This window comes from Pezoporus flaviventris, unplaced genomic scaffold (assembly GCF_033815535.1).
Source record: "Pezoporus flaviventris isolate CSIRO_AGI_PZ_B2104156 unplaced genomic scaffold, CSIRO_AGI_Pfla_v1 ptg000047l, whole genome shotgun sequence".
Taxonomy (NCBI): Eukaryota; Metazoa; Chordata; class Aves; order Psittaciformes; family Psittacidae; genus Pezoporus; species Pezoporus flaviventris.
This window is the reverse complement of record NW_026892595.1, coordinates 5,715,105-6,291,820: the sequence shown is the minus strand read 5'-3', so window position 1 is coordinate 6,291,820 and position 576,716 is coordinate 5,715,105. Positions and strand designations below refer to the sequence as shown.

Genomic DNA, 576,716 nt, shown 5'->3' with positions numbered 1-576,716 from the left:
TTTGAGATATGGGATGAAGATGAGGAGTTTGCAGCTTCTCCCCCATTATAGGATCAGAAATACTGCACTAATCAATGCTGATAAGGAAGGTATGGTGTCTTTTGCCCATGCCTGACGAATTCACTCCTGGTTGTACTTGTTGAAATTTTGATTTGAAGAAGAGACACAGAACCCAGGATTCTCAGCACTGAGCATTTTCAGGTGTCCTCTGAAGAAGTCACAATTTTACCTCAGTTTAGCCAGCCTATCTGCAAAATAGACATAATAATGTTACACATTGCTAGGAAAGGGATCTAATTTTTGTATGTTTTGTTTTGGCTTTTCAGTAAGGAGGTGAAGACGGGGTGTCCTGCCAGAGGAATGTCAGCTGTAGGGTGAGTGGATGAGTGAATACGATAAAGTGGCAGGCGCCAGGTTTTGTTGGGGTTTTTTAACCCTTTTCTTATTCTACAGCCAGAACCTTTTTGTTACCACAGCACTGTGTGTATTGTGCAGCTTTTTGAATACCAGCCAGGGAGGTATTGTAGGTCCTCAGCTTGAAAGGGAAAGGCCCTTGCTTCAGAGGCTAGGAGGGAGTGGGAGCCAGTGCCAGGGGATGTGGGAATCACACCCTGATAGAATGTGGTGCCTGCCAGCAGCCCCCTGCTCAATCCATACGCTGCGGCCACAGGTACATCTCTGCAGAGGTGCCTGTGGTTACAATGGAGCTACAGCAGTGCATGTTACTCAGCTAGCTCTGTCTAAAAAAGCTGGGCCTACTGTTGAAGCCAATCTGCTGATGTGAACTTGGGCCTGGTGCCTCAGAAGTATTTGTTTAGATGTCTAATTCCTGCTGTAGTTAGATGCCCACCACCTTTGAGGAGTTACATCTTCAGCCAAGGTCATTCAATAGAGAAACACCATATCGTCATGAAAATAATTTGTTATGATTTTCATGAATCTCAGTGCCTCACGCTTTTCTGCTGGGATACCTGAATGGTAGGGAATTATTGTCTCTGATCAGAAACTTGGTGCTAGGACATATAGTAGGTCAGGTTCATTACCTAAATTCACACAGGGTATCTGCATCTGAGCTAGGGTTTAGAGCCAGGTCTCTCAAGTTCCATTCCAGTGCACTAGACAGGTTTTCTCCTCTGGAAAGGTGACTGGAAAGCCTCTGAACCTAGAGACCTGCATTGCTTGTCTAACTGCAGCAGTAGGAAAAAAAATAAATACTCATCAAGATCAGAGTTTGGGAAATTATAATTTAATTATGGAAAGCCAGCATGAATTCAAAAAAGCAAGCTTGTGCTTCACAATCCACTGGCGGGATTTTTTTCAATGTGAGGAATAAAAACATCTGATAACAGGAATCCATATATTCAGTTTAACTAGATTCTTACGTAGAAAAGTCAGGTTCTTTGTGTTATGTGTCTGACTTCAGGGAGTGAAGGGATGCAAAAGAAATCCCTTTTTAACACCTGCCTGTGACAGCTTTCTTTTAGAAAATACAAAGAATTCTTTCTCACATCATGGAGACAAGGATGAGAAGACAGCTTTAAACCTCCTGGAGCTTCAAAACACGATCAAGAACATTTGAAAGATGGAATTGCTCATGGGGCCATTCACGTTGTAACTTACCAGGGAGATGCAAGCCTGTCAGTGGCTGCTGGTAGCTCCAGAACACATCCTACTTCATCTCCTCTGCCCTATGGGAAGTTTGCCTTTGGCTGGGGAGGTGCCTGCAGCCGCAGGAGGGCCAGAGAGCGCCATTCAACTCCTGCCTCATGGGGAAAAAACAATGACTTCCAGGTACACCCCCTTTTTCCTAATTCTGTTTCTCCACCTTGTGGTTTAAACCCAGTCAGCCACAGTTTCAACTCCCCCACTTCAGCACCCCCCCCCCCCCCCCTCCGGCTCCCAGAGGGATGGGGAGGAGAATCGAAAGAATGTAACTCCCACGGGTTGAGATAAGAGCAGTCCAGTAACTAAGGTATAACACAAACCACTGCTGCTACCACCAATGATAATAATGATAAGGGAAATAACAAGGGAAGAGAATGCGATACCACCCGCCGAAACAAGCCTGACCGAGAAGAGAGTGCCCTTCTGGGTAACTCCCAGTAGCCTCCCGGGCAAGACATGATGTGGTATGGAATACCTCTTTGGCTAGTTTGGGTCAGGTGTCCTGTCTCTCCCTCCTCCTGGCTTCTCTTCCTCCGTGGCAGAGCATGAGACTCGCAAAGGCCTATGGCCAGTCTAAACATTTGAGCAGCAACTAAAAACGTCAGCGTTATCAGCTCTGTTCCCAGGTTGAAAGTCAAAAACACAGTGCTGCACCAGCTACTCAGAAGGAGAAAAAAAGTGACTGCTACTGCTAAACCCAGGACACTCCATATTTGCAGTCTTAGCCTTCTCAAGATGTCGAGTTTCAATAAGCTATGAAGTAGCTCAAATGCGTTTTTTTTTAAAGTGGTGACTATGTATGCTAACAGTTTAACATGTAAGGATGTGACTAAAAGAGAGTCACAAGGATTAGTGTAAGGATCAATTTTCTTCACTTTATATACCAATGACCTGGAAGAAAGAAGATGCAGTAACTGGATTACATTTGTCGATGATATAAAGTGAAGGGACACTGAAAACAAAGGAGGGCAATAGAATTCTAGGAGATGGAGACAGATAAGTAGCTTATAAGTTTCAAAATATGCAAGGTAATGAGTTTGGTAAAAAAAAAAACAACAAAACAACAAACAACAAAAAACAAGAAGAGAGAATATCCACTCAATAGCCACACCTTACAAGACATTACAGAAGTGCAGTATATGTGGTTAGTGGCAGAGAAAGCTCTAACATCGTAAGCAAAAGTGCTGAATAGTAGCAAGAAACTAGGAAAAAAATCTCAAAAATGTAAGACAGAGAATGATAACTGTAAAGCAGGAAAAGAAATTATTCAAATCCTGCAAATGAGGTTGGTTTTATGACAAAATATTGCATATTTCTAACCAGCTATGAAAAATATGTTGTTGAAAAAAAATGGTAGAATAGGTCTCTGCCAGAAACTGACAGCTGTTGAAATATCTTGATTATCCAGGGACTGGAGATGAAATCCAGGTTTGTATGGCTGAGGATAGAAGATTAAAAGGAGGCCCTGCTGTGGTACACACAATCCTAAGGGGAAAAGAGAGGGAAAATGGTATGAGGCTGTTGCAGCTGGTGATACTGCAAGGGCAGGGAGGCACGGATGTGGGCAGAGGGTAGGCACCAGCGGGGCAGGCAGGACTGCTCTTCATAGGGAATGAATCACCTAACAGGCCAAGGGCAATGTCAGGGACGAGAAGCACAATTTAAAAAAGCTGATTGCCATGTATTCATAGGGCAGGGCCAGTTATGGAGAACACCTCAGTCACACTCGTGTGGTTCCTCTCCCCCATGGTTGTCCTTACACCCTTCAAGCCTTACCAGGAGCCCACAGAGATGAACAGAAATCTTTGTGCCTACTGCAGTGAGGGTTGGATCAGATCCCACGTGGAGAGTGGCCTTTCTGTCGCTCTGCTTTTCAATTCCAGCAGTCACTAATTATCTCGCTCCCCTGTGCCCCTTTGCTAGCTGCTCTGCAGGGCTGGGGCTGGGGCGGGTGCACATAGCTGCTTCAAAAGCTCACTGCCCCAGCTGCCCCCAGCACTCCTCTTCATTTACTTCTCTGTGTGATCTGCACTTGCTGCTTATTTGTCACAGCTATTAAGTTGTCTCGCTCCTTCCTCACTCTGCTGCTGACAGTGTTGCCCTCCCCAGGTCTGCCTCTGCAGTGAGAGCAGCAATGTCCCTGCATCCCCTCTTTTGCAGGTGCCTGAGCACGGCCCAGACCAAACCTGCCACTTTTTGCTCCACTACCCTTCTGCTGGTATTTCTCTGGTCTCACAGTCTCCTCTGGGTAATTGCTCTCTCTGAACAGGACCTTCCAGGCCACCTCTGACACACACTGCACTCGGGCAACTCTTGGAAGTCTGTTGCCAACTGCCTTAAAAGCTTCTGTTAATGCCGTGTCATTTGGTTTGAGGGCCCAGGGTAAGGCAGGCTAGAAGGGTAAATGCATGCACACTCCCTCACTCACTGTGTCTAAAGAGAAAGACCCTGCTACACATATTTCATGATTTTTTGGTCCTAGCAGAATTTCTTGAGCCACAGTGTCTGAGTAGGTTGGAAATTACCATAGTGTTTTCCTCTCAGCCTTGAAATAAATGTTAACTGAACTGTGAAAAGCAAACCATTGACCACATTTGTCAGAACAGATTCATACTAACAATATTGAACCTCCCACAATCACCCTGCATTACTTCTTTGCATCAAAACTTTTTGGATTCAAATCCTTTAGCTGATTCTATGATACTCCATGATCAGTTTTGTTTTCCCAAGCCTTGATAATAATTTCAAGACAACAGATGTGTCCCGCAGCATGAACACCCATCCACACTTCTTACCACAACCAGATCTTGAAAACCTGAATCAGCCTGGATACATCACAAACCGTGGAGTCACAAACTGCATTTAGTTAGTTACAATACTAAAATAAATGGAATAATTTGGGTTGTGTGGCTTTCCCTCTGACAGACAAAGCCAGAAACAGCAAAGTCCCTAGTGGGTATGTATGATTAATATATGATGAATTTATAATATTTGATTTGACAGATATTTGGAAGAAGTTGGGATCTTGTCTACTACCGCTCTTTCCAAATAAAATTCCTCTTTTATCTTTTTTTTTTGTCAGCAAACTTGCTGATATGCCAGAAAAGGTCAGAGAAAAAGATACATTTGGGAGAAGATTTTACATTATTATTGGGTCTTTGTTTCAAGCAATTTCTGCATCTTAGGGATCAAGGTAAGCCTTCCATAATGCACCTGCCAGTAAGCAGGTATTAAAAGGAAGTCTTTCAGGCATTTATCTTTGAAACATCAGACTGTAAGATGAAAATATGACCCAGGGATTTTCTGACCATCACAGACAATGGCTTGCTATGATTAAAGCTGTGTGTGTTACCTGGACAAGACTACATCAAAGTGCTAATTAGGGAACATGTACTCCTGACTGGTTGCCTCTGAGGCTAATATGCTTTCATTTGTGTTAAAACCCCGAGCAGATGCAGAGAATCAGTGTGAGCTAGAAAGATATATCTATATAATGGACAGTATTACTGCATTCTACCATCTTTTCTGTGCTATATTCTCTTTATGCAGAGAAACAAAATTTGTGTTTATCTCACAGGCTGAGATACTCAATTAAAGAGCCTTGTCCTAGAAAATCATCTGCCTGAAAGTAAAAATGAAAGAAAAGTGGTCTGATGAATTTATTCCTGATGGTAAGTACTTAACTATCAGTTTTTAGGAGCTTCTAATCCTATAATGTTCCCAAAAGCCTGGCTGTAAACAGGATAGACCGTACTTATACAAAGAATGAAAAATATCACCCAGATGCTTTTTAAAAAGTCATCTAATTTACCAAGGCAATCAATTGATAGGTAACAGAGCAAGCAGTACATAGAACAAATACACATTTATTGGTAATAAAGCAGCCAAGATGCAGAACATGCTGTAGGTTAGATGTGCTGCCTGGTTTGCAGAGCCACATGCTCCGAATGCCCCTCTGGTTGTGGAGGGTCTGTCAGGAATAGAGCAGTGCCTTTTCCTGGGAGAATATTGTCTTCCTCTCCAAACCTGACAGATAACAGGCAGTGGTACAACAAATCAAGTCATACTGAAATAGGAGGGACATTATTCACTCTCAGGAAAAAAGCATCCAGCTATTCTCCTACTGAGCCAAAAAAAAAAATGCATACACTTGCATGTAAAAGAAACCAGACCTATCTCTATGAGTCAGACTGGTTTTGATATACTTTTATCTAAGAAACAACAGAACCCCATTGTTTATTGAGCATGAACCATTTGGAGGCCATATGGATATCCAGGTTTTATTGCACATGCAAAAGATATTTTACAGTAACAAGTCTATACTCTCAATGCTTCTTCATAGGGTCAGGATGAGGCTGCAGGGGGATCAAATAAGTTTTTCTTTAAAGAAGAAAACCAAACAGTAGGACTAATGCTGCTAAGTGTATTACATTTAGTGTTCCATTTCATCTGGTATAAAAGTAGGCAAGCATAGCAAAGGTCTATGGAAAATGACTGCAAAGGTGCCGACCCTCCAGAAACTGAGCCTTTTTCAATTATTGCTTACTTGAAGAAGTAATTAGGGTTCTCACTTTTTGGTTAATGCCTCCTAATGGTCACTTTATTCTTGAAAATTGTATAGTACTGTAATAGTAGGAAGACAAAGTAATTGTGTAAAAATGTTTATCAGGAATGGCACAGTAAAAATCTAAGGGGGAAATATATTTTCTCTGGACTGTAAGGACTTATGCCTTTTTTTTTTTTCTGGAGAGAGGTAGAATAGAATAATTTGTTTCATAGTGTCCAGACAATACAGGCAATAGGAATACATAATTCAGCCCAAGCACTGTGAATACAAAAGGCCAATCTTCTGGCCAAACAATGCTTTGCTGATACGAGCACCTGGTTTTCCTTTGAATGTTTCTGTTGGAGATCAGAGTTTCTTTCATCTTTTACACAAAGTAGTTTCAGTCTGTATTTCAGAAAACTAGAGGCAGCACTCTCTGCTACTTGATTACTTTATTCTACTTACCCACCTACTGCTTCCAGTGCAGAGGTGTCAGTTAAAGACATGGGTGAGTGAACAGCTCTGGAATGCCCAGCCCTGAGGGATGCACACAGATCTCCCAGAGGTACCAGGACCAGGGGGAATGTGAGCCAGACAACAGTTCTTCTTTTGTCAGTAAAAGTTCACTTGACTGATTGAAACAATAGTGGCCTGGCTAAGCAAAAAATTATGGCTGAGGAAGGGTTTCAGTTCTTGGTCCATCAACTGTCTAACAGAAATCTCATTGTAATCAGAAATGCATCATTTCCAGTGCAGGTTTATCAGAAATCTTTGGTCTGTCTATTGTGGCTGATTCCCTACTTTCAGTGACAAAGCAAATGGAGACTTTAAATCCACAGACTCCTGACTCAGCATCATCAATAGCTGAGCTGTTAAATCAGTGTCTTCTTTCTGAGTGGCACTTAGTTCACAACTACAGCCTGTTGCATGAAGATCATTTTGCTTTTAAAAACTAGGCTGTTCTGTACTAAAATTATCCTAATATAAATACATTTTTCAAACTGCTTATTGGCTTTAAAAATGTGTAAAATACCATTTTCCCCACATATTCACAATAAATCAAACTTAGATGTCAAACACTTCTTCATTCCCAGGAAACAATATTGTACTGTGGAATACATTCCATTCCTACCATGGCATAAAGTGAACTATTAGAAAAAAATAAATAACACTTACAAAAATATATTTTGTCCTGCTTCTGCGTTCCTGCTTTTAAAATTCTATTTCCTACAATCTGGCTTTGTGATGTTGCTGTTTGCATGCAAAAGCTATTTAAGTGGAACATTGCACCTGACTTGTTCAGAGCTTATAATGAAGAAAAATGTGCAAAAGCATTATTTTGCAAAAATAGATAAGTAAGCATACTGCCTGTCAAATGATGTCACCCATGCTTGACAGACAAAAAAAATAAATGACTGCACAAGCCTGGTACAAGAATCTGCAATCCACAGGGCATGAAATGTCTTGGCGAATGAGAGTCTGCATTTCTTCATACATCTTACTAATTTTCTGTTTCTTTTACTAGGCTGCAGAATCTGCAGTGTATTGCAAAACACTAGCTGCAAGCTCCCTTAAATGTATCTGGGATCAATCCCTTATGAGATACTGTCTCATTAAGATTGGCCAAAACCCCAGCCCTCTCAGTGATATTTAGATTACTATTTTAAGTTGAGAGAATGCGAAGAATCATTACACTATGGTATTCAGCACAGAGTATACATCACTCTGTAAAGAAAGGAGAGGGGGAAAGCTTTTTTAGCTTAACTGCTCCCATAAATAGCTGGAGGTAAGAAAACCTCTATTAAAACTATTAAGCTACCCTTACCCTGTATCTCTCTGATGCTAGTTCTCTGTGTTACAGCATCTGGCAGTGTTTTCACTTAAAACAGGGTTGCTGTTTGTTTTTCTTGCCAGCTCTGCAATCCATACCTGCTTTTGTTTGGGGAAAGTGAGACTATTTGATGATGCTTCTGACAGAAAGACAACAAGCAGTTTGTATGCATCCCATGTTCATGGGCTCGCTTCTCTGCTGTGTTGGGTAATGGCACTGTGCTGCAGAGGGGAAAAGCAGCTCAGTGTGTGTGCTTCTCAGTCACTCCTGAAATACTGAAGCCAGGGTACAATCCGCCCTGTGCTCTAGGCTGAACCTCCAAAATGGCTGCACAGTTACATTTTCTACCAGCCAAAAGCCACTGAGGATACTGCCTCCTTGGCTTTGCCCTCTCCTTATCTGACATGTCCCCTGTATCCAGAAATGGAGGAGCCTTTAAGCACAAAAGGGGAAATCTCACCTTAAAATCCTATTTAAAGGAAAAGGTAACTTGCAGTGTCATAGGAAACTGCAACAATATCCTCCTTTGGAGGGGTCAGATTGGGGGCAGGGACGTATGTGAGCTATTTCACTTTCAAAAAGCAGCAATTTGAGCTCCCAATTACTCAGGGCAAAACATAGCTACAGCTCTAGAGCTGCCTCCCTACCTGATCATGGAGAAGCAGCAATGAGAAGATCATGAATCATGAAGATAGGTATGCTGCAGAGCAATAGATTTGACCAAATACTTCTCAAATAACTTCTAAATGCAATAGTAAGTTCTCCCTTTCCATGCCTGTCTGAAAAAACAATGTGACAGCCCCAGAGAAGAGATAACAGAAAGTATAGAAAATAAATTAATCCAGCTCTAACCATATGAAAGTACACAAAGCACAGAGAAGAGCTTGAAGAGAAGAATATTTTGCTTTGTAAATTCAAATCAGAGGAGTAGTTTTTTTCTGCTTTCAAGAACACTGCAACACCACTCATCTCTCACAGCAGGCTGAAAATCAGCATGAGGAGAGGAAGTGAGGACCAAAACTAAACCAAAACCTTCTAGCATCCAGGTGCTCAGAAGAGAGAAATTTGCCTTTTGTTATGAAGTTGGTAGTGTAACTTCTGTAATAAAAGTGTTGTTTAGTTAAAAAATGGGTAGTTTTCCATGCCATTATTTCCCAGATTTGTCCTACCAATATTAACTACATACCCTGATAAAAATCCAGGCTTTTTTTGGACTATTTCTGAAATAGGATGTTCAATATCATAATTTAGACTAGATAATAGTTGTCTGCTTTAAAGAATGCCTCTACTTATAGCAGCTTTCCATGACTGTAGTTAACAAACAAAAAAATTACATAAATAGGTGAAAATGGGAGTGTTTTCTTCTTCTGCTATTCAAATTTTAGTTAACTATTCTCAGGAAAAAAAATAGTTGAGTGTAGTATCATATTAGCAGGTGCTCCTTTCCTCATGATCTTCAGAGAGGTTATTTGCAGGTGCAGAATGGAGATTACACCCTAATACTCTCGTGTGGTATAGCATGCTGTAGCATGCATCCCTGAACTGCTTGTGTGAATATCAAATATTGTAAGGAAAAAGAGAGCAGAGTTCCACCATTATGATTTTCTATGATGTGCCTATCGGAGAGACTGGGGAATATTAACTATATTGAGTGGAACAATTCAGTTAATCACCAATTTTCTGAAACAATATCATCTTTCTCCAATCATATGACATTCTTGAAAGATTTTCTTTATGGGCCGACATTACTCACTGCATGGTTTATGCCAGGATTCCTTTGCTGCTTATTTATGAGCAGAATGTTGCTAATATTCAATCATCAACTTTTTTTTTTTTCCCCCTAGAAATATTATGTGCTATTTGGTTAAAAGCAAAATTTAAGGGCTTGTTTTGATTCTGATGAAATTGCCTTCTAGGAAACTCATTTGTACACATCTTCTGAAAAATTAGTAACATGCTCTAACAGAGATAATGTTTAATGCACTTATAAAGGCGGATACAAATGTGAATACCTGAACACATAATTAATACTAAAATATAAGAAACTCAATCTGTCCCCCAACTACTGAATGCCTATATTTTTGCCTGCATAACCAAGCAGGATGTCTTTCTGGATGTAAGCCTGTTTTTCACCAATTGAAGGGCTTTACAAAGCAACAGGCAGAGTCATGAGGAAATTTCCCTTCATTTTATCCAATCCTCCCCTCAAGTGTATGAGTGAGATACCTTGACTTAATGATGTCATTTCAGTGCCAGCCTCTTCAGCAGCAATTACTGAAGTGAAGAAAAAAATAAGAGAATGAATTCCCTGGGTGCTTTTGTTAGTTCTTCGTTATTTTCTCTTTGAAAATTATTCTTCCATACTTCGTCTTAAGCTGCTTTTTTTCAAGCTGAATACCCCTATTTCTTCTGCTGAATACACAGACATGACCACCCACACTTAGAAAAACCTTACCTCTTGCTGAGTTTCTCTGAAATGGTAGGCAGCAGGGCTCATGCAGCAATAAAACTTCATGATCATAGGGGAAGGAAATAGTGCAAGGCTAAGAATCCTCCTGCTGTTTTCATGTGATTTCCTAATTTCAAAATTGGCTGAGAAATAATAGGGGGGAACTATATTGTGAGAGTTTCCTCTGTGCTCTTCTGTGATTTCCCACCTAGCCTGTTGTTTGTGTGAGGAACTCTATTAAACAGCTACCCCAAAACCAGGCAGTCAGTCTAACAAGCAGGGAAACTTTATTCCGCAATATTTCAAAAGGATGATCCAAGGAAGTATAATCATAGTGGGTTACTCTCTGGCTTTTGTTTGTTTTGTTTTTCCCCTGCCCCACAACAGGAATGAGAACTTGATTTGGAGCATGTGAAAGGTTACAGTTGTTTACACTCAACACTCAGTTTGGTCCAACATTTAAGGTAAGATCCAGCTGTGATGATTTGGAAATGTGTCCACACAGATGGTCTGAACAACCAGGGCAGTTTGGGAATTGGGATACAGACACTTAGTGCTGGTTTGTTACAACAATGTCTACCAGGTACCACCTTTCACAGCTGGAATAAGATATTCTGGGACTTCCACAGTTCATTCTACTCGTATGCTTCTTTCTTTTCCCATAAGCTTTCTTCTAAGAAGGGTCAACCTCCATTGATAATCAGCCTAAAAGACAGTATTTTCAATCAGAGTTTCATAGAACAATAATTTCAGGGATCAATATGAAAGCTAGGCAGAATTTGTTTCATACTACAAATACCATATTGCTGGCAGTTACCTAGAAAAATAATGATCTTGCATGTAATTTTTTTAAAAAACTATCTCAAATGTTATAAATTCTATTGATTATGAAAATGAGGGCAAGCACAGATTTACTTTTTCACCCAGAGGACTGCCAGCTTTACTGCAGTATGAACAACCACAGCAAATTGAACCAAGTCCTAAATTAACAGGTCTGTCATACACACATTTGAAATGTCTCTATTCCAATGTACCATTTTCCACACCTTGGTATAGTGAGCTCTCTCAAGTCATGCCATCAGCCACAAATCACTTTTTTTTTTTTTTTTTTAATTTCAAACAGTACATTAGCATTATTTGAACATGCATTTTTTGTGGTTTCCTTTTCTGCATCTCTAAATTGTTTAAAGTATGTCACTGAAGGAAGTGAATGAAAACTGACATCATACTGTGTCAGCTGATTAAGCTTCCAGAATTTTTATTTCAAAATATAGTGGATTATTGTCCCTTTAGACAGGGGATTTTTACTGTGCTACCACCTAATGAAAGCACATGTGGTCTTCAGAGCTGAAGTCACAGAGGGGCACTGCTTTTAAATCCCAGGAATTGTATGGTAGAATTGTTATTTGCTTTTCCCTCTCCCTCCCATGAGTTTCATAGCCTTTGAACACCTCAGAAGAAGTGCTAATGCTTTACTTCACAGAAAGTGTCCTGGATACAGACTGGCCTGCTACAACAACAGCCAGAGTCCCATTGCTCTCTAGTACCGGTCCTCCTTCGCTATTTATTTTAAGCCTGTTATGAGAGTGGGTTGGAAGCGAAAGGTCAGAAGAATGGTGAAAATATGTACTTAGGGGGGGTCACAACTGCTGGGAAGTGGAGCTCAGCTATGCCAGGCCCTTCTGCTGCCTCTCCTGGTACTCCAGATTTTTCACTCTCTGGGTAGGTTGGACTCTCCCACTGTACATTTGCACAGGCTGAATTCCATCGTGGGACCGTTGCTCAGCAACAGCAGTGAGAACAATTTGGTTTTGGACCATTTGGAAGATGATTACATTTGCTGCATGTTCCCCCCCCCCCCACACCTATTTCTGGATATCGTACATATTCATCTGAGTTTTGCATATACAGTAGTTTCTCCTCTAGGTAAAAAACATACCATCCAAATGAGCTTTTAAGAGTACTTTACCCTGATACATGCCTACATTTCCTCTCATTCAGTAGATATAATGTTGCATATGAAATGGCATTGTTGGGCTTCTGGGGGTTTTGTTTTGTTTTGTCTATGTCAGACGAATTTCAGCTGGAGCAGGGCCGGGCTTTTTATGACAGTGCTGCTTCATTGCTTTGTTTCAGGCACATAAAGCAAGTGAAGGATTTAAATAGTTGCGAACACCTGAATGACTTAAAAGCATTCGAGTAAAAGATAGGTTCAGTTCTCCAGATTTCCAATTTCCTTCCTAATTGTTTCTTTATCTACACATCTTTCAGCATCCCATTAGGAAACCATTCCCATGCTCTCAACTTTGAAAAATTTGTCTAAGGACTATGATGCAATATTTAAATCTCTGCCATACATTTCCTTGTGCTTTCACTCGCAGTAGTAATTTTTCCATTTTTCTTCCCACTAACACATACAAAACACAGCTGCAAGGGTAAATTTCCAGTTCTGCCATCCAGATCTGCCACCCTTTTTTGCAGGGCCTTCCTCCGCTGCAAGAGAGTAGATAAAACACTCTTGGCCCTTTTATCTTTAAGTGCCTCCTTCATGCCCTGCAGACGAAAGTGCGGGCATCCACCCATCCGTGCCATGCTCAGTGAAGCTAACTTGGATATCGTATTTACAGACACCACGTGCAACACTCCCTTTATTACTTTCCCCCAGACATGGTGGAATGCAAGAACAGAGGGAGAGAAAAGGGAGACAGAAAGAAGAGAATTCAGAAATCAAGTTTTACCTGCTAAAAACAGCTATGGATGTGTGTGTGCTTGTGTTCAGTGACACTGGGTCCCAGATCTCTGAGGCAAATCAACATGTTACTAATTTTAACATATAAAATAAGATCTGTAACTCTATTTCTGTGCTTTTAGAGAGCAATGAGCTTGTGTACCTTAGCAACTCAGTCAAGCATAGTTTGTTCTCTGCTGCTGTAGATATATGACAGGAATCAGGCCAGCACAACCCTTACCATACCTTTCCTCTCTTTTGGCCTTGACATCCCTCCACAGCAGTGAAGTGACCCAGCTTTCAGGGAGGGGAAGAGGGAAGAAGGTGGCATTTCTCTCAGCTTTTCAAGGACACTTTGTTCTGCCTTAGAGGTATCCTCACTCTCCAGGCTCCCTGTAGAGCAGCAGATCCTGTGGTCCTCCAGCACAGGGGCTGGCAGACACACTGACATGCACCCGCCAGCCAGCAGCCCCCGGCCATGCGCCGCATTGAAAACTCAAGCTAATCCCTCTCCAGAGCACAGCATGACTCCTTGCTCATGCAGTCTTGCCCTGAAACCTCTGACAGGGACCTGCACTGCACAGAAGAAACCTTTTATACATTGCAGCCTGCAAGACATGTCTATACAATGAGGGAAGGAGGCAGGTAGATACAACACACAAAGTCAAACAGCACTAGGTTAAGCAATGCTGCAGACTCCCCTCTATGCATGCCCAATAACAAAAGCATTTTTTCCTTCCTAATTAGCTGTTATAGAGCAAACACTAATACAAGGTTGACCTAAATACAAAATCATACTTTTTTCTCCTCACTTTCCTCAGTGCAAGCTATATTTAGCCTCTAAGTGTACATTTTTTGTTTCTTAAACATTTTTCTTTTTAAAATGCAGGTTAAATGTTAATCAATGAGGTAATCTTCATCAAAATTACTAGATATCGATGTTTGGTTCCAGCCACATATTTCCTCATTATTTTGAAGGAACAAATTACCAACTCCTGCTGCAGTGAACTCCTTGATACAACATGCGTTTATCCAGGCCCCATGGGGGTCATTACAACAAGATTCAACTCTGTGTGTGTGCATGTATATGTTTAAAAGTAACCCCCTTCACTCTCTCCTTTGGTCTTTCAGCAGGGAACATATCAAACAGCAACAGCAAATCTCATACACACATCAATATCATGCTAACACAGTTGAGTTTCACTGAACCCAATGTCAAATTAACTTTTACAGGGCAATTACAAAATCTTATAATCATGCAAATTAGTAGTAAGCAGCTTACATCTTCCAATTAAATTGCCACCTGCTATTCCAAGATCCAAGTTAGCCATGGTAAACTTTTCCTTTTTCATTTTTAAAGAGACACTTCATGTGGAAAGTCATTGAAGTATGGATTAGCCTTCCCAGGGAGAGGGGGTCCAAAACAGAAGCAAGCACAGGCAGGTTATTTCAGCAATAGAAAAAACAGCATAATGTGAAAAGGGCGTAGTAACACACAGGAGTTACTATCAAATTTGAGTGTTCAGGTGCACTCCTGAGATCAGGGTCACATCCTTGTTACAGCATAAGCCCCTATCCAGGCAAGATCCAGACACAATCTACTCCCACCCCACTATTCCCTTCCCCTCCCTCTCTGGATGAAGCAACAAAGTTGATGCTATCTGGGCCAGGGTTATCCTCTGACTCCTGGAGATCAGCACAGCATTCCCCAGCACAGTGACCCTCTCTTCAGTTAGTCTGTAAACACTCAGATGTACTGTACAGACTTCTTGGAAGACTGAAAGCATGACACATTTCAAAGCTTTCTACCAGCTCCCTGTTAGGTAGGCAGCAGGATGAAGTGACCAGTAGAGGCAATTTACTTTAAGTTGAGGCATTTAATGGATTTACAGAAAAAAAATAGGGTTTCAAGAGTCAAACTCCTCAGTTTAGCACAGCAAAAATGTCATTTTTTTTATTATTTATGAAGTACAGGTTTTGTAGAAAAGGAGAGATCTTTCTTGCTGAAAGCAGACAGTAGAAGAATGTGCTGCTTGGGCTCCTAAACCGCAAAGATGCCAAAGCATACTGTGGCCTACAGAATTAACTATGATGATGCAAATCAAACCTCTCAGAAGAAAAGTCAGGCATGAAGCACAGCAGATAATGAGAACCAGTGTCACCTCTGGAAAGTGTTACAGAATTAAATTCTTTTTTGATTACTGTTTCCTTTTCTTCTCCTTACCTCTCTGCCCTCGGAGGGCACCCACAAAGTTTGTCTTGCACAAATGGGACAAGATCTGTGCAGGTGTAAGGTTTTGCTTTCAGTTTCCAAGAGATCAGTTATCAACAGTTTGTAGCCAACAACACTGTTCTTCGGAATTGGTTTAGCTGGCATTCATCCTGATGAGATTCATAAACTATTTGACAGAAAGAGGACTGCAGCTTCTTAAATTTGTGAAGAGGCATTAGTAATTTGTAGTTAGCAGCCCACGTTCTTCTGATGGGCAGCTTTTCAGGACAACCTGATGGATTTCTCCAGGTACTGAGCACTCCCTGGGCCAGACTCCAATCTTGGGTGTTTTGCCCTCATGGCAGTATGAGTTTGTTGGCTTTTCTGGAGTGACTTACTTATTCAGCCCAGTATAACCGTTCTTTCCTGATATGCAGCTCATAAAGTTGCTTGTAACTAAAAGTAATTGGGGTTTACTTTTGTCATTTTAAGTGAAAACTAAACTTCTGAAGGGAAAAAATAAACAGCTACTGAGCTGTAAAAATGAACTCATTGCTTCCGCCACCAGCTTCACTGCAGCTGTTCATAACCACAGCCTTACAGAGTAAGTCCAGCACAAAAAACAAGTACATACCTGCAAAAGATAACAACATCCCTAGATGTCTTCATTCAGAGTAAGAACTCCACTGTCTTCTCTCTTCTGAGACATGACAAATGCGGCAACATCAGCAGATATGTGGATTAGATTTTTTGACTTTGGATGCATCAATGTTTGAAAACTCTGAATATTTTAAAGCATCTCATTCTCCAGGAGCTGCCAATGGAATTCCAGCATGACAGAGATTTTGATTCATGGCTGAAAACAGGGTGTTTGTTTTTTTTTTTGTTCTACAGCCAGTTTTGATTGAAGATCAGAATACCAAATGACTATAGAAATTCCTATCTTACCTTACAGCCCAGCATTTCTATGGATAAGCCAACATATTTGCAATCAGTAGCAGTTGTAGTGTGTTTACAAGCAGTGTATCAAAGCGCCTCTTCCATACATAGAAACAGGGAAAGAAAAAAAAACATGGCTCTTGTGCCAGATAGATGTGAAAGATTACACAGCTGCACTGTCTTGAGGTTACGAAACTGCTAGTTTAACAAGCAAGATAAGCAGCAACGCTGATACATTTATAGGAGTTTAGACATTTATATTGCTTTTCAAAAGAAATGTAACAAAACAATCCATAAATAGTATGTGGATCATAGGTTTATTGCTGCCTTTAAGGGAAGCTTACAATATAAAAATATGCCAATAAGAAGCTACTCTGATATTGCCATTGGCAATAATTTCAGGCAAGGACTGCCTTTTTGGGGTGTACATGTGGGCAGAGGCTAGGACAAGGCAACAGTCATCTGGCTGCGACCCTCAGCTGCCATTGTAATGTAAATATTAGAAAATAACAAGAGATCTGAAAGGTACAACACCCTATGACAGGAAACAAATCATTATCATGAACAGCAAAAAATACCCGCAATTAATATTTGCTTAACAGTTGGAGCCTAATCTGCAGATCTTGTATGCATTTCAACAGATTTTGGAGCAGGTCCTTGGACATGCAGATGGCACATGCGCTGAATGAAACAGGTCAAGTCTATAAGCTGCTCCCCAGGAAAGCACAAGGATCTTCTGGCTCAACAGACTTTAAGGTAGTGAGATATTTTCTGATTTGATTTAATTTAAAGAAAGGTATGTCAAGCAATTAATTAAATTCTTGCTTCTCAGTATGTACATCCCCAAAACAATTTGCTCTGTCTGCTTCACCATTGACTAGCAAAACAAAAACGATACAAAATTTACTACCAAAAAATACTTTTACTCTCCCCAGTCCTATGTAAATTGCAAACATTTTCATTTTGTAGTGATGTCATAGGATACCAAATGGGGCAATTTTGTCTTTTCCTACAGGCTAAAATGGCTTTGCACCATTAGTGCGATAAGGAGTCCTGAGATAACTCTGAGCTGTCATCACTGAATTCTCACCACTCTCCATGTCACGCAGCACTGTTCAAGGATAAAGCTGATGACTTTCCCCCTCGACCAGCCTGGGCCTTTACAGCATAAGTGAACAACATATTAGGGGTTAAAAGTAATTTTCCTGCCAAGAATACTTTTCTGACTGGAGACTTCCTTTTGGAAATCCTGGCTCCAAGAGGAAAGAGGGTATGCTAAGTACTTTAGTACCTAATTTTGAAAATATCAGGGTGATGTTCTCCAAAATAAATACTGGAGAAGTCCTTAAGCAATATACGCATTGGACTGTAGCTGTAGGCTGGCACTCAGCCATGATTAGGTGGTGTTTGGTTCAGGTTTCCCAGCCAACCTCTCATGAGTAAGTGTTAAAATGTGGGGTGAAAGTGATGAGGGAGAAGTGATGAGGGAGAAGCTGAGATTACCTCTCTGACACAAATTGCCCTGCTAAGGTCAAGGCAAATATTATTAGAAGGGAAAGTTGATCAGCATTCAGTGCTAAATGTAACCCCATGACATGCAGTTTCCTCTTTCAAACTTTCAAGCCTGCAGTGAGATGAGTGACATCCCTCCTAAAATGCTTTTGCTCACACTCTTTGTCTAAACCCACTGCTCCTCAGACATCACCTCCTTGTGATGGAAGTTCCTATTTTTCACTTTAGAGTCCTTTGAATTCCTATGAAAGCCATTTTCCTCTCAGTTTCTGCCTGGTACAACTTAACTTACCCAAGTGTGTGAGGTTTTCACTCAGCCTCTCTGTCACTTCCATCTCTGAAGACAAGAATCCCTGAGATGCCACTGTTCTTACATCTGCATGGGGCTTTCAGATTGCTGTACATCAGTGCACATGTGTTTGTTTTCAAAGTCAACAACAAATGTAACATTAAACACCCTTGACTGCATCACTGAACAGCCTTGTCTGCTTCATGTTGCAAAACAGACCTAATTCTTATTGTAGCTGGTTTGTGATTGAACTAATGGTGCATGCAGAATCATAATTCAGCAAAGTGAATTAAATTATCAGAAAGTCTTTCACACTCAACACTTATCACTGCCTATACAAAAGAAACAACAGTGCATTTGTGGGAGGGCAATTTTTTTCACGCAGCTTAGAGGGAGGTAGATGGCCAACTGTGAGCAAAGGGAAGGTAGAGACAGCAATTCACAGAAGAGCTGAGAGGCTAGAAATATGCAAATGACAAATCTAAACAAATCTGCAACCCTCTAAAGGAGAAGCATCAGTGGATTGTAGGAATAATTTCCTCTTGCAGATCCCATTTGTAAAACACTGTCATTCATTACTCCTAATTTAATAATGGACATTCATTATTTGTTTGGGATTATTTTCTTCTTTTGGGAGGACGGCTTTCAAGTAGTTTCTGGCTGTTTCAGCCAATGCTAAAATGTATCTTAGAATCATAGAATCATAGAATCATAGCATAGTTAGGGTTGGAAAGGACCTTAAGATCATAAAGTTCCATCCCCATCATTTAATTCTTTTCACAATAAGAACTTGACTAAGGATCTCTGCATGGCAATAGAATTTTTTCTTTCAACTCTGAAGGAGACAGATCTACTGTCTAGTTTTATAAATCCTTTTCTTTCATCCTGAGGAAGCGATTTGCAGATTGCTGTGAAGTTTTTGTTTGTTTGACTGGATTATTTGTTGCATTTGGTAGGGAAGTTATTTTTCTTACAGGATACACTTTGACTAATTTTTAGGGCCAGAACACATCCCAGAAGATGCAGAGCTGATACATCCCAAATAAGACAAACACTAATCTACTATGGGCTTTGTGCAGCAAAGGAGAGTTTTGGCTTAGCAGACATCTCTTAGAGAAAGTCAGCTCCTGGAAAGTATCTGGCCAATCCCTCTATTTTTGTAGGCTCAAAAAGTCATCGGATTATCTCAGACAAAGAGGTAGATCTGGATCTTCATTAAGTAGGGGAACATTAAGTGTACGAATGGAAGATGCTACTCTTGCCTTCTACCTCTGCAGTGCCAGAGACGATCTCATCATTCTTAAATAAATAACAACCACAGGTCCTACTGATTACAGTTTCTTTGTTTTTGGAAGACCATCCTCGTTGTGAAATCTTAATTCACTTCAGATATTCTTTGTTTCTTTTCAACAGGTTTCAGACAAACTGAAGTGCACCAATTGGGTGCAGTTTCACTTCAGGAAAGCTGCTATTAAGGAATGTTGCTGAGACCATGGCCAGGTTACTCCAACTTGGAAGAATCAGAAAGTTGGAGACTCCCAAAGCAAGTTCAGTTCTAACTGTGTCCAATCTGAAAGCTGTTTGTCACCTTTGTTCTTAAAGATTTGTACAGCTGAACATTTCACTGCCTCAGCAGACTACCCATTTATTTTCTGTGCAATTTGAGAGTTTTTCCAAATGCCTAGTCCTTGCAGTAATTCAACCTATTGCTTCATGTCTGAAGCACAAGTCTATATTAACTTCCACCTGCTCTGGCATTTTGGATGCCTAGGTGACTGTTACTGTGTTTTTCCTTCCACTGTCTCTTATTCACAGTAGGTAATACCTCTTCCTAAGTTAACTCAACAAGCTGGATTTTCTATATCTCTGATCATGCTTGGTTCTTCTCCTCTGGACTCTCCCCCTTTGCTTACCATCCTTCTCAAAGTGCCCCAGATTAGCAAATCTGCAGCTGAGTCCAAACAGGGAGCAGAAAGATGGCTTCACCTGTCTTTCCAGCTATGCTTGCTTGTATATCCCTGCAAAGAAGGTAGGACAACAGATTGAAATGACTGACTTATGTTCACATGCTGATCCATGTAATCTCCTGCTCTACCAAACTGCCTTGTCAATGTTATGTATTTGTGCCTATGATCAGCTCTGCTTAGGTGTGCTACTGAGTACTTCCACCAGACACATAACACAATGGCCTCCAGCTTGTCAATACTGTTACGCATTCAAGGGCTGCCCTGCAGTAAATATTCTTGCAGTCCCTTCTGGGTTCCTATCATCTGTATAATCTCTATTTCATCATCTGTTAATAAAAAAAACCAAGCCAAGAAGAGGCCCTGTGGAGCCACATTTGATGCATCCTTCTATTTTCAGCTTGCCTGTGGGATTCAGATCTGATCAGTATTTTGTTGACCCAGCACTGGTGCCTGGGCAGAAGAAAACAATTTTACATAAAGTTCTGACACAAGCCCTATTCTTTTCTGCTTCTATTGTGTCCTATAATACAACTAATAATAAGGCAATGAAATCATTGCCTCCAGCTGTTTCCCAACAGAATTTACCAAAAGGGTAGTGAAATGATCTCATTTAAATCTCTTTCCACACAAAGCATTGAACCATGCCAGCCAACACCAACACTGGTTCCAGCATGGTCAGAGTGCAATTTCCTTGACAGTCCTGGACAGTTTCAGGGAGATTACAGATGGATGGGGAACATTTGGTTCCAGCAGGACTGAAGTGCAGATGGATCCCAAATGTCAGAAAATGGATCCTCACAGTTGAAATACTTGTGGATACTCAAATTCCCCTTGAAAGTGACAGTTCTGGAAATAACATTTTCAGTACCAGTAAATTAGTCCCAGAATGGCATTTCCTGGCATGTCCACAGTCTGGATGTGTTTAGCTTGAAAGAGATGCAGAAAAAATATTGAAATGAAGATACTATTGTATGCCCATGTGCCCCATGGGAAAATATCTACGCTTGTGCTCTCACATTTTAAAGCTCTTCCTTTTCATTTAAATAGTGTTAAGACTGATACAGGTAATGAAACTCAGGGAAGCTGCTGGCTTGTAAGAAAAATAGGACAGTTATTTGGATGTGTTAAAGCAACTCAGGCAGACAGCTAACATAATCTACTGTGAATATTTTATTTCCTCACTGTGGAAAGATAAGTCTATCTGGACAAAGCTGTTCTGCCTCCAACTCCAGTGGTGGCACACGGCAGGAGCTCTGCAAAGACTTAATTGTCCAGCTAAAGCCCTGTGACAGCTGACAGTGCTCAGCACTTCTCAGGATCGGACAACAGCTGGTAGGAAAAATATTTGCAAGTGAAGTGTTAAGGTCTTAAGAAGATAATAAAGTATGCTTCCTTAAAAAAGCAAACAGAGCTCAAATGCTCTGAAGGACCTGAAGCTGGTGCTACTGCCAGGACAGCCAACAACAGCAGACTGAGAAACCTGGTTTCCCTGGGATGTTCCTGAGTGCCTACAAAACGACTGGCAGATTCCAGCACTGACGAAAGCAGCAACAAGCACAGCAGGTTCAAGTATGCCAGGGCTTTCTCTATACAGGAAGAGAAGAAAGAAAACTCCTCTAAAATTCCTGCTGATTTCAAAGGAAGTTCCTCAGAGATTCCTGCCAGTTAGCTCATTCTGTACTGTCCTTTTCTATAATGGAGCCAGGAACAGAGATATGAATCAAATATAGACCAGCTGCTCAGAAATACATGCAGGTACCAACACTTTAACCACTTTTATATTGCTTTAGGTCAGTTCCCAATAGGGGCTGTAGCCTTGGATATAATTTTGAATGAAAGACCTCAAAATCAAGATTAGTTTTGAATGTATGTGGGAGAGAAAACAAGAGAAATCTCCTTTATGTGCTGTCGAAATTGTTTATATTTGGACTGAGTGATCTGCAGAGCAGATGGCTAAATAACTTCCAAGCTTCTCATTGGAGCCTGAATCCTCTGCATTTGCAGGTATGCACATATAGATACAGTATATCTCTGTTTACCCTTGTACTTTGAGATTCTTCAGGGGGCCTATGGAGTGAACATAGGGCATCTTTGTGTCCTAGTGACCTGGCTACAGGAGTCTTCCCCAGGTCTTCTGTGTAATAAACAGACCAGTGAAATTGTTTATCACTCAGAAAATAAAAATATTTCAGCCTAGAAATCGATGTTACCTGATATATGAACTGTGGTAATCCAAGTTGTGGTGCATGCTTTGCTTTAAGTTCATACAAATGTCAGTGGAGATTTAACAGATTTAACTTGGTTTTTTTTTTTCTTTAAACTGCATGAAGGGAAGGATTTTCTTCCATCTCATTTTAAACACGAGCACTGAGTGACATTTCCTCTAATTTGGAAATAAAATATGGCAGTACCATTACTCAATCTGTGCATGACAAAATGGATCCCTTGCTCCTGTTACAGAGGTAAAGCATGGCTGTTGGACCATCCCAGTAATAAAGAGAATACAGCCCTATCAAAGTAATTTGCTTATATCTTGCTGTTTTATTGGGCTTTGGTTTTGTTTCCTCCTCCCACCCCCTTCCATGACTACTGCTACAACACTGAAAAGGAATGAAAGTGGTAAAAAACTGTTTTCGGAACTCATTTCTCATTTTGTGATTAGACTGAGCAAAACCTGGATTTTTTATGGTAGCAGAAACATCTTGTTTCTAAACGGGACCTATCACATCTGAGATAATTGTGCTCTTTGATTCCAGAATTTGAGAAATCCAGCACTGGATTCTGCAGTCTTTTTGCAGCAGCAGTTTGCCAACCAGTACCCATTGCAGTACTCACCAAAGGCTAGACCTGTTTTACAAGAGTCATTTTCATATTTCACATTCAAACTGCCTCACTGAGAATGCATGTTGACTCATAATTTTTTATTATTAATCTATGTATTTTTCTTGCTGCTAGAAGGAATTATTTGCAGATGTAACATATTTATTTTTACTGAAACATTTGAAGAGCTGGCTCTTGGTTTAGCACTTTTTTTTTTTTAAACCTGAAGTTCCATGGCTAATTCCATGAACATTATTGCTATAACGTGTTCTTCAGTTTTAGCTGCTTGTTTTCTTTCAACATTGTCATTAATAGAGCATCTCCATCTTATAGAAGGGTCCTCCTTATACCTTTCTTAATCTGAACTGTATCTCATCAGAGAGCCCTTCTCCACCCTTTTATGCCTCCAGAAACATGCCATCCATGTTCTAAATATCAATAGATCTGGAAGGAAGCAACATCAAAATCTCCAAGATAACACAAAAAGATCCAACAAATCAAAGGCAAAACAGTGATGGTTCAATTAGACTTTTAAATAGGATATTAAAATGAGGTTTGTAGTTAAATACAATTGTCTCTCTGAATTTGGCAGGGAAATCATTAACCAAATGATGTTAAATTTGCACAGATTGTTGAATAAATGAGTAAGACTTGCTTTACATGGCAGCAAACCAGCCAAGAAACATACACACAAAGCAGTCCACATGAACAAATGACTTACACAGGGATAAGAGTATTTTTTAAAGATCAGTAACTGAATAGTTACTATTATCATTAGCTAGTCCTCCACATGGAGTATCCCTCTTATAGTCTGTACAAGTGAGGGAGTAAGGGGGGGTATGGTCACATGTTCCTGTGTAATAATCTAGGGTTTCTTTCTTGTTTAAGTAATGAGTGCTCTGGTTGTGTTGGTACTAATCCGAGTTTATAGCTTTATGTCCAAGACATGTAAATGCCATGTAATTTTAAATACTAATTTATATTGTTATTTTGCTATACATGCTTTCTCTGCCTGATTCCTAAGGTATAGCCAGAGAAATTCAGGAACCTGTATGCACATATACAAACAATATAGAGATTTTTCTGAAAAACTGAACCATCCAAACAGAACTTTAACATCTCAATTTATGATTTGGCTTTAGCTACTGCAAGCAATAAATATTCAGAATATTTTTTATAAACTGAGGTGTGATATCATTCTCTTAATGAAAATCTTATTTTCTAAAATCCATCAACTTCTGGATATTCATCATAATCATAATTCATCATAAGTTATAGCTTAATACACAGTTAGGTGTGTGTAAGAAAGCCAGAATAAACATCTTCTGAAGGTGAAATGTAATTTTAATTAAGCCTTAAAAGTAGGATTATTTGTTAGCATGTATTATATCAGTACTCATTTGATTAACATTGCACTAAAAGGAGGGGAAAAGCCAGTCCTTTATCACAGCATGTGGAGCCTACAACTGAAAGGAGATCCCAGTTCTCATCTAAAACTATCCAGTGGTTACTTACGGGGTAGTCACAGTCTGGGTCATCATTTCTCAGATCAGGAAAATTGTAATCAGATCCTCTGGAGTTTACAAATCAGCTACATGATATTCAACATGTCAGGAGAGGAAGGGGCACATGACAGCTTGTGTGGGCATAGCAGAACTCCATCCTCCTTGAAACAGTTATTTGACCCTTGCTGCCCCCTGTGAACCATCTCTGTCCCATGCTGTTCCCTAATCCTCACCTGCAAGAGTGGAGGCTGGCATGACAGAAGCAGCCTAGCACTTAAACAGTATCAAAAGCTATGGATGAACACTTGAGCCTTATTTGCTGGTACAGACATAGCTAAAGTAGGCAGAAGTGGGGTATGACATATAAGCACTAATTTGAGACTGGAAATGAGAGAACTTTGTGGTAGGCTGGTGAACACACATGTATACAGTGGTCCATGAGGAAACAGCTTTCTTTTGAGAACTGGAAATTCTAACAGAAGTGTGAGCTAAAGCCAGCACTGGCTGAATAGAGGGGAAAGAGGAGAATCCAAGTAGCTGAAGGTCAGTCTGGAACTTGGAGGTGGGTGGGATATGCAGCACAGAAACACATTTAAAATAACAAAGTAATTCTCCAAAGCGATTTCTCCCACGTATTTTGAGCAATGAAATAACCACACTGGTCAATGCCTACAATGTGATCTCATTCCCAGAAGTATAGCTGCAGTTTCAAATACCTTGTAAAAGTGGTTATGTCATAGAGATGCTTCCAATTTTTCAGTTGAAATAGACTCACAGAACAGCTTTTCTCTCAGTATAGGCTAACAAAGCATATTGGAGAAAAGACACTCCCCACTTATTAATAAAACTAACATAATGTCCCTAGCGGAATTAAAAAAGCTTGGGATTATATTTAAAATTGCACCATACTGAAATGCATTGATATTTCCACTCCCAGGACTACAAGCACATCCGCGTGCGATATCTATATTCACAAGGCAACTCAATAAAGCAGTTCGACTCCAGTGAGTTCAGTGGAGTTGTGCCAACCATGGATTTGGCCTCCTGATTGTAAAATACAGGCTGTTATAGTGTGAATGGTATAAGTTTTAGATCCAAGTAAATATCAGACATCAGCAACTATATTCCACTTATTTCAGAGTTCACCTGGGGACTTAGCAAGTAAAGAAATCCTGTTTCCATCTGAACAATACCCAGATGATTGCAATATCTTAAAATTAAAAAGAAAAAAAAAGAAAAAAAAGAGACAAATAAAAAGCTAAATGGCAAAAGAGAGAAAAGACAAACCATGCTAGGGAAATGGCACACAATGGCCCAAATTTATTGAACAATGCACAATAGTATGAGAATCTGATATTTATTTTCAGTGTTGAATATGCAGGATACATTTAATGTGCTCAAGATGCATTATTCAATCTGCAGCAGCTGTCTTTGCACAGAGCTCTGCAGAAGAATCAAAAGGAGCAACATACAATAAGACAACCACACTAGGCACCTTGCTATGTCCCCTGCTGTCACAACACTCCTTCCTTCAATTCAAAAGCAGCACATAGCTGAGATTTTTCCAAATAACAGTGTTAAGTGTTTCACAGGAAAGGAAAGATAAGCAAAGGAGAGTAACCCCTTTGTGTGAAATGATCTGTACCCACCAACATTTCCACAAGAAGAAATAACTATTTGTTGTTAAACTATCAACTCAAAAGAATGAAACATCAAGGATTCAAACCTAAGTGAATTGTTATGTATTTTCCCCAAGAAGCCGGATCCATTTCAGAACTAGATCTGCACTGACACCCTGCTTCTGGAAAGCATCATTATTCATTTATATTTTGCCTTCCTAGAACAGGAAGCGTGAGTTTCTGTGACTTAGAAGAACAAACTGTTGTCACACAGAACATAAAATGTAGAAGAAAGGGAAAAGATGCTGTTGCTTCTGGGCATTTAGTCACTAAATCTGCTCTTGGTTGTGACTACTTTGCATCTGAGGAGGAACAGCATTCTTTACAGTCCCTTATTTCTCTTAGGGCCCTCACACTGCCTATCCATATGACATCTTTGCCATTTGTTCTATTTCTGTCCTTATCTTATTAGTTTGACTCTGCCTCCTCTGGTCCCATTAGACATATATACTCCTGCCTATCCCATTTTGAAGTCAGAAGATACGAACCAGTGGTCAGAGCATGTGTCAGATTTTCCAGGTGACTTAGTTCTGCTCCTATCACCATGTTGTGCCTTCCTCTGGAATATTTTATGCTATGCTCATCACTGCTAAGAATGTTGTTAAAATGAAACACAATGCTTGTTCACAGGGAGAATACAAGAAAATTAGATACATATTGGCCACAGCCACAGAGATCCACTTCTGGAAGCAGCAGTGCAGATGCTGCAACTCCCAGCTGACGGGCAGAAATAACCATCCTGCCCAGGGAGCATAGGGTGTGAACACTGTTTAACCCATCTGAATGCTGATCAGACGGGTTATCTCACCTTCAGAAAATGCCATCCTTCCCACACCCCCTGATTCAAGGAGCATAAAACCACGAGTTTCCAAGCCTGACCCTAAAGTGGAGGGTGAAGGTGAACCCCAGGCTAAGGACACACATGCAGAGAAGAACAGGAGCCTCCCCAAAGACCTGAGTATACAGATAGGAGTTGGACTTCTGAAAGGCAACAGGTAGTAATAATGGGTTGTAACTGGGACTTACAGCTGAACCAGGCTACCATTGGATACAGTTCGTGGGACAATCTTATTACCTTCTCCCTCAGTGACATGAGTTTACTTACTGTGAGGACTTCTATTGTTCTTCATGGGAACCATGTGTTAATGTATGCCAGGTTTTTCTCAGACGGGAGTACAATAGAAGCCTTTTTGCTTCTTTTGCTCTGAGTCAGAAGGAATCCTGAAGAAAAGACAGGCCCTTCTCTCTGAGAAAACAACAGAGCATGATGGGGTGCAGGAAAAAGGACATTTCTGGAGCACAGGATGAGCTTGAGGGACCCAGCAAGAGAGAGCAGAGCCTGGAGTACCATTGAGAAGTGTGGGGAGCACAGGTTCAACAGAGATTACAGAAAGATTTTTGGTGTCACAACAAAAATGGACTGTAAATTTTCTCACTACCCAAAACATCGCTGAGCTGATGACGTCCAGTACAGCCCTGACAGAATGCCCCTGTCTTGCCATGACACACTGGAGGAGGAAGTTCATTTACAAGCTTTCAAGTTACTACATTTCATTCTAGACTTCCTCCATGGTAAGTTTGTTCCTTCAGCTTTTACTCAAACAAAACCTGCAATGCCTTCACCCCTCAGTGACTTTAGACTGAATTTAGAAGTGCACTCAGACCTGTTATCTGGCTGATGAGGAGGAGCAAAGATCTGAGGGAGTGTTCATCTTTAGTTGTCAGGGCTGCCTGTGATGTCTCTGTGACATAAATTGCTTTCAAGTCCTGAGTTGACTTTCTCATTCAAAGATAAAGTCTGAAAGACCAGAGTACCACCTGGGCACCAGTGACATGGTAAGGTAACACAATTAGATCTTGCTAGCTTCTGGGTGTGCTGTAACAAGCACCACATCTGCTCCAGTTGGAGTTAGTGAGCAGATACACGCATGTGGCCAAGAGAGACCCAAAGCAAGGCACTGCTCAAACTGCTGGCTTGCCACTGATCATCAAGCACCATATTCAAGATCCACATGGGCCAAGTAAATTAGGATGAATAATGTCACATCTGTTCTAATGTTGAATTAGTGTATCCATGTAGTAATTAGTAATTTAGTGTTTCAAGTGTTATCTAATGCTCTGGGTTTTTTGTTTTTTGTGGTATTCTTTGGGTTTGGTTAGTTTTGATTAATTGCTTTGTACTTTTGTTATTGTAGGCAAAAGCAAAACAAGTGGAAGTTTGAATTGGTTTTGTGTATCTACATACATATTTTAAAAAAGGCAATTTTGTTTTCAGCTCTTTCAGAACCAACATGGATAAAATCACGTTTCTGCCACATTTTCACTTATTTCTAATGAGTTTCATCTGGTACATTTTTATACAGCAAAACAGAGCCACAGAAAATGCAACATTTCATCCTTCTGCAAATTGGGAGGAAAAAATTACCAGGCTAACTTAGCTTTTCTGAAGCTCTAGGTTCTATAACAGATAAATGACTGACACAGAAAAGAGAGACTGCACAAAGTTTCACTGAGTTTCAACAGAAAGACAGATTTATCCCCAGCATAACTCAAGCAAAATTAAGGGAAGAGTCTGGCTTGGAGACTCAGTGGATTTCTACAATTTATGGTTTACAAATCCACCTTAATCCTTGTCCTTCCTATCTGTTATGGGCTACTCACAGGCAATAAGTATCTGTCACATTGCCAAAGAGCAGTTGTTTATCTAGTTTTAAGTGAGTTTGGGAGTCGATTTGTTTGTTTTTACAGGAGGTATGATGGATGCAATTACAGGGGCAATAATATGCATGGTTACAGCATAACTGCTCTGTGGATCAGGAAGAAGCAGAACCATCCATCTTCCATGTGTGCAATGACCACAGCTCTTACCTTGAAGTGAATGAGATCTCTGAGAAACTCTGCAGAAACTTATATTCACAAAAGTTTGGGGTCAAATCAGATTGAATCATACCTCAGAATGCCTGTCATATTAGTGTGGCAGGAAGGGAGATTCAATTCCTGCTTCAGTATGGGATGATTTATATCTGGGAACTCCCTCAACTCCCCCTTCTCAGTTTGGGCATGAACACTTGGTATTGGGTCTCTGTCTGGACAGAGGATGCTGCTTTTCTCCATCACAAGGAGACTCAATATTTAAGCAGTCAGAGCTGGTCTTTCTGCATCAGGCAACAAACTGATTTTGAACTTATTTCCATGTACACACAGAAGATTAATTCCCTCCCTGCCTCTCCCTTTCCCTATAAGATGGCTCTGTTGGAGACTCTTTCAGTAGAGTGCGCAAATCCTGATATGTCTTGTCTTCACTGATATATTCTCTCTCCCAGCACTTTTAGGGCCTGCAACCTTTTCTTATGTCTAGACTCTATCATTTGATTTATTCCCCCATTTGATTTCATCTCTTATTTAATAGCTCTTTCACTTGCACCTGCCCTTTTATTTTGTTATTTTTTTCTCACCTCTTTACTATTTGACCTTTCCTAGACTTTATTTAAAAAACGTATATTGCCCTTTCTATTGCTATGTTGCTCTTTCTGGCTTTTTCCAGCAGCCCCTCTTTGACCTCATAGTTCACTCAAAGAAGGAGGGGTAAGGAAAGTGAAGGCAAGAAAGTCAAAGCTAGCACTGATTTCCATGAGACTTGATTCTGGCCCACCACAGTCTTGAAAAATATCTGAAAGTTGTTTCAGCATCAGTCCTGCAACATCTGTGAAACTCTAAGAGGCCACCAAGTCCTCGGATCACACCCCAAGAATATTGAAGTATTGAGTATTTACAATCCCCTTTGCAGTCTTTTAATATTATCTGACCAACTTTTAAAGTTCTTCTGAGTTACATTCAGATACAATCAAATACCACGTATTTGAGTGAAGACTGAAAACATAAGACTTAATGTAGAAATTAAGGATAGATATCAGGATTTGACCCACTGTTGCAAAGGAGGGGATTTTTACAATGAAAAAAAATAACCATCACCCTGAAGAAGTTCCACCACATTTAGGAAATCCCTGTTCTCAGTGTTACCTCCCTGACATAGCACAGCAGCATGGATGGAGCATAGACAAGAACAGCATTGTGTACAGACAGAACTGGAAAAAAGTCTGTTACCATGATAGATTTGTGTAGTAACAGCCAAGGATGATAAATTTCACAAGTTGGTCAGGGTTAAATTGGTAAATCATGCAATCAGTTATGGGTTAAATATTAACAGAAGATACCCTCCAACAAAAAAAGGACAAAGTTGATTACATTCTTTCAAATGATTCCCAGATGTTAAAATGTGCTTTCCAATGAAAATAATTATATAATCTAAAAACCTGGACACCATGTTAAAGGAATAGTAGTGAAAATTACTGCGTTAACAATCTAGGCCTTTGGCCATTTTTCTCTCAAAAGACAAACGAGAAAACTTCACATGTCCTGAGAGCTGTTGAAGTGAAAAATTCTGTATTTAACAGATTTCAAACTTAATGCATTAACTGTTCTCTTTTCCCTGTAGCTTAAAATGCAGTCATTTTTGCACTTTTTGTGAGACTGATTTATCAGAACTGTTTCCTTTTTCTATGGTTTGCAGTGTACGCCTTCGAAATAAAGAGCAGGTTTTCAAAGACATTTAACTCTGTAGCTGCAAATGTCAGTGACAATAAGGCATGTTTACTACATACACCTTACCTGCATTCTTCTGCACAGCAGCCTTTTCCTTTCTCATTCATTACTTTTTATTTTTCTTTAAAGGATTGACAGCTCCAAGTGCCTCAAATCATTCATATTCTAGCTACTGCTTTTAAGCTATTAGGCTAAACTCAACATTTGTACTCTTCTTATTCAACTTCCATAATCTGGAATTCTTAGGATGCTACTCCTGGTTTAAGCACTTGCTTCTTTGTCTTCCCCTTGTTTTCCAAATTAGAGATGAAATTCTCATCCAATACCATAGTAAGATTTTCAGAAAAATATCAAATGAATGGAGCTTCTGGGAACTGGTAACATCATAACGCCTTCAAAATGGAATTAAAATAGACACATTGCCATTCAAGACCTTCCATATTAAAGCTTTGAGAATTACTTTTGAACTGCTGGCTAACTAATTAATAGACTCATAGGTAAATGTTTGTCCAACAGTTAATTCCTTGCTTCTCCTTTTTTGCTTGTAACAGTTACATGAATCTCTAAGTGACTTCTTAATAATGAAATTTGCTGGCAAATATACTTCTAAATTAGATATGATAGACATCTAAATTAGATGAGATAGACATACTGAACAGATCTCAGATAGGACCTCACCTGTTATGGTAAGAATGAGTGAGTTAAACTTCCGAAAACATTTACTAATCTTTTGTAGTAATTAATGTCCTTATCAATAGTGCAGACCAGATTTCAACCACAAGACAACTATAAGGCAAAGAACACCATACATTAATTTTCATCTCTAAAAAAATTTTCTCCTATTTTTTGTATTTGTAGGTCATCGTTGATGACATTGTTGTGACAGTTTTTAATGCCAAGAATATGTCAAGAGAAGATGGAGAAGTATAAACTGTGTTCTAAGAGATAAGGTTGCTCATTTCAGAAATGTGGTTTGCTAAGGAAGCATGTATCTTTCAAATGCTTCATACTGACCACAGGCTAGGTCATCTAACTTCAAATATCGAAAAGTTAATTGTTCAGCTCAGTGCTGGTGACCTTGTGCCACCTTTATAGGAACTGGAGAAAAATAGATACCATCAGACAGTGGACTTGGCCTTGGTGCCTAGGATGCCCCAGATATTGGGAATCCAGGATCTCCCTGAATGAGTCTTCTTCTTGAGGTGGCACTTCTTCCCCTTACCTATGAAAGGCACGTAAAGCGACTAGACCATGTAATGTCTTTTATACCTACATTAGGGAAAATGACCCAAGATCGCTGGTGGAGCTCCAGAGAAGAGCTCCATGCCTGCCTAGAGCTTTGGAGGCCACAGGGATACCCCAAGTCCAGGGGTCTCTGGTTACTGGAGAACTGGTGTTCAAGCTGGACCCAAGAGCCCTGTGGAGAAATTTCTGCTAGCTAAAAATCCCACCAGCTTCACCTTGCAGTGAGGAATTCATTGTGTTCAAGCTGATGCATTTAAATGAACACATAAATTAGTGGCAGGGCTTTTGAAGTGGTATCATCTTCACCAATCTTAAAAATCCTGTTAGTTACCTGACAGAACAGCATATATTTTTCTTTAAGTGCTGACAAATATATTTTCTAACTGAGATCAAAATGATATTATTTTCCCTTGAGTGCCCTAATGTTTTATTTATATATATTTTTTTTAAATCTCTATTTTTTTAAAAATCTCTCTGATATTTAAGCAGTTTATGAGTTTTGCATTGGATTTATTTTTTTCTTAGTAAAGGTTTCTAGTAATCAAATGTGAGTATTAACTATATATTAGCTATGGTCAAAAATAAACTTTCAGATCTGGAGGGCAAACACATTGTGAAGCTCTCACAGTTTAATCCTGGATTATGCAAACACTTGAATACAGGGAAGCTCATTTAAGTGAGAGGAGCAGCAGGTCTGTGAGAGCTTGGGGCAGCGCTCCCTCTGCTCTATTCCCAGGCACCTGCAAATCTGTATCTGTGCTTAGGCAATGGTTACCCAACCTTTTGCAGACCAAAAGCCAAGAAATAAAACATACAAAGAGCCCCTGTCAGCAACACTGGTAGCATCACTGGCAGAATTGCTGGGGGTTTGTGCCAGAATGAGAGAGCTCTGCCCCAAGTATTTCCAATGTTGCTCATCTTTGTTTTCCATCGGATACGTTCACTTCCCCAGTTTAAACGCCTCCTCTCATTCCCCCTTACCCCACTGCCTCCTGCCTTCCCTCCATGGAAAAACCATGCTGTGGTTTTTCCAGCCAGAATGCCAGGTTTTCACATTTTGTTCTTACCATGTAGCCACAAAGCTGCCTGAGGACCCAAATTACTGCACTTCCAGAAATCAGTGCTAAATGTCTGTGCTGAAAAACATTCTGTGATTCAGAAGGCAGCTTCATTAACCAGTAATGAACAGTGTGGAACATCAGGGCAGCACTCATGCAAGAGCTGCAGCAGCTGGAGGGTTGCACAGCGGTGCCCCAGGTCATGTCTGCTTTTATTGCCTCCGTTTTTGCAGGTCCATCACTTGGCTGCTGCAAATTCAAACACTAAGACACATTATAGCAGGACTCACACTCACCAATTTAAATACAAGAAAGAAACTTGTGGGTTCAGCTTCTGTTATTTTGGGTGCAGCTTGAGGTACCTCAAAGAGACCTGATTTTCAGAAGATGCTAACAACATGTTTACTGGGTGTCTCAACCGTAGCATTCAAATGCAGCATTCAAATGCAAGAACAAAATACATCTTTTGGTTCTGAAAATTTTGGCTTAAGTGTTTGAGGCTGGATGTTCTCAGTTTTTGCATCCATGAAAACAACTTGAAAAGGTATGACTCATCATGGCTCCAGGGGTCTTCTGTGGACTCAGATTCCCCAACTTACTTTGCATACCGTTCAGCCTAGAGAAGAGAAGGCTGCGTGGAGACCTCATAGCAGCCTTCCAGTGTCTGAAGGGGGCCTATAGGGATGCTGGAGAGGGACTCTTCATTAGGGACTGTAGTGATAGGACAAGGGGTAACGGGTTAAAACTTAAGCAGGGGAAGTTTAGATTGGATATAAGGAGGAAGTTCTTTCCTGTTAGGGTGGTGAGGCACTGGAATGGGTTGCCCAGGGAAGTTGTGAATGCTCCATCCCTGGCAGTGTTCAAGACCAGGTTGGACAAGGCCTTGGGTGATATGATTTAGCATGAGGTGTCCCTGCCCATGGCAGGGGGGTTGGAACTAGATGATCTTAAGGTCCTTTCCAACCCTAACAATTCTATGATTCTATGATTCTATGATTCGACTTTTCCTTGCTGCAATTTTTAAAGCTTAGAGCACCTGGTGATAAAATCTTCAAATTTTGTTTACTTTTAAATGGATGTAACTATTGAAGTGTATCTTGTTCATAGTTGCTGACAGCAACGCAGGAAAGGGAAGCAGAGTGCCTTTCTCCATAGATGTGAGATGAAGTGAAAAATAAATTTTAAGTGATCCAGACCATAAAAATGCAAGACAAGAGACTGCCATTGAAAAAAAGTGGTCTATTAAATTAAGATGCTACTAGGTGTCATTGTGACTCTGTGGGTAGCATGTCTGTCTCAGAGCCAAATACTTGTGGGTTCAAGTCCCATATTGGGACTTTGGCTCCCATCCAGTGTACTGCAGTAATAAGCAGCATGTGGCACTTTTGGAGGTGTTATCCTTCAGAGGAAATGTTAAACCTACTGTCTTCCTGCCAGCTCTCCAGTTGGAAATTAAAGATCCCCCAAGTATCCTTTGAATACAGTGAGTAATAACCTTGGGGGCCAGGCCAAGATTCCCTCTCTCAATAAAGTAACTTGTAATGGACAAGGCATATTTCACAAAATAGCAGAAGTCATACAAACCAATGGAAAAACCTCATTAAAAATGTCATAGTTCCTTTATGTATTTTTAACATAGCAAGTCACCTATTTGATTATGTTTCAACACCATCTTTAAGCAGCTGCCATGAATTGCCCATACAGGCACATTCAAAAGTACAAAGAAAACAATTTCTGCTACACCTCTTTGGGAAACCGTTAACTCCCATAGACACCTTTGAAAAACTCAGCCGAGGTTCAGGACAGGTCCATGAAAAATGTTTAACAAGACCATATTTCAGAACAAACCTTCAGTGCAGAGCACTACAGCAACATTCATGGCCTGTTAAGTGTGAAAAGACTGAGAGATCTGTCAGGACTTTCATGTGCTGCTCCACTCTCTTAAGTACCAAGAGCTGATACACTCATGTTTCTAAATGTATTCTTGCACTGGAGACTGTTAACCTGGCCAGCTGGTATTTGCATGCCGTTAAATCTACTTTTGAGACATTTTCCACATAGAAGGAATCATAGCAAAGTTATTTAACGGCAGTGGGTAAACATCCCGCCAGTGGCATATGTATATAACTGCAGAAGAGATTTTTAGCATCATTCATGTGGGTCAAGTGAAGCAGAACGCAGCGTGCTCTGAGCTAAATCCTCTATCCCCCACTGTCCCTGGAAAGGTATCCTGAAATACTGTAGTTTACTGTGCCAGGAAACTGTTAACTCTATGGGAAGAGCTGGAATAACATCTCATGACCTGCCCACCTCTCCTGTCTCCCAGATGATTGTCTCTTCAAAGCTCCACTGTGAGTAGGGACTTATGTCTTTATGATGTGCCACCCGGCTGACACCCAGGCAGGCAGAGCAGCAAAGACATGTAGAACCCCAGTGGCAACGGGTCATAATTGTCACAAATCCTTAGGTTTCCCTGAAAACATTAAAGGATAAGAGCTTTCACTTGCTTCTCTCTCTCCTGTTTTATAATTGTAATAGGCTCCTGGCTCTGAATAACAGCTTGGTGATGCCACTTCTTGTAAGTCACATGCCCCCACCTGGGAAACTAAACATTAGCAGCCTTCTTTTTCAGCCGCCATAAACTCACAATGAACAGCGAGAAAGTACCTCAATGTACACGTAAAAGAGGTCAGAGGAATTCGTTCTCTTGGCAGCTAAGGAAATAGGAGTGCCTTTTGCAAACCTGGACCTCAGACGAAGGAATCCAACCCTTGCATACCTAAATCCTCCCTGTATCAGGTGAGGAGATACTGCCTGTGCAGCAGGAGGAAAGGTGAGGCTCCACGGTGCAACAGCCTTCAAAGCTGCACTGGAATCTCCTCTGTGAACTTAACCATTAATGTTTTTTTACCTTTTTTTTTTTTTTAATAAACACAAAATGTACCTGAGGCCCTGAAAGCCTGTGTATGTTATAGAGAAACTGATGTTTGCCCATTGTGTCAGAATCCTCTTATTTTGTTTTAGATTTTGTGGCGTGTGTCCTTCAAGCAGACAACAAAATGAGCTCCCCTGATGGTGTCAGGGTTAGTTAGACCTGTGTTAGTACAGTTAGACCTGTGCCAAAGATTTCCCATTACTGCCCACTCACTCTTGCAACTATATTTTTAATGCAGTATTATAGGATGGGTTGTTGTGGTTTCTTTCTCCTGAATAAGTTTCCCCTCTCTGCTCACTAGCCTCTGAAGATAATTAATGGTAGGAACAGAAAATGGCTTCTGTCTGCTTTATACCTTTCTCATTTCAGATCTGCTGTTCATTTCTCATACATCCAGTCTCAAGTGCTCTTCTGGACTCCTCACTTCAGTGACCTCCTTTCTTAATTTAATCTGGACAAAGCACTGAGTTCATTTCAAGTCATAAAGCTTGATTTGCTGTGTGCTCTTGGCAAATGTGAATAAGCTCCCTGGCTCCTTTTAATCAGCTATCATAATAATTTTATTTTTTTTTTAAACCTGCAGCAATTAGGTCACCAAAGCAAGCAGTCTCTCGTGTTCTGTTGAGAACAAATCTGTCCTTCTCTGACTTACTGCATAATTTAGTTTTTAATGCTTGATATAATTTTAGTTTCCATGTAAGGCAACCCCATAGGAGCAATTATATCCTTTCAAATGCAAGGTTACTACTGCTAGAACCAGTACTCACAGAGCCTGGTTCTGCACTGTATATGGTAATACTACTGCTTCCTACCACTTGCATTGCAACATTTGTCTACCTACCCAGCCAACAACAGCATTCTACTGGCATACTCCCCAAGACTCTGCATTGAGCTAGTATGTGGTGGATCTGGTATCAATTAGTTCATAATTTAGCAATGGTTTGGAGATGTAAAGCAGCTGCTAAAAGCTAAGCCTTATTATTATTTTAACTACTTTTTTTTTTTACCTTTTATTATTTTCCTTCAGAAACCGTTATTGTATTATTAACTGCATTTATCACCTCCTAGTCCTGACATTTAAATGTCTGAAATGTCTTTGCGTAATTACACAGTTTGGTATCACAACACCTAAGACACCTCCCCCTTCATGAAAATTTGCATACCTAAATTTTGTTGTAAGAACCCAAACAGTTTCTATTAACTGCTTTCAGAAAGACAAGAAAATGGTGTGTTGTAACATCTGGCTGGAGCAACTTTCCAGATTAAATTATTTAAGAAGTTTGGAAAAGCTTTTGGCCATTAGGTTGATTTTCATTTCCAAACTCTGCTTTTCCTGATTCCCTCTTAGTTCCCCTACCACTCCAGGGATATCTGATACCTCTGGTGCACTGGGAAAAATCTCTCCTGAGTCACATATTTTGAGGATCTGATTGGCACTCAAATTGGGCTGCTAGGCACAATTAGAAATCCCGTATTTCAAGAAAGACTTGCAGTAAACACATGTAGCTGGAAATCTAAGAGGCACAAGAGCAGAATTCAGTAAGATGGTTCCAAATATTGTTGGTCAGAAGAATGATGTATCTTCACGTTCACCTTTACACACTTTATAAACTGCTCAAATGCAAACAAATTTTGTCTGACACATGCGGATGGAGCAAGATCTATTTGTAGCATGTATAAATTGTAGCATGTTGAGAATAATGGGGCCCTGCTCACCGAGTAAGCTTCTGTTGGTGTTGCACTCTGCATAGATAATAAACTGCAATTATACTAAAACATGAATTAGAGCAACTGTACCGTTGCATTTAAGATGTTGATTTCCATGTTAATGCACGACTGAAAGATGCAACTGAAACAATTTGAACGTGGAGGTATTGTCTGATTCTAGCAATAGGAGCTTGTTCAAAGGCTAAGATGGCCTGTAACATGATCTTCTCTTAAATTTAATTTTAATTCCAATAAGCCTCACTGAAGAAACTTTAAATGATCTGTCTCATAAACTTCACAGCCTTTTGAGACTGAATACATCAAAATTCTTCTAGTGCTATAAGTCATTACATACCTTCAAGCCTGTCAGAAACACACCATTTATGTAACAACACTTCAGCTCCTTCTGGAACAACTAATTAAATGTCCCTTTTACATACTTGCCTTGTCCTTCCTGTAGCTATTAGGACACATCATGCGTTTTCAGTCAGTGTGAGGGCACTGGAGTTAGCTTCCTGGAATTCCATCAGGATAAAAATAAAGTTCTTAATATGTGACACATCATTCAGTATGGTTTGCTCCAGACACTCTGGGAGAGGAAAATAATGCATGTTTTGTCACTTGGGGCTATGTTGTGCCATGTGGAACTATTTTAGAGCTCAGCGCTTTTGATGGGGACTGCAGCTAATCCCATTCTCAGGTACCAGTACTGAAAGAGCATTACTGATGTGCATACCATGCACATAACCTGTGAGCTGGCTTGTGCAGAAAATGAGGAGCTTTGCAAATCCCCTGCCACAAACAGAGGAAGCGGTTCTACTCTGTTTTATCTGGGGGCAGCTGAGCAGACAGTGCAAAGTGGTGCTCTCTGCCTTTGTGCACAGCCCAGGAGATTCAGACAGTGCCATTGGGAAGTACACATTCAGCTCTTAGCACAAATCCTGGCAAAGGCAGAACTTTCTGCTCTGCCCAACAGCGTGGCAGAGCTGAACATGCTCTCCAGGAACATTAGGGGAACTTGTGGGGAGTAGAGCTTCTCCTGAGCAATCAGGCGGCAATGCTTGGTGATGTGGTCTAGCTGGTGCCTAGTAAGTAGCCAGTAATGGAGCTTATGTCTGAAATGGATCTTCAGCACAACAAACAGGAAGATAGCATGGGCCAGCAATGTGTCCTTGTGACAAAGAACACTAATGGTATGCAGGGCTGCATTAGACAAAGTATTGCCAGCAGGTTGAGGAAAGTGATCCTTCACCTATATTCAATACTGGTGAGCTGGCGTATTGTGTCTGGTTCTGGGCTCCCCGGTACAAGAGAGACATCGACATATGGGAGACAAAAAAGAGCCACTAAGATAATTAAGGGATTGGAACTTCTCTCCTATGAGAGAAAGTCTTATGTGGCTGGGACTGTTCAGTCTGGAGAAGACAAGGTGCAGGGGGGATCTTATTAGTGTATATAAATACCTGAAAGGAAGGTGAAAAGAGGATGAAGCCGAGCTCTTTTCAGTGGTACCAGGACAAGAGGGAATAGGCACAAACTGAAACATGGGAGGTTCTCTCTGAGTATCAGGAAACTTTTCTGCACTGTGAGGGTGACTGAGGACTGGCACAGGTTTCTCAGAGAGATCGTGGAGTCTCCATCCTTGGAGACATTCAAAAGTTATCTAGACATGGTGGAGGGCAACTGTCTCTAGGTGGCTCTGTTTGAGCAGGGGTGGTGGTCTAGATGACTTCCAGAGGCCTCTTCCAACCTCAACCCTTTTTGATACCAACCATGAAAGTATAGTGCTAATGAAGGAAAAAGAGGCATAGCTGCCTAAGTTCCTTACATTGCCAATATGAAAACAAGTAAAAGCAGCTGCTAAGTTTGCACATGCCAGGGATGTTAATTAACAGACTGATAAAGCCAGAATTACAGTGAGATTTATCTAGTAGTATACAGTATCCTGCATCCTTTATTATCTTGATAGTGCCTCTATTCCCTTTAGGACATCTTCCTCTTACCTGGGCTCCTTCCAGCTGCTAATGGCTCTGCACAACCTCCACAGGTCCTTTCCAGTCAGTGCCACCACATCTTGCCATGAACCTGCCACTCCTTCAGTGTCAGCAGCAAGAGCTGCAGCCAGCAGGATTCATGATGTTTGAACTCTCAGACAGCCTGTGTGTCAATTCTGCTTCAAGCTCATTCTCGAGCCTGTGCATGGACTTCAAAGCCACAGTCTGATGCACTGCATTGATTTTGCCTCCAGAGACAATGAGAATATTTGTTTTCTCTGGGAATACTTTTTTTACTGTGGCAGAAAATCAGACATGGGCATATGTAAACAAAGGGCTCTGGAAGAGCATCTGGGACAGCAGACTGCCCAACAGAGAGATACCATGGCCTATTTCCACTCTTTTGCCTCTTGAAACTCATCCCTAGAGCCATAAACAACATAAAGAACAAGAACATCAACATCTTTCAAGGAACTCTCATCCTGCATCTCATAGTAATTGCTATGTGCCTTTGCCTGCAACCTTATTTTGTGCAGAACCTTCATTTGCCCTTAGACATCAAACGCACCCAAACTTTGAAGAAGTTTGAATACTGATCTGGTCTTTGCAGCTGAAGTACACCTCTGGCATAATGATGAAAAAAGAAGGAATGTATTGAAGCAGAACAGAGACATACTTCTTCCAGAAATCACTCTAATCAAGCAGCTGCTTCTAGCATGAGGTCATGTCAAAATGTTCCCCAACATGGTGAATATAGTTCTGATGTAAGTAAGTTTATAAAAATACTAACTCTATTAAGCTCATAACATTACTAGATCCCTCCACTGGCCTCTTAATGCAAGTATGAGCGTGTTAAGACACAGGTTTGTTCCACAGACACTGTTAGAGGGTAATAATCTATTTCTGCTTCATCAGATCCTAAATGGGGAAGTAAATTTAAATGAGTTATACCTAGAAGAGGCATATCTGCAGCGCAATTTTTTTTTCCCCAGCACAATCAGCTATACACTTGGCACTCCAGCAATTGCCCAAAAAAATTTTAATATACTCTTTGTTAGCTTTAAAAGGAATATGTCTTCCATTTGACAGATCAAAGATGGCATAAGAATGCTATTGTGGTGTTGTCATCCAGCCATTTTACCATAGATTAGAAATACACTGGTTTAGGCAATGCACAAATATATAACAAGGAAGATAGCATGACATAATCGTCAATAGTATTTTAGTTGAAGATACAGGGTACAGAGATGCATGATATACCAATATTCTTTTCCAGTGTAATCTATCAGTTTTAAATTTAGTTGCTAAGGCTGTGACATTTGGCTGTAAAAGGTCAGTGGTGTCTTTGAGGTATGGATTTGAAATATATAGGAGTAAAAGCCCAGCAAAAGAAGAAAGGGGACCCTTCTGAGCGTGAATTGCAAAAAGTGTTATTTTTAAACAGGAATTATTAAAGTCTATATGATTTTTATCATGACTGTGGCACAATAGCAGAAGCAATGGGACTAATTATAATGGTATAATAACCATGATAACAATATCATGAGAACAATGAAGAAAAAGATAAAGGATCATTTTTTGTTCAGCAAATGAGTTCACTTTAATAGAAGCTTGTTTAAACTCTTGGGCACGGAGTGAAGGTGATTACTAGTGTAATTCAAATGTTTCCTGTTGTAATATTTGTTCAACAATGTAAAGTTCTAGCATTATAAGTGAAGAATTATTTTGTGGGAAAAAAAAAAATTCTAAGCTTATCCATGCGTTTACATTTGCCAAGTGTTCTCACCAGTTCTTGTCCTCCCCCAGCTGGAGAACTAAAAAATATGGGTACACATCAAAGTTCAAAGTATTGTCCTTCATGTGCCAGGTGTTTGGCCCATCCTTACTGGTAACAGCAGTCTTTGGAAAGTGGCTCAAATAATGAGAAAGAACAATGATTCAGTATGAGTTTTTTATTAGTGTTATCTTCACTGACATAAGAAATGCCAGATTGTACTCTCTAGCAGAAACAGAGCAGAAAATTAGACAATAAACATCACATCAACTTCAAGGAAATTAAAATATGATCATTACCAATGGATTATGAAATTATTATTTGATTTTATTTATGGTCAAGTGATGCTTTTTTGTAAAAAGCAGAGAGAATATAAAGTAAGTAAGATACAACTACAGTTGTAGCAGGGGAATTTCAGGGTACAGATGCTGCACTACTTTTGCTAGCTCATCACATCAGCAGAGTGTATGTCAGCATGTCACCACCTTTGGTGGTGTTAAGTAGACTGGGGGGTGAAATATATATTCATTTTTTCTTCCTGCCATTGTTTCATATTCAAAGTAAAATCTACATCAAGATTTGCGACCTTTGGTCATGGCTATAGTGCTTTTATCTTTATAAAATTCCAGGGGATATTTTTGTATCTATCAGACATAATTTAATTAATGATCACTCAGAATATATCATGTATCTGCCTGAATAGAGTATACAGTTTTCTCATTCTAACACTCCCAGAAATATCTTTGTCTATAGCCAGGTGAGGAAGGTAGGTGCTGTTATTATGCATGCAGAAGACCACACTACCATACTTACTCTCATCTTTTACTTATTCTTTGATAGCTTTTTATGTTTGCTTTCTAACTTCTGGCCTGCAGGCATTTCCCATCCTAAAGGGAGTGACAATCAGAGATAGGAAGAAAGAAGAAAAGATGACAGGAAGAAAACCACCAAGTAAAACAGGAAGAAATTCCAGAAAGGAATAGTTAAGGTTTAAAAGTAAAGTTTAAAATATAGCCAAGCAAAATAAAATGCATCAGCCCATTGGTTTGAAAGTAAATACAAAACCTTTGCTTTAAAGACATTTAAGTACAGTAAGACAGTGGCAGAGAAAGAAGAAAGGGAAAGGACAGCAATGGAGAAATTGTGTTACATTGTAACAGACTTTTCTCACAGCACATTTTGAATCACATTCTAAAGGTGGCTGGTTGCAATTCACAAAATAAATACCAAAACCTGTGCCCATTTCTGAGTGGAGGCAGCAAGAAAATATCTCAACCTGAAGTCTCTGAGGAGATGTATTGCAGCCTCAGTATGTTCGTTGAAAATATAAAAGGGTATTTAACAGAAATTTTCAAAACTGTTCTTTTAATTAAGGAAAACAAATTAATTGAAAACATTTGTTTAGGTTTGGTTTTTGTTTTTTTCTTAAAATGTTTACACCAATTATGAAGTACGGTGAAAATCAGAAAGTACCACCAGAAAGCCAAGCGTCCCATATCCTGAAGAAGTACCTGGCCTTTTGCTTGTTCCACGCTAGGATGGGTGAGGAGCTTCTCTTGCACTACATTTTCAGTAGCCTCTTGGTTCATCTAATTTTGAACAGGAACAGTTTTGAAATCATGAAAGCTTTTACAAGACATGAAAAATGTTTCCTGTCCAGCTCTAACATGAAGACTCATATCATAAAATAAAATGATCTATAATAGCTAAAATAGCTTCATTAGTTAGGTTTATTATTGTGTAAATTACAGAAAAGGCATGAGACTCAAATATGCAAAGGTGGCAATTCCATTACCTACTTTCCAGCACAACATATGTTTTAAATTTAAGCAAATTTCCCAACTGCAAATTGGATGACATACAACAAATACTGTGTTTTAACAGCTTTAGCATTTTATAGACATTACAGCCATGCAGCAATCCTTTACCTCAGGAAAAAGTAAGAATTACAAAGAGTTCGCTATAAAAACACCTAATCACCAGAACCCAGCTGGAAGTTGTATAGCCTACTGCACAGCAGACTAGATTAAGACACAAAATACATGAACTCTTGTCCTTGAAGAAAGATATTTTGCCCCTTTTGTTTCCAGGTCTGTAAAATAGCGTAATGATACTTATCTGCTGCGTAACTGAGTGCTTTGGAAATAAGAGCTCAGCTTTTTCTGCAAAGTGGAGATCACTTGGTATTGCTAACAGCATGAGTAAAAATAATGGAACTTAACAAATGGAGTACAAAAAATATTTAAGCAAGCGTCAGTGAATTGATTCAAAATACCAAGACTGTACAATGCAACCACATAACTGCAGTGACAACTTCTAATTTTGTGGTCCTATTTCCGTTAGACATTTAGTTCCAATAAAGCACAAAGATAGGCTTTTTCATAGTAAAAATGTTCCAGTATGTTGAGACTTTAGTTACAAAAAACAGCGACATCTTCCTTATCCAGAGAATGTTTTGCAGGCTCCATTAATATTAGACCTGACATTTTGATGTACTTTTGTGGTTTATCTCTAGTCAACTGGCAGACTACAAAGTATACTGGCAAAATGCTACCAATAAGAGAATGCCAAGACCTCTATTTCTTTTTTTTAAGTTCATAAATAAGCTGCAGATTAAAATATTTATCATGAAAACCTGAAAAAATCACTCCTTTATTCCAGATCATCGATAAAATCTTGGCTTCACATGAGTCTGTTGGAGTTCTGCCACTGATTTGGTAGGGTACAAATTTCAGAATGGACTTTGAAACAATTGGATTAGAAACAGCTACTTTTCTGGTTTCCCATATTTTCACAGTGGAAGCTGAGAAAGGACATTTTGTGAACCTGTTACTTTACTAAAAAATTGACTGTCTGGAAAACGCTACAGAGCTGAACACTTATTATTTTTGCATTAGTTCTCAGAGATCCGAGGCACAATCAGTGATGTTAATCAAAGGCGTGCATGTGCACACTGTACACAGTGTTGTATCAGTTCTTGGGTACACATGCACATGAGCTATTACACCCATATGCAGCTCCATTGATAGTGCAGAGTTTCATACAGCTTAAATTAATTGTAAGCTGAAAATTGCACAGAAAAGATAAAGGAAATGCACAAAATATATGGGAATGGTTTCTCTAATAAGATTCTTTAGTATTTTCATTCATGCATCTATCATATATTTTTCTTAGTACTTTACACCTCAGTAATACTCCTGTTGTGACACCACTGATGAAAGAATCAACTTTTTTCATTTTCGTACATTCTTTTTCCTATTTTCATTTTTCGTAAGGCCAATAGATGTCCTCTTCGCCAGAAGTTTGAACCTAGGTACTGCCAGTTTATGTGCCCAAAGGACCTTATTTCTCTCCATGCTTTCTCCCAAGACCGCACAGTCAGTGATCTTGTTTTCTCTAAGCAAGTTCATCTTCTCCTTCCGTACTCACATAATCAAAGCAATCTTTATTTCTCATTCAGAAAATCTACCCTTCTTCTCCTTTAGTCAAGGCCTGCCCCAAGGACACTGATTTGGACAGTAGCATCTATTGTTTCAGCTGTCTTCTTCCAGGGAGGAGCTTAATTGCTTCTCCCACCTGATGACAGAGAGTTTGCATACTCATCACTGTGGCCCATGACTGTCCAGGGATCAAAAGCACTTCTGCTACACTTAATCCTATTATGCTGCCCTCTACCATAACACTATTTAACCCCACGGGTTAAAGTCAGCCTCTATGCATACATTCTTATTCTGAAAATAATTAGGAGCTATACGATCCTACCAAGAGATTTACTTTTTGAGCAGCCAGCAACAGCTATATAGAATTACTACTACTTGGATAAGGTCTATCCAGTAAATTGAAAAGACCTCAAAAGATCTGTGAAATCTTATTTCACACACAGGCGCATGTGTACAAACGTATTTAGGAAAACTAATCATGGAAAATATTGTAATCATCTTTGCAGTCATATACCCTTACACAAATCATTTTTTCTACAGATGCAGCCACTGTTGCATAAGTACCCTCTTGTACTGAACTTTTTTTCTAAGTGCCCAAAACTATTTAGAATAATGGTCCACCTGTTTGACCGGTTTTCTTCTTCAGAAGGGTTGATTTGGATAATTGATTGTGGGGGCTGATGGAGAGGGCGGGAAGATGAGGTCAGTTAATTGCTGCCTGGGGAGGAGGATGTAGGAGGTCTCTTTTGTTCCAGGCTGAGGGCCCACTTGTAATAAATGACATACAACAGAGATGCTCAGAAGACACTCTTTTAAGACCCTTCCCACAAGGGAATAACAGATGTTCCTTGTGATTTATGGGTCTGGGTTTTGGGGTCTAATACTGTGAAATGTCTGTGCAATCTGGGCTAGGCATCACAAACAAGTGCAAATAAATATATCATGACTGAACATATTATAGCTCACTGTGTATTAACATAAAATAGCAAGCACCCGAACTGGGTAAAACACCTTTCAGTTTTCCTTTTGCATAACAGAAATGTGTGCAGACCTCACACACTTTGTGAATTTCCACAGCCAATACTTCCTGGATGAAAACAGCCCTCATCCTGAACACTGATGTCCCATGGGTTCCATGCCTTTAGATTATGGGAGATCTCACATCTGTTCTCAGACTTGCCAACTCTAATAAAATGTATTTATTTCAAGCTTCACTGATGACTAAAGAAAAAACCCTAATAACTATTGAAATGGAAATCAACAACTGTTCCAGGCCACAGTAAATGGATTTGAGGACTTAGTAACCTGGCACCCCTGAAAATGTCTCCTACATAATGCCAGACAAAATAAGCGTATTTGGGAGCATTTCGTCAGCTCTCATGGATGCGTACTTGATTACTGAACAAACACAAAGCTTCTTTCTCATTTCTTCCTATTTCTTATCCTCTCTAGAGGAGCAATAATGCTTCTTATTTTTTTCAAATCTCCCCTATATCTCTCCCTCTAGTAAGTGTCTCTCATGCAGCTCTGACTTAGAGTGATCGGGACAGCAAATGATCTGTACTCCACACGCTGTTGTTTTGAGTGACAAGGAGTTTTAGAGCAGCACAGCCATACAGAAAACAGTCCTGCTTGACAAAAGCATGAACAAAATAACCTGCTATACCTTTGGTATTGAAACATGTATGTGTTTTCTTTTCCAGCCTTTAATGAGCATTTGAAGAAAAGAAAAAAAAAAAAAAAAGATTAATTGGCTTTGAAATTTGGCTGGGAGAGCATTTAACATGTTTCCACTTATGTTCAGATGCATGGCTAGAAAATGGTAGTTGTAATAGAATTCACATGCCATACCTCTCACTTTCCTGCCAAAAAATCTCTTATTGTAAAGGTTTTTATAATGGGAAATACTTCAGTTTATCTAAAACACCAAGAAAAAAAAATATTTTTAGCTCTATTTTCACCCCTCCCCCATCTCCATTCTCACATGCATAATTAGCCAGCAATCAGGTATAATAGCTACACATGTAAATGTCTTTAGTTTCATGCAGGTGCAAAACGCCAAGGTTACACACAAAATCAAGCCCTAAGGATTAAGGCTTTCAATACAGGACACAAAAGCTGCCTTCCCCCACTCTTCTGCACTGATTCCTCAAATATAGGTCCTTCTTTCACAGACAAAATCTAATCATGTGGTCATATCCTGACCCCTATGCTGTAAAATGCAAAAACCAATGTTGTGTGGGCATCTATTATGAGTCAGTTGTGGCATCGGTTTTGGTAATCTGGAGATAGCAATACAGTGAAGAGAAAATTAACTCTAGAAGATGAAGCTATGATCAGGAGAGCAGCAGAAAAATGGAGATTTACTTTGCAAAAAATTTGGGAAACATATTCTTTTCTGACTTACAGGCAATAAAATATTTTTTCAGTTGGAACTAAAGAAACAAATATGGCTTTGGAAGTAACCTCTGCGTATAAGAGAGCATAGATGAGGAAAGGGGAACAATCTACAAGGATTTCTCATTTCCCCACAATTAGTGTACAGGTTACTTACCTTTGCCTTCCACTAAAGCTGAATCAGCATTTTGAACTTACAAGTAGGAGATAGACATCATCTTCTCTTGGGCGTATCCTGTTATCTAAAGGTGATGAATAATAATTCAGAGACACCTTCCCTCAAGATCATTATTGATATTCAAAACTAAAACCTTGCACGTAACAAATGATTCAAAGTACAGAGACAGACATTCCCCAGGGGAAGGAGCTCTGAGGACTGACGTAGTAATGTGGCATTTGTGAAAACCAACCTAACCCTGCACCTGAGAGTGTGCAGGATTGCTGGTTTATAAGGAATAATAGTAAAGAAAAGAGATTATTGAACGGCTGAATAGCTGGGTTAAAAGGTTTGCCAGCACGAATAAGAAACAAACCACCCCACCCAAAATCATCCTTATTGTGGCCATGAAATAAATACAAAATACAGGCACTGTGGGTAGAATTGGGTTTATGGTCAGAAAGGACACTTTGTTCTTCTTCGTGGTGACAAATCATTAGAGTAACTTTTCTGAGGGCCTGTGAAGGGTCCTCACAATCAAGGTAATTCAGTTTTACAGAAACAAAACCTAAATTAGTATCACATAAAGAGTTATTTTCTCTACTGGTTTTCAGGCTTAAGCAGCTGAAATTCCCACCTCTGTGCAGATGCGTTTGTGTGGAGTGAAAGCAAGCTCTGACTCGCCCAGTGCTAAGTTAAACAAGTGCAGGAAGGCCAGATCTCTGTAAGAACTGGCATGCCCATATTTAATAACGTGTTTAGATAGCAGCGATCGCAGCCCATCCTCTGTTATGTTCCACTCCAGTCGCAGAGCCAGAGCAGTTCCAGAAGCAAAAGGGAGTGCTGACTACTCGACAAGAAAGTAAACACTGAAAACATGCCTTTGCCTGCAGAATAATCTAACCCGGCTGCTATTGAGACAGATGAAGAGGGTTTACACAGTGCGTTCCTCTGGCTCTGTTGGGCTCCCTGGCAGGAGGACTACAATGCACAGCAGCACAGCAGCGCTGGCGGTGAGCGCCTGTGCAGAGCCCCGCTCCCAGCCCAGGGGGGGCTGATGGAGGGGTAGAAAGGGGCCCTGAGCTTTCTGGGCATTGGAGAGTTTGCATTATGATCTTTAAGCTCTTAGGCTGTCTCTTGTTTGTCTGAGAGAAAAGTCAAACTGTCTCAACATACGAGAATTTAACACAGCATTAAGCTGCAAATCCTAAGCCTGGAAGGGCTCTTCCGTGGCAACCTGAAGCTCCTGCCACCCCATATAATGTCAGCTTTTCATATTGCAGCCTTTTCCTTAATGTCCTTCTAACTTAATTTTCACGCTGCCTTTGGAGCAAAGTGTCCGATGTCATGTGCCAGGGGCTACACCCCTCACACAGAGATTCAGGCACCGCCTGCAAGAGCTTCTGAACTGAAAACCTGTGCAAGTAGCCCAAGAAACTGCACCCTTGAAATAACAACAGACGCTGTCACAGGTGTTTGGTGCCTCTCAGACTCTATTGTCTGCACAAAATCGAAATACGGTGTCTGTCCTCCCGAGACCGGCAGCTTGGAGGCACTGCCAGGAAGAGCACTCTGCAAACACCCCTGTTAAGTTCCCTCTGCTTCCCCTGTGCTCCGTGCCCAGCCTTGTGCACATGATCTATAGTTTCTTCCCTCTGCCACTGATGAGGGTCTCACTCTTTGAGAGCCAAAAAGCCACCTACTGTGCTATTCTCCATTAGGCCATAAATGCTCTTGAGATGCTGGAATCTGTTTTGTAAATAGGCAATTAAAATGAAGGGAAAAAAAATCTCTGCTCAGCTTTGCATAGTCAGAGCCCACAGACAGCTGTCTAGAGGGGCTCAATCCTGCACATCATGAGAAGCTTCTGAAAAGTGCTGAGTTCCTTCATCTGTGAAGAGCTTAATTGCAGTTAAAGGTAGCAAAGCACCTTCAGCACCCCACTGGATGAAGCCACATGTTATTGGGACTCCCACTGATTTCTGTCATCAGAGCAATTGGTTTTGAGAATAAGTAAGGAAAAAAATCTCCCACTGACACCAGTGGGAATCCTTGGCACGCACAGGGAACAAAACATTATGGTTGAGATCTTTTCTGGATATGGGAACAGTCTTTTATTCTGCTTATGCAAATTATATATACAAATTATGCAAATAATTACCAAGTCATTCTGGTAGACTGTATAATAATAACAATAATAATTATTATTGTCATTACTAATGTTGATGTTGTTTGTCACTATTGTTGTTATTCACATTTATTCTGATTGTGCCTTCAGGCTGGCCAAGAACAGTGTCCATTAGTGCCATATGCAGAGGAGCAGTTGCTGCTTCAAAGTGTTTACAAACCCAAGGAACATCATGGATGCAGAATAGGAGGGAGGGACAGTGGGAGGGTGCTCTCAGGAAGAGCCAACAGATGGGAATGCCATTTGTCCCGCAACTGTTTGCTTCTTGGTCAGCAGATTTAGGATAGGGAGATGGGGAAGGAGCAGAGCAAAGAGCCATGGTAGGACTGGTATGGGCAGACCACGAGGAAGGGAGTCAAGGCCATCATTTCCAGCATTTCTGGATTTCCCTTGCATGTTTCTCCTAGGGCCATGAAGGTGTTAGCAGCATCCCAGTGTGTGTGTAAGAGATACGTCCACCCCTTGGGTCTGGGTTTGTAAGAGGTCTGTGGGAAGTGTCTGCCCCATAAACCTGCACTTCACAAACTCTTGGATCAGTGCAGAAAACCCTCAATGGCCACATCATCCTCCTTGTATAGACTGCGATTTTGGGCTGGTGCTTCTCTGCCACTTGGTACAAAATGTCTGTTTTAGCCTTCAAACCTATCCCCAAGGAAACTGCAGTGAAAGCAGGGTTGTAGCCTGGTGTGTTGTGGATTCACTTTATTTCCCTTCCATGACCCTCCAGTACGTTCACACACCGCTTCTACAATAGTGAATAACACAAGCAGTGACCAATTCTCCAAGCTTTGCAACAGGTAGCACAACCCAGCTAAACCCACACAGCTAAACTCTCTTACCCTGCAAAGCAGGTTGGCTTTGACCTGCTTCGTGTCAGGATTGGGCTGTGGCCCATGCCATGCCTGGCAGAGCGAGCTAACATAAGAAGGGGCTGTGCTCTCAGTCCAGTTCCTGTACTAATGCTTTGGCCTTGATTCGTTTATTAATAGAGCCACTAAATGTGTTGCCCTTGCCAAAGCCCTGCTGTTGTTTCTCCTTCCTGCCATTTTCAGAGTGTTTGTTCATTGTTACTTGAAATAAACCAAAGAAAAACTCATACAAATTGTTTGCTCCCTTAAAAATGCAAGAAATAGTCTCATTTTTCAGGCTGGGGAGATAACTGATCAGCCCTCTTGCAGTTTTGTAACAAGCATATGTAACATCTAATGGCTTTTCAACACATAACTTTCAATTACAAGTATGTGAATCCAGACAAACTCCGCTGAATTCAAGTCTTTTATTCTTGATGTACTCCCTTATAATTTAAAGCACTGTAGCTGTATTGTGCTGGAACTTTTCAAATCTCAGAAGTCTGAATTTCTCAAAATGACATATGTGGCGATGGTTTCCTGTGTGAAGTACAAATTATCAGGAATGTTTCTGCAGAGCTGAGAGATGCCAGTAACAATTTTTTTGGTCTATATTTCAACTGTTATTCATATCCAGTTTTAACTTTTGTGTAAGTAATAATGATGGATGAACCCGCTTCCTTTCATTTTTTAGTCTTTCTGTTTTCAGTCTTCATTAGCTTGTTTTCTCTGTTTTCTCCCCCTTTCCCACAATCTCTTATTAGTGGAATATGAAGTCATCTATTATCAGCCTGAATTAAACTTTCAAAACTACAGTGTTCAAGTGGGTCTTATATTAGGCATGAAATAGCCTATTCAAAATGTGCAACACATCATCATTTTGGTGTCTAAGTGTATCTAGCAAGAGAGAAATGTGTAGCAGCAGTTTTCTGACAAGATTTCTTATAATCAGAGAACATCTTTTCTCTTGATATCGGGTATGATGTGGGAAGTTCACATTTGCATATAGTAACCTGTCATTCACGAAAGTGGCAGATTTGTTTTGGAGTACTCTGTGTCTGTTGTGGGAGGGATAAGACAGATGAAAGTGAGGAAATAGTTGAAAGGTTCAGCTTCCACTAGAATAAATCTGAATAGCCTTGAGCTGACAGATGTAAAAGGACAATTGTTTAACAACTTCCTTTCTATCAAGAGACAATATTCCAAGCCCCTGTGAAATACAATACACCATACAGTACAAACACAATGCGAGTAGGCTTAGAAAATTAAATAGCTGGGATAATAATATTTGGATAGCTGGCCTTATTTTCTTGATTTCTAATTTTCCAGAAATGTTGGCTAGATCTCGGCTTACAAGCGTCTTTATTAATTTTAATCTCCATTTCTATTATCCCTTACCGAGCTTCCTGGTAAGCTGAGGAGGTTTCATAGTTCCACAGAATAGTTTTGCTTAATAGAACAGTATTTCTGTTGGCCACTGAAATGTTCTCTGTGTCAAACAGAACTTCTCAGATTAAAAATTTAAAATGTGAAGGAAAGACTGTGGAAAAACACTCTCCTGAACAAAATGAGCAGAGGCACTTCCATGTTGTCAGATCCCCACAAAATAGGGAAATGCCCACATTCTGTAGAAGGCACCTTCTACCCATTACATCAGGTTTCTTCAATAACTGTTGGTACTCGGTGATGAGGGGATGAGGCAGAGAAGGACAAGGGTATACTGTAAATGGATGATTGAGCTGATCCCATCTCCAGCTCTCATGATGCTTAGGCAGCGTCTTGGTTGCATGGCTTGGTGTCATTTTCAACCCTTCTACTACTCCCATTAGCACTGTTCGGTTGAAATGAAAGTATTTAGGGATGGGATAGGAAGGAGCATCAAAGCAGGATATCCATCACAGTGTTTCTTCTACTCCAGTCTTGCATACAGAAGATGAGAGGTGAAGAGGTGTAGCTCTTCCATTTAGCACCAATCCACATAGCCTGTGCTTCTGCAGAGGATCATAGTATGGCCATGCACCTGAACAACTTCCCTGGTCAAATTAGGGCAATCAGTCCACTATCACTCCCCTGAAGCACCTACATCCAGTGTCGACTGTTTCAGGCACTAACTATTGTCACCCCATGGCAGCCTATGGCAACAAGTTTCTCGATCTTTGTCCCTTTCTGGATCTCATCAGAACCTAAAGAGACAGTAAAACAGAGTTCTACTTTATTCTACCCCACTATGACCAAATATTACGTACAGCAGATGCACATCACACGAATCTCATTGGCCCACTCTAATGGCTCTATTTCTATAAAATTTCTATAATTTCTATAAAATTTCATTAAAAAAGAATTATTTCTATTTATTAAATCATTCATATATCTTGAGCTGAGGAATGTCACAAGCCCCATGTAATTATTAGCCTGAAACAGGGCTAATTCTGAAATAGCAAGTTAAAAAAAATCTCAAGATACTGCTGACTGAATTCTGCATTTCAGAAACTTTTGCCATGAGTTGCTTTATTGTCAAACTGGCAGGAAAACAGAACAGCACTCACCATACGGGAATTGTGGCATGTAGATGGTAAGTAAGTTTTAAGGTCAATTACAAATCACAGTGAATACATTTGCATATTGTATAGTGTCTGAAAATGAATGTGGTATTGTGAGCATCTATTCAAGATCCCCACACTCCAATTGGCTCTGCCTGCTCCATTTCAGTATAGTATCTGATAATAGAATTATACTGTGAACAAGATGCATTCTGAAGAATAATAGGTTGAAATTAATTCCTCCAGTGGTGTTTCCATGCACCTTCACCTTCCTGGCAACAGTGAATATCTGTAGCTTATCTTAGACACTACACTAGGAATAGACATTTAAATTTATTTTAAACAGCTTGACTTACAAAAATGTCCTCTGTTCTTTTTAGTTGCCTCTTTTCTACTACTTTCAGCTCCTCTACTTTTTTTCAAAAGAGCTCACATATATTTGAAACAATAATTCTTTTCCCTAAAGCATTTTCTCAAGATTAATAACATAAGCAAACATCCTACCATTTTTCTTGGCAACAATCAGGAGCTCATTTCATCCCTGAAGTTTATCAGTTCAGTTCAATTCAACAGGACTTTATTTTTGACATAAAGAGCCATACAAAGATTCTCCAACTATAAAAAGGACAGACACCCTCAGGTACCTGTCATAGGTAATCAGAAATCACGCTCAGAATGTGTAGCTTTGCCTTGTATGTCCATTTGTCAGGAAAGTCCAGTCTTGGACACAAATCACTGCTTTGTAAATGGATCATCTGTTGTCTAAAATACTGAAGTGGAAATAAATCTTATATCCTGAACCTTTCTTCTGTTGATTTTTTTTTTTCTAAACTGGAATAAATTGAGGGATTATATCTTGTATTTCATAGCTAGAGAACTTAAAGAAAAGACTTAGAGATCTGATGAATATAGATGTCTCCTGGGAAAGAAACAAAGAAAAGAAAGTATAAATGAATAAAATAATTGCATAGATAAACAGAAAGCTCTGACTGATCCTATGAAGGGATGACAAAGAAATGAAATGAGACTTACCAATGGAAATAGTATAAAAAATTTACCAGACTTTGCTAGATCACTGATCATAGCAGAGGTAAGCCTCAGTAGCCTCTCTTACTATCTTCATGGGTCTTCCATAGTGGATACACTTGAAACACTCATTTTAGTTCAGGTTATATGTACTGGCTTTAACAACACTGCCAGATTTAGGTGTCCTGTACTCTTGATTTTTGTAAAGGACAAGAAATATTTTGCATGGACCCACTATGCACAAAAAAAGTAAAATGTGGCATCAACAAGGAATGCTAGAAAAGCCTGAATTTTAAGCATAAGGTAAACATTAGCCCAGTTCTTATCTTTCAGGACAAAGAGCATCTTTCTAGACAGGTGCATTTGACAGTTCTTGGTCACTAGTCCTCCCATCCTCACTACAAGGATGTTCAGTTAATGGTCCTGATAACTGCATGGGTGCAATGCCAGCAGCTTTATCAACATGTGAGTGTCCGTGATGAGGATACAGCTGACCTTAAATCCACTTTGAGACTCTTTCAGTGACATGCTGTATGACCTTCAGCAAGAAACTTCTCTGCACACTGTTATTCCCAATGGGATAAAGAATTAATGATGTCTACCCACCTGGTAATGAGATTTGAGGGCTGCTGATAAAGCGCAGGACAAATTCTTGGTATTATCAGCACTCATGTGACTTCAGCAGTGTTGGCCCGTTAGCCTTTGCAGGGAGCAGGAGCTGGGTTGGGAAGCAGTAATTGGAAGTAAAAGCAGTTGACAGGGAGGTCTGTTTAATGCAGTAATCTGTCACTGAACGGGATCACAGAGGGTTTTATTTGCACCTCATGTGCCTCATTGTTTCAGATAAACAGAAGGAAAACAACTTGCTGTAGAAAAATGTTGTATTTTCAAATTTTTGCTTTGCAAGTGAATGTCAGTCTGCTTAATATATGGCTGGGTGCTACCTGCTATCTGCTGTGAGTGGGAAGGTGGGCCAGATGATCTCCAACTCAAATTCTTCTGTGATCCTAATTCAGTGCTGCTGCCTTCATTTCCTCCACCCCTTTATTGCTGCTCCTCCTACAATACATTATTTTTCTTTGAAGTCAATAGTTCTGATATGCTTCCATGATATTTTTAGGTGGGCCAGCTAGTGGTCAAGAGAAAGTTATGAATGTAGTACTTTTAGTACAAAGTCATTCTTGTTAACAAAATATACACCAGACACAGACCTAGGCAAAGATGCTGGATGTACCAGCTGAGGCTCTGAACAGTTTTGGCAATGCAAATGCCAATGAAAATGCTCTTTCAAGTTTCATTTTCTAATAATCTACTGCATGTTTTCAGTGGAAACTCAAGAGCATGCCACCACCTTTGGCATTATTGTTCATAATCACCTCAACTGTTTTCTCTTCAAGCACAGATTCCTATCCAAGTTCATAAATTACTTTTTATAAGCTTTGGCTTTTTCAGTATAAAAATACAGAAACTTGCTCATGCCTGAAAGTGGAAAGATCTGCCCCACTGTACCTGACCCCAGTACTCAGCTGTCTTTGCAAAGATTTTGAATGCTGGAAGTAGATCTGAGAGAAAAGTTGCTGTGTTATTTAAAAAGCATGTACACTTGTGATTATAACAGGTGTAATCTTTACTTTTACATAAATATTGTGGCCATTGCAGCAGGAGAGGCCTTTCTCTGGAAGTCAGCCATTTGCTTTTTTATTACAAAAGTGTGTTGAACTGGTGCATTTCTTTTAAAACAAAATATCAAGGAGTGTTTATTTACATGGAAAATAATTCTAAGGAAACTGAATAGGATGTTACTCCAATAGTCCACAAGGCAGGACTTGTACAGTTCCCAATTATTTACAGAAGTCTCTGAAATTTTTCATTTATTCATTTTTTGCCGTTTGCAGCATTCTCATGTACACAGATATTCTCCTTTTGGATAAGCAACTGCATGTGTTGACAAGAATAAAAAAATCAAAGTTTTCTGATATGCTTCTATCTTTTATTTTTATTGCATGTAGTAGAAATATTGAAACCCCAAACACAAGTAAAAAGGAAAATGTTTTACATGAAAGAAATTAGCCATGCACTTGGGGAACAGACTGAGCTGCTTTTTTGTTGTTGTTGTTGTTGTTTTTAACACACTTTTAATCTCTTCCTAGCCAGAGAGAATGAGAAGAGAAAAATGGTGACACAAACTTACGCAAAGAGCAGTTTGCCTAGCAATATCACTTGTGTCCATGGGAGTGTGAAGGACGTGGCACACTGGTTTCCAATTGTCACCGTGACAGCACCATGAGGCTGCAGTTCATCATTACGCAGGCAGAGCAGCTTCAACCATATCCACTCCTCAACAGGGATTCCATAAATGCAACTGGCATTTAAAAAACAAATACATCAAAGAATTGGAAGAGACATTTGTCATCTATCTAGAAGTTTAATTAGACACAAGTCAAATAAAGTCACTATCCATCTAGAGATTTGGAAGCACAGCCAACCATACATCTTGTAACTGTTTTAATGACTCAAAACCTTTAAAAAAGAACAGTGGCCCATAAAACAGTGGGAAGCATAAACATTTTAGTAAATGTAACTGGTAGCAATGTGCTCATTCCCAGGTTATTTTGATACAAAAAATAATTTTGATACAAAAAATTAATGGCTTCACACTCTGTTTCAGTTCTAGTATTAAGACATAACTTGTTAGGCTTTTATTAAATGTTGTCCACGTCAAACGCTAACAAGGGAAAGCACCAATGTGAAGTGTTAAGCACATCCTTCCCGTCAGAATCAATGACAGCTTTGTATGCATTTTATCTGAAGAAGGACTTAGCCAAGCTGGGAAGGAAAAGGGCCTAACACATACAGCAAGTTTTCTTTCCTGCAAACCAGTCTGAATGCAGGAGGCCCCATTGAAGACCTGAAGGGGAAAACCATGAAACATAAAGGTGATCAATGTCAGAGTGGTGATGAGGGAAGCATTAGGGGCTAGTTATGTAGTACAGAGTGCCATGATACATAAGGAAGAGAGACAGACTACTGAAAATAAGCTAGTGTTCTCATCTGTGCATTACTTTAGATGTATTGACAGAAGCAGACATGATTTATCTGGTAGAAAATAGCCAGGTAGTAGATGCAGAACTCATCCTCATTAAGAAAGAGAGGCATACGATAACCTTGATGCAGGCAATGCAGAACGTAAAATGTATCTATCTGGAAGAAGTACTGCAAAATCATGTTTAAAGGGAGTAGAAAAAGATACAATAGAAATACTTTGATAGAATGGCAATTTGGTAATGTGAAACTTCAAGCTTAAGGTTATTAAAACCTGGAAGATGTATTAGTTCATTGTGTTAGCAAAACCAAAAGACTTACACCTATTCATTAGATATTTCAGCTGATGTAGTGAATGCAAACTTTCTGGGTCCTTTAAAAAAGTGTCTGACATAGTGGGTTTTCTTGCTTCTCAGGAAAATCACTTACATACAGAAAAATCAACACTGATGTCTTATCACCCATTGCATAACAGTGTCATTGAACCCTAAGTGACATGGCAAAGGCAAGGGTAGGTAAAGAAGGAGGGAAGAGGTATGCAGTAAGAAAAATATTAACCTGTTCTAGAATGCCATAATGGTGAGAGTCACAAGCCTTTTTAGACCATGAGCTATGCACACCAAGGGTTAACTTCCTTATGCAGCTACTGGTTGAAATGAAGAAAATAAAGTTGCTTCCAAAAAGACTGTGACTGATGAGCATTGACCTTTGATGTTTGAATGATTTGATATTGTTTGCTGATATTTATTATTTAGCATTTATTGACCAGAAGGGAAAAGAAAAAAATGCCTGGTTGTTATCTCGAATTAGTGAACACTGTGGACTTCAGAAGATATGAAATTCTGTGGAAACCAATCAGGCATTAGGCAATATTAGCAGATTTTCATGTCAACCTTTTTTTTTTTTCTTTTTTTTTTTTTTGAAAAGAAACAGATTAATATGAAGCAGGCATTATGCAGTTTAAAAATAAATTTCCTGTTATTAGAGTAGGTCACTATTACAGGATGTTTGCTATGTAGAATAAACCTTTGGGGATAGCAATCATATTGGACAGAGAGCAGATTGTGACAGCAATAATAAAGTACACACCACAACAGTGTGGGAAAGGCAGTAGAAAAAAAAAAACTACAGCACTGTATATTCTTAATAGAGATTCACATTGAGATATAACCTTAAATAAGTACATGAGCTAAAAGTGTTCTCTCTTCCTTATTTTTCCCTTGTTTGCTAGAATGAAAAAGAAAACACATTTTTATGGATTCATTTCAATGTACTTTATCTTATTTCCTGATCCATACAAGACTCAGGATCCATGTGCAGTAGTAACATGCATGTCGTGCCATTGATCAGTGCTAACACATAAACCCACCAAGACAACAAACCAAATGCCAAGTTCCTTCTGACAAAGCCTGAGAGGAAAGCTGAATTGGAAGCCAGACCCTGAAAACATCTTGTTTGCTCTTGTTGAACACAGAAGACAAGACGATGACAGCTCCACCCTGGCTGCCCGCAGCAACAAAATATGAGCATAGGTATCTCAGCTGGCTTTTAATATCACAGCAAAATTGTTACCACGAGGCTGAAGCAGACACAGCAGAGCAGGACTGCAGCCATGCAGGACTTGAGAGAGCTATCTCAGCAGCTTGACTTGAAGCCAGATGCAAACAGGAAACCGGTACATCTGTTTATGTCTGCTGGTGTACTTATTTTCTTTATCTGGGGCTTTATTCTACATTCGTCACACAGGTATCAGGGCACTTCTACTCACAGCATCTAAAACAGTCATTTGCACCAACTCAAGTTTCCAAAGGGCTCTCAGAGGTGTCTTAGGGAAAGCACTATGCAGTAATCAGATCTGGGATCTTGCAAAATCAAGGCAAATATTGCCTAGTGTCACAATTTTTATGTGACAGTTGTAAATGAAAAGAAGCCAGCTGCAGTGTCAAAGCCATCTTCAGCACCTGACCTTTTGGACCTTATGTGGAACATCCAACACTTTTCTGTCATTCAGTGACACACTCAGGAAGTTTAATCACCTACCACCTGCTGGTATGGCATTGATGACATAAACACTTTGTGGCAGTGATTTCATGTGGCCTTTTTTCATGAACATGAAGGGTTTGTGCAGTGCAGGATAATACATCTGAATTATTTTGGGGTTCAGTAGTAAAAATTAATCAGAAAGGACTGCATTTTTCTTCTTCTGCATGAGTTTCTGTCATCTCATGAAATGCGTTAAGCAAAAGGCAGGCATCGGTCATCGCATAGGTTCAATAAAAAAAAATGTGCAGCTTTCAACTTCCTCATTCATGGTAAGAAAACTTAATGGTTCTGTTATCTCCCCAGACATCATCATTTAAAACTAGCACTGTTTTAGCAGTTAGAACTCTATTTACATAAGACTGGATTGTGACAGGTGCTTAAAGTGAATGAAGATCCTTGGACAAAACCTCAGCTCCCTGGCTTTGGCCAGCTATACAGATGAATGGGCACAACTCAGTTCAAGGAAGAGATGGAGGAGCTCTGTTCTTCAGATGTTCCAGCACCATTATTTCAGAGACTCCAAGCTGAGCAAGACAGACCAAATGACATAGCCTGTCCAAGACATCTGTTCCAAACCAAGAAAGAACCTCTGCGCACACCATCATTCTTGGGGTGTCTTGTGTTATTGCAAAACACTTCACTGCTTTTTCTTGACACAAGGTTTAGCACTTGCACTAATGAAGCATAATCTCCACTTTTCCCATAAATGTTCCCATAGTAGCAGGGTGAAAACAGTGTCATTAATTTCATGCTAGGCTAGAAATCTATTTTTAAGAGACGAATGCTTTGCTGATGGTGGCACATCGAAGTGCTGGTGCAAGGACAGGAGTCAGGGGGTTGGATTCTCCAGTCTGCTCATAATACTCTGTGTTTTTCTGACACTGCATAAAAGCTTTAACTGGTTACTTGGCTTTAGTTCCCTTTTTTCCTCCAGCTGCTAAGGCCTTGGTGTTACCTGGGGCATTATCAGGAGAGGGAGGAGTTCCATGTTCACCTTCTTCCTAGTTGCCTAAGCCAGCTGTGCTATCTATTTCTCATCACTATAAAACAGCCTGAAGCCTGCTCTGCTTTATGCCAAGGACTGGCATAGGCAGTGCCCAGCACAGGCAGAAAAAAATGCTGACCTTTGCCATTCTGTTCTCATAACTTGCAAATGAGCGCAGCTTAGCTGGTCCAGGAGCCTGGCCAGCATGTGACAAAAGAGAATGAGGAGTTAAGTGTTCCCTTCCTCTCTCAGATATCTGAAATTCATTTGGCCACTCCATGGCTGAAAGCCACTGCACCTGTGAGTACATCCCAGGGGGTCACTGTGGCCTGTCTGCCTCAAAATGTCAAAAAAAACCTCAGCAGATTCTATGGTGGGAAAGTGAAGAATAACAGTCTGCACCACTGTATTTTCATTTTGGATAGTAAAACACTATTTATTTTCCTTTAATTATAGAGCAATCATGCTCACCTGAAACAGGGCTTGAAGATTTCACTATAACTTCTCTCTTAATTGGATGTTTGTGCAAGTAAAGGTTTCTACCATGACTTGAGGATTGAAACAAAAATACAATTTCTACATTAATTCAATTCTCCTATTTCTACCCATCCTCTCAAAATCAGGTTTCCTTGATATGCTTAATCTTTTGCAATGGTTTCCATAGCAACTCCTTTTCATTGTGGTGACACCAAGGACTCCCATAATCAGGAAGCCCAACTTCACCATGGTATCGTTTTTTGCCTTTCCCCCCTGCCCTGGCTTTGCCACTGCAAACCTTAGCAGCACCACTGCTTTCTCCTGCCTGTCCCATCTTTCCTACAGTCACACCCAAAGGCAAGGGGAGCAAGCACATGCTGAGACATTATTAAGGGTTTATTACTACTGCTACAGCCAAAGCACCCTTTTCTCACCCCATTATACATCACTGGCTACTGATGCATTCCTAAATCCCCTTCAGAAAGGTGAAGTACTCGTTGCTGTTCATCATCAGAAATTCAAAATGTTATCCTTGCTGTATTGTTCAAACTCACAGAACAGCTTGTCTACAAAGCACAGCATCATCTGTGTACTATACATTTACACGAAACAGCCTGTTCTGTACAGCACAATACCACAGCTGTAATGTACCATATGTGAATTATCCCATACTGTACTGAACATATCCATAGCAGTAATATGCAGATACATAAGTTACCTCCTCGTACAGCACAAAACCATAACCATGGTATACAGCTGTAAAAAAATCACTGTTGCCAGCCTCAGCTGGCTCCAGCAGTGTTTGGTTATACATTGCAAGAACTGTACTTTGTTGCTCTAATTTCCTTCCTACGATTTACTCCCCCTTCTCCAGACCAACCAGCTCTGAGCAATGGACTACGTGACTGGCAAATCAAACATTATTATTAATCACTGCAATTACTTTTCTTGGCCTAATTGCAGAGCCTGGGAAACTAACCACAGTCTCCAGAGTGCAACCTTAACTACAACATGTTTCTGAGCCACCATTACCTCATTGTTAGTCATGTTTAACCAGGAAGATTTTGAAACTTTTTTTTTTCTCTGAAAACTTTCAAACCACATACACTGCACAGATGAGCATAAGAATTTCTGCATATGTATCTCCAGTGTTTCCAGCTAGCCACTGACTTTGCCAAAACCTCAAGTGTTTAGTTTAGGCTGAGGAACAGTCAAGAATTTTTTTTCTAGTCTCAAGTAGTGTGAATGGCTTGGCTACAACATTTTCTACTGCAAAATAGATAATTCATACTTCTAAAAAAACCCCAGTATGACATCCAGCCAACTGCCTCTGTTCAAGTCAAATAAACAATTTGTTTGCTAATTACACCAGCTTTGAATACCCACATAAGGATAAATATCCTCTTCTGAGAAACACCTCTATTAAAATGTGTCAGCTACCTGATAATTAATTGAAAACCGCAAAATCACTGAATGCAGAAGGTGACATAAAAAATACCATGCCCCTCAGCAGAGTGTCTGCTTCTCACGTCTCATCACCAGCTTCTTATGTCCAGCGTGAGAGGCCAGGATATGGTCACAGCATTTGTCCCTTATCCCAGGTATTCTTGCCTTGTCCCATTTGCATGAGGATGTAACGATCCCCAAAAGCAAATTTTGTTTGCAGGGTTATCCATCTCTTGGCTCAGTGAATTGATCCAACTCACCTTGCCACCACACAAGTGCTACAGTCAACAAAAGGCAAGGAGCAAGAAGGAGTAAAGTGTTCAGGGAGGAGTGAGGTGGAGAAGATCTTTCCTTTCAAGTCTCATTTTATGCATTTTTTTTTTCTTTCTGTATATGCTATACTGTGTGCTACTTAAAAGTAAATATAAAGCAAAAAGGAAAAAAATTATGATGGCTCCTTCAACATCTAGAATATCAGAATCTTCTCTTAGATCAGTCTCATCTCTTTATACTGCTTCACAAGTATGAATACATCTGCATTTTTCTGTTTCACAGCGTGACCTGAGACAGAAGAAACGCTCAAACCTGCTTATGGCTTAAGCTAAATTTGTACCTGTGGTTTTTCACACTTTAACAGAAAAATTACAGATGTGTGGCAACATCACAGACCTTCACAGCTACCCAATGAATGTGGTTACCATACGGTTATGAAAGAGACAGGCATTTTTCAACCTCTGCTCTTCACCTAACTGCTATTTTACAGGCTGATTGTAAGGGACAATGATTATAGAGCCAGCTGGGTGAGGAAAAAGGAAGGAACAGCTCAAACACTTTCTAGCCAGCCTTTCTTAGCAATCACAATCAAGCAGAAGGAGTGTGAATTCTCATTGTCTTTGTACAGGCAGGGTTAGACAAGTTATTGCTAATTGCCAGGTACCTGTGAATACCTGAATTAAAAATCAGCAACCACTTTGGGTTTTTCCAGGGCTTGAGCAGTTGTTTGTGAATTCAAGAAGTGGAAGGTGAGTGCTGCAGAGGTGGAGAACTCAAGGGTAAAAGCAATTGACAGGATGGCAGAGAAAAGTCCTAGCCAAAGCAGCGAGGCAAGGAAGGAGAGCAAGTGCAGCTTAACCCTTCCTATGGCATAGCCTGTCCTGGAGAAGCGGCTTGGGACTTTGTAATCATTTGAATGACAGAACAGCTATCTCTTCAGCTTTAGGACACGATATGTTGGAGAAATGTAGCCCAAGTTACCAAAGAGTTACAAGGCGAGAAAAGGCTCATGGTTCTGCGCTCAATACAGTGAACTTATTCACACCACTTGCTGAAGGTACCAACCTTTGGCAGAGACTCTGAATTCAGGGCAAAAAGTTCTTACAGCATCCCCAGTTACAGAGAGCTTTACTGAACAATCAGCTATTCAAAACAACTGTTACTGCCATGCTTGTGTATTTGACTTCAGTATACATCTCATGGTGGCATGGGATGTATATAGAAGAAGTAGACAGTCATCCCTCAGTAAGAAAGATATTTATATGTAAGAGAGAGAGCAATAGTTGTTCCTGTGTGTATAAAGGACACTGAAAAATCTTGGAACAATCATTGTCAAAGAACAGGTGAGTCCCTGGAATAAGCATGAAAGGAAGAACACTGAAGTAAAGTTAGTATAAATATTTTGAGGCAGGACTGCCTCGAAAAGAATAACATATTTGGAAAAAAATCTCTTCATGGAAATGTTCTAATTTTTGTCCAACTTAGGGTCTTAGAGTCAAATAATTGCTAGTTTTAATTAGCAAATAATCTGACGGCTTTTCCCTGCTCTTCTTGCTGTGAAAATAGTAATAAGTTTTGTCACTTTTTAAATGGGACAAGCAAATCATAGAACCATAGACTGGTTTGGGTTGGAAAAGACCTTAAGGTCATCTAGTTCCAACCCTGTTGTCATGGGCAGGGACACCTCAAACTAGATCATATCCTAATGTTTGAATTTTTGCAGAAATTACGTAGACTGAAAGTCTAGTAAAGGTACTTCTAGATTTGACCTTTGATTAACAGTTGTAAATATTAGTGTTTCGCTTGACTGAAAAACACTATGTCTGCTTATATGAAAAATGTGTTTGCAATTATTTACAGGCATGACCTACGATCTCCAAGAAAAGAACTCATTGCTGAAAATCTGACCTCTAGAAAAACTAGTAATGTATGTTCCAGTTATATTTCCCAAACATTCCTCTGTTGTAGTGTTGGCCTAGCTTTTCTGTTTTAACACTTGCATTTTGGATGAGGCACCTGCAGAAGTACATTTTGCTCTAAAATGGAACTTTTGCTATAGCACAGCAGAAGAAATCTACTCAGACATTTTTATGATCCCCAAATGCAGACAGCTATTCAGACTACAGATACAGGAGTCAGCATTCATATAGTGCTAGCTGCTGTTTTGCTTGTTTTCTGCCTTGGCTGTAATAGGATCTTGCCTTTAGCCTCACCTCCCTCTCCGGCTTCCCCAGCTAGCAAGGTTCCCTGCCAAGACCTCGACCATGGCTGGGGAGCATTTTGTGTTCAGACCTCTCTGATTCAAATAACTTTGTCGTACACTCACAACACCCAGCTCTTGACATATTTTTTGCATTTCCCAAATCCTCTTCCAAAGACTGTCCCTTTTAATAACCCTCTGCAGGGAAGGAATCCAGCCCATTAACTAATTTATCAATATTTACATTACAATTAATAGCTAATTAAATAAAATATAACTTAAAAAAACAAACAAACTTTTACTACATATCTCTAACAAAACTTTGCTAGATAGATAAAATATCTCAAAGGACTAAAGATTTTAGCTTTACAGTCACTCATTCCATTTTGCATTATCTATGTTTATTTTTGTTTTTCCACCTACAGATATACAAAGCAATAAAAGCAAGCTGCAAATCTGCATGCTTTCCTTTGGAGTCTTTGATCCTTAAGACAAATGTGGAGTTATTAAAACAGTTATCAGACACTTACAATCTAAGTGTTGCTAATGGATTTTTTTTCTTCTTCTCCTTTCCCCTCTTCATACTTTATACGTTTGCTCACAGGAGTGCAGCTCTGGCTGATGCAGCAGTATAGAGTAACTAAATTACCTGAAGCAAAATAATAACAGATCTTTGGGGAGATCCTACCATGAAAGGAGCCAAGATTAAGGAAAGCAGAAGTTTAGAAATCTGGAACGAAATTAATCCAAGCAAAACATGCATACACCAGCTACTTCGTTCCAAAGGAGGCAGGTGGCAGGCAGGCTTACGTCCCCCTGTTCTTCAGCTACCCATTTCCTTTTGTGGTCATTTTTCATATGAGTTGCTTCCTTTTCTTGCAAGCCAAAATCTGAATATATTCTTTCTGTACTGTGCTTGCAGTTTCCAACTAAGCTTACACATAAAATAATTCAACCGCAGCTTCCTACATTCCAAGTTTATCTTGCTTCTGTAATCACTTTCCTCTCCTCTTTTTTGGATAGTTCAGCATCAGGAGGATGTGGGTAAATCAAAGGGAACTGAGAGAAAACAGGCTGAAAGAATTGAGAATCTGAATGAAGTCACATTCAAATCTGGGTAAAATATTACACAGGGGAATGTGATATTGTCCAATTTTCATTTATCTGACATGCAATAATAACTGAAAGATTCTATCCTGGATTCTCGGTGTCTTAGCACACTATTAGCAGTACAACTGAATCACAGATGTATTCAGACAGTTCAGGAGAGCTTAGTCAGTCAAGCCCATACAAAACCTTCCTTCTGCTTCTCCAGGGCCTAGGAAACACATGTTTATCTCTTTTTAAAAATCCTGCCAAACAGGTCTTCTTCAATGTGGCCAGAGTTGACCAAATTCAGTTGACCAGATTTAAATATATTTGAGACCATAGGAAGATGAAGTGTACTTACATTTAAATATCACAAGCATTCAGAAGGGAGAACAAATATTGAAATTAGTACATGAAGGTATAGCTGGGGCTAGACTAAACAAAACTAATATCTCATTAGAATATAATAAAAGAAGTTTTTATTCTTAATATCATTAAATTATTAAATTAATTATCATTAAAACAATTTTTTATACTCTTAATCTTCATAACAATATAATAATCAAGCACAGCTATAGCTTGTCATGAAAATATTTTAAACCAGAAAGTTTTAAACTAGAAAAACTGGCATTATAAATACAAGACAGGATTTGCTATTACTTTACAACTATTACTATTGTTCTTAACAGCAAAAGAGAGGGCAGGGTGGAAAAATACCACAGGTCAGAGTGATCATGCAAACTACTCCATATGAAAGACAGAATAAGGTCCATAATTCACCAAAGCACAAAGTCAGTGACTTAAAAGTTGATCTTAGATCTACTTCATTGATTTTATTATGAATGCATAATAGCTGGGGCAAAAATAGCTGAGACTTTTGTCTTCAGACAGAGCATATATTTTTTGATACATATATTTTCAGCTCCTAGGACAAGGAAGTCATGATGATATTGTAGTTATGGGTTGTGTGTATCTTGTTCAGCTGTATGATACACAATATACACTTATGTAGTTGGATGATAAAGTGATCCATGTTTCTGAACACCGCCTTTTACTTTAGCCTAGAGAAAGATTCACAAGACCGTACTTTCAGGTGTTCTTGAAAGTGCTCATGCTGCATCTGAGTGACAGCTCCTGCTGCCTGATATATGAAGGCAGTGTCATTTCAAAGATACATCAAGGAAGAAATGAGTCAGTTCTAAAACAAAAAAACCCAAACCAAACCCAACTGTTCCATGTGTCACATAGCTAGTGAAGTCTTGTGGCCTTTGGATTTGTATCCTGTGTTCTTCAGCACCACTAGTAACTCTGCATTTCTTCCTAATCTCCCAACGGTATTGTCCTAAATCTTCCCCACGCTTGTCAGCCCAAACCACCAGTGTGTGGTATTGCCCAATACTTCCACACCATGTTGCTGCATTAGCTGCAGCTACCTCCCATGTCCCCCCACCTGCCAATCTCCTTAGTGACTCCTGAAGCCCTCCTCATTTACTCTGCCCCCTTTGATGCTTCTGTGTCTCTCCATCCTGGCCCCACAAAATGCGGATTGCCTTTGTCACCCCCAGTACAACAGCCTAAGATGTTTTCTTTTATCACTAAGAGGCTTTTGCCAGACCTTGCAACAAGGCAGGGGATGAAGGGATTGATAGTGCAGGGCTTCATACTCATTCCCTGTCACCACCCCTGTGGCCAGGAGCCCAGACAGGCAGGTTGGCTTTCTCGCTGCCACTTCATAGCTGTGAGCAGGCTGACGGGGACAGCAGGGACTAAACTCTCTCTGCTGAATAGGATCTTTCTACATTGGTAAACATAACCTTTGTATGCACTTTATGTCTGTGAGACATTTAATCCTTCATCAAATTTGCTAAACTTTTGTCACAGTTTCTGATATTCCTGGGAGAAGACATGAGCAGACAGACAAGTGGACACAGATGAGTAGCACTGTTGTGTACATCTAATTTCTTTAGACAAGCATGGTAAGAAAGTCAGGACTAGAAACAGCAACACTGTCTCTACCTCACAAAAGCAGCTGAAATAATACAGGAGGTTGCTGCACAGATTTTTGGTTTCCTCATCCCTATTTTTCAGGAAAAAAACAGGGTATATTTTTATAATTAGTTCTGTGATTGATAGACTAAAGCATGAAATTATTGTTCTCTGATCTAACTTATCTGGACATCATTCTCTCCTGATTTTCTTTTTCTCCATACAGATACACACACATGTGAAAAATAACGATGCCCACCTGCTTGGTCAGTAATTTAGCATAATTATTTAAGACCTAATTCAAGATATTTTTTTTTTCCCCAGGAAAGCAAAACTATTTTCACCAGAAAAAAAAAATTAATCCAGGTTGGTAATTTAAAGTTATTACTGGATTCATTAGAGCTTCAATATCCTACCTACTGCTGAGCTGCTGACAGGACGAGATTTAGCTGAAATCAGTGGATCCAATTAGAGCCGGGGTCCGCACATTGAGTACTTCCAGAGTACAAATTATTGGTGACATTTCTAAACAGTGATTGACAGCTGAAGCTAGCACACGTTTCCTACACCACTTCAGAATGTCATTATGAGCAGGAGTGGACTCTGTAACCTTTCCATGGCACTAGTAAAAAAATCAACTTCCAGTTTTTTACTCTCCTTCATTTTTCAGCATAGACTTTTTTCCCCAGAACAATTGGACACTCTCAATGTAACCTGGGAATCTAATTTGTATGAAAATTACCAAGGTTACAGTTGCAAAGGGCCACCCTTAGACCTGGGGAGTGTTAGGTTTACCTTTATGCAGAAGAAACAGCCTACTACACAAATACTAATAGCTACTGAGTCTCCTCTATTATCAACCTAATATTATGAAAAAGAACAGTTGAGATAGTGTGCGTTTACTCATTTTCCTCTTATACAATGACTTCTCTGGAATGTTTTTCTAATCTAATTAAAATTCATTTTGGTATGTCATTTATTAGGTCAATTGATTCTCAGTTATATCTCCCTACAAACCTTGCCTCTGCTAGAACATTATAAACACATTCCAAATATAAACAATTAATAAGAGAAGCATGCCTTTCTTATCATAGGTTGTATGTTATCAACAGACTCACAGCTCACATTTGCTGCTGCAGTCACTTTGCTTCCAGCATCCACTCAAGTATCAGTCCTTCTTTTTGCTTTTGCAAGGGAAAAGATTTAACCATCTTGGATGTTGTACATGGTAAGATAAAGAGGTGGACATGTCTGAGAAGTCAAGGTCAATTATCTGTGTGTTTTTTATGTTATTGATATAACAATTTGTTAAAAATTTAGGGCCTAATCATGTAATTATGTTGTGTGCAAAAATCACATGGACATCAAAGTGAATTAGTTCAGCACAGAGAGAGACTGCAAGATCAGGCATCTAGCAAAATGTTTAATGTTTCAAGTATATAATTCTTCACAATGATGCATTGTCAAATTAAATGAAGCAGATTAATGTACATTGGAAAAACAAAACCCACAAAAAAATAACCAATTCCATTTCCATCTCCCCCATATATACGTATATGTACTGAAGATTCCATGACAGAATGCCCTGAGAAATAAAACCAGATTGGTAAGATTTTGCCTAGGGTGTTGTAATAGACACCTCGTAATACATGTTCAGAGGATAAGCTTCCATTACATTCTTCATTACATCTGCAACTATATCTGCAACTGTCTGAATTATCCCTTATAGGTAACAACCAATGAATTTATCATAATATTTTTTATATGGTAGGAATAATCACCTGAGGCTGATTACATTTGTTTATGTTCTCCACTATATGGCCAAAACTTTATGTAACAGAAACATATTTCTCATTTTCAAACTGGCTAATAATAACAGCATCATCATAGAATCATAGAATTATTGAGGTTGGAAAAGACCTTTAAGATCATTGAGTCCAACAATTAACCTAGCACTGCCAAGTCCACCCCTAATAATTTTGTCTAATTAATCTATTAATCACGGTTCCATGGGATAAAGCCCTAGAGGGCAGGGGGACCCAAGACTGTTGGTTGATATTCAAGGATCACCTGCTCCCAGATCAGGAGTGTTGTGTCCTGACAAGAAGCACATGAGCAAGAAGGCCAGGATGCCTCCATGGATGGATAAGTTGCTGCTGAGAAAACTCACACAGTTTGGACAGAGTCTTGGGCAACATGGTATAGTGTGAGGAGTGGCAGGGGGGGTGGAACTAGGTGATCTTGAGGTCCTTTCCAACCCAAGCCATTCTATGATTCTATCATTCTGTAAGAATATGGTAGAGATTTTCCAATTTACAGCTAAAATAGAGTATGAATAACTGTGTTTATTCTCACTGAGCTTTACAATACTTTCTGGTCAAATCTGCAAATAAAGTCTCATTCTGTCTGAGTCCATGAAAATATCATTCTTCATGAGTATAAGCAGAGTAAAAAGTGGTTCAAAGTCATATCAACTGCTATTATATTGTAATAAAAAATCACGGTAAGATGCCACTACCAAAGACATAATTGAAAACCATACAGAGGGGCTCAATAAAACTGAAAATGTAATTCTGCTGTCAACTGTTTGCCCCAAAGGAAGTTGAATCCTTCACCTACAGCAGAGCTGAGGAATCTCTGTCAGTCACACACAGGAATCCTGATTCTCTGTGTCACTCCTGTGATACTGGAAGAAATGGTTTTGGAAAACTGAGTTGGCTTACTCCTAAAACACACTGCCGTAATAATCCTAAAGTGTTCTCAGACCATCATAGTCTTTGACCAATGATCCTGTCAGTGGAACAGCAACACTTATCAGGGTTCTAAGATGAGGAAGGAATTCAGCTTCGTATTTAGCTAAAGCCTGGGTTTACCACCTTCTTTCCCAGTTTTGAAGATCAGTGGCTTGATTCCTCTCCCTTAGCAGATCTCACAAAATTGTGTGTTCTTCAATGCTGCCTTCATAATGCTTTCTATTATACACTTCCTCTAGAGCAGAAAAGAATGCCCTTATTTTTGTCTTCAAGCTTTTTGTAAATTTTCTGATTCCCAGTCTTCTCCAACATGGAATTATTTCCTTCCTTATTCCCTTAAAGACCTTCATGTGCAGGCATTCCTGGCTTAAAGATCCTGGATATGAAGATCACTCACATGATATTTGACTGTAATATTCTGCATACAAATACCCTGAGAGAGAACAGAGGGAGGACACCAAGATTCTGCTTTCCCAATATCCACCATTCCATCTGGGATGCATAAAATTCCTAAACCATATGTTTTGTTGCCTAAAGATGCTTTCAATCTTCCTAGCTGTAGCTGCACTACTGAATAAACAAGCACTTCACTGCCAAAAAATCTCAGCCAAAAGAAACTGTCCCATACAGTCTTGGTTGAGCCAAGAGTGGCCTGAGAACTATAATGCTGTATTCTATAACATATGACCATTTCTGCAGCTTTCAAAGGATACAATTATATTTTTCCCTTCTCAAATTATCTCAAACTAAGATGTGGATGCCTAAAACATATCTGTTGTCACAAACTCAGTACCCTTAGGTTAGGCTGTATTACTCTACCATTTATTACGGCTAAACAATTGCTAACCCCCAAAAGAAATACCTGCCAAGTTGTCCACAGGAAAAGAATACTTTTCTATAAACAGCTTTTTTTTTTTTTTTTTTTTTTTTTTCTCCTATTTTGTCACATTAGAGTGGCTTCACAGCACAATCTCACTGCAGAGCTGTGCTGGAGGCAGTTCTGTTCCTGAACTGACTGAAAATTGCCTCCAGCAAACTCTGGCAGCTCCTGCCTTTTCTTCTCACAGGAACCATCCATGTTCAGTTGGGCAGGACAGTGTTTTTTCTTGTTTGTCCAGGTTTGCACCCAGAAGACAATAATGAAAGGGAGAAAGTAACTTTTTCTGGCTCTCTTTCTGCCCCTAACCCATCCCAGACCCCACCACTTTTATTTTAACAGCACACCCCTGATTCTGATCTGGACAATGGAAATAGTTGCTAGACCCTTATTATTCCTCTGGAGACCTCTGCACCAAGACTGCATGTACAGAAAAATAATTCTACGCTATGATAGAAGTCAAGTCCAGAGGACCAAAAAGATGTTCACTTCTTCCAGCTTCTCTAAGTTCTCAAAATATGTGGCCAATCTTCACCTCCTACATCCTCTTTCTCCTTCCAACATGAGAGTTCATTTTTCCAGTACACATACAGGAAAGCACATTCAGGTCTGAGTCCTGCTTACACCAGAGACACAGTTACTGCTCACATGGTCCTGTTCTTTAGACTTTTGAGACAGATACGAACTCACGCTGTCTGGATTCCAAGACAGCTGCTGCTGCTACTGTCTTTTTTAATAGCAGAATGTATTTGCTTGGCTTCAGCTCTGGACTAGCCACATCCTCAAAGCTTACAGTCATGCTGGAGTAAAAGCAGAGCTTGTTCCCACAGACCTGCAAAAGTTATTTTGGAAATATCCTCCTGATCTACTCATTCTCCCATGCTCTATTTTTCTCAGTCTGTGTTTGCTTTTCTCTTGACAGTTTCATAACTCTTGAGTGGGAAACCTCCCAAGTCCTGAGACCCCGATTCCAGATCCAGAACGGGGGAAAGGGCAGGGAAATAGCATCTGCTTCTCACAGCAGCAGGAGGCAAGTAGGCCAGCATATTCGTTCCCTTCCCCTCGAGATGCAATTTCAGCCTGCTCACCACAAAGCCTCACCAGATGGAGGCAGTGGAATTTTGTATCTCAGGAAGCCTGCATTAGTCAACACAAAATAAGTGTCCTTATAACCTAGCCCCAACGCAATCGGTCAAATACCAAGCGAATACCACTTCAGATGTTTTCATGGTTGGCAATTTCACTGTTCATTAAAACGCTTAGAGGAAGGTCATATTGTGAAGTTGTGAGCGATGTTTCCATTTCTTGACAAGGAATCTGACTTCCCACAATTTAGACACATTGAGGTAGGTGGATTGGGAAGTGCACTTACACCTCTGTTCAGCAAGTTATAGTTAGGCAGCAATTATGCCATGCACTATGGAGGTGACTGGTCCTGTACCACAAACGGCTAGTAGACAGTTTGCAGAGCAAAGGATTTTATTTTATTGGAAAAGGCTTCTGAATAACAAATACACTCATGGAATCCAGAATCAGATCTTAACTTGCAAACAAGGCAAAAAAAGCTACATTTTCTGGGTAGTTTATTTTCAATAAATAATTCAACCTCTTCCAATAGAAAGTACAGCATTCTAAAACAGAGAACAGACTTTGCACAAATGATTACCGGTGAAGTATTTGTTCACTGGCAGAAGTCATCTCCACTGAATTCTGGAGGGTAGCATAAGTTTCAATAAAATAGTTTGTATTTCCTGCAAAATGTTAGCTGCAAAATCTCCCCTGTTCTTTGAGTGCAGGCTGGTACATAAAATAATGAGAGCTTCAAGCATTCCCTTCTCTCAAAGCTGTAATTTATGTCAATAGATAGGAGGGAATTAGTGCAAAGCATGAATTATCCTTTCACTACATTAATGCTTTCCAAAATGCATATTGCAAACATCCTAGTACAGACCTCAGCAATAGGAAGTCTTTAAAACTGTATTGATCAACAAGTGATAAAAGAATCCTGAAAACATAACAACATAAAAATGTTAAAAATATCAACAAGAGAGCACAAGATTTGTGCATACAGGCTTACTCTTTCCAACATCTGTTTTCCTTTGCCCTTAAAGAAATTCAAATTAATTATAAAAATGAGGACATTCCTAATAGGATTTTTACTGAAATGTTACAAGTTTTAATTTGTGCAAGAGTACTGACAAGTTTATTCATTTTGCAGGAGTGTGGAATTTGCCTCACGTAACACTCAGGACTTATCTACTGCTTTGATAGAAATGTTATTTAGTAATTATCTGCTCTTCCCTCAGGAACAAAGTAATTAATTCTGTTCTGCAGTTCACAGCATATTCTGTTTTTACACACATATGAAGGATGAATTTTGGAAGTTTACAATCGTTACTTTATTGACAACCAATAACTCATCATTCTGTCAGCTCTAGCATGACTTTTAAAGAAAACTCAGGAACACACAAGTCAAACTTCACTTCTTAACCTTTTGTTTGCATTTTGGAGGGGGAGAATAAATCTAAAGGAAAATAAAGACTTAAAATGAGCTTTCATCAAAGAATTAGATGACATTTGTACATAAGCAAAGAAAATAACATGCAAAAATTTATATTTTGATATAACTCACAACTAGAGTAAACCCCATGTTTTCCCTATTTTTTATTCCTTATTCATTTCCTTTAGAGTGGAGAATAATTTAAAGTTCACATTAAATACAAATTTGAGCAATAAATTTTAGGCACAGGTGAGGAGCTGAACCTCCCCCTAAGGCATAGTTTAAGATGTGACTTTTTTGCCCATTACACAGAAACACTGTATGTCTGGAGTTAAGATGTTCATCACAGCCTACTCTTGATCAGTGTGGTGTGTTTCCTGCTTTCAAAGAATATGTACAGAAAAAATGCCAGCTGGTAGAAACCTAAATACAGAGGTCCTGAAAATGCTGTCTTTGGGAAAAGAAGACAAAAATGTTCATTTCAGTATTTTGGACCCAAATATTACTCAGTAGAAGCCACTGTTTTCAAGAGGAATGGTTGTAGTAATTGTTATTACAGACGTTTTTTGTCCGCAAGAAAGGAAGTCCTAGTTATGGAGGGCTATGGGAGAAAGGACTCAACTCCAGGGATTCTCATATCAGATCTGCCTTGTTCTCCATCCCATGTACCATGGCCTGGAAAGATATTTTGGCTGAAGTGTGATTTCCTCTGAGGATTTGTTATGAAAAACAGTCTCCTGGTATAGATGCAAAAATACAGCATGGATTTACTTTTTTTTTCAGTCTAGCCTATCTCTTGGCAGGCCCAATAAGAAGTTCATTACTAAAAAGTGCTCCTGTATAACTTACTGTACCCTCTAGGGAAAGGTGACTCTTCTCCTGCATATGTACCTTCTAATACAGACATGCTGTATTTTCTTGGGATTGTAGTTTCCCACTTGAAAAATAATGATAATAACATTTCCTACCCAACAGGAAAGTTATGTCAATAAATGTATTAAAGATGTCAAAGGATGGAAACACAAGTACCAATACTGTAGGTATGGACTAAAAACTTCATGCTCTTGAATTTTCCCTGTCCAAAAACGCAGTCAGCTCTGAAACAGATGAAATTCTCATTTATTCCATTAGCAACTAAGGGACTTGGCACCAGCCACTTAATTGGTGCTGGCCTTAGGTTTAAAAAAGCTCTTGGATGTAATCTGCCAATAAGTCAACAATTAGACGCTTTACAGGAAACTATTCCATTGACAAAAATTAAGTTTAAGGAAGAAGGAGTTGGAGGACTGGAACTGGCTGCACTTCACAACAGTGCTGGTAATAAATCTTGACAATAAAAGGGAATGAAATACTTAAGCCAGAAAAGTGAAATCACTAAAAATAAAACTAGAGACAAATTACATTCATCTCCCAGATCTCATTCGAATATCTGACTGGAAATATTTCCTGCCGTTATAGCTGCAGCATCCCAAGAGACCCACATCTGCCTTCACCCATGCAACTCTGCCAATCAAGAAGACAAATAATGAGTGATGCTCCTTTCCTCGTTATATGTGCTTCAGTTTGTGGCCAAGATAAAACACTCAAAGTGGGTAGGAAAACAGTAGTTATGTCCAACAAAGATGCCCTTCTAGGATTCATTCCAGATTCAGAGCCACATTTGGCAAAAAACCCCAAACCTGCTGTCAAATGTATGAAAAACCCTTCCAAGCCCAGACCACAAAACGCCTCTGCTTTTAAGCACAAGGCATAACTTGGCTCTGGTAGTGCAAACACCCACTCTTGCCTCAGACAGCCAGGGAAGCAGGACATGAGTAGTCCTTGCAGTCATCACACAGTCAATAGCACTTTCTGACAAAACAATCCTGGTCCTTTCATCACAGCTGGGAAATCAACTTTGTGCTGATCAACAGGAAAAACAGTGGTGTACCCAGTAGCCTCTACACTTTGTTTCCTTTGTCTTCTGCATAAAATATCTCACCCAAGGCTGAAACGGGTAACTTGCAGAAAGACTGCAGCATGAAGTGTAGAGTGTTTCTCTTCCTCCTTTGTCCCTCTTTCTCCTGAATATGTGGAAACACCTCAAGCACAAGCTCTCCCGCAGCATCCTAGCACATGCATTGTCCAGGGTACACATGCACGAACCTTGCTGTGTGCTAGATCCCGCTATGCTGGAAACACCCCAGTTAACACAATGGGATCAGACCAGCACAAAGCAAGTGCCTTTGGTTCACAGAATTGGTTCCATGGGATTACTGCAACACTGGTCTCAGCCTCATTAACATGCTCTTCCTCACCTCCAAGAAGCAGGGCTAATTACTGTGGATGCAATACTGGCTGATAAAGTCATAGTGTCTTGCTGTTCTGGTGCTATTTTAGTTGATACCAGTCTGAGATTATCCACAGCACACTCTATTGGATACGATGAATAAAATGAGAAACAATGAGGTGAAAAAAACTCCCTTTGCCTTTTTTCACACTTCAGCAAAGGTTTGGGTCACACTTGGTTTCAATACAGGGTGAACGCGGGGGGTCAAGTTTCACTGAGAACAACTCAGCTTTTCCTATCCTAATTGCTGAAGCCATACTCTTCATGACTAATTCTCTCATCAGTGCTTCAAGGTCTTCAGGGATTTTGGCAAAGACGACTGTGTTATCAGTTGATCTAATGTGGCTTAGGTGCTCCCATTTATCATGACGCCCTTTCTCTCCCTATTCAAGGATTTTAACAACTTTTTGAAGCACAAGGCGAATTGTTCCAGTGTGACAGTATCTTCTTGCCTAGTTCTATTCTTCCACTTGATCTCTTCACTTTTCTTGTCAATGCTTAAATGTCACCGCAACACATTGTTCACATACTCTGGGATTCTAAGAAATCCTTCTTCTCCGGTGTTTCTCATGTTGACTATGTCCAGGTTTTTTTGTATATACACCATTTCCATGACACACCTCATTAGGGATGTGCACCTGCTCCTGTTGAAGCTAGTGGCAAAATTCCTACTTCAGTTAAAGCAGGTTTGGAACCAGCAGTATGCCAACTGATAAATTAACTTGCAGACAAAACCCAAAGAGGTAGGAAACCTTCCAGGAATCTGATTTGCCATTTCAACAAAGGAAGATTTTTCTAATTGAAGCTATTAGAAACCTTTCTGTAGGTAATCAATAGCTCCTTTGTTTATCCACTGCTGAAGACCTGAATGAAAACAGACTCCATAAAAATATTAATAAATAAAATAAATCACAGTCCAGTAGTTTTTTCATAAAGTGAACTTTACTAATGTAGACCCATTAACAGCGTTGACTACGACTGTTTATGACGTAAAGGGATGCCTGCTATTTGAGATGAATGAAAGCACACTCCTGAATGGCCAACACTGTATATTCTTTAAGTAATGTCTCTGCAGTAAATTGTATTTCATCAGTGTAGAAGCACTTTTTGAGTTAATCATCTGATGCAGGAGAAAACAGAAGAGCAAATTTGTAAAACAACATGAGGGAAAATAAAATATTATATTTTGGCCTCTGTGGCAATTATCAAAGAGAGCGTGTATTTTTTTCTTCTAATACTTTGCAGACACAGAATGAAAAATATGGGTTGATATATTTTTAGCATTGTTCTAACATGGCTATTATTTCAAAATTGTGAAGATGTTTCCTCTGTAAGAGTTAGAATGAGAACTTAGCATGCAGTGGTTGAAAACAGAAGATAAACTTCATCTTCCTTTACATCATCAGTGTCTCATTTCTGTAACAACAGGTGTCTTTCCCCAAGCATTCAAATGAATCAGGTCATATTTAAAGTTGGTTTATAAAATAAGACACCAGAAAATCCATCTTCTTTCCAAACTGGAGTTATTACTTTAAGTTGAAATCTTCAAGAAATCAACATCTGGTTAAAATTTTCTGAAAATTTAATATTTTTTGTACTAGTTCTTGCTTGACCCACGACTGGCTATATTGTCAGTTTCTAATTCCAAACACAAATTGCTACTTTCACTGACTGCAGAACTGTAATATAGATTAATGTCCACCTAGCTATAGCTTGAGACAAAATGAATCTCTCTCATGATGTAAACTGAATTTATGTCCTAGCATCTAGAAATTGTTCCATTAATGAATTTCTTCCCTATTCCTTCATCAGAAGTAACAAACCCAATACGACAATCTTTAATCAAATTCTCATGGAGCTCATTAAAGAAACCAAAGTTTCTTTGAGTGAGCTATAGGTTCTTTATATCACTGCTACTGTGATGAGTTTTACACACCAGCTTATAGCTCCTCTGTCTTGGTGATATGTGTGCGGCCATGTTGTTCAGAGCATACCATACACAGGCAACAGAGGTAAAAGAAAAAGAAACTCTGCCTGGTGTTCAGCAAATATCAGATAAGGTGGCATCATTTTACTCTTTGTCATTGTTGCACAACCCCCAGGTTTCCCTCCACCAAGGAACCTTTTTCTTCAGCCCTTTTGCGATGATAAGAGTCTACTGGGAGGTCAGTTGCCATGACTGCACGACACATCCCTTTCTATTTGGCATCACACTTCATAGTTTTTATTAGGGAGTGATTCAGATATCAATTTCACTCGGTAAGAAAGTCTGAATCTTAATCTTAGTGATTTTAAAGGTAATTGCCATGGAGAACATGACATCCTCTGCTAGTCATACCTTTCATTAATGAGAGCAGAATGCAAGTTTTCAGAAGACATCAGCTCATCTTCCTTATTTTGGTTTCCATAATAAATGTCACAGAATCATAGAATCGTGTCACTGAAGTCTCCTTCCCTTTACTAACAAATACCTGTGGGACATCAAAAGGGTAAACAGGAAAGTACCATGAATTGCCTCTATAATGCTCTTCACTATAAGATTACGTTCCACATGAGGTTATTGCACTTTGACTATCAGCTACACTGATCTTCCTAAGTAATGCAGTCAATTTTACTGTGCACTTCACACACAATACACTGATTCCTTGGCTCCTGAGGACAGACTAATTGAGAGGGTGTGCTGTATTACTGAACACGATTTGCCTAAAAAGATTACCATCTAGCTCATTAATTTTACATTACCATACTATGCTTCTATTGACGTTATCACAATGCTTTCTACAACTACTTACTGCGATCACAAAAATGCAGAAATCACATAGCCATTAAGGCGATGAAAAGATTTTTAGACATGTTATTATTTATTCATGTTATAGCACTGCCTCCTGGTCTTGGTCAATATTGGGACCCACTGTGATAACGAAGAAAATGTGCTCCCTTTCCTGAAAAAAATGGAGTCTGTTTACTCCTAGAAGCAACAACTATCATGACACAAAAATAGGAAGAAGGAAGAAGTGATAGTTATAACTTACATTCAAAAAAACCCCAAATAGTTACACAACTGGAGAACTTATGTGCATTTTATAAATGCACACTTTAGGACAATTACAAAAATTGATAAGCAATAGGAGTGAGCAACCACAGGGTGGAAGTGATTGACAAGGGGACAACTAAGAGAAGACTGGACTGGTGAAAGTTTTCATCCCAGAGGGACAGCCTGGATGGTATTTGAGGGAAAAGAATGAAAATGGAACACATAGAAGCTGATCTCCTCAGTGAAACCAGTGCTGCAGGGTTAGCATAATTAGATACAATATTTTTAACTGAAAATGGTAATAATACAAAAATTTGTGAAGTGTTTTAGACAGGAATTAGATTAACTGAGTATGAGACAGTGTGTAGGTGAACATCAGTATTCTGAGGGACACTCCGGGAGAAGCCAACAAGGAGATTCTATCAGCAAAGGTTTAAAGGAGTCAGAAAGTATCCAGGTCCCTTCTGTTCAAAACCCAATACTGTCCTCGTCTAAGGGAAGCATTTCAATTTTAGAGATATTTCTGAAATTCTGAGAAAAATGGCCTTTCATTTCAGAATTAAATGGTAAGTAGAAAGTAGAGATTTCACTTGAAAATTAATTACAGTAAGACTCTGCTTGAAAGAATCAAAGTATTTTGTTGTGAAAAGTTGGGATGAAATTCTGCAGCACAACCATATGTGCTCGGTACCATCCAGAACACCCATGACACTGCATGGAAAAAGTACAAGCTGCGAGATACCTGTATGGCTCCTTTGACTGCAGGAAGTCAGGAGGGCTGCAATTTACAGCTGAGTTCAGAAAATTGTTCCCTGCTCTCTCTCCCCCGGCAATAAGTCTAAGGCTGTGAGATTGCCAGCTGGGAAGAGGACATCCAAGGCTGCCAGACACAATGTTGCAGGGCCAGGAGCTGAACAACAGAGATGAAGTCCCCAGGGCTTTCAGGTTCCTTGCTGTAGAGGCACAAGACGAAAGCAGCAAGGTTTGCCTTTCCCCCACTCATCACAGTAATTCTGCAGAGTGTGCTAGAACCTGTTACCCCCAGTTTTGTCTTTTCTCTTTGGCTACATCAAAGGTCCAGTGGGTAGCATAATGGGTTTTCATTGTTGACTGTCAGCGTGGCATGGCAGAGCAAAACTGATGATGAGGTGGTGCTCCTGGGATCCCTGTTTCATGTTAGGAACCACTGCAGACTGAAAAATCTCATCTGAAAAGGAAGATGAGTCTAAAGACTTCAGATTCCACCTGTAAAAATGATCCGAGGCTCCTGTGGTTCATGCATGTATGGCAGGGAGTCTGCAGACTAGCAGGAAATCCAGCCCCAGGATACTAGTGTGACACAGTTTCTCAAAATGGCAGATTCTATATAACACAGTTGCTTTGAAGCTCCTAGCAGCCCATAAAATGAGCTGGCAAGAACTCAGGCATGTTGCTATCAGAAATCCACCTGTGTTTCTCTTGTAGTTCATCAAAAACAACGTATTTCCAGAAGACAATCTGGATTTCATAATAGAAATGCGGTTGGAAATACCCAATACACTCAAACAGGAAGGTCAATCAGTGAAGATAAGGAAAAATTAGACCCCTTAATCAACTTCCCCCTCTGGGTAGACATAAACAATAAAAATATAGTGAAATAACCTGTAAAGATCCAACAGCGAGGAAATACATATATTTAAAACTACTGTTCATCTTTACAGCTTTTTATACTTAGAAAAAACCCGACAGCTTTATAGTTCTACCATAAACTCTTCCTGCAGTACAATCTGGGGCATTACACAGCATTAGCTTACCCACAGTATCTGGTACTGGGTTTTATTTTCCCCTCTGTAGTGATGTCTTTACTCAGAAGAGATGCAGCTGTGGTGATGCTCCTGAGACATTTGTCCCTCTGTCTCACAGACATGGTTTCAATTAAGTTTAATTACAGCCCCTGTAGTTTCAGACCAAAGTCTGCTTCACACCATGTGCAGCTTCTATTGCAGGACAGCTCAAATCTGAAAGCTATGCAGCAAGAACAGACAAATTGGGGACAATCCATTAGTATTGTCTGCAGTGATGATAGGTCAGATTCAAAGTAATTTTTTTTATATTATTTGAGGCTTATTCAGGGTTCCACTGCTGCAACATGTAAGCAAGGAAAAAGACAAGAGTGCGTAAAAGATGAAAGCAGCTCTCCTGAGGCAGACTTTTACCTTGAATCTCAATGTCTCTGATGCTTTTTTGGAAACCTCAGTTCCTGCTGTCAGTTAATTATAAAGACAAGATTCTTTTTTTCTTAAAAAAAAAAAGAAAAAAAGAAAAAAAGAATTATCACTGACAATTACAGAGGAAAGTCATGAAAACATGACTGAAGTGTTCCTGCAGAGCTCCAAGGAGGCAAGGGAAAAGAGTCAAGCAGTTATTTCTCTGACAACCTTATTCTAAGCAAAACTCAAGGTTTTGGAAGGACTTTGGACTGTAAATGGGCACCTACAAGGAATGAAGCAGAGTATAAATCTCATGACTAAAAGTTTAAGAGTAGGGATAATCACTCCATAAGTGCTGAAAACAGAGGTTTTGCCACAGATGACGGTACAATCACGGCACATTCATGCACCTCTGCCTGCTCCAAGCTTAACTTTTGCACAGCAACCAGCTTGAGGCAGGGCTTGGTACCCTGGGCACTATGAGGTTTTAATCTCACCCTAGACCTTTGTTATTCAGAACCCAATATCTGCTGAGGTGGATTATGGGGATGTTGCACTCTAACTCTCCGCTCAAAATTAGAAAATAGCATGCAAAAATCTGTGAAGTAAATGCAAACGCACCTTCTGAATAGGCCAGACACATGGCATAGCATTAGGAGCTCTATTTCAAGTCATTTTCGAATTTGTTGACACCATGCACAAGATCCATATAGAGCCATCCTTAGAATCCAAGAACAAACTGAAAAAGAAAAACAAGCAGCATTTTCTCCCGGCAGTGATTGCAGCCACATGGCAATCTTAGCTGCCATGCAGAAAACATTCATTAGCCTATTTAACCAAAATTAACTATGAAAATGTACTCTGAGTTTTCTTCTCTCAAATTGATAAGGTGTCTTTTAATGTGTTTTCTAGCCAATTTAAAGCAATTTTTCCTGTAAATGGTACCATTATTACCATTATGCTGGGAAAGGTTAGGTCATGATTTCTGTCAGAGTTCTCAAAATCACATTTCACTTGCTAAAATATAGAAAAAAAAGGAAAAAAGCTCGTATGTTAGATTCACTAAGGTGCAGTAAATTAACATCAAGAAATAAAGCAAAGAGCATCCTATAGGGCAGAAGAAAAGCAGTAACCTGTAGTTACAGACACAAGCCCCCCCCCCCCCCCAGATGCCTTTCTTCTCAGACAAATGGAATCAATATCCCAGCTTCAATAGCAAATATTTCAAATGACCTGACCTGACTATGTCTCACGCCATGGTCCTGGCTCCAGCAAAATAAAAACAAAGCCGTAAATTGCAATCCTGAGTTTAAGCCACCAAATCAAAGTGCCTCTATGCCAGACTTTGCACATTTCCCCTCCATTTCTATAATGTGATGAATCAATTCAACTCTCTTTGAGAGCTGAAATCTATACTTAACTCTGTGTTTACCACTGTGTGTACATTTCATTTGCAAATATATATATATATATATATATATATATATTTGAACGAGGCCTTTGTTGGAAAAAAAAAAAAAAACTTTTGAAATTGTTTTACACCTCATCTGAAGACAGTGGATTTTTCTTGTATTGGTAGAATTAGGGTTTCATCCTTTCCTCTTTAGTAGCCCCTTATTTGTCATAAGAGAACATAAAATCACCTGTGCTGGACACGACCACTACTAGCTTGTAGTCTCCTAGTCTTTGTGCTGCTAGAGATCCATGTGCACCTTCTCTATGCCTTTCATGATTTTATACACATTGGTCACAGTCTATCGCAGGTGGCTTCACTCCACTTCAAAAAGTTATTTATATTGGGTACTTCGTGAAACCTTAAATGGGGCAGCTGAAATTGCCCATACTATTGAAGCTGCAGGTAAAAAATGAATTTATTCAGTAGTGGAATATTTTCCATTTTGCTTTCTATCATTTTCCTAGCATTTCTTAATACTTGATGTGTTTTTTGACTACTAATGAACACTGACCTGCTGTTTTCATGGAACTATTACAACCCCACAATTTCACCCCTAAATTCCTCATCAGCTCAGAGCGCATAATTTTATAGGTGAAGTTAAAATTTTTCTTGTGCACATCACTTTACATCAACTATATTGAATCCATGTGCCATTTTATTGTCAAATCATTCAGTTTCTTAAAGTCCTCCTACAATACTTTATCCATGTTGGCTGTCATTTCTACTACCCTGAATAACAGTCCCATTAGCAAGGTTTATCACCCCACTCTTCCTCAATAACTGCTTATTGTTTAATCTCTACTGCTTGCAGTTTCAAGTGTTAAGTGGCACGAGTTGTGTATGATTACAACACAGTACATTAGGAAGGAAAGATTTAGAATTATTGCACAATATTTCTATCCTTTTTATCACCTTTTCTTCTTCCCCATCTCTCTCAAGTTCTCCCTGTTTGCAATACACTGCAGAGAAAAATTATCTCATCCAAGGAAATTATACTGATAGCTGTTCTCTGAAAAGAACATTTGTGTAATTAAAAGGTGACTTCTCTTTGTTCTGGAGCCTATTCTAACTGAGCTAGAACTGGGGGGGGGGGGAGGAGAGCTCTGAAAAAATAAGTTTGCATGAACATGCAGGCAGAATCATCATTTTATTCATTTAGGGTGATGTTCTGACAGAATCAACTGCAGTTTTTTCTTACTGTCTGGTGGGCTGACAAGAAATCTCTCTACGGCCAGAACAAAAAATCCTCTAGAGATCTGGCAGTACACAGGATTTATGTAGTAGCAGACCATCATCCTATTCAGAAGCATTTAGCCAGAGTACTTTGCCTTGCCTCTACATCCAATTTCCATCAGTCAGAAATGTCAAGGGACCAGAAGGACTTAAGAGCAGAGAGCAAACTTTCATTTGGTGTAGGTTTATTCATTCGCAACACGCAGGAAGTATAAGTATGTATTTAAAAAGGCAGGAAAAAAATATAAAAAGTTGTTTTCAAATCTGACTAGCAGCACATTGTTGAAAAAAGTCTCTTAACAATCATAGGAAATACAATCTTCAGGACTCCCATTTTCCTAGGTCCAATAACAATAAAATGTTTATCTTATATTTTGACCCCCAAAGTCCTCTCTCTGAGTATTGGACTTTGAGTAAACTTTACCCAGACAGAAAACCTGTGAACCCCACAGCCCAGGCAGCTCATAACTTGGAAATCATTTTAGCATTTATTACAGTTTAAAGAAAGCTCTGTCTGTCCATATTTAACATGCAAAGATTTTTTTTTTAAGCAAAGTCTGTGTATTCATACGTATCTATGTACTCATATGTATCGAATGACTCCAAAGTTTTCTAAAAAAATAATATAGATAAAAATATATATATATTAAAAAGGCAGTTTATATCTTACTGTAGTTTATGAACAACTTATATCTTACTGTAGTTTATGAACAACTTACATCACTTACATTTTCTAAGAACAAGCACCTTCACACCTCATTAATGCTCACCAATTCACTTAAGTGGATGACAGTTGTTTATATTATCAAAATTGAGAGAACATCACAGGAATTTCAGTTGGTTGCGCAGGTTTGTCAGCACTTATTCACAGGTATTGTGAATCTTGCGCTTTCTATGAGGATCCTTATGAGCATATTACATATTTTCACTGGAAACAAAGGCTGTGAGTATCAGAGTTGAAAGCCTGAATTTTTTATTCATAAGAAGTTTTTGAAGTCAATGTTGAGCCTGAAAATGATGCTGAACTTGCCGTGAGAGTGGAAAATAGCAATTTAAGCAAAATCACCATCATGCACAAAAAAAAAAACAACAAAAAACCCCAAGTTAGAAATGTATTTGCATGAATATTCAATGAACTGAAATGAAAATTCCTTTTTTGATGTATTAGGCTTCTCAAAGATTATCTAATGAACATGATAGTGATTCCCTTTTCATATTATGAATACGTGTTCCAAAAAAACAGTAAAAAACAGTAGCTGTTCAGCAGCTACTTCTTTTAACATTTCAGCAAGCATCATGTTTCATTTTTGTTTTACTTTCAAAAATGGCTTTGTTGAAAATATTATTAAATGTACAAAAGATGTCTCAAAGCATACATATGGGTCCACATGGAATAAACCCTCAAACCTCCCTTTATAGAATCACTGAATCATAGAATACTTAGGGTTGGAAAGGGCCTTAAGATCACGTTACAAAAATTCATTGTTGCAGGTGGCCATATTAGAATTTTGTGTCTCTCCTCTGAGGACTAAAAAGAAAATAGCAGCTGTACCTAGCACAGGGCACTGCCATCTGTATGCATTAGAATAAGCCAATTTAATTCTTAGGATAATGGGACCTTCCAAGCTTCCAAAGCTACAGGCAAAAGGAATATATTCCAGTTTGTCTTCTCAGATCCTAAACCTGATTTTCCTTCCAAATGAAATGATTGCCTTAATGGTAAGTATCGGTATGTTTATTTTGTGATCACATGTTTTGAAATAAGATTTAAATAAAAAATTCTGTACAGGAAATACTGAAAGACAAGTAAGGTCATCTGTCATTTTTTGAGCCCTAGGAAAACATATCATTCTCGGAAAATCACTTTCTGTATAAAAGTGTGTATGAGAAAATGCATGACAATGGGGAGAGAGAGAAATCAGAAGAACTACTTTATGTTTCATTTTGATAGAAAAAAATTTGTATCAACCAAATGAGGATTTTGCTGCAACATAATTCAGATGAGTCATACTGTTGATTCTTACACCAAACACATCACAGTCTCTTCTCTGTGAGATAGCAAGTTCAGACCCATAGTTGAGAGAATTATTTATCAGTCTGAGTTGAATAAGACATCATTCATTTAACAGAAATTAGAAGTAGCTGCCTTGGCAGAGTTTGCCTGTGGAATTACAAGAGGATGGGCAAGAATTCTTATAAAGCTGAAGAACTCTGTTTACTGACTTGAGCAGACTTTGAAGGGAGTCTCTTTGCATTCTGCTTGCAGTGCTCTGTGCACAGAGTTATCCTTATCTTTAAATGAACAAATGCTGAAAATCTTCTACCCTACCAGTCTGTCTCAGCAGAGCAGGATAAACAGGCTCAGCCAAATGCACGAATCTCTTCACCAGGGCTTGGCATGTGGACCATTATTTTAATTTTCTTTTTTTATTTTTGACGATTTGTTTCAGTTTGAAATTCCACTGTTTTCTTCTTAGGGCAGTTAGGTTTTTTGCACTCTCACTCTGGCTTTTTTTTTTAATCCAATTGAAACAATGAATACTCCATAAAAAGCTAAACATACTTCAGTTTGCCAGGTGTAAAATCCCAATTTTAAATGGCTGTAATCATAACGCACTTTTTTAAAATGCAAGACTGAATTTGCATTGTGACTGTTCCTACTTTTATTCCCTAAGAAAACAAGATTTTAAAAAAATCTATATATTCTAGACAGGTAAGTGCATAGTTTCATTTTATAGTGTTCATGGCAGCAAATATTATAGTTAATGTTTCAGTCAGGCCTCTAATATAATTCATTGTTTTCCCTCATTTAGAATTATTTGGAAAAGACCCTGTGGACTTGATAATCTCAATGCTTCTGTTAAAACCTTTCCTAAGGAAACATCATTTCTTCCCTTTTACATCATACATTTTCAGTTTTAACATAGCTTAAGCTACTATTGGATAAACAATAAAACAGTAACAGCTGATCTAAACACTTCTAAACTTGACATATTGCCAATTTTGAGAAAAGCAAATCTTTATGTCAAAATTGCGAAAAATATCTGAAAGTAACATGATTAACTTAAAAAATCAGATCTTGTATGAACAATGCTAGATAAGGATCAGCATATCACTCTTATTCATAATATAATTTTTAGCACTTATAAGATATTATAACACTTCCTCACCTCAGTTCTACTGAGCTTTGAGCTCAGATCAGGAGCCTAGAAGAGACTTTCATGAGGATGCTTCACAACCATTAAGGATTGGAGCCCATCTGTTTTTGTTCTCATCGCTGTTTATCACTACCTTTATTGAAGTTTGCTGCATTTCAAGCCATTAACATGTAATAACTGCAAAAACAATCCTGTAGCTCATAGCTTTATCTTTAATATTTCTTTTCTTCCTCACTTGCCTTCTCTGATTGTGCAAGTTAAAGAGATGTAACTTACCTATAGAGAATCACAACTTCAGCTGCAGCTCCAGGTCCAGCATCCCTCCTCTCCCTCTGATCCCCCTTGGCCCTCAGCACAGCGGGCAGCAATGCCAGCGATGCACACAGCCATGGGACAGGGAGAGAACAATAGGGGCAGAAAATCACAAAGGAGGGAGTTGGCAAAGAAAGAAGTGACAAGAAGGAATAAAGAGAGGAGAAAAGTGGGAGAGTAAGAACAAAAAAGACTGTGGTAATTGCTCAGAACATAGAAACAGTTGTCCTTCTAAAACGGAAGGAGAAAATAAGAGATGCTTAGTTAACAGGTATAGATATGAGAATTTCATCCTAAAACATACCAAGAGTAGTAGCTTTGTCAAAAATATCTCCTTTCTTTAAGGGTGCTGTAACTCAAAGCTCTGATTTTGACTTTTAAAAAAATAATGTAATGGAGAGAGTAGTGTAAGAGGTCTAAGAGCAGAAGGAAATACTCTGTTGTGTCAATCCCAGACATGCTTCTTTAATATTCCACTATGCTCTTTTAACAGAGCCTGCAAAATGCTACCACTTATTCAAGTGAGGTAGCTATTTCATCAATGAAGTCAGTAAAGAAGCAAGCCAAACCCCAAAATGTCACACTAAAAATCCTGTTCTCAGTCATTCAGCATTCACTTCCCCAGTCCTGACAAAGTCATAATTTCCCTAAGGTAGCTCCTGGGCAGCCAAACCGACATAAAAATCAAATTTTAGGCATTAAACGTAACTGCAGGGAAAAAGACTTCAGTGAAGGCAGAACACAGTCCTTGGATTTATTTTAACATCAGACATCATTTCTTTGTATCTGCCAGCCACCTCTTTGCTTGTTAAAAAGATCTAATCTTAACATCTTATACCACGGTTATATCCTCCCTCTATAATTACAGTTCATTTATTTTGACCAAATTATGGCTAACTACATATGATGTTTTGTATGAAGTAACTTTCTCACCTGGCTAATTTTGGCTAGAACTATGGGAACTAATGGAACACATGATTCTGAAATAATAAAATTACTTTTATATCCTTAAGCCAATTGAATTCTTCCCTTCTGCAAGAGGTCATCATGTGTGATTCAACCTGAATGTGACATTTATTTTTCTATTTAATTTTGCTTTGTGCAGCACAAAAAAAAAATAAAAATCCTTACTTGGATCTAAGCATCTTTTAGAACAGCCTAAGAAGACAACTTAGGGTTTTTTTTCTCTCAAGGTTAAATTTTGGTGTAAAATTTCATGTATTACCAAAATTTTCTGATGACAAAATGTTGATATTCAGATTATCCAGGATAATATGCAAAGACTTTAAATACATGAATAAACTTTCCTATCAAAAGCAAGTTGATTTTTACAGGCTTTTCAAAGGGACACTGTCAAGGTTGTTAAGTATTAAAATTTCCATAAATTGGCAGTTGTTCCATTTGAAAGCACTTACCTTAAAGAGACACTGTCAACTTTAAAAAGTTGAATTTAAACTTGATCTGAATGCAGTGTGCTTTTAATTAGTGAGTTTAAAGAGCTTACGGATAATGCTTTGTTTTCCTTTAATTTTTGGGAGTAGCTGGGGAGCAATTGGAAGACTTGCTTTCCTGCTTTTGTGACTTATCATCCTGTAAAGTTTTCAAATACCTGACTGGCAAGAGTGTAATTCTTTCTAAAGCAACTTCAGTCATGCTTTCAAAAGTAATTCTTCACTTAAAGATGCAGATTTCAGTGGCAGTGGAATGGATGCTTCTTGAAATGGCAGGAAGTGTTTATCTAAATTTTAGATTTCTAAATACTTCTGCAAATTGGGTCATCAAGTGTTTACAAACCTATACCATTGACAGACTGCTGGAATTATATTCTTGAGTCCTTCTAGTGCTTTCAAAGTTTACTTCTGAAAAATTATTTTCTCCGCTCTGTTGCAGCAGTGACTTAGACTTGACTCCTGGAGCTGCTCCTCTGAGCAGTAAGATGCCTTCACATCCTGCATGAAATCAGCGAGTTAAAGCATCCCTCTAAACACTTCATCTACACTGAAATTAGCTATTCCATTTAACAAAGGACACACATGAGCAGCTGTTACAAACCAACACTATCATACATACACCAAAGTAAAATATTACTCATGTTTCCAGATCTGCTTTCCATTTAAAGTTTAGCAAATTGGACACAATTTTAAAGGTTATGCTACACTAGGAAAAACAGTCTCTTCAAATAATTACTTGTATTTCTGTTACACCCTGTTGTGTAGGTTCACAAAGAATAATTCTGGTCTATGTTGAAGCTATTTCAAAGGAAGCTGATGCACACAGGTAACTATTAATGCCAGGCATGTTTTATGTGGTCAACAACATTGCTTAATCTGTGAAAAATTTTGACATCTATTAAAAAGCATGAGATTCAAGTGGGTAATTCAGGAGCTGAATGAATCCTCCAGTTATTCTTTCCTGTTAAGAGTGCCTGACAGTTGCCTACACCTGCCCTTTACCAGTAGTTCTGGGACGCATTCTGAGAAAGCCTTAAATTACTCACATTCAGGAAAGAGGGAATTGCCACAGAAAAGATGAAATTTATACAATGTGAACTCTAGCTTTTGATGTCTTCTGTTCCTCCATGGAGCCTTGCTCTGTTTTCAGGCAATGTAATTCCACTGGATTTAGTGTGTGTGAATAGAGCACTGTCAGTCAGCAAAGTCACCAAGCTCATCCAGAGAAGGGTGCCATGCAGTTGTACCTTGCAATAAAACAAATCTCCTTTTTGACATAATACTAGACACAGACTGACTATGATCAATTTGCTTGAAATCTCCGTCTTACTTTGGAAAGGATCTGAGGTTTAAATGGCTACCAGAGCAGGATTTACCATGCTATTCCTAGTACTACTGCTGTATTTGAACAATACAGTTGTTTATTATCCCCAGACATGTCTTGCAAGGCTTAGCATGCCAACTACCAACTCCCAAGGGAAAGTAAATAATAACAAATTAAAAATCTCAGATTGCCACTTCTCACTCTGTAAGTTGCCTGGCTTTTGCTCATTGTGCCTCATGAAATTACTCCTGTTTCTGACATTGGTTTCAGTGTTCTACTGAGCAGAATCGCACACTTGGTGTTTTATCTACCCACTGGAGGAGAAATTTAGTCATATTGTAAGACTAACCCACTTTCAGGGCGAACCTTCTCAAAGGACTCAGTCCAGTGCCAATACATCAGGTTTGTAAGGTAGGCAATTACTCTGTCTCACACTCATACTTTAAAATATGTTTTTCACATCAGAAGCATTACCACTCTGCTCTTATTCCTGGTGACATATTACCTCCGCTTCTCTCAGACACAGCGGTCTTATAAATGTTCAGCATCATCTCGCATCTTCTAATAGTAATGTATATTTCATTTGCCACATTGAAACAGAATTACCTCAACCCACTTTATCAAATATCTTTGGAGAATCTGATTTTAACCTGACATGTTGGGTCCATTAGAGACTGTAATTATTTAGGGTTAATCGTATAGGTGTGGAAGTAGGAAGGATATGTTGAGTTGTGACAGATAGTATCAGAGTCAGACTTGAGGTTAAGAGAAGGAGGGTGTACAGCATCTCTTTTCCCCTTTAATAGAACAATTAACACTTCACTAAATCAATCTTGCATTTTTGAATGTCTTGCTGATAGGTCATGCACCATTACATCAGCATGTGAGAGACAGCCAATGCAAATAGGTCACTGGATGTCATCTCAGTGGCATCTTACTGTAAATCTAATATGGTTTAAATGTAACAGAAGCGCACCAAGTTGAACAATAGAGGAAGAATCACAGATTCAGAAAACTTTATTAACTAAAAAGAATGTGTTCTTAAGAAGGATAAGCAGCACAGCACTGACCCTACCACTGATGTTTGGGCACTGATACAGCTGTAAGTCTCTAAACCTAATAATAACTGTAGAAATATCTTTAAACACTAAATCTCATTTTGCAGTTCACTGTTCACAGGTTAACAGAGGGTTTTTTCCTCTTTATTAAAGAACAAAGAGGCAGCAAGCCCAGCTTTATTTGTTCAAATATTACTGGATGGTGAATTTAAATGACAGTCTTTTCACACAGACGCAGGCCCCTTGCTTCCCAGCTCTTCCTGATGGAACAGTATGAGAAAAGTTCATCCTAGTGGTTAAGACACAACTGCAAAGAAAACTGTCCCCATGCCATTGTGGGTCACCCATGGGCTGCTGTTAAACCCTAGCATTAGTGTTGAGCATCTGTCACCAAGTGGATTCCTCCACCTACCAGTAGCTGCTAGGTTTTTTATCCTATACCTTTGAACACGTTCACCATTTATTTCTTTGATGTTAAATGGTTGATTTATGCATGCAATGTTTAAATTTTGCTGGAAGTGGGGGTCCTCCACTATATCCCTCTGCCTCAGGGCCGACTCTCCCATGGTCATCCCTCCTGTCACCACAACGGCCACTGCTGCTTGGGTCTTAGCTTGTGTGCTCAAGCAATTTCAATGCTGTCAGTCAGTCAAAAGACAGCAAGATCACACCTTACCCAAATAACAGCAAAGTTGCTGTTATTTGTTTATGCGCACAGGTCCTCAAACTAATGCCAAGAAGTACACCCTTATAATGGGTGGGAAAAAACGAGATTTCCAATAACTGATAAGCAGCCTAACCGCCTGAATTTGAGGCGTATATTATTCACAACTCTAAAGTTCAGTTTCAGAAAGAGATCACGCAGAACTGCATCTTGCGTTGTAATTTTAGTTTCCTTCATTGCTTTCACATGGAGGAACACGTTTGTCAGCTGCACCATTTGCATGAGTATTGTGAAATCTTTTATAGCTGAAATGTTCGAAGCTTAAAAGTCCCATTTCATGCGATTTTAATTTTTTTTTTTTTACCAAAACCCCAACCCCTGCATTTCATCCAGAATGAAACAGCAATCTTTATAATTTTACAGAGAAATAAAAGCCTTGTCTTACTCTCATGAAACAGCTGCTGCTGAGTCATATGTCCCCTCAGCCCATTCCATAAATCGCACAGGAGCATCAAACACTCAAAACTGCTCAGCCCTGAGGTTTCTCAGAGACTTCCAGTTCAGACTGTCCAGACTGGTTTGTTACATCTTGAGACTTCCAGCCCTCTCCCCTGCTGCAGGAAAATGGAATCATAGAATATCAGGGTGTCTGACTCAGGGGCAGGCTGCAAGGTAGGACCCAGACCTCTGGATTGGACTTGGGATCTGACAGAGACCTCCATGTAATTTTGTAGTCAGAATGTTTTCACAAAACATTTTGGTGTTTTACATCATCTTTGCTCTTAAGAGTTGAGAAGTCATTAGGGAAATATATTTTTCCCATTCGCCTGTGGGAATTGTGTGTACATCTTTCCTTCCCTCAATGGGTCAATCTTGAACTCCACTCAGAGGTTGAATTGGCTCCTCTCTTTTCATTTATTATCGTCTTCTAAAGAACACTTTTAATAACAAAAGGCTATCTGCAGTCTGATTTAAGTAGCAACTATTGATTGACTAGTTAGAACTTCCGTGCTTTATGAATTGTTCTCTAGAGGTGACAAAATGGGGAAATCAATGCTTCAATTTGCTTTTATATCCCATCCCCTAGTGCAAGTTAAACTTTTTCTAAGCAAGCTTCAGAAGGTGAAGGAATGTTTTAAAGTGCCAGCAGATTTTGTGGGTACAGAAGAAACAAGCATATCATCACATGTTCAGTTTATCAACCATGGTAGTCATGACAAAAAAAAAAACAAAAAAAAACAACAACACAACAGAATCATAGAATAGTTAGGGCTGGAAAGGACCTTAAGATCATCTAGTTCCAACCCCTCTGCCATGGGCAGGGACACCTCCCACTAAACCATGTCACCCAAGACTCCGTTCTACCTGGCCTTGAACACTGCCAGGAAAGGAGCATTCACAACTTCCTTGGGCAACCTGTCCCAGTGCCTCATCACCCTCACAGTAAAGAGCTGCTTCCTTATATCTAACCTAAACTTCACCTGTTTTAAGTTTGAACCCATTACCCCTTGTCCTATCACTACAGTCCCTAATGAAGAGCCCTTCACCAGCACCCTTATAGGTCCCCTTCAGATACTGGAAGGCTGCTATGAGGTCTCTAAGCAGTCTTCTCTTTTCCAGGCTGAACAGACCCAACTTTCTCAGCCTGTCTTCATACGGGAGGTGATCCAGTCCCTTGATCATCCTCGTGGCCCTCCTCTTGACTTCTTTCAACAGCTCCATGTGATTTTTATGCTGAGGACACCACAACTGTACAGAATACTCTACGTGAGGTCTCACAGGAGCAGCATAGAGGGGCAGAATCACCTCCATCAACTTGCTGGTCACACTCCTTTTGATGCAGCCCAGGATACGGTTGGCTTTCTGGGCTGCAAGTGCACACTGAAGCCGGCTCATGTTCAGTTTCTCATCGACCAGCACCCCCAAGTCCTTCTCTGCAGGGCTGTTCTCTGCCCAACCTGTAGCTGTGCCTGGGATTGCTCCGACCCAGGTGTAGGACCTTGCACTTGGCATGGTTAAACTTCATGAGGTTGGTACTGGCCCACCTCTCGAGCATGTCAAGGTCCCTCTGGATGGCATTCCTTCCCTCCAACGTATCAACCAAACCACACAGTTTGGTGTCACCTGCAAACTTGCTGAGGGCGCACACAATCCCACTGTCCATGTCAGCGACAAAGATGTTGAACAAGATCGGTCCCAACACCAACCCCTGAGAGACACCAATCATTACTGGTCACTAACTACAAACTTAAGCCGTTGAACACAACTCTTTGCGTGAGGCCATCCAGCCAGTTCTTTTTATCCACTGAGTGGTCCATCTATCAAACTGATGTCTCTCCAATTTAGAAACAAGGATGTCATACAGGACAGTGTCTAATGCTTTGCACAAGTCCAGGCAGATGATATCAACTGTCCATCAGTTCTGCAGCCCCATCATAGAAGGCCCCCAGATTGGTCAGGCAGGATTTCTCCTTAGTGAAGCCATGTTTTGGCTGTCACCAAGCACTTTGCTGTTTTTCATGGGCCTTAGCATGCCTTCCAGGAGAGTCTGCTCCAAGATTTTGCCAGGCACAGAGGTGAGACTGACTGCTCTGTAGTTCCCTGGTCATCCCATTTCCCCTTCTTGAAAATGGGACTTACATTTCCCTTTTTCCAGTTGTTGGGAACTTCACCTGGCTACCGTGATTTTTCAAAATTATGGACAGTGGTTTAGGAGCTTCATTTGCCAGTTCCTTCAGGACCCACAGATGGATTTCATCAGGTCCCATGGACTTCTGCACGTTCAGGTTCTTAAGATGGTTTTAAACCTGATCCGCTCCTACAGCGGGCCCAAGATCTTCATTCTCATAGTTCTGCATCTGCTTTCCAGGAGTTGGGCAGTGTGGTCAGGGCATCTGCCAGTGAAGACTGAGGCAAAGAAGGCATTGAGAACTTCAGCCTCAGCTTTCTCAAATCCAGGGAGCTTCTCAGCAACATCCCTGATCCAAGCCCCTGGCAGGCAACACACCTCCCTCAAGGATGGGTCAGGCTGACAGATGAGTGCTTCTGTGCCCTTCAAAGTAAAGTCACCTACTACTATACTACGACCCACTACTTCTTCCTCGAGGCATCAGTCGTGATCCTCATTACTGGAGCATCAGCAGGTTGTTCATTTGGTGCAATAGGCATTTCCTTGTTAGCTCCTTGCAGAACTGTGAAGGAGTTTTGGGTGGGGACATGGGAATCTGGAGGAAGCCCCTTGCTTTTAGTTGTCCCTTTCCTCCTTTTTTTTGTTGGTTTTTATTGTTACTAGCTCCCAGCCTCCTGGATTACTGCCCTCTTTGGTGGACGCTCATGGCCCCTGCACAGTTTGGGCCTGGACCAAGTAGCCCAGGTCCCTCGCAGCTTCCCTGACACCTTTCAGCCTATTGACAGCGTCGCGCAGCTCAGCCCCTGCTGCAGCAGGACCTCTACCAGGGCGCACCGCGTGCAGCCCTGCCCGTTGGGCACCCTCGCCTCAAGAGACACGGGCACGCACTTCCTGCGCCCCGAGCTCCGCGCTGCAGCCTCCCATCTCACGGGCTCTGCCGGGTGCCGACGCTGCCGCCGCCGGGGCAGCCAGAGCAGAGCTCCCAGAGCGGGCCCCGGCCCTCACCCGATCTCCCCCCACCTCGCTCGCTCCCGCCGCCAACCTCCCCGCCACGCTCTGACTCCCGCGCCACGCGCCGTTCCCGCGCTGCCGGGGGCGGGTTTTCCCCGCTCGGGGCGGGGCCGTCCCTCCTGGCACCGCCCCCTGTGAGTCCCTGGGCGAGGCCTGGCGAGGGCTCGAGGCTCCCTGGGTCGCTCTCTCCGCTCAGCGCTGAGGCTGCGGGGCGCGGGGTTTGGCCTGGCTCCGGTGCTGAAGGCTCCTCTCTGGAGCTGCTCGGTGATAATAACTTACTCCAGCTGGAGATTTTACTGAACAAGGAGACTATTTTGTATCTCAGAGTATTCTAAACGCATTTTAGAAAGGCTTAAAACCAAATAGTTTGAATGAGTGGAGTAATGCTCATTATTATGTCTGGTGTAAAGTACCAAGGCACGACCTTCACTCCCTGATTGCTATTATTGCCATGGCAATAGTGGTTTACTCTCTCAGCCTAAATTCATGCAAGGGGAATAAAGTATAGATTTACACAGATTTGCAGTAAAGATACAGTGGAAAGTCATGATGTATAGGTATAGAAGCTGCGCTTATTTGAGTCACTATTACATTTTCTGGGATCCAGAGTAGTACCATATGATAATTCACCTAACTTACCACAGCAGAAAACCTCTTTACACCGAGAATGAGGAGCGATAGGTTAATCTTAATGGCTTATATTGATAAACTGCATATGTTTTGCACATGTATCAGTTCTGCATTCACATGAACAGCTATACGCAATTGTTTTTGCACATTTTCCAATAGGGTAAGTACTGCATATGTTCAATGCATTAAAAAAACATGTGTCATGCATAATTTTCTGTCAGAAATGAAAACAGTGCACTTTCAGCTTTCCACATACTGCCAAGTGTGTTTGGAATAAATGGACATTCAATTCTATGAAATATAGCTTCTGCTAAAATAAGAGGCATGCATGAATAATGGCTATACCAAGTAAAAGCTAATGATTATCCTGGTTTTAGAATAGCCATAAAGTAATGATAATTTCCTCATTTTTTAATAAAAAAAAAAATTGGGGAGAAGGGCAGTATGTACACAGGCATTATTTCAGCAGATGGGGCACATTATACTCTTGGGTGAGAACTTACACTAATGTAAAAACTGACTCCATCAGCTTTAAAGGTTTAGTTCAGCATTTTTTTTTTAAGGTAGTGTGTATCCTGAAAGATCAATAATTTAATCAACTGTTAATTATTGCGATGATTGCTATAAAAAAAAATACCAGGTCTTGCTGAAATGAACACACGTTTTATTTATATCTATGCTTATTATAAGGAGTGTAAATGTTGGATATTCTAATGAAACAGCAGGACTTGTAAATCTTTGCTATTAACCAAAAACATAGTAAGTTATCAAAACAAGGCTTAAAAATAAAATTTAAGCAGTACTAGCAAACCCAGAATTTTAAAAAGCAAAATGAAACAAATACCACAAATTACCTAAAAAGCAATCTAGGACAATATATATTGTGGGTAATAAAAGAAACAGCATTTCCTTCTCCCCTGCCCAATTTAGTTTAGAACTAATGATTACAATTACAGGTGCCATCACAAAAATGCATCATAGGTGAAAAAAAGGAATGTTGTATTCATAACCAAATTTAGATAGTAAGAAACTTGTTCACACTCACATGGCTGACTGAAATACTGGATTCTCATAGCATAAATTGACAACCCACGTAGGCTGGGCTAGCTGCCAACCTGTGTGCTGTGACACTGGTCAACATGATGGTGTGCAGAGTAAATGGATAAGAATATCTTGCACCAGCTCTTGGAGTTGTGAAAGTAGGAAAGTAAAAAGAAGACAAAACAAAAATGAGGGGGAAAAAAGTGCTTAGATTACAGAAACTTTTATGAGGCAGATACATGCTCTTTTCCCAGTGTGCTTACCACCTATGTTTTGATCCCAGTGCTATGTTATTACTGAGCCTGGGGAAAAAAGGGATGTGAAAGACTGCACTAAACTGTCTCCATTAGAGCTAAATGCGTTTTAGGGACCTTGTTTCTATTACAGAAACAGAAAAGAGGAATGTTTTGCCACACTGCAGGTACTGATAGGAAGGTCTGGTCAGACATGCCAACTTGTATTTACGCCTACAAGTGGCCTGATGCTCTGCAGAGGAAAGCACAAAGAGCTGCAGTGGAGGCAGTGGAGGTGAGCTGTCTGTACAGCCAAGAGAGGCTCCTGAGCATGTCTCCTGTATTGTTATGATTTGAGCACACAGTTAATTCTTTTAACCTCTCATAGAAGTGCCAGGTCAAGATCATGTGGCAATCAAAGGGCTGGTTGTTTCACTTCCGGTTCAGTGAGGCGCTTATTTCTGTTTTTTCACACTCAAAGAAAAATATTGATGGAACAAAAATAATTTCTAGGCTGAGGTGGTGCAGAGGAACAGGGGTGTAGAGGAACAGGAGCTCCAGAGAGCACAGCCAGGCACCCCGCATGCTTTGTGGGTCCCTTGGGGGATGCTTGGGCATACCTCTCTTAGGGCTGGGGGATCCACACATTATACTTCCTGAGGATTGCAGGTGAGAAATCCAGTGTCTCACAGAATAAAGTCAACTGCAGAAGGTTTTACAGCTCATTTTAGTGTTCCCTTCTTTTTCTATGACCATTACCATCAGTAGTTTAGTGGTTATGTTCAGTGCTGCTCTGTAACAGCAAGAGATTAATTGCCCACTCAGGGACCTGAACAAGAAGCCGCAGGCTTTGGTGCAAGAATAACACCAGCAGTGAAAAGCAGCTCCTCCCTGTCACCCTCCTTCCCACTCTCTTCCCTCCACCCACAGTAAGATTTCTAACTGCCAGGTAATCTGCACAACTACCACTGCTTTAAATTGCTGAGGGTGGTATAGCAGAAGGAGGGCATGCTATCTTTTAGCACATGGCTATGGGCCAGCAGTGATAATCATTTCAAACTACCTAGGAAAAATAAGCAATATAATAATGTTAGTCAGGTAGCTTTTTCTACCTTATCAACACCTGCAGACATAAAACTGCACTACAAATGCTACACTAGAGGGTAGAATAAGTGGAATTACAAAATATTACCTTCAGGAGCCATTGGACTCCCAAATGCGATATGCAACAGTAATGTAGATAGCATGGAAAAACAGACAATAAGTGCAGCTTTGAATTCAAACATGACCTTCAAAGAGCTTTTTCTTAGAAACACAGAGTAAAAGCCCTAAACCTGTGAAAGAGCATGACCAAATAAAAAGCCCCCAACTTCGTGTACACCTCTGAGAATTCATTCTCAATAATGGACTTTCAGAAGTCTTTTATCACAGTTTTAAAGACTTTATTTATCAAATTTGAAATATATCTTCTCTTTGCCCCATTTTTATCACAGACTCAAGTTATCAATATTCACTCAGCAAGCGCAAGCATATTTCTAACTGACAGTACAGAACAGTATGTGATAAACTGGAACATTTTTGCAGCTCAGACCAATGTGCAAGATAAAAGTATATAGGCTCCTGCAAAAGCAGCAGGGCTTTGGCTGAAATGTCAGAAGCAACCATTTTGTGGGGAGTGATTCATTAAGCTGACACTTCAAAAACGGGAGGAGCTGTTCCAGTGCTCCAAGCTAAGTTAGAAAAAACTAGACTCCCTTGAACTGTAGGTTCAAAACTGGCAGAGTCTAGTAACCCTACTCTTACTGTTCCAAATTGTGCTTTATGAAGTTTAGGACAAAGTATCTCATAGTCAGGATATTCTGTAAAGTCGAGTTGTGTGTGTGCAATTCACAGACTGTAGAGAGCCGTGACACTTTTTATTAGAGAAAGGGATGTTTCTAAACATTTTTGATTGAAGCCAAATAATTATTATTTTCTTCTAGCACTGAATTTCAAGAGTGGGTGGAGAAAATTCCTGTACGAATATGATTTGAGAAATGTATGAAATGTGCTTACAAGAAAAAGAGATAGTTGTGTTTGTTAAAGGCATCTTTTATGAAGCAGAAAATTCAAGTAACTATATGAAGCTTTTACAATGAAATAAACTGACAATAAGATTTTGCAACTGTAACTTCAACATAGAAATTGGATGGTTGATTCAGAAATTGTTAAATTTGAAGTGAATCTTCATTGCCATGGGCATATACTGTGTGAATGCATATAAAATATTTATAGCCTACATATGAAACAAATGAAAAAGCTTAGAACATGACCAAAAGAAAGAACCCGTGGATATGCAATCAAAAAATGATGTTGGCAGGATGAGTTAAGCCACGTAAGGCCTTGTTAGTGACCAAATCTTAAAGGCAACCCAATAATTAATCCTGCAGCCGGTAAGGAATAGAGGGATAATACTTTGCATCCTCTAACTTACTTAACAATAGTATTCTACAATGGCTAGAAGAGCAGCCAATGGAAGAAATATTAAATTCTGCAAAGTGGATATAGTTTTACCTTGTACTAAAGCAGCAGACAGTATTTTAAGCATTCCCTTTCTTCATCTGATAGCCAAGGCATGCTATTACAGAATGATTCAGTAAAAATATTATTTTAGGGGATATTTTCTGCTTATTTCTCTTGATAAATTACTATGTGCTATAAATGATAGAAAGCATATGTGTAAAGAAAAACAAAATAAACCCCAAGAAAACAAGTAAACAAAGACAAAACCACAAAAAACAAAAATTATACAAAAGCATATTACAGAACCAGACTTGACACTGAAATGCATGCAGTCTATAACAATCAGTTTTTAGACAAGTGTGTTTATGTCTTTTGTCAATTATTATTGTAGTGGAAACAGAAGTGGTGTAACTCCTCTTGCCCTCAGAAAAGTTAAGGACTTTTCCTGGACTAGTCCTAGATCCAATTACATAGTGCTAAACAGCTCAAAGTCTCCTGCTGAGATGATATACAACATTTTTCCCTGGTAGTGAATCTTTTCTGAAGATAACACAAGACATACCGTGTCAGTGGATTACAGAATTTGTGGGGCTTTCTTACTGTGAGCAAAAACTTCAGCAATTACCTATGAGCAGAAGAGCTCATTTACTGCAAGCCTGTTAAATGCAGGGGTTAAATCCTGTGCTTGGGAAAATTGGGGGTAGGGAGGAAGTGGCTTGCTGGCAGTGGCAGGGCTGACCAATCTCTGAAAAATCAGTTCGTGTCATCAGCTTTAGAAAGGTAATCAAGTGTTACATCTACATTCCCCTAACAAGTTCTAATCCACTGGAGGTTTAACTACAGTTGATTTAATGAGGCTACTCTGAGAACTGGAAAGAAGTTTGGGGATTTTACTTAAGAAACATTAGATGCAGGAGTAGATACTTGGGATTTGATAACTGAGAATGAGAAGCCCTTGTTAATCATGTCTTCCTAGAAGTCAATAATTAAAATCTCAATTTTTCCTAAAGGAATACTTCCTTCTCTGTACCTCCAAACGCAGTCCCTGGCAATTGTCAAATGACTTCCAGGTTAAGTGTTTTAGTCTTTAGGACAATAATTTAATCTGTCTTTTATTCTTCCAAAATCTACCAAATTATTTATTAGAGCTACATGAAAAGGGACATGTACTGCAGGATAAATCTGCTATAAACAGCTAGGACTTGTTACGTCTTTCAAAATAAATTTAACTCTCTCAGAGTGAAAAAGTGGTTCTGTTCTTATAAATCACCCTTTTAGAAAGGGGGAGGAGAGAGCATCAGCATAGTCTAGGGAATTTTAGTTTGGGGAATACATTGGCTCATGGGGTTTAGTGACTGTGTGTAAACTCTTCTTTCAAAATACTGCCTCTGTAAGTGAGCAAAATCCAAAACATGCAAGAAACAGTGGTATCATATATAACTCTAGTGAGAACAGAGCTGAACCACTCATAGTTCCTGTAGAAATGTTTCCTACATTAATTCCACCACTCTTAAATTGTTAATTACGTAACCAAATTTGGGTTGAGAAAAATGAATAAAACTGACTGAATCATCCAACCCCTGCACGTAGGCACATGTAACAATGCTTTACACTACTCACCAGGACTTAGCAAATAGTTTAAAGACTTTTTTTTTTTTTCTTCTTATCTTAAAATATGTCAGTCGCAGGAAGAAACAATAGGGATTATCAGTTTACCCAGCATTCTCTTAAAGCTATCCTGGGTTCTCACTTTAATATAGGAACCTACGGCTCACTCCTCTACTGATACCTAGGAACCAATATAATTACAACATGAAGAATAAAACAAAATAATAAAGCAAACAACAAATCAAGTTCCCCTTTGATAGCAATAAGCAAATGTCTTCTCACTGCAGTATTTCATAATATCAGTCCATGACATTCAAGGCTACTTTTAAAAAGCTGATGGTAATAAAGACAACTTCAAACCAAGTTCCTTTAGCCATAAAGTTTGCTCTAAGCTATATATAGCTTTCTTTTGATTATCTGAGCAGGAAATAAAAGTGTAATAAAAAAAAAAAAAGGAAGAACAGGAAAAGCAAATACACCCATTTTATTTTCCATTTCTCTTCTCATTTGTCATTTATTTTCCCTTATGGAGGCCACCAAGGTTTTTAATATGTTTGAATCTCATACTCACAGCCCTCCAAGGGCATTAACCACTGAGGATTCATCTACTTCTGTTCTCATATTGAATAAGGTAACGTACATGTAGATTTCTGGTGCTGTGAAATACATGTTCAATTTCAGCCAACTTTTCTTTCAGACATACTCCTGAAAACTGATTCAGAAATACCGATCACTTCCAATTAAAGCAAATATACTGATCCGACTAAGTGTATTTCCCACCTGGAGAAACTCTGGAAAATACTACATTAGATTCTTAGTACACCTTCCACTCTTTTCTCTTTTGTTTTGTGGTTTGGCTTTTTTTTTTTTTTTTTTTGTACCTCTGTTCTGGTTTCATCTGAGATAAAGTTAATTTTCTTCCTAGTAGCTGTTAAAGTGCTGTGGTTTTTAAATTTAGTAATAAAATAATATTGATAACACCAATATTTTAGTTGTTGCTAAGTAGAGCTTACTTCAAGACAAGGACTTTTCGTTCTCTCATGCTCTGCCAGTGACGGGGTGCACAAAAAGCTGGAAGGGAGCAAAGACAGGACACCTGACCTGAACTAGGCAAAGGGATATTCTATACCATAGAACATCATGCCCAATATATTAACTGGGGGAAGTGCTGGAAAAGGCTGATCACTGCTCAGGGACGAGCTGGCCAACAGTCGGTGAGTGCTGAGCAGCAGTATTGTGCACCGCTTGTCTTTCTTGGGATTTTTCCCTCTCTCTCTCTCTTTTTCTTATCTCAGTTTTCCTTACTGCTACTACTATTATTATTAATAATTATTATTATTGTTGTTGTTGTTATATTTTATTTCAGTTGTTAAACTGTTCTAATCTGAACCCAGGGGTTTTACCTTTTTTCCCCATCCCACCGGAGGGAGCAGTGTGTGTGTGAGCGAGCTGCTGCATGATACTTAGTTGCTGGCTGGGGTTAAACCACAACAACCTCCAACAGGGAAATTGCTTATATTGTAAGGATTAATGTCTCCCGATAATATGAATAGTTAATTTCCCAACAGGATATTTAATGTATACACATCAGCACATCATAGTGGGAAATGTATGGCCAATAACCACATGGGGTTAATACACACTAGCTTTGATGATCTCAAAGCCAGATATTCAGCTGTTGTTCATCAGAATGCATCGCCATTTCATTCTATGAAGCAATGCCAATCTGTACCAGTTGAGAATTTGGCCTTTCATCTTCTTTCTTTTACAAAGCTAGCAGAAATTGCTAGAACTGGTTCTTGGTAAACTTTTAATCTCAATGATATTAAATTTGGTCCCTTATAACCAGACCCTTCATGAATTCCAGACACTTTATCTTTGATAAATAGTTTTTCATGAGTAAATACTAATGACTTTGTAACACCAGAAAGGGAAATGAAAAAAATATGTTCTTGCAAGAAAAAAGATGTGTTAGAAACACCAAATAAATGAATTCAGGCTTTTACAAGATTCCTAACTTTTGAATTTTAACAATAGAGAAAGATGCATGCCTTCTGCCTTCTGCCTAGTCTAGAGGAGAGAATTACCCCTTACAATACCTAGGATTTGTTCAGAGTGATAGCCGGAAAAGTGTTTTTTAAATTAAAGGCACACTATGCAAAGAATAACTTTTTGGGCATTAAAGACACTCACAGCAGACCTCAGCTTACTTTCAAAAACTGAGATTTGGAATTTGATGCATTTTGATGGCCAGCAAGAAAGTGGGAAACCAAATAACTTTGCCAAAAAGCTCAGAATTAAATACTGAAAGTAACCTCTCAGGGCAGGATCTCAGGACACCTTGAAAGGTTGTTGAGAGAAAGGTGATTATGATCTTGGTCTGATTTTCCACAAGGAAAACTTGTTATCTCATCTATTCTGTCTTAACCTGGACTCAGGGTAACATCTTGAACTCATTCAAGCTACAAGTTAGTAACCATTAGTTTCCTATGGATTGTGAGCTTGAAAGTAAAATACTTGCTTTTAATGTGTTGCTGTTATAGGCAGGCTACAAACATAATGAGGAAAACTGAAAAGAGAAGATCAAAATTTACAAGAGAGATGCAGTTTACATTAAAGGGTTTTGGAAATACAAGGAGATGCTCCATGAATAGAAGTATGATATATGTAGCATTTGCAGCCACATTACAGAGCAACTGGGTAACATACACCAAATTGCAATCCTCAGTGCAGGAAATTTCTTCATATCTGAAGTGCTTGCTCTGACTGTTTACAACAACTCATGAACAAGAGTGTGTGATTTACTCCTGCTGATAAATTGACTCATCAGGTACAAAACTGCCCTTTGACTGTGTTTAGTCATTATTACTAAAGGTACAGAGATGGCAGGTGGCATGCATTTCAAGCAAGTACATTCAAGAAAGTGAGATAGTGTTGAATATTGCTACTTGCTTATGTTATAGAACAAAAAAGAAACCAAACCAGTCAAAGGATAAAATAGAGAAGACAGGTAGATGGGTGGATGTATATACTACACCAATAATCCCATCCTGCCAAAGTAGAATGGATGGAATCATCTAACCAAAGATGTAGATAAAAACTCAGTTTCATCTTGTAAAGGGTGGAGGCCTCAGAGACCTTACATATATCTCCATTGTAGTGTAAACATGTAAAGTATTTAGTTGTTAAAAAGATAATGCTTCTTCCCTGTTGCCAAAGTTTTAATTCTTGGGGTGAATGTTATTCCTCTTAATTCTTCCACTTGGAAAGAGAATCAAGGAATGAGGTACTAGATATTATCCTACTGAAGATAGACAGCTGAAAAGGTAGGGATATAAAACCAGAAAATATTTATGTGAGATCTGTTCCTTGAGTTTTCTTATTTTCTAATCAAAAAATAGCTTTTGATTATCTGTTTAATGTGTTAATGTATGCAGTTTTTCTGTTTATTTGCATGATTCCCTGTGCTAGCATGATAGTCTCAAACATCCCAATATGACAATATCCACATAGAGACCCTGTTTTGGGCTGGATTACTTTCCAAAATATTGTTCCATTGAAGAAAAATGTGTATTTCCTTTTATGAAGTGTTCAAATTACTGATGAAACTCATTTAAAATGAAGACTGTTACAAAGATACAGAAAAGTTGCAAGATTAAATGTGTCTTTTGTTAAGCTCTGAAAGCGGAGTAAAGCATATAAAGATGTGCAACACTCATCCAGATCAGCTGTAATGGATCTCAATAAAGCTTGGGCTGCTGTAAATGATTAAGTTAAAATCATGCCAACATACTAATGGTTCTGCATATTAGTGGTGTTAACTACTCATAAGATTGAGGAGGGATTATTACCTGACACTTTCATGTCCTTCCTGAACTCCAGAGTGTGACAGTTTGAATTAAAACAAAGTTATCTCTGTCAGGAGAGGATGAAATAGAAGCGACAAATACTTAATCAAGCCAGAACTTGGGATGCTGAATTGGGGCTGAAGGTGATTACAGTCAGTTGTGATGGAATGTTATCCACCTACGTGTTATATCGGTGAAAAATAATAAGTTACTAGTTTGAAATTTGTGAAGTGATTAATCTGGGAATCTTACATTATGATGACAGAAGAGAGACTAATGGTATTTGTGTTAGAAAAAGTCTGAGTATCTCTCCTTGGGCTCTGAAAAGCACCACAGCGAGAGATAAGAAGCTTAACTAATTCAGCATGGGTAGAGGAGACATTAAAAAGCAGACCCTGGAGTTTAGGTTAATGCTTAATCAGGACCAACACGCAGATTGCAAAATTTTTGAAAGCTCTTTCAAACTGCCTTGGCAAAATTTCCATCAGATGACTTGAATGTCGCAAGCTTTTTACACTGCTTAATTAGAAGCAATCACATGAAATCAAGGAGTTCTGTGGGGTTTCCCACATTTGATCAAAAAAATCTTGGGGGAATGGCTACTCTGTTACATCTGAGCTAAAAAGTAGATACCTCCTGTTTCTGGATCTAGCTCTGAACATGGACGAATTGTGTGATTTTTACTGATTGTGCTGGATATTTGAAACAAACGGATACCTGTGAGGATGTCTTCTTTTTCCCCTCTGTTAGTTATTTCCTATTAATCTGCAGTATACAAACTATCTGAGGCATCCTTCCATGATTAAAATTCTATATCTATATGGTTGGGTGATAAATATGTTCCTATGTCTCTGACTAGCTAATGGCCACTGAGACTGGCACAAACAGCATTTGTTTCATATTCCCCCCCCACCCAACCCCCAAATATGCCCATCAGGATTTTCTTGCCTTCTGATTTTTTTCTCTAATCCTGCCAAAAAAATGCAACTCCTGCAGCTCACAGGAAACCTTGAGTAGCATATTCTGTAACAAAACTTCAGTCTTTGGCCTAGAGCTGTAGGAAGTGGATGACCTCTTCTATGTAGCTGGGGTGCTGCTGACCAGATGACTCTCAGAGGAAACACAATGTTGACACAGACATACAATGCTGTTGAAAAGATTTTGTTTAGTAATTGTTTATTTACTCAGGATCTTGGTACCACATTAGCACTTTTGTTCTGACTTGGGATTCACTGATTATTTCCAGAAACCCTGACTGCTATCAAGAGTTACAGGATTAGAAACGCTTAAAACCACACAAGTATGCATTACAGAGTCCCATATAGAACTTGGCTGTCTGATGCGTAACTGCCATGTTGTGCATTTAAAAAGTAAATGAAGTTGGGAAAAGGTCCAGGAGTTCAAAACATTTGAGCCATTAGTTTTTATTGGCTTGTCTACCAGTAAACACCTTCATCTGAACTTATCTACTATGTCACTTTGTCGACTACAATTTGGCACAACAGTGTAGGTGCAATAAACTCTGTGTTCTCCAAGGGAAAATTTGTGAGTCAGTCATTGAAAGAATGTGTTTTAAACTATTCAGTTTGTATTTCTAGTGAGGTGTAGGTGTTCCTTGTGTTCTCACAGCATTTGGTAATAACCCATAAGACACAGATGAAAGTGAGCTAAAGTGGGAATCTAGTAGGATATTGTAAATAGTGTTCCTCCCACTTGAGAATGACTGTATGTGTCACTATGGGAAGAAATATTTCATCGGTATTCTACAGGCATTGCAGGAAAATGCTACTATTACAAAAGCCTGGATCATAAACACAAAGTGTGAAGGGGGAGAAAGTTTTAGTTCTCATCTCTAAGTGTAAAGGATACGTCAAAACAAAACTAGGAAATAAGGTAATATTGGTCCAATTAAAGCCTACCAAACAGAAAGTTTTTCATTTATGTTAAATGGTGTTGGCCCTGTTCTTCTGTGATTCTGTGCTGTTATTTGTGGGTTTTTTATAGAGTAAAGCACCACCACCGTCTTTGTAACTGAAAAGCATTAACTGAAAAGCGTTCCTCTCTATCATATTTTAGAGAATGGGGGTACTAGCCACAGGGACACAATATTTCACCTTGCCTAAAAGGTGCCCAAGGAAAAATGAAGGCAACATGGTCAAGACACACAGTAGTAGCTGGCTTTCATTGCATCTTGACTGTCTAGCAAAGCATGTAAACTCAATTTTATTTACGAATGTAAAGTTTTAGCAAGAAAAAAAAACCACAACAGACTGAGCTTCTCTCAGGGCTATGAAATTAACCAGTGGAACTATCACATGGCCATTTATGTGCTTGTAAAAGTAAAATTAATGTGGCAAAACACACCTTTTCTCCCTTCTGCTTGGCTGAACTGTATTTTTACAGCAAATAACAATTAAATAAGAAAAATCAAGCTAACATACTGCATCCAGCATACCCTGTGATTACCTGTAGAATTCAGTATTTTCCCTATAGCAGCCTGTTGCTTTTTGAAAGACACAGCAGAACTCAAGCTTACTCAAAATATGGAATTCCCACAGAAAAAAAAATTCTTTAATATTATTGCTTCTGTTTCTATGCCCCATCTATGTCCCATATCTTATCTAAGGGAAAGACCTTAAATTTCACATTATACAGACAAAACTCAAAGTATCAAAGCATCAAAGCTGTGGTACTTACATTTTGTCAGCAAGTTTTTCTCCAGGTAAAGGAGATAATACCCCTGTTTTTGTTTTCCTCCTTCAATTTTTTTTCAATCTTTACGTTCTCTTGAGGCTGGGAATACTGTTCTCCACTGGGTTGGGTTTTTTTTTTTTTTGTTTTTGCAAAACCTGCAAGTTAGAGCAAAAGTGTCCTGTGCCAGTGTCCTGGGTTCAGCAGTAGCAGTCCTTTTTCTCCTTCTTGGTAGCTGGTGCAGTGCTGTGTTTTTGACTTTTGGCCTGGGAACAGCGCTGATAACACCGATGGTTTTAGTTACTGCTCAGTAATGTTTACTCTGACCAAGGACTTTGTGAGTCTCATGCTCCGCCAGGGAGGAGGGGAAGCCGGGAGGAAGCAGAGACAGGACACCTGACCCAAACTAGCCAAAGAGGTATTCCGTACCACAGCACGTCATGTCCAGGATGTAATGGGGAGTTAGCCGGAAGGGCTAGTTCACTGCTCAGTTGGGCTCAGTCAGTAGGTGGTATCGCATTCTCTTCCCTTGTTATTTCCCTTATCATTATTATCATTGGTGGTAGCAGCAGTGATATGTGTTATACCTTAGTTACCGGACTGCTCTTATCTCAACCTGTGGGAGTTACATTCTTTCGATTCTCCTCCTCATCCCTCCGAGGGGGGGGGGGGTGAGGGTGGGGGGGGGGGTGAGTGACTGCGTGGCTGACCGGGTTTACACCATGACAGCCAGCTGCATACTCAAGGTAAATAAGTCAGAAGTGTTGAGTTGATAGCTTTTAAACATATTATGCTAATTATACTAGCAAAAAAGAAAAGCAGCAGGCAATGTTAAAGTAATTGTGTGCACTAATCTCTGACATCAACAAATGCATGAAAGTTTTTGAATAAGTCATCAATAAGTAGAATAGAATGAGGAGGCAACAGATAGGAAATGTCCACAGGTGATCATGTGGTTCCCTTGGACATTTCTGTTGAGATAAATACCAGTTCCCCAAACATCTCCTTCATGGCAAACCCTGTTCTACCTGTATACTGAAATCTGGAACTCCAGGTTAAATGACTATTAAGTATCATAAATGCCGCCTAAAATTTAAGAGATTATTACAAATATCTCCAAATGTGACTTTACACTGATGCGTTGAGGTGGATTTGGGTGTGCCAGAAGAAGCACAGCGTAGGCCTTCTTTTGGTACAAATCTACTTGTGTCAGTTTAAGATGTGCCTGGAAAGCCACAAGTTCATTCTAAATTGATTTGTTAAATATAAGCCCACTTACAAGCTAACCCCATCTAACTAAACTGAATTAAGACATATTATTCTGACTTGTCTCTAGTCACAGGCTCTGAGTACAAAGGTAACTGTGTATGTGATGGAGCAACAGCCACCCTTGCAGATTTCTTGCTCTGCTCCAAAGTGGCAGCCGTGCTGCTGATTACCTTAGATAGCCAGAGTCATTAGCAGGATCTGAGAGAAGTGTCTAATGATAATCGGTGTCTTGATCTGCAGTTATTTATTGGAGTTTTGGCTGGGCTATCCTTGTAATATTTTAATTGTTGACTGTCTCATGTGAAAAGTGGAAACATCTGCAGGACGTACTGGTTAGCTTCATTAATAGCTCGTTTAATCTTTTTTTTTTTCATGTTGCACTGCTAGAAGTATACAGACAGTAAAAAAGATGGCTGATTTTGGTTTACTTTTAAAGGCAAGAATAAACCTGTATAACGAAGAATAAAAATGTTTCTTTGTCTTCAGTGATTGCTGTGGTCCGATCTATAACTGCAAAGGCAATCAGTACCGGCTTCCTCAAGCAGTACTCTTGAAGGACGATATTCCTTGCCAAAGCATCTGGATCTAGTGTACAGCTTTAAAGAATTACACAACTTGCCAATAGAGATGAGATTTCTATTGGCATGCCATGTTTTATTAGATGCAAATAGGTTTTCCATCTATGGGGCACAATGGGATGAGTTAAGGAGAGATTTTTTGACACTAAGTTTTCTCTCTGCTGTGAGTTTAATGCAGCTGGTGGGCATGTTAATATAAGTTTTTGGAACGGAAGTCTTTATTTAACATTATTTTTTAAAAAAAGACAGCTCCCTGCTGGAATTGTGTAATTTCTATGATTGGAGCTGCACTGTTTATCAGGTTGGTGATTAGTTATGTTGGATTTCTTGTCTCCTCTGTAATACAGCAGTAGTGTCTAGGATTAGGACTAAGCATTCAGTGCGCACTTTTTAAAAGTTTGTTATTAATAAACAGAGAAGCTTTCATGTGTTCCACCTAGGAAGCATTTTACAAATATTAATTACATTTCCAAATAGTATTCAGGTAGACCTGGAGTTTCAGGGATTTTAGCATGCTTTCCTCTTAAAATATGAGAAAGAAACTCTCTCAGAGATGTAAAAGACACATCCTCATCCTACTGAAATACACAGGAATATTCTTTTAAATTTCAGTGGTACAAGATTTTGATGTTAAAAGGGCAGAATTCATCACACCCAACTTCAGTACTCTAAAAGAGCAGCCAAACACCTAGGCTTTCTTTAAGGCTGGTGCCAGGCTCAGCACCCACTTTTTGAACCCTTTTTTAGCATATTAAGGAGTTCTTTCTGTAGGTGGCTGAAGACGTTTATAGGAGTAACTTATCCTAGACACTTAACTCTTAGACAGGCAAAGGTAAATTATGGAAATCCCACCCTGAGTGGAGTGCATATGATAAAGACATACATCCTCTCAAGCGGCATGGCTGGGATAGGAATTTATGGGTTCCTGTTTCTCGGTCTTACATTCAGTATGTGTTACAAGTCACTAAACTCTTATTCTAAAGATGATGCAGAAACTATTGCTTTATTCCTTTTTATTCACAATGAAGAAGAAAACCCAACGTATTAAACCATCAAAAAGGTAAAAAGAAAAATCAGTGGAACAAAAAAAGTTGCAGTTTCTATGTTATTTCAGTTGATGGGGTGTTGGTAACATTCACAGCTTTGGAAGACCCTCTCCTACAACTTCTCCAGCCACTCCAGCCATCACTGACCCCCCTTTTTCTACCCCTTTTAAGTCCAGCTGTACTTACAGCAGATTTCTGTAAGCAGCCAGGGCTTAGGAACAGAAATCTGTGGGCTAGAGGCAGGAGGAAGCGCAGGGAAGAATGGACCCCTTCAGCTCCTTGCTGCCAAAGCTCCTGTGTCGTAAAGCTACATCCAAGTGCCGCTGGTATTTCCTCAGCCACCAGCTGCTTTTACCTCATAAAGGGGCTTGATTGCTTTGTTCATTGAGCCTGGCCGATTGCTTGGCACAACCATTATTTTTTAACAAGGATTGTTATTTTCTTTGGAGCCAGGACATCCCTGTTGGCAGCCGCTAACACCTTTCAGCCTAACTGTATCCTGCTAATGTGTAGCTTTAGTGTGGTCTGTGTATGTATAGCTGGGCACAGTCTCTTCCTCAAAGTGTGTGCAATCACATAATTAACAATATTAAAATCTGTGAGCTGCTCACACCCTAATTCATGACCGTGGTTATGAGTACAGGGCAGTGCAAGCATATTCATGGCTCCTTCAATCTCACGGGTGTTACACAAATGCTGAAGTTCCATGTATGCTCTGGTTTCTGGTATAATGCACATTCAGAAACACTGCAGAGGTCAAACTCCAGGGCAGGTGAGTTCACAAAGATCTCAGAACTAAGATGTGCATCATAAAAAAGTCTTCTTTAGCATTTCAAACCTTTCTCACTACTGTATCAGGGCCAAGTCAAAAATAGCCAGGGAGACGTAAGGACTGAATATACAGCCCAGTAGTTAGGGAATTTATTACAATACAATTTAAGTGAAGACAAGAACAGAGAGTGCTTGACTCTGTCTCAGCTAAGCAGCAGCCCAGTGGTTCAGGCAATTGCCCTGAGAGCAGGGATTTGCATCACCATGCTCTTGTGAGTGCTGGAGTTCCTGGGCTATTGATTATTCTGCAGACTTTGTCCTCACTATAAAGTTTTCCTTTTGACAGATTGGTTTTTGCTTTAAGATGAAAACCTCTCTCAAAAAATCCCAACCACCTTTTTCACTAAGACAATCAGCAACTCAAATCAAAAGAACTGCAATAACCCCAAACCTTAGGACTGAATTGCCTGAATTATACATTACACTTGATAGAGCAATCAGAATTGCTTTGATTTGTGTTATGAATAGATAAGATCGTGTGAAAGACTTTAAAAGTCAGTCTGTGCTTTTTTTTCTTTTTAATTGAAATTATCTTGACATGTTCATGTAAAGTATCATATTCTCTCCCTGGCATGACTGAACTCTATGCTGCTCACAGTTTTATCACTGCAATGACAAATATCCCTCTGTGTTTAGAGGAATAAAAGGAGAAAAAAATTATCAGAAAAGAAAAAAATGGATTTGGAGTACTGGCTTTGGTTTAGGCTTCCTCAACAGACTTTCATCTTCAAGCTGAAGATCCTGCTCTCAATACAAAAATATAAATCTATAAGAATACAAAATATTTATCTTGGCCTTTCAAATTAAATTGAAATTTTCAGTTATCAAATATATTGCTTTATTTAAAAACAGCTTCATGATTTGACTACAGAATAATATGAGAATGCCTCTGTTCAAGAGGGAGAATAAGATTAAAGCCCTTTAGGAGAGGATGGTACGTTCAAGGTGACAATGCATCATGACTTTATACCAAACAGAAGTAGCATTAAGAATTATCTCTAAGTCACAGTACTGGCTGATAGTCTGCAAACCATCTTTTTTAAGACAAACCTGATTTTTGTTACAGAAACATCAAAAAAAATTAAAAGGAGATATTGAAGCATCAAGAGAATGTTAACCCAACAACAGACACTATCTTGAAAATGTATTTCTGACTCTGAGTTGTGGTATTTACGGGGTAGGTCTTGAAAATTGGTCTTTATTGTTGACTGTGTCCTTTGCAGGTGGAAGGTCAACACATAACATTGCTATGGGCTTCACCCTCCCTTTTTCCTTCCCTCCTCTTGTATGATCTGGGTGCTCATGTTTTCCATTCTCAGAATTTCTGAGAGTCCAGACTGTTTTTCATTTGGAACGCAAGTCTTGTGAGGCACGGCGTGCTCAGTGTGTAAAATTACATCTACAAAATACTACTTTTAACTGGGCAAACAGAAAGGCACAGCATGATCATCAAAGATGATAAGAAGACTTCAGGGGAACGATAACATAAATTTTTATCAGTGGAAGCAATTAAAAGCTAAGGACATTGCCAAAGGATGTGGTGAATTCTCTATCCCTTATCATCTTAAATATACACTGGATGTCTGTCTGAAAGATTTTCTTGATTTCAGCCACAAGTTACTGGGTTTGATGTAGGAAGTATTGACCGAAATTCTACAGCTGGTGTTAAGGAGGAAGTTAGGTAATACACTAGATTATTATAGTGGTCTCTTCTGACCTCAGAATCTCTCCAGAATCTATCTATCTATACATTCAGAACTAATTTATTAAAAGCTTGTCTGGCTGTTGTGGGCAATGAGGTATTACAATACTTCAAGGGTTCTGTGAAAAAGGACTGTTGCCAACATTGCTGGCTGCAGTCAGCATTTTCTGAAGATCATAGGAAGTGAAAACACAAAATAAGCATCCTTCTGATTCATGTACCTTTCTCCCAAAATGCATGCTTCCAAGTATTTTTCATTATGCAGCAACTGCTCACCTTAAAATTTGAAATAAAATATTAAAAAATAATATCTTCCACTAGGTTATGATACTTCTTCTCTGTCACGAAAATAGATGTCTAGGAAATATTAATTCTACACACTAAGTAGAGATGAATCACTGGCTATGAAGATCTTCTCTATAAAAGTCTACTTGCCTATAAGCACAGCCTAATCTGATAATACTCAAAGAATCAGCCAATTAGAAAGCTATCAGTATTAAAAATTTAAATTTTCATTCAGTTCAAAGGTAAAAAAAAATGGTAACTATAGACTCCGGAGTCTGACGCCAAAACACAGTTTGTCAAGTGCTTTTAGACAGATCTAGGTCTAGTGTTAACACAATACAATCAGGCAGTCTGCTGCTTGCTGCAGAGTTTGGTACCACACTCACAGGCTGACTTCTGTAATTTTCATGTTTTGCTAATAAATGGGACAGATGGCATTTCTCACTTTCAAAGCCTCAGATTACGTGTTACAAAAGGAAAAACTTTTCATCCTCTTTAGGCAACATGGTTTGGTGGGGAACCAACTTTATGTCTTTGCAAAAGGAGAGAAAAGCAAAAAAAAACAAAACAGGAATCCCAGAAGTTTTTCGAGTTGCTCTCTCTAAAAGTGCAGAAGAGCTATTGTTAAAATAGGTCAGCACATTACTTACTACGTAGCCTAAAAAATGGAAATCTGGAATGACTATGGAGGGGTTTTATACTGCAACCCTCTGAGAGGATCTTGGGAGGACTCCTCATAGAAATTTGCCTACTTTGTAACCTCAGAGACAAAGAGACAATAGAAACATGTAAGGCTTACCAGGGCACCCACGCTGGGAACCCCTTTGGCATCACGGTTATGTTGGAGGTGTGAAACCAGCCCTTCTGTTTTCCCTCACCAATCCACAAAAAGGAGCATTATCGTTGCGTTGAGCTGTGCTGCTTTTTTGACTCAGTGAAGAGGGAGCATGGGAAACATACTGTATGAAAAAAAAAAACATTTAAAAATAAGCTCTCCCCATTCTCTACAAAATCTAGAGCTGTATCGGAGGGACAGAGTTTAGGTTTAGACTTTGCAACAGGAGAATATGCCCCTTTGGCACCTCATATAACCTTCTCTGAACTTTCGCTCAGCATTAATCAACTAAGTGCACTGTAAGGAATTAGTGGGAATAAAAAAGAAGAAGGGTTTGTTTTCGCTGGTGGCTATGTGAGACTGTATTTAAAGAAAAGTAAGTGGTTCTTTCCATATGTTGAATGGCATTCAAGATCCCAATGAACATTTGTTTTTACCTTAGACATTAATCAGGAATGTGCTGGCAAATATCACAGGCAGAAAAATTGCTGGAGAAACTGGGCAGGGATTTCTATTGTTCAATATGCTTTAACTGTTCTTTGCTGTAGCTCTTTTAATTAAAGGCTATTGTTTTGGCATTGGAGTGCTTCAATTTTACCAGAAATCGTGACACTAAATATGCCATTTATTACAAGGACACAATCTAAAGCATATTTGCTCAGCAGTTGCATCCTTAAATGCCTACAAGTTACAATATGTCAGAAAATGTGGGTTACAAGGGTTCCAGAACTGAAGCCTAGTCAAAGAGAAATAGCAAGAAAGTTTTATTTTACTGCCTGCTCTGACAGGTCACTGGATTTTGATTATGCAGTCAGGATACGGTATTCATCCCCTTGATAATGAAAGGTGGGTGGCTGGCTGGAAAGAAAAGACATGCAAGACAGCTTTTGGTCATTGTCTGTGCTATTTCTAGTAATCCTCCTTGCTGTCTAACTCGTGTTCAGGAAGGATTTGGGCCTGTGGGGTAAATGGAATTGAAATCTCTCAAGAGGAAAAAACGATAAGGAAACAATGTGTACTTGCCAGCATTTTTAGCAGAAGATGTTTAACAAAAGAAGGAGCCTGTATTCTGTATTAGATTACTGCATCACTGGCTGTATTGCTTTCACTGCTGTCTCACAACTCCAGCTCAAGACAATAGAAGGACTGTTGCTCCTTGCTGAAACTTTACCAGCTGGATCCAAATATCGCTGATCAAATGTCATAATAACACAGATCACTCACCATTTAATAAACATACATGGTATTTATAGGGAGATGAAGCCTTAACCACATTTCATTTATGGCCTAGTGTGGACTGGGAGAGCACACATAGTATAAGTAGGAAATAGATCAGCTGTTCAGCTGCCCTGTAACTTACCTTTCTTCTTTTTGTTTTTCTTAAGATCTGCAGTGCACCAAGTCAGATTTCCAGATGCTCCTTCCCGGTCTGAGTCCTGCATCTCAAACCTCCTGCGGCAGAGGACATTACTGTCAAATTCACAGCATGCCAGATAATTCAAGAGAAATGTAACAGTTAAATTGACATTATTGGAACAGCTTCTTCTGTGGTGATGGCAGCATACCCTACAGACAAGGAAAGGGAATTTCCTGCCCTGCTTTCCTTGTACCCTCTGTCTGTAGAAAAGATGTCTTGGCCTTTATGGACAGTGAGCTACCAGCTTTGAGTCAAAGCTGCTGAGGAGCAGCTCTGATGGTGCTGTCAGCACAGTGTGATGGGACAGAATTTTGTATCCACCCATGTGCAATTAAAAAACCCCACACTTCAGTTGTCCAACTATGGACAAACACAGCTAAGTTGTTTAAGTGTTCAAAAGCAGGAACAGTGTGGGCCAACTAATGTCCACATAGTTCCTGGGTACTCGGAAGGAGCAAATCTGTTTCAGGTTCATGCTCACCATGGTTCTATAGCTTCCACCTTCTCTCACCACCTTTCCAAAAGGGCTGCACTAGGTTCATGAGATTTTACTTATTCTGTGATATCAGAGACATAACATTGGGATGAGCTTCCACCATGGCAGCATGTGGAGCTCTGTTTGACGTTTGTATTTATCTGCCCATATCTTCTCAATCAATTTTACAGTTTTTTAGCTCCAATCACTGTAGACTGTGACATTTAATATCAAATACTCTTCCAAGATTCCCACATTAATAAACACAAACAGTGAATCCTCTTTCTGTTGTAATGGTGATTTCTGGCATAATTTAAAAGTGCATATTATTATGCCAGCATTAAAAATTGGTACAGCTTCATGCAATGCTGGAATATATATTCAAAAACTAATTTACTTGAGTTGTAATGTTAGGATTATCCTTCTGTCTTTCATGACTGATGCTTCATCTGGAGAATGCTTAATGTTTTCTTGTCAATGAGTGTTAACTCAAATGAATTATTCCAATCTGTTTACTTTGTCCCTTTCTAACAAATGCAAATTATAATTAAAAAGGAAAAAAAAAGAAAAAATAAAGAAGAAATGTGAACAGCATTGAAAATCTAGTATGACAACACTGTGGTGATTTTTCTACTCTTAAGTCCACATCAATAAGCAATTTAACAATAGGAGAACTCTCAATGGGAGACCAACAGATGAAATTATTGTATAGCAGATCCTTGGAAGAAATTTTTTCTTTGCCTATGTAATTGCATGCAGCCATCCTTGTGTGAAATCCCCCATCAGATTACAGGGTTGTTGTATGTAAATTGAAGACTAAATGCTTGGTAGCACCTTTCAGCTCTGCAATGCTGGAAATGAGTTTTTTAATAGGAAATTAGATTAGTAATATTTTAGTCAACAAAAATGCATAAAATTTCTGTGTAAAGATGAGAAAATTATTAATGCAAACGGACTTTAAAAACCAAGAATGAACAATTGTAAAATTCTTCATACTACTATTCATAAAAATTTCTGTACATTATTTTTTAAACAAAGAATGAGATATTCTAAGACAAATTATTTTTACTTTGCTGGGTGTAATATTAACTGAGCTTTCAGTCAGCAACAGGTTGCATAATTTAGTGGCTTCTATTTTTAATATGATTTTATATAGTTCTCAAAGTGAGAAATGTGAAAAATTACAATGAAACCAGTTAAGATTATAAAATAGACTTTTGCAAACCATGAACCAGGCACTAAAACAAGAAATAGGCGTTTTCAGTCCCTGTTATGTTGCAGTTTATTAGATTAACCTTCAGAGAATTTCAGAAGCTAATGTGAGAAAAGACTTCTTGGCCTTAAAATTCCTCGGCAAATGTGAAAGTAGTTCCTCCAGCATAAAATTGCCTTCCTTTGTAGCCAATGGTCAGAAAAAACCTGATCAGGTATTAATAAATTATTATTTCTAAACACTTATTTTTTAAATGGTTCTTGCAGTTTGGGCTGGGCCACAGCAGAGCTGAGAAAACTAAGGAAGACCTGTGTCATGGAGAACCAACAGATGGCTGGATGACTGAAACAAAATGTCCATCACCATTACTCATGCAGTTTTAGGCAAAGACATTCCTGTTCCTAAGAGCCTCCTGGCTTTTAATAGCCTAGCTTACAGTTGAAGTTATAACAAAGTTTTGCGTTTTCCCCTAAGAAAGATATAAAATGTGATGGGTACCCAGAAGGGGGTCTCAGACTTGAGCATGATCTAGTTGGGAATAAGAATTATAACAGTGGACAAGTGAATACTAATGTCTTGCCCGCTTGTTCAACACAAAGGTCATAACTGTTCTGGGCTCCTGGCAGAAGGCTGCAACTCCTCAAAATCTCTTAAAATTCCTGCAGATAGTTCTTCAGCTTCAAAGAGTGACCATGGGAATGAATTTCCTATTTCCATAAGGAAGAGATGTCTCTCTCCCTCCCTCTGTAAAAGCTTTAAAGAAGTATTTCCTTGATTAAATGAAGAGACCTAAGGAACTGATTTTAACTGCCTAATATAGCAAATCCCCAGCTATTACTGGTTCCAGGAATATGTTCTCTACTTATAAATGAGGATATTGCTACAAAAAGGAATACCTCTAAAATGGGACAGTCATGCACCTGTTCCAAAAAACCATATAAAACAACTTAAAAAAAAAATCCTTACACACTGAAAAAAACCCTCAAAATATTTACAAGCTCTTACTGCCAACAATAGTATTCTGTTCTATACAGGATAAAACCTAAACAAAGCCAGTAGTCTCCAAGGACTGACAATCTAAACACACCCCAGGGAAAGCCAGAGGAAATAACAGAGGAGCAGTGAAGTTGTTTTATTTGTTGCATTGTTAACATCTTAATTCATATCTTAGCAGCTACATTATAGACTGAATCTGTAGCAGGGCCATGAGTTTTGCACTGGGGTTACTACCAGCTAGTTTTTCCCTTTTTATGTCTTTGAGGCCTTTGAGGAATAAAAACCAGCTACTCACTGTGGCTATAATGGGGACAATAGTGGAAGGGAAGTGAAGGACTTTTTTCTCACTTTTTACTCCTCTCATCAGTCTTCATTTCTTTCCTTATTTTCCTAAGACAAAGATTACTTCAACAAACAAGCAGATTAAAATCGGATAACTGAAGCTGTTATCACCCACAGCTGTCATCCCTCCCTCTCTGACAGATGTCACTGCAGTTTTCAGCTCAATGTGCAAATGTAAGCCCATCCCAGACCTTGGTTGCTGTGAGATATGCAGCTGAAAACAGTATTTTGGGAGCCAATTTGCAAGGAAAGTGGGTCCTGGCATCCTTTGGAAGGGCACAAGCAGCTTCCTGTTCCATCCTGCTGTCTTTGAACCACAGTCACGTCTGTCTGAGCTCTGAAACCATCAGCCAGTCAGAGAGTGATACTTCTAAGGAGTTATTATTTTTTTTCCACAGTAGAGAGCATGCAGTGGGCATAAATATTTTCAAAACTTCCCTTAACTTTCTTCCTTCCTCCAAAGCTCCTGGGCTTGCTCTTCTTCATCTCATTCAGACAGTAGTCTGTACAATCCCTACAACTGCCTGCAAAGTGTGCGCTGCACACAGAATAGAAATCAAAGCCATACTCTGTAGTCTGCTTTTGTGTAATCCCAACTCAAGTTTCCAGTCTCAATTTTTAAAATGTGATTAAAGTGTAAATTACAAAAGATAACACTACTCCTAAGGACAGAAAAATACTAAAATAAGTTTGCAAAGCTAAGAGAGAAATATCAGTCACTGGCAAGAAGCAGCCTAGGATCCAAATAAATTGCATGCCATTTAGAGAAACAAACAAATGCAACAGAATTAATCAGCATACGTAAAAGAGAGTGTGATGCTGATACAAAATAGATGTAGGAGAGGGCATGAAACATTAACCGTGTGCTTCAAATCATCGTCTGGTTTCTTCACAGATGGAAAAAGCTCTGAAGAAATGCTACAAGATTTTTTGGAAGAGGGTTTCAAGCTGGACGTGAATTAAAGACAAATGAATCCAATCTGTGCCGCTTGCTTGTTCACTCATATGTACATGCGCACACAAAAATCCTACTTTCATGAAGTGGGTTCGCCATCCTGGATTTCTGACCCTTGCTCTTCCTTTGCCACATTAGGCATAAACTTTAAACTGAGCCTGGAAGGCCAGGGTGTGGTGCCACAACAGCAGCATAAAAAATAGATGTGTTTTTTTCTGCATCTGCATTCCTGACACATTCCTCACGACTCCTATGAACAAGTCTGAGGACTCGGGAGAGAAAGATGTAGAAACAGTCAGGCACAGCAAATAGAATTAGGAAATATTTTGAAAATAGACTTGCAAGCCAGGACACGCAATAGCAAAATTCACTTTAATTCTCAACAGCACAAGTTCAAAGGTTTGAATTATTCAAGAACATCCTGTGTTTAGCCAACACTGCTAATCTGGTGCATCTCTTCTTTGTCTGGCCAAGGTTCCTTCTCTTCCCTTCTCAACATACCCAGCAGAGATAAATGCAATATTACAGACACTCATAAGCAGGGAGAACGTGAGCAAAACATCAGCACAGCTATGAAAGGCAGGCCATATATCTACAGTCATGATGGGTTCAAATTTTGTTTTCTTGTTCTTCCTGCTGTTTGCCAGGGATTAATGGTAATTGTACTTTCCGACCATGTTCAGCTGGGCTCTACGCCATTTTTTGCTGTTTTTGATGGCAGAGTTCTCAAAGACATATTTTAAACTATCTGGCCCATGTAATAACTCACTGGGGCTACACTTTTGTTTCCAAGGAGGCCCTATAAGAAGAGGGGAAGTAGGTTTTTTTTAGGAAGGCAGCAGTCTTCTGCATTAGTAACATTAAACTTTCCCATGGAATTTCAATAGCATTAGCAAATTATTTTGCTAAGAACCCAGCAGGCTTTGCAGATGTTTTTTTTTTTTATTTCAACAGAGAAAAATATGCAAGCTTTACACCCACCCCTTGATTTTGTAAACTCCTTTACAGTCTGCCCTATGACCATTCCTAAATACACTAATGTTACAGAGTTAATCTCATTAATGGTAATGCATCCACAAACAAATTGCTGCAGTAGTGTAGTTACCTCAATTAACTTTTTAATCTATTCACTCTGCAGAACTAGAGGTCATTTTCTCTTAAAATATCTCCCTCCCACTTCCTTATCATCCTTTGCAACTTACGTGAGTTAATATTAGAAATCCTGTCCATGCTACGTCAGGAAGAAGACATGATGACAAAGCCAGAAAAAGACCTTATTCTTTACTAACATAACACAGACATGGCCCAAAGAGAACATCTGCCTTTTTTCATGAATACATCTAATTATGGCAAATTGTTAACACCTTGAAGAGAAGCTTCATAGAAGGGTAAACTTTAACATATGCCATCCTCACACGTAAAACATCCCATACTTCATACTTTTCCAAACATATGCACTTTTTCCTACAACAATTTATTAAAGACTTTATTCTGAAAAGGACTTCTACTTGCTTTACATTCCTGTGGATGCATTTTTTAGTGCTTGCAATTATTTGCCTGTCCAAACAATTCCATAGAAACATCAAACTATGTAATCTGGGAATGCAGTTAGGAGATGAGACATCAAGGCCTGCAAAACTGCAAATGTGATTATTTCTTCACTCACAACTTGAAGCCACCACAATTTAGGTCTCTTGCAAAACCGTGCCTTTAGGTTATTTGAGCACCAAAAGCTGCCTGTCCACCAAGCAGCTTCTGCTACTCTTCCCCTTGAGTCCCACACTAAAGTCACAGTGAATAATTTGACAATAATATTACCATGGCAACAGCCTAATGTCATGAATATACAGAATTACGATTGACATTCCTGCAGTATCCAACAAAAGGGGAAGAGGGAGAAAACCAGACACAGCTCCAGTACTAATGGGGGAACCAGTATCACTGGCACCGTAAATATTGCTTTATTCATAAATCTGCTTTCTCCTGCTTTTCACCATGTCTACATTCCTGTGAAGGCCTCCCATCAAAGCCCAAAACACATGCTCAGTGCAGAGGGGGCTTCTTCACAATGTGCCTAGAATTGGCCAGAGGACAGTGGGTGCCCTTCTGACAGTACTTTCCTCAGGGAGAGGAGTCCGCTACAGCATGAAAGATTTTTGCCACAGAGGTTAGTCTTAGGAATGTACCTTTTAAATGTCACAGGTATAGCCTAAAATAACAGAAGACATTAAACTGAGTGTTTTTTCCCCTTTGAGGATAGTCTTCAGGCTTTCAGCTGGGCTGTAAATCGTTTTCTTTTGCTGATGTTTATCAGCACATACAGAAAGACACACGCAAACCATTAGGAATAGGATAAAATAACATCTGTTAAATATTTTTAAACTCAATGTCTGCAGAGTTCTCATAAGGGTATACAAGCAACACCAAGACAAGAATGGAAACAGCCTTTTATTCTAAATTTCATATGTACAAGGAAAGCCGTTTTACACAGCTTTGTAAATTCTGCATAAAAGAGCTATTGTCATCCAATGTCACTGTGCTTATACTAATAACAACTTTTAAACATGGAGTACATTATTAACAACAAAAACCATTAACAAACAGGCATAAAAGACACAGATATGTGTGCTGATATTTCACATATATTCTAGAAACAAGTTGGCGCAAAAATAAAATGTGCCAGTAAAAAAAAAAAAAAAATAGGCATTTTTTAAAATCACACAATACATGATTTTCGTTCTTGCTTTCTTTCCTTTTTGTACATGATATGCTGAGATCCATTCTCAAGCCTTTTCACATAAGGATTTGCAGGCACTTCAGCAACCCAGCTATATTTTTTACAATACATGAACTTCAGACCAACAAACATAAAAAGCAGCTGCTGCAAAAGAAATTCTCATATCCCATATGCACATTCAAATGTTACTCACTCCTAGAGCAATCATTTTTGCTTTAGTAATTTTTGGATACTGACATGTTTTCAGGATGATGTGTAACAGTTTGTCTCCACTTCTCTCTCATTCATATACTTACAGGTTTATTTTTAATGTAGCATCATGATTCAACAATACAGTATATGGAAGCACAAGACAATTCTCCACAAAGTTTCACAAATTGTAGAAAGAAGGAATTGTTTTCTTTTCACTTGTTTGATCCAAAGAAAATGTTTGATTTCTTCTGCTCTTGCTTCAAGCTATCTCCAAAATTTGCCCAAAGACAACAGTGCATCAGATGACACCGGGACGATACCCTCCCTAGCTCTCTTCCTAGACACAAGTGTCATAAGACAAAATTAATTTAGAAGTAAAGCAAAACAGAACTCAGTTGTATGTTTGTTCATAATTTCCCATCTTCAATAAAATAGCAAAATATGCTTATCAAGGGCTTGGCTGTGATTGTATAAATGTCTCTCTCCAGTTATTTCATTTGTAACGGACTGTGTATTAAGATTATAAGGCAATTGTAACAGGGTTCTCAGGATAACGGAAAGCTTAATATTGTTTTCCTCATGAGTCAGGATAAAGGCTTTTTTAATAAGCTCAGAGTGGGAAGAGAGAGAAAAACAGTGCATATGTGCGTAATAGGAAAAAGATAGTTTTTCAGCATATAGACACTTAAATATTGATCAACAAAGGCTGGTAATGACTTCACCATAAAACATCTTAGAACTGCAACTGCAATCCAGAGTAGAGCTAAGCTTCCTCCACTCAAGAGTGATATGTAACCCTCCTCCTGACCCAAGAGAAATAAAAAAGAACATGTCAATGCTTCCTTCAACCTCAAATTCATTAATTTTATGCCACAAAGCTGCATGTTGGTGTAATAAGTCACCGCAAAATAAAACACATTACAACAAATCCTAGTAATAAGCCATTGACAACTACTGACTGGGCTATGGGACTCGGTACGCAGGGGCAGCATTGCTTACTTCCACTTTGATTGTCAAATGGTGGAACATCCTTCCATGAATTCAACACTTGAGCTAGAACGGCAAAGACATAAGGCCCACCAATGCTTTGCCTGAATTTTAAAGGCACTGAAACAGACAACAGATATATTCCTTAGTACCATCAGTTTAAAAAGTTTTCAAAATATAAGTCTTTGTATGAAAATGTTCCTTATTGCATGATAAGTTGATCTTCATTTTCTTCACCTCAAGAATAAAATGGTCTTCCCTTTTCTGGTGTTTGCAATCTGTTCAGCCTCGCTACCTGAGATGGTGAAGGCGGTACATCTTGCCTAAAAGGACCTTTAGGAGGGGTATAGTTAGGGTCCTGAATTTTCTTATAAGAGTCATAGTTGCTAGGCCCTTCAGAAGAAGTTTTTTTTTTCAGTTGTTGCTCTTTCCGCCTCTGCTCCTGACGAAGCAATTCTTGTGTTTCTAGCATTACCCTGGCATTGAAGCCATGTCCCCCCATATAGCCATTCCTTGATCCCTGGTAGCTGGAATATCTGGGATTTTCCTTTGCAGTCTGGAATCCTTCTCCAGGGGAATAGCTCTGCTCCCAGGAGTCTTGTGATACAGAACTGGCATTTTTTCTGCTTTGCCTGGAAAGAAAAATAGAAGATGTTTTTAAGACAAATGTTCCGGTTCCATTTGTACTGTTACTAAAAACAATTCCTGGAAAGAAGGGTGCTTCTGCAATGCCATCAGGTTTCCCCCAGCTATCGCGTTCTCCAGAAGTCACATTCTCTTCTGCTGCAAAGAGGCATCAAAGAGGCATCTTGCCTCTTTTGTTAGAAGAACATTTCCTATAGAGTTGAACTCTATTTCTGTGCCTCTTCAGGAGGAATATGTCATGAAAACCCATCCAGTGCTACAACCATGATCATGTTCTCAAGAAAAGTGCTACAGTTCAGTTGCAGACTAGGAAAGACCTAAGACATTGTGCTTCTTAAGAAACCAGATAACAGCCAGCACTTGTAAAGTCACTCATGAAAGATTTGAATCTGGACTCACACTTGATTAAAAATGCAACAGGCAGATCTTTAGAGCACTTGTTCTAACACTGCACAAGACAGAAGATAAAGCTCATTATTGATAGGTAGTTTACACAGATGAGAGTTTCTTCCTCCCATTTCCAGAACTAAAGAATTTTGTGCTATCAGGGCTGTTTCCCAGTTTACTATAGCTTTCATGAAAGAAAAGGCAGAGATAACCTTTTTTGCTCATTTTTTTTTTGGCTCCAGGAGGGTAGATAAATAAATCAAATATATATAGGAATTACAAATTCTTATCTCTTTTCACAATAAACCATCACATTATTTTAAAGACAGATTATGGTTTTGAAATAGCTTTAATTTACTATCAAGCTGCTAGATGCTTTTATGAATTTAAAATAGATTGGTGATGATAAAGCAAAACAATTTTGTGCAGCAGCAAAGGAGATAGTGTATGAGAATCAAGCAGTAAAACAGAATATATTGTGACGTTAATCAATAAGAAATTCATTTAGGTGTTTGTATGTGGCTTGGTTTCTCATGTCAACACACATGACTCAATGTGGCCTCATCCAATGCATATGAAATGAAGACATAGGAGACCCAGAGAATATTTCTACCATTAGTAAAACCAAGAAGTCACCTTATGTTTTTGCAATCTTCCTTCCACACATGTAATTTGAAAATGACCATATCCACCTTATTTCGTAATAGATTTTGAGACCTCTGGATGAAAATTGTTATTCAGGACAAATGTAAATTATTTCAGCATAAATTACAACATAATGTAAGTTCTTATGCAAATTTTTAAAGCTGGTCTTGATATTTGCATATCCAACTTCGCCAAAGAAAAGATGTTTCTGTGCCATGTTTTATCACTCCCTGGAACAAGAGCAAATTGAACGAACCTCTGTAGGCTACGAAACTGTCAGGTTTCTGATCTAGAGCAAGATAAATCTTAAGTGCTAGAAAATTAACTTGGAGTTAAACATTGCTTTTACAGTTTCACATGGGACAAGAGGATGACTAGCTGAACTGATTTAATTTTCTGTTTTCTGGTACTTGTTCAGAATTAGTTGGCCCACTTTCCCTGTCTTTCTGGGAAGATCCTTTAAAACTGACGCAAGAATTTATTTGCCTTCACTACTAACGATTTGAATTTACAAAGGGGAAAAAAGGAGGATCCTAGAGACTATACAAGATGAAAAGCAACAAAGCTCAAGAATGAATCCAGTGTAGAAACTTTAATCATTACAAAGCCACAGTTACAACATTAAGCTTGGGACCTAAGTTTCAGAGTAACAATAAGATTTTTTTTAAAGATCAGTCACAGAGTTGCAAACAGTTTGTAAAGCTAGATAATGGGTTGTCCCAGCTTGTTATAGGAGTATCATGGTATTTACAGCACTCAACTTTAGCCCAAGGTCCTGAAATTCATTCCTCTCTCAGCACAGCTCAAATACGCAGAGTGCTCAAAGTCATCAAATTATCATTAATTACTCAGTAACATGCAGTGCTAGCTTGCTATAATTTCTCATGTTGGAAACTGCACTGAAGGAAATTCTCAGTCTAAACAAGCATTTCTATGACCCAAAGCATTATTTTACAAATTTCTTGTAAATTAATTTTCTCGTTAGAATTATTAATTTCTGCCACTGGAACTGTATCCAACTATCTTCCAGCTTTTACATGCTACCAGTTATTGAGCAGAACAGGGTAACCGAGTTTTAAGAATCATAGTTTTAAAACTAAAAATACCCTCCCCAGCTTAAAAGAGACATTAGCATCTGTGCTTTTCCATCCAATATGTGCGTTGCTGGAACTAGCAAAACTGAAAGAGAATTTCTCCAGGAACACAACATGGCATTAATAGGTGTGGTCACTTCAGAAGGAAGGTAGAGATAAGAAGCAAAGGGAATATAAAAGATCTTCAGAATGACTAACAAACAATCTAAGAAAACACATTAACTTTACATTTTCCTTTCCCACCTTGCATATTTAACAGAAAGATTCTACACCGAAAGGTGCTATAGCATGTGAAAATCTGAGAGATCTCTTTTACTTTCAAAGATGTTGGTAGGATAAGAGTTCATGCTTAGAAAACTTTGATTATGAAGCTTCTGTTTGCTTCCCCAGAAAAAAAGGGAGTTATGGTATGCTTGTTAAAACACGTCATAAAAATTTTACATACCATTTCCACATGGGACACAAAATATAACAGGACCTTGTTGGAAAGGAATTTGACATTAACTTCTGGTGTTAAGGATTCTTCATTCAACCATTGCCACTGATATTTGAAAATAAAAACAGTATTTGCACAGTCCTTGACTATGATAATTAATGTACAATACTAGTTGAGCAAACTTTTAATAATTCTTAAAGCTAAATATCAAGTAAATACCAATTTTTCTCAAACAGCAAATCTAAGTTTTTTTAAAATACAAATTTGTTTAGATGAAAAGTATATTATTTTTCAGTATTCCTTTGCTAATGACTCAGTAATTTAGAAGAAATATATGTATATGGGAAACGTGAAGGTCTTTGATTTTTTGGAGTTTCTCAGTTCTGTATTCTTTTGTTTGAGGTCTTGAGATTTTTTTTTCCTTTTAATATTCGCTCTGTATTAGCATCACAAAGATAGAATTTCTATCCAGTAAAGAATTAGGCAGCAGAAAAAAAATATAGTCTGACATGTCAAAAGGGGACAACCCATGTCATGCTCAGGAGAGTTTTCTAATTGCAGAAATTTAAACTGGATGGTGTGTCACAAAGAATAGCTTTGTTTCAGTGTCTCAGTTCTGTTGGGTGCTCAATTCTGCTGGGTGCTGAAAAATCCCACTGAAATCAGCTCTGAAGTAATCCTCCTAAAGTAAACGGCTGCCACATGCTCTCACTTAAGAAATTTTATGCCTCTTCCACACCAAACACATTCCACCTTATAGCAATGCTAAACAAAAATGTCTGCACTAAGTACAACATTTTCCTTCCACAAATGAAATTAGCTCTAGGGTTATATACATTGAATAGATTCAGACAGTTACCATACCTGGGTAATGAGCTGTACTGCCGCTGAGCTTGCTGGAAACTCTCCCTTTCTTCTTGCCGCTGCCGCTGCATTTGAACCTCTACTGATACTGAGTGTCTGCCACTCTGTGAGTACGTCTTGGTGCTTGGCTACAAAATGAAAATGAAAATGTCTTCAACAAAGCAGAAAAATACCCACAAAAGAGCTACCATTTAAGTTGCTATTGTACACATATGGTTACATTTGTTTCAACATGTGGTTCAGGTAGCTTTTTCACACTAATTAGGTTAAATTCTGACCCATAACAGTGTCCTGTGCTGTTGTACCATTTCTGAGATATATCAAGAAAATATTGGTCCAGAATGGATTATGGATTATGGATTATGGTATAACACTGAAATTAAAACTAAGTTGGTGGAACAGATCTTCAGGCACTGTACGTTAGCCTAGCTATGGTAATACTAAGTTTTACCCCAATAAAGATCGGAGGGAGGATGGAGCACAGCAGCTCTTTCAAACCTCACCAATATGCTCAATTGATGCTCTTAGTGAAACCATCCCATTTTGCTGGTGGTCCAGACATGCACTGATTGCTTTTCTAAGAGATAAGGAAACGTTTTCTGGTTCAACATGATCGAGTAGATAGCTTTAGCAAGTCTCTTGTGGAGACAGGGGAATCCTGTATCTCTGAGAAGGATTTTAGATAACATTTTCATCAGATGACAATTCGAAAATTTGAGGCCAGTACTAAAAGCAAGTGAAAATGGATGGCCTTTCTGGGAATAGAGAGCATTACTTATCAAGATCTGAAAGAATGGCTTCATTCAAACTTTGGATTATGAAAAAGTTTACTTTTGTAGAGAGAGCACTTTTCATTTTACATTACTACTGTCTTCAGATTTTGTGATTTCAAATTGCAAATAAGGTGCTAAAAAAGTCATAGAATATTATGGGGTTTTCTTGTTTTAATAATCTGGTTTCACCTAACAAAGAAATAGAGCATTATTTTATCTATCTTCTTAAAATTGCCAGTTCTACTCAAAACGTGTAAGCCTAATCACTCAGAGGTTAGGGAGCATAACCACTTATCTGAGCCTGGAACTGAAACAGCTTGTCTCTGACTTGCTTTTTTTTAAAGCATTTTCGCCTTTTCATTTGTACCTTCCCTCTAAACAAACATCTCTTGTTTTAACCATTATAATTTCTGCAGCAGAAAGATGTCATAATGGCTCATAAATATCTGCAAGATAAAAGGCTTTGCAAAAGCTTCATAAAATGAAGTCAAGTTTTAGAAACTAGAAAGTTGCCATTTGTGACATAAACTTCTCCTTTGTCACACTATACAATAAATTGCCTGCAGGTAGCCAGAAACACAACAAATTTGAAACAGATGTACAACATTTAGAAAGTTCATTTTTGATAAAATAAACTTCTGACAGGGCATCAGTCTTGGCTCAGAATTTAACAGACACAGTTCGGTGACAACTGCCTTTCCTATTATGAAAAGATTATTGTGCAAAAGAATCAGAATGTGAAAGCATAAACTATGAGTAATGGAGAACTTATTGAAGAGAATCCTTAATACAACATTGATGTCTAGTTCAAAATAGACTTATTCTGTAAAAACCTCAGTAAAACAGTAGTTCTAATGAAAAATGCTTTAGGAATGGTGTGATGAAGCAACACGTTGAGAGCCTCGTGAGTGTGTCAGGCTCATGAGAAATTTTCTTCAAGATGAATAAGCTGTACATATGTATGTCCAAACCAACAACCCCCATGGAGATTTCCTACTATATTAAATGAGGGCAACACATACAGAGCAGGGTTTCAGTTATTGCATATGTCAACATTTCTAACTTTCTTGACTTTATTGAGAGTCATCTGACATTTGGTATTTTATTGAAGAGCTCAGCTTATGGAAGCAAGTGATTACCTAAAAATCACAAGATTTACTTGTGAATTCTCTCCAGTGTGGTTATAAGCAGTTTACAGAGAACCATAGGGAAACTCAGAAGTTCCCATCTCAACTTCTCCATAAGGAATGAAAATATTTAAACTAAGATTTTAGAGAAAATCTCCTCATTTCATGGGTTCTAATTTAACAATGGTGGAAAGCTTGCAGCTACATTGTGTCATATGTGAGACAGTAGTTTTCACATATAAGACATGAAATCAGAATTGCTTCTCTTTGAAAACACAGATTTGACTTTTCTTTTATTTCACTGTAAATATAACATATTAAAGAATTTTACAGTACAGGGAATGCTTAAATTACCAAACAGGTGGAGTGGAAATTGAGCTGCTACTCAATTTAGGTTTTTAGAAAACACTAAAGTACATCATCTAGAAAGCATGAATGCAAGTACATGAACACACATGTGCCCAGAGCTGAAGCTGCCACAAAAGCCTTTACTAAAGTGACAGAGCTTTGAAAGCCCTAATGGACTATGAATGGACTAAGATCAAAATGTAGCTTCAGAGATTTTTTTTTTTTTTTTTTTAATTCACAAAGGAACCAGTGGTTGAATAGAGGCAGGGGCTATCACGCCTGTGTGCCCATTGTAGGGCATGCCCAGAATAACTGGACCTCAGGAGTCAGGTCTGGATTCTCTGCAGGTCACAAAGAATTTAATCTAATGGACAGCATTTATAATTTGATGGGTCTAAAAGCAAATATCTAAAATCCATTATCTGATTTTCTGAAGGTATGAGTACCTGTACACCCTGTTAAACTAAATGGATTTGCAAGACTTAACTAATCTGAAAAGGATACTTATTTAGAGTCCTGTCTGCATGTTGTTCACATCTACAAGAAGTCGTCCCTATAATCAAATCTGCTATCTGATTTCAAGCATCCAAAAAATATATCAAGGAGACATAAACTCCGCCTGTTTGTAATCAAATATTCCATATCATAACACATAGGTATATTCAACCATCTTATTAATGAAAAGACCTTTCTTTCAAATCTTTGCATTAAAAACCTCAGTGATACCATAATGAGTTCCCTTGGTATATGGTTATGATTATACAAAGACTTAAAGTCTTAAATACTGCTTTTTGGATCCTTAACTTGTTCAGAAAAATAAAAATCACCATACAGTGATTTATCTTCTTAGTATGCTTTCAATTAAAGAATCTAAACCAAAAATATTTATATCATAAGAAACTTTAGTCTTCAAAAGCTAAATGGCTATTTTGTCTCAGTCCCCAAAGTATTCTATTATACATACATATTTATACAAAATATATACACAAACACACATCTATATAAAAGTATACCCTGTTTATGTCAGTACAAAATGGAGGTAATTAAAAAAAAAAGGGTGAATTATTTTCATATCTTTCAACAGCAACCAAGGAACATGTATAAGGAATACACATAACAGTAATTTTAACACTGATATCAACACAAGGCTAACTATAATTATAACAATCTGAAATCATCCAACAAACCTGGCAACAGCTCAGTCTTCACAGCACAGATTGATAAGAACTCTGGACTTGTTTGCAATGAGCTGTATGACAAGCACTGACCTTTTAAATCAGGATGCGGTCAAGGCCACAATAACAACCAAGGCTGCATTATACAAATAAATGTATGTTCATGTCTTCCACAGTACATTTAAGTGGCAATGATAGTTATTGTGTTCAGCATTGTTAAACAATACTCAATATGTAAAACTGTGCTTTAAGATACATGAAATTACACAGCTCTTTTCTCAAAGAGGCATTACTTTAAAAGCAGGACTGCAAAGTTAGAAGTTTCTACAGATTTCTCATTTTATGCAAATAACATTTTTTTCAATTCACAGAGAATGTATGCCCATGTCTCACATTGCACTCACCACTACCAGCAGTAAAGGGCAGCATATTTTACAGATTAAGGTACCTCCTCTCTTTCCTTGCTACACCAGTGGCTGCCCATGCCGTTTCTTTCCCTGCAGAATGGCATTTCTGCACATGGAGTGTAGCTCTGCATGGTGGCAGCAGGGATCCTCCAGGACTGGCACAGATCAAAGTTGCCACAGAGAATTGCAGAGGAGATCATGGGTGAGATCCAGGGCACTGGATTTTCAGGGAGATTCAACCACTTCAGGTGACAGGGATCCACCACTTGAGGTGACACACCTATCCAAAAGCCTACTCCCAAAGGGACAAACTGGGAGTAATGCTTACTCAGAATCACAGAACTCCTTTGTGTTGACAAAGAAGCAGTTAATAGGTAGATTAATAAAGGAACAAGTCCCTTAGTATTTTCCCTGTTATTAAAAAGACCATTATTTAATATAAAATAAATATGCTATTTTTTTCCAGATTAAGCTCTGTGTTTAACCAAGGAGTTTCAAGTTCACCTGGAAGTCAGTAGACACAAGGCCCCCAAAACATCCACGGTTCTTACAGTTCAGCACTGATTAGACATAGATGAGATTAAATGATCTTGCCTGCTTTATGTGTAAATGTACTTGGCACAGATGACAGACAATCCAGTAACTGTGTATATCAAAATTCAGAGTGATAAAAAACATACAGTGGTTCTGGGACATGTCCTTGAAACTATTTTTACTTCCATCTTTTTGTTTATGTTGCTATGGTGAACAGTACATGTAGCAATATTTCCTTTAAAAATTGTCAACAGGTATGTGTATTAATTCAAGCACCATGTAATAAGAAAAATCCCATCCCTTTGTGTATCTTTCTATGGTGCATATGTAGGAAGCTGAATGGTGTGGTATGGGATAAAGATTTCTGTGTATAGCAGCAACAAAAAGAAAATCTTCAGCATGGTAGAAACAAATCATTTAGCCCTGAAATTCTGCCTGAGGTATTTACATGCACTGCATGCCTGTGAGCTATAAATCGTTTGTTTACAAACTAAAATTGTTTCATTTTTTTTTAAAATCTTCTATCTTCATTTTCCATTTTGTAAAAAAGATTGAAACTAGTGGTGGAAAAAAGTTTTAAATATGAAATCTAGAGTCAGAGTTTAAATGTTGGCAAGAAATTGCTGGCATTTTATGAAATCCTTTGCAGGTTTGACACAGAATGGATAGTAACTACAGAGCTGAAGAGAAACTACCTGTGGAGAGGCTGCCCTTCTTAACTTTGGTTTCCCCTCTGAACCTACTGGGGTAGGAGAAACAGCAATTTGGGTCCTAAGGTATTCTTTGTCTACTGAAATACTCCATTAGGTATCACCTAATACCTTGAATAAAATATCCTGAAAGAGACTCTTAAAATGGATTCATAATAGAATGAATTAATATACTACTTTTCTTTCTTATTAATGGGTTGACTAATTTTACATAATTTACACCCTGATATAAAATTTAAAATGTTTGCTTTGAATATAGTCTGTTATTAATTTTCCAGGTAAAATTAATATGCTACAGTTGAAGGTACACAATAAAAAACATGTTTTTGTTTTTCTGAAAGAATCCATTATGGCTTTGAATAGGTCAAGGATGTGAATACAGAGATCATAGAATCGTAGAATAGTTAGGGTTGGAAAGGACCTTAAGATCATCAAGTTCCAACCCCCCCTGCCATGGGCAAGAACACCTCACACTAAACCATGTCACCAAAGTCTCTGTCTAACCTGGCCTTGAACACCTCCAGGGATGGAGCATTCATAACTTCCTTGGGCAACCCATTCCAGTGCCTCACCACCCTTACAGTAAAGAACTTCTTTATATCTAACCTGAACTTCCCCTGTTTAAGTTTTAACCCATTACCCCTTGTCCTATCACTACAGTCCCTAATGAAGAGTCCCTCCCCAGCATCGCTATAGCCCCCCTTCAGACACTGGAAGGCTGCTGTGAGGTCTCCACGCAGCCTTCTCTTCTCCAGGCTGAACAGCCCCAGCTGTTCATATATCTTCATATGGGAGGGGCTCCAGTCCCCTGATCATCCTCGTGGCCCTTCTCTGGACTTGTTCCAACAGTTCCATGTCCTTTTTATGTTGAGGACACCAGAACTGCACACAATACTCCAGGTGAGGTCTCACGAGAGCAGAGCAGAGGGGCAGGATCACCTCCTTTGACCTGCTGGTCACGCTCCTTTTGATGCAGCCCAGGATACAGTTGGCTTTCTGGGCTGTGAGCACACACTGAAGCTGGCTCATGCTCAGTTTCTCATTGACCAACAGCCCCAGGTCCTTCTGTGCAGGGCTGCTCTGAATCTCTTCTCTGCCCCACCTGTAGCTGTGCCTGGGATTGCTCCAACCCAGGTGTAGGACCCTGCACTTGTCATGGTTAAACTTCATAAGGTTGGCATCAGCCCACCTCACAAGTGTGTCGAGGTCCCTCTGGATGGCATTCCTTCCCTCCAGCACATAAACCGAACCACACAGCTTGGTGTCATCAGCAAACTTGCTGAGGGCACACTCAATCCCACTGTCCATGTCACTGGCAAAGATGTTGAACAAGATCGGTCCCAACACCGATCCCTGAGGAACACCACTCGTTACTGGTCTCCAACTAGAAACTTAGCCGTTGAACACAACTCTTTGCGTGCGGCCATCCAGCCAGTTCTTTATCCACTGAGTAGTCCATCTATCAAATTGATGTCTCTCCAATTTAGAGACAAGGATGTCATGAGGGATAAGAAACAAGTACTATAACCAGATTAAAAAAAAAGATTTTTTTTCTTTAAATCGGTCTTCGAGACAAGATCTGCACACCAACAGCCAACAGAAACCCACATAATCTCTATATTTTCTGAGCACTTACCTAGGAGGCCATGCCTAAATATGTTATTAGGACTTCTGGGTCTTTCCTCTATGAAAATTGTGCAATTGCTTATGTTTCACAAATTTTGTGCATATAAATAAAGCTATACTCAGACAAGTCAGGTAGCAGATTTATTTTGACCCAGTTAGCTTTTCTGTTTAGAAAAAATAAAATCTTTTTATTTGATTCCTAAATATTTAAAGTAGAGTTTGCTGGTCCCTCAATTCCTGTTTTCTCCCACCGTCCATATAAGTCCAGGGTGTATTTGTGAATTGAATTTGCTGCTTTCCATTTTTAGTGCTGATTATTTTATTAAAGGTGAAGAAATGAACCACCAACTTTTGTCCCCCAGCATCTTGATCGTTGGTGTGCTTCTACAAGCAGGACATGTAAGCAGTTGTAATGTTTTCAGTGGATTTAATATGCTCTGTTTTGAAACTGGATTGTTCACTCCCATGACATATAGGGCTATAATGCTGTGGTTTTGTTATTGAAGGGGGGGATCTGTTAATTAAGATGTGACTAGGCAAAAAAACAAGATAAGGAACAAAGTACAGTCAAAATCCTCCCAACCCCAGGACTGGTACAAGGAAGGCTAAACCTCAGCAGACCCAATACTACCCTCGAAAGAACAAAACCATAGTCTCCACTTTGGAACCAGAAGAATCAGCCACACAAGAACCCTTGCATTGGTATAAAATACCATAGCAACAGCAAGGGCCTTCAATATTAGCAGACATACTGTGATTCCATGCAATTCTGCATGCCCAGATACACCTTTCTGTGAACTCTGACTGGAATTAACACCAGCAGGATTAAAATGGATTAATAATATTTTATGCTATTTTTCTTTATTTATTTTTTTCTCCCATGTAACATCAGGCATATAGCATTGCCCTTGCAACCCTCTTGTACCTTTGTGTTTTTTGAAACACCAAACATAAAAAAGCAATGTAAGAGAAAAAAACATAAGCCTGAGAAAGTTATCTTAAAATAAACAAATGCAAAAGCACCTTCCATAAAGCTTTGACTCAGCTGCAGAACTAGTGGATTTTAGAGATGGCTCAATGTTGCAACAGTTAGTTATTAAACCTTAACAGTGTGTCATTCAAATGGCCTTGAGCAGAAATGTTACGCTACTTAATACGGTGTCATCTCATTCCATCACTATCACTTCTTGTGCCTGTTAAGCTGCCTGTGTCTGAACACTCATAGGCAGTCAAGTGGTTTGTTTACTGACAGGGCAAACACAGCCGGGCAAAGAAGTCCAGCGCTGTCACATTACTCATGTACAGAGAAAGAGCCTTCACCTGATGGGCACAGCTAGAAAGCGATGGGGTCAGGCAGTGGTCCCTCTGCCACGGGTATCACTCAGAGCAAGCATGATGTAGTGCTCCATGGCATGGAGATCTGTCTCTAACCCATGGAGGAGACTGGAGGCATTTGTCACAAGTATCTGGACTCCTGTGTCACAGGCCATTAATAGCCTGGGATGGATTGGAGTTGGTGATTTCACAGGATCATTTTGATAACATATTAGCAGGTTTCTGAGCTATTGAGCTCCTCTGAATATCCTCAGAGCTGCCAGATTTCCATCGGTGTCCATTACTTGTACTGCAAAGTTTGTGTTCATTTACACTTCTTTAAAGTAACCAATAGTCCCACATCACATCAGCACTTTGTTCCCTATCCTCTCATCAGCTTGTTAATGAGAAATGCAAAATACTTATCACCTCATAGCACACACTTCTCTGTGGATGGATTTTTCCTCTCTTTCTACCCAAACCAGGCCAGAGTTGGCTGCTGTCCTGCAGCTCAGATGCCTCTCTGGATATAAAGCCTTTTGTTTAAGTCGGCTGCGCAACCCATCTCCCTCAGGTGAAAACACACTTTTCAACAATATTCCACACACAGGTGCACTTTTCATTGCTGCGGTTTGTAACCAACAGCTTACAGATGGAGAAGACTGAAAAGACATTGATAAATGTATCTTAAGTATTTTCCTGCATACCTATTGTACACTATTTTTGCTTTTTTTGTGTGTCACTGGTATTTAATGATACATCTGGATCTGTTTTGAGAGGATATATTAACAAAGTCCATCATTTTAGACTAATAGGTTAAAGTAATACACACTCCTTAAGAAAGAGGGTTATGGCTCCTTAACACTGAAATGACTGTGAACTGCTGAAATGGATGAGATCATTGGTTTATCCTTTCCAAGCACTGTGATCTCGAAAGGCTGGAGTACATGATGGAAAAAAAAAAAGATTCAAAAATGCTCCAGGCCAATTTTTTTTTTTTTTAGGTACTTATCTGAAATAAAACATTTGGTCACCTGTGTATTTAACAACAGAGCAGCTTCTACAAAGCAACAATGAGCTTCAGAATTAATATTAATACATTAAGCTGAATTAATCACTTTGAGCTCATTTGCATGATCTGTAGAAGTGGGGTAAACAGAAAGATCCCATTTGTTTGAATAAGAGAAAAAGGAAAGGTCATTGTTCTGACCCACAGTTTAGGAAATTATTCCATTCCTAAGGTAATCAGCCTGTCATCCAAATAATTCCCTCCTCCCCCATTACAAGAAACTATAATAAAAGCCAAGTTGCCTGTCTAAAGTTGCTATGGCATTTAGATAGATATACAAAAATTCGGCCCATGACCTTCAGTAGTTAAGTTCCCAAGTCTTCAAGGGTGCAAGTTTTTCTCATGCATAGTTTTCCCAAGAATGCTGCTTAGATCTCTCAATTTGAAGAACTAAACAGCAGTTGATATGCCTAATGGAAAGTACCTCCTACACCCAGCCCTCTTTCACCTCCAAACTGCTACACTATAATTGTGATGAGCTATCACACTATCTTAACCACATCAAATCAGAGATATCTAATAATAAAAATATGTATGTTTGGGTTTTTGTGTTTTTTTTGTGTGCTTTTTTTTTTATTTTTTTAAATTCAATATCAGAGAAGGTTAGAGGTTTCCTAACGTGGGAAAATAGAAACCTATATCCTGATACACTATGTTAAACAGTGCTAGGTCATTTAGGGATACATTTACCTTTGTTCCTCTCCATGCTGCATGTCGAAAATACCACAGGTTCAAATTAGTGAGTTTAAAACTGACAAAGACACAAAGACCCAACACAAGTAAGAAAATCTATATCCACCACAATAGGCAAACAAGGATGACATATGTATTATGATGCATATGGTTGTTCTCAGTGACACACCGATGCAGATCTTCAGCTATTTCCACCTTGGTCTCATGTGCATCATAATGCTAAGTAACAATAACCCATCACCTACACCTGCTTCAGAGGAAGCTGTGAGAGATTCTATTGCTGTCATCATACAGCTCCCTCTGTTTTGGGAATGCAAGCCAATTGTTCACTGTCTTTATTGTGGAATTTTAACCAAGATACAATGAAATATTTGTCCCATATTTAAAGGATCCTAATTTAGGATATGTAATTGATTAAAAAGCAACATAGATTCATTCGATCGTGTTATACAAGGTAAGCACATGGATTTACATAATTGTATCACTTTGCTAAACCAGATTGAACTGGATTTAAATTATCAATTAGGATGTATGCCTTGAGACAGAACTGTCTTAGCTAATACAAGTGGCGAAGGGGTACTATTGTGAAGCATGTTATTATGCATATCTCTCCTTTTTTACTGTGAAAATACACAGCTCTTCCTCTCAAGAACTAATCGCAGCGATTTATCTTCAGAGGTAATATGATTTACAAAGTTACATGTTTCTGTAAATTTTTTATTGTTAGTATGTATTTTAGTCTGATTTTCCAAAAAAAAACCCAACAAAACAACAAACCCAGAATATCAGAATAATTAATACTGCCTTTCAGGCAAAAAAATCCAAGTAATGATTCACAGAATCAAGGGTCTAAACATGGAGGAAATAATGCTAGATGCACAGAGGACAGATGGCTGAAGAAGTTTAAAAATGAAAAAAAAACATCAAGGAACCAAAGATTAGGATAACAGAAAGGGCAAAAGGGTGTAAGGAGAGGACCTGTGATCCTATCAGTCTCCTTCCATCCAGCCTGGGAACAGCAGGAGTCAGCCAACCTTCCCAGATTTGAGAGGCTCTGTCCACTTACCCATGGTTGCTCAAAACTGTAAGTACGTCTCCTGTCTTCCACGTCCTCATCTTGCTTTGCTTGCTGAAACTCTTGTCTCAGGCGCTGTATCCGGTCATGATTGTTAGGGGTTGATCTGTTGCTAGAAGAGAGAGGATGGAAAAGATCAATATACTTGGGAGCTGCCGTCTATGACTGTAATTTCTTAGCACAGGACTGCTATTACAGTGCAGGACTACAGGTGCAAAAATAATTTCCAAGCATGTAGTACAAAGTTTTTTAAAGGTGATTAATGCTGTTTGACTTATAAAGAGACTCAGGTGGTATAAGGGTAAAATGAATGAGACAATTCCTAAAAATCATCAAATGCTGCTTGCCTCTTTTCAGTGAATGTTACTGCTAGAAATTAAGAGGAATGGATGTGCTAGTATCAGACTTAACATAAAGGCAAGTTAAAAGTCCTAATGCTCTCTGCTACTGAATAAACATGAAAGATACTTTTTCCCAGTCAATAAACTATGGCACTGTCAGAACTTTATTCATATGAAATTCATTACAAAGTCTGAAGGCTCTACCTATATAAAATTTTATTATTTTCCCCAATCAATAAAAGCCTATCATCCCTTAGTTCTGTTTTTAACAGGTCTTTTAATCTGATCAGTCTGAAAGCACTTAAAAGGCTTGGAGGCCAGTAAAACCAAATCCATTTGACAATGCCATAGGCAGGAACACATCCAGGCAGCAGATGGGCACTGGCTGGGCTGGAGAAGACTCAATCCTGGATGTACCGCTATGTACCAGCACAACCACAACCTTGAGTTCTTCAAAAACATCGTTTTTTCCATGATTCCTGTTGCAGGTCTCTATAGTACACATTTATATGGAACCATGATGAAATACACACAGGAATGACTTATTTCATAGGGTGGAGGAAAAAATGATATATATCAATATCATTGCAGTTTTCCCAGCTGTGCGGCTCCCACCTGAGCCCTACAACCCCCACCATATCTCATGCATGTTAATATGGGCATCGCAAGAAGCCTGACAAACAAATATGTTGTATCAAGGTCTAACTGGAGGCATTTTAATCTCCTATTATGGCCTTCTTAATCCCTAAACTTTATTGTTTATTTCCTAATGAGATATGGACAGCTATTACTTTGTTTCAAAGGAGAAATCTACAGGGAGACAATGTAAAGCAATTCCATAGATTCCTGTTCTTGGACATAGAGTACAATAAACCACAGTGAATTTATATCCCATATCTTCTCTCATAGGAAAAGAGATGATTCTGGAATCTAACTGTGACTGCTTTACATGTCTTTTGAAACTGGTAGGTGCAGTGGACTGGAGGAGGTAGATGCTTGAGACGTTACCTAGCACTCTTGTCAGTGCCATTAAATGGAGCTTATAATGCTTAGCCAAACAGAAAAATTAGCATGGTTCTATCAAAGGCTAATTTTTGAAGCGGTTTAGGGTTTGTTTTAGGTTGTTTTTGAGTTTTGGTGTTTTTCTTTTTTTCTCCTTGTCTTTGAAGATGAGAGCAGAGAAAAAGCATGAATCTGGGGAAGCCCTTCCTCCCTTCCTCTGTCCCTCCCTCCTTCTCTCTTTTCCTTCTTTCCTTCTTTCCTTCCTTGCCTGCCTGTCTTCCTGCCTCCCTTCCTCGGAAGCTTAAAGAAATATTTTATTTTTAATGGAAATGCAAATTTCCGTTTTGAAAAGTACAATTAAAGGAAAGATTTATTTAGAACAGGTGGAAATTAAACATTGTGGCTCTTCACAATTTCCATTCATTATAGGTGTATTGCTAATTCTACTTCCTTAATTCAACTTAATTTTGTGAAACAGCTTATGTTATTTAAATGTATTCCTTATTGTCAAATTCTGCACAGCTTTACTATACAGCCACTTGTTTTTCCCACGCGTTGCTGTACACTGCACATTTTATATGCAATCACCGCAATCCAGTACAAGACATAAAAAATACTTTTAAATGGTCTGCTGATTTTTAAAACTGGTGTTGTTAATCTAATAAACAAGTAGTCCAAGACTTTCTACACAGACAGTGTTTTCTGTATGTTGCTGTTAAATGTAGCAAAGTATTTTAAGTATTAGTATTTCAGGTATAAGAACACATTTGAAAGAGAAATGCCATTGAGCTTCACTGCAAAATTACTTGAAAAGCACTATATAGACACCTTGAGGTACTGAAGATGACTGGTAAATAATCAGCCTTCCTTAATCAAAGTTGTTTCAAACTCTAAGGGATGACAGTGCAGAAGTGACACTGGAGCAGGTATTCAATGGCAAAGAAAATCATTAGGTAAACCCACAAAGTACTGCACTAAAACCTATGCATTATAGGGAACAGAAACTACTAACCCCAAAATAGACTACTGGAAGGACTATTACAGATCTGAGAACTTCTGCACATTTTGGGATTGTTGTTCCTTAAAACTTACATCAGCAGAGGAATAGCAAATGCATAGTGTCCATGCCAGGAAGACAAAATTCATGTCTACTCCCAAACATCAAATTCATTAATTTGTCACCCTTACACTGGAGAGATGAACAGCATCCAGACCTATGAAGAACTTATACTAATGACAAAAAAAAAACACCAAAAAACAACAACAAAAACCAAACAAAAAAAAAAAAAACCAACAAAAAAAAACCAACCAAACAAAAAAAAACCAAAAAACCAAAAACCAAAAGGAAGACAGAAAATTAAAAGAAAAGAAAAAAAGAAGTCAGGCTAATTTAAGAAAAATTAGAAGGTTTTATAACGGCAGAGAAGATAAATCTTTTAACAATATTTCTATTTTATTTGAAAGGCAACAGAGATGACCCAAACTTAGAAATTTGCAAAAAGAACTGATATATATAAAAAAGGGCTATTTCACAGAAAATAAAGAGCTAAATTTAAAGAAAAATAGAACACTTCTGTATGTAGTCAGATTTCGTTGTGCTCAAAATGTTTGTGAGACACAGAAAGTGAAGTCAACTCAGCAGTTTTATCACTAAAAAAAAATTTAAATGTTTTTATTTAGAAGACAAAAAAAGGCAAACAGCTAAAGAATGTCTAAGATACTTTTAAGAAAAGATTATTTTGAGGGCTTAGAATATATCTCAGGTTGAATTCCTTTCATTTCCATTTTCCTCTCAACCTTGCTCTGATTCAAAGTTAATTATAGCTGCTCTAACCTTCCCACTAGTGAAGCCTTGCACATCTCCAGCCTGGCCCACCATGCTATCTCCTGTTTCTTTTCATGCCTCTCTTCATCCAGTTAATTTTACCATCGTGTTTTTTTGCAATGTTTTTTATGTCTCCAATGGCACTCCCAGTGCACTCGGTGAGCACTTGGTACACCTGCTTGATGTATCATTCAACTCCCTGATCACAATTACTGATTTCAGAAGAGCAAAATGCAAAAAGTAATAATCCTGATAAAAAACTGTCACAAATAAAATTTTGGAGTCAAAAGGACAAACCTAACTTTACTTCTTTTCATATCCAGAGATGTTGTTTTAGCTACAACTCTTTATGTAAGGCACATAATTATCGCTTGGGACAGATCTAAGCAAATTATATCCAGTGTGAAGAGCCCTTAGACAGTCTAAAGCAAAATGAATTTTGACTTACTGGATGAACTTATCCATGGCAAGTAGGGTCATATCAGCAGACTACTAGGATCAGGGCTGCAGGTATTCCAGCTGCTTAAACTCCCTTTTGACCTTGAGGTGCAAGTCCTCAAAAGTTTAATTAATTAGCCATGTTTTGTTTGAGATTTCATTCAAATGAACTGAAAATCTGAAGGTAAATTCACCTCTAAGAATACTAGCAGGAAGGAAGGAGTTAAACTTGAAATCTATCCAAAGTTTATCAAATATTTGACCTATGCTAGTTTTAAACTTTTTAGCAAAACTGGAATTTCAGCTCTGTACAGTAACCACAGCTTGTCCAGACAGCCTTTCACTATGCCTATTTAATAGCAGAATGGCTGTGAACTTACGGAAGACAATTAGCACCTCCTAGCACTGGATGCAAGTTATCTTTTTCTATCATTAAGTGTTCTTAAAAGAAATAAAAATCAAGAAAAGGTTTTTAGGGCCAAAGTTAACTTGGGTTGCAAAGCGGCTGGGCTTCCTCGTATCACATCTCTTCTTGGCACCCCATTGCCTTCCATCTGCAAATGACACATTTCACAATCAGCTATTTTGTGAGCGCTGCTTAAAAACACACAGTTGCCAGCATGGACTAAAAATGCAACTGTAAGCAAGGCTTAGATAGGCCAGAGCTGTCACATATTTCCAGAAACAGGCAGCCACAGCAATGGCCATCAGAGTCTCAGATCATTAAGCAATATCTCAGTGTGATGTCATGCACTGATGTACAGAGTTGTAATCCTTTCAAAACAGACGGATTTTCAGTGTGATAAAGTAGATACAAACATGCTACTGAACAGGGATGCCTAAAGCTTTGGGGGAAAAAAAAAGAAAAATTGGCCTGCAAAAGCATGGAGAATGGTCTTAATAACGTCACCAGGCGGTTGCAACATGACTAGAATAACCAAAAGGTTAGTAAACAAACAATGTTCTTTACACCTTCAAATCTTTTAACACAGATTTGAGCTTCCAGGGACTTGCTGGCCTTACTGGCTGCTTAGATCTCTGGATAGCAGTTATAAAACACAGATGGGCTCTTATTTACTTCATGCTGGCAAATAACTATCACCTGTTTGTACCAAATAAATTCCTTTCTGTTTAGAGAGATTACTCACTTCATATTAAAAATCAAGAGCTGAATTTGAGTCTACTTTTGCCTACAGGTACAAAAGAGCAGAAAAAGAGTTTATTTCTATCCCTCTGAGAATTATATCCTTTGGTGGCTGTGCCGTAGTTGGCAGCATGCATCTATGCCAAAGTTCAGGACTACCTGAGTGTCTACAAAATGGACCCCTTCCTTCTTAGCTTGAGCAGGATGAAAACAGCCAAACAGAAAGGAGAGTGATGATAATCGAATATAAAAATTTCTGCTACATTTACTGAAACTCGAGCACCCTCTTGCCACGGTGCTTAACTCCAAGCAGATGGATTTGTCTGTTTCAGATGGCCCTTGAGGGTGGATAAGCAAAAACTGTCAAGTTGCTACAAAAAAGTCATGGACACAAAATGAAATGAAAGCATGCCCTTTACCAGGTTTAAAGTTAGCACCATATTCCAATGCATGGGTTTCTGGTCTGTTCACTTTAAACAGATTTGTTAATTGTCAGTGACACAGGTAACTGTGCCCACACACCGTGGGGCTGATGGGGGCTGAGCAGGGACAGAGTCCGCACCATCTGTTACCTGCAACAGAGCAGGTTCATCTTTTCCTGTTACTTTGTTCTGTGGTTTATTTTTTGATACCTAAATATACGTCCTGAAGCTTAAATTAGTGTAACTGATTTGGCTGGTCCTCTCCTCCCGGTGTGCCCTACCTACGGTCCTTCTCTGAGACATCAGGGAATACAATTGTCACAAACACAGGGATAGTAACACATATAGGTATGGTACACAAAGAACAGCAACCACATAGGACATCATATAAAAGAGCTGTTATGTAATTACAGTCAGTCTGAGAAAAGAATCGGCAGAGGAAGAGATCAAATTAGTTAGACTACGAATGTAGCACAGTGCAGTTCTAACATGGAAGAAGGCATAGAAAAGTTTATCCAACACTAGTTTCATTTTTCTTAAGCGTCAAAGAATTTATTGTGAATAAGGCATTGAAAGGTGGGGAAACGGTATAAAAAACCCCCAAAAAGTATCAATTACAAAACTGCAAATAAAAATAGCTTCTCTGCACAAGCTTCATTAAGTTTTATCAGCTAGTATCTTGGGGTTTTACAATCAAACCACAGGTCATAAATTCACAGTAAATCCCCCATATGTTCACCAAACACCTGAATTCAATTTCTCTTCTAGTTGTAAGAAATGGAATGTGCTGCTCAAATTAATTATGCATGCAAAGTAAGTTTCTAACAAGGGCAGCTTCTTGCATGCTGAAGGGTATAGAGCCTATCTGAAATTTCGCCCCCCAGATCTCTTTCAATCTTGGCTCATTTCTACTGCTCACAGGGTTATAAAATTCCTTCCTCTTGCCATTTCATATTTGCTGAATGAACACAGAGCATTATATATCCTTTAAAGTCTGCAGGTTTTAAAGGCAGCTCAATTCAGGGATTGGCTTAATGTGACAGGCAAGATGTAACAGGTTACCTGTACACATACCTACACACTTCAGCATATTAAATCCATCAAAACAAGGATTTAAACCCTAGGATTTATGTCAATATGTATGCATGTGAAATCAGCTCATCCGGAAGTTTTATGTCATTCCCAGTTTACCTTCACAGGGATAATCACCAACCCCAATACACAAAGAAGTCCTGCAAGTCCACCAATTAATTTCCAAATTTTGACATTGTGATTTGTTGATCATTTCACACTGATTTCAAAAGAGTAATCATTAAGAATCAAAACCATCTCTATTCTCTGGGTTAAATAGGTAATCTCAAATGCTCTTAATTCTGCACTTGCTTCTGATGCAATGGCCATAAACAATGCGGAGAGCTGGAGCTGATAGGGAGGTCACTTAACCGCAACAGTCTCTTTAAACTCTCCAGACTAGATTTCACTTCAAGTCCCTCTGTGACCATTCTGTAGTAGGGCCATCATTTTACAACCAGTGAAATCTGAAGAATGTACCCAAGACCCTTTTTATTGCCACCATCACTCTTCCTTATTAGCCTGTCAGAGCCTACACACCGGAGACAGAAATCCAGTCTTACTTTTCAGGAGAATTCTCCTACTAAAAAGAAAAGCAGAGATTTTAGGAGCTTGCTATAAACATCTGAAAACAGATACTCAGCTACTGGGTTATCACACAGTCTAAGCCTTACTTTGGAGCTGTTAGATTTTGCAGATATAAGCCAAGCCAATTTTCAGCCACACTCAACTTGTTACAGCCATCGTAAAGAATAAAAGAAATTAAAAAGAGACCACCACATGTAACCTGAAAGAAAATACATGACACCTCACTGTGAATTTCTTGTGAAGGTGTATGGAAATGGCAGAAATGCAAATACAAAGATTTAATAAATCATGGGAAGAGAAAATAAACCAAAAATATTGGTGATCAAGCAAAGGAGAAATTTGCATTTTTTTATGGTAAATGAAATACAAAATTACTTTAAAGGCAGGCAGGGAGAAGCTGGCTCTGACCTTCTAAGTATCTTCCTATCCTAACTGGAACAGACAGACAATGATGACTCCAGTGCTGTTAGGTCTGATGAACATCCACAATTAGGCACCATGGGTTATTTTGTGTCAACATGAGGATTGCCTGGCACAGTAATACAAAGGCATTTAACAAAAACCACAGGGAAGCAATCCTCTCTTGGACCTAGCTGGTAATTCTGTGCCAGCAGAAGGGATCATCGGAGAGATCCCAAGTGGGCTTCAGGCCACGTCAGCCTTTGTTTCTGTTTAAGCTAATCCAGCTGCTTTGCTGGAAGCTATTGAGGGAAAGCTCCCTCTGATCTCGTCTCTGGATGAGAAGTGGGGGCAGAAATCTTCAGCAGAGGGGCTGCAACAAGCACCTAGGGAACAATCACTTCTTAAAGCACGGTGGCTATTTGCAAAAAGGAACATCTGTCCATAGCTAACACCACCTGTGTAGTGTGAATGTTGTTACGTATGTATAACCCAGCTCGCTCCAGCTCACCTTATACGACTCAGCTACGGCTGTGTGGTGACACTGTATTTTATAGTATAGAACCTCCTTCAGAGCCAAACTCTAGACAGCACTAGGGTGGAGAAAAAGACCGCCTCTTTTAATGGAAGGGGTTGAAAGACATAAAAAAAATGAGGGCAAAAAAAAACCCAACCCTGATTGTACCATTTGATTTGAAGGACTCATCAAAACTGAGTCATATTTTATTCAAATAATGCACCATTACACTGTGTAAATGGCAAAATTTATCTGTTTCAATGCAAAACTGCTCATCTTCTTTAAAAAGCATTTAGATCTTGCTTAATGCCTTGACATAACTTATATTGGAAACCCCCAAAATATTTTATGTTGCTTTGTTTCTCTTTAACCACAGAAAATGCTTAGGAAATAGGGAACAGGTAGCAGGGTGCTGCAACTAGCAAAACACGACAGAACTTTTTGACGCTTGTGAACACTTACCCTCTCTAGAAATGACATCTTATCTTAAAGTATAAATAAAACTACAGTGTTGAGCAGTACAAGGCTAGACAAACAGTGACGTATAGACAAAGTTGTCTCTTTAAAATGCCTGAACATTTAAAAAGATAATACATTAAGCAAAGTTCACATGGCTCCCACAGTCCTTACCAGCTGCTAATATAATTATAGTATAATTATTTCTGTCCTTTGGCAGTGGGGCTATTGCATTATAAATCTCTAAATAATATTTTGATTGATTTTGCATTTCATCTTATTCGACCTATAGGCTAATTTCCAACTGTAAAGTGACAAGTTGTCCATTAAAAACAAACAAAAATGTCTGGCCTAAGGAAAGCAAGGCTAGGTCAAAATCTCACGTTTTCTGAAGTCTGAAAATTAGGGAGACTCCCTCTGCTAGGAACATCAGTAGTAGATCAGAAATTCTATATAAAACACAGAGAGATGTGGAATCATTGTTCTATTTTTGGCAGTAAATAATCTGCAACCTCTAATAAAACTTTAAATCTGAGTTTACTGTTAAGTATTTCATCATTTAGTGCCTGTGCACACAGTTTCCTGTATGACTAAACCAAGAAAAAATGAAAACCAAAACTAAGACTGATTACTTGAATTGGTGCCTAAGTTCACATGGCTGTTGCCGCCTTATGAAGTTGGTCACTAAGATTTATACCGATTAGCACAAAATCAAATTAGGGTTTTTAATTATTTCCACGTGAAGCTTAAGAAAATTGTGATATGATATTTTGCAAGCCAACTGATGTATGGATAAATCCTTTCAGCATTTTATTGTTAAGATTAAGATTTGAATAAATAGATGTTTTAATCATGCTTTACCATGCTTTAAAACTAAAAATATCCATAAAATCACACTTATATAAAAAAACCAAAACAAACAAAAAACCAAACCAAACCAAAGCAAAAAAAAACCCAAAACCAATTCCAGGCACGGACAGACAAGGACAGCACTTACCTTTTATCCAGAAATTCAGTTTGTTATTTAGTGGGTCAGCTGGAACTCAACTTTTACTACTAAAGTAACTACTTAGTTATTTCACTTGATTTTCCTCTTGAAAACATTGAAAATGTCTTTCCTCAGGAATTGTTTTTCAGATGTACTGTGCATGATGCTCAGTAATTGCTGAGGGTCTCACTATGTTTTGAAAAACTGGATTAGAAATCCTGAATTCTAATATTTACTGTTGTTGGGCTGCTTAGCCTCAACCCAAGTGCAGATTTCACGTGCGTAAAAAAGTGCACTTCTCTTGCTGCAGAAGAAACACAATTTACTTGTAACACCACTTCAGTGGTTTACCAAGACAATTAGCCTGATAAAGGCAACAGACAAGCAAATTTATTTACCAGAAGAAGGTAAGGTGGGATTTTTCTCAACCAATTTTAATAATCTAAAAGCTAGGTATGTAGTTAAAACTACCCATCTAGACTCTTTCTAAGGGAAATACAGAGAAATAAGTTACTCTAGTGGAAAATTCATAGAACATCACTTAGGATGCAATTACCCTTGAGAGCTTATTACTTTTCTTCATTGACAAAGAAGACTAAAGGGACAAGCTCAGGCTTAGATGGGTAGCTTTAGAGATCTATATTAGGGTAGATGAATCTTACTTTATATGGGGAACTTGGACTCCAGGAACGAATCACAGAATCATTCAAAGAAAATGTAGTACTAGGAATGCCTGGTAGAAAGTGATGGTCAACTGGCATGGCAGTATAATGCAACAGTTTAATCCTGAGGCAGAAAAAAAATTATTAAAATAAAATTGGCAAAGTCACTCAGCCTCTCTGTGCTTGCATTCATATATCCACCAGTCAACAACAGCCTTCTTTAAGAAGTGCTTTTTGGGACCCTGTATAAAGGCTATACAACAACCAGTTCCCATTTACTTTAGAATAATTTTAATGGCTCTTTACAGACTACACTTTGCCACTGATTGTAGTTCTCCTTTACAGAGAAAAAAAAACCCAAACCTATGTTTTTTAGCTTCGGAAACATATAGCTCGTATAGGCCTATATAGCCATGCCTGACATAAGCCAAGGGTTGCAAAATAACAATCTTCTGTGGTTAAGATTTCCTCTGTATGGCTAATTTGTATCTCAACTTTCACATTACTTTAGCAAATGCTATGCAAATGTAAGGTTTTTCTTGAGTAATGTAATTGCCATATGTGTTTTAGTAAACAGAAAGAAATGAAATATGTATAATAAGTAATTCCACTTAGCATGTCAATTTTATTTTTCATGATATTGGCATTACATTACAAAGTTACTATAGTAGTATTTCATGTTGTTGTTCTGATAGTCGTAGGTTGATAATGTTTCATTTTGACACTGTAATGGTGTCTCTGGGGATTTTGATGAGAATGTGTTTTGACATCATGTTAAAATATATCCAAACTGATACCACTTTATTTTGTCATCATTACCTACTTTCATCTGGATGTGTAAGATACTGCTTTATTCTGACATCTTTAATTAGAAAGATCTCAGTCCAAGTGGCACGTGCTAAAAAAAAGTTTTGAAGATGTTAAGTGTGGTTATGTAGCAGGCGTTACTGCCGTTCAAACTTGTACTGGCCAGATATCACAAAATATAACAGACTAGTCACATGGTACAGATCCTCCGTCAGATCATGAAACCATGAAAATGCTTTTTCTTCTACAGCATGATAATAAATTTAATAAATTGCTCTGTAATTCTATTTCAGACACTTCAGGCAGGAGGCCCAGCAGTGAAAATGCTGTCGCAAACCAGAACCGTCTGCTGCCTTTGGAGCATCTGACGTGCACTCGCTTCATGAGTCCCTGTATAGAAACCAGAAATTATTTCCTTAACGCTATTAAAAAAGTGAGATTTCTAATTCATAGGGCTTCACTGAAATGGAAATTGCTACATATGTGATTCTAACTAAGGAACAGCAATACCAATTCCTGTACAGATCTCTAAAGTGCAATGCTGTGCTTGAGGTTTAACTAGTGCAAACCTGCCTAGATCCACTGAATCCAAATGAGCTTTGAGAGTTTATGGGCATCTGAAGATCTGATCAAGAGTTTTGAAAAGGTTTTAGGGGAAGAAATAATGAATAATTTTGAGCTCTAAGTTTCTTGTTACTGGTATGAAATTCAGGGATTGATTCCGAAGCAATTTGCTACAGAAATGATCTGGTAAGTTATCCCTGGGCTATGATGCATGTCATGCCAATTTGAACATGTCTGCTTACAGCAATATCACTCAGTTTCTTCTTTTTGTTATATACTAGTTCTTCATTCTTTCTCTATAATGAATTAAAAAGAAGCTCTAGGGAAATCAACATATTACATGTACTAAGAAGTATATTTATTCAGCACAGCAGCCCAAGTTCTACTTACTAAAATGATTGCTGATAAAATCTCTAATTTTAAACATTAATGCGTAAGACTTCTTTGCCATTCAAATCTGATCAAAGAGATTAAAGAATATCTTCTTTTTGTCCCACTGTCCTAAAATATGATACTTAATAGAAATTGTTTGTATTATCTTATTTCAGAGAGCAGGCTAGAACTGAGACAATCCCTTGATCCCAGTTCATGAATAAAGCATTTAATGGACTGCACTTGTCAAAGGACACACTAAGCATTTGATCTATACAGTAAACAAATGTCTATGAAAAACAACCCCCCAAAACAAAAAAATGCCATTTTTACTCATTATTTAATATATTTTATCTTCCTTTCTCTTTTATTTCAGGATTAAGACACTGAAGGCATTGCTGGGATGACAGAGTCACACTGAGATGAAAATGAAATATCTGAGACAAGTGATGGCAGCAATTTATATTCTGGGGAAATGCTAGTAAGTCCATCTAAAGTTCATACATAAGTATTCTCCAGTAAAAATAATTAATTGTTACAACACAGAAAAATAGATTCTTAAACAAATGACAGAAGGCTAAGTTGTATCCTGACATTCTAATGCTCTCCACATCTTCTTTAAGATATTAGTTTATTTTGGGTATGTCCAGCAAAGAGGAACTCCTGTCAGCAGAGGTGTGAATGAAACTATAGAACTGTGAGCCTGCATAACTATGAACACAGCTGACCCAAAGAATTTGATACCTACAAAATGCTCTTTCATGCTCCCAAAAGACGAGATGAAATATTACAAGCTAGTAACTGCAGCTCTTAACATAAGCACGCTGCAAAGCCAGTTCCATTTAATGAAAATTATAGACTTGTTTCTACTGGCATTAGCTATTCTTTACTAGCAAAAAAAATTAAAGTAGGCTGAACTGACAGGCCTACAGAGAAGACTATGTTATTTTTAACAAATGTACTTACTAAAAAAGTATTTTTTTAATGTCTTGAGGTTAAAAGCTCAGTGTATCTCCTTCAATTACCTTAAAAAAAAAAGAATTGAAATTAATTTTATTATCTTTTTCAATACAATGATCCTTATTAATGCTGTTATATTAGTGACAAACTAATATAACGCTGTTATATTGACAAACTAATGAAACATCAGCACAAAACTGCCCTAGTATTTATGATTCATCTCTGGAATAATCTAATAGTGTATTATTGTCTCTAATTCAAAGGTTATGTTGTAACAGGTCACATTTCACTTTCTGTCATGTGTGACTGCCATGATCCTGTAAAGAGGGCAGCAGAGAAGATGTTGCACATGACTTGGGTAAGCACTAGCCTTCTCTGAAAATGACAACTTCCCTACAAAAGGTAACAGAAACTCCATGAGTCTCTGTGGGAATTTTCAAAATTAACTAAGGCAAGACATGGCTTCCAGGAAGCAGTTTATATTGCTATGCTGCTAACTGAGATAAAGTTCAATTCCTGTGAATTTTCCCATTTGAGCTGCACAGTAATTTGCTTTTCATGGAAACCAAACCCAGAAATTAGAGGCTATGTAAGAAAAGAATGATAAATATCCCTAGAAAGCAGGATCCACAAAGATCTGATTTTGCTGCCCTTTTGCTATTTACTTTTTATTATTTTTGCCAAATTTCTGCATCGTTAAGCACTAAACAAATAGCAGGAACCTATCTGCAGCAGGCACTGCATAGACTGCCTTACAAGTAACCCTTAAACTAAGATTTTAGTTAAAGAACAGATTGGCTTTTGCACAATGGAGTACACGCACATTTGTCAAATGTTCTTTTTCCTCACAACAAATGGATGCAGTAGGTGATCAGCTCAGTGCCTGCACCTCTATGAATTGCAAAAGAAGCTGAGATATACTGGAATACACTGGAGGCACAGAAAACCAGATTAATTAGGTAACAGAGCAGAATTCTAAAGTCTGAACATCTGAGTGACAGCAATCACCTTACAAATGATACTTGGGAAAATTCTGACAGATCTATGTATCATCCAAACTTATGGAGAGGGCCATGTTGAAGATGCTCACTAGGAGAGGAGCTGACTAGCCCACATGGTATTTACCATGACTATAAAAAGAGACGAAAAAATCCCCAAAAGACAAAAATTGTGATTGAAATAACTACAAACTCATTTTCCTATGTTGAGGTCAAGTAGACATTAAATATCCGTCAGGACTGTAAAAAGGAGAAAACTGCAAGAGCCACTTCAGCCCCTCCCTGCCTTTGCAGGAGGCAATACTGACTCCAGCCATCCCTACATGGAATAGAAAGGGGAGTCAAGGAATTCAGAGGAGGCAATAGCCTTCATTTGCATTATTTTTACTTCCGCTTTGAGTAAGAGGCAATGCAGAAGCATGAGCAGCTCCCCAAATCCATTTTGGGGATTTGTTTTTTTTTTTTTATTTCACAAAATAGAATGATTTTAAGTCATTAGCACAAATAAATAATAATAGTCTCACGACTCACATAAGGCCTCCTCCTTTCATTCTCCTGTTGACTGAACCCAAGTCTACCAAAGACAGACATAAGTCTGGTCATCTGATTACATTTAAGCAACTATTCTTCCTCTTGCTGTGTACAGGTAATTGCTTCTTTGCAAGGGCTGTAAAAGCCTACATTGAGAGAACAATGCAAGTCATTAGCTCATGGTACTTATTTAAAGTAAACCAAATGTCATTTCTTCTTATATTACAGCTACGGCTCTATTACTAGTGCCCAATTCAGGTCTCATTTTTCCCAGCTCTATTACTGCTAATAAATTGATGTAGAGCAGGCATAAAATGAGCAGAAACCAAAACTTTGGCTATTTTAATTTAAATTTTCATAATGGCAGGTCAAATTTATGTAAACTCTTTGGTGAATTGGTTCCTTTACTAATACCCAGTTTAATTCAAATCAGAGTTTTCTACAGAAGATTAATTAAATATTAATCAAAAGTCCAGGGCAGTCTAAGCTTCTGTTCCATTAACCTAAATGTGACTCCATACAGAACCACAATGCCTTTCCTACCAGCCCCCCTCACCCTATCTTAAAGAAGGCTTTTAGTTTTTTTCCCGTTATGGTGCAACTCCTTGTAAATGCAGACATGCCATTTGCAGTGTATGTTTAAAGGTCATGATTTTTTTTCCTTTTCCAATTAAAGCTGCTCTAAATCACAATTAAGCTTTCAAGAAACAATTATCAGAAGTCAAAACTTTTCTCCATCAATATGTTTAAGAGACATACGGTGTGTACCCTCTATTACCACTGGTGTCACTGAACTAATTATGTGATGTTAAGGTTCACCTTCTTGGGTGTAAATTCTGGTTTGAGTTGACACTAAAAAGAAACATCAATTTATTAGGAGATAAAACTTGTTCCACAGTAATGGAACAGCTGTGTATATAAATTTATTGAAGCTTAATGTTCTCACACATAAAGCAATTAGAGCTTTCTGACAGACAGACTTGCTAAGTATAGTGTGGAGCATATAGTAATATGTAGTTACAGGCACAACATATTTAAGAGTGATCATATATATTCTGTACAGTAATATCAATTTCTCAAGACTCTCCAACCCTAGATGTGTTCTTAATTAACATAAATGTATACTTAAAGTAATGTGAATTTTTCCTCCTCTGTGGAGGAACCTTTTCATGACACATCATTTTACTCATAGACACCCCATGTGCTAAATTGGGCTTCTCCTTCTGCAGCAATAGATACAGCCTAGTTCCTTTAGGTGGGCTTATTTTATGCTTCTAGAAATAAAGGTGCTTATCCCAAACTCATGAAATAAACTACATTCATCTAGCATCACTTCCTCTCATCACTTGCTCTAGGCTAACTTCAGTTGCATTCAAATAGCTTCCAAATATTTTTCCTTCCTTTCTATTTTTCCTACAGGACAATTATATTTAACTTAAGTGAAGCTCTGTGGTTTAGAGGATATTGATTAGCAAGACTAGCAATGGAAACCGAGCATTATGGAGCAATGGTGTTCCAGACTAATGGTATATGATACCTCTCCTAATATTGGAAGCTTGGGAAATATTACATCTTGAAACAAGGATACATGGGTAATTGAGATGATAATTTTCCAGTTGATGGACTAAACAGATAAAACGGAGTTTTCCAAAAGACAGTTCCAAAAAAAATCATAATTTCATATGTGGTGGTACAAACATGTTATTTGCTTTTACTCTAGGAACTCCTAGGGGACTTCCTTTTTGTTGAATAGCGCAAAGCTGTTGTTCAATTTTGTCACTTTTACACAAACACTTATACATTACACAATATCTGAAAGTCTTCCTGCATTTTAATACATTTGTACTATGTTTGCCTTTACGTATACACCTACCAGCTAATTGACATGATGCTCACATCAGTTAACTTGAATATCACTATTGATAACACCTGGAAAGAGTAATTTCTTAACTCTTTAGTTAGAGGATTAAATTAAATTACTATGGTATTGTTGTAAAATAACTTCATGACATTCCTAGGCTATCATTCTCAAAAGAGTCTAAAACAACTGCAGTGCATTTCACACTTGGTTTGAACTGATGCAAGTGCTTGCTGCTGTGGAAAAGTTCTGCCCCCCACAACTGAACGTTCCTGTCCCTACCTTTGAGCCACAAAACACTCATGAAGTCACACAGCTTTCCAAATCAAGGACCTGAATGAAAAACTTTGTTTTTTCTTCTTTCTTTTCTATTCTCTTCTGCTGAATTTTCTTTCAGGAAGATCAGATCCTTGATCTCTCTATAAGCACTAGCACTGACAGGGACATGTGATGTGGGACAGGGGAAAAGGTAGGAGTCTGGCTTTTTCTATGTGATCTGGTACCTATGGTGTCATGTGCCCACTGTACATCAATGGAAGGTGGTTACTTAAATCCTCTGGCAACCTTAGGGAAGCTAGGGTTAAGGTAGAAGAGGAACTTAAGTAAGTAACTCTGCAATGAAACTCTGGAAGCCTACTTGGTCATACGAGAAAGACAAACCAGTGGTGAGATACTCAAGAGTTCATCTCAAATTGAAAATTTAACCACAATTAAAACAGAAAGTTATGACTAAGGAAGATAGACAGGCGTGTCCTTTTTACACACATTTTATACAGTGATGTGGTTATTCTTTGTCAAAACAGCAGCATAAAAGCCCTTCTACAAAGAGGGAAACTGCATAGCAGCACAGGTAATAACTGAAGCTTCGATCGTGCCTTTATCAATAGGTCATCAGAAATGCATGATAACTGGTGCCAAAGCAAAGATTTTTCATATCTTTTCTGCTTTTGTCTTTGGGATGTGACACAGGTCAGTAAATCTGAGCACAGACCAGAAGCCATGAATTGTTAATTCTACAACTTTGGAAAAGCCATTCTTAACCTTTATTTGCTGCAGTTTTAGGAACCACTGTCTGAAAAATCCAACAATATTTAACTTCATTAAAGGGATGATCTAAAAACTAATGCTTCTGTAAGAATCCTGAAGATAAAAACTGTCAACAGCTTAACTAATCTCTGTTATGGCATACTTGCAGCATACAAATTGAAAATAACTAGCAAAAATTATTTTCAGTGTTGTTTTAAACAAATTTTGAGCTACTACTGAGATTTAATTCCCTTATTAAAAGACCATTCCTATAAATTGAACCACTTCTGCAGTTCCAGACTATGTAGTTTGGGGAATAATTTACTCTTGTCAAAAATCTTTAAAAGTACACCCTATCTCCTGTTTCTTTCAGGATACACATCAAAAGCTAACTTATGGAGCAGTGATGGGTTTTTTTGTTATTTCTCTTTTTAAAAAAAATCCCATCACCTATCCACCACACTAAATAGATTCCTTTCCACTGTGCTGACAGCTGTTTCCCAGGTAACCAACCAAGCTAGAAGTTGACTTCAAGCAGTGTACAGGAACCAGCACTCACATGCCTGCATTTACATGTTTTGAGGAGTGCATTTTAACTGCTGTGGCGTCCCCAGTGCCCCCAGCAACCAAGAGGAGGTGGGAGTATCAGCAATAACGGAATAAAGCTCATTAGCAGTCAAAAAATACCACCTAAGGGTAATTTTATATAGTAAATGCCACTGGCAGTTGGAAATTAAAATAATCCTCAGTGGTAAACCAGCAGGATCAGACTTCACATGAGCTGTCACCTTTTATGGGTTCTGCCTGCTTCTTCCCTTTTCCATAAGGGAACTGGGAGAAAAGCAGCAGGTATTTTGCTGCTTCTTTCCATAAACAGGAAACACAGTTTCTGAAAAGCATCTGTTTAAAACATCTTACTAGATAAATCAAAGCTTCCCTGCTGTTAGCATTCCTCTGGATATCATGGTCACTGCAGTACGTAGAATTCTAGTGATTTTTTTGTCCATCCGGGTTTTGCTGTTATGCATTAATTTGAAACTGAATTATTCTACAAGGCACTGGCTACACTTGAAGGTATCATCTCTTATGGCTCTCTCTTGTTCTGGGTTTGGGCACTTACTTTTTAGATCCATGCCATCTGATGCTGCAATGTAAGGAGCTGATAGAGAAGATTATATATTGAATAGAGCACCAGAGGAGTATGATTTACCCTATGAACTTTTTTTTTTTTCATGATAATGAAAAAGCTCTGTCTTGGGGAAATTAAATGCCAGATGTCAGTGGGTAGTATTGGTGATCAGTCAGTTCCTAATAATTCCTATTATGGAAAAACTATTGAGCTTAGGTCGATTTATTTTTATGAGCAGATGAATAAACTTCTTTTGATTCCCCCACCACCCTAGAGACTCAAGCATTGCTACTCCCCTTTTAATATGTTGGAGTGTGGGGTTACAGATCAAACAAATGGGATGATCTCAACAATAACAGGAAATGCACAGTGCCATACAGGTGTGAGCTTATGCACACCCACTCTGTGACATGGGAAGAGAACTGAGAGTCTCAGATAAACATTGCATTTTGTTTAAAAAAATAGATCAGGCTTTGGTGTGTAGAACACCAAGCTGTTTGCTCCCGTTGTACTTGACTGTTAAGATATTCAGCCATCCTAGAATTTCCTATTTCTAAATTAATTTCAGACACTGCTTTTTTTCCAGTGTTAACACAGTGGTCCTTTAGATTCAGCTGCTATTTAATTTTCTTGTTCTCCAGGTATTTTGGATCTGACTGTGCTCTGTCTTTTCACTGTTAAAATATACCTATTCTTGAAATTGACTGATTGTCTTTCCCTTTTAATATTCCATGAATGGCAGACAGACCCCTTTCCATTGTAAAAAAAATGTCATCATAACTGTTCTAGTTTTATCCAGAAAGATTCAATGGTGCCTCTTATCTAAACGAGCATAGCTAGCAAATAATATACCGCACTCTCAGACTCCTGTTTTGCCACAAGCCCTGAGGTCAGACCGCCTCAGATGTAGTCGAAGAAGAAAACAGTGATGAATGCAATTAGCCTGCCTTGCAGTTTCTTAGTGTGTGCGGCTGAACATACCCCACAACATCCCAAGTCTGACGTATTTCCCTGTGGAACACAGATTCTGTGAGAGCCAGTCACAGCAGTACAAATAGGAGCAGCATGTGGTAGACAGTAAGGGAAACTCCTTCTTTACATCCTCATGTTAGTGTGCAAGAGGGCAGAATACTATATATTTCAATAGAGTATTACAAACACTTCAATCTCAATTATGTTGGTAGTAATAATTTAAGGGACTTTTTTTGCATAATCTAATCAAGTTTCTTAAAATTACATTGTATTAATAATGCATGATATGGAGGCTTACATGGACAGATGTATGCACCATTTTCCTCAAGATAGTGCTTCCAATATAACTCCTGCCTCTAAAATATTCACAGGAGGTTACTGAATTATATATCAAGTTAAAACCTGGAATTTCTATGGGGTACAAAATTCAGATTGTGCAGAAAAGTCAAAATATTTAATTGTTCCATAAAAGAAGCAGCCATGGAAAAAAAAAAAAAAGTGATACAGAAATGCTGAAAAATATTGTTCTAAAATTATCTACCAAAATTAAATACTTCACTGTTCCTTAAATCAAAGCATTAATTTCAGTTCACCTGAACTCTACATGTTACAGTTGGGGGTCACTTCAACGAACACCTGTGCTCTCCCAAATTGCTACAGGCTCTCAACTGCAGCTGAAGTTCTTTATGCAGCTATTCTACAATACAGCTTGGATTTTTTTTTCACTGGAAGGACGTATTTCATGATATACGCCACAAAAACGTAACTAGAAATAAGAATATACTGCCACATGAGAGACAATGTCTAGTAATGAGTGGCCAAAGAAGATCATATAAATGCTATTTGGTGATATTGGCATGGAGAAAAAAAAACTCAACAAATTAATATATTTTATTGAATTGCCTGACCTATGGTAATATGTTGTTTCACATTTTCATAGTGAAGTATTTTTAATATGGAAAAATGAAAACTTATATTTTTGCCAGTTACAATGGTTTAGTAGACTTTGATCAATTAATTTTACCATAAAATAATTAAATTTTCAAATCTAAAGAAGAATGTGAGAAACGGAAACAAGGTATTTAATTTCTGATTTGTACTACTGTGTTGAGGCCATATGAAAATCTGTTGGAAAAGCATCCACTTTCAGTACTGCTGGTCAAAAAAAAAAGAAACCCTCTTCAGAAATAAAGGGCAACTTATGCTTTCTGAAATTAGCTACAACAGAGTAATTGCTGGGCAAGGCATACAACGGTTTACAGGCTGTGTTCTTCCTCACAACGAGATGCTGAGGCTGCTTTAGAAGGTGTAATCTTCTGGTACTCAAAGCAATTACTTTTCAATGGGAAAAGCAAGTAGGACAACAACAGTATCCAAGAGCAGAGTTCACTAGTTTGTAAACCTTGGCCCTTCATATCATTCATTTATTGACCAAGTTGGTAAAAGCAGAGTGTTACGATTAAATTACTACAACCCTCAACTTCAGTGACATGGAGCACCACGAGGCCAGTGTCTGGTAACCAGAATTTAAAGAAGAAATTTGTTTAAGATCTGATCCCTTCACAATGACTTTTCACTCCTCCATTCCAACAAGGTGAGAGTTTGGTACAAGTAAAACCCATGTAAGGGAGGTGAGAAACAAAAAAAGAAATGTTATACCTTCCCCCTCATTTTCCAGCAGCAAGTTAAGGGCAGCTAAGATGAAAAAGGGTGAGGCAGAACCGATTAAGAGCGCTCATGGGAAGCCTAGGAGAGGCAGGTACTGCTGCTGCTGCTGCTACAATGACGTTTAAAGTCAGGAAAGGAAGCCGCTGAGTAAGAACATATAGCAATAGAGCAGATTTGCTGGATGGAATGCGTATTTTTTCCCTGCTTACTCCCTCTCAAACAAAGACTGTTTTTTTTTGTGTCAGATATGTTAAACAATAGTACACCACTGCAGGAGGAAAATGTTAATGACAGTAGTATGAAAGAGCTGTTTTGAGTAAAGGGAAAGGATTTCTAGGGGGTTTAGGCTATTTACTGCAGGCCAATACCCTCTTCATGGGTTAGATCCATGGTTTTGCCCTTCAGGGCACCCAACCACCTGCAGCAAGAAAGCCAATGGAGCTTGGTTGTAGGATGCTAGGGAGGGGGAATGGGGAGGAGGAGAGCCCAGCAGTGAAAACAGGCTAAACACTCCTTGATTGTATTTTAGCTGGCATAAAAGCAAGAAAGAAGACATTATCCAAGACACCTCTGCTTCTCAGCTGTCATTTTCTTCTGCAGAGCAGCTAGGAAAGAAATGGAGTGTGGAGAACTCATGTGGGTGAAAGCAATTTTTGGAAGAGTACATTTAAAATAGAGGAGAGCTAAGGGAACTTGGAGGGGGAGGAATAAGAACAAACATATGTTTATGGAGATGTCAGGAGATTTAAAGTCTGATGAAGTACTTCTGCAAGAGTCTGAAGGGGAAATAGAGAATAGGATAATGCGACAGTATTACTAGAGAAAATACTGTGAAAAGATGGAAAGAAGAAAGGGGTTTAAAAAAATCTTGAGGAAACAAAAACATTCAAAGGGGCAGTGGAAACTAGGTAATAATGGTGAGGATCATATAACAAATTTTAGACAACTTCAGTTAAATGTCTAAGTGAAAGCTTGTCACTTTTTAATGTAGGTAATCAGTATACCAACACAATGACTGATAGCTGCAAAACTTACTTTAGACTCCTAAGGATCCAGAGGACATGACCCCTAGAGAGGCTTCTCTCTTTCTACTGGATATAAGAGGACTTTGGCAGAAGTCAAACTTGAACATGCCAAAATACAGGAAAGACTCCCACTCTATGAGAATGAGACTAAGAAGATGAAGACAAATATTTCAATTGAGGGAGCACCAGACTCAGGCAAGTGAAGGCAAAAGCAAAGAGGAGGCAAAACCACATGAGAAGAAAGCCTGGACAAATCACACAAGTGTGCAGAGAAGGAAAAGTCACAGGAGGAATGAAAAACTTGAGGAGTGGAGTGCTAATAGAAAGTTTGTTTCATTCAACTTTTGAGTACACTGTGAAATAACAAAATTTTGACCTCTGACGTCATAGGATTTATACTCAGAAACCTAATGTTCCTTTGTTTTTAGTCTGAAAATTTAGTAGGTGCACAAAGGTACTTTTGCCTTTTTGAGGAGGTGAACATCTCACTAACAGCACAGGACTGGAAGGTCAGCAAAGTCCACCCATCTCTGCTCCCTGTAGCCGCAGGCTTAACAAGACTGTACTTCAGAAGAGTGCTCCTCTCATCAGGAACACCTCAAAAGCTACAAATGCTCTAAGAAAAAAATCTAAATTCTTGGTATCAAAGGCAATGAAAGCATAGCAAACTGACTGCGTCATAAAAAGGGAGACTACAGGTATCACCAAGACTTAGGCTACATGAAATGTCTACATGGGTCCTAGATGGACTAGATTTCACATTATAAAGAAAACAAACCTTTCCCTTTCATATCACAGAATGCTGAGGCTAAAAGGTACCACTGGAGGTCATGTAGTCCAACCTCCCTGCTCAAGCAGGGTCACCTAGAGCACATTACTCAGGATTGTGTCCAGGTGGCTCTTGATTATCTCCAGGGAAGGAGACTCCTCAGACTCTCTGGGCAACCTCGGCAACCTATTCCAATGATCAGGCACCCTCACAGGTAAAGAAGTTCTTACTCATGTTCAGGTGGAACTTCTTGTGGTTTAGTTTATGCCCATTGCCTCCTGTCCTGTCATCTGGCACCACTGAGAAGAGTCTGCCCCCATCTTCTTGACACCCTCCCTTCAGATACTTACATACATTGATCAGATCCCCTTGAGCCTTCTCTTCCTGTGGCTGAACAGACCCGACCCCCTTAGCCTTTCCACATATATGAAATTCTCCAGACCCTTAATCATCCTAGCAGACCTTTGCTGGACCTGCTCCAGCAGCTCCATGTCTCTACCAGGAAGACCTTAGGAAAAAGTGTCCTGACTTCATAAGGCATGTCCAGCTTATCCTTGAATTTGACTGTGAAGTACCCAAACAGTGTTTGTCAGGGCAATGAGGAGTGTCAGCATTTCACAAGATGTGACTAAGCTCTGAAACTTCACAGGAAGACCGGGTTCCCCAACCATCTGCCTTGCAAAGTCAAAATATTTCTGGCCCTTTCAGGTGACTAATGGATGACATGAAGCTGGGGATTAATTAAATACAATATAAATTCAGAACACCAAATACAATCAACAAACTGTGATCTTGTCTGCTTTCAACTTCCTCTTGGGGACATCGGTGAATCAAATACCCAAAGGTTAATATCACATACTTCATTTTCAAGACAACAGCATGGAAACTGGCAGCCACAGGAAAAGTAAACTAGATATGATTAAAGAAATGTTATGACCTTTGTAAGACTTTGAGGACTGCTGAGCAGCCTTCGAGCTAATGTGATAGAGGAGAGAGATTTGTATTTGTTTACAGCATGTCCAAAAGCAATAAAAGAAACTACAGAGGAAGAAAGTAACAAAGAACAATGCTGCCCAGCCGAGTGCTCCTTCCCTGAGTCTGCTTCCTTGTTTTCAAGAGAGAGGAAACACAGTACATCCATGCTCTAAGTCATGCATTTATAATTTATTAAGAGGTCAAAACTGACACTTGCTGGGTCCCAGTGTTCAAAACCCCTTGAATTACTCTAAGAGCTGAGACTCTGTGTTTAAATTGTATAACTAGAGCCTATTGAACACATCCATTATGACACGATGTTCACCTGCAGCAAAACTACAGATTTCTACCACAGTGTGTGCTGAGCTTTGTGCAAGATGCAGGATCAGACTTTCTGCAACAAGCTTCAGCATTAGGTATTCCAGGTCAGTCAGACCAGGAGACATGAGCTCAGTAAATGAAATTAAATGCAGTTTTATCCAGTTTCTCTCTCTCTTTAAGATACCCATGTACAGTATTCTAAATAGGTTTTGGCCAAAATATGAAGAACTTTGCATATCTTTTGTGTTTGACTGGTCTTCCTAGATTTAAATAAAAGCGTAATGAAAATCAAACAAGAACAGCATTTAGCATTTTCAAAGATATATTCAAACATTAACTGATTCACTCTCACTGGCTCATTAAGAAGAGGAAATTGCAGCAGAATTCTGTGTTAAAACCACTCAGAGAGGAGATGACAGATCCAGGATCAGTACTCATAAATTACTGTCTCTCACCCTTAGTGTTGGTCCCAGCCCTGCAATAAACGTCTGTGGGAAAGTTCTCTGGGCAGGCTCAGAGCCATCATGTCCTCAGAAAAGGCTAATGCAAGTTGAGAAATTTGCTCCTCCTTTCTCCTTAGCATTTCACCAAAGCCTTGGCCCTTTCAGACACGAGGCTTATGATTTTTATAATCCAGCACGGTAAAAAAAAAGGTGATTTGTGGAATTAGATATATTGCTAGCTATTCAAATACTTTCTATTACCTATTAGTGCACTGTACAGCACATCAATAGAGAACCCAGATATTACAGCATGGCACACTCTGGAAATACCTAAGCAGATTGATCAATTTAATCCTGTCACACTACAGTGCATTAGCAGGATGGCTTTTTTTTTTCTCCTTTTCTTGGCACAGCTTAGGGAGCTCAGAATTAGGACAAATATTCTCTTTCTTCCTCAACAAATGCTTAACAAATGACAAAAGTGACAGATTTGAAAGATTGATTTTTTTAAAGTGAGGTTCTGTGTGGTAGCTTGTGAAAGCATTTTAATTTAGAATGACTATTAATCAACCATCCGCTCAGATAATTTTCTAATTTAGGGGGAAAAAAAATCTATATTCTGTCTCTTACGTCCCCATCAGGTACTAAAATATGAATGTCTGCACTTATTAACAAATACAAATAGCATTATCTGATTCAGAGAGATGGAGTTAATGCTGAGATGTAATACTCCTACCTGATAGTAAATGTTCTGAATTTTAGTACGGAAGAGATATAATTTGGACTTTAAATATTGTATTGTATTACAGCCATAAATACCATGCACGGCAAACCTATTCTGATGTACAGGAATATAGCTGCTTATTCTGGATGCTCTCTCTGGTTAATTCTACATAGAGCAGAGACTTAAATTTCCTATTAAAAAAACATGGGATAATAAAACAGCAAGTGCAACTAAGGACAAAAAGATAAGAATTCAAAATACAAACAGAAGAATTGGCAAATAAAATATTAAACCTGAAGAATTAAAAGATATTTTCACTGATGCATTCATATGCCCATATTTGCATTGATTTATTGTTGTGTGCTCTATCTACTTTGTTTCCCCAGGATGAATCCTGTGAAAACTGGAAATATAATGTGAATATTTACCACCACAACATTATTCTGAAACAATCCAAAGAGTTCAAGTAGTATGCAAAATACTGTAAATTAGTTTTCTAAACAATGTGCATTTAAAGCTCAGTCCAGGGTATTTATGTGCCTAAACTGGGATGCATACAGAAAAGTCTACAAAGTAGGTCTTGTGTTTCCTGGCCAGCTTTACTGACTGGCTACTGCGTCAAAGATTAATGCTACTCTCACTGCAGCCATGCTTAACAGAATATAACCTGACTCAAAAACAACAGTTGCATTTCTGGGGGTCCATCCTTCCTGTAATTGCCCTATTAACTGCATAAAAAGCTTCATAAGGTAAAACAAAATAATTGTGCATCTCCAACAAAATCTTGGCATTTTGGAGGCATACACTATTGACTTGCATCTTTTTTAGGTGTGACTCATAATCCTTTCTAAATGGACCCTGGAATTGGGTCTGGTTTCGAAATCCAGGTTTATTGTGACATGTATACATATAGAGGCATAATTTATGAAGGAAGACATGCAAACACAATTGTAACACAAAATATGTGGCAAGGGAGTCATTTACTAGGCTTTCATACAAAATACATATTTCTTACTAAATGTCTATGCCTAAAACTCAGTATGTAGTACATCATATTTTAAATTATTAACATCTCTGCTGGAGAAGCTTCCTTCATAAAATATTTACACAGCACATCTCAGGACTTTCTATTTTCCCAGCAGTTACTCAAAGTGTAAGAGAAATATAGTTAGCAGGTCATTCTTTTCCTTGATAATCTATTGTTTTACAAAAAAAAAAAACAACAACCCAAAAAACAAACCCCCAAAACCCCCCAAAATATTTAAGCTAAACTACTGCTGTGGCCTTTGTTATGAAATACTGCACACCAAGAGAATGATATATTTTGACCTCTGAGAGCTGCTGGGGTCAAGGGACAGAGCTTTTGCTAATGGCAGTGCATGGCTGTAGAACACAAGAAGCAGGCATGTTTCAACTACTTTTCCAATTAGTACCAATCAATGCATGCTGCAAAAAGCCTTAAGGAAACTGGCAAATTGTTGCAAAGTACGCATATGATTCTGTTTTACAAAAACAATAAAAGCATTAGTTTTGTCTTGATTGTTTTTTCAGTACTGCAGGACCATACAACCCTTTATTGCAGACAGGAAAATCTGGAAGTGTTGCCTTTTCAAAATCCAGACAGCTCTTCAAAGCAAACGAGTATCAGATAACTTACTCTTTTCTAATCTAGACAAGAAGAAAACTTCATATTGGTAATTTTGTAAGAGAAAATAAGCTGAATTTATGATATAAACTTCAAATGTTTTGGACCATTATTTAAAACCAAGCAATAATTATGCTACAGTTTTTCAAATAAGAGTCCCTGCTCAAACAGGAAAAACAAACCTCCAGCATTTCAAACTCCTGGTATACAGTTGTCTGAGCTACTAAAACACTTCTCAGCACAACATGAGAATTCTGTTGGTATTTGTATATTCAGTTTGTCAATGTCAAAATAAAATTTTAAAGAAGATATTGGGGAAGCAGAAAAGCAGAAGTATAGACTCAAACCCATTTTAAAATAAAATAAACCCAACTATACCCCAGATATAAGGCACATGTTTTGAAATACAAAAGATTCCACTGTTACCAAACATTCAGCTGCACAGTTTAAAAATTCATTTGGAACATTTTCTTGATGTTTGGATAGTTTGATTAAAGATATGACGTAGTAACTATTTGGATCAATTTTGCACTAATGGTTTTTAGTAAATAATACAGAAAAATTATGATGAGGTAGCATTCATTTTAAACTTCATAATACACAAGCTTTGCTTTCTACGGTGGGCTAAACAGCCCACGGCAACACACTCATTCCCTCCAAACCCCCAGCTCATGGAAGCACAGGAAAGAGAATTCTGTGATCTTATGTAACAGATACATGTTTCTAATGAGAAAAAATTACAGAACATGCATGAAATGAAAAATATCTCCATATCCCTTTCTATGTAGTAATATATATAAAAGTAATAAATAATGGTAATAATCTGAAGAAATGGGGTTTTTTTTTTTTGGTTGTATTTGGGGAGAAAAAGTACTGTCAATTCAAGAGTATATAAGGAAATTACTAAAGAGCAAACATCTATAATGGTTTTCAAATCTGTAAGACCAGGTTATTTGTGGTTTATAATTTCTACAGAATGGTCTAAGGGTTTCCTCTGGACAATAATTTTAAAGTATAATATTTACTGTAACACAAAAGAAATTCTAAAATGTAGAAAAAAATCCCAATGTATCAACATTTTAAGGAAGTAAGTGGGATCATCTCAACATGACGTCATTGTAAGGAAAAATTGTGAAAATACTATTAAAAGAGGCAATCAGTTGGATTGAGTGGTAGCATGATTAATACCAATCAACACTGTTTAATAGAAAACAGGTCTTCTTAGGAAATTCCATATAATTTTGTGATGATATTACAAATTCAGTAGATGAAGATAACTTTTGAAAATACTTGCTTTAATTTCTGTATAAATATCTTTCCCTATTATCTCACTGATGAAAAAGTAGCATGGCACAAAATCAACATGGTGTATATATTAAACATATTAAAGAACACTGAGAATCTGAAAAAGAAATTGTAAATGAGAAACCAACACATGGGAATATCTTTGATGGTATTGTAAAGATGTGAATTATAAAGAGCCAACAGTACTGAGCAGCAGACTCAAGATATATTTGAAAACCTAAATACCTCAGAACTAAATTGTGGACAGCAGTGATAACTAAAAATATCTTAGTAGTCATAATAAATAACCAACAGAAAATGCATTCTTAATATAGCACTGTGGCTCTCAGAACTTCTGTATCTTTTGAATTCTTGTACCTGGATGTGCCACGTAGGATTGGAAAAGTCACATCTATCTGCATATGACATTGATAACATTAAAAGAAAGTAATTTGCATTTCTTGTCACCACACTTTCAAATGAATGTCTAACAAAAGAACAGTATATATTATCACAATAAGGGTGATTAAACTATGGAATAATTTACAATACATGTGGTTATATTTTTCTCTCACTTGAAATCTTAAATTGAAATTAGATGGATTAGAAATACCAAATTGAACAAGGCAAAGATGAAGAAATTCCAGATGAAAAGTATGAAGTAATTTCAAAAGACCAGTAAACCTGGTCTCTTTCGGCACAGAGATAAATAACATCTGTGTGAACCCTTTAGTGCGGATAATGTTGCCTTTTAGTTCACAGAGGAGCTGTGGGGCTGAAATTAGTTTTAATGCTTTTTGTAAAACTATTTTGATGACAAAAATAAGAGAATAAACTCATGTTCTTCCCTGTTTACTGATTCTAACGATTACATTTCAACATTATTCATTAGTTCTGTTGAGTCTGAAAGAAGACTGTGTTCAAATGATATCTGACATCATCAGGGACCAACACAGCCTGCGGCTTCAATGAGATATTGAAACCCAAATTGTAAAGAAGACTATAACAGTAGCTACAAGCCTAAGTCTGCTTTGTATAACAGTTAGGAAACTAATCTGTACCCTCCACTTTTACCTTTTGAAAACTAGCTGTTTTGGACTACTCTCAGAGCTCCCAGCTATGACAGACAAATGTACTATATTTCTGGAGCCAAAAGGGACTTGGCTGTGCAAGTCCCCTCTTTATTTACCTATGAATCAACCAAAAGCAGTAACAAGGTAAGTAAGAGTTAATTTTTTATGCTGATTGAAAGGTTTTCTAATAGCTGTGGAATTTGCATGATAATACACACTCATTAAAAAAAAACCCACATTATTTTAGTGAACAAATGAACTACCGAGCTGAAAGGAATACTTTAAAAAATATACATTAAGATGTTTTGTTCATTAGGTGCTGTGATTGCTTTCCTCTAAGTATGTATGTGTTTGGCTGTATATGTATATACACACAATTAGGTCCATTCAATTCCAGCAGCACATTGGAGTCCGTTTTAGAAATAGGAGAACTTTTTAGCTGACATGAGGCAGATGCCTTGCTCTATCCCATTTTATGGTGGACATCAGTAAATTGAAATTTTGTCTCGTGTAGCAGAATCCTTGGCAAGGAGTCTGATTTTGCTGGCACTCCCCTTGAACCTCCTTCTCCAAGAGAGTATATGGAGTGGAATGGAAAAAAGGGAGAGGGAAAGAAAAAGAGAAGAGAAAGACAAGAGGAGGGGAGGGGAGAAGAGGGGAGGGAAGAGGAGAGGAAGAGGATGCCACCATAGTTTTGATATCTCAGGGACTCAGGCATTACAGCTCGCCCCAAGCAATATTTATCTCTGTTTTTTACTGACCGAAATCTTGAGTAAATAAATAAATAAAGGCAAATCACAGACAGGACTATTTCTTGAACTCGACTATGTAACCTTCTCAAGGACTTTTATTCTGAAAACTGTGTCTGGCAGGTGAATATCATCACCGAACAAAACAACAAATTTCAGCAAGTTTTACTTTAAGATCCCTCAGATGCTAAGCAAAAGCCACTTTAGCACACACAGCAGAGTGTGCTTTCTTAAAGTGATGCACTAGAATCTTTTGTTACATCAATGATATGGTAAGTTTTTTATTTCCTCCTTTGCATTTAACACTTCCGGCTCTCATTTCTTGAATACATAACATGCTGGGACAAGCATAAAGGATGAAAGGTAAACTGAAATACATTTACAAATGGCAATGCATTGACCTCTGTGACACCACTCTGGATTCACACTTGCAAATAGGTCTAAAGAATTTCCCCTTTGAAGAGCAGATAGAGCAGCCCCTCTCCACAAATTACGGAGCTGGGAAAGTCTAGCACTGAAGCACTGCAATATTTCACTTATATGATAGAGGAATTGCCCAAATTTTGAAAGACATTGCAAACAACTATCAGTTTCACAACAGCAGAAAACAGAAATGCAATATTACAAAAAAAAATAAATCAAATCAATCACTTTTATGCAATGACTGAGAATCTTAAAGAGAAATTATATTTGTTGCACATGCCCTAGGTCTGCAGCATGCTTCCATTTTCCAAATCTCTTAAACTGCTAAACAGAAAACAGGCGTTTAAGGTCTTATGGTACATCTGTCATGTGCATGCCACATTGTTTTCTTCCACTGAATTTTAGCAGTAATGTAAATATGATCTCAGTTTGCTCAGTGATAAAGACCATCATTCATAAAAGTAGTGGTACAGGTGCTTACAGTGGACTAAGAAGTCAGTGTTTCTGGCAAACAGTATATCATAAATAATTCAGTACTGTAACAGATCACTCTCTTTGTACCTTTCTTTAATAACATCTCTTTACCAAAATTTAAATCTTTCATTACATAAATCAAACATTATTATAAATAAGGAGACTTACACTATGTCAATTCATTTACTACAGGAACAGCGAGTAATGAATGATGCTGTCTGATAGCTCTTGGATTGAGTGGGAGAAGGTGCTGTAAAGGCCATTTCCAAAGTTTTTCATGTTTTTACATACTGATCTAGCTTTATTTTATTTTTAAGGTCAAGGGGTGCTATTAAATCACTTGACAAATGGCATGACATATGTTCAGGACGAAACAAGCAGAAAACCTAGGAAGATATTGCAAAGTTGCATGTTAAGTGTAGAAAATACACCACACAGTAGAAATAGTATGAAAGCTACCACATTTAAAATTGCTGATGTTGGAAGTGGTACAAGTGTTTATTGCTGCCTCTTATGGGAAAGGTTCAGTTACGTATTTTCAGGCAAACTAATAGGCACAGAGGTGATGTGCTTTGTATCAGGGGCAAAGCTTGCCACCTGCACAACTTTAGCACCCCCGGCTTGCCAGTCACCTACAGCAGCCCTGACAATGAGCTCAGAGGAGACTTTCACTTTGACTTCATCAAGAGGATAAAGGTGTTGAACGTGACCAAGTGGGAAGGAATTAAATTTTCTTTAAACCACCTGCAAAGGGTAACTCAGAACAACAGTTTGGTTCTTGATTCATTGGTGTCCCTGAGCATGAATTTTAGATGCTGTTAAAAGAAATAAAAAGGTAGCTTCCAGCAATTAAATTCACAGAGCTTTCCGTGGTTATAAAATCATCAGTAGGAAGTGACTAGCAACGCTGGTGGAGAACAGAGGCTGTTATTCTCCCAGTGAAAGCCCTCTGTCTGGGGTTTTCACCTCACCTTCCATTTAGTTGCTATAGTTTTATCATGCCTATGTAATAGGCAGTTTTGCTTCCTTCTGCCAATAGCCTGCCATGGTAAATAGGAAAAATGTTCTCAAAATTGCACTGCCTGCTCACACATTTTTATCTGAGAAATTAGATCAGTTTATGAGCAGAATGTAACAGTTCTGTTATCCAAGTCTCATGATTTAATTCCTAGTCTTATGACATTTATGTATTTTTCCAAAGTACCAACTGATGGGAGTTACACATTCCTTACATTAGTTTCCTAAGAAAAAGGAAGCTTTTATGATTGCACTGGTCTGTACTTCAGTCTATGAAGAGCTTCCTAATAACTTTTGAACCTAGAGACTGATTTAAGTTAAAATTAGGAATAAAAGTCTCAAAGATAATTAAGTTCCTAAGAGTTTTAAAGAAATCACCATCGGGTCAAGGACAGGAGCTGAAATTGCTGGCCTCTCCATTGGAAATGTGGCCATAACTCAGCCCTTAGACACTGCTATGGAGAAGCCAGCTGGTTGACTAACATCACTGTCCTGGCAACTTGACATGTACACAGCTCTAGACATGCTGAGCTTTGTACAGTTGCTGGCTCTTTTCTGGTGGGAACGTAAGAGCAAGGGAGCTTATGGTCTTTTGCTGGGGACAAAACATTTAGAAAATAGAGGACAAAAATCTGTAGGACAAAAGACTTTGAGTTCTGCTGCTAAAAAAGTAATATTTTTTTTTTTTCCTCCTTTAAAGTAAGACCTACTCACATGGCTGGCACAGAAAAGCCTGCAAACAAAAGCCATTGAATCTCCAAAGGCTCAAAAATCAATAAAGTGATCCTGAAGTACAGAAAAATTTTCATCTCAAGACTTCTCTAAGCACCCTCATGATCTTGGGATGACAAGCATTGATAATACTGTAAGAAGTTACATCAAAAAGATGCCAGGGCCAAATCCTTGTTTAAAAGTGGAACACATCTGAGACGCAATGCTTAGAGAAATACAGGTAGGGAATTTCTCCATAGGGAATATGAACAAGGAGCTGAGGATGCAATTGGAATTGCCCTCATTTACTAGTCTTGATTCACTGCAAAGCACACTGGGAATCAGAAAGATATATCTGCAGTACTGCTCGTAAAGGACAGGACACAGACTTGCAATGTTTACATGCAATCTTTCAATGGAAATATTTTGCCATTTTCATGAATTTGTCTCTGAGAACCCTATAAGGTATCTACAGAAAAAAAATAAACCTTTTAAAACTCATTTTCAACTGTTTCTTAAAAAGATTGCATCTTCAGCAGAAGAGTTGAAGGTACTAAGGGTTAATAGAGGCAAGAGAGTAAAACATCATTTTAAAATGTTTCATTCCACCTCATTCTTAAGCTTGTATCCTGATACAATACTGCTATTAGCATATTGGATATGAACCCTCCCCAGCTACTGGCACATCATTATAAATAATTGAATACAAGCCTATGGGTCACTGTAGCAGAAAAATAAATTCATGAAAGTACAAATGGGCTCTTTTTTTGTCCAATGCAGTTAAAAAATTAAAAACACTAGGTGGATTTTAATTCAGTTAAATTATTAGAAGCTCCCACAGTCTCTTCTTCTTCTGCCTTAATTCTGTTCTTTCCTCTGCTGTTCATTCATTCTCTGCAAGTTTTATTGGAACAACCCAAAGCACTGCAATCGAGCTACTCCCTCCTTAACAGTATGTCATGATCAGCAAGATCCCTCTAAAATTGTGGGAAGTCAATCTTTTCGACGGAACATCAGAGGTGCTTTGATAGCCTCTCTCTGCCCTCACGGTGACAGCCAGAGCATTTAAATTACTGTCTTGAGCTACACCGACACTATTTTACTGCCTTAGGATAAGGAGAGCATGATACAGGAGAGGGAACATATATGTGACTCAGATTAGGCAATTCAGGCTCCTTAGCAGGCTGCCTTTAATAGAAGGGAAAACAGGCTTTTTGGAAAGCAAAATTCAGACCATAATTCTCTACTGAGTAAACAGCTGGGGAAGACTAAATTGTGCATCAGTGTTGCATACTGAAAGTTAAGGATGAAAGAATTGCCCCGAGTGTTACAATGAAGCTCTACTTACATTTTTAATTTGCACAGTAAGTGCACACTTCTAATTACAGCTCACATTTCTACTGCATAAATGCTCTCCTTTCAAAAAGAATAAAATCATTCTGGTTTGTATCTACCTTGACAGAAAAACAAAGTATAAAAATGTAAAAATGAAGGGCTGAAGCCTTTGCAATTTCTTATAGGGGAGCATCATTTGAGGCTGGAATGTGGTGCAGGCAAAGCTCTAGTGAAGTGATTTGGGTTGGGTTACTTCCTCTTAAAACTCTAAGACATAACTGAGGGATGTCAGTGTAGGAAAAATTAGCAGCAGTGCCCTTTCACAAAATATCATCCTTAAAACAGTCACAGGAAAACATGACTCAGTGATTTCAACTATGAGGTAGGAAAGTCTTTATACAAGCAAAATCAAGTGAAAGAAGGATAGGTCTGTGAGAAGGAGAACAAACATAAGCTAATTTAAAAAGCAAATATCTGGGGGGCGGGGGGAGTTAGGTAGCTGATGGATAAACGTCAAAACAACAAAATGCAGTTTACCTGGAAGTCCATTACTAAGAGCTTAAGAGCACAGCCAGGAAATAGCAAGGTTCTTTTTTTTTTTTTAAATACTGATTAGTTGTGATGCAACACCCTAAAATATCCTTTGCTCAAAGAAAGCTCCTAGACAGTTCCTAAACAAAACTTTGGTCTTGGTGTTAGCATGGCTTGGACCTGGAGCACTCCAGAGCGTACAGTGTTCCTGTTGTATTCCAAGAGTAAATATGATTATTTTTTAAAAACAACTGATTATCAAATGACAATGAAGCATTTGTCTATCTCATCTTTTACAGAAGAGAAGATGCTATATGTAAAGAAATGGGCAGCTGAAGATACCATAATTTTTTTACTATTCATATAGCAAACACATGAGCTTGATAGTTTTCTATTTTCTTACAACACTTTTACAACAGTAACCTCTATGGAGAAAGATCAGGCCATAGTTAACCGATAACAGCAAGGGCAGAGTTGGGCCTAAATTTATCAACAGCAAAATCATTAATAACTCTGCTTAATTACAGCCTGTTCTATCCAACACAAAATATGCATGAGTTTTCAAGGAGATTTAATTATTTAGAAAGTTGAAAGATGTGATAAGCTATTTTTGAGATATAAGGAGACAAAAAAGAGACAAAAGTCAACATTTCAAACTGGCAATTTTTTAATGATCTGTACTCAAAAGCTGTCAGAAAATATTCTCTCTAATACAATGAAGCAAATTCATTCTTCAAGTCAAGGTACTAGTGGGAAAAATAGGCTTGGTAATAAAAGGAATTGTTTTATTGACTGCAGAAGAGCTATCACTCTATAAAACCATGGCATGAGCAGTAAGAACAGATAAAAAATACTTTGGTCATTGACCAGTAGAGGGGAAGGAGGACTTAAATCAGAAGCAAAGGCTGACTTTTAAAATCAGGCCCTACAAATAATGCTTGTACAGGGACACTAAGATGGAACAGAGTTATAAAACTTTTAAAATAAATCATTAGTGCAAAGAAACTTACGGTCTTTTTTAAAAAGGACTTCATATTGTGGCAGAATATTATATTTAAAAATGTATTCTTAGTTTTTTGCATTATTTTCACCCACACATCAGTATTTATACAGAAGCATATACATGCATCATATACAGGAAGTTGCAGATATGCCATCATGACACATTTCTACACCTCCATCTTCATGCTTAGTCAAATGTCTTGAGGGACCATCAAAACCTTCAGCTAAAATTTCATTTCTTTTATCAGAAAGGAAAAGATTTTCTCAGCTTTTCCTAGGCTCACTGGACTCATCTCCTTCCAAACAGGCTGTGTTTCATGTTCTCAATCCCAGAATACAGCAGAAAGATGCCAGCTGGCTTCCAAATGCCAGCTTTACAGGGACTATGCTCAGCTAAGCTTACTAGAGTCTGTATGCTGTACAACCCTGGGGGATATAAACAAACTTTGGTTAACCAAGAATTTTTGTTAAGTGGTGTTCTGTAAAATAGGGATATAATTTGTATTGCGTGTCTTGCTCAAACAGATGTTGCCTAAGCTGCTTGGACGCTGACATTTCAGCTGAATATTGCTTATTATTATCATATGCTAATTGCATGTTATTTATGAATAGCATACCATGCTAATCAGTTATGAGAGTGGTTCATGCTACATCCAGTTAATAAAGGACAAGACCTCTTCTGGAATAAGCCATGTGTCTCTGGTCCTTCACTCCCCAAAATGCAACATGTCTCATATGTAACTGCCTTTACACTATATGATCACCAGACATAATGAGTTACTTTCTCCTTTTTCAACACCACCAGACAACATATCAGATCTAAACAAAAATATGAGACCTGCCCCCTTGCATTTATTAAATATGGCAAAATTAATTCTCAGCAGAGATAACAGAAAATGACTATAAATAATAGAAACCTCCAAATTTTGGCACAACACCACAATTTTGCTGTGAATAAGCATGAAATGAAAAAAAAATCAATTCAAATACTAAATAAGGTGCAAAAAGCAAAAATATTCCTGAGAAAATATGCAATAATCAAGGATTAATAACCATGCCTACATCTAAAGCTGTCACATAAAACTGCTCTTTTTCTCATAACAAAACTAGACTTTCTATATAAATTATACCCAACATCAACTCAGACAGATTTGTATTAAGTACAGATTTATCTTCTGGCTAGTTATCCAACACTAACATGACATAGCTCATAAATTAAGACAGTTTTATGTGAGTTTAAACCTGAAAGCTTAAGCCTGTAGTGACCACCAATAAGGGTGTTATAATTTGCCTTTTAAAACCTGAAAACATAACTTTGTCATTTATTCTCAAGACTGGATTTTAATGCAGACTTCTTTATATGACATAAGTGTATATGAATCTTTAGTTCATACTTACTTGCACCCAGTGAGACAAATCAATTAAATTCATTGCAATATGAAAATTCCAGTGTTTTATATATGTACATGCTCACCTACTTAGAGTTAATAAAATTCATCTATTTACAGTTTTAGTTTAATATAAAATGATGAACTTTTTCCTTACAACAATACCGAGCCTGCCATTGTTTTCATGCATCTCAAGAACAAAATTCAAACGCTGATGAAAATACTAAATCATGTAATACAAAATATTTTAGGTCCCTAATCCTGAGGTAATTAGCTGTATCTGAATTCCATAATAAGAGCTATTTATTATGGAATTCTTTAAAAAAAATTAACAGTAGGGTCACATCGTAGAAAATACTGGCATATCTACCTAGTCTGTAGCCTCACAGAGGATAAAAATTCCTAAAAAACAAGGGCAGCCTAATATCTCAGCTAAAACTTTTGTGACTGCTGAATTCAAGAGCTATCGTTCTGTAGTACACTGGAGATGGAAAGGCAGATGTTTTAAATCTGCCGAGCTTCAATACCACTGTGCTCTGAAGACAGCAGGCAACAGAATAGAAGGAAGAAAGTATCTTGCTAGAAAAATCCCAGGAGTTAACCTGTTTGATCTTTCACACATACCAACTAGATTTTACAGTGTTTCAACAGTTCCTCTGCAGTCAGAGGTGCTCACTATCGTACTTCTGCTTGTGGCAGTCCTACCAGCACATCCTCATGATCTCCTGTCCTTTGTTCTAGCGTTAGAACTCTAAAAATAGGCTTTTCTAAATATACTTCCTGAATAGTTCACTTCTGTTGGAAGTTAAACTAAACAAGCTAAAACAGATCACCTTTACTACACCCATTAGACAGACTATCTGGTGTTGTAGATAATCACTTCCAAAAATAGGTATTGTTAAAACAGCTAAGTTAAAAAAATATTGATTAGCGATATGAACACATCTTCTCCATCTATATTTTCTCATAAGGCAGAGAATATAGCACTGCTTCCAATCCCAGGTTTTTAAAAGCTGTTCTTCAAAAAGGATATTGAGTTAAAGTAGAAAGGCCATTAACTGAATTGAATGGAAAAAAAAAACAACTGATTTAAAACAGGTCAGGATTCTTGTTAATAACTTTAGCTAGACATACTAAGGCAAAAGTTCAGATTACAAGCATTGTCACAGAGGAAAACAAAAGAGCTGTTATTTCTGCAGAAGGGGCAATAGCATGCAGACTCTCAGACACCAAGCAAGAGCAGTAAATATATCTAAAGACTGACCCTTCTCTTGCTCCTATAGAAGTCTTGATCCCAAATCAAGCCACTGACAACCTTAATCACCCACTTGAAATGAACAAAGATTAATTCTAATATTCACATTGCTCTTACTTCTATCTGTCTCATCTAAAAACATAATTTAAAGTATGGTCATCAGTCACAGCCTCTTAGCAGGAAAATACACACCACCATAATATTCCTTCCAAGACATTCTCTGGGAGGTCATTCAGAGCCAGTCGTTTAGTCAGCCATAGGAACTAATATCAAGTAAAACATATTTTTACACCCTAAAGCAAAACCACTCCTTCCTTTCTAATTGTCTGGATAACAGAGTTACTTGCTACAAGCTATCAGACAGGCAGATCTCCCACTAGCTCAGACAGCAAATAAGGCACTCGGCACCTAATAAGAAAAGTTTCAACAGCTCTGTTTCTACACCACTTACATTTGAAGATTAAGGCTCAGAAATTAAGGACATGATGTTTTCCATATGAACAGTACTTAATAACTTAAACATATGTACAAGTGTTTCTGCAATTGGGTCCTCACACGGTACTGCTGTCTCTTTATTATTTGACTCTAAAAATCTTACATTACTAACATCCTCAAAGGAATCTTCTGAAGGAATATTTCCAGCAAAATACAGCCCTAAAATCTGAACTTACCTTGAAGATATACAATTTCTTTGGTAGGTAAAAATCCATAAATATATCCTGTATTATTTCAAAAGAAAAACTGATAAACTGATTCATCTTTTACAGTTTTGTGAAAACTCATGAGAACTTAGAAAAAATTACTATAATCTCAATAAATAGGAAACTGGGAGTTTATGCCTATAAGTTCATTGTCCAATTTAGGAGAAATACAAGAAATACAATAAAGAATGGTGCCGTGGTTTAAACCCAGACATGCAGTTAGTTCACTCACTCCCCCCCCGCCCCTTTCTTTCCTCCCCCCCCAACTCCCAGAGGGATGGGGAGAAGAACTGAAAGAATGTAACTCCCACAGGTTGAGATAAGAACAGTTCAGTAACTAAGGTATAACACAAACTACTACTGCTACCACCAATGATAATAATGATAAGAGAAAATAACAAGGGAAGAGAATACGATACCACCAGCCAAAACGAGCCCGACCCCAAAAGAGGCCAAAACGAGCCCGACCCCAAAAGAGAGCCCATGCCCTTCCAGGTAACTCCCAGTTACCTCCCTGGGCATGACGTGCTGTGGTATGGAATACCTCTTTGGCTAGCTTGGGTCAGGTGTCCTGTCTCTGCTTCCTCCTGGCCTCCCCTCCTCCCTGGCAGAGCATGAGACTCACAAAGTCCTTGGTCATAGTAAACATTACTTAGCAACAACTAAAAACATCGGTGTTATCAGCGCTGTTCCCAGGCTGAAAGTCAAAACACAATGCTGCACCAGCTACTAAGAAGGAGAAAAATTGACTGCCACTGCTAAACCCAGGACAAATGGTTATTAAACGAAACATTAAATTCAGGATATTTCAAGAATGTGAGCTCCTTTTTTTATTAGAGACAGAAACTCTTACCTATGTACTTCCAGGGCATCCCACGCTACCTCCCAAAGAGCAGCCATAAGACTGTCTGCAGGCTGAAGTCTTAGTTTGGTGTGAATCCACTGGCATTTGATGTACTTGGGCACAAGAATTTTTTCATGTTTCCCTGTTAGGCCTATCAAGGGCATCTGACAGAAGATTTTGTACTGCTATAGATGAAACAAAATGTATCATGTACATGAATGAAATTATATCACACTCTTTATTCTAATGATTTTTCATGATGACAGATGGCTCCATAACCTTATGCCTCAGTCCAAGTGCAAATTACTTTGAAAGGCTGTATTGACATGCTCATGGACACTGCACAAATGCTGCTTCAGACTGACAATAATATTTACAGGCATATTAAAAAACATAAATATAAATATAATGAGAGAGTAATGCGTATTTCAGGATTTTAATATCCACTGCAAATGAATTAATGATTTCACCTTTTGTCCTATAATGTTTCAAACCTCTGTCTAAGTTCTGGCATCATGTTATCCTTTCAAATTAACTGTAATTTTCCACTGCTGCGCTTGCTATGAATGAGCAAACATACAAAGAAATTACAAACATGCTCACAAATTCATAAAAAAAAAATCCCATCCCACAACCCAATTGTTTTCTCATGTGGATAAAGCTCTGTTTTTTTCTCCAGTTTGTATGTTACTGAATTCCCAAAACTGGGGTTTAATCCTTGCATGCTTGCAGTATTGAACTGAAAGCTTTTAAGACAAAATAACCTGAAATAGAGAATTAGTGTATTTCTGAAGGCAGAAAAGTAGTGCCCAGCAGAAGGGGTTTATCAGTGTGGGACACTGCATAGAAAAAAAGCCTAAAAAAAAGCCTAAAAAAAGAATGTAGCTCTTCAGATAATTAAAGTACTTTAGACCACTAGCCAATTGATTTTCTCCTGGTAAAGGTAGCAATTGAAATGTTCAGAATAAATCATGTGTTAAAATTATCTTCTAAAGTAAGAGCTGAGTGCATATTGATTAATAATTATTTGTACTAACGGACTGAACTAAAGCAATACCATCAATTACTTCAAAAATCCGTAAGATCAATCACGATGGAATCAACTGTTGAAAGATTCACTACACATTTCCCAGTATTTCAGAAGTGCTCATTGAATGGCTTTCTAGAGATGCCTTGGCTTTCTGTTTCTAGAGCTACAGAAATTTGTTTTAAATCCCAATTACCACTAGGCATTTCAGCTACATAATACAGTTCTCGCCCTTCAATTACATGTGAGGTCTGTAAGAAGAGCAAATGTTTTCCACACCAAGTATGAAGCATAAGGGGACACTTTCACCAAGGAAGTTTAGTTAATATTTCATGCTTATGCTCATGCAGCAAAGGCAGTGAAAACAACCTAAACTAATGACCAGAATAGATGATTTGCATAGAGCCACCGATCCAAAGGTGGTGGATACTCAGTATAAATTAACTGTATTTTAGGAACTAATAAGTCCTACTTGCTGAACTTGTCCACACAGCACAATATAACTCTGGTAATTCTACAGAAAATTACTATTTAGTTTGCATGGTTATAAATAGCACAGAGATCGTTAATCCTTATGGCATGACAGGCATTACTCAAGCCTGGTATCATCTTGAAAATCAAAGAGAATTTTCCTTTCTCATGATACATAGCAACAGTAGAGTTGGGTGGGGAGCCTGCTGGGTGGAGAGCCACGTTTTGAGTGGGTCTGAATGAAAAAGACCATTTCTGTGCTTCCTTTTCCACTGGTTGCGGGCTTATTTACTGCGAAAGTGTTAAATAGACAGACAGACAGCAGGTCATGAAAGCTGGTGGAATTTAGTCTACGTGTTGGTGCAAGCCTCAAAATGGCAGCACTGAATTTCAGTTATTTCCTAGATTTTTCTTTTTTTTTTGTAGGTTGGCTGACACGGGACCAACTCCTACACAGACCACGAGGTCTTCAGAAGATAACAAAATTTCTAGGCACCTTCTCTGTAATGCACAAAACCCTTGAAGCTGAAATGTTAAATACAAATTTAAACATTCTTTACCTAAATGAGATGCACAGTTCTGTCTGACCACCTTAATTTTATGTGTTTCTATACTTCTAAGCAACTTAGTAGTGAGGACTGCTTATTTGCATTCATTTCCATACAATTTGCAGGAAAAGCTGAAAAAAGCTAGCAAGGAAATTTATCATTTTGACTTCAAATGAAATTATTATTTCTGTAAAAACCATCTTGAATGTTTATTTTCTTATTTTACTTAGGAAATTGCTTTTAATACCTTAATAAGTATCAAATGACACTTCTCAGAAATGGCATTTTTTTTTCACCTAGTAGGTTCTAAAAACAATCCAGCAATGTTTCTGATGTACATGTATGCAAAATACAACTCCTTATTTTTTTTTCCCCTAACAGAATTTAACTTCCTTACAAAGTGAATCACCATCCTGATATGCTCTGGGTCTTCTCTGAGTTTATATTTCACTGTTTTTATAGGCCTCAATCATTGCCAGGTTGGTTTGGGAGAGGAGAGGGAGGTGTGGAACCATTAATGAAAAAATGATGTAACATGCATATACAAACTTAAGTGTTTCTGCTACTGTTTTTAGGTCCTGTGCTATCTGTGGATTATAGGTTATATTAAAATGTGTTCAAATAAATTCTCAGTAATTTCACACCTACATTCAGCGCATTTTCTTAGTCTTTTCAAGCTATGATTTTTCATGTGTAGCCACCTTCCCCTGGCTTCCAGCTGTATCTCTCATTAGCTGGTACTAAATCATACCTATTCCCAGAATTAAGATGACCAATGGCTTCTGATTCCTCAAAGACTCTTCATTTATTTCTTCATCACACCAACCTGGTTCCCACTATATCCCCATGCCTCTGTAACACACTTGTAAAGTCAAGTCAGGAACTTGCTAGAAAGGGAAAAAAAAAGATAAAAACATGGAACAGATACTGCACTACAGCTGAGCTTTCTAAGGAAGCACGTTAGGAAATTCTGCAGTGCAGAGGTGGTCTCAGGAAATAACTGTGTGTTTTGCTAAAACGTGACAATTCCTGCCGTCTGCCACGGTGATAACTTTATCGGCTTTCATCATACCCTTGGTGTTGGTAACTCACGGTGTGGTATCAGGAATAGCTCACGCCTGAGAGATTCCAACACAACTCAAGGAAAGCCAGCAGAAGCATGTGCTTGGTGCAGCCCCTGGTGACCACATCCCTACAATGGCCCCAGGATAAGACCTCCAAAGCAAAGCTCCTGCCTCTGCACCTGGAAGGAGGCATTCCCTTCTCTTTGAAGCATGGTAGCAGCGGGGAAAGCTCAGGGTTACTGTGGGTGAAGCCTAGTGTCCTAAAAGCAGGGTTACCCCGAGTTAACAGTAAAAGGGAAGACAGATACACTTCAACTTCAGCGGCTTCAGCTAAGCCAAAACATACAAGTGGTAGGAAACAAAATGTGTTTTCAGGCTTTCACACTCACTTTACGGGTTTCCCCCTCCCAGCTTTTTCTCACGTGTGTGCTTTCCTATACATCCTCCAAGTTCCTGTGTGATTGAAAAGATGCATTTCCTAAATTTTGCTCACATGATTTCAACTGCTAAACATTTTTCTGTGCTGATTTGCACTAGGTCAGGAAAATGTTGCTTTTTATCATATTGCCTTTGTATTATAACACTGCAGGGCTTTATTTCAAACTCACAACTCTACTATAGACTTTTAATCTGGTTGAAATTTAAGAAAAAGGAGATTTTACTCTTGCAAATTAAAAGATAGTACAAGTCCATTAATTTTCATAATCAGATTAAGGCGTTGTAATAAAACTTTTCAGTGACTCAAGGGAAAGATTGCTTGAGACAGCAAAGTGTAATTAAGCAGAACTATTGTATCTGTATCATTAAAGAAATTGTTGGAAGTAATTTGAGCCTAGGGATCAGCCCTTCAAACCTTCCCTAACCCTAGCCTTAACCCACAACCTAACTTTGTGGTGTAAGCACATTTTGTCAACAGCAGCCTAGAGGCCTCATGAAATTAATTAAGTATGCTATCTCTTTACAATGGAAACAAACCCCTGTCCACATGCTGTTCACATTTCTGGCATGATAAGCATTCATTACTGAAGTCACCAACGTCAGCAGCTGGGAAGTGCAAGACTGAGCCCTCTTTCACTTCTTTTGTCTTCTCTTACCACTTTCAGACTTGCATGTAAATTATGGTCTTCCATAGGTATCGTTCAGGTATGTCTCCTACTGCAAAAGGTATTATTCTGATGGGTCTTATCATGAGAAAACAAAAGACTCCCGAAGGGACAAAATAAATTCTTTGTCCTTAAAGTCCTTTTACTCTCCTTTAGAAAAACTATGTGAGAAACAAGGAGGACTGCAAGAAGGCAAGGATATATTTGCTTTGCCATCATGTAGCAGCTGTCAACTCTTCCACGCCAATGACAGACACATGAAACTGCATAAGAATTTGGAAATGTGATATGGCACAAAAGAAAGAGATGCCAGGAAGAGATTAGTCCATGCTGCTGCAGCCTCCACGGAGCAACCGAGCTAACCCATGTGCTCTGTCATTACACTGACATAAAGCTAATGGCAAGATGGCAAATAAGTCTGTGGTGTTGCCAGAGCCTGGGCTCCCAGCTTGAGGGCCATACCTTATGGGCAGATGCTCTGGGCAACCTCCCAGAGATCTTGGGGATTGCACCAATAATCCCATGGATCCTTTAGCTCTACACATTTATCAAAACACATCAGAATCCCAGCATAAAGCCAAGACATGAAAACCACCACAGAAGACTTATTATTCACTCAGCAGTCATATAAGCACTGGCCTTCTGATGGCCATCTATATAATCATCATTCTCATTTAGGTTATAGGGTCTTGAGGCCCCAGCTTGATTTGTTTTACAGATAGAGAGTTTAATTTACCCCTGCTTGACCATGAAGTACAGATTTCAAAAATAAAAGAAGCAGAAGACTCTAAACCACCCAAAAGAAAGTTATTATTATATGTTATTCTTATTTTAAAAAAAGCTCTATCATTTACTGTCACTTAGCTTTATTCACTCTGTAAATAAACCACATTTGTTCTCAGAAGCTAAGATTCCCTAAATGAATATGAAATATGTTCCCAAAAAGTTTTAATGGTTTCTGGTTTTATACGGAAGATATACTTTTGCATAAAGAAAAGTTGGCCACCAGTTTTAAAGTGAGACTTAACAATGGAATAAACAACAGCTTTTAGTGTACGGATAAATGATTTTTGACAACGTATTTACCCTCATGCAGAAGCATAACAGAATCCTGAATCTTCATAATCACCAATATGTTATTTGTGTAGGATAATTGCAAGATTGGCAGTGCACTCATCAGTGAGAATAGCTGCAGTACAAAAATGCACACATGTAAGATTAATTCCTCTTAATAGACATGATGTTGGTAAAAAAATGCTGTCCAGAAGCCATTATCCTAAACCTCTAAAATGCCACTTTTAGATTTTATCTTCAATTTGAATATACTCTAGCCAAAACAGGAGGAGTTTCAAATTAATATTTTACATCCAGTAGTGAAGCAAATACTTCAAATGTCATGCCAGCAATTAAAGTGTGTCTAGATTTTTAGGCTACTGTGGTAGTTGAACTTAGGACCTTCGCAGTGAGTCACCACAGTCACACCATTATTGAGATATTATATTCTGCAAGTACAAAGATGGGAAATTTTCCAGATTGTCTGCCAAGATTCACTGCACCTAGCATACAGCAAATGTCATAAATAGAATTTGCCACAGCAAGCCTTGCAATAACTGCCAGAGAATCGCAACAGACCTCCTGCAGTCTGATTTAACATAAACAAGCCAAGACATGGAAAAAGTAAAAACACTGCCCTGCAGTCACCACTTAATAGCTTTTCCAATTGAGCATGGAGAAGTCTGACGTATTGAGAATGTCTGTCTATCCAGCGTACGATGGTGCCTTATGTGCTGCAGCTTCTGCCACATCACAGGGAACCTTCCATTCCTACTTGGAAGATCGCAAATTTATGTTCAGAAAGAGATGAATTTAGAGTCTGCTGTGCGTGTATATGTGAATATTTGCTTTTACTGCTTCTCCGCCCTAGAATAGCAAAACGAACCCCATGCATGTTAAAACATATGGCTTGGGTGAGGAATCAGTAAATGCAAAGCTCTTTTATTTGCTCATTGTGTCTCACTTTATAACTGCATTTGCAATCCAGATTACAGATCTTCCTGAGAACATTTTACAAAAAGAAGGCCTCCTCATGAAAACACAAAAGCCCCAAAGTTTTCTTACAGCTTACTTCATTTTTATTCATAGAATTTTATTTAATTTTTAAGAACAAAAGGAATTACCTACAAATAAAAGACTTTTTCATTCTTTCACATATGATTTGAAAATCTACTCCTCCTGTAGGTCATCCTTTACAGATGAAAATGTTAAAATATTTTTTTTTTTTAAATTTATAAACAATTACTGTAATTGTTACTACTGTATTATAATAAACATCCTCTGGTATTATTAGCAAGCACAAACTCTATTTGTAATTTCTACTTTATAAGCATTAGACTGAAGTTATGGTATGTTCCAAAGCGCTGGAGAAGTCAACAGAAAAAAGGAATAAAGAAATTATGTCTTTTAACAACTGCATTAAAAAGGTAACACTATCTTTAAAACAAAACATCAGTTAATTAGTTGGAAAGGGTGAACTCTAATTTTCCTTCCTCTTCACCTTGCCACAAAAAAACACCATCCTGGAAAAGGTCACAGAGCATTGTGGAGAAATTAGGGAAAAAGGTTGCAGTGAATTAGTGCTACTCTTCTGTGGCAATGTGCAAAACCCTGCAGTTATAAAGAAGTGTATAGATAAGGGCTTATCAATGAAGAAGTGAAATTGTAAATGACTTCATCATGAGAGCTCCTGGTGCATAGCTAGCATGAACATGACTGTCCTTATGTGCTATTCTTCCATGATCAAACTCTCTACTTGAGAAACAACACAGCTTAAAATTAAAGAAATATATATATAGATAATTACAGCTGTATGATGTGTACAGGTTTAAAAACAGATTAAATAAAATATTTTCAATATAAGACTGGGAAAATGGCACTAGATTTGAAGACTTATATGTGTAATGAAACAGTGATCTATTTAACTGAGGAGAAAGTGTCACATGAAAGCAACAAGAAGAAAATGCAGATAATTTCAGGTGTGTTTCTTTTCATTATTTAGGAAATTAAAAATTCATTTTTGAATGAATTTGAGAAAATCTGGTGATTTACTAAAGCCCTGTTTACATTTTACAATACATTCCTTCAAATGCTAAGAACCTTGGTACCATTTGGGAGTTTGTCATCTGGAAAACCTCAAAAAGATTTCATTCCCTTCATACTTAGCTAGGAAGACAATGTTAAATAATGGAAAATAATAAACTCATGGGATTTTTTTTTCTCTTTACTATTATATTGCAATGATACCAACATAGAGGATACTTCTGATATGAAAAGAGAAAGTGCATAAACCCCACAGCTATTTATCACATTGTAACAGGTACTTCACATATAGCTTTGTGGCTCCTGGATCTTACATTAACACAAGGAATTTAGAGTCTGTGAAAAGAGTGTGGCATAAAAATGTGGTTTGTAAGAATGAATTGGTAATTTTCTGTTGATACACTACAGGGTAACAGCTCTTCTGACAGCATTTGCAGACCCATTTCTAGTATTTGCTGATTTTTATGGGTTTTATACTACTTTTTGATGGATTTTAGTGGTTTGACGTCTTATTTTATGTTTTACTGTGTAAGAGTTCATTTTGTAATACTGACACCATCAAACAGACACAACTGTAGAGCTATAGCAAGGTCCATAGTCATCTAAGCATCTGCAAATCAACAATCAAAAGATTTAATTTTGTCCAGATCTCCTTATTCTTAGGTTTGCTTTTTAATCAAAGTAAAAAAGAATGTAACTATTCTGCATATAACATGAGTTCACTTTCAGTGGGAATTTAGCATTTAAATGGGGGGGGGGGGGGTAGTGGAAAAAGAGCCAAATTAAAGTCAATGGTACTCTGCAATAAAGTTGTGCTGGTCCTTAAGAAAACATGGGGTTTTGATATCCTCAGACACTGATATGTGCACCTCCACATCACTTTTCTATAGTTCTTTCTTACTAAATGGCTATGCTAGAGGATGTACAGATACGCTAGAGGATGCTCACAGGTTTTTATATATATATATATATCTGTGCTGCAACTGATTTGCTAGTAATAGAATTTTAGCAGTCTGAAACAATGTATGTATTGGTTATTGTTAATTTGCTCCTTATTTTTCTTCACAGGCTAAGAAGATATCTACTTTAAAGCTACTACTTTCTTGTCTTTCTAAGCAAAAACGTTAGAACTGTTTTTTAACGACTAGAAGCTCTGGGGAAGTACACTATATTGTACACTGTATTGCAAGCTGAGCCTCTCAAGCCATCAGCAACACCAGCCGCTTTGCACTATGTGCTTATTTCACCTATAACAATAGGCACAATTAAGTTAAAGCAAACTCAGCTCCAGGCTAACCCCTGCATTCTCACTGGTTCCCTTGACAGGACTGTGGACAGGAAGGTGTTAGGAAAACCCCAAAGAAATAGCAAGCCTGCAAGGAGACTCTGCAGGAGGGAGAAGATGCAAGAAGGTGGCAGTTTAAAACACTTATTAAAGGAGTTAACAAATAAAAGGATGTAATTTAAATCACTAAATGACAGAATCCTATTGTGATGAGGCAGTGCAGCATCTGAAAGTGGATACTCCCTGTAAAGATCACACATGTACCTGCACAATAGCACTAGATGAGGATGGAATTATAAATCTCAGTGACATCACTTTGTGGGTTCAGTGTGCTTCCAATAATTTTAATAGGTTTTGTATTGGTAGTTATAGCCTTAAACAATATATTTATTTTGTCCACCTGCTAGTAATACTTTAGTGCCTCTTATACAAAAGCCAACAATAACACCAATCAGCAACTCATTAAAATAAAACTCAAAAATATGCCAGTGAAACGTTAAAACATATTTGGAATATGTTCTGTTAGCCTTCCAATATTCCTATATTCAGTTATAGCACCAAGGTATGAGCCAATATACAGAAGCTCAGATGCTGTCATAATTTTAGAATAGGGTAATGTTAATTGCAGCATGACAAGCTATTCAAAAATAAATTAATAAAAGGAGACTTAAGTTCATTTTTGTCGCATACCAGTTAGAACTCCTACTTCTGTTCATCACAGTTGACTGCTGTATCGTTTTGGACTTTTATAGCATTGTGCTCTGTGTGGAAGGAGTGCCTTCCCGCACTTTAACAGCAGCAGACTGCTGAGAGACTTTTCAAAGATAAAAATATGTACCACCAAATCCCTAAAATGTCATGATAAATGAACTCAAATGTCACTATTAAAATATTTCCTTTCATCAGTTTTACAGCACAGATCTCCCATTGCAATGCCAGAACTGACTTAACTTTATTAATATTTCTATGGGAATACTGAATTTCTTTTTGAAGGTTGAATTTAAGACAATTGCAAAGCGTGTGGCATAAAACTGAGATAGCCACTTGTAAAGTAACTTAAAAGGTGCCCCCTGGAGAAAAACTCCTCTGCGTGACCCTCCTCCAAAGGACAAAATAAAAAGAGGTTGAGTCCATCACAAGCAGACCCTGAAACAATTCTCTCTAGGCTTCTTTAAATGTGAAAAGCATCATTTTGCTTTCAACTGATCCTGTTAGCAGTCTTAGAGAAGGAGAAAAAAGTAACATGGCATAAGATAGAAATGCTTGAGAAGAAAAACAGAAGACTAAATGAGAAATTCAAGGGTACCAGATTTCTTTCCTCTTTGCCACTGATACTCACTGCCATGTTCCCAAAGGGAGAAAAAAAAAAATAAAAGAAAAAAAAAAGAATCGCTTTAATGCAGTACCAGAACCAATATGACTGTGAAAATGTTGTTAGTTTATTATGGGTAGTTTCTGCAACATTTCATTCCTTTCTCCCTCCTGTCTAACTATTTTTTACTCAAATATCCAGGTGATGCTTAGGAACTTCTAACAAAGGGCTGATAGGAAGGGAAGACTGATGAACAATATGTGTTTATAATGAGAACTGAACTGCTACCTGCAGAGAATAATACAGGATGATCTCTCTTTGGAGAAGGGGAAAAAAAAAAAAATAAACAACATAAATGGAACACTGTCAAATTTATAAGCAGCAATATAGACAGCAAATATGTTGCTTGGGTTTCAGCAGTCTTAAACACTGTGAGCGGCTTAACCTTATCTCCCAGTGCCACTGCCTTCCTGGAGTAATTGATGCTCGGAGTCCCCCAGTTTCACATAAACCAGGCCACTGTGTTATTGTACACAGCAATCTAACTGCTAGCAGAGACAGGAAACAGCGCTGCACCCAGATCAATAGACATGTCAACAGTAAGCTGCTTAATCTAATTCTGCCTATCTCATCTTGGAGCACAGAGTTTGCAATTTTACTGCTAGGTCCCTCTGGCAGGAAATGGTTTGGAAAGTTTAGTCTTAAGAAGTTTAAGCGATATGCTTATCCTTCAGACTCTCAAATGTTTATTCAGCAGAATAGCTGCTTTAAATGTTTTATAAATGGTAGCAATGTAAACAGGCAGTCCTGAATTCCTTCCCATATGAAAGCTATAATGGTGATTTCCTCACGGTGGACAGGGAGCTTAACACGATAGCCAATTATGCTTAAAGGTAAATTGCATTTGTGCAGATGTAACACACTAAAACAAACTTTGAAGATCAGAATAATTTTCCCAGCATCTCCTCCTCCACCCTGATTATATTCCCACATGGAAACACTTTTTTTGGCAATTATGTTGCTCCCTCCTCTTTCTCTCTGCCCCCCTCCCCCTCCTTCTTTTTTCTACACGCATGAAAATAACATGTTTTTTTGTAAGTAACTTCAGTATCTAGGCTGGTATAATACAGTCTCTGACAATAAATTAGATCAGGTAATAAGAAACTTGATACAGGCTCTCCTTCAGAAAGGAATAGGGAAGAAATTAAACTGATTACATTTTCCTCATCTTCCTACTGCACTGACAGCATAGGTACATTCCCTTTTGAAGGAAAGAAAAACCTCAGAAATGTAGAGCTTTGACCCACATGTCAGAGCTGGCTATAGAGAAGCCTCAGAGAAGCAACTGGACAGACGGAGCACTCCTGTCACAGATGTAATACTGACTGGGTTTCATATCGTTCCATGAGCCCCTTCCAGCCAAGCGCCTGTCACAGCGTTATCAATGGTTTCACAGCAAAAATACAGACATTCATATATATAAATATATATATAAAATTCACAGTTCACTGGTGCCTGTTCCTTGTCCCAAAATGCTCAGAGTTTTCAATTCCATCTGAACTATGATGAAGTCATGGTGCATCCCCAGGGATTTTATGGTACCACACAATTCAAGGGGCAGGGGCCTTTGCCAGTGGAGGGGAAATTTAAGATCCTGGTTAACTTTGGAATCACAGTTGATGGCTTCCAACCATGACAGACCTTTAAACTACGTTGACAGTCTATTTGTCACTGGAAAACAAGTGAAAACTTGTTCAGAGAGGAAAGATGGCATTTCACTCAATGTACTAGAATGAGAATTGGACAATGCAGGTTCTTTCTTCAACATTGACACAAAGTGCCAGTGCACTTCTGCTGGCCAGTTTTTAAGTGCTTCAACTCTCCATCCATAAAATAAAACTTCCCTAACTGCACTGAAGTGCTGAAATGTTCAATGCATTAGTGTCCATGAGGTGTTCTGACACTACAGTGCTGAGCATTACAGAGAAGTCAATAAATGAACTCCATAAATAAAATGTTACAAAAACCCACTTCAAACCTTCAGCTTGAAATCATGGGACTGCTCCCCTGAGTTACTGCCTTGGAAATAAATTTAGCAAAGATTCCAGGAACAATACAGCTGAGGCTAAGATGAAGAAATATTAAAGACATAATTATAATTTAGATAGTTGTGCATTAGTTGCTTGCTACTGGAAGTCTTACAACACTGCATACCTCACATGAGGAAATTTTGCAAAAAAGTATGCACAAATGGCCCCTGGAGTAACATACACAAATAAATAAATAAATCAGCTTGATATCTATGGGCTTATTTGTTCATTTACTGTGAACAAAACTCCCTTGGATAAAGACTTAAATGGAAAGAGTTTACATAGCTGACCTAAAAATCTCTTCAAACTTCCCTTCTTTCTGTTTATAAAAGTTTTACACTTTTGCTCTAAAAGCTGAAACTGTACATTATTCCAAAGATCAACAGCATACCATGAATAATGAAAGGCAGAGCTAAAGAGATTCTTTTGTCAACAATCCATGGACTCAACTACAGCCATTTCTAATAAGGAGCAATTTAGCAAAAATAATAAAAATCAGAGGAGACAGACTATCCATGAATACTAAAAGCACTAATTTAGTTCAATTAGTGCACTTCAAATAGAAACCTATGGCGTGCCAGTCTATTTTGGCTTCAGACTTGTCCCACCCCCAGTCCTCATTTTCAAAGATGTAGAATATTCCAAATGCTAATTAAGAAGCATTTCTTTTAAATCCATGTATATTCCTACAAATCTGACAGTGTGGGGAGTTTACATGGATGTAAGACTGAAAAATTATACTCATTAAAATGCAAACAAATCAGAAAGACCTTTACTTTAATCCCTCATAAACCACTATTAGAACAAGCATATTTCCTGTCTCAACAAAATATTCATGCCAAAGAGCAGCTAAGAACGTCAATACATTTCTAAGCAGCCTAGTGACCCATTCATGGAAATCTTCATTGGAGTAGGTCTCAGTGCTTGTAATTTCAACTTCGCTTTAATGCAACCTGCTCATTCTCTGGATTAAGCTGTGAATTTTCTGCTCTCACTTTTCATTCAACTTCATCTCAGAGAAACAATACTGGTACAGTGGTAAACAGTAATTAGCCAATCAACAATGCCCCAAGCTGGAAATAATCCATTTTACCAGCTCACACATTCAAAGAAAAACAAAAATAAAAAATAAAAATCTGATTTGTTACAATCATCAGGTTGGGTAACAGTGAAAATGATATAATCATCATGCACATGCCCCTTACTATTTCCACATTTACATGATGCTTCTCAAAAGAAATGAAGAAGTAATCTCTTTGGAGGAGGGAATCTGCTTTGACATGCAAGTATAGAATATTGCTGTCAAATGGTAACAAGTCTACTTAAAAAAAAACGAGAACACATCTTGAAGTTTTGAGTGGAGTAATTAGTGCTCTGAGGTTTTAAAACTTGACTGTATAAAGAGGTGTTGTCTAGAAGAGAGACAAGTGTTTAAGGTTTGTTCTATAAAAATTACAGAGAACTTTACAATTGAAAAATTATTATTCTTATTATGCTATATTTGGCATATGCATACAAAAATACTCCATATTCCATGAATTGCCCAGCTATCTGAATGTTTAAGTGTTAAATCATTTTTATGAAAATAAATCACAGCAGATCCCAAAGTCTGGGTTCCCTATCTCAAATTTCAGGCGTTTAATTCCTTAGGAACACTTTCAGTTTCAACAGTGTTGTACAAACTGCCCAATACCATGAAAACAGAGAGTTACAAACACAGTTTCAAAGTCTTGTGCCAAAAATTGAAATACATGTAACTCATTTGTGGCAGAATTTCAAATGTGCATGTTAAAAATACAACTGTTCAGGTGAGGAGTTATGTATACAAATGCCACATGATTTTTTATGACATTCTGATCCTTCAAACAAAAAACAAAACCAGAATACTTTTTAAAAACTCGCACACCACCATCTTGAAAGTTGTCAGTTTTTGTGTTACCCTGGCTCATAGGAAACCTGAACATAGGTGCTTACCAGTTTACATTTTTAAAGTGAGACTTTGAGTTGGTATCTAATTCTGACTTAGCTGGACAGCATTTAGATGCCTAACCTGCTTAAGCACTTTTCAAAATCCTACTGCATGCTTAAAATGTTGCTTTAGGTAGTCTGAAATACTCATACCACTTCTACATTTTCAAAGTGACAACTGCCACTACTTCGTGACTTTACTGACCCAGGAGAAAATGCAGGCAGTCCTTCCAAAAGAACTAAGTCAAATTGATAGGTAGTTGTCTTTCTGACCCTTTTCTTTAACAAATGCATTGGTTGCTTTCCATCTGGACTTAGATAAATGCGTAACAAACTAAAAGAAACATTTTTATGATTCACTGCAGCAGCTTGCTTTCTGTGCTTTTCTCTTTTCTGATGCAAGGTTAAAAGTGACTGGTAAACCTTTTAAGATTATTGAAACTAAATTATTAACGTTGTGTTTCACCTTCCTTTTGTCCTCTTCATGGCATTCTCCCTGATTGCTTACTGCTACTCCACTCCTACAAGTTGTAAATCAAATGAAAAATCTTTAAAGTACAAAACCATCTGATTAAAATTTTCATCCACAAGGGAACCACAGATATGACAAGAAGCCACATTATGCAGTTTTTACACTTAAAACATCTGACACTCTTTTTCCGTGTGCATGAAAATTGAGCGCTTTCATCATAAAACCTATTTGCAACCTTCAAAACATCTTTGATATTCTCCTCCATTGCATAACTGTGTTTGGTGCATTATATGCAGGCATAAAGTGTCAAGGCATGCAGCTAGTCTGGACAAATTTGAACTTCTCCCAGCTCAAACCTGTACAGTTCACAGGTTTGCTGAGATTATCTATGAAACTCAGCACCAGATCATTCACCAGAGAGCCCGCACTGTCTAGGTAGTTAGAAACATAAAGGGAAGACATGTGGAAAACTGTGATCAAGGGGTCTAATAACAACCTGAAGTATAGCGAATACATCTGAGGGAAACATATACCTCTAAGGAGCGAACTCTATCTAGAAGGAAATCAAACACTAATTTACATTTTTGTGAGGCTTTTAATCCAATGCCTATCTTAGATAAGGTATAGGGTTATTTGACATCATATTTCTAAAAAGTTAGCAAACAACTTTTTTAATGCTGCTTTTCAGGAGTAGAGTATAGGATGATGCATCGCCAAGTTTTCAAGATCTGAGCTTCTGATAGTTCAAAACAGAATAAACCAAGAAAACTGCTGTATTTCTGTTTTCATTGGATTTCATAGCTGCTGTACATTTATGGTCTGCTAGGTTGGCACAGAGATTTTGCACATATGCGACAGCAGGAAGAGGTTTGTTTCTCCAGCAGTGGGATTCCTACACTGGAGTTAAAACATCAGCCTGAGTCATGAGCAAGCCCTGAATGAAGTCTATGGTGTTAATAATACTACAATATTTAACATCTGATACCATGTTCATCACAGAGATACAAAGTTACAGGGAAGTACTGAGGTCTCATTAAATAGCAGGGCTGCCTGCTGGGCCAGATCCACATTTATCCCATTGATGTGTTATTTGAATACAACAGTATCAACAAGGTGTCCTGTTACAGTTCTTAACTGAGCATTCCAGATACCATATTAAGAGCCAAAAGCACAGAAATAGCCCTATAGCTCTTTCCTTATCCCATGGCATATGTTTTTTGCAGTGCTTCTCCTAGCCACAAAGTCAGAGACAGAGCATAGAGAGCTCTGGCTGACTGGAAAGGATACCAAACAGGAAAATCTTCGTGCATGGCAAGCTTGAGGAAAGCATCCTAAGACCTCATGGAGAATTACTGAAGTGATGAACTGAGATACTATATTTGGGTCAATAATCCTAATCAAGAGAAACTTCTTTGCAAGGAGAAAGTCTCCAAGATATTTGTTTTCTTTTATTTAGGATTTAAGGTACAAGTTGCATTTTATGTTTCATACAGAAGAAAAGCATCATCTCAGCAGGAATGGAAAGCACTGACGACAAACTTCGCATGGGAAGACACAAGCTTCTGTTATTGGCAGAGGGCACTAGCCTGGGAGCAGAGGCTGAAGACAGCAACTGGTATAATCAAAGCTCTGAGCCAGAAGACCGCAACCTGTTGGCATTTGTGCTGCATTTGCTCTACCACTGTCACTTTTCCATGCAGCACTAAAATCTGCCATTTCCTACTGGGAAGTGCTGTGGCAAGATTTTCTCATGGAAACCTGATAAAGCCATATATGGAATGAAGGAGCTCTTACGGCTTGAATTTATTGAACAACTTGTTTTCTCAGATCTCAGTTTGTCATCCTTTCCCCCCACCTTTTTCTTCCTGCCTTTGTTTTGGTATTCAGACACTTAGACTCTCACAATCAATCACAGCGAAGTAGCTCCTATAAACCTGCTCTGAGGAAAACATTTTCCTCCTCTGCCCTCCAAGGCATTCCCTAGAAAGTAGCTGTTTCTCTAACTGTGCAAGGCAGCAGCATCTGAAAAAATGAGTTTGTCATTATGTAACAGGAGAAATTTTTCCGCTTCTGCCACCCATTGCTTTGTAGAATTGGGACTTATTTAGTAAAATATACAGTTAAAACTATTTGGAGATCTGTTTATACTATATGTATTGAAAGAGTCATGGGACAGAATAAAGAAAGGCAAGAGCATAAACAGCCAAGAATCCGTAGCAAGATGCCATAACCTTCAGGGAAAGATTCACAGTCTCTTTCTCTGGTCCAGAGAATTTTTTGCTCTACAGTGGCACAGATGTCACAGAGAGAGAAATGTGGTGCAAAAAGATGAGAACTGAATTCCTGCCTTTCATTTGCTAAAAGCCACTTTCCTTGTTCTGGTGTTAGATGATGAGATGATTGGCTCTCCTTTGTTTCAGCAGTCACCGTGACACATTGTGTGAGGCCTCCAGCTGAGTCAGTACACGCTCGCTGTGCTCCGCACGCACAGATGGGAGTAGGCAGAGAAATGTCAAGCTACTTGGATTAGCTCGGTCTTGGTCACGCACAGAAGCAGAGCTTAGGGCACCCAAAGAATCCTAAATTAAACATGAAACATCCTCCCCAGCTTAGGCACCTCAATTTTTAGGCATAAGTCATTAAGGAGTTTTCAAGCTGGTAGGTCTTGCTGTGAGTTTAAGTGTTTCCATAGCTGTATATTCCAGCAGTAAAAGTACTTTGCCCTGGCAATGAGATAAAGCCATCGCATTAAAAATATGATGTGACATTTTAAGTTTTCAAATCACTTGGAACACATTCATGCAGTTAACTTTATAGTGTTATTGTTGCCAATCCCCTTGAGGGAAAAACAGTCTTGCCCTTCCACTCATTCTACATATAGCATCTTTTTTGTCTGACATATTTCAGTAATTGGGCACGTTTATTCCTCAGCTAGTTCTAATACAACCAGAAGAGGCTGCATTTTGAATCAATGAGAGCAAGCTAGCAAGTGGCATGAAAAAAATTAACATTTCCAACAGTACGCAACACATGGATGAATGTTACTCAGCCTGACGGGATGCACGATTTTTAAATCTCATACAAATATCTGTGCACTATTCCATCACTTCTCCCTGAACACTATGGTTTTGGTTGAAGGCTACTTCCAGTTCAAACTGTGCTTCTTCAGCATTTTCTCCCAACTTCTCTACCTGCTGTAACATCCATTACTGGCTCTCACTCTCTTCAGTGTCTTGTTTCACTGCCTTCCTTTTCATTTTCTTTGTACTAATTCTGTCCTCTCCGTGTATTCTCTCTCACTTAAGGCAAAAAGCAAGTCTTGTTCTTCCTCTATTCTGAAGTAGGAATGAATGAAAATTTGATAATTTATTTTGCCTTTTGAAGAGAGAAAAAGCAATAGCCTATTTGTATTATACTTCTGTCTAACAATAACAAATCACAGATTACCTACAAAAGGAAGGCCTTCTCAACGAGGTATTAAAAAAAAAATTTACTCCCAATTTTCTTCTTGCATATTTTCAATTGATTATGAGGGTCACTTTATAGATGAAAAATGCCACCAAGTTTAGAGTGCTCAAACATAAAAAAAATGGCATAAAGGACACTACTACCATGGCATCAGCATATGTTTTTTTTTTTTACCACTCCTAGCCCAGACATTCAGGATCCTCCTTGCTCCTCATGCAACTGTCACAGGGAGAGGATGCACACACTTAAACATGGAACAAAATAACTTCTTAAGAGTGCTGCTACCATATCGCTAAACAGCAGTTCATTGTTCTCTTGCCTTGGATAATTTTAGCTTTAGGTCTTTATTTTACTCAAAGATCTCTTACTTACCAATGCCCTGACCTTGGCATCTGTGCCACTGTTCTTAAAGCTAATGTGATCTGCTCACACAAAGCAGACTATTGCCAAGGACCATAAGCAGCCCTACTGATGTCACTGAACTCATTAAAGTTATAGTTGACTTCTTGGCCCCAGAAAACCTAATTATTAAATGTAACCTTAGCTGAAAACAGTAGCGCTTGTTGATAAGCAAAGCAAAAGAATAGGTGTTTTGTTCAAACATAAAAATAGTGCCTGACCAATAAATAGGAGTTCCTGCTTTGTAACTGTGGCAAGCTGTAGTTAAACATGGAATTCCTGAGATAGTTGATATAAAAAAGGAACAGAGTATTTTGAAATACAATCACATGCATACACTGAAAATCTAATTCCTAGTGCAATTCATAGCATTAACGCCAGGTCTAGAAAACTTAGTGGTTCATTTTAGTAAACAGCAAATGCTGCACATTTTTCACTCTGAGGATCTATTAGGAAGCTAACCCCAATGTAAAACTGCTACAATCTATCTATCTTCTGAGAATTATTTTAAAATATACCTTTTATAGCAACTGCAGAACACAATAACTGTGGTATAAATGTGACTGGTATATTTATCTGTTGCTATAGTTGTGTATTGCAAATTTAGAAGGGAAAAAAACACTTCAAATACTACCACTGTCAATAAGAGCGTTATGCATCTACATGCTATTAAACATGCCACCTCCCACTAGTGATATATAAATCACAGCACCACTGAATCAGTTTCTTCTTTTTCAACACATTTGCTTCTTGAAATTTCTTAGTTTCATCCTGAGATTTAACATATTTATTTTATCTATGATTGCATATAAAGAAGCCAACAACTACCCAATGATTTCTGTGTCACTGCAGTCCATCAATAAAGTTTACACAAGCACCCTCAGTCAGAGAAACCAAGTATTCTTGAAATAGAACTAGCTAAAGGAACACTTAAAAAAATAGAGGTTTTAACAGAACATTCTCCAGGGTCAAGACGCTATCTTCAGATTGGCTGGAATATGCCTAGAGTATTTATGGACGTATTTCCCTCTCCCTCTGTCTCTACAAAGTAAGTAGAAATCAGTGGTTCCCAAACAGTAAAAGCCTAAACCGAACAGAATGTGCAAGTCTAACCACTGAAACCCCAAGTAGCTTTACTAGGCTTCATGCAGCTTTGCAGGTATTTATGCTGATATACAAAGTAAGCCAGATACAGTCACCTTCAGAAGAAAAATCAGGTGGTTCACCTGCATTTTAGTATGAAAAAAATTTACATAGGATGAGAAGGGATTATCCATTGAGACGTATAATGTTAGGTTGGTTAAAGTTACCCTGGTGATGATGCTATGGAGAACAATGCTGCAGAGACAACAGCCATCTGTAACAGACACTAATATAAGCCTCTTACATTTTTTTCTATAGGTATTGCAGCCTAATTTTTGTATAACAATTTTCTATCCTCCTTCCTGCGTGCTTCAGGATTTCATGAGATTTTTTGCATGAGATCTGGTCAACCTCCATCTAGAAGCTACCAGTCAAAGCATCACTCTAGAAGACTACCTACAGAAGGCATTCAGGAATCAGTGTGAAAATAATACTTCCCACACCAAAATTATTCAAAAAGTAAGAAATATGCATATATGTTATATGTAACAGTTTTATCACATAGGAAAATAACACTAAAATATATGTGAAGGGTTTTAAGAAAACAACAGTTAAAATACATAGTACAGGAGGGGAAGTAGTTTCAAGGGAAGTGAAATCACATTTGCATATATGAGCTTCAAACAGAAAAAAAGCCGCCACCCCCCCCCCCCCTTTTTTTTTTTTTTTTGTGAGAGGATTTGGTATATCTCACAGATGTCAAGGTCAAATCACCCAAATTTTGAGCTAATAAAAACTATTATACCACTCCATACGTATGTGTCGCAGTAAAGCATGTGACTTTAAACTCTTAACCACAGATTATGGACTGGCTTCCTGTGACTTTTTTAAACAAATGGTTAGAAGCCATGATGAAAGAAATGTGATCTGTTGTTCATATGAGAATGTTATCTTTGTTTTGTTTAAGTGTCACAGCTTGCTACATGATGAGCTGAACACAGTATTTTAAAGGGTTAAGGTTTTAAAATGAACTGGTTCAGGAAGGGGCACAATAACGTCTTAATGCCTAACAAGTCAGTAAACACTGCACATACCTGAAGGCCTTACTGTTTAAGGTCTTTTTTTTTAATAAGAGGCATAAATCTCAAAGCACTAATTTTAATGTCAGATTTGGTATCATTGCTGTATAATTATCTCTAATATGCCCTTGTAAGGGACAAAATGTATCACATAATCACGCCCCGTAATTACAAAATACATATAAACCCTATTAATATATGCACATACTTCAGTACAAAATACACTATTATAATCTTCTGTTACGTGAACTTTGCTAAAAACTATAGGCAGCAAGGGGTCAAGATTAGTTATTTATTATAAAGTCACGCCCAGCACAGTGGGAGCCTGACCTACACAGTGTTTCTCCAATACGCATATTAAATCAAAGATCAAACGGTAGTAATGCGTAGGCAAAAGCATTCAAAAAAAGGCTAATTCAGCTCTCCCTGAACACAGGGAAGTCTGAGCCTCAAAGGACATGGGGACACAATGTGGCACATATACTGCTCCATTTCTCAGCATCTTTTCCTCTCCAAAAGCTCTTGGTGTGTTTTGAAAAACTTATTATTTGGAGTGAGGGACCCCTGACTCACAGCTCATGCACTATGACTCAACTTCAAAATAAATCGGCATTGCATTCATGGCTGTACTGCAGCATCCTATATACCATTTTGTTCACTACCATACATGAAATGTATTTTATGTTTGTTCATGCCAATGACACTGAAAGGCAGGGCAAAAATTGATTGCGATAGAAATATAATTTTATAAGAAATTCTTTATAAAGTTGATCGTAATCTCCTAACTACAAAACTAAAAGGTACCATGAAAGAGGCTGAGTTACTTAAACACTCTATAGTCAGTGGGCTTTCTGTCAATGAAAGGAATGTATTTCAACCCCCAGAGACTAAAAAGAAATCTGCCTAATCCTGTAAAATAAACTATTTTAAGTGTCAAGACTCTGGCCACTGAATCCTCTGATAATTTAATCCCATTGCTTTCAAATTAAAAATGGAATTTGTGCTACTGCTGCTCTGCTCTAAACAACAGTGCTTCAAACAAAAGAGTAAAGGACATTAAGCAATTACAATAAATGAAGAAAAACATGTCAACTACATCTACTTAGATATTTTTGTGAATCTACACCATGGACATCGCCAAACCTGAGCTGAAGCCATCTGAGGAACTAAAAGCATCTGCTCTGCCTGAGCAACTCGATCTCAGGAGCCAAAAAGCTTCCCTTGATACCTTCTCCCATAGGGATCACTGGCATTGCTTGGGCTGCCCTTCTTAGTCTGGAGTATCAATAAGCTTCTTATACTTCCCACAGCTCCTATTCATTCTCTCAAAGATGATCCTCATATTTTCGTTTTGCTGCTTTCACACTGTATAAAGTATACTTGTAATATTGGAAGAGCATTTTTGATTAGTTACTACAGTAGTTCTCATGCCATCTTCATGCCTTTTCAGGTCATCCATTTCACAAATGCTAAAACCACCTGAAGTTGCTTCCTAGGATAAAAACATGTCCATGTCTATTAATCTTGGTCTAGAGATATTTGCATACCATATGGTCAACATTTTCCAATGCTGGAACCTCCTCTTAAGCACCAAAATCAAATCAGGTTAATTCAGTGCAGAAAACCCTAAATACATATTTTAAAATCATGGATATTATGTCATTGAAAATAAGTCTTACTGGATTACAGAAAATGGATGGCAGACCAAATTTAAGTATCTAAATTGGAAAATGTTGCTCTAAGTATGGACTTCTTAAACTGAAATGCTGAAGCAAGCTTTATAAAATGGCTATATTTTCAATTACAGTAATGACAGAGAATGAAAACCCTATCGAAAACCTATAAGCCCTTTAATATAAAAGAAACACAATTAGAAACAGTATTACCCTATATTTTATTTAATGAGCAGCTATTAACATAACAGAATAAATACAAATATCGTGGAAGTGCAACAGAAAGAAGCCAGGTCTGACTCCCAGATTTGAAGCTGTTTGTATCATCCTAGTTAAAGTGGGAAAGGCACAGCATGACACAAATTGGCACTAGGCTGCTGGCTCACAGAAAAAGGGTGATGCAATCCAAGTGTTCAGAATTATCATAGAATCACAGAATAGTTAGGGTTGGAAAGGACTTTAAGGTCATCTAGTTCCAACCCCCCTGCCATGGGCAGGGACGCCTCACACTAAACCATGTCACCCAAATTACACGGTCATGACCCTTTCATGGCCACTTCTTCCCTCTCCCAACTCCATGCTTATCACCTAACACCGTTTTCACCTAACTCCCTCTCTGGTAATCACCAGGCTCTTCATGAGACTAGTGATGCTACTAGCTCAGCAGAAGATTAACCTGGGTAGAAAAGAGAGTTTTCTATGCAGTCAGTGAGTGGACCTGGCTCAGCAAATGGACCCATGATTACTGAGCTAGCACTGGGAGAAGGTCAGATCATCAGAAACGGAGGAAACTGACAGGGCAAAAAAACATTCCTCTTTGGTGGCTGTGAAACACCACACCAGGTCAGCTGTTTACAGAAGCAGAGCATTAGAGCTCTGGCAATGAGAACTGTTTCTGTACAGAGATGTTAACACCAGTGGTGATGTCCTCAGTTTCACCTTCTCAACAACACTGATGTCTCTGTGTACAAAATCCTTCAGCAAGTTGGGAACACTGCAAAACCAAGGAAACCTCCAAAATTGCTTTAGTCAGGAATCTTCATAGGATAATAAGCTTTCCCAGCAAAGTTTCTAAGATTTTGAATTAACAATTCATTGTCACAAGTTTGTTTTGAGAAGAGAAGCCATCAGATAAATGGAATGGCAAGGACAAAGACACTCAGAAGTGTAGCAACTAACTGTGCACTTCTAAAACGGTACAGAATTCCCCCTTCCTTCTGTTGTGAAAACTTTATACTAACAAACTGGCAATCATTCTCATAAAGCCAAATGTACTCATGGGGACATTTTACAAAATGTGATCTAATAAAAGCCTACACATATGGATGCAACACAAATGATTAAAATTAGAGTAAAAAGTGTCCTCTGGTCATACAGAAGTCTTGAGAGAGAGAGTGACACTGTAATAACAACAACGACAGCAAACACTTAAACCAAGAATATTTACATCCTTACCTATCTACATATTAAAAGAAATGCATATTCATATTCCCTCTGTGATGTCCCTCCACTCTTCCAAAGTCAAAGGAGCTCTTTTCTAACTGGATACAATCTTTCTCACTATGATTTTCAGCAGCTGTGTTTGCTGATTTCTAATCAAAGCTCATGATAACTGGCTTTGGCAACAGATTGTAGTTTCCCAGATGAGTAAGCAAAGATTTTTCCCCCCTCTTTTCCACAGAACTGGAGATGCATTTTGTGTCTTGAGAAGGAACTGATGAGCTCCATAATCTGGTCAACACCTCAAATACATTTAATGAAGGAACATAAGAGGTCTATGGTATTTGTATACTTCAAAATGTGGACAGCTACATGACAAAGATAAATGCCAGCCTAGGAAAGAAAAAAATGGACCATAGCAATTTATAAGACTAGAAAATGAGAAACCTTTAGACAGCAATTGATTTAGATTTGACTGAGAAACTGGCATACAAAGAACAAGCAAATTGACATATCATAAAAAAACCTTCATTTGGGTTTATTCTAAAGTATTCTTTAAACGAGGGAAAAAAGCTCATCCCAACAACAATATTCACTGGAGAATGATATTGATTTAGTAGGCAGAGCCTGAGGGATGTCAAACCAGAAAATCAGTATAATCAACTACAAAGGAAATTTATCATGGCAAAAAGGAAGTGGGTGGATGTGCAAAGCCTGTGAAAGACAAAGAAAAATAACATTGCCTGCTCTTAGATGCATTATTTAAAAAACAAAACCAAAGTGAATGCTTAAATGATTCCTAAACAGTAAATAAATATATGAGAAATATAATAGATATCAAGAGAAAGTAATTAGGGTATAGGCTGTATTTTATTGAAAAAATATTGCAGAGTTCCATAAGCAAATGTGTCTTGCCAATGTGTTCGAAAGAGAAATTTTAGGTTGAAGATTAAAAATCTGAATACTTAAAAACATAACACATTTCTAAGAAAGACTGCATAAAAAAAGAAAATATATGCTCAACCCACAATTTTAATTTACTTTTCTATAATGAAACGGAGGAGTGCTGAATAAAGTCCAGCAGAAGCCAGAGTGTTGATAATTGACAAAGGAGACAACTTCAAACATCCTAAAACAAGAAAGATTCAGTTTAATATGTATCAAATGTGTGGGTTTAAAATAATTTCATTCATCATTTGTTCCCAGTCTTGAATAGGAGAGGAGGAAGAGGGGAGATTAAATGGCAGGTGAATTGAATGTTTCTTTTGGTGATAATAAAATCTACAGCACTGATGGAATGTAATTTAATCTAAACCAGAGCAAATCACTTACATTCTTCTACAGAATATGTGTGTGACATAAGGCCTGAACTTTCAGTGCAATCTGGAAGCAGGAATGGCAACACACCCAGCTCAAAGCAGCACTTTACACTTTGAAAAAAGAATAAAATGTGGTTTATATTTTTGAACGCCCTGCTTTTCGCATGCTTGACTCAAGAATATTTCTCTGATGCAGGATAGTATGTAGTCAAGGGTGCAAGCACTTGAAAAGGAGGCTAGAGCAGTTTAATATAGAACAGTCAGAAAACTGTGCCAAACAGTATTTTACCAGAACAAAATAGTGTAGAAGTTGCGTAATTCCCATTTACCTCCATAGCCCTAAATTGTGCTACACTAAGTGGTAGGTGAGGTGTTAAAAAATATTAGACAGCTTGTGAGTGGGGGTAACTTTTACTATGGCTGCTGGAAGTGGGAGTCCACAGAGCCAACCCAAAAGCTAATCTTCATTTTATACCACCTGCCTTCATCAGCAGTGGAAATTGCAAAACAAAACCACCTGTCCACCAGCCCCCAAATAAAATTTGGCTACATGCAGCTTTAGGGCACTGGTCTTCCCTACTGTCTGTAAAGGGCATATTTGAAAGATTTAAACGGCAATTTCATGAGTACCTTGAGGCAGACAGAAAGTGGGATTCACCAATTAAAATAAAGACAACTGTATCTGTGTTATTCATCTTAGTAAGTTAACATACAAAGACTGCTAGGACATACTCAGTTGGCCTAGTTAGACATTTCCTTTAGGATGAGGTAAATTGCACTGTAGATGTCTTTGAATGTTAATGAATTTTTATTTTGTATAGGCAAAGCTCAGGTGACTTGCTCAATGTATGTTTACATCTAATTGGATGATTCCTATTTGCTTCACAAAGTGCCTACAATTGGATTTAAGAAGGCAGTAAATTATGTATGCAATTAAGTTCACAAAACTATAGACTTCTTACTTATGTTTTCCTTTGATTTTTGTTCTGACTGAATTTTTCTGCCCTAAAGAAACAAAACCAGTTGGACTGGATCACAGAAAAGGTCCATCTACTCCCTATCTTCTAACAGTGATCAACAGTAAATATCCAGGGAAGAGTACAAGCATATAGAGAAACATCTCTGATACACACTTCCAGTCAATGCAATTTGCATTACAGACTTCTTTAGCTGGGTTGCTATTTTGTCCTGAAACAGAGATAACAACTTAACCCTCATAGGGTTTAAATAACAATTGTCTGTTCAGTGCTTCAGGCTAGTAAAACATTTTACAAGTGCCAATGTGTTAAACTTGTATTAGAGATTTGATGGTGAAATACTCAGATTTAATATGCCTATTACTTGTATGAGCACAAAATAATTCATCCAAAGCTTGAAGTCTATTAGCTGCCAACCAGTGTACCAATTTACATGATTTTCTGATTAAAAGCACCCTGAAGACCACTGCAGTAATAATGAGGTGTTTCTTAAAGAACCCAAAGCAATATACTTATTTAAAAAGTATTTATTATAACAGCAGCTTAAACATAGTAGTTTCAGCTTTTATTTTTCAGACACAAAACCTAAACATTTGCCTCTCTGGCAAAGTTACTTTTTTACAAATTTTCAGACCATCAGCTCCTTCCTAGAGCAAGGAGTTGCACCTTCCTATAACATACTGAGTTTATATTAAAGGGAGAATAATTTACTCCACTTTGAGCTATTCAGCTCAAAAGTTCCATGCAATAAATGCTATCACCCCTAATAGCTCTTTTTCCTTTCCTTTCCTTTCCTTTCCTTTCCTTTCCTTTCCTTTCCTTTCCTTTCCTTTCCTTTCCTTTCCTTTCCTTTCCTTTCCTTTCCTTTCTTTTCCTTTCTTTCCTTTCCTTTCCTCTTGGACCTAGCAAAACATTCTCCAAAACTGAGTATGTAAATATGTTAGCATGACAGAAAAAAAGATTTTACTGTGATTAGTATTAAAAAAAAAATAAATAAAAATCACTTAATCCTGCATGACTAGCAGAAAAAAAAATAGCGTGTTTACCAAAAAAACAAGCCCCTTGTTATCCCACCCCCAAAATCAAATCAGTAACTTTCCATCAGGGAATCTATACAATACCATACAACAATAAACAAAAAAAATGCTCAGTGAATTCAAATGGTTTTCTTCCTTTGAAGAGTAGAGCTGGAAGGGACCTGGAAGTCACATTCTCTGAGGAGAATCGGTTATAATTGGTTATGCCAGCCTCACCTGACCATAAAGATTTCTGATGCTGAAGAAATTCACAACCTCCACAGGCAACCTACATCCAATGCTTCATCCTCCTTATCACTGGACAAAAATGTCTTTTTAATTTTCACTATACATCTAATATTTTTGCCCCATGCACTAATAACAGGGAGAATAGACTAATTTCTCCTGAGAAACCTATTGTGTCATATCAGGGTGACTCTCAGAGTCTGATAGTAGAAAAGACCAGCTCTTGAAAAGATGTGTATCCTTTTGAAAATCATTTATGAACCAATTTTCCATTAATAATTATTGCATATGAAGTAAAACAAAGCTTATTTGCATTTTGCTCCTGTTAAGTCCTTTGTTATGCTGGCATTGCCAACATAAAATATTTAGACTGTGTTACTTATAGAGCCAATTATAATAATCAAGTGAGAAGAATTACATTACAAATCTTAAAATAATCTCTTATTGCATTTTAAGGGATCAACTACATTATGCCATGACTTCTTTAGCAATATTACAGTTGCTGAGATATCAGAATACTTCTGTTTCAAATTATTCTCTGAAAAATGTTTCCCCCAATCTATCATATATTGTGTTGTCTACATAAAGCAAAAAGTCAGATGGTCTTACAGATTCTCAAAATACTTTATAAAACAGCTTCTCATCTTACTTGAATAAATGGTATTAACGGAAGATGTAGAAGTAAATGACTGCATACAATTTCTATTTTGCCCCGAAAAGCAAATTCTTCTTTAGCAATCATTCAGAGGTTCAGCCACAAATTAGGGCTGAACCTACCATATGCAACTGAATTTACTGAGGAAATGTCTGTAGACAACATTTAATTTTTCAGACTCAAGTTGCGGTAGGCAGAGTGCACAGTAGAGTTTACTCAAAAGCTGCAAATAAACACTAGTCAGCAATTAAACCATTGTTTTCACTGAAGCATGTGAAATTATATGGAACAATACGGAAATAATAACTTTCTTAAAAACAAACCAAACCCCAGTTAATTACCAATTCAGTAATCAGATCTATGGCTCTGTGATATTTAAACAACCATCAGAAAGAAGTAACTGGTGAGATATAACAGACATTTATGTGTTTAAGGTACCTTAAAAGAAAAAAAAAAAAGCTGTGAATTTAGTGAAACAGGTAGTGTTTAGTTAACATTTTTTATAAGAATACCAGCCCAGAAACATCCTAAAACTGTCCAGATAAATGAGCTGAATCTTCACCACTTGTCTTCTTATATATATTCCTGCCCCTGAAAAAAGCATGAGGGCAGTGATGAATCTAAGTTCCCTTTCCAAATAATGAAGACAGAAGCGAGTGAAAGGTCCAGATTAAAAACCTCTAAAATCCTCCAGATAGCATTTGTTTGACGTATAAACATTTAGCATTTCCATGTATTTAAGTAATGTAACATTTACATGCATTTCAGTATTTGAGAGTACACAGTAGCCATCCAGACACTGTCATATTTAGACTTTGGTAAAGGTAATCCTTTGCCTTCTTATGCACAGGAATGAAGGCAGAGAATGATCTAACCAACAGGAAAGGACAGGCAGTCACAGTGGTTTTAATCCTGATCTGAATCAGGTTTAACTTTCTACTGAAGACTACTGCTGTTGTAGCTAAAAGTCACTTGGTGAGCATCAGCAACTCAAGATGCCTAAACATGGAAATTTAAGTGTCATTTTAGTTATCCAAACTTATTTCTATAGGAATGGCAGACATGAAAGGGGCCTACAGCAGCCCTATCATTCTTGACTAGAGCTAGGCTGGGACATCCAAAGTTGGACCAAACATTCACATTTAGGCGTTACATTTACCTTTCATGGGATATTCACATGTCTAATTTTCAGTGCATATGGTATGAAACCCAGATTTCCTCGTTAGACATTAGAGAAAGTCATATTCCTAGAGTGCTTTTATTTACCTCGTGGAGAGATCTCTACCTATGTGCTATATATGCATTTCTCTCTCTTAATACCCATACTAACTGCGTGTGAACATCCTCTCAGTGACTTTTATGAGAATCTCAGCATTTCCATACTTCATTCTAATATTGTAAAGCTAGACTCAAAACTGATGCTCATTCACTATGACATCAGGGATATACAACCTCTTAAGAGCAAAACTGACAATCCCTGGAGAGCTATGCATGGCCAAGCCTTCGTGAATGGACCTCCATTTGCACCATGCACAGAAAGCTTGGTTGACTTCAGACTTAATGAGTTCGTATCAACTTGGTAACTTTGACCTCAGGGCAGGATTAATATGTATGGATAGGGAACATTTACAACTCTGCCTAAAGCTATCTCAGTCAGATGCTCTGAATTGCCCTCCTGAGGATACTAGTTCTCTCCTCTGACTATATAGATAGCTTGGCATTCTAATTTAGGCATGAATAAGCTCCTTTTTAAAGCTTTGAATTATTTTTTTTGGAACTGCTGTAGCTTTGTCTAGGACATATCATGACAGATTTAGGTCTGATGGAACCACATTAAATCAGAGTATTTTGGAGATATCCATTCATCCTTCCAGGAGATAAGAGTAGAATTCAGAAAGAGGAATTTTGGATCTAAACATATTAATGGCATTTATTTAAATTCTCTACATTTCACCAAGTCTTCTCCCTTCTCCCAAGTGAAATTTTCTAATTTGACAACTAGATCCATAAACCATCATGACTATCTTAATGCTATCAACAGCCTAAGTGCAGTATCAAAGTTCAGTTCATTGAACCATCAAATAATATTCTCTTTGGGGCATTTTCTCCCCTTGATGAGCACATGTAAGACCTAGTTAGGCTAATAATCATATATATATCGAGAAGCAAATGTAATCCATTGTACATTCAGCCTGTCAAAATGTATCCATTATTCAGTCAGAACTGTACGACTGCACGAATCATTTCAGTGTTCACCATAGAACACATCTGGAATAAGGTTTTGACGAAATAACTGAGTGGAAATTTCAAAAATTATTATTCTTAACTAAAATTTGATGTATAAGTAGGGAAGGCGTAAGCAGGTATAAGTCAGGTTTAGGACTGCTTAGAAAGCTTTGGGGTTTTTTTTTTCTTTTTGCTGCTAATCTCTTTCCAATTCAAATAATGTTTCAATTCTGCTGCAGGTTTCTCTCAGGAAATTAATTTCTTAGCTGGATGTCACCTGAGAACGTCCAAACGAAACACCTAACATTTCTGATGCCTCTTTTCCTTCTAATGCTGTCTTATATCTTAACATTTCACATAACAACTGCAAGATTTTTATGGGAGACGACCTGATCTTATTACAAACTCTATAAAGTGCTGCACCATACTCTATGGCATTATATAAATAAAAGTAAGATAGCATCTCTGCTTGAGGATTTGTTTATGTTGAGAGTCCTCTTTCACAGGGCAATGTACTGTGCAAAAGTGAAGGTTTCGGCCAACAGGAAACAAGACTGGAAGAAGGTTGATTTCCTCTGCTTTCCACCCTTTTATAGGAGATTAAGAAAAAAAAAAGAAAAAAAAGAGTTTTGTGTGCCTTGTTTTCTTTCCCTTTCTAATATCTCTTCCCCCAGCATTGGGGGTGAGGGCTAATGTTGTCTAGAAGCAGATAATTGCAGGAGATATTTTCATGACAGGATGAGATACTAGACTATTAGACAGGACTCTTCCTTATCTGGTGCATATGCAAAGAAAAGTATTAAACAGAAGGCCTTTAAGACATATTAAGCCTGACAGTCTTCTTTCCTCTGGTGTGAGTTTGGCACACACGATTACTGTGAGACAACGATGTGGGCTGCAGCTTGCTCACATTTTAATGCCAGCTCAATCCTGACATTCTCCAGCATCTAGTGATTTTGCAGTCAGATATTTTTAAAGTTTTTCTTTTCCCTCAGTTTTCCAAATGAACTTAATAGAGTGTAAAGTGAGAGTTTATGATCCCAGAGAGAGCTATACCATACAAACTAGCACAGCATAAAAGCATCAGGGTAGGTTTTCCAGCACCCCCCAGTCCCTCAACTCTGAGCCGAAGGGACTATTTTCTAATCAAAAGCCCTCAAATTTTTCATTCTTTGCTACTCTTTTGATAACAGAAGGCCCAGACAAACAGAAGCAAATAGAAACTCTAGTCTGTTATTCATGCAAGCCTATTCACAAAATGCCTCCCATAGGTTGCTTTCCACCAGCCCTGCTATTTCGTTTAATCCACTCCATCCTGATGGATCAATTTAGGCAATTAGACAATGGATTTGGGCTCTGAGGGATAATTAGATGGCTTGCATGCAATAAACTTCATCCACACTCTCCTCGCTTTTTTCTTTTGATCTCTTTGCTCATCCCTTTGTTTCTCGCCATTAATTTTTTTAATCAAGTTTGCAACACCCTTGCAGTTACAGCAAGATAGTAATGTGACCAAGCAGAAAGAACCTAAACATCTACACTGTGGCTCCTGCTGTTTCATGTCTCTTTAAATTGTTCTGATGTGATACCAAAGGGAAGAGCAGCTGAATTTAGATGACAGGATGCAACAGTCAAGGCTTCATTTTTGTATCTGCAGCACTGCTGAAGTTACAGGGAGGGAATGAATGAGTCTCGATGTCTTTGCCTAAACTCAGGTGAATCCTGGAGGAAAAAAGTATTACAACAGAATTTAACTGGTTGTATTCTGGTGAACTGTTTGTGAATTACACCATCGCCATTGAGTTTACATTTCAGCCGTCCTTAATCTATGCCAGTAATTACCTTTCTTTTCCCCCTAACTTCTAGCTATCTTCATCCCCACTCCTTGCCATCTCCAAGTCCCCATCTGGGAGCTCTTTTTGCCTTGGACACAACATCTCATTATGAGTCTTAGTTCTCAGCCTGATGCTTCTAACTTTCATTTCCTCTGATTTTGACATATTCCTCTCACATCTACTGCTTCCCTCATGTCATTCTTCCAAATATCTTATTTATTTACTGCATAAAATTGTCTTCCTCTGCTTATACAATTTTAAACTTGTCTTAGCAGCTTTTCTTTCCTGTATGCTAGCACAATTTTTCAGTATGGGTACACAGTGGCTTAAAATCACATGTAAGTTTCAACATCTCACTCTAATATTACAATATAATTCTCTTTTATAATAAATGTCAGTGAAATATTAATGATCACTATGCTATCAACCGTAAAAATAGCAATAAAAAAATAAAAATCAGATCTTGCACCACCTAGCTTAAATGGGTAGAGACTGTGTAAGCAACTGCTGAATGTGCAGAATTCCTTTCCAGTGCCCATCTGTAAAGAATACAAATACTGCAGCCACAGCTACTGAAATGTAGTTCAACCTGTAGGAGAGAAAGTTTTCCCCCTACATGCACTCATTCAGTCTCATCATCAAATAGACACAATGTCCTGCATACCTGCTCTGAAGAGCCGTTCAGATAAGAGAGGCATAACGTAAAATTAGGACAGATGGTGCACAACCTTGTAAAATGCTGAAGGTTTCTTCCAAATGAAAAACACCCATCAAAAGCAAGTTCAAGTGCAAAGCAGAATTTATTTCTCCTCCTACTAGAGAGATAGGTATTCAAGTGCTAGCCATCTTCAGATGAAAGTATGGGGGAGTTTAAGATGAGATAAATATCTTACTGAGAAATAAATTGAAAAATACTTTTCAGAGTTCTTGTATGATTGGAGGGAGCATACAGCTCTGCTCTCCGTATCTCCTCAGAGAAGAGCAGGCTTGAGTAGCTCAGGCAGAATGCTGGAATATGCGACTGTTGAGTTGCTTCAGATAGTACTACTGTGCTCTCCACAGAGAACATAAATCGACAGAAGATGGAGTAATGAACTGAGGGTGAAATATGAAAAATGTGATTAAACTAAGCTCACAAAAGGAGGGACATTGCATTTGTCTTCATAGAGGGAAAGAAGGGTGGTAAAGGTTTGTCTCTTCTATGGTGCGATGTGAAGGCATCTGAGCTATCTTTTATCTTTTCAGCAAGAAACACCGTATCAGAGGTCTCAGCAGCTGCTAATTTACCCTGTATTGTGACCGAGGAACACGCACCAAAATAATTTTTTCCTCTTTCTTTAGCATCTCAAGGGGCACCCTCAAATAATTACTACAGTTTTCAGCCACTTGATTATGTCTTTCTGCCCTAGACCCTAGTTCATTTAAGAAAACATGGAGGTAATAAAATAAAAATTCAGGTTAAATACCAGGCAACTGTCTTCTCAAACAACAGCTATAAAAGAAAAAGAGTAGGCTATCTGTCCACATAAAGCTGGTGGACAAACCCCATTTCAAAGTGACTGAATGTGCACTACACAAGTGATGGAACAAACCACAGCAGGAATCAATTCTGTGTAGAGAGGGAGTGAGACCAAGTGACTAACAAGGCCTTTTCTATAACTCTGGAGAAAATGGAAGAATATCACCAGGCACTTCTCACAAGCGCACAGGTGTTAACCTTGGTGCCCTGTCCATGTTCCAGCTCAGGTAATTGCCTTTTTCACTTAAATTCTCCTCCCAGACTCTCCCGGCTTGTCTCCACTCCCCAGCTCCGATTTATATTCGATTAAACAGCAGCAGCGTTTCACTGCACAGTGCAGGAGGGGCTGAGGGGATCAGCCATGGAGTGAAATGGTCGTTATATTGACTACAAGCTCCCCTTAAAGGTTACGAAGTTCTTTAGGGTCCTTGCAAATACACTATATAGATGAAAGACAACCCTGTATAGACCATCCTATGCTCCATCTGTGCTTACAAGGAGGGTGGTCGTTCGGTTTTTTTACTTTTTTGTTTTTTTGAGGCTTTCTCCCTTTTGTCACTGCAAGCTCAGCAGGCAGCTTCCTCCCCCTATCACCATCCTGCAGTGCTCCTGATCTACACAGAAGAAATGCTTCATTTCCCCCTTCCTCTCCTCTAGTGCAGCCCTTCAGCTTTGCAGGAGGCACTCGTGTCTCCTGAGGCTCTGTTCCTGCAATGCCACAGCACTCACCATCTGCAAATTTTAGCTCATGAATGAATGTAGGTGAGCAGGACTTTGAGAAATGCTAGGAAGCCTTTGTGTCACAATTCCAACACGGTACAGTTCCCCTGGGAGTTATGATCTCTTTTTGTCCAGGAAACAGTGCAGTGTTAAAAGAGAAATAGTGAAAATCCTTTAGCAGAAGAGAAGCTGTCAGAGCAGCAGGTCCCACATGACAGCAATCCTGCCCAGGCAGGAGAACAAAACAATTCTCCACTGGCAAAATAAGACCAATTGAAAAGCAATAAATAAATATGTATAACAAGCATATGCAATCCAACAGTACACACAAGTCTGAGTCCTTTTTTAAAGATACTTTCAGATGCATCATTTTTGGTGGAGCTGAATGTTGTATGCACAATAGAAAACCTGTGAAATAAAGGAGAAAAGGCAGTTTCTTATGCTTCAAGAGGAATGAAGAGTTAGACTTTGTTCTCATATTTTTTTCTTCAAGTTTTGCATAGTGTAGTGGCAAAAAAGACAACACACGTGTTCAAAATAATTTCTGAGAAACAAGACATGCACCTAAATATAACTCTGAAGTATGGAAATACAACAGGTGATTTAAGAACAAGAAAGCCAGGTTTGGCAATCATTCTAGGAAAAGTTCAATGATAACAATGCTGTATTATTTTCTAAGGTAATCCTGAAGACTTTGAAAATTTTTCTTCCTCACCTCCTGCCCAACACCAGACTCTTCTCAGAGTTGCACAGCAACAGGGTAAGAGAAAATGAACACAAACTGGAGCACAGGAAATTCTGATAAGAGAAGCTTTTGGGTTTTTGGTTGTTTTGTTTTTTTTTTTTTTTTTTTAGATAGCATGAAGCTGGTCAAATACTGGAACAGGCACTGAGAGAGCTCCTTCCTCAGAGATATTCAGGATACAATTACAGCCCTAAGCAACCTGACCTGATCAAAACTGCTCTGAGCAGGGGTTGGACTAGATGAGGTCTGGAAGTCACTTCCTCTGGAGTGGAGAAAATTTAGAGATTTTGGGGTTTTTTGTATGAGTACATATAGACAAACATAAACATGCACTCATAAAATTCTAGCACAGATAAATACATTCATGTATCTGCATCTCATTCTGCACAGGTGTATGTGTTCTACTGAATGTGGGGACACAGCCACACATGACATGCTACATAAATGATGGAGGTACCTGAGTGTGAAAAAGAATATTAAAAAACATAAGCGTGAGCTCCAATAAAGCAAGATTATTCCTGACACTGAAGGCTATCTTGGTTCTACCTGTTTTCCTGTTAAATTGTGACATTTTAAGCTGCAGTAATTTGAACTACATCAGAATATTGTAACTGATGAAAGCTAATGAAATTCAGTCAGTGTGAACTGTTAATGTGGCTTAAGAGGACAAACAACAACTTAGCTCTGACCACCTAAGCAAGACTTTGAGGACATTTTAGGAAATTTTAATTAGACTGGATTAAAGAAAATGGCTACAAATAAGGAAAGAAAAAGATGGCTCTGCCCTAAATCGGTGCGCAGGCACAGAAGAGACATCAGTTGCATCCACTGAGCGTGACATGCTTTTCACGAGTGAAAGATGCGCAAAGGAAAATAAAGATTGTGACAGTTTTCCAGCCACCCACAGAAAAGGATCAGGGTACAGTCCAAACATATAGACTGCTTCAATCCACTATCTTCTGCTGGTGCTGAGTAACCAAACATCATTAGTTGTTTTAGCACAGCACCTGAATGGAAAGTTTCCTGGATATTACTTTGCAGGGAGAGCTTCCAAGAAGAAACAGGTTATGAATCTCAACTTAAAGAGTAACACAAATGCATTTGGGGACTAGAAATTACCAGAGTATGATAGCATAGACAAAAATTAGATGAACAGCCCCACTAAAGTGAATGGAGCAATTTCTTTTAATTGTACATCCTTTCACAAAATGCCTTTGCGTAAATTCCCATAATTGCTTTTCTTCATGATCCTCCAAAGATTTAGATAAAAAAACATTACTTACAGCACTATTTTAATTCCAAGTTAGTTTTAGATGAGCTACAAGGGCCTAACTTAGTGACTGTGCAATCTTACTGACTGTACCAACTCTTTTAATTTTCCTCTATCATCTTGCTAATATTTTTGCCTCACTTGTCACACAATTTTCAATATGTTTATTTGAGAATTTACACTCTTAGAGATTGAGAAAAAGGCATTAGTAAAAGCAAATGCATGGAAAATTGCTTCCACAGAAAAGAAGCCTCTGTCTTAAGTACAGTTTTAAAAAAGTTGGATCAATTAGCAATCTGTGAATGTTAGAAACATCTTAACAATGTCTCAAAGATGAAAGAGCATATCTCAGAATGAGTAAAGGGGAAAAATTAAATTATGTCTGCAGTCATAATGAATCAAAGCCCAGAAGGTGGTCTCTAAATCAGCAGGTTTTGATGAAATATTAAGGAAAATTATTATTGATGAAAAATGAATAAGCTCTTTTTGATTTTAGCAACCTTTAAATCACGCTTTGCTAATTAAAATACCGTCAGTTCATCCCTCCATTCCTTGATGGGCATTTAGGAATCCTTAGAAAAGGATGGGTTAATTTGACAACATTTTAGCAAATATACATAGAGTTTATCTTAAGCAAGCAGACACAGAACAGTTTAAAATTATGTACAAAATAATACAGAGCTAAACTTTATCTTTCTTTATATTTTTTCTCTTTTTTTTTTAATTTTCTTTAAGCACTGTATCTACTAACACAATTGCAAAGTGATGGCAAGTAACTTCTGCTTGTTTCCTCGGCAGCACACAATACACAGTAATATATACTACAGCTATTAATGAGCCATGAACTATGTGTTGGGAAATAAAAACCGATGCTACTATTTTCTGTCTCCTTTGTTTGCCAGGTCAGAGCACTTTTAGGACAAACTCCTACTACCTAGGAGCCTTGTTACTGAATGTACTGCAACTTTCTGCAAACAAATTTCCTTCCTAAAGATAAGTGGAAATGAAGTCTGAGGGACATTGAAGTTGTACAGATTCTAATTACTTTTTAAAGTGTTGGTAGTAGAAATTCTGCATTCTCTTTTCATCCCAGTTTATACTGTGCTTCCATTAAAGGGAAATCTAGGAATGAGGGAAGGCTGTAATTGAGACTGAATTGTTGCACACAGAAAACATTTCATAACAGAACGCAATGCAACTCAGATGTACCATACATTATTGTTGCAAACTATGCACAAAAATTAAAATGAAGAAAAATCTGCTCCTTTGCTTTTTCTTTCATAAATTCTTATATCACTGCCTAAACTCCAGGCAGATTAAATTACCTCTCCATTACAAATATGTGATCTATTTACTGCAATAACATTTCAATATATTCATCACGTAAGAAAGACTTCTATGAATGCATCAGATTGAAAAGCTATTTAAATTTCACTAGTTTTTAAGGAATAAAAAAAATATAAAATCACATTAAGTAAATAAGTTTGATGTAAGAACAATATTTTTCAGAAGTACATAAAATTGCTCATGCAAGAAACCTTTTAATGTCTCACATCATTTCTTTGAGCCTTAAGGAACAAGATTTCAAACACCTTATAAACCAATTCTTTAACAATATGCTATGAAGTACAAGCTTGCAGTAATATGCGCTGTTTTCTGAGTGATGAGTAGAAAAGCATTGGTTTTCAACTTCTCAACCAACAACAAACTGAAATGAGATCTTTTGGCAATTTCTCAATTTCCAGGGTTGTTGATGTGGCATGCTTCATAAGCACTCAGTCAATGAGTTTACAAGATGCTAAAAGGAATTAACCACTACCCCCCAACATATATGCAGTGGTGTTATTTTTCTTCCTAAAAGTTACTGCAGAGGATTCCTTCCCACAATTAGACTCCACCACTTCCGCTGGTAACAAACTACTTCAACTGTAAGCAGGATGCTTTTTAAGTCATATAAACAAACAAGACTGACCATAAGGATGAACAATGCAGTTAAATATAGGTTGTCTCCTCTGTGAAGGAGATTTCATTCATAAAAAATGAACAGAACAAGAATCCCTTCAAATCCTCCAACATTAGAGGGACATAAATAAATTAAAAAAAAAAAAAAATTTACTTTTCAACCATTAAATCCACATTAATTTCAAAATCTAACTTCAAATTATATATTTAGTTTTAGCAAGCAGAGACACAAGATTCAATGAACACACAGCACTCCCTCCAAGGCCTGTGCACCCCTCTCCTGAAAGAAACCTCTAAAATGAAACCCCCCCTGCTCTTTAAATGCTTGGAGAGGAGAAGCCTGAATCCTTCATCAAAGAGGAACAGATGAGTTGACTGGAGGGACATAAAAGAAAGAGGAATCATAAATTTATCTTGTATTTAGAAAAAGCCACATTCAACAGCAACAAAAAATTAAACTGATTAAATTATGGTATTCAAGTGCTGCATCAATTCACAATCCAAATTTTGGTTAGAAGCCTAGCAAAGAACAGATTCTAACAGTTTACACTGGTAGGATCAAAGCACTTCATTTAATGAATGGGAGAGCCTTTGCTTTTTCAGCTTTGTGTATACAAATATTCCCCATAATTTTCTCAGGATGAAGAACTTGAAATTGTGTTGATGGCATTAGTGGGAAATAAAGATGTGCATGTTACACGCACAGCTGTTTTTTTGGACTGCAAATACAAACCACACAATAACTATTCTATGTCTGAGACATTGCTTTTTCTAGTTTTTACATCATGCTTTGTTTCATACTTGGATATATAATTTAAGTCTCCTTTTTGTTGCCTTCTACCATCTGGAAAAAAAAAAAAAAAAAAGTAGAGGTTGTTCTCTTTTATTTTTTCTCCAAGCAACAAAATGCCCAGCTGACCTAGATGTGTGTGCAAATTGCACTAATAGAGAAATTAAAAATATTCTACACAACTCAGTTACAATGCATTTTAAATCCTAATACATATTAGACCCTTACAGATTTTGATCTGCTCTTTGTAAGTATAGCGTTTCATCATAAGCAGTAGCTGCACTTAAAGAATTAAAGATCACACACCTAAACAAATACTCCTAATTTCCAGCAAAGGGAACTTTGTTGGGAGTTACTCAGCACAGGGGCACTAAGGACAGGTCCAGGCAGGCCTCACTTCACCCCCTTGTTTTGTAACCCAAAGAGGAAAGTTCATCTCTCTCTTATCTTTCTATGCATTTTCCCACTGCAACCATTTGTAGAGGTACTAAATCTGGTTGCTTTTGTAAAAACAAACAAATAGCTGTCAGACTTCAGATTACACAGCAAGCTGACTGGAAGAGAGAGGAAGCAAAACCACCGGGGTTTAAGTGAGACTGCGGCTGTGGTAAATGAAAAAAGACATGGTTCTCACAACAGTATCAGTGCTTGGTATCTATTCAGAAAGAAACCAGGACTTTCAAGTAATTAAAATGAAAGACCTGAATAGAGTTAACTGAAAGTCTGCTATTTATTCCACCAAAGTGGTAACCCAAACAGGAGAGTGCAATTGCATACTTTCACAATAGGGAGCCTACATAAATCCTCATGAATTTATATTAAAAATTGTCTTATATTCTATCAAGATGGAAGAACAAAAGAAAACAACCAACCTAAGATAATAAAATGCCAATGCTAATAGCGTCTATTGGGTTCTAAATATATGGGTCTATGAGAGACCAGGCTAATTTTTAGGCAGTCCTGGGGGCAAGGATTAGTGGCTTATAGGATGAATGGTAGAGGAACAAAAAAACCCAATGTGTTAGAGCTAAAGTAAAATTAAACCCCATGAAGAGTCTCGTGGAGGCCCTGACTAATCCTTCTCCAGGTTATCACAGACAGAGGAGGAAAAATACCATACTTCCAAGCATTATTTTCAGTTTTACATGTTAGAAAACTGCAAATAGTTTATTACCCCACTGCTCTCCAGCGGCTTGTCTCCAAAAGTCTGCCTGATTGTCTCATAATGGCATATGTGCCATTCTCTAGGCCAGGAAAGTCCTTCCAGAAGCCAAATTCTCACAGGAGTGAACCTCTGTTATGCCACAAAATGGTGATGCTCGTTGGAAGATAATAATTTAAACCAAATTACTATCGATTTCTGAAATGTTACTGATTATTTAGGAAGCATGGAAAATAAACAGGTCCCTGCTCTGAAATGCTTGCAACCTAATGGAGCATTTACAGCATTATTTATCCATAAGAGTGGTAGCTTCCCCTGGTAGCATGTCATCTGTAGGGCTCTGACAGCAGAGGGTGATAAACAGTGAAGAACAAGGGAACCAGGCATAGGGAAACATCAGTGAAGTAAACAGAGGTAGGAGGAAAGAGCTTATTCATAATCTTACTCAGTCTAGGCTGAGCACAGCTCTGCAGGTTTTAACATTGGTTAGATGGTTTTCAGCGCAATGGTCCTTCCCTTCGTGAAAGTGCTTAACACCCTGAGTAATAATTCCTATCTCCATCTCTGGTGGGCCTTGAAGTAAACTCAGATTCCTATGATACAGACTTAAGAACCCTCTTGTGACTGACACTACTAATAAAGAAGTTTAATATAGCTGCACAAGCGCCTCGTTTTTTTAACAAATATTTATCCAGGCATGGCAATATATTATTTTATAGCTTTCATGACCCGTTCTACTACTGCTGAGAATTATTTTACAAACACTAGAAAGACAGGATCTGCTTATTTAACTTTTTACATATATCCGTATTAAATTGGAGTGTTTCTTTCTAGCTTCTGGGATTCATTACTATTGTGCCAATTTAGGCAAAAAGATACTACTGAGTGAATAGAAGTTAACATCTTAATAAAATGTTCTCCCCCTTTTTTTTTTGGAAGAGCAGCAGCAACGTATGAGGTCTAGCCTTAAAAACAGCATCTTGCCTCTTTGCACCCAACAGATGACAGTTAAAGCAAGCGGGGTTATTTTCAGTTCCCAAATATTCCTTTGACATAACTTGATTTCACTTCTGATAGAAAAGAAACCAGTTCATAAAGGTCTCCCTTCTAAAATGAACATTTTTTCTTTTTAATGGCAAAATGCATGCAAAAAGCATATGATTATGGTATTTATGTTTCCATTAAAATGTCTTCAGCAAGCTGGAGGACTCTAACCTACTATTTTCAAGCTATTTAGTTTTACAGCAGCACAGTGCCTATTTTATTTCAATTATATTTCAGGACAATGCTCTCTTGGTGGGAAATGATTACAGAGTGACAGCCAGTAAACGTCCATTAGGAGTTGTCTTTCTACATGCTGCTTAGCTATGGATGTCAGGTGATTGCTATAAAATCTTGTTGTATAGCATCATTGTCATCTATATGAAAAACACTATTGATCAGTCATGCAGCATCTCTTCTGTATGACGGAAAACATACTAGAGACATTTTTCAGCTAAGCTAAAAGCTTTATTCAGAAGAAAACAGTTCTCAAGACACTTCGTTCCTGAACTGTAAAATAAACATAGATTATACATTCCATCTCGATTTCCCTCCATTGATGCCTAACATAAGAAGTGAAAAACTTCTTAGCTGCCTGTCTCTGTAAGCTATCAATACATAGGATGGAGCTAACACTGCAAGGGCAGATGACGCACATGCAGCGATACTAATCACCGGTTTTTATTGCTGGAGCTTCAGCTGAGCAATAAACTCCTCCTCTGTTAAAAAAAGGAATCTGCTTTAATTCTCCAGGATCAAGAACAAAAACCAAATTTTCTCTGTGTGTGTGTGCTACTGGAGAGACTTACTAGGGTAACTGGAATATAAATTATTTCCAGATTCACAGGAGCTACTCACATGCATAGACTACGTAGGAAGCCCAAAATAAAGATCCTCCCATATTTCAGCTACATATTTAATAGACACTATCACAGAAGACCAAACCAAACCAACACCCCCTCCAAACCACACCAATATCCATTGAAGATTTAACTCTGATACAACATACATCTGCATTAAATAAATTCTAAAACAGAATCATGTCCTGTAAGGGTATTTTGAGTAAAATTTGCTATTTAGAAGTGTGAGGTTTTTGACAGCCATTGTTGGTAAAATGGATAAAGGAATGTAACTTACACACGTACAGATGTGCGATTTTCCAAAGTATAAGGTAACATCTCTTTCTTGTTTGCTGTATTTTGTCATTATACAATCCAGTTTCTAATACAAAGAAATGGACTACGTTTTTCTTACTGTTTTGTACTATCTGTCTACAACTGCAGTGCTTGGAATACATGCAAGCATAAAATACACCCAAGAAGCAGAATGAAGAAACAAGCCTGTTTTTAACACTGGTTTCAAGTTAGGTTATAAAATACTTGGAGGATTTCTGCCTGATGACAGTACCATCATTTGTTGAAGCACTATAATAGTTATCCTCATAATATCCTTAAATTTGTAAAAATTAAATAAAATTGTCCATTATTCTGATGAACAGTTTACATACTTGTCCTCCTCTTTGTTATCATTCATATGCCATGACAGTTAAACTTACATCAGATGGTGGCCCGTGTTGACGGAAATAAGGGAGAAGTTGAAGGAATATTAACGAAAACCAAACCCTGACAAGGCCTCACACACAGGCGCAGTAATTCTCTTGCAAGTTAAGGAAAAAATTGTCATAAGTGTTCAGCAATGGTATGCAAACTATTATGGGACATTTTGTTATAGGCTTCTTTGTAAGAGACTTTTAAAAAACCTTTTGGACATACTTAAATGTCAAATTTTGTTTGGCACTAAGCACCAAACTTTAATAGAAATAAAATTTCCCATATAAACAATGCTGCTTTTAATATGAACGTGCTAAAGATTTGAGACAGCCTGGCTGTTATCAGCTCCTGGCAGTTCAGCACAAGGGTAATGCGCTGTGAGTGATTTCCTTTCCCATCCCGAAAGGCTGGAAGCGACTGTTTCTATTTAGGTAACCTCTGAAACATCCAGAGGAAAGGAAAGGATGGCAGGGTAAAGGGGAAAAACACACTCAAAATAATGCTTACCACAGGTGAACATTAATGTAAACAATATTTTAAGGATGCAGAACTGCAACCAGCTGTTGGACAGCAAGAAACAAGTTGCAGTGCACAAAGGGTGAGGAGCCAGGTATCCTACAGCTGGGGAGACAACACAGTTAACAAGCACCTCAGGCCACAACTGTTTTTAAAAATGATGCTCAGATGATACTTTCTTAATACATCTGAGAGAAAGCCTGTAAAACACAGGGCAGCCTTTGGAAGATGGCTTAGCGGTGATCCAGGCTCTGCTGCTGACCATTACATATGTTCAAGCTCACAGATGTACTTCACACACCTCAAGGAAGACTGAAAACTGCTCCCTCACAGCTGTTGCATCACCTCTTCTGTGCCCAACTAGATGATCATTAAAGTCCCTTCCAACCCAAACTATTCTATGATTCTATGACATACTCTGCTGTCGGCCTGACTTCTGGAGAGTTAAATTTGAGCCTGAAATTCTGCAAGCAGCTGCAATGTTCCCCAAAAGCTCTCCTGCTGCTGGATTCACCAGCTCCACAGTTTGGCTATTTATATAAAGGTGTGAGGAGACGGGAAGAAAACCCTACACACCAAACCTTTGAACATGTACTTCACATTTACAGGAGTTAACAATCTTTCTCCATCTTAAATTGCCTATTTCTTTCCAGATATTTCTTGCTGAATGCGTCTCCCTTTTATCACGGGACTGGGGGGGCTTTTCTTGCCTGTTTTAGTCCCTGACTTGCATCTTCTCTCTCTGCTCACAGAGAGCAGTGTGATCCAGCTGTGAGAGACAGACCCTTCTGTGCTCCAGGAGCAGCCTGAAAGTGCAAAACTACCACACTGCTCTTCAGTCCTGCCCATGTGATTAACAGCAGATTCCCCCAGTACTCCATTATCTTCAGATCGACTCACTCTCTCCCGGCTCTTTTATCAGCAATCACATAGAGTTAGCTAGGTCACGCAGGTCTTACATTTCACCGTGCCAGGTTTGCATCAAAGAACTTTTTTTTTTTGTTGATGTGACATTGGTGCCATTCAACTCCAGCATGAAACACTGCCTTTGGTCTAACAAAACCAGCCGTGAAAGTCACCACGTGGCAACCATATCCAACCAAGCTATCTTGATTTCCAAAGGCACAAAAGTGCTTAAATGTCAGGCAACAGGGCATACCAGCACCAGTCAATATAAGGCTAAGGAACAGAAAATTTTAAGGGCACAGATGAAGCTGTTGTCTTTTAAAATTATTTTGCTTCCTTCACTGAAATAATGTAGTTATCCACAAAATATAAGTTATTTTTATTCAATATGGAAACTGGACCTTTTACATAGTGCAAAACAGGAGAACAGTGTGATTGAGAAAATAAAAGGGCAGGTGTGCTACTGAATTTTAGTGAAAATTAATGCATTCCACAATGCAACTGAGATTTCTTTAATTGTCATGTTAGAAGGCATATTTTTACCTATATTATGCAAACAAACTTTTCAAAAATGATCTAGTGGAGGCTTAAATACACTACTCTTGGTCCTCAATTAAAAAGAGTTTTAGACAACTGAACTCTGCACAACCACAACTTATTCTTAAGACCAAATACAAATGACTCCATTACTGCCTAGAACAGAATACGCAAGATGAATGCCAGTCCTCCCATAGAGCTATACAGATCTTAAACACTGCAACCAAAGACACTGCTCTGCTGGTTTACTTGCAAGTCCAGTATTTTTCTCATGGAAAGAATGGGGTGTAAAACAAAGCAATGAATGTTTTTACTATGAGTTAAATTAATAACCTCTGTATGAGTTAACAATACCTCCTGCATTAGGATTTCAATGTTAGCTTTTGTAAAGCTGAGAAAATGCAGAACTACAAGTTCATAGATGTAAGCCAAGAAAACAGATGTATTTTCATTGTTAAATTACAAAAAACCTGTGATTTTTGCCTTTGGTTATTTCTACTTTATGTTAGTTTATATGCCTGTTTTAGCTTCAGGTTTTCAAATGAACTCAAAATTCCGTCAACAGAAACCATAATTTTGCTCAATTTCAGCAAAAAACCAAGCATGACACAGTTCAGAAAGTGTAGCCACATGAAGAGTATAACTTACAAGCTAAAGCCTGAGAAAAGAAAGCAATTAATGAGTCAAGCTTGGAGTTTACTCACTTACTCTATATTTGATTAAAATACTCAACCTCTTAGACTGAAGTTCAAGACTACAGCACGACTAGAATCCAGGTAAGTTTTCACCCACTTTTGCTATAACAAGAACTTTCCAGAGATTTTGTAACTGCTGTGAACAGGCTGGCAGTGCTGTATTCCACAACCAGATCAGTTAGCGCTCTGATAAATAAACCAGATGACATTACAATTTGGATTTAATTTGAATGGTAGCAAACAGTGACTCCAAAATTCCTGAAGAATGAGAAGAACAGCAGTTGCTCTGCAGAAAATAACTTTTGTTAGAGTTTGATTTGTGTGAGTTCAATACTTTTCTACATAAAGGCTTTTAAAAAGCCATTAATAAAAAAGCAGTTCTGACTTTCCAATTGATGTACAGTCATCTCCCGTGACAAAAGCATTACAAGGGAAGATTTTGAAAGAGCATATTGATTGATGTCTGGTGCCTACCTGTCTACAGGTGAAGACTTTGAATTCCGTGGTTTCTTTACTTGGGCATATAAGGCTTCCACTGTCTCCCCTTCCCTTGGGCTCTGTGGTCGGGTGTTCAGCATTATTGTGCCACTGTTTGAAGAAGAGTCATAGGAAGCAATCCCAGCGTACATTGGGTCCACATCACAGCCAAATGTCCGGTTAAAATCCTGTATCTCTGCATAGTCACGTTCCCGAGCTTGTCTCTCTCGAAATTCTCGAGTTTTTGCTTGAATTCTGAAAAATTAAAAGCAGGCTGAAACTAATGTTCCCCCCCCCGCCCCCCAATAGTTTGAAAACAGCAGTTAGCAGACACTTTTGGTAGCCCATCTTAATAAAAACCACTGAAGTGTTTCCAGTTTCAGTTTGTCATGGAGTCTCAGGTTTGTGTTAGCTATGGAAGCCTGGATTGAAGCAACACTGGTCTTGAAGGACAAAGTCTGATTATCCACTTTTGTTTCATTATTAAGTTAAATAATGACTAGCCATAGGTGTTGGTAAACAGAGTTTACTTGCTGTTTCATGCATCTTAGTATGCCTGTGCTATTACCTGACCTGTCTGACAACAGCTAAACACCATTCATATTGCCTTGTACTCCATCAAAACCTATCAGAATTAATGCCTGTATTTAGATAGGAATTGTAATGTACTTTCTTGGCCCACTACTACAGAAATCATACTTCTTTTGGAACTGAAAAACTTCATAAGGATGGGGGGACACATATGTACCTTTATGTATGCATACATGCAGCAAAGAGCAGAAGTAGATTATAGTGTGAATCATTTAAAATGTGCATGTTTTGTTTAAAATGTAAACAAACTGAATCTGGCATCTCCCCAAAGTAAGCAGTTTCTTCTCATAAAGTAACAACATGTGCCTTATGTTAAAGTTACAAATGAAAGGTGATGCAGGGGTTTTGTGTCTAGGTATGTTTCTTTAGTTGTATAATAGAAAGCAACAAATAAAACCAGATGACATTTAGGAACCTGACAAACACAAATTGAGTGCTGGTCGTATATTCAAAAGCACGCAAAGCTATTACTAAAATTTAATCTGGGCTTCAAAGTTTCTTTGTCATTTTAGAAAATTTGATGTATCACACACACAGGCACAGTGAACAGAAAAAAAACCAACCCCCTCAACATTGTCTCCCCAGACCAATTTAATGGTCTGTCATCATTGCAAAATGAAGCACCCAGATGTCTCCTCCTTTCCATTAGTAAAATATGCTCTTGTTTCATCTAATACAGCCATGGCTACACAGTGTGACAGCATCCATCCATTCAGACTACAGCTCTGTGCACCTCTGTTACATGACATTTCCAAAGAGCTTGCTCACCAACTTTGAACAAGAGCAGACTACTCTAAGCCTTGTTTCTTTTGAAAATTGAAAAGTCTTAAAGTAACTTTGACGTTTTCACAAATTTTAAACTTAGTCCCATTCAAGGTTAATCTTTGCAAAAAGAAAAGAGGATACACAAATGGTGGGATTTGTGGCCTGTAGATAAAGCCATCAGAATTTAGGTGCCTGCAGCAGGGGTGGCCATGCCAGCTACATGTGCAGGTGCCCTTTACAGTCTAGGGAGCTGTAAGTCAGCAGATTCCAGAATCACACAGCTGCCATGTTAGTTGTTCTGTCCTAGCATGAGATGAGTCACTCTACAGATGCTTTTGATGCTGTTTAGGTCTTCCTTGGGAGCTTGGACACCCAGTCTTGATTCAGCTGCTCAGACATAAGCAGCTATGGACACCTGACATCCCCAGGTAATCCTGCTGGACCTCCAGCTGCTGGGCAAGAAAAACCCCTGTAGGTCCTTGTCACATCTGCCAGGCCCATGCTGGCATCTCAGAGGCTGTGATGACTAAAATGACAAAAGACATCTGTGTTCAAGCATATGAATCCAGCCCTTAGCTGGCATATGAACATCTAAATTTAAGTGTCTTCATCAGACTGGGTCCCAAGCAAATTGCTCTTTCTATACTAAGATCATCGTATCAAAAGAAAGGAATAGGAGAAGTGATAGGCAGTCCTTTTTCTCTCCCATATCTTGCAAGTATTGACCAAGGATACTGATCTGGGATAGAACTGCCTGGCTGAATTCCCTTCAACAGTCAGTACCATCTACACTGATGGTTCAGTGATTCATTTACGTGCTCTAAGTTATACCTGAGCATAATTCCTCTTTTTATGTCTGCTACCACTGACTTGTGCACCACTCATACTCAGTCACAGTGAAAAGAAAGATACATACACACACACAAAAAGGCAAACAGAAGAAATCTGAGAAAGTTTAACTTAAACATAAATTTTTAATTTTACAATTTTGCACGTAAAAAAAATATTTTATTTACTGGTTGCTTTTCATTTCAATCGAGAAAAATGGAAATGAAAACTGTAACACTGTTCAGCTTACAGTATGTTCCTCACCAATTTCAGCACATCAAACTGAAACTTCTTTTGTTTAATTTACAGTGAAGAAAGACTCAAGTTTAAATCCAAACCCCATTTCAAGATTAAACTGTGTTTCTGCATGCCTAATAAAAATATAGATATAAAATATAAATATAACTTTTACATTGTCCTATATTCCAAAGCTGCAATTCAGAAATGTTACAACCTTAATCACTTGGAAGGTACCTATGCAGAAGGAAAAATAGGCCTGAAAATGACCTGTGGTTTTCAATTCCTCTCTGCAGGTTTCACTTCCAATTTGTAGCTCTGTTGTCATGGTTTAACCTCAGCTGTTAACTAAGTACCAGGTAGCTGATTACTCACTCCCCCCACCTGCAGTGGGCTGGGGAGCAGAATCAGAAAAAGGTAAAACCCACGGAACGGTTTAATAATTGAAATAAAGTATACTAGTACTAGAACTAATTGTAATGAAAAGGGAGATAACAAAAAGAGAAATAGAAGTGAAGACAAAAACAAGTGATGCACAGTACAGTTGCTCGTTATCCACTGACTGATACTCAGCCCATCCTGAGGCAGCAATTGGCCCTTCCTGGCCAACTCTCCTGAGTTTATATGCTGAGCATGATGCCATATTGTATGGAATATCTCTTGGGTCACTTGGGGTTAGCTCTCCTGGTTGTGTCCCTTCACAGCTTCTTGTGCTCCTCAAGCCTTCTTGCCAGCAGGCCATGAGAAGCTTAAAAGTCCTTGACTTAATATACATATTACTTAGCATCAACAAAACACAGCAGTGTGTTATCAACATTATTCTCACACTAAATTCAAAATACAGCACTGTACTAGCTACTAGGAAGAAAATTGACTCTATCCCAGCCGAAACCAAGACACCTGTATTAATTACAGGTGGAGGATTGCATTTTTCTATTGATACTTGTCCTCTGAATGGGAGAAGCAAAGGATATCAGAAATTTCCTAGACATTGGTAGATTAAATTTTAATTTCAATAGGCAATGTATCATCAGATAATGGAACACTGACTGACACTAATTAAGGAAAAAAAAAACCCCATGTATTTTAGACAACCAAAATTTCAGAGTATGAAATCTGACGGTATAGCAATAACGTGGCACAGACTAAATCACAAGAAAACATTAAAATCTGAAGTCCTTATAAAACTGAATTACCTGGTGGTAATTGGTGATATTGGTCTCAGTGTTACATTGACAGCTATGAGAGATGCCAATGAACTTATCTAACTTCTGACCATCACATCACTTTCCACAGGTGTAGACAGGAGTGTCCCTCATTTCATGCTTACCAATTTTTCTCACGTATCTACTTTTAGCTATTTAATATGTTTGGATGCAGCAACATTTGCAGCAAGAACAGTAAGATTTTTCTGTGCATGGTTCAATGAGGGCTACCTATTACTGTTCAAGTGGGAAAGAACTGATTGTTGAAGTGTTATGGAAGTAAATATGTTCAGATCCACCAGGAAAATTTTCGGTATATTTTCCACAATTGCTAATACAGTGTGTTAATACACATATGTAATAGTAAAAAATATAATCTTAACACATTATAAATCTTCATGTTAATTATAACCAAAGTACTCAGTAACCATTTGTAGTAACATTTAGCAAAGAATAACCCTAAGGCAAAACTTATACCTGACTATACTGACACTCAAAATGTTCTGATTTTTTTCTTTTCATTATTTTTCTGTGCTTTAAGTTTAAACCACTGTGCAAGTCCTATCACTTTCACAATCCAAAAGTATAGGTATTCTGACTACTTAAAATATTTATCGATATTGTTTAAAATACAGCTTTGTTTTTGCTGTCTTCAGGACACACTGCATTTAAACATTATCTCTCCAAACCCAAAGGAACCAAATGACCTGGGAAAAATACATAGACATATTCTTGAAAATAATGATAGCTATCAATCAGCTGAATATTGCATTATCCCTTTTGCAATTATATTAGTTTTTAACTCTGAATATATTTTCATATGAGAACCTAAACTTAACGTGATGTTATTTTTTGTTTCGACCCTCCTCCTTGTGTGTGTGTGTATATGCACAATACGGCTCAAACTATTTGTTAGCATATACTGCACTAAGTACACATATGGGAAATGCCAGTGCAGACTACTGTGGGAAAGATTAACATGATTATATAAACAGCACAGACAAGAACATGGAATTTGCTCTGTACTTCAGCCACAATCAGCAATGATTCCACTATTGAAATCTGTAGAAGTGTTTGACCACAGTGCTTTGGTTTCACAACAGGGATATGTGTATTAAGCTGTCTTGACTGAATTGTATTTCTTCATGACATGGCACAATAAAAACGCATATGTCTGAAATTTCAGATTAGCTAGTTTTGAGGATTTATGGCCTTCCTACAGATTTTGTGGGGGTTTAATAATAACAATAATAATAATAAAGCTTAGCATTCACAGAGCTCTTTTAATCTTCACAGAATTTTGCAAAAACATCTAAACAATTTTTCACTGTTTAAATGGAACTGAACTTTTGAAAATACAAAAGCAATCCGAAGAAGTTTCTAAACCCTTTTTGCTGAAGTGTTAATACTGAAAATGTCAACAATGTACTGTCATGCTTTTGAAACTCAAATTATAATGTTCAGTATAAACTATCCTCATGTATTTGTGTGCCATTCAATTCAAAAGATAATGATAACTGCTTCAAATGACAATATTGTTAGCTGCAGAACTTCCTGTAATTGTTAGAAGAGCTTTTCATTGCAAGCTAATCCAGTAATGATAGACATACTCATCCTATAGCAATTCCTATGCATGTAAAATGGTCACAAAACTAATGGAAATATTTATGTGCTGCTGTCCCCAGCAAACAGCAGCCACCTCATTCCCTTCTTCAAAATGCTGTGAGATTCAGCTTTCAGATGAAGGCAACTACCATTTTAGACATATAAATGTAGGTGTCAACATATGTTTTGGACTCCCAGAAGAACTGGTCAAGATTCAGTCACATCAGGCAGCTGCCCACAGGGTTTAGAGAGCAGTTCAATTGAACGTTTGTAAGATGGCCATTTCAAGGTGAAGCTAAACCTTTCTCCAAGCTCTACCAACTGTGTCGAGTCCCCCTCCCTTGACCAAAAAGGGCAATAAGCCATGTAATTCTTACGTGGATCCTGAAAGCTCAACCCCACCCTGAGCTAAATGTCTACACAGCAGTTCTGTCTGAGCTAAACTTTAACTTTTTCCAGCAGCAGAAAATTTAAATCTTTGGTGCCTGCAGAGCTGCTACGAGTAAAAGTGAATAAGCAAAGTTGGCAAAGAAGAGAAACAACCCTAATTTCATGTGGTGTTAGGAGTGAAATTGTAAACATACTCAAAATCCCTTGGGAGCTTCAGTCTCCTTTGTGGGATTTTTTTCATATTAGTGATTTAGATCCTTGAAAAAAGTCACCTACTTATCTTAATTGATGAACACGACATGGAAAGGATATTCATGGCTTGTAGATTATATTTGCCATTGCAATGGCAGCAATGTCCTCCCCTAAGAGCTGAAACGAAGTTGGCTGCTGCTTCTGGTGTACAATTGCTTGGTCAATTCAATTAATCCTGCTGCTGATGCCAGGACTCAACTATTGGCCAAATGATAATCCACAACCTCATTTTTTCCACGGAGGCTCACTCATTTACAAAATCAGTATTGAGTGCTTGTAGTTCCACATATGTGAGATGGCTGACAATGTTTATTAAGGATAGAAACAGCATTGTGTAAGGACAGAAGCTAAATGACAAGCCATTCACCACTGCCAGTTCTCAGTTCTTCTGCCATCAGACTGGCATGCGCTGGGATGATGGACTGAAAACAGACAAAAACAATGACACGTTTATAAAGCCAGCCGGCTTGTTTAAGTTAGCCAGGCGGGGTGAACACATTCAGTCCAATTTTTGCCAGATATTGCTTCTTATAAAAGAGGTCAGAAGGTGCGCTGGCCAGTAGCCAAACCTTGACAAATTTGTCCCCTCCTCTTTTGCTAGTGAAAAATACCTTGCAGGCGCAGTGCACCAGCTAAGCTAGGTCTTGCTGTTTCGCCTCCCCCTCTCCTTGACTGCCTTCAGGGCTTTAATGGTCCTTTTTCGAATTTTTGGCAATCAAGTCAATATGGGAGTTTGTCCTCTCCTGCATTTTATTTTGACCTTTGTCGGGATCCAAGCAGAATTTTTCTGACAACTACTCTTCTAATGAGGGTACCTTGATTATAGGCATTATTGTGATTTCCCTCTGAACCAGCATATGACACTCAGCTTTTCTTATCATGATTAGACCTGGTCTGTTATCACAGTTATAACTACCTTTCAGAAAAGCCATCTGCTTTCCTGGGAAAATCATTCTAAAGAATCACTGTGGGCAATGGATAATCATGGGCAGCAACAGCAGTAGCTTACAAAAAAGGACGACTCCTCTTCCTCATTTCCTCCCTCATTTCATGCAAAACTTTGGCATATTATAAAAAATAATACAAAAAAGGTAATACTGCTATGTAAATATATATATTTTTTTTAAATTGAAAGGATGGAGACCAGCCTTTTCCCAATCATTAAAAGAAAAAAATTAATTTTTCTGCCTTATCTCCTGTGTACATATACGTATGGCCAGCTGGCTGAAATACGACTGTCTTCTCATCTCAGACACATGAAGAAACACATACAAAATGTGGTCAGTTTGCTATGGATAAGCACAAACATATGGGGACAAAATAAGAAAGGCACAATCTGAAAGAAAAGTAGCAGGGAGCTTTAAAGACAAGAATAAATCATTGCGTAATTGCATTAGCAGTAAAAGGAAGAGCAAAGAAAAGGTTGCTCCCCTGCTCAGTAGTGAGGGAATGATATTGACAGATGATGCTGAAGAGACCTAAGGCTTAATGGTCTTTTTTCTTTGCATCTGTCTTTGTTGATTGCAAGCAGGTGGCCAGCACAATTGATAACTGCCACCAATAACACAAAGATCTCCAATCTAACAGCAAAAGAAGTAGCAAGAAACTAGTTAAGCTAGTTAAGCTAGTTGAATTTCATCCAACACCCACAATTGTCTGAGGTTGTTTCAGACCTTTTTCTGTAACCAGGAGAACTTGTTAAGGGCAGCTGAAATACTGGAAAGACAGAAAAAGTCAAACATCCCTCAGAGAAGAAGAAAAATTACACTCATCAGTTTAACTTCAATCCCCTTTGAAACAAACTACTAGTAAGCACAGAGAGGATAATGGGACGAGCAGTAGCCACACAGATTTATCAAAACATATGGCCAAGTCAGTCAGATTTCCTTCTACAACACAGTAAACGGCCATGTGAACAGAGCAGAAACAGTACATCCGAGGCTAAGAAAAACAGCTACAGGACGGATACAACAGGTTGAACCAGGCACTTCCTACTGTGTATCTAGAGAGTAGCTTTCAGTAATTCATAGTCATGATAGATGGATGGATCAAGACATTTTCTACAAGGATCTCTCTCTGAATTTACCCAGAGTTTTGCTACTGAATCTGCAGAAAACTCTGGAGGAAAGGATTAACATTTCAAATGTTCTTAAAAAATAGAGCAGACTTCAAAAATAAAATTATCTTCAATAACAGCAACTGGAAAGTAATTTACATAGCTGAAATAATTAAGTACAAAATTAAAAGTAGGGGGAAAATCTGTAAGTTGCTTTTTCAGGAATGGATCTCGATGCTCTACTGGATAACAGATATCTACAAGTCAGCAATGTCAAGCTGTTGGGGAAAAGAAAAAGACAGTGGGGACATAACAGCAGTCTCCTGCTACATAAGGAGGAAAAGAATAATGTTTTTGATCTCTAAGGTCAGTACTAAGTGTTTAAACTGAAGCAAGAATAACTGAGACTAGATACTGTGGGCAGGGGAACTTTCTAATGAAATGTAGCAGAAAAGTTTGCTAAGGGAAGGTGTAGTGTGTATGTCATTGTGAACTGGAAAAAAAGGAAGATGAAAACCAGGTTGGACGAGGCCTTGGGTGATATGATTTAGTGTAAGGTGTCCCTGCCCATGGCAGGGGGGTTGGAACTAGATGATCTTAAGGTCCTTTCCAACCCTAACTATTCTATGATTCTATGATTCTATGAAACAAACATCTTTCAGGAATGACATACCCAGGAGATCCTACCTTGGAAAAGTGATGTAGTCTTTCTTCTAGATCTATAATTCTGCACCTACATAGAAATTTTACACACATATATTTCTTATGTCTTGGTTCTACAACAACAGAGAAGCATAACGGGGACTACACATATAAAAAGAAAAAAAAAAAGAAGCTGCTCACCACCTTGAAATTAAAGAAATGCATCTACACAATCAGTCAGTCTTAATTTTCTTTCTCCTTCAACAATCACAGCCTATTTGCCAATTAGACTATGTGATAGTACTTACTGTCTCTCTGAAGTTCCCCTCCCCTCAAATCCCACATGCAGAAGAGATGCATGAGCATTTCAAAAACTTTTAATGAGCTACAACCCAGGAGGGCTGTAGTTAAAAAAAAAAAAGGAGGGGAGGGAGAGGTAAAGGTGAGAAGGCAATTGCTGTAAGTGCTCTAATACATTAAGAAGAGAATAACATGTTCATTTTATGAGAAGTTACATTAAAGAAGGCAGCAAAATACAAAGGAAGATGTAAAGAAATTAAAAAATACAGGAGAGGAAGTAAATATGCATATAAGCAGGTGAAGGGCAAACACCAATTTGAAATCAAGTTATACTGATGAAACTAAAGAAGGCATTAGAATAATTTCTTCTAACCTGGTTGAATCTCTCCTGTATTTCACCTCTACCTTTCCTGATTCCCTGACTTTCTTGATACTTCCTTTATTTTTCCAAAGTGAATATATATGCCCCCAGCAGAGTATCTGCTGTCTTGGATCTTGGAGTAAACAAGCAAAAATACTTGCTTATTTGGTTTAAAAACCTGTAAATTACCACCTCACATTCCAATCGAGCTTTTAGGCTACTTTGCAGTTAACCATCTGCATCATTTCGGGGCTGAGGGTATGCACTCCGAATTTTCTTAAGGATATGTTTCAACCAAAGGTAAATGTATGAAGTATTTAGGAGGTATAGGTCCTCCTGCTTTCAAAACAAACACTATCATGACTTAAATTTTCTTTCCTTATTTTCTTGTCTGATCCAAGGGTCAGTCACCCCAGCAGTGGAGGATCACCCAGATGGGTCTGTTATCCTGCTGGGAAACATGTTGCATCAATGATTCTATGATTCTATGATCAAAGAACATAATTGCTGTCTGTAAGCAAAATGGAACCTAGTTTTTCTTTTGCATTACAAAACTGGCCAGAAGAGCTGATATTTACACCTATGACAACAGATCCCTGATTGTTAGATTAATTTAGCTCTAATGTCCTACTGAAGTAGAGAGGAAGAACATAATGAGGTTCAGCTACTGCTGATACATGACTTGAGAGAGCTCCTGCTTCCATCCCACTTCACTTTCAGAGCACTGGTTTCTGCTCTCATAAGGTCTTTCTTAGACCATTTCTTCACCTATTTTTTTTTTTTCTTCCAACTGGAGAACAGTTTCAGAAAGCAGCACTGGTGGTAACATATGAATTCTGCAGTTAGATGTGCAAGAAGCAGCTGTTCCTGTATGTGCAAGAAATAAAAGACAGAGGCTATATACCAAATATATACTGATACCATATATCAAATGGTACCATACATCATACCATATGTCAAACCACTCATTCCCAGATACTGCAGGAAGTAACTGGAGGTCCAGCTACAATACTGTCACCAGTTGGTTGAGCTGAGCATATCTAGCATCTACGCTACTTTAGCTGAAGTCGAGTAACAAAATTCTGAAGTCAGGTAAAAATTCTGCTGCTAGCTCTATTTCAGCTCCATTATTCTGTGTTTCTAGACTACTATGTATAAAGTAGCCTAACCCTGAAGTTGCAAAATGAAACAGTCTGAAGTGACAAAAATATACAGTGGAAAAACCTCACAACAAAGCAATGGATTATGTGGATCGCATACACTAAAGTTGAAAGAAAAGGAAAAGAAAAAACCTTCTGCCAACAAAGAATATAGCTTATAAATCAGTATCTTTGCTCAAGACTCAAAAAAATAGCACCCACAACACCTTTCAGAATTCAGAAATTCAGAATTTCTAAAACCTTGCTGGGTCACAGTACTGAGTGAGAGCATAGATATACAGCATGGCCAGAGAGAAAAGCCAGGTTTCGTATAACTCATTAAAATTATAGTAACTAGTTGCAAAATAAAGGTTCCAGCTGTGGTCTGGAGGGGGAAGCTATCTGCCTGCTGTGAATATATCATTAGCTGTCATTCTAATTAGCCAAATACCTGCTGCTGCATATAAGAAAGGAAAAAAGGGTGGGTTTTGTGCTTTGCCTTACTGTTAGACTCTCGTAGTGCAGTCTGGAAAACCAATGGGTTTTCAGGTCTGCTCAACTTCTAACCTATTGTACTGTTTAGAGAGTTTATTTCCCAGATTTTGGTGACAAACTCAGCAACAGTAAGTTCAGTTTGTTAATAATTATGGTATACATTTTTTAATTCTCAAGTAAGTATTTGCTACAGCAACTCTACAACTAACAGCATAGTTTAAGCGACATCAGGTGACGTACTGCTGCCTTATTAAGTTTTTGGCATTCTAAAGTGAACTACAACATATCAGTGCTCTTATTTAGAACTGAAATTTCTAACACAGCACTGAACCCACATGATCTGCAAGACACCTTAACCAAATCTGTAACTCAGAATATTATAAAGACCATGTAAATTATGATTTTAAATATACTGCAGGGGAGTTGGCTGGACCTTGCCATGTACGAAACTTCAATGTCTTGAATCACTGTAAAGGAGTAATAGAGAAACTACATTTTGTCTTAAAACCCCTATATTGACAAGATGTAGATGGAGAATATGAGGAACCTTTTAATAAAACTACTTCAGCAACTGTTACTCCACAAAAGCTTCAATTTACATGTCTCCCACAGCCAGAATTTTGATGAAGTAGAACTGGTCTGAAATGTTTTTCCAAAGCTCAATACTGTCATGCCTCATTTCTGTGTTCTCTTACAAAAATTACTGCCATTGATTTGTTTTCACGTCCTGCACCCGCATCCATTATGTGAAAAACCACTGTCAAAAACAATGCTACAAATCTCAGTGAAACTGGAATATCCCTTGACAAGCAGACCCCATCTCAAGTGAGAATGAGAAACACATTGCTCTGATTTTCTGTTTCACGCAAGAATTTCTTTCTTTCCTCTCTCATGGGCTGGGAAGGGGGTGGAAGTTTTATCAGAAAAAGTTTTACACAAGTCACTTCAGAAAATATTTATATTCTGAATGTTTGCAGTAAAAATCACTTTAAAGGTAATAGTTCTCGTAAAAGCGGTTAAGTGGCATCAAAATACTGCAGCAGCAAAACTAAACCTGAACCTTTGTATTTATTTTAAAGGCACAGATAGCATGCTATGTAAGAAACAAAATTCCTCTCCTTATCATGGTATGTTGTCTTTTTACCTAAAAGTAAGCTGAAACTGCTTGATGAAAATATTTTGCTTAAAGGAAAAAAAGTTGCGGTTTTCCAATAAAAATATTATGGTCTCACTGGGAAATCTGGAAAGACACCAAGAGTGTCCTGCTGTTCAGTCCCCTACTCCATCTGATGCTTTAACAGTTCCAGATGGCCTTTACTACAGGATGACCTCCCCTCTATTCTTTTATTATGACCTTTGGGTCACAAATTATATATAGGATGCTGCTGTCATTCTGTAAGACTCTGTTGTACTCTTTCATCTAAAGAATAAAGATGCTTAACATTAAAACTCATCTTTCTTAGGCTGACCTTCCAATTGATGGTCAAAACAGACAGTTATTCCAATCAATGTCATTGCTGGAGAAAATCTGTTTCATTTTCTTGCAACACTGACATTAAGAAACTAAGGCATGGCTTTAAATCAGATCACTTTTGCAATTCTACTTGGCTAGAAAGCATAACATTATATTCATTCAAAATACCAAAAATATTGCTGTAACAGTTTTGATGAATTACATTGATTAGAAGGATGTGGTAGGTTCGTTTTCTGTAAGTTACTGATGTGGTTTTCATGTAAACTTCATTGATAGGAGGTAATAAAACTTTATGTAGCTTTTATTAATTATTTGTCTTTCTATCATCATAAATGAAACATGCAGAACTTGCATAGGAAAATATAATAAATAGACCCAATGTACTAAATAAAGTAATAAGGTTAATTTCTTTCCTGCTGTCAGTAAATTCATGTTAGCAGTCTCTCATCAGCTTGACATCAATTAATGATTTTAATTCCAGACTCTTGTCACAATACTCACCACCCTTTTGTCTAATTAAAATGGATGATGCATGATGAAGGGAAAACACAAGACTTCTGTTCTTGTTGTAACATTTCTATTCATTAGTATACTTTTACAACAACAAGCTTATGGCCTTAATGGTGTTAGAGAAAGATGAAGAGAAGTTTATTATATGTCAGAGATGAAGACCCTTATACCCTTAGGAAACACAGAATACAGGAAGCATTTTATGGAATGACTGAATCCTTCAGAAAAAAAAAGCAAAAAAAAAGCAGTGTTATTTTAGTTACTAATGAACAGACAGAATGTTTCACTCTAAATTTGGAAAAAAATCATTACCTGAAAAACACCCACTGAAATCGTAGCCTTGTTTGCATTCACACAAAAATGCTGTCAGCCTATCAATTGATCTCCAAAAGTAACAGCAAATCTGCCAATACCAAGACAAATGCCTCATCCATCTCTCCCAGATGGCACCTCTGCAAGACCCAGATCCTCTATCACCTCTCTCACTCTGTACAGCTGCAGCAGCATCGCCTCCGCCCTCTAACCACTAACAGCAACTCCCCAGTCCCCATTAGAAACAGAGATTTCCCATTCTTAATGCCCTGAAAAGCCCTGCCAAGGTGTCCAGCCTGGCACTCCACGGCAGGGAACTCTGCAACCCTGCCCAGGGAGCTGCTCTAGCAGCCCTATGACACCCCAGCGCCAGCACTGGTGACATCTACACAGACACTTATACCAGTAACAGCGGAATGATGCAAATTGAATTCCCTTTGTAGCCTAAAGGAAAAAAAAAGGTTTTGTTTTCCAAAACAGAAAGTGGGGACTCTAGCCAAACAGGAGGTTTCTTTTCCTATGCTAACTACATATATATACATGGCAAGCATGGTATTGCTTTGCTATGCATTAATTGTCCTCCAACAAGTAGAGGAGAGACTGGAATTATACTGCTGCTTTTCCAGAGCAGAGGAAGCCCCTGCCTACAAAAGCCCCCATCTGACCACTCCATCATCATATGTCACAGTGCTTCCACCTCTTTCATTCCCTTTCCAAAGGCTTCTCCTTATCTCCTCAAGACTGATCCTCACAACACAAGTGTTTAAGAAACTGATTTTGTACCAATTTCAGTGAAAGCTGACTAGATTACAATAAATAAGATTAAAACACTTTTATGTTAACCCAGACTGAACGTTAGTTAAGCCCTCAAACAAGGGTATTAACCAAACAGAGAAAATATCCTGTAGAACTTTGGAGAGGAGGAAGTGCCTCTAGAGGCAGATTAAAGCATAAGCACTATTCACTTACAGTTGGGATTGCATACTCTGAATCATAAGATTTCATTAGAATTGCAGTTTTCATCTTTTAAGCATTATCTAGCAGTGAACCACACTGGAAACAGCTGAATTTCTTGAAAACTTCACAAAGAAGTATGTTTATTTAATTCCTCTGTTATCTACTACCCAGGTAGAAAGAGTAAAGTTGTTTGAGTTTGCTTGAGGAAGTCAGTTCAAGGTTGAAGACAGCATGGCAAAGAGAGGCTCCAAGTTAGCACATATATAAACCAGCTGTGACCTGGCAATGGAATAAAGCTAACTGAATTCAGGTCTTACTTGACTTTCCCAGGACTGCAGTACAATTGCTTTCTTAGGAGACACAAGGCCAAGTTCAGACAAATAATTGCTTAGTTTTGCCTTCAGGTTTTGATTGGTGCCATTGCTGAGGAGAAGCATACTTTCTATCAGCACATCAGAGCCCATCTGGGTTTTCAGATCAGTGCTGGGCAGATACCCAAGCATAATGCAAGCAGACATTTTTTTGTGGAGTAAAGCAGTGTTGAAGAATAGTGACATGGGGACAGCGTCCTATGGCCTTAGATGAACTGTTAATCCATCATTTGGAGAATTTACAAATAGCAAGCATTTCACAGAAATTTTGGTAAGATTGGTGGGTGGTCTCCTCAGATGACTCTCCTGATTATTCCGGTACTCTATTTATTTCATTGATAACTGTCTGTATTTTCAACTAGGTAATTTAATTTTCTGTTCAAAATTACTTTTAATTAGTAAATACGTACCATATACAGCTTAAAAGATATGCTCCTTAATAAGAAATTATTATTAATAATATATTTCTAAAAGGCAATTTTATTCATTTTAATCACAGTAAATTGAAGAAGATTAATTTTCTTATTTGTTTCATAATCAATATGAAAACTACTTTTAAGATTTTAAGTAAAATACTATTAAAATTTTCAAGTCAAAGCATAATAATTCCATAAAATCGTGGGCATGATTGATTTTTTAATGGACTGTTCAGTTGTTCTCTGAACCCCTAAGGATTTTTTTCTCCTAGCTTCTCATACACAGTAAATTCATTAAATCCAACCTATTTCCCCACAGTATTGCATCATTATAGAGGTATATAGCATCAAATACCAAGTAAAATAGAGCAAGTGAATTTTACTTCTAAAGACTGAGGAAGAAAAACCCACAGAAAACAAAGTTAAAATAGCAGCCATTATGAATCAACACTGACAGTAATATTTTACTTATCTCCTAGTAAGCATGAGGGATTTTTCAGTTAATTTGCAAGAGTACTCATCATTAATAGCATGTTTCTAACATCATTCTTTTACAGGATCAAAAGGAAACTCTCTGCAATCTAACTACAAAAATATTTAGTCTCTATGGACCAAATCAACATCTGATTTTTTTTCAGAAACATAAGTAAGCACCTCACACATTTGGTTGCTATTTTATTGTCTTTTATTAGTTGTACATGCCACTGCCTCAAAGAACTTGCATTCTTTTATAGACATAACACAAAGGAAAGCAAATACACGGTTAGGGAAAGAGGAGGAGGAGGAGGACCCGTGTTACGGTAACATCAAGGTGTTATGAAGTTCTAGCACATGCATATTCTGCAGTTTCACTGGACACATAAAATTGTTTTTTATGACACATGAGGAGTAAGATTCCAGGAAAGATTCAAATTGGTTAGCAGAACTTGATGGACAGGGATTAGGAATTTTCTTCATGCATTGTGGGCTGTACAAATAATGTCATGGTTCTACCTTGGTACCCAGCGTGACTATTGCAACCTCTCTTACATCACCACATGGACAGTCTATACTCTCACCATTCTTACTGAGAGAGACAGAGAGACACAGAGAGACAAACAGAGAGAATGGAGAGAGAGAAAACATTACTAACACAAATCTGAAGTCTTTCTTCTTTGAATAAATGTATGTGGCTGATTTTCTGGGGACCTAAGGTTACTAAGAAACCCTCAGTGCTGGACAAGCCTGGTTCAGCAGAGCACCTTAAGCCAGGGATTGGCATTGTGCACATGTAGCTGACCCTTCCCTGCCCTGAGCCAGCTGGAGTGACGGAGGCATCTTTCAACGGCTCTGAACCCCTGGCATGAGTTCATCCACAAAGTGGCTGGTCTGGCCATGCGTAAAGGAAGTTGACTGCACAAACACCCTCATATACTAAGTCACTTATTTCCTTCAGTTCCAGTATTCTCCTTTATCATTTAACCTCTAAGAACACTACTTTTAAATACAGGAACAAATTTAAAGACCCTGCTTTGCTTTTATTAGAAAAGAGAAAATAAAAACCAATCAGATAAATAAAAAACAACAAAGCACTGTGATCTAGCCACCCCCTACTGTCAGAATGGATTAAAGACAGACATGAATAAATTTTTACATCAATTTCTGCTAGTTAAAGAGTTAATTTTTCCCACCATGTAATCCAAACAGATGCTCACAAATTATAGTTTCTGCAGTTTAACAAGTTACTGTTGATCTTCATTAACTAATAAACACTAACAAATAAACTAGTAACTAATAATCTTCATTAACTAATCATACCCCTCCGTAACTATAACATAAATCACTCAACCTTAAAAGAACTGAAAGGAAACCATTTTAGGTTTAACTGAAGACACTACACAAGAGTTACTGTGGCTCTGCTATTCCAGTGAGCTGTTTGAGTGATGAAGCCATTACTTATAAACTTCTGTTCTTGACCGCAGAAGACCAAGGTGCAGAGATGATGGCTAAAGAGATCATTGTGACTAACTAGTCACACCCTCTGTACAAGGACAACAAAATTGCCCTCTGTAGTTCCTGCATCAATCCTCAATTTATGGCTGAGCCATAGCATAATTTTTAGATAAATCATTTGAATTCATAGTTCACTTTTACTGCTAAATGTGTCTGAATCTATTTACCACTCAACATTCAAACTTTGAAACCCTTTAGTTTGTCCCCTTACTGAAGAGATGACTACTAAAGGTGGTTTTCTCTCCACACACATTCCTGTGTATCAGTTAATTTCTGACCTAAGCTTTCCAAAATTTTGATCAAATTGATATAAGAGATATTGATAAGAGAGTCTAGGCCCCAGATATCCAGGGCTGCAAGAGACAGAATGAAAAGTAGATTGGAAATACTGAGAAAATCATGTGACATATATATTATATAGGGTTTTAATGTTAAGAGAGGCTGACAAGGAAAAATAGAGGTACTCACCACTCATTTTTACAATTAGCAGTTTAATATACATATCATTCCATAACAGACTGCATGACACATAAATAGACTGAACTCCATTGACAAATATACTGTAAGTATAATTTTTAGTTTTTTTTTCTAAATATATAAATGAAAAAAATAGATATGCAAGACTTTCAAGAAAAATACAAAACATACTTCATTCTATATAAATATTTGTATTCTGAAAATCTCAATAAAATCAATTATAGAATATATAGAGAAAACATTTCATTACTTCAGTCTCCTCAATAAGGAAAGGAGGTCTGAATCTGTAAAAGATGCTTAATTCAGCCAAAGAAGCTGTTTATACTAATGTTCAAAATAAATCCAGCTTTGTCTTGTTATTTAAAGTATATAAACATTTGGGAATTTTCATCAATGAAAATTGAACTTGAGTTATTCAATTTAAAAAAACAAACTCTCTCTATCAAGGTTTAAGCAAATACTGAAGTCTACCTCTCCTGTTCTTGCTTCATTCGTATTCTCTCCTCTTCTGAAGTAAGAGCTTCCTGCACTTTTATTTTACCAGTTTTCTCACTCTTGTCATCTTTGCGATGTTTGCCAAACCTGTTAATAACACACAAAAAAGAATCTAACTTGTGAAATGAACAAAACTGTATTTTTCTTTTCCTATGACAGAGTCCTCCAAGAAGGGTTGCTTGGAAACCAGGAAGGTACAGACCTCAGAATCTCAATCTTTAATATCGTCTGGCTGCTTTGGGTTTATTTTGTGTAGGGTTTTTTTTTTTTCTAATTATTTTTATATCATTCCTCTTAAAATTTTATAGAATTCCTCATGTAAGAACAGAAAAACCCCAAAACAATAGGATTACATTCCTTATTTTTCTGCCAGCATTTTGGGGTCACTATTCTTAAACACACAGCCAAACAACGTTTTAGAAGTTACTTAGCACTATCACTGCCAAAGAACACAACTCAATTTTACATTAAGTAAAGGCTTCACATATGAACTGCAAGAGACACAGCGTTGTATGTCTGACATCTGCCCAGAGCACAGTACCACCCTCCACCCCCACCCTGCAAGACCAGTTTCACCACACAGTGGATGCCACCCAAGAATGTAAATTTATTCTCTTTCAGCACCAGGTTCTTTAAAAACTTTATTACTCATGACTCCTTTCTGCCCTGGGTGTTCCAGTGCAAAGAGGGTGAGTGGAGAAATGGAGCTGGCTGGGGTCTCCCAGACAGAGCAGCATCCTGCCAACCCAATGTTTGCCCTTTTCACGTCTCCTCTTCCCCTCTGCCAGCTACATTTCAAGTATTTTAGGTTTCTTCCATATTTACACATTCCACTGTTTTCTTTTAAAATTTCAGTTTGGCATTTCAGATAGATACTCAGTTATTATTAGGACACTATTGCATGTGTTCCTTAGACATTTCAGGCCTACTGTGAAAGGAATTACTTTTATATAGAGCAAACTAAACAAACACTTAAATATAGCCCTTAAATGCATCTACAGTTGAGATGACAATTTTCTATTTAAGGCAAAGTGTCTATTAAACAGTGTCTTATTGTAATACCTACCTATTAAATGTGGGATCATTTATAATACCAAAAGCAGCAAGAATTTTACTCTTTTAAATCAAACACTCAGGTGATAGCAGACTGACAGTTGTGGCACTTCATGCTCAGGTTCACGTCAAAAGGGAAATGAAAGCACTGAAACGTGCAAAGTCCAGCAATGGTGCATACAGGACAACCCAAATGCTCACAAACAGTAAATAAACCACAGAGTTCTTTAAACTTTCTTCTGACCCATGAATGTAAACTTTTAAAAATATTTAGAGGCCATTAAGCATTTATAATATTTTCCCATTTGTTCCTATTGATTCTAGTACAAAGCTATTGCGTGGGTTAAAGACATATCACACAGTAACCCTGCAGAATGATCAATTTCTGGCCACACAATCAAAAGATATTATTATACTTCATAACCATGCTTATAGCTCTTAGTACAACTGTTTAAAAACACAGCTACACAAAAAAAACAGCATAGGAGCATGTACACAAAAGCGTGTGGCTGTTCTCCACAGTTCCCAGATTGATGATTTCCAAAGTAATTCAGGCATCTGATAGCTAAAATTGTTCATTAATAACCATCTGAAAAGGGAGATGCAGAGGACATGATAGGGTTAAGAAACACACTATAGCACACAACAGCACATAAAGTTAAGTCTCTAATTTTATAATTTGTTACACATAAAACTGACATACATAAAATCAGTGACTAGAAACACCAGCGTGTATCTTTTAAAATATCCAGCTATTTATTAGAGAGTAGTCAAAACCATTATCAAAACATTTACATATATGCCATGAGAGATTCAAATCAAGTTCTGGATGCTGTACACCAGACAAGAGAATGGTTAATTTAAAATTGCCCTAAATCCTCGAGCCAAGAGAGGAGGTTTAGCAGAAAAACAATGGAACTGAGCCATTTTACCCTGAAACACAGAGAGTGCCAGGGGTGGCAGGAGTCTGACTGATAGAACACTAAGAGCCGTGAGGAGACACGTAACATATGTGGTACAGTAGCACAGCATCTCTGGGATGCCCGTGTTTGCTTCTGTCTCCTGTCCTTCCTTGACCCATTCAAAACGTCAGGCAAAGCAAAGGAACTGAATTCTGGAGCAGCCAGTTTATTTTTGGAAAAAAGAACTAGTGGTTAAAAGATCAGAAGAAAAAGAAAAAAACAACAAACATTAAATTAAATGAGTACCTATTAGGTTTTGGCAGCAAAACAGAATTTCCACCACCATAAATCAATTCATTGCAAGTATGAACAGAAATATATTGAAATCAATACCTTATTAAAAAAAAAAAAAGGTACACAGGAAATTTCTAATAATCCTTGTAAGCAACCTAGTAAATGCCTGGTCAGGCTGCATGATTGTGGGGAGAGTATTTCTAAAGTTAACATGTAATGCAAACCTAGCAAAAATAAATGGTTTGAGTTTTCAGATCTAACCGCCCAAGTCCAGAACACACCACGCTCGTGCTGCATTTCAACACAGGCATTGGCAGGTTTACCACACAGACAGCGCTCGGAGCAGCAGGAGAGTTCAATTTGCTCTGACTCATGAGCAAGACGTGTCAACAACACTTCTCCTTCAGGTTTTTCTTCTGATCGTTCCTTCTGCCCCCGGGGACCATCCTGATCAAGTCTCCAGAAGACATCTCTGGTCCTTCCCCAGGCACTTCAAAGGGCGGCCATACTGTTCCCACTCTGACGGGAGACTTTTCAGTGCCCATCTCCAACAAGCTCTGTGGTCATCCTGGCAGTGGACAGCCTGGCAGAATATGAACCACGGTGGTCTTGCAAAGTTGCCTTCTCTGGACTTTGTCACCCACAGAAGTGATATATCTGCCATAATCACCACTGCCTGCAACAAGTTCAGCAACATTAACTGCACTGTCCCTATGCTTGAACCTAGAATAATCAGTGCTGTCCTCCCCCCTCCCTGATTGAGACTTTGTGTTTTTAACACCATCATCGTCAAAATAGCATCTCCATGATACTCATAAGTCATGGAGTTGCAGAACAGTTTGGAAACACGCTGCCCTAAAGAAGTTTGGCTCTGAACAAGTCTGCATACTTTCAGCAAGACCTCTGTACAAAAAAATATTTACGAAATCAAGATTTCTCTTTTCCACCGAGACTGCAAGTCTAACAGCATCTCTATTAAGCTTCAGCTTACAATAGTAGAAGTGACAGACAAACAAAGGAAAAACATTTTCCAGGCTCCATGAAGCACTTGAGAAAGGTGTTTAAAAGAACTACGATGGGGTTATATATGTACATGCCCCTCACTCCCAACACCCCTTTTATTTCTGTAGGACCAGTCAACACTCTCCACTCAAAACATCAGTCAAAGGTTTTGGTAAGATTACTCTTGCTAACAATGAGTGTATTTGATATTTATTTTGATTAAAAGTTTTTGGGCCATGAAGTATGATTTATAGTCATAATAAAACCCAACAACCCAAATCAGCATCCTCTCCACCAAACTTATAACAGACATTTATAAATTATTGAACATTCATATTCAGGCCAAATTTAACTACAGAAGAGCAACATCCAGCAATACTAAGGTACATCATTAAAGCGAGCTGCTAACACTCCCTCAACTGTACTGCAATAACTACACTTGTGTCAACCTATTCAAAATCACCAGCCCTTCTAATTTCCTCAGGTAGATATTTCCTACTCTGCTTCATGAATATTAAATAAAACAGGACACTTAGAAATAAAAATAAGAGCATTCAGACCACTGAAATTCTAACAGTCTATGCAATATCCTTTCAAAATACCAAATACACATCCCACAGCCAGTGGTAAAGCCCCCTCCCTGCTGCTGTCCAGTACCCCTTGTGTAATTGCGTGAGTCAAAAGAAGCAAAGTGTGGGTCAGGTCCCCAGAATTACTCCCAGTATTTAAACCAGCCCAATTTGAATGCATTGGCCCACTGAAAAGATCTGGCTTACCTTCATATAAGTTTCATGTTCTTAAACGTGCGAATAGCATAGACTTGCCCCATTAACGTTCATGTGTGTGACACCTTCCCCACAGCCCACCAGAATTTGCATCATTGTAAAGCTCATTTCTTTACTGCTCAGGTACTCAAAAGGAAGGGAAGATGGAATTAGGATGTATGTCCCATGCATGACCCATGGCAACTTTGGAATCTTGCTGCTTCCAATACTGCTTCTTCCATAATGCATACACTGAATGTTCTGGCACACCCACATAATAACTTCCCCTGCTGAAGTGACTGCTCATTTAATAACAACCTCAGGCTGGAAACTCCCAAAGTGCAATTGTTAATGATATCTCCCTTGTAAAATAGCAATCACCATCCATTCGTCTTGTGTCAGAGACTCTAGGCTTTTGCAAGGACATGGCCTTGAAGATACTGCCAAGTGATTTGCTCCCAGCCCTTGCTGCTCACTTCACAGATGTAGGAGATGATCTCCACTGTGTGCAGCTGGTTAGCAAGTGCCTGAAGCACCTGGAGATTTTCAGGTACTTGTCTGAACCTGTGATGGTATCATTCTTGTTGCTGTGAAGCTGGCTGCTGGATACTTGCTGCAGTTCTTACAAATGCAAATGAGATGACAACTTTCCTTCTGAAGCAGACAAGAGAACTCCAGGGCTCAGGATCTGTGCACAGCAATGCTCCTTGCATTAGTGAAAAGGAGGACAGAATTTTAAAACAAAGGTAAGGACTACTGTTGGAAATGAAAAACAAAGTAGTGCAGAAAAGGAGCATCTGTGACACTGATGTTCAGATAATCCTGGGAATCTAATTCCAAGCTCCTGTCATTTGCTAAGTTCAGTGCCAACAATTTGTGAGCTATGAGCCCTACCTAAATCAGTGCACAAGATACCAACACTACTGCATGATGTGCAGCAAAATCACATACACAAGTTAACATTTTTATGACGAAAAAAAGTTCAGATGTTAAAGCAAGAGCTACACCAGGCACTGAAACACCTGCAACATAGTAGCCACCACATACCCCAGACTCAGTTCTTAGCAGAAGAACAAAGAATATTGTTATTCATGGTGGAAAATAAAGAACAAAAGGAAAATGCACATTTTCCTGCAAATCCATAATAATAATAATAATAACAATAAAATTACCATCCTGTTCATAAATATGTTCTTTCATAGATAGAGCTTAACACTTTTTTGAGGACGTATACTGTGTGGTTATAAAATAATCTTTAAGATAGTAACAACATTTATAAATACAGGAACACTACCTCACATAATAGCTATTCAGTAGCAATCTCATCTAAACCCTGTTCTAAAAACTATAGCTAAGAAGTAGTTTAACTTTATTTTCTAACTGCATAAACAAAAGTTTTAAGAAAAAGCTTCTATGTCTAATTGAAATACAGGTTGCAAATTAAAAATACCCTGTCTATCCAAGAGTGTGAGAAATTGATGAAAGAGAGCAACTGAAATCTTGTTCACTCTAATTGCCAAGATACTCCAGGGTTCTACTTAATTTATAGCTTCTTAATTATCCTTTTACATTAAGGGTTAGAGAAAGTTTCAAGATAAGTGCAAATGCTCAGTCATATTCGTAGATCCACAGACTTAATCCTCAAATTCAGCCAACAATAGCAATCACAGTAAGTTAAGAAATTGAAAAATGTAAGAAGACCATTCTTTAAGATTATGATCTCTAGAATATAACAGCCAAATCACATCAGAGGAAAGGACCATCCTCAGACCCTGTGATACTAGTTTGTCACATTATTTTTAATAAAAAGATGAGAACACAGACCTCTATGACCAAAGCTTGACCCTCAAATAGAAAATCCCATGAGCTCTGGATAATCTAATCAAATGAAAATGCATATCCAAACCTCTCTGTCAGTCCCTAGCTGGCTTACTTTCAAGCTTAGTTGCTTGAATGGCTGTCACCAACTAGGAGGTGGCCTAATCCAAAGCCTATCACACTCAACAGCACAGCACTGACTAGCAAGTGCCTACAGTGGCTTTAGACCAATGCATCAGGGCAACTAAACAGTACAAGACTCAGCAGACAAGACAATGTAGCAGAACACTTAAAGAACGAGCTCAAACTGCAAGATGATGCCATATATATATATATATATATATATATATGTGAAATGTACGTAAGATGCACGTTGACAAAAAGAATATGCAAATGTTTTTGCATACATAGAACAAAGGAAGAAAAGAGGATGTACAAGTGATAGCAACAGAAATTCCACATTTACAACTTATAACAAAAATAGCTCCAGTTTAAAAGAATTTATATCAGCATCGTTGATGCAACAAAAATAATACATATAATCTACTAAATGGATTTTACTCTGATGCGTTACTGATGAGATCATTGTCGTCTGCCAAATCGTCCACATATTTCATTAGAATAAAGAGCTACAGGAGAAACATGCATTAGCTGATTAATGAAAAAAACACAAAAATTGATTGAGACAGAAGTTTAGCGGCATTACATTCCATAATAGAAAAAAGACCATCATTAAAAATTAACAAATGGTAAGTGTCTTGAGCTATTCTACCAACGCTTTCTGTCTTCAAGGCATGCCCCTTTCTCCATAGCAGCAAACATTATTCACATACATACAACCTAACACTACTCGGAGGCTTTTGCAATTACTTCTGTAATCTTTTCCCCGCTGATGTATCAGCAAAATGATAAGATTTATATTGCAAAAGACTATGGTGACACAAAACTATTCTGTTGCTAAAAAGACATTAATAAGCATAAACAAGGATTCAACTTAGCGTTCAAACAAAAATCGCCCTGGTTAGTGATGACTTGAGGATTTACAAGCCTGCCTCTCCAAGCAGAATTGTCCAAGTGCTATTTTGAAAAATATGCTTGTAAATGCAAACATTTACATATTTGCAATGAATTTCTAGAAACAGCCAGTTATCACATGTAATCAAAATATTAGATCAAATTCTACTGGTTATGAGGGAGCGGAACGACTGCTGTACAGGCACTGATGTACAGGCAGCAGGAGCAAGGCATCTTGATGTAGGAACTTGGGGAAGTAGTTAAAATGGACATTTGTAACATTTAATTTTCCACAGGTTTCCTTGCCTATGTTAAAACTGATAAAGCAGCTGTCCTTCTGGTGCAATACTCAGCAGAAGATCCTTGCCAGGTGGGTTCCTGCACAACGCTGCTGTCCCAAACCAAGAAAAGTGTATTAGAAAAGGACATAGTTAACTCACGAAGAACACTTCTGAAAAGGTATACTCTTACCTCTTCAGACCAATGATGTTTGCCTTCAAGCAATAAACTCACGTGCTCAGCCATGAATATAAGAATTAAAAGCATGAGAACTCAAGTGGTTACCACTTCAAATTATCATCCATCTCTGAAGTCACCACCCTGTGCATGTGTACTGTAAAGCATGTGAAGGTCTTCTGTGTTTTATTTACACATTCTCTCTCAACAGCTTCTGCCTCACTTTCCAAATATTAAATATCATTTTTCAGCACTGTTCAGGTAGAGATTCTAGTACATCGCACTGAACTAGGGCTACTCAAACCCAACAGCCAGGATGGCACACAAATCGCAACACTTCATGTGCAACATCACTGGTGATTCCCACGACAACATCCTGGAAACAAGTGGAAACAACATATGGCATCGGTAACCGTTTCCAGCCACTGAAGCTTCATCTGCCTGTCTTTGAGTCAATAGCCCAACTTCATAGAAAAGGGTTATGATGCCAAACCAAGAGACATGTCATGAGGTTTCATTCAATTATTTTCATAAACAGTTTTGATATCTTTATCTGAAAGGCATGACACAACAGGCAGAATATTATTCACACCAAGTCGCTCTCTTTTCACAACTTAAGCATTTGTAATATTTACTTCAAGCATAAAATGGTGAAACTTTTAAAAACAGATTTCTTTTAAGGAGAGACCATCTGTTTGCAAATTTCTAAACAGAAGATAATCTTCTTGCATTACTACTCATGATTGCCTAAAGCTAGCTAGAGCCATTGAGAGCTCTAATAAATAAAAAAAAAAAAAGTAAATCACAAGAAATAAGAAAAAAGCTGACAACTAATCCAAACTACTGCACTTTAAAAGCTGTCTGAGAAGGACAAAGGAAGTGGGGATAATTTTACAACGATAATATCAGAAAGACAGCAACAAGTCAGCAGACAGACAAGAGATTCTTCTGCTGTCTGGCCAAATCAACTCAGCAAGCAATACCACAATGTACTAAAAGTCACCATAAATAACTCGTTTTCATGGTGGTCAGCCAAAACCTGTTAAACTGTGGACTGCGGCATCCCTGAAGGAGTCAGGAATAAAAAAGAAAGCTTCTGCTTAGATACAACTGTGTTAGTAATCGTCAATGATGGAAGCAACCACAGAAGCAATACATGACATTTTAATGGATGTTTCATAACAGTCTAACCATTATAAAGTTTGCTTGTGTGGCAAAAACTCTTTAATGTTGTGTATATATTAAAAAAAGAGAGTGGTTGTTGACCACAAAGTTACTTGCCCTAAAATTAAATTTGACACACTAAGTGTGTGTTATCTGTCATTGAAGAAAGTAGCTCATACATGTGACACAGCCAAGCTAATTCAGTCTTTTAAAAGATAATATAATCTTAATGGGCAATGTATCCTTTCATTTCTGCTGTATAATGTACTTACAAATGATTCTGTCCCCCCTGTCAGACAAAATTTGCCCATCAAGACTGTTAGGTAATTCAGTACTGGTCAGTAAGATGTTAAACAGTAATCAAAAAACTGTAAATACAAATTGGAAACAAAAAAAAACAAAAACCCAAACAAAAAAAAAACAAGGAAAAAAGTGGCACTTACAAAGCAAAGCACAGGCTCCTGAAAGAGTCTGAGTGAAGGCCTCCAGTGCATCAACTTGTCTTTCACAGACTACATACATAGAACCAGACATACTTTGCAATAAATTAAGACCTTATACAGGGATTAAAAAAAATTCCCAAATTCTAAGCATCAGCAGCAGTCTACTTTTAACAGGTGCCTGACTATCTAAACTGGAATGTACTTATTCTTTTATAACATAAGCAATTTATCCGAGTTGAGTAAATTGTTCCTTCCCTGTGTGCTCAGTGCCAAGCCCAGCCGACCCGACTGTTCCTTGCCCACACTGTACTGAGCAGGTCACAAACCCTTACCCCAGAGCTCTCTGCCTGACAGCAGCTGCCCTACAGCCACACAGCGAGATGGGCACATTTCTGTTACTGCATTTGTCATAGTCCACAGATTAGTTTAAGAACTGTGTACCAATTTCAGTATTAATAATGCTATATTGTATGCTTCTAATTACCAGTGTCCACTGAGAGCGCTTACAGAGACTGTTTAAACCATGGCTACTCTTCCAGGCGTTCTTTCCTGAACTATACTTCTAATTCCTGCTCTGTTCATTTTAATGCATTATTGTTTCAAAATACAATGCTTCAAAATTGCAAATTATGTCTGGCTCAAGGGCTGATTATGAGAAATACTAGCACTTCTGCCTCTGTGTGAATAACTCACACAATAATGAGCGACTGATTGAGCTCCAAGAAGTCCAAATGATGAGAAGGGTCAATTTGAACATTCCTATTAGCTTCTTTTGTTAAATCTAACACTTTGCCAGGCCAGAGACAAATACTGCATCTGGTTACCATGATTTTTTCCAACCCTACAGAAGTACAATTTAGAAAATGGGTACTGGTCTAAAGGCAGACCTTATAAGAAATGCTAATGAAACATCAAATAAAAAAAAAAAACCCAAACCAACATTTTACTGGCACTCAAGAGATGGGGGTGGGGGAAGAGAAGTTGCAAGGGAAATTTGCTTCAACACTTTCCTGGCAGAAAAGATGAAAAAAACCCAACCCTTAGTAATAGGAAGTCTTCACGACTCCATTTTACAACTGAAAGGCGTATATATGAGCATGGCCCGGCTCATGTAAATGTGAGCTATAACAAGAAAATCACTAAAGATGCTCACTAAGCACATGCAACAGGCAAAGAAATGAGGGCACAAATGTAATACACCAGCTAGTTAGACAAGGAAATTGCAGTAACATTATTCCAACAACTTAGGCTTGCAGCCTTGCAATTACAATGCATAAAATCAGCATAGGTTAACACAAACACAAAAGAAGTTAACCAACATACTGGCAGGTCATTTGGAACCTTCCAAAGATTAAAACTTCCCTACAGATCTCATTACTTACAAATGTTAGTATGTCAGTCAACACTTTTTCTGTCAGTTACTGAAAATCTTTGTTGATACACATCTCCTAGAAAATAACCTCTGTAGGGTAAATTCAGCAATAGGTGATGTGTCTATATCTTACTCCTCATTCACATATTTACACTTACAGGAGGTAGTGAAGGCATAGGTGATTTCCAGCAAAGGAAAACAGACAACACTGTAGAATCTGTGAGGCAAGCTTAACTAAAACATACTTAAAACCCAGACAAATGTACAGCTGCCATTCTCTTCTCAGGGGATGCCTACAATACCAAAAAGTAACTCCCCTTGCTGAGCTACAGCATCCAAGTGCTAGTGGCTGTAGACTAGGATCCACTGTCCCATCCTGGGTCCTACAGTGCCACCTATGTGGCCCTTTAAGTCTCCTTGGGGATAGATCAAATTCCTTTGCCAATAGGATACTTCTACAAAGTGCTTCAGGGCACAACTCAAGCTTCATTGAATACCCCTGAATCATTATTGCCACAAAAAAAAAAAAGGGGGGGGGGGGGGGGGGGAGAAAAAAATTACAGATACATTATTTTGAAGTTTGTTACAAGACAGAGCTAAGACAAAGGATGTAGCCTGACCCAAGGCTCTGGTTAGAATACGTTAATATGCCACTGCTGGCTTCACATATCTCTGACTATTCTATCAGCCAATATTCTGCCCCGTGGCATGAAAATTTAGTTTACAGCCATGGGATCTCTAGGTGGAAAATGAAGAGTGAGATTTTGCACTGCAGCAGCACCGCTGGAACAAACCGTCTCTGGAGAGACTGCAACAATACTCAGGTGGATCTTTGCTGGGAAGTCAGTCTGGCAGTGAGTCCCCACAGCAGCTGGCACTGACGCTTGCCCAGAGCTACCTGGAGCCCTGGAGATGCCCAGCATCCTGTTGCTGCCAGTACTCAGAGCTTGAGCTGTCTTCATGACAACTACAGTTGAAATGACTATATCAATTGCTGATGGGGCAAGCTGGGAGCTGAAATTTCCGATTGAAAAGGTGCACAAACCGGGACTTTCATGGGACTAATTCGAAGCAAGACATATGGGGTGATGGCACATTTTTTACGTTCCCGCCCCCATGCAAGTAAGCTACTAGCACAGAAAATCTCAGACCTGGACCGCTCTATACACATTTGTGCATGCTCAGGCACTGTGAGTGACTGGGCCTATGTTTAGTTAGAAACCCACACAGATGATGTTAAAAAGAAACCCAAACTTGACATCAAAGATATACAGTTCCTGACAAGTTCTTCTCCAAATGAGATCTGCTCTGCTCATGCTTGGCACTGCACACAGTATTCAGTGATTATCACTGCCATATCAGTATTTCTTCTGAGTATATATAACATAAAACAAATCTTAAAAAAACATCAAAAAAAAAAACCCAGATGGAACTGGCACTGAGTCTCTGCATTTTACTCATCTCAAGCAAGCAGTTTTCTTCCTTTTGCAGTTATAAAAGGCAAACAGAATTAGCAAAGTATTAGGAGCTCCACAGATGATATCAGGACTCCAAACAGTTACAGATGATAATACTGTTGGTATCATTACTTGCTCTGCAACATCACAGAAAAAGAATACTTTAACTGTAACACTATATCTGAAACTCCTGCTTGTGGAAGCATGTTGCATTCTGAATTTCAGGAATTTAGAAAGATAACATCTATAATAACATTGTGAAACATTTGAGATTTATTTGTGGTATGTTGCTGTTGAAATGTGTAAGAGCAATTCAGCTTGCATGCTAAATACCTGGTGTTGAGTACGCTAGAAGCACTTGCAGTTGGTATAAAAATAAACTACTTCCATTATTGTAATACTCAAAAATGATGACACAACTAAAATTCTAGATGTATTTTTGTTATTATATCCACTTTTTCAGAACTTTTAGACCTAATCCATAAACTTTATTTCTGATTAGACATTTTCTTACTAAGTACTACCTGTACTTGGTAAGTACTTAGTGCTGCTAAGTACAGCAGAAGAAAAGGAAATCTACCTACATCTTCAGTCATCCATCTACCATCAAACTAAGCTGAGCATCATCTGGAAGCCATAGACAGTATATGTTTTTAGAATACAAATATTTTGTATTTCTACAACACAGGAAACATCATAGGATATCAAACCCCGTGGAAACCTTAGCATAGACAAGATACTATCCCGTTTTTAAACCATAAAAACAGTTCCTCTTTGGAAGTGTAAGCAACTTGCCAAACTCCAGATTTCCATTTTGCAGGCACAAACAATATAAAGACTAACTGCAGATTCCATTGACAAAGCCAGGTTTAGGAAGTTAATAAATCTAATGAACTAGTTATTTTTGATGGAGAACTTCTCTAATAATGCAGTATTACCAACACACTTTCAATATATAATAAAACCCCTTTAAAACAGCCATATCAGTAGTATTTTACTAAATTTGTTGAAAATAGTTAAGACCACCAAGTAGTTCCATGAAACCACGCCACATTCTTTTTCCTTTTAGGACTAGGAGCTACAAGACTGATATAAAAAATAAAAAATAAAAAAATCTTGAAAACCAAAAAAGGTGTTAACATTTGTAGAAACTATGAATTTATCTTCTGCAGAAGCAAATATTCCAAAATTTACTCTTAATCACATCATCAGTTAGCCCAAACGTACACCGTAAAACTAGTTCATGAACTGAATGCATTCCAGTAGGGTCTATTTTGCAAACATCTACAGCTTTTTCTTGCACTCCTGCCTATTGTAAGTTTGCAGAGAAGCAGTAAAAGTTAATATGCAGTGGAACACTACATTAACTACTGAAACATTACTGCACATCAAAAAGATTTACTACTACTTTGCAAACATGCTTACCTGGGTGCCATAAAATACTTACACGAGTCAGATCTACTGTAGTGCATTGCAATCAGGTCTTTGCACTTGTAATGTAAAAACGGTTCCTTGATAGAAAAGTCATTCTACACAATACCTAAAAGACATTTTTTTGTATGTGACAGACTTCAAATTTTGTTAATATTTTGGAATTAGGTAAATATATCCCAAATAGACAGCAACAGGACAAAATGGCCAGAACAGAATATACAGACACTGTATTTTGTACTTGAGCCCAAAGGCATCACCTTAAGAAATCCTTGAGCTGTAGGTTGCTAAAAGCCTGGAAGACAGACCTGGGAAATACTGCTATAGTTACCCTGTTCTGATACCCCACCCTTGGGAGCTACTCCTGATCACTGTCAGAAACAAAGTATTAGGTACAGGGACTTGCTGTGTATCGTTCAACACCATGTGGCTGTATTTTTATGTTCTTACAATAAACTGCACAGAAAATAATCACCTCTTCAATCCCAGTGGGTCATATCAGATACTATTCATAGCACCATATAGCATTAGGTTTGGGTTGGAAGGGACCTTACAGACCATCTAGTTCCAACCCCCCTGCCAGTCAGGGGCATCTTCCACTAGACTAGGCTGCCCAAAGCCCTATCTAGTCTGGCCTTGAACAATTCCAGGGAGAGGGCACCCACAGCTTCACTGGTTGGGTATTTTCTATTTTTTTCAGCCAATCAAGCTTGATATCCTGATAGTTGACAGTCTAGGACAATTTAAAGATGCTTGGAAGCACAGTAAAAATAACCTGTTTACAGATAACTTTTTCCTTAACTCTTACCATGCAATGGGTGGTTCAGAGTCGCAAATGCATGCTTAGCTGCATTATTTCCCATATTCTTGGTTTTCAAGAACTGTGGGGGCAGTAAGTTCCTGAGGGTAATCACATAATCACAAAAATACTTTGAAATTAAACTTTTTTGCTTACAAACTTATCGTACATCCACTTTTTTTTTTTTTTTGCCCCATGAGAAGGATAAGTACATATTGACTTTTTGTACCAGTGATTATTTGATGTATCTTGTTCCTCTCTCCTTTTACTGAGGGCAAATATTTTTCACCGTGAGAGAGGTTAAGCACTGGAACAGGTTTCTGAAAGAGGCTTCTGAGTCTCCATACTTAGAGATATTTGAAACTCAACTGGTGTGAAATTCAGTTGATGAAATGTTGAAGCTGAAGTGCTGTGAGTAGGATTTGAACCAAGAAGAGATCCCTTCCTGCCTGAATCACTCTAAGAGTGCAGTTATTTTCAATGTCTTCAGTTCCTCCTCATTCTATTTTTCCATCCAGAATAAGTTAACAATTGGTTCAAAGGGGGAGATACTACTGACATACCCCATTGGCATTATTTCTAATATTTCCTCCTCTCTTATTCTTTCTATAAAATTTCTGTGCCTCTTATTTTTCCCTGAAATAAGAACTTAAAAGCCAAAAAAAAAAAAGTCCTCTGCATACCTTATACTCACTATTTTCTTGCTACATTCAGGGAAATGCAAGGGCAAAGCTTATAACCAATATATTCTTACTACATTCAGGCAAATGCAGGGGCTCACAGCTTATTTCTATTCTGGTATATCTTATTCCACAAACCATACCGGTTATGCCCATTTTGCCATTTTCACTGAAGTGTTTTATAATTTTGTCTTGAATGACTATCTCTCTACACAACAGTAGGAAATGTGGAAATCCTAACAGGAGACATCAGCCTGACAATGCACTGTGAATACAGATCACTACTTCTGGGAAATGAAAGACAGTAGTACGTTGGAGTTTTGTCTTTTAGAATAAGATCAGCTGTCCTGCAGCTGCCAACTTAAGTACCTCAAGTAACTATGACTTAATGGCCTATGTCATCTTCAGCTATAAAAATATACAGTTTGCATTAATTTTCATCTAAGGCAACATTCCTATTCCTGTTTTTAAAAAGGATTTTCAAAGAAGACTCTGTTTTAAAAACATAATCCACTGCATCCTTAATGTATGCATGGGTGCTATCAGTGGAAAATTAAATTTCAAATGAACATTTCCAACAGGTAACGAAACAAATGTCATTAACAGAGGTTTTCATTGAATGTATCCTTCATGTCTCAAGACAGTATTTACTTACCACACTTTGTTGTGGACTAGCACACTGCCTAGTTAGTCTTTAATTACCACATCAGGTAGAAGAAAAATACCCTATTTCTATACAAGCTAAAACTGAAATTGACTTTGACTCTCTGAACTGTCAACAAATTCTTCTCTGAAAAGGCTTGCTTTGCAAAGATTATAAAGTAGGTGTCATCCTTGACACTTGCATTCTATATTCATCCAGCAGGCCTGGAAGAGAAGTGCTGCAGAACGCTGGGCAGGATGGCAGAGGGCTCAGCTGTCACGCCGCCTGCCTCCCTCGCTTGCTTTGCAGGCAGAGATAGTGCTGTAGGTGTCAAAGGTTCTCCATTTAAACTTGCTGACAAGCAGAGGAAGAATACTGGGAGAATATGTTATCAGCCACTATAAACTTGTCTCTAGTAACAAGTCATCCTGACACTTACTTATGGATGTTAGAAACGAAAGCCCTGATTCTATAGAAATTAAAACAGTGAAACCCCCAAACTGTATAGCCCCATCAGATTTACTCTGGAAAAATCCAGTGTTAAGAATACATACAGCAAAGCCCTGCTTTCTGTCAGAATGACAAACTAGAGAGCCACATACGATTATGTTAATCTCTCACTTCAAATTTCCTTCACACAATCGCATACCACTGCTTTCTGTGTTTCGTTTAAAAGTCATAGAGTTTACTAACCACTTAATGAAGCTGCATTCCTTAAACCCCTGACAGATTACGTGAAGTTGTTTGGTTTAGAGATACAAATTTGCCCCTTGCCCCAATAACATCTTAGTCAAAAGTCGGTGTGTTTGGGGCTAGAGGCAATGGAACAAACATTTCCTCAAAGCAATGGATTGCACCAAACAGCAGAAAACACGGAAGGCAAAAAAGTGCAGAGAGAAAGGAAGGAGCATAGCTTGCCTTTCCAAAAAAAGAAAAGTTACTTTCAATCAAGCTTATCTCTTTCAGTCCCTTATTTACTTTTAATTGGAAAGAAGGAAGTGAAGAATATGAAAATGCTTTGAAAGACATTCCTAAGATACACAAGTCTGCATCAAAGATGACAATTTGCTGTATGGCTGATTTCATTTGAAAGGCGTTTCTGATTCTGTGTGTCCCAGTGGCTGGATGAAACTTTGAAAATGGATCAGGACAAAGTAGCCCAGAGCAGCACAAAAAGAAAGTGCCATCAACAGTACCCAACTTGCAGCCAGGATGAGGACTGTGCTCCTCATCTGAAGCTTGAAAAGGCATCATGCTCAGACCCTGTATCTAGGATTGTAGTGAGCCGCACATTTTCTAGCTGGTGGCAGAAGAGGAGAAGCAGATGTGGACTTAATGATAGTTGTGCCAGCTGGCTCATAGTAGTAGCAGGCAAAAGACAGAGCACAAATGGCCCCAGATCCCATTTACCTGAGCAACGACCCAGCTTAGCGTTTCTGATGAAAGTCTCAGTACAAGCAGCGCAAGCTGTCGGCGACATTCTCAGATGAACATTAGCAAACCCAAGCGCAATTCAGTGTGCCAGCAATGAGCTTCCAAGTTTGAAATGATTCTGCTGACAGGTGTTTACGCAATAGCCTCCTTCTTTATGTTCTAGGGCTCAAGATTTACGCTGTTTTGTGCCACCAGCAGAGCACAAAGGAAAAAAATATTTCTAACTTTCAGAGCTTGTTCCCATGTTTTCTTTTAAGTCCATACACCAGTAAGTGTCATTCACCAATACGAAGTAGTCCTATTAGTCATGCTTCCAACAAAAATACCATTATTGCTGCTTCTTAAGGTACTGAATGGTAAAATCAAACTACAGATTTTATTTTATTGAGTTTGTCCTGTTGATTAGGGTATAATTCAACAGTATTTTACACAACTCGGATACCTTTTTGTCAAATGCCTGCTTAAAAGTCTGAAGGTTGTTATTAAATGAAAGAGAAAGAAGGTAATTATTAAATCAATGGTATAACCCTTGTGATTTGCTTTTCATCTCCTCACAGACATTACAGTTGAGAAAGCTTCAATGAAAATCAGAATAGGCAAAACAAGTAAGTAATGTAACAAGCAATAGTAATCCGTGTAGGTTATTCTCTCAAATGCCCAGTCAGAGGTCTCAGATGGCTAATGTGGTTGAAATGTGTAATTCAAAGCTACAAATAATACGTTTATGAATCTGGACATGTCCAGTGCACCTTGGAAGCAGCTGTATGGGGAAAAAAAATAGAACAGTATATCTGATTTCAGCTAAACAAGGTTGCAAACTGAATTATCTATTTCCTCTCACAGAACTGGAAGATACAACAGTGCAAGGCTCCCAGTAATCATTTTAAATGTAATTGAATCTAATTAGGATTAGATTTTAATGGTAATTTAAGAATATTACATTTGCATTGGCTATCCAGTGCATCAATTTACCCACCTGTGTGCTACAATAGTTAAGAGAGGAATTAAAGATCAGTTACCATATGTTATGGATTTGCATCTCCATCAACATTATAGGCCAGATCTTGAAATACTCAAACAATTCCAGTACTAAAAACACCTATGCACATGTTTAATTTTAAGCATACTGTCTTGTTCCATGAACTTCCATACACAGTGCTTATGTTCTCCACTAAAAAGTTATGTTTATGTGGGACTGAGATATTAATTCCTACAGTAGAAATGTAACATATTTATCCACAGCTGCATTACCTAATCCATAAGCCACCTCCAAAACCAATGCAGATATTTTCTTGCTTAACTCAAGGTTAAGATACAATGTGCATACCCTCCACACCGTCTTTTCTTCCTCTGGGCAGTCCCCCACATAAACTCAAACATACCATTTGTATTTGCAAATCCACTTGCAAAAAAGGTCTGCTTGTTTCCGCAAGTTTTTATTATCAGGCAGTGAGCGACTGTCCCTCCAATATTTCCAGCAAAACATGACTAGGTACCTTGGCCTCCCTGCTACTCCCCTTGCACCATTTGGAAACCCAGAGCTACCTTTTTTACTCCTTATTCTCAGCATCTTGGTAGTTGTTGCTTCTAAAGATGTTATTCCTCAGACACATCCTCTCCTGCAACAGATCACTTGCACATATTTTTGTATCATCAAATTTATCAATGAGAATCCTCCCATACAAACTCCCCATTAAGAGCGTGGCTGTCTACTTTCTTTCAAACAAAAATGATTCTCCCCAGAAGTGACATAATCATAGTGATGCCATTGTCTTAGAGTACCATGGTACAAGGTTGACCATAGAGGAAAATTACATATGGCTTGAGGAAGCTGGGGAAAGAGGTGGAGCTACTACTTCAGCTACCTTTGACCTCTCACTTCACCAGTGCAGTCACCCATCTAGAAATGATATCCAAGCTTGTACACTGGGGATAAGCATGAATGAAGTACACAGTTCATAAGGGAGCAGCAGCAGCACAGCAGACTTGTCTTTCATCATCATCCGAAACCTACAAATAAGAACAATCTCAGATCGCCCTATCTTACATCCTAAGGGGATCCACCTTCATAAATGAAGATACCCTGTGTGTGACAGGAGCAAGAGGATGGAAAAAGGCAGCAGCATATACAGTTTCTCTCTCTCAGGAGAGGAAAGTCAAAGAATGGTAGAAGTCCATCAAATTCATGTATCCCTACCAGCACTAATTGCAGGTGCACGCTTTGAAACTGTGAAGCCTCTTCCTTAAGGCAGCACTGCAATTACTTATTTATCAAATTTTTGGTTTTCTCATGTTGACTTTTATCAAGAATCAAAATCTCTACTTAAAAATAAACAAAAGTAGGCTCAGAAATTCGTAAACAGATTTTAGATTGTACTTGGAGAGGCATACATATTTTTATAAATTCCTGATGGCAAAATATGTATCCACTCAAGTGTTTTTAGTAGTGAAACAAAGTACTGAAATACTTGTCAGCAAGCAGTGTCTGTCCAGGTACCCGCTAATTGCCAGCAATGAAGAAGAAGGAATCACACAGCCTCTCATTTGGTATGTTATTACAGCCAGAGGACATGGCACATGATCCTACTGAGGTATAAGACAAGAGTGATGTAACTATTCCGGTAAAACAGATGCATTCAGGTATAAGCAAAGCTCTACAGCACTTGCATCTCCTCCAATATACCTATGCTTTTGTTCAACACTTTTATGGGTTAAATTCTGCCCTATATTCATCTGTGAAGATAGAGACTTCTCAGCCAAATGACAAATGTAAATAAATTATTCTGGTCTGCCCTGAAATGTCAATTTGAAAAAAGAAACACACATATGCTCAGACAGATTTATGTCGCATGAGAAGAGTAAACTTTCAGACTGTCCACAGCCCAATGTCAGCAAAGGTCCTCTGGAAATAACAGGAGGTATGCATGCCAGAGCCATGCAAGCTGCACCCTGCATTCTACAATTCTCCTTCCTGGTTATGTCCATCCTCTTTACTATGTTTAATGCAAGCAGTAGAACAATGGCAGTGTTTAAGGGATTTACTTACGATTTTAACCTGCTAGCTGAACCACACACAGATTTCTCGGAAATGATGACTAGATGCTGAAGGATAAATGTAACCTGGGTTTTTCTAGTGGGAGTTTCCATCTCACAGTACAGTAATGAAGATCCCAGTAGCAAATCCTGAGATTTTAACTGAAGGCAAGGAGACTCATTTTTATACATCACATAGACTCCACTGTATGAGCTGCCAGTTTGCATATAGGCAATAAAAAGCCCCTTGGCTAAATACAGACATTGGGATAAAGTGTCAGTTAACAGTCAATTTCATCATGCAAGTGTTCTTCTCCATGCAATCTAATGAAGAAAGATTATTGTAAGATAAGAGCACTGAAAAGGAAGAAAAAAATGAATAAAGAGAAAAGAAAAAGAACTACAAAAAAATCACAATGTTGCATAGAACCAAAACATCCAATTATGCTTTGATCATGGCTTGAATTTTAAATGTCACAGTCATCATTATTTTCTATCTCACAATTTCTTTCAGTGATTACTTGATATCTATGATATATGTCAGATGCACATAAATACAAAGCATGTTATAGGCAGGAGCAGTAGCTTATCTTGCAGACATAATAAAGCCCATCTCTCAAACTTTATTGAGAAGCCTGTCAACAAAGCAAATCAAGCGCGGAGTGGAAATAAGGCATAATGCTTAATTCCCTCAATCAGCATTTTCCTGCTTGCCAGAAGCACCTCTCTTGGGTGGGCTGACAAGGTGCAAGCTAATTTACAGATCCAGAAGGAGTCAACTGCGTCGAGATAGCACTGCTCCCACGTTAATTAAGAGGAAACTGAAAAGTAAAGTTCACTCAGAAATGGCAGCGAGGGAAAAAAAACCTCAAGGAAACACTGAGTGCTACGAAGAGCAAACAACAAAGGGATCATCAGATCCTCCTATCAGTCAAATTACTGTTATTTCTATAGTAAAGATTTCAGAAGTGCTACATCAAGCATACAGATGAGGTTACCTCCTATTCAGCTGGGAGCACCTGATTAAAAATAGTATTAATTTTCACTTTCACACTCATTTCCATCTAGAGCATCCAAAGCCACAGAGGAACGTCAGACATTAGGCTCTAAGACTGGAGGGCATAGAGGAGCTGATGAGCCCCACACCAGGCTGGCTTTCTGGAATGCACGTTTTCTCTCTTTGGATGGGACCCCCTCTAAGTCAGCCTTTTGCCTACGTCCCAGAGCTTGTAAAATGAAGCCGCAATCTCACTGGTCCTTTGGGTATGGGGAACATTACACAGGAGGAGGAAACTGAGGACCAAGGAACTGCCCAAACTTTCTAGATGCTGTAAACACTTTGGGCCTGAGCTCAAGGTAGCACTCATGGTATCCAATAAGCTACTTACAGCCCATAGACTTTATCATGTACCTCAGTTTTACCTTTTGTTTCTGGTGTATGGAAATGGCAAAGACTGCAGAAAAGAACCAGTCAGCATTTGGTATCTCATAATCTCATACCTTTCACCCTCCCCAGCATGGGATGCAACGTTCTGCTCCAGGCTTAAATTTAGGCAAACACTCAGAAGAAGAGGGCATCCCTGTGGGACTCACAAGGTATCGGGATGAAGTGCTCTCCTCCCATCTTACATATGAGACTATCTCCTATGACTCTTTTGGTGTTCTGTGTCAAGTGCTAAAAACCTTGTATTAATTTGTGTTTTCTAAACACATTTTATAACCAATATTTTCTAGTTAGTAACTACTTTTTCTCCTAATTAATATTTCTAATTAACTATTTTTTCTGTTAACTAATTTTGTAATATGATTCACAGACACAGAACAAGTCTCAAGAACCTAGGTAGTTACAACATAGGTTCAATTAATGTTTTACAGTATAAAGTAGGTAACAGGATGAAAGGTAACTGAAACTCACTTAAGTGTTTTCAGACCAGAATCATTGTTAGTTAGCCTTTAAAATAATACCATTATCTCACTTCAAAATTAAATAATGAATCACTGCATATACAATAGAAAACAAACACTGCTTTAATATTATTTTTTCTTGGAAGTACATTTATTTACTCTAGCTAGCTAAAAGAAAGACTGATTTTCTTGCTCTCTGATCCTTTCCCACAAATGATCAAAGGTGTTTGTCATGTTTCACCATTTACCCTGAACAGCGGGGTGTCCCTCAGCAGTCTGCTCCTTTCAGATCACTTATGTCTGCTGGAGAGACCACTGCTTTCGAACATACTCAGTGCTTGATAAAAATCGAGACTTTCACTGACCCCTTCTCTAGACTGTGGGTTCTCAAAGCACACAACCTTATTTAGTTCCTGTGTTTCCTTTGGAGAGCATGCTGGTTTCTAAACCGATTCATCTCATGCCCTCATGATACCAGTCTTAATAGCAAAGCAAACCAAAGAAAAACACTCACTTACATAAGCTTTGGGTACAGCATTAGGGACAGCACAGTTTAAGGAAAAAACAAACCCCAAAATAGTTTGACCTGTCAAAGGATATGTTTTATGATGTCACCAAAGACTTTCTCCAAGACAAAGCAGTTTGTTGCTTAAAACCATTTTCTCCTTTGCAGCCCCTTTAGCCTGCCAGCCATCTTGATCCCTTCCATTCTAAGCTGCTTCCCTTTCATGATACCACTCAACACCTCAAAAAATGAGAGATTAGCCTATATACATTATGAACATATTTGTATAGTAAAATATTGCCTCAGCAAACAGTCACAATATAAATGAGTAATTAAAAGATGAAATTTCTTTTTATAATTCCTTCTACATTTGATTGCAAGCACCTACCTGAACATGTCCCCTAAGCCTTTCAGCATTCCTTTCTTTGCCTTAATTTTATCCTTCTCTTTATCCCGATCTTTCTTCTTTTCCTTTCCAGCCTTTTTTCTGTCACCTTTATCTTGGCTTCCATTCATCTGTCTCTCCAACGAGTGGGATGGCTGGTCACTTGCTGTGGACACAGATTCTCTACCCGATCTTGAGCTCTCCTCTGTGTCTTCCTCCACTGAAAGCACATATTAAGAAACATCAGTGGGATAAGAACAAACAACAAGGGCAGAAGGCTTTCTGGTGTATTCCATAATGTATTTTGAAGCAGGATACATGCACAACAATATTTTTTTCTTTTAATCAGTATCAGCTCATATAGGGGTCTCCTGGAATGTTTACTTGCACCATTAAACTCTTAAAAGCAAGGAAATCACCTTCGTAGAATACTCGGCAAAACATGATTTGTGCTTTGTGGGTATTCTGAATAATGAATGGATTAATAAAGAGGATTAGCAAAGTGATGCTAGCTGGACCTTTTTGTCACAGGACCTAAATCAGTTGAGGAGAGCTTTAGAAATAACTGAAGGAAGAAGCAACAGCAGTGCAGCAGAAAATTCTGTCAGAAAATTCTTAGGAATATTCTCATAAAAAATATGAAAGTCATTAAGGACTGTTAACGCTCAATACGAGCCTTAATAGACTTTTTCTTCTGCTGCAAGTAACATAATGGTTTTGTCATGCTACTTCATTTCCTGGAGCAGTTTAAAACACATCATGCACCATGATTTTTATTCTTGGTTGAGATGAGGCAGCCTGGGAAGTTCGGGTGGGGAGATCCTATCCAGTGAAACAAGCAAAATCCTTTAAGGGCAGATAACAGTTTTCCTGTTTCTAATCCAAAACCAAGACTCAGAGAATTTTAAATATACCCAAGGCTAGATTTAACAGACCACATGCATTTACAGAAAGTCTGAGAAAAAATTAGGAAAAAAGACTATATATTCAAAACCTGAATACTCCTTCAGTAACTTAGTGAGAAAGAAAAAAAACACATCAAGCTCGTAGGTCAGAATCCTGCAATCATTTTGACTTAACTTTAAGTCCAAAAATTATACTGCATGGCTGGTGAAACTGTGACCTTCCAGGAGCATTAACATTTTATATCATCACATCATAAGTAGGGCTACACCACCTCCCAGTTTTCCAACAGGCAGCAGAAAGCAGAAATTAGGATCACGGATGCATATTTTGTGCTGCCTCCTGTAACTCTAATGAATACAAAGGCTCCAAACAACTCCTGGCAGTAGAAGTTGAAAAAGTTTGGTTTGCATATACACAGTCTATGGAAAAGACTTTTTTTTTTTTTTTATGTGCTCAGTAAGAGTTGGAAATGGCTACACCTTATAGAAGAAAAAAGGAATCATTTTTTCAGTTTAGCACATTTACTACTACTGATAATTGCTCCTGCCAATATTATTGTTTCTAGGCCTCAGCGACTCTTCTACAGCCAACAGTTGTGTGTAATTCTTCAGAAATTTCTCATAGATTACTGTAGAATCATAGAATATCTACTTTCTTAGTCATCATTCATATTCACCATATTCACCTTATTCATCCCCATATTCACCTTACTTCAATGAAGTAATTCATTGAACCTGAAAAGTCTACAAATCACTGACTGAAAGCCATTCAATATCATCTCTTCTCTCTCTCTCTCTCTCAGATACTTGCCTGCAAAATACTGTTTATTCAATGATTTTACAATACACAGATCTGTCCATTAGACTTGCACTTATTTTCTGAATACCCCAAGAATTCTTTAAATACTCTCCAAGTCTGGAAGGTATATTTCAAGAAAACATATCACAATGGATAAATTTCAACATTAATAACTAATTCTGAAACTCAACTAGTACTACAAAGTAAAGACAACCAGGAAAAAAAAAGGCGGAGGAAAGGGGTAGAGGGGCAGGACAGGTCTTGGCATTTCATGCTGTTTTCAGAACTGATATAAGTGGATGATGCAGCTTCTCAATTGTAGGTACAGTTCTAATATTTGGGTAATTCTATTTTAGAAAATTAATAAGCCTCTCCTATACATGCCTCTAACAGCTGTACCTGTACTCTTTTTGGTCACAGTGTTTCTTAGTCAGTGTCTGGGATGATATTTAGTTATTATTAAAAGAGGAGTGGAAAACCATTTTAGAATAGAGATGCTAATTTTTTTTGCATGCTAATTTATAGCTACAATCTGTTTCAGTAAAAAACAACTAGACATTTAAAGATTGGACTTGCGAACGGATATAATTAGTAAAACTATTAAATTTCTGACAAATTTTGAAGTAAAATGTTTATGTGGTACTTTCACTGCTAGAATTTTAAAGATGAGTCAATTTTGATCTATAGTTGTTCACACTGAGATAACAACATATTAAATTAACCCTAAATATGTATTAAGTGTCCTGTGCTATGCTGAGTTGCTGAGCAACCTGTCATAACAATGCTTCCTCTTATTATTTATTTTGCATATTCTATGGAAAGAATATTGCCTCCTTTCCACACTTGTGCTACAATAAATATTTATCTATCATACACAGTTTGCTTGCAATTAACTCCATAGCTTATATTGAGCCCTGTGAACCAGGATGCCTGTTTTCCTGGACTAAACACTGGTGTCTGTACTGGACTAAACAGATTTCAAGACTTCTTAAAAGGATTCAACATGAAGAAACTTGTTTCACTTTTATGCAGCACAGTCATTCTGCAATTAACAAACACCTAATTGCAAGTGTTTAGAGCAAATGCAAATGCTGCTTAATTAAAATTCAAGCCCAGGCTACAAATGAAACTTCTAATTTTTAAGTTGCAGTAATGACATCAGGTTACTGCAAAACACAGAATGTATTTGTTTCGGTGGTGTTATTTCCTTCCTTTCCTGCAACCTCCTGCCTCCCCATTCAGGATGCTGAAGCCAAAAAATTAAATTGGAGTATACTTTAAACATCAACTAAACCTCAAAACTAGTGTCATTTTATGAACCATACTGTACTACGGAGAACTACACAAACAGGTAGTATGAAGCTATTCTCCTAATTAGCCCATAAAATGGAAAAGATGCACATGAGGAATCAAAGCTACTTAATGTGAAGCTATTTTGCCACTAAGCTTCTAGGCTTCATATTGTGATATTTAATACAGCCCTAGATTCTAGCAATTAAGATTCAGCAAAAGATTAGAAAGCTTTGTCGATCTCTCCCAATTCAAATGCCTTGTTCTCATTCAAGACACTAAAGATAAATATTTTCCTTCCAGTCAGCTATTTCAAGTATTAAGGGGGGGGGGGGGGGGGGGGGGTTGGAGGAGGAAACCCAACAAGAAAAGGCAGGAAAAATGATCTATAAAAGGCAAACACCCACACCTTTCCACAAATGTTACTTCTTTACAGCCATTAAAACTCACACACACATCTTCTCAAATATTCTATAAAATGTTACCCCAGAGCTGGTCACTTCTATCTGACTTACATCCTACATTTAATTATTTATTGGCAGGTTGTTCCGAGAAAAGCAGGTACATTCAGAAGAGAGTCAGCCCCTTTGCCACATATGCTACCTGTATGCTTATGGCTTTTGTACATGGGGCGGACAACACGTTAAGAATTCCTCTATAAAATACATTGCAGTGTTATTATTTGCTACTCCAAGGAGGGTCACTGTCTGGAAGAAACTGTCTGGAAGAAAGAAGCACTCTTAACACTGAAACACTTGGAGGAGAAAAGCTCAAAAAAGCTAAAGACAAATGGATCCAACTTCAAGGGCATCGGTAAATTGACCACCACCATGTTTGCCTAGGGCTTATAACGTAAGAAAGCCACATTTTAATTTAAAACAATTATGGAATAATTAAATACAATTAAAAAAAAAAAAAAAAACTTAGCAAGGTTGTTATGGCAGCAGTTGCATATTAGTTATGTTAGGACCAGACTGTTAAATTAACTTCTATGTACTCATATGTGCCCAGAATTTGTCCACCTGAACACATTTGTTAAATTCTCTGGAACCTAGAGCCATGTGTAATTTACACAAAGTAGAGCAGACTGCAGTGATTTCAGTTTTAACATAGATACAGACGCACTTTTAGAAAGACAGGCAAAATGCTAGGCCAGCTCTTAAGCTCTCGTGGCCACCATGACAAGGAGAAGACCTTGAGGACTGGATTCTGTCCAAACAACTGACCGTATTTGCATTGCTACTTATACGCTTCTATTAACCTGGCTCTGCAAATCTCTGGATTACTTCTTAGATGTTCTATTACAACATATGAAAGCTCTTAAAACACAAGTAACTCTGCAGAACAAGTACTTCAACATATATCACTTGGTCACACCTTTCTCACCCTTCTTTACCATGAGATTTGAGAACATCCTTGCTCTTGCTCTCCTACGACACTGAGATGGTTTTTGTTTCACCAGTGCTAGATGACTTCTTTCATACAGAGAGATGAGGGCAAAGACTCATCCCATGGTATTTCGATTTCAGCCAGAAGGTTTTGTCTGGTTTCTGCTACTCCCATGCAAAGGATACGAGGCCACCAAGTAGTTCCTTGCTACTTTCTATGCATTGCATCAACAAGCTCAAAAAACCTTACAGTAGTCTCATAAACTTATACTCACCTAGAAAGCATTTCATGACAACAGTTTTACTATATTTTTGATCAAATGAAGTTAAACCATCTGTAACGTCTGGATAAGCTTTCTATATCTGATGGCTCAAAACAGGATATTACTAGCAGTGGGTTCAAACCAAACAAGGCCTTTTAGAAAAACATGGTCTTAAGTCCCAAAAGCCCATAGGCATGCAGTTTGGAAGAATGAGTAGGATCACTACACATTTTATCATACCTGTGCTTCCACTGGCCAGAAATAGATTGACAGCCAGCAGCACCAGACCAGCATTTAGCCTCGCTGCTGCATGAAATTACTAGGTGCTGGAAAAGTGAAGCAGAATTAATTCTGCTTGTAACTACGTTTGAGAAAAGTGACTGGCAAAATGACCTCCCTTTCAGTCTCAGAACACTTTAAGAAAAAGGCAGATTTTTTTTTTTAAATCGAAGAGTTAAAAAAGAAAATCAAAGACTGATTACACAAGACTATTAGGGAATGACTTTTACAAAACAGACTTTCTGAAACCAAAGAAAGTTATAAAAAGCAGAGAGTGAAAGAAATCTCTCTTCAAACCTTTTCTGTTAGCCTTCAGGCTAAATATTTTACTATTTCAACCTTCCCCACCATCATCTTCATTCATAAACTTCTAACTAGCTGGAGGTTGATTAAAAAAAATTCTGCTGGTGTGTGACAAGTTGAAAGTAGTACAACATGAAGGTTAAAAATTCAATGATTTTAATACAACCCCTGATTGAGGTAATTTACCATTCATACTATTTTACCAGCCCATTCTTACACAGCTCAATAATGATAAGGTTAGCTTTGAAGTGATTCTTTTATGTTAATGACATTCTCCACATGTTGGGTCATATTTCGGGTTAAAGAACTGAAAATGTAAATGAATGCCCATTAGGGTGGGTAATAGCTGATCATTAACTTTATACTTTATTAGATCTGCCAGCCTTACTCACTGTAATTAAAGGACAGTGATTTCTTCCCTTTCCCCTCCCCCAGATATGTACATTTACAGATGTACTCTTTCAAAGTTAGATGCACATATTTTTGTAACATAAATTCAGAGTTTTCTTTGTCTTTCTGCATATTTTTTCTAATTTACATTAGTAAATTAATTAGGTGTCTTACAGAAAATTTTCAGAGTAATTTAAGTAAATACACTCCTAATAGTCCTATTTTCTTATTTTAGAAAGGAAGGAAGCTACAGAGTGCTGCAATATGTTAATACATATGGAGGGAAAAAGCCTGGAAAATATTTGATGAAGTTAGTTCTATTCTTTTAAAATCCTAAAATTATCTTCTACTTCTTTTAATCATTTTCTAAAGGAATTATCCTATGTTAACATTCTTTATGTACAGTAATAGTTTACTTACAAGTTTCCATGCCTTCGTCATCATCATCTGCTACAGGTTTGTCATATGATTTGTCTATGGCAGCTCTGAAGCTTTCATTGCAGCCTCGTCCTCGGATAATTCGTGGGCGCGGGCGGTGGAAGGGAATATCACCATTCAGAGTCACCTCAGCAACGGCTGTCTGCAGACTTTCTAATGAGCTGGATTTCTTCAGACCTAATGAAGGCCCCACATCTCTGGTTGGGGAACCTTAGTGATTTAAAGGAGAAAAAAAAAAAAGTAATTAGAATTAGTACTGAGAACTGCATGCTTGATTATGCATATCCATCCTGAAAGTCTCTGGGGACACGCTTAACATTATTCACATCATCTCTCAATAATCTGTAGGGAATTCTCCACAGATTTGTTGGTCTCAGTAGTGAATGAGTATGTCAAGTCATAGGCAACGAAACTGACAACGTTAGCAATGCCTGGCTTTTCAAGTCAGTGAAGAGAGACCAACATCCATTACTATTATTTTAAACAATATCTGAATGATAAAGTAATCGCAGGGCTTTAAAAACATAGCCCGTAAACCCAGCAGAGATACATATCTAACGGTATCAAACAACATTATTAATTATTTTTGCTTTGAGCAGAAAATTTCATCAGTCGTAGCAACTGATGAACAGAGAGCAGATTATGGGCATGAATCCTACTGTGTTTAGAGCAACAGTCTTGCAAAGTAGCCTGACTTCTGGCTTCAAGAAACATGTTGTTTGCTTTTAATTGAGTTTTAAAGACTTGCATCAAATTGCTGACAATTTCATCATGAAATGCTTCTGAGAAATATCAGCTCTCTTGCTGGGATTTTGTGAAGTTGCTTAAAAACAATCTGTGGAAAGGACTCAATTAGACAGACAACACCAGTTATTCAGCTGGAAAAGAAACACATTCTTGGCAGTCTCCAAGTCGATGTTTGGGCAGCACTACAGCTGGGGCTGAGGGCAGCTCTTAAAACTGCAGCATGCCCGGAGGTGTGCCAAGAAAGCCCCAGACAGTATTCTGCAAAAGCTTTTCCTCATCCCAACTTTTCTTCTCAGGTTTGTGGACTAAACGTCTATCTTCTGTTTTTAAAGACACACGCTCACAGTGCAAATCAGCTGACAATTGCACAATTAGATCCATATTATAATTAAAACTGGGAGAAATCTTTCAGGCCAAGGGGAAAGACGGGAGGAGGAAATCACTGCATTTAGTTGAAGTTATTTTATTCAGAAATGCAGTATAGTCATGGCCAGATTTTCCATAGAATTTGGGCCTGGAGAGCAAGATGAGGTCGGGCATCATCATCATAGCTACATTTCCTGAAGTTATGAGACTGGAGCCCTCACCTAGAATACGGACACCTCACTCACTAAATGCAGTGGAATAGAGAAGAGTGTTGTGGCACCACAGCAGTCACAGGTGGTGGGTTGGTACTCGATAGCTGTATCCTCATCTGACAGAGGCACAGAAAGACCACTGAGAGAGAGAACCAAGAACTGAACTCTCAGGGGTACCAAACCAATGCACAATACATTTGTAAGCAAGGTCTAGTGTGACTAACGCAATAAAGAAATTTACCTGTATTTTTTTTTTTCTTTTAATCTCAGAATAATAAAAAGCTCTGCAACTGATTCCTTTTCTGGTAGATGTTAGGAGGGAGAAGAGACAATATCTGTTGCCGTTCTTTAACAAAGCTATTTAACTGGGGAAAACTGCTACTTCACTACCGCAAACAGCTTCTTTCACTATTCAGTATTGAGTGGGGAGAAAGGGGGTTGCTGGACCTACAGAAGTAATGCAGAATAGCAGCATGGCAGCTCTTCTCCATTTCATTTGTTAACTTGGTATGTCATGGAGCATGGAAGCAAACACTTTCATTTTCTATTCAACTATTAAAAAGTCTGAGCAATTACATTAAACTGAAATCTCTCGGATCAAATAAATTCAAACAGCAGCTGTCAAAGTATTCTCTTTCAGCTGCCCTACTGACAAGATGAAATTGTAAATAGAAACAAAACAGAAATCCTCTTGCACAGGTCTACACAACTCCTGCAGTTTGGTTCCCCCAGCAGTCCAGTCCCTCTGCTTGGACCCTCAGCCAGAAATAAACGCACCCCAACAGATGAAAACTTTATCTTGATGAACTTGCATCTCCTAGAAGAAGCTACACTCTCACTCACAGCCTGTACTTCTTGGAGGGCTGAGGGTCATGAGGATGGTTTGGGGGCACAGTGCAGCTGCTGGGATGAACAACAGCAGCCAGCTGGGACAAGGAAGGTTTGATAGCTTCCCAGCTGTGCAAACATGCTGCAGACCAGGTTCACCAAACTTCTGAAAATGGGCTGAATTCTAAGGCAAGTACTTTTACACGGCACTCTCTTTACCAAGTAAAAGAACTCCAATTTAATTTAGATAGTGCCCTATAACACTGTCCACTTTCTAGCATACACCAAAATTTGCTATTTCTCCACTAATGCCTTCAGTACACGAAAAATGAGATTTTATTTTGCTTTTTACTTTTCAAGATTGCATTTTGTTAAAAGCATGAGACAGGAAAAATGAATGCAACACTTTGAAGGATAAAAAAAGAAAGGAAATAGGACAATCATGTATAAACCAGCTGTTTGACAGATTCAATTTCATATACAAAAGGAAAGGGTATCCTCTTACATGGCAACTTACTGTAAACTTCCTTATTCCACATGCTGCTTTGCAGCCTTCTAAATGAGATGCTCATATATCTTTTCCTAATTACTGAGTCGCTCTTTCTGTAAACAGTAATTATAAAAAGGCATTTATGTGCCCATTTATGTTCATAAAGAACATTTTAAAAACATTCTATTTCTTGCCACCCAATACAGATCTTTGTGAGAACTGTATTTATGCAAGTTGTGCTTTCCCAAAGGAAAAGTTAGATGGGATATGACCTAATGTTCCTTGAGTACTATAAAACTAATAATGGATTACAGAAATGATAGGAATCTTTATTGAACTTGGGTGGCCATGAACACAAATGTGAACAGGTTGCAGAATCTGAAAGAGGGAAATGTCCTTTTGCAAGCAATTTAAGCACTGTGATCATAAAGCTATGTATATTTTAATACCTTTGCTAACTTCTATGGCCACTTCATAGCAAGTCTATTTTCCAAATACATAGTTAAGCCTCCCTGTAAACCGAGTTCAGAATTTATTACTAGAATTCACCAGTCAGAAAGTGAGTTGTTTACCCATAATCTGGTAAGAAACAGCAAACTTTCTTTACAATAGATTCTGTTTAAAATTTATGAGTCACATCAAAACCTTGTTTTCTAAATACAAAAATGTCAGCATTTTCTCCTAGCTTTTACAGCAGTGGTGGTAATCATCAGAAATGTTATCTGCACAGAACAAGTTCTATTTTGACACTAGAATGTAAAGTAAGGTAAAAAAAAAAAGAGGAAAAGACACATCTACCTAAAGCATCTTTATATAACCGAGGGATGAAACAGACTCTTTTATCATTTTTAAAATTCAAAGTTTATCAAAATTTTCCTTTCCAACAATTTTTTTTAAAATATCCTTTGAGGTAGATTCATCCCTGTGTATGACAGCAGCTCTCTGCTCAGCCACATAGCTTTACTGTATATGCTACACACCCCTATCTGTCTCTCAATGGCTTTGAAACATGCTCCCACCACCCTGCCGAGCACATCCCCTGCCCACCACACATGCATTGTCACTCCCTACATCCCCAGCCAGCCAGCCCTTTGGGACCACAGCTCAGCTTTGCCCTCCAGGCCATGCAACCACCCTGTGCTCATGCATGACTCTGCTGGCAGCGTGTGTGTCTGCCCTCACATGGCAGACAGCCCCCACCACGTAACTTCATAGCATGTACAGATCCAATGAGACCATTAATACATATACAATCCCATGAAGCCTACATGTTGCTCCCTGCTCCAAGCCCTTTGTTTTCCCCTTGTGTTCATGCTGTTTAACAGATGATTGTGCTTCCACTTCTCTCACCTTACATTACTATACTGTGGCACAAATCTGGGTGATTTGCAAAGGCAAAAAGCAGTGACAAAGGATATATAATGTTTTCTTCAGTGTCTAATTTTAAAGGCTATAAGGTAAAGTTTTCATCAGTACTTCACGTGATTTAAAATGACAATGTTGTTTCTTACTGAAACATTATTTTTATTAGCTCTTAGGTTAAATACTACTAGCAACTGATGCCAAAAAACTTTTTTCAATTTGAGCAAACCAATTTTGCAAAGTCACAAAGTCTACTTTCTTAAACAACATTAGCAGTGAGTCTCTATTTACTATCATCTGCTCCATTAGATTTGATAAATTTCTATTTCTAGTTCCCTTACACTAAAAAAGTAACATTTTGGTGAGAGCAGGGGAGGAATATAGCAAGCAACTGCAACTGCATAATAGCTCAGTTTTGGTTGCATTTAATGAAGCAATTTATTATAAAAGCACTATGTAAAAATAAATAAATAAACTATTTAAATAAATGTTCTTTAATTTTTTTTTTTTTTCATTTTGACAATCTGTACCTGGAAAAATAACCACCTAGAGCTATAGTACGCCCAGGACTCAATAAATAGGCCATGCTCAATTGCTACCGAATATACTTCTAACCTCCAGGATGATCTGTAAACACTGCAAGGATTAGGCACTTCAAATGAACTATAGAAAGAAAAATAATTAAAAAACTATTACAGTAACTAGGGCTGGTGAGTTTTACACTCTCCTTTTCAGCCAATACTACTAAGTACAACTTTAACAGAGTTTGTTTTCATTTTTTTCTAAAGTAAATATATGCTGAAGCTTTCTGGCTTCTAGAATTCATTAAAACATAGTTCACCACACATTTGAAGCATTTTTTTTTCTTAGAACCAGAGGATTTTTAATGCAAACTACAGTAAGTGGCTTGTTTTACAACTACATCCATCTTCAGTAATGGGAGATATCCAGTGTTTATATACAAAACTTGGTTAAAAGCATACCAGATAAATAAAACTAAAGTACAGTAAAAGGTGGTTTTCCTTTTTTCCAGCCACTGGGCTTGTTAAACACACAATATATAACTGCTTAGTCCAGATGGTTATGGTCATGCTCTTTCACCCAAGTTGTCTGACTTGTCTCTTTTTTTGGAATTTAATCCAGGTGTTACACATAGACAAAAACTACACTCCGTTAATACCACCCCGTATTGCTACCATCAAAGCCACTATGCACTTTCAAAATCTAAGCATCGTACTTTACTAAAACACAGGTTTTACCCCATTCTAATCACATCTCATTCAAATAGGCAAGCTAAGAGGAAAATGAAAAATAATTTACAATAATTTTGAATTTGATCTGTAACTTTTTTTTATGTGAATAATGTTCAAGGGCGAAAGCAGTTCCTAAGCATTGATTATTACCACAACCATTAACACCACTCATATATTCACACTCTGATGGCTTTAATCCTTCAAAACATCCATACATTTTAATATTGTGTACTCATTCTCAATTTATAAAGCTGCAAGTCTGTGGCCAAATTCTGCAACATTTTAAGAGCTAAAAGTATTAGCTGTTTAAATAAAAATTATAATTTTATCACTTGATTACGTACAACTTTGCAGTATTCCTACTCATGTTGTAAAGTGTGGTTAAACAGAGATGCAGTTGTGAATTATTAGTTCTAAATTCTGTAAATGCTCTTACTCCCCAAATGATAAAGTAAATAAATAATATTTGGGGGTTAAAAAAGTGAATTGTTCCCAATTAGAGCTAAGTAATGTTATGGTGTCCTCTGCAAATAGCCTAATTAAAATAGAATTTCAAAGGTCAAAAGCTAACTTATATTAATAAATCATAAAGGTTCATAATTGCAGTTGGTGCATTATTTTAATTACTAATAAAAATACGCTTTGAAAGCTATTTCTCATTATCCTTGTGTGAAACATTACAATCGAATGTATGTGGAAAACATTCTATTTACATATTCTTTTGTTCTGCTGAGATGCTCAGGTTTCAGCTCCAAACGCAAATCAACTCACACAAACAATACTCAACTTACAACATGTATCTGATGACCCCTTAAGGCAAAGGTGGCAGTTTTCTACTTAAAATAATTATTTCCAAGTACTGTGTTAGCACTGTAATAGCCAAATATTCAACTCTTCTACATCATCTCTCTGTACATTAAAGCTTGAAGCTGGGAGGAGATTTTCCAAGATTTCTTTGAAAGGACAAAAAAGCCCCAAACAACTGTGAATATTTATGAGTTCAAAGTGTATAAACAGGTGTCTTCCTACATTCACATACATGTATGACCTGGTGGAGTATACTACCCTAGGTATTTATCTCTATAGAGAATTTTCTTTTCTGTATGACTTGATTATTCACAGCTATAGACAGCAGCCATGCAAGTACTGGAATATTCATGTTTTCATGCAATTTGACTGGCAGTTCTGTAATTGTGGTAAGCTGCTTTGACCAAGGTTTCTATAGCAACAGCCTTACTGTCAATTCTTACCTGTTTTCTGGTCATCCATTGTACTGAGCTTAGTCTCGTCAGCTACTGTTAAAAGGTAAATGTATAATGGTTAGCCCAGTTAGTGCCCATGCCCCACATGCATCCAACATTCCTTCTGTTTCGCATATTTTTTGGTCAAGTTAGGGGACCTTAGCAATGTCATACTTCATGCAAATAAACTGCAACAGTAAGCAAACATTCTGGGTAGAAGTGGCAGCAAACTAGTAACCTTCATGCAATGTCAGTCATGTTCACATCACAGGCAGGTACAATATGTTATTTACACGTTAGCACATCACAACTAGTCAAGACAAGTCAATAGCATCAACCTCACTGTCCCCTGGGGAAGTTGGTGAATTAGGGACTGTAGTGAAGATATTCACAACTATTGTAAAGGAGCAAATTGTTTTATATTTCATTATTCTGAGTAGGGAAATTGGTGTCTTCAACAATCAAAGTCACTGTTTAAGGCTACTAGAGCTTGTACTTCAGAATCTCAATTCAACAGCAGAAAAAAAGATGGGCTCGTTAGCGACTACTTATTCTCAGTTAAAATTATTCTAATTGACTGCCTGTCTCAGCCACTGCTATTTTATAGGGCTTCTAATATAAATATTAAAACTTGAGTCTCAAGCAGACGTCAGACTAGCCCCATTTTCTAATTCTGAATCCATCTACAGATTGAGAGACTATGAAGGGTCTTTAAGGCTAACTGCATTATGATCATGAATTGAGAATTATCCGGTTTAGCCAGAGCCACAGTGTGGTACAGTTTTACGCAGTTTCAGCTCCATTTTAATAAATACCTTTAGTGCTCATGTATAACCATATAGCCAGAGAGCTACTATATTTAAATGTATGGACATTTACAAAGTGGTACAGACAATACACAGGCCACTTGGCCACTGACATTAAGAATACTTTACTTCCCACCACTAGACTTTGTGCGCAGTAGTACTGCACATCAACAGTGTGTTTGGAATTACAAAATCTATATACTTACAACATGAAAATCAGGTTCAAAGAAAACAATTGAAAAAATATCACTCACTACCTAGATCCATGCTTTTGGATTTTCGTGTTTTAACAAACTCCAACTGACTGGCATCTGAAAATTGCTTTGTACGCTTTTCTGACATGCTCTGGCGTCCAAAACCCTCTCGCTGGAAGGCAAGCACTGGATCAACATCTGGACTAAGAGTGCTGTAGGAAGGGAAAAAAATCATGCAAACATTTATCAAGAACACACAACCTTTCACTCTGCGGAGAAAAGCATTAATTTAGCATGTGACTTCTACCAATGATAAAGTACACATTTTAAAATAAACCACTGCAAGTAGTCAGTTACGCACACAATGGATTTGTTTTACTGCATTGAGCAATTCTAGTTAAGAAGTATCAAGAATTTTACTTATGACTTTTAATGAAAGATATACATATCTGGTGTACTATACATATACCATCAGAATGCACAGCCCCAACACAGGAATAATTCGATGGAGAATAAACCAGCTCCTTTTTCTTCATGAGAAACAAATATATTCTGTTGATAGTGAATTACTAGTTTTGTCTTCATGACAAAGTGTTTTTAGTAAAGCATAAATAGAAACTGTCCTGCCTGAAGCCCACAGAGCTTTAAACTTCTTAATTTAAAGACTTCATATGAAAATTTTTCTCCATATGCAAAATTCCTTTCGATTTTTTCATACCATCTCCTAGTTATAACCTAGCTATGAAAGGCAAACATATTTTTTACTCATCGCTTCCCTACAGTGCAAGTATCTATAACAGTGATTGCACCACTGAATCAGAAATTGGGGTAAGTGGACTGAGCTTCAGTCTCTTCTGCAGGTTTCTTGCATGACCTTGGCTGAGTGAGTCACATCTGTAGTGAGCAGTGACCGGCCTTTCATTGTGCTTCATCAGAAGCATGCTGATGATAGGTTTATTAATGTTGGTCAAACGTTGACAGAATCATGAATGCAAGAATGCAGGTAAAATTTGGTGCGCAAGCTATACGCTAAGTTTGCAATGTGTCACCATGGCCACAAGTCATGTTAAAAATGAAAAAAAAAAAAAAAATGCAAGATTGCTTATTGCTAATAAATAATATGAAGGGAAATTCACACAAAGATCTTACAGCTCCTGGAAAAGGGGAGAGTATTAGAGAAAACCTGAAGACAGGCCCAAAGAATATTGATTTCTACTTCAGCTGGCACAAAAAGAAATCAACAGCATAAAATACTGAGGGGAGAAAAGTATTTGCACCACTGTTACCTATCCTATAGGAAAAAAGATTCCTCAAAATCCTCCCTCTGATTATTGTTGCACTTCAAGATTAAAAAAAAAAAAATAAATAAATAAAATCTAAATATCTTGTCAATGAAACCTCTAAAACTAAATATCATTCAAAATACTGTATGTATACATGTCAGTGTTCAGTAATATACCTCAAAAGAATTTTTTCTACTTTAAGGACTACGTATAAGACACATCTTATACCTATTGATAAACAGGCAAATAGTGAATTTCTGAAGAAACCAAATTATACTTTTAAATTCTGTAACATGCATATGTTTATTTGTGAAATGTACTGTAATATACAGAAGCATCTTTGATCAACGCCTGGGTATTAGGCACAACAGTGAAGAGAGGTAAGGAAAAGTGTCTAAAGGAATCAAGAACTATAAAGGATGAAAATCGCAATCTGCATTACCAGCAGCCTAGAAGAAATTCAGCCTAGTAGTGACAGATTTACAAATAATAAGATATGTGTGTGTGACAGGCATATAATACTTAAGTGAGAGCAGGATCAGAGCTTATATGAATAAAGTCAATGTCAAGTGCCTTTTGACTTTAATGTTTCTGGCTCAGGCTCATAATGTTTTACATTTAATTACTGCAACTATTTCAGAGATGTCTGCACAATTTAGCAACGTTTGAAGCATATGCTTAAAAGCTCTGATGAATCAGAGCCTGAACTCAAAAATAACTATTTAGCCCTCACATTCACTCCCACAAAACAGGGAAAAATTATCTTCACATGATAGAAAGATAAAACAGACAAGGCCAACATACACTTCTAGAATTTACAGCATGTAGCTGATTAAGAACCACCTAAGTCTGAAAACGTCCTCCAAATGACTCAACTGAACTTACAAGGTTTCAACGCCTTTTGTAATCAGAACATAAACGACTTTCCCAGGCCACACAGGAGTTTCTGGCTCACTGCTAGTCAACCCTGTCTCTGAAGGCCAGAAAAATGTGGTTTTACTAAGTGAGAATTTTCTCTAGCAACATCTGTTAACACAGCTCACATTAGTTAAAGATGACCGGCTTCATCTTGCCGAACAAAATGTATCCTGTGACACTTTCTTCAAAAAGGGTGAATTTGTAAAACTATTTGTTTTGGCTGCAAGCTCCTTTTTTCATATGAAAAAAGAGAGCAATGAGGTCTGGACATGGTGTCAGCAACCAGGAATTCTGGACTGGATCTCAGCATTTTCACTCACACCACCTCCTTTAGGGGCTTTCTCTCTGCTTCCTTTACCCACCCTTATCACACCTACTTTCCACACACGCTTACTAGGGGGATTATTCCTTTGTGTTTGCTTAATATCTTGCATATTAGAGGCACTACTTAGCACCAAAAATTCCTTGTTCTCTGACATCACATCTCAGACCATTTTACTGTACTGATATATGAGCCCTATCTAGAGTCATCAGTTTTCATGTCCTGGTTTATTTGTATTATTAATGACACATGACTGTGTTTTAGTAATTAAGGAAAAAGCAGATTACAGGAGTTTGAATGCCAGTACATTGCCTAAAAGTATTCAAAAGCCCCCATGAAGATCCACAACTGGAAAAGCCAATGAGCACAGAAGAGGAACTAATGCCCCTAAAAACGCCTCGTTTTAATATTTTTCAACTACATTAATAAAAGACAGAAAGGTGAATTTAGTGCAAGTCATTAAGCAATGCCAAATGCAATTTACTATATTCTAGCATACTTAACAAACAAGATTTCTGGAATGACAGCTGATCCTTAAAAGAATGTAACCGTCTTCTGACCCTCAATGTTATTAAAATTCCACTTATTAATCCTGTCTTATTGCCCCTTTGTTTTCATAACATTTTCATCAAGGATTAGGGAGATATTGTGAAGCTGGAAAAGCTTACATTTTCTTCTGTGATTCAGAACAGCTGCCATTCTTGTTTGGATAACCCTTCATCCATATTCTTAGTTTTACCCTCTGTGCCTTCCAGCAAAATCATAGAATGCACCTTCGTTTTACAAGCCTTCCTTCATCCATTAGCAGCAGGAAATTAATGCAACAATCTAATTCTGCTGCTATTTACTCTTTTACAAATAGAATACATTAGATAGTAAGGCGCTGCACTGATCTGTGCTTTTAAGTGCAATTGTATCCAAAAACCTTTACAATTTCTCATACACGTTTAAAGGTTTTGAGTATGATCAATTCCAAAATACCTAATCCCCATTTTATTTACTGTTACTTTCATTTTCCAAGAAGTATATGAATAGCACGATAAGCTGCAGAAGTAAATGCAAAGGCATCTGCAGGTTTCAAATGGGCTCTTACTTTATGCTGTAGTTTTTTGCTCATATTCAGCTAAAAAAAAGTCCCTCATAAATAATCTATTATGTGCAGCCTCGAGTACTAATCTATTTAAACGTCTCAAATTCTCAGCTCTAAAAGCTTTTACAAAAAACAGATGGACTTTTCAGGGGACTCAACTACAGGCATGACTTGTCCAAGAGAGAGGTGAAATATAAAAAAAAAAATGGAAAAAAATAATAATCCAAAACATACACAAACGAGGATGAACAAAATTACCTTTTATACAATCATTAAAACAGTGCTTAAAACACAGAACTGAATTCTCGGACACAAGACGAAATAAGCTAATATAAAACAAAGATGAAGCTGACAGGTGCGTATCAGCTGGCAGGTGCTGTTGCTGTTTTATTAAGATATTCCTGACACATTCATAACAGGCTCAAGAGACAAGAAAAATAAGAAAATTCATATACTTCACACCATTTGTGGTAATTATCCAGCTTCAAGAAGTGGCAGTGTACAGGGGTGGGCTTTTATTTTGCTATTACTACAGATAATTACAGGACTTGCAAATTAAATCTTAGATCTGTATTAATTGTACTAACTAAGCAATAAACAGTATTTCTTTGCCAGGAACCTAAGCAAGTCAATAATAGCACTTAGTGCATTTCTCACTAAGACTCTTAGATTAAAATGGGTAAAAGTAACTGGAGAGTCAAGCTAAGATTCATGGAAATTATTTTTGCTATGGATTAAACAGTAAACTGAAACTAAAGTTACTTTCCATAAGAAAGATGGGGAGAGACTTTTTAGCCTATTATGACAGGAGAGTGGTAATGGTTTTAAACTAAACAAGGCTAGACATAAAGATTAAATATTTTACAATGAGGGTGGTAAAACACTGGCACACATTGCCCAAAGAGAAGGTGAGTGGAGACATTCAAGGCTAGGCTGGATCAGATGCAAACTGATCTAGGTGAAGATGACCCTGCTCATTGCAGGAGGGGTTGGACTAGTCACTTTCAACCCAAACTATTCTGTGATTCTATAGTTTCAAATATGCAGCTAATACTTCCCATATTTTTATAGGTAGTTATTACAGTACACTTTGGATGATAATTAAAAATCATACAATGATATCAAAGGTATTTCTTCATGCATAATAAAGAAATCTTATCTAGTTCCTGTTGCACAAACGTCAACACTAAAGCAAAATAAAAGAGCTCCCTTAATCTCTAAACAGATTTTAAATTACTATATATTACTAGGAAAAACAAGAAAGTAGAGAAAAACAATGAAAGACTGCTAGATATATACTGGAATACAAAAAAAAAAAAAAATCTTTGTTTTGTAGACTTAGAAGTACTTACAGTGAGATTTATAAATAAAAATTCCAATTGGAATTATTCTTCCATCTTTCATAAACACAAGTGTTTAAATTTTGCAAAGTTTTTTTCTTTTTTTTACAAAAGCTAGGTCAGTTGACAACTAAATTAATATTAAATCATCAAATTAACACAGCTAAATACTGATTTGGTCTTAATAACAACTAGTAACATTTCCAAAAATGTGCTTTGACAGAGCACAAACCTGCAACAAGAAGTAGAAAGTCTAAATTATCTGTACAGATTTCCTTCCTAAAATGGGGACAATTACCAGTTTGAAAATAAAGAAATCTAAATGTAACGAAAAAAAACAACAAAAAAAGATTAATATTAGTAGCCAAAAATAAACTAAAGGAAAAGACATAACAACAGTCATCTCTCTCTTTTTCCTTCCACTAAACCATGCTCTTACCAGTCTGTTGACTCATTAATTGCAGCTTTAGCCCATCCACCAGCATCAACAGTGCCAAAGCCAACGTCATCATGGGAACTGGATGACGACTGGTCAGAGAGATGAGGAGGGAGGACTGACAGTCTGTCATCTTCAATAATGACAGTGTCATCTTGGGGCATGTTCACTGTTGGAGACAGCTGATATTTACCTGAAAAGCAAAAGAGAGAAAAAACCCAAAACTTTAATAATGTCAGAAAGCGTCTTGAATAATATATAATCAGAGCTGATAAAATGCCATATCCAAATGCAATGCTACTAATAAAAGTGACCCAACACTAATACGACTAACTATATTTTACTTTACACGCGTTTTCCTACACAGAGGTCTGAAAGGTAATACAAACCAGTTGTATCTGTGGCCTAATGCAACAGGATCACAGAATCACAGAAGGGTTGAGGTTGAAAGGGACTTTGCGTCTGGTCCAACCCCTCCCCCTGGCTCAAGCAAGGACACCTACAGCCAGTTGCCCAGGACTCTGACTAAATGGCTTGTGAACGTTGGCACTCCACGGCCTCCCTGGGCAACCTGTGCTTGCTCACCCTTACAGAGGAAAAGTGTTTCCTGATGTCCAGAAGCAACCTCCTATTTCTGTCTGTGGTCCCACTGCCTCTGGTCCTTTCACTAGGAACCAGCTGACCCAGAAGCCAGTATCTTCTCTTGCACCAAGTCATTTAATAGAAAGGAAGAATGAACACAATGGGGACTAACAGAACTCATCACTTCTTCTGATCCATCTTGCCCTTATAAAATTTGAAACTTGTTTGACTGTTGTTGGGAACTTACAACCCTTTAATAATGCCTCCACAAAGAAAATAATTGCGAAAAGGGATGGGAACTCCTGGCTAAAGCTAAACAATTTGAAATTATCATTCTCTCTCTCCTTTAAAAAATAATACAGAGGCACACGTGCAAATTTGGAAAAAAAACAAAACAACCCACTTTAATTCTATTACCGCTAAATTCAAGTAAGTTTTTACACTGTCATTAAAATTTTTAAACTAGAGCCATCACATAAATGAAAGAGACATAATAAGGACTCAACATTATTCTTTGTTAAGCAGCACACTTCATTCGGTTAATTTGTGAGAAAGCGGTTAAAGGACGCTATTTAGAGGGCTCTTACAAGCTACTAAATCACTGTTTCCAAGTAAAAATTAGTTTTAATGTGCATATAAATACTTTAAGCCCACTACCACTTGCTTTTATAGGGCTAAATACATACACAATTATATTTTCCAGTAATCATTTCAATGCGTAAGATTGTATAAGAATTTTCAAGCTGCTAAGAAAAGCAGAAGCAGCTTTGAAACCTATAGAAAATTTTATGCCACCAAAACAGACTAAAGAGTTGTGAAAAAAATCAGGAAGAATATTTTAATTGCAATGGTGTGTAACATAACAGGGCTGAAACTGAATAAATCATCTTTCTTTCAGGATACGTGCATGAGATACAGAGTTGGGAGCATGGGAGTTACATAATATTATTTGGATGACAGAGAAATAAAGAATTATCACAGTTTGAAATTTTAACTTGGAATAAACAGATGTTATTTCAGCATCTAGAAATACTAAGCTAAAAATTGCTCTAAGGAAAATAAAGATCTGCAAATTCAGATGAACGTTATTTTGTTACCTGAGGCAAAGGGTAATTATTATGTTTGATTCTTTCATATTAGTTGTGCCTTATTTTTTAAGTGACAGGATATATTTAAAAATATTTTTTCCTCCTGGATATTGTTTGCTCCTAACTCTTACTACATGCAACATTATTTCTAATGAATAATCATGACATTACATGAATTTTATTCCTTGAATTTTATTATTTTACCAAAACAATTACTAAAATTGTCACATCTCATGAGGAGAAACACACTAGTTTAATCAACTGCTAATCTGAGAACAGACCGTAAATTACTGTAGTACTGTGATGCACTGCAGTGAAAACTTGTACATCTATAACATAAACTGCTTCTATGGACATATCAAATATTGCCGCAATTTATTTTTCCTACAGGCATGGAAAAATTGTGTAGAATTGGAGGAGAAGAATCTTTTCGTCTTTTCTGGAAAGGTTTCACTTGCCATCACTACCTTTGCATGCAATTATTAAAAAAATGAATGAATAAATAAAACGTTATTCATAAAGAGCTAGCTAAAATCCTTACTGCACTACATAATACATTTTGTATAGCTTTCCAAAGGAGGGAAAACGGGCTTCAAAAGAGATCACTAGAGAAGGCTGAAGAAGTGGCTCAAAGAAAAAGGTACTGCATGGTGAACATCTCATCACTGTCAAACTGAAATGAATGTGTTCAGTTTGCATAACAGCTGATTCTTTGCCTGGCAATAGCTTCTGTGATGGACAGGCTAATGTTTAGCCTGGTAATGTACTTCTTTCCAAACATAATGCCTACAAGACTGTTAACTCTGTAGTTAATAACGTCTCCAAAGAATTGATTGTGAAAAGATATAACCTTACGGCATTCGGCAAATTGAACTTCACATTTGAGAGGCTACAGTAATTCAGTAACATTTTCAAATTTTCACTACCCTTCTTTATATCTGACAAGAGTGAAGACTGACATTTTAATAGTTGCTTTGGAATTAAGGAGAAAACGCATCTGACATGCCTATGCTTTTCACTGCAGATGAAGCTAACAACAGGTGAAAAGCTTCACCTCCAGCAGATGGTTACAGAGACCTCAGCAAAGGACTCAATACATCCTTTGTAGAAAGTTCAGCTGAAGTGGACAGAAATAACCTTGGAGAAAGCAACTTTCCAAGTGTTGTGAGAAACATTACAAGGAAACATCAAAGAAACTTCAAACCTAGTAATTATCATTATATTTGACTGATCTACAAATCTAAGATGTTGCTCAAGCTGTCTACAAAACTCCAATAAAATAATTTTCCCTTGGGCTAGAAAAGTGCTATAAGATTTAGACTCTGAATACGCCTCAAGCCCAACAACCTTGCTTCAACAAGGTAATCTGTAATAATATAAAACATTTTGGATGGTGTAAAAAGGAAGGGAAAACATTATCCCGTTCAAATGTGTCTCATCTCAGGACAATGAGGCTCAATTTTCTTGAACAAGTTACCAGTCTGAGCAAGCATAGCCCGAGGACCATGCCAAGCTATGGATAAAGACAGTTCCCATCTGTCTGTGCAGAAAAAGGAGTCTCAGACTTCCAGTATGAAATGACTGATCTCCAGGTCTATGAGGACTTTCAGCTTAGAATGAAAATTATGCCAAACAGCAACACCTGAAACCTATAATAGTAGAGATCTATAACAGACCAGAAAACAGTTTGAGCCTGAATTAAACTACCAACATAAAGCACTCAAAAAAACCCAACCCTGAGCATACACAGTACATAAAATGAAAAACAGTCTTCCTCATGAAGAACACAACTACTTCAGGTCCTTTTAAATCTTGAAAAACCTTCAAATTTAGTTAATGTGTTTGATGTTGTTAACTTGGCTACATACAAGTATGCGTATGTATGTAGATATGTATATGTACACACATATACAGTACCATGAAAATAACTGTTATTGTCATGGTACTGCATCTGTCTGGTTCTTGTGCTTTTGCTATTGCTTTTGTTGTAGACCAGGGAAGGTCTAAAACACCTGGTGAACACACAATATGTTCAAATTCAAGTATTACTTTATGAGTGATTCTCATGAACATTTTGATATCCTGGAATTCAGACCAATGGTATACTTCAAGCCTTATCTACAAGTAGATGGCCTATTTACTCTGACAGGGCAAGTAATTCCTAACCTGCCTTATCAAGAAATCATCATCAGCTACTCTGTGATAAAGAATGAAGTATTAACCAAAGTAACAGAATAATAAATAATAGAAATAATAATAAAATAGTGATGATGATGATAGTGATGAGAGTTCATACAGGAGGGATACAGAGAATTGTGCAATGAGAAACTAGAACTTCTCCAGACTTTCATTCTATTTTTATTTTTTACTAACAGCATATTTGTACCCAGCAATATATTCAATTTTTACCATTTTCCCATAAATATCATATCATCTAATTTTCCAAGCTACATAGAGGTGGGATTGGGAAAAAATGTCTGGGGAATGTCTAAGAACAAAATATTTCTTCACTATATCCAGGTTTTGTATTTCAAGAGAATATTCAGATCTCTCAAGACTATGGTAGCAGACCACCACATTCTGATGAGATTCCTGGCCACAGAACTGCATTCTGCTTGTAAAGGATTAGTTGCATTTCACTGACACACTTGATTTCCTGCCTTACATCTCTAGCTTTTTCCTTTATTTTTTTTTGGTGGTTTTTTTTTCTGTTTGCTTAAGATAACAATTATTTACATAGAGAACAAAGTATTTCCTCTTATGCAGAAACTATCAAATTTTGCACAGTTCTGGAGGATCCTTCAGGATGAAAAGCAGATTCAGTGCAAGCTATTGTTATTCCGTGTACTCCCTGGTAAATAACTTCTGCTTAGTCACCATAAGCAACAAAACCCACTATGTTCATAAAAAAAATATCAGCAACTAGAAGAGATGAAAGAGGACTCTGTACTAAATTGTTTCATGAAAAAGAATAGTTTATACAGACAGCAACTACATATTTGCATACTGCAAAACTCAGGAGCATAATGGACGATATACAAGAATGGTTCATCAGAAGAAGAGACTTGAATATTTAATCACAGAGACAAGCAAACCTGTGTTACACAGTTGTTTTGAATGTATGAACAACATGCAGCCTGAAAATATTAAAGATAAATAAACATAAGCATTTACTATAGCCATCTGATTTTTAGAAGGCCCAATCTGTATAAATGAATAAATACCATTCCCTAAATACAGGAAGTGGTATCTCCACTCCATCAGAAATTTCAGTGAAATATTATCACATGAAAAAGCACACGAAAATCTATGACAACAAGAATTACTTGGAAAAAGAGATCAACATGAGAATCATCAGAAACACTAAAAGATTCATGTAGGTTTTTTTGCAGTAAGCAAACATTATTTTACATAACTTAAATCACATTCTAAAATTGGTATTTTATTCCCACTCTCACAGCAAGGCTCTGACAACCAGTTCTTGCTGTCAGTTATGAATTAAAAGAGTAAGGAAATTGTTTTACACACCTTTCCTGAAAATTACATTATATGCATTTAAAAGAAACAAAACTTTCTTCAAAGTTTAGTTCAAACTTTAAGCAATGACTTGAAAAGAGCAGATGTTTTCTAGACCTTGAGATTATCACTTTTGAATAGTCTAACTTAGGAAGAAAGAAAACTTGAAATACATCAATTTTATCAAATAGCAAAAGAAGCAGAAAGACCTACTCCTTCACACATGAAGGACCTCTTCACCACAAGGTAGCAAGAGAACTAAAAGTTTACATGGCTAAATCCACTGAGTAGACATCGGGTGATTCAGAGAGCCCATGAGTAAGAGGGCTTCTCGATGTGGGGGGAGTGCTCATGGGAATCAGCACTGCATAAAGCACTCTTCTGATGGTCAGGACCAGCATACGAAGACTGACCTCCAGTCTTCTTTAGCCAGATTGTTCTAAGGACTATATCCTCGCTTTTAGGCCAATTTTCAAGAGAGGAGAAAAACTCTGGAAGAATCATGTAGTATCTCATATGCATTTTCAAGAAAATAAAAATTTATGAGTTTTTTGTCATTGACAATGCCAATAGGATGGGAATTCCAATGCATAATAAATGATTGAGTCTTACAAACATTAATTACTCTGAAACAAGAAACTACCTATCTATCCTGACAGGTAATAATACTTCTCCATTGTATAGCACTGCAAGAAAACACGCATGCAATATCACTGCAGTTGTAATTGAGTGGTACTGATTAATTGAGAAAAAATAGCATAATAGAAAACTGACTGCCACCTAAAAACTGGGTTTAAACATGACAGCTGTATGAAGCTGCTGTTACTTAAGAAGGGAATGACCTAGTCCTGGCAAGACCAGTTTTCATGTATGTTGGACTACACCATATTTACTATGAGGTTCAGGCACAGTTTCATTTTCCATGTGCTTCCAACTAAAAGCATCAATGGATTCAAGTCACAACCAACCAATTTTCTACATAGTTACTTGTTTCTGAAAACAATAGAGAAAAACAATGATAAAAAGGAAATGAAAACATCAACTTTGGGTTATAAAACACTTAAAAAATGCAGGATGGGTTTTCTTCCTTATGTTTACATTGCAGAGGTATCCAAAAGCGTTAGATTTTAAGAGCTTTGGAAAGATGTTTTTTCTCTTGTTGAAACATCAGTTACTAGCTCCTGCTAAAGGGATGAAAGCAAACTGATGAACCAGTAGTTTGCTTTGGCATGCAAGTCCTATGTCCCTTTGATGTGGAAGTAAACTGCATTGCTGACGCACATGCACACAGACTCTCTCAGGGTTTCTTCTCCCATCAATGGACAAGGTGTTTAACTGATAACTCGTTAACACTTATATGAGCTCTATGTGTAAATCCTCTGCAACCTTGATGGAAAAAGCAGAAGGCAGTGCTTTGCAAATGTTGTATCTAAAGCCTTCACAGCACAAGAACTAGACCCTTCTATGAAAGACTAGTGTTAAAGACTTGAAATTATTTTATCACTCCTTAAATTTGTCAACAAATAACTCTTTATATTGTTCTCTTTAAGAATACATGACTTTGGGTGCTTTCTTGATTCTCAGGTATACAATTTTTCTTCCAAGCTGAACAAAATGTAAAGCGATTGAATAGAATTTATTTTTAATTACTGTTGCACAAGTGCACACACATACAAAAAAAAAAAAGACTTAACTGAAGAAATATAGCAAATTTGTAGTTTTTTAGAATTTAACAACAGTTAAACGAAGAAAAAGTGAACCCCCAAATTAAAAACAAAAAAAAAACCCACAACCCCAAAACAGTGAAATATATATACAAACTGTTGACTGGAACCTAAGTGGTGGACCTTCATTTTCTAAGGCTGAAAAATCAACCTGAAGCAATTAAAACCCACATTCAGCCTTGCTTCATATCAGGTTTATAGAAGCATTTTCTAATATATTCTCTGTGTGTCAAGCACACTAAGAAATTCTCAGATTTAATGGCCACATCTTATGCTTAAAACTTGCAACTCAAGCAAGCAATTGTCGCGTCTTCTGTCAGGTGCTATTTTCATCAAGCCGCTTTTTGTGCTTAAATTTGAAAATCCTTTCAAGCTAATCCCATCCTAGTCAGTAAATCCAATCACTCCTGTGGCACGGCAAGTCTTTGTTACCTAGCTTTGTGCATCGAAAGCTGAACTGCTGCAGAGGAACTGCTAATAACCTTATTATCCACTGGGACCATGTAGATGGTACGGCACAGAATGTATACAAGTGGTGCTTAAAATTAGCAAGGCAGAAATTAAAAAAAAATTAACAAAATGCCCTAATAAGCATAAACTGATGCAAGTTTGCCTTATTTTTTTTTGTACTTTAGTATGACTGAAACAGAGAAGAGAACACAAATCATTTATAAATTCCCATGAGTCACTGACTTTCATGTGAATGAAACATGGAGACTAAACCAACCAATAATTTCTTGGTCCAGATCAGACACTGAAAAACTAAGTTAAATGCTCCTGTTATTTGTTCTATTACTTGCCACAGGGTATAAAATTCACCTTATAATTCCATTTGATTCACTTTCTCATGTTAACTATCCCGAAGGCTTGCGTGAAGCAATTTGAAGGCATGCTTTAAGTTGACTGGTGCAACCTCCATGTTCCCTGATTCCAACATTATACATTAATCACCCTTTGATGAATCACAAAAAGGTATAAAAACACACCCTGATTAGCAGAACTGATCTGACTCACCCATTATTCTACTCAGTGCCATGTTCTTTGTGGGCGACTCGTTGAGACCCTCGATCCCACTGTAGAGGGAGTGGGAAATTCTCCGTTCCCGTTCATCCAGCAGAGTCTCTATGGGCAGCTCTGGCCCTGAGGGGCTCCCAGGTGACTCCAGCTGCACAGAGAGAAGAAAATTAGCGCCCAGGGTCCATTTAGCAGCATGGGAGAACTGTAACAACTTGCCTAAGGCCTAGTCCTGTCTGGGCATCAAATGAGCTAGAACTTCTCACCCCGGACAAATATGATTTGTAATGACAGCTCTGCTTAATGACCAACTTTCTAAGCCACTTTACTCTGCATCTCCTATGGTGCCCTGTCAAATTTCAAAACCTTCAGCAGAAAATTGGTGAAAAAAAAAATTGCATTTTGGTGTCTCTTTGTTGAATAATTTCTTAAACAGACAGTTTTGGCTTTTTGCAGTGCTATTGAGCAGACAGCTGGGTCATCTCTCCCACAGTGACAGCCTGTCAGAACAAGGCCTTTGTCAGGAGCATGAACTCCATTTGGAAGTGAGCTGCTGCTGGTTTTTGAAGCGGTGCAATTTGCTTTCAAATGTAATCATCATGGAAACCCCCTGGAAACTCCACCACACATATTAGTAATCAATACACAAACACTCACTTTGGAGGGAAAGAAAAAACCAAAAAAAGAAAAGAAGTCAAACTTCATAGAGTATTTTATTTTATTTTATTTTATTTTATTTTTATTTTTTCCTACTTATGATGAGTTCTTTGCTTTGCCTTTCCTGGGTGCAGGGTACAGAGACCTTGTATGCTTCATACAGTTTAGAAGCTTCCCTGATCGCTGGCACTCCTGCAGCATCCAGGCAGAGCCACAAAAAACAGAACTGCCCTTTCAGACCTCAGCCCCTGGACATGTCATGTTCCTGCCCACCATCTCTCCAGCCAGATATCCCTGTGGCATCACAAGATGGATGAAGAAGGTGGTGGAAGAAGTGATGGACAAATAGGCTGCTTGGCCACATGCACAGGAAAAAAGACTACGTGTATGCTGCCGCCCCACCAAAGCTGCTATTCAAGAGAAGGCTCTCCTGAGTGATGTCCCAGCTCAGCTTTTTTTCTAGAAGCTGGTCATCCCTTGTTTTCCTGCGTATGCCTCTCAGATTTTTTTTAAAAAAGAGAGGAAAAAGTTGAGTTTTCCTTAATGAGTCCCAGAGAATCAGAGCTCAGTGGAGAGCAGCATCCATATGAGGCAAAGAAAGCAAGCGCTTTGATATCGTCTAGCTGGGTTTAGCCACCACATTAGCTGAGGGCAGCACTGCTGCTGCTGTCAACACAGCCCCTGTGAGAGGGGGGAATGAGCGCCTATGCATTCACTGGTCAGGCTGGATACCCAATTTGTCAGCCACCAGTCCCTCACTGCAGACAGATACCAGACTCCCCACGACATCACCCAGCCCTCACGCCATCCAGCTCTCCTGCCCCTACAGCTCTTGGTTCACCTGAGCTCTAGCACTGCTGGCTATTTGGTAATGTATGTTACCAAAGGGGTTTCACCAAGATCTTTAAACCAAATCACTTAAGCAGAGGGAACTGAATCTAGCCCTATTAAAATAGATAAACAAATATTAAAAAATACACGTGCTTTGCAGGGTAATCATACAAACTCACACATCAAAGTGTTAGCTGTTGTTGCCAACAAGCCTCTTCATATTGAAGTGCATAGTTAAATCTCAAGAACAATGCCCTTACACAAATCCCACAGCATACATTTAAATGTACTGAAATGCAGCAGGGACCAGATATTGCAAGATACTGAGCATGCTGCAAACTTTCCGAAGCCACACTTATTCCAAGCAGTTCATAGTTTCAGGAATTACAATAACAAGCGGAGTGTTTGTTGGTTGTTTTTAGTTCTTGAAACAGCTGCCCATTATTAATCACTCTACCCATAACCGCCAGATGACTAAAAATATATGCTATGAAAGATTTTTAAAAATCTGTTTCAAAGGCTACAAAGCACTCAGCTACAGTCTCCACAGCAGAGGCTTTGAAGTCAGCCCAATGGTCTGCTGACTTCTGACACTGGGGTCCTGGCCCGACGCCTGGTACATAGAGGGGTGGAGGTTTGCGAAACACTGCATTGCAAAGTCAAGGAGACCATGACTGGGAGGTCACAGAGTCTGCAAAAATTCTTATTTCTGTTCAAAGACATCATCTGATTAATGTAAATGAGATATTTAATGAAGTTCCAAATTGTAGACTTATCTCTCCCAGTTTGATAAGCACTGGGGAGATTTACTACGTCAGAGGGTCAACACAATTACAATTGGAGTCACGTCAAGCTGCAGGAGAATAATAAATTTGCAGTGCAAGTGAATCAGACTCAATAAGGTTTAAATTGTGAAATGAGGATTTGTTTTATTAGTTTTTTTTAAATTGCAGATTACAAATGACAGATTTACCAAAAAGTAAATTAAACAATATTTGTAGCCTCTGTCATAAAGGAATCTAACGCAAACTCAAAAAGAATATAAATGTTAAATTCTGAAAGACCAAGAAAAAAACAGCACAGCAACATTAGACTGCTTGAGGACTTAAACTTGCATGATAAAGGCATTAAATGATGAACTAACCTTTATTTCACTGACTTTAAATAAGGTGTGAAAAAATCAAAGTGCTTTGGGATTTATTCTCCCAGTGCTATATTGATGACTTTATGTAACAAGTGTCCAGCTTTTAGTGAGCCATATCACGGAGTCCTCCTTCATGTGACAACCCATCAACATTCAAACTCATTTGTAGGAACATCTCAAGAGATTTCCAGAAAGACACTGACAAGAAGAAATCTCTGAATCAGAGAAATACAAAGAAATTCACTCCTGGTAATGCAGTAAAGTACACGGTAAATAAGAGAAACAGCAGGAGCGCTGTGTTTAGATGGCCATGTTTTGTAAAGTGAATCATGTATTTTATAATTTTCATGGGGAAAACTTTTTCCATTTCTAATTAGCATCTCAAAAGCTGGATTTAAACAAAGGCATCGACAGCCAACTACACAAATATTTTCCAAAAGATACAATGCCTTTTATAAAATAGCAAAAATTAGACAGGAATTACACAACTGACTTTCACAAGGGGAAAAAAGTCTCTTCCTTACATTGTTAACAGAAAATTTGTGTAAGAAAAATACATGGAATTTGGAAACCATGCTGTGAGCAAGACAGAGATCGACAGTCCAAAACAAGGCTGCAGTTCAAATAAAGACTTCTTCCTGATGTGCTTCTAATAAAGAGCTTGAATTACATATTCCAGTTCTTCCCTTAGCCAGTATCAATGCTATCTGGTATAATTTAATTTGATTAACTGATAAACAGTAATACAAAGATGTACAAATTCCTAACCTTTATTAAAGGCTTGGCAAGAAAAGCAAGCTAGGAAGCAACTGGCCCCTATACTTCCTATCAATAGCTGCCCCTAGCAGTATCACTTCTTCGTTTGGCAATTTGGAGACATGGACTGGCTGAGGTTGGATGGAACCACTGGAGATTATCTAGTTCAACCTCTTGCTCAAAGCCAGGTCAGCAAGAGCAGGTTGTGTCTTGTCCAGTTGGATTTTGAATCCCTCCAAGGACAGAGATTCCACAACCTCTCTGAGCAACCTGTTGCAAGTGGTTGACCACACTTTCAAAAGTTTTCTTACTACATTTAAAGAAATTTCTTGCATTTCAGTTTGTGCTGGTTGCTTCTCCTGGCACTGGGCAGCCCTGAGTAGAGTCTGGATCAGTCTTCTTATTCTCCCCCATCAGGTATTTATAGACACTGGTAAGATCCCCCTGAGGCTTCTCCTCTCCAGGCTGAAAAGAAAGACTTCCCTCTCTGGGTGCTAGCGCTGATCTGTAATAAATGATCATATTCATAAAAATGCAATAAAGCCTCACATCTTACAGACTGCCTGTAGCTCCATTTCTCCCCATTCTCTTAAAATAAAAATAGAAACAAAATTTATTTTTTTTCCCCAATCAAAAAGGTCTCTACCCTGGCCCTTTGTCATTCCGATAAGAACCAGCTGCCTGCTAAAGCACTGTGTGTACTTAGCTAGCCCAGCTGCTGCTTATCTAGATGATAAAAGGACAACTTATGTGGTCCTTTTTACTTAAACACCACCATCCATCCTATCTGAAGTTATGCACATAAACAGGAAAAAAGTTTATGCACAAGAACATTGCCAAAATATTCAAAGCATAAACAAGCTTTTTATAAAAAACAACCCCCCCCCCAAAAAAAAAAAACAACAAACAACAAAACAAACAAAACGATAATCAGACACCATTCTTCTTCTTTCAGAAAGTAAATTATCCAAACACTGGCATGCAAGCATTATGGATTTTAAAGCAGCCAGCATACAAATTTGCCATATATCACACTGCTTTCAGGGTACCAAAGCTTTTTCTGTCACACGGAATGATTCTCCAGGCTCTCTTCTTCCTTTCTTTTCTGTGCACTGTGGCCAAAATGGCCAAAATGCTTCAGCTTCCTGTTTTCAATAGAGATACTTTTATACTACTACTACCAATGCTAAATATGATTTTTCTTTATTACCAGCAAAGTTGGGATCCTGTTTTAGGGCCAGACTTTGCAAGAAGTAAAACTGCAGGTAAACAGCCAGTAAAAGGGTCAGGTTTGACTTACACGTACAATCATGCGCTAATAAATGGAAAATTAGTGCAGTTTCTAAGAAATACAGCATTTTTCTGAAAATGTCAAAAGACAAGCAGAAGACAAAAAATGCTTTCAGTGAGGGAACCCACACAGCTTTGCAAATTGCAGTTAGATGGTAGGTTATGTGCTATGGGGAGGAACCTGGGCCAAGATGGAGCTTTGTAAGTTGATACCAAGGATAGAAAACAGATAAAAGAGAAAAAAATAAGTCAAAGCAAGCAGGGACAGGTAAAAGGGCAAAACAGAAGACACAAACCACTACAAAATAGAAAACCATGTACATACTTTCCCAACAACTAACTTTTTTAATATCTTGGAATGTTTACTATTAGAGATTTACCTAAGGACACCAAAAATCATGAAGCAAAAATAGCACAAGAGGCATAAAAGACAACCATTAACAGGTCCTGTATTAGAAGTTCAAGTAAAATGTGCCACTATTAAGAAAGAATAATAATATCAATATGGCCCCAGAAATTGAGAGGAAGAGGGAAGAATTTAATCCTGCCCCACTGGGATGCTGGTGTGCACTAAGGTGCCACTGAGCTTTCTGAGCTCTCAGGCAATGAAACTGACATGATGTACTTGCATTTACAAAAAGCCTCTACCAAGGCTTCAAAGGCATTTAACAAAGTAAGTTTTCATGGGACTGGACTAAGTTTCTGGGTTGAAATCTGGCTAAAGGATTGGACACAAAAATTAGTCTTCAGGATGGAGAAGAACCACTTGCAGGTACCTCCAGGGAGAGAGCTGGGAACATCTTAGGCTGATGAGCAGCTTTATCAATGACTTGGAGAAGGGAGTGAAGAGTGAAATCACTGGGTTTGGAGAAGATGCTAAAGCCTTTTTCATTGTTAAATGAACTCTAGAAGGTCACCACAAAAACTAATCTAGTGAGAAAAGAAAAAAAATCAAACTTGTCATTCATTTCAATGTAGGTAACTAAGTAATGCATGTATGGAAAAACGCTGCTGAACGTTTTATACTTCCACCCATCTGCAGTCTCTCTCACAGATCTGTCTACCAGTCAATTTATTTATACACTTGATGAAGTCCTTATATGGTCTGGATTCATGACTGTTTCTCTGATTCCTGGTTTATTCCATTTTCAACTCAACAACTGAAGCAAGATGAACAGGCATGCAGAAAGAAATTTGGGGATCTGCAAATCATTTACAAATCTTCATTTCAGGCAGGTTTGACAAGACATTAATTCTGTCCAAAAAGGCAGATAGACAAGAAAAACCCTTGAAATCTCTCATTTTGAAGGAAAATGGCGATGCTTTCTTTCTTAATGACAGACAAGCGCTGCCTGCATGTGGCATGAACAGAGTGCAGATGAGCAATCTGTGCCTCTAAGCTGTCCAGGTTGCAGGACTGAAAAGAGCAGAATTCCAAAAGTAACAATTACCTTTATTTTCTTGAATCAGCACATAGTGCCGCCAGGTGCACGGATCTGCCTCACAGTTGTGCCTAAGCGCTGTTTATGCACTATGGCAATACAGCCAGCAGCTGTTTGCCCATACAGCCTAATCATAATAATATCACTAATTAACAGAACATGGTGCAAGGAGTGCCAGTGTTTCTCCTTAATTTAAAGAAAAGAATTTAAAGAAAAATGCCAACCCTGAATTAAAGATCTAAAAAGCTGATGGCCACATCTTCTGAAAACTGAGGTGTTAAATACTGGCCATGTATGAATATCAAGTCAATACTATTGTTATTGTCCCCACTTTTGCCACTGTCTGCACAACTTTGGAATTGTACCTTAAAGTCCTTCTATGCATATATAGGAAATTTTATGAGTTGGGAAAGGCTGAAAGTTGTAAAACATAGATTAGAACAGCGTATTTAACATTTTTTGGAAAGGGGGTAGAGGGTACCTGAGATATATCCAAATCACAAACTAAATTTTTTAACACTAATAGTATCTATTCACTCTCTGGTATGGCTCAGATATTAAACAAATCTTTGCAGAGTTTGTAGTAGTGCTGCTTACAGAATGAACTATATTACTGCACTATTGTATAGATGTAATGCAAACAGATACACAGTTTTGGCTTGGAGTTCATTCATAACTGCCACTCACCCCATGCTTATATCAATATTTACTATAAGATAATTCACTTGAAAAACCTGGACTGATTATACTCTGTCTCTTGGCGAGTCAATGAAAATTCGTTCTGCAGGAAACTCTTCAGTTCAGTAAAACCACAACAGCATAAAAATACTTTTTACCTTCTGGGAAGTCTGTGGTTTCTTTTGACATTACAGTTACATAAGCACTGATGATGATCTCCTCACTACCTCTCTGAAGACAAGATAATACTTTTAAGATGTTTATGTACACTTTAATTCTTACTATAATTGCCTTGGGGGCTTACTCTATACAACACGAAAACTGCTGAAGCTGTGTCAGATTAATGCTGGCATAAAAAAGGAGTATCAGAAGTCATTTCACAAAGTTCTGGAAGTTTCATGTTCAAGTTAAGTATGACTTTTGCCTTCTGAAGCCTAAGAAAGCTTTCTGACAAAGTGAAAGCTCCTCTGCAGCAGACGGGAGGCAACTGTCCCTGCCCCTTTAAACCCAAGAAAGCAGGGTTTGAGCCATCCCTCTTCTGGAATGGCACTCCGCGGAATCATGCTGTCAAATGAGTTCCCCCTGCAATTCTTAGGGCTGATTATGAAAATGGATCTTAAAACTGGAGGAAATGTGTTCATACTACTTTCTTAAAATCCCATTCAAACTTAGTGTTACTGAAGAAAAGAAGCAGACTCCATTGCCTATCTATCACAAAAGAGCTCAGTTTGATTTTGCAAATGCAAAACAATTACTGGACTTGAAGCCAGGAGGAAAAAAAGGTTGGGTTGTTTTGCTATTGTTTTTCTAACAGACAGATAGTACATGTTTTTATCATACATCGAGCAATCTTTTTTGCATTGGCATTATCATCCTTTGTATGGATTCCCCTCCTGAAACACTTGAGGCTGCTCCATGGCACAGTGGGGAATCCCAGGGCCCAGAGTCCTGACCTCGCTCCATGGTGCAGGATGACCACACTGCTGGGATGGAGCAGAATGAACACTGCAATGTGCAATGCACAAAAGGGAATATAATTGAGCTCGTTCCACCTAACTGTGGCTCTGCAAGACTAACAAGAGTGCAAGCTGTATTTTTGTCCATAAAGTGGGCACATACCATGCTGAATCCACACAGGAAATAAATCAGCTGAAGAGGAACTTTTTTTTTGCTACTGTTATTTTATAATGACTCCTTTGGAGAACCAAATGAGAAAGAGGAACATAGAAAACACCAGGGAAATACTTTCTCAAAAGGTAAACATTTATTTTTGTCTTTAATAAAAACCACTAAACCCCATTTCTGAGGGACTGGGGTTGTTTAGTCTGGAGAAAAAGAGGCTTTTTACAACTCCTTCTAAAGAATTTCCAGTGAGGTGGGTGGTTGGTCTCCTCTCCAAGTAACAAGCAATAGGATGACAGCAAATGGTCTCAAGTTGTGCCAGGGGAGGTTTAGACTGGTATTAAGGAAAAAAAAAAATCACTGAATGGCCTGTCAAGCATTGGAACAGGCTGCTCAGGGCAGTGGTGGAATCACCATCCCTGAAGGTTTTTAAGAGGTGTAGATACGGTGCTTAGGGGCATGGTTTAGTGGTGGACTTGGCAGTGTAAGGTTAATGGTTGGACTTGATGATCTTAAAGGTCTTTTCCAGCATAAAGGATTCTGTGATTCTGTGCTGGTAAAATGTGTGATTTATCAAGATTGGGTCTGCCCATCTGATGCTTTTACTTCTAATCTACAAGCCTGTGAATTTACTACCAGTCAGATGCCGTTTACTTTTTGTTCTAACACTAAAAATCTTTGCTGGTGGCAGTTAAAGGAACATTCTAAGGGGAAAACTTGTGTACCAATATGTGTCTAAGTAATCTACGTTGCTGAATTAATATAGCTAAGGCTTGTAGACATGGCCAATATTTGGTGTTCCATGGGAAGTGAATGCAAGGCTCAGCTGCACAATGATGATCTCAGCTGGGTCTCAATCAACATGTCCATTATTTATAGGCTAATACCATACTCACATATATGGCTTTCATGCAAGATACATAAATAGTATTATCATAGTTTCTCAGTATTATATCAAATTAATAATGTCTAAATCTGTTCAATTCTTGAACAATGCAAAATACCAAGACAAAAAATATTCTTTGATTTTTATTTCATTGAAGTCTGGGCATTGCAGACTTTCAGTCTTTCAGACTATTTTGATGATCACTACACCATATCACCACTTTCCTGAATCACTATGGCTCATCTCACCAGCTTACTAAGGAGTTGGGAAAATGCACAAAAACTGTAATGTAAGCCCAGACAGACAGAGCTCCCTATCTTGACACTGTACAGATCCATTTCAGCCCATATAAATATGGTTCTAACATCAGCTCCTTCATCTTGGAGTGCATATACTGTAGACTGAGCTGTTCCAGTTTTGGCACCTGATTTCTGCAGAATAAATCATGCTAAATGTCAAGCAGATGTAGGGTACCAAACTATTTTTAACTTGAGTGAGTAAAAACTCTACTGGATTTGAGGAGTGATGTCTTTGGTTCACATTGCTGGATTTCCTGCATCATATTTACAAACACTGTCTTGATACATACGATCTAGAAGAATTTCACTAAGAGTGAAAATAAATCTACACCCTTTTTGAAAAAAATAATTCTAGTAAACACAGAAAGAGTTTAAAATATTTCACCCTTTTTATGTGGTAACATAAAATGCATCTGAAAATGGGTAGGAATTAGGATCAAAGGATGGTCTGGAGTCCAGATTCAGAATTAGGGGTAGGACATCACCAAATATAAAAAGATCAGAATTCCTTCAACACCAAGTGAGAAGCTGTGTACATCCAAGCTGCCTTTCTAGCAATGTGCATATACAAACGTATGCATGTACATTAAAGCTGCGTATAAGCAGTTAATCAAGAGAAGCTTAATACTTTCAGAGAGGCTAGTGTCTTTTTCAAACATGATTTTATAATACACTATGGACTGTAATTTTTTAAAGATTGATTTTATACATTAAAAAATAAACCATCCCATTTCCCCCAGGCAGGATCTGCAGTACTAAAACAATTTGTGCACATTATTTTTGAAGCATGATCATCAAGAAATAACGTTCCTGGTAAGACCTTACCATTGTTAACAAGAATGAAAGAATGACTTAGATGTCCTAAGAACAGATGCTTCTCTGACTCACCATTCAACTGCAGCCTATTTAACTCAATGCATTTCTCTAATTTGTCAAAATCATTTTGAAGTCTAATTCAGTCCTCCACAACATCTGCAGTCCTTTTCGGCATCATATGTCTACATCTACATATTCCTACCATATAGCATTATGTCCATTAATCTAGAAGGTAAACTATTAGAAATCATGAATATATTTCAAAACATCAACACATTAACATTGCAGTGGAAGAGACAAAAGTTGCAAAAATAACAGACAAAGAATCACCACTTCACCCTGAATTCAGTATTTCATACTTCCCTGGAACAAAGGCCAAGACACAACAAATTTAAAATCAGAAATAACAGAACTATTTGCATCACGTTTTGCAGAATCTTTACATGGAGCTTTCAATTTTTTAGATAAAATATAATACTCTACACTCTTAATTAAACAAACTGAAAGTGACAAAGAAGCAAGTCAGTTAACACTAAGTCTATAAATGATTCAACAGACCTACATGAAAAAAAATCCAAAGAACAAAAATTTCGTAAACAGTGGGATCTAGTTACAAAATCAATATAGTTTTCTTCAGTGTTTCCTGTTATTCATTGATGAAAATATTCAAAGGAAAAACTTTATTGATCAGTAATAAGGTTAGCATGTCTAACATTGAAACTCAAGATCATTTTGTAATTCTTTCTTTAGCTTCTTAAATATTTTTCAGGTCTCAGAAGAAACATGACATATCCTATAACACAAAATCTTAGAAGTGAAAATATCCAGTCCCGATATCAAAAGCGCATTACCTCACTGCATTTACTTATTCGCCTTGCCACAATAAGTTGAATCATTCCCCGTTTGTTTCCTTCAGTGGACATGGACCTCCTTAAGGTTTCCATAGCATCTTGATTTGTTTTGCCCAATAGTGATTCTCCATTTACTGCTATTAGTTGATCATTCACTCGAAGCCTGCCATCCTGGAAAAGAAAAGGTTATAGCTAGTTACATAAAACACAGACAAAAGTAGTTTAGTCTGCTGGAGAGAGGAAAAAAACAAAAGCGAAATAATCAAATATGCTTAGTTCTAATAGTTCATGGCCAAATGAACACTGGTATAATAGCTTCCATTGCAGCCTCTGTAGGAAATGTCTATTCCAGTTATAGATTTGTACTGCAAGCTATTATCATAACCTGTTTGCACAAACAGCATACTAATTGAACTGTACCAAAGACAGCTTGTATCCTTCCCGAGAACCTGTAAGGGCTGTTTAAATCCTGGGACCCGCAATCATGTGAATCCGAGTGCAAATCTAAATGTCACCTCTGATGGTGTAATTGGAAAAAGCCAGTTATAGAGCAATCTCACTCTTCTTAAATCTGTGGTTATTTTCAAAACAGCCTTGTTATCGAAAACTGAGGAAGACCAAAGTATGCAGATGTTCCCTCTTACCTTGGATGCTGCTCCACCGTTAATAATGGACTTGACGAAGATTCCTAAATCGGCATGGTTTTCCTTTGACCGGTTACCTTTGACACTCACACCAAGCCCAGCAGACCCAGAGTCATTCAGTGGAACTTCAAATGTCAGGAATTCCCTGGTGCCATCAGGTGTGAGGACAAGCTCCTCTTCTTCTGCTTTCTGTCAGGAAGATTAGCATGGGATTATAGAACAGCATTTCTCTTTGGGAATTCTCTTCCCTCTACAGCTATTAGCATTAAACTCCACCACCACCTCCCCCCACTTTTAACTACAATGCCACAATATTTTCCACAGTAATTACTTGAAGAAACATGTACAGATAGTGTATTTTCAATCACCTCCACCTGATGCATAGATTCAGACATACCTTACATTTGTGTCTAAGTGCTTCTCTGTCTAGTAAAATAATTGAATCGTATGTCATTACTGAATGTGCTTTTAATACCAACTCACAGAAGCTGCTATTTCATTAGCGAAAAGAGAGCTGTATCAGAAATATTTTCTGATTTGCAAAGCTACAGAATTTTTAAAATACCATCATCATCTATGGTAGCTTTGCAGTCATTGGGAGAAACTGTGCAAGAAAATTAAATTAAAAAATTACACATTCATCTCATTTCATTTAAAACTAGCTGTGTTAGGAAACACAGAAAATTACACATCCGAGATCTGCAACAGCACATCTCTCTGCTGTTGCCAGGCTTAACATCAGATCCAGCTCTTCCAATTTTCTTGTCCTTCCTGGCTCTGCCTTTCACCTTTATCACCTTACCCACATCTTTGGTTCTTCACTATCCTCCACACCCAGCTTTAGCCTGGTTGGGACAATCGTGGGGTTTGAACACCTGGAATTATAGTCCAGGCTTGCCAGAATCCCTAGCAAGTAGCTGCTCAGAAACACCCTTTCATGCACACAAGAGCCATGCAAAGTGATCGGCCTCTCATTTCACCTTCTGCCAAGTTCACAGTGGCAGTGGTCCAGGAGCGGGGGCCTTGTGGTGTCCCCACAAAGCAGTGGCACTTCTGGGGGCAGCAGGCATGGGCACAGCACCCAGGAAAGAAAATGATCAGGCCCCAAGCACAAGAGGCTGCTCCCAAAAGGACGAATGGGCTGTTCACCAGCCTTGTCCCTTGCAGTAGACACTACCCACTTGTCCCTGACTATCTTTCAGTTATAACAAAGTGGTTATAATAACTTTTGATTATAACTTTCCTCAATCAAAGAGAAAAGGCATGCTCTGAAAGGCAGTTCTCTGCAGTGGGCCCAGGGTCTGGCCTCCAGAATGATGCTTATGTGCTGCAGAAGGAAACTGTGCTCTTTCTTTCTCACCCACATGAAGGAGAAAGAGTAAGAGAATGTCCAGCAGAAGGTGCACACTAATGTCCAACAGCTGACAGTTCTTCTCTGGAAGAATTAATCTGGCCAATTTTTTCATAATCCCAGCAAATACGTCACCTCCCTTACTGACACTGATTTTATACCAACATTTCCCATGTCATTCTCATCTACTTGCACAGCTTGCTCCTATTTTTCTCCTACTCCCAGATACTTTGAGCAGGACAAGACATATGAGAAGTTAATGTGTGCCTGTTGAGCTGTCCCTATTTCTGAAGACCTGAGGAAAAGCAAAGCTCTTTTGATATCCAAACACAGACTATGACAAAGATGGATCTGAAAGCTATGTGGAGTACAGCAGACCGAGATGATCAGTTTGGGCACAAGCATCCTAGTTGTATCATCATTGACCTAGAAATGCAATGTGAAAATGTCACATGGGAAGGCAGTCAGATGCCGAGAGAACTGGAACAGCTGAGAGAAGAAAAACAGGAGCTCCATCTTTTCCCACATGGTTAAAAGCATGAACCTTAATGTGTTCATCAGCCCTTTCCCTTGCACTATACACTATTTGCTCATCTCTAACCACCTTTTAACAAAGCATAATGCTTCATCAACTTAAAATAATAAAACCCCCTTATCTAAGTGCTATAGCTTGGTTGGCTCACTTATGAATCCCATTATCCAAATACATCTCTTAGCTATGCAAAACAGCATTATCTTTGCTAGCTTTCAGGAAAGGAAAGATGCGCTCTGTGGGAAGAATACTGGATCTAAAAAATAGTTCCCAAATTTGGGGAAAATTACAACCCTAATTTTCCTGCTTGGGTCACAGATGCACTAGTTACAGCATACATTTGAATGCATCTTTTGTCAGATGGCAGTCTGTCAATAAACCAGTCTGACACAGATGTATGTTATCTTTTTGTTTCCACAATACCGATCACTTTCATATTCCTTAATAAATTACAGTAGGAATAAAAGCTTGCGAGCCAAAAGGGAAATACAGTCAAGGTAGGATGTATGGGTAATCCAATGAAGCACGTAAGATTAGATTTTTCTTTACTAGTCTTACCATAAATATATAATCAACCAACCCTCCCTACCCTCAGAATTTTCTTATCTTCATAAAAACCCTGCTGGTACTTCAGCCTAGCAATCTCCTCTCCAGGGCAGAGAACCAAACTGCTTCCTGCACATCCTGTCCCCATTGGGTGTACTTCTATATGCCTTCTATATGCCTTCTATAAGGGTCAGTTGGAGAGAGTGTGTCTGTAAGCATCCCTAAGGACTTGGTTAATGGCCTCTACACTGCTTCTCTTCAGCGAGACCAAAGAGCTGCATTACCAGCTCAACACTATTCCTAATGTAAGGCTTCTGCTCTCTTGTTTTCTACAATCTTGAATAATGAAATAAGCTAAAAGCAAGCTACAGACACCTGAGTGTGCAGGTGAAACTTAAGGCCTAAACCTGGAGCAAAATAATCCTTTGCAACTGCACAAGAGTGAGTAGACCATGCTCATGAAAAAATGAGAAACGGCAGCTTCAGCACTGGAACAGAAGTACTGAAGCCATGAGAAAAATGCTCAACTCATTCAAAGAAAAAAATCACCGTTACTGGGCTAAGGCAAAATTGCTTTAGGGACTTCACTGGGTATCCACAGCTTCTTTTAACTAGCCCAAATTGTTTCACCACCATACCTGTGTCTGCAATTTTAGGGACATGAGAAGCCTTTTGATCTTTATCTAGTACCTGTGTCATTTCTCAGTACCATATGCTTGCATGTAGATTTTTAAAAGAGAAAGAGAGAGAACGAATAATTACTTTTGATATCCCACATTTTTTATAATAATGGGAGAAAAATGTGGCTTTCGGGTATAACTGAACCATTAAGATTCAATGGCTATGGATATGAAAGTACCAACTCCAAAATTTGTGCCACACCATGGTACCAAAGAAGGTCTTGCTTTATACTGAATACAACTTCATACATACAAACCTTGCAACAGAACTATATAGTGATCAGGAACCTCTAAGCATGTCATAAAGGAGCCATTCTCAGAGAAATAAGCAGGAAGATTTTAGCCCGATACCATAATATTTTGAACCAAAGTTGTAAAAACTAAACCAACCAAACAAATAAAGCCCCAATAAAACCACAGTCTGGCTGAATCCTTTGTTCCCCGAAGCCCTTTACAGTAGTGTTACATGTACAGTGACTCTCCCCAAATAATTAAATATCAGCTATTATGAAAAAGCAAAATTTGCACTGAAATTATGTTGAACACTAAATGTCTAAATGTAACAAATCATGGAAATTCCCCAATGCATCCTTGAGAGCATAAAAATGCACAAAAATCTAAAATGCAGCATTTCAAAATTTCAACCGAGAACACAATCACATCCTAATTGCAATAACTTCCATTTGATCTTGATACACTCTAAATTAACAGCTTCACTATGTCAATCAAGCACCTCAACACTGTTTTCATGATTAGTTGATCTGTGGGAGAAATTTATTCCTTCATATACTTTGACAGGCCAGCAGTAAACATGCAAGTAAAATTATGTACGGTGAGCCCTGAACAACAAAATTCAGCTCCCTTAAGATTTTTCATACACTATGTCCAAAACAATTAACAGCAGAACAATATTCTGTTCAGACAGAGTCTGCTGAGGAAAAGGTCATCTGAAATGATTTTGGCTGGATGAATGAAGCTGCCCAAGTATGTAATTTGTAATAAAAATTCAATTGGTGATAAATTATGTAGGTGACTTTTTTTGCTTCAAATTTATATTTAGCATTAATTTATGCTAAGTGAAATTTGAGATAAGTTTTTCACTTTTAAGTACAACATAAATATATTGTAAATTTAAACTTCCTGACTAGAGTAAACTTATGGCAATACTTCGATACATAAACAGATTTTAAAAAGCCATAAGATAAACAGGAAGGAAATTATTTTTCTCTTCTACATAACATTGGTTTCTGATCAAACCATAAAACCTAATTTAATTTTATAAACAATGTTAAAATGGCCCATGATGCTGAGAGTGCAATAAATTTATCTCATCATATTAATAACAGCATCTCTTCCTTAATCCTTCTATGATTTAAACAGTATGAAGAAATTTCTTGCCTGGGACTTCTTCCCTTTATAAAATCGCATTAGGCTTCTGCTGGTGAGTAAGCAGCCTGAGATGGGTGAAGAAAGAAACCTAACAGCGAAGAAAAATCTCCACCCACTTCATGGGGGAAGCAATTTTCAATCAAGCGGGGACAAGTTCCCCAAGTGGCTTGCTGCAGCTACAAATCTGGCTGCATTCTCTCAAGTGAAGTTCATTCTCTTGCAAGCTTAGACATGCTGTCTTCTCAGAAGCTATTAAGTCACTGAAACTTGTCTACTAGTTACTTTGTGATTATGTAGAGAGAAAAGAAGTTAACCATGGGACTTTCAGCAAAAGTCCAATGCACTTCTGCTTCCTTTCACAGGAACAACTGATAAAGCTCTGTACCCCCCCTTTTAAAGGGTAACCTATACTTCTAAGCTATGTATATGAAAACATCTACATGAAAACATTTATAGAGCTCTTTTGCACTAGTATATGCCTGCACTTATACAAACACACCCACCTACAGAACACAGTGAAAATCATGTGACAAATCATATAGCTATAAAACAAACCCTGTCTCCAATGACCCCATCTACACTATTCACTTTACCTGACCCAAATCCTGTTGTGTCCAGCCTTTCAACATCACAGCCTTAAGCATGTTAGCCATCGTTTATTATTTTGCTAAGCTATCAACCTTTTGCCTCACAATGTGTCCTCTCTTTTGAATTTCTCCACATCTAAAATCTCAAGTTCTTGAAAGATGAGCTTGAAGTCCAAGGGACTTAAGAGCTCACCAGCTCTAGGAAGCATAGGCTGTAAAAGGGCTGGAAACTGCAAAATTTCTTTAGTCATTTGGTTCCAGTAATGGGGGATTCCAACCTAACATCACAGCCTTTTCCATGATGCTTTCATTCTTTAGAAGATTTTAACACAGCATTCACTATTTTCTTCTTTCTCACCAGGTACCCATGATACTAAGAAATCATAACTCCTATATATTGGGGAGCCAATAAAATTTGTCTTGGTATTATTATGACAAAACAGTAATCTTATTTTAAAACACACATGATATGTGCAAGAGGAGATTTCACTTAGCTACTGCAGAAAGACACTCTTGACGTCAGAGATGACTCAAGCTGCTTTCTCCTTCAAGTTAGGTGGGTTGACATTGCTGTCATAGCAGACCACCTTCGAAACTGAGATACACAAAAAGATGATGACTCACTTTCATCATATGCCATCACATACACAAATGTCGGACATGTAAATCAAACAGCTCTAAGGAACCAAAACAGCTTCCTTGGTCAACAACTGTTTCGTGGGGGGTGACATTTAGTAATTATAAAAATGTAGATGTATTATTGCTGGAGGTACAGAAAACAGAGCAGTGTAGGTGGCCTCTCTAACTTCAGTTGAGGTCTCTACTCAGGAAGAATAACTGAGAGCTGATGCATCCTGCTATGGGTAGGCATTAAAGATAAATACAACTACAGCAGCTCAACCAGATTTAAAACTGGACCTCCAGCAGAGAAAAGCCTGTCTATTGATCCAACAGTGACATGCACACTCCGACCCAATTTACTCCTGAAATTCAACATGTTTTTTTATCTCCTTTTTTGTTGTTGTTTAAATCAACCGTATGTTGTATTACAGATTATAAGGGCCTAAATTGTCTACTTACCTAGTTATAAAATGATATAGGGCTTAAGCCAACTAACCAACTAAAATTCTTATGATTGCTTCCTTTTCCTAAGTCTTCCTAGGTTAAATATTTTAATATCTCCCATATGTTAGATAAATAATAATGAATCTTATTTGCACGTATACACTGAGACTCATTATTCATATTAGCTAAGTTAATATGTCACATCTGGCAAAGACTGCACTCATTCAAATCAAATAACAGCTGCTAAATATCAGAAACTACATCTGAATTCTGAGACTTTTATGGGAAATGTGGTCTGCTTTAATCTTAATCCCATCAAGGAAATATTTTTTGCATCTTATATGTGGATTAAATTTGGTATGTATTTATACACAGAAATGCTAGCTCATGAAAATACCACAAAACAGGATCGTTATATTTCCAGTTATGACCATTTTAAAGATTTAATTTAATATCAAAAAGCATGTTCTACATTCAAAAATGTCTTCAGTTTACTGTTTTGGTGGATTAAAAAATGGTTTAGGAAAAAATTAAATGTTTTCCAAAGCACAAAAATTCTATCATGTGATTTTCATTTAGTATGAAAATCAAAGCTTTGCAAAAGCCCATATTTAAGTACATCCACATGGCTGTTATTTATAAGAAGACCATTGCTTGTCTATGCTAACATTATACTTTCTAATGCTAGCACTCTGATCTGTTTTAAAAAGTTGAGATTCTACATTTCAAATCAACTGATCAGACCACTAAGAATATTTTGTCGGTTATGCATCTCAGAACTTTACACAGGGACTAGTTTCTTGCTGTCACCATAATGACTGTACTTTATTCAGGCCAACATACCCTGTTCCAAACTGTTGTTCCTACTCAAACTCTGTGCTCCGACTGTATGTTCTGAAAGAAATATGCAATTGTAATGCTAACCCCATTTCTTTACATCCTAGAGATGTGAAAACCAAGGGATTAGATACACAGCAGGTGTCTGCTCTGCCAAAGAAGCCTATAAAGCTATAGCTCCCTGCACTATCCCTTGTTTAAGGAAAACTTCAATGCCCAACACACTACTGGCACAGCTCCACAAAAATCTTTATACTTCTCTCACTGGCCTATTGGATATACAAGACCTGAAAGACTAAAGAAACAGACAGAGAGCGTCTGAGAAAGCCAGACAGAAAAACAAGGTTAAAAGGGAAATAATACCTTTGTAGAAGTCCATGGTAAGAAACACATACCACGTGAGGTAGGGCCCCTATGGGGCACTGGGACTAACCTGTGTCTTACTCCTACTTCTGCTGCAGACTTTCAGGCAACCATGGCAAACTACTTCATCTCACTATTTTCCCTAGATTTGTAACAAGGAAGAATCAACATCAAGAGTCTAATGCCAATAGTGCAGTAAAAGAAGCTTTGCACAGAACCAATGAGTTTTCAGAGGTTTAAAAAAGAATTTCAAGCAACAGTGTGAACTTTCTACTCACACAAAGTTAGACAAGTGTTTCAAAGAACCTGATGTGAACCTATTGCCTGTGATAGCCGATGTCCTACTAAAGGAACCGGGCAGCCTCGTTCAGTCTCACACCCTGTATCTGCTATTTGAACTGTAAATGCCTCACACAGTCAACTATTATCCAAAATAATGTAAGGCTGGTATGTAGGAAATAGAGTAATAATAGTGAATATTAATGCGCACACCAACCCTGCAGCAGTGGCACTGAGGCAACCCTGTTACGGAACCTCAGTGGAGAAACATGTACATTGCCTTCCATGAAACCAGCACTTGGCCAGCAAGCAGTGTCAACTCAAGGTCTGGGAAACAGCTAAAGCAGCAGTGCTGCACAGAGCCAGCCTGGGTCTGTGTCGTGGTTTAAATGACAATGATTCTATTGTATTACAAGTCCTTACCATAAAGTACAATGAGGCAAAAACCTTAGCCCAAGCCCCACAATTGAAAAACACTAATACAGCAAATACCGGATGGAAGTAAGATACGATATACTGAAACTGTGAGATCAAGAGGAACAACCTTGAGAGCCAATAAATCAGCATTGTGACGAGTGACTATTAATCCGGTCAGATCTGTTGTTATCTCAACCCCTCGTGCCCCACGTTGGGCACCAAAAAAGAACTGTCGTGGTTTAAACCCAGTCAGGCAACTTGTTCATTCACTCCCCCACTTCTTGCCCTCCCCCTACTCCCGGAGGGATGGAGAGGAGAATCGAAAAGAATGCAACTCCCATGGGTTGAGATAAGAACAGTTTAGTAACTAAGGCATAACACAAATCACTACTGCTACCACCAATAATAACAATGATAAAGGAAATAACAAGAAAAGAGAGTACAACATCTCACCACCAGCTGACCGATAACTCGCCCCCCCCCCCCCCCCAGCCCGAACAAGCTCTGACCCATACCTCCTCCAACCCTGCAGTCCACCAGCCCTTCTGGCTAACTCTCAGTTACCTCCTGGGCATGACGTGCTGTGGTATGGAATACCTCTTTGGCTAGCTTGGGTCAGGTGTCCTGTCTCTGCTTCCTCCTGGCTTCCCCTCCTCCCTGGCAGAGCATGAGGCTCACAAAGTCCTTGGCCAAACCAAAACATCATTGTTATCAGCCCTGTTCCCGAGCCAAAAGTCAAAACACAGCACTGCACCAGCTACCAAGAAGGAGAAAAATGACTGCTACTGCTGAACCCAGGACAGTCTGCCACACTGCAGCATGGGTAAATAAACTGCAGACAATGGAGTCAAAACTATGAGCCTGAGGGTCAGTCCCAGACACAGTGTTACGCAAGTTTATGAGGATTATCACTGAACATTCCAGGAAATTCAGACTACTCATAGACCATTCATATACACAGTCACTCAACTGTTGTATTAATTATTAACTAGGCATTAATCTCTCAGCTCTACTCATTAATGCCCCAGAACATGCTATTCAGTATTAGACTACCTCCTAAGATAAAAGGCTGTAAACAAAACAATTTCCCGCAGAATGTCACACATTCACTAACTCCTTCTTTCATATGGCCAGTGATCTGTTTTTTATGTCACAACTTTATTAAAAATATAATCTGAAACCACTCAAAATAGCACTAAAAACAAAAGGCTTTTAAAACACTGTAATCTCCCTTGTACCTCACATCACTGGAAGATATAAAGGTATAAAAATAATTGGAACCAGTTATTTGCAGTATTCCTAAACACCATGGAGGAAATAGCAGCATCAGGTTAATCATCAAACCTCTCCTCTCTTGGTAAAATTGTTCCCTATCTGATGACATCAGCGCTGCTGCTGATATAGGTTGATATTAGTCTATGTGTGGTCTGAGCTCAGTTTTTAGAGTTTTTAGACATTTGGGTTAACTACTGCAGCAATGGAAATTGATGCTCCGAACTGTACTCCAAAGAAGGTCACGTGCGAAGGAGGAGTTGCATCAACTGAATGATACAGAGCTGATATAAAAGCTCAAGTTCTATGTAAGTGCTAAATACAAAGTGGTGGGAACTTAATTTATGGCTTTTGAAAAAGCTTTGTGGATATGTACCCAGTGACTACACAGCTTGAAGTAATACAAGCAACTTTTCACCAGAAATAAGAAATAAGCACACGTGCACTGAGAACACCACCATCTTAAAGCTCAACACTGACAGCACTTTTTTCCCCAAAACTAAGCTCCAAGAATTTTTCACCTATGAATCGATATAAATTATGTCTTTTAAGAATTTGCTAGTATACCTCTCATATAACATGAACAGCTGCAAAGTAAAAGAATAAAAATAATTATGCATTAGTTCACAGTGGCATCACCCCATTCCGGTAGGTGATGAATTCTTGCACAAAACATTTAGCTAGCTAATTTACTCAGAATCACACAGAAAAGTCTATGGCAAAACCAGCAACTGGATCTGAAACTACAGTGATCAAAATGAAATTTAGATAATAACAGGACTATCAGATATTCGAGTTCAGGAGAAAATAATAAGCAATCCCAGTTTCAATTTCTTTCAGGGCTGCTAAACATTTAGATATTGTTCCAACACACCAACAGCTCTTGTTATGTCACTGTTACAAATCCTACACTCACTAAAATTCATAACATTCTGCTCACTTACAGCAATTTGACAGAAAAACAAATGAGAACAGAAAACTGAAGTTTTTTCCATGCTGCTGAGTGCAACAATCATGCAATAAAATCCTGAATCCTAACTTTGAATCTCTGTTTACCTATAGACAAATAGACAAAACTCCCTAGAAAATACATACTTATTATTTTTCTAGCATTATGCTTGCATGAAAGTTAACTTGCTGGTTCCAAATTCAGAAAAAAAAAGTGAATACTGAAACACTATTGACTTTCAAAGAGTATGAGGAAAAATTAATTGGCAGATGTTTTACATAGCGTAATTAACAGTTCATTTCAATGCTCTGTAACAAGATTAAGATAATTATGCTTAGAAACAGAAATGTAATAATGATAAATTACTAGTTTTCATATTACGGTCAATCTCCTACATTCCAAATAATCACCATGTTTAGAAATAGGTGCATCTGTTCCATGTTGTCCTCAGACGTACAAATGGCACAAACTCGTGACTGGGTGAAACAGTCTTTCACTCAAGATAGAGAGATTTCTTTGCTCCAGGTCTAAACAGAGTGCCTGTTCCATTCATCAGCAAAACAGAAGGTAAAACCAGCAGTACTGTTTTCACTAGGGTACAGTTACCGGATAGAAGCTGAAGTTGCATTAGCAATTTGCATTTCTTACGGATAACTGGAAAGCAAAGCTTAAATTCTGCAAGCTTAGCAAATTACAGAAACTCCTCATATGGAAGTTGAAGAATGAGAATTTGAGAATCTGTATTCTGTGACAGTGTGCAAAACATGAAGTCATATGCTTTCTATATGCGTAGTAAGAAATAACTCTCTCAAGGATTTCAGGTCAGTAAATAAATAAAAAAAAACCCTGATTTTCAATGTTTTCTTTTATGACATCTATGAACATTTTAATGACTGCATCTGAGTGGAACATTAGTGTAAACCATTTCAAAGTAACAATTACACAAAAGTAATTCCTGAGTAGTAATAATGTATTGATAAATTACAGTTTATATTTCAGGATCTACATATAAATTGTTTTAGGCTTTCTGCTTTTAAGTTGTGTTTTTTTTTTCTCTTTTAATTTCAAAGGTTAATTTTTCTTCCATTTTGCCACAAAGTCGTAACAATAGCAAAAAAAAACCAAAACAAACAACAACCCTAAAACCCCCAAACCCAACAACAAAAAATACAACCATTTTGCCTTTAAATTAAAAATAAACCTGTTCTTCACCTCTCTCTCATTTCTATAGCTTTGCAATGCTTTCATCATGGGGTCTTTTGTTGCTTTTTTGCTTTGCTTTCTACTATCAAGTCCTTGACACTGGGAGACTAAAACCTCACAACTAACAGCACAAAGATCAGAGCAGACACAGAAATAGAAAATGCAAGATTAGAAATCTCATAGACCTGAAAAACAGACAGAGGAGGAATAAACAGGGATTGAGCAGAACCAAGGAGAATAAAGGAAAGCAATGAAAAATACTTTCAATAATAATAAAAAAAAAAAACAGTGTGTGACTGTATTATTAATGTGCAGCTGAGGAAAATTAGTTCTGTAGAACTGGAGTATCACACTTATCCAAAGCAAAGTAGATTGGAAGAAGGGAGGTAAGTGCAAAAGCATTGTGCATCATATTCACACTTTTCACATTTAGTTCACTTTTTATTCCCACCCAGTAGTAGGCAAATTCGTTCCTACTATTGATAACTGTTGCTCTAAGCCTTCAAATAAATAACAAAAAAAAAAAAAATCCCACCCCATAATGAATGAAAACCCCAAGACATTATGCAAAAAAACATTTTTGTATTAACCACCTTTCTAGTTCATTCCCTCACTTATCAAATATGCTTCCATGTTTTCCAATTCACTTCCTTATTTCCAAGGCTTGCTAGGTCTTTCTGGTTGGTTGTTTAGAAATTACTAGCTGTTCATACACTCCCTGTCCCTTTTGCACGATCTGCTGACTAACAAGCCATTTTCATCTCACATCTATAGAGAGCAAATGAGAGATACTTGTTTTCCTTTGCTCTTTCCTTAGATGAAGTCAGCGTGCTGGTCCCAAAAATGACAGAGACAGTGGAATTTGCTACAAAACATTAACTTTGCAATAGATGAGCAAATATAATTACTTTGTAGGCAATCTCCCTAATCTTAATGAGGTTTTGGTGCAGAATTTCGCCTCCTAAACCCAGGATACTTTCATAAGGCTGCACCCACAAATTATTCTCAATTGTATTCAATTACAGGCAGAAACACTGTCCTAGGCTTTGATCTTTGACCTCCTTACATATCAGCAGTAGGTGGTAAGAAACGACGAAAACAAAAACATACATACTCTAATGAGATGTACTAAAAAGATACACTGAGGCATGCCTGAAATGATACACTCCCGATTGTGCAGAGCCCTTATACAGATAACTTTCAGGCCAGAAGGACATCAAAAGCCAGAAGGATAAAAGTGAAGAATGTTACATTCAACTCAAACGTCCACTTTTACAGTTATAGTCTATTGGCCTGAAAAAGTAATAGCATCAACCAATGTACTTGAGTATCTCATTGAAATGGCTGTTACATGTCTTTACCTAGCCTTGACTTTATCCTAAACACCATCCCACCATTGCTGTTAACACATTTGGAACCATCTAGACGATCTTTTTCTGGTTTTCAGCACCCTAACTAACTCCAAATCCCAGCACAAATCCTCAAAATTTCTTCATTATCTAATTCATTATATAATTTGAACTAGGTACCTAATGCGATGGAGCTTCTTGAAGTATGCTTTTAACTAAGATACAGTGTATCTTCAAGGTAATGTTATTGTTATATCCTTTGTTAATATTTCATAAAATAAACTTTTTATTTAAAAAAAAATTACATATATCAGTATAATGTGCATTAAGACTGATCCTATCCCACTGACTAAAACAAGGTATAGAAACAGTATACGACCTCAGTATACAGCCCCACTGACACATCCCATAAAAACCTGCTACAGCCTTCAAAGAGTTAAACTCAATACTACTTCCCTACAGTTTCTTAAAAATAACTAACAGACAGTGGTTTGCTATGAGGATACAAGTGAGACTTAAATCCAAACCACTTAATTTCTGTGCTTGTATCTGAGGTTTCAGTCATGTCATCATCATTTAAACAATTAGTTTCAACAAGTAACCCAAGCTAACAGTCTACTTTTATCATTCCAACTTTAGGCCTTTAGCTGTGTATAAAGGACGTAATTTCAAATAACACTTGAACATACATTATAACTGAATCGTATATAATATTCAAACAGTATTTGAAATTACATCAAAAATCACATTTAAATTGTAAAGCTAGAGAGAGCCATCTACAGTATATACGGTGAAAGGAGGATCTGTGAAACTTTGATGGAGAACTGCCATATCAATTTAAAAACATTTGGGAGTCTTCCAGTATGGAAAAGACAAAGCTCTTACCGTTTCCTTTGGAATATGTGACTGGCTTTGTTCTGCATTCTAAAGGAAGTAAAAAAAATAAATAAGAACACGACTACATACAACATATACTATCTATCAGCAGGGGGATAAACAAAGGCTCCAATTCTGATGTGAAGTAGTAACGGCAAAATGAAGACTGTTTGTCACACCTCTGATTCAAATTTGTCTAAATTTGAAGTAAATGAGTAAAAAAAAGCATTAAATGAGAGGTGAACAAAATAACCTCCAGCAACCTTAGGCCAGGGCACCTGACTTTATCTGGCTATGAGGGAGGTGGCTATTTGGCCAAGGAAGAATCACAGCCGCTTTCACCATTTTCTGACTGGTGGAACACTCTCCTTCAGGGATGTTCTCCCTTGGCCTTTCCCTTCTGCTTTGAATTTTTCAGAGAATGACCTCAGCAACCCAGATGAATCCTACCAAATATTTTAAACCAGTATCTATTTTTTAAAGCATCCATTCTCATTTTTACAATGATTCCCCTTTTGAGTGTATTCAGGCACAGGATACCCCAGGTCAGAAGGGTGCCTTCAGTCCACCACAGAAGGGATTCTCCTATACCTTGCATTCCTCACCTGTGTCTTAGGTCACATAAGGCAAACCTAAATAATTGGAAAACCTTTCTTCATCCCCCAACTAATTCTGGAAAAACACATAAGGAACTACTGCTCTTCCCAGCCCACATCCACCCATATTAAAAACAGTTTAAGCACTTAGGAGCCACCTTGCTGTTGGCTGGATGAGCACTTGAGTGCTAATCAGCTATTTCTTTCCATTCACCTGGGCCAAAATAAAATGCTGGGGTTTACTGGACTCTTTTACTTTGGGCTGTATTGCAGATTTTTATAGAGATTTAAATGATTAAGCACAAAAATGTAGCAGCAAAGTAGTAACAAGAACACCCAGCTATCTTTAACCTGCTGCCAACAAGCAGCAAGAATAAAATCATGAGGAGCTAACTACTATCCACATATAAAGGACCAACATGTACAAATGGGCATATTAACTTTTAGTGTACTGGAGACTAAACTCTGCCAGATAGTCTCTGCTGATACTGAGAAAACAGCTCAAAAGCTAAATAACCTAAGTCAATCCTTCAGTGGATTCACATAGTCAGTAGCATGCCCTAAGAAAATTCTTCACAGCAAGTTATGTACAGATATGTGAAGTAACTACAGTATTACAGGAGCTCTACTTACTAAGAGTAATCCTCATCCCCTTCACAAATCTGGGGGGCAGGGAGGAAAGATTTTTCATATACAATCTGCCTTACACTGATGTGGACAAGCCCTGATATATTTTTTATATCTATATCTCATGAGGTAACTCTGGAAGCAATAAAATACTTTGTATTTTGGAGATCTCACTGGTGAGAAAAGTTGACTCCTGTCAATTTCATTTTATTTCCTGCTTCCGCGTTTTACTTTCACCATGATCTCCTGGATGATGGTTCTCCATCATACACACACCCCCTAACCTGACCACATAAGCTACAAAGAGCCTATACTAACCTAAACGGGCTCAGCTTAACATTCCGGTATGTTTTAGATGCAACTAGACAGTTTTATAGGTTGCTTCCAGACAATAACGGCAACATTCACAAACACATTAAACTCCACAACTCTCCTGAAAGTTTACTGTCTTTGTTTTACTTATAAAGAAACCCAAGGATAAGCAGCTTTTCAAAAGCCATTCAACAAGCCATAACCCAAAACATAAAATCCAAAAACCTCTTTTATTGGGATTACTATCTGTACAAATGTTGGCAAATATAAAATGGTTTTAATACTGAGTGCTCCTCGGCAAGCAACAGCAAGCCCTGCCCTTTATGAGATGGATAATATCAAATAACATGGTTTTATGCATATGGTTTTCGAGACACATCTCATTCAGTTCATATTTAAAGCACACAAATGGAGAAAATATGACAGAAATAAGGGAAGGATGCAAAAACAAATTGTTCTTAAGTGGCCAAAGAAGGCTTGCGTATGAAACTGACATGATTTTAGATCATTCCCCTCCCTCCTTCAGCATTAACTTTTTTGTTTGTTTGTTTTGTTATGTAAATCTAGTAAAAGGTGACGAGAGGAGCTGGCTGAAAAGTCTTTTTCTTTCCTTTTAGGATTATTTCTTACCAGAGAAGATCGAACAGCCCTTATGATGAGTATTTGTCCAACACCTTCCCCAGCAATTCTGCTCCTGCTATTTGACAGCTGTCAGCAGAACACACCTAACACTTCTTCATGTCAAAATGCAAACAAACAAATCCTTATGCACCAGAGGATCATACACATGTACTGTCAGATCCTCACAATATCATTTGTTCAACTGGAGCTACAGGAACGTACACCAGTTCAGACACAATCACTGACTACATAGTGCAGAGACATGAGATCTGGGTTCCCTATCCTGGTGTTGCAAAAAAATAAAATCATAGAATCATAGAACCAAGTAGGCTGGAAAAGACCTTTAAGATCATCAAGTCCAACCTTTACCCAAGGACTGCACAGTCTACCACTAAATCACATCACTAAGGGGCTCGTCTACACAGTTGTGAACACTTCCAGGACGGTGATTCCACCACTGCCCTGGGCAGCCTGTTCCGATGCCTGAGCACCCTCCCTGTGAAGAAATTTTTCTTAATATCCAGTATCTAAATCTCCCCTGGTGCAGCTTGAGGCCATTATCCTTACCACTTGTTACTTGGGAGAAGAGACCAGACACATCATCCTTTCAGGTAGTTGCAAAGAGCGATAAAGTTTCTCCTGAGCCTTCTCTTCTCCAGACTAAACGGCCCCAGTTCCCTCAGACAGTCCTCATCACATCTGTGCTCCAGGCCCTTCACCAGCTCCGTTGCCCTTTTCTGGACCCACTCCACTTTGCTAGTCCCAGCCCCAGCACCTCCTCCACAAGAAGCTGCTGCCTCTTTTCCAAGGCAGGGTGAGCCTGAAGGCAGCAGAAGCAGCAGGGAGGCTACTGAGGTTGAACTCATTTAAAGGGGCTGATTTGCTGCTAGTTTTAAAACTACATCCAGTATTATTATTAAATCTCTCCATTACTAACAATGTATCCTTTTTTTACAATTATTTAAAATATCATGTTAAATTATGGATCATAACTTCTTTATATTGCTACAGAAATAATATACACAAAATTAAGACATTTTGTTACTTCTAAGTTTATTTAGAAAACTTTAAAAGCATTTTCATTCACCTTTATGTAAGATAGCAATACCGTGAAAGTTACATCACAGGAACTTATAAACCGATTGCTTTCCCAATTCCAGTAATAAGGTAGGGCATAATATAATTTCAAATTGTTCATTTCTTTTCATTTGATGACAACTTTCCTTTCAGTACCTTAAGTCATGTTCCAAGAATATTAAAGTGTGTTTTGTTTGCAACCTTCCCCAACACTTTGACTTCCTAGGTTTAATTGTAGTTTTGAAAAGTAAAAGGCTAATGTTGAATGTCATGAAATGGCCAAATGAAAATTCATTCCCTTTGCATTCAAAATAACACAATTCCAACAGAAAAATGAAGCAATCAATTCATTATACTTATATTTGTCACTTATATTTGTCTATCTCAGGATAATGCAGCCAAATAAGTTATTTTTAGAGCTATTATATAGTTATGATAATACAAATAATAAATAACTTCAGCAGTTTAATTGAATACAGAACAAAGTAAGACTGCTACATTCACAGTCTACCTTTTCATAACAGCAATTATCTTGAATAATTATCAGAGAAATATCTGTGTACACTATGCAAGTGGAGCAGGTACAGTGTGAAACATAATTTTATTTCCATTTCATGTGAGTTTCTCAGAAACATTTTCTGAATTGCCCTGCTAAATTAACAACTGCAGGGTTTCCATTCCACAGAGATTGCATTTATATTCAAAAAAAGGTATTATTTCTTATATGTTCTAGTTTTAGACAGAAAGGTATTTACATATCCTGTTTTGGCATATTATACGTTCTAAAATAATTTAGTGAGCAGGTAGTGGGACAAATGGTAGGATTTCAAATATAGATTTGTCTATAAGAAAGATATGAAACAATCTACTTGTCTGCATGCATCCAAAAAAGTCCATCCTATAGCTTCTTCTATAATAAACATTTTCACTCAAAATAAACTCTCGCTTGTACATTATCAACATTATCTGCTAATTCCATCAGCAGATCTTTAAAGAGAATAAAAAACATTCATGTAAAATGTTCTAAATAAAGCAAAATATCTTTTTTTCTTTCTCCTATATTCAGTGCATGGCAAGGCACGTACTAGCAGGTGACAAGATCAAATCATTTGCTTATATTCATCTAAATCTCTTAGCTGCTCTCTATTTTACGCACCAGTTCCCTTGGATGGAATGTTTCTTCCTGTCGAAAAATCAGAAGGCCGACGGTCCCTCCCATCTTGGTGCTTCGCAGCAAGGACACAACTTCTTCTTGAGTTTTGCCTGTTAAATCAACTCCATTTACCTGTGACAATGGAAAAAAGTAGAAATTCATACCAAAAAGTCAGGTGAATCATATTGGATAGCATTAAACAAACTTCACTGAAGCAATCTGCTGATTGCCAGTACAGCTTCCACTTAATAGAACTAAAGATGCATTGCTCATATGCCAACACAAATACAAGCAAGACAGTTATATTTCCCTCCTTTTTAGCAGCAACAGTATACTCCAGTATACACTAAAGCCAACTAATTTCACCTACCAGTATTTTTTACAAGAATTTCTGTATAAAAGTCCTTTGGCAAATCAATGTATGTTCTTAAACTGGTCCTGTTTCCACGTCTTAGTCTTATATGTGTATTACAAATATATCATGCACCACAAACTGTGTCAAAAGTAGAAAACATTTTTTTACCCCAAATAACTTTGGGGTAGTTACTCTTTGTTCTCTTTGTTTTGTCTTTTTTCAGCAGCCCAATCCCTGGGCCTCCACATATCACTTATCAGGACAGAAAGGTATAGATATACACAGGTAAATTTCCACTATATGAGCTAAATTGATCCAGTGAGAAGCTAATGAAAGATAGCGTATTCTCAAGCCTACCTATTCAGAAACATTCTGGAAATGCAAGGCAAACCAACAAATAGTGTTAAGCAAGGGAGCATGATGATCAGAAGTCAGCAAACCATCTTTTTTCTTCCCCTCATACGACATCACAGCTTACACAGTTGAGATGCCATAATTGTCATCTTAAATGCTTCTCAGCCCCCTTCTACCTAAGTCATCTGGGTTACCTTGAATTACAGTAATTACAGGGGACTATCCTCCAGCAACAATTCAGGCTGACTTTGCCAATTTTGCAGTAAAGTGAAGTTAAGGCACTGAGAGGCAGTTACAGTCTCAGCTGCACCTCCAGTGTTGTTTGGCTTAGGGATGGTAATGAAGAGCTGTTGGTGGTAGCATCTTGTATCACTCCAGCTAGATTTGCAGGAAGACTGCTGCTGTACTTGTATCTAAGCGAAATTTCATTCCCTTGAGGACATCTTCCCTTCAGAAGCGAAGTGGCCTTGATTCTCTGTAGTACTACACTCCTCTTATATTGACCCGCCCAGTTTATTCACTAAGCTTTCCAGGGTATTGCTTTCCATACTTGCCAATATCTTCAAAATTTCCGGTCTGTCACTCCATGCTTATTTAATGCTAATTATTAGGTAACAATCACTTTGCTTCAACCTATTCCTAAACAGCAACGGAAAACTATGAAACTCTATTCACATATGAACAGGTAAACTCATAGTTTTCATAGTATGTCTGGGTCCAGCTCTGTTATGTACTGAAAATGCCCAATCCCTGATGTGTTACTAAATAAAAAAATAAAAAAATCCAACCAAAAAAAAAACAAAAAGAAAACCAAAGGTGAAAAAAAACCACACCAAAGCCAAAATAAGGAAAAATAGAAGGGAGAAACTTTTTCCTAAACCATAAACTACTACAAGACTTTGGAAGTGAACTAGTACATGGGCTCATGCCAAAACACAGACAAACACCATGTAATACTTCATCACCTCAATTAATCGGTCTCCAGCTTTTAATCTCCCATCTTGAATAGCTGCACCTCTCGGAAGGATGTTTTTCACATAAATTGGAGCAGAGCCACCAATCGGGACATCTCTTGAAGTAATGCTAAAGCCCAAGCCTTCTGTACCTGCATAAAGAATGTAGAATATTACTCATTAAATGCACATTTATATTACATATTCTTTTTATCCAGCAGAATGTACGTATACCTCACTGATACAATCCATGAAAATACATATATAAAATGTAAGAATTACTGCACGTCAAAAAAAGAGAAAAAAAGGCATATATAGGAACGCTATAGCTGAAGCACTGAGACTTGGCACAGGTGGCTCAGCAGGCCCTCCTTGCAACTTGCTGTACTGACGATTTTCAAGCCACTGCCATATTTCCAACTTTCTATTTCAGATGAGCTGAGTGACAAGGAATCAGAAAAAAGCATATCTGATATCCTATCACTGTCTTCCCCATTGTCAATCCTCAGCTCATCAGCGATCCTTTCTTTCTCTTTTGCAATCCTTTCAGCAATGTCAGTTGGCCAACACTGCCGGCCATGGGGCTTTGCTGGCTCATTTATGGACACTGTGGACACTTACGGGCAGGTGACAGTCAGAACCAGAGATCAATGGTCTAATTTCTCCTGCTTCAAGGGACCTCAGGCAGATTTCTGTCAACAGCTCCTCTGCCTGGGGCTTCACCCTGGCTCTCACTGTGTTCCACCCCCCATTCTGCCACACAGAGAGCAGAGCCAGGCTGCCTCTTCTGAGGTACTGCTGTGCATCCAGGTGACCCGCTATGCTTGGCTAAGACTGACTGAGGCAAAACAGAAACATTTAAGATGACCTGGAGAAATACAGATAAGGGGTCAGAGAAATTATGCCCACAACTCATTACTGAAGTGCAACTTAGGACCCTACCAACTCTGGGATGCACAAGCCGAGAGGACAATCAAGCCTTTCTTACTATGCAGAAAGCTCATTTGTGATCCTCTTTTTAATGCGATCTGTCCAGTGTTATCAACAACCTTTGAAACTCAACACTGAACACCCATCCCCCCAGCACTGCACATTAAATGTATTGTGTAGGACACAATCTAGCATGAAACCAGACAGACTTTCAGTGGACAACATCCCTGACAGTGTCAGCATCTAGAAGTTCAACATGAAACATCTCATGTAGACATCATATGTCAACATATGTCTACAGTTCAAATTCACTAGCTAGGCATATGCGTGTCCAGCCTACATTTAATCTGATCTATTACAGCAACTTGCAGTTAGGACTCAGCAATATCAGATAAGGTCCCTAAAAGTTGCACAACATACCCCTTTGCATAAAATCACAGGGACAGACAGAAGCCGAGCTTTTATGGAACAATCCTCAGCTATGGCCCTGGGAAGCTGAGAACAACCTATGCAAAAAATACACAACTACAGAATCATTTGAGGATTGTATTGGGTTTGCATGATGAGGTTTTGGTAGCAGGTGGGCTACAGAGATGGCATCTGTGAGAAGCTGTGAGAAGCTTCCCCCACATCTGATAGAGCCAATGCCAGCTGGACCTGCCACTGATCAAGGCCAAGCCCATCAGTGATGGTGGTAGTGCTTATGGGATCGCGTATTTAAGAAAGCGGGGAAATAACTGCAGTGAAACAGTAGCTGGAGAGAGGAGTGAGAATGTGTGAAACAGCAGCTCTGCAGACCCCAAGGTCAGTGAAGGAAGAGGGGAAGGATGTGCTCCAGGCACCAGAGCAGAGATTCCCCTGCAGCTCATGGTGCAGTTCATGGTGAGGCAGCTGTGCCCCTGCAGCCCATGAAGATCCATGGTAGAACAGAGATATCCACCTGTGGCTCATGGAGGACCTCACACTGGAGCTGGGGGATACTGAAAGGAGGCTGTGACCCTGTGGGAAGCCCACACAGGAGAAGGCTTCTGGCAGGACCTATGGCCCCATGGAGAGAGGAGCCTGCACTGGAGCAGGTTTGGTGGCAGGAGCTGTGACCCTATGGGGGACACAAACTGGAGCAGTCTGTTCCTGAAGGACTGCACCCATGGAAGGGACCCCAGCCTGGAGCAGGAGAAGGGTGTGAGGAGTCCTCCCCTGGGGAGGAAACAGTGGCAGAGACAACGTGTGATAAACTGACTGCAATCCCCATTCCCCATCACCCTATGCTGCTGGGGAGGGGGAGTAGGAAGTAGAGAATTTGGGAGAAAAGATGAGCCCAGGAAGGGAGGGGTGGGGGAAAGGTGTTTTAAGGTTTGGTTTTAATTCTCATTTCCCTAGTCTGATTTGATTGGTAAAAAATTAAATCGATTTTCCCAAGTTGAGTCTATTGATGACAGGAACTGCTGAGTGATCCCTCCCTGTCATTATTTTGACCCATGAGCTTTTCATTATATTTTCTCTCCCCTGTCTAACTGTGGAGGGGAGTGACAGAGTAGCTTTGGTGGGCACCTGATGTCCAGCCAGGGTCAACCCACTACAAGGTTAAAGCCTGAATTAGTTTCTGACTTACTGTTCTCCATGTTCATTCTAAGTCTACTTTTTTACCGAGCAGATTAAAATTCGCATGTGAAAAGGAAGCAGGTGTCCACTACAGTCATCAGTAGTCTGCATAGAAATTTCCAAAATCTGCACAACTACCTTTGGTCAAAATTTAGTACAATATATTTTAGTATCAAGATGGTAATCATATTAAGAAGTAAATTGATACAGGTAACAGGGCTGGGGATGACATAACCTTTCAAAATCTGCATTTTAAACATATGTAAATCCTCACATACATACAGCATGTGCATGCAGCTCATATTGCTCAGGAAATTTGGATCAAATCCTCCAGGCTAACTGTTGTGAGACAACCTCCCTTCCTTCTGCAGCATTCAAGACAGCTGAAAAGCACATTTGAATTTGAAAGTCTTCATCCATTTTCAGGTTGATATAAATTTTATCAGTGCTATTGCACAGAGATGAAAAAAAATATTAGATCCCATAACATCCATATTTTACTTTAGAGACCTCACAATTTTAACGATGCTTCAAATGTTCATAGAGCTTTTTAGCTCCTTGCAAAATGTAAAGATAATCCATGTAAGTTGCTTTTTAAGTCAAATCTCAGCTTTTTATGGAATTTATCTTTTTCTTCTTTTTAGAATTTGTGTTGAATATTGCTTTTGGGGTACAGGTTTTGTCTGCTAAAATTTCTAAAGCAGTATCATAACACAACTGCACACCCAGGACAGTATTTCATTATTAATAAGCTTAATCCCCATAGCCCGGTTATGGCATCATTACAGATTTCTGGTTCACACACTTCACTTTAAACCCCCACAGAAAAAATCAGAAGTTGAAATGTTCACATTACAAACGCACACAGGATATAAATTTGGGCTGTGGCATTTTCTGCTGTCAAATCTCCAGAAAGCCTTTACCAAAGCCAACAGAATGCCACAAATCCACACTGAGCTCAGATATTAGCAGAAGAAAATTCTAATTACTTGTTTCTGTGGAAAGCAGGGGCCTCAACTCTTCTGTTTTGCTATGCTCTTCTGTACAGCTTTGCATGAGGCAGCTTTCAGGTGTCACATTCTTTTTGCCTTTTTTCTGCTTCAATTTACTATTCATGCACTTTAGCTGCCCTTAGCTGTATAACACAGCTTCATAAACTCCTGTGCTTATCATATATAAATTAGAAGTTCACAATACTGGGAAATAAATAGATACATTCAGCCAAGGCGAAAAATAAATACGACTTCTGTGGCTAGATTGATTTTTGTTTTTTTCTTTTTATACACTTAACTGATTTAAGTTATCTTTATGCATTTCAGTTCTCCTGTTGACAGAAATTAATATAAGAACTTAGTATCTCCCTGCTGCTAAAATGCTTTCATTTCTTAGGGTGTAAAACTCCATTATAATAATGAGAGAACTGTGCAAACACACTGCAGGCTCCTCTGATACCTCTGATTTATACTAGTGATATGGGAGAAACTGGACATATGTACAGGCTGAACCAGAACATGAGTAGAAAATAGAAGGAATGTCCATCTTTCTGAAAACACAAGGGTCACTCTACTCAAATCTAGAAGCTTTACTTTGCAAGGTCTGGATTATTTAAGCTATGTTCAACTTCTCTTTTAGAGATTTTTAAAAAGAGAGAGGGTAGAAAACATCTTCCTTCTGCTTAGCTGTCACCTCTGACAATGATCAGCTAACACTGATTGACAATAACATTTTTAAGTTACCCACTAATTTGTGTAGTTCAAATTCTTAGGCTTCTTTGATAAATCAGTAGCTCTCTCGACAAGTTAGAGCTCCCGTTTTTTCTTGACTGTGATGCTGAACACGCCTTCTAAATTCACATTACCCTCAAGAGCTCAGCTGAGCTGAAGACAAAGTAGTTTTAAGTGAATTAAAAAAGCAGTTATGATAGTAAAAGAACTATATTGTACAAACAGAAGAGGGACATATTTGAGGTTTTAGTTGCTGTTTTAGATGAAAAATGTTCTAGTAGCATTAAGGCAGGGGAGATGACAGACATACTTTCATGTAACTTAGCATATATTCAAAATTAACATCATCATCCTATTTGGGATCAGACTGATCACAAACTGACAGGATGTTAAAAAATTTATTAAATCTTACTGGAGGTGGCTGGACTTTCTGCTATGTCCCAGTGAAGAAGTATTATATTTCTCACTAATGCTAGGATTATCATCTTGACTGTGGAAAAAGTGTCTCTGGCATAAAGTTTCTCTCTTTCTAAGGCTTGTCTGCACAAAAAATTGTGTACTCCTCATCCAGCACCAGGTACAGGTCCGAATTCTCAGCAGCAAAATGCACTGCTGGGTAGAAACACTGTCAGAACACAAGAGAAAAATCAAGCATAACCTCTGCACTACTTCCAGTGCTTTCATGTCTCTCTCAAAGTGACATCAGTTCAGAGACCCAATAAGGAATATTTGAAGGACCTACACTGTCAACTTCTTAGGACCTATACTGTCAACTTACTAGGATACATCTTGTACAGTTATCTTCCCTTTCAGGATTGCAAGCAGAGCTAGAAGTAAGTCATGCTTTTCTCTCTCCTCTAAATTAAGAAAATGCAGATGAGTTCTCAGGTACTTCAGTACAGAGCTCCTTAAATTAAATAATAGTAATAATCATCATCATCATCATCATCATCACCATCATCATCTCACTTCTAAAACAATAGGAAATGTTGATAAGCAGACAACTGGGCAACAGATTTGTTAGCACTTTTGCAAGAAAAGCAGAGAACATTTCAGAACAATCTAAATACGGAAAATCCATGCGGGTGAACAGTCCTTCAAGGGAATAAAGGATTGTGCACATAAAGGACAAGCGCAGATTACTTATGAAAGACAAAGAACACGCTCTGCCTTTCCTAAGTGACACATTTTTATGTAGTTTAGTGATTGGGAACATTTTTTTTTTCTTCTCCAAGCAAAGCTCAGACCTCTCAGAAAGATTTTTGATCAACCCAATAGAAACATTATTCCCTTTTTGCTACAGCCTACTAATAAAGTGATCAGAAGTGTTTCTAAAAAATGGGAAGATGAAACCTGATGCAGTTTACTTTTCTTCAGAGGCTAATAATACCCAAAATTATTTGCTTCCCCTTTTGAATCTCATTTCTCAAGGTCACTTCAATAATTTAGGAATGCTTCATTTCAAAAGTGACAAAAAAGCCCTACTGCATCTGAACAGGAATTCTAAAATCAGTCTAAGAGAAGAGAACACATCACTTCAAAACAAATTTTAAATAAAATTCAAAATGTCAATTTGAAGTCTGGCTCAAGAAATTGCATGGGAAAACAAGCAAATACGATGAAAAATGCATGTAAATCTGTACACTTTAGATACATGATACAGACAAGTTCAGGGTCCTACCTTGTACACTCGGCTACATAAACACAAGTAAAACAAGTAATCATCCACAGATGTGCTTTACTCCATAGCAAATATTATGCAATTTTAAATTAGTGTACTTTCAGACTTTCCACTGCACATTATTTGTGTTTCTAATGACTTCTTGCAGGAAGGAACTTAGATACCACAGGGCTAACTATCGCTGTGCCGTAACCCTGAATGCCCAATCACGTGGTGGGACTTGCAGCATTTAAGCTTAGCTCTGTATATAAGATGGAGCATTATTAAACCATCAAGCCAAATGGGAATCCAACAAGAAATTCTGAAGAGCAACAAGTCTCATAATCCTCCTCACATCTACAATTTAACTATTTTTCTCTGCTGCATTGCACAAGGGTGTCTCCCTCCTCTCAGGACTCACCATCTCCTAGAACACAGGTCCTATTTCATTTCTGTGATGCACTTGCTGATTCCTACAGCTTTCATGATGTACAGTATCCTGCAGCTGTGTCACTCATTTCTTTCTCTTTAAGCTATGCTATTTTGCAGAAGACAAAACTCTTTGGGCCATAAAGGAGGAGATGACCGCAACTCCCATGGCTGGTAGTTAAGCTGCTCTCTGAAAGCAGGGAGATGTGGACTGAAGTCCTCACACACTGAATAATTCAGACAAAAAACAGCATTATATTTTGTGGAACTAGGACCAACTTAAAAAACAAGAGCTCGGTTTTGACCTTTTGCCTCAAGAATTACATATTTAATTTAGCCAAATAAATATGTAGTTATCGATAGAAAAGATCCGATGCAACAAACATTATACTTAAGGGCTAACAAATAAAACGAAGCTAGTTTTAAGACTGAGTAGTTCAGGCTGGTCTTAGTACAGCAACTTATTATATACATATATACTTAGTTTCATATATACTGTTATAAACAGTATATATGAAACCTGAGTAATACAGTGTGCAATTAAAAAGTCTTTTCAATGCTTTAGCAAGTATCAGGCTAAACACTGTGAGTTACTCAGTGCTCAAAGACTAAGCTTTAAAATCATTTGTTGTATAATTGGTTATTTATTATTTAATAAGTGCTAGATTAAATTTCTCTCTATTGCATTGGCTCGAACTCTTGCAGTCAAATTAAAAGAACACTCTGGAATTGTCCTGGTGTATATGAGGTCAAAATTTGTTCTAACACTCTGTGTGTTATATCAGTGGTCTTATTTTCTCTATATATTAGCTGTAAAGAACTATTTTTATTTATTTATACTTACTGTGTATCAGCTTACACCAAAACACATGCAAACACAGTCTCACTGTCATGTCTTGCACTATCTTAATTTGTGTGAGCTATTAAGCCAGACTGTTATACAGCCTTAATGGCATTAGAATATCAGCAATAACCCCTACATCTATATGCTAAAAGTTCAGGCCCTAACCTTTAAGGAAAGATAAACAGATATCCATTTTCATTTAGAAAAGCCAACAAACATTCTGCATTGACTGAAACATATGACTGACCTTCTCGTCTGACTTTATTAAACAGCTAAATCCTACGAAAGATCAGGTTATTTTAAAATGCCAAAACAGCAATAAAAATTAAGAAATCATAATTACAGAAGCACATTCTGTAGGGTTATCTTACCATGTCATTTTGCATAATAAAGCTCATGCAATATACAGAAACATGGCTGTAATAGAGAAGGTCTGTCTGTATTGATAAAAAGTCAATTCTTATATAGTACATCAGTAACCGGAATGCACAGGTTAAATCCAAAGTGAATTTCAAGATGAAGCTTTACGTGCTGGTATGCCTTAATGCACCCTACAAGGGGTTTTTAATCTAATGATGGTAAATGCTGAAATAACTGCTGTCTGTTAGCTACAAAGCAAGCACGTTTGTTAAATATCTATAAAGCCTGTCTTATTACAACATCCTTCATTAGAAATAATCAAAGACAATCAACATCCCTTTTGCACTCATATTTATAACAACTACTTGGGGGTATCCTTAAGTGTTTCACTTCGTTTGTTTCTCCACATGTATGTTTCAGAGTTGTCAAATGACAGCCAGACTGGGAGGACATGTCTCATTCTACTATGGATATTAACAAATGAAAGACATCAATGATAAAAAGGTATTATTTCTTATGTACAATTTAAAAAAAAAACTAAAAATTACCATGCACAAAATACAGTACACTAAAGAGTTTCTGTCTGTCTATAAGCTGTGCTAGATGCCTTTTCTTTATAAGTAGTATCTTCATGTAAGAAAATTGTTAGGCACAAACATTCCCTCTAAACTTTTGAAATATATTCTAGATATGTATTTCAAAGCTTTTACTAGCGCAACAGCCATCAAGCTCCTCTGGTGTGAACTAGATGTTAAAGTATCATATAGATCACTTTCCATCAACAGCTAGCAATCATCTCCTTCATTCCATAACTATCTAATATATTGCTACCAACAAGGCTAAATTACATTACAGAAATGGGGAGAGTATTTATGAAACACCATTCAGTGCAAGATGTCCAAAACATAACCTCATATCACAGTCAAAGCATCCATAACACATGAAATTGCATTCTCGCATCTTGTGAGCAGTTACAACGCCACATTTGTTTAGCGCAAAAATACTTTGTTCTGATATTCTGTATTTATTTCTTGGTGCTTTTAAAATATATAAAATGCATATTTCCATTCCTGGTTAAGAATCCTTTTATGTAATGCCCGAGTGGTATTTCTACAGGCTTCTGCAGACACAAAAATTAGGTAAAAATCACTGTAGTGACTGAGAGCGTATTTGTAAGCACAGTGATTCCTTACTCAGCCAGTAACTTTTTCCAAGCAGGCTGATCTGAGCTGATGGCCTAAAGAATTTCTTGAAGGAGCATCAACAACAGAAGCAAACTGTCAACTCAACCTTATGTCATCCAAGTTTGTAGAGCTCAAAATTCAGCAACCAGAAAGAAGCAATCTGGTGGCTCACGTGAAGTTCATGGAAAGGAACACATAATGATAATGTGACAAGTAGCCTTGTACCTCTGAAACTGTGAAATCTCTACCATTCAATGCACTATCTTCAATACCTTTTGATAAAAAGATTAATTAGTAACAATTATTAACACTAAGGACATACGATATTGTAAGGGGAATGTATCTGAGTTCATAAATAATACTGTCAAATGGGTAAACTTTTTGCTGTGTAATGTAAAACCTAATCTTGCTGCCAGAGGTCAAATTATATCTAACATTAAACGTGTTCATTTTAATACCAGAAAGCTTACAGCATGTGTAATCCTTTTAGAAAATCATTTCTCAAGAGCTAAGAAATACTTACATCTTAAAGGCTTTTTGTTATACTTCAAATTATCTTAAAAGCATCTACATCATAACTACAAAAAAAACCCAAATTTCTCGCTTAGGACATTTAACACATCATAAAAATTCCACAGCTGTACCAATGCATCTACATATGCACATATAACACAGATATTGATATAGGCACTCACTACTTCCTCCTCTGTCCTTAAATAGTCTCTCACCCCCATACAAATTACACTAGCATAAAGGCCAAAATAGGAAATATCACATTACATCTCAACCATTTAAACAAAGACTTTCACATCCCTGTGGAATAAAGAAAAGCTTTAGCTGGAAATTATAAAGTCCAATTTATCAAGTGGATCCAACACACTCTTTAAATCTAATGGCAAAACCACAGTTACTCAATTTGAAAAGTCATGATAATTGTAAAGTACAGAATATGGGCCATTTTAGCTTATTTATTTATATTAAGTAGTTCACCACTCCCTGGGTCTTGGCCAACAGAATTTGCAGCACTTACAGCACTCCTCTGATACTTGAGAAACAATCTTAAGGCACTTTTCAAAACAGCCTTTTGCGAACACACCACACACACCGAATGCACTGCTAGACTCCTGGACATGCTATCAGGGACAACTCAACCCGTGGCTACAAAATCAACTCATCATATTCCCCATGCTACTGCAAGCTGTCCTGCCCAATACAATAGCACTGGACACGTGAACATAAACTACGCACACATACCTCATGCTCTATGAGGAGCACACCAGTGCCTTACCTTTTCTCAGCTGTATACTGAGCCTCTTCCCTATCTTTTTGGTGTTATACCCACTGTTTGCAGTGGAGGTGAGAACTTTCTGAGGTGATGGTACCAGGCCAGAGGGTGGTTTCCCTGATGAATTCACACTATGAGGTAGCTGCGAGTAGGAGTCTGTCTGATCGGACTGGTTGCCCGCTCGAGACATTCTTTGTAATGTGTGAAGTCCAGAATTGTTAATACTTTTGCTGTCAGCATACTGGGCATCAGGGCTGAACCGGCTAGAGTAATATGTGTTCTTCTCGCTTTGGGACAACTGTTCATACTGCTCTTTATTTGCCGCAGGGACCACATGGAACCAAATGAATGGCGTACGCATGGCTTGGCGAAACATATGCTGTGCTCTAGGTTTCAAAATGAACAGAAAATTGGCAAATTAGGACTGCAGACTACAAGACATTATAAGCATAATTACTAATGTTAATTAAGCAACATGAGCTGACAGATACATTGCACTCAAGCATAAAGCATTAATCTGTTCCCTAGTTTACTTGGTATGCTTTTGGCTAAGTTTTATTGCCATAGGGCAACATAATAGTTAAATATGCTTAACAACTAACACACCAAATACTGGATTTGGAAAAGCAAAAATTTTAACCACAGTCTTCAAATGCAGACAGTTCTATGGCAGGACTGCAGTGTCCTTTTGGTTTGAAACTTGGCAATTGTGGTAACTGTAATAACAGTAGTCACAGTGACAACAGAATTATTAAAATGAAAATTACCCTTTATACAAAGACTATATATTTCCATCATTTTCTGAGCATATATGCAGTCTTGCAAGAAGTCTCGTTTACACTTTTAGTAGTTTTTCAGAATAAAATATAAAGGAATAAGAAAAAAGCTTAATCCTGCACAGACATTGGGCTCTAGGTCACGATCCAAAGTACAAGAAGTTAACAATTCTCTTCATGAACTTTACAAACTGTGATACAGAACCATAGAACAAGCAGAGACAAACAACTTTCAAGCCTAGGGTACAGGGTCATGTTCCAATCAGGTTACTGTCAAAGAAATAATACGCACACCTCAAACACGTGTTGAGTAAAAGACAATCAGAATACATTATATTCCTCTGGCCCTTAACACGTTAGGGTTTTCTGAACAATATTTTAATCTTTGAAAACCCTAATTTTCTGCATACCTCTTTTCTACTTCCTCTTTCAATTATCTGTGTGTGAACTACAACCTGATTTCACTTTTAAAAATCTCTCTGATTCACCACTGTGAGATTATACCAAGTTCAGGCATCCACTGAGCAAATATTTATGATCTCTCAAAACTTTTCTAGGAAGTTTCTGCTAACAATAACTTTCATTCTCAGGCACACAATACCACAGGTGTTTTTAAAATGTTAAAAATAAAATTTCCATGGTGTCCAGTTATGTTGAATATGATGCAGTGCAAGCATAAGAGCAAAAGTCATCTGGGAATTTCAGGATAAACAGTTTACCAATACAAGAAGAAAAAAAATTGGTAATGTGCAAAAAAAATCAAATAAAAAGTGCTTATACTCTAATGACAATAATTATCCTGGTTTCTTCATAGTTGGCTAATTAAAAGCCCCTAATGTCCTTTAGCATAACTCTTCTTTATCAAAAGGCAAGCTTAGTCAATATTCTCTTACTTTCCTCAAATTACTGCAAGGTGCAGTGTTAAAAGATTAAATAATGCAATGTAATGTGTGGCAGGTAGACTTACTGTTCAAATCTCCTATTCCGAAGGTCTCCATCGTTAATCCTGACAATACAATCATTCTCACGAAAAAGGTTTTCTTGCTCAGCTTTTCCACCCTTCTCCAATCGCTTCACAAGCAGCCCCAGGGTTCTGGAACATTAAGATTATGAATTATTACTGTTTGAAAAATTTGCAGCAGAGAAAATCCTACTGAAATAATATTTTATCACAGTAACATCTAAATTTGAAACCATCTTTACTTTGAAGTAGGATACCATCATTTCAAATAATTTAAGCATTACCTGAATTATTATCCTTTCTAAATGAAACAAAAGGCCTAGGTGAATCAAGCACGTAATTTAAAAGAAAGAATGAACAGACAGTATGACGATCACATATCCGTTCTTGCCAAAGGCCTAGATTTCTGAGCAGTAAAAGCTCCAAGAAGTTGCACACACCTAAAAGCCAGCATATTTTCTGCTAGTTAACTGAAGTTGAACAGGTTTTACTTAAAGTTTGGGTTTCCAAATTAGCAGAAAATACCACAGCTAGCTACTGCTTCTGTGCAAATAGAAGGTGAGGTCATCTCACATAATAAGCAGCCTATAAGGAAGGGATGGAGAAATGATTCAGGAACTTCATGCAAACCAAATGCTTTTAGTTTTAAACCTGTTTTTGTTTTTTTTTTTTTAACTAAAGAACAAAGAGGAAATAAAAATGTAAATACCATTTTTAATTCAGCATATTATCTTAAATTGTTTCAGTAATAACTGAAGACAAGTACCATTTGATAGCTTCTGTGCAATGAGTTGGTCACCATCTTAAGGACTTTGTTGAGAGAAAAGGTAAACGTATATTCAACCTGAGTTTATCAGATGGATCCTGAAGAGTGGATTTCTGAGGTACTGGTAGGATAGAATGTTTCTATACCTGAATTCTAGGTTTGAAGAAGGACTCAGTCTTCTGAATTATTCTTGCATCTACACTGAGCTTTATTTTTTTTTCAAGAAGATCAGCTTTACATTGAAAACCCACAGGATGTATCAGTGGGTCAGGTTCACATCATCCAAGTCAACAGCATTACTTTTACAGGTGTCATTTTAAGGCACAGCATGAAAAATACTTGGTTGTATGGCAGGATATGCAAGACCACGCATGTCTTTTAGCACAAAACTGTCAATGATTATAGCACTTCAGGTTCACACATACCTCAAAGTAAATGAGTGGTCAATGATGCTTGAAAGGACTCTTCATATGCTTAAAAGTTATCTATGCACTTCAGCACTTCATCAACAGAGTCAGAAAAACAAAACTAACTTATTTCTTCCACTTTAAATTCTTCATTTACCAATATATCATCAACATATGCAAATAAGACATTTATTTTACAGAACAGTCATATGCTTTCTCCTACAAGGCAGATAAAGGAGTAAGAGAAACAATCCTAGTAGTATGTCCACACCTAGAGACATTAAGATATGATGTTTACATACATGTAAACAGACCGTGAGGAGAAAAACAACATAAAGCATTTTGACAAATCATCAAATGAAGCTTGATTAACATATTAACATTTAAGTGATACTATTCTGTTTCTAACTGATATGGAGTATTTTGCAAACACTTAACATACTGCACCTTTGACCTCACCAGGGGTCCCATCGAAGGCAAACATTTTCCACCTTCATTTGGTTCCCAATGGACCGCTTGGTTGCAGTCACTGTTGTTAACTGTGCCTGCGCTTGACTTTAACTCAGCTGCTGCAATAAGCAATATGTCTCTTTGCAGTAACACTGGTGAGCACAAGGACCAGAAAAATTTTATAAATCTAATGTATCACTTCTCTAGATTACACGCATTTCAGAAAATACCAGTGTGTATCCAGTCCTATCTCTCCCCATTCCAAGCTGATTTGCTTTTGGTTTGGAAAGCTCAACCTTTTGTAGATTCCTTCCAACAAACCAACATTTCCCACTGAAAAGGAAAATAATATAAGCAAAACTAATTTCCCAAAATTTCCCAAAACAAAACCAGTTCTTCCATGTTTGTTTTGTTGCTGTTGTTGTTGTTGTTTGGTTTTGTTTTCGATTTTTCTGATCACCAAAGTAGTAGATATTTTAGGTGGTTTTCTGCTTGCATTTCCCACAATCATCTAATCATTTGCATGACAAAAATTCTAAATGTCCCCAACAGTCACACACTAACCTAATTGACCATGCTGTGCTCCATTTCTCGTACTAAGATTTGCTGATAATTATGAAAGTATGTTGTCACAGGAAACAAAAGGAAACAATTTTTAAAAAATATTGATTCAATCTCTTTTTCCCTCTGTTCACTAAAATAACAATCTCTGATTTTTAAAACTGATAATTATAAAAAATAAAACTTTACAGATTACTAGTTGCAGAAAGCACTAAAATAAGTTATGAATGTTAACGATAAAAAGGAAAAAATACTTCTATGGCTTCACAACATATTTTTATCAGAATTATAGTTGTCATACATATAAAACTGATGGTTAGAAAACAAGTTTATGAGGTTTTCACTTGTGAGTTATTGAATTTCTCTGAGGAGACAATGTCTTTGAGCCCCAAAGTGAAGTTCCTGAAGAGGATTATCTCAAATGGGGAAAGGATAAATAAGCAAGAAAATATGAACTTGGGAATGCTACATTTGAAAGAAGACAACCACAATATTTGAGGGGGAGAAGGAATTGTGTCTACTCTTCTTTCACTTCATGCCCAAAAGCTCTTGGATGCAGGTGTGCTCCTCTTTAGTGACCACAGACAATTGAGAATTTGGATGTGTACGCAATGCTTGCATGAGAGAATACCCAGTATTTTGTTTATATGGTTAAATATGAAAAATACTAAAATATCAGTATACTAAATATCAAAACACATTCTACACAAAGTACAACACTCCGAGTTAATACTATGATAATACACTATAGAAAATATATGATTCTTTCATTCCAATATCTCTACAAATTGTGATTACAAAATAATTGCTTTATCAGTGGTTTTTGCATAGCACTTTTCTTGAAATGTTGCTATTATGTTGCATTCTGAAATTACATTAAATTATTAATGCAAGATGCGTCTTTATGCACAGTTTGTCATTTGCTGAATTTACTTCACCTAAGCTCTCAAATCTCCTAAAAATAATACTAACCCTAATCAATAGTAAAACAATGTAACATACAAACTACCAGTCAATAATCTCATTAAACAAACGCTACAAGTTCTATTAATGCAGCATTCCTCATGTCAGACACAACATAGGCTGCTCATGAGGATTCTGCTTTTTAACAAATGCTAGAGCTAGGTTAACCAGGCTACATAAAGCTAAAGTCACTGAGAACTGATTTAAGGCTGGACAAACAACCTGAGTCAAATGTGAAACCAGGATTCCCACAATGCCTTTTAACTTATTTAATTTTTTATATATAAACGCATACAGCAAAAAATCCCTTTAGACACAGTTCCAGAAACAACTTCCCAAATGCAATTCTGCAAAGGAGAGAACTCTCTTCCAGAACTTGCAGAAAATATATGTTCATGAAAATTGTTTGTGGTTAGATGTCAGAACAGGACTCTTAAAAAAGGCATTATGGGAATTCATGTTTGTTGTTGCAGTAACTGGAGAAAAACAAAGTAGACTTGATATTGCAAATATGCAATAACTTAAAGACTAATTAGATTTTCTTTCCCTGCCGTATGCCACCATCATTAATCCTGGTAAGTGGAAATGTAGCTCTACTACAGTTTCTATGTTGTTTCCCACATTAGGAAAACATAAATTCTGAAAGCCTGTAAACTAATCTAGTATAAAATACAAAAGCCAGTTTACGTATTTGTTTAAGTACAACCATATAGCATAGAAATATATGGGTGCATTTGAATTTGCTTAATCTTTCCCACTTAAAGTAAATCAATGTGTTTTCTAACATAAATTCTTCCACTGTATGCATATTAAACTATAACTTTTCAAGAATGAGATTCAATATTGTTCTGCAAGATACAGAAGGGAAACAGTACCAAAGCACAGAGCTCAATCTTTGTATTTGCTTTAAATATCTAATTGGGAACGTAAACAACTTAGATTATATTAGCATTTTCACCACTGTATTTCCACCAGGTTCATTACTCTAATTATGCAATTAAAATACACTCAGCTACATGTGTTAACATTTCAGTTCTCAGTATAAATTACAACCAATGATAAAATTAGAAACAAGCAGCAAATGTTTTATTGACATCTAAATTGCCTGAGTTAGTCTGGTTAGTTCTTTGAAACTGTGAACTCCCCACATGCCATCCAGCTGTATGGAAATGACGATACTTTGTCTTAATAAAAACTGACAGTGTAAATACTATGAGAGTAATAAAAATATTACATTGAGCATCTAGAATATGATTTGGCCATCACCGCCTGTTGTACATACACACTGAAGTTATTTACCTATTACCTGCAAGCTAACTGTAATATAATCAAATCAGACAGAACAGAAAATAACCAATTTAGACATTTATGCAAAATCACTAACCTGAAAAGGCAAAAACTAGATTAAGGTGCAAAAATAATGATTGATGGAAAAGCTCATGTGTAACAGTTTCATGCAATGAAAAATCTCAGAGAAATCTACAGGAACATAAACACAGTATAAATTTCCTGAGATTCATAGGTCACAGTAGGTAAATCATCTTGTTTGTTCAACTTAAATTATTGTGGCTGATCAGTGCTAAATTAGACATAAACTTCTTTGCACAACACTGACGTCACAGCGCTAATGTGGAGGCACTAAAATAACTTTATCAGTTTTCACGCCTGAAGTTGGAACCAATTTCCAACCCTTGGTAACTACTACTCAGTTTTTTTAGCTTGAATTGTACTTTAAATTAAGCTTATGTAACTTTAAAAAATCTGAGATCAGACAAGGAAAGACTTGAAGTCAGCTAAAAGAGTGAGGGAATGGTACATTCACACCAGAGGGAATCTTCTCCAAATGCATATGTTTTTGAAAACCATGGCTATCTTTGAGATTTAAAAGGCTGGAAATGCAGGAGATGAATAAATGGGGATGCAGATAGTACATATCTCCTAGATGATCAAACAGAGTTAGAGAGACACCCTGAAGGCAGAATTAAGGACTCTCAGTATAGACAATGGCCATTAGATATTACTTTAGTTTTCTTCATGTGTTGAGTAAAAGACTAAAACTTTTACATTGAAATATGAGGTGATTTATAAATTCTAGAAAACAAAGGGCATTTCCTCTAAAAGCAAAAAGATAGAACTACAAAACAGAAAAATGTATAAACAATTTTCAAGTCCACGGATTATGTATACATCAATGCCTGCCTTCATTTGGGTTTGTTTGGTTGGTTTGGTGTCTTTTTTTCATTTATAAAATCTGTTAAATTTGTCATTTAAACTGAAAAAAGGCAATAAAATTCAGTCTCTTACTTTTCCCATTCTTATGAGACTTCCTTCCATTTAGGACATGTAGCACAAACTCAAATAAGTATTTTTAGCTGCCAGGTTTTAGCTGTGTGGTTTATCATGGATTTTATGGCTTGCTTCAAATAGCTGGCAGAGGCCTACATACTGCTCTACATCAAAGTAACATGTCTGATACTTATTAATGGATGTTCTTTATGGAGTTTTCAGACGAATATCCAAATCCATTTCTGTTCTCTTTTACTAAGTAGACTTCAGAGTAGTCTTGGGAATATGGGACTATGACTTCCATGTCATTATTCACAGAGATTTCTGATTTTATCTCATATACTCTTGTGTCAGTTGGATCTCCTTCCAAAGACTGACATGGCAGGATTTTGGAACAACAGCCAGGGTATAGAGCTTGAGAAGATTTCAAAGACTTTAAAATAGAAGAGACCTTGTAACAGTATAACAGTATAATTACGATGAAGCTTGCAGAGAAGATCTCAACGTAACCCCATTTATGCATCAACATAGCATCTCCCATTAGCCAGGACTGCTCAAATGCTATCCTTAGGGAACTCAGTGCTTGCCCCCCTCTCTGAGCACCTAGTAAGAAGGAAGAATTGGTGCTAAAGGAAGTTTTGTACAAATTTAACATTTTCTTTCTTTTTATGCTTTCCTCTCATTCATTTCCTTTTTGGTCTACTTTCATCTAAACACTTTCCTGTTAACTTTCTATTCTGTCTTTCTTTCTGCTTTCATTTTTATGCCTTCCATGCTGCTTAGCACTGCATCTATGGCACTGCAAAACTGTGTAAGTCTTACAAACAAAACTTTAATATTGAAAAACTTCACAACCATAAGGTGATAAATATGTATACCCCTCCTCCCTTTTGGTAAGGTGAGCAATATCTGCTATTCAAAGCATATGATCAAAAAGGCCAATAAAGGACTGATAAAATTCTAGAAGAAAAAACAGGAGGACAATAATGAAACATATCCACAGAAGAAAGTTTGACCATGTCTGTACAAATCAACAGTACTGTTCCCAGAGAATTAGGGAGATAGATTTTATTTTTTTCCATTAAAAAAAAAGTCTGTGTTTCACTAGGAACAGAAATACTTAGTAGCATCTAAATAGACAAAGCAGAGATATTTATAGTTTTTGTTCAAGATCAAAAGCCAACATTGAAAACAGATTGTTACGCCAAACCCCCAAAGGATCACGAAAAAATCAAGCATTTCCTCAATATAAATAAAGGACAGAGTTATGTGATGCAATTTTTGAAGGTTTCAAATGTTTGCTTTGGGAGAGGGGAGATTTTTGGTGGGAAATGTCCCTTTCTTATTGCACAGAGGTAAAAAGGGAGAATTGTACTAGCCTTTTCTTATACTTTTTCACTTTTTAAAATTATTGATTAAATATTATTTGCCTATTGAGTAACATTTTCAAAAGCAAACAAAGAGAAATGGAAGAAAAATAATTGAAAACAGCATAACTGGAACTGATCACCAAACTTATAGGACACAATGGTAGGCCAAAGGACTAAAGTATGTGATACACTGGATCTTTTCCTTTTGGATACCCCTCAACATCTTTTCTGAGTACTGTTTGGTTTTGTATATTTAGGTTTCTACTGAGAAGGGGATCTGCTCAGGTAAGTTACTTCACTGTAGAAGGGAACGTTTTGCTTTGCAGCCAGAGGAGGAACAACGAGCAGTCATGTGCTAGAGTGAGAAACTAGCAGGCAGGAGAGAATCCACGCCAAGCATCTGCTCTTCCTCTGACTCTAGCAAAAGGAGAACCAACCATACCTTTACTGCTCGAAAGAGCTGGGGGAGGGAAGGATTTAAAAAAAAAAAAAATTAAAAAAAAAAGGTCAAAAAAGGCGACAAAGCAAAAAGAAACCAAAACTCCTCATCAAGTACTCCAAACCTGAAGTTGGCCGCATTCCTTTCCCTGCCCACACTGCTGGCTGCAGGCAGCTGGGGAAAATATATTTGCTCTCAGTGAAACCATGTAGAGGTGTGGGCACAGCTGACAGTAAAGCAGCAGTACAACAGAAGTGCTTATAATACCACGCAATGAACTCTACCTTTGCTCCAATACGATGCAAAGAGCATAGGAGAAATGTTTTAGCTATATCTAAGGTCCTCCTCAACTTTATTCCACCACACTTTCAAGATATTGACCCAAGAATCTCCGCTCTCCAGCAGTTTATTTTTAAGGGGCGTCAAAAAAAACCTCAGAGAGCAATTGCATGTACCATCCATTTTTCAACGAGGGCAGTTCTAGTATTATGAAGGAAAATGGGATAAATTTTGATATCAGAATTATTTCCTTGTAACAGAATTGATTTTTAAATGTGACAATTCTAAACATTTATTTAAAACAGGCTTTCGTGTAATAAAACTATATCATATAATCTCAAACTCAGAACAAAAAAGAGTTAAAAGTCCTTCATAGCTCTTAACATAACATCCTTAAAAAAAAAGTCAGATAGTTTATTACTGTGTTTACGGCTTTTTCATTTTACATGCTCTCACTATGTATAAACAGTTTAAGCTTCACCTCAGACTTGAAAACTACATTAACAGCCTGTAAGTGAATTTTACTAGTTAAAATTCTTATTTAAAATGTCAAAATTTACCTTTCTAAGATCAATTTTATTAAACAAGTACTTACTAGGCAGCCAACCTAGTAAACCCATCTTAAACCCATCTTTTTCTTGGCCTTCACACTGTCCAAATCCTAGATAACTGCATGAACATTTCAATCATTTCCAACTTTATGGGATTTACTTCTGGGCTTATGTCTGAAGCACCATTCACTCATGCCCTTTCTGTCCCCACACTGAATTTACTGAATTTCAGATTATGAAGAGAAGAATTTACCACTTACAGAATTTTGTTCTTGTAGTCCTCAGAAAAAGTAGCCTTAAATTAACAAAAATACATTTTCTCCTAATACTTGAGAGTATGGCTATGAAACCACTGGGTTTCAAGTAACAAATGCAAATAATACTCTTATACTTTGTTTAAAATCCTGTGAAGATATTTAGTATAGAAGGAAGAAAAAAATTATCATAGATGAAAAGAGGAAATTAATATTTGATATATATGTATAGCAAGTAATTTCTGTTCTTAATTACTAAACTGATATTGTTGCTGTGCAACAGGCATGTGAGATTATAAAACACCCTCATGTGTAATCAAAGATTACTTTCAAAGTATATATTTGTGTCCCTTTTCCTTAGAAAGAAAATACAGTGTATACTTAGAATATGCATCAGCAAAATAAAATTTGCATGTATTCCTGCAGAGCTTTCATTTTTCAACTTACGTAAAAGCTTCAAATCCATCACTAATTACTACAAAAGTTAAGCTGTTTTTCTAGGACAATATTAATGGCCCTAAATGCTAAAACTCTACCTTAGCAAAGTAAGCATTAGAGATGATGCATTCTGTTTACTACTATAATCTCCCACATTGCACTTCTTAATGTAAAGGACTTTCTTTACACTTTTTTTTTTTTCTAAACAATTCAACTTCAGAAGTTCCAGCCTGTCATATAATAAAACAAGTTTACCTTTCGGAAAATGAATGTTTCAATTGGTTTCACTACTTCTTTTTAACTTCAGCAGATGGGACAACACTACATATTGAAAGTGTGATGATTGTTTTCCATTCTTACCAAAGCACAGGCATAGGATGCTGCTGGTTTACACTCCTACTGTTATTTGGGAACTTGTGGCTCTAAACTGTCAGCAAGGAAATGCTGCATAAATATCTATCTGAACTAAAGCAGCAGATTACAATATTAAAGAGTCCAAAAGGAAACGGCTTTATACTACAATTTCCCATGAGATTACAACAAGGCCTCTATTAAAACCCCACAGTTCTAACTCCTTTTAAGCAGAGCCTTTCCATTATAAAATCCATTCCAAGTATGGAGTCAGTAAATTTGCATTTCTTCCTTTCTTAATCAGCAATACTGCCTTTTGAAAAACATACGATATTCTATAGAAGGCAAAGGCACACAATATAAAAACTAACACAATCAAGATAACACATAGAAAGTTACAATTCAATTAAAATCCTACACAGTACGTTACCTTCCGCCTCGGGCACTGAAAGGCACTACATGGATTCCCAGAGGCCCGCCGTCATTGGAGACTTCTACGAGCTTTACCATATCACTGTGAGACAATGATGAATGAGGGAATATGAACATGTACCGATAAGGAACCAAAAAATCCCACACAAACATACACAGCAAAACAAAACCATTCCAGAAATCAAGTCATGGTGATGAAAGCACTGTTGAATGCTACGTACCTGAAGATTAAACTGATGGCATGAAAGGAGATCAATCATCAAAAATACTTCAATTAATAAAACAGACAAAGCTCAAAGAAATTTTTTGTAAACTTATTTTGCTACGTAAAAATAGGTATCATCTTCATTGCATGCATGTTGTTTATTTCTTCTTTATTCTAAAGTTAAATTTCAGTTCATTTTTTGGACCATTGAGCAGAAATAACTTAAATACCACATACAGTTTTTCCTCAGAAGTCTAAAAGCTGATCATAGAACTAGCACACTTAATTTTTTTCTTAGAGAGCACTCACTTAGCCTCAACATTAGTGTTCACATAACTACCCCATAATCAAATGAGAATTATTAATTTTTTAAATAGTTAAAGTCTTCTAGATTTAAACCACATTAATTTGGTTTCTGCAATTCCATTTTCTTTTATTGGAAGATTACTGTATCTCCTTACTAGGCAAAGACTCCAAAGTAAGATTTAACCATAATATTCAAAACCAACCAGACAGCCCCCTGAAGGAACTATACATCTAGTTTTCAATTATACGTTTGCTGCAAAGAGAGAAGTGAAAGAGGAAAGTACAGGTTCAGAAAGAGCCATGCAAAAATTCTAGAAATAGATTTCTATGAAATCTACTGATGTATTTGAAACATGCCCACATCTGGAAAGGTGGAATATAGCCCATGAACCATAAAGAGTTATAACTACCCAAATGAGAAAATAATACACAAAGGCCAAACCTCTCAGTAAATCTGGAAGTGAGAGATCAGAATGCAAGCCATGATCTAAATTTGTGGCTTATGCCTCTCTCTAGTATTACATACTCTTTCCATATTTCCTGGCACTACATATATATAAACACAGATCTTTGTTTGAGAAGCTTGTTTCTCATAAGCACACAAATCAAATTTAATCTAGAAATGGAGCAAAGAGCAGGCCCAATGCCCTATGACAGCAGTAAAAGATTTTCTACTTCCTTCAATAAGATCTTGATCATATGGTGGCCCATCATGAATGCTTGCAGCACTTTATCTGGATTTGAGAATAACCAGACCACGTACTATTAGGAAGTCAACACAAATCCTGCATTACAGTTGGTTTTCTATTTCTTCCACATTAAATTTTTTAATATATTTTACCTTTGTGGTACACCTTGATTCATGTCTGATTTTTTTTTTATCTCATTTTTTTAAACAACACAAATGGAAGGTCTGTACCTCTGATGCCACTGTTTAGCTCAAGAAAGTATTGCAACAACAGGAGGGCTGGGAGACATAAGCCAAAAATGTGTTATTCTTTGGACCTAGACCAATGTTCTAAGACTGACAGTACTACAGAATTTGGTAATGTTCCCTGTCCCAGTTTTTGTGAGGGCTAACTTCGTTTCACTCTCACTGAACAATAAGGCTATGTTTTCATTAACTAATGTGCAAAGCAGCTCACAGGAATGAAACAAGGCCTTTCACCTCCAAAAGATACTCTAAGTGCATCTTTTGCTATTGGCGTATGTTTATGGCTCCCTATGATCACCTTTTTTCTGACTTTCCTATTAGCTTAAAAGAAAATTGAGGGCTGAGGAAAAGAACAAGTGAAAATCAGTGTGATTCATCTGGAACTGTAATAAGTAGAAAAACTCAGCTTTAACAAAAAGTGAAAGTCAGTTTTCAAACTCAGCCTACACTGTTTAACTTGTTCTACTGCTTGAGTTAGCAAACTTTCTTTTTTTTACAAGAAAAATAAGTTCAAGACACTTATTTTTCTCATACTTTTTCTTTTAAAAAAATCCACCCCAAATGTTAATGTTATACTCTGAAAAACAGAAGACAAAAGGAAATTATGCCTTCCTGAGAGACTGTTTCAATTTTGCTTCCTGATTTTCTCAGAAGTTTAGGCCAACTACTTCAAAGATAGAAAGGAGTATGATAACAAACCAGAAAAGAATTAAGTAGCACATGATGAAAAGCCAGTAAGTTACTTAAAAGCAACACCAAGAAGCATTAAGTTTGACAGAAGTTCTGCAAACCCTATTTAGCAAAACAGCATTTGGAATTAGCAATGTAACAGATTCTGTAAATGGAAGGGAGTAAAGCTCAGCATGTATTGCCTAATAATTGTCACCATGATCTTTAACTTCTAAATAGTCTGCACCTAATTCATAATGTAATTCAGAAATAATAAGAGCAGAAGAATTATTTTTCAGATATAAATGCAATCAATTTGAATAGTTTAACTTATGGGTAGAAGGGATAATTTGTCATTAATTCCATAGCAAGGTAAGGATCAGCTCTTTCCAGTGAGATGCAAAAGGTCAAGCGTGCTGTATTTTGTGGGGAAATAAAATATCCCTTACTGATTTGTTTTAGAATGAGGAGGAGCTTCCCAGTCCTAAACAGCATTAGTTTTGGTACATGCACAGCCTATGAGGGTTTTGACCAAACAACTTATGTGACACCCAAGCACACAGAATCATAGAATGGTTTGGGTTGAAAGGACCTTAAGATCATCCAGTTCCTACCCCCCTGCCATGGCCAGGGACACCTCACACTAAACCATGTCGCACAAGGCTCTGTCCAGCCGGGCCTTGAACACTGCCAGGGATGGAGCATTTACCACTTTTTTGCCAACCTGTTGCAGTGTCTCACCACCCTCACAGTAAAGAACTTCTTACTTCATCTAACCTGAACTTCCTCTGTCTAAGTTTAAATCCGTTACCTCTTGTCCTATTACTACAGTCCCTGATGAAAGGTCCCTCTCTGGCATTCTTGTAGGCCTCCTTCAGACACTGGAAGGCTGCTATGAGGTTTCCATTCGGCCTTCTCTCATCCAGACTGAACAGCTCCAATTTTCTCAGCTTGTCTTCATATGGGAGGTGCTCCAGTCCCCTGATCGTCCTCATGGCCCTCCTCTGGACTTGTTCCAACAGTTCCATGTCCTTTTTGTGTTGAGGACACCAGAACTGCACACAATACTCCAAGTGGGGTCTCATGAGAGCAGAGTAGAGGGGCAGGAACACCTCCCTCGATCTGCTGGCCCCATCTTCCCAGTAGACTGTGAACTGCTGACAGGAATTAAGTTTTTCCACTTTGAAAATCGTATTTGTTGACCTACAAGTGCTAGCACTGACCCTATTCTTTCAGTCAAGTTTTCAGAGTTTCATCAAACAAGCATCTTCTTCAAGGGAGAAAATCTACTATAGCATCAGCACTTATAAATGTCAAGTTTCCAATGCTCACCTTTAACACAGGCTTTTTCTAAACTGTTTAAAATCTGCTTTAAAAAGGTCCATGAAGGAAATTGTTTAAAATCAAAATGACATATGACCTAAAAAAGACTGCTCTTAAGAACATTATTCTGAGTTATTTACTAGTATATGTTCAATCTCAGACTCATTGTTAAAACAATGTGTTCTGCCAGTAACTTACTCCAGGGAAAAACTGGTAGCGTTCTCCAACCCAGTGTCTGCATGTCCAACAGGCTCAACTCTGCTGTTGTCCTCTTCCGTTTGATCTTCATCCTAGATATTAAAAAAAAAGAGGGGAAAAAAAAAGGCAAAGAAAAAATAAAATAAACCTAGGTTTAATAGGTTAACTCATTTCAAGAATACCACTTTACCATTTTCATATTACTGGATTAATCACATGTGCAGTGAAAATGTGTGCTTCTGCAATGACAAAAATATTTTCTGTTGCTGTCTGAAACTTGTTTTTTGTCACTTCATGAATTTTTGTAATTGTATTAATAGTTTAGCCAGTTTTAGACAATAATTTTACTACAACAACACTACAGAGGATCTCACAGCCAGCACTGTTTTAAAAGGTAGACCAATAAAAGCACCAAATCAGCTAACAATCAGCAAATGCCTTCCGAGCTCTCTCTGGGCAGGTTACTGGGGACTCAACCAAACACACAAGGCAACTCCCTGGGAGTCATTTGCAAAGAATAAAAAATGCAGCTTGTATTACTCTATAAAATGCCAAGACCTTTTTTAAACATTTTATCACAGGAGTTTATTAATAGCATGCTAGAAAAACTGACGTCAAAGAGTTACGTGGGGCTGTAATACTAATAAACAGATTTTATTTTTAATTTGACTTTCCAAAAAATACACACATTATTCACCAAATGCATAATTTTACTGTCAAAATTGTAATGCTGTACTTTCAAATTTAGATCAAGGTAATTTAAGGACTAAAAGTAAGAAGATCTAAAACTATTCTTATACCTGCGTTACTCATTAGAAGCTTATGCTTTTAATTATCCATGTGACCAAACAGAAAGTATTACCAGGTGTGAACAGTAGGTTTCAAACATGAACTTAGATTCTAGAGCCAGAGCCATCAGAACATTAAAATAAGTAACAGATTATGAGTTTAGCACACAGACTCAGAAAACATATTAAATTATTGAAGAGGTATTAAAGGCAGGTAGAGGCAGTTGGTAACGTCCAATTGACGTTTCCACTAAGAATCTGCAAAAGCAGGAGGCTGGGTGCATCAAGGTTCCATGGTCTGTAGATATGCCTCATGCATCCTGGGTAGCAGCATGCTGCGTGAAGCCAAGCCACTTGAAGATTGATGATCCTGTGTTTTAAGAGGCTTTAATGCACACTTCTTTGTCATCTACCTCTGTTAAGCACTAGGCAAACAGTACATTTCAAAGGTTAACCAGCATCTTGAACCCGCCTAAACTGCATTATGAACGTAAACAAGAACTCAAAATATTTTCCATATAGTAAAAGTTGCTTGTAAGCTAAACACAAAAGAAAAATATAATTCAGCAATATCAGCTTGTGTTTATATTTCTATATTTACCAATTTCAGCTGAAGTTTTACCAGTACACAGTTTAAAAATAAATATTCAAATCACCATGATAATTCTAAAGTTACATGCAATAAGGTATATATATGAAAATCAGGACATCTAGAGTTGCTTCACATAAGAAGAAATGTTCCACCTTTTTTCCTACATCTTGTAGACTGTTGTTGCCATGAGTTTCTTGTTTTGAACTTAGGGACCCTGGTGATTGTAGAAAACTACATATTTATATTGCACTGAAGTTATTATCTGCAAGTCTAAAACCAGAGGTCCTGATAAAACAAAATTTGGAATCTCAGCTATGATAAAAGGTCATCACAAATGAATGTGACTTTGTTAATACAATGTTTTTGGCAATTTTCCATGTGTGCTTTTTTCAAGCAAATATACAATAAGTATTACATATGTAAGAAGAGACTGAAATAATAACAATCCTTCCTACTAGTAGATATGACTCTGCTAACAAATAAATGTCTTCCTTTATGCTGTGTCATTTTAGCAGACATATAAAATGTAAGCACCATTCATCCAGTACCATTTGGGTCCTACACTTCACCATCTTTCATCCCAAGTTTTCCCCTTGATTAGTTTAAAGTAAGTCTGTAAACAACACTCCCCTTCCTGCAAGTTCCTTTGTACTTGCTCTTGATAAAACCCACTTTCAGTGCCTCCCTGAGATATAGTCCACTGTGCAAGACTCAAGCTAATTCCTTGTGCAAATTCTTCTTTCTGCCACTTCCCAGCCTTGACAGTACCTTTGCTTTCATTTCCAGAGCCTCCAAATGTCAGCTCACACTTAAGCCTCCACACTTGTTGCACATCCCACTTGCTTTCTTTCTGTCCTACCCAGTAGTCCACAGGTTTTTCTACCAAGGGAAGGAGCATCCTCCTGCCTGACCCTGAGTACATTCAAGATGAAGCCAAAGCCAACCTACCTTTCTCCTGTCTATACTGTATCTTTTAATATTAGGATTTAACACATTAGAAACTGAAAATCCAAAGCTATGTAAAACAGATGCTATCTGGCACCATCACATCTACATCTTGTGCCTTTCGTACTGAGAATTATAAACACAGCAAGTTTTGGAACCCGACTCACTGTCAGTTATCCAAGCAATTAAGAAACAACGCCTCTGTCTGGCTTTTCCCGGACAGCAGACAGATCTGTATCAAAAACATGCATTTGCCTGTAAATAGGTGCTTAGAGGGGGAATCACAACCATAACGAAAGCCCTACTGCCATAATCAACAGATATATGATGTACCCTTTTAAAAATCTTTAATATTACAGTAATCAGGCTCTCTTTTCTTCTCCAAATAACACAGATTTTGATTTACATTGAAGTGAATGGAGAGAAAAATTGGACACCTGCAGAGGGATTTGACTTAAGATTCTGATTTACTAAGAAAAGTAACTAGCTGTGAAAATCTCTGCATCAAGCAATTATTTCTTTATTTGGAAAGTAGTTTTCTTCTGAAAGGCAAATTCCACCTGGATGGGCTATAATGAAGTAAAATGAAGAAAAGGACATTTAGAAGAGCAAGAAAGTTTCTGAGAACCCAAATGTGCATTACTGCAGATATTCCTCAGAAAAAAATAACATGAGCAAAATCCCAAATTTGTAAAGACCAATCCCTGCTATATCAAAAGATACAGCTTTTAATGTACAGCCACTAAAGACAGAATGTTTTTTGTTTCCAAAACTGAAATAAATAAAAGATAATTTCATTTTTACAGCCGAGAGGACAATTTAAAGCACCTCTTCCAATGTACTTCTACATATACTGGTGTATTCAGTGTAAAATTCCCCCGGTTCCCTTTTGATGAGATGGTTCAGCCAGGGCTTCACACCCATATCACCAGACAGGATGTAACTGTCCATAAGGCATCCATGCTGTCTGTAATGTATATAGGTAACTAATGCGGAGATTAAATGATATAATGACACTCTGAGCTATGGCATCAAACAGAATGGAGACTTCTTGAAATGTGTTTTAGTTCAAGAGAGCTGGGGATTTCAAAGAGCTATTCATACTTTTAAATGGATCTGCACAAGATTCCTGTGTCTTTTAAGAGAGAAGTTTGTGCACAGGTACACAGTAGCATTTCCTTAGATTATTTCTGAGTAAAGACTGCCTTATGTCACTTCCAAAGCTCAAAAACAGCCATGCCTTCCCTATCTTACTGGGCATTTTTTCTTTCATTACCAAAATATCGGTTCCTGCCTCTGATTAATCCACAATTACTACCAGTCACTACTTCATCTTCAAAGAAGCGCTTTCCCACTCATCTCTGCAGTTCAATACGTTTCTAATGAACTCCCCAAAAACATAAGCAGAACTTCTTCACATTCCCTTATCTTTTAATGATTATCTACAGGAAATTCAGTAGCAGCCAGGGAGTCTGAATAAATTTAGTGCACCTACAGGTTTCATTTTTGCAGTATTTGTTTCTAGGTGCCTGGTCTGAGAAGGTGCTGATTACAATCTACTTCCACCAGATACAATGGGAAATGGATTCTGAAGGCATGTAAGGGTTATGTATAAATCTGTCTTCTCTGAACACTTAATCCCGTCTCTCAAATTCAATAGCAAGATCTCTATTCTATCAATCACTGAAAAAAAAATGGGAGTAAAGGTGTTTGCTTTGGGTGGGTTTTTTTCAACTCAATTTATATTCATAAGGATATAATAATTGTTCCATTATTGTTCAGAAAGTGACTGATTGTATATTTTAGTGATAGTGGTTACATGAAACAGAGTAAATCTTCTTTCAGATGACTTCAATGCTCCAAGGCAAGATCTGCTACACTGACCAACACACGAGAAAAAATCTGACTGGTCACTTATTGTGTAAATAGAAAATATGTCCACTGAGTAAATCCAAATTAACATTAAAGAAAAGGAGGTTATAAGTAGAGTTCATCATAATACAGGAGGGCATGGACCTGTACTAATGTTTCACCAATGACCTCCCTTCTGCACATTCTCCTCGTTCACTTCTGCAACCCACAATGTTAAATTTATTCCTCTTTTGTCTCTACCTGCACCTCTGACAGCAACTACAGCTTCCTCTCTGAAACCTCCACCTTCCTGCCCTGACTTTGCTGTTAACTCACACTCAATTTAGAGAGCTTAATCCTCCACTTTATCTGAGAGCCAGGAAGGGGATTATGGAAAGCCAGGACATTCAGGGCACTGGTGCTCAGCATTCGCACCCAACCCCATCCCATAGCAGGCACAAGCTTGCATCACAGCCGGCTCAGCTGCACCATGAAGCCCTCACCTGGGAAAGCATGCTCATCCACTCTGAGATCTAACATATTTAGTAAAAAACAGAAAGTCTGGGAAATCTAGCTGTTAACTGTAGTACATCTGTTTGCACTGTACAAAAAAAAACCTAATATTTTTCTGACTTGTAAAGTTGTTAACTGATCCAGCCCCAGCAGAAAGACAGGCTGACACGGGTGCCTAACAGCTATACAAAGGAACCATCTTTTTAAACAATTAAACCTCCTTTATATATTTACTAGTCTGCAAGGTAACTACAGCAAAGTATTTTCACACGAGGTGGACGCTCTCATTACACAACAGCATTTTTAATAACATTAGTAACAGAAAGCAGGGTCTTGAAATACCAAGCAATTGCAACCATGGTGGTAAACAGGAAGAGCTACCAGTGTGAGCAATGTACGATAAGTAAGTATACCAGGCATACACCCCTCTGAAAATCAAAGCCTGTCAATACATAGCCACTGTGTTCAGGAAGAATTCAAGTTCGTTTGTTTTCTAGCATTTAATTTTACCATGAGTGAAATCATTGTAAATACCAAACAGAAGGAATAGCATATAAAGCCCAACAGGTACTTTAGATTCTACTGTAGAGAAGGACACATCAGCAATAACAACAAGCTCTGGAAAAAAATGCACATCAGTATTTTTTTTCCCCAGCTGGGATACAACAACAATAATGCTTATGTTATTAAAATCTGCCCTTCCCTTCATCTTTCCCCTTTTATTCTCTTGAACTTCACTGTAATGATTATAGAAAAAAGAGACCGTATATGCTATTAGTCTCCTGGCAGCCTTGTTTATAAATGTCTGCTTGGTCCTTGCAATATAAAGTAGGTTCTCTTTCTGTATGATCAGACTTGATAGGAAACAACTCCTAAGGGACCTATTTTCCTGTGTCTTAACTAGCACAAATATACCAGCATCCATCAGGCTTTTGTGTTAATGTTCTCACTTCTTGATTAACTGGCCAAATCTCCAGAGAATGGCAATTTTCAATCAAATCTGAAGAGCAGTTGGAAAGATCACATGGGGAAAAAAACAAAAGTTATTGAATAAAAAAAGATAGGGTTTCTCCCTCTTGAACACATATATATGCACAAATATTTAGATTAAGAGCTTTGTGTAATTCTCATCAGTCCTGTCTATACTAGGTGCACTGCTATTATCAGCAACCCAGGCAGAGAGAGTAGAAAAAAAAAACCCTTACATTAAATCATCATCCATTTACATAAAAAAAGAAAAACCCGCAAAAATTATTAAATTTTATATATATATATATGAGTTAATATTCTCCGTATGTGTCAGTCACCCCTATGCTATTCATTTCCTTGTGCAGGATGGTCATCCCACAATTGAAAATGGCAATATTTATATAGTTCCTATATGCCTCAGTACTCTAAAATGAAATTTGCCTTGCTCAGTCAAATCAGTGAATAGATAGCATATAGACACAGTGAAGCGCAGAATGGAAGGGATTTCCCAGGTCTCTGATGAATATCAAATTCATCCCCTGCTATCACAGGCAATCATTTCTTATTTCCCATTTAATAAACTGATCAAACTGAGCCTTAAATCTGGCTGGCTTCATGATGGCACTATTTCTGTTGTGAAGCATCTTGACAGGAAATGTTTTTACAGATTTAAAGAGAGATATATTTGATTTCCTATTCTCCGAAAAGCAGAAAACCAGATAGCAAAGGAATACAATTTGATACAACTTTCCTTTGACAAACCTATGCAACACCTCATTCAGTTTTGACTAACTACCACAGACTCTTCTCCAAACATATTAAAAGCCTTGTAATACTAATAAAAGCTGAGCAAGCCCTACAGTTCTCAATTATTTTGTAGCATGTAATAGTTTAGAGGGTTACTGAAGTACTTAATCTTTAGGAGCTCAACAACCTGTGCTATGTCACTGAAATCACACACGTATATTCTGCAACAATTCGGTGGTGCACACCTCTATCACACAGCTAGCCAGGCTAACTGCAGGAGCCCAACACAAATACTGCTCATCCATTTAACAAAGATTCCACTGAAACAACTGTTTACTAGATGATGGTGCAGTTAATTCTTTTTTATAGTAGGCACTGCAGACAGCACTGAGAAGTACATGAGCTTTTTAAAGAGTTTTAGAGGGTTAGACAAAAGCTTTTCCTGCTAGTGGATTTAACTGGAGACATTTTGCTGGTTCTGCTTCTTTAGTAAAGAAAATCTCAGACATGACCTTATAGTGGTAGCTTGCCAACAAACAGCATGAAATGCTTTAAAACTCAAAGGGTTTTTTGTTGTTGATCGAAAATGCTTGTTAATTAATGTAGCCAAATGGTGTTTCAGCAAAGAAAGAATGGGGGGGGGGGGGGGGAAGGAAAAATATAAAAGAAATGCAAATACTTTAGCAACTCAGCAACCTCCCAAACAAGGGAAATGACATAAAATGGGATCTGATAGAGGTATAAAACCGTTGTAATGTCTAAAGCAGCACTGATTCTCAAGCATTTCACAATGCCTAATCATATGTCATAGACTCTATTCACTGAGTGAAAATGAAAACATTTGTTTACCCCAAGCTGAGGACACCCCACTTCAGACCATTCCAGCAGCTTCCCCAGGACTACTGACAGCCCAAGGTGGAGGCAGAGGGAGGAGGTGTGCTACAAACTGATAGCTACCATAACAAATCTATACATCAAGGTTCCTCTACAGATGGCAAATATCAAATGGGTAACAAAAATAAGTAGCTCTTCCTACCAGATCATATTTAAGGGACATTTTAAAGAAGACCGAAACATCACTGTAGCACAACAACTATTTCATGGCCAGCCATTTTGCAACAGCTCTAAATCTACAAGTAGTATGTATCACCATAATACTCATAGTACAGTAGAAAATATTATAGTGATCATAATTACTATACTAAATTTAGTCCCCTACATTTCTGTTCATTGACATAGGGATAAATTGTTGCCAAATTGAACCTGATTACTCTTCAATGATCCATTTCTTATATGAAAGAGACTTAAGAGGAAGACAACATTGGGTCTTTTCTTAATTGCTACACTGACTTACTATATAACAGTAGCAAAAATCACTTAAAAATGCATTTATCTGTTACTATGTTGAGGCTAATACTCCATGTCTGCAAAGACAAATAAAGATAAGACACTTGGATGCAACACTTTGAAAAGCAGTAATATTTAAATGTATCTTAATTGTCTCAGCAGCAGCTCAGGAAGATGAGCCATAAATGTCCATTCTTGCTCTAAGATATTAGATGAGCTTTGCCTCTTTCTTATCACCTATAATGCTTGCAGTCCATAACCAATTTTTTAAACATTTTATTAGATGCAAAGTATCTGAAGTATTCCAAAACTCAAGATATTCAATCACATGATGAATTTGTAAGACAGTTCACTGACAGAGCGACCTATTAGCAAAACCAGTCACATCCAACAGGAACAGCCAGAGGAGGTTTGGTATTACTGGACAGGGCACGCCAGCACTAAGAGTGCCGTTTGTTTAGTCCATGAAAATGAGTTTTTAAAAAGCAATGTAATATAGGAAGTCAACGAAAAGATTAGGTATAACATGAAAGTACTAATCTCTCAGGTGCTAAATATTTTAAATATGTAAAGCACGGACTGCCACACTTTCAGTATTAACCAAATCATCTCAAGAGCTTTCTGAAGATCTAATCAATAACAACTTACAGATGTTTCATTGCGGTACAAAGAGCAGTACTTACCTTATAGACTTATGTACAACTATATCAAATCACCTCAAATTGATTGTAGCCTTAAAAATAATACTGGTTCATTTTGTATAACTGACTAGTTACAGTTTTTATTCTGCTTTCTGTTTTTCCTCAGGATCCAAAACATATCTGTTTCACAGGCAAAAATCTAAGCCTTTTATTTGTTTTACATAAGGCTTATCTGCAGACTATTCCCATGTTCAAATCTCTGATATTCTAAACTTTTGTCATGTGATTCACAGTCTGACACATAGACCATCAGGATCTGCCAATCTAAAACAAGTACTAGGGTTCATATTAAATACAGATTCAAAGTCATGCTTTGATGTCCGAGTCATGGGAAATATTTTTAATGGAAACAATTATCAGCTTTATTTGAAATGTGGCTACAAATTTAGGTCAATGTATAATTAAATTCTCATGCAAAGTTTAGCCCAAAGTCCAGGTCTGGTTTTGTGCAGGGTCTTTTATCCCCCCTTGAATAATGCAGGAATTACCTCGATCACAGAAACATCCCCATACGGCAAGCCAACATGACTGTGGCACTTGCCACATAACAAACAAAATTCTGGTGAATGACTTCATATACCATTTATTTTCCCTTTCACAGCGCTAACTGATACATACATATGCACCTTCGTACCACCACCCCCCCTTGTTAACTCATATCATACCTATTTATAAAGAAAAAATTGCCCCTGCACTCATAGAAGATACTTTATTTGAATTATTTTGCAACAGGAGTGATTTTTTACAAAATGAAATCTAATTTTCTTCAAGAACTTAAGTTCTTCCTACCCCACAATTCAAGGTTATACAGATTTGGGATTTCAGTACCAGCAAAGACCAAAAAACTAACATTCATTTTATATGGAGAAGTTAATGTATATGGATGGGAAAAAAAAAATCCCACAATATACTTTAACATGGAGTGTTACTATGACATTCAGGAAATAAATATGTATGCTTCTAAATACACATATTTATTTAGAAGGCCATAACACCAAAGACATTATTTTGTTCATAAGAAAAAAATAAATTACATGGTGGTGGTACAACTACACTTTGTTTTCTTCTGCTGAGTAGTCTAAAGTAGGTCAAGTTAGGCATATCCATTAGTTCTCCTATAAATAGCTCCACACTGAGTTCACCTGCTTGTAACTAATGTAGAGGAAAAGAATTTTAAATACCTTTTCCTTTAATCAGACAAGTTAGCTTATTCTGTATGTAGATATTAAGAAAAGAGAAGTCATTAAGTCCTGTGTGATTTTTAAAAGACGAAGAAATGACAATGGATACAGGAAATTGGGACACACTCTTTACCTGCAGAAAACTAAACATACATGCCTCCACCTATAAGTTTAGAGATCTGACAGACTTCTGCAAAAATGTATTCTAGAAGAGTCATATAGTTTTCCTTTGATATGGTGACAAAGGAAAGAGAAAATTCTGCATAAATCACTTCACATTTTCCTGTAATGTTCCTGGAATATATTATTATTATTCACCTCACCTTTTCAAAGACCATGATTTTCATCCTTCTGATGATTTTTTTCTGTCTTATTTTTTTTTTTTTTTTAGATACAAAAAGCATTTCTTATTTAGCAACTTGAATTTGTCATTAGGCAATTTTCCAACAGGTCTCATAGCTCTTTTATCCTTATTCATTTCTTTTTTTCTTTTTTAATCTGAAATAGTCCCTTGTTGCTTGATTTGCAGATCTGTATCAGCGTGTGAGGATTTCACTAGCTTCAGCCAAGTACAGAACAGTTCGATCCCCTGGAGCACTGAACATAAGAGTCAATTTAGAAGCAAGCTAAAAGTATAGCAGTCTGTTCTCCATCATACAAAACATCATTTTACTTTACACAGGCATCTTAATAACAAAATTTGATTCTGGATATTTTTCTCGGCATGGCTCAGGACTGCATAGAAATGACATTAGAAAGCTTACTGAAGACTTGGCTTCTTAAAATTTAATTAAAATATCTGTTTCCAATAAGGTAGAAGTCCATACGTTGGTGGGAGTTTAAAGCTAGCACATATTTAACTTTGAATTTCAATTCATTTAGAAAATATGACTTTCAAAGTTTTTGGGTTTGTGTTACTAAAAAAATCACCCTGTCAATTTTGCCCAAAGAACTAGAAAAACACGATACAGTTTTATTGTCTTGCTTAAAGAAAAGTACATAGGTTTCCTCTCATTTAGACAGTTGTCTATCTTCAGTTCTCATTTGCTAGGATTTGCTAACATATAGCTTTTATTTATGACTTCTTTGACCGAAATTTCCACTGCTGGAAAATAAAAATACCTACGTATCTGTTTTACAGATCCTTCATGTAGCACACCATGCAGACGGACAAACACTCCTAAGATAAGGGATCCCTGACTTGCACTCCTTAAAGTTAACTCTTCCCATTTTGGCCTTCCTCCTCTAAAGGAACAAAACCAGGAAAGGTCTAGGCCCTAAGTCCCAGGGGAGGAAGATTCCAAAGGGGGCCATGGCAATGCAGGGTGCCTGGCCTTGCTGCAGGCACGAAGCGCCCAAGCCTGCTCTTGGCTTCTGTGCAGTTTAAGAGATGAGACATTACCATTTTACAGTTTCATGTCTTACTTCTCTTTTGCCAAATTGCACAGTTGCATGCCACTTTCTGCTTTCTACCTCATCCTTCAATGAGAAACACCACTAAAATTGCTTCAATTGAGTTTCCCTGTTATGCTGCAGCATTTTCTTTTTTGTTCTTTTGCACAACATGGATTTTACCTTAGGCATCAAACAAATTCACCATTTTAATAATGGAAAATACTATAGCATTTTTCATTGTTCTGTGCTCAATTTGTTTTGCTGAAGTCAACATGAGAAACAATTTCAAACTTCTTAGTAAATGCTTCATTTACAAATGCTCCATTCAAAGCGCCTACAGGGTTACAATCTGCTCTATGACAATTTTATTCATTTTTTAATCAAAAGCATTAAATCAAATTTAAAATAAATAGTGCTCAGTACTTCTGTAGTGCCCGCCAGCACAGTATGGCAAAAGCATTTCATGGACACTAATGACTTTAGTACCACTGTACCCTCAGGAAGAAGATAGATTGAAAGTTATTCTAGAAATCCTTTATTGGAGGAAACTGAGGCACAGAAAGTTTTTCCAAAATTTCTGAGGTTCATCTCCAGCTTTAGATGCTTTTTGTTTTGGGTGATCTCTCTGAAATAGACAGAGCCTTATTTTCAGAAAAATGTCAAATACTCCCATGTACTCCTGAACTGAACCAAAAGAGACAGAAACTTAAATTGGCCCTTTAAAAATAACATAGCACTAAACAAATTTCTGAAAACGTCAAAAAAGCCATCTAGACTCATGACTGCAGACAGTAAGGCATTCTACGTTTGGGCAGCAGACAGCACCATAGGCTCCTTCGGTACTGGAGGCTGGAGAAGAGGCTGGGGAAAGCATCAAATCCCTTGGAGCCGTTTGGTTCCAAGCCTGCACCAGCATGTGCACACCACTCACTGCCATGCAAAACTCTTACATGACTCATGATGAAACATAATCAACAGCCAAATTGCATCATCACCTACATCTAACTCGCTAACCTACAAAGGGTCCACCAAAGAAGACCTTTGTGTAAAATGCACGGAAGAACAAAGTGTAGGACATCACACAACTGCTAGAATCACAGCTCGAGAAGCACTCTGCAAATTAACTGTAAGTTATACAAAAAGGAAGGCATTTCAATATCTCATTTAGTGCTATCTGTTGCTCCAGAAGTACCAGCATCTCAATGGAATTAATTTTTTAGAACTTCTCAGAAACCTGATTTCCATTTGTGAGTACTTCCCTTCCTTTTTCACCCAAGTCAACGCAGTAGGGGCTGAATTCAGCACGTGATGGAGACGCAGTATTTCCAAGCAATTGTATTTCCATTGTGTTGCCCATAGTAACACCTCAGCCTCATGTTTCATTATCCTGTAAGGCCAGTGCAAACCACAGATGTGGTTTGTTGAAAGAGACAGTCCCACCTTTTCCCCTCCCCAGATAGCCATGTTCATCACTGGATCCCTCTGTCCACCTCCTCCTTTCTGCTTATTCAAGCATTTGTATCATTACACAAAAGATCAAAATTAATGTTTAATAAAAACAATTTTAATTGGTTACATTTCCCAGGCTGGTCCAGTTCAGTATAATTAACAGTCTCATAAAAGCTGAGGGAGGCACAAGGGAGGAAGCAAACAATGGCCAAGACTGCTTCTTCCAGCAGCAGAAACTACTTGAAACGTCGTCTAACACTGTGGCCTCAGGCTGCTGTTTGCAAGAATACTGCTCATCTGCAGTTTCATATACAGCTCAAGGCACTTATTTCAGCATTCAGTAACTTGAACTGCTCTATGCCCAATCTCATCCCTCTTCTGTTGCCTCCTTCAAAATCCCACCAATTTTCAACTAATCTAAATAATTGTGTCTTTTTCACTAGAGTTGCAATCTCAGCACTCTCCCTCTTTCAAAACCAGCAGGATTTCCAGGAACAAATCCCTCTTGCCCTTATATACTGCTGACCTATTTTCCATCACTTGTTTTTCTCCCCGACAGTTTCTAATCTACAGCAGAACTTCATTTGTATACTTTATGCAAATTACTCGAATTTCACCGTCTTCCTTAGAGAAGACTAAATTAAGATAGAGGCACAGCAATGTTTTTAAGTACTATTTCCTGAGTTCATTAAAAGCCAAGATGCAGAAACAGAATGAAAAAAATACACATTTTGTGGTTGAATTCCTCTTCATTCATTGCACCAAAAAAAAAAGGTGAAAGCATGGAAACATTACAGAGCACGCGCCCAAGCATTTCTCTTCATCAAAAAGTCATGGCACTTTATACATAAATGTCTATGCAAACACTATTTTAATGTTAACAACAGCATTTTGGGGAACAGTATTTGATAAGGAACCAGAACAACTTGTATAAATTAGGATTAAAAGGATGTAGACATTGTTAAATCCCACATTTAAGCATTCTGATTTTGACATAAGGCATAAGTAGCAGTGAGAACACTGGAAAGATGTCAATACTCGTCTGTCTTATTTATGAAATTCAAAACAACTTCTGAGAAAGCAGACATGAAGTATGATAATGATGTACTAAATCTGCAGGCAACACGTGGCCTCCCTATACAGAAAAGTATTTCACCTGGTTTAAACTAATTCCTGGTCTAGCCAACCTACACATAGCACAAACTGTGCAATGCCTGAAGAAGGGCAGGAGAACTGGACTTCCACTTGTATGTCACTTTGGACATGCCTGGATATTATTTCTCTTCAAGGTGAAAAAACAATGGAAGTAGATAGGATTTAAAAAAACAGTTAATCACAAGAGAAGATAAAGTGAGCAACCTGTGTATGTGAATGACAGCAGCCTTCCACATTTGCCTGGTTATGCCCATCCACATTTAGCGTGGTCACACAAGAAGGGCAGGCTGAGAGGTTACTTCTGTTGACTTGTGGCAAGTATTAAGGAGCACCTCTCAAGCTTATGAGAAAAAAAATAGATCTTCCTACTCACCACACACAGTTATTGACATCAGATGATGTGAGGTACAGATGTATGCATAAGAACCAGGAATCTAGCAGTGCACATGCTGAAGCAAATGCATATAAGCACTGGAAAGCTAGAAAATGTCTACACAGTTTAGGTCACCTAAGTATAGTATATAATAGTAATACAAGTATTAGGCGTGTCACTATCAAAATGAAGTAGTGAAGAAGAAGAGAAGATGGGTTTAGAAACCTCATTTTCCTAATTAAAAAAATGCTGAAATGCACAAACACTGAGCTGTTACATTCTAATACAGGTAAAGAAGAACAATTAATTGCAAATTCTGGATAATGAAGACCAGAACAGAACTTCCATGCGGTACAAATCCATGTAGCTGGGAGAAAGAAGGTGAAATGAGGCTAAATATCAGAAGATATTTCAGGGGTGATATATCAGATTGTGAAAGTCTCCCAAGGGAAGAAGCAGAATCCCCACTATTCAGCATGTACAAGCAGAGTGGACAGGCTACAGGGAATAACTCAATGCATAGCAAGAGGATGGTTCAGATAACCCAGTAATATAACAGGATTTAAAATGACTAGGTAATTCTATTATCATTAACTACATTCACTGTAGTACAAGCTAAAACATTGTTGCTATGGTAATCAATCCGCATGCGTCATTGCAGAAAATGACTGAGATACAAGGGGTGGAAATGAATTGAACCAGCCCTTCCTATTCTCAACTAATTCAATGTACCAGTCAGCTGGGAAGCTATCTAACATACAAAGTTTACATCTAGCTTCCCACAAACCTTTTAAAATATACAGTAAAGCACATCTATATCTGGCATTCAAATATGGGTTATCCTTAGAGTTACACAGTTCAGATTCAAGGTAGGAGCAAGGCTCCAGTTCAGAGGGAATGCTGCTGGAAACAGATGTATTGCTCTCATCACTGAACTTTGAATCCCCTTCCAATACTGCTTGAATTATCTCAGACCATCATAAACCAACACTAAGGAAAGACCAATGTATAAATGATTCTGCTTACATGCCATTAAATCTTGTGAGAATAACTTTTTTTCCACGTGGAAGGCAAAATAAAACAACAGCAGAGGTGATAATTTTCACCAGGACTTTCTAAACTATCCTATGGACAATATAATGCAGTAATGAAAGCATCCTACTTTTTGTTCTTCATTTATACACCCAACTGAAAACATACAGCTTTTTAAGATTAAAGCCACAGAAAAACAAATGATCAGCAGTCTCGTAATTACGTATTATCAGCTTTAACACAATTCCATTCCGGCATGGATGTTATTGCAGTATTGTAACGAGGTGCACATCACACAGTTCACTGGCAAATGCATGCTGGTTTGTTCACTCAGCTTTCCCCTTAGAGTAAAAAAGTATTCATCAGGAAATTGGAAAGTTAAACTCAGGCAGTCATAAAATTCTCAGATCCAGGGAAAATTTTGGAATTAAAATTTTGAAAAATTGAGTTTAAATCATTCCTGGTACCACTGAAATAGGATCTGTTTGAATATCCTCTAGTAAAACTGGAAAACCCCACTACTTTTTTTTCAATGACAACTGATATTTCAAGACACTAACACTCCCCAAAACCAAAAAGTTTCCGGCAAAACACAAGAGACCAAAAGCTCAAATCACTTGGTGAAAATCACCATTCTCTCCCAGTTTTATAACATACTCAAAAACGGTTACAGATAGTATTTAACCATATGCATATATAGCCAGAAGACAACTAAGTCTGCTCCTTGGAATTTCACTGCAAGGCTTCCTTTCAAAAAATGCTTTCTCAAGTGAACAAAGTATTTCTCTCGGTCTTTTGATATGCTACAGCATTGTTAAGAAAAATAATTCAAAGCAGCTAACACAAACAGAAAGGTTACTACAGAATGTAGAGGCCACTTATTTCAAATGGAACATGCTTTTACCTGCCAGTACTGGTATTTTAATGTAACTCTTACTTATTATGCAACACTACACAAAACAGCAGGTCCATATTTTAGTTTGAAATTCAATTATGAGCAAGCAAGTACATCAGAAGGTAAAAATAAAACTTTAAAATCTTCAGTTACAAAATATTTGAAAGAGACTAAAAGAAATACCTAGCTTGTTTTTTTTAAAAAACATTAAATTCAACCTTAAGGAATGTATTATATTTTAAGAGAGAAGCAAAATGCATGTCAACAAAAAAAAAATATCAGAGCAGCAATGGTTTTCCATATTCACAAACACATACAGAAGCAAAGTATTTGATAGATGCACTATACAGTTAACCCTCCTACATTAAAATTTCATCTACATAATGTAATTTTTTGTAAAAATACTCTCATGGATAAGCAAAGAAAAGTACTGTCAGAACATTCTTGAAATGCTAGAACATGCCTGAATTCATCAAACATTTATTCAATTGATGAAGATACATCCCTTTTATTGAAAACAGTCTGAAACATACTGTATGTATGTTTTCTTTTTATTATAATATATTTCATTAGTATTTTTCTTGGAATTTAAACAAAAATGTTCCGTTTGTGTGAGTTTCAAGTTGTTAGTGCCAAAACTTCAGCCAATGTTTCATGAGAAAATTACTGAATTATGTCTGTTTATGATTATAACACAGATTTCTCAAGAAAATTATTCCCTCTTGGGCATTAAAAACTAAATGAGTATGAGAGACTAGAATGTGTTTAATGTGACCAAGATAGCTCTTCCCACCAAGATGCTTCAATTTAATCCAAACTAATTTTTTAAAACTTAAACAAAGTCTAATAAAAATGATTTCACTTCCAAAAATTACATGCATTTACTTGAAAAGACTCGATAAAAAGATATCATTAAGAAAACCAAATTCTGAAGGCCAAGAATTTTTCTATGCAACTGTCGTAAATAAGTTGTTTTTTTTTTAATGTAAGTTCATGGATGAGTCAAAAAGAGCATGTGTGAGAAAGAGAAAGAAATCCCAGTGCAACTGAGAAATTAAACTGAAAAATTAAATCAAGGAGCCAAAAAACAAGACACACAGATGGTAAAAACTGGCAAAAATAAAACGTAAAAATCATGCTCTTAAGAACCAACAGATGCAGTGACTTTAAAATATTACTCCTTGAGGATACACAAAGACAATAATCCCAGATTGTGATTTCCGGGCCAGTCTACTGCTGCATTAGAGCCACAAAATACACCGTATTGTACAGAGAAAAAATGATGTGTCAGAGGCAGAGATATCTGCACTGCCAGTCTACTAAAATAAAAGGGAAGAAAATTAAACTACCCAACACTGTGAAATTAATGTCTTCAGAAAAAAAAAAAAAAAAAAAGGAGAGAATTAACTGTGCAAATGAGATAAGAGAGATGACTTGCAGAATCCATTTACATTTTTAAGATTTATAATACTACAGGACTGAGCATGAATTGGTTATTTGAGCATTTCTGAAACATCCCTTCTTGAAGCAATATTCAAGCTTCTCTCTCATCAGATGGAAACAAGACCGTGCTTCCCATATTATGCATTGTCAAAATTTGCCACACTGATTTCTTTGCTGGCCTCCAATTTTATTTAGGGTCTCCTTGGTTTCAATCACCACAATTACCTAAACACTATCACAGTTCAGACTACCGGTATTAAAACAGGAAAAGAAAAAAATCCAAGATTTGAAAATTAAGGAACTGGTGTGCAGTACTTGTATGCTTAAATTCAGCCTTTCCTGAAAAATCTTCTTAAAATCAGAACTTGAAATTAATAATTATTGGTAGCACTTTTAAAATGCATTACTTAAGACCAATCTTCCAGATTGTCAAATTAATTCAACTGATACTGCTGCAAATAAATTGAACAAACCCAGCATCTTATGCCATCACCATGATTTCAGGCTGGCTGTAGAAACCACAAAGACTACTGCTTTGGGGGGCTAAAACATAAAAAAATATAATGTTGTTTTCTTTTAATTTGCCTTTATCTTTCAGTATGCAGAAGTTCACACTGGGCACTTCCTCCTCTAAAACAATTACTGAAATTACAGTATTAAGTACAGAAACATATTGTAATGAAAAGCTTTGTCTTTTGCAGAGGCCCAAAACTCAGATGGTTCAGAAAGGTATCCCTTCTCACCAGGACACCCATTACCTTCCAGCTAGCACCAGCCAGCAGAGCTTCATCAGCTGCCTTTTACCCTGATGGAACAGCCCAGGAGTTGGCTTCAAAATGACTCCCACCACTACAAACAGAATCCCAGCTGGATACTGCAGACACAAGCACTGCTCTAAATTCACTCAAGGTTACTGAGGTTTGGCTTTAGAGTAAGACAAGTCAAAGCACGCCCGACAGCATTGTGCTCAAACCCTTAGGGTCTGGCACAGGAGGGCACCACTTCTCTTCAACTGTGACTCCTTTTACATCTACATGCACAAAGTGTACCAAACACAAGTATCAGTAAAATGAGAAAAAGTAATCAGGGAACTGCATTACAGTGTTGTAGAGTATGGGTTCACATGGACTTAGAAATACTAATTTGTTTTGGTTTTGGGGGTCTTTCCTACATATTTCCCAGCATACATCCCAGTATTTTCTTCTGTCTCGTGACACACCAGTATGGAGCTAAAGTGCCTCCTACCAATCTTCAGCTTTACAGTGAGACTGCCATTTGCTAATTTAGGGAAAAAAAATCAGAGTCCTTGAACTCTATTAATTTCACCTATCCAGAATGCTGAAATACACACTATCCTACTGAAGTATAATGTTGTAAGATGCTGCTTCTGCACAAAGACCAATTTTACTGACCTTCAAATCTCCACCAGAATCCATCATTTCTGATGAGAGAATGAGTTAAAAGAGTCGTCATGAAGAGAAAGCTATTAATAGTGACAAAGTGTAACTACAAGAAAGAAATACTGATGGGCTTGCTTTATGAAATATGTGCTTTGTTGTAACAATTATTGCCTACAACATCAAGATAAATAAAAATGGTATGATGAAATACTCAATGTGACTTTCAATAATTTTAAATAGAGATGTTCACAGATATGACCGCTTTCTTTTAGGGCATTCAATTTAGTCTCTGCTTTGGATAAATGGGTTGAAATTATAAGCAATCATTAATTCCTTCATATTAGGAAAGTAAAGATTTGTGAAGACAAATGAGGGTATCCAAAAGGAAAAGGAAATTAAGTTTTGATACAAAGTGATTGAACACTGTCTTCCTGCCTCGTATTCCAAAGTAATACTAAGAGGACCAGAGGTTTTGCTCATACTGGATATCTCACTCCTTGGGTGTTTATTCCACAGTCTGTAAAAATGTTTGCAATATACAGCCTAAAGAATAATTTTACACACACGCACACATATTTTGGAAATAGTTGTGTATGTGTGCTGCTCTTAACATTAATTTTTAAACTGTGAAAACAATATTTTAAATGGCAAATGTGTTAAAAAAATAATAGCCAACTGATTTTGCTCAATTCATAAATAGTTATCTCTGGGCTGGAAAAAGCAGCATAAAAATTACAATCCAAATGAAGTTTAAGTAATCACATGCAGCTGGCATAAAAAAGAGTGATATCTTAATATGGAAACTGGGCAACAATTTTTATTCTTAAAATATCACATAAAAGAGATCAAAACTTGAAAGTGGTATTTATTCCAAAATTAAGATCTTTACAGCAGTATATTACAGAAAATCTTTAGTTCATTAATATTTGTAGTGCCATTTGGTTCACGTGTTTCCAATCGACTGCTTCTTCATGGAAATACTAGTTGTGCCATAGTTGTTTCACTTGTGTATCCCCAAGTATGGAACATCCCTCAAACACAGTAACTGCATCAGTTACAAATCATTTTTCTTTCTTTACTACAGGAATTCAGCATAAACCCTTATTTATGCCACAAGGCAGTTGGCAGTTGTTGGGTCTTCTGAAAACACTTTTAATTATTTATTAAATCAGATCAAATAAAAAGAAAGTTGGGTGTTTTTTGTGGGTTTGTTTTTTGGTCTGTTTTTTCTTTTTTAAAAAGAGAGAGGATTGTTTTTCCTTCTGTTTTGCATGTGACATATATAGAAGTAAAGAACTTTTGTACATCCTGATTTCTTAACCAACCAAATTCCTATTCTCCCTGCTTGCTCCCTCTCCAGTCCTTTAAACTCTCGAGGTTGACCATTTCAAATGCAATTCCAAGTAGTTTCAAAATATATTTAGAATGGACTTATTTTCATATCAGTCAATGAATGAATTGGCAAGGTTGGTCTATTATCTTCTTTGCTTGTCCAGTTATACTGATGAAATAAATTAAAATCTTATGGTATATCACAGCAACTGGTTCATATTAAGTAATTCCATTCACTCAGTTGCTGCACTCACTAAATCTTGCTGTGTCACTTCATGAGAATCATGACATTTCTCAAAGTATCCTATAAATTACAGTAACCACTTAATACAGCCAGAGTACTTCATTCAATAATGAAATGCTTGTACTTAAGCAATAAAATTGAGATTAAATTTTAAACCCAAAATAAAACAAAAACCTAGACAAATTACTTCCACATAACTCAATTATTAACTCTAAGTTACACAGTACCATTTGCCTTTACAGCTAAGTGCAACCATGTCATTAAAATTACCTGTCCACATAGGATTTTAAAGAATAAGTACCTCATTTCCATAAATGGAAGAGAAATTAACCATTACTTCCACAACAGAAAGGACAAACTTGGCCCTTTTCTGAAAGCATCTTCCTCATAATAAATAATTCATAGGAAGAAAAAAGTATAAAAACATCCGGATATTATTCTCTACATTTGAAAAAGATACGTTTCTCCTTCAGGTAAAATCCATCTTTTTCCCTTGCTCAATATATAGCCACCTTGACTTTAGGTCTGTTCTATTTGGTGTTAACTGGCACGCATGACTCAGCAGTGAATTACCTGAACCTCACATAAAAACTACAGCAAAAACTGAAAAGCAGTCACATCCATGTTCCTGTCCAGATAAGTTCTTCCACTTCCACTACAAATTAATAATAGAAATTTTTTTTAAAATAAGTAACATAAACCATTTGAAGTAAAATTGGACCAGGAAGAAAATCAGACTATTAAGAAAAAAAAAAAAACAACCCAAAAATAACAAAAAAAAAAAAACAACACAACACCCCCACCCCCCCCGAAAAAAAACTAAAGCACTTATTTCCATTTCAAGTCAAGCAAAATCTACAATGCAAATTAAGTTAGCTGAAAATTAAGTTAATGTGAAACTTAAGCTAAGGCCATACTGACTTCTAATGCATAATTATAAAAGCTTGGCTTAGCAACAAAAAAAAGCAAATCATTAGTCTTGGGGTTTCTTCTAATTTGAAAGAAACAAGAAAAAACAGTATTTGAGATAACTTTCTGATTTTGAATGGTGTCTTTCTGATAGAACACAAAAAAGCCTCCAGAAAATAATACAGAGAAGGGATCTGGGGAGATGGGAAGTAAAGGTGGCACCTCTTTCTTTCCAAGAATTTGGTTGCTGTCCTGTAGAAACCTTTATTGTAAAACACAAAGCAGGTACGCAGGAGGAGAAAGGTAGAGCACAGCAACTGAGAAAAACATGAAACACAAAGGAAAAAATGTAAAATAGCAATACCATGTACAATCAGTACCACCTTCTGAAACAAAAATGCAGAATTTCTTTTTAAGATATAAGTAATCACCTACATATTTACACTCTGGTTAAAAGGCTAGAATGCAGAACAAGCATAATGTGAATTTTAAATTAAGAATACCAAGGGCGAGGGAGAACCCTCTATAGACACAATTAGCAGAATTGATTCAATACACTTAAAACTTAACCTTTGTGGTCTTTGAAGCGAATAGTGGAACTGCATCTATTTCAGGTTTGTACAGAAGAGCTGCACTGCCCTGGAAAGTTTTACAGTGCTGTAAACTAATGAAAGAAATTATCTTAATTTGGTTAGATCTATTTTCATTAACTCTATTACCCACTGAGGGAACGAGGACAAATTTTAATTTTACTAATGTATTTCACTTCTGCATTACTTTGGCACGCTGTAATCGCAGCTCCTGCTCAGTATCAGTAGCTCTGCCATCACGGGCCACCTTGCCCCGCACACTTGCCCAGGCAAGCTGGGCTGCATGGAGCCCCTGGGACCGAGGTAGGGAAGCAGAGGCACTGCTGACCATCAGCACCAGGACCAGGGCTGCCCAGTACTGAGTCATACCTCGTTCCCATTGGGGCTTTTGAAGATATGGCATGGTAGCAACAATAAGCACATTATGAAAATAGCAACAGCCTTTCTGTTATAAACAACTAGTTGGGATGCATTATATATTCCTGGACTGAAAAGTAAACATATGGGAAGAGAAACCTCATTCACAGCATGAAGAAAGAAACCAAGTTCTTAAAAAAAGAAAAGGAAAACCTAAGATCCTCTGTATGAAATGTTTTTCCAGGCCTAGTAAGGGATTTTTCAGGTGTCTTTATCTGACCTGCTACCATAGACTGACAGTAGTCAGAAAAGCCAGAGATAGCACTGTTATGCAAAATATTTAGAAAATAGTCAGAAAATCAACAGCAATATTTTTTTTAAAGCTTCTCATAGTATCTCCATGTCATTTAAAGGAGTATTACTTATATCCTTGGTATCCTTAATTCATTACCATTGACTACCATCACAACAGGATTATTTAAGGAGTTTGGTCCAAAAGTGCAGGAAAACAGCAGTGTACGGTTACTAGCAAGTCTGAAAATGCCCTTCATGTGTGCCACCACTCTTCAAAAGTTTTTGCAGAACAGAGTATGTCTTTCAGCAGACAGTAGCAGAGACAGAGATGTGATCATCTCACTCTGCTCAGCACTTGTGAGGCTACATCCAGTGCTGATGATCACAATTCATGGAAGACATGGACAGACGGGAGAGGTACCAATGAAGATGATTAAAGGGCTGGAGAACCTGCCCCGGGAGGAAAGACTGAAGAGTTGAGTCTTTTCTCCCTGAAGAAGGCTCAGGGGAGACATCATCACAGTATTCCAGTACTTAAAGGGGTGGCTACAAAGAAGATGGAGGCTCTCTCTTCAAAACGATCCACTTGGAGAAGACAAGGGGCTAAAGGTACAAGTTTCAGCAGGAGAGGCTTCATCAGTCATTGGGGCAACCTCCCCAAGGATATGGTAGAGTCCCCATTTCTGGAGGTTTTCAAGATGGGATTGGAGAGAGTGTTTAAGTAGTCTCACCTAAGTTCTTTCCCCACAAATCACTGGACCAGATGACCAGGTCTCTTCCAGCCCGGGCTGTTATATGATTCTTTGAATTTCAGCCCGGTCCGTCTGCCTACTTATGCCTATGTGTACATACATCTGAACATGACGCATGTCTTTTTCTATAATCATTAAAACATAAGTATTTTTGTAAAACCACCTTTTCTGGGTTTGCTCTGGCTTGAATTTATTTTGTTTTTTTTTTTTAATTCTGGACACGTACAGAGCTACATTCTGCCACTGAATTCATATACACACAGCAGCATGTAACAGAAAGTAAAATGTAGCCCCCAAACCATCTCACCTATTTAATACACAGTATGAAATGACAGATTATTTTTCAAAGGAGAACAAGATAGATGCCAGCATGAAACATTGTTTACAAAAGCTTCACCACTACAGCTGTCCCCAAGCAATAAAGCTGTTTATTCCAACCTCCTACCTCATGTAAACTAAAACCTTCGGTACCGAAAAACTACTTCAAATCTGTTCATGAGTCCATTACAAATAAGACAACTGTCTTTCCAAAATATACAAATGTCCATTTTACATAAAAGTGAACAGACTTCTAAATTCCACGTTAATATTTTCTTGAAAATAATGCATACCGTAGTTTGAAATTCGATTCTGTCTCTGCACATACTGATACATTCTGAACAAAGGTAAGTCTTTAAGGCTTCTTTTCTGTTTCTGTGACTATACACAAACATTTAGAAATATTTAATAAAGACATATTAGTATATTCCTATCGAACTTTTATACAGAAGAATAGAGAGATTCTTTTGAATTCAGAAGACATGACAACTCTTCTAAAGGGTAGGAATTAGAGTCTACATAAAATCAGAAATAGATTAAGTAAGGATCTAAGAAACAAAAGGCTTTTAAACATGTAAATTCAGTTTAGATTTAGAAATCTGGATCTGAAGCAAGATAAGTAAATTTAAACCTCAAAAAGGCCTGTGATTATGATTCTCACTATAGAAAATCATAGTAAACATTTTAACCATAAAGCATAAATCTTAAATACAGAAATAAAGAACTTACATGCCATCATAAGAGCTTGTTTTACCTTCCCATGCCCCTTTTTAAGCATTCTGACACAAAATGCAGAACCATTTCTAGCAGCTCTCCCAGACTAAGATGCGTTTGTGGGAACCAAGCACTGACTACCACCAGCACCTCAGCTGCTGGAAACAGCTCATCAGGGTCCAGCCTGGGAGAGACCCTGCTGGGCTCACACACTTGATGCTGATTGAGACTCCAGTACTACACAATAGGAGACTGGATATTTTTATGTAGGTGGTTACATTATAAACACCTAGATACAGGTTTCTCTTTTTTGGAGTTGTCCTGGGTTCAGCAGTAGCAGTCATTTTTCTCCTTCTTAGTAGCTGGTGCAGTGCTGTGTTTTTGACTTTCAGCCTGGGAACAATGCTGATAACACCAATGTTTTTAACTGTTCCTAAATAATGTTTACCCTGATCAAGGACTTTCTCAGTCTCATGGTCTGCCAGGGAGGAGGGAAAGCCAGGAGGAAGCAGGGACAGGACACCTGACCCAAACTAGCCAAAGGAGTATTCCATACCACAGCATGTCATGCCCTTCATATAAATAGGGGAGTTACCCGGAAGGCCCAGATTGCTGCTCGGGTCAGGCTTGGTATCAGTTGGCGGGTGGTGAGCAGTTGTATTCTCTTCCTTGTTATTTTCCTTATAATTATTATCATTGGTGATAGCAGCAGTGATTTGTGCTATACCTTAGTTACTGGACTGTTCTTATCTCAATCCGTGGGACTTACATTCTTTCAATTCTCCTCCCCATCCCTCCTGGAGCTGGGGGTGGAAGAAGGGGGTAAGTGAGTGAGCAGCTGCGTGGTTCCGAGTTACCAGCTGGGATTAAACCACAACCGGAGTACACTATGCATATTTTTCTAATATAATAATAAATGCAACACAGGGAGAGCACTGAAACAAGTCTGCAGAATAATCACTTTCATACGGTCATGTACAGATCAGTGATACCCCAAAACTACTATGTTCCTATGGGAATTCACAGGCTATTAGAAATTATGCAACAATTTTGACCATATTACATATACAAAAAATATTCCACAGGTTTGATTAGCCCAAGAAAAAGAAAAACAAAGCAAAACAAGTATTATTACACCTGTGTTTAGTAATGGCTTCAAGGTGCTCTTCTGGCAGCCAGACAGGGCATTCAGCTGTCTCAGAGCTAGATGCAACCATTGCCCTTGTTGAGATGTATCTGCCTCTCTTCCTGCTGAGTGGAGCGTCAAGCCAGCACTTTATAGTTTACATTTTATCGGAGTATTTTCACTCCTGAGCTAAAGAACTTCACAACTTGCCAATATAAAGAAGTAAAGGGAACAGTCAATACCTAATTACCCATAGCAGCAACATCTATGAGAAAATATTCTTGGTCCAAATCAAGCTTTTTACCTTCTTCATCATACAAAAGCAAAAGGAAGCAATTGCTGGAGCTCTTGAAGTACTGACAACCCCATCAGGTAGAAGCCAGATCACATGGCTAAGAAACCACCCCACGCAGTAAAAAAGCTGAATTTGCAAGTGCATATGGGAGATTCTGAACTTTTGCAGGGGTATCTTGAGGTCTTATCAGCTCTTTGACTAGCATAAACCTTAAGTGAATTCTTTACCAGTGCACTGGTCACTACTTGTATCTGTGCATACTTATAGCTATGGTCAATTATTTAATCCAAAGTCAGGTGCCAAACCATGCCTTTTTCAGTTGTGACATACAGCTCTACCTACAGAAACAAGCAAACCACATGAGCCATAGCCTTGTTCACCAGCTGGTAATACCTTTTCCTCCCATGATCAGCCTCAGAGTAGTCCTGCCTGGCTTCATAAACCCTGGATAGCCTCCTGGATACACCCATATACCCCCCACCTTTTGTACGGGAACATCCACTGAAGACCCCCCAAAAAGAGACAGGCCTCTGCATTAGGCCTAGAGCTTCAAATATATGCATATCTCTGTGATAGAAATTCTTTATAAGGAATATTACAAGCTTTAAAACCATCTCTGTATTTTATAATTTATACACTGTCATGGTTCTATGTTCATTAAGGTTGTTATCACAAGAGACATTATAAGCACATGTACTCAAGAGAGAAAGAAGAGAGCAATGACACTCTATCTTGGAGTTGTACAGAGTAATGGATAACCAGTTAAAAATGATTCCTCCAACTGAAACCTAGCTAATCCTTTTACTAAATCTTAAAGCACAACTCCTTACTAATGACAATAATTTTTACTGCAGTTTCAACCTCTACATGTGAGGCATTTTAGATAAAAGCCTCTACCCCCGTACTATCCCCATCTCCAGAACACGAAACATAGAAGTTGAAGACTTTTCCACTGTAGTTACCATCATAACAAAACCTAGAAACAAAAGCCAAAATACAACTCTCAGACATAGAGAAGCAAAAAAAAAGGTACGGTAGCAAAACCAAACATATTTATATACATTACCTATACCATTATGAAACATCCGGAACTAAATAAAATGAATGAGGTGCATTTCTGCCTTCTATTCCTACGTTATGGCAGGGTTTGTTTTATAAGGAAAAATTTTATAACATGGGGAAGCTGGAGCATGAGAATTCACAGGAAATCAGTGTTTTAAATTCACCACCAAGCTACCTCTATAAGCTCTGATTTTTTTCTTTTTTCAACTGACAGTGCTGAATCACACTAATTTATAGCATCCAATGTTTTAAGAAAGTATATTCAATCACATTGAAAGCAGGTCTTATTTTACTGAAAATACAAGCTGAACGCAGGTACTCTACAGCTGGAGATACAAGACCATATGCTACTTGCACATCTGATCTTGTTAAAAAAGGAACCAGAGTAACCATACCAGATCACTATGGACAGATGTCATGAACAAGAATAACTTCAGGAATGTGCCATTCAGCACGTTTTGGCTCAAGAAGATAGCGTTAGTAACCAACTTCTCTTCCCATTTCAGAATACATTTGAATTGCTTTAATCCCTGGCTTTTGCTAGATACTAGAAAGCTGCTGGGAATTTAGGAATCAAACCTGTTCTTCTGTTATAACCATGAAATTTTACTCTATTTCCTACCTTGCTTTCATGCACTGACAAATACAGATATATACCAAATACAAATGTATGTATATAGATTTACATCTAATTTTAATGGTACCAATCTAATTGTATTTGCCAATGTGATCAGCCACTTCATAAGGGTTTTTTTTTGATTAAGGGCCACTGGAGAATTTCCCTGCCTCGTTGCTCTTGCATGCTTTCCCAGTGCACAGCACAGCTGGATGCTCTTAATCCTCCTGTGAAACAGGCCTTGCCAGAAAAGCAAGGAATATACTATTTCAGTTCAAGGTGTTTTGATTGTTGCCAGTTATATATTTGACTAAAGAAACTAAAATGACCGCCCAAGAGAAGGTTTCTGTGTACTTAAACTTCAGGAACTGGTGAAAATTTGAACTGATTCACACGCTCCCTTTCATGTCTCCCTGGTATGAAACAGCATGAGTCCAGATTTAATCAGGGCCTAAGCAAGTCTTGAGTTCTCAAATAAAAGTGACATTTTCATATATATGTATAAATTTCAGAGGAAATAAGATTTTTTAACTATTCTTCAAAATTTGGTTGCTGTGGGGGAAAAGAAAGTACTGTGGAGGGAAAGGTGAAGAACAAAACCCAACTCTTTTCTTTTTTTAATATATTTCAGAATTAAATTAAATATTGTAAATTTTGTTCCTAAAAATTGTCAATCATCTGTGGGAAAGAATTAATTAAATAGTTGAGCAAAGGAGTAAAAAATACAATCCTTAACTTTCTAACTGTATTCTGAAACTGTATTTGGATTTTTGGCTTTATAGTGGTGAAATGATTCTCTGGTACAAAGTTTCACCTGACTTAATTTATTGGCTAGAGAAATACGAAAACTTTATGAGAAATACACAGATCATTTGCTCTGTGGACAACCAGAAGGCTCTGGAACTAACTGGGAACAATTGGTGGGAAGAGCAAGCTAACCAGCATATAGAGCCAGAATACCTTAAAGGACTCAGAAAGCAGAATTAATCTTTTCCATTTCTTTGATGCATCACTCTAATTTGGCAGACTCCTAGGAAAGTACAATAGATAGGAGCAAAAGCAGTTACATCCAGGAATTTTAACGGACTTCATGCATTCCTCTGTTTTTAGGCATTAAAACCTACTTTTAGTTAACAGAACTATTTCTCTAACAACTACTTGAACGTATATAATTCTGCGCTGTTATTAGTGCCTATTACAACAGCTTATAATGACTTTCTAGAAACAAGGTCTTTCGCAGTTTCATCTGGAGAACGGGCTGTGATGTTGCTATGGTTTGTTTCATAGCTCTGTTTAGAAAAAAATGAGGTGTTGTCCACACAAAACTAGTTGCACTTCTTCGGCACATCACACCTTCACTCCTCAAAGTGCAATTCCAGTGAATGTTCACATGTGTCAGATGTTTACAAAGATCACCCTGGATTTTTTTTCATCTTCTATTCAAAAGGAAGAGATGAGGCAAGCTTTGAGAGAAGTAACTCAATCCAAGCCAGAACAAACAACAAACCTTTGCAGTCTGCAAGATGAATTCAGGGTTTATGACTATCTTCTCTAAAGAGCCATAAAGCCAGGTTAGACCAGGATTATTATTATCCCTGGTATCTGTAATAGGTCCTGCCCTAGAGGTTTCTTGGCACTGTCACTGCCTTACCCGTGGTGCATAACCTGTTAAATGGGTTTCAGTTTAATTAATTATCCTGCTAACATGAAATCACAGAAGGATCTTGGTCTTCCAGGTACATGCAGATTCATTAACACATTTAAAGAATGAACAGTTTCTCAAAAACCACCACCACAAACTAACAAAAGCAGAAAATTTGCTCAAAAGAAAAATATTTGCAACTTCAGACTTCAGTCAGTCACAAATGTGCTTCCAGACTACCATTAGTCCCCAGTTATTTACCTAATTGGTGAATAAATAGAACTAGTTGAGCTGTTCAGAGACCAAAATCAGCACAAAACTTATTATAGAACATCACATATTAAAATATTCATGTATCCAACATTTCATAAGATGATCACTGTTAAGATTTCTAATCCAACTTCTTTTGCTGAGACAACAGTTTCATTAACTGCCATGGTGAAAATCTAATGAGGCATGGAAATATGCCTTGCAAACATCAAACAAGCAGAACCGTCACAGGAGATACCTTCAGATCTGAGCATCAACTTTTCATTTCAACACAGACAAATACAGAGACAGCAGCTAAACCCATCCACGCTAAATTCTTCTGTATAAAGTAAATTCTGGTTTGATGCCCTATGCAAACACAAAATTTGCACATTTATTTTCAATGCAAACCCTCAGTGTTTACATGTCACACTGTACAAAGAAGAAAAATAAAGCAATAATCCTACATATGCACAATGCTGTATATGGGCTTCCTGTGTATTTCCAGTGTCCATAGTAAAGATGCATTTTCATTATACATATGAGGACACTTCTTGAAAAATTTCAGATACATCCAAATACATAAAGTGACTGCTGGGTAATTTTAATTTCAGACCTCTTTAAACCTCTAGTTTATTAATAAATAAAAAGAAGCTTGAATTGTGCCAAAAAAGCTCAAGATCAAAAGCAGTATAAAAGTCTACTAAATAAATATATTAACTCTGATATATTAAAGACCACTGTCTTCAAATTTATAATTAATATGTGTTACAATGTTAAGAATAACAACCATTTATAAGTGCAGTGCGAAAACTGACTCACATTGGCTATCCAATAGTAATATTATTAGCATTCAATGGCAAAATGTTTATTAAAATAATGCCCTTTAATTAAAATAACCCTATTGGCATCAGTTGTGAAGAACAGCAGCACTTCATATACTATATAAATGTTTATGACTAAAAAATTAAATAATTTTCAGCTGTCCATTTCAGTCTTAATGTAGTTGTTTTGGAAGGAGAAGGAATCCCATATAAATTTAGTCAGCATACTGCTGGTGCTTGTATCATGCTTAGAGAGCCACTATCACATAGGAATACACTCCATAATAGCTTGGAGTAGCATAAAGATTAGATTGATAAAGTAATATATATATACACATATATATTACCTGTTCTTGCCTCTCCAGCCACTTGTCCACCATGGGATGACTGGCACTTAACGATGAACGAGCATTGTCTCTCTGAAACTGGTTAGACCAGCTATTAGTATCTCGTGGTAGGCTTCTGTAGTTTTCATCTTTCTAGTTTAAAAGAAACAAAAAAGTGTCTTATAAAAAACAACCAGTCCTTGCACATTAACAATGCAGCTGGTTATTAAACAAATAATAAGGAAGACTGACAAAGGAGAATGCAGGTCTGGCTGGACCCAAAGACACGATTGCCCGGCCACTCAATTACAAGAGCTCCCCTTGCTTAATGCCAGTGAAGCCCAGCTAAAGCCTTTGGTGGACTTGTAGTTCCTGCACCCACCTGTGCTTCACTACCTCTCTTTTTCCAACCTCAAACCTCCAGTGCACAGTGTTCCCAAGTATATACATACTCTGCAAGGCTTTTGGAGCTCCCTGGTTTCACTCTCACCAAATGCAAATGCACCATACAACATTCATCCAGCATACGTACATTCAGTGACAGCTAAGGCCACTACATAATTTTCCCAAGTTGCTGTAGGTAATCAATTTTACAATCAAAGCTGTCTCACTCCTCCAGGTACTGTCCTTTAGGCCAGGACAGCATGCTATAGAGTTCAAAACTTGATTTTATTATTCCACATAATAATGTTTTGCTTGGTTTGCCTGAAGGTATACAAATACAGCCACATTTGTACAACAGCAGCAGAGGGTGGAGGTTGCACTGAGGGAGATACATTTATCCCATTGAGACCGATATCTTTTTTTTTTTCTAATTGATTAGTTTCTTTGCACATCTTTCCCACAAACTGTACAAATTCTTCAGCTTCTAAAGACTATTAGTCCTTACTCAGTCTGATCACTAAAAGCCAATAAAAACAGAGGCAGATCCTTAATGACAGGAGTTATCCTTAGCCCAAAGCCAAGGAATCACTGATAACTTACAGAGGTTCGTTCCCTCCAACCAAAATAGTATACGGAACTGAAATTCTGCTTAGCTTTTCAAAAGAAGGTTACAACTATTCTTTAAGTATCCTTCCTGCAGCACAGAATATTTTTCCAGTCAATGTTTGTCTATCCTCATGTCAAATCAGATATCCATTTGTAAAACAGGATTGCAGTGTTACATATTTTGCTATAGTATGACTTTTAAGAATTTTGAGAATCTCTTAAAAAAAAAAAAAACACCCAAACACATTAGGCCAGAACAGTATTGCTATAGAGTTCAAAAGTTGATTTTATTATTCCACATAATAATGTTTTGCTTGGTTTGCCTGAAGGTATACAAATACAGTCACATTTACAGCTGAAACCTTTTTTTTTCTTTTTTTTTTTTGTGTTCATAGCACACAGCAGGTATTTGACCCTTTCTCAAATCAATACTTCATTCCATCAGCATAAGTATTTCTCCCTTCCCTACTTGCTGTATTGATATTTCTTTGGCGTGGCACAGTATCAGTCCAAATTCTAAAACATGGACTGTAGCATCAATTGCCTTACAATAGTCCTTCACAACTTTATTTCTGGTAAATGTATGACAGGCTTTGCTAGGAAATTCAGGTCTCAGTATAACTGTGATATGTAGCGCAATCTTCAAAAGCTTCCTGTGTGAGAGCAGTCTTTTTCCCAGACATATCAAATTTAAGCTTTCTTAACTGATGACAACTTCTTCTCTTGAAAGAGACTTTGTAGTATAAGACTTCCATTTCAAGACATTAAAATTTGAACTCAACCAGCACAAGATAACCTTATAAAAATATATCTGCAAAAATAACCAGCCCAACAAATCAGCATCATAAATTAGTTTACCCCACCACAAATGAGTAAGAACTTTGCATCTTTCAACAATGAAAAAAAATCAAGTTTTCCAGTTTGCTTAACCTCACAGCAAACTAGAAACTTGCTTAATCTCTTGCTTAGAAAGGGACAGTGGAAGTCAGTCGTCGCTTTGTACAACTGTTCCTTAGCAGACCCATAAAAGTCAGGAAACAGTGTGCAAAAATTGATTTTTTCCTGCTGCTTTTCTTATTTAATTCTTCTTTTCAGGTGACAGAGGTGACACAGTTTCTATGAGCCAAAACAACAATTTTTCCTATTCAAAGTGGTGGGAAGTTCTAACAACAAAATCAAAATCTGACAAAGAAGTAACAAAAGATCATTTTATGCACAAAAAAAAACATGCACTTGGTACAGGAGTTACCGTCATCTAACAAGAACTCACTGAGAGACCATCACCTACTCTGAATGAAATTTCTTCCTGTGTAATGAAATGTTTTCTGTATTTCTGTACTTTGTATATAATTCAAATCTTTTATTGATTCCCGTTTACAAGTTTCAATATAAACTTTTAAAAAAGACATTTTACCTATGCTACACAAAAATCTCTCTCCACACAGCATCCATTACCCATGCACAAAAGTGCTTTGCAAGAACAAGAGAGAAGAAAGTTCATCAAGCAATGTGTTGTTCTTCAATCATTCAAAACACTCAGCGATTTTTCTGACAGCAGAAGTAAATGGTGGAATGGTAGAGAGATGTGGTTCCTTCTTGTGTTTTTCAGTGCTGCTCAGAGGCTCAAAATAGAGCTGCTATTTGAGTACAATAAATACTTTACCAGTGTTGCAGTCACATACAGAGTCATGTTGGTATTAGACAAAGAATGAAACATTAGAAAAACAACGGGCCACAGACACATCCTCTCCTCCTTTCTTTGCCATTGCTTTTTGGCAAACAGCTATCCCTGGGTGATGGCATGGGCATAAACACTAAGCTAGACCAGGAGCAGAGAAACCAGCACTTTCAACACCGCTCGCATGGTCCTTCTTGCAGATAGCTACACAACAAAACCGTAAGATGCTGCTGGTGACATGGAAGCCCATCTATGCAGCATCCATTACTACTACTGCCAGATCTAATTCAAAGGTAGAAGTGGTGATAAACTAGAGAGGTGGAGGTGAAAAACACACAGCTGCGCCTTTAACATTGGGATTTACTGAACCATCCATCATGTTGGTTACTATTTAAATTATATATATATAATTTATATGTAGGTTTGGGGGTTTTATATATATATATATATATATATATATATATATAGGTTTGGGTTTTTTTTTTAATATGTGTTAACCCAGAAATCTTTACTTCTACTCAGCATAATCTAGTATTAGATCTAACACATGCTCCAAACATCCCACTGAAAAGGTGTGTGTTGCTTTTAACTTCAATACCATAAAGAAAAAGATTTCATGGTACAGAAGCCATCAGGGTCACGCAGGGAATTCTCCTTTCTTCTGGAGCTGCAGCTGTAAGCTCTCCTGCTACCAGGGCTGACATGTATCATCAGTTACAATTAAATGCTCTAATTTAAAAAAAAAAAAAAGAAAAAAAAAAGAGTTTCTTTCCCAAACATCTTTGGGGACCATGGGCTATGCCAGCTTTATCATGTTTGAAATGGAAATTGATCAATATAACACCAAAAGTGCCAAGTCACAGTATCACCACTGCACTTAGCAGTATTTGCAGTATTTTTACCAAAGACATATAGTCTAACACCTTTAGTTCATCATGGTGTTCCTGTGGAGTTTTGCTGGAGGGCTGGGTGAAAAGGGACAGGAGAAATGAAGCAATTTTGCTATAGTTTTAATTTCAGATGATTTGCAATATATAATAAGCTCCTCATCAAAGACATTGCAGCTTGTAGATGAAATGATGGATTAGAATGATCTGTGTATTTGAAATAATAGCTGTCAGTGCATAAATTCACTCATGACTTTAACCCACAGCTGTACTCCTACAGACCCCCAGCATCACTAACCCAAGCAAAACATCCTCCACATAGTACAATGACAGTTTCATATCTGTCTGCCACTAGGCCACTTTACGATAGTGAAGAAATTGGGTTTTTCTGTTTGTTTTGAGCTCCTCTGTGGCTACTGTAAAGTGTGGAAAAATTGGGTATGCTTTTTGAAATACTATATAGCAATAGATCAGGAGTAAAACAGACCGAGGACCTCTTCAACATAATTCTCTGGAAGGAGATACAAACACATAAACAAAGTTTTCACCTTCATTATTTCCACAGCAAATTGCCCACCTCTCATTTAGGATTTTCACTAACACTACACTGACTTTCTTTTACTGTCCATTCTTTTTTCTTGTTCACTGTGCACTTTGGGAAAAGGTTCTCACTTGCTTGGGTTTGATTCCTTGTGATGGCCTCAGACTGAGATAGGGTTTATCCAAGTTGATGAGAGATGAGATTTCATTTAATTTTAGGAGGTTATAATTTCATTTGACTTCGGGCAAATGCATGTCTACAAGTGTATTTATTATTGTTGAATCACTATAAAGTCTGCTCTTCCTTCCTTTTATGCTCCACTATGTCCATGATAGATCCTAAACAGTCTTTGAAAGTTTGTTATCACTCTCAGACAGGTTGCTAAATACTGTAATTAACAAAACATTCACACAGTTTATGAATGGGGGGCTTTTATTTATTATGTAAATACCTCTCTGACTGATGCAAACACCTGTTCATAAATGCAGAAGTACACACACATACCCATTTTCTATAGTGTCTGAAGGTCTAGTGACCAGATTCCTGGATTTTTTTTTAGTTGATTGGTTGTGGGGTTTCTTTAATTAGACTTTAGACTGTCCTGGGTTCAGCAGTATCAGTCATTTTTCTCCTTGTCAGTAGCCGGTGCAGTGCTGTGTTTTCAATTTTAGTCTGAGAACAATGCTGATAACACACCAATGTTTTTAGTTCTTGCTAAGTAATGCTTTCCTTGATCAAGGACTTTTCAGCCTCATGCTCTGCCAGTGAGGAAGGGCATAAGAAGCTGCCAGGAAGCAGAAACAGGACACCTGACCCAAATTAGCCAAAGGGGTATTCCATACCACAGCTTGCCATGACCAGTATATAAACTGAGGGGAGTCACCGGGAAGGCCCAGATTGCTGCTGGGGTCAGGCTGGGTATCAGTCAGCAGGTGGTGAGCAATTATATTGTGCATCACCTGTGTTTATTGGGGTTTTTCCCCTTTTCCCTTTTAGCTTTATATTCTCTTCCCTTGTTATTTCCCTTATTGTTATTATTATTAGTGGTCGTAGTTTTTTATGGTATCTTAGTTACTGCACTGTTCTTATTTCAACCTGTGGGATTTATATTCTTTCTATTCTCCTCCACGTCCTGCCCAGAGGAGAGGGGGCAGCGTGTGTGCGCATGTGAGTGAATGGCTGCATGTTGCTGAGTTACTGGCTGGCCTTCAATCAGGACAAGATAAATAAATTAGGGATAAGACCAACTGGAAGCCTATTCCTCATATAAAACTAATTAAAAAAAAAAAGGATAAAGGATGCACAAATAATGTCTATTTTACAGGGAAAATACACATGGGCAATTAATTAACCCAACAGGTGTGAATAAATGGAAAATCCCCTTGGTAAAAAAAAGGACACCTTAAACAGAGGTCAGATTTGGAACTGTTCTCTCTATTCAACAGCAGCTTTTTAATAAGAAGGAGTACCAAATTTCAACAGTTTACCTTGAAATCAATTGTACTGGTCACTCTTTATAAATACCCATCTCTCTTAGGAAACTGACACTACTGCTTTGACAAGCTTCCTTTTCCCCTCAGTAGAGTCAGTTTACTTTATCATTCTACAGTTTCAGGTCACAGTTTGCTTTCTTCTGAGGTGTACTGAAGAACATGATCTCAACAGCCACAATAATCCAGATACAGCACAGCCATCTAACACATATAAGAAGGAACAGTATCCAGTCCCCAAATATCTGGATTCTCTGCTCTTAAGCCATTATCCTAGGAGTAAAGTAAAAGCTGACTTTCACATTAAGGAATTACCACAGCTTCATGCCTCCTCTCAGCTCTGACCCAGAACATGGGTCGTTTCCAGCAACTTGTACAAACTGTCTTAGGATGCAGAAGATGCAAATCTAATAGTCTAACAAAGAACTTGCGTGCCCTATTTATGACAAAAGTAAATAAGAAGAATCACCACTCTGTAGTCATTCCAACATTTTCAGAAAGACTTGTCTTTAGAAATGACCCTCTTTATAGCTCTGTAAGTGGAATTAATGTATTATGCATGGACAATAGCTCATTAAAAAAGCAACTGAAAAGCCAGTGTTCTGCTTAAGTTCTATCACCTTATGCTCAGAAACTTCCAGAGTTGTCCAATTCCAATTCAAATACACTATGTTCTCTTTTGATTGACAAGCAAGGCCTGACCTTAAAAAAGCAATAACTAGGGGACAGCTTTCAGTGCATGCTGTGTTATGTATAAATATTTAGTGTCAAAGAATATGGGCTAAATTAAGAGTAAATAAAAAGCATGAGACTGCCTACCCAAAACATTCTGTTGACCTCTCTTGTTTATAAAGGAAAAATCAAAAATGTCACGATCTTTGCATGTATACATGCAAAGCCAGAAATTACAAGGCAGTGTACATTGTTATTTCTCAGACTGAGGGACAGGAACGAACCTGCTTCTTCCATTCACTCTTACTAATCTCAAAATGAAACAAGAGATAATGCAAAACAAGCCAAATAACATACAGCAGTTGATATTCCGCATGTATAATTCAGAAGCTGGATTTTATTTCCATAAGCTTAACTAAAAAGGCTTTCCACAGTTTCATTTTAAAGAAAAATAAATCAACCAGTTCACTTAGAAAGTCATGAAGCTACAGTACCGATTCATCTACACATTACACTTAGACACCAGTTTCCCCTTCCACTACTTTTCACTAAATTGAAATACATTTTTTTTGCTGCACCGCTTTAGAGGCCTCTAAAGAGTTTCTGTGTCAATCCAGATTCATATATGGATCTATAAGGCTATGTGTTTAAATGCAATAATATAATTATGCACAATACTGCCACTTTCATCAGATGTTTGCTTTTGTAGCCAAATTTCAAAGTGCTTCATCTCCAATTTGGATTTAGATGAAATACAATTTGTAAACTTGGGGGGTTTATTTTAAATGTCGACATCCCTTTATTTGATTCCTTGGGAAAGCCAAGAAATTCATTTGCAGGAGGGAAAAAAAGCTGATAATGAATTAATTTTGAAAGTATGCTCTGAAGATCAGATTTAACAAATAGAATGTTAATAGTAAATATATTTAGGAAGCTAAGGAAAGAAGAAACAATGGGGTACACAAAACTTCACAAGGATCTTATATTTAGATCTTTAAATTAATAATATTTTATAAACCACCAGGAGTACTCATTTAAGTGTTGGGTATATGCTTTCAGATGGCCATAGCTCTAAAACTGTGCAAGTGGCTGTTTATACATTTAGAAATTTACAACTGCAGAGATGAAATGAAGAAAGGGGGCCAGGGCATAAGGAAACCATTCAGCCTTCTTGGGCTAACTAAACATCTCCACCCTTCCCCCTTTCTTAACTACTTTGACAAGTATGAAGAAGAGCAGTGATTTAAGGTCAGAAGCACAAAGGCACGCCCCAAACCCATGGCAAGCAGCCGTGCCTTCATGCGCTGCCAGCCAGCCACTTGTCCCCTCTGTCAGTCCTTACCCAAACAACTGCCTGCCTCCATATGCAACAGGGCAGACAGGGAACCCCGCAAGGCTCCCAGCAGAGCATACATCACCCCATCCCACCTGCAAACTCATTTCAGACCTTGGCCAGAATCCCTCCTGCAGCCTTTGAGGAAATGCCCAAATAGGTACCAGACAGGTGGCTTGTAGCAGCTTGTTTTCCTTTTATCTAAAGTTTACAGCAGAACAGTCACCTTCGGCTCCTTGCAGTCCCATGGGCCTTTCTCACACTGAACAGCTTCCCATCATGCTCCACCTTATGGTTTTAGCTTTTATCCAGATTTCTTTTATTTCATGTGCTCATCAGGCAATGCTTTTAAGTTGGACATCTGTATACAGGAGCTGAAGAGCTCATTTATAGGGACAATTAAACTGGGTGGTAGCACAGAATGATCATTGCTTTTCCATCAGGCTGTGAAACAAAACCAAGCTAAGTGACATCTGTTTCAGCCCCAAATTTAGTCATAACAGAAAGAAACCTAGAAGGTGACTAGGTATTCCTGTATTTACTAGAGCTGAAATCCTGTATTTACTAGAGCTGAATTTCCCCACTAATGAAAGCTCACCCCCTCCTCCCCAGGCACTCTTCATACAGGTTAGTTCCACATATGGCTCTGCATTTTATTGTGAGACTACTTTGCCTGGTTGTCTTTCCTTGTCTTATTGTGTAACTTATATTCATTGCAAGATTTAAAATACAACAAATAGAGCAAAAAAAGGCTGAAATAATTGCTATTTAAACCGTGCAGACTCATGTCAGAACACTCTATGGAAGGCACAGACTGCAACCTGGACTGTACTTTGCTTTTCTTCATAGCTAAACATGCAGCCAAAATCCAAGCATGCTTTGGACCAAGACACAACCTTGATAATATGAAAACAAGACAAATATTTAAATCTGCAGAAGCTCTTGAACCACAAGTGTTTCTGTAAATACATAGTTGTGTGTTACAACTAAATAGACAAAAGAAGGTAAAAATGCAGATCCAACTATTTCCAGTGAAAATATATGTTTCTAAACTTAAAATCACTAAACCTGAACATCCAACTTTTTCTTTTTCTTTTTTTTTGTTGTTTAGTTTAATTTAAACCCACTCTTTCAATCCCAGAGTTTTTCACCCTCAAACCCAGGAAGAACTGCAAGAACATAAAAAAAAAAAAAAAGTCATAAAAGAAATTGAGATGAACATTCAAATATGGGGATTTGCAAAGTACACATTCACTTGGATGAATGGCAGAGGAAAAGTCAGCAATTTGTTAGAATTTCAGCTATTACACACACTATACTTGAGAACTTTGTTTTCAGTAGAGCCTTCATCATCTCTCAGCGGGAGGTGTTGTACACTGTCTTTACTGAAGTGAAAGACAAACAACCTGTGCACAGTCTACCACTCCTTTATCACCACTAGGGACTTACTCATCCAGAACCTTCTTGGCACTCCCAGTTCATGATACAGCACCACATCGCCTCACCTATGGATCAGACATTGCTCATCCAGACATTGCTCACCTATCACACAGAGCAATGTGATAGCACAACACTGGGAGAAAAATACGCATTCCTTCTGCACTACTGATGGAGAACAAAGATTGAGGAGTGATCAACAGAACTGCTCAGCCTCTGAGCAGAAGTGGTAAGAAAGCCATCAGCTCCCAGCTCTCTCTAGTATCTTGCACTAATGATCTGTTGCGTTTGGAGGACAGAGAGGAAATTTGATAGATGAGCTTCAACAGATGAACGACTCGGAGCAAAAAGAGATAAAACAACAGAAGAGATGAAGAAAATCACACCTTCACTTTGGATTCGTTGGTTTTGTTGTTGGCTTTTCCCCTACTTCTTAACACATTTGGTCAACACTGACTTTTGGATGCAAACAGTTGTATCCTGTCCATGTGCACAGTACTCAGCAAACGTATTAGCACAGCATCAAGTGATGGATATTGGCTGTTATCTCTTTGTGCAATAGGGAAGGATTTTTCACTTTGGGCCTCTCATTCCCAACCTGCTGCTGATGTTAAGAAATACTGTATTTTTTTCACATTTTGAAAGTCAGGAATTTTGAGTTCTTTCACAGAGATTTTATTTTTTATTGCACTAAAGTTTCACTAGCTGCACTGCTGAAGAAAGTCAGACTCTCTTGCATGGTATCCAGTGAAAGCACAAGAGGAAATAAGAATATAAAGAAATACAAGCTATACTATCAAAACATAAGAAACAGCTTTCTTACTATTAGGGTGATCAAACACTAGAAGAGGTTGCCCAGAAAGGTTGTGCACCCTCTGTCCTTGGAGATATACATACTCAAAACCCAGCTGGACACAGACCTGAATAACCTGCTCTCATTGACCTTGCTTTGACCAGAAAGGTTGGACTAGATGCCCTCCAGATGTACTTTTTAACCTCAGCTGTTCTGTGATACCAGGAAAGTCACGAATTTTACACACTACCCAGGACAGAAATAACAAATACGATTTTTATTTTATATTGTGCTCTGTTTGGGTACGATTCCTGTACATTATTTCAACATCACATGACAACCTGCCAGCAGTGAGTTACTATTACAAAAGAAACTGATGTATGTAAATTTCGGGGGTTAAATTTTCATTAATCTATCTCTTATAACAACATTTTCTGCATCAAAACACTCTGTTTCGTCACCTGTGGATAACACACTCTCATTCTCCCTTCCTCTCAGTCTACATGAAATTACATCTGAAATGACAAAAATTGTGACTGCCTCGCTGAAAAAGGCCCTGCTTCAATAAACTTGGATGAAGAAATATTCATGGCTACTGAATCCTTCAGAACTTTTGTTTAAAGTATTGCATTTTTATTTTAAAAGCAGAAAGCTGCATTCATTATGTGGGAGGGTTTAAAACCTATCATGACAAAGTTGCCAGGCTTTTTGAATTTACCATGTACTTCTCCTTAGCTGATTCTGTTGTATTACAGCACTTTAACAACATTGTTCATCTGGTACATGCTACTTCCCTTCTGCAGGAGTACAAAGCAAGGTTCCCAAGAAACATTAGCAACACTTCAGTCTCTTGTTCCCAGAATGATGCTCATCCTTTTATTCCAATCTTCCCTCATCAATTTAATTGATTGACACTGTGCAATTCAGACTCCCTGGCTGTAAAATGACACTCATACACGGAGTTATAATACAGGGCTCTACAATCCTCTGAGTTACAATCTATTGAAACACCATGCCATGGTGACAGTGACAAAGCAAACTTCACTAAGCTGTGTTTAAATAGACTCAAGTCTAAACTAAACTAATTTTCACTTTAAATCTGAATTTGACACTGACACACCATTATTGTTGAAGCTTTTCATATAATGCATGCATACTTTTCTCCTATCTAGACATACTTCATTAGAGAAGTATTTTTTCATTCTGTTTACAAAGAGGATTAGAAAGCATTGTGTCTTCCACATAAATATAAAAACCTACAATCCATCAATTTTGTACTCATCAGTCTCCACCCATAGGAACAGCAAAATACCTGCAAGAAGAGATCTGCTCTTCACAGGTAAAGGATTTGACACTAGATGAGACTTAGATCACTCCCATGCAGTTTCAAAATCTTCCTCTGCAGTTTACAGAGCCTAAAAAGACTAGGTTTCCAAGTAGGAAGAAAGCATACCCTAAGAATAGTTATCCCTACAAGGCATGTCTATTTTCAACCTGAAAATACATATATGGGTGAACCTATTTCAAAACAAGCAAAAACCATGGCTGCTGACTAAAGGGAAAAGGCAAAAAGAGAAGGTAAAAATTATGTGCCAAGTACACTCAGCTACGCGCTTGCTGTTGCTGATCCACCCCGCAGAGCACGTTGCACGCCATTTGCTTTGCTCCAGGTGGGTGAACCCAGGAATAAGAGGCACAGAAGACCATGCACAATCTTTTTTCCCTTTCATTGCTCTCTTTTGAGCTCTCGTTTTTACTGTACATTGTCGCTTCATTCTATTGTACCAAAGCTGTTTCCTCTGATGCAACAATATAAGAATCAAATTCAGACAAGTCACAATGGAAAGTTTTTTATAAACCGGTTAGCCATGGCATATCCCTGTATTAAGCAAGGCAGGTTAACTAGATAAGCTTTGTGTCTTTCAGAGAAGGAGGATCAAAGCAGATAACTAATTTGTAATGATATACAATTCATCAACACAAATGGAGATGCAAATTAAAAAAAAAAAAACACTGAAAATATACGGGATAACTAATTTACAGTTATTATAAAATGCAACCTATCTGGGTGGCCCTCTTTATATTCTTCCAATACAGTAACACAAACATCTACGGGAAAAGAAAGGTAATTTTCATTGATGCATCTCACACCTATTAGGGGCAGCTAGTTATGCCAATAGGCTTTGGTACTTTCATTAAAAATGTGACTCAAATTAAGACTATCAAAAAAACATTTTACTGCAGTGGGAAAAAAGCACACGCGATACGCTTCAGTTGCATACAATCTGTTCAGCTGTACAGTTCAACACAATTCAAACAAAATTACAGCTTGCAAATCAGGTATTACTGCAGGCCTTCGAGAAAGTATTTTTACTATGAGATTTCTCCTTGTTTCATTAGAAAGGCTTAAGGAAGCAAAAGAGGATTAAGTCAAGCCATGAGTCTCCAGGTAATACAGATACATCTCTCATACACACAAAAGTATCTGAAAGTGATTTTAATATTCAGTCTAAGAAAAATGCCAGTAAGTGAATCTGCCTACTAAAGCTGCTGATAATCACGAGCCAATTTGGTGAATACTTGCGCAGATGAGGAGACCTAATCATTTGGTTGAGACCACTCATGGGAAGGATACAGAAGGACGAGGTCAGGAGTTACTTAGCTGAATACAGTTAACAACATTACGATAACTTCTAAATAATCAATAATAAGTACTCTGGGACACAGAACATCTGGTTTCAAGTTGCGCTTACAAGTTAGTAACACAGAAACCAGAAATTAGTGAGATTTCAATTCTAAGGAAAGAGAGTGTATTGTGATATCCTGACAGTAGATATGATGTTTCCTTATGATGAGATGATATGAAGGATGGATGACAGATCACATCCAGTTTAGTGCAAGGGTTTCATACCAAAACATCCTACTTACTGTAGTAGGAATGCATCTCAAGCTCAACACACTTTCAAATCCTTGAAAGACTTACTCAGGCCTCTTCACACCAAACTCTCCTTCTCTGGTCATTTTCTTTACCTTATGTTCTGCTTCATCTACCCTAATAACTATAGGTATCACTACAGTTTCTTCGACAGGATCCTTCAAACATCCCACATTTTTCCCCCTCCCCAGTGCCCTTTTCCCTTTCTGTTTGCCCAGAAGTACTGGCATATGTCCTGGTTCCTCACAGCCTTTGGTGCATGGCAGCACTCCACCCCTTCATTTCATCTCAAGTTGGGCATCTGCCCATTTTCCTGCCATTCCAAATTTTTCTTACCCAAAATGAAACAAATACCAATAAGGAGTCTTCTCTCGCTTGCCCCCGAGAAACAAATCCCTTCTGCCAGATACATGCAGTTTCCGTTTGCTAATTCCTCCAAAAATTGGAAAGGGTTTCTACCTGTCAATTATTTTTCTTTAGAGGTGACGGGCTGAAAGCAATGTCACTTCTTAGAGTCAGTAGGTGGATGAAGCTTTTGGCAACACTCCCAGAAACCCTTTTCTTGTTTCTGCAAGATACTGCTGGGGCAAAGTTGCTAATCTACAACTGTGCTGCAAATCTCAGCCCAAGAACATATGTTCTTGTGCTGTCAAGAAAGAGAACTGCAGTGAAAACATTACATAGTGCCAACCGCCCACAAAGATATATGGGTGCTCAAGCCCAATGCACTGAGCAGAAAATTAAGATTGTTCTCGTTGCTTTGCTTGAAACGTCTGTGTCATCTATAATCAACGAAACAGTCTGGAACAAAGCACAGCCACCTCCTTTTGTTATTCGAGTAGCTGAAGAAAATAACCAAACATAAGAAAAGTAGTGAGGACTTGATAGAGTCCAAATAACAAAAAAATATTTGTAAAAATGCAGTGTTAATACTTTGGTAAATGATTGCTGACAGATACTTCGAAAATGCACATTTTAGAATAATACTACAAATGAAATTGCTCCTAATATTTGGAAAGGAGAGGAGAATTCTTAATATCCATTCCCAAGAGAAACAGGATTCACTATAAAATCTTGATTTGCATGAAGAAATCAAGCTGCTGAAAACCTGCAAAACCAGTCTAGCATAAGTGAACTTGAGATTAATTCATAACATATGTTGCACAAGCAATTATTATTTAATTCCAGTTATCTATTAAAAATAGCGCACTAAGTGATCTCCTCTATTCAAAGGACTGATGCATAGAGTGTGCAAAAATGGTAAAAGAAATTATCAGTATCTATTGTGCTAACTAACCTATATTGATTCTTTTTCATCTCTTTGACTTAATGTTCTCTTGTGTCTTGCCTACCATCGCTACACGAGATAACATGAATTCCCTTCCAGTTTGGTTACCATACTCCAGACATGAAATATTTTCATGAAAATCAAGAGTAAGTATATGCTGAACAGCTAATGATGCAAAAAGACTAGCGTGAAAGATTTGCTGCTGTTCAATTCTCTCCAATTTCTCCTAACTTCAGACACTCAAAGAAATCTGATTATGCTATGTATGGCCCTTCATATCTATGCTTGTGGAGTAATGAAGTGCAGTCTCATTAGGATTTCAGAAAAATTAACTGAAAATGTTAATACTTCAAATGGATTATATTATCATTTTTACTCTCCAAATTAGAATACTATAAAAGATATTTTCCAAAACAACATGCATTTCTGTGCCACATCAGTGCAAGTGACAGAAAATACACCATTACCTACCTGAAATCCTGATAAGCAGAGACCTAACGATACCATGTTAAACTGACACCTCTGTAAGAACGCGGACCTCAGTGCCTAGAAGTACTGTGTTTTTATAGATGTTTTTGAAATTACCAAAAGACCCCTGAATATAATTGAGTTCATTAGCAGCATGTAAAAACTTCTTTATTTGGGGTGTGAGTCATGGATGCAGAGTCTTAGTTTGTGTTAATACCACACAGAACTAATAGCATTAAAGAAAAAAAAAATTAATAGCTATAATAAACTGCATATTTTCTAAGAGGAATGTGTCCTGCGCAGTCAGAATGGTAACCAAAAGTGCAACTTCTTTCAAAAAGTACCCATTTCTATTTGAGCACATATGTATGTTTTTCCTTTTTAAGTCTGTCACAAGCTACCATCACAATTATGGGCAATGTCAGGGGCTGTACAAAAGAGAGTGTTTCTTCCATTTTTTTTTTCATAATGCACGGAGAAGAGAGCTTCCTGCTGACTTCTCGAACTAATAATATAATACACAAAGAGATACTGAAATCATATTTTAAAAATTAAGGAAAAAAAGGCTCACTTTACATTTCACTGTTTTAGTTTTAAGAATGTTATCAAGAAGAGAGAGCATTTGCAATTTGTATTTTGTATTACTTGACTAGTTCCTCAGAAAGTACAAACTGGCAATGCTGTGTCAGAAAGACAGACCAGACCAGCTGGCATGCAAATTATTCATTGACATTAGGACTTCTATGGAGATCAGAAAAATCATTATAGGCATGCCCTTTTTGCATTCAAAGAAAATGTGTGACAGCATTTAGGCCCTGCTTTGCAGAATAACGAGCAATCAGAGATTCAACTACAGTTAACGGCAAAAAAATCAAGTTTTTGGAGCCCCTGCTGTGGGCATCACCCAGTTTCCAAAGGGCAGGATACACATGCAACTAAATACACTCCTCAGATAATGATGGAGTTCGGTGGACAAGGTCAGAAAACGCAAGTTTAAACCAAGAGCAGGTGAGAGAAGAATAAAATAACAATTCAAGATTTGTGCACATTTGCCACTTATTGGATAAAGAGTGGGGAAGAAATATACCTTTCTTTCATGAGCACTGGGTACGCCGGGGGTGTTCTGCTTGAGAAAGCCTGCTGTTGTGGACCACCTTGTAGGATTCTTACGTGAAGGCTCTTCTGAAGAAAAATTTGTGTCGCTTACAGAGGCTGAGAGGCCAATCAGTGCAGGGTCACTACTACGTCGGACATGAAGAGGCATATCTGAAGAATAAAACAGACAGTAAATAAACACTGACTAGATTTAAAATGTTTTTCACATAGGAAAAATATTTTTTCAAGCTCTTGATGGGTGGTTTTGACCAAATGTGGTATCACAGAGTGAGGAATTACTGACCCCAGCATACCTCCTCAAGGACAAGGCCTGTTTCCTCAAAACCACAGCCTTGCCGCTTGACCACACGAGGAGAAAATGAGGGCAAAACCTCAGCTCTTTGAATCTAGCACAGCTTGTTGGTTTTCCAAGTATAAATACAGCCTTGCTACTATCTGTGGGCTGTGTAAAATTAAAAACCAGCATAAGCTTGAACAACTAGGAGGCTAAGGTGATTTACAGGTATTTTAAACAGCAAGCGGCCAAAGGCCTAAAGTCAACAACCTGGTAACAAAGAACTGGACTAGGATGACTGCCCATGCAGGTGGGTTGGAACTAGATGATCTTAAGGTCCTTTCCAACCCTAACTGTTCTATGATTCTGTGATTCTATAACTTTTCCACCACTGCACTGCCACAGTTACAGCAAGGTCACTGCCAACACAATACAGAAAGAAGCTGCCTCTCTGCAGCAAAAGGCAGCCCCCCCTTCTAAAATGTACTCTCCATTTCTTCCTCAAAACTTACAGAACTGACTGGTTCCTATTCTGCATTCTTGCTTTGCCTCTTTCCTGACAGCTGAAACAAGACGTGCTGATTTACCTTGATTCCCTTAGCCTTCCAGCTGGCATGACTGACAGGAGAAAAATATTTTATTAGTAATAAACAATGCAGCAGGCAGGTAGACTGCTTGGAAAGAGATAGGGTTTTTTAATATATGTAGAGGTCAAATCCATTCTCAGAGTTTGATGGCACATTACAGTTAGTTTCTCTTGAAATACAACTTAATTTTTTCCAATTTCATTTATTATCCTACAACAAGTATCCACACATCTATCGTCTCTTTGCACAAACAGACTGCCTGTATTTGTGACCTCTTGGCACTCTCCCACTCAGCATCGGAATGGAGGGGACGTGATTTATCCGTTATATTTCTCTTTAATGCTGCACTGGGAACCTTGAATGCAAAGCAGAAAAGGAAAAGGTGAAAACTATGGCACTAAGCAGCAAAATCAGTGGCAAAGGCATGATGGGCAACAGAATGAAAACCAGGACTATAATGGTTTGACGAAATGGCTCCCCACGAAGATGAAGGTGCATGTCTCACAATACCAGCAGGAAAACACAATGAGGGGATTTTGTTGAACAACTGGTCTTAAGTTTTACAATATATTTATGTTAATGCTAAGTATAATATTAAAATAAAGATTCTTATTTTGCATTGCATTGTAAAGACACTGAGAAATAGTAAGTCATGCTACGCAAAGAAAATGTGTGAGAATTCTTTTTTATCAACAGGACTTGTGCTGCTGAGATATGCACAAGTGTTAACATGACCAAACACTAAAGCAGTCATTCTATTTTATGTTCATTCTGATGAACAAGAATAATGAAGAATTAATGAATGTTTTTCCATCACATTTGTAGTATTTTTCTTTCCTTTGAAAAAAGAAAAATACTTTTTTTTTTCATTTTTATACCAAAGATATTCACAAGAGTTAATTTCCAGCAAATAAAATGCTTTCTTTTATAAATTATGTGCACACGTATTTATACACATACATATGTATATACATGTGTGTATAATGGAACTAGAAGTAATTAAAAGAATATTTTGGGAAAGATCACTTTAATTATGCAGAAAAGTATTTATGGTCTGAGTCAACTCTACTGAGATTTTGATTACTCAGTATATACTCATAAATGCATAATAGAGGGGTTTTCTTTGATTGCCTTGTCTTCAGATACTTCAAGTTTCATGAAGCAGCTGAAGGTAAAGCCTCTCATTTCCCCCTAGACGGTAAACATAATAACAGTGCACTATCAAATCGCAAGAGATCTCTGTAACAAAGGTGGCACAGCTGCAGTCCCAGCACCAGCCCCACAGCGCGTAATGAAGTGACCCATTAACAGCAGTGCCTGTGCTGCCAGCGCAGCCCCGAACATACATTCTCATTTATTAGATTAGCCTGAGAAAGAAAGCGGCTCTGTAGTATGTTGTGCCACTTAAGAAAAGTACCAATCTATATTTGTTCCAAGCAGCAGCCCGTGCATATTATCCTGTTTGCTTCAGCTACCCACCCTACAACAGAATTACAATTTTCAAACATGAGTTCACTTGCTCCTTATGCTCGTGCATCTATATATAAGCATGGCGATAGCAAAATGTTCTTGTAGCTTTACACTTTTTCTTCAAACTGCTTGACAAAACAAAAGTTCAGTTGGGTGAACTTCTGTACAAGAGGAGTCAAACTGACAAAAAAAAAGAAAGAAAGAAATAAACTGGAACACAGGTCTGCACTTCTGGAGAGAAGCAAGCAGTCATCACTACCTTGCCTTTTGCTTTGGAGTGAAAACCTGATAATTTGCACCATGGAAAGCAATAAAGAGTTTTCACGATACTGGAAGTTAATTATGCAATAGAATTCCCAAATGTTAATATGCTCCAGAGAAAACATTAACATGAGAAGTTTCTCTACAAAAATCTATTCACTGATGAGCCACGTTTAATATGTCCCACCTTGTTTTAGTAAGGTTTGTTATTGAGACATTGTCAGACATTTACTGAATGTCTCTCCAAGCCTTAAAAAAAAAGGTCTTTTGACATATAAAGATACAATGTGATCAATTTTAATCTCTCCATCTCTATATGAAAATGGTTACATAAATAAGTGATTTGCATTACTAAACAAACCTCACAAGAAAGAGAATTATAAAAGACAATAACTTCAGTGTGTTGGATCTTTGTATTTCCCAGTTAAACTAGAAGTTTATTTTATTTTTTGCTGGAATGGGACAAGCTCATGAAGCTAATGCTAGTGTACACTGTTTGGCAATGGTCAACACTACTTCAGGTATTAATCCAAGAATTAAATCTTGTTCACACTGTGTTAACCACAAATTCTAAATACAATCTTCTGCATCCCTCTCTCCAATTCTATTCCTAGAGACTGTTCTAAATAGGTTTTGATATTCATTAAAATAACTACATAATTCAATGAAGAGTTTTTTCTAATATATTGTTGGCTACAATCTTCTGGTTTACCTGAATTTATACATTTGAAGAGGATATACTCTGAAATATTAAAAGGAAAATCAAAGGAAAGGAACTTAATAATTAAACCGCAAGATGAAGTACGCATGGGACCAATGCAATGTCACTGATTCCAGGATGATGGCTGATACCGTTTGAAGTCTGTGGTTTCTTTGAAGAGTGAATAAAACAGCAATGAACTCTAATCACAAGGCTTCAAATTCTCTGTGGCACTAATGCACTGTAAATATTGATTTGCTTCTGCAGCTAAGGTGCCTTTTAAATAAGCGCTTGAAACGGTAAATCTAATAATGAATTACAGGAAGCTTTAAAAGTCTAAGAATTAAGGAAAAATTAAATTAAAAATCATGAAAGTTACGACTAGCTCAGTTCTTGAGCCACATTCAAGGAACTGAGGTATTCAACCGCAAGTCCAACACTCCGACTCCAGGAAGAATTATGTGTGACAGAGAATTCCATTAAATTATGTATATAGCCACAGTTCTGCTAGAAAATGTTTATTTGTAGGATAAATCCAAGCTGGATAACAAAATGTTCACATTCATAATCATGAAATTCTGACTGGAAGTCTCATTTTATTAAAAGCAACATCAGTTTCACTATAAATTATAAAAACAGCCAATACACATTTTATAACCATCTTTAAATGTTAGGAACACAGAGTTGTACCTTCCCTTCCTGCCAGCAATTCCATTTTTATTTTAAAAGGGTCATCACCTTCTCTGATTTTCAAATACGCTCAGGAGCCAAAGCATTTGAGGTTCTGGCAAATTTCATCCATAAAGCTGAATATGTCATCTTACATGCAGGCATTCAGCAGAAAAGCTTGTGCTCTCTCACAGCAGACCTAATATATACCTTCCCATACCAATTTCCTCTCAGATGGCAGCTTGGAGGGCTTGACTAGAAAAATACATACCTGTATTTATATAGCATAGCCAAGAAAATTTTATTCTGTGAAGATTTCAACTGATGCTTCAGCTCCTCAGTGCCACTCACAGTTTGCACTATTTGTTGTACAGCGAATTTAAGGCACCTCACACAGACAATCAGGCCCATGACCGGTGAGTAGATCTGAACAGGACTTATTTTTTCTCTCCACGCGCTACTCTCTGAGAAAACGGTGATTCAGTGAAACGGAAAAAAATCTGTGGGAAAGAGTAGCTTTCAACAAGAAGCTGCTCAGGTTAGACAAGAGTTCCTGAAAGCGAACACACAGGTATATATGTACATGACAGTGTGTTGTGCACAAAAGACACAATTAGATCCTACCTCAGCATCAGGAAACCAGTCTGGGGATGGGAGACAAAGACACAACTGCCTGTGTCTCCCATCCAGCTCATCATACCACTCAAATACTTGTTTACAATCCAAGAGAAAGGATGAACCAGGATCATCCTGGGGCTCAGGAAAGCAGGACTGCATCTTTCAGCTTGACGTACTTGAAATTACAGGTTAAGACTCTGTCTATATTTAACTGAAAACTCTCTTTAAAAATATTTAGACTAGCCTTGAGTTTCACGCTCCAGCACAGCTCCCCAAGCTCTGGTTCTAATTTCAGTAGGTTCAGTTCAGCTCCTTGTTCCACTCAGTTAGACACAGCAAGAGCCAAACATTCCTATGACCTTCGAAAACTCAAATTCCACAAATCCCTTTTCATTCTTGCAAACCTCTGGAGACAAGATGATGGTAACTTCCAAAGACTTCCACTGAGACCGTTGTGAACTGGACCACAGATTGAAGAAAAATAGTTAGCGACAAAAAACAGCCGATTGGGAACTTATCTACAAACTGCACTAAACCCTAGCAGCAGCTAATACAAGCCAGCACTCTCCCTTGAATTAGAAAAAACGTTAAAAACATTAGCAGTTTCAAGAGGTGAAGAAAATACTCTCTGGAAAACTGTATTGCCTGTCTTGCAGAAGCATCCACAGGCATGCAGAGATGCATGTGTAGATGGCTGCTGGAAGGGATGTAAAAGAGTAGCATAGCAAAGCTACCACCAATTGCAGATCTTTACAGAAAAACATTTTTGGTCATGATGGCAAAAGAGAAAGATATATATACACTACCAACTGTCTCTTCATAGCCCAGAGCAGTATTTTTCTCTCCCCTAGAATCTATTCCAGTTTTAACTGATGATTAGTTATTAAAACAATTTGTAGTATTTCCCAAAGTAAATGCTCTTTACTTGGTCAAAATCTTCAGAATTTTCTTTTTCTACATTTCTATCATTTTCGCTAAGTTTACCCTCCTGTTACAGGTTATCTCCCCTTCACTTATAAAACTATCTTTTACTTTCACGTGTAACGGACAACTACAGCATTTCTCCCCTAACAGTGCACATAACTTCACCCCTGCCTTCTTAATTCTCCATTGATGTTCACTTTTGTAAATATTATTCTGCTCTTAACTTGCTCAGAAGACACCCAGAATAGTGTAAGTCTCTTATGAAATACCCTCAGTGCTGTCTTACAAATAGCATTCTCCCTCTCTTTTTTTTTGAACTTTGACACTGGTACATAGTCAACAATAACCACATTTGGGTATTTTATTGTCATGGTATCAATCCACAACATGCACAGAAATCCTAATTTTTTTTTCTATAGGTTCACTTCAGCATCTTTGTCTTGTTAATTGCAGTAAAAGTTCGGTTTAGATCAATATTCTTATACATTAGCTTCTATTTAACCAGACTCAATTAAATTGCTTTTTCCCCAGTATGTTTTATTACATTTCTATTGGGTTATTTATCTTTCCCTCATTCATATTATTCTCCTTCCCTAGTTTATCAACATCTGGAAATTTAATTAACATACTATCTGCAGTACTGTTCCTCCCAGATTTAAAGAGGTTAAATAAAACTAACAGGAATCCTCATGACACCCTGCTGGACAGCACTGTCTAGCTAGATTAAAATTACCTCCAACTTTTAAGTTTTCTGCACTGATTTTCAAACCATACTGAAGTGTTTATGATCCCATTAACTTGGAATTTCCAACACACATTTCTATCAAATGCTTTAAAGTTTGCAAATATTACATCAATTGTGCATCATTCACCTACAAATGCCAACTATCTAGTGTTCATGACTCTCCCTTCAGAATTACAAGAAAGCTGAAGATGTTCAAATAACTAGCATTTAGTTCAAATAATTCAAACAGTTCAAATAACTATCATTTCTCTGCCTGAAAATATGTTTATGCTTTAAAACATCAGCTTCCAAAATTAATATCTCTACATTCAGAACACTTGGTTTAATGACTAGACTGCCTTCCCTCTTACAGAGAAAAAAAAACAACACAGTAACTTCACACAAGTCCAGATATTTATAATTACTTCATGTACAAACCCAACTGTTTTCAGTTATTCTTCCAGTATTAATTTTCAAACAACAGCTTATGTATTTCCTCAATGTTATCAAATATTGTTCTCTGCTTTCTTATTTCTTTAGCTTTAAACCAGCATATTTATAAGCATTGCCACATTAAAATCATGGGAAAGCATGATTATTCTCTTTTCCTCATACCACTGTCTCATGCAGTTGGAGATCTCGCATGCAGTCAGCCACATCAGGAGCAGGGTGGAGGCTGTACCACTGCACTAAGAATGCATGTGTTCCAGCAGATGAATGAGGCAGGTCATGGGATTTTTAGATTCTGCCTCCAAAATCTGACAGGTGTGCATATGTCCCTAACCATAACATAAACATACAGAAAATACACTTGTCTATTTCAAATGTACAGAAAAAAAAAACACTGCATGCTAGCATATGTTTAAGAAATGCATGACACTGAATTAGCATGCCTATAATTAAAAACTCATAGAAAAGTTAAGATCATCTCTGGAAGAATGGATGACACTGAAAAAAAACCACAACCAAGCCACCAAAAAGTCATATTACAAAGAAAAAGAAAAGAGTCCTTCCTTAGCTTCTTAGTATTATTTAGTCTCTTTTAATAGAATCTAAGTTTTCCATTTTCCCAACCATGACTGCTCAATGACTTTGAAATTCAGAAATAAGAAAACATCAACCTGCCACAGTTATATTTTAATAATGAGATACTGTTAAATCCTTATCTTGAAAGGCCTTTAAAATAACAATCTTCCTTCTCTTTCTCTTATATCCTTTCTTCTTACATTTGAATACTGAGATCCAGGAGGAAAAAGATGATTACACCTTGAAACTCAATTTAGACACTGACTTTTAAAGCTAATTAGAGAAAGAGCTTTAAAACCAAAATTAAAATTTAATTACGTGCACCCTCTTTGTCTTTCTCTGGGCTTTTTTCTAAAATGCAAATACCTTTGTATGCCAAAAGAAAAGACAAAAATGTCACATGTTATAAATGTTCTGCTCATCTCTGTCAAAAAATTATGTTCCAGTATGGTTTAATGAGCTGCAGTCTCAGGTTTTGGGGGGTACATGGATTTCCTTAAAACATGCTGGGTTACTTCTTTACCTGTTTTCACACTACTGCTACAAACATGGGAAAGATGCACTTCTAGTCCCCCAGATGTTGTGGTCTTTTTTGCAAAATTTGTTCCTTAGTTCTTCAAACAGTTGTTCTTCAACAGTAGAAGATTCCTCAACTTACTGCTGCTGTAGTTTTTCTGCTTACATCAACGATCATGCCTTCCTAACAACACGCATTGATATTTAGTTATAATGAAGAGACTGCGTTTTGCATCTTCATTCACAAGTCATTTTGTAGTGCTGGCAAATGTTTGCAGTGACAGGAACGAATTCCTAGCTGCTTTGAGTTCATAATGCTTCACTGATATAAGACACAGGCAGGAAGCTGGCAGATATTTTTCTTCCCACATCTTTGAAAAATCCCCTAAAACTGAATGGTCAAATTGCTCCTGTAGTGAACGTGATGCACTGATGTGAAAACTGTATATTGTATAAGGTCTAAATGTTTTGGGCAAGTTCAGAAATACTCACTTCAAGGAAGAAGTCTGCAACTTCTGGCTGGACAAAAGGGAAGATATATAGAGGCAACAATATGACTTAGATTGCAACTTGTAGAGCTCAGTTGGAAAGAAGCAGGAATGATATAATGAGTATAATAATACACATTACAGTTCTTTCATCGGAGAGTTTCAGCCAGACAAAACCTGCTATGGTTGCAATGTCATGACCCCCTTCTGGTCCCCAAGCCACCACTGTGCCTTTCTGCGGGGAGGAAAAAGGGTAGATAGCAGTGACATTTCCCCGCAGCACCAGAAATATCTGGTTCAGAACTACTTCTCAGTCTACATCCGTTTCAGACTTACACTAGAATAAACTTTCTTTGAACATCTGTTGCCAACACAGCCTCGTACATCACTACATCACCTCACACGTGAGGTGGGAATTCCTACATGGATCATATCCAGATGCCAAAGAGTTAAACGTGCTTGATTGTAATTCCACAGGTATGCATTCAATTAGCAAGGGATTTGTAATTACACGTCCTTACAAAACTGGTATGGGAATCTCTCATCTTCCCTACTCTTATAAAATCCTAATGCTGCATCTACTAGCTCATGAATTATTGCATTAATTGACTCTTCAAAGAGGAAATGGTCTGCACTGCCCAGAGGGCTGCAGAGCTTCCACACTGCCCACCAGCATTGCCTCTGTGGCTCCTGCCTACCCACTGGCCATTTCATGGGCAAAGGACAAGGAAATTAAAACCCTATGGCATTTCTGCTGGGTCTTAGAAGGGAAAAAAAAAACCCCAAACTTCTACATTCTACATTAGTAAAGACTTTACAGTAGCATGAATGGACCAGTGTGTACACAGGGTATGCTAAATAATGGATAGCAGCAGGGATGCTACTAGTATCTTAACAACATGAACACTGAACATGTATGATGACTGTTTACCTCATTTATGTTTGAAACACTGAGGGAAGAGGTATATATTTGCCAGTCATCAGATGAATACTCCACCTTTGAAAGTGTTTGGCTGTTAATTTGGCATGTCTCCACATTTCTGTGGAGAACCTCCTCACCAGGGAGTGAGCACTGGGCACCTGGCCTCTGCTGCCCAAAGCCGGGGACAGCACAACCAGCTCCAGCCTTGCTCCACTGCAGAGAAGTAAAGGAATCATCAAAAACCCAGCTGGGGCTTTTCCGGAGATATAAAAATGATTGCTTACATCCAGCTCACAGGCCACTGTCAGGATGAAGACAGCAACGATTTCAGGTCATCAATACCTGGAGATCAATCTGAATCTGCGTTGCCCAAAATCCACATAGCTTCATTACAGAAATTATTTAGACAGATTTTTAACTGCAGCATAATAGTTATAATAGCAAATAAAACTTGATTACACCACCATCCTTGGAGACATTCAAGGACAGGCTGGATTTACTTCTGGGCAATCTAATCCAGTTGAAGATGTCCCTGTTCATTGCAGGGGGGTTGGACTAGATAAGCTTTGAAGGTCCTTTCCAACCCAAATTAGCATTTGATTCTATGATTTAGAGTTTGGGGGAGGAGGGGTTTGTCAGAAATCATATGTGCATCCATTTTCATAGTTATATGCAGCAAAGCTGAACTAAAACAGAACGTGTGGGAAAGAACAGCCTCTATGCACGCTACCAAGTTTAAGACACAGCAAAACAGGAAATACAAGTAACATCTCCAAGATGTTAATAAAATAGACTGAACATAGTCCTGAACAACTATTAAGAAATACTAGCAGTTTCTGCAATTTTAATGGCACTTGTCCTTGTTTCCATGACAGAAACATTTACTAGGATTATTAGAAACATGTTGATATGTTCAGGAAACACGCTCTCATTTAAAGTGTTATCTAATCTCTGCGATTTAATGTTTTACTGAGCTTGTATCTGCCACTGATGACCAAGAACAGTAAAAGATCTCAAGCAGAATTGGGAAAAGGCCACGTCATGCCACCCCATGTGCTCAAATAGACAATTTTTAACAGAAGTCTTTTCTGCACGCAGGGACTAATATAGCTCCAAGGCAAAGCAGAGAGCATAAAGATCTCAAGAATATTATTTCCTGTCATTCAGGTATAAGTATCAAGCTGAATCCCCACAGAAAAATCAAGTATTTGTGCGTTCAAGTAATGAGATGAAATGCCACCAACCTTCCCCATCCACAGGCAATGCACGGCAGCAGAACTGCCATGCCCATGACATGGAAGGGCAGATAGTGCAGCCCTCTGAAGAAGACACAATGCTCTGTATGACCTTTCACTGGAGGTAGGTCAGAGAATGGTCTGGGAAGCTGTGGAGTCTGGGGACTACACAAACCTATCAACATCCAAACAAGCTCTTTCCAATTACATGAGTGGGAAATAAGAAGTTCCAGCTATCAACACATGCTGAAATTGTCTCATTAACTCTCAACGTTAAAGATCATTTTCTGCAGAAAACTCCGGTGTTCCCAGTAGCCAAATAAGGAGGAAGACAATTTAGACTACTTAGTCTTAAGTTGTTCAGATAATGCCCACAATGGGACAACAAAACAGAACATCTGCTGTTCTCCAAGGGGTGACAGACCAACAGACATCTTGAATAATTCTTCTTTCCTAGAAACAGATTATAACAATAAACTAGATTCCCTACTTTTTTAAAACCATGCCTAATGAGCAGCAGGAAACTAGCTGCTGCTTGAAACATGTGCAGAAGTTCAGCTTTCCAGTCTATCTTACATGCACTGTAAAAAGTCCCTTACAACAACAGAAGCCTGAATTATTCTCTTCTGGAAATGTAGAAAAATTCTAAGCCTTGGAGAAACTTAAGCTATATCTCTTCTTTTATTTTGTTTTCCCCCATCTTCCCCCTGTCCCTTTCTATCCTTCCTTTTACAACACTGGAAACATGCAGTTACTCTGCATGCTTAACTACATATCTCTCACTCCTTTTTTTTAATTTCACATTGCCAAGGCAGAAGAGAGTCAAAAATTATTCCTAAAAGTTCAAAACCAAGAATAAGCGAATAGAAAGAGCCTCAGCTGAAGTTAAAAAAAAAAAAAAAAAATCTCACTACATGAAAGACAGTTCATGAAATTTTGGATCAATGACTTTTCATGCCTGCAGTTGCCAATTTTCATTAGAATTTGTGATTGGTTCTAGCCCAAAGATGACGATCATCTTTCTTAGTGGAGAAACAGCTTTAGCCAGAACTAACAGAAGATATTTACTGAAATACTATGGTATATACTCCGCGCCAGAATTTGTCAGGTTCCCAGCAGCTAACTTTTCCAAGCTGTCTCCACACCACAAACCTCCCTCCTTGTCTCATCCTAGAATGTGCTGCAACAATTTCAAATATGTGCACACAGAAAGGGAACAGGAGAAATTTTAGTTTACAAAAATTAATATTTTTAAAAACCTGTAAAATATACTATTAAAGAGTTTTCATTCTGTTTCATTCTTCAAAGGAGACCAATAAGGCATTTATTGTTCTGCAGCCCAAAATGTACTGAAACACTGAAGTGAGAAAAGGAGGGGACAGCCATCATGTATTACTTGGTCCTCTCCCATTAGCATGAATAATTGGAGGCTCTTGCTTGAACATGAGAAATCCCAACATGTTCAAAGGAAATCAATAGCTCTGGACAGGTTGTGCAGAAAATGCCCTGAAAGCAGCCAGTTGGACACGAGTAGTTTGCAAAACCCCCCAAACACATTGCATTTTCCACAGAGCAAAAGAAAATTGCTATTACAGCTGACCTAGCAACTGAATGCCTCCTTCTACACCTGAATGCAGTTAAATTCCTTGTGCTACTACCTTACTTTCTCTCAGGTCTCCCTGTAGAAAGATAACAAGTTGTCAACATTTCTGTGGAGGCCAGACGGAAGAGAAACTGGAGAAGCAAAGTAACTTTAGTTCCTCTAGCCCATATAAGGCTATGGCCAGAGCTACTTGCATGTGTGTTGATGGACAAAGTACTGACTTCCCCAAGTGCCACACACTCAGGCACAGCCCCTGCAGCATCAAGGCTCAACAACCTCAGTCAATGAGAAAATATATCCAGGAGTAAACCAGGAAGATGGAAGGGTCACTATCCATCCCACTGTCAACCTGCAGATACAACGGAGCTACCTTGCTGGATGGGTGCCCAAGCTGCACTTTGATGCCACAGTCAGAATATAAAGGGCAGCTGTAAGATCACTGTGGGACTAATTCTCAGCATCCATAGGCTTTCCATACCCAGCTTGTAGCTGCAAGTCTGTAAGATGCTGCTGCTACAACCAAAACTGAAATTCACTGCAATCATATTTTTCAACTTAAGCTCTCCAGAAAGGCTCTGCAAAATGCAACTCAGATATTTTCACTCCTCAAAAGGGAGAAAGCTATCTTGCATAACCACTAAAAGAAAGCCCCAGGAGAAGGGAGCCATCTCCTGTACGGTTGGACTTAATTTTTTAACCCACCGAAGACCAAGGGATTTTAGAGAACAAGTCTTAGTACCATCATTTTTATCCTACATTAGAATTTAGAAAGCTCTTTGGTATTAAGACCTCCCATATCGATTTTTCAATCTATTCATCCTTATGAGGTTTGTTCCCAGCACCTGGACATTCACAGAGCAAACACGGGAAGATGTACAAACAGCTGTGAGTAGAACATCCATAGCTTGTCTGTAGAAGTCTGTAGAAGTTCTCTGTACATCAAGCAATCAATGTGCTTCCAGCAGGAAACTGCCTCTGTTTTTCAAAGTGTTAAGTTCAAAACCTGAAAGTTAACTCTAAGAAACGGTTCACATACATTTTGCCAAGATACACTATTTTTACACTAAACACAGTGCTTCTGACTTAATCTACTTTACTGTTTACTAAAAGTAACCATCTTAAATTTTACGTAAAATGAGAGAGCAGAAAAATAGCTCTTTATTGTTTTGTTAGCTATGTTTATGCAATCTCCGAAGGCAGAGTATTTTAACTAGATGAGAGCTAGCTTATTTAATATTTCATGTGAGATGCCAAAAAAATTACTGCATTAAATAACATCTAAGTTACTTACTACTCATCACTACCAATAAAAAGGCTATTTAAAAGAGAACACTCATGCAGAGCTTTTTAAAGGTCACCCCAGAACAAAGGTAAATTTGTATGCATACAGACACACATTACTTTCAGTTGGGATCTTGTCTTTACAGAAACCAAAACATTATCTTCCATATCATCCACATAAACACTAAAAATATTTCCTAATGTTTCTGAAACTAAATAGCTTCCTGAGAACAAGTTCATTACTTTGTGTTTCTTCTCCAGGATTTTTAAAACTATTTTAAAAGTTATTAATTCACGACAAAGTTCACTTCTGTGTCTCAAATGAGATTTGGATTTATGCGTTTTTAAAGCATTTGAACTTATTTCCAAAGGATGTTTATCACTCTCTTTGACTCAAGTTCAAATTTAGAAGCAGAAATAACTTATCCGTTGGTCAAGCAGCACATATGCAAAAAGCAAACCGCTCAAAAAGTTTTAAAAGGGAGCCAAAGCTAAGTATATGTGGGAAATCAAGTCTGAGTCTTAGAAAGGGAGTACGTCCCCTCCTCTCCACAACAGCACATTTCTAAGAGAGGGGCTCTTCATCATGCAAAAGACAGCAAAAGGCAAGGCCGCTCATGAAGGAAAGACTCTTGGACACAGCTATTACAAAACACGTTGCTGCTGGACCAGAGGACAGGTCGGATGGCTCCCTGCTCCATGCTCAGAATCAAGCACACCTCACTCACTCGGAATACAACCATCACTGTACTTTTGTGTGATTACTAATGTAGGGCAGATTAAAACAAACCAAGTAGGTATATTCAGGGTTTTTTTGAGGTTTCCAAAACTGTTTGTATAAAGCAAGACTGCTCTCACGTTCCTCAGAAGCAGCTGGGTTATCTCAAATACGACTACTGGAGTAAAACACCAGTCAAGTGTAATAATTTCTGGTGTTCCCATACAGGTGGAGAGAAAAACAGTTAAACATCTTTGAGACATTTGCTGCTCCTCTTTAGCAGCAGCATCTCAGCAGGGCTGGGAAGCAGTTACACTGAGAGAAGCAGCAGAGCAAATCACCTTAGCCCACACTCATTCAGATTCACACCCCTCACTCCTAGCTGGCACAATGACAAGCAGTGTGGGGTGTGGGCCCTCTTCACCTGCTAGCTCCAGGAGACGGGGAGATACAGAGATCAAGAGAGAGATGATCATGCTCAGCACATCCATAACCTACAGAAGGTGCATACTGAATCCTGCTGTCACCGACATACCCAGGAAATAGTCCCTCCCAACACCCCTTTCTGACCACAAAAGGTTTACACCTCTTGTCCCTTTCCCACACTTTGTGCTTTAGGGAGTCCTGTGATGCAGGACCAGAGGGGACAGAAAGCCACCTATTCAGTAACTGGTGCTTTCCAACCCCATTCCTGAGGGGTTTTAACAGTTTTGGTTTACAGGAGAGGAAAAGTGAAGACCTGGACATCGCACGATGTGAATTATCTTCTTGTGGAACTCACCTGGAGATGACTAAAGAAATACAAGCTTAATCCACAAAAATATAAAATTAAGTTCTTTAACAAAACATCCTTTTGCAGATATTGTTATCAAGAAAAAACAACCTCCCTGCATGCAAACTGGAGGATAAGTCTTTGCATGAACAAAACAAACATAAAAATTCTTGGATCAAAATTTACTCAGCAGCATGAGGCTGAAAAAATTTTCCTAAATCCGTGATTTACTATATGGCAGTTTGCTTGTCTAGCCTTTCTAAAGAGCGATCTAACATTAGTGTGAGGACAGCGAGAGGGAAAATTGCTGCCTAAGTGGCAGGTTTGTTATTGTTTGACAATTCTAAAGAGTTCACTAGAAACTTCTAAAAGGAGCATCTCTAATTCCCTGAAATTACTGATAATCGGCTAAGTGAATGCAGAACAATTATGAAGAAAATTGAATGCTTCCAAATGCCAATTTGCTGTATATCCTGAATTAATATTGAATAAGCATTTTTAGTTTCTCATTGTAAAAGCAAAGGAACAAAAAACCTAAGCCTACAGGCATTAATGGCTTCTCTCACAGAATTTTATATCATCATCAGTTTTGCATTTTGTAATCATACTTAGCATTTATGTGGTAACTTACAGCTTTAACCTATTTTTCGTTCAAAGAAAGAAAAAATGTGTAAGGTAAACTGCCTTCCGCATTGAAGGTTCAACAATAAGCAGGCACCCCACAGCAGCATGAAGCCCCCTAACACAGCTAGATATATAAGCTGGTTTTTCCTAAATCAGACCAGACTTGAAGTCACTGTTGCAAAATACAGTCTCAGGAATTTTTTGTGGTACAGCTACGCCATGAGGTATAGTAAAGGGGAGAAATATGTTGGGGAAAAAAAGGACACAAGACATCCATTTTTTAGCTGAGCCAAAACACAATTTCTGTTTAACATGACAAGAAAGTGTAAAGTTAATGCAGAATTTTTACACAGGCCCAGTTTCCTGGGTAGCAGCTCAGTCACCAGACAGTCCCGCAGGAGATAGGACAAGCCCAAGCCATGGTGATGGAACCAGATGCTGTCCATCCTCATTAGTCCACACTAAGGAGGAGGTGAATCAAAAAACAAATGCAAAAAACCTTTAAGGTGAATGTTCTCCTTTTTCTCATAAAACCACACTCTCCACCTACACACAAAACAGGGTATGGATGAATGAGAAATCAGGTTGCTGGAGGGTTTGCAGGAGAAAAGGGATTACAGCAGTATAGCTAGGGAAAGGCTGTGGCAGATGGGATGGGAAGGCAACGGAACCAGCTGGAATGGACACTGTAAACAGGGAGAAAGAGTGCAGCTGGAAAAACTGCACCAGAAAAGAAAATGTTAAGAAAACAAATACAGAAGAATGTTAAATGATAAAAGTACAAGTCCAAGTATGAGAATAATAATTCGCTACACATGCTGCAGCACTACAGAGACTGCAAACAAGACTCATAACTCACATTCTGAAGACACCCTGTGATCATCCTGTCAAACACCTATATAAGCCCAGGTACACTGTGCAATAATGTCTGCATTTAGTCTTTTAACTTCTGCTGGAAATACAGAAAAATATTGACTTTAATTTCAAGACTTCAGGAGACAGAGAATCCATCAAAGCCTCAGGACTGTCATTTTTAAAGCTCTGCAATTCAGTGAATGTCTTCTATGTCTGAGACATCCACAGTTTGTGTTTCAGGAAAGGTAATTCAAAATGTCATCATGCACTTATACAAATCTAAAATTACACACAATACCATTTTTCATTTTGTGATTAACACTTGAGAAATAACAAAAGTGTAATCATGTGGGATTATCCTTCCTTTTCATGCCTTTAACATTTTTCTTTGCACTTTCTGACATGGACCAGGTCTCAGATACTACAGATAGTTTTGCAAAAAGAAAAAAAAAAAAAAAGAGAAGAAAATGGAGAGCAGCAGAAACATACTCGCTTCTTTCTCATAACCATGCATCATTTACATGGCTCCTATGGCAATTATTTATATGGCAAAGTTATATCAAGTAAACGCTTATGGATTTGTAGTTGTCCCCAGCAAGGTAAGCATTCCCTGCCACTAACTCCTTTCTTCTCATATTCCCACTGCCCCTTCTTTTCTGATCCATGTTTCTTTGTCTTTTAATTCTTCATGCCTTCTCCTTTCCTTCCTCCTTCTGTTTCTGATCACGGGCTTATGATATGAAGTGGATGTCTGTTTTCTAAAATTTCCATGAGGCGCCAAGTTAGCCCAGCTGCACTGGGTTCTCTATCTGGACTTCAGCAAATGGAAACAGGAGGAAGGATCATCAAGTCACCAGCTAATCTTCTCTGGGGTTAAAGCCTCATCCCCATCACACATGCTGATCATCTCACATTCTACAGCTTGATAGCTACAGACAAATGACACAGCAAATTAAGAGCCTTAGTCAGCAGCCCTTCCTTTGATATTTCCTCACATTTCATTGTTCAAAATGACCCTTCAGGTGTCTTAAAGCAATGACATAAAAAATAATGGAGAAAAAAGATCAAGTAAGGAAACACAGAACAAACAATCTGCATTGCAGTGCAAGTGAAAAAAGAAAAATAAGAAAGTAGTTATGGCTAAAATGAAACAAACCCTTTTAATTTGTCTGGTCAAGGCGAAAATTAAACTAAATTAAGCACATGTATCTATGAGTGAAAATTGCTATCCATCTTGCTAAACACTTGACTTTAATATCAAGATCTTTTTCCAAAGTAAGCAAACACCATATTTTCTTTACGTTACATACACAAATCCTTTTTTTTTCCTTAAGAACAAAAAGTTAAGACACAAGTACAGCTTTCCTTACAAAAGCCATTACTTTTGATGCAGTGTAAGATGAATTATTTGATTTAATTACTTACTAAACTCATTAAATTCTACAAAGCATGTGGTCAATGGAATGCCTTCCTCCCACAGAGGTCTGAAACTCTGTTCCTTTCCAAGGAAATTCTAACTATGTACAAATCTTATCTTCTTTCATACAGAAAACGCTGAAAATCTCTTGACCTAGAACTCAAGACATCTGTCAGATCTAGGAGACATAAGGTAGAGAAAAACACAACATTAATACACAAGGACGCAATGCCTGTTAAAAACATGATTGGATTTGCAGAAAAACCTTGAAAGCACATGTACTCAGAAAATATTTAAAACACCTGGTGAAACATGGATGAGGGAAGGGGGGAATACAACCCCATAACATAACATCAAATTAAAATATTTCATTAAAATATTTTTCACCCTTAGTAAAACATTCCAACTTTGAAAAAGAAAAATGGAAATGAATGGAGCAAAATCCTAGCCCTGGGAGAATTCAAAAACTGAAGATGGTACATGGCACAAATTGCTCAGTATGAGTGAAGTTGATGTACTGCCTTGAGGATTTGAGGAGTAATTTAATATTCAATTCAGCCTGTAATAGCAATATCATGCAAGGAATCATTCTGAGGAATGAAGTAAGAATCCTAGAAGCTTGCTTGCACAGCAGCAGTCACACCAGGTAAACAGTGCATAAATATTGGTATTACAGTACTACCATGAACTTGCAGCTACTGAGAACTTTAAGGAAATTCCAGTACAAAAGCACAAACATGTTTACACACACACACACTGTGCTCCTCCATAAACTCATTCCAGTGGGAGTGTACTTGGACAGCCCTGTGCCACAATGGGAAGACTGAGGGGTGAAATCCCATGAAGCACCCGTTCCCCTTCCTGCACTCCAGGGCATTCTCCTGGGCACGGCCACCCTGCTGCCATGCAGCAAACCTGCTGCCTACACCCTAAGGAATGCAACTGCTCTCCCCTAGCACCACCATGGACACAGTTCAAGCACACACTTTTTTACACACATAGAATGGGTTGGATTGGAAAGGACCTTAAGATCATCTAGTTCCAACACCCCTGCCATGGGCAGGGACACTTCACACAAGACCAGAGTTTGTACTCTCCTCTTCCATGGGCTTTCTGGATTTGCTGCCACCACAACATACTATTGTACAGATAAGCTGCCAAAAGACACACACAATTAAGGATAAACTCGTCAGCTAACACAAGAAATACGCAGACCAAGCTGTAATAAACATTTATGCATATTCTCAGCTGCAGTTTCACTGAAGCTTTTTTACCCTTCACTTTTTAGAGGCTAGGTTTAAAACAGTTCCATTTTCTCTTCTTTCCCTCCATTACTTCTTACACATGGCTTCTTCGCTTACTTCTCCTGTAAGCCCTGCTCATCATGGAGCCAGAGCTCTGGCAGAGACCCTCTCCCTGATCCTTCAACTACACATCCCACACCCCTGGTCACTGCTGATCTGCAAACTGGAAATACTGAGTACAAGCAATAACTGCAAACAGATTTCCCCCAACCCTGATGGGTGGACAAAGTAAAAATACCTTTTTCATTGTAATGTTCCATTTTAAGCAACACAGCAAAGAGCTATGGGAAAGCAGGATTACGGTAAGATTTTGCCCACTTATGTTTTATTACTTTAAAGGCGAACTTAAAACAGAGGTAGAGGTAAATCACCTACATGTACAATACTCACAGAAATATTGCCTACTATGTCAAACTAGAGCAGTAACTTTATTCACTCACTTAATGGATATGTCTCACAAATAAATGTCACACAGTTCATTTGAAAAGACAGTTCCATAATTTTTTTCAGTGCAGCACTCCTAGTCAGCCCTTCATTTTTATTTATTTTTCCATGAGTCAAGAGCCCAACTAAAATTTTAAATAAAACATGAAGAGACTTCACTACGCAAGACCCTTCAGATGGAAATCATTGTGAAAGTCAGGCAGTGCTTGACCTAAAATCCCTCTGTCATCTAATGAAGGTCTTAAACACCAGAGCTTAAAATGGGTTGGAATAGAAGAAAATAACATCACTTTTGTATTCAGTGGAGAAGCTTGCATATGCAGAAAACATTTCTGAAGTTCTGTTTGTTCCAAACAGCCCAAAAGCAGAGAGATCAAGAGAGAACTTACTGAAAACCATTGAGAGATTGTTTATTATATAGTACTGGTTAACAAGGCACGTGTAACCATTCTCTAAATTGTCATTCACTAAAAATGAACTGCAAGCATTGCTTCAAATGTTATTTCATTTGAAACAGTCTCAGCAGATGTTGCTCACATTTATTCTGCTTGCAAACCTGCAAAGGCATTTACTTTAATAGCCATATTCGAGGGATGGCTCCTTTCCCCAGCCACCCATTCAGAGCCTGAGCATAAATACAGACAGCTTTCCTTTCCCAAGCCCACAGGGAGCCAGCATCCTCTGAAGAGCAGTAAGGGCAGGATGTCCATAACTCCCAGGCACTGCACAGTGCATGAGGGAATGGGGTACAGAGGCACCCAACTGAATAAAGCAGTAAAGACAACTCAAGTCCTTTGGTGCTCATTATCTCCATGTCATGCTTGTTCCCCAGATTTACACTGGCTTTTCAGTGTCACAGGACATAATCTGTTATTCTTCAAGGTCTGAGAACATGTGGCAAGAAACACTGCAGCTGCCTCTTTGCAGAGGTTTATCAATTTGGGAGCAGCACCACAGAAAGTGACTAGATACCAGCATCAGACCCAAGGCAGATGATGCTGTTGGTTTAACCATAAAATTCCATGGAAGCTTCTCAAACACAATTTTACTCTAAAAAAAAAAGCTTAAATGGGATTATCTGCGTTCATGACTTACTGTCCATAACCCAAATGTACTTACCTAGCATAATTATGACTGTGTAGGTACTTCCTTGGGACACATAAAATTGCTCTGTGGGTCAAATTAAAAACCTATTTGCTTTGTACGACGTCACTTAGCCTTTCTCTTCCAAATATACAAATGTTCATTTTTTTAAGGCAATGAAAGCAACATCCTATTTCATAAAGAAAAGAAATTTGTCATATAAAAATTTACAGTGTGAGGTAAATCATATACAGAATAGGATTTACAAACATCTATTTCCTAACTGGTCAACAATGTTCCTCCCACAGTGCACTTAGTTTAGGCCACACTCCATGTCATCCTGAAGATGAAATGGGTCAGATGAACTCACCCCAAAAGTGCCCATTCCTCTCGAGGAATCAGAAAGTGGGCTGCCTCAAGTATTTAGCTCAGATGCAGAACCTGAAGTCTGTTGACATTAACCTCATCCACAGTGCCTGCATTGAATTAGCTGATTTCCAGCAACTGCCAAGAGTCCCAATTTTACTTCTAGTTGTGAACAGTGCTGTACAGAGACCTGAATCACATCCAACCCCTCAGGATAAGGTTTTAATGGTTGGTCAAAGTTTGCTTTGAGAAGCCTTACTCATATGCACAATTTCCAGAAGCTAACACAATACCTAGCTATTGTTCCCTTTGCCCAGCCCTTTACACTCTGCATGCAAGTAGTAACACAGATATTTTATCTTAACCCTAGCACCACTTTTTGCTTTTGTTTGTAAACCCACTTGGTCCCCAACTCCCTTCCCATATATACAATCACTTCCAGTTTCTGTAAATCAAAAAATGTTGACAGAATTAATTACCTAAATCCATAACAGAGGCAAGAAACAGACCTGGAACACAGCCCGAGCTCACATCCACCTCCAATCCTAAAGAGATGAGCTCTGGCACCAGCCCAGGAGGTGAAAGCCCCCACAGCAAGCTGGCTGCTATGTCCCAAAGGGGGACCCTGGCTGCTCCCACAGTGTCATGGAGGGAGCCCTGACAGCCCAGCAGTCCTAGATACTGAGCTGCACTGAGCCAAGCCATGACACAGGAAAGCAGGCTCCTGCTTCAGCTCAGCTCAGACCAGGTTCAGGGGCTCAAGCCAGGTTTGTCACTTCCATGGCATCCAGTGCTGTTAGGGGCCAGAATATTTGGAGAAAAGTTCTTCTGAACACATAAGCTTGATTCTCACCGCAAATGTTTAATCTGCCCCTAACATGAACCCACAGCATTTCTGAAGCTGGAGCTCATCTAACATACACAATTCATTTAAGATTTACAAGAGATGGGTGGGAGAAAGAACAAACTTTATCTTTTTTTAAAGTAGGAAGTAAGGCAATAAATTAATGCAAAGTTGTTTCTCATCCACTCCTTTTTCTCCGTATCATCTTTCAGTCCTTTTCAGTGGATCAGAGAGTAAATAAAAAAGAAACTAAAAAACAAGCCTATACAACTAGCAGCCATCTGTCCCTGTTCCATCCCCCTCAAAAGAACATGTCAAAAAACACAGAATTTAAAGCATCCTTTTCCCAGTAATCACCAAAAGAGATGGTCTGTCTCCAAAACACATCCCCATCTGAAAGAGTTCACATGCTGCAAATGCAGTAAAGAAGGGAGCAAGAAGATCTCTTGTGAATTAAGAACAAAAGCAAGCAACAATGCTCTCACTGAAGTACACTGAAGTAGCCTAATTAAGGATATACTTAAAGTATAATATTTTACAGCCTTGAGCTTGTGGCCAAAAATACCAAAAAATACTGGGGGAGGGAGAAGTGTGCATGCACTAGCTCCTGCACTGAACACAGGGTAACCCTGTAGACAGCATGAAGCAGAGACCCCAGCATTCACAATGCTCTTCACGAGCCCGAAAAACACCCTTCCCGTAAGATCACCCCGCTTAGGACTAAGCGAATAATTAAGTACATTTGACAAGCTCTGCATCCTCTCCTTTCGGCAAATTGCAAGTCATTTTGTCAGCAGTCCACCCCACCGGAGACCAATGCTGTTGCCTCAAAGCAAAGTAAAATACAGGCAGGATACCAGTTACTCTCATGGACTGGTGGTTCTGGGTATTAAGGATGCCTTGAAGCATACTGTTCTATTGCATTCAGAACTAGTACCTATAAATACTGCAGGAGAATTTTTGAAACTGTTGGATTAAAAAAAAAAAAAAAGTGTAATATGAACACATGCCTCTATGAAGTAAAAAATTTCACAGAGTGGTTGCCTGCACCATGAAAAAACATTCCCTACTATTTCAGATTCATGCTCCTTGCCTTTACTGTGCTCCTTCTTGTTTGCTTATAGTGCAATAACAAGAAATAGAGGAGTAGTCAAGAAATCATCTATAGAAAGTGATATTACATTTATTGCATGTGAGTGGTATTACATTTATTGACACGTGAGATGCCAAACTCCATAAACAAATAATGTTATCACAATGGGATTTAACCCATGGTACAGTACAATGGACTTCAGCAGTTACACTGTAATGTTTGATTGGATAAAATGGCATTACATTTATTGTATACATAAAAATACAGTTCCCTAAAGGAATAAGTTACCTTTCATTTAAAGAGGGGAAAATAAAACCCAGCAAACACAACCACCATCACCACACACACACATACTGAAATGTTCTCAGAATACAGCTGCAACTTCCGTAATAGCTTCTTTTTCAAGTTAAATCTATTTAAGATGTCCAATTTAGACTAATACCCAAACCTGACTTCTTAAACTGTTCACATTCAATAGTTTGTATCTTCATAACCCTTATTTATTATCTCTCTTGTACTATATTCTGTAGCTATGGTACAAAATACCACTAGGTATTTGTACACAATACCATATTTTTATTACTACCCACTATCAGTACCCAAAGACAGAAGCCCTCACCATATGGAAATGCCCCATGATTACTTAGGTTTCCTGTAGAGAATTCAGTTAGTTCTAAAATTCATTATTTTTATTGGTTTCAGGTATTTTTTAATCCTACTAGAAGAAACAGTATTTTGTTTGATGGTATACTGAGAAGATTGAAGATATTAAAGGTTAATTTAGAAACTTAAGCAGTTTAAAATCCATTTGTTTTTACAAACGTGTCACGGCCTCATCAAAAACACATGGTTTTTAAACTACTTAACAATCCCAAATTAACAGCAGAGCACTACGCTTGCAGAAAACGCCAACTGGAGATCACTCAAGTCAGAACCGTGCTGTAGAATGAACAAATTTAGTCTCACGGAAGAAAGCAGCACCTGGTGCTGATTTTTTGATTCAATAACTCTGGCTTTAAAACAATCACATCCTTGATAGAGCTACAGGGATAAATGAATACGAATTCCTGAAGGGCAAGAGCACCAGAAGGTGAGGAAACAGACTTTGCTAAATCTTCTCCTCAAACTCAGATGCATGAGAAACCTTCCTTATTCAGCTGCCAACAGCTCAATGCAAGCCTTCAGTTTGAGGTTCTTTTCATATTATTCAACACAACAAAGGAAACATCTGAGAAAGAACCTGGCAACGAAGTAAAAGTGGGAATGGGTTAGGAGAAATGGGTTAGGGAATCTTTTGAAAATCATTCCTGGAACTGCACTGGAACAATGGCACTTGAACACCAGCTGGTCATCAATGAAATTTTCTGACCAAGGATCCACCATTGAAAGCTGACATGACCCAAAGGTCAGTGGTGCTAGTGGAAAACCTCACATTGACATTAGCAAGCATTGCCTGTAAAGCCATAGTCTTTCATTATAATGAAATACTTTTAATAATTCTAATTTCTTGCTTCCTTAGTTCTTCAACATTTGAAATTATTTTATTTCCATATATAAACCTGACTCACAGCTGAATATGGAGTCAGAGAGACATAAGTAAGAATGAAAACATCTCTAATGGACATTTGTGAGAAAGAGTGCTGAAGCCATTATCATTTTTTGAAACCAGAACAAATATGAACTCACCTATGCAGTTCTTACCAACATATGAACATGAAGCGCTCCAAACCTTTAAACAAAGGCACTTAAAAATATTAACAAAGCAATTCTCAGCTTATGCAGTTGGGACTCTAGATAAACACCTGTATCAGATCTGTGAAGTGCCATATTTAAAACAGCAATTTTAAAGTACTTGAAATTCACACACTAATTTATGTGCTCACACATTTAACTGGTTTGCTTACTATTGGATTTTTCTGAACACTCAGATTGTGAGATGCTAAGAAAAGAGACATGCATATTTACAATGGACGCAAGTGGCCCACCTGTGGATACCAAGCGATGCTGGCTTAGCGAGAAACAGGACAGATCCACCACCACCAGCCAGCTGTCCTCCTGTCCTACAGCACAGGTCAGTGCTCAGCAGGGCACAGAAGAATGTTTTGTTACACGAGGTGTAAAAATGTTTAGCCCTTCAGGTTACAAAAAGGAGCTTTTTGCCCAGGAAATGCCAACTTCCCTTCTCTTAGTAGACATGGATAAAGAGAAAAAACAATATATCTGAAGACTAGGACCCCACCAGTTTTTAACTAAGTACACCAGTCCTTCTGATGATTGGTTATATTGTCCAAAGCATCTTATTCTTTGTGCTCTACAACTTGTTTACAATTTCTCCAAATCTGGCACCACAAGTGGTCACTCCAGCTTAAATCTTTCTGCTGACAAATACTTTAGTGAGCCTACAGCAGCATTTGCCTTTGATCCTTTGATGGAAGAGCATAATGTCCAGACGCACTATAATAGTGCACTCAATGCCCAGATCCTTCACCCAGTACTACCTTGCAAATTACAGTTTTCTTTCTAGATGCAGTGACTGTGCATACCTCACTGATTTCAAAAGTTTTTAAAAATGTATGAAGTGAAATGCTGAACTGAAACCTTGACATCCACAGTGCTTGAAAGTCCATCTTAGTTTTTTATGCAACACTCTATATTCCAGTCCAGATTTATTAAAACAGTGAATGGCCCTTAACCTAAATGAGCCCTTAGATACAATACTTGATATGTTCTACTAATTTACCAGCAAACTACTGAACACCACTCAAAAAGCAGAGAGATCCACAAATTCAAAGGCAAGCAAGGTCATGAACTTTAATATAGCAATGAATTCCCAGTGAGTCTCTGCATGCATGCATTTATCTGTGAGGAATAAACTTGTGCTTATGGCAGGGTAAAAACACACATGCACAGAGGGAACCTTGGAGCAACAGCCATGCTGCTGAGTAACAATGATGTGAAGCTGCAGCAAGTTCTCTGCTTCTCTGCACTTTGAGTACATCTTCACATGCAACTATGCACTCATTTCATAATATTCTCATCTAGAGCCTTTTTTTTCTAGTCCCATAGTCTGCTTCTATGACAAGAATATGAAACTGATGCTGAGAATCCTACTAAAATCTATAAAGATCACTTCAGCAAATATATCAGTGGAGTACAGCATTTCCAGCTAGCTCTTAGTAATTTCTTAAGACTCCTCTGGCCAGTGTTTCGGGGAGATGCCTACCTTCAGTCTTTAGGAGAACCTTACAGTTACTCTGTACCTCATTTTTAAGGAGCTGACACACCTACCAAAGACATTCTGAAAACAAAAACAGCAGTTCTGTGAAGGCACGGTCAACTGGTCGGTGTCCCACTGGCACAGACTAGTAAAATACTAGACTATGGTGGGAATCTGTACATGCACAATACACTTGCACAAGTCTCTGTTAGGTATTTCACTAAGAACATCATTTGCTTTTACAAATAATAGCTTTAGGAAATAAAGACTTGAATTTTATTAATTATCTTTGGAGTCACAGAACTACATGGTAATTTCAGCAGGTGGAATAGCTCTCTGGAGGTCCTTTGGTCCAACCCCTCCACACAAAACAGGACCAGGTGGATCAGGTTGCCCAGGGCCATGTTCAGTCAAGTTCTATCCATCTCCAAGGATGGAGATGCCCCAACTTCTCTGAGCAGCCTGTTTCATTCTCCAGGTGAAAACTGTTTCCCTAATATCTAACTGGCATTTTCCTTGTTACAGCTTGTGCTGCCTGCAGCAATAGCATGCTCATGTGAGAAAAGGCTGGCTTCTCAATACCCCCACCATTAAACAGCTACAGAAAGAAAGATTTCCCAGCCCCTTACTCTTCTCTACATTGGACCAAGGGAAACAAAATACCACAACACATAATTTAAACCTCTCTTAATGTTGTTTCCCAAATAATGTTATATATTAAAATTTCTTTTAACTGTAACAGCTGAAAGAGGGGGACTTGTAGCATGTAATCACACCAAGACCAAGAACTAAGACCACCCTTAGCTATTTTACAGAACTAAATAACTTAAAAGGAAAACTAGACAAAGAGATGACCCTTTTCACAATATCTCATGGAGCTGGAAAGGGATTTTATTTACAATATTTAAATGCAGTACTATGAAACAAACAACTTGGTTCACAGGCAGTGCACCCGCTGCTGAACTGTCACCGCCTGACATCCTGTCTTATCCGCCAAATTGCTCATTAGGTTTGGCAATTTTCACCTGCGCCTCCAGTTTATATTTCAGCAGGGAATAAACATCAGTCTGCTTTAACAATCTTCTGCAGCGAGCTTCCAACCTCTTCTCAGAAAGCACGCAGGCATACACAAAAAACGCCTTGTGTTCTGTATGCTTAAAAAAAAAATGCAGCTCGACTGATGAAATAGAAAAAGGGGAAGTTTAAACTGGGTAACAGAAAAGCAGTAAAAAACAAAGAGCTAGATAAGAAACATAAATAAATCAACTGTTTGTATTGATGGATTGTGTTTTCAGATTGCAAAACAACACAGGGGGTATGGGCCAGCCTCACTTTTGTTTCCACATTTAGATGGGAAGATTCAATTTGACACAACCCCCCACGTGCAAAGTACAGGCTGTGTTTGTGCATGGGAAAAGAGGAGTCCAGATGAATATTACTTCTCCAGCTGGACCTGATCTAGCTAACCTTTCCCTTGCTGGGAGAGGAGCGATGGCGTGATCTATAAACAAACAAAAGGGTAGCATGGCAACCAGAACAAAGAAACGAAAATCTCAGCAGGCCCTTCAGCCCCAGCCTAATGTGCTGAGATGCTGCCACCGAACGGAGACTGCTCCTCTGTACCCCTCAGATGCAGGTGAGTGGTAGCAGAATGGCACCAAGCTATGCTTCAGCCAGGGAACTGCTGAGGAGCATAGCCCAGCTTGTGAGCAAAAAGCACCAGAGATGTAAAACAAAATGTCTAAAATGCTATAAACCAATTTCAGATGGAATACTGTTTTTCATTTGTTAGAAGTAAAATATTCACCGCCAACCCTGCAATTAGCTAGAAAATTACAATAATTACAGCAATTTTGTATCCCATCTCCAATCCAATTAATAGATATATGACCTTGTCAACATGTGATAATCAGGATCTGCATCTACCACAAAACTGGATGGGTTTTATTTGCTGAATAGAACTTACACAGTAAGAAGATAATTATTTGAAATATTGAGAATACCATTTGTATGCTATGCTTCACTTCACAAGTTATAAAGGAAATACAATAAGGATATTATTTCCATTTTCAATGTATATTTAAATGAAATTCTTGAAATAGGTATGTTTAATACAGGATAATATTACTGGACTGGGATTCTAAGCCTGTGATTTGGAACATTTAAAAACAAAATATATCTAATTGTCAGCATTAAAAAGAGGGGAAAAGAAGGAATTCGCCAGATAAAAGAACATCTCTGATTTCTGATAACATTAGTTATGACAAATTTTCCCCCATTTTATTATTGCATGCTTTTATAAAGAGTGTCCGAAGAGCTATAATTCTTACCAACAGTATTAAAAGTCTTCTGCATTTCTACAGACCTTTATATTGTAGGGTCTCAAAGCAATTTTTGGCCATTTTAGCTATCACTGAACTAGCTCAGTATTCCATGTATTTTCCAGAATGACACCAAAGATGATAAGTGAGCTGCTTAGTATATCATTGAATTTTATCTGCACTATATGATTTTGATGCACTAACACCAATGTACTATATAATACACCAGATAATCACATTACGGAGAAAATGTGTATGTATTTGCCTGCTCTAACACCACCAACACCACTACCCCCCCCCCCCCCCCAAGTTGAGAACCCATGAGGACTGCTTTTTGGCTTATGCATAGAAATGAGACATGCACTTAGCAGTGTCATACCCTAGTGACAGTCAAATGGAAGGGTCCTGAAATGCCAGGATACTTATTTATCCTGCCATTAATCCTTCCCCTAATTTAGTTTTGTGTTGTAATTAAACATATTTATAGCTTGAAGAGACACGTGTTAAACTAAACATAAGGTAATTATTAAATGTTGCTCCTTTAATTTTACAGAAAACACTCTGGTATAAAAACCCCTCAAACTTTAAACAGAGTGGTAACTTTTCCATCTGCAATATACCTGATTACTTAAACACAGATTTTATCCATTAAAAGTACACCTACAGAAAATTAATCTCTTGATAATTCCAAATAGCTGTTTTAAAAACTGTAGCTGTAGAATATCAAAGAACTGACTTACTAACTTCTGCTATGAATTTTCTGGAGCGGAGTCACTACTTCAGAAGTTCACTGAGTGAAATGACAGACACTACACATAAGAAGGAACAATGCTTTATCCAACATTGTCTTGTTTGCATGGTATTTTTAACAACAATGGAAATTACACAGTAAATTTAGTGGCATGATTTATCTTCTCAATAAGCTGAGATATTCAAAGATCCTGCCTAAGCAAGAAATGTGATATGTAACTCCTGCTTCATGGCTTTGCAACAAATGCTCCTCATGTTGAAATAAACGAAGGGATGTTCCTGACTGGTTTCTGGTTTTTAAAGAAGTGTATTTTTGCAACACAGTAAATGCATGTATCAGCAGGTGTTTTTATAGAAAGGTGACAAGCATAACCTAGCAACATTGACAGGTTCAGTAGAAAGTGCTTCTATCTTTAGTTTCTTCTTATCTTTTTCTTCATTAAATGTAGGAAAACTGGAAAACTGAGAACTACACTGCAGCAACTACATTTGGAAACTTTGCTGTGATTTTCAGGGTGAGGACAATTCTAAATTGACAGCACAGAAGGACCTTATTGCTTCTAAAAGCAGTTTATAAATAATTTATTAAACCAGAAAGGTTTGTTTACTTGCACGCAACAAGTATTTACGTAGTTTCTCAACTCTGATCAGTGTTCAATCAGGATAGATAATGAATCATTTCCCCAGCAGCATTAATGGGTAACAGCACTTGGCATCCTCAGAAGTTAAGACGAAACACATCAAGATGTTAAGAACATTTACTTACTTGCACGAAGGACTGAAGGGGTGACCTCAATTTCACTTGTTGCTTGGTAAGGCTGAAAGGCTGATGCTGCGTTGGAGCCAAGCTCACTGCCAAAGATCTCTGGGCTTTGCGTGCCTGTGGAGCTGGCGCTGGTGCCATCACCTCCATGATGTGGATCTTGCTCATCAAATACAGCCACGAGCTGCAAACGACAATTTAATCTACTGTTAAAAAAAAACAACTTTCAGCAACTTCAAAGTGCTGTTGTAGATCAGCATTTCATCATTTCTTTCCTCCAAAGACCAAGAAATGTCTATCAACAGAGATGTAGATCAATGCCCAGATCACAACATCATCACCCATTAACTGTATAGTGCAAAGGGTTGACAGTTCTGATGGAAGATGAAACCCATCCCTGCAAGCCACAGAATGAATGGCACCAGGTCAGGAAAGGAAGGGTCACACCTTCCCCGTCAAACAACTTGATCTTACCCAGAAATGCAGAAAACTATCTGAGTGCCAATCGATATCTGTGCACTGGAATTTATCACTTGTGATTTGATACTTCTATGTGAATCATTACTACAAAACCAAATCATGAGCAAAACCAAATTATTATAGAATAAAAATATACAAGAAATCATTTTAATATACACTGAAAGCTACAGACAAAATACAAAGCCACCCAAAAGTGTTATAATCACTGCAAGTAATCATCTAGTAATCTGCTACATACCAATCAATTACCTATTAATATGATTTAATTGCGGGCTTCCCTTGCAAAATTTCTTTCATCATATTTTTGGAGATACTTCTGTATTTGTTTGCAGTCTAATTCTCCAAGATAAGCCTAAGAACTCAAGCCCAACTTGAAACTTGGCCAAGTCACCAATTTAATAAGGATTTACTAAATCTCTGTTCACCATTGCAAGGGAAACAGGAAAAACATCAGTGTTTTTTGGTAAATCTGAGTAACTCTTTTCCCGCTGTAAATGAATGGTTTTATTTGAAACATATAATTTATCCCAATTTATCTTTGGTGACCTCCTAGAAATGGCCATCTTTTATACACATTTCTTTATAGAACTTAATTTTCAAGATGGGTAAAAAAGTTTTATGGATAACAGCATTCTGCAGTCCATAAATTAATCTATAATGTAATGCCTGAAAGACATTTCCAAGAAAACATTACATTCTTCTGTCCAAATTGGTAGGGTAAATGCAGCAAATCAACTTAAACCTACACTGATCTCTGCAAATTGTTTATTTTGTTATAACAACAATTAAAGCTTTGTATGATCTCAAGGAACCAGAGATGTCATTTTCTCTTTTTTTTTTAAGTGAATTTGACATCATCTCACCTTACAGATTTTTGTATTAGTCCCTTTACTCAAATCTAACCTACACAAACACTGGTAAAAAAAATTAAAACTGCAACTGTAAGCCCAAGTGGAAACAATTTGGGAACTCAGCTTTTGAAAGTATTTTCAGGCATTAACTTTTTTTAATGAGTAGTTCTGAAACTGCAGAGAGTAGCGAATTTCTGCCAGTAATTCCATACCTAATACAAATTTCGGCTCTGCCATGCGCAAAACAGAAGGAATGAATCGGTAATGGGCAAAACGTCCATGCTCTCTTCAGTGATATATCAAAGGTAGGGAGCAAAGGGAAAACCAGGCTGCAGTTGCAGACAGCTAGAACATGTTTTAACATACAATTCATTACCTTATGATTGAGAAATCTGTACACACAAGAGAATTGACATCTAAAATGTCAGTATCTCAGGAGTACTGGAAATTTAATGTTCTATCACATTGTGAAATACCAGTGCTTACAAAAAATTGAAGCGTATTTCTCCAAAGAAACACTTCACTCATAACACTTTTACTGCTTTATAACAAACTAATTACCAAACTCCAGCAACTGAAGATAAATCAATCCACAAGCAAAGATGTGTAAAGTATTAGAACAAACCACAAATGACGTATTTAAGAATTCTAGACATGAAACATCAATTTTTTTTTCTCCTTTGCATGGCACATTTCAAGATAAATTCCCAAATTATATTCTGTTCCTTTGAGGCTGACTGAAAAATATTACTCCACGCATGCTGCTGCAAGCATTTTATACGTGTTATATACATGCAAAAAGGTATGTGCATATAAATCTCTATATACATATTTTCTACTGTAAGTTGCCTCCAGCTTTTTGACCATTCCAGACAGTCTACAACATAGAACTTCAGAACATCTAAAACTGAATGTTTCTTATTTCAAGCTTAGCTTTTGATCTTATATATATATTTCCATAGGTATTTGCTGTTTTGACAGCACCAAACCTTCAAATGGCTTCAGTTCCATTAAAAAGCATACCAGGTTGCAACATTTTTGCATACATGTGAAGAAACACAAGCCACGTTAGTTTTCTCCAAATCTAATTAGCATTAGGAATGCAGGTTGGGAAGTTCATTGTAAAACAGCATGACAAAGGTACACTCATTCCTCACAATAAGCCAGGAGTTCTTCATGACTGGAAGACTTTATGTGAATAAACAATGTTGGATCTTGATTTCCAGTGCCTGGTATGCCACACTGTGGATGATGAGCTCACAGGAAACAAGGACAGCCAAAACACAGTCTACTGTTTTCTGATATTCAGCATTCATTTCTGATTTCTACAACACATTTTATTTTAATCAAGGGAAATTCTTTAAGGAAAAGAAATACACACATTTGTACCTCTGGAGGCCCAGAAATCACACCCTGACTACCATCTTTGCAGGAACAATAAATAAACCAAATAATATACGAAGAGATACCTTACAGCTACTTAAAAAGAAGCTACACAAGTGGACCTACAAAGAATCCTTTGCAGCAAGAATCCACAGCAATAAGCACTGCTCTATGCCAGGGAAACAAATGGCCTGTCAGTGAGATGCCAGTCATGTTTACAGGCCAAAGTGATGTTTTTCATTTGGCAAATCATGGAACACAGATTACTAGACCAGGTTTTATCAGCCTTAAAGTCAATGGTAAACCTATGGTATTTTGCTAGGCTCTATCAGATTTACAAAGAGAGTAGAACACAAAGATTACTATGTTTTCTAGAAGCAACATCTTTGCTGTAGGGAAAGTGCTCCCATGTTGACTTTTTATTTTAAAGAAAAAATACATTACTGTAATTACCATAACTATGCACATTGCCAGCTTTCAAATGCAAGGAACTGCATTCTCCTTTCCAGAATCATTCTATGATTACTTCCAATAGCTAACATGAGCTGTGCCTCCTGTACTCTGTCCTTCAGTTTTAGGTCTCAACACCTCCAGTGACCTGAGAAACTCACCACACCATCCATTATTACATGGAAGGGATCAGTGGAAGTGCTGAACAAACCATAACAATGCATAAAGAAAGAAGAAAATAGCCTAGCTGTCCATTATTAGGTCAATATTAGCTCTTTAAAAGATCTTCTACCAAAATTCACCAAAAAGTGAAGCCATTTCTCTTGTTTGAATTAGTTGGGTTTTTTAAAAAAGACAACCCCACAGCCAAAGATGAAATGTAATATCAACAATAATAATTAATAAATAATAACAGTAGTTAGAATAATAAGTTATGTCCACCCCTCTGTTACATGGGACCTGAACTTGAACGCATCAAAGACATGATAATGCGGTTAAATAGTTTACAGCAGTTTTAATCAGTGTAACAGGGTAATAGGATACAGTACTTGCATTTTTCAATCACTGAACTACAAATTTGGAAATGGGAGATAAAATCAAGTAGCAACAAACCACTGTCTTCGCAAAGCAAAAATAATAAATGATAAGCGTCACTTAGACTGGCATATTTACATTTCTAATTATAATACTGCAAAAGCAACAGAAAGGAGGTTTCAATACAGATCCATATCCTGCATCCATGTAAGCTGGCACAGGAAGAATCCTCACTTTGACCAACTAAGAATGTGGTCCCTATTACAATATATAAGCATACAATGAAAAAGAAAAATGAAGTTTCCAATATTCAGCAGCACTTTCAAATGTATACACGGCAGCTTTGCTTAGATCATAACTTATGGAAAGTTTCATCCCACTTCAGCAATGGAATTAGAGCAAGTCTTTGAAAGGTCGATATCCATAAACTAAAATGCTCCTATTTATTAAATTCCAGAGCAAGAAATATAAGCAATCTTATATAAATTATCAACAAAAGGTATGATTTTTATCAAAAGCAACAAAACCAACATTCAGTGTTTGACGAACAGCAATTTTTAAATAAAATACAAAGAACTGCAGTAATCCTCAACAGTACTCCCAGTGAGAAAAAGGGTACTTTTCAGTATATTTTAAGAGTCGGGGGGGGGTGGGGGGGGGGGGGGGTGGGGGGGGCGGGAGGGGGGGGTGGTATTGTTACCATCATTCTCCGAAGACCAAAAAAAAATAATATATATATAGTACAGTTTAAAAAACAGCAACTAACTTGACGCTCTTCTTTTTTGACTGGTAAAGACTGTTTCTAAAGCAAACAGAAAAAGAAGGGGGAGCAACATAATTTAATTATTTTAGCTAAATATACTGGTTTCATCAAGCAAACAGGGTCCCAAGAAATGATTCTACACCTGAGATATCAAAACAATGTTTTGATGAGACACTTTTGGCTTTGGGATAGGAGGAAGGCATTCCAGCAGGTCACTAAATTCAGCTCTCTGTAGCACATCTGACTGACTTTCCTCAACATCATGTATAGAATTAATTACACTCCAACCATTAGTTCTTTCTAAGAAAAGCTGAAAGTAGCTGAAAGTGTTACTAGGATGAACTTCTCTATAACTCTGGGATTCAACGTATCATACTAACCAGGTTATATTTACTTATGTAAATAAAAAGCAAGAAGACTGATTTATTTTAATATTGACACAGCAGTCTGCATTCCAACATTACTTATTACAATTTCTGTCTATTTAAAAGTAATTAAAAATTAGTAAACACATATGCAGTCTTAATTAATAGACAAGATTAAGTATTTGAATGGTAATTAACTGGATTAAAAAACTATTCACACCAGTAATGGTTATTTACATTTTCATTAAGTACTAAAACCACATAAAACAATTCAATATTATCAAATCATGCACTTAGGTCACCTCTCTCCAGCACAAGACCAGAAATCCTCCACCCCACAGAAACTCATAAGGCTAGAAACTTTTGCTGTATTTTTCCCCCACAATGACAAATAAGGGTGTCAAAAAGATGACTTGAATTTTGTATATTCCTAGAGTGTAAGTCCAAATTCTGTTAATTCTTTCATAATATTTATTGATGAATCTGACACCAACTCACATGTAGGCACCAGTAAATATTTCACACTTATTTTAACATCAGTTGGGATATAGCTCCATTCTTCTGCTAGAAAGACAGCAAGTGACCACAGGATGTGAAAACAGGATTTGAAGATCCTTCATACCTCTGCAATCCAAGTGCACACTTTTTAACACAGACTCAAACTGAAATCCCTTATCTTTTACAATGATTAGGAGCCATTTAAAATATCTGATTTCTTCTCCCCAGAAGGACACTCATCAAGATACTTTCAAAGAATGACATTCCAAAATTGTTTCACTGCTCAGTAACCAGTTGCTTGGCAGTTGATCTGTTGAGCAGCCAGAAGTATCTTTATTCCCTTGGCTGAACCATGCACTTTTCCTCTTGACCCATACCACAGTTTCCAGATGATATCTTCCCTTTCACAGCTGGTTTGGTCTTCTGGCATTTATGCTCCACATCTTCTCCTGCAGGATGGCCATTCACGCGCAGAACTACCTTTCATACACAAGACCAGCACTAACACAAATTCAGTGACTATATGCAGACTTCCAAACTCAAACCTTTTGTTTGATGCGTGGGAATTGGATGGGGGGAAGTGGAGCAGCATGACTGATGCAAATTTGATCATCCTTCATGTCGCTTCTCCTCACTACACTAAGCTACCCCTGTGCTGTCTGTCGTCACATCACAACCCTTCTGAGCCAGCTGTCAGTGCTAAAGCAGCCCAACACCCACTACAGGTGAGGCACCCACACTGGCAACAATTGCTGTTCTCAGTTTATACTTAATAACTGAACCGGATAACTTTTTCACATGAAACTTTGGTCCTTGGAAGGAGAGACTGTAATGGTCCAAATGAGATTCTAAAATCTAAACTAGCCATATCAATACATCTCCACCTAAAATAGCTAGTTCCAGCATTTCCCCTAAAACCTGGTGCCAGGGCGTTAAGCCCAGCCCTGTCCTGCAGTCCCAGTGTACAGGTCTCTGCCCACACTTTTTGACAACCACCTGATCTGCCGATGTGAGAGATTTTAATCACTCAGAGCACTGCCATACACCCTCAGATCTGTGCAGCAAGTATCTGGAAAAAGTTTATGGAGGAGGCTGGCAGAAAACTTTAACACGAGCAGCACTGGCCTTCTTTCCTCAGAAAAAAGCTTTTTCAGTTGTAAGCAGGGCAGGTCAGTGAACTCACAAGGCAGCTACAAAACTGACTCTACAATTCTGCTGCAAGGAGCTCAACTGAAGTAAGTAGACTGCAAGAGAGTATAAGCAGATTTCTATAGTAACATGGGGTATACTAATTCAGAGTTGGCAAAAACCAGTCTCTGTGTTACAATGCAGAGCTAAAAGAGCACTTGTTTAGTAATGCCCAGCAGTAAATCAGATTTCAGCTACTGGCACATCAGACTGCAAAACATCCTGAAATACAAATTGCTTATGAATGAACAGATGAGTATAAGAGGGAAAAAATACATAAATTCAGGAAATTAATTAGCAAGGCAATAGCCAATAATTATTTAGATATGAAAGGCACTAAATATGAAATCAATTTGTAGGATTTCTGATGACTGAACTGACTTTAATAGCCCCACGGCAGACCCAAATTTTCATTATTCCTTGAGCTCACTTTTCTATATGGCTCATTAAAAACCCATTTAAATATAATTACTGTTTCAATGAACTGGTAAGAGAAAGTACATAAAAAAATGGACATCTTCACAAATAATGCACTACTACCCACAGACATTTAAAAAAGATCAATTAGCAAAAATAGCATCTAAGAGGCATTCTGTGCTGTATGTTTAACCTGAATGTCCGCTTTAACAGACTTACAGATTACCCAACATTTTAAAGGGAGAAAAAAGGGCAAACAAAGTTTCAATAGGGAAACTGTGACACAAACGACAAACCTTTATAATTTCAATAAAATCTTTACCTATCCTAATTCATCAGCTTCAGCCATGAACAACCTCATGAAGTTCAACAATAAGAAGTTCAAGGTCCTACACCTGGGTCGGAGCAATCCCAGGCACAGCTACAGGTTGGGCAGAGAAAAGATTCAGATCAGCCCTGCAGAGAAGGACTTGGGGGTGTTGGTCGATGAGAAACTGAACATGAGCCGGCTTCAGTGTGCGCTTGCAGCCCAGAAAGCCAACCGTATCCTGGGCTGCATTAAAAGGAGCGTGACCAGCAGGACCAGCAGGTCGAAGGAGGTGATCCTGCCCCTCTGCTCTCATGAGACCTCACTTGGAGTGTTGTGTACAGTTCTGGTGTCCTCAACATACAAAGGACATGGAACTGTTGGAACAAGTCCAGAGGAGGGCCACAAGGACGATCAGGGGACTGGAGCATCTCCCGTATGAAGACAGGCTGAGAAAGTTGGGGCTGTTCAGCCTGGAGAAGAGAAGGCTGCGTGGAGACCTCATAGCAGCCTTCCAGTATCTGAAAGGGGCCTCTAAGGATGCTGGGGAGGGACTCTTCATTAGGGACTGTAGTGATAGGACAAGGGGTAATGGGTTAAAACTTAAACAGGGGAAGTTCAGGTTAGATATAAAGAAATTCTTTACTGTGAGGTGGTGAGGCACTGGAATGGGTTGCCCAAGGAAGTTGTGAATGCTCCATCCCTGGCGGTGTTCAAGGCCAGGTCGGACACAGCCTTGGGCAAGATGGTCTAGTGTGAGGCGTCCCTGCTCATGGCAGAGGGGTTGGAAATAGATGATCTTAAGGTCCTTTCCAATCCTAACCATTGTATGAAGACAGAACTAGCTTTGTCTAACAGTTTTTCACAGTAATGTAGCTAGAAGGAAGCCAACCAACTAATATTCTTGTGATAACTTTACTAGTTTATTCGTTTTAGAAAAATAAGAATGACAGATTTAGGGTCACATTCTACTATCAAATTCTCACTTTAAAATAGAATTTTTTTTTTGCATTATACACATGTGTAAGCTCATATAGAATCATAGAAAAACCTGAACTGGAAGGGACCTCTGGAGATCATCTTGTCCAGACCAGGGGCAGTGAGAGGACGATGCCCAGGGCTACATTTAGTTGCATTTTGAATAATCCTAAGGATGGGTATTCCACAACCTCTCTACGAAATCTCTCTCAGTGGCCACTCTTGGGTTTAAGATTTTTTTTTTTTCCCTATAGCATGTTGAAACTTCCCTTGTTGCAGTTTATGTCTGCTGTTCCTCAAACTACTCCTGTGCACCTCAGAGAAAAGTCTAGCTCCATCTTTGCCATACCTGACAGACAGCAGCTATATCAAGAATGCTATGTCTTACACAACTGCACAGCCATACAGCACCCCTGAAGGTCTCCTATTCCCTGTGTTTTCCAGCCCCCTAACTTACTCTGGTGGCATGTGGATGGGCCATCATGTCAATGCCTTGTTTGTACTGAGGAGGCCAAAATACTAGAGAAGCAGAGAGAAATACTTCTGTCAATCTGCTGGTTACAGGCTTGTTCATATAGCCCAGGATGGATCTGTTCATCTTTATCACAAGGGCACACTGCTCACTCATGCTCATCGGGTTGTTCTGTTTCCACCCAGGCAGTGTGCCCCTAGCCCATACTGCTGTGTGGGGTTATTCCAGCCCATACAGAAGACTCTGCATTTGCCTTTGCTGAACATAACCTACCCCTTCAAAGCCCCATGATTTAAAATAACTACTGCTGGAAAACAGATCATAAGTTTCACTGAAAGTCATTCTCAAATCTGCTGACTAAATAAACATCCTTAACATTCAAAGCTCAACATAACACACCAAGTAAAATCATATTTGCAAGATCAGGACTCATCTATTGATTCAAAGGACACTTTAGTTTTGCAGGTAGTTTAAAGCCCTTCTGCTTTCATGATCCTTTAAGAAACAATTCTGAAGCAAATGTACAAGCTTTTTATTAAAACTTTGCTTTTCATTATTCATCTCTTATAGGACTCTGATCTGAGAAAATCTAGAATCAATAGTAAATTGCAATCTAACCTTCTTCCAGTAGGATTTAAATGCAGTTTTAGGTATTATCTTGTAAGTTCCTATTAAATTTATTTGAAATATATGTCAAATTTTAAAATATTTTAAAAATATTAGTTTAATTTTACATATATTTGCAGTATTTTTTTCTCCCTTTTCTTTATTGCTGAGCAGCAAACTAAAAGCAAGCATGACTATGGCAGCCTGGAAAGTAATTTGTTTATACTCTGTCTGAATTGCTGTCGACTTGACCTCTATGGGTTGTCAGGCTAAAGTTTAGACCAAGAAATAAGACAATAACTAAGCAGTGCTAAAAGTATTACGAGGGCTATTAGAGGTAGCTGCCACCGAGCTTCCTATCAGGCTGGCTGGATTTGCTTTTCGTGACCTCAGACCTTGAATCTACCAGACATACTACTTCTGCATAATGTACTGAACGAGACCCAAGCCACCAGCCCATGTGTGCAGCCTGACAGACACAAGTATGTACAGAGCATGCACAAACTGATTATCCTGCAAAGCCATTCTGACATGCTCAACTGGCCAAACTAACTGCATGGACACAGCAAGTCCAACACCAGAGCTGGATCTTGGACTTCATCACCAGCTAACAAACAGATAAGTTCCACGGCCAAAGAAAACATCTACATTTGTCATCTCCTGCAGAGAGACAACCCATCAGTCCTGTCCAACAAAGCCAGAAGGCATTGCTGGCAGAAAGAAAAGTATAAGCAGTCAACATTTCATGAAGCTGACAGACATGGGTAGAAGGACACGGATGTCAGTAGATGGATTTCTTTTTGGTAGGGCATACTCAGCTAGGCCAGGAAAACATAGAAGCTCCAGTTTGTAATGTTAATTCACACTTACGAATGCTGCATTTCTGCTGTTAATTTTAATCATGCCAAGGAAGGCTCCACAGGCAGTATGAATTAGCTAGGGATGCCAGCCTTCTCAGTGGAGATAATGACTGAATGCATTAATCAGCACTGGTACTTGCAGCTGCTAAGCTAAGACATGGTTAAAGAGTGGGCAGCACCATCGCTGCACTCTGGTCTCTAGGACAATAGGGGCAGCCGTGCAAAACCCAAAATGCAGAAACACTGCTGACACATTTCAGTGCAAAAATGGTTTGATCAAGATAAGGGGATAAGAGATTCCAGAGCTTGCAGCTAAACACAAAACTACTGCTAAAATGAGAGTGCAGGAATAAAGAAAGACTTTGTCTTTTAAACTTTTTTTTCTTTGATGTTTCTCAGCAAAAATTAAGATTTTACACTTAGAGAGAAATATGCTTTCCTCAACTGCTACAGTCCCTCCACATTGCAGGTACTAAAATTGTTTAATTCCGTGCTCATCTGGGCTGTGAGAACAGCTGAGGCAAATATTTCTGTCCTGAATTAGAAAGTTTTTCAATCATAGTTTTTTTTGTCATGGGATTTTTGTACTGGGTTGTTTCTTCACCATCTCTTTCTTTGAAAGCATATGGAGTATAATGCTACCCTGTTATTTCCTTAAATCCTCAATTTATACAGAAAAGATTTCTTCCAAAATCCCTTTGTAAAAACAGCCCTCTTGTTCAAGGCTAAGGACATACTCTGCAAAATTACTACAACATACGATTTTCCATGGTATCTCCTTAGCTCATTTTGAAAAGAAATAGGAAAAAAAATTATCTACGCTGGCTGTAAGAGGCACATAAAGAAAGCATGGTATTGGAAGAGAAAGTGCTATGCTCGGAAAGTAGATGGGGCACATTTGAGCGTGTGAATAATCCAATTTAATCTCCCATTTTTGATCCCTCAGCGCAAATGAGTATATGCAAACCATACTGAGGACAATGTTGTTAATGTTATTTTGGAAGCAATTTTACATTTTTAGAGTGCTCTATCAAAGTCTGCCTCTTTTTCTCAAAGGACAAGGCTCAAAAAAGATACCAATTGTTCTCCATGCAGCTGAGCTCGTGGGTATGGGATTACTCTAAAGGTCAGCAGATTTCCAAGTCAACAGCATGGACCATACAGGAGTTCGGTATTTTATTCATGCCACAGAGGTCAGCAGTTAAGTAGTGACGCTATGCAGTAAGTAATCCAGACACTGGGTTATTAGAGGGGCTGGTGTCACACAGAAAGATATATTGCTGAAATAAAAATGTATTAAATCTTAACAGTTGCCTCATCTGTCACTGGGAGGTGCAGGACTCTAGTAGCAAGAAAAAAAATGGTTTCAGAAACCTCCAAAAAGACCAGGCTTTCCATTCCTCTGTTACAGGATCAAAACAGCAGTATTTAAAACCTGAGATTTGAATTTCAGCTGAGGTACAAAAAGATACCTAGTTAGTTAAAGCACAAGCCACTTTTTGTAAGGTTATTAAACTTCAGGAAAATAGATTTTGTAAAATACAGCTCTTCATTTTGTATCGTGTGTGCTGTTCAGTGTAATTTGCATGCAAAAAGCCAGAAGAATGTGATTAAAAATACCCATCAAGAGACACAGATGAAAAACTTCAAACATTTTCTGATTCCCTTCTGTTCCACTCATTATTTCAATACCTCACTACAACAAAGGAATAGATAACACTTGTCCTTGACATTAGCCTAGATTATTGTATTATGCAATAGAATACCTATTAAATTAGGCTTATTTTAAATCAACGTCAAGGTCTGTTCAAGAGGTAAAACTCTGTGTACCTTTTGCCTTTGGTATAGCGCTTTCTTTTTTCCACTCAAGAAACTTATCAGAGGTCTTAAAAACAACAAGATAGGGATTTTTATTTTTTTTTAACTAACTTCATTATCTAGTATTTAAAAACGTCAAAGAAAGAGACATTTACCTCTGGCATTTTAAAATAACAATAACAATATTCTTCATTTTGTGCATAATGACAAAAATAATCAGCACATTAGGCAATAATTCATGCCTCCCCTTCTTTAAATAAGGTTTTAAAAAAATCTTAAATGCAAACGACTGATTGTTCCCTCTTGACTAACATTTTATATTATTTTCAAATGTAACAATAGTGAAAACAATGCAATTTAACTTACAGTTCATTAGGACTAGCCTTACAAAACAAAGAATAAAAGGTAGAGGTCCAACAGCACCAGGCTGATGTCAAATGACATGCACTGGGAGATCCATGGAGGTTGTCCCCTCCCTGTGGCAGGCCCCAGGCACAGGGGACTTGACTCACCAAAATTGTTAATGAGCCTATGCCAGATAAGGAGCTCTGGTCTTAAGGAAAAGGCACCCATTAGATAACATGTGATAGTCTAGAAAGGGAGAGGATTCCAAAACAGCCATTCTACAGTTATTCCTAAATGCCTTTAGGTTTTCTACCTAAAGAAAGGTAGAAACCCTAAAGGTTTCTAATAACCCTTCTACCTAAGAGGGTTATACTGATCTCTGTATGAAGAAAAAACAGCCTGGTTCATCTACATCCAATGGTTATCCACCTACCATACACTGTAATCTGCTAGGAGGAGATAGGGCCTGTATTTTTTTCCCAGAAAACACCATGTTAAACAACACAGCAACTTAGCCCCAGTGACTTTCACTAAAACCTAGGCTCCCAATACCAAAATCATTTTCAGAATGACCTACAGCCACATTTACAACAATAATTTGGCAGATAAGGTTGTAGAATTACATCTCATTTATTTTCTCCCCATAAAATTATTAGAAACCAAATGTCAAGATATTTTTGAAGTTCTGCTTTTAAAAGCTGCTTGGTAACTTTTCAGACCTGATCTCTAAATGCTTATGAAGACAAACACAGGAAAAAAATGCAGCAAGAAGTGAAAAGCAAGGAGGGAGGACCTCAGAAGGAAACTAAATGGTTAATACCATCACATTCCTCTTCAAAACAAGTTCACTGGAAGTCAAATGCTTTTGTTTCTGGGAAAGGCAGGAATGGATAGCAAAGGAGATCTCTGATGTTACTGAAATGGTAGTTTGCATCAGTAGTCCATGACTCTTGACTACTTGGTGCAAAGCCTCCACTGCCTTACAGTGCTCTTTCTTTACATAGGGATGCTGCACTCAAGCATTATAACCAGAGACAGGACCATAAATAGGGACTTTTGATGGAAATATAGAATTCTAAATCATTTAGTATGAAAGCTTCAAAGACTCCAGCCTCTTTTTCAGACCTCATTTTGAAAATTAATTCTCTAAATGACTGTGGAAAATAGGAGGAATGCAGCTACATCAGCTAGATGAATCCTAAAAAAATAAGCATTCAAAAGGGAAATTGCATTCATATGCACAATCATATCAAGCTATCCAACTTGGGAACACACTATCTCAGATTTTACCTTGACTCACCCCATATCCATGAATGCATTTTTCAACACATACTATAAATGTCACCCAGCCTAGGGAAGGAGATACAAGGATTGCCAAAACCCATCAGCTTCAACCGGTGGACAAAGACTGCACTGAAAACTTTGAAACAGATCCCTTCCATCCTGTAGATGCTGCAATTCCTCCCCATCTCGTCTGGGCTCCTCTTTGTTTCTCCTCTTTTCTCTCCTAGAAAAATTAAGGTTATAAGTAGCTGGCAAGCCATGCCAGGGCAGCAGGCCTGTCTCTATTTGAAGTGTCTATATTATATTTCATAGTGAATTCAAATATTGTTGTAAAGTTATTAAAATCATTCATGATTTTATCTGTGCCAAATGGATCATTACACTGTCAACACTCATCTTTATTATGCAAAAATATGCAGAACTTAACATCTTTTGTTGAGCTGGCAAAACAGTATATTCTGTAGTAACTCTGTTTTTCATTAAATTTTGCACAAGGTTAAAGCATGTGTGGAATACGATTACCAAAAGGCTCCATTCAGAAACATCACACAAAACAAGCTGTTTGACTTGTGCAGCAAAAGATTATTTATTTTAAACCTACAAATATATTTTTCTGAGTAGTACTCACTGAACTAATGGTGTTCTGATTCATTTAATATTTACTATTACATATTCAAAAAAAAAACCCAAATCTTTCCAAACCCAACATTCTCTTTCAAATACCCTTAAAAATATGAAGAATGGAAGTCTCTGAGAGCCCAGCTCAAAGAAAGTTGCTTTTCTTTTTCAATAGCTGGGAGAGGCATGGCTACCTAAGTCCTTGAAAATCAGCACATGTTTAGGAGGGCTTTGTTGCTGAATTCCATTTCTTGGTAAATTATGCAGGAAAATACAATCAAAGCAAATTAAAGGAGCGCTTCCTCTGCTCTCCTTTTTACTCTCCTTCTAACTTTTGGCATAGTTAGATATTTCATTAACTTCCATTTGAGTAAGATCTGGTGATCCTCTGCTAATTTGCTGATTAAAAAATTACTATTTTGCTTTAAAATATTACCAGCTTAAAAATATTTAAAGCAAAATATCACCACAGCCACAGCTGAAGGCAGGTTGAGGAAGCTTGCTTTGCTTTGCCTGGCAAAGGACAAGCATGGCCAGCTCTGGAGAGAAGGGGAAAACAGCTGGTGTTGGAGAGTGGGAGGGCAAGAAAGGATAATAGTAATACCATGGAAAGTATCAGGGCAACTATGGGGGTAAGGCTGTTTAGGTATTTTTAAGGGGATAGTTAAGATTATTTTTTTTTCCTCTCTTTTTAAATGTTCTTTGTACACTTCACAATTCCGCTTGACGGAAACTATTCATAGACTCAACGACACCTTGTACCTTCCACTCCTCTCTAAATGTCTTCTAGCAGAAACAGAAGTAAATTTGGTCTGGTTATCTCTAGCATTTCTTCAGAAATAATTTCTTAGGAAAATCCAGCCATCTTGAAATAACTTTTCTGACTCACTGTCTTCTTACTTCCTCTTTCTTCATATTCCTCCTGACAGAATTAATCTTCACAATTGTATGAATTCTTGGAAAACCTTTTTGGGGTGCAATCTGTAGTTCAGCACCATACAACACAAATGCATTGCACAAGACTAACACAGGTAGCTGGGTAAATTATGCTGTCAAAAGGGATTAACATTTAAAAGGACTAAACAGAGGAAGCAGATAATACCTCCAAGATCTGTTTTTAATTAAAACACCCTAGTAATTAATATTAAAAGGCAGAGACTGAAAATGAGAGAAAACATAGCTTCTAAAGAGAATAGGGTTTATGTTTTTCATTAGGGGTCACCTTTTCTGATGCGCAAGACCCCTTTCAAATTACCTGCCTCACTGGAGACCATTCACTTATTAAAACAACTCTGCCTACACAAATAAAAAAAAAATACACATTTAATCAGAAACATTTATGCATTCATTACTTTTTCAAACGTCCTTGCTTTAAGATAATGTTGCCCCTCACTGAAAGGAAACCTTATTTCACAGTCTCTCTGCCTAATTGTTCTATCCCAAATGATTTCTCTACTTTTCCAAAATAATTACCAAACATTGAATCATCTATGCTAGAACAGTAAAAGGGCATCAACATTGAACCCCATAAGTACGCCAAATGAATAGCACATACCAGGAAAGTATAATGTGTGTAGGCTTTGCACATAAATCAAACCGCCTTACACATTCTGACAGCTCCATCTAGCCACAGCTACACAAAAGGAACTTTATCCCAGGCAGAATGAATTAATTTATATTCAGCACATACCAACAATTACAAAAACTCTTATGGTCAAAAGTGTCATTTCCAGAACAACTTTACTATAGTTTAGCAATTAGATTAACACTTCAGCAATCATATCTGTGCTTCAGGTTACTTGGGTTTCAGAGAAACACAGAATCAGAAAAGTCTTGTCTTTAGAGGCTCCAAAATTACAGCATCTGGATAACACTGGGAACAGATGCTGGGATCAGAACTTGGCAGGAATTCTTGAAATGGGAACCTCAAACATCCTAGGGAGAAGACAGAGCAAAATGGGATATAGTGTAAAAATGCAAAGAGCGCAGTGCCAGAGTGGGAGAGAGGCGATGCGCAGGACATGTGCATGTCTGATGGAGCAGATGAGCAAGAATAATAGCAGAACAGTTGGCTGCCAGAAGCAAGCAGAAGAGAGGGGAAGGCTCCTCATCATGAAGCTCCAGCACAACCAGTTTACAAATTGGAGGCTTATGGACCAGTCTCATCCTCCACTCTGGTAGCACAGCCAGGCAGTGGAGCATGAGCAGCACCACTGCTGATCTGCTGCTTGCTGGCTCCTAGTTACGCTCAGTGGTACAGACTGCACATCCATTGAGGAGGGTGGGCAGCGAAAGATAGGTATTTTTTCCCCCCTTTTTTTCCTCTTCTAGCCATCGCTGACAGCTCTAATAATCTGAAATCCACCTTTCTGTATATACTGGGGCACTTGCATTCACTAGTAAAATAATACACATCTTTCCCTGTAAAACTAACTAGCTAACTAGCTCTAGATATGCTCTAGGGGTATGTATGTTTATATATACAATCTCAAAATACTAAAATAATTTGAGGGAATGAACTCTCATTCCCTTACACATTCTTATTGTTGTCTCAAATGCCAAAGACTGTTGTGTTGGCTGGTGTAAAGATCAGGTTATTTAAAAGTGACCCAAGTTTCAGACATGCAGAATGGCTCTAACATCTTCCATTAAAACAGAAACCACTACAGGGTACTGAAATATATCTTGCTTAGACATGACTTTGAACACACACATTTGAAAGCATTGTCTTGCTACTGTATGATGTTATCAGAGGACTAAGCAATGTACCTCCTTACCACATTACGAAATTCTTTATGAGAAGTGGCACATGGCTGAAGAGGAAGCTTTTTAGTGTTTTGAGTTGTAGATAATGCAATTTACAGATTACTGATAGAGCATTTTGTGCTTAAGCTGATATAAATTAAAATTTCAAATGCTGCTAGTTTACCAAGTGTATTTGAGGTTCAAATCCTATGCTAAGTCCCTTAAAACTCCAAGTCATAAATCCTCAGGTTTCAAATATGTAATAGTTCCATTTTATACATAATTCCAGAATAACCAATGCAGAAAAGAAGAAAAGGAGATTAGTCTTCAGAGGTAGAGTTGTGCATCTACCTAAAAATGCACACAAGCAGTGTAAGTCTGTCACACTGTGGTGCTTGTACCAGGACACACACAGGTGTCTGCCGCCCCAGCTAGTGGCATTGTATGGCTTGGCTCAGCCCAAACTTGTGTTTTACTAAATTTCCTCAGAAATCCTGCAGGAAAAAAAATCGGTTCCTGCTACCTGTGGAGCAAATGCTCTTTTAGCCTGGAAGAGAAAGCAGCAGCGAGCAAAGAGAAACCAACAGGGAGAGCTGAGGGGCTTCATGGTTCCCCAACCCAGCCTGCCCACGCTCACTGCTAACCACACAGCTGCCTTTCAAACCAAACTTCGACAACAAAAATTAAAATTCCAAATGCAGAGAAGGGAAAAAAGTTTAAAATGCCAAACTCCTTCACAAACATATACCTAATATTAAGCACATGAAAGCAGAAATTCTGCTAAAGCTTGAGAATAAAGCATAACCAACCAGAGCACTGTCTTATTGTGCTCCAACGCCAGACTCACTTCTTCGTATTCCCACTAACCATCCTACTTCTGATGTTTAGCTACAGGTATTTCTGAGGTGGGGAAAGTAAGTGAGGGCGGCAGTCAGTGTTTTTGAGGATGGTTTTGGCCCCTGGACAAGATAAACATTGCCAGGAAGGCAAATACTGCCTAGCCTGTGTACGCCATCCCTTCACGTTCACATGTAATGGGGAGATAGAAGGAAAAAAAAAACCAAAAACCAAAAACAAACAAAAAAAACACACCACAGGAAAAAAAAAAAAACCTAGAGGGGAAAAGGAAGTTACACTGTACTGGTGCTACACGATTAAAAAAGATGTATCACATATGGCATTTGTAATTCAGCACTGACATCTTAGCACTGTTCAATATGGATATTTTATGACCTCAGATGCCAGTTAAGAGATTCCATCCTCAACACTGCTCAGATGAGTGAAAAGTAAGCACACATGCATTTATATAAGGAAAGAAGAGTGTAGGCATCCATATAAAACATAGATGTATCCTGGCTCCATGCACCAGTCAATGGATGGGTAATAAACTTGGCTCTCTGAAGCTTGCACATTGACAGCATTAAAAGGTAATGAGGGGCAGGAGGAGGCAGCAGCACAGATAACGACACAATGATGCCAAGGCAAGGGAAGCCTCATGGCCATGGGATGCAGTAGTGGAGAGTTCCAGGACCAGCTCAGAAGTACCATACAGCAGCTACAGTGCTGGAATTAAAGCACATGATTCAAGTTCACACATGCTATCATCACAGAGAAGATAACAGCGATAATCTCAGAGCCAGCACATACAAAGCAGGCCTCCTCTTCCATGGTGGGATTTAGCAGTCAGTAATTTATAGCTAAATTATAGGGAATGACTTGTGCTGAGGAACAAGCATGACGGTTGTCTCTTCTGAGGCCAATTAATTCTATCCCCCAAAAAGCTACTGCAGCTATTCCTCCCTCACCACTCCCAGAAAGCTGCAATCTTTATATACATTTCTATTCATTTTTCATTTGTTGTCTCACATGAAGGCAGTTTAGTTTATGAGTTTATTTTCTCATATGAAGGCAGTTTAGTTTATGAGTTTATTTTGGATCTGTTATCAGCTATATTCCTTCATTTCTAATTTAGCAAACTGTATACTGAAGATACCCAGGCAGACTTCAGCAAGCTTTTGGTATGTGAAGTATCCTCTGAGAAAACAACTGAGCACCATCACTTTAGTTTTCCAACACTACCTTCCACAAGCTCCACTTGGGGCTATTTATGCGCTGGTCCCACTCCACTGACAACCCTAAAACTCAAGGCCAAGTGAAAGGACTTCCTTGAGTATTCTAATGCCTACAGTCAGGGAGCAGCAGGTGAAGCTACTCGTAACTTGGAGAAGAAATTGTGGCCCTGGTATGTATCACTTCAAAGCTGAAGCACTAGGGGCTCAAGAAGACAAGTGTTTTTAGTAACTCAATTCAGTGTTTTACACTGCTCTTCTGAGCAAGAATACAGTGCATGTCCTGGCACAGCACACCATGCTGCAACATGGGCTTGATGCTTCCTGAAACAGGTTCTGGGACCATGGGACATGGCCAGGACAGAAGGACACTTATATTTTGTATGAGAATGAGGCTGCAACACCCCCCCCCACCCCCCTTAGCTGACTGCACAGAAGTGGAAAACCACAAGGAACAGTGGGTGAAGAAATGCAAAGTATGCTCATCTTTCGAAAGCACAAAACAGTTTGGATCAGCCACCTCTGAAACAAAGCAAAAATAACTTTTAAGGCCTATGAGAAAAAGCAATAACCAGTTCAATATAGGCTGCTCTAAATATTACACTGGAAGTACATTGGAATCTAATTTACACTTTGCCAACCCTTAGAAATTCCCCTTAAACCTAAGTCCTTTCCCATTTACCTTCCAGGAAACATTTCCTAGGAGAAAGCTCTGAATTTGAGCTTTCTTGCTTAGATACAATTCCAGCACTATTTCCATCACTTTCTAAATTCTGTGAAATAAAACAATATTGAGTCACACCAAATAATTAAAGATATTTAACTGCAGACTTGCCTTTCCATGTGTTCACTTTGATCCTAGAAATACAATCATAAAGAAGAACCCAAAAAATGGTGCCTACAGAACTATCAGAATCCATTAAAACATTAATTTACCAGACTTGCCCAGACCTCCAATTTTCTTTTCTTAATAAAATCTTTAAATAAAAACAGCACAAGTAAAACATTTCAGTATTAGATTCCCATGTATTTTATAATTGAAAAAGCTGAGACAAAAAAAGAGGGGGAAGGAATCACTCAACAAAGGCACTGAAGCTGTAATTAATTCTCATCAGAAACACACAGTCCACCCTCTTTTTCTACTTTATAGCATGAAACTAAGAAAGGTTTTTGTATTTTTAATTGATTCATTACAAGTCTAATATATCCCACATGCAAGTATGTCAGGTAGAAACAGCTCAAACTGAGCTGATAGAGAATATAGTGCTCTTAATTCCTTTTGCAGCATTTACCTGCAGAGCACAATTTCAGTGTTGGCAAAACGCACTTGGTGGGTGGAATCTGAAGAGATGCTTCCACTTCCTCTAATCCCTATAAGACTGACTTTGGAAAGCTTGGATCATTCCTCATTTTCTGCCCCTTTGGTAATAAAATAATTTAAGACCAATGACCAAATCAGAAAGATTTCAGATCAACGTATCATCTGTCTGCTCTGCTCCCCAAAACACAGTTACAAATTCAGAACTGTAGCTCCCTCCACCACAACCACTCAAATTCACCATGGGGCAACTCTCCTGGAGGACTATGCAATATAGAGGCAGTGGGCAGCACAGAGCCTACCAGGTAACTGTTTGGTCAGACTATGCGTAAGATTTTACTGTCTGTGTTAAGTCATTTACCTGCAATAAGCACCAATACTGGTGGTTAGAAACTAGAAGGTTTCATATGCTTTAAAGATACAAGTTGTGACTATATTCAAGCTATACTGCTTCACCAAGACATATCAATCACTTCTGCCAGAACCCAGTTGTCCATGCCAGCTAAACCTAAAGTAGCATTTCACAGATATTCTATAAGATGCTTTTCTGATACCCCAAAGTCTGGGATTTTGCAAGGCTGTTAGCAGAACAGCTAGCCAGCAAGGAGCACCAAGTACTAAATTGCTTGGCACCTATTCAACAGCCAGACGTACTTCCTACACCCTGTACACCAGTCTTCTACACGCTATGCTCATTCCGTTTAGATCCTGTCGTGCAGCAGACTTAACTTTGCAAATTGACCTTAAGATTAAACTATTAAAAAGTTGACTGAACTTCATCTTTCAGTAATATATTTTTCCTTGAGAAGTGTTGCTTAATTTCAGGCATCAATCTTAGATTGTTTTGAGAAGCCAGTCTGCATACCGGCAAGGAATTCAGCGTGCACGATACCAAACGGGTCTCAAGGGTGTAGCTGTCTTCCACTAGATGTATAGATGTAAAGACACCAGCTTAACTTTAGCACAAATCAGACGCCTAAATTAGGCAACATAAATACCCATCTGTGTAACTCGACCACAGAAGTATTTGAGAAATGGAGAGGAGATAAAAAGATAGAACACTGTAAAAATCTCCCAGACTTGTACTTCCAATTATTAAAGTATTAGATGTTAACAAATATGAGAATTGCTATCAAATATCATTTACAACATTAAACTAGAGAACATATGTTCAAAGAGGAACAGCCACAGTAACATTACATGCTATGCATTATCTTAGCCACGTGGTCAAAATCGAGGAACAATTGACTAAAAGGTTACAAAAATGTAATTTATGAGACTGACGTTGCTGTAAATACAGTGTCCACCAATTTTTTTCTAGATCAAGGCTAATGTTTTAAAGCTAATCTGAAAGCAAGAAACAAAAAGTTAGGAAGTGCTCATACGCACCATGCATTCTATAATCCAATTTTTCTTTTGAAGCAGTAGCTCAAACCGCATCAAAATAACACTACAGGTCATTTTCACATCTTTGACTCAGCAATCTAATGAGAGTTGACTGTGCTCAAGTAAAAAATGAATAGGCTAACTACAAAAATTTGGATGGTCAGACGCGTTTACTCTTGTATACACAAAAAGATCTTAGATCATCTTGACAAGTGTCCAGCTGCATTAGTCACACAGGCAATCAGTCAAGTGTTTATTAGTGTCACACAGAGGACTGTGTGGAAAGCTACAACATCATTTTAATTAAAACACTGAAAGCAAGTTAGGAAAAATTCCTGTTAAAAGTACTCATAATTCTCAAAACCACACACATGGCATGTGACTGTAATCACTGAGTGCCTGCAGGTCCTAGTGTGATCCGCAGAAGTACTAACCCTCAGGAATGATATGAAGTCTAGACAAAAGCTGAAAAATAACAAGGGACTGCTTGCCCCTGTTTCCCTGAAATTGTCCCCAAGCAGAGAGTAAACTGATGATTTGATTTTTAGCCACTGAGCCCCATGATACTCTTGGCTGGAACTGCCCCTTCCCAGGCATTTACTAGGAACGCAGCCCAGTTTTCTTTTGCAGGTCATTTCAGATACAACCTAGTAATGCAACCAAGTATAACTCTGCCTTCCTCAGTGAATAATCCACTCAGCATCCCCGTTACGCTCTGACAATCAACCAGGAAAGAATTTCTTATCTTAACTGGGGCAGAGCTGCCTCCACAGGCCTTTGGGAGACATAAGGGATGGCAAAAGTGGGTGGCTGTTTAGATTCAGGATTCCAGAGTTGTCTGTCCATTATTAATGATCCATTTCCTCCATTGTTTTGAAATATGAATCTTTTCAAGCTCTTTGAAATCCCACTCACAGGCTATATTCCATTAAAACCTTATAGTCAAAAGTATTAGACTGATTAGATGACTGAGGTGGAGAACAGATTCAGGCATTCTGAGAGTGACAAGAAGAAAAGCAATATATATAGGGGCAGCAATTCCTTTCCCCATGCCATTGCCACCAGGCAAGAAATCAGGAACCTAGCCTGACATCCTGCAACTGGACAGCAAGAAAACAAAAGAAAAATGAGTGTAAACGAACACAGACTGCATTCCCAACCTGCCACAACCCCAGAACGCACTGAAAAGGACACATCTGCCTTACTGCTGCAGGGCTGTGCCCGCGATGAAGATGTAGCCATATCCCTTGAAACATAACTGCTTGAGCCTCTGCACGCCTCCGCACATATGCCAGATACTCCTGGAGTCTCAGGACGAATTATTCCTTATCCCCAAGTCAGGCTTCTCAGAGTTAGCAGAACGCTAAGCAAGTTTAGGATGCCTACGCAGTTACCATTTGTTACATGCCGTGTTGGGCTTGAATCAGCCAGTTTTTCTATACCAGATGTCTCAGAAAGTGTATTTCCCCGTTAAAGGCTATACTCCACTGCAGACTCTTCACTACAGTTTAAATCTCCCATAATGTGGATGGAAAAAAATTCAAACCCCTCACAATACAGGAAACAGGGAAGAATCTCAAGTGACAGCATCTCCAGAACAAGTGGATCTCCATATTCACAAAAAGTCACAGTTGTGTTTGTTTTGGTTCAATTTATACCATCCCCAAGGAATTACCAATGCCAACCTAGCCAGCAACTTGCCATGTGCCACTGCAAATAAATATACTGCTTTTATTTTCCCTAAAAATCAACTTAACTAGCTCTAATTCTTTTCATATCCCTTTAGACAGTTAATGTATTTTCTTCCCACTGGACAGAGAATGAACACATTATCTGTCCATCTTACAGGGCCCCTGACTGCCAAATAAAACGCAATTATTACTGTCAGAACTCAAATGAAATATTTTGAACATGGCAAGAAGTTATTAGCCTGATGTTCAGAAGACAAGCTAGAGATAGAAAAGGGAAACAAAAATATTTTCCCTATTTTTCTAGGCTTTTATGGGAAAACTGGGTTATGCTCTTTGCTTGTTGAATTAGGTTTGTGTTGTGAGGTTTTCTTCTGTGTTGAAATACCTTAACTGTTCCACTAAGGAGATGCAGGATATCCTTTTTTAATCAATATACTGATAAATGAGTAATTATTTTTCCCTTAGGAAAAAAAAAAATTACCTTAAATTTTATAACTTGAATTACACATACTAAATCAACCAGATAATGTTATTTTAGTGCACAGTAAATTTATAGAAAGTACGATTTGCAAAATGACAGATGAACCCAGAAGCACTAAACAAAAGCAGTCACCTTTCAAATCTCTTTCCTGGTGCAGTTAAAAATAAAGCCAACACCACACACCGTGGCTGACATCCATATACAAAGACTGCCTACTTTAACCAGGTTCACCTGTAATTAGCACATAATAACTGCAAAACATAGAAGCATAGTGCGAGGAAGAAAAGGAAAGAGACATCTTTTTTCTGCACACTGAAATGGTGGTAAAAGGTGGAAATTTAAGATCAGTAACACTCATCTCTCCCAAAAAAGCTAGCAGGAGAAGAGCTGCACTGACAGTTGTAGTTGCCTCCAAAGGGCTTCTCTGGGCATCCTTACTTTCTAAAGTCATCCAGAGGGACCAATACTGTTTGATAATGAAATCACATCCCTAGATAGCATGCAAATAAAAATGGAATTAAAACAAATTAACTATGTAATAGCATTCAGCAGCAGGCCATTTTGACATTTGAGCAGCTAAGTCCACTGATACCTTCTATGTACATTAGTTAGGTCCATGTGGAATAGCAATTTTCAAATCTTTCTATAAAACAGGCATTTACTAAATAAATTATTATTAAAAAAAAAACAAAACATAAAACCAGACACCCACCAGAACACACTGTTGTACTGGATCCGTCCATCCCAGTATTCTGCCTCTAACAACCTTCAACAGCAGAAACCAAAGCATCAGGGCAACAATGCTTCTTATCTGCATTCTCCAGTGATATCCTAAGCCATCCACACTATCTTTGTGTTTAGACTCTTTAAGCAAAAATTAAATATAATTTCTAATGCAAACATTTTATACAAATATTTTGAAAATTATCTAAATCCAGGCTTTTGGATTTAGTGCCATTTATGTCACTTTTTCAGACTGATCAGATCTGCTCTTTTCAGGCACTGAATTTCAAGGTAAAACTTCCAATTTTTAAATCTAACAAGTTTTTCTCTGCTTTTTCTACAGTTTCTATCAAGTTGATCAGTGCAAACCTCAAATTATGTTCCGAATCAGCCTGACCACCCAACATGTATGATAATCTCAGGAATAACCTTAAGAGCCCTATTTAATTCTAAAGACTTCACTGTAATTATTTTCAAATTAAAAAACTATTTAAACTATTTATTTATACCTATATTTTTTTTTAACTGAATTTCTCCCCTTTCTGGGTTACAGAGACTCTGAAAGAATTCTGGATAGCACTTCTGACAGTGTGAGGACTGGCATCATCAGCCATGTGCAACAGTCATTTGAAGGAACTTCTTAAAAGTTCACAGTATTTGTGCTTTAATATAGTCAGTTCTATTGTGTAACAGTGCAAAAGTATTCACATCCAGCCTCATTTTCTCATAATTACATATAATTACAGAAGTTATTTTCAGAGGTCAGGTTACCTCCAGAACACAAGTCACTTGCAATGCATTCACTTCACTCCTTCTCCAAAAAGTCTCTTGGCCTTCCTGAAAATTCTCAGTGCACAATGGAAACACTGACAAGAATAATAAAGAGCTGCTCTGAACTTTGATGGGTTTCTCTGCACTTTAAGGCCCATTCAGAGGAAGGAAGGCACCTCCTCCTGTGAGAATATAAATTTTGCAGTCACGCAATGGTAGGATCATCAAGTATTTTCTCCTGATCTGCAAAGTGATAAATAGTTTTTCTGCCCTTAACTACTAAGAGTAAAAATAAAACAGCAGGAGCACAGCACTGCTACGTTCTGTCTTATAAGTGATTCTGGTTTTCATTTTGTTAAATCATATTATGCTATATTTGAACTACTTTCGGGGGGGGGGGGAGAGAAAAAAAAAAGAAACTTAAATAAGATCTTAAAACATTCTAAATATGTTAAAGTATTTTGCAAAAAAGGTTTATATGTCTCCTTTCTATGACACAATTAGGAGTCTTTATATGAAGCCCAGAAATTCTGGTATTGTAATTGCATCATGCCTTTCAAACCAAGTACTTCATCATATATATTGCAATCAATTGCTATTTTTATAGGTCTACATTGTCACAAGAAGGAGTAGGTAAAGATAAGAATCACGTTAAGAACCCCAAACCCCAAATTTATGGCTTTATGGTGATTTTAAGTGAGAAACATACAAAAAATATGGTCTAAAAGTAACCAAAAGCATAAGGAAAAAAATAAAAAAGGGGGGGGGGGGGTGGAGAGAGAATTTTTTTTTTTTCCCACTACAATAGCACGGTCTTAGAAAACTGAAATTCTCCTTCAGTATCAAAGCAAATTGCTAAAGCACAGATTCAGCAAAATCGTTAAGGCCTGACATCTGTATTACTTCTGTTATATACACACTTTTAAGTCTATTAGGAAAGCAGAAATTGAATTAGTTTTTCTGAACAGTTCTTTCATAGTGAAGTGAAATATCAGTATTTGTTCTAGCAAGTTTGGGGTTTTTTTCATAAAAATTAACCTTTTTCCACAGAACCCTATTTGTGACTATTAATTTTTTAATACAATGCCTACTTTTTTATTACAATTCCCAATACTCAGTAACTAAATTTACAAAAAGGCAATTATAAATGACAGGTACAATAGTAATTCTATGGTCCTTGTTAGAGGCCATCACTTCTGCAAAAACCATCTTGGATAAGGGTCTATGGAGTTTATAACATCTCATTTTGGGAAACATAAGCATACTATTAAAATAGCATCTTACAACCTATTCAAAACAGAGTTCTCTGAGTTATTTAAGCAATTCAACCATTGATATAATTAATTTTGATGTAAAACTCTCTCAGGGACTTTAATGAGCCAAGTCAGGAAAATCCAAATTAAATTAAAGAAATGTAAACTGCATCTCAGAAGCTCCTAACTAATGATGTTAACAATATTTCCCCAATACTACCTAGAAATTACACATTTATAATATTTTTTAAATGCATTTAGTTCTTTAAGAAACATAGATGTTGCTCAAGGATTCCTAGAAATATCTTCCGAAGATTCAGGGGACTCAATAATAAAGACACAATGGCTTTGCTTCTACATTATGCACCTACTTTTTCTATTATTTAGAAATCAGCAAACACCAGTGTCATTTCCTAAATTTCTAGAGGAAGGAATGAGGACATTTATTTCCAGACCTCCTCATATTTCCAGGTGAATTCATACCCTTCTCACAACAGACTGGCATGCTCATGGCTATGTCAGCCTCCTCCACTGTAGGCTTCTTGGAAGAAGAGAAAGGGTCAGCTTAAGAACCTGGAGAAGCCAAAAATCACTCCAAAAAAAAGTAGTGAACAGTGCCACTGAATGAAAGCCTACACTGAAGGAAAACAGATCCAAAGGTAGAGCCGTGTGCAAGGATAGCAAAATCTATTTTCACAACCAGTTAAAATTCATGAGTTTTCCCCAAACCTTACACACAAAAACAAAAGAGCAAGACAAGTAAGGCATTACCAATCCAGGCTACAATTAGGGTGACCTCATATATACCAATATACAACTAATAAAATGACTTCTTTCAAATCTATCTTATATTTACAAAGAATGCTCATTCCACTCTGTCTCCACATAAGCGAGAACAGGGTCTATAAAACTCTACTGTGTTTCATAAGTCAGGCCAGACATATGAACATTAAAAATCTGATAATTCTATTTTAGCAGAGTAGCATGATAGATGGCACTTTTACACTGTAACTTAATAAAATACCCTCTCTTTTGTCCCTCCCACCAGAACAATATTACACTTAAAGGTAGATCTAATTAAAAACACCAGGGGATGAGATCAGACATTGGTTTGTATCAAGAAGAAGCCTCTGTGCAGTGATCCCCACACAACAGCAAGCTGCACCTACAGCCGAGTGGAGGTCCCCAAATGCGGGTGCTCCCAAGCTTCCAAATCATGCCCTTAGGATAGGGAAGTGATTAATGCGCTTGGTCTAATGGTCAAGTAAATGAATCAGCACCAGTATGTTCCTCACCTGAAACAGGAGACCCATTGTGTATTTCATATGTTAGAATAATTCAATTTTGAGCATGTGATTTCTGCTCACCTAGCAGGAAAAAAAAAAAAAAAAACAAAACCAAAAAAAGCACAATTTGATATTTCAATATTTACAATATACAATATACATATATATGGCTTCATTCACTTGGAGAAAACTGATGAACCTTCATCCATAACCAAGCTCTTTATTGCTCAGATTAGACACAGGAGTCCACTTAAAGCTCAACAGAAGTTTCTGAGTATCAATTTCTGTGATACACTTGCTCTAGAAAAATTATTTGCTTTTGGTTCTAGTTTACTGTTTCCACTTCACAAATAAAACTTAACAAGAATCTAAACAGCTATTCTATTTCAGAACACGTTTAAACGTAAGAAATAACCAGGGATTCATATACATGCAGCAAGGTCCCCTGCACACACTATTAGGAGAAAAATTCAAAAGAAATGCAGCTATTCTAAGCTTCTGTATAAACAAACTAACCTATTTTGGCTAAAGAAAATCAACTTTGAGGAAACTTGCCAGCTAACAGCAAGCAACACAGTTTTTCTTCTTCTGTTTCACCATCTTCCGCTGAATTGTGAACTTTATGTCCATTTTTTTTTCCCATGTAAGTTTTTTGTCCTTTAGAAATATAAGGATACTTAAAAAAAAAAGGAACTTCTTCAAGCCCCTAATTTTTCTAGGCATACTATCCTCTAGCTAGCCAAATTGCCTTTTGCAGATGTGCAAGAAAACAAGCAAAACCGTCTTATCACAAATAAACAGTCAGCAACCTCAAGAAAAATATTCAAAAAGCTTTCAGTATTCCACTGCAAACAAGCCAAATGGAAATCCCATTGATACAGAGCAGTCACATAGTCCTTTTGCATGCATCCATCCTTCTTAGACAAAGGATTTCAACTGTCAGATAAAAACAAGACAAAACGGCAAGAATAAGATGTCTGAAAACAGAAAGCTGATGTATTGACAGTGATACACAAAAGAAAAAAAAAAAAAGAAAGAAGATATTAATGTTTCTATGAATGCTGACTTTTCATAAGTTTTTGAAACATCTTCCCCTCTTTTACTGCTCCCTCCCCCTGGAAATAATACGCCCAGCCATTTAGTTAAAAAGAACATGGTTTATTTTACAATTAACAGATACTCTCGTATATGCTGACATGTTATTTGCCAATTACTAACAGCACCACCCATCATCAACTATGGTATTATTAGGGCTTTTTTAATATAATAAAAAGCAACTATATTTTCATCTTAAAATATGGGCTGCATTGAAATACAAAGCAAGTATCACAGATAGAAATACCTTTCGGTTAAAGAATAGATTTTAATCTCAGTGTAGTGATTGAATAACAGAGAATTGCCAAGCAATTGCAGGGTGAAAGTAGTATATTATATAAAATGCGAAAGAAAAGTGAACACAAGATAACTATGAACTGTTTGAAAGTCCAAAGGAAGAAAAAAATACTTTTTATTCTGGGAGTGTTGCCCTAAATTTAGATGCAATTTGACACACTGAACTCTATGCATCTCTAAAAGAACAAAACAGGAAACTGAACCACATCCCACTTTATACACTTGTATGAGACTTATTAAATTGAATGATGTTTGCTTCAGGCCATAAACAGCAATACAATATTCATCAAAGCTCACCAAATTAAACTTTTCTCACAGTTGCTTACCTCTGGCCCAACCGATTTCCCCTAAATTGATTTTGCACTGAGAAACATAAAAGTCGATACAAATGCTTCCTGACAAACTAAAGAAACTAGGAAAAGACACTCTACAATGTCAGATTGTTTAATACATGTAAATTTAAAGAAATAAGGTTTATCAAGAAAGGTAAAATACTTACTAGAACAATTCAAACACACTGAAAAAGACAGGCTTCTGGACACATCACCCCTTCCCTCATCAGTATTCCACTAGCACAAATGTATATGTTATTTTTAATGAGTAACATTACAATTAGGATTTAGAAAGTGACGCATTAGCACAGGGAGTATCTATGTTGCTCATCCTCCTCAACAAAACAGCTACGATGTCTCTTGCAAATACTGGATTACCCAGTGTTCCCTTGTCTTGGGTTCCCACATTGGTGACATCCACAGAAGAAAACAGACTGCACATCCAAAGATGTCAGGATGACAAACAACTCCCTGTGCTGCAAAGTACAGTGGGGAGAGACAAGTATTAGAAGCCTAGTTGTCTTCAAACCCACCACCTAACAGCAAGGAAAGACTGCAGTAGTTGGGCAGGGGGCTGTTACACACCATGACGGGAAGATTAAAGGTCCAGACAACTCCCAGTGCTGGTACAAATCATAACATCCAGAAGTCAATAATTTCTACAGGCCTTGCACAAGCAATAGTTTTGGTCATCCACACTAAAGGTTTTCCTCTCAAGTCTGTAAGTCCATTGGTCTATATTTATGGAAAACATATAAATATAGCAATTCTAAAACAAGACCAAAAATGTCCAAATCCTCGCCAGAAGCCAACAGTGTTGGCATGTACCATTGGCTGGTTAATGCTTTACTGCTTGTAACGGACCTGCATCTAAAAGGAGTAATGCAGCAATAAAAACACTACAACAAACAAGCTTATTTTGTATTTTGGTTTAGTATAAGAGGGAGAATTACAGGACTGCTGCTCATTCTATGGCACCAACACAGTATAGCTGTGAAAGAAAATGGCTCAACAAAGGAATGAGTACAGCCTCTCAACATACCTAGCAGATGCCATATAGAAAAGGATATGCTTCCTATGGCACCTAACAGAAGTGCACTCTTTTCTTTAAACTGTTACTTTATAATTTAATAGATGTTCTTATTCATCCACTAAAAAAAGCAGAAACATGATTAAAAGAAAAACAGCAATAAAATTTGACTTTGCTCACTTACCAAAAGTGCACATATGAACAACAAAAAAGCACTTCTGAAGTAAATGTCGCTAGTAGAAAAATACAACAAATGTGGATAACATTTATAAATGCTCTCGTATGATCCACAATGTGATTTTATATATTAGATTTAAATAGGGCTTTATACCAACTCTGCAGAGAAGTATGATTTGTAATAACAGTCATTTTTCAGTTTGCTTATATTTCAAAATGTTCCGCTAAAAATCACAGCTCCTCAGTTTATCTTTACGGTTGACTGGGATTGATAAACTCAGTAGGAGTTATGTATCGCTAATACCACAATAAAAGGAAGTGCATCAGTGTGTATAATTATTGAAAATGCTTTTATTAAACCAATGGCTCTTTGGTTTCTCTACAAAGAAAACACAAAAAAAACATGCCAAGAGCTGTAAAACAAAGGTTGAAATCTACAATTACTAAACAACCAAAATACCATAGGGTGCAAGGGAGATGGAAAGCACCCAGAAAACTTCCACATCTGTAGGAAAGTAGCATGTAATTATCCTCAATCTATGCAAGATGACAACATGTAATTCACATTATGCTTCCCAAGACACAGCATGTAGCAATGCACTGTTCAAGATACCTTCAAAAGATCTTTAGAGTGTAGGTCGAGAAGCTAAAACTGAAGCCAACAAAGAGAGCCAAACATGATGTGGTCCACAGGCTGTCAAAGACTCACAGTTTCTGCTTACTAGCCAGTTAAGCTTGGTAAACACTGACTTCAGGGGTCTTCCAGAAAGATATAGTTTAGAATGTGCTACATATAAAGAATTAAATGTGATTCTTCTACTCATTCCTCCATTATAATTCTCCCCACTGACTACTTATTGGATTCTGATCATATTCCTGGAATAAAAACTGAATTTAAAAGGCTTTTATGACATTTCTCATACCACTTTTATGTAAATCGCACATGGTGATTTTTTAAGTTGCCAAAAAGGAGCAAATAGGACTTGGATGACATGCTTCCAACATTTTACTACGTATACTCAATCCTAATGCCAGATTTACTTTGCTTTTAGTCAAAATTTGCAGGAAAGCAACTTATGCAAGTATCAAACACTGGCATATTCATGAAAAATGCTACAGTGAATTTATGAAAGAAGGCTGCAATTTTTCCATCAATAAATTTCATTCTATGCTATCTGTCAATAATTTCCAAAATAAAAGAGTCAAAATAATATAACAACTTTGAGAACAGGACTTTGAACTTTGTGCATGTGGCAGAAGACTGGCTTCCTCCTGTGCTTCTGAAAATCCTCCATTATTTACCTTTCTCCCGTAAGGCATCTTTTAGAGTTCATTCTAAGTCCACCTTCTCTCATAATAAATCTAGTACTTGGAAACCTACAGCAATACATTTTGGCATAAGTACATGATCTACTACATGATTATGACCTTTTCAATACTATAATGAGCAAACACTTCTTAAAATCTTTGGACTTGCGAAACGTGTATGCTGATCACTCATAAAAACACACCAAGATAGCACCCTATCTTCTCCTTTCACATACCCCATTCTTTCCATAGCAAATTTTATGACATTTTTTGCTTTAGCAAAACTACAGAAACACTCAAGTACTCAAAAAAATCTGCCTAAAATTACGGCCTTTCAGCTCTAGCCCTAGATCACCTGGTGGTCTGTGAACCACCCCTATATATGACCACAAACAGGAACTATGAATGCTAAGTGTTAACGTGCACAGATTCACAACCAAGTGGTCTGCATTTTCACTCAGAAGCTCCAAAGTTCTCCAAACAGTAAGGAAAGTGGAAAAATGTTCTAAAGGATCACAAAAGATTGCTTGTATAAAAAGGCTACCCATCATTTGTGTTTGCATTATCTTTTTTTTTTTTTTTTTTAAACAACCAAGACCTGGTCTTCTATTAATTTTTAATGAATAACATAGGACTCCTGACAGAACCCACTGAAACTCAACTCATAAATTAAGATCTCTCAAATACAATTATATTTCCTTCCAAATAATTGTAACTGCTGTCACACTAGTGGAAATGTACAACTTCACCCCAGCACTAATGGGACTCAGATGTGAACTGCTGCTGACAGAAAGCTAGGCAGTGACTGAAAAGCCACAAAGATATCTGTTCCATCTCTCATACAGATAAGCTTTAATATAAAATTATTTGATAGTATGTTTGCATCTCCACACAAACGTTCTGTATTATTTAGCATTCTAAGGCAATGCAATGCTTTGTGATGGAAGATGGTGCCTCTAACAGGCTATTAATACTAAAAGCCCACACAGGTGGCTCCAGGAACCTCTAACAACTAAAACAGAAACACGGACTCTTCATATCCAGCCCTACATTTTATTCAGTGGGGACATCACCTTTCCCACTCCTAAACCACTAATAAGAATAACAAAACAGCAACACCACGTGCCCCAGCATGTCAGAAATTTGGTCCCCACATTCCTTATCCTGTGCAAACATTTCAATCTTCAAACTGCTTCTAATGCTTACAAAATTCAAAATTCATAGGATACCCACTACTCCGTTTTCAAGCAGTGAATAAGGTTAAAAGAGAGGTACTTGATAAAAAATTAGTAAGGCTTCTTTTAAGAACTGTGAGAAAAAATAAAGTTTCTTAGGTCATAATAACCAGAAGAAAGCACAATGTGTCTCCAAAACACTTCTTCAGAGTTTCCATCCAGTAGAAGTTTGTAAATAGATGAAAAAGTGCCTGACAGCATCATCAAAATATAAACACGTGAATGGGGAGGGGGGTTGGGGAAAGGAGATCAGGAGTTGCATTAATACAGTTTAAAAAAGTATTTACTGCCGGGGCTGATCTGCATATAAAATTAAATTTAACAGATGTGAAACTAAAGATTACATTGAAAATTAATAGAAATGTTTTTTTACTTGAGATATTATAATTAGCTGTGCAAAAATAATTCTCAGCAAGATGCTGTTTCATACTTGGCATTACAGTGTAGCCTACAGTCTGTATAAGAGATGTCACAGGCACAAACAAGTCTGAAGAAATTCTAATTTGGGCCTGGAGAAGACTTCTTAGGTCAGATTCAGCAAGTAGCAGTAACAGTTCAGCTGTTGTTCAGAAACAAACTGTTCTGTTGGCCATATGTACGCAAAGATGGGTTTGTACGTAAAATATGTACAGCTAATATGCATTGCAGATAACTAAGAGCTGGCAGCATGGCATCAATTTGTACAATTCATGCTCCCAGGACACTCTCAGTATGCGAGCCTGAACAGTGTATTGCAGATTGATTCAACCTGGGGGTATTTTTTTGAGGGTTAGAAGGTATTGCCCCAGGTTTCATAAAACAGAAAAGTAAGCCACAGGTAAGTCAGGCATTTGTCAGAGAACGATCAGTACCAAAGAGATGACAACTGGCTGTGGGACACAATTATCTCAAATTCCAGCACTCTTTTTCAAAAATAAATATTTCTATTTCTAATAGTATGTACTCATATAACTATAAAAATAATACCAGACAAAAAGCAAAGGTATAAGTTTTCAAACACTGGCATCTCCTGAAGACCATACACTGCTTTGGAAATACTCTATATAATTTTTCAACGAGATCATCAATGAAAGGCAGCTGAAACAATTGCCTTCCCATCGCCATCAGACACGAAGCTTGGCACATTTCTAGTCTGCCCAACAAGCATTCTATGTTTTACTCAGACTGGCTGGTTTCCACACTTAGTGGCAACTAAACAATGACCAAACAGCTCCCAGTTAAATCTCATGAACAGACAAGACAAGAATATTTATAGACAGGAGCTAATGCCAACATTAGGGCATACTGCCCAACAACTGAGACCAATTTTTTACTTTGCCACCCTCTATACAACACTCGGTAGGGATGAATGCTGTTTCCATCTGAAATTTCTTGAACAGCTCAGTTTAAATTGCATCCCTCAAGCTTTTTACAATAGATCATGGTTTTATAATTTTCCAGACAGGACATTTATCCCCATATATCAACAGAGATGTGAGTTTCAGCTTTACTAGCTCTTTACTCTCGCTATCCAAAACCTCCCTAGAGAGAAAATTTCATTAATGTTAAGACTAAAAGTAAACCTCGGTAATTTAAAGGTACAAATATTCTCAGAAATACAAGTCTGGTATCCTCAGTAATGTTCAGGAGAAACAAAAACTGCAAATGAGAAGAAATACTTCCAAGGAAAATTTACTGACCAACTCTCTTTGTTGTTTCTCCTGACTCATTCCAGCTCTGCAGATGCAGCCCAGAACCTCGCCACTGCCGCACTGACAGGTACATGTACCTCCGCATCCTTCCCACCCTGCCCTTGTCTGGCTCCCCCTAACCTTTCAGGCCACACAACACCCTTCTTTCCCCAAAGACAGTGACTGCTGGAATCCTCACAACATTAACTCACCAGGATATAGGCAAGAAAGTTCTAGCCAAGATTGGCATCTACAACAAAACAGAAAGTTATTGTTGCAAAAATCTAATGTGGTAATGTCATAATAATATTTCTTGCCTTCAGTTATCAAGGTGTAAGTGTTAAAGGAGTTTCTAGAGAATCAAAGACCACCATAGCTGCCAGTAGGATCAAGCTACAGGAGCCATGTCTTTCAGATTTCAATGCTGGTGGGAATATTAACTTATCAGAACCCAGAGTCCAGTTCAAAATCTGAAAATTACTCCTTCTTGACAGGAGAACTCAACCATACAAAGTATGACTCCTACAAGAAAGTAAGCAAAAAATCCTGATGTACATGGGCACGTAGAATACTGTGTGTGCAGAAAATGAAAGTCCAATAGGACACCTAGCATAGGTAGCTCCTGACATGCAAAAAGGTCAAAAGAGTTTGGGCTTGTGCTTCACATGAGACAGCACCGCATCAGTCCACAGACTAAAAGGTTACTTCTGTTACATGTCTTTCATGTAACATGTTTGTGTTGAAATATTTTCTCTGCAGAACTGCATCTTGTGTGCAAAGTGCATGTGGAGTAGCAAGATATTGGTGGGAATCTTGCTTAGAAGGGGATGTTCGCTTAAACTGGAAGACAGCAAAGCAGATACAAACCACAGAGCTGTTAGAGCATAAGCAACAATATTCCATCCACCATGGCTCAGCAGGGGCTCATATAGCTATATGGGAAGCATATGTTCTTATAACATCAATATCGATGGCACTATATCAAAACATAAAAATAATCTTGGTTGTAAATTAAATTGGCTATCTTCTTTTTTGTGAATATTGAAACTGTATGAATTTATGACAGTTACATTAATTAAATAAGAAAAAATATTTAAAATAGATTTTATTCCCATTTTTAAGACAGAAAGGACATATTTCCTTATCCTAGTTTAAGCAAGGGACAAAAATTTGGCTGCGTTTTCTCAGAAGAATGATCATAAGGCAGCAATAAACTTGTGGACCTTCATTAGTTTCTGCTTTATTTTTAGGAATTTTCTGTTGGAAAAAAATAGGGACTCAATAAACATCACAAAGTGCTCAAAAATTTCTTAACTAATATTTCTGAGATAGGAGAATCCTGCTGATGGCCACTTTTAACCTGCCTGAAAATGCTATTTTGTTTTCACATATAATTGAACAGAACTTCTTGAAAGATCTAAAATAACTTTGTGGACTAAGGTGTAGTGGCTTTTGTTTGGTTTCTTAACCTTTTTCCTAAATATAAGGTTTACACTCAGATTGATCACTCAACAAGTGTGTCCCAGCTGACAGTTTTCACCAATCCAGACAAACAAAACCCTAGAAGTCCGAACTGTTGTAAAGTCTGTGCAGCAGCCAAAAGAGAAATGCATCAGCATTTGTCAGCCACGGCATACACACATATCAATCACGTATTGCTATCACGAAGGTAAATGCCATCAAACTTTACAAGGTGAAACCTTTGGGTTTTGTTCTTCTCTCTAGTCTCTATGCATTATTTTAAGAAAGAATCACAGCTACAGATACCCTTATCATGTGTTTGCAGAACCAAAAGGTCACATCCTGCAAAACAACACAGAAGCTCTGAGATAACAGGACAGCCCCTTACTTATCCCTCAAACAAAGCATGTCATATTTTTATCTTGATTGCTCAACTATAGGTAAGTTCCTTTCTTCTGTTAACTTCAAAGAGATTTTTCATATTCTACATTTAAGAAATGTCTACACTAAGGCAGGAAAAAAAAAAGTGGAATACAAAACTGCTGCTGTGGAAGATGCACGCTACTTCCTTCTCACTGTCACCCTGGACTGGAACAGCACACAATACCAGTGTGTTCTTATCTAATCTTAAAACATTTCTGAAAGAAGTGGTAAACTGTCCCTACGGTACCTTTAGCATGAAGAAAGCACTGTCCTAATCATTTTTTAAAACTCAGAACCATGCTCATTATTTAATGGAAGCAGAAACATGCAGACTGAAAAAGAATATTCTTCCCAAACTACTGAAATATTTCCTGCTATACAGAAGCATGACTGCATTGCACAGATACAGTTAACAGCAGGGACTGTTCATTTCTATATGTACATTTGCTCTGTGCACAGACTACCTGGCACTGGTAGCACTGATAGCTACTTGTGGATGAGGGAAGGAAAGTAAGAGCTGGAAGCTTTTCACATCAATAAATCAATGCAAAACCACATGGTTAATGAGATCCTACTGCCATTAATTTTAATTTTATTTTTATTTGCAATGATTTTAGATCAATATAGAAACTGCAACCCACCTAACTAAATCTATACAGTACTTCCCAACCAGGGCATGAATGTATCATTACTTACTGCCTGCGTGAGCAATTTGCATGAGTAAAGTGTGTGTGGAGATTCCCCTTCACAGACACACACACAGAGACCCATATGCCCACGCAGCGCCACCTCAGGATACCTCAAAATATAAAGAATATACAGAGCACAAACTCTATGTAAAGGCAAACCATGCCTGCACTACACACCGCCAGCTTCTTGCCTGTTTTGAAGAGTGCTTTTAATTTCTTTAAGTGTCTGAGCTGTCTTTGCCATTTAAAAGACGCTTCTTCTCGCTCAGCATTTTTCTTAACATTAATTTGAATTTTCTGCCAAGGCTTCTGCAAGAGGTCTGCAGGCTGACCTTACACAGAACACCTACCACAACTCGGGAATTAAAAATTTAATGCTCATACATTCACTTCCAACTTACTTTAATTTGCGCTTTCCAGTAGTTACTAAACAGACAACGTCATGATCTAATTACACAGCAACAGCAGAATAAGAAAAGGCTGAACAATTGTTATTACTTCCAGCAGCCCCATCTGGGCTGTAACCCTGCAGTATTTAACAGATAAGCCTTGGTACAATATACTTGACATTTACATTTTCAAATGTATGTTCTATTCAACTGCCCTCACACTATTGGCTTAATTAAGATACAGGACATTACTGGCCAGAATCACTTCACTAAAAAGGCATATGTTAAATAGTCCTATAACCAGTATAATATAATTGAGCTCTGTCACTTGGAAAACCATTGCTTAACCAGAAGAAAAATCAATATTCACTCTTTTCACAATGTTTTCCATTTCAGTCTGTGCAATCAAGGCAGCACCAGAAATGCATACTGAATACAGTCAATGGTACCAGAGGAACATAAAGAATACTTAGATTTAAGCATGACTTCTGAGCAGTGGGTTTATTAATAATAATCCAACATCTAACATGGCATTTAATCAAGGTTTAAAGCTTTTAACTCTCCAGCGAACAAAGTCAGAAGTAACTGAACACCATTATCAATATGAAGAAAAAGCAACACTGATACCCATTAAGCACAGAAAAAGGCAAACATGACAAAAATGAGGAGAAACTAAAGGTCAACATTATAGGATGGAAATCAAATGCAAAACATGCATTCCAATCATTCCTACTGCTTTAGGTGCTGAAATCATGCTTTGCAGCAAGTGCCTCAACTCACAGGGTCATATTACCAACCATAAATCTTCCATACAATGAAAAATGTGTATGAGGGGGAAATGTACAAGTTAATGCTCCTTTTTTTCATGTCATAAGAAAATTTACAGCAAATTTTATTGGTTTACCACTCTCCTAGACAAATAGGATAAAAAAAAATAAACAAAACAAAACTAGATTCACTATAATGTTGCTAAAAAAATAAATAAATTTAAAAAAAAAGAAATTAAAAAAAAAACAAACCAGAAACAACATACTGTTTAAGAAACAAAGACTGGCTTCCCTCAAAAACAATGTGTCACAAAACAAAGTAAATCAAGTAACTTTCTGGATGTACAATATGTACATATTTTACATAGAGGCACATTACAGCAAAAGCTCCCAAATATCACCAATACGCAAGCTACTTCAGAATGGTGTATTGACTAATAATGATACCAAATTAGCATTTAAAATAAACTCCATTTCCAAACTGACTTATGCAGTAGAGAAAAAAAAAAAAAAAAAAAAGATGGCGTTAGTGTGCACACGAAAAAGAGAGCTTCTCTAGCACAAATACATGATACGGGGCTCAAGACAGTGACTATCTCTACCTAGCAATATAAAGCCCCCTAGATTTAAACATTATAATCTAGTTTTAAAATTTCTGCAGGGGAAAACCTTCAGTAAAAATCTATTAAATCTTTCCAACATTCTTTAAGACCCCAAAATCCTTCCACCTTAAATACTGACTCCTTTGATTTCTCCACTTCAGCAAGAGAAACATAGCCTTTACACACCAACTTCCTACTGCAAAGGGTTTCTTGAGCTCTCATTAATGGACGCTTCTCATTCCTAAAACAGACACAGAACTCTCCCGCATGTATCACCTACCACCCACCTTCCAGAGGAACTCACAAAAATCACGACTTCTACTTCTGAGAAAGAAATGGAGGCAAACAGACAACTCAGAAGAAAACGAGAGAGCTTTCAACTCTCTTCCCTCTCGGTTTTACTGCTTCCCCATGTCTGTGCCTTACCTGATGCACAGGCTCTCCCCCAGGAATTTGTCTTATTAAGAAGTGTAGAAGATGTTGTATTCTCTGCTGGGATCTCATTCAGAACACAACTTTTCAGGGGATTTTTATTAGCAGTTAGCGATATGGATGGTTTTAATCCTGAATTGTTTTCATGCACAATGTGAACAACCTAACATAGTTTTTTTACAGAAAAAGACACAGGAATTTATTTATCTCAAGATATATATCTCAAATACTTTCTTTTAACACCCATAGAGCTACATTAAGGTCTCCTTTATGCAGAGAATGATAGTAATTTCCAATTTAGCTTCATTTTAATCTGGAATTCTTGATATTAAGGAATGCTATAAAGAACAAATTACTACTTTTTTCAATTCTTATTTCCTATTGCCCTCCTGCTCTGGGAGGTCTGAAGTATTACAAACATTATAAAACTTAGCAGGTCTGAATTAAAAGTAGCCCAGCAAGTAGCAAGGAGTCAGTAGAACCAATAAGCAGAGATCTAACTAAAACTCTGCTGAAAAGGAGCATTTGCTGCTAAGCACAAAGATAACTTGCATATTTGCAAAACTAAAGAATAAAAAAAAAGAAATCTCCAATTCTCCCTCAATCGTTTATACCCAGCCACAGAAAGGGCTGCATTAGCTATGGACACAATTAAACTACTGCAGGCAAGTGAGTGAGAACTCCACAGATGAACTGGTTTTACTGACCAAGCATATATCCCTTGTCTGCTACAAAGACTTAAATTTCACCATAAGGGTGTAACTAAGAATGCACATTTTACTTTGCCACTGTAATAGGCTCATCTGTTCTTACCACAAGAATACAGCCTACCTGCCTTCCTGCAACCTCTTCTCCCTGCTGTTTCTCAGGAAATATGGAACCTTACCATGTTACCTGGTTGACCTGACAGTGTTTTTATTTTTGTAACATCATAAGCATATATTTTCCAAATATTATTTCCTAATAAGAAACCGAAAACTGTCCAGATATCTGCAGAATACAAATATTGGTGTAATTTAGCTGTTAACAATGACCAGACAGTGGCACGAGGTGGGAAAGGTAACCAACTGTACAGACTAGGAAATCAATGTATAGTCAAACCAAAATAATATAACAAACTCTGTTTTACAATGTGAAGTGGTGTTCAACATAAAAATACAGAAGTGATTGTGATAGTACAATTCATCTTCATTTCTTCTTGTGACCCATACCTAATCTAAAGAGAAGCTACAGAAGACAACGGTGGCACCATAAAGTTAAAAGTACTAGAGATATCATTTCCTATTTAGTTCTGTGCTATGTTCATAATACATAAAAAAAGCTCTGCCAAACATTTTCCATTAACAACTCCAAAAGATGCATTCTATATTAAATTATTGTGGTAGTTTGGGGTTATTTTGTTTTGAAGGTTTTTTTACCTATCTTATAGGTGAAAATCCAGATTCAGTTTCTTTAAGCATGCAACAAATTTGGACAAGGACACAGTTTAAATATATCTAAGTCTATAGCAATCAGAATAATTCACTCATTAGCAATATATAATATACTTTCATAAATTACATTACTTGATTTTGATGAAAATTATAGTGCAAACTAAAGTGAGAATTAGATTATCTCCTCTTTATTCACAAGTGCCATTTTATTGCTCTGTTACTAGACTGACACTGATATAGGAATCATTTTCTATTGTTTTATTGTGTAAGTTAACCATAAGCATTTTACAGCTTTATAGAAACAGTTTTGCAGCTTTTACTTTTAACCTAATTTCTTGCTCTTTGGGATATAATAGGATATGTTCAGCATAACAAGGCAGATAAAGCCGGGTCACACGTCAACAACCCACAATACAACAGCTTGTGTGTTAAAGAGAGTGGTAGGAGCTCAGTGATATAAAATATTTAGGTCTCTTGAAAAGTTACTAAAGTCTATTCCAGACTCACATGAGGAAATACATGCATTTCCAGCATATTTAATAATTACAGTGCTTAGAGGTTAGGGTGATAAAAAGCTACATGTATCTTTTCCAGCACAGTGTACAGTTACAGCTGGCCTAAAAATAGGCCAAGTCACTCATAGTTGAAAAGATCAAGAATTGTGTAACTTGAGTAACTTGGTTTATTTTTAGGCCAGTCTTCAAAAGATCAAGAATTTCACTAGATTAGTGAAAAATATAATTGTTATTGCTAGTCAAACAGACATATTATCTTGAGCAGAAGACTAAAGCTAGGAACTTACAAAGAAATTTAAATAGATCATTAAATAATCTCCAATTTATGCAACTTGTCAATAAATGACAATCCCTATGTGAACTCAGCCATGAACAGTTAAACTTTCTTTTTGGAGGACATACAAGCACATTAGACCTCTCATATTTTGAAATCACTGTTTTAAAAAGAGTTGCTATTTTACTCCATGTTTTCCTACTACATCTACTGAAAGAAAATGCATATTTTCATATTTTTAAGCATACTACTGCTAAAACAAACTTGCAATGAATTAACATAATCAGTAGAGAAACTCAATTTTCTACCCTGCATGTGCAGGTGAATACACAGAACAGACTGATATGTCCCATTGTGAGTGTGGCTAAATGTTTCTTAGCAACCTTGTTCCAACATCTTCTGTGACAAAAACAAGTGAAGAGTTTGAACTGCAGTCTGATAGAGCTGTGAATATTAATGACTAACTTTAAAAAAAAAAAAAAAAAAAAAAAAGATCTCATCATTGATTTCTGAATGGAACATAAAGAAACCACAGGTACAACAATACTGAGATTTGTATTACATGAACCTGAAAATTCAAACAATTAAATTCAAGCGCATCTTCAGTAACTATGTAAGAAATAAGAATGCAGATTTCAAATAACCAAATCAGGTAATTACTTTTTCATATGTATATCTTCTGCAGCCCAAATATCCATGAGCATATCCATTCCCCAAATCTGCAAACACACAACTAGTAATGGCAATATTTCTTGGCCAGACAATTTATCTTGTTACTAGTTCTGAACAGCTGACCTACAACGCACATCAACAGAAAATTAGTTGCTTTGATCTCACAAGCCAGACGCATCATCACACAGTAGTATTGGAAATGGAAATGCTGAAAGCAGCATGCTACTATTCTACCCCTAAAATTAGCTTGAAGTTTTAAAATGGTTACTCATTTTCAAAAATTTCATTTTGACAGACTTGCAAGAACTATAAGATACAGTAAAAGATCAGAAATTTGTCTGCTGCTCCTCCTCCATCAACTCCAAATTTTATCTAATACGGGGGGGGGCAGGGGGGGGAAGCCCTGGGTCTTTTTACAACCATACGTTGGGTGGTTGTGGGAGGATTGCACATAGCAATTCTCAGTACAACTACTCAATTAACAAAACTCCATTCTTTTGAAGAGCAGTAATTATATTGCTTAGACACTAAAAATGTCTCCCGAGAAGGAAAATATTTTTCCAGAAAATTAAGCAAACTTTGACAGTTTCCTGCTTACTAGAAATCAGAAAAAATTATGACTACTGTCATAGCCTCCTGGCCTAAACAAGATGTATTGAGTATTAATATTTTTTCTTTTAAGGACAAAACACCTGTGTTTCAATGTACCTAAGTTACACCCTCCTCTGTACTACTGCAATTTGACCAAGACAAAATGAAAGTAGATTGCAAACAATCAGTAGCTAAACACTTTCTAAAAAGGAATCTGAAATCTTACCGTCACGTATGAAAAGCAAGAAGTGCAAGGTAATAATACGAAAATTAAGGACACCTAGACTCATTTTTCATTCTTATACCTGAACATTATGCTGCACACAGCATTGACTAGAGCTCATCAGGTGTAAGCATCAGTCAGAGAATGTCATGCACGGGGTCGCTGCTCACTCCACTGTACCATCCCGCACAACGAACTGATAGTTGCTTGCCACCGCCAAACACATAGCTAAAAGCAAGATCTTCACCAGGAGGGGACAGTTTGAATAGACTGAGATGTTAACCTCCATGTGGTTTTGTTCTCAAATATAATTCAGAAAATTGTGAAAATAAAGTGCCTGCTAAAGCAAGCACCATCTTGCACGCACTGTTCGTGTACCCTTTGGTCAGCTACACCTTTCACATTTTAGGCATGGACAAGAAAAGTTAGTAAATCCTCTTCTGTTGGCATCACCGACTCCCCTGCCAAACAAAAAACAAAACAAAACAAAAAAACACAGCAGCAAATCCTTGTTAAAAACTATTTTGCATTGATAGTTTACTTGTCCAGTTTTGAGCATAATTCAATAGTTACTATATGACAACCCGAGTGAACGCTAATGCAAACTTAGCAATATAAGTACTGACCAGAATTATATGTGCAAAAATTGCCTAAGTTCTTAGAGTTGTAATGATCTCCAGTATATCATACATTTAATTATATATTGGTTGATCAAAAGAACAGGGGAAGAAAATAATATAAACTTATTTAGGCTTAAAATGTTAATAGCTATGAACAAATTAAATTGTGATATTATTTTAATACTAAAAAAAATCTCTGATACTTTTCCAAGCCAAAAAGTTGGGGGATTTTTTTTTTTTTTTTTTTTCACATACTCCCTTAAGTGTTTTCTGTTTAACATACCCTTGATGATGTGAATATTTTTCTGTTAGTGTTGCAGACCTAGGAGTGTTTGAGGCTGCATCCCAGCACTCTTAGGCAACACATCAAACACACAAAGTACAAGATTTGGTCAAATCACAAATGTTGTGCTACAGCTTTTTTAGAGGCTTTGCTTTCGCTCAGCTGACAACAGAAAGGATTTAAGGACTGCCACAAAGTAGCATACACATGATTTACCAGTGGCCTGAAAATTCAGTTTACTGTATTATACAACCATAAGAGATACAGTCCTAATCTGTCAGCTGCCTTTTTAGAAACACCTAATAGATTTTTAGCAGGTAGCAGAGATTTTTCAGTATATTTTCTACAACAATATGTAGAACAACAAAGCATTCTGCTGACCTTAAGACTAAGAAAACATTTCAAATGTATAGCAAATTGAAAATGAGAAAGCTCTGGAAGAAGCTTATGGTTTTTGGTTTTCTCAATAACAAAATTGTATATGAAAGACTTGCATGAAAAAAAAAAATCTTCCTTCCACCACAGTATTACTAAAAATACTGTAAAAAATACTTTACAAGAACACAAAGCATAAATATCTGTAACTTATGAAAATGTTATTAGTTTCATGCAACATTACCTAGAGATTGATACATAAGTTATCATATTGATCTACTCTCCAAAATTGAAAGCAATACAGACTAGATAAAGGATGCATAATGAATTCATAGACTGTGAAATCACAATCTCATTACCACTTTGCTGTTCTCTTCCCACACTGCATAGGATTGCTCTGACAGCAGTGGGGCTCTGGCCAAGAGCCAAGAGCCTGGCACTAAGGGTACAGAGGTTTCCTGGTACATACAAGTGAAAGAGCAACCTAGTGTCTGAACTTCTAAAGCATTTATTTTCCCATGAAACAGTGAAGCGCTCTCTAGAAGACTTCACTAATAAAATTATAAATTGTTCCCTTGGCTCCAACTGAGGTGACTTGAAAGGTTCCCAGCATCTCTCAGAAGAGACTTACTTTGACAGAAACTGTCATCTGTGACAAAGTGATGCTAAGACTAAAACAAGCAAGTCAAGATTTGAAGTGAGAGATGGGTAACTTTTATTAGAGTACCCAGTAAAATTAAATTATTATTATTATTAAGAATAAGTATTTTGTGTACATAAAACCCTCCTCAAGTGCGAAGTAAAACCCAGGCTTTTAATAGAATGTAAAACATTGCATAAACATAAATAATCCTCACTCTTCATTTTAAATTTCTGTATAAAATAAAGTAGGGATTTTTTCCATTAGGTAGATTTCATCTTGTAACACTTCATTAGGCCAAATAATGAACATGTTATGCAATAGTGCAGAAGAAAGATTACAAAGCAATAAAAAGCTTTTCCACAAGGGTTTCTACTTTTCCACGCTAAAAGAGCACAACCTGGGATCCCTCCTGCCATGTACAGAAATAAGGATTTACACTGAAGCAGGAAGTCGTTCTATACCCCAACCATTTCACATGTCTCTGATGAGGTGCAATTGCCGTTCTCTCCGCAATTTGCAGAGCTCTTGGACATAATTACACCTCATAGGAAAAATTACCTTAGAAATCACATTTCAAGTTTTCTCTCTTCCTTGCCTTGCTCTGACTCACTATAGATGGCAAGCAAGATAGGATTAACCAAAGAGGCTCAACTATATCTTGCAGTTAGGAGATAATCACCAATTACTGCTTCAGACAAATCTGATTTGGCCTTACTGCAAAAGAAAAATTGTATGACTGGGAGAGAAAGGGGGAAAAGACCTTAAGGTTTTGATAAAACAAACTGGTTTTCCTCTAAGAAAATCAGATTCTGTACTTGAGGGATTCTCTCCTGATTAATACCACTATATTTTCTAAAGAAATTCCAAAGTAAATTGAATTATTGATCAATTGGGGGTTTTATTCAATTCACTGCTGGCACCCATTTCTCTTTAAGTATTGATATGGTAAAAGTAATAATAAATGGTCATCAACATGCGCACTGAGTGACTTAAAAATTCTAAGAGGAAGGTTATAAATTACTTCCTTATTTCCTTGAAAGCCCTTTCTAATGTGAGTTTTTCTATAATTAGATGTACATACCATAAATAAGAAATACATGCCAATTTGCAGTGTTTGATAAATACTTTCTTTCACAGTATAATTTGTCTCTATCAAAAACCACCGTATCATTAATTCTACTTAAATTTACTTTTATAGTATATCTTCACATTATGAAGAAAAAAAGGAAAAATAAGCAATAACTGGGGGACTTTAACATCTGCTATTCCTAAGATTTAAATTAAAATAAATTAATGAAGGCTTAGAGGCAGAATTTACAGATCACTATTACAAGCCTATTGTTTCAGACAACTTCCCAAAGCAATCATGTTTATTTGCAGAGAACTTAAGGATACCTCATCTTTAGGGCAACAGAGAAGTTGTGGATGCCCTATCCCTGGAAGTGTTCGAAGTCAGGTTTGATGGGACTTTGAGCAACTTGTGGAAGGGAAAAAGTGGACTAGAAGGCCCTTTCCAACCCAAACCATACTTTGATTTTAAATTTCTATGAAAGCAAGATCCTTTCAAAACCACTGGTTTTGGAGAATGATTATGGAAGGCTACTAATACAGTGATGACAGAAAGAGCAGTCCAGTACTGTCCATCTACTCTCCAGGGCAGAAATTTGAGAAATTTGGGTCAGGAAAGAAAAGTAACAGCATGCTAAAATAATAAAAGCATATGAAACTTCAATTATCCACAAAGATGTTCACTTTACCTTCTCCATGTTTACAAAGGTGTCTTCCAATGGTGGACTTGGCTATGTTAACATAATCCTCCCACACGTAACTGTTGGATACATTCATCACCAATCAACCACTGGACTAAAATTCCCTCAGAAGTCGGGAACAGTATTATAGTCTTAATTGCCTCCTCAAAACCAAGCAAAAAATAAGTAGCATGCTGTAAAGGAGAGTGTATCACAGAAAATGAGATTCCACAGGTGTACCTTTGATTTTATGATGTTCTGATGCAATATGTATTTATCAAATTAGAAGAAAACCAATAAATAGCAGTAGATTCACTGACTGAATGAGCTAGGAAGATCTATACATGGGCAAAATTATCTTCCAATTCTAAAACAGGCTTTAATATACCACTGAATGTACTAATATATATACAAGGTATAAAACCCCATTATCGTTTTCACCAGACACATAATTCCTATTTATGATACACAATGTTATGTATCATCTGTAATCACTAATTTGGATTATAAAAACCCTCAAGCAGTGGAACCAATAAATCACAGAATAGCTTAGAGCTATTAGAAAACATTAATTCTATTCTCAAAGCTAAATTACATTTCACAATTTCTATCAATGGGTTTGAATGGAACCTGGAAATGATTAATGTTTTATCAGAGATAGTACAGACAGCAAACACAGAGACTGCCATTTAGAATTTAATGCTGGTACTGTGCTAGTGACCAAGTAAAAACTGATAGACTTATCACCAGTCCCAGCACTGTTGAGCAGAACAGATTGCAAAAGTAAACCATGGATTTGTAATTAAGTCTGCAAGCTAGCAGGCTCAGTATCTGGTGGCCGACGCTAGCTACTGCCAGCCACAACTCCTTAACAGTCATGCCTATAGTCATGCCAGAGAAAAATTCACTTGTAACTGGTACTGGCATAATTGAAACGTACATATGTAATTCAGGTATCTGAGCCAAGGCTCCCTCTTCTGTCAGAAGAACTTTCAGAAAAGGTGACTCAGCACTCCTAGGTTCTCCATTTACCCCCCACTCATCTCCCAACATAAGAATAAAAAACAATTACGCCAAATTGTGTGGCTATTCCTGTCGCCGTTCCCCCCCAAGAGCAACATTGCACGGAAGAGAATGTCAGACTCTTCTGTCCAGGCAGCTGCTACAACAAGGTGATAAAGCACCATTTTTGCTTTCAGTAACATTTCTGTTGGCATTTTCTTCCCTCAGTGGAACTAGAGATTAAATCCTGTCACTTCTCTAAAGCAAAAAGTAAACTGTTCTCAACCAAAGTATTTCATATACAATGCAAAAGACCTTGTTAGAAAAGAAAAATCAATTAGGAGAGAGAATAATCATGGAAAACATCGTCCCCTTTCAAACAACACTACAGTTGAGTTGATTTTCCTACTTCTAAAATTCCTTGTCCAAAGGACTACTTAAGAAAGCCTCTGGGGAAACTGGATTAAGGAAATAGAACCAATGAAGTTGGATTTGACTGTGTTAATTATAAGGAAATTTGACTAATTCCTGTCACGAGCTGGTGAGAAAAGTTGGATTTTTCATTTCTTTACATTTTCTAATCTGAGATAGATCTGGTTGAAATGCTTCAGCCAGTTGTGAACTGTATTTTAACCAAACAGCTGCTGGTGTTCTGTTACAAGACACTTTTCAAAAAAGTAGCTAAACATGGAAGGAAGCACCTCTTTTGCCCTTGTGAAATGCCAACAGTACAGGCCACAACTCAAAAAAAACCCTGAGGAGGTATGCTACTATATTCCTTCTGAACACCCAGATCAAGAAGTCTGTATTTGAAATGCTCTTCACGAAACTACATATTTCTTTCAATCAGACCGCTGTCAAAAAGTTATTGATAAAAGGATTACAAGACAAACAATTCTTTGCGATGCACTGCTGTGTTCACTGACTCCTTGGCTAAGAGCCACCCTCTAATAAATTATTTAGATAAGAAAAAAGTCTACCATTTTCTGTTGTTGGAGAGGGTTTAAAAGACCTGCTGTAGCAGGAACTTAAGAGTTTGTTTGTCTGTCTCCCATTATAGGAAAACTAATAGGTAAGCCAAAGACTCGTGAACTACAATTTTCATCCAAATTTGCTAGTTTGAATAAGGTTATCGCTCTAAATAGAGAAAGGGGAGGAGAAAAAAATAACACCTTTGGCAAATGCAAGTTTTCATGAAGTTACTCTATTGCAGCTTTTTCTCACGGCTCTGTGAGAAAGCCAAGATTCATTTCTTTTAACTTTTTATTATTGTTTACTTCCACTGCTCACTTCCCTCAAGTCTTTTTTCTTATTTCATTATCCAGCTTCCTTCCCTAGTCAAACATACATCCAGATTGCCAGCACACTTTCCTTCCTACCGTTGTTCCAGCAAATCTGTTGTTTCAGAGGCACTTGACAGGGAAGAAGTGGTGTGAGTCAGTGTATTTCAGTCCAGGACCAGTGCTTCCAGTGCCCACTGTCCACAAGTGATGTCCTGTATCGCCAAAACTGGCCAGTTGTCTCCAGCCTAAATAAGTATTTGAACAATACAGCTATCGTTAAAACCTGACCTTCTCTAATCCCCTTTGTTAGCCTGTTCTACAGAAACTCAAAACTCCAATTGTTTAAGCTTGATTTAATCGGAACTCCCACAAAGCAGTTTTATTATGGAAACTACAATTTTTTCTCCTAATATGTAAGTTTGAGGATTTGGCCTCTTTTTTTCCAGTGGCTAAGATTAGACTGAAATGCTTATTGCACTTTACATCCTTGAACTTAGAAGATTTCTTCAGCTACTTCCTTACCCCATTTCCCTATACCAGAAGGACTGATAGCAAGTTGCAGAGCATCTATGAAGGTGACAGTAAAAGAAAATCAAGTCACAACTGAAACAGACACTCCCCATCAGATCACATATGAGTTTTCTAAATAAATGATAACCATCTCTGAAGACCAAAATATCTCTTCTAGTCATAAAACATCAAAGCCTAACTAGGAGACAACACAGACTTTTGATTTCAGCATTATGATTACTTTTGTAAAATGCTTTGTTGCCATTTGTTCCAGTATGTCCCATCTAAGTATTAAATAGCTGCACTGCATTTGGCATATTAAGCCTTTCTGATTTACACTAGTCACATTAATAAAACCAAACAGAAAAAGTCACATTTCTTTTGTTCAGGAAATAAAACTGCCTTCAGCAATAGTCAATCCATATAGATTACTTAGTGGAAATCTAATTGTAATCTCGTTTTACTGTGTCTTCTAGAAAGACTTCAGCTTTAAAAGAAAATCAGCTTCCAGGGAACAATAGGACTGACGGTTCATGTAAGAATTTAAGAGAAAGTAACACAAGTTAGAAGTTACATGTCTATGTGTCTGTGTATATGTACATATCATATAGGCACTATTATCACCTAGTTAAAGATGAAGGGGAAACTTCATCTTTAACATACATAGGAACTGAATGATATAAAAGAAGTTCCATTGTACACACATTTGTACAGCTCAGTTAAGGCTGTTCTAACAAAACCAAGGATTTCCTTAGAGTTTCAAAAGCCCAAAGGAAACAGTTTAAGTTCAAATACAAGGCAAAATTAACTATTAAAAAAGAAATTATTTAAAAATAAGGAGCAAGGAAATAGTAAGTTATTTTCCATCCAATTTTATAAAAAGGAAGTAGAAGAGAGACATTTGTAATGCCAAAAAAGTTAAACAGATGTACAAAAACCATCAGGTACTCAAAGATCAAAACAGGATGCTGGAAATTTTTTTTTTTTTCCTTTCCCCCCATAATTAGAATTCTGAAACAATATGTAATAAGTCCTTTGTCAGCCTATTATTTCGATTGGTAATACCAAAACTTCCTGCCAATCCAAAATCTACATATGGTAGAGCTAAGAAGAGCTCGAGACATATCCCTTAACTATCTGGTATTCCTCAATGAGGAGAAAATGGAAAAAAGAAGCATTTTATCTTCCGATAAGGTGGCTTTACTCTCTTTTCAAAATCCTCAACAACTAACTGCACACATTAGCAACACCTCTACAATCCTGGGAAAGCGCCAAGATGGATCCGTTTCCTATTGCAACCATCTCATCCCACACAAATCCAGACCCAGCAAAGCATTTAATACTCATGGTTAAATTTCAGTTTACATAGTCACAATGAAATGAATGTAACTGTTCGCTATCCAAGATCTTTACTGAACTGTGTCTACAGGGAGGAAACTACTGATTTTATGGATACAGAAAAGGATGGAAGTCTTCTCTATAAAAAAGAAGACAGCAGGAATATGCAGGAGCAAGCACAGAAACTGCCCATCTTTCAGGGGTACCCTCCAAAAGCATCCATCATTATGAAAGTACTAGAAGCCACAGAAGGGCCTATGTGTCGGCTAAGAATATTAAATTCTGGTTAAGAAGTTCACAGTCTCATTAATTTGTGCAAAACTAAAGTTGCTAAGGCTGAACAACATATGTTTTAATTATATTTAGTTGGGAAAGTAAAAGTGCCTCACCACAGTTGGATAAAAAATAGTCACTGCACATTTGCTTAGAAAAGACATAATTTCTTTTATATTGTATGGTTGTAGGTTGAACAAATGATTGCTTTTATCACAGCAATGATTTTTGTTTCCATCTTATACTACAACCTCCCCTAGTTGTGTAGCCCACACCTCTGACCCACTTGGTGATAAACGCTCAGGAACGGGGAAAAAAAAAAAGAACACAAAACACAACCAAAACAGAATTTTGCCCCTAGCTAGAGCTCTGCTACTGACACTGCAGGATTCAAAGAGCAAGCAATTTAGAATTACTCTTTTCCTTCAGAGCTGGCCACAAAACAAGACTGTTTTGACCACTTTGAGAGGTCGTGTGCAGCTACTCACTTCCAAGGAGAAGAGCTGGGGACAAGTGACAGGTATGGTACTGTCTGACACAGCATAGTATATAAATTTGAAATGAACATGAAATAAATGAAAATGACCTATTTTAAAAGCATTTCTGTTATCTGTCTCCAGCCCTAAGAAAGGTAAAAATATGCTATCTTTCTTTAAAAGCTGAAAAAAAAAGAAAAAAGTGTTAGGGTTGTTTGTTGGTTTTTTTTTTAATACAATATCTTCTGAGAGAATTTGTTTAGGAAATGTATTTTGATCACCTAGTCTCAAATAACAGAGTACCAGGAATGTACTGTGGCCTGTCTGAGGCTGCAAACAGCAGCTATGGGGAGTCACCCTGCATCCACATCTAGTGTTGCCTGGCGGGGTGGTGGCACTGTGAGGAACTATTGACAAATGCTTCCTCCAAGTGGAAGAACAGGAGTCCTAAGCAAGTTTTTACTCCAGGTCACTCAATTAAAGGCTGCACCATGAGTAATATCAGCTTGGGTACCACAGAGGAAGACCTGATCCTACAGGCTCCATGTAAGGCACTGTACCTGCAGCAGCAAGGCCAGCCTGTGATGGATGGAGAAAGACCCCTAACACTGCTAGTCCGAGCTTCCTTGCTTTTATCCATTTATTTGACTCAATATTATCTGAGAGCACGTTTGAATTTAATTTCCTTTGGTTTTAACAAGCACATCTTCTAAAAGAAAATCACATTTAGAGAAAGCCCACTGTATCTGGTGCTCACAGATAAAATCTCAGCTGAGCACACAAAACGGCTCTATTCATGACACCACAGCTTTCCCCCCCAGCGTCAATACAATCACCCTGCAAGTGTCTGATACACTCCCAACACCAGCAGAGCTCCCACCTAACCCACACAAGGTCAATAAACCGTCTTCTCCAAATCATATGGTGCCCGGGCAGGAAGCTGTGGGCCAGCAGAGCCCTCTGTTAGTGGAGCACTCACCAGGTCAGCTTATTTATCTTCTGAGGTATACTCCATTATCCCCGAGTGGCATGAGGATGGAAGCGCAGGCACCCAACAAAGCACTATCTTATAATGGTCAAGAGTCAGAAAAAGTAGCAGCAGGGAGAAAAGTAAACCAAAAAAAACATTCTGCATGTGGGCAGAAATCCACTCACATGCTTAAAGTTTTTTGTGCTTTTGTATGTTTGCCAAGGATGCATTCCTTTTTCTTTATTACAAGAAATATTTATGGTTATTACATTTCTAGTTGTCAAAATACACCACAGAATATTCTGGAACATAGATTTAGGCCCCTATAGAACTCAACCTGAGTATACACACCCCAATATGTTTCGGTTCATTAAGTGTCAAAGAAAAGCATTTGTACAATACATTCTAGATAAAAATTCAAAGATATCATGTGAAAGAAACCATGTGAAAGAAGTCAAGTTAAGACCTGTCAGCTCATGCTGAGAAAGCTGAAACAGAGGCGATTCTCTTATTACACACTGTATTAAATATTTTCTTCTTCTGAGTTGTAAAGACCTGTCAAAGCAGTATTTTTTGTTAGCAATACCCTACTATAAATTACCTACCACATATTTGAAACATATATATACACACACAAGTTAGGAGTTCCATAAATCTCTACTGTTTTGGGATTTTTTTAGTTTTAATGTCTCACACAATAGACAGATGTACAAACCATCTTTCTGTTGCTGTACAGACTCAAATATAATAAGTCTTTATGGCCTGAAATATGAGCTTTTAACAACATCTGTGCAGTTAGAAAATATAACTCAGTTCCCTAATCACTGCAGGGAGTAAGAGTCTTTTCAAAAGTACTACCTATTGTAAAAACATATTAGTGGCACAATGTTAAAATGATTATATTTTTATTTAATTACAATCCACTTTTCATGGCAGTTCACGTAGCCTAGATCACAATTAATCTTGATTAGCGAAACCTGCAGCATAGTACTGCTTAGAGTAATCAGGATGATTACACAACATATGATCTTTATGTTTCTGTTTTGTCTCTGCAGTGGTTATCAGATACTTATCAATTTTCCAGCCCGGAAGAAAGTTTAGACAGGATGGCAACATGGGAACCAGCTAACCTAAACGCATTTGACTTTGGCTGCAGAAAAGCCATAAGGACCAAACAGGTTCATCTTGCAGGGTTTTGACTTTTACATTTTTTGAAAAGTCAAGTTTGAAACAGTTAAATATCCCAGAATAAAACCTCTGCTAAAATGAACACAAGCAAAAATACTATGATCAGCTAGCTACCATAAACTACCTGCACTGAATGAACTTACAGAAATTGATTCTTTATAGAGGACAGAAAGTTTTTAGCGCCCTATTTAATTTAGATTTTAAACTGCCTCCCTAAGGATCGTCCATTTGTTAGGAGCATGTTCTTTCTAGTTGCCTTTTATACCAAGCACAGCAGACACTTTTATTAATAATGATTTAAATTTATGCTCATGACAGCAGGGCTGAAAAAAGAAAGAAATCTTTCCAGAAGAAGAAGGGAAGGAAGAGACCAGGACTAGGCAAGAAGAACAAGGAAGTGAAACTATACACACAAAAGAACTGAGACAAAACCAAGGCAAGACGGGAGAAGCTGCAAGGTAGTAAGTGAAATATAGACAGCTCAGGAGAAAGGGGCAAAACAGACTTCACCGGCCAACCCTCATGCTCTCCCATAGACAAAACCTGAAAATATTCCTCTTCTGTGGAGTACTGGTTAAACACATCAATTATCTCCCACTTACCTGCATGCAAAGTGAGGCTGAGGGAAATACCCTACTTCTATGCATTAGCATAGGTTTGAGCAGCAGAACTAAACTTTCAGTTATAAGCTGAAGCCAAATATGGTTTCCAGTTCGCATTTCACGGCCACAAGAAATTGCATAAGAAAAGACTTATAAACTACTGTATGGAAATTAAAACTGTACATATAGAGTTTTAATTCTAGCATTGCTTCATGGGAAGTGTTTCATTGGGTTACTTAATTACTATTTTAATCGTATTTTGTAATTATTAACATTCTCCTCGAGCACCTATGGATTATTTCCGCACGCAGGTAGAGACTATTGAGACTGCGTGAAGGAGGCAAATAAGCAATAAAACCAGTAATGAAGATTAATTTTGCCAAAGTCTGAAGTTTTCAGGTATATATACACATCTACACAAACAAGTCATATATTCTGAAAGATAAGTAGAAATACCTGCTCTTGAAATCCAAAAATAAATATTGAATGATCTGTACTCTTCTGGGCCTATATTCCACATTACTTTTGTGGGCAATATTTTCTCCAAAAGCAAGTTATATCCGTGACGTGAAATGCATCAATAAAATTCTTTATTATTTTTAACGTGGCCTGACAATAAAACTCTATTAAAGACATCCTCTTTGCTGCCCTTAGCTGAACCTCAGAACTTCCAGTAAGACATTTCTGCATTTATGATCTAATCAGTGGGGTCAATGAGAGCCACTGACCATGAAGTAGAAAGAAACGTTTCAGTGGTTATATAATAACACCTTAACGCAGCTTCTCGTTACTCAATTACTGCCATTAGCAAGCCTCTGAAGGAGGATTTGTGAAGACTCTGCAATTAGGTAGCTAACTACAATTGTTACTATGAAAAAGTACCAACAAAACCCAACCCATAAGACAAAGGAATTAAAAAAATCACAGAAAAACAATTTCTCCACAGATATTCAATAATAACAGAATTAAGTCACAAGCAGACGAGTAACTTAAAGCTGTTGTAACTGTGTTAGCAATTTGAAGTTCCTCAAGAAAGTACTGTAGTGGTGTTACTGGCAGTAATACAAAACAGATGTTAAACGTTTTACCATACGTGTTATACACTATGTAGATTCCCTGAAATTTCATTTCTATAAGTTTATCTAGTCACAGTATATCATTTAGCTCTGCTTCAATTTTAGAGCTTTTCTGACTTTCATCCTATCATGAAGAATAGGTTTATCCACCCAGGAAACTCAGCATGTAAATATAGATCTTTTCCAGCGAAACAATTGTCCGATTAGATGGTATAGTCCAGGTTTGTGCATAGAAAAAAAAAAAAAAAGAGAAGAAACTACGATATAGAAGAGTTTAATATTTTTTCACCTTTTATCGTTTTGTGAATCCTCATTCATCTGCAAGTTAATAAATTAATTGATGTTAATTACATAGTTAGAATGAAAACTCCTCTGACCAGAAACTTCATTTCTGTAAGGTGCTGATCTCATTGACTGTGCCCTATAAATGATAATGACATCTTGACTATGAACAGTGACATTAGAACATCAGAATATTGTACTCTTCTAGGAATAAAGATATCACAGACAGTATATTATATCTTAAATATTGTGAAAAATACACCCTCCAGAAAGCAGCCATTTCATACATTTTTACAAACCTTGGTGAGATTTCTTTACAAACCTTGGTGAGGTTTCTTTTTCAAAGCATTCAAGTTACCATTTCTCAACCTCTGCTGCACCTACTGGGATTTCCTACTAGTGCAGCCTACATAATTTCTGATCAATAAATTAGAAACCAGGAAACCAGTGTAAAAATTACAATGGAAGTTTATGATATTGTCCAAGACAGCATGACAGCAGCTCTCTACACAACAAGTTAAATAGCTATACAAACAGCACACACACTGAGGCACTTAGGAGTATCACAGCTACTATTAGGGGAAAATGTGGGTTCTCTCCAGAGGAAAATAGGAGATGCGGTTGCCCAGGACATGGAGGAGGCTGAGGTGTACTCAACCACTTTTTACTTTAGTCTTCAGCGTTGGTGAATAAGGGAAGAGCAACTGACATCATCCACCTGGACTTGTCCAAAGCGTTTGACAGTGTCCTGCACAACGGTTTTGTTTCTAAACTGGAGAGGCATGGATTGGAGAGATGGACCACTCACTGGATAAGAAATTGCCTTGATGGTCACACTTAAAGAGTTGCAGTCAACAGCTTGACGCCCAAGTGGAGACCAGTGACAAGAGATGTTCCTCGGACCAGCGTTTTTCACCTTTTTTGTCAGCAACATCGACAGTGCAATTGATGCACCCTCAGCAAGTTTGCTGACAACACCAAGCTGTGTGGTGCATTCAACACACTAGAGGGAAGGGATGGCCACCCAGATTGACCTTGGCAGGCTTGAGAGGTGGGCCCGTGTGAACCTCCTGAAGTTCAACAAGGTCAAGTGCTAGGTCCTACACCTGAGCTGAGACAATCCCAAGCACAAATACAGGCCAAGCAGAGACTGGGTTGAAAGCAGCCCTGAGGAGAAGGACTTGGGGTGTTGTTTGATCAGATCAATGTGACCCAGCAGTGTGCACCTGCAGCCCAGAAAGCCAGCTGTATCCTGGGCTGCATCATAAGGAGCATGGCTAGGAGGTTGAGGGGGGTGATTCTCCCCCTCTACTCTGCTCTCATGAGACCCTACCTGTAGTACTGCATCCATATCTGGGGCCCCCAGAACAAGAGGGATGTCGACCTGCTCAAGCAAGTCCAGAGGAGGGCCACAAAGATGCTCAGAGGGCTTGAGCACCTCTCCTGTGAAGGCAGGCTGAGACAGCTGGGGTTGCTCAGTCTGGAGACAAGGAGGCTCCAGGGAGACCTTATAGCAGCCTTCCAGTACCTAAGGCAGCTACAAGAAATCTGGAGAGGGACTTTTTACAAGGACATGTAGTGACAGGACAAGGAGTAACAGCTTTAAGCTAACACAGGTGAGATTCAGATTAGACATTAGGAAAAAAGTCTTCACTATGAGGGTGCAGAGGCACTGGAATAGGTTACCCAGAGAAGTGGTTGCCCCATCCCTGGCAGTGTTCAAAGCCAGTTTGGACAGGGCTTTGAGCAACCTGGTCTAGCAGAAGGTGCCCCTCACCATGGCACGGGAGTTGGAGCTAGACGATCTTTCAAGTTCTTTCCAACCATTCTCTGAATCTATGATTGCCACGGCTCCCAGTTTGCTAAGCTAAGAAATTTCACACCGGATATTTTCAAAGAAAAAGTTTACTTCAGTTGAAACTTGAATTCAAAACCAGCAAACAGTTACAGACAAGACTTCTTTATCTTACATGATTTGTAAAAGAGTACAGGCGACAGAAACCTTGCAACAGAAGCATTAACTTTAATACTAATTTGAACCACACTGCTAAAAACCCCATGTTGCTCCAGAACACAGCATGCAAGACTGCTGCTCATATTCTTCTTATGCTATTCCCCATGTTAGTCTCCTGCTGCTGCCCATGTCATCACAAACTATATTTTACCTCCTACTGAGTTCAGCAAATTATCCTTTGGGACCCTCCAGCTGCCACAAGTGATCTGTGATGAATTCAAGTCAAGTATCTGGTGCTGGCTACCATCATGAATTGGGTTAATGTCTTAAATCATTACACCCCGATCAAGATTAAAGCTTCTCCAATCCTTTATAATTGAATCATTTACCCTCTTTTTTTTTTATTCTTGAAATAGGACAACAGGAAGCTATTCTGATACATGTTGTTTATATGCCTCCTCAGATATATACAGTACTGATCATTAATTTTTCAATTTAAACTATAACAGACTGAAGTAATTTTTCCTAGTGATGTCAGTGCTTCTGGACAAAGGTAGGAGAGATGAAAAGTGAGTTTTAGAAAAGCAGGGACATCATCCAGTACCAGCTACAAAAATCCAGGTGAATATCCATAAGGAATATCCAAAATGCCCCAAATCCATAGTTAAAAAAAAAAAGCTGATATTCTCTCCCAGTAACACTTTTCTGCACATCTTCCCATGTGTTCTTTATGTTCTTCCATGTTTTAATGTGATATTCTCTCCCAGTAACACTTTTCTGCACATCTTCCCATGTGTTCTTTATGTTCTTCCATGTTTTAATGAAAGATCTCGTGCACAGATAGCAGTTTCCATCCTGGTACCTTAAGGCAAAACCTACTGCTTTTCTCACATTCTTAAAAGAATACCTAACCTTTTCCCAAGGGTGGAATTTTGCTGCTCCATTATTTTTGCCAACTTCTGAAGTGAAAGATGTTCCCTCTTGTTCATATGGCTGGGTGGGAAAGGCACACAGCCAAGTGAAATGAAAATATATCCACACCCTGTTCAAAATAAACAAGCCATGACATGGAAAAAGAAAGCGAAAAGAAAAAAAAAAAAGGAAAACGACTATTTTTTCTGTTAAATTAAGGTGATGTTAAACTCAACTAAAAATAGATGCTATAAAGCAGAAAGTTATTAATAAATCTTATAGTTGAGAAAAAAAAGAAGGATGGCCCAACCTGTAGGAAGCTGAATTGGCACTTAAAAGTGCAGTGAAGTCATGAGGTTTGGAGTGTGATTTTCAGACCTAATCCTTGGCACCTTTGCATTTGAACCTGCAAACACCCATGATCGAGACCAAGGCCAGCTGGTTTCATGCTGAGGCAGATAAGTCTTTATGTGATTTCTTCTGCTAGACAGAGGATTAACTGAGACAGTAATTTCCGAGAGAATGGTAATAACAGAAATGAAAGAGTTTCTACAGTGATCATCTGACCTTTCATTAGTTCTCCAGCTGTAAACCTATAACAAAAATATTTTATTACCTGGTTGGGTTACTCTAAAAATACACATCACAAAATGACAGATAGTACCAAGTAACAGTACCAGAGGAATTAAAAACTTACAGATCCCTAAGAAGAGGAAGAAATACGCATGTATTTAATGTTCAGCATCTCAGGTGACTCATAAATCTTAGTATGAAGCCATCTGCTCTGCTCTCATCTCCAATAATTCAGTCCTTATGTTGAATTACGCTCCTCAGTTATTTTTGTAAACACCTCCAAAATTTTGTATCACTCCTGGTGTGTGTGTTTCCCAGCTTGGAGGAGATGCCATAGGACATGTGGCTCCTGCTGCACCTCAGCAGAATCAAAGGAGAAACATGAATCTTCACCTTCTGCTGAAAGTTCACAGGCATGGCTCCCACCAAGGGACGGGGACCGTCTATTACTTTAATATGACTAACAGCTTCAAGACCACAGGTGCCACAGTCAGTGCAACTCATCACTCATACAAAGTTTATGATGTTGTATAGACATACTTGTGACATTTGATTACAGAAGCCAGCAGAACAAATAAATTTAGCTGCAAATATACTAGCTTGTTCAAAAGCAAATCCATTTAGTACTATCAGACACACCAAGAGTATGTACATCCTGTAAAGTGACAGACACTTTTATAAATTGCCTAGCCTTCTCAGAGAAAGTGATTCTTTGTCAAAGAGAATTCTGCTGGGTTTTTTTAGAGAACACTGTCATAGAATATTAACATGGTCTAAGCCAGCCAAGTGCTGAGCTATTTATTATCTTCATTTTAACTGCACATTAATCACTCAGTAAGATCAGCCAGTTTTCCTTTCTAGAGTACGAGTTTTTCAGAAGAACCTCCACTTTTCTCTTATGATGGTCTTGAAAGCTTCAAGCTGCATGCAGTAATGTAGCAAACCTCAGAAGAGAAAGTGAGGGAAGAGAAATAAAGAAATAAAACTGTTGTCTTCTCCACTGAGAAAATTAATTTCAGCAGATAGAGCTTGTGCTCTGCACAAAGACATTCCTCCTTTGCCCAGCTTAGCTGATTCCAAATCTTCCCAGTGACCTTGCCTAGATTAAATTTACAGTCAAGCAATCTTTTCTTTTAAATCAACAAACCGGATTAGTGACACTGAGCTGGGAAGCAGAGTTTTCCCACACCCAATTTGGACAGGAAAAAAATGCCAAATTCTGTCCAATTTAGGTAAATACTTGTTACGCCCAAAGCCTCTTTCAGAAGACTATTTCAGGAAAGATTATAAATGGCTACAAAACACAAGCTGAGACACTGCTTCCAAGCTACTACAAAATCCATATATATACATGCGGATGCACAAGGACACACTTCTGAAACAGAGGCAACAAAAGGGATACTTAGTTATAAAAGGAGTAGAGAAGTAATTGCTTGGAGCTTAACTTCCTTGCCAGTTCAGTACCCACATATTGCAGCCGTGTAGAAAACACTCAGTGATATTGCCAATACATAACTTACGAAGAACTAAAACCAACCTGACCAAAGGTACAGGAGCAGGTCTCCAGAGGAGCTGCCCCTTTAACTGTGGTAAGAACTGGTCAATATTTTTTCTTAAGCAACAACAGTCAATAACTAATCAAAGTAGAAAGAAAATGAGATTTATTTCACTGTTTATGACCATTTCAGTACTTTGCATATCACAGGCCACTAAATGCACTATTCAGAAAGAAACATTTGGTGTGGTAGAAGGAGGCGGGATTTAAGCAAGAAAGCATGCAGATTAGGTCTCCCTTCTCTGAAAGCAGCTTCATCACCTTTTCCAATTACACTTCAGCTTAATACTGGGCAGTACCTGGATACTGAATACTTGGGGAGGTGGGGTTCTTATTTTACCCCTCATAATCTACTTTTAAGCAAAGTGAGAATAAAGATATAACAATAATAATGAATTACAAGGAGATGGAGAGGAGGAGACGAGGATTAGGAACATCTCATGTACCAGTGCAAACAGCAGCAGCTGGAAGCTATTGGACATCTCACTGTGAAGTCTGACGATTACATGAATTTTGACAAGGTCTGAAAGACTCTGACGCTGCTCTCTGCCTCATTTGTGTTAAAAGACTGCAAGCAACAATGTTGCAGTCCCTGCAGAAGCAGAGTTTGGAAGACCATTCACCTATTTGGGTAATCAACCATTAACTGTCTTTTGAAGCATGCAGCTATTGCTGACTTTCAAAGCTTTTCTTATTTTTTCTTACATACTTACCTTAGAAATATGAATGCTCACTGAAAGGACTGCAGAACTGCACCCCAGTATTAATAGTTATAAGAAATGCATTTCAATAAGATAGCAAACAATCTGTTTTTCTATAAAACACATTCATATCTTATACGCATATAATACACATACAATAGATACTAGTTCTAACAAGCAGAATGCTATTTACTGCCAGGGTCATGTATTAACCATTTTCAATTTATTTTCCCAACAGTAGGTGCTAAAATTATATTCCTGTTACAAAATTCTCATCCACACCTTAGCATGAAGAGGTTAAGTTAGTATGATCTCTCAGCAACCTTATTGCGAAAAAGCCAACATCACGGCCACTTTTCATAAATACAGCGCAAGTGGGGGGTGCTGTTTTGTTTACCAAATTCAGGAATCAGACCAGAAAACTGATACAAGAACCTGTATCGCCAAGTTGAGGATGAGTTGGCAATTTCCATTTTACTATTTGAAAATGTTCTGATTACCGACAAAGGCTGACAGGAAATGACTGAAAGGAGAGTCTTCTCTGCATGAGACCCTCTTGCCATGCAGGTGAGCACTGCTCAGACTGTATGATGAGCTGCTGCCTGCCTCCAATCCTTATGCCCTTTTATTTTAAGTTTTCAACAGAGAACTAAGGCTCTTTATTAAAAAAGCACTTGCCTTTTCATTTTCAAGATCACTAAGTCAGCCCATCATATATGCATACTTTCCTCCACCATGCTCAAAGCCACTCTTGGAGATGACACCAACATTTGCTTGTAGTTGAGGCTGGGGTTGGGATCGGGGGGATTTGAAAGAAACCACAAACCCTGCAGTTTCTGTCAGTTCACTATGAAGCAGACTAGCTGTTTGTAACTGCTTAGCAGCAGTTACTGACTTCAGAAATTATCTGCGCCAGGAATCTTAAACTGCATCTGTACAGCAACACCTGAAACATTACAAGAGAAAACACAGAAATGCCATTGAACAGTATATCCTTCCAGCACCAATGCAGTCTTTGATTATGGGGTTTTTTGGATTTCAAAATACGGTACTGTGAATCACAACTGAACTAAAATACAACTGAAAAGACACAGGAGCATACAGAGGCACATGACTAAAAACACGGTTCCTCTTTGTAGCAAAACCAGTCACTTCCATCAGTCACAAATGCATGCATAATTTCTTGTAAGGTTCACCATGCAGTTTCCAGTTTACATCACCTCAGTCTCATCTGAGAGCAACCACAAAACTATTTCCAAACTGACAAAGGGACAGCAGAAAATGAGGATATGTTCAGACATGGCTGAACTTTACACTAGGACTTCTCTTAGTGTAAAGTTCACAAACATCATGTCAACCATGCTGTGCCCTTTCTTAAATGAACTCCTTCCTACATTTTCTTCATTGAAAACAAGCTTCTTGTTCCATCCAAACACCTAGCAATGATCTAACTCCATGTGCCTTTCCCTACTAATCAACATCTAGAATGTCTCCTGCCTATGCAGTGACAGATCTGCAGCAGATGCAAAACTGCAAACATCTGTTGGCAGTATTTCCATAATAAGATTACACAAGCCCTTGAAGAACTAAGATCAAGTAAAAAATCCAAAAGACTCGAAAGCCTCATTAAATTCCTGGTTAATCAAAATCGGAAGGTGTCTTTAGAAGAAGGGTGACTTTTGAGATTTCTCCCAAGGACTACTTTTCACAGCTATAATTGATAATTGGCAGCAGGAATACAAAAAGCTTTAAATCAGCATTTTTCAGAAGCTCTATGGCTGGTTTAGTTTGTTTGAAAATGGACAAACATTCTCAAGGAGCAGATGATGAGGGTTACTACCGATCCGCCCCCCAGTGCAATAGCAGAGAAGAAGTACACAGTCCAGGAAGAAAACAGCAGTAAAAGGTTATTCTGCTGCCATACAGCTTAAAAAGCTTACTGTGATGATGAAGGGAACAAGACAAAAGACAAAATGTACAGTTTTGAAAATAGATGGAGCTCACAGCTACCATGTTTGTTAGATTACACATGGCTTGTGGTAAGTATAGGCAGCACCATGAGGTGGCTCAAACAGTTGGGGTAAGACAGTAATGTCAGAGAACATTGCTTTCACATCAGATTCAGTTAAGAAAATAATGGATAGGACAAATACAGATGGGGAGAAAGGTGTCTTGTTCATTTGCAGACATCTCTTTACTGAAGAGATCACATTAGTGCATAGCCAGGAGCATGCATCACCTTTCTGCAAGATGGCTACTACAACAGTAATAAAGAATACAGATTCTTAATTGCCTCTGGAAGACTAAACTTCTCTTTCACCCAAAAAGTAGTTGCAGAAGATCAACACTGCCTTTAAAATATCAAGTGCAATACCTTTACAAACTAATTCAGTCACTGAATTATGAAAGAAAAAGATTTCAATGCTGCCTTTAGCGAAGCACAAAACAAAAAAGGAGGGCCACACTCCTTTTAGCACCTGGCTTTAGGGGAATGAGAGGAGTGGCACATTTTGGAAGGGGGAGGACATAATTCTATCGAAGTCACCACTCGAATGAATCTTCATAAGTAATACTAAAGATTAAATTCTGGGTATATGCCATATTTCTTAAGGCTATTCAAGTTTCCTTGAAAACTTATAATCACTTCCACTTTCTACTTTACAAAAACCATCTTAAAATTCATAGTGTTTCATTTCAAAGCTAATGCAAGCACACAAATTTCCTAGTCATAATATTAATATTCTCACTACATTTTGATAAGTAGCATTAAAACATCTCAACCACAAACTTATAGTGACCTCTGCTGAACAGTTAGTGCATCTTCCACACAGACTGAAAATGAGAGCTACACTGCCAAATCCAGCACTTGCAAATCAGCTATACAAGCAGTATTCTGTAAAGGATGTCACCATTTAAGCTACAAACCCAGAGCTCTACTTGATACTAAACAGATCAAATATTATGCAGAATATCAGAATGAATCTTCTTATAACCCAAAACAAAAATATAAGCTTTGGACAAAAGCTTTATATGTCACTCTGTGAGTGAGCTATTTAATGCTATTGGCCACACCTAGTAATTTCAACTATTCACTAAAGAATTACACTTATTCCAGTAAATTAAAAAACAAGAAGCCGACTTGTACTCCCAGGGTCTAAACAGGGTGGTGAGCGCAGCACTGGCTTCAGTACAACTAAGAATACCTAAGTTTTATAAATAAAAACCTCAGAAAACTCTGCCTGTTGTGTTTTTAAGACTATAGAAAATACTTCCATTTCCGCAATACCCTTTTTCTATGCTAGATATAGTTTTTCAGACCAGCCATGCACAACTGGACTACTGCTTCTCTCCAGATGTGACTTCCACGACAGCAGGGCAAGCAGAGAGCTGCCCTGGGCATCCTGGCATCAGCCAGGGCTCCATGGTGCATGGCAGTGATTGTGAGAAGGGAATTAACCCTCCTACCCTCTCCCTGTGCAGTATTCCACACTGCCTGTTATATAAGAAAAGCCCAACCGCAAATACAAGCCACAGCTCTGTCTGTCCAGGGGCAAGGGTTAAAAAGTAGAAGGCCAAAAAATGAAGAACTCTTCAAATTGCTTCTGGTCTCTGTTCCTCAGGTTGGGTAAGAGTAGTATCACTTCAAGCCCTCTTCTTTCTATAGATCCCATTTTCTTCCTTTCACTAGGCACAGTAACCATCTCCTGCTGGCAGTCTCCTTTTATCTACACAGATTTAAGTCCATCGTCTCTCTTTTCCTGTTAGAAACTGTATAGCTGAGACTCTCTGTTGAAATGCCTAATATCCTAGAGCATTTTCTGCAGGACCTGGAAAGAACAGAGGGCTCTCAGTGCACTTAGCCCACACAGGAGTAGTGAGAAAGTGGTTCCTCTTTGCATGAAGTTAAAAACAAGCAAACAACAACAAAATCTATCTTCTATAAAGATAGTGTGGTCCCTCCTAAAGAGAGGGGGCATCATAAAAACCCTTAGAAAAGTGCAGACTAACTCAACTACTTCATCCGTGCATCACACAATTGAGCTATGGTTCAACTATTTAGGTTCAAATAAACAGTGGTTTTGTTACTACACCTCTGGTTTTGTGAAATATGGAGAGGAATGTGTACACAGAGATATGACACATTTTATTCAGTGCCAGTCAACTAAATGCATTAAAAATATTTTTCTAGTTTAAAGAATTTTTGATACTTTTCATTATTTACACATTTAAAATCTTTTAAATTTAAGTGTGGTTTTCAAATTTACCATATTCACCTCTAGAAATCTGCACCTGAATCCCTGATAGATTTAGACCCTTGGAAAGTGAAAGAGTTTGAAGACATAGCAGAGCAAGAGAGTTTACGTAAGGCTAGAACTGACATAAGCACAGGGCAGACAGTGAATTACAAAATAATATTGCAAATGCCTATATAAACTTGGATACATAAATACATATACCTAACAGCCTGTGCATTCGTTGAGCATTCCTAAATGCTAATTCAGGACTTTATTTAACAATTCATCACAAAATGATAAATCAAACTTGATACCTTTGAAGCATGGCCCATCAGGTGGCAAAAAGATGGCCCGCAACTTTTTCCTGTGTCCAGCACAGCAAGCGACTGCTCTTTTTCTCAATACAGAATGGAAAGAAGGAGCTCACTTGCTGGTTTCTGCCACCAGAAAACCACACATATTTTGGATTTATCAATGTTTACCAATAACAGGTTTTTATCAGTGCTTACAAGAGCCATTTCAATCCAAGAGCACACCTCCATATGCCACTTTAATTTTATTTAAACAGTATCCAGTTAAATACACCATATTAAACTGAGACCAACATAAATAGCTTAATATATGTCTCTATATTGCTTTTAAGTTCACATGCATAAAACTGGACTAGTTAAAACTCTATCCCAAATTGCATTACACTCCTTGTTACCAAGCAAGAAATTTACATATTGTGCCACCAAACACTAATCCTTCCCTGAGAGACATTCCAATCACTCCGTTCATTTTGATACAACTGCTCCCAAGGCCATGCTACAATATCAAAGCTACCAGACATCACCTCTTCTGTGCCCTACAGCTCTAAGCCATGAAGACTCATGGGACTCTGGATTTTATCTGCTCTAGTCTAAAAATGTTTCTTTTTTATGACTAGAACAAAACTTTTCATTTTACTCTTAAATACTAGAACAATTTTGAGCTCAGCAATAGGGCAATGGCTGGAGTAGTCCCAAATCACGGAAGAGCCACAAACTGACACATTTCAAAACAGCACGGCAAGAAAATAAACAAATTATAAACATCAAACTGGAGCTAAATCAGGACTCATTCAAGTCCTAACTTTTTTTCAGTCTTCAAAATTTCACCAAAATCTTGTGATTTTAATGAAGAGTTTTGAACCATAGGCTTTTGCTTAAATCCCAAATCCTTCAGTTTTGAAAGACACACTTTCATGCAGTTCCACAAGAATGGCAATGTCATGACCAACATTCACTTTAACAAATCTCAAGTATTTTTAAAAGGTAACCTCTTGAATTTTCAGCACTCAAATCAAGATTTTTGAACATTAAGGGAGAGCAGAACTGAAGCCCCCATGATCTAAATCAGAATTAAAGAACAGAATTAACTTTCATATCTCCAAGGGGAACTAAAGCTGTAAGTCAACATATAGCAAGTTCCTCACATTATTTCTGTACAGACCCATGGCAAACTTCACAATTCTGACACTTCATCTGCCATTAAGTACTAGGTCATGGCTGAAAAACAATCCCTACTGTATCCTATTGCACCCACTTAATAATATTCGAATAATATAAAATTATATCATATACAATTAGTATGTCTATCACATGCAATTCTTTAATTGCTGACTCAATAGCAAGATAATAACTTACAAATATTTTATGGTATTTTACAGTGACTATAAAACCACCAAAAATACAATTCCCATCTTTTTATGGCTCTAAATAAAATTCAGATTTGTTTTGAAAGAATGAAAGCAAAAGGAAAATGTTTCTTTATATTTTACAACATTCCATAACATACAATATGTACAGTGGGCTTATTTAGCCTTGGAGACACATTTTGACATAATAAAATCTCTTCTCTTTGGCAGTTCTGAGTGACTGGAATTAACTTATTTACTTGGAATTAACATAATAACTTAACCAGATGGTATGAGAGTTACAGTTGATTAGATCAATGACAATAATGACACCAAGTCTGAGCATCTGACCTTGGCAAAACAAATATTGCAATATTTACAGTGAAAGAGGCAGACAAATCTGTAAAGGATGGCTGTTGGTAAACTGCATGAACACAGAGCTCCTCATTAAAAGAATACATTACTAGAGAAACTGAATGCTGTCTTGTCACCTATTCTATAAAGATGTCGCCATTCTGAAAAATATTTTAATATGCATTCCAGCCAGCTTTCATTTACATATATGTACTAATTTTCTCTTTTATTGGTTCATTTCTAGATTTAACAGACACTTAGATAATTAAAATTTTATATAGCACACTAAACAGAATGGAGGTCATGCACCAATTTTAACATTTTTATAAACCAAAATTACAACCAGGTAATATACATGTATCTTTTTATTTATTGCAAACACTTAAAGAGATTACTTCATTAATGTATTTTTACCCTAGAGCTTTTTTGAACATCCCAATAATTTCCCAATTGCATCTCAAAATTAAACTCTTTAGTTTTCATCTCTGTACCTCAGGGCTCTACTGCACAACACAACATATTTTAATATGGTTAAATGCTACTGATGTTGCAAAATGTTATTCCTTATTGAAGATGGCCATTAATATCACTTCATACCTCAGAGAGTATGGCAGTAATTTGGCAATAAAACACACCATTATCATCATCTTCTAATAACCTGAAAGTGTTGTAATCCTAGGGCCCTAAATGTGTTATAGAATATTATTAGAACAAGCACATTCTGGTCATTATTTAGATGGGAACATTTCCCATGTCTCTCATACCTCATTCAATAATTGCACACTCCTGCTATAATTAAATTTGCCCATTTAAAATTGTCCATAATATCGTAAGGTTCGTTTCCTGGTCCTGTGGGACCCATCATTGACTCGATTTTGGGCACAACATACTTTTTAATGATATATTTTAAAATGTTTATTTTTATTTAAGTGACTGTCTAGAATAATAACTTGAAACATCCTGAATTAGATAAAACAGTTTGAAGTGGCGAAAGTGGAATAAATAAATAAATAAATAGATAAAACAGCAGTAGCTTTCAAATATGTAAAACAAAAGTGAAAAGTTTTCACCCCTTTGAAGTCACTTTACTCACTTGCCCAGCAGCAAAAGCACTGTCTTCCTGCGAAAGATATTGCTTTGTGATGAGCAACATTTACTGGAAACAGACAGATCCATAAGAGCATAAATACAATCTCCAAGGTTTGGCCAGGAGCCTCCCTAACAGAGCCACGTGCACACAGCAGCTGCTGACTTCACCCCCTTAAATTCAAGCCAAGATACCTAATATAGCAAAATAAAACCTGAGTGAATTTCTTAAGTGAAGAAAAACACTAAGGCTGCAGCTCAGTGTATTTAAACAAACTCCTAACTATCTCCAAGTGTAGACTGTTCACATAATTTGATACATAAATTTGAAAATTTATGTATTTGAAAATTCATATATACCAAAACCGGTGTCATTTAACAGTATTAATAACAGAAGTTGCATGATCTGATCAGTCTATGAGGCATCTCAGTCCTGGCCTGCCACAGACTGAACTGAAGAACACCAGAGGGAAGCTCACTGCTTCCACATCCCAGATGAAAGTAAATGTTAAGCATTTTCCTCTCATCTAAATAAAAGTCTACATGCAAGTCTCATAAGGGATCTGCACTGGATTTTCTGCACAAATAAACTGCAAAAATCACACACACCAGACAAATCGTGAGAAACCCATAAGCAAATTGTATCCAGATAAAACTAACAAGTGAGACAGCTCAACTGCTGGCACCCTCAGCCAAACCGTGCAATATAAGCCAAGGATACAAACTACCAGAAAACCAAAACTCCCAAAGAATGTCATCTGGGTTCACTAGCTGTTGCGATAACGTAAGGAAGAAAAGTGTGTTTGCATTTATAAAAATAATAACGCTTGAAGCATATTCCAAGGCAATGTGAAATATATACAAGTCTGCATGATGATATGTATCTGTGAAACATGTAAAATGATATAAAAAGAAATAAAGCTCTAGAAGGGAGATCCCTTAAAAGTAAATACTGTGCTCAGTGGAACACCATTTATTGAAATGGGAAACAGACTATTCCTTGTGTCTGTCTACAAGCATCTCTGGCGTTTTAAAACACACAGACACTAAGATTCAGCAGAAATACTTTGCAATACATTTCTGCTACACCCTAGATAACATTTCAGGCCTCAACTAAACTGCTAAGAGAATGAAAAATCTTCTTCAGCTACCTGTCAATAACAAGAAAGCGAAAGTATCCAAGAGCAAAAAGAAATCTAAGGACAAAGGAGGAATCAAATGATTGATACAGGCAGCTCTTGACCTCTGAGAAGTTCATCTTATATACAAACAGGAACCACTGGGATCAAAAATATTAAAATGTCATACAGGAGAATGCAGTCGAGAACTCAGAAGTCCCTACACACTGTTATTCCCTACACATTGTTAATATTTTGAGTTCCCAGTTACAGCTGACACTAGATATCCACTGGAAAAAAAAAACAAAAAACAAAAAAATCAAAATCAGTTATAGAAAGCCTATCCTACATTTTTACATGTGGATGAACAAAAGCTGACTAGAAATCCCCAAACACAATACTTAGGCAACATCAGAACGTTTCCCTCTTTCTGTTGATGTGTTACTGTAGAGTTGCAGGGCAAAGTACTATGGTACATGACCTTTCAGGTATTTATTTTTAAACTTCCGCAAGTTTGCAGCTTTACTGGTTTGCACAAAGAACAGCACTGGAATTCAATCAGTAAAGTTGCACTTGATGCCAGCCATAATCCTGCATCTTGTTGCACTGCAGACAACTAATTTAGGAATGAAACAGTAGGTTTTTTCTTTTTGAACTGGCTGATTAACAAGACAGACACGCTGCAGAATTACCCTCGCAATGATAGTGCTACCACCCCAAATCATTCAGAATTAATAGTCTTTGCCCTCCAAAAATTATAAAAATTCTTTTTTTAATTTCAGATACAAACCAGATTCAAACAACTGTCTCCAAGTGGAAAAGTAGAAAGAAGACAATCAGAAATTAATAAAGGGCATAGAACCTTCACTGGAGGATATATAGAAGTCCACAAATCAAAAAGGGTGTAGAGCTCCACCCTGTAACAGCATCTTCCTAAAGAGAAAATAGAACTTCGAATTTTCAAGTAATGATCTGATTTCAATAGCTTGGATCATACTATAGTATGTTGTAAAAGCTTGCAGCATTGTAATATGCTTTCCTTATACAGAAGTTAATCAGGTTTGACTCTTTTAAGACAAAATAGATACACTAGTAGTAAAAATCAGCAGGCCAGATCCCCCAAAATGTGGTTTTAATGTAACAGAAAGATTTCCCAAATGCCTGTGGGAAAGGAAGATCCAACAGCCATAGTAGTTTGCTTTCTATTTTCTATTGAACAAACGTTAAACTACACCTACAGTTATTTTATCCATCTCCATTTATAGGCTGCCTACATATCACTAAGTTACAGATTTTGTAATATTCTAATTGAAAATCAAAAAAAGTTTAACGAATTCCAAGCTTTTATTTCCTTAAGATTTACTCATTTTTATCAAAGCAAAACAAAGAACATAAATAGGTCTTAAAAAAATTATGTATCTCACCGAAAGACATATAGGTAGAAATACTGCTTCATCTATCTTTCTGCAGAGTAGAAAAACATTTCTTCTACTAATTTTAACATTTCAGAAAATTATTTGAAGTATTATAATAATAATAATAATAATAAAAACCAAACAAACAAAAAAAATGCATTTACCCAGCCTTTTGGAAATAAACAAGAAACTCAGTAAAAGCTCTTGAGTGTAATTAAACAGACTGAACACAAGAGGTAGCCAGTGTCTCCATGTTCCTACATGCTACTCTCAAACATGAAAGAGATCAGAATGCCAAATACAGCTGCTGCAATGAAGATGTGTTTTAAAATCGAGATGGAAAAAAAAAGAAAGTTTTCTGGGCTCAAACCATGCACAAAGAGCGGTGAGAGGTGAATTCTAGTTGCACCTCTGGGGAAAGCACATTGCTCACTCTGAGTCATTTCATAACAAAGCCCTGAGTCCACACAGAAAAGTTTATTTTCATTCAGGCTACTTCCCTTTCCCCCTTTTCCCCCCAGTTAAATGGAACACTGTCTGCTTCATATGTAACCCCAGTATTTTCTTGAATATCATTATAACTGACCACAATGCTAGGCTCTTTTTGTATGATAAATGCACCTTTCTAAAAGAACGGTAATATTGCTACTGAAGATATAATTAAAAATGCACAAGTTTTCATACTTGTTTTCAAGGATGTTAATTAAGTATGCCACTGTCACAGTGGCAGAAAAAAATAATCTGCTCAGAGGAATATGATGTGTGTAACACATCAAGTAGACTATAATTATTACCTCTTCTTGATAAAGATGTTCAGAAAATTAATGATTTAACACTGTGAATCTAATCATTTTAATCATCCTTTAATACAATGGACAAATCCATCAAAATCCAAAGGGATTCAGTTACTGTTATGTTTCTCAGAGTACACACCAGGAACTTTCAAATGCTTCCTAATGACAATAATTAAACACCTGGCTACGATGGCCCATACCTGTCTGCAGTTCATTCTCAGACAGTTTCTCCCATTAATTACACACACGCTGAGCGCAGAAAGAGAATATTCATTATGAACAACAACTCCGGGCCACAGCAGTCTGCAACAGCCGGAGCAGTTCCCCACCACAGTGCCCTCTAGATACCTGGCAACCTGCACACACACAGGTTTCCAAACAGATGCTACAGAACAGTTGTGAGAGAGATGAGCTTATGCCCACTTGCCCGAAGTAAACATGCTGCAATAAGAAAGGGGCTTTTAATAAAGAACATTCAGGCTTGTCTAAAACTACAAACCACCCTTATCTTTATACACTTAGTACTCCTTACCTGTTGCTTAAATCCCAAAGCATCAGCAAATAATGCCCAACTTCTTGCAAAAATGACTTTTTGTCTTTTGCAATGCTAACAACAAAAGAAAAAATGTCAGTAGTATCAGCAGTACATCACAGGTAAAGCTCCTAACTTAACCAACAAGTAGTTGAGGGTGAATTTTGGACAAAGAATCTCTCAGAAACAGTAGCGGAATTGAAGCATTATCTACTTGAATAAGATGCAACATTCTCGTGTCTGTGTATACAGATTTAACACAAGCAAAAATATAGAAATTCCAGATTAAGATCTGTTTTTCAGGATTGCATCATTAGAACAGGCATGCCCCTGCAACGGCAGGATCCCTGTTTTAGCTAACATTTCTCAAATTAATAAATGCTCTAAACATAAAAGATCAAATTCTGACTTACCAATTAATATTTACCACAAAACCAGAGCTAGGAGCTGTGTAAAACTCTGTACTCTAAAAAAAAGCTAATTTCATCAACAAGAGATTTCTTTTGGAACAAATGGCAGTGAGGGAGATTTTCTTAAGTGCTACTGTAACGTGTAATATTCAGTGCCATAACAAATCGAATCTTACTGTCATATCAGTACCCAGTTCCAGCAAAGAACTTTTCAGTAAAAAGTCTCAAAGCACTTAATGTTTTATGCTGAAAAACAAACTATCTATCCAAAAGCAATTTAATGCATGGTATACAGTGAACTCCATATCAGATTTCTACAGTATAAAATTTACCAAAGCGTAAAAAAACACAGCTATAGACATTCCCTTAAAAGCGCAAATATTGAATTATAAAGGGAAAAAAAATACATGATAAGCACATATTTTGAGATTAAAACCCCATGCCACTTAACTTTGCATCATGTTCTTGAGAAACACGTACATGCAGCTAAAACACAGTCATTCCCAATGCTCACTGAAATCAAAAATAAATATGATCTTAAGTTTTAATTCTGATTTCCTCTCAGGGCTCACTGACTAAACATAAAAATATGCCATTATTAAAATTTTAAAGGGCAAAGGATAAGAATAAACCATCTCTTCCATAATTTGTGAGTTTGTACTATTCTACAGTCGTTTTGTCATGTACCCATTTCAGTTGCTGTTAAAACCATCTGAAGCCATGATTCATTCCAACAATTTTTATTCAAATAACTTCAGCAGATTTAGTGAAATATTTAACCTAAGCAGCTCAACGCACTCAAGTTTCAATATAGCTATTCCCTCTCAATGGAAAATAAAATTTTCCCAGTTTAATCAAGTGGTACCTGTGACAGTGTTGGCTGTTGGCACTACCCATATGAACTGCCACACTGTTAACATGGAGAAGGTAATTCAGCTAATATGCAGATAACCTCGTTAAATGCTGATGTTTATTTGACAAGACAAACAGAGGAATCTGATCCTGGAACACGTACACATTGGAGCACCAAAGGAGATTAAATATCAGCTAGAGCAGCTGGATACCATTTTATTTTGGCCTGAACTCAAGCAAAACAAAACACAGGCAACCTGACTGGAGAGCCAACAGAAAAGGCCCAGAGCAACAGGAGCCCTAATCCAGGACCTGCATCATTCCCCACTTAATTGCATATGCTGTTAATGAAAACGGTTTTATTCTAGTCTCCAGCTTTGCATGGGCTCAAGCAGGCTCCTTTGCCAATGGGGACAAAGGCAAACAAAAGGAGCAGTGGGGATGGCATGCCAGGGCCAGGCTCACTACGAGGAAGGGGTGGAAGAGAGAACCAGCCACACGGATAAACAAACGTTCCTACAATTTAATCATTTCTGAAAACCACAGAAAAGCACTGGGTAAAATGTCTGGACTGTGTCAAAATAGAGGGTTTTAGGCATTTAGGTACCCAGAATACTTTGACAACATCTGGAAACACAGCTGCAGAGGCTTTTGCAGAAGCTAACTTTAAGCTTCACTAGCTCCTGTGTTTACGCTCCCTCTACAGTTGATAACCAGAGAATGGTTCCACCAAAGCACAGCTCAAGGAGGCCAAATTATGGCTGCTCCTCCCTGAGGATTTAGAGCCAAAGCCTGTCACCAGAGTGGGGAGAGGAGCCTCATACTAGCTACAGTTAACCTTCAGGAAGGGACATCTCATACTCATGTGTTACCATTCTATTTGCTACTGTCTGAAAAGGTTTTAATATTAAGAATTTTAATATTAAGAATTTTTAACATTAAGAATTGTTTTGACTACTACAGATGGACATATTACAAGTGCTGGGTTCAACATGGACAGCAAGAACAGGGACATACTTCTCATTGAGTCGCAAATGTAATTACTCCAATAAAATTCCAGCCTATTTCAGATTTTTCTAAGCTTTAAGAAAATAAAATTGAATTACTGTAGTCCCCCTTTATTATTCATTTAGTCCTCACTATAAATATCCTACATAAAGAAGTACTCCACCTATGAGGTTATAGACAGAATACAAACAAGTGCTCATATTTACACTCAGTGAACACATTTACATGCTGCTACATCACTAATTAGTAGGAACATCACTCTATCTTATTGACAACAATTATGATTGCAATACAATTAGAAAAAAATTAAACTGCTATGAAAAAATTCACACCATTGTCAATATCAATAGATTAAAAAGTAGTATATAAACTAGCCAATAAAAGTAGGATGAATATTGTTGTATACAGTAAAGCCATAAACAAGTAATATCTTTAGCATTTAAAAATCCCTAGTTATAACCAGTTCAGTAGCACAATCTTAAAAAAGTACATTTTTACAGGTAAACAGATAATTCACATATTCATCTACTGATGCTGATAAAGGAAGTTAAATGTACCTAATGTTCCATTAGCAAACAAAATATTTTTTTCTACAGAAACCTACAAAACAAGTCAGCATTACAAAGCATCAATCTATGATATCAAAAAAAAAAATAACTTTACCATCCTCTGCTGCTAAGCAGAGAGATATTTTTCTGAAGCTATCAACTGTAATCACAAGATCTCAATCCTTAATTGTAACAGCTATCTCAAAGTTCATTGTTTCATACATAAAACTAGGAAGGGAAGAAAAAAAAACAAAAACCTATAAATCCTTAATATTTAATTGAACTCAGTTTCATCCATCATTGTAATGCCCATCACTCAGTCTTCTGAGGACCAAATATGAAAGAAAGTGGCAGACCCAGCCCCTACATCTCTAAACAGCTTAGGATCATCCCCCACTTTTGCCATCTCCTGCTTCTTTCTATAGCTCATTTATAATTCAGTTTAAAAGCAGAAGTCTCAAGCAGTCATCTCTAGAAAAAATAAAAATAAAAAATAAATACCACCACCACCTCCAGAACATGCTAGTGACCTTCTGCTGTTGACAATAAAACCTTGGTGTTTACCCTTCCCCTGTATTTCCCAATATGTTTTTTTTCCCTTATCTATAGACAAACTTTCTCTCTTATACCATGGCTGTTGCGTCTTCTTTAGAACTCTGGAGACAGACTTTGTCAAACACTTTTCAGAAATCCAAGCAAGAAATATCAAATGGATCATCCTAATTCCACCAGCTGAAGCCCAACAGACTTGTGAAGTATAACAAACATATCTTCCCTTATCTGACAGAAAATATGTCAACACCTCCCCACAAGACTGGATACATAAAAACATCAGCACATAAGAAGAGCAATCAATTGGAAAGCCTTTATGTTTGTTCTTTGCCAATTCAATCCCTGCTCACACACGGTTGTATTGTATAACAGAATTGGAGCTGGCCATATAACATTCCTTCTCCTCATTACTGATGTGTGTCACACCAGCAATTTCTCCAAAACAGACGTGTCCTCAGTCACACAGGATGCCTGTTAACAGTAAAAACACAGCCAGCCACAGAAGGGTGAAGCATCATTCTTCCGCAGGGGTCTTCCGGTTGTTCCAGTGACTTCCAGGAGAGAAATCTGCCTATCCTCTCTCCTGACTCACACTTCACTTCTAAAATTGATCTGCTTTCTCTTTCAAAAAGGAATTTACTGAACAAACCCAGGCTACTATTTGCCACATGATCTACCGCTAAACACTGGTCTGCTGCTCTCTGAAAGGACAGTCCTATTTGCAACTTAGAAAATCTGAGAATTCATTTCCTCATTTTCTTCCACACAATGTTCACCAGAATATCATAATTAAAAATAACTGCTTCTACACTGATTAGATTTACCTTCCAAACTGAATAAAAATTATGTTTGGACTCAAAAGTATCTACAGCTTACCACAGTTAGATCACAAGAATTTCTGGAAATTATATCCTGTACTGGCATTTTCTTTTTTATATATCTAGAACTTATTTCTTAATTTCTTTAATCACCTATCATCCTAAAGGTTTTATTTAATGAAAAAAAAAAGAATTTAAACATTCGGCCGTAACTTAGACTACACTGAAACCTGCTGACATATTGCTGATTTACTGCTCCCAAACTTCTTCAATTAAATTAATTCACTGTGTTACAGATGTTGCTATTGATTTATCCACTGAACTAAACACATAATGAGACAATGTAAAACCAACAACAACAAAAACCTGTTGCCTTTTTTTTCCCCTTACTAATTTTGTCATGACTCCAAGAATATTTCCCGCTGCAACAATAAAAAGCCATATGCCTTTCCAATTTGTTCTCTCTGTAAAATCAGCTTTTCTAGCAGTAGAATGAAGAAAATAACTAGTGACAGAAAGATAAACTTGAAAACAAATTGAAAGAAAAAATTACTTAAAAATTCAGGCTCCATTTAGAAATTAATAACACTTGCCTTTTTTAAAAGGGACAATTTTGTTGAGATTATGATTCCTATAGTACAATTTTAGGATTATAACAGAGAAACTTGAAATAAAATCCATAAATCTAAAGATTATTTTTTTGTTGTTGATCAAAGCATGTAATACAGCTGCTACATTTTATAAGTCCAACCCAAATGTTGATCTAAAGAGTATGAGCGTTCAGGATATGAGAATAATGGCATGTTTACTAAAATGCAGCAAAAGATTAATGTGCTGATCTCTGCAAAGTTATAGACACATAAATTTATGGAGTATATAAATATGTACCTATTGACTTCAGGAGCAGTTTAGAAGTAGCCTGTTGGGGCTCCGTATCACCAGGCTGCTACATTTGGAAACAATTAAGAACAGGCAAAAGCAGTTCCAAATATTTGTTTAACCTAGATTTGATATCTGTATGTTATCTAGGAGGTCCCACAGAAATCTGAAGGAAACATTGACCTTTCTATAAGACAAAGGCAATACCTTCAGATGGGCTAGTCAAGCATTTTTTCCTCCCAATAAAAGTAAAATGTGCATATGCATAGCAGCCTGTTGTTTATTTTGGCAGACAAAAACACAGTTACTTTTTGGAAGCCATAAAAAGGAAAGGGGTAGGGAAAGGGATGAATAGGTACATCAAGATCTTTGTTCTTGATCTTCGCATCACTAAGCATCATCACACTGTAGCATCTTCATAGAATAATCCTTTAAATTATTAGCAAATACACCCACTCTTTTGCATCTGATGGCCATGCAAAAGACTGGGTATCAATGGAGACCAGAGATTCAAGAGGCAAAGGGCAAGACAGGAATGTCATGAAATGCCTCACTCTGCTTGAACCCTGCTGCCTACAGTCACAAACCTTTGATGTGCAACCTATTTGAACAACAAGGATGGCTACATCACAAAGAATAAAATAGTTTACTGTAAAGTTTATTGGCTTACTAAACCACCACTTTGTCACCTGGAAGAACTAAAGTCTTGAGTTTTTACTAATTAGTAAATGTTAGCTATTATTCTTTTAAGATGGATGAAGCGGGGGGAGGGAAGTTAAATTTCCTCTTCTGCAATCCAAACGTAGCTGTTTAGGTATTGAAATACTGAAAAGTCATCTGACTCCAAGAATTAATCCAAAGGCAATTCTCAGATTATTTAATCCACCTGCATCAGAGTAAATGTCTACATTCAGTCCACCTAACTTCTGACAGAACATGGAAGGAGTAAGAAAAAGGAATTCATTATAGTTCAGTAAGTGAATATATTTTTAAATGCATAGTACTAAATAATAACAACAAGCATCAACATTTTTAATGATTCAGGAAAGAAGAAGACAAGAAACTAACTACACTGCTGCTCTGTAACTGTTTCCCCCAATGGAAATCTATCCCATGCTCATGAGCAACTGCTGGTGTCAGTGCTCCATCGCCTGTCCACAAAGCAAACAGGTGCAGTGGGCTGATAGTAAAGAGATGGATGTCTCAGTCCTGCATCTGCAATGCTGGTATTGTACTCGACTAATGCCATAAAGTGAACCACCACTGACCAGTGCCATCCATCAATGCAATATGACAGTGTCAAGAAAAGAAATATGTTCTCTGCTGACAACTTGTTTCAATGAAATGTGTTTCAATATTTAAAGTTTTCAAAGCTGGCTTCTATTTTTGACAGCTGACAGATTTATGGCTGCTATTTTTGATGAAAAATGTGTGACAAGGATGGTAATATTCAAAACAAAGAAATCAATGCAACCTGCCTTAACATGCCAAAGTATTTATAGAGGAAGAGAAGGTAATTCAGTAAAGCACGGATTGTAGAAGACAATCTAAGGAAACTTAAACAGAATGTTTCAAGGTTAAAGTATTTTAAAAATTGGAACAGTCCTTAATAAACAGATTGACTTCAAGAGAGACAGCCTATGGGACACTGCAGTTCTCACAAGCACAAAGTTGACACTTCATTTTTTATCTTCTTCTCAAGAAAAACAGAAATAGATCAATGAAAGACAAATAAATGTCAGTCACTGCTACTCCAATTTTCTTGGGTTTTCCTTTCAAGAAAAAAATTGCATGGGGTTTCTTTGGTTTCATGAAGGTTTGGTGGTTTTTTTTTCATGGGTTTTTTAAAAGTATTGACAGATGAAACAGAAAACTGTATTATGAAAACTTTCCCCATATCTTAAAGATGATCAACACAAAAATGAGTAAAAAATTCTTAAGTTTATAGTAAACTTTCATTTTGATGCATAAGGTATGTGACAGAAGTAAGCCCAAACCCTGGTTCAATTCTTAATTCTGATCATTAGGAAGAACCATAAACACTATCCTGTTCTGCACTTCCTTAACTTCTTTCCAACTTTTGGTCCTAAATTCTATCCTGTGCTACAGAAACTGCTCAAGGAAAGACTTTTTAAACCATTGTATTCCTACAAGAAGTCCTAGCTCTGCTTGATTACAAGAACAGTAGGAGCTGAAAGCCATGGTGCAGCAGGAAAACTATAACACAGTCGCCATCACAGAAACATGGTGTGATGACTCACACAGCTGGAGTGCTGCAGTGGATGCCTATAAACTCTTCAGAAGGGAAAAGCAAGGAAGGAAAGGCACTGGGGTAGCCCTGTATTTTAGGGAGTGGTTTGATTGTTGAGAGCTTAATGATGACAGGTAATGATGAGTGTCTATGGGTAAGAATCAGAGGGAAGCCCAACAAGGCAGATATCATGGTGGAAGTTGTTAAAGACTACCCAACCAGGATGAAGAAGCAGACAAAATATTCTACAAGCAGCTGGGAGAAGTTTCACAATCACTGGCCCTTGTTCTCATGGGGGATTTCAACATACCAGATGTCTGATGGAAATACAATACATCAGAGAGGAAACAGTCCAGGAGGCTCCTGGAGTGTGTGGAAGGTAACTTCTTGACACAGCTGGTGAGTGAGACAACTAGGGAAGGTGCCCCACTTGACCTGCTGTTTGTGAACAGAGAAAGACTTGTGGGTGATGTGATAGTTTGAGGCTGTCTTGGGCACAGGAGTGACAAAATGATAGGCTTTGATTCCCAGAGAAGTAAGGAGAGGGGGCCACCAGAACTGCTACCTTGAACTTCCAGAAAAGAGACCCTGCCCTGTTTAGGAGGCTGGTTGACAGAGTCCCTTGGAAGGCACTCCTGAAGGACAAAGGAGTCCAGGAAGGCTGGATAGTCTCAAGAAGGAAACACTGAAGGTGCAAGAACAGGCTGTCTCCATGTGCCAAAAGACAAGCCAATGGGGAAGAAGGTTAAGCAGGTCCTGCTTAACTAACCTGATGTCTTTCTATGACAGGGTGACCCACTCAGTGGATAACGGCAAGGCTGTGCATGTTGTCTACCTAGAATTTACTACAGCTTTTGACACAATTTCCCACAACATTCTGCTGGGAAAACTGGCTGCTCATGGCTTGGATGGATGTACTATTTGCCGAGTAAAAAACTGGCTGGGTGGCCAGGTGGTGGAGTCAAATCCAGTTGGCAGCTGGTCACAAGTGGTGTTCCCCAGGGCTCAGTACCGGGGCCAGTTCTGTTTAGTATCTTTAACAATGATTTGGATGAGGAGTTTGAGTGCATCCTCAGTAAGTTTGCAGACAACACCAACTTAGGGGCCAGTGTTGATCTGCTTGAGGATAGGATGGCTCTACAGAGGGATCTGGACAGGCCAAAGCCAACTGTATGAGATTCAACAAGGCACAGTGCTGTGTCCTGCACCTGAGTCACAACAACCCCATGCAATGCTTTGGGAAGAGTGGCTGGAAAGCTACCTGGTAGAGAAGGACCTGAGGGTGTCACAGTTGACAGGCAGCTGAACATGAGTCAGCTTGTGCCCAAGTAGCCAAGAAGGCCAACAGCATCCTGGCTTGTATCAGTGTGGCCAGCAGGACTAGGGAAGTGATCATCCCTCTGGTACTTGGCATTGGTGAGGCTGTACGTCAAATACTGTGTTCAGTGTTGGGCCCCTCACTACAAGAAAGACATTTTGGTGCTGGAGCAGGTCCACAGAAGGGCAATGAAACTGGTGAAGGGTCTGGAGAATAAGTCTTATGAGGAACAGCTGAGGGAACTGGGGTTGCTTAGCCTGAAGAGGAGAAGGCTCAGGAGGGACACTATTGCTCTCTCCAACTGCCTAAAAGAAAGCTGTAGTGAGGTGGGAGTTGGCCTCTTCTCCCAAATAACAAGTGGTAAGACAAGACAAAATGGCCTCAAATTGCACCTGCAGAGGTTTATATTGGCTATTAGAGAAAATTTTACACCAAAAGGCTTGTCAAGCACTGGATTAGGCTGCCTGGGGAAGCAGTTGAGTCACCATCCCTGGAGGTACTTAAAAGGTGTGCAGTTGTTGCTCTTAAGGACGCAGTTTAGTGGTGGACTTGGCAGCATTAAGTTAACGGTTGGACTCAATGACCGTAAATGTCTCTTCCAACCTAAACAATTTATGATTCTCAATCTGTAATACTTTTTTTTTTCTTAACTTTAGTAATCATTTCTTGACTACATCTAATTCATTTGAAAGTTAGTTTTCCTAAGTTTAAATTAAACTAAGATCTTATGGTTTTCAGTTTCAAACTTAGACCACAGGGGACATCTTACTATTTCTGACCATACTGAAAACTAGAGTAATAAGAAGACTGTGGGGAGAAAATTAAAACAACATTAAGTTTTCCCAAAGAAATTATCCTAGAAGAAAAGCTGTCAGTCACGAAAGTTGATACTATCACAACAGATGACAAGAAGCTAGCTTCAGAAGCAAAAAATATGACCATCACTGTCTCACTACTTTCTATTTATTTTAAATAACAGATGAACAGTCATTAATATTTACTATTATTTAAATCAATCACATAATGCAATCAGCAGCCTGAAGTGAGATTAGGCAGCAGCTGATTTGGTGGACGTCATCTGTCAGAGTCTGTTCTTCTAAAAGCCGTTAATACTGTCAGTGAAAATTACAGTCCACAAATCAAAAGAATGCAAGTGCTTGAACTGAAACACATATGAAGTCAGACAGCTCCCACTGGATTTTCCCCATGTGCTATTACCTCCATGATCAAGTCACGCTTCAAGTGACAGAAATTGCTGAGAAAGCAAAACATTGCATGCTTTCTATCCAAAAACTATACTTTGAGCCAGGAGACATATTTTTAGATAATTAAAATTAATTTTGCTCCCTTTTTGTCAAGAAACATTAACATCAACCTGCTGTAAAGCAAAACACTCACTCACTCCTGCACAGAATAATGGGGCAAAACTTTGTTGCTATTACAGAAGTGACAAACTCATTACTGAACATGAGAAAAAAATCATTTTCAATCAGAAAAGTGTGTATTGTTAAACCATAACTTTTCCTAATAGTATTAAAATGAAACAAAGACCATGCACTCAGAACTTCAGTAACTGTTCAAAATACATGTCAAAATTATATAGCACAAAATAATGCAAGTTTTAAGCCATGCAAATGTCATCATTCCACGAAAACAGTGGCAGAGCACTTAAAAGGTACATTCAAGTACTGGAGGGTACTAAAACATTAGTTTTCTGTTCCTCTTAAAGTGTTGGGAATGTGAACATTTGAAATGGAGTATTACCAGTAGGTATGTCCAAAGATTTTTATTTTTTTTTCCTTTTTATTTTTCTACCTAATCTGTATTTGGTGGTTTAGGTTTTTTTCCCTGAATTGGAATAGAATGGCTATACCTAGAAAGGCATTATTGCAGCTGATGAAAGTGTCTTTTGAAATGCATCATCCTCATTTTGAGGATATAATTCTGCACAAATAGTAAATAAGCAGCAGAGGAAATATATACAAAAAACTGTAGAAGTCAGGCAGGGATTTTATAAAGAAAAGCATGTGGCTTCCTTGTTAATCATGGAATGCCACCAAGAATTTTAAATGAATCATCAATGTGCAGCAGCAATGGTTGGGTGCCAGCTAGTCGCTGAGCTGGTTTGTAGAAAAGGATGAGCAGATCCTCCTGGACAGCACTTGGAAAGTGATTCAGGAATGTGCCCTCATCGTGAAGGCAGCTGCCTACAGACTGGGCTGTGACAGCATGAGTGTAGCTGGCATGTCCAGCAACAGCCTCCAGCATAGTGGAGAGTGGAAAACAGGGTATATACAAAGAAACATCAGGAGAGCTGGGCTTGTTCGGTTTTAAGGGAAGGATGAAAGAGAAGCTTCTTGTTGTCTTCTATGGCCTAATGGAAAGGCAGAGAGAAAACAGATCTGGGATCTTCTGGGAGGGGACTAGTAGTGGGAGGAATAGCAACATGGATACTACTTGCAACACTGGGAATTCAGATTAGGCTTTGGAAACACTTTTTTCATCCTGGCAGCCCAGACAGGCTGCACAATCTCCATCCATGGAGATGCTCAGATGCAGATTGCATTGGCCCTGCACAAACTGGTCCTGTTTAGAGCAGGGATTGGACTAGGCAATTTCAGAGGTCCCTTCCAGCGTTAATCATTCTGCAATTCTATGATTGTAAGGTTTCTCACTCTTTTGGTGCATGCCTACATTTTAACAGCAGATCGAAAGCATCAACCAAGGCAGAGTGGGTATTTCCAGCTGTAAGAAGTTTGGTGAATGTACTCAGAACCTATCAGCTCAGCACACTGCATGTGGTCAAACTTAACCCAGTCTTTTGTGGGTCACCGTCAGCTCTTTGTGGGTAAAAGCAAGACCAAGGACCTGCCTTCATTTGCACCTCTTTCCTGCTCTGCACTGGGTGCTGCTGTTCTCCATCAGCAGGTAAGGTTGGACCCCTGAAGGCCATTACCACTCAGCTTTGCTGAGGGAGACTAATGCTCTGCCATAACATCTACGGCTCATGTAACAGCAAATCTGGTCCTGGCCTCCAGACTGCTCCTCACAGCAAACCTCCTTTTTTAGTGGCAGGGTTAGTTTCCACACCAATCAGCACATTAGCTCAGAACAGCCAACAATTAGTAGTGCTGGCACAAGCGAGAGGTGGGAAGCACAGCCATGGCCCAGAAGAGCATGAGGCCACCCTCCTTCACAGTACCATGGCCTTAGATGAGCTAAAATCCATCACAAAGACACACGTTTAGGAATCCAAAAGTGTGCTTATTCATGTTAGCCCTTACATGAGCTGTAACAATTACTCAGGCAGAATTAAAAATAACTGCTCAATTTGGGTCAGATGAACTTGTTAAATTGTCAAAATAAAGCCTAGTATTATGTTTGCATTAAAGAAATCACCAACTAAATTTGAAAAGCTCCTGGCAACGTGCTGTTATTTCGGCACCACAACAATATATTTCCTGAGATGGTATGGCCATACATGATGCCATATTAACTGCCAGGACAAGACGCCAAAGGAAGGGACTCTCTGACTCTCAGACAGGGCAACTTCTGTCTCAGTGCACTAGAAATCAGCACAGAGGAGGTTATTAGCCAAACCATCATAGCAAACACCACCAAGGCATGGTGATTTATACTGCTGTAGGAAGCACTCTGATGCGCATATCTACCACAATCTCTACAATAAGCCTCAGTAAGAGAAGAAAAGCAGGAACTCAAGGTTCACGATGGCCAAGCCTCTCACTAATGCACCACTCTGATTTTACTATGTGTTTAACTCAAGGTGGTACTATTTCACTCACCACAACCCACCTCATTGCTACAATCACAGTTTTAGTAACAGCTAACTATCGCAGTTAACTGCTGGGTATGCTCTGAAGTGCATGAGTTTTGACAGGCCAAGTTTCTTCTAGACAAACTTGCATGCCCCTATCTCCCAATTCTCTGTTACATACATCACATGCTTTTTCTCCTATCATGCTTGTCTGGTTTAATTTTAAAAGAAACAGGATCAGATTTTCACAAGAAATCCTGAAAGCCTGCACTCAGAGGTTTTCTACTCAGAGAGAACATTCAAGATTCCCAAAACAAGGCCTTGCAAAAGGAAGAAAAACAATCAGAGACCCTGGTTTTCAAAAGTAATGTCCGAAAATTAATTGAGATTCCTCTTGTACCTAATTTGTCTTTTCTACTTAGGTATCTTCACAGATTACAAATAAACTGGTTTGGTAGCATTGGTACTATGGTTTTTGCTCACCAGAACTGTCACAAACCAGTAGCACTGGACCTGGCATATCTAATATATGTTCCTTACCACAGAGTTTAATGTGACAAGCCATTGCTCTCATGGAGCAATCCGTTTTCTAATTTCTCCAGCCTTCCTCGTGATATTTTTCCACCCAGTGTTTCCTTCTAATAAGAAAGCAGAAAGTATAACTTAGAGGCTTTTGTCTGCTTCATCTGAGCTTCCACCACATGCTCATAACAAGGGATCTGGAGCACTCCTATTAGCCGAGCCATATTTAAACACAGGGATTTGGAGGTTTTCTAACAACACCCTCTTTGTACGCATTGTTCCGCATCTGGGATAGCGGAAGGTGCATCCCACACAGTTCCGGAATTACAGAGTTTAAAAGAAAAGAAAGAAAGACTAAAAAAAAAAAATATATATATATAAAGTTATTCAGATAAATTCTATAGCACTCCATGGAAAAAAAATATAAATAGATGGAAAGAAACCACAAATCTGCAGTCTGTGCAAGCTCTTTATACTCTTGTATAATAAGCCTGAAACCCTGCCAAGTTCCAAAATTTTGTATCCAAAACATAAGTAAGTTATCAGGAAAACAGATTCAGAATTTAATTCATCCACTGAGGCCCCAGCCCATGTCACGGTAATCAGTCAGCTGGCGATGACAAGAGAGAAATAAGGCTTGAGAGGCTCCCACAGAACAGCTAAAAATAGCACTGGATCTCTTTTTTATGTTCCTCTGCACATCAGGATCTTGATCTCATATTTTTTTTAAAACTTATTTATAGGTATTACTTCATGTAACTGAACTTGTTCTTCATTCAAAACATAAAAAGAAACATCTTCTCCCAAAACTATCAAACATTTCATAGATTGTGTTGCATAACACTCATACACCTGAGAAGTTACCACCTACATATTTCTGTAATGTGGTTTTCCATCCAGATCAATGAATATGACAATATCACCAGCCAGTGAAAGTAATTACCACCAGATTTTCTGCCTCAGAACAGATTGGTCTAGAGAAATCAACAGAATAAAAAAAGTGATCTGTAGTAATAAATAGCTTGATGGGAAGATGACCTTGAAAGATGTTCATTTTTATATTAGATGGGATATTTGTCATTGTTGGGTTTGAACCTTTAGGATTATCAATTTCTAATAAATTAGCTAAAAAAAAAAAAAAAGAAAAATAAAAAAATTACAGCAGTTTGCTTTAAACACAGCCATAGCATTGTCATTCAGAAACTGTGACAAACGTCCTTTTAAAATATTCTCAGATTTTCATTAATATTTTACCAGTGATTTAAGATCTTAATTTTTTTATGAAGAAAAGATCAAAATGGGAATTTTACCACAGAAAAGAAAAAAGAAATCACACTTTGCAAGAAAGGGATTTCAACAATACAAAGGCCAAGGAAGTAGAAAAGGATTGTGTAGACTATTATGATTTTAACAGACTTTGATATCTATCTACCAAAATATTTAAGAAACTAAATTTGGCTTGCCTGCCTGTATAAGCAGAGGCAGAGTTTTATTCCTCCAGGGAACTACCCAAGTACAACTGCATACACTGTGAGCAGCAAAGTCTACTATTGTCTTTTATAACAACAAACACCAAAGCATAGTTTTAAATACTCTCAGATGTCAAACATTCAATAGAAAAATATTTAAAAGAATAAAAAAGAAAGAAGAAGAGAAAAGAAGAAAGAAGGAGAGACTCAAGCAACAAAAAAAGGCATTTTTAAGTAATATTTCTCCTGCTGCAGTAATTGAACTATTACGGCTCAGTCAGTAACTCAGGCCTGGAACCAGCCTGCATAATCACAGAAGTTACACTGTACTGAGCAGTTAGGTCTGGCTGGCTGAAAACTGGTCAGATTCTGGTAAATGCAAACCTGTAATTTTCTTTGGTATTTTAAAAGTTTGACAGTAACAAAAGTAGTTGTGCTTTGTGTTCAACAGCATTTTCAATGCTCATGTAGTTGCCGTTGCAGGGCAAGGAGAAGCAGGGAGGAAGTAAGGACGATTTTGTCTCAACTGTAATGATCTAAAGATTAAAACAAGACTAAGCGTGTAGGAGAAAATATAATTTTTTTACAGTTCATTGGAGCATTTCAAGAGAGAAAAAAAAACATTCTTGAGGCAGAAAAGTCTTTCTTCAGCTCTAATATGCATGTCGATCAAAACAGGGCTTTGTCTAGAGTGCTTCATTTCAGCTGTTTCAGTCACTAACATACTGTAACCAAGCTGAAGTAGTAGAAGTCTCTTAAAGCTACTCCTACAATTCTGCATCTACGAGTACTCCAATTCAGAAACACATCCATGTGAACAGTGGTTTTAGAAAGACACTTTTTCTGGAAGTAACACCATAAAGATTGAGTTGAAGCAGATGTTTTGGGGTTCTTTTTCATTTAAAAAAAATAATTTTTAGGATTAAGTAATTAAATCAACAAGAACGCACATTCAGGATTTGTTTAAGCATCAGCTTGATTTTGGTAATTGAGCATATTTTTCACTAACCACTAGAGGTCACACAGTAACCATGGCAGCTATCCAAAAGAGAAATCTCAAGAACCTTAAATTCTGGGAAAATTGAAACACATGGGTACACACTAATCTGCACCTACAAATGAAATTATTAGGTTAATTTGAGTAGTCTTTCTATTTTCCCAAAAGATCCAATGAACATGAGTTCTCATGGTAGTCATTTAGTACTTTACTTCTTTGTAAAATTTGGATTTTTGATTTTTACTTATGATAATGGGGGGGATAGTCAGAGCTTGGTGCCCTTTTAAAAGTGTTCCCGATTTCTTCAAATATTTCCCCATTTAAAACTTCTGGTAAATCAATTCCAGGAGTTTCCAGCCCCTTCAACATCAAAGGGGCTTCAGCTATGACCACAATTAACACTACAGAAACACAATAAAGCTGGAATATCCTAGTATCCTACTTGTCAATAGTTTGCTATTTAAACACACATTCCACTTTCAGGAACAACAGAAATAATGATAAAAACAAATATGAAGCCACACAACAAATTCATCGTGTTTTTAAGCTAATACTAAAGTTTATACTTATTCTTTTAAATATGAACAGATATACTGCTCACAACATTTATGAGCAGATGCGGCAGTCAGGGCCTGAAAACTACTTGCTAGTGAAAAACTCACTTATACTGCTAATGAAAAATTTAATCATTTAATCTATTTTAAAGCATTTGCTGAAATACTTTAATATTTCATATTAATATAATATAGAATATATATTATTTTATCTATATTATATTATATGTTATATTATTATCACATTATTATATATTGCTATATTTTATATATTATTATTTATTATATATAATAATATTTAATATTTTAATCTAATCTATTTTAAAGCATTTGCAAGGTATTAAAATACTTTATGTTCTACAATGCTAATTAAAAATTCCCTGGGAAGTTCCTTTAAACCCTTCAAAAAGGCACCCTGTGCACCTAACTGCAGAGCGAGAGATGGCTGACAATAATCCTATGCTCCTTTCATATTAGATTAAATTGGAGATCAGTCTACAAAGACGTTTTATGAACTGACTCACTGTGTTTATTCCATTTACTACCATGCACATTACATCTTTTTTGGAGAAATTTCATTTAATTAGATCCCAACTACAAACGATAAAGACCTGTGTATGAAAAAGTCTTTTACTATGGCAGTGCTGCACTGCCAAGGCATTATGTTGCCCTCTAACCCTAAGAACTGGTCCCACCAGAACAGGTGCTGCTGCTGACTTGCATTACCTGTTCTGGAATAAATAAAATATTTCACTCCCTAAAGCTCTCAGTCTGGTACATTTCAACATTAAAAATAATAATAATAATAGTGAAGAGCAGCAAAAGAGTTGTAATCTGAATAATAATTTCAAAAGTTTCAGTACCCATCCTGTTTTTCATCATGTGTTTTTCAGCACAACAGACAACACACTACCAAAAGCTCGCAGGGCATGTGTTACATTATAGGAGCAACTCCTTGAGACGAAACAGAAACAAAACAAGGCTTAAAAGCAGAAACAATGCAGACTTTTCTTGCAATAAAATTAACACCCCACATTTAGCTAGATCTTAAAAAATGTTATAGCAAAAAAATCTAGTTTTACTTACACACAAGCTTGTATCTATACACACACATACTCATATACAGATTCCGAATCAACATATTGGTTTCCACTTCATATCAACCCGAGTATTAACAACATTAAGCAAGTTTTATATTCTTCTTAAGAATTTAGGAAGTAAGGATATTTTTCTGAGGAATGTCCAAATACAAACCTGCTTTTTCTGTGCCTGCCTCTTTTGAGTAGCCAGTGTAGCTGATTTGAAGCTCAGAGACTTGGACTGTCTCCTAACTTTGACCGAATCTCTCCGGCGATCATATGAAAAAGACGACGACTTCTTTGTAATTTTCCTCTTAGGTGTGTCTGCCATTTCATCCACCAAAGTATGGCTACCTTCAAGCAAAGAGTGTCCCAAGAAAATAAAAACTCAGTATCATCAAGCCTCCACCAAGCTTACAGCGAAGAATCTTCAATCCTATGAGAAGTGGAACAACCTACAAGGAAGGGAGCCCACCTAAAAACAACTTCAGTTCTTCCAACCAGTTGTACAGATGAAAAAAGCCAATGGTCCTGCAATGCTGTATGACACTGAAGAGCAGGCAGATCTCCTTCTTGCTGTATAAACTCAAACAGGCTTCAGCAGTGATGCTAATCTGAAAAATGTAGTGACTATCCTGCTGAGCACGCTAAAGGTGAACAGAAGGTAGCTCCCTGCACACCAAGAGGGTGTGGACATACACCAACAGGGTGTGGGGATGAAGCAGAAGAGTTTGGGTTCAAAGCATCTTCTTAACTCCTTCCTTTCTGAGCTACAGCTAAGAAGGTATCTCAAAAGTTAAACTGGTGAGAGCTCCCCCAAAAAGACAGCATTATTTTCCTCTCTTTGGATCCAAGGCAGTTGCTGAAAAAACCTTTAGCATGAGATAGCGGCCCCATTCATTAGAAGCCTTGTTTTAACCTAATTCAAATATTCCCTTTTCTCTCTTTGTCAGAAGGACTACGCTACAAACTTCAGAGGTACTTTAACTACTAAGCCAACTGGAACTAACATCGAGCCTACATACGAGTTTTACCATCCTTCCTAGGAAGTAATTATGAAGTTACGGCACTCTCCTAAAACCTTTTGGTATCAACGGATAAGAGGGTAGCACTAATGAATTCTCATCCTAGTGAAGTGTGGGAATCTTATCAGACAGCTGAGACTGCAACTTCTGTACCAGGACTGTGTTTAGGTAGGAATGTTTCCCTTGCATAACATATTAGTCAAGGAACACTACAAGGGTGTAGAGCCCCAAGACTTGCTGCTATTGATTTCCATTAAGCAAAACATATTCAAAGCACAAAGCTGTGCATATGAGAATGTGCCTGCAAACTTAACACTGTCAGTTTTAAACCTGTGTTAAAATACAAGAAAGAAAACTATCTCTTGACAAACTTATGCCATTATCCAGGGTCTTTTCCAGAAACTTTTCCTTACTCTATTCATGACGCTACTTCACATACCAAACAACTGTGAATAATTTATACTGCAGGATTATCCATTACTACAATTAAGCCTTAATATGGGTCAGTCCTCTTGCATACGAGTCTCACCACCTCTGTTAGGAAATATCTGTGAAGTCGGAGCAGCATTTCTTTCAAGACCTGTCGATATCAAGGAGTAAGAGGGTAGTGCTTAAGGAGTTCCTGTAGCCAACATTTTTTGCTATTTCTTCCTTTGTTGTAGGATGAAGAATATAGCTCTAGGACAAAGTGATATTGCTAACACTAATGAAAAGCTATCAGAATAGCATATACTTATTAGCCATAATGGCCTACTTCTATATTCTCTGTGGAAATTTACACTATGAAGAATTAGACAGCACTGCTTCATATTATCTACATCTACACAGTGAATCTGTAATTTTTACAGGGCATGGAAAAAATATATTATTAAATATTTCTAGGACAAAGTATCTCTTAATTGTGATGGGTTTATAATACTGTAGTAGTCATTATCCATAGCCACATACTGACCTTCAGTGTTACTAATATTAGACACTGTGAGACCATCATCATTTCACCACTCTGCGGTTTTCACCGAAGTTTAAAGAGACTCTTTCTCGCAAATAGAGACCCGACTTAAATTACCTATGATTTACAAGCATCACCTTTTTGAAGAGTAAAAATAAGCAGACAATTCAGCATTATACATGCTTTTAAACAAAGATATCTCTCTAGAAAAATATACATGCTAAAAAGCTTCTTTTGAAGCAAAGCATCTGCAGCATTTGATTCAATAACAGGTATTCTGATATGTCAGAAAAACTAAGGTCAAGAAAAGTTTGAAAACCTTTTGCAGATAGCTACTCTTATATTCTAATCATGCTTGTTTGCACAAAAAGAAAAAAGCAATTAGGACAGAGAAAGGCACAGATAAACTTTAAAAACAAACAAACAGAAAAAATCCATACATTAAAATGCAGCTAACCTTGTATCAAATACCAGGCACAATCCTGGTTCATTAGACCTAAAGCAGGTGCAAGAAATGTAACAAGAATGATCAGTTAATGAAAGGACTTCTAAATCAGAGAGAGTTAATTAGAAAGAAAAGTGAAAAGGACAGAAGTCTGTAAAATCTTTAAAGATACAGAAAAAGGATTATATTTATTCACAGTTCCCTTAAATATAAGAATCTGTGGCACTGAACGAATTAATTTTGAAAGTAAAAGGTAGTATTTTACATTAAAAACATACTTATTTTCATTTACTTTGCTAATGAAAACTGACATTTAATTCATCGCCCCTGATTCTGCACTGAAAAAGACACAATGTCACCTCTGATTTTACAGTCATGTACAGTTTGCTTATTCCATCCTTTTTTCAAGGCTGAGAGTCCTGGCCCATTTATACACTGCTGGAAGAGAAGCCTTTAATCTACACATGCAATCAATGTTGGCTTTTGCTTTTTAAAATCTTTTTCGATTGCTTGGTTTGTGGCTGGAGGAAGTGGAGGGCTAACCAACAACATGACCAGCAGCAAGACCCCATTACCCCCCACTCCCTTCTCTACCCCTTGCTTTACCCAAGGCACCACTCCAGTAGCTACATGGCCATCGGCAGCCTGCTGCCCTGAGAAGGAAGGTCTCAGCCCATTCGTGTTGCCACCTTCCCTCTTCTTCCTTCACAACTTAACCATTCCCTTCCTTCCTCAACCACTCCCAGCAGCGAAGTCTCCCCTTCCTCCTCAGCTTGCCAGATCTTTCAGTAAACTGACGATGTTCATGAAATAGCAGAGAAATACTCAGTTATTTTTGCAAGAAGCCTTCTGCCATTTAGGTAAATAAATCTGCTACAAAGAGTCCAAAGAGTGCCCAGCCTGCATGAAGTAAGAGCAGGATGGGGATGACAACAGGGTGGAGAGGCAGACACAAAGACAAGCTACTGGAAGCCGCCTTAGATCTTATTATCTCTCACAGAGCTGTACCTTGCAGTGTAATCCAGTGTTTCCAGAGGTCTATTACAAAACCATAAACATTTTCCCAAATGTAATAGCTAGCTCAGAACTCATTATTTGTGCATTCAGTTGAGAGAGCCTCCCTCTGACAGCAAATCACATTTGCCAAAATGATCTTTCATCCATCATGTAATTGTCTAGTCCCTCTTTATCACAGGATGCTTCTGCAGCCTTTCGTAATCAGCATTTTTACCATCAACATTCAGTTTCACACACTATAATGGAATTTGTCACTCCATTATTCAAATTCCCTTTCCATTTTCTCAGAACAATTGCAAATGAATACACACACTGCTTTCCATTTTCCAATCAGTTACATATCTGTAACATCTTTTCTTTCATCCCATGGCAAGTTTGTGGACTTTTTGACTGTGCTAACCCCAGTCACTGTTGCTTAGGTCAGTCTTTCTGCTAAGAATATAGGCAGGTTTGTGAGGCATGACTTTCTTCACAATGCTGTCATGATCTTTCTCAGTATATCATATTCACGCATGGGCCTGGTATTCCTCAGAAAATAGATTTTACCAAATTATTCAATTTTCAGAAATCAGATAGACCTGCAGCTCTTCAGTTCTCCTAACTGACAAATAAATTTACAAATTTACAAATATCACTTCTCTCCTACCTGAGAATTCTTAGTTTACTGGTACAATAATATAGTAATTTCAGTAATACAGGAAAGGAACTGGGATATGGAAGCTTATCCCCAAAGGAAACAACAAATCCTGAATGGACATTCTGTCTTCACAGAGCTACAAGAAGTAAATGATTATGAGATTCATAATTTGGAGAACAGTGCTTGAAAGAGATGAAAATAAAAACCTAGTATCTCTTAATGACTCGAAAATGCATGTTTCAATACTAATATATTATGCCCAGTGTTTCCCCACTTACAGGGCCCTTAGTCTCCTCCATAAATATTGTGAAGTAAGAATTTATTTCTTAGAAATACTACAAGAATTTTAATTCCATTTTTTGACAGAAGATAACATTTATATATAGAGTATGTTATTCCCAAATATGTCTTCATTAAATAGCAACTGGGAATAATGTCTACCTAAAAACATTTATTTTCTACTTTAAAACCATCAACAAGAGGGATCTAAAAATCATGTGGCAAATACAATGAGTCGGTGTTAATGTAAGAAAACCTGGTTAAAACAGCGACATTCTGTTTTACTTGTCATAACTTTAAGTAATATCAATTGCCAATCTCTAAAAACATAATTAAAATAAAAACCTGCAGAATATTAGATGACATCATGAGCTCATTGTTCAAAAACTGAAGTTTCTGATTTTTTTTAAGAGGAAATCATCATGGAGCTGTTATAGTAAGGGGTCTTTCCTAGTATCAATACTTTCCCAAGCTCAGTGGCTCAGTTATTTTAAGCTGTTACAAGAAAAGAATGCCTTATGCTCAAAATGTGTTTTGCCAAGTCACTTATGAGTAACAACAAACTGTTCAAGGTCATCCTGTTTTCCTGGGATGCAGGGAAGGCAATCACAGAATGAGAGAAGCTGCACTGTGGAACTGATAATAATGGCAGTAGTTAAAATCTAATTTGATAGAAAGGGTTTGAGGGAAAAGAAAGAAGGGCATGGTACGATAAATACTAAGAATCATTCTGAGTAGTGTTTTGGCATTTTTAGGTTTTCCTGTCAGATTTGCTGAACTGGACCTAGATGTTCTTTCATTCACTTCAGGGTTTTAATCTGCTAATGATAGAAACAAACTCTAGAAGTAAAATAAAAAGTTATTCTTCTCTGTTCATGGTTTTAGGGTTAAATTCTTAACCTGCACAGTCAAAGGGAATTCAAATGTAAATTCAGCTCTAAGTTTGCTTAAATGAGGCAGAGAGACACCTAAATTTAGAACAAACACTACTTCTTCTGATTATGTGCTGATGGCAATCTAAAGATAACACAAGTTTATCTGTGCAACTTTCATCAAGTTCAAAAGCTCTTTATCATTTTGGAGAGAGTGACAGAACAAAAATCAACAGCAGCACAATTTTTTAATCACTGTTCTCCAGTCCCTAGCTAACCTTTAACCTTAACGTCATAATGCATTTGCTCAAAATAGATGTATTTTTGCGTTTGTTTCAAGTCAATATTTGTTACAAACAAAATATAGTCATCTTTTCCAAACCCACATTTTGTGTATCACATGCCTCTGTAATTCAACAGTGCTTTCCAAGAGGAAGTAAACAAAACAACAGTATTATTTAGAATTGACCATCTGTTTAACACAGAAACCAAAAGTTCATTTCCGTTCCACTACACTGGGAAAAGCTCCTAATATCCCTTCTTGTTATGTGATGAAGGTGCTCAAAGACTTTCTCACATCACACTAGAAGCAAGCAGGGACTAAACTGATAATAATATTAACAGAATCTCTACAGGTCTCTAAAAGCAGATGCAAATGAAGTGCAGTTGACCTCACTGACTTTCAGCAGCAATTTAATTACTTCAGTTAACTCTAGATCATGAATGTTTACAAACTCCCGTTTCAGCACAAATCTATGAAATTAATCTCCATCCCATTGTCACCAACACTACTCCACTCAAAACAGTATACTTCTTCTTGTGTCTTTCTGGGAGGTGCAAAGTATATCTAATCAGCAGTATGCACCAACACTGAGTTGAACTTACAGTGACCTCAGCCAGATACCAATACAAACACTGTGGCAAGCATGAAACTTCACTCCAGACAATACCAAACCATACTCCTCTATTTTTCATTTCGGCATTCAGTGGGCCTAACTATGAATTATGCAGAGTGAAATGCTGACCAAGTATTTGAAAATGGCAAATCAAGTAAAGAAAGCCATTCCTTAGTTTAGAGAAATAAATCCACGCTCTAAGTCTAAGAATATACCAAAATACAGCGGTTATTTTTGAGAACTAGAGTGCTGCATTTATTAGGACAGTGATGAAGGAAATGGCAAGCGCCAATACTTTAACATTTACAGACTGCTAATCTCCAAGCTACCAAAAACCTATGCTCAGGTAAATGAATTTATGAGTGACATCAGGTTCATACCCTACGTTGTTTCAAACTATCTCTATTCACCCAGCTGCTCACCAAAACCAGTGGCTGTTTTTGGCAGAGCCTTTTTCTCTGAGGAAGAAAAGCTTCTTATTTTTCAGAACTGTAGCTACACAGAATACATTTTGATTTCCAAAGCTTTCCTCTGAACAGCAGCCTGAGCATTATTATGCAGGAAAAATATATATATATATTTCCTGTATATATATATATACATATATATATATATATATATATATACACACATAGCACACATGAAATATTTTTTTTTTAATTGTACAAAATACAAGTGACTATTTCAGTGAGAATTCAACTGGGAGCAGCTTATATTCATATAGGTACTTCTAAAATGGAAGATTATACAGCAATTTCCTGAATATTTTTTTCCCATGGATAAACAAAGGCCTGCAAGATCCCTGAACAAGTACTTTCATATTACACCCAAAGTATGAGGATCACTGAAGTGTCTGAGTGCCTCAGCCTGCCAAGAGAAACCATGGTTAAGGATGGCTGGGGTGGGCTTTATTCATCTTTTCTTTGGGGTGTTTTTTGCTGTTGAGAATGTCTGCTTACTAAGAATTGAACTGAGGTCATCAACTATGTTGTCATCAAGCTGGAAACTTGTCAAGTTGACATATGTTTTCTGAGAGACATTAAATAGAAGTGTCACAAGTAACAGGAATCCAAGCAAAACAGTTTGTTAACCTATCTTGAAAAATAGTGTTCTAATTATGGAATGCACAAGAAACACACACTTTTAAAATAATGAAAATAGGTTATGCAGTTGACTAAAAGCAAGTTTGAAAGTGCAACTTCTTTATTTCTGGAAAAGAGATACTTGCTATTCATCTGCCCAAGTTTTTTATAAGTTTCCTCAAACAGTACCAAACATGCTCATACTTAGGACTGGAATGGATGCTAGTAGTTGAAAACAGACTCTTGTTTTTTGTAGCCAAATATTTTTCAAAAACAACAAAAGCAAGACAACCCACTTGTATATAGAAAGATAAATATAAAAAAAAACACTGATATATTCCCATTGAGAACTATCTTTCCATAATAAAACCTGGACAAAATTTGCACTTCAATCAAACAATCACAAAGGAGATTTCCACGAAAAAAAACATCCAAATAAGCATTTATTACTTTTTGTTTTAATAGTGTTACTACTATTAATTATACTAACCAAGTTCTCAGCAGCAACTTCATGTGTAGCAATATTCTGTAATATGAATGTTGAAGTTGCATGCCAGTTAGAACAGAAAGTATTATGCACTTTCTCAATGAATTATGTTAAAGGATATAAGAAAAGGTGTTTCAGAAAGGAACAAATAGCTTGGCAAAATCTTTTCTTCCATGTAGTTTGTTTCACGTTTTTTTCCTTTTTTTAAGGGGGAACAGCACTGAACATCACAAATTATTCCAGAGAGCAGCTGGTTAACTCATTCATTCTGGTTTAGTAAGTGACAAAGAGAATACCAAAATATAGGGACAGAACAAGCTAAATGGAGTCACCCTACCATGCTGCATTTTAATGTGAAGGACACTAAAGATACTTCTCTTATTCCACTCAGAACAGCTGCTGTCTCCAAAGGTCTTTGTATTTGTTATAGTAGAGAACATTTTCTCCATGGAGACAGTAGAATAGGAGTAAATATATTCTTTACGTTACTGAAAGTTTTATTTTTACTAAGATAGTTGACTATACAGCGCAATAAATTCATCAAGAGGACAAGCTCGTCCTTAGCTGCTTTGCACTCCTTATTGCGCTTATATTACACTGTACAATTATGGCATAAAAGCAACATAAAAAAAAGACAAAAGCTACATTTATCACTATGGGAATGATCCCTACATCTAAAGAGTTTTGCAATATCCTTGATATTTTTGCCACAAGTAAAAAAAAAAAGATATATATATATAAGCTAATGTTTAATTTTAAGCATAACTAATCCTACAGACCTCAGTAATAATTAACTAAATGCTTAGACAATATCTGTTAAATGCTTTTTAACAAGATATACTTCCATGTATATGTACAAAATATCACTAACTGGAGATATATTCAGAACAATGCATTAATGAGACCTATATCAGATTCTGCTAACACAAAACGAGTTGATACACTTGCAAAGAAGGAAGCATCAAATGCAAAGCTAGCAATCCAAAACTAAAGGGAAGCAGGAAGGTCAGCTGTAAAATATAAGACAAGAAACTGAAAAACAATGACTAATGACTGCAATGCTTTAAAAGAATCAAACGTGAAGGTCAAGTGATAATGATTAAAGGATATAAATGAGCATAGCACAGTGCATGTTTATATTGCACCTTCCTAATCAATGCTACAAGGTCCCTTAAAAAAAGGAAATTAAACTGCTAAGCGCTATCAGTAGAGACATGCTGGATTCGCAGAATCAGAGGATATGTGCTTGGTAAATGCAGAAACAAATACTACTAATTACTAGGTATCTTGTCCATCTGTACACAAAAACAATATTGTAATAATGACTTAGCCTGTTTCAGTTGCAGTCAGAGTTTTTCACCTATTAGTCACGCACATAAAAACACCCACGGAGTTTCACTCTGAGGAATTACCGCACTTGAAGGCAGCAAGGAAACAGCCAAAGAATGAGGTCTTGAAGTCACCAGAATTCAAACTTCTCCTTCTGACCGGAGGAGCACATGAAGAGCTAAGTGCATGATTTAAATAAGTTAAAAAATATATATATATATTAATATATATATACACTCACATACACACATATGTATATGTGTGTATATATACACACATAGTGGCAACTTGCACCAGCTTCCTTGAGGCCTGTAAGCAAAAGTTAAACTAATCACACAGCTGAGCACTTCAATTTGAGATAACTAACTACAGGTTTTAATTAGCATTCTGTGAAATCTTAGCCAGGCACTATTTTTATGGAAGAAATTCCTCTAAACTCAGCACTGTTACCCTATACCGCTTGAGTAATCCCAACATTTCAGACAGCAAGGAGTCTCCCCCATGTCCCAAGACTCCTCACATAATTTTCCTTTATAAAGTCCTGATTGAAATAACCATGTCAATTAAATTTTGTCACAGGAAATAACTGCAGGCAAAGTATTTATTTCTGAAAAATTAGCCTAAGAGTCATCGTTTGGACAGTTTTCAAGAAGCCTTCAGAGAGCCTGTTGCTTCCAACAGAAGCAATTAAGATTTCTGTCTGTGAAGGAGCAGGGTCCTGAAACACATTTCCAGGCTGAAGTCTGTATCAAGCTTGAAGGCTCTCAAGAGCTTCAGCAAACACATGCAGCTCTGCAGAGAAAAATGTCTTCTATACAGGTCTTTGCAGTTTGCCACAGTGTTTCTTACCTCCCCTTTTTTCAATATGGAATTCAAAGACAGAAGTACCTGTAACCTCAAACAGCCAGTAACCAAAAACGTCTAAGCTGACTGCGAACTAAATCTCTACTTTAAAAAAATAATAAGCATACTCAAGATACAGCAGTGTGTAATTATTTTCTCAAGTTCTTTGTAACTAGCAGTTTGTCCCAGTAAGTTTTTTGAAAAACAATCCACCAACCCTATGCAGTTTAGAAAGAGCATGGGGTTTTTGCTCATATTCAACTGGCAACATGAAGCTAAAATCTTAACTTACAGGTTCGTTTTTTTACATTATTGTTTCACCATATGAGGTTTGTCTATTCTTGCAGCCTCCTTTTCTTCTTTGAACTTTTAAAGAACCAGAAAGGATGGAAAACCCATGATTTCAATAAAAGATTTCCTGTACATTTGAAAAAAAAACAGCAACAGATTTCTCACATTTGTCAAGGAAACTGTATTAAAAAAAAAGACCTCTGTATTGGCTCCCACTTTTGGGCACATGCAGAAAACACAGAACATTGATATGCCTATGTGCAGTGCACTGAGCTGCTTTCACAGCTATGTGTACTTACACGGTCTTTGTCATCGGCTACATCACAAAGAATGTCATCGAGATCTAAGATCCCACCATCCCCGTGCTCCAGTCGATGTACTTGTATCCAGTAGTTTGGATCCTGCATAAAAGGAAAAGAAAATAGTATCAGGTATCACATACCAACATAAAAAAAAGTTACTCCACCAAATAATTAACATCACAGTCCTACAAATGCTTGACATGAAAACAGCCATTTAGGTCATATTCCTGTAAATAAATGTAAATTGATATATAAAGCCAAAGGGTTTTTTTTTTAAAATTGCCCGAGATTAGATATATACCCTTCCCGCTTTTATCAGCTCTACATGAGTCCTAGTTCCACCACTGACAAGTAGGGGAAGAGCATTACCAGTGTTACTGAATATATGCACTATGTAAAAGGAAAATACATTATCCTCAAAATAAAGTATCTCAGACAGTGGTCAACAGGCACAAAACGCTACAGAACAGCTGTAAAGTGTGCAGAAGTGTTTATAGGACAGCTATAAAAGGGTAAAACCCTATATTTAAATTATATCAAGGGGATTTCTACCTGTGCTTTGGTACAGTTGGTAGATGGGTATCTAAACCTTATACAAAGAACACCTTCCACATTTTAATTTAAAAAAGATACATATAAGCACACATACAGCCATGTATATATATATGTGTATATATATGCATATATATGTGTACATGTTTTTGTATACACAATATGTCTACCAGCAACTGGGAAGACTGGCTTTATAGTCTTCATTATTACTTTTGATACAAAAGGAAACTATAAGGAATAAAGCTGTCTCCACAAAGTGTCTTCTACATATCACTACATGACCTAAGTGCTGTTTGGTACTCAATGTGCTATTCTTAAAAGGTTTGTTTTCTAACAGGAGAAAGTTCCACTGTAAATACACAACCTGAATGTGACACATAATCTTTTCTTGCTTCTCAAATACACCCCCATAACAGTGGCAGTGCCCCAGGTTGTCTAGCAGTAAAAGAGTTTCCTTGCTTTTCACTGAGCAGGCACTACTGCAGAAAGTCACTAATTTCAGTGAAGTCTTTCCAACTTGCAACATCTTGCAAAGTACCTGACTTCCTAAAACTAGCAATTACCATCGCAGTGTTTTCAGGTACTGGTATCCAGAAGTCAAAAAAAAAAAACACAACAACAAAAAACCCACAAAACAAAACCAAAAAAACCCACCCACAAACTAAACAAAAAACCAAAACAGAACAAAACAAAACCCCAGCACTCCACCCTTAAATAATTTGATTTCTTAAATGACGGTACAGGACAAGTAATGGGGCCACCAGAATCCTTCTAAATGCTTATGCGTTTTTAAATCTTGACAGGACATACTTCAGCAGCATTGCTGCATGAAAGAACATTAAGGGAGATTCATTTTGGTTTTAATATGCTAGAATGCTGTTTATTTGCATGTGATATATATGGGTATGTCAAAGATTTTGAAGAAATTTGATAAACATGAAACTTACTTCATTCTTTTTACAGGTACATCCACCTTAAATACTGCTGTAAATCATCATCATCAGATGATCAGATTTCAGAATTACATTTTACAGTCACTAGGGTAGCCATTTCACAAACTACAGATTTTTTTCTCTAATTTCTCCAAGTATTAAATATCATTAGCTTGCATTTCTTCTAAGCAAGTATTTATTATACAATTAACTGATTTTCCTAGGATATGGCTTTTCACCAAACAGAATGTACTGCTGTAGCACATTGTAGGTCATAATTCAGCACTCTTTTCTTTTAGGTCAAAATTCAGGAATAATTAAAAATAGTACTACCTTATTCTCACTGCCACGCATGCAGAGGTGCACGCACAGCTACATTATATGGAAATTTATTCTGTAAAATGGTACATAATGCAAATACTAAACTTTTTTGTTAAGTTTGAATACTCCACTAGGACTTACAGACAGGGCTGAAAAGAGCTTTCTATGTACACGAGGAATGATTTAAAGTTCCTCAATAAAAAAATTCTAAACGATAGTCTGCTGAAGAGGTGCCTTTGTAAACTCTGCTCTCAAACTAACAGGAAAGACGTTCCTTCCTAATCCTCCAGCCCATTACAAAAATCTCCTCTACCACTCATATCTACATTGGACACTGAAAAACTGGGGAAGACACAGGTTTTGAAAACATAACCAAACTGCTGAGCTATGAAGCACCTGCTCACCAAGAATCAAGTCTAAGGACTTGATTCAGATTTCCTTTGCTAATTTCTCCATCTCAAAGTGAAGTCAGAATTGAACCATAAGCCAGGCTTCACTGGAAAATCAGAAATTGAAAACCTAGTTTAGGCTTTATTACAGTCTGATCCCTCCCATGTCACACACACTTCACTTTTGTTTGCATCACTTAATCTTCTTACTGAAGAACAGAAACATTAAAAACAAATAACCGCAATACTGGCTCAGTGACTTGACTACAACCATCAAAACAAACATCGCCCAAACTGAAATTACCACTCAATATTACTGTATCCTTATTTTTTTCTTCCTACCACAAGTATTTCCCACCTCCAAGGCAAATGTTAAGAAAACATGCACAATTACAGAATCAATAGTAGAAACACCCACTCCTCAAGCACTATTGTGTTATTTCAGCATGTACAATCTACATTAAAAATAGCTTTGTTATATAAGGTGCATCACTTTTGCTAATTAGTTCCTTTAAAAGTTTCTCGATATTGCTTAAGAAGTTTCAGATAGTCTTAATTTTTCCTGCATCACCTATTTGTTGTGCCATAGCCTGAATTGCTCTGGTTGCTTTTCCTGTCAGACAAGATCTTGATACAAAACAGTACCTTAGCAAGACCAGACAAGAAATACATAAAACTAGTTTGGCAAGAATTTACTCTGGCAGGATTTGGTTAGTAAATATGAAATAACAATGAAACTTTTCATTAAAACCCTCTCCAAACTTCACAGAGCAGTTCTACTCCAGGCCCTTTTACTCTATTAAAGGTTTCACATAAATCAAGGATTGGTGGGGGAGGCTTGGGAGGGGAGAGACATCTATGGGAGAGAGGAGTACATATTTATAGAGAAAAAGAAAAATAAAAATCACACAACCACCAACCACACAAAATACTGAAGCTACTGATTTTACTGATTTAAGAAAATCCACAACTAATTCTATGAATTAACGAAGCAAACAATATGGAAACACCCAAACTGCATAAATGTTCACATTTAAATTCTTATTCTGTGTTCTGTATACACCAAACATATCCTCTAGAAGAGCAAGCTCATATGCAGTGTTTGTTAAATACAAAAGAAAGTAGACCCAACTTAACACTTAATTAAATTCAAGTCCTACTCCGTCATGTTACAAGCGCATCTGTATTCCTACATTGGTCAAGTAGTATTTCTCAACTACAGCCAACAAACAGATATTCATAATTCCCTATGCAATAGCAGTAATAAATCTTCAAGCCCTTTCTGAAGCAGTCAGAAACACTGTTTTGGCTTAGACCAGTTACTGAGTCATAAAGTGGAAATCGGCAATTACCAGAGTTTACACAACTTCATCTGCAGGGTGAACTGGTCCAATCACTCCTTCAGGACACCCAAAACACCTTTAGGGTCTCCCTCTCCAGGTGGCAGCACAGGGCTCTCAAGTGAGATCTCACAAATGAGGAACTGGCTCCAACACACTTACCCACAGAGAGATGACCTGGTCAGAGCGCATGCAACAGGGTGCTTACATAAGTGAAAATCAGAATGCCTTCTAGTTATAAAAGAAGTACAGAAGCTATCAAGTTTACAAAAGTCAATTTCTGTAAAGATGAAAAAAAAAATAAAATATAAAAAATTACTCAGAAACTTTATAAGAAAGCTGATTCAGAGTTGTTCTGATTTAAGAGAACATCACAGTCAGATGCTTTGCTGTTGTTTCAAAATTTTAATTTGCATATTACAATTACATTTTTCACATTTTATTGATGAAACAAAGCCACATTTATATTCTTTCACTGTTGTGATTGTGTAAAAAGGTACTGCACTCCACAATCTGCAATACATCTAGAGATATAAAGCCAGGCTTTGATAGAAAACTCATTAGCTACAATGCTCCACCAATGTGTAAATTAGCAATACGCAATTATTTTGTAAAAGCTGTATAGATGCCTTTGTCATTAGCTCATGCAGAAGAACAAGCAAGTTCACTTCATTGAATACAAGATAGAAGTAATGCTAAACCTGATTTATAATATCTTCATTTAAATATTGCATCACTCAGCTCAAGTCTAAGCAAGTCAGATCTCCTGTTTCCTGTGTACACCCATTTAACTATTCTACTTGATTATGATTATAAAGGTACTTATAATTTAAACTCATGAGCACTACATTTGCTGCTCTAAAGTCCTCTATAATGGAAGACAAATATTTGCTATGTGATCACCAGCGCTAAGAGGGGAAGCAAGGGCACATTACAAAGGCAGGAAGAATGCAGCCATTCATATTCTGTTTATTTCATAAAACATGACTTCTAAAAAGTATAAAGGAAAAACTGAGAAAACAGTTTAAGTAATATCATTCAGTATTCTGTAGCTAACTATTTTATGTTCCCACATAATGGAAACAAGGACCATATGTGGAAAATATCTAGAAATAGGAATGAAAACTGCAACATGTTCTTATTAATGGCATAACAAGATTTCTTACTCCTTTAGATCTAAATAGGTGTCATGTTTTTTGCAAATGCACCCTTTCCAAAAATTTATAGAACTGTTTAACATAAAAAGTTAGAATAAATACTTTGAAATATTTTGTCCATATCATACAAGTAGAATGCACCACAAACTTTTAAGTAGCCATCTATTTAACAGAAAGCAGACAATCAAGCTCCTAAAAAGCCCACCTTACAATGCTTACTGTTTGCAAATTACACCCACTGCTGTGATTTAATCAGACCTGCCCACCAGGAGGATGTCCTGAAGCATCTTCAGGACTACTTCATCTAGAAGACTACTTCATCTGCATGTCAACAATTACGTAGTTGGGAGTGGGATGTGGGGGGGATAACTTCTTGTGTTTGGTTTGAAGCCCAACCAGAGAGCACAACTGGGGGAGGACAGCAAGCACCCCCCAAGAAGTGTCTGTACTTCTTACCTTGACCGTAACAACTCAGGTTTCCGAACTACAGCTTTCAGCTGGGTACAGGCCAACTGTAGTTGCCACTACAATTTGTAACATCTTGAAATCAAATAAAGCATATTTCTTTTCTCCTCACACACCCCTATATTTTCTAATCTGTTCAGGCCAAAACACGAAGAGTATTTCTTACCACAGTAAGTGTATCTGGAGTTAAGTGCAGTATTTGGAGAAACAGATTGACTTTGCTGAGCTGAGCTCACTGAGGCTTTCTGTGCCTATCAGAGATCATCCTTCTAAAGCTGAAATGATTTAAATTTAGATACCATCTATAGTTTTCTGCTTTAAGATCTTTTACGGTACCGAGACCCTTATATGTTTTTTGAAATACACTGTCAACTGGGCAGTCATGCACAAGCATTTCAGTGTAACTCTCAGAGGAAATGAATGTGCTAGGAGGACAAGTGAAAGTGCAGAAGCAGATACAAGTGTGTTAATTTAACTTCTCAGTGATAAATGAGGAAATAAAGGGGAGCTAAGTACACACTTTTAGCTTCTGCTTAAAACTATATAGAATCTAAGATAACATGGTGATGTGTGGCTATCTGTTTTGAGTCCTTTGAGAACAGATAAAGCCTTTGCTGCAGAAAAGTACATACAGATCAAAACCAACTAAATCATCAGGCTGGGGTGTGTACTGGACTTGTCTGTTCAGCAGCATATGCATTTGGGCATGTTAACACAGTCTGAAAGGAAAATAATGGTTAATAAAAAACTAATATATCTGAAAGTTTGCCAGTGAATTCATTCATTTCCCTGTCTAGCTCTGTACTGTAAGAGGGAACCGTCAAAACAAGCAGTCAGGTGCCAAAGGAAAGCCACGAATGCTCAGCGTCAGCCGGATTCCAGTTACGTTCCACAGCCTCACATGCCAACAAGAACAAGTCCCTGGGTTTGAATTGCACCTTCTTCCTGTCTCCTGCCTCCTCAAATTTCAGGCACAAAGACCTGATGCATTAACACACAATAGCAGCAACAGGGGAAAAATCAGCCTCAAAGATGACTGTGCTCTCTAAGGTACGTTGGTACTGCACCACGAACAGCTGGTGGTAACAATACAACAGAAGTACATTCACTTTCTCCACAACAGTACAAGAGGGCAAAATATTTAACATTAATGAAAGTAGCTCTGTAGGTCTCAGAAAGCAACTGATACCTGTAACAACTTAAGTTACCAGGTGATGAGTTGAAGGAACAGTTACCTTTTCCATTTTTGACTGCGCTTCACCTGCAAGCACTCTCCTCGTATCAATTTTAGACCACATTTAGTCCACCTTGCCTTGTGTCCCATGAAGAAAAACAGGGGTACAGAAGACTACAGAAAATATCTGAATGCTGTACAGTACAAAATAAGCCTCATTCCTTTCACCTTTTTGTTCCTTAACCTGTAAAACTGCTCTTTGTTCTGGGGATGTACCACACTAAATTTAACTTCTTGGTATTTTGTATTACTGAGAAATAGGGATACACCCCCAAAAAAGTTACAAATTATGCCATTAGAAGAGGGTTTGGTCAGGGATTCAATTTTTTTGGACATACAAGTATATATACAATGTCTTCCACAAAGTGGTATATACTGACCCAAGGTACGAACCAGTTACGAAAAAAAACATGCGAATTTGATCACTGAAGCATCTTGTTCCACTTTCACATTCACCAACGCTTTCCCAGCCTCAGTAAAAGGGCTTTAACTCACTAGAAATCCATCCAAGACAAAATCTGAACATCTGAGCAGTATCATTCTTCTTGAGACAATGAAATGTTGAAACAGGTGTTCACAAAATGAAAAAAGTAATGTTAGGTCTTGCATGTATCCTGCACATTAACTTAAAAAATAACAGTGGTTTATTTAAAAAATGATCACATTACACTGTCAGTCCTCAGCACAGAAGTCTGATACCCAAAAACTGAGCGAATTAGTCATCCACTTCAGCAATTAAATGTCTCCTTAAACCCACTAAATTGAAATAATATGGTCACTAAAACCACCAGAACACTACTACTTATCAAGTTTTTCTGCATTACTACTGGAGTACAAAAAAAAAAAAAAAAAAGCTCCAAATAACTACTGGCTCTTTCTTTTAAGAGCAAAAGTTTGGTATTAAAAGAAAGTCAAATTTACTTTGGCTGCTAGCCACTACACGGTTTGCATGAACTTCTGAAAAATATATATGCATGAATCTCTTGCTGATCTGAAAAGAAACTCTGACTTCCTAAATCTGTAAGGAAAGTAGACTGAGATATGCTCTACAGCTACCCTTCCTGTTTTCCTACCCTACAATTTTCTAGCCAAAATACTATGTCTTAGATATGCACGTTCTTCCTATTAATACGTTACCTCCAGGTACCCTGGAAATCTGTTTTTTTTTAAATTTTTATTTTCTTTCAGCTCATCCACTTTACCTAGAAGCAATCTATACCAATCCATGAGAAATCATATCATTAATTTAAATCAACTTCCCTATGTGCTGCAGATTTCCGATATCTACAAAATAGCATACCATTTCCATTTGCCCTGATAACCTAACGACATCAAATAATTCAGACTGGAAAAGACCTCAGGACATCCCAGAACTGGACGTGGACTGGTGCACGCTGAGCAGAGGAGGATGATCCCTTTCTCCATTTCCTGGCTGTGCCCTGCCTACATAGCGCAGGATGCTGCTCGGTGCAGGGCTAGATTCTGGCCACTTACTGCCCCCAGCCCCAGGGCAGCTCCATCTCCAGCCCCAGTTTGTGTCACTGCACAAGACTCCTTCACTGGTGCAGGACTGGGCAGAAAATCCTATAATCACTTTGGTTGGAAAACACCTTTACAGTCATTGAGTCCGGTCATTAATGTAACACTGCCAAATCGACCGCTAAATCATATCCCTAAGCAAAACATTTACACATCCTTTAAGTACCTCCAGGGATGGTGATGCCACCACCTCCCTGTGCAGCCTGTTTCAATTCTTGACAAAATTTTCCCTAATATCTGGTCTAAATTTCCCCTGGCACAACTTGAACCCATTTCTTCTTGCCCTATCACTTGTTGGTTGGAAGAAGAGACAGACCCCCAACTCAACACAATCTCCTTTCAGGTAGTTGCACAGAGCAGTAAGGTCTCCCTTGAGTCTCCTTTTGTGCAGATTAAACAACCCCAGCTCCCTCAGCTGCTCCTCAGAAGACTTGTGCTCTAGCAAACCAGCTTCATTGCTCTTCTTTGGACACACTCCAGCACCTCAATGTCTGTCTTGTACTGAGGGGGCCAAAACTAAACACAGTATTCGAGGTGCAGCCTCACCAGTGTTGAGTACAAGAGACGCTCACTGCCCTGGCCCTGCTGGCCACACTATTTCTGGTACAAGCCAGGATGCAGCTGGCCTTGGCCACCTGGACACACTGCTGGCTCATATTCCACCAGTCACCAACCAGCTCCCCCTGGTCCTGGGGTCCTGGCTGCATTTCACATGACTCCTGGAATCCTATTCTAAAAATACTGCAGTAAAAACATTGCTCGTTGTCAAAACTCATGACTTTAGTGACATTTCTTCACAGCACACAGCCCTCTAACCACTAGGAGGTGCCACTACCAAAGGGCAGGTCCAGGCTCTTGAGCACCCCACCAGTGCCTGGACTCTGCTCTTAGTGCCAAGTGAGACACCAGCCAGAAAAGGAAAAGTCATTTTGTGCTGCCACTATAATGCACATAGCAACCAACTTTGAGAATTAATAAAGGAAGAATAAAGCTTTACATTTGGCTATGAAAGATTAACACATTTTCACCATGACTACTGATTGTTTATGGTATGCACAATTATGTTCTGTTTGCGAGAACGGGGGGATGGAATAAAATATTTGAGAAAAATATATTGAGTGACATCGTACCTCTAAACTCTCTCATGTCCCTTCTGTGAGCACTAAATAACACTGTCCTGCCCGAACTGTAAAGTAAAACTTCTGTGTGAGGTTTATTCCTCTGCAGGAAAATCCAAGGCATCTATTCAAGCACTGCCACAAACTCCAAGTATGCTAAATCCACATGTAAGGTAAGAAGAATGTGCCCTTTTCAGATTAACACAGAGCTCACTCCATAATCTTAATTTAAATACAACAAATAATGCAACAAAATAATTTATCAATTACAATTTGTAATTATTAACTTGACGCCACAGATACAAATTACAGTAACCAAGTCAATAGCTCATGAATAGGTAGTCAAATGTACTGGGTATAACGGTAGACAATCTTCTATGCAGGAGCATTAGAATAGGGTAAAAATGCTGAAGAAATGCAGAACACCTTTGGATTGCAGCTTAACAACTGAAAGATGAGCGTATTTGACGAAAGAGAAGTGCTTTCTGTTTCTTCCAAGAGCTTATCTCTTACCTCCACTCATCATTACAGCATTGCTTGGAAATAAACTTTCATTGGGGGTTTTTTTCAGCCATTATGCTAACCCTTCAAATTCAGAGTTAGACTGGAATAATGGATTTTACTGGAATAGCCAACAACATTTGCATGCCTGTACATACAGACACACATGTTGCACATGTTGTAGACTGGCAGGTGTATGACTGATCTATGTTGATTAAACAAACAAAAAAGTGAGTCTGGCAAAATGTTTCAAGGGAAGATTTAGGAAGGTTGTCTACCCTAGTGGTATACAGCATGAGATGAAGAACCTAATTTATTTCAGAAATGTACTGGAAATAAGATTTCCATTTGGGGGCCATTAATATCAAGCACCACGAATGATGGAAACAACCAGTTTTGATATATGCTCCCAAATGGACATAGTCAATTAATCGTGTAGTATATGAACTCTAACTAATGATTAATAAACAGAGAGAATTACAAAAACATTACTACATATAGTGCCTCATATTTCCACCATGCTATAAGCTATGAAGTTAAGAGCAAAACATGAAATGCCACTCTCTGTACTGATGATTGTATTATTCCTCTGGGGGCTTCAAAGTTAAGGCTTCATGGGTAGAACTTTGGAACATAAACAGCTTTGCTGAACCATGTGAAAGGAATGCACAAGTAATATGAATCACAGGAAAGTTTATCTCAATTTAGGTCAGCTATGATATCTTAACATTTCTGCTAGGATTTAGAGTTCTAGCATCCCAAATGCCTTATTCCCCCCTGCCACCTGATCTGCGGTGCATAGGGGCATCCACAAGCTCTCCCTCCCTCCTCTGAAGCTGCTGTAAGCAGGGTGCATGTGGGAAGAGAGCCCCCATGATTCCTGGACCTCAGTATGCACAAGCAGCAGGTTGCTTTAGCACTGCCTGCTGCCTACACAGCAATTCCCTGTCTGGGTTAGAGGAGAAGCGATGTGTCACCTACATCTGTTGGATCAACCTGGTATACGGCGCAAATAAAAAGTAACAAATTAACATATGCTGAAAACCACCTACAGATCAACAATGGGTCCTCAGACCCTGAATAGATATGCAGAGCTTTTCTACTGATCACTGTTGTAGGAAAATCCTACTAATAGTGCCTGAGAGGTTCAGGAGCTTCTACTATGCCCTATAAAACCACTCCCAAGACTATAACTATATTCCCGTCCCTTGTTCTCCACACCTATGTGCACATTATAGCTCACACAAAAAGCTTTTTATACCACCTAAGTAGGCTAATGTGAGGCTGGAGGAGCCCCACACACCACCACTCTGTCTCCCCTCTAAGGATCAGACACTAATGGAGCACTATCTCTGTTTAACATATGGCTGTGCACACACACACAGGTGCCTCTGGGTCAAACCCACCAAGGAAAATGGGCTTTCTGTTAGTATTTGCAAAAGCAATGTGGAAATAACCATAGTAGTATATTAATTTATCTGTTAAATACTTTTCAAGATCTTTTAACCAAAACTGGCTTTCTTTTCACCTCCAGAAAACATTTTTAGTAACAATATTTAACTATTACTTTTCCAAACTGCTCAGTCTTTCTGAAGCAGTGTAATAGCAATATCTTCATGTGGTACTGATTTAAGTGTGTAGTCACTCATTTCTAAATGTGTCTATTCCTTTCCTGAAACTTAGAGAACAATCACTGTATGAATTCAACTACTATAATCATGATTATTTTATAAGGTTAAATACAACAGATCTGTCAGTCTCTTTGAATTCTGGGTTCTGATGCAGCACTCCAAGTTATTGAAAAATAGTAATCTCAAGGATAATTTGTTTTGTTGTCAAATTTATTCAAAACTTCTAAAGATAAAGACTTTTTTCTAAAAACTGGCCCTAAGGTAACTTGGGTTTACCATGGCTATACTCTTACTGTGCTGGGGGGTATTGCCATATATAAGATGAAATGCAATTAGCACCATAGCAGGCTGGAGACCTCACCAGGAACATAAAGACAGAACACTGAGTGCTACCAACATTTTTTACCTCTCCTGCTATTTCAATTTACGTTCCTCCTCACAAATCAGCAATAATCCTCTTTTTTTCAAATCAACAAGTAAGCTCAGATCTGGTCTATGAGTGAGGTTAGCCCCAGAAGGAAACTAGAACCCCACTCCCACACTCCTAAGTAGTGAAGAGAACCCATAACAGGAAAACGTAACTCCTCTCCTTGCCCTAAGACTTCACCTTACCAATGACTCTCCCCATTTTTAAACTCATCCCTCTATCTTATTTCCAGTTCCCGAATTTGGTATCAAAAAACCAAAAATCACCTGCCCACGCAGCTGCCCTGCAACCTTCCCTCTTCCTCTGGCTTCTTGAAACCCACTCTTCTCCTCCATCTTCCACATTTAGTTATGGCTCACCATCACTTCCATACCTGGCCAGCAGTAGAAACAGAGCACATTTCCAAGATATTAAAGCAAACACAGACAACTGCTGGAAAAAAAATATTGTTTAAGAGCCTAAGACACCAGTATTCCTTTCCACTTGACGCTGGGATACCCTCACAGACCTAGCTGCATTAGTGCCCATAAACATAAGCAAAGTTTCTCAAGTTAAGCCCTGAAAATTAATCCACTAATGCAGGAAGACAGAGGCTAGCATTAAAACCCTCCCTTTTACTTCGTTAGTTATCATACCCTTGTCACCTCCAGCGATAGGGAGCAGCTAACAGCAGTACACTGAACTCTAACCCATTACACATCTTTCAAAACTGCTTAAATCTCTAACAGCATGCCTGCACTCGTCAAAATTAAAGCAGAAGACTTTATTAAGAGAGAAGCAAAACCAGCTAGTCTTCTTGACCAGAAAAGAAAGCAACAAAAAATAACCGTTAAAACCAGTGAAGCAATGCCATGTCCTATTCTGCACAAAAGGTAAAACTTCGAGTCTTCTCAATTGAGCTGTGAGTGTATCATATAGGAAACTGTAAAAAAACTGCTTAATTTTTCCAGCTCAGGGCATTGCAATTTGTACCTCTGGAAGTTTTGATTAATGCAAGACTGGTATGATACTTTGGTGTTCTCTGCCATAAATTATAACATGGTATAAACTAGAAATTCCTGTCTTTGTAACAAAGTCAAACTTAGCAGAAGATACAGTGAAAAGACTGCAACTGCATGCAGAAATATATGTTAGAAATATACTCAAATACACCTAAAATTATACCTTCAAGCCCTGTAAAACCCAAGTAATTATCTTTCTTCTCTTCTGTTAGACAAATTAGAGAGTATCTTCTACTCGGTCAAACCTGAGTTTGAAACCTCCAGTATATGGTTGTTTATGTGCTTTGAGAAACTGTTTACTGAAAATGTTTTCAATGTAACAGCATAATTATATGTTTTACACACACACACCCTCACATATACATAATCTGAGAATTCTTCACAACTAATGTCAAAAATAATTTTCACAGAAAAGTAGTATTTTTTAAAGTACAACTTTTGATGTCTGTAACTAACTCCTTTCAAACAAATACAGAATATTTGAGACTAAGAAGACCAAGCAGCAAACCCTGTCTAATGAGCTACAGGGGAAAAAAAACTATACAAATTTTATTTTTCACAGAAAACATGTTTATATTATTCACCTGTCTCCAATTGGTGCCCCACCAAAATGCAGATAGAAGAAGGTGCTAGCATCTCTTCCTAACTTTGAATAATCAGTGTATAACCAATGCTGTTATGCACATTAAGATAGTGTCTTAGGCTCCACTAAAAAGAAAAAAATGCTTCCTATTCTGCAACATGGTGGAACAAAAGGAGAGCTTAATGTATAGAAATAGATTAAAATAGAGCATCTTTTTTACCATTTTAGCGTATTTTTTAGATAACTAGATGTGCTAAAAGCTCTCCAGACAACACTGCATCAAGCTAACTTAAGGTTTAAAACATTTAATCTAACCACAAGCCTCCATCCATGTATTTTTGCAAAACACTCCAAATTAATTAATTTAACTTTGCAAGTTATCCCCTAGCAACCAACAGGCCTTTGTTTTGTCTCTTCTACATCAATAGCAACAGCACTGTTAAAAATATAATGAAAGTTTCAATAACTGGGATAAAAATACATCTTTTTTAGAAGTCCCTCATAGTTTTTTAAATAGCAATATGTCTGCACTGAAAGAAACTTGCACGCATCATAATAACAACATTGCATATCTATAGATAGACATAGATAGATAGATATACACGCCCACTCTTGTATATAAAGCACACTCTCCAGTTCTTAATGCCCAGAATACTTCACTTAAAGAAGATACCTACCACAAAAGATTTTCTGGTTTGGATTCTCAGATTTCTGTCATGCTCTATTGTAATTCAGAAAAATAATTACATATGCTTCCACAATTGAAAATAATAAGTAAAATAATAATATTCAAGACCTGAACATGCATTTTCATTTTCCAGGAATGGTGGGCTTGCTTTCTAGTGGAGAATTCTTCAACTCAGCAGAAAGTTTTCCAGCTGCTTTTACATGCTTTTTCCTACAAGCAACTAACTCACAACTACATACAGAGGAAAACCCCAGCACACACACAGCCCATGCCAACTGCACACAAAGTCACTTATACACAACACCTAAGCTATCACCTGTGGACTGGGATGTTCCACGGCTGTACCAGACAGGCTGCTGTGAGAATTCCCAGGGAAGATCCTAGTCTATATATAGAGAGCTGTTAAGATATGGAGAGGTCATGAACTTTCTTCCTTTGGTAAGACAAAGAGCAAGATCTACTGGCTGCAAGATACAGATAAAGCTGGCCAGGGGCCTTTGCTATCTTCCAAGTAGGCAGTGTTTCCAATTCATAGCCCCTTATACCTTCAAAACTAAAGGGAGCAGGGGAGTAAATCAAAGTTTTGCTGGATTCTGATGCATCAGTATTGAAAAAAGGAGAGACACAAGAAACCTATTCCTTTAGTCCTCGATTTACAAACCAGACTGTTTATATGAGTAGGTGTAATGGCCCGCATGACCATAAAATGGGTGGGGGGACACAAATGCAGCACATAGACACACGGAAATGCTGGACGAGGGATTACACTCTCCCGGCTGTTGTGAATCACACACTGACTCACAGTAACACCCTCAGCTAGGCAAAACTCCTGTTCCAAGTTCAGATGCATGGATTTCATCAAGGAGGTTTGCACTGAACAGTAAAATGTAGCCCTAGTAACATTTCATTTTGCTGGACAACTCACACCTCTTCTACCCTTCCCATTTTCTAAGAGGCTGATTTCACTTCACTCTTCTTTTACGTAACATGTAGGTTGTTACACTAGGAATGCAGTTCCCTTCCCAACTATAAAGTACAACGCAAAAATTAGCACTTAAGCAAAATTTCGCATTTGAAAGAAGAGAAATATTTTAGACAGCTTAGAGATACCAGGAATCCTCACCCTTAGGAGAAAGCTTTCCTAAATACAAGCTTCTTCAAAACCAAACTTGAAGTAAAAATATCAACTGTCATTTGATAGAAAGATTTTCTAGAAGAAACACTAGTGTCAGTGATTAAGACATCTGACACCTGGGCTGAAACACATGCAGACTTGTGGAACACTGCAGACCCCGGCCTTGCTGCTGGACCTCCCACCTCCCATGGAGACTCCCTCTCTCAACAGCCCTCTCATGCGTTTTAGGGATTTTATTTTTTTTTACAGAACCTGTCCCTTTCATTGAAATGCTGTAAAAAACTAAAGCCTTGCTTATTTTCACACAGCAGAAAATTCATTCCCTGGCAAGTTCTATTATTTATAACTATGGTTGCTTGAAAATTTACTTAGCTTTAGCAAAGAAAAAAAAAAAAAAGCTTAATATTTTAAACTGCCTTGGACTCAACAGTTTCAGACCTCTCAAGCCCATGCAAAACATTCTTTTCAGACTGAGTAGCTACATTAGATGAGATCAAATATAATACCATGATAGTCGTTCTCCTAAGTTATGAAGATTGGGTAGGAGGAGAAATGCACATTCTCTTGAACTGGAATTTTTTATGCTTCCTGTGAGTAGTACAATCTCATTGCACAATGCAATAGAACATATTCAAGCTATTCTCTGTACTGCTCTGTAAAGTAAGAGCAAAAGCATACACAATTCAGCTGTTAATTCAGAACACGCCATATTATAAACTGAAACGTATCAATCTGAATTCAACACACTGACATTTTAAAGTGATCGTTTATATCCCCATACACAGTAAATCTACTAAAAACTTTTATACTTTGAATTTTAAATCAGTCTTACCTGGATTACTGATATTAAGCAATTTTAAAGAAATTTAAAAAGGAAATACTTCCTTGAGATTTTCTAGTAGCCCCCCACATGGCCTTTGATAAGCTACATCTATGCTTCACCTTGAAAAAGGGTGTCTTCAAAATACCTACTATTCCAAACATCAAACAAACAACAAAATATGTGCTTAAACTTTCATACTCGCATGTGCTCAGAACACAATACACCAATGCTCAACACACCAACGACAGACATCAGAAATACTTCCATAAATAATTATGGCTGCGTATATTACTCTGTACAGAGATATTCAGGATGCAAAATTTGGATCTCAGCCACAACTGAAAGGAAGCTTGTATGTTGATTCACACTTCAGGCCAGCATGACTGAAAAGGATTAAAAAACCAACACCCCCCCCCCCCCCAAAAAAAAAAAAAAAAAAACAAACAAAAACCCAAAACCAAACACATCTACTTTTGCTTTAGGATTTTCACACCTCAAAATCCAAAGATATTTAGGTGCAAACCTTTACTTTGAACTCACCTTTTTTGTACACATCAAAAACAGGTGAGGCTACTACAGGTACTTATTGAAAATGCTTAATTGAACCAAGTTCAGGTAGAGTGCATCGAGCACACCCAGCCCAGCTCCAGAGGGGTGCAGCAGGCATCAGAACTGCAGATTAGCAGCAGCGCAGGCAGTGCTGCCCTTGGTGATGCAGCGACACAGAGGAGAAGCTCAGTGAGATGTCCTTCTCCTCCCCACCAGCTTATTACTGACATTACCACTGCAGCTGGAGATTCCAGAGGGAACTGGCGTCCTGCTTTCCTAGAGAGGGAGCATCTGCCTTGGGAAACTTACAGCTCCTAGCTGATCTACTTAAAATTATAGACCTACCTAATTGAATTCCCTAAAATTCATTTCTTTATTCCCAGGGAAGATGGTGCACGGACAGGGGTGCCCCACAAGAGGTGCTGTAACCTGTCAGTGCAAAGTTAGCTTCTTATAATTCTGGAACAGAAATATCCACAGCTTATTTTGGTGCAAGCTCAATGAAATGAGAAACATTTTCCTCTTTCTCTAATTGGGCTGAAGTACAGCCTTTATGCCTGTCACACTGTTTGCACTGCATGGGAGAAAGGCTTTCCCCTCTTGCCTCTGTCTTCCTCTCTCTTGGCTGCCTCTGAAGTCAAAAGAAGAAAATAAAAGAGGGCTTCAGACCAGAAGTAAACATTAGTATACTCTAACCAGCAGCAAAAGAGTTTGGAGAAATTACACAAACCACTGCCACTGCAGTCCCTTCAGAGACTTGGGGGTTTTGTCACTCACTGAGAAAACTTAAGAGTCAAAAATTATATGGATGACACATGGGTTAGCCAGAGCAAGAAGGAGGAAGGGTAGATGATGCAGTTCAGTGGATAATGTTCAGCCTTATTTTGAAGATGTGCAGAAGCAGCTCTAAGCTCAGCACAGAAGTGGCACAGGAAATAGGGAAAAAAGGAAAAGAAAGAAAAGGGGGAAGGGGGAGGAGGGAGGGGGGCAACACACAACCCAATCAGAATTTGTCATTACTAACAAATCTCCATACTTGAAAAGAAAAACTCATCATTTCAGCTACAGACTGAAAAATGTAGTTTGTCTCTGGACTACGACTCACAGCCCAAATTTTCACAGTGCAGCTCAGACACAGAGGAGATAAGGGTAGGGTTTTGTGTAATTAACTTGTATTTAGCTTTAGAATATTTCTGTCTACTCAAGCCTTTCCTGTTTCAAAACTTAAAGGCAAAAGGCAAAGGTTATTTGAGACTTTTCATTCTTACATTCTCTTTTGATTACAGACTAAATCCAAAAGAGGCTATCCTTAAAGGCCAACATAAACGTGCAACCACATAATTAGCCCAGCCTGAATGGCACTGAAGTCAGGAGAAAGTCCCCCCAACTCCAGAGAGATTCAGCCTGCGCTTGAACACACAAAATTCAAGTCCCATTTACTATTTGCCTGAAAAGCCATATGCATATGCTACAGGAAAGTTTTGCCAGGCTCAGGCAGTGATGATAGATACACCGTAAATAGCCCTTGTTTTCTGCCAAAACATGTCTATAGCACATCTGCATTGTTTTTCTTGCTCACCCTCAGAAAGCATTTTAACTTGGCAAGAGGACCATGTTTAAGTCTAGTGAAATTCTTGCATGCTATGTCTTTACAATGGCTCAGTGTCAACAAACATTTGCAAAATTTCAAACTCCAAGTACACTCAGGAAGCAAAGCAAATAAACGAAGTTCAGAAACACGTTTGATTCCTAACCCACGGGATGAGTAAAGGGAAGAATTGTCATTTTGCTATAAAGCAGGTACTGTGCTGTATTTTATGCATATTACTATGTTGTAACAGCACTTGGCACACATGAATAAGTAATGAAAGTGTGTCATTATACATGTCTATATAACAGCCAGCTCATTAGTTTATATGACTCTCCCCATCACCAGTTGAGAGCAGATTCAGTTTACATCACAGGACAACTAAAAGAAAACTCTCAGACATATTGCACATAACTCTGGGGACAGCAGCAATAAATTAAGGAATTTCAGTATAATATTGTTACCAGAAGTTTTGGTCTGCTACAACATGCAAGACAGAAAAAAATGGAGGTCATACACGATGTTCCCCAACACAACAATACTGCCTGGCCCTGGAAAAACATCATAGCAAAGGTCTGAACCACCCACCATCTTCCTTTATGTACATCTTTGTTGCTTATTCTATTCCTGTTTATGCTGATAAAAGCATTTTGATTACTGTGTTTTAATTAATATTGGAAAATGCTTTGCTTAAAAGAAACAAATTTAGACTAGAATTATTTTATAACTCACAATAGAGATTTTTTTTCCAGCTGCTTTTAGAAAGCAGAAAGGAGAACAGAGCCACACTGAGGAACAATATTTACCTGTTCAGTCTTCAAAACAAGATGCTAATGCTGACATACTTGAGGTAATTTATTCATGCCTCACCACCTGCATACATCTGGCCTTGTGGAGTGGGCAGCATAGATGACCATATGGATGGGGATAAGGAACAGCAACAGGGCTGTCACAAGCCAGAGGGGAATAGAGGGGAAGCAGAGATACCTGACAGGCTGGACCAGGAAGCACATTCTCCTCAGGAGAGCATGGCATCAGCAAGGCTCAACTCACAACCCAGAGATCCCACTGGGACACAGTTCTCCACATACCTAATGCTATCCCAGAGCCAATGCAACTTACCCCTAAGGGTGCTGCGATGGGTGGCCCCTGGCAGTACAAGCACATTAAGCAAGCTCATGTCCCCAGGACTCCACAACCTCTCCTCCTGCATCCCAATAAGCTGGGTCTTTCTTTTTCATTTGGCTTTCACATGCTTTGCAGGTAAACAGCTCCCAAATGCTGTCTCTGCAGCAGCAATGCACAGCAGGAAAAACAGCCTGGGGTAAGCAGCGCTAGCCATACTACAGCTCAGGTTGGCTTCAACAGCTACAAAGTAGCCTCAGATTTAACCCACGGGCACTTCTGTCAACAGCACCAGCAGCCCTAGGTCTGCTGTACCGTATGTGCTGGATGGAGGCTCAACGGACAAATTCACTGCAGGCTGGCAAAGGGTAACAAGATCCTTCCCAGCTTCCTCCCTTTTCCTAGTGAAAAAAAGTACAAGTTATGTAAGGGCTTTTCCAAGCCCTCTGCCAAGGGGGGAGTACAACCACTCAGACCAAGAAAAAGATACTGTAGCAGAAGTCATGGATGCATACTATCTATTTCTGCAGAAGGGAAAAAAAAACAAAAAACAAAAACTTATGCCGCAGCTACCATAAACCAGGTAACCGTAGATAATCAGGCCACATATGATCTGTAATATACTCAGAAATACATTGTCCAAACACTACATTGCTGATGAGCAGTGTTTGTAAACACTGCATTCAAGGCCAGGTTGGACAGAGCCGTGGGGGACATGGTTTAGCGTGAGGTGTCCCTGTCCATGGCGGGGGGGGGGGGAACTAGATCATCTTAAGGTCCTTTCCAACCCTGATTATTCCATTCTATTTTATTCTATGTTATGCTATGCTATTATACTCTCGCTGATTACTGAAGAAGATCAGTAGTAATTCACGAAGAAATGCACAGTTGGGGCTTGTAGAATGAATCCACCACATCCACAAGCAGCTCTTCACAGATCATTACTGGAAAGGTAAGAAATGCAGAGGGGGAAGGCAGCCCTTCTGAGGGTTAAGGAAGTTCACTCAGCGATCACATGCACCCAGTTATTTCAATGATCCTTAACACAAAGCATCCCCCAACCACACAAGCTCCAACACCCTCTCTCCTGCCAACACTACATGCCCAAGCCAGCCACACCTGCAGCAGCCTTTTGGCAGTCACCACATAAATTCCAATGGGCTCAAGCATCTGTGTCACTTCACACAGAGCCCTGCAAATGTTCTGACCAGCTCTGATGAAGCCTTGATCATCTGGCAAATGGGTATTAGACAAAATAAATAGCTACACAATTTGCAAGAAATTTTGCAGAACACTAAGCTGGTCTTGTGACTTACTTTTTTGATACTGCAACATCTTAAATACTAAAATTAATTTAAAAAATAACAAAATCAGAAATGGCAGCCCAGGAAATGATGCATTTGCCCCCAAAAACTAAAGGGATTTGTAGCACACATCACTGGAGGGAATTTATTTATTTAAACAATCAGAAACCAGCAAAATCAACAAATGACAGGGTCAATCAATTTCAAATTTCAGAGGAAATTAAGCAACTACTCCACAATGATAGGAAGTGAATCTGTGGACAAAGCAAATAAAATACTTCGTCTGCTTTGCTCCAGCTCTTGAAAATACTATTAATGTATCTTTTCCTGTGCACAGAAGTTATAAAGCTAAATACATTCCAAAAATGCTTACCAAAAAAAGTATCAGATTTATTGGAGTCCTACAAATAAGAAAGGTTAGCTGAAGAAATGTAGCTACTGGTACATTAAAATGCAGCTACTGCTGAACAGCATAGAAAGCTGTTCCATACCCAAGAATCTAGCTGCCACAGCATGTAATACGGAAACCACGACAAAAATGACAAACCCAAAATGAATGTAAGCTAGCTGAGTTTACTGGCTAAGACAATCGTCTTAGACTGGCTAAGAGAAATGCCTCAGCAGCATTTCACAGACCTCATCCCAGTCTGATCAACTGAACAAGATACCCAGCAAGGCTGAGGCACTGCTCCCCTCCACATGAAGCACATGCGTGAGCACCCAGACTGCCCCAGCTTCTGATGTTATGGATGTCTGCTCTTAAAAACTTCTGCAACTTTTTTTTTTTTTTTTTTTTAAATAACCAGCCTGGGTATCTTGGGTTTTGTTTGGGTTTTTTTTTGTTAGGTTTGTTGGTTTTTTTCTTACATCTGGAACCCACAAACCAAAAGTTAGCAGGACTTAACTACAAAAGTAAATAAAACTCAAGTAAATATCCACACCCAGAGTCACAACACTGTGAACATGAACACCTCACTGCAAATGCAGTTTGAAGTATGGCAGCAAGGATGAGTAAAGGAAGTAAAAATGGGCAACAGTGAAGTGCTACCTCTGTTCTTCCAATTTCCTTCTGCTCCCCACAGGCGTTTTCTTCAGGATAAATGTATTCCTTTGATTAAGGTCTGGTGCATCCATATATCATACAGTTTTTTTTACAGGCCCTGTACTGCATTCTGACCCAGTTTTGGGTTCATTAGCTCGCAGTTTAAACAAACTCAGTTTTTCTTTTTTTTTTTAATGCTTGTGATTAATCAATACTTCTGCAGGAATCAATGATGTGCATTCCACTTAAGTGGGCTCAGGCTTCCCTTCCCGGTATCCCTCAGTGCACATTTGTACTTGCCAGGGTATCATTTCTCTCCAGAACAGAGCTTTAAGAAAGGAAGCTCACTCTGAAACACAGACAGACTGTTCAGAACTGGTGCCAGAAACCCTCTATGATGCACTGCAAAAAAAAGACACTGCAACAGCCACGTATATTCTGCAGTCTCTTCCGTTTTCTGAAAATTCCTTTCTCTATTAAAAGCACACTATTCACTTGTTAGCAAACTTAGGTACATGCAAACAATTTGCTTTCTTATTTCTATTTCATTGATTTAGACTGAAAGAAATGCCCATTTTTAAAATCTGAGAGAACTATTATGGGCAAGTCTTCCCCACCTTGTCTGGAAAGAACACGCTTCCTTTACTTTGAGAAGGGGGGAAAAAAAAGAGTATGAAAACAGTGGGAGCAGAGGGAGTGGAGGAGGTTATGGGGAATACGTTCGTGGGGTTTGGGCTTCTGCTTTTGGGTATTTTCTTTGCTGTCCTTTTTAAAAACTTTAAAAAAATAAAAAATATTTCACAGGTACCCTCAAGTGTCAGAAGATTTAGAGGCAAAAAGTAATTTCTCTGCAAGAACAGTACTTGAGCAGTAACCTTGGGAATACCTGCTTTTCATTTCAAAGTACATTTAGCATAATGCTGTATAAATACAGTAAGAATTGCCTCTTAAGAACTCTAGAGAGCTCTATTCTAATGAAAGGGACAGGATGCTTATCACCTTCTGTTGTTACAGTGTTGGATGGGAACACTGCTACTGAAAAATTCGGAGGAATACTCTCACTTTTATAATCTCAAGTGAGAAGAATTTTGCAGAATAAGTAAAACAGCACAAAAAGAAGTCATTTTTCACGAAATCCTGTGCCTTCCATAGCTTTACAAAATCTTCCAATATTAGGCATTCTTATAAACACTGTATATCTCTGTCAACTCAATGGGTATATTTACTAAACATATATGGTACCAGTGAAAAAGCACAAGCAATGTCCACAGCACATTACAAACTTTAAATGAGCACCTATACCACTTGTCACAGACACCAATACTCTTAAGTGCTGCACATGACTTTTGGCAGCAGGGCTGCGCGAGAAGCTGCTCTGGGCACCAAACATCAAACACACCTGCAAACACATGTAAGGTGGCAACACTTTGAAGCCTTCCAACAACCGGTATACTCAGGTCAGGATGCTGGCTGCAGTCCAGGACAGAGCAAAAGATAAGGGAGCACTGCTGTGTCTGTGACCAACCAACACACCATGCCCAGGGAAGCCAGAGAGAGCACTGCCAAAGGAAAGACCCACTGCAGGTGCATAGGACCCCAGAGAAGATGATGTACCACTTACCGAGCTTCCTCAGTAAACTGGAACCTCTACAAGCATCTACTTTGCAATACAGTTCTTTGGTGGTCACTACAAGTTTCTTCATAACAGGTTTCAGAAGTAGTTAACAGAAACCAGAGGTACAGTAGGATGCACAAGGCTGCAAACACAGGCCTCTCAAACAAGGTGCCCATAACAAAGCAATGAAACACATGCAAGGGTAACCTTAAAGCTACCATCATCTGCCTCAACAAGATTTAAATGGGCTCTGAAATTACTTGCAAATCTTACATACAGCAAAAACTCCTAGTAAAACAGACCTTACTACTCTATGGAAAGGATTTACCTATTTTTGTTTATTGTCAGAAGAGTCCCCTGAAATTTTTCAGGGGTTGAAACTGCAATTTCCCCCAACCTAAGGTTACTACAAAATTCACATTTTTGTTGGAAAAAAAGAAAAGTCACACCACAAGAGTAGATTTCATACTAAAATATTTTATTAGCAAGATCTTGAACTTAAATTTTTCAGAAGCAGCAGCAAATCCTGCAAGTGACTAGACAAATAGCAAGACTCCCTCCAAAAAAGGGATAATTAACAGTGAAACTGAAAGTAACTGTTCACACTTAAATACATCTGTGAATAAATAAATACATATAAAGTTAATAAACGCCTGCAATTGAAAGGACGGCAAAGCATGACTGTACTATGGCACCACGGGTAAAGCCCACATCTTCCAGACACTGTGTATGTATTTCAGTGGGGCAATGCAATGAAACCCCATTTCTTCCCTTTGAGAGGGGCAGTCACACTACTAGGCATCTGCTGCAGAGATGGCTGCCAACCTACCAGGAGATTTTTACATCACATCAGACTTCTCTGCAGATCTAGCGATGACACATTTTTGTGTCATTTGTTGAGAAGTGCAGGCAGCAGCATAGACAACCCCCATCAGAAAAGTCTGGTTTCTGCAGTGGCGTATGTCACTGTCTCATCCTCCACCTTCTGGTATCTTAGGGACAGAGCTCAGCTCATATAGACAGAGCTCAGAAATCTCAAAGACAAAAATTACCCACATCTACGTGCCCTACCACCTACCACTCTAGAGTCTGCGTACTAGTTTGGTCACACCATTAACAACAACAGTGTCTCTCAAGTAGAGCAGGACTTCCACATTCTAATGCAGCACGAACACACAATTTGGGATTAGCAGATTCATTTAACTCAGGTCTTTCGTTCCTCTTTTATCTCAGTATCCCTACCTTGTTTAACACTGACGCTCCAGTCCATATCTCCCTACTAGAGCAGCTTAACAGCAAAAACAAGGGTGCATGCTAACTAAACTTCAGTAAGTATCATTACCACCACTCAAAATCAAGGCTTGTAATCTGTTTGCTATCGTCACTGTAAGGGCACCCCCTCCCCAGAGTAGACATGCCCATCTTCTACATCATTTGGATTATATCCATCCTATTTATTATCCTTTAAACCAGTCCTACTTTTAACCCTTCTGCTCCTTCCTTAAAAGCAGTCCTTGTCCTTCTGTTCTCAGCTGTCATTCAGATAACATAATGCCTGTAACAGAACATTATGTCTCTATCCTTCATAATTTTATTTTTAAATCCATTTACAAAGCAAGAAGCAGGGATCATGGTAGCCAAGACAATGCAGCAATGTAAAAGCAATGAGATATTCACCCCAGGGAAACTGCTGTCTGCTGAAAGAAGATACAAGCTTCTTTTTGTTGTCATCAAAGAATTAACTACAGAACATGCCAATAATTAATAAAGGAGTAGACACAAGCATAAATTATGGGCATTGGGGAGACCTACTGGCTTCTGTGCTGAAGGAGGCAGAAGGCAATGAGCAGAAAAGCAGATTTATTTTTTTTATTTCAGGTCAAATGTTTCTTAAAATAAGTATAGACAGATAACTCACAGCTCAGACTTGGAAAAACCTCTACATATTCTTTCCGATTTCACTGGGACCTCTAGGTGCACAGTGTTTGAAACAAAGTCCAAACATCCTGCTGCCCTGGTTTTCCAGTTATGCAGAAAGAGGAATGTGAATATCAAGCATTCCCACTAGATAGGGGAGGGGAAAAAAGCGTGCAAGTATTCAGCATTATTGATGCCCTAACTACTAGAACGTGCTGCAAATGAACAAAAAGCTGACTGCAGGGAAGGACAGCCTTTCTTAGTGGGAGTTTGCTCTCTGGGCCAGGTATATTTTTTTGTTATCCACAGTGATGACAGCATCAGAACAGTAACTCCTCCACAAGCACAAGGAAGACATCAAATTGACCACGTGTGGACTTTAACTCCAAGTCACCCTGGTGTACACTCAAGCAACTTTAACTTTCCTCCAGCTTTCCCATAATTACACACAAACTTGCAATTTTCAAGCATTTCCCTTCCTGGTTCCTTTTGTTTCTCCATGCACAGCACAAATGCTTCTTTAGTCCTGCTCCTTGCAGGCAGACTGCTCTCCCTCCACCTTCCCTTCTCCAATAAACTTTTAAGAAAAAGAAAAAAGGCTTCACAACTTTTTTCTTGCAAATTTTGTCCAAAGGCTACAGGAGTTTCTGGTCCACTTCAAAGTGTTGCTGGCAGGGACATAACTGAACCTTCTTCCCTGCTCAGCATAGGCATTACTGGAAGGATGATTATCCTTCTTGGCCTTATTATTCCATGCCTCTAGCTACAATCTCCTACCCATCTCCATTTGGGAGCTACCCTACTTGCTTGTCAGGTTCTTCCCCATTCCTGATGCTGCTGACATTTTCCAAAGCTTCTCCTAGAGAGACCACTTGCTTAACTCACCCCAAAACAAACTTTTCCCCATTTTGGCTCCAACCCATTCTCAGCAGAAGACTCTGTTCCCATCCACAAGCAACATCCCTGCAGCCCCTTAGGAAGAGCCATGCACAGGATCCCTGCACACGTCCCATGTACCAAGAAGGGAGGTTCTGCTACTTCTACAAGATTCAGCATCAAGACTTGCAAAAACCTCCTGGTGCAGGTGAAAAATCAACACATTTTACAATCAAAAACACCTTAAGAGATGACAAATGCATTGATCCTGGACCTACCATTGATTTCACTGCCAGTGATGGTATCCAAAAGAAAACCCAAACCCCTAAAAGTTGAAAGATCCCCCACCCCAGACACCTACTAGTTCTGAATGTATACTCCATTTTACAAAGCAATGGCAGTTCTTATAAATCTTCTCTAAACCACAGTTCATAACCCAGAACTGAGGGCTGAGAGAGCAAAGGAACACTCTAATTAAGAGGAAATGGTGAAAATGAGAAAGCTAAACTGTATGGTCATGGCAGCAACAGACCATACATACTGCACCTCCCTGATGAAGTACATGTTTTCTCCTAACAGTTTTTGAGAGTTTCCTGATGTCATTTTCCCCTCATAGTATTTTAACTTACAGTAAAATAGGAAACATGTCAGTGCATTGTAATTGGAAGAGAGACACCCAATTCATTTTCCCTGCAAGGAAGATTCCTTCTTCTGGCCAGTGTTGATACTGGTATACATTTTTTACTATATTAGATAGAAGTATTCCTTTCACTCTCTGAATGAGCAAAGACATCCGATGTAATTCATGATAAATTCTAAGTTGAACACCTATCAGACAGAACATAAAAAATTTTAGAACACTCTGCTTTAAGGCTAGGTTTTGCTAGTTTGAATACTTCAAACCAGTATTAACTTCAAGATGTTCAAAACCCACTTGTATTAGCCTGGCAATGTTGGCACTGCAAGAGTTCCAAGAACCTCGAATTTGTGAAAATGTCTGAAGTGAATAACCTGAGAAATTAAAAACTTCAAGGAAGTAAGTATAAAACTTGGAATTTTAGGATTTACCTGGTGTGAACTTACACGCTAGCAAGGCCTCAGCAGGCAAGTCTTGTGCAGTGGCGAGGTGCTCAGTTTTTACTCTGAATACCCACCATACCATCCAGATTACTTCACAGGTCACTGCAGGTGGTAAAACATCTTTCACCCTTCAACAGCATTTAGCCATACCAATGGGTTCTCTAGCACTTGATCGCTAACTCACTACACCCAAATTTACTGTTTCCTGGTAATTACTATTCATGATACTTCATATTTGTTCACACTACCCTGAAGAGTAATGCTGTAAATTCAGATTTGTCACCTTTAATTCAGCACTTGGATCCACAGAAACAAGATCTCCCAGCTGTGAACATCCTTTTTAAGGACATGAGCATCCCTGAGTTCAAAACCCATGCTGTTAGCATCATGTAAGCAGCTCTTCTGGTTTCACAATATTGTACCTGAATTTCAGCACATGCAGGTATAAGCATCGGTATTCACAGGACAGAGCAGGAAAATGCCAAATGGATATTGAGGATGAACAGATAAATACCACAAGGCCTGTCTGCACTGAGGAACAGAACTACTTTAAAATACATATTCTCTTCCCAAGTGCTTAGTACCCACCAGTGCACACACTTCATCTGCTAACTGAACAGGCAAACACATACTTCAGCACTGTAGGGGAAAACACTGGTTAAGGACACACACAGTGAAAAATAATTATAATAATAATGATACACTGGGGAAGATTATGAGGATTACAGTGAGCAGCAGTGCAGAACCAAAGAGAAAGCTTCCCGATACCAGTACCAAGTCCTGAGAAAGAAGAGAGGTTTGGTGGAGGGTTTTTTTTATCCCACCAAAAAAGAAAAAAGTCTTTCTAGAAGGATTTTATGATCATCTGGCTAAGAAGCACCAGGTTGCAATACGGTTTTTCACCACTCATATAAATAAATACATGGCTTGCAAAGCAACCAACAGAAACCTGGGTTTATCTTCCAGACTTTGGCTTCAACACAGTACATCTCTGGCAGTTAAAACTTTGTTTCAGTGGTGAAGTGCAGCCTTGGAAAGGAATATATATGCAACCCTGAAACAATTCTCAGTATTTTGCAAAGCAATGGAAAGCAATAAATATTAGAACAATAGGGATTACAAAAAATTCTCTAGTCAAGAAAAACACTAGCAGTGGTACAAAAATCCCACTGTCTGTCCATCCTGAACTGGAATCATTACACTTTAAAGACTGCAAGTAAGTACTGCAGCTCTCAGTATTTTCAAATTCACCATATGGTGACAACTCGACTCTGCGTGGCAGTATTTATGCTATGAAAGATTTCTTTCTTAGACTCTTATAAAGAGCTGTAAAAAGTTTTACTACAAAATTTACCAATCCTGCCAAGCTGTTAGCTTCTATTTTACTCCAAAACAGTGCAAGCAACAGCCTGCAACTTTGCAGACCTGCTTTTCTTTGTAGCAGGTTGTCGGTAGATTAAGGTTACCTGACACTGACTACATCCATAAGGGTATTTCACTAAGAACAAATTTATTTTTTAAATCACATTATATAAATTGCAGAACAATACAGTTTGTTTCCACCAACACACTATATAAAAACTCTCTACTTGCAGGAACAACTGTTTTCTTCTTATACCTTTTAATTAGAGTTACAAAATGTTTACAGTAGAAGGAACAATTGCCCTGATTTCAGACAACTTTTAGATCTGCTGCAACATGCCTACATATCTGATTGACACCACTTTTCGCTACACAGAAGTGGTTATACAACCCTGGTACTTCTCTTGCACTTTTTTCCAGGGCTCCCAATATTTATTCATCATGTCTCGTATGTGAGGCTAAGACATGTGTAAATCCCATTTGCCTCTATCCAATAACCACTTAGTTATCCGGTTTCAAAGCTGCAGAAAGAGCAGGGGTGCAGATCTTGAAACACATTTCAATTCAGTACATTATTTGGTTGAAATAAGCAATTTTAAATTATTTCCTTTAACATGTGTAACAAAATCAGCATGAAGTTTTAACCAACTTCAGGATAAAAACAAGCAGCAAAGGGAAAAAAGTATTAGATCATAGATATGAACAGGTTCTTATGTCCCTTGCTTAAACCTGAAATAACACCTTTCAGGTTTAGAAAGTTTATCTGAGCTTATTTAGAAAAATATATGTATTTATTTTTATAAACCTATTGATTCATAAGTGGATGACCTTAAAAATGAAAAAGTCATCAAATTATTGATGAAATAGGAGCAAATGCCTCAAGTGGCTGAAACTGGAGAGTCCCCATCCTTCCCCTCCCAAGAACAGATGCAAATAAGCCATTCTCAACATGGTTCAGCTCAATGAAGCTGAGTACTCCCCAGAGTACAGAGAAGACTGTACTTTGGCAGTGAATTAAGTACAATGTCTTACAGACATCATCCAGTCCTCACAACATCCTGCAAGGCACAAACATCTTTATACAAAGTAAAGAAAAAGTGCAACCTAGCTATGGTCACACAATCAGCTAGCAGCAGAGATTTTCAGGGAGGTATCTTCAGGTCTTTGCTCATGCTTACTTTTACATTTAGCTAACAGCCATTCAGCAAGGTCACATGATAGAGTAAAAGGTGATGTGTGATAGGAGGATGTATGTAATGGATGGGATCCACTGGAGCAAGCTGAGCAGTCTGCACTGTAAGCGTGTGTGCCTAAGTAATTGCAGGCATGCTGCAGCCAGCTCCCAAAGTCTAAAAGCTGAGCTGTTTCACATGGCTACTTCCAGACAAGGCAAATCACATCTTAAAATGATGTACTGCCTCTAAACAGAGCCTGTGGTGCCCAGACCAGCTATAGACACCAACCTTGTAGGTTAACAAGCTATGTGAACTCTGCTCTACACATCAACATCTACACATCAGGTTATCTTCACCTCCCGCACCCCAGCTATCTCAAACCTATCCAAGAGAAGCCAACAGCCAGACCAACCTGGGTAACTCTTTCAAACTGTTTATTTTTTAATTCTCAGTATGGAATACTAAAATATCAGTATGGAAACAAAAAGAAGGCTAAAGATTGTAGTGATGGTAGCATGCACATATAGTGATGTGTAACAGTTCTCGCACACTGACATTATACCTAATAGTGTATGTGTAGGCTAAATAGTGTAGTGTAGGCTAAATCCTGCCAAGTACAAGCCTTTTCAGTGAAAAATTCAACACTTCTGTTTTCCCTGTTGGGGGCAATGTGACCTTTTTGGTCCTTCTCATGGACACCTCAGTGTAAATTCAGCATATTCTTTCAATACACACCTGCAACTTCCACACAACCTTGTGCTCAGAGTCTGCACACGAACCCACTCACCTCAGCAGGGCTGCCAGCCTGACTCAGTTATAGTGCTAGCCAATTCACTGTTTCACTTACTGTTGGCTTCCGATTGCAAAGATACACCTTTAACCAGAAGTGTCTTTACCCTTAGCAATGATACTGGGTTTGGTTTCTTTCACAGTGACTCACATTTTGTATTACGTAAGTTCAGAGCACTCACTAGGTGTCTGGCATCATTTCATTAAATAAAAAGAGATACTACACATCACAAGACAGTGAAGTTCGGGGGGAGATTATTAAGATTATTTAAAATTATTGAATTTTGCAGGGATTAATATTGATTTTGTGAAACAGAAACACCAGGAGGAATCTGAATGTTCTTTAACAAGACTCAGCTCAGGAAGCACAACATGTCCCATGTTAAGATGAACATTTTGCTTAATCCTCAGAACCATGTTTACTGCTGCAAATAGACAGGGAAATATGTATCTATTAAACAGCAAGAGATATGCCAGTACTTGATTATCTCAAAGCTAGTCCTATTACAATTACCACAGCACTTCTGTTCAGCAAATGAGTAAAGGCGACTTGTGTATCTGAGGTGGCTTCGAGGCACCTAATAATAGAGTCCCTGTACTGAGAGACAGCTGCCAATATGCAAGGCTACATGAATACAAGACTTAAGAACTTGCTGCTCACCATCCTAACTCTAAAATACAAAATGGATAAATGTACTAAAACAACCATTGTGTTGACTCTTGAGCACATGGAGTTACAAGACCTGTAATTTCCTAGATCTCTCATCCCAAACTCAGGCCTAGCTGGCTCCATTCGCCGTCCCACTTGCTCAAGAAGCCCATGTTGCTAAAGCAGTAAGTGTTTTGCATTTGTGAGAGCAAAGTCATCAATGCTTGTGTATGGTAAGAAAGCTTCATTTCTTCTGTGAAAGCTGATTGCCAAACACCACCAAATCACGATCAGATCTTCTAGGTTTTCTTTTGCCTTTGCAACCAACTGAACCACTGATTCCATTCACCAGTGAACAGGCTTCTCTCAAAGCGGAAGAGTTTTAACATTTGCAGGCAGAAAGCTGCAAAGGCTGCAAAGGCAGATACACTGCAGAAAGCACGGGCATTGCTCTTCAGCATGAACAGCAATCCAGCAGAACTGCATAAAATAAAATTTAGATGAAAAATTACTGGCTTACACCATTGTGGATTTCATTCTGTAGAAAGGAGGTAACACTCTGTGGATTCTTACACTCACGCAATTTACTCAAGTTATGCAAGTTATTCGACTGAGCATTTTCATGTGCCACTGTTCCTCCACCCTGAAGAGAAATGCTATCCATATAGAGGCACTCAACCACAGGAAAACATACACATTTCAGTAGGCCACTCCAAACATGTTCTAGGAACTTTGGGTTTTCCTGAGAACAAAACCAAAATTCTTCCTTGATAAGACAGCAACTCACCTCACTTCGTAAAGGTCTTTGTTACATGTGTGCAAGTGTGAGAGTGATGATAAAAAAATACCAAAATAAATGAGTAAAACACCATAGAAGTTCAATCTCTGAACAAAAATTAAGCAGAGCCACTTAAGTAACACCTCAAAACGTCAGTAATCTGACTCTCGGGACCATCCACTTAACTCCTTAATTATGGACTCCAAACCTGTAACTGAAATCCAATGAAATTCAACCCTGTGATTATATGAAGCCCAAATAAAGCTAGTGAGACTGCATCAAGAGAAGCCATTCCAAGATCAAATGTAGTCTCTTACCACATTACCCATTTTCTCTTCAGTTGTCCACATCAGTGATACTTTAGTTCAAAGTACTTATACAGAATAGAAAGAGCAAACATCATTACAGAGCTTGCAAGTATCCACAGGTAAAGAACAATTTGATTCACAGGGACCTACAGTGACACCAGAAAAGTTCAAACAGAATGCATTCCTGAAAACCTAAGGCCCACCACATTGGATTCAACATACTACAAGTCTGAAACCTAGTGTTCTATATTCAGACTGGAAACACAGTGAACATTCTCAATAGGAAGAAAATCACTCTGCAGGGCATGTACCTGCAAAAATATTGGCTTTGACTCCACAAGAAGGCCTTCAAACCACAGCAGAGCCAACACCGGGCTCAAAGGGAATCTCACTGACAGACAATCAGGAGGGGCTGTTGTTCACTCAGGCACGTCACCCCGCAGGGACTCTGGGAAGGGCAATGGTAGGCAGTCTGGCTAACAAAGCGTAAAGTCCCTTACTGCCCTGAAAGCCAGAGTCACCCATGTAGCAGCCCCCTTCCACAGGTATTGCTGCAGAGTCACCCAAGCAACTGACATCAGTGACACCGACCACCTCCAAAGAGCAGGCTTGAAGACACAGTCCGTGTAATGGCTTAATACAAATACATCATTCTTTCTCTCCCTCACACCCCCATTGCCTGCTGTCTCTGCATACCAGTAATCCCCAGTGATCCAGCCATACCCAAAGCATCAGCCTTGCTCAGAGATGGTAACTGTGCAGGGTCACCCTTGGATCAAGGCCACCTCTGCTCATGGAAGGGTGGCTGCACTGCACAGATTTCTATGATGCTATGATTTCATGACATGCCATGTATCCAACCACAGGACTGCAACACAAAGAAATTGCAAGTCATATAATGTTAAATGTATACCATTTAGAGTTTAGCTCCAAAATTTGACAAGTAGCTGTATGGCAGAACCCTCTGTCTCGACACAATTCCGCTGATTTCAGAGTTCCTACCCAGTTTCTACCCAAACATGACCCTGATCACTTAACACATCACAACAGAGCAATCATTCTCCCATAGGGAACTGGTGACATATATGCCATATTCTGAGACTCAGAATTGGATTTCTATTTACTCTGTGTGGCTATCTCACTGAGTAAAGCAGAAGCTGGCTCAAGACAATGTTTTTTCAGATGCTCTACCTTTCAGATTTGACATGAAAATATCAAACTCCAGACAAGTAGCAGACTATTTTCTCCATTCATTCATACAGCAGGAGCTATAGGATGTTTGCAAATCTGCTTTGCAGATGAGATACAGGGGAAAAAATGCAAATAGGTTTTTTTAACAGAAAGGCAGATAAGGTATTTCAATGGCCAACTGAGCTGGGATGACTGCTGTTCATTTTTTTGTACACAGTCCAGATGAATACTAACAACCAAGCCCATGCTCTGTGGAAGTGTAATAAAACGGAGGTGCTGTAAAAAAATGGATTGCACAGTTTACCCTGGACAGATAAAGCAGCAAGCAAATAGCACAATTGCACAGCAGCATGCTTAATTTGTGAAAGCAGATAGTCTACCATTGTTAGCTCCAAACCTACAACCAATTCAGGGGGTGAGGGGGTGGTGCAGGGGAATGAGAGAAAAACAAGAGCATTTCCCTTTCCATCTGCAAACCCAAGATTCAAAAAAGGAGTGTCCTTCAGTGTTTCTGATCCTCAGGATATGCCACTTTCTCTTATGAAAGAAGTACAGTTGACTCAGATCAAAGTCATGTTTGAGCAACCTGTAAATCAGTCAACATACCTGATTTTATAGGTTTTGTGCTTCTGTGAAAAGCATATAGTTGTACAATACAGACAATTATCTACTTGAATTTTTACCTAAATTATTTTCCCTCCTTCACAATGATCATTTGGAGTTTTTTTCCTAATATTAATTTCTATATCCAGCTTGCTTGGCAATAAGCTCATCCAATGCATTTTCCATCTGTTGTTGCTGAAATGCTGACTATACACCCCTTTAACATTAGTAAAAGTGTTGACATGAAAAAAAAGTTTCACTGGCTGTTAAAAAAAATACACATGAGTTTAAAGTAATTTAATGGTATACAAATTTAATACAAATACAGTCAGGGATAGAACAGACACAGAATTATAGAATATCTCAAGTTGGAAGGGACCCATAAGGATCACTGAGTATCCTTTTAAATCATTATCAGAATAATCTCCATTTGGAAACATATCCCACTTACAAACTGCAGGGCAAACTGAAAAAAGTAACATCTGAACAGAGTTCTAACACTACATATTCAGTTCAGCATTGCAGTTCAACTGCTTTCAATAAAACTCAACTTTCTGTTAAAAGTCCTGGCTCAGTAGCATTTGCAGGATTCCCACAACAGTACTGCTGGTGGCTGAAAATCTGTTCCTCTGCATCCTCCTCACATGGCAAGTTCAGCCATATGATTACAGCTAAGCACATAAAAGAATTACAGAGTCTGGACAGAAAGCACAATGCTGAAATCATTCCTGCTCACTAGCTTTTATTTTGGTATTGCATGCCTTGAGGAAGAGCTCATGTAATCAGGATGCAAGATTAATAGGACAGCACAGAAATCCTTGATTACTGTTCTGGTGTAGGGAATAGTCAGAGTTTAAGACAGCAAGAAAGAACCTCAAAGACAGCCTAAAAGACAGCCAGTGACGGCCTAAAGAAAAAATTAAAAATAAAAAATAGACAGACATACACATATATATATATATATATATATATATATATATATATATAAAGTGGCAGAGTAAAGGGAGAGAAGTTTATACATGATGATCTATAAGCACTAGCAGACCACATTATCCTTTCCTGCAGGACACAGTAGATGAAGCAACAACCACAATGAAGCACTACTTTCCCCACAACTTCTTCCCGCAGCATCTTTACATAACTCATTAAAACACAAGGACCAAGAAACCTTCTAAACTAGAGCCCTCGATATGCATGTAGTCTGTACTAGGAAAGGGGATGTTGTCATTCAACAATCAATTGCAAGAACTGGAAACGGCATCATTAAAAAATAGTAGAGGCTGGAAATTAGTACAAAAGAATTAATTTTGATGAAAAAGCCAGCAACACCAAGGCTACTGGATGGGTCAGAAATAGCCATTTCCAAAGGCAGCAAAGCATCAGCACTGTTAACTTCAGGATGGTAAAATCTAAACACAAGCAGCTTTTATTTTCTCAGAGACTTTCTAATGAAGAGTGATAGAGAGAATAAGAGGGATGTGCCACAAGAAGGAAGAGACACAAAATAATGCATGTAAATCATTAGAGATGTTTCCTATGTTTCCTTGAAATTTGTTTCAAGAAAGTGCTTCGCATCGTATGTCCTCATGCCTAATAACAGCACGTTTGTCAAAGGCATACAGAGTCACTTCGAAATATAAAGTCTAGAGATGAAAGATGAACAATGGTTATAATGTCATCTAAAATTATTTAGCAAATGCTTCCATTTGCATAGTCTACCAGCTGCATTTCTGCAAAATGCTGGAGATAAGATGATGACTATGACAGCTGTAAACAGAACCTGAAGGCTTCAACAAAAGAGGTAATAATAAATGGCAGTTGTGCTGTAGCATGTTTTCTAACACACAAAAGAATAAATTGTTGCTTATTAACCTCAAACCAGCCATTTTAAAAAAGCTGGTTTAGGGTGGAATCATAATTTGCAAAATCCTCATTTTCAGGTCTTAGAATTATTATGTAATATGTACTACAGCAAGTACTCTCCTGTTTGCTCTCTCTGGCACTATTGCAGCTCTTCATGTTTCTTTATCCCTAATATAGAGACCCTGAATATGACATTATAATCACGAAAGCCTACATCTAAAAGGGAAAACCACACTTTCTTCAGCACTGCATGCAGAAGGGATTAAAAAGTTTTGGTACATTGAGTTCCTTTTAAATCAGCATCAGTAGCACAGTAGTCTACAAGCAAAGTTGAGACCAAGGCAATTAACCCCATCAATCTAAAATGAATGCATGCACATGAAGACAATTCTTTCTTACCAGCATCAGCAGAACACTATTAGAGCACTTACTATCTCAGATTTTTTGATCATAACCACCTTATTTACAACGATTCTGTATTATAAGCGCAGCACTTCCGGGGGGGGGGAATGGTTTAAATTCCACTAGCATGGATCAGTATTCTTCTCTCTCTAAATTTCTCATATTCGAACCAAACATATCACTGACAGATCTCCTTCTGGCTTCAGTGTGTCCCTTAGTTCTAAAATAATAAATTACCTTAGCTATACTAAAGCCAAACATCAGCATTTCCTTTGCTTTCATTCAAAGTCATAAACATTTAAACAAGGGTGCAATACTGGAATCAACATCCTCACTGCCAAGTACAGACTACTATCTGAAAGTTTCAACCTCAGTACAAATAAACTGAAAAAAAAAAAATCACATAAGAAATTAAGCAGTTTAACATGACAAGACTTCACACTTTTAGAAAAGAGGAAGAGACCTTTTTTTTCCAACAGCTTGGCAAAGTGTGGCATGCCTTTTCATACAGAGGCTTTGCTACAGGACAGCAGAAGGATGAAATACAGCAATATTTTACCACATCCTTACTAGAGGGGAAAGATAGTCTTGCAGTTAAGGAGTCAGCAAGTCGGCACTTTATTTCCAGCTCGGTGCCTAACTGCTTGTGTGGTCCTGGACCAGCCGGCAATCTCCTATGCCTCCCTTCTCCAAGCTCTCCAAGAGGAAAATTACGCACTTACCAAATTCACACTAAGATGTTTGTCTGCGGATTTGGTTTTTGAAGGGAGAAGGTGGCAAAGGAAATTACCCTATTAAGAGGAGAAGGTACTGGAGAGCCATCTCCTTGGCTCCTACTTTGGGAATTGCATGCTGTTCTAACTGATGAGTGCATCACAGCTTTGCTGCAGCACAGACGACCAGCACAGCAAAGTACTTTTCTCTTTCCTAAGGTAACACAAAGAGCCAGAGAAAAACCACAGAAGGACTTTATGTAAGTACCCGCTTGCTGCAATTAACATCGTACTGTTGTGAAACACAGTTAATGAGGTCCTTGAAGCGAATGAGCCAGGGGAATACACACGATGCTGCTCTCAGGTGAGCATTCACGGTTCTCCCTACACAGCTTCACAGTTAATGCAGGGCTGAGTTGGCAAAGCAGTGATTAAAGGGAGCCCACTCCTACTCTGCGTCCCTACTTCACGCTTGAAAAAGCAGGGCACCGATTGATGCACTTCGTTTCTCAAATCACAGCATCAGTGAAATAAAACTATTTCCGGTATCTTCACCACTGGATTCAGCCAGTGTTTTGGAAAGGAACCAAAAGACACTGCAACTTTTTCTTAAATCCTGACCACGGCATTTATAGTCTCCCCTATTCATTTCTACACACACCTCCTTCCATACCTCAGGTTCCTGCACACTTGAAAATTTGTTAAAATGGAGTAAGAAAGAGTTGTCACAAAAAAAGTACCACTCGATTGTTTACAACATATTACTGAAGTCTCACTAAACTTTTCTGAAAACACCCTGATTTCTGAAGTACAGCCGAGTTAGTGAACCTTTTTACTCTGCAGGGACACAAAACATTTGGTCCTTACTAACAACTAGTAAAACTGTATGCACAATCTTACCTCCATGTTAAAAATAGAGCCAATCAGAGTTAAAAGCCTGGCATGTAACCAGCAGATGTTAGAAGCACTTAATTGCAAGTCTGCAATCTACTCTGTAGGAGGCTGGGAGCAGGTGTGATGATCTGGTCTGCAGAACAAACTACACATAAAGATGCAAAAGGTGGAGGAAGGACTCCACAAGTTTGCTTTACATATCATGTTGGATTTGCACATCTACTTATTCAGAGGAAGGGAGAGGGAAGCTACAAACTTAAAATAGATAATCTTGGCACCTTTGTGCTCAGTGTTTGATTTTACAGCTCCTCATGAGCTATAAAGCAAGCAGATGATCAGCACTGGGCTGACTCCCTTTGGCTGTTAATACTGAGAAAGGCACAACTGGCAACTGCAAAGACCAGACCCTCCTATTTATTGCATCTAGGCACAGTTTCCAAATCTGAAGCTGTGTGGTCTTCACCAAAGGCTGGCTTTCTGGGCAGTGCATCAGGTGAAAGGCAGGCTGCAAAGGGCTGCTTGTTATAAACTGATTTCAGATCTCTGCTTCCTATCTCAGCTTGTAGCTTACACTGCAGAATAACACAAAACATAAAGTAAACTATTAGACTCCACACGAGCTCAAAAAGGAACAACACACATTCTGGAAAAAGCTATAGGGAAATTCTGGATGAAAACCAGCATGCTTCTAAAACATTAATTACAGAAAAGCCTTTTTCCCCAGTATCACACACAACTCTAATCTCCAAAAGTGATCAAGAAAAAATGCGTACTCACTGTGTCTCTAAACGGATCTCTATTAATAATGTTTTTGGCATCCACCAACCTTTGGAAATAAAGCCTTTCAAAAGGCAACAGAACACTGGCACACTGAATCAGAAGCATCTTCCAAAGGCAGCTAAAGTTAGAGCAGTCTTTACACACTGTGTAATCACAGAAACAATATGCAGTCTAATAAAGGGAAATATGGACCATCCATTAAACAGGACATACATTTCACAGAATTATCTATTATGATTTAAGGACTCAGAATAGTTCAATCACATTCACATAAAACAAAGAAATAGAAAAATCCCTCTTTTTATTTAGTCCTGCTATGAGACCAAGCAAGTGCTGAATTATGAAATGGAAGTAATTGAGAACGGAACGGATCATTTCCTACAAATCACAGTCAAGTAGAGTAGATGGCTATGGTAAACATTGCACTACATTATTTTTTTAATGCCAGAAGAGAAACATCCATGCATAAGCAATAATAAGCCCACCTTGAGAGCTTTTTTAGAAAGAGGACTCCCACATGGGTCTTTCTGATCAACTCATATGGCCCACAGGAAAACACCAGACCACTGCCCAAATCTTTTCTTAATAGTTTAGCTCTGCACTCCTCTCACGAGTCACTGGCACCAGAAAAACACCACCACAAGAAGCAGATTTAGTCCCAGTCTGAAATACATGATCATAAAAAAAAAAAAAAAAATATTTCAGAAGTAGATTTATGTTACAGTTCCTTTCAGCAGCTTGTTTAGACTTCTCCAGATGCTGAAAGGTAAACAGCAGTACATCCAAGCTAATTACTTCACATTCAAATATCAAAAGAATATTTAGCTCAGCACAAATTAGCTTTTCGTACAAGGTAGCTGTTCTTCCCTGCTGCTTTCATTCCCCAAGTAGGGAATTCCACCAGTGAAAGAAACTTCTTACTACCACAGAGACAGGGTGAGGACCAAGAGCCTTTTCAGCTAAATATTTCATAAACCCCAAAAGATGCAATACTGTATACTCATTATCTGTGACTTTCAATTTAGCAGGGGGCTTCAAGCTAACAATAGTTATTTTGTGGCAATGCCAAAGCAACACAAGGGTCATCAGGAATTTACTTCCAACAACTATACTAATAAAGAAGAGATTTATAAGACACTGATTACAGTAACATTTCTGATTACAGTTAACATCTGGGTTTAGTTCACCAAAGCATTATGCTCTTGAGTGATTGCTGGGAACAGGGTGAAACTACTTCATTGCCTAATATAATCACAAGTTAAACACACTGTTCTACATACATAGCTTAACATCTTTTTAGCCCAGGTTAGCTAAGTTTAGAAAATATAAGTTTGCTCTTTAAAAAAATGGCAGCACTTAAACATACAAATATTCTTCATACAGATACAGACATCTAAAACCATGTCTGCTGGCTGTTCTACAACATAGAGCCTACGCTAACAAACAATTCCAAATTTAAAAGCTCTTCTTTCACCCAGCCCACTTTTTCTTGCAATTTCTTACTTCAGACTCCAAATTTTCCAATTATTACAGACCACATTTGTGCTATTTTTCATTTGGAAAAGAAAAAAAAACGAACTCCTAGACAAAGCAATAAAAACTGCCGCTAAGAAAACTCAGTGAAAGCAGAAAACATCCACCCTATCTTCTCAAATTAGTATTCTGAATTCCAGGAAAAAAATATAGGATTTGGAAATGATGCTCTGAACTTGCTCATTATACAGGACTCTCAGTTTGACTGTGCTGAGGACAGAGGAGCCTCTTGTGCCAGGGCTCTTACTTTCCGCCATCCCCAGTCATCTCAGACCTCTACTGCAGCAACAGTAGTGGCATCTTCAGCCAGCCAGGACACACCATCACCTTAATCCGAACCCAAACTGTCACCTGAGCCCCAAGCCCCCTCACATGTGCCTCGCAGAAGCCCTGCAGAAGCGGAAAGGTCAGCCTGGGAGAGCCACATCCACAGCTGGGCCAGGGTCCTCTCATCTCCCTCAGAAAGCAGTGGTATCACTCCTCTTATCCAGCACTCATCTCTGTATAATGATGGGCAGAAACACCTAGCAGAACAAGTGGGAGGTATGGGAATGACTACTCTCCAACTGGCAAAAACGTTAAAATTGCACAATATTTTTTTTTACCATTCAGCAAAGCCTAACACTTCAGGCTCTCCAACTGGCAAAAACATTACAATTGCACAATATTTTTTACCATTCAGCAAAGCCTAACACTTCAGGCTAGCAGTCATTTAGCAGCCTGGTACTGCCAAAAGAAAGAGACAAATTCAAGGAGGGTAAAACCCTTTCCCTCTGCATCCTCACAAGCTGCTGAGGCCAGAGGCTCATTCGCCAGGAGTGGCTGGCCATCACAGCCTGGCTGCCTAAATTCTTCTTGTTTTGGTACTTGGTAGCTGGCCGCTTTCCCAGCACTCACAGCTGCAGGCAAGCAGTCTTCACAGGAAGGCAGAAGGGAAAAACTGACAGCACAAACAAATGCACACTTAAAAAAATGCAAATAATATTTGGTACAACAGGTTCTTGAAGAGCCCAAATTAAATCAAGCCTTGTTATTCCACTTAGCGGTTTATTAAAGAAGCTAAAGGCTCTAAAGCTTCCCATTTATTTTTTTAGGTTTTTTTTTTTTTAACTGTCATTTAAGTTGTTATAGCAAAAGAACTTTCAGGCTACTTGGTCTCAGAGACACTCCAGCATCCCTAGAAGGAATTTTTCCAATTTCCACTAAATTTTGCTCCTGCTCCTTCCTGTTTAGAAGGACTCCGAAAGCTTGGAACAAAGTCATTCTTCTCATTATATGTACAAAGAGGTGTATCTCTGCAAGTTTCTCACAAGTAGGGTACTGTTTCTGATGTTTAAGAAAAAAAAGAAAAAAACAAAACCATGATGTGGCCTTTGCCTAGGGGGAAGATAGAGTAACTCAACATTGAAAGCACATGCAAAAAAGATGGGGTAAGCTGAAACTATTTTTTCATTTACTAAGCGTGGCCACATTTCTTCAGACAAATGAAAACACCTAAGTGGGTACACACAGAAACATACAGGCACTCCCAAAAAGTCCTATCTCCATCTGAAACATTTTATATCCATGTAACTTTTTTTTCTCCTATTAGTAATACAACACAAACACCAGAAACATTTGAAATTGCCATTCTGAGCCTGTAAAGATGCATACCCGGAACAAAAATCCTATAAATGTGGCCACTTAAAAAGAAAACTGCTAACGATGTACCAGCTTGCTCCTCCTGCAAAGGATTCAAAATCTCGCTGCATCAGCAGTAGGCTGAGAATGAGAAAATGTGGGATGTATGGCCAAAAATGTGACACTGCTTTTCCAAAATAGTGTCTATTTTTCCTACCAAATCAGAGATTCACTACTTTCACTAAGTTTATAGCCCAAAAGGGAAGCTTTCTGTAATAAATTTATTCTTTAAATATACAAAAATATATATTTATAATTATACTATTAATATTTATAAATATAAATATTTGTAAATATATAAAACGATAAATATATACTTTAAAAATTCTATAATAATTTTTTTACAAAAAAAAGCCTTTGGGGTGACATCTGTTGTGCCACTGAGGTCAATTTTGCATTGTCTTCCTAAACACCTCCAGGATACCAAGTTAACCAGCCTCTTCCTATCTTCAGCTCTTCACATTTTTCAGTACTTCATTTACTGTCTTGCTTCCATGCAAACTCCTGTTTCCCACTCATATGAAAGAAAAGGCACCAGGAGAGTTACATCTGCCTATCATTACCTCAAAAGCTTTTCATTTCACTAGACTCCAAGGACATCCCATCCTTTTTAGCTCCCCTACAGAAGACCACCCTTCTCCCCACAGTCATCTCCCTTCTGCCAGCCCTGTCTCTGTTACCATAAAAGTCCTGATGAGCTGGAGACACAATGAACTGGAAGAAAACACCAGCCAATTGCTCCAGCACCAGAGCTCTGGCAATCAAGCATGCTGCCTGGCAGGAACACAGCAGCATACCAGGGCCCAGCTCCATGGGATGCTCATCTCTGCTCCTGAGCAGCAAGAGTTGCACCCCCTCACGCAGGAACACGCTTGGTCTTTATTGCTCTTCCCCTCCATTGGAGACGCCAGCCCTGACACATAGCATACGAGATCTATCCCAAGAGCTTTTAGTAGGGCTACACTTCTCCATTTTGGAGGAACTAAATAGGTTATTAATGTGTATTACTTTACAATAAGAAACTAAAACAGGACGGAAGTTACTGTCATGTAACTGTTACCTGATTAAAATGAACAGCAACAAATAATGCAACAAAATAGTTATTAAAATTATTTCTGATTTAACGAATGTCTGGGAAAAAATGAGGAAATAACTAAGGTTACCAGTAGGAAAATACTGCTGAAGTATTGTAACAGGTAGAATGAATGTGATTCGTAAAAACAAAAAGGCCCTAATGTTCACTGTTAATCTAAATTTATTTTTCCCCAATCTAGAATTTGACTCCTTTATCTTTCACTAAAGATATTAGTCATTTTGTCAAGTATTACATATGTCTTTTTTCTTTCTCATTCTTTGAAACAGCACCACCTGATTATGTAACTTAGCTCAAAGGTAGTTTGGTGGTTTTTTTAACCTGTCTTTCAGTACCAGACTTGCTGAGCATTACAGTAAAATGACCTCAAAGAAACAAGGAAAATCTATAATGTATATTAAAAAGAAGGAAGAAAAAAAATACAGCACAGATGCTCTCAAGTATCCTGCAGAACTTTTTAATACTTTTTGTTCCACTTTTTCTTTTCTTACTGCTCACAAAATATTTCTGAGTGAGAACATCTGTGCTATACTCTGGATTGATGTTAGAAGAATTCCACTTTATTTTCAATATACATAAGCATTGGTTCAGCATTGTTGCATGTTTTATCCATTCAATTTATATCTGGATGAAAAGGATTGTTTTCCTTTGAAGAACCAGGAAATTGTTTTAAAACTACATGAACTATATTTCATATAACTAACAAACATCACCAGCATTTCTCCCCCATTTACTCCATCTTGTTTTACCAGATTAAATGTGCCATGACCAAAAGATGTCATAGTCTGGTTCAACTGAGAAAGTGTTACTTCCAGTGGTGTTTTTATAACAGAACTAAAACATCTGCAACCATTATAACCAAAATTGATGTGTAAAAAGCTACAAGAATCAGATGATTTTCCACTGGTGGAAGGCTATTGCCCAGGAGAAGAAAGGCTGGCGACTCTCTAAACCCCAAATTGCCTCCAGGACCTGTTCTCCAAACGCACTGAGTGCTTTCACAGGCTCCTCAGCAGTCATCTCCTCAGAGCTACAAGAATTGCTCACAGCAACTGAACAGTGCAATCACTCAAAGGGAAATCACTCTCAAGCCTCTCTTTCACAAACACACGCTTCACTTTGATCACCCTTAAGTAACACCAAGAAACCACATAATGCCAAACTGAAAGCAATGATGCATCGCACCCAGGTAAAGATATGCACTCGCTCCCATCAGCCAACCACAGTAGTACCACACATATTCTTTACTGAAACACCTTCAAAGTTGAAGGGCTTGCATTCTGTCCAGTTTTTATGCCCCTCTTCATTACTACAGAAGTCAATCTTCCTCTTTAATAGCCCTGAACAACCCCAAAAGCACTTCCCCTGTTTGCTCAAGCAACAGGGCTACAGCTGCAGCATGGCTCTCAAGGCCTTCAAAAGACAAACCTCCTTCCTTGTACGATGCATGGCTGAACACAGGCAAGACCTGGCAGAGAGTGGCAGCAGCAAAGCCCTGCTCAGAGCACATCAGGGATCATGCAGCTCCCCACCTCCCAGGCCACAGGTCCCTTGAGACATAATATTGCTGTACAGCAAAGTCACCAGGCAAGTGAACTGTCTTCCAAAAACACACACTTCACTTTGATCACCCTTAAGTAACACCGAGAAACCACATAATGCCAAACTGAAAGCAACGATGCATCCCATCCGGGTAAAGGTAGGTAGTGCTCCCATCAGCCCACCACAGTGGTACCACATACAGGCACTGCCATGCTCAATCCAAAGCTGCACTCCTACCTTCATCCTGTAACATCTTGTGCAATGTGCGAGGGTAACTTGTAGTCACAGATGAGCACAACAACAGGAAAACATTTATTTGTCTGAAAACACAGAGGGAGCTGGAGAGAAGAGGTTAAAAGGAAGTTTACCATAAGTGGAGGGAATCAAATCACTACATGCAATTCATAGCCTTGCATATCCAGCACCAACTCCCAGACCTGCAGGATCACACAACAGCTTTCTAAACATGAAGCAATCATGACCCATTTCAGTACTACTCTTCCTTAAATTAGCAGCTCTCCGCTGCTGTCAATAGCTTTCACCAAATGGCAGCAGTGATGTTACCTGTCAGCTGGGTTTCTCTGCCACTGTTGGGAGCCCAACATCAGTGAAGAGGTCAAAAGCCAGCTTGAAAAAATTGCTGCCCACTCCAGGGAACCTGCAATCTCCCAGCTGACCTCAGGTAAATCACTGAAATATTACACAGCCAACGCTAAAGAGAGAGCCCAGAGACTTCATCCTGGTGGTGTCAGGCAGAAGTAAACCAACAGTTAACTGAGCAGCAGGGGCGAGAGGGACTCTAGGGGGTTTGGGTTCCTTTTTGGGCCTTTCTGGATGGAGAGAAACATCTGAGAAGTCTGAGTCTGAATTACCTGGCACTTGGGGGAGGAATGGAATCAGGTACAGAAAAGCTTCACACATCCACTGAGAATACAGCCTTCCCCTCTCCCACTTCCCTGCTGATGAATGTCAGACCTACTAAAGAGGTGGAATTCTGGGTGGCTTAAGCTTCCAATGTACATATTAAGTGAGAAAATGGTCATTTGACACCTGTCACCTTTGCTTACACAGCCAACCTTCCTTGAGTTCTGGTCTCTTATCAGCAACTGCCTTTAAATGCTATCCAAAAGCGGATTACATTCTATTTTCATAAATGTTAAAGTACCACAGTTCTTTAATTAACAATTCAAGCATTGCTCCATACAACATCACAAACTCCTGAAAATTTAATTTCCCACAGCATTTGGTGAGGGGGATGGGAAAGGTCTCTCAAAACAGTCATTCTAAAATCTTTCAAATTCAGCAGAAAACCTGTTACTCACTTGTTTTATCCAGAAAATCAGTTTTATACATAAAGCCTAGGAACATCACTACAAGCTCATATTATTCAGGACACCATACTTCACTATCATAGAGACCAAACAATCCCTGTAGGGACTGAACATGAGACTGAACAACTCCTGTAAATCAATAATTTCCTGTTTTTCATAATCTTGTTTACCATGCTCATTTACATCAGAAAAGGACAACATAGTAACTCTAAAAATGTTATACATATGTATACACACACCCCTACCCATTACTTATATATGCTTATTTATACTTGTAAGAAAAGATAAAAGGTGAAACACAATATCCCAATAAACATAAAGCACACAAAGATTATGGTGTTAGTCGAAAATCATCAGTCATAAATGTCTCTAGCTACAAGCAGATCAAACCAAAGCTACAGAACGCACAATTATTTTTTATTAAAGACTACTTGAGACATCATTTTTTATAACAGTTTTCCACATTTTAACACTAGGTTATAGTGAACAATTTTGTTATCATTAAATTAATTGCTAAGAAGCTATAAGCAGAATGAGATCAACACAAAACCTGCACAGCCCCTGAGCAACAGGGTTTGGAAAACACACAATTTCCCAGGCCAGTTGCCTCCTGCCCAAACTGTACTCGCTTTACACTCACTCAGAAATTGCACCAGAGGCTGCATCATCCCAGCCGCACAAGCAGAGTATCATTAGTGTGCCACCACACAAACAAGGTTTCAATAAGCATGATCAATTTTTGCTGACTCCAGGTTCCCTGGACAAGGTGGACTTTGCCAGCATCTCATTTGCTTGTTCATTCCCCACAAACACAGCTTGCAGAAGAAATGGATCATGTTTCAGACACAAAGCTTCTTTTGAAGTAAAAGCAAAGGAACAAAAAGATTTCCTGTACACACTACACAGACCAACCTTCAAGCCTGTCATACTAAGAATTTATTCCACACCTAATGATTCAGTATTGACAGCAGTGTCAATCCATAATGAATTTTTTGAGATTTATGAATCCTAATCAAAGACAACTGCATCCTGAACAAACTGAAATAACTAGGTGTGTTATCTATATGCTTTTCAAGCCTTAAGATTTTATGGAAAGGAAAACCTTACTGCTGTGAGGATTATTTTCCATAAACATTTTTTCCATTAATGTTGTATCTCTTAAACCTAAATTATACCAAGCCAGAAAACCAAGGTCAGGTTTTGAAGTTACTCACTCCTGGCACTCTGCAAGCACAATGCCAGGGTGCCTCATCACAGTTGCACAGGTAGTGCAATAGCAAGTGCTCAGCGTGCAGATCACTTATTGCTAATCACAACCTAGAAACCATGACAAAGCAGGAGGTAATCTGGGAAGAGCTGACAACTCAATTCTCAGAGGCTTCGAGTAGTTCTCCTGAAGGAACTCCTGCATTCAGCAGACACACACATTTTTGCAGGATGAGAAATGCTGGTTTCCCATAAACTTAACTCAAATATTTTGAATAATCTTCCACCAGATATGCTTTTTTCCACAACAGCACAGCGGTGGTGAAGTAGATTTCAGTGTCAGCTTGATACCAGCTGCCAGATCATACATTTGTATGTGCACACACATACTCTCATCCTCTCGGTGTAAGAATTACTTTGTCCCTTCTCTTGCCTGTTTCTGAAGTGAAGATCTGTTACACCAGCGCAGAAAGAAACCTCCTAACTGCTATAAAAACACAGTTATCTATGAAATTCTGTCACTGAAACAGTAAAACTACTGTGCTACTCTACAGCAAACTCAGCAAAGAGACCTACAAATTTACTCACAAGACATTGAGGATGCACCTTCTTACTACTGGAACATAACCACACAAAAACTTCAGTGAATTTAAGTGAGAAGTAGCACATGACGGTGATTGTATAAATCACTCACAGAAAGCCTACGGACTCTGTGCTACTGTGTTTTCAACCACAGTACTTCCATATAATAGAAACAATCTCAGTAATTGCAACTACCTCAAGTCCATACCAGTGGCATATAGCATAACCACCATATAAATACTAATAAAGAAAACCACTGTGTCATTTTAAACCCAGGACTGGGAGCTCTAGGGACCAGGGGCTAGATGAAGTCTGCCTGAACCTGGGAAAATTCTCTTCTCAGTAAATATAACAGCTATTCAAAGAAGAGTTACATTGTAATTTTTTTGTGTTTCCACAGGTGGGCCACTTTCCTAAACAAACCCACACTATTTGCAATCACCAGCTTTTACCTGATAACTGACCCGTGTTTCTCCTTTGCTCAGAACTGCAATCACTTCCAAGCGTTAAACTGCAGAATGTAATTGCCATCCCTCAATGCAATTTAACAGCTGGAAAGCAGGACGCAGTCCACTGGCACGAGTTACACTGGCCACAGTTGTGGAACACAACACATCAAAATAATTAATTTCTTTAATGTTGTAATGCTGATGAGCAAATTTGGCAAACACTTCCCAAATGAAGGGCCCAATGAGGTATTCCGTGCTTCCCCAAGGGACACACTTTACTGCTCATTGGTTTACCTTAACCGGAAAGGCACTTTTGGCCACCATCTCCTGCGTGCAGGCAGATTGCCATGTGCATTAACTACCTATATAAATAACAGCCAGTATACAGCCACCACCATATCCTAGTGAATCGTTTTACTCTTCTTCCAACCAGAATCCCAACTGTGTTACAAAAGGAGTAATAAAAATACAGTGAGACTGTGTTTTTCCTCTCCAAAACCATGCTCTGTAGGAATCAAGTGGGGAGGTGACAGGAACCTCGGTTACTTTTCCTCCTTCCCAGCAACTGGAATCCTTTCTGAGAAAACCGATCTTAAAACTTTGCTGGGGAGTCACTTCAAACCAATCAATACACTGTTCACAGCATTTCGTCTGTTTCAGAGAGCCTGGCACCCAGCACTACCACAGCAAAACTTTCAGGTTCAGAAGTGTAAAGCACGTCAGAAGGACTAAGGGGAAAAAGTACACTCAACTGCTTGGATGGATCAGGGACAGCAAAAGGGAAGGGCGCTGCTTAAGTTTGCAGCCTGCGACGGTCCCAACCAACCAGTTGATTTAAAAGTCTGCAACAAGAAGAAAGTACAAGGGGGTGGAAATAATAAAAAGCGCAAAGAAAAAAAAAAAAACAACAAGTAGCCTGTGGACGGAGGGAAGGAAGACCAAGTGTGCAACTGCCTGCACACCCACAGCCAGGGATTTCAACATGGGACTGCGAGAGGCCGGCGCAGGCGGCACTCGGGATCAGCCTCGCCGCGGGCCGGGCCGGGCCGACGCTCCCGGCACCGCGGATGCTCGAAGCACACGCGGAGCTCCCCGCCGGCCGACCCCCGGGAGCTGGGCAGGCGCGGAGGCTCGCGGGCGGCAGCGCTGCTGCGGGGCCTCCCCAGACCCCCGTCCGGGGCGGGGGGGCCCGCCCGCGGTGCGCCGCAAGACGCCCCTGCGGCGGGGTCCCCTCCCACCGCCCTCCCCGCCAGGCCTGGAGGGCCAGGAAGCCTGGGGCTGGATTTCCAGCCCTCCGCGGCGATTCGGCCCCACCGCCCGCCCCGGGGCAGACCCGGCGCCACCGGCCTCCACTCCGCTTTCTCAGCCGGGCTCGAGCGGCCCCAGCGCTGACACCCCCGGCGGCCGCCGCCTCGCCGCTAGGCACGGACGAACAAAGGGCCAAGGCCCGCCAGGCGCCCGCGGCCGCGGGGAGCTGCGCTGGGGCCGCGCTGGCCGCCGCGGAGGGGCCGCCCCCCGGCGACTGTCTTCGGCGGCGCCGCGCTCAAGCAGGGTTCCGCCGCTGCCAACCCCAGCCCCCGCCCTGACCCCGGTCCCGGTCCCGGTTCCTCTCCCATCGCCCTGGCGGGGCAGCCCGAACTTTCCCCCCAGCTTCCCTCCCCGCTCCGGGAAGCGCCATATTGATTGCGGGCGCCTCTCCCCGCGCCCCTCACCTTAGCGATCGCCTTCTTGTACCGGGTCACCGCTTGCTGGATCAGGCTGAAAACTTTCATGTTCCCATCCCCGCAGGGCACGACCACCCGCGTCCTCCCGAAACACACCGTGACTTTCATCCTGCGCAGCCGGGGGGGCTCCCTCGTCCCTCCGGCCTCGCGCACCCTTCCTCCTCCTCTTCTTCCTCCTCTCCGCCCTCCACCACGGCCGCCCCCCGGCGGGGAGCGGCTCTCAGCCCCTGGCCGCCGCCGGGCAGCAGCCGCGGGCACCCTGCCTCCGCGGGCGGCTCGGAAAGGGGTGGGCAGCACAAGGCAGTGGGGCCGGTGCTGCCTTCCCGAGGGAGCCCGGCCGACCGGCGAGCCAGGGGCCGCTCACATGCCGCGGCGTTGCCCGCTGCCTGCGGCCACCTGCTCGGCGCCTGCCCCGGCGCGCAGCGGCGGCGGGCGGGGCGGTGGCGGCTCTGCCTCCCCGCTCCGGAGGCGTGGGGCGGTGCAGCGGGGCGGGAGTTGCCGGCCGGCTCCGCGGGGCAGCGCGGACGGGGAAGGGGAACTGGTGCGCCGGGCCGGGGAGCGGGCCCTGAGAACGGGGCTCGGTACCCGGCGGCCACACGACCCGCGCGGGGCTTGGTCGGAGCGGGGCGGGAGGGTGCCCGGTTCGAGCCCGGGGATGTCCGGGCCAATCGCAGGGGGCTGTGGCGGCTTTGGTCTCGCTTTGCCCTGCCGCAGGCCCGGGCAATGAACACGGGGTGGAACCGGTACAAAGAGCCCCGCAAAATCCTCGGCCCTCGCCCCTGTTGATGAGTTCGGGTGTGGAAGAGTACTGCTTGTCCTCCTACTCGGGGAGCTGCCTGCTGCCTCTCCTCCTCAAATACGTGAGTACGGGGTAAGAAGGATATTGTATCAAAGGGAATGTGCGCTCTTGGAAACAGAAGGTTTCTGCTGTCCTTCTTGATGTTTGTGGAGGAACACGGTAAGCAGGCAAAATCAGATGGACTTTGTGGTCCTTTGGCTGTCTGCTAACACAAGAGTACCAGCACAGAATGAAAAGTGGAGCATCAACAGTAACATCAGCATCTATGGGACTGCTGAGCAACCTCCCACTCAAAACTGTCAAAAGATTTTACAGATACGTTCACATTTTTTGCACAGATTTCACTGAGGACAGTGGAGTTGCACAGTTCACTGGACGTTCACTGTGGCCTGACAACGTTTATTTCTTCTGGATAGAAATGGTGAAACTATTCTAATTAACTGCAGAGTGGAGGCAGAATTTGAAGGATAGGAAGGCAGGGAGAAAAACTTCTTCTGCCCTCAACGGTACTAGAGACATGAAGTTCAAGTTAGCATTGTAGCACATTATCATCAGCATCCTTCTGCTACGCAGGGCACCTCAGTATGAGTCCTCTGGAGCTCCCTGCAGCTGTCTCAGCTGGCAGAGCACTCTTTTTCCTGTTTCAAATGTATTAGTAACTTTAAGAACTTCAAACTTGGCACACATGGCAAAGTTATCTGCAGTTTAGTAGGTACACAGTTAAGGAGCAGAATTAATGGTACTTCTAAAACATCAAAGGTGAAATTATTGCCCAGTTAAGTCAAGGGTAAAGTGAGAATGGCATCCCTAACCCTTTGAATTCTAGCTAGCAGTTTCCAGTGAAGAAAATAGTTAGTTTATATTAGTTTGGTCCCATGTGTATCTCATCCAATTTAATTGAAATCCGTAGAACTTTTTCTATTAATTGCAGTTTTGGAAAGCTTTGGGACACTCACAAGATCAACCAATCCATCTGTTGATCTACAGATAATTCTAGGTTTAGATGTTAATTTTATTACCACCTGAGTTATCTGAACTAATAATACAGACAAGGGTCTGAATTCTATATAAGAAACAGTAAATCTGTTAAAGCAGGAAACAAGTACATCTGCCATGTTATATTTTTATCATATCCCCAGTGTTCTCTTGTGTGGAATGAAGGCAGCATGCAGGAGTACAGAAAGGCAGAAATTACATGAAACTGTAGTAAACAGCTTACAGCTCATGACTGAGACTACTGAGAACACTCCACATTTTTATGGCCATAGCTCATCAAATTTATTACTGGAAAATCCTGAAAATTTCCATTAACCTGCTGTTTCTGTACTTTTTAGGTGATCATAAGAGCAGCTGGGAACCCACTGAGAGGATGACAGAGGTATAAATCCTTGGTCTAATGGACATCACCTGAAAAACTTGCAGAAAGAACTGTAATAATGTGAAGTCAACAGAGACTGTTCCAAGACTGTCTTTAACAAGCAATTTTACAGTGACATAGACTTTGTAACGTTCAACATTATACTTGTCATTTGCATTTATCTGCAGAAACATAATGTTGCATATCAGGAACTTTAACACACTGCTATAAAACTTACTATTAGGTACTGGTTCCTGGTCGACTAATTATTTCACTGTTCAGACACAGTTACAGGTTTTTCATGTTTTTCTGTGATTTAATTCGTGCTCTTACTGTCTTTAGCAAGTTTCTTGGCAGCTTTCCCAGCTGTTCTAACAGCCTCGTAGAGGGAAAAAAAAAAAAAAAAAAAAAAGAAATCCAGAAGTTTAAGAAAAGAAATTGATAATTTTTCCATTAAATGGCAAACTTCAATAGTTAAGTTTAAAGAAAACAAGTTTATCCCAGGAGCTGCTCTAAGGCCAAACCTTAAAGATCCTCACCGATAATGATAGCACTAACAAGAACAAGAGACCTCTAAAATTTGTGTTTCTTTCCAACTAGATACACGCACACAAGGTATACAGACATCATTCTGGAAACATTTTGAATACAATTTACCAATATAGTGTTTGTTGATGTCTTAGAAGAATGAACTTTAACAAACAAAAGAACAAGGCTGTGAGATTGTTCAAGGTCTAATTATGTAAGGCAAATGAAGTATAAAACATTATTATAAGAGATTATGAAAAAAGGATTATACTAATCAGGAGAAAAATTGGCAAGAGTTCCTAGTTTACAAAAATTACAACTACTTTCCATGTACTTAACCAGAGGACACCATGTTGCAATATGGGTGGCACATACATATAGTTCTGGATGTTGAGCTTTTCCAGGCTAATATACCATAGAACCTGACAATTAATTCATTAACCGGTACATTGTTGGAAGATTCCTGTGAAG

At 38.1% G+C, this 576,716-nt stretch overlaps 1 protein-coding gene and 1 long non-coding RNA gene across 15 annotated transcripts; one reads left to right on the top strand and one right to left on the bottom strand.

The window, feature by feature from the left end:
• Positions 1-122,502: 122,502 nt before the first annotated feature.
• On the bottom strand, positions 122,503-573,966 carry PARD3 (par-3 family cell polarity regulator). 14 transcript variants are annotated; one of them, XM_061468050.1, is made up of 25 exons: positions 573,550-573,966; positions 523,980-524,081; positions 423,390-423,570; positions 393,489-393,667; positions 377,911-378,042; positions 347,464-347,555; positions 343,827-343,910; positions 334,288-334,413; positions 332,548-332,930; positions 322,539-322,678; positions 320,868-320,996; positions 316,488-316,526; positions 302,784-302,972; positions 302,140-302,310; positions 291,368-291,518; positions 283,447-283,636; positions 278,115-278,266; positions 277,064-277,108; positions 270,538-270,765; positions 264,504-264,720; positions 241,923-242,033; positions 224,074-224,331; positions 138,899-139,019; positions 128,057-128,184; positions 122,503-124,617 (listed from the first exon to the last, which is right to left on the bottom strand). In XM_061468050.1, exons 1-25 carry the CDS (start codon positions 573,667-573,669, stop codon positions 124,224-124,226), a joined length of 4,062 nt encoding a protein of 1,353 aa, XP_061324034.1. In that variant the 5' UTR covers positions 573,670-573,966; the 3' UTR covers positions 122,503-124,223. The 14 variants fall into 14 exon arrangements, with proteins under 14 accessions (XP_061324034.1, XP_061324035.1, XP_061324039.1 ...); XM_061468051.1 differs by having other exon boundaries at positions 278,118-278,266; XM_061468055.1 differs by lacking the exon at positions 241,923-242,033.
• On the top strand, positions 132,850-136,774 carry LOC133276814 (uncharacterized). The gene is made up of 2 exons (XR_009746011.1): positions 132,850-133,167; positions 136,556-136,774. It is a non-coding gene; the product is annotated as an uncharacterized LOC133276814 (long non-coding RNA).
• Positions 573,967-576,716: the final 2,750 nt, after the last annotated feature.

Excerpts from the sequence above, each read along its gene's own strand:
- PARD3 (XM_061468050.1), bottom strand. The coding sequence starts at position 573,669 with ATGAAAGTCACGGTGTGTTTCGGGAGGACGCGGGTGGTCGTGCCCTGC. Across the intron at positions 334,414-343,826 it reads TTCAGTGCCCGAGGCGGAAG|AACCCTGGGGCTGCTTGTGA; the intron begins GTAACGTACTGT and ends TTAATGTTCCAG. Across the intron at positions 242,034-264,503 it reads GGCTTAGGGGACATGTTCAG|GTTTGGCAAACATCGCAAAG; the intron begins GTAGGTGCTTGC and ends TGTTATTAACAG.